The sequence below is a fragment of the Rhyacophila brunnea genome, unplaced genomic scaffold (assembly GCF_057557595.1).
Source record: "Rhyacophila brunnea isolate RB1 unplaced genomic scaffold, BYU_Rbru_1.0 scaffold_9, whole genome shotgun sequence".
NCBI lineage: Eukaryota > Metazoa > Arthropoda > Insecta > Trichoptera > Rhyacophilidae > Rhyacophila > Rhyacophila brunnea.
Genome location: NW_028233361.1, coordinates 38,956,788 through 39,533,503, shown reverse-complemented (window position 1 = coordinate 39,533,503; position 576,716 = coordinate 38,956,788). Strand labels below are relative to the sequence as shown.

Sequence of the window (576,716 nt, the reverse complement as noted above, 5' to 3'; positions counted from 1 at the left end):
AAATAACTTTTATCACAAACACTATCGTCGTAATCTAATTTATAAACTTTGTATTATTCAAGCTGTAAATTGAATCTGTAATTTGTGTTAAGGGATAATAAATTTGGGGAATTACTTTTATACGCATCAAAACCTTCTGATTTTATTCATCACCTACCCCTCATCACACCATCCCTGGCAACAAGAGGAACAGATAGAAATGTTACGACTTTTGGAAGAATTTTTATGTACTGCTGATATAAACCGAAAATCAATTTGAATCATAGTTGTTCAAAATTTAAATAATTTAACTCAAATTTTAGATTACTATTAACCCGATAATGAGGATCCTCGTACAGACAATCTATATCTGCATACTCTATATTCACTGCGTCCAACGCGCGTTGCCAATCAGGTGGCCATTAAATATAATTATCGTGTTATTTAAATGTGCTAATTAAATATTAGTTAAAAGGTCCGCAGCGAATGGGTAATCTCTTCATGGACGACATAAATTCATGTGCACTTAATAATCGAGAGAAAAAAAGTCAATCGATGTGTCTTCTGATAATACTCTGGTGTCCAAACATAAAATTAAAACATTGGCTCAGTGTTGGGTGTCATTGGAGGAGGAATAACCTTCTCTTAGTTACAAAGCTTTATAACTATTATCCTCATTTTCGACTACAATGAATATGCCTCGTCAGTCATAAAAACTAAACAGAGAAATCGAATGGACCTGAATTCATCACACTGTCTCTCAAAAACAACGCTGAAGCTACGGTATCAAATATTATAGTAATGAAACAACAAGAGATTTTTCATTAATTTTTTAAACCATTTCTCAAAATACCAGAATTTCTATTATTAAACAATATCTATTTACTGAAACACTTCTGTTTATTTTAATGTTTTATTATTGTCTACTATGGTTCACACTTTTTGTTCGCACAATGATTTAACAACTATATTTTTAAGACTTTATATTATTATTATTTTTGTAAAAGTTGGAGCAAGCTGGACGGCATCAAGTAAGTATTATTATTAATCGATGACAAAATCTAACACGTAGCCATTTATTGACATTTTAAATTACTTCAGCGCATATATTCTATACACAAGACTGCTTTCGACGTCTACGGTAGGTATCTAGGGTAGAAAAGTATCGAAATATTAGCAGTTCTTGTAACAATTACAATAAATTAGCCGTTTGAAGTGTCAAAACTGTCTACCTCACTCTAAAATGTATCATATCACAAGAGAGATATTGTTAAAACATAGCACCAATTTATTGTAATTGTTACAATAAGTGCAAATACTTGAGCACTTTGTTACCCTAGATAGCGGCCGAAAGTAATCTTGTATATAGAACAGATGCGCAAATAGAGAATACTTTAAAAAGCAACTGCAAGGTTGGTGATCAGGTCGTACGTTTATTAAAAAAACTGATAATGTGTACGTTATAACATATATATTTTTATTCAGTAGAGGATTGTTAACTTTTATAAACCAATACACATGTACAATAAAAGGTTTGTTTCATAATTATTTCAGGATGTGTAAGATATTTATTTGTATTGTTATTTATGATTAAAAATTCTCTGCGTATGAACAAAAGCTTTGTTTGAAAAAAGCTCGATTTGTAGTAAAACCCGTAAAGACTTTACGCCTACCGAATTCAATTCAATGGAAACTGAATATTCCGCCGAGTTAATTAAATTTTGCAAATGCCTTTACATTATACCTCCACCATTTTATATTATATTACAGCCTCCCGTATTTTATTATGGTGGTTAATTCAAAAGAGTTTTTTTTTTTTTTGAAACAATGTTTCGGGCCAGTGTACAATATAATAAATACTTTTCAAGCAAAGCTTTATGTTTCAAAATTATCCGCATTACAATAAGGTTAGTTAAGCATCATTTAAATATTGTACCTACACTGTTATTTTTATTTGTTATTTGAATTCAAAAGCACGTAGTTATTTAAACATAACTAAAAACATATTTTTCGCATTCTTGTTTACGGTTTTAAATTATGTATAAGTTCTATTTGAACTATACATTTTGAACTGATATTTTAAATTCACTTTTTCTCCTTTTGCTTCAACATTTATTTTGCATATTGTATAGACTATTGTTTACGTTTATTTAGAAAAGCTTGCATTTAAAAACCGAGAGCTTTTAGATTGCTCATATACTTTAACATGCGAATTAATTACAACGACTAAATCAATGATATGAATACAATACATAATAGATGGGTCTCAAGCAATGGCGAATGGTAACTTTTGGAAAGGGGTAGACTATGGAGATCAGAGAAAAAGAAAACGTTTGTCAGATATACTTACGAAAAATAAGAAGATAATACGATGTTAGTACTGGTGAATATGTACAAACTAAAGACAATGACACATTAAATCTATGAAATTTCAATTAGCTCTCTGACGATGAAGAATTGAGCGATGAGTTTAAATTATGTATTTTTGAAAATATTTTTAAAAACAACAATTTATATTTAGGTAGGATGTGTGATTGAATGCTATAGAAATTATCTTATTAAATATTTTGGATAAAGCTGTAGTCATAGACAATAATATTATACACAAAAGTTTTTGGCTTCGCCTTTCGAGCCTACCGTATTGCACAAATTTCGGTAGACAGGGCTGAGGTCACGTGTTTTGACGGTCATATAAAATATTCGTATAAATACAATAGTTGAAGACAGATGGCGCTGATACACATTTTTTCGGAATGCAAACGTTGACCAGACCGAGCTCGTAAAAATGGAGGTATAGTGTAGAGTAAGATTTAAATACCTTGGAGGCAGGGGATGCAGATGCTGAAAGACGCCAAGAACTATACAGGGTTGTAGCGCCAAAAAGAAGAAGACTGTATATTGAAAATACATAATTTTGAAAAATACTCAAGTAATAATATTCAGGTACGGTACGTCCTGAATTGGAAATGTTTTAATAAATATTTTTATTAAAAATTATGAATGACGCATATTTCAAATATGATATGACAGATATTTGAAAGTGAATAATGATATCATATCTTCACCTCAATACTGCAACTAGATAACTTTGATTTTTACTGTTTTTGAGATGGCTACAAAATGATGAAACTAGGTAAGTCAGAAGCTAATGGGAACTGTCTTAATTTTGTTTTTGAAAATATTAGATAACTTTAAAACCAGAAATAAATAAAATAATATATCATAAATATTTTTTCTTACAATTCAACATTCTTTAATTGATCTCAATTTTCAATTTTGATTTAAGGTTTTAATTAATCATAGCCTAAATTTATGTTAATCATTCAAAGTTAAAATTTCATTTTCCCGACAATGACCAAATCAGAGTTATCTAGTTGTAGTATTGAGGTGACGATATAATAATATGCAATAATTTCTGCCACCTAGTTGTATCACGCTCATAACATTCTGATATCCTAATAAGCTATTAACTATATAACATACACCAGGGTTAGCTTATTTTTATTATAACACCCTTTTCACTGTTACCTTCTCCACTCCACTGTTGAATAATCTCTTCACTGTCTCACATGTATAACGCTTCTTAGTCTTTCTCAAATAAGTAATAATTTTGGTAAACTTGATTATATATACCAACAATGTAGCAGGTTTTTGGTTGCCCGATATATTTTTTATTGTTTTTTTTTAGTTTTAATTTTATTTATAAATACATTTTGGAATCTATAGACTAGAAAATTTCCTACTCCGGTGTCAGGCCGCAAATCTACCCCTAGTTGTCATTGTACCATAATTAAATACGTCCAACATATGGTGAATAATTGCGGAGTCCATATGGTCCGTACTATGAAAAACTAAATCAAAATAATGCATATTACTGAAATAAAATAATATTTTTCAATGCTCGTAAATCTAGCTTATCCAAAAAGCTTTGGTTCATAAACAAACGCAGATTTTAAAAAAGCTCGTTCGCCCGAAATTAACACTCCGCAGAATTAATGTTTCTAAAGAGATTTACAGTTTGTGCGGTTCAAAAGCTTCTACTCGATTGAAGTTGATTGCCATCAAGAGCTTTATGTGGTGGAATAATTATGAAATGACACAGAACATTGCTTAAAGCTTAGCCCTTGCTTATTGTCCATTTTACTGCCATTAAGTTTTTCTTCAAAACATGTTTATTGACTTTAAACAAAAAAATAATTTATCGCTCGCTATGCAACGCATACGACATTATTATTTTATAATTTCATAAAATAAATTTTATTTTATGAAATTGGTTTCGTTTGCATCGGAAATTTTATTAATTAGTTAATTATGTGGATACCAAAAATCGGTGGTATATTTTATATTGTAACCGGACAAAACAGAACATGACAAAAAAGAACAGTGACAAAAGAGAACAGCCAGGGGAAAATTTTTGTGGAATCTATTTAGGTTAAGTTAGGTTATGTTAGGTTAGGTCAGGTCATTATTTCATTGTGCCTAGTCACCCAATCATTTTGAACATATTATATTGATTAAGATGAGATATCCTAAGCTTGCCGGCAAAGTCCCGTTTATTTTAGGCTTTCTAGCAATTAGGAATGCAGAAATTATGTATATAATTTGATTTATTATGGCGTATTGAAAATATGTGCTATTAAAAATCTATCAACATAATAGCGATAGGACAATCTCAATAATTTATATTTTTCCTGAAAGGTCATATTTATCGTTGCTCTGTTTTGTCATGGAACCATTTTATATTAAATAATAATAGTTAATTATTATTCTTCTTGGTCATTCATCGCTCTTATTACTAATTATACGAATGTCATTTAACCTCATGGGCTTTTGTAGTGTTTTAAAAAATATAATATCTTATATTAAATAACACATTATGTATAATTTTATGATACTATAAATATTTTAATTATATACAAAATAAAATGATGAAAAAGTTCAAATATTTAAAAGAATATTCGTACACTTCTTTATTATTGACATGTTCATAATATGTCTGGAATGCTCAGGTCGACTCAAGTCGGCTCAGGTGAAAATTCTGTCACGCTTTTTGAATAATTTAACGTCTGTAATCCTCTAGTGTACAATTAAAAAGAGACTGGTTATCCAGAAATAGATTAAAAGTTAACAAAAAAAAAAATCCAACCAAAAATCAGAACCAAGAAATATAGTCGTATTAGTACGTATATATTTTCCATTAACTCTATAATCTGGAGTGTGCCTTAGTCATCTTACAAAGATGTTTATTGATAGATGAGAAATTGTTATTATGTTAATTGTCATTCGCTTAATGTTATAGGCATATTATACTTTTGATTCTAATACACGTTTATAATAACAGCAGATTATTATAATTTTTAATTAACTATTTATTTTATTCAACGAATAATTCACAAGATTTAAGAATATATCATTCTGATTATTGAACATATATAATTTTGAAAAGACTTTCTGAGAGAATATATTATAACCAATAGAAAAAATCTTTTTTGAAAAAAAGTAAGCCAACCCGACGGGGAATCAAACCTCGTATCTCCCAGGTTTACGCCCTATCCGTTGAATTACCACTATGCTACGAGGTGACATACTAATTGCGACAAATTTTAACTATTGGTCAATTTTAATACCTACTCATCAGTGCTCTTCCAAATCAAGCTACTTTGGCAATCGTTTTTTGTTTCTTAAATCAAAGTAGGTAACTATTTACTATTACTTTGATTACTAACCGACGTCGTGGAATTTTTCCAATATTTTTTAGATGTAACTACTTGCACTTGCTAATAATTTATAATTAACTATTTCTTTTATTCAACAAATAATTCACTAGATTTAAGAATAGCTTGATTTGGAAGAGCACTGATGAGTAGGTATTAAAATTGACCAATAGTTAAAATTTGTAACAATTAGTATGTCACCTCGTAGCATAGTGGTAATGCAACGGATAGAGCGTAAACCTGGGAGATACGGGGTTCGATTCCCCGTCAGGTTGGCTTACTTTTTTTCAATTTTCTTTTCTATTTGTTATATATTCTATTATATATTCTCTCAGAAAGTGTTTTTCAAAATTATATATGCGTATTATAATTTTGTTTGGCTGGAGGATTGTGAATCCGTGAATCTATTCGTCTAACGTATGAGTTAAAACTATACGATACAATAGCTAGATAAAATTAGCCTAGCATAGATAATCCAAAAAATAAAAAATAAAATACTAATCATACGCCATGGTGCCAAGTGCCAATAATAATTATTAGCGGAGGGAAAATTACATTCAGTAGTTAAATTAAACGTGAGTCGATAATATTTTTTCTTCATTATTTAATAACATCCAGTTCGCCTTCGTGTGGTTAATAGGACATTGACAATTAATTAGTCAAAAAATACATTTGACAGCTATTTAACGCTTTCGCTGCTGAATATATAATGAGATTTTAATTGCCCCCTTTAAAATGCACGTTAATTACATCGATCGGCCGCCTGGTCATTACGCACCGTGTGCGTCTTCCGCGTCCAAAGTATTAAATTAAATTTTAATATGAAACCATAATTATTTATTTTCTTTTATTTTGTTAACTGTCAATTCATGGTGGAACTGCATTGTATTGTTGTTTTTATTTAATAAAACGCATTTTTTTGTAGTACTTATTCCACTTCTAATCAATAGATTAGGACTGGTTTCGTCCGCCTCAGAAAGTAACGTAAATTTTGATTAATCATTATTATTTGGTGATATTAATGTTATTGTAAGTGTTGATTGTTTCATATTTTGTGGTTTGTTAAGATTTAAAATAATTTTTTTAATGCCCCTGATGTATGAAATATTAATGTCCAACCTCATTAATTTTAAATTAATCTGTTATTGGGAAGGTATTATTGGACGGATAATTATTTATGCACCTATTGTTATATTATTTCTGTCGCTTTGGATTTTGTTTGATAAATATTGTTTTAAAAAAAATTTATTCAGTTGAAAATGTCCCTCTGAGGCGGACGAAGCCGATCCTAATCTATTGATTAAAAGTGGAATAAGTACTACAAAAAAAATGCGTTTTATTAAAGAAAAACAACAATTATTTATTTATAAATGATGGATAAACCTTGCCGTCATCTTTAATTGTAGAATACATAATATATTAGATAATAATATTATCATATACCAATATTTCATCAAAAGGTTCACAAGTGCCTGCACAAAGTAAATGTATTAACATATTTTTGTTTTTCACGAGAAATTGATGTTGGCAACATTCTCAACCTATTAGGTACTCTGAGCTTAAATACATTAAAAAACAACATTTAAATTTTCCAGACACAGGATTCGAACCCGGGACCCACTATTTATATAAGCCGATACGTTATTAAGTATTACGTCTTGTTTTATATTTTAATTATTAAATTATTATATGTTATATAATAAATAATAATATATTATCTAATAAATACCATTCTTTAATTTTATTTGAGCCATTAAATTAATTTGTATTTTGGGTGGTCAGTAGTGGAGCCATGGATCGTGGGTTCGATCTTGCGGTTAAAAAATGGTTGTTTGATCCAGTGTAACGATTCAATGGGTTAAGGTTAAACGAAAGTCTAACAACTGTTTCTTATAAAAAATTCTGTCAATTTAACTTGGTCTCTGTGGAGATTTAGTAGTAAAATCATAATTTAAATTTTATTGTAAATCCATTTCATGAAAACCTACGGAATACATTATTATCAGTTTAAATGTAAATTGAGCTGCCATATATCACGTTCAGTTGACAGTATCAACAATCAACGATAAAATACGTTCTGAATTTAAATGTGATACTGTAAAAGAAAATCGTATATATGCTTTAAAATATGGCATCAATTTAGAATATATTATGGATAGTTAATGAGTTCATAAATCTGAAAGGAAATCATTCAGCTCCCAGGTGGAAATTAAATTACATCTCACGCACGTGTCAGAATAGGTCTTGGTGAATATAAAATATTATTTTTGAAATATTTTAAACAGCCAGAAACGATAGGTATCGGCTAAAACCAATATGTTGTGTCGCCTGTGAGGGTGTCTTTGTAATAATTGGAAATGAATTTAGCGCGTGTTTAATTTGAAACAATATTGATTCGGCGTTTGCATGCCATACCAGGGATCGTATACAATTAAATGTACTAAGTAATTCCCCAGAGATGATGGCTTGCCAATGGTAAATATTGAGCACGCCAGCCTGGTTTCAACGTTGTACAATATTCAGCGCTCGAAATGGAAAATTTTACGAACCGAAGCGCTCGACGGGTTTCTGAAGATATTTACATAGTTATCAAATTTTATGTGTATTCATAATAATAAGTGTGATAGATTTTCTATTATATGGCATATCTAACTTAGACGGTCAAATTAATTTGTCCATGAGACGGAGCGATAATTTTACCGATTTCACGAACAGGAACGGCGCTCCGGTGCGCTCTGGTCCATTTCGAGCCCTGACAATATTATTATTCAATGACAACATTTGAAAATACTGCATTCTTTATGAAAAATTATATAATTCTATTAAATTCAATTAAAGTATTAGACAGGACTCGAACCGGCATCCATCGAATTTTTTAAGATAATGAGCAATGTGTTTTATCAATTTAACCACTTAAACTATACCTAATCATGATAAAATTAACAAATAATTGATAACTGTGCCTCTCAGGTAAATAATTTTTTTATAACATTGAAGACAATTTTATATAAATAACGTTTCACCTTTAATGTTATTTACTATCAATTATTCTTGGTGTAAATATTATATTGTATTAAAACAAAACAGGATAATATGTAGTACTAATTCCATAATATATATAAAACAAATAATATGTCTTTAATATTTGTTTCAATAAAAGCTATAATATTATTTATTTCGTATCAGTTGACAATATCCCATTGAAACAGACGATAGGGATGTTTACAAAATGCTCCAAATGATATACATAACGTTTTATTTTTAATTTTGATGACTATCAAAATTCTTGGTGTAAATATATTATTGTATTAATTAAAACAAAATAGGATAATATGTAGTACCTATTCCAAATATATAAAATAAATAAAATGTCTTTAATTAATATTTGTTACCATAAAAGATGCAATAGTATTTATTTTGTGTCAGTTGACAATGTCCCATTTTACTCTTAAAACTAAATTGTGTGGAATAAGTAGGTAAGTAATACATGTTTTGTTTTATTTTAAAAAGTTTACATTATATACATAATTATATAGACAAATGTTACATGTCTCATGATACGGGTTTGAGTCTCGCCTGGCACCAATATATTTTGTAATGGACAAGTTTCTGAGGTGTTATATATGTTCAATAAATAATACTAAATTTTAATATAAATTGATGTATTTTTGTAACAGCTCCACTTTGTGAAATTCTGTAAAGCGAACAGATCATTTATCACGCGATATGTATGCATGTATTCTGTCAGAAGCGATATAAAAATTTGTAACAGATGTGGAATTATACAAATATGCCTATCGAAGGGGAAATTGACCAACCTACATACACAATGCTGCGTTCCAGATTTTTTTATATCACTTACCTGGCCGCCTTAACGTCATGTTAGGTATTTTTGTATTTATATTATACAGGAGAATGGGTGGGTGTCTTTTATTGAATTTGTTTACAGAGAACTTTAATGAAAAATAAAATTATGAAAAAGTTTCCACATTGTTTGGATGTCTTTTATAATATAATGTTTACGATTATACTGTGGTAAGTTGGGAAAAAGTAATTTATAAACTGACAACACTCGCACTGACAATTTGGCGCGTGACCTACCCTACAACACAGCAGATTAGAAAACTTCAATATCTAAGTGTCTTCTGAACCTCGCAGTCACTGTCACCTTCACTTGCAATTTACTTATTTATAAAATAAAATATTAGATACATAGCAAATTATTAATTAAATTTAACACGTTCACAATATGCTATTTAAAATAAAAAATCGGTGTGTGTACTTATGTACGCGCATTAGAAGTTATACTTCTTTGGCGTAAAAAAACAAAAACAAAACTTGTGATTACCTAGATTTTTCGACTAGCTCTTAATTATCTTGTTAGATTGCACACTCAAGATTTTTTTTGAGCTTCTTGGAGCGCCGTTGGTTTATTTCAATACACCTTAACTTATATTACTAAATTATATATTTATTTCCCGTTGTTTTTTTTTTTTTTAAGTAACAACTGTCACTTTGACGTTTAATCGTTTATTTACGTATGGAATTGCAAATGGCCGACAATAATAAATTCGTTGCCTAGGCAACGGAACAATTATTCTACTATCAATCTTGCGTTTGTATACAGCTAACTGATTCACAGCTAACTTCATATTGTCGCGCACTTTCGTAACGGTGTACGCACGCAGCTCTCAATTTCACTCTTTACCAAACGCCCTAAAAGAAGTATAACTTCAAAAATACAAACCAAAGAATAATTTTATTGAAAAAAGAAAATTTTGTATTAAACAAAAATAATTAATCGATAAAATAGAATTTTAAAAACAAAATACGCACCACTAAAAATGTCTACATATCCAGGTAGAACATTTATCAAGCACACCGTCCTCACTATTTTGTGCTTGATAAGCCTGGCACGAAGAAATAGTTTTCATACAAAAGAAGTCATGGCTGCGACACACAATTATTTATTTACTTATTTAAGAAAATAAAACATTGTGGGTATAAAAAATCAAAATTCAGGACGTTCACAACATGAGATTTACATTATCATAACTATTGCTTTCACAAGAGAGAAGAAAAAAAAATGAAAAACACAAACAATTTTAAAGAGTAAAATAAAGTTTCAAAAACATAATATACAGTACACCACTGAACATGTCCATTTCTTTGGGGAGCGCATTTACTAGTCTTGAACCCCTCGCTAATGGTGCCTTATAGGCTTGATTCGAGGAAACAGTTCTGTGGGATTCGATGAGTGTCACCACTGGGGGAGTCGTCGAGGTGTCGTTGGTCATGGTGTTGAGGATGATGATGAAGAAGTCGAAGATGGATGCAGGAGCGAGTTTTATCAGACGTAACGGTTGGTACAATATTATGTTACAGTAATCATGTTAAATTGCTTATGATACGGGTTCGAAGCCCGTATCTCGGTAGAATGCGATGCTGTGCGGGACTATACGGAGAATGAAATTCTAACAGCTTGGGAAATTTATATTCGAATGACATTTTCGATGAAATATTTGGTATTTATACAATCAAAATAATATCTAAACAATATAATTTAGTAAATAATTATTTGATTGATTCGGCAAATAAATGGCGTTTGCGTCAATGGACATAGGAGTAGCTGGGAATTTATTATTTCAGCTATAAAAAATAGATATTTAATTTGTAATTCGATATCTCCATAGTTCTAGCCCAGAATAGGTCATGGCTGCGATCACGCAGGTAATTGAGAAGTTCATATCAATTTTAATTCTATATGACGCTATGATTGGAAATCATCCCTCGTGATAGTGGGCAAAACAAATGTCTCAAGAGCAGAAGTGACCTACGAGATTCAAGTGAGTTGAAAGTGAGCATGCCTTGTAGAAAGGCAGTCGGAAAGTAATCTTTTCACAAATTATTGAATTATTACACATGTAATCGATGAGTGAATACAAATTAAAATTTTCCATAATATCAAAAATGAGAACTATACTACGTTAGAGCAGAGCAAAATGCTTTAAGAGTAGAATTGACATGAATAATAATTGTAAAAAAAATACTCATTTGAAAACATATCAAAAGGAAGCTTGTAGGAAACCTTATAAGGCTTACAGATAATGGAAACATATTTTACCACGTTTTTCTTAGCTCGTATTCTTGTTTGTCCGGTGGTTGTTTATGCAGTACAAATCTTGCAATCGATTTTTAACAAACTTCCCGACTAGCTAGACATTTGAAATTATTACTATTTATCAGAACACGATGCCAATGCATTCTGTAATACTTTTAGCCATCTTTAAGTAGAATTGATTTCATTTTCAGTTAATTCTGTTTTGTATGAAAAGTTATTTCGGAAGAAATCCGTTATCCAGTCCACTATTATTGATTGCACTAAGGGGGTGTTACTAGCAACTAAATTTTTAATATATACGTGCGTTACTATGGAAATCAAAATGACATTTCAGTATTCTATATTTGTTTGTTTGTTGCAAAATAGCAAAAAACTGATTTGTTGACAATTGTCTTATTTGTCCTAAATTATTAATACATAGAATTGTCAAGTTTATATGATTCAACAGAAAATTTAAAAAAGTGGTATATAAAAAGTTCTTTTTATCTTGTAATTATTAAAACTTAGATTACGTGTCATGGTAAATCTTAGAAGCTTGTTTGGTTGCATACAGAGTTATGCAAGTGATATGTTTTTCAAAACTAAATTTCAATTAAATTGAGATTATTTTGCAATATGTGACAATTCAGCTTGCTCCAAATTGGCGCATATAATTTTAAATCGTCTTCAAAGTGTAAAAGTAAAGGTATTTAATTGTATCTGAAATATCCTTTGATTTATTAAGCTTATAATCTAAATAGTTTGAGAGAACAGGTAGAATAAACTTTCGTAAACGTAAAACTGTGTTTAGTTCAATGCCCGTCTCTATTTTACTACCTTTATACATTAAGGAGGGTCTTACTGTCCCGTCCACGAGTAAACTGTTTGAATAATTTGTCTTTCCAGTACCAATGTATGGGTGTAAAATATTGACCTTATTTTCAAAAGAGGTATAGAAACTAAAAGTTTCATGTCCTGTATAACGCGCTAGGATTTATGTTGCATTGTGTTATTTTACGTTATCTTTATTCGCCTTGTCAGACATTTACGTGATTCATTGAGTAATAATTTTCAGTTTAGAGCCCGAGGGTGTCTTTGGAAGCTAATTTTAAATTATCTGTAAACTTTGCAGGAATGTTTTAAAAGTCATTATGATGAGCTATACTTTCTTATCTTGGAAATTAATATTTTACGATTGCATATTATAATATATGAATACAACATAAGTGTATTATTTTAGTAGAAATAATGAACCTTGAGATAATAATATATTCAACCATCATATAAAGGGTTACATGTAAGTTGTACGTACGCAGTTCATCGTGGGACACTTATTCGTACGCCGCAGTACGTGAAACATCAGTTCGTATAACATTTTATCATACGACGAGTTCTTCGTTGAACATTTCACCGTGGAATACATTTGTACGAATCTTACAAAATGCGGCGATAGTTTGCAAATAGTACTATTCCAATTAGATTAACACTAACCTAACCTAACTTAGTAAAGACATCTCATAAAATTCTCCACATGTTGTAGTTTGATTAAATGTTACACGAACTAAACATGTTTCACGTACTACGGCACACGAATAAGTGTCCTGCGGTGAACTGTTTACGTAAAAATTTCATATAAAGATGTATCGCTGTAAATGCAGAAAGCAAAATTATTTCTCTAAATTTACGAGTCAATTACAATCTCTATTGGAAATTTTACTGAATATATTTTGCTATGTAATATATTATAATATAATATTTCTAATACTACAAGCCTAAAAGCACAATGACAGTAGTGTAGTTAAATAATAGAAGATAAACAAACAAAAACACCCAGACTTTGAGAAAATCACATAAATATATTGTATCCTCACCGGGATCAAACCCGGAGTTCCGGGTGAAAGGCTAGCGCCTTACGTACTGCACCAAAAAAGGCGCTATGCAAAAATAATATTAAATGTATAATACACGGAATTGGACGGCCAAAGCTGAAATGGCTTGACTGTGCCACATGGGATTTAAGAATTCTTGGTCAAAACAACTGAAGAGTGTCAGTACTGGATCGTCCAGTAAAGGGGAAGTTTTTGAAGTAGGCTGAGGATCACTAGGGTTGTACTACCTTAGCCGGCTTGCACATCACAACTCGCCTTGTGTGCCTGACGGCCATAAATCAAAACCTCGGAGACTGCCGGCGAATGTTGCATGATCAAAACCTTGCATATCTGCCTAGTGCTGCTAGCTCTAGCTCTGCCAAACGTGGCGACAGTCTGGAGAGAAATGGCCGATTCTGCAGCTGTGTGCATGCGCGGAGTCGATATTGGCCGGACATCGACATGCAGGCTTTGGCCAATGCAACTCGACGCATGTCGCAGCGTTACAGAGTTGCAATTGCATCGGCCAATCTGCGAAGCTCCATTTGATAACGTTTGTTTCTTGGTTTACGATGACGTCATATCGACGAATTCGTCGTAAGACGCATGCGGCGAGTTCTGATGTGCGAGCCCTCTTAAATGATGATAATATATCTCATCCACCAAAATAATATGGCTGTATTTTCAATTTTAAACGACGGAATTTTCAATATTAATCATTTAATATTATATTGCTTTAATTTATATGATTAGTTAATTAATTACTGTGATAATATTGTAACTACTTTAAAACTAGCAATTTTGATAATATATTCAATAACACTGAAATTGTGTATAACATAATAGAGTCTAAGTAGGTAGAAGATAATTAATAGTAGTATATTTCTACGAGACCCTTTATATTTACAATTTATACCCAACAAGTAGTATTGTTTATTATAGAATAATTTCTTACTTCCTTCCGTTCCATTTAATGAATGTCTTAACAGGATATAGGTAGTTCGAAATATGAAAATCCTATTTGGGCATAGAAGAGGTTATATTTATGTAAAACAGCGATGTTCGAACTAGTAGAAGACAGTTGTTTATTGTGTAATTTATTGTATAGCAATAATAACGTAATAATCTACACAAACGACTAATAGCTGATTTATTACCCATACATAATATGAATATATTGTATATCCTAAGAAAACAATTTTCAATTCATTTGCTTATATTATATTGCAGATATGTCAAAATAGATATTAAAAAACGTATTAAAATTATTCTGGCTATAAAAAAACTAGCCATTATATACCCCAATTACGGACCACATGCTCGTCGTAGGTCAAAATTGAGTTTTTATTGTATTTTCAAACCATGATCCTGGACACTCCTTAAACGTTGTAGATAATCTATTTATATAATTTTAAAGCCTTATTATCCTTTATAGTTATTTTAAACATTTGATAACTGCATAAAGTATTTTTTTTACATAAAATAGTATTCTTTTAAACCTCTCGCTCTAATGTTTTAGAATATAGTCATATTTCGGTACATAACTGTGCAGTGGTATTAAGATTTTTTACATTTATTAATTTTTAAACGCATTTATAAAACCATTAGTATAATTTATTACGAGATAATTTTTGTAAAATATTTACGATAAAAAAATATATTGATAATCTCTGTGATCCCAAATTTGACAAGAATTAGGCATTTTATTATTCAAAAAATCGGTAAGATTAACACATTTGAAGATAATTCTAAAGAAACTAATTATAAGCTATGTCTTTGACCATTCAAGGGTGATAAACATCGTATGAATAATGATTGCTTTATACTAATTATTGACCTAAGAATAAGGTAGTGTTTTTTTGAAATACGCCATTTCTTTTGTCCTTCCCCAGTGGTTAAGCTACAACATACGGCCGTAGCCATAAATTGACAATCTATAATTGAATTAGGGAGTAAAATGATATTGACGCGCGTGTTTGAACAATTTTTTATCGTGAATATTTTACAAAAATTATCTCGTCATAAATTATACTAATGGTTTTATAAATGCGTTTAAAAATTAATAAATGTAAAAAATCTTAACACCACTGCACAGTTTTGTACCGAAATATGACTATATTATAAAACATTAGAGCGAGAGGTTTAAAAGAATACTATTTTATGTAACAAAAATACTTTATGCAGTCATCAAATGTTTAAAATAAATATGAGGGATAATAAGGCTTCAAAATTATATAAATAGATTATCTACAACGTTTAAGGAGTGTCCAGGATCATGGTTTGAAAATACAATAAAAACTCAATTTTGACCTACGACGAGCATGTCCCCCCTTAAGCACATGTACATTTATTGATATTAAAAAAAAACATGAATTATGTTGATAAATAAAAAAAATATAATATTAAAACGGTAAGCTAATATAAATTTAGCAGTCTGATAAAAATCTACATGCAAATCTTAAAAAAAGAATATTTGCGTACTACTACTAATAGATTTCGGTAGAAATGTTGTTTTAAAATTTAATATCCAAAAAGACTGATACATAATATAATAACTAAAAAACATACATCATTTTGAAAACACTTCTGAGAAAATATATTATAACCAATAGAAAAAATCTTTTTGAAAAAAGTAAGACACCCCGCAGGAATCGAACCTGCATCTCTCGGGTATCGCGCTCACGCACATAGTCAACAGTTAAAATTTGTCGCAATTAAGTATGAGTCCCTAAGCATAGTTTTAATAAGATTTTTTTGTTTTCAAAATTATGTACGTTCAATAATTATAGAATGTGAAATTCTTAAATCTTGTGAATTATTAGTTGAATAAAAATAATGGTTAACTAATGACTGTAAGATTAAAATTTACTGTATTATACCATATACTATTAAATCCTGTTAATAATAATTAATCTCTGTAACATAATATTACTATAGTTTAAAAAAATTGAATGATATTATTACTTTTGAAATAAATGCTTTCGGCTTTACAAAGTTATTTTGAAAAGCTCTGAAGCGAGGGCTGTATCTGGCGCTCTAACCATACAGCCTAATTAGAGGAACCGCAAATTATGTAAACATGTGGAATCGGGCAAACATAATACGGTAGTTAGTTTTCATGTTTTACGCATACACAGTACAAGTGAACAAAGTCATGTGAATGCGAACGTTGCTCAAAGAGAACTGTAATTAATAACTTGTGATCTAAATAATGCGTGTAATGATATATATGGCATTCACTTAGAATTTAGTTTTGGAGAAATGTTCTTAATTACTGACATGCCGTTTTATCCGAGTTATTAATTAATCGTCACAAAGAAGTCTATTCGGGTTAGCACCTATCGGAGTTAGATTGTTAAGTCAAAAGACCCAAGATTATTTGTATTTATGGGTTATATTGCATTAAATAACTATTTTCAATCATATAACGATTGTATTATAGGCTTTAACAGAGTGGAGGATGTATTAACAGATTTTTGTTTTTACGATAATTGGATGTCAGCTAGTTACAAAAACCAAATAAACATTGAATAACATACTAAGGATATTACAAACCCAAAAGTTGGGTCCGGGATCAATGACGTTAGTAAAAATTATATGACTAAACCTATATTTAAACGAAACTTTTACATTTTAAATATCAATAAAAAAACCTACGTAACCGCAATTCTTCAATAGCATACCTATTTACGTAAAAAATATCTATGAATTTTATAAAATACATGTAACTCTAATGCGCTGATTTACGCAGAGTTGAATTGATATTGTTTAAAAAAATCATAGTTTATGCATATAACTGAATTAGTAGTGACACGGCATGCTTGTCGCCTTTGCTTGAAGCTTCTAATATTGCTATAGACAAAATGCCAAACGTACGACATGAATATAGTGAACGATCGTTGATATTGTCATCGCACTATTTTCTATTTAAGTTATTAACTGTTCAAGATTGAATCTGAATAAACTAGAGATGACTCAACATTATACACGTAGTACAGTGCGTATGACACTAGCCTTTCATCCGAAAGCTCCAGGTTCGATTCCCAGTGAAGTCATAATATATTTTTATGTGATTTTCTCAAAATCGCAAACATCCAGTGTTTGCGATTGTTTCACTTACACTATATAATACACTATATAATATTTCACTACACTACTGTTTTACTACACTACTGTCATTGGGACTTCGTCTATTGTAGTGTTATAAAAAATATATTAAATTATACATGTATATTTCTTACACTATATTCAATTGTTGATTAGAAAAAAAGTTTGTGCGTGCATCTAAATTGGTAGTGATACGGGGGTCTAGGACGATTTGGCGCCGGGACAACTAGACGCCACGCAATTCGAAATTAAATAGACGTAAAGTATTTATAGCTAGGTATTTAAAAAAATATATTTAATACTATTTAATTAAAATTATTATATTATGAACATTATATAATTTAGAAAAACACTTTCTGAGAGAGTATGTTATAACCAATAGAAAAAATCTTTTTTGAAAAAAGTAAGCCACCCGGCCGGGAATCGAACCCTGCATCTCCTACGGGTAAACGCCTCAACCGGCGCATTTTATCTAATATGCTACGGTGTGACATACTGTCATATGCTACGGTGTGACATACATATTGGATAAAATGCGCCGGTTGGGGCGTTTACCCGTAGGAGATGCAGGGTTCGATTCCCGGTCGGGTGGCTTACTTTTTTCAAAAAAGATTTTTTCTATTGGTTATAACATACTCTCTCAGAAAGTATTTTTCTAAATTATATAATATTCAATAATCAGAATGATATATTCTTAAAATCTTGTGAATTATTCGTTTGAATAAAAAAAATAGTAAATTATATTATATTATGATTTAATAGTTGGTGAGAATTTAAATATGCACACGTTAATAATGATTTAATCGTATTATGTTTAAGTTCCAACGAAAAAAGAGTTTTTTTATTTTATATAAAGCTTTAGGCGTGGTAGTTCCCAATCCGCATTATAAAAAACATTATGTGAAGAGTAAAATGAATTAAAACTACTAAGTAGTAGTTAAAAACTGCATAACGTTCTATATACGTGTCTATGACAGTGCGGCGTCCAATTTTCCTGGCGTCCAGTTGTCCCATTCTCTGATGCGGCATGCTTATCGCTTTTGGTTGAAATAATCGTTATTGTTTTCTGTAACTTTATTTTTATTCAATATAATTAAATTATTTTATTTTTATGAGTATAAAATTCTTTATTGGAATCGTGTAATAGTTTTGAGTATCCTTATAAACATTTTATCTTACTGGAAAAAGATTTACCTTGAATAGTAAAGAATTTGAATCTACATTTATGCTGATTCAAATTACATAATATCTTTTTCATAAAAGTAATCGAGAAATATTCTTTCAACTACGAGTATATAATAAATATACACTACATAAAATATTAATTAGACTTATATATTATTATTTGTATTAATTATTGTTTATATTGATAAAAGATGGAGGTGGTAATTTTCAGCTTCATAGATTAATGTTTAAAAACATTATTGAAGAAGTAAATATACTTATATCTTTTTACTTTGTTGGCCTTAACAGTTGAAAATTGTTTTTAAAAAAAATAATTATAACGGAAATATGTTTTACATTTTTTTTATTTATCAACCCAAGCCCAAAATATGTAAAGTTGCTAGATAAATTTTAAAATCAATTTATCAAAATAAAACACAAAGCATTATTTTTCGACTGACATTCCTTCACTCAAAGAAAAAAATACTTTATACACACAATTATTTTAACATATATAATATTGTATATCGTCGGAAAAATGAAATTTTCCGCCTCGATAATAAATTCTAAGCTGGAACAAAAAAAAAGAAAAAATATTCTCTGTTTTCTCTCGTATCAAAACAATATTAATATTAAAAAATGTATTCCTTCTAAGTGACAAGAAAAATGTCAAAGAAGGGAAAAAGGCCAACTGAAAAAGGTCTTTTTTTTCTTTGGATAAAAATTCACTTTACATCCACTTAGAGTAGAATTTATTAATTTTCATTTGTCTTAGTTTCGCGTTGTTTAAATATAATTTCATGTTATATTTCTCACGTAGGAATTATTATTTGACTGGTTGATAAATGAAACGTGGCAGGCTGATTCAATTTTGATTCTTTTTTACGTACAAATGTCTGGATGCAAAAAATGTGCGTAGGTGGAAATGTTAAAGGTGTACTACAGGGGAAATCAAATTATCAAAAATAGCTTCGCTTGCACGCCTATAGTAAAGTGAGTGGTGGCGCTTTTAGCAGTAGACTGCAATTTGAAGGTGATGGTGATTACGGTTATGGATCTAGGGAGAATGCCAGACACTGACTTTTATGTTGAGAGAGCTGGCGCGGAGCTGGCTCACGCACTCACGCACTGGTAAACGAACGGTACACTGTTGATGGATGATATAATATGAGGTTTATGAATGATGATGAAAAGTTCAGGATGGATGAAAGGCGCGACGTTCGCTCAAACCGTATCAGATTTAGCGCAACGAAGGTCAAATATATGCGTTTTGAGTCACTCGGTAATTAACGACGGCTAAGCTATCAGAAGCCCGCAACGCGACTGCTTTCTTGATGTCACTCGAGATAACTCAGTGTTATTAAATCACGGTCGCCTTATGACCCGTAATTGCTTGTCGTCTTGTCTCAATAATAAATAAGGGATTTGGAAGTAGGTGGGAAGAAAGGAATGAGGGCTAGCATATTTGGCCCAACCAGTGAGTAATAACCAACCAGTGAGTAAGAACAAACCAAAAAGTGGACATTAATTAATAATGCATGATCTTAAAAAATCTCATAAACTTACCTATTTGAATAAATTATAGAAAAAAATATATTGCACTGATTTTGTTTTGAAATAAATAACATTTTTCACTCTTTGAATGAGTGCTATTAAGAAACGTATCCATAAGTTGGCATTAAACTATAAAGATCCTGTATTATTATTTTTTTAGATCATTCTTTTATAAAACGCGAATATTATACTGCGTAAAACATTTGATAAAACTTTTGTTTAAAAAATGAAAACCGAATGTTTGTTGGCTTATTGGTTTATATATAAAATATCGTTTATTTTAGTAATTTGGTGCCAAGGTAATATTTCATATTTTTCAATAAATAATTTTATTGAACTGATGGGCTTTTGGCCACCAATCAATATGCATTCAATAGTGATCTCGCGTTATAGATACGTTCTTTTTAACTATTCAATGGCTGTATTTTCCATAATTATTACTGATAAATCGTGATACCACGGGTATATCTTTACTAAGGAGTATATGGCATTAATCCAGAAAGTGAAAAACATGACTCCAAATACCACTCGGTCCATTTTTTTATAATTTAAAAATTGGAAATTATGTATATTTTTTTGTTAAATTTTAATATTCATCAACTTTTTCGGATAATCGTATTATTACCTATTATTTAAGTATTGAAAATTATATAAATCACCCGTATAACCTAATAGTTTGGCTACCCTGATATAATAATATTATACTCGTATGCTACTCATGCATAGAGTGGAAGAAAACCATGACTTTGAGAAATTGCGATTTTACATACCTCGTTTATTACCTATAACTGTAAAAATTTATATTGCCATAATGTCACATAGAAATACATGTAGGTTGGACTTTGACTATTTTTTATCATCCCAATATCATAAAAAGCCTTATCGCTTATGTTATATTAAACATTTGCAACGTATATTTTGTGTAGGTTCATGTAGAAATCTATCAAGAGAATTTAAAAAAAAAACAACGAAATAATATCATTAAGTATTGCATTCCCTGTCTCAGGTACTACTCTAAATGGTATTTGCCTGTTTTTTTTCGTTAAACGTCTCCCAGAGTACAACTATCAGAAAATATAATTAAATTTTACGACAGGTAGTTATATTTTTTTCATTTTGTGAGCTTTATCAAAGAAAGCTCATGAAGAGTTTTTAGATTTAACTGAAATTGATTATTTTCATAAAGATTTTGGTATATTGTAAGCAGAGAAAAAATTTGTATGAAAAAAGGTTGGAATAGATAACAGTTTCAAAAGTGCTTTTACGTTAAAGCAAATTTAATATAAAATTTTCTCAAAATATCAGGCCGTGAGATCTTGTTGTTACGTGGATTTGGCAAACGGTAAAACTTAAAAGTCAAGTTTAATATATGGATAGCAGTTGAAATATAAAAGTTAATAAACATGAATGAATTTTTTGTAAATAAATATATGGATAATATGGGCGCCAAGTGTTATATTCTGAATATCTATAAATGTCAAAGAAAATACTGTAATTTAGGTAGTTGACAAATATTTATTACAATATATTATAAAATATTAAGTATATGAATCTAATTAAAAATAATGAAAACAAAATACAAAGGATGCCGTCCGAAGGCAACCGTCAAGTTAAACTGGTTAGCAAAGAGATCCGTCCATCTGTGAAGTTGATGTTAAAGTGATTACATCGAAGGAATTGAACGCCCCTCTTTTCTGCCGCAGGTGTTGTATTTTGGTACACACATAACACTAGATTCACGCCAATGTGGTTTACCAATTACAAATAATTTAAGTAGTAGCTTGGCTTTTGTGTATTAAATCAAGGTATCAATAATTAATGCCCTAGTTACTAACCGACACCCGGATCACTCCAAATTTTTATTATAATGCACTAGCTTATAATTAATTAATTTTATTTGAAATGTAATTTATATAATTTTACAATTTAATATTTCATCATAATTATATAGGACGCCTGTGCCTCAATTGGTAAAGCACATGCAAACAGTGAATTGAGGTTCAAGTCCCATCGGGTGTTCAAATCTTACAATAAACGAATGCAGTAATGATTTTCTTGAAAATCGTTTTTAAATATAAAGTACCTATATCGAAGAATGTTTGGTTGGAAAATTGTGGGTGAAGAATTATATATTATATCATTGTCCTGTTGTTAAGTCATTATCGTATACAAAAAGCATTATGCAAATAACTAAAAGAAAAATACAACAGATTTTCTTTAAGCTCTAGAAAAGAGTTTTTTTATTGTTATTTTTATGTCTTAAAATTTTCTTTAATTAAACAAAGCAAAATTAAACAAGTGAACCGCAATTTTCTTTCCACAATAGTGTTTTTTAAAGGCAACAGAAACTTATAACATTATCGTTCATTTAGCGAAGCTCCGAGCTAAATTATTTACGAGCTTTTTTTGTTGAAATTAAGTCGAAGGCATTGTTTAACTTTCTATTGGCATTTTCAGATGCTTCCTTTTAACCCAGATACTAAGGCCTTTTCGGCAAGCCAAATTTAGTTTTTTGTAAAAAAAAAACAACTCTGTACTTACTCACTGTTATTTGATTTTGGAAGGTTTACGAAATTTTTATTTCTAATCATTAAACATTAACAATAAAAGTGTTTTTTTTTAACAAGACAAGACAACAAAGAAAAAAATCATGCTTCAATAAACTTGATTTTTTAAACACGCATATGACTTTCAAAATATTTATACATCAAAACTATATTTTTCTATCAAGCTATTGTTATAATAGTATTTTTAATAAATGTTTTTCGTAGAATATTGAGGTTCTCAAATGACAATCAGTAAAACTTTAAAATTAATGTTTTTAAAATATAAAATCAAAAAGTTATGTAGAGTAGAAGGGTTAGATTTACGTTTTTTAGTTATATTTTTTATAAACATTCTTAATTTTACCACCTGTGAAAAATATATAGGTAACCACTAGAAAAAAAAATTTTGAAAAAAATACGACACCCAGAAAGATTTGAATCCACGTGCTCGATCACTAAGCTATACGTGTCCTATCTAATTTTGACTAGTGAGTTTTTTTTACAATTTTATGTTGTAACAACAATTTGGATACTAACTTTACTACGGTTTAATTTATTTTTAAAAACGAACCAACGTCATCTGTAAATAGTAGTATTAGTTAAATAAAAACAAATACGTGTGACTAACAAAGTTTAATGTGCACTATTTATGTCGGATCTTAACAGCCTATCTCCATCCTTCGCCACTGGTACTTGGTGATGGTATCCAGCAGTGGATAAAAACCGGATGATGATGGTATAAGAGTACCCATACAAAAATTTTATAAGTTAAATGCCTACGTTATTAAATTGCCACCGACGACGTATTTTCTAAATTGTGTATTTAAAAATAAATATTTTTTCCAGCAATTTTATCGGCTTAAAGTTAAATAAACAATATTATTCAGAAAAAATAGTAATAATATGTAAGTAACGGTCTCTTCCGATTAAGTTCTGTAATGTAGTGAAAAATTCTTCATGCAAATTATCCGCCTACCTTTGTAAAAATAGAATAAATGGATGAGAGAGAAAATAATATTTCGACTGATGTTTGTTAGCTTGTAGGGCTAAACTATTCTATGGAATTTATGTATATTTTTTGTATCTTACTATTTAATCAATATTCAAGTTATCGTCACAATTTAATTCAATTTATTTATTCTAATACATTGAGACTTTACAAATTATAATATCAATACTTCACAATACAACATTTAAATGTTTTTCAAATAGCAAAATAATAATGAATAGATTATATTATGTAAAACAGAATTTGTAAGTAAATTTAAAAACCAAGAATAATTAAAACTGACAACACAAACATAGACACAGGGCTCGAAATAGACCGGGACGTACCGGAGCGCAGTTCCGGTTTACAAAATCCTCAAAATTATCGCTCCGTCTCGTGGAAAAAATAATTTTACCGTCTGTTATTTTTTATAAAATACACATACAATTAGATAACTATGTTAATATTTTCGTTAAATTATCAAGCGCTGCATAGAGCCCTCCAAACCAAGCCACCCCGTACCACACTTGGTCTTAATCGAGCGTATTACGTGGTTTTACATTTGGTTGTGAAGCATCAGCAGTTTTTTACGCCTGGGAATGTCTTAGGAGCAGATAACCAAAACTGAGGTCGCCACACATTCAAGTGTGTTTAGAATATTTACAGAGACTTTCTAATGAAAGTTTCGCGTCGATTTCAAATCAACGTCTTATGCAGTCTATCGATTCCATTAAACTTTTTTTATTAGGTATGTTATCAAAAATACTTACATGCCAACCTTTGGGAATTCACACGGAAACTGGTTGGTAATCACTGATTTATAGTTTATTAGCTTACATGTCACTCAAATAACAAACTTATCAAATTAAATTAATGCTCCCGCTTAAAATGGGAAATTAAAATGTATTTCAAAAACTTATTATTCACCACTAAGAATAACTTATAATTTCATGCAAATTTAGCCATTATGTCATTATTCACAGGGGCGTAAGCTGTAAACGAAATTCAAAAGTCATCAAGGCCCAACTTTGAATGCTCATTAAAATAAAATAACGATAATTCTGTGGATAAAATCTGATTTAAGAACGTGTTTTTTGATAAATTCGTATTCTTTGTTATACTGTAGAAAGTTTGAGTTATCAATCATAATAATTATTATATTATGAAACCAGAATAACCATAATTAAATTTTTATAAACGGAAGAATAAATTTTGAACTTTTGGGCTTTAACGGGTCAATATATTCATAACAAAATTATTTTATTCAGAATCACGACAATCTAGGGCAAGTCTTGAGGGGTCAACTCATTCCATCTGTCCCTATCTGTTGTAGCCAGTTCGGTATCCCAAGTATGCGGCAGTAATTACTAAATTGGAGCAACTTAACATTGGAATTGCGTAGATTGCGATTTCTTCGACTGCGCACAAATTCTTTTTCTTATTATTTCTCCCTGCCACGCCCTACCATTGGGGCGTAGGGAAAGCACAAGCTCGTGCAATTTCGTCGGTCCATCGCCAACTCTCGCGCCTCCCGCTATGCCAGACCTGCAGCGCGTAGATCGCTTTTGTAGCACCGCTGCAGGGTGAGGAAAGTCCGGGTGCTGCACTCTCTGGCACATATGTCCCAGCCATGTGAAGCGTCTCTTCGTGATTACTTCAATCACTGAGGGCTGCCGTGTTCGCTCACAAACACAGTTTGGTCATCACTAAAATAATATAGTATGTAATATTTGTTTAATTGCCAAAATGTAAGCATTGGATATAGAATACCAAATTTTTGATTTTATAAAAATTTGTAGGCTGTTTTCAATACCGAAAAGGCTAGATTTAAAGCCTTATCCCATATGCAAATTTTTCAAGCTAGGTGCCTATAAAAATGTCAGATCTGCTAAAAAAAACACTACATTGACACCGCTGGTTGCAATTGTACAGAACGTATTGCTCTGTATTGTATCTTTTCACCATTTAATTATTCCAATTTTATCAATTAATAGAACATTCAATTTAAAATAGAACAATAATTTATTGTATCTGACCATTATTAATAATTCATCTAAGAAAATACACGTTCGGTATAGCAATTAGACGTTGGTATGCTTAAAATAAATGAAATTAGCTTGAAAATATTTTGTGCATCACGCATCCATCGTGTTCTTTTATCTTAACACAAACATCGTATTAGTATTGGTTGAATAATTGCAAATTTAGCTCTCTATTTTTGCTTAAAAAGCAGAACGTTACACAAAAATCGGAGCATCTAGTACCGCAGTTCTGCATACAGTTGAATGCGATATTTTAGTTTAAAATAATAACAGCTAGTGTCGCAAGCAACAAATTTCATCCGACATAGTGCGCAGGTCTAGGAAGAAAGTTGCAACATTCCGATCAGTTTTGATTGTTCTTAATTCCATGATATAAGTTTATCTTGTATTGAAAATATTTGTTACAAATACTAATGTATTAATTTTGTTCTTTTCAGAATCCCAAAATGGATGCGCGGCGTCGTAACAAAGAACAAAATGGCCGTAGAACAAAAAAACTCACCGTGAAAACCAAACATCAAATCAATACTATGTAATAATTCAAATCTTAAGGTGTTTTAGTTTTAAATTACGATGCTTCCCAAATGTGCGCCGTCAGTGAATTGCATTTCTTTTTCAAAAAACACAAGCGAAAACGAAAGCGGGGAGTCCAATGTAGAAATTAAACGCAACCATTTAAAATGGCGTCGCTGTTCCGGTGTTGCAAGTACACGCAGAAAACTCCCGCCAAAATTCGGGTTCGTTTTTATCGTTGCGTTTGCAGCACTGGTCCAGCAATCGTCAGGTTTTAATCATGGAAAGTTTTCCAACGGAGACCCTGCCCCGGGAAGGTCACCTGGGCCTCCCAGTGACCTCGACGTCCAAGAAATCGGGGGAAGTATTGTGTCGTCTGATTTTGAAACCGATCCCGATCATCCGACCATCGTTATGACAGCAAACATCGACGAATCAGCCGAAGTGGTTACTAATGAGCCGATAGCCGTTTTGACTCCTCGGCCGGATACGGCGGGAGTTTTGAAACTAGAACACGAACACGCGGTGTCGTCACAAAATGGCGGAAAGGTAACAGCTGATAGTGATTGTGCAATGGGTGATATAGATGGCGTTAGTGTGCAAGCCCTTGAAGAACACATGAGCCATATGAATTTGAGTATTCAACATTTCATATTCAAATCGGATACTGAGCTGGTGAAGGGTGTCACATACGAAGGTGAGTCATAGACTATAAATATATTTTTTATAAAACATTATATATATTTAAAATATTACTTTGTAGAGGTAGGAAAACTGTGTTGATTTTGAAGGCTAAGTATAAAAAATAGTTATGTATATCGAAACTTGTTCCAAAATACTTACAAGTATTTGGGATATTATATAGAGCGTTTGGCGTACTTGACTTTTTAAAAACCGTTTTCACACAAATTATTTATATAATTATTATCCATTTACACAATCACGCATAAAATTTGGATTCAGTTTATAAGGTGCAATCATAACTCTAAAAATTTAGAAACTCGACGTGACGAGACCAGATAAACGCGTACATACTTATCAGAACTCAAGCACTATTACCTATTTCGGGACTTTAGACTGACTTCATCCGACATAAGTCTCATACTCAACTGGAACTAAAACGAACTCCATATTATTACTATAAAACGAACTTGTCACCATTTCTGTCCTTCACTATACCAACTTTACAACTGGGGAGAAAGAGAGAACAATGACAGTTGAGTATATCACGGCTCGAAATACGTATATTATGCTATCTCACTCGCGCGCATTTAATGTCAATAGTATTGAACATCTACCAACTAGCGAGCGAGTCGTAATGATCTTATCGCATGTACAATGCACATTCGAACAAGTTTATTGGGCCACATATTATACTGAGTATGGGTAGTTGCGTGCCGAGACTTGAGTACACAAACTGGTGACAGTATTTCCAACTCATCTCTATTACTCTGTATTTCTATAAGATGGTTAATGACCTATGACACGTATCAAAATGCCTGTATTTAAGCGAAGCCATACTACTTAGTACCGACGTAACATACTTAATATTATTTATGTATGTTACAAGACATAACTTAGTCTCATTATGTTTATGCCATTAAATGTATAGTCAAAAAAAAAGTATTACAATTACACTGAATATAATTTGACATATTCTGAAAGTGTCTTTTACTGGCTTCTATCTAATATTCATTATCACTAATGGCACATATCAATTTAATAATGGTCACTAATAAATTTCCACCTTACGTGCGATTTCATCATGTTCCAATCTACCTCTAGGTTGATTCCTTTGAATTTATATGGCTGCTCAAGATCTTTGGCCTCATGTGATCTGGCATTCTTTCAGTATGGTTTGCCTACTGCAACTTGTATCGCTTATAGAACCAATCAATGGTTTTCTGTTCAATTAGGTAAGCCAACTCATGGCTTAATTATTCTATGTAATTCTTTCAATATAATTCTCACTTTTAAAACTAGGTGGTTTCAAAGATTTATTCAATATACTCGTAATATTACACTATAAATGATAACCGGGGTCCGGAACCATAAATCATTGAACTAACATTCCGAGTCGAGAACACTAGAGTGTTTTTAATACATCTGACGAAAAAAATATTTATCAATGACCTTAGCTTGAGAATCAGAATGATAATGCGACTCGATTTTTAGCAATTTTGAGATACGTATGATACTGGACATACAATAACAGAAACAAATTTGACAGATAAAAGATAGTTCAGAAAACACTTTTTTGTTAATGTCAGTAAAATGGAAATTTACTTTTGTTTGGTATCTCGTATAAAATAGAGAACAATTACATACATTACGTTTCCTTAGGGTGGGTAAACGAGCATCAAAAATTGCAGATTGCCGATAAAATTGCCAAAAAAATGGTGCAACTATTGCCAGTTGCTGGGCAATGTATGACCCGTCAACAGTGTCGGGCATGTGAGGCTGATGTATTTTGGCTGACAGCAATGGCCGGCAGTGAAGTTTCTGCACCATATAAATAATCACATTAACAAATTAATCCAAAATGAAAAAAGGATTTGATCGGGTCCTACCTTTAAACAAACGTGAAACAATAAGTAATATAAACTACGAATTAGTTATTGATAATTATTTATTTAAAAACTTTAAAAGAATGTAAAAATTTGACGTTTGTGCAGTTTTGTAGTTGGCCTTTTCATAGATCATTATATAGTTTGGATTCGATGTTCCATAGCTCCGGACGTAAATAAACCTCATTAATAATGTCCAATACCCTGTCGTTTGTCCATTTATTTATTGTACGTAGTGTGAATTGACGATTAGTAATAACACCATAATAATATTAATAACTACACGGCGAAAAATTATAACAATGTATTGTTAAATAGGCTGTCACTAATGTTTTTACTGTTGCTAGAGGTGAGATCAAAAACAGAGACGCACATATTATGCAGCAGAGCGAGAATGAAATAGATTTATCTAGCAATTATTGCCGTATTTTCGATTGAGTTCGATATTCGATATTATATCGACCAACCATGCTGCCAGAAACAAAGGCAATAGATGTAAAGTTTCGGCAACGTAGACTACTATTGTCGTGTTTTAGGGAACTATTAACGGCGACACAAATGCCGTATCAACTTACCGTAAAAAGTGACGTTTACGAGCTTCTTTTGGTTATAAGAGGCCGAATGGTAATATGCTATTGTTTCGATTATACTATATGGAGTGAACGGATATGCACAGTAACGACGCTTAGAGAATGAGAAGCTTTCAAAATACCGCATGCTCAAAATACCGCATGCTCAAAATACCGCATGCTCAAAATACCGCATGCTCAAAATACCACATTGACAACTTGAATGTTGCCCTTTTTTCAAGCATCATAAACCTGTAAGGTAATATTTTCAGACACCATTAGAGTTATATTTATTATTCACGTATGTTGAGTGGTTGACGAGATATTAAATTATTATGGATTTAAGTTGTTTGTACTATTCCATTTGAGTCGTTTTTTGCGAACCGGGTTTCGCCTTTAGGCATCTTCAGGCATTATGTACACTCACCAAAAGGCAAATACACACTGATAACACGAACACTATTAACTCTAACCTATGTAATAAATCAATACAATAAAGTAGGTAAAAACTATATTAACTACCTATTAAGTCAAGGATCACAATAATGAAATATATCAAAAAAATTGTGAATAGTTGAAGTGTTTGTAAAAAAACCCCTACCTTATTAGTAAGTGTACAGAGTGCCTGAAGATGCCTAAAGGCGAAACCCAAGTCCCAATAAATGACAAATAGAATTGTACAAAACTTAAATCTATTAGAATTTAAATTCAAATTCCATCAAGTACCTTCGGTCAATAGTATTAATGAGATATTTAATGTTTTAGATGGTGTGAAAATCGTAGGTGATTTTAACATGAACGTCATTCAATCGTTGTATCGTTCACTGATCTAGTCAAAGTTAATGCTAAGCATTATAAACAAAATCGGTGTGTGAACTTATGTACGCGCGTTAGAAGTTATACTTCTTTGGCGTAACAAAACAAAAACAAAGGTTATGATAAGCTAGATTCTTTGACTAGCTCTTAATTATCTTGTTAAATCACATACTCAAGAAGAAGGACCGCTTATTGGAACATCGTTAGTATATTTCTATAAACTTTAACTTATATTACTAAATTATATAATTATTTATCGTTGTTTTTATTTTTAAAGTAACAACTGCCACTATGACGTTTAATAGTTTGTTTACGTAATGAATTGCAAATGGCCGACAATAATAAATTCGCTGCCTAGCAACGGAACATTTCTAAACTATAATATTATACTGTATAATCGTCACGATTGCAGTATCATTCTGTGGCGTAATGGTTGTGCGTTCGGTTGATAACCGTACAATCGTTGGTTCAAATCCAATCGAGTGTGTTTTTTTGTGTGAAAAATAAATTATGTTTTACATGTCACACGCCAAAAATACACTCTCATCTGATTTTCCAAACGCGCCTAAAGAAGTATAACTTCAAAAACGTAAGTAGATAATGCAAAAATTTGACACCGTTAGTGCCGAGGTGACCTCACTACGTGTATCGAAATATAAAATATTTTATGTAAAATACTGAAGATGCCTGGAAAGCGTGCTTGTGTTATGATAAAAATCTAATAAAAATAAGAAGATAAAATATGCCAGTATGGCTTTATTAATGAATTTTTCTTGTTGGGTAGTACTAAAGTTTGGCTCGTACAGCTACAACTGCCGTTGTAAAATAAAAATTCAATCGTATTTTGAATACAGAATTACAGTAAACTCACAAATACGTGACCCATATATTTAGGAATACATTAAATATGTATGTCGAATACAAATAAGCAGTTTCATGACCGCTTACTGAATAAGCTACAGTAATTTTATTCTATGAATGCTTTATGCCGAATGCTTAACTGCACTTTACTAGTTACCTATTAGTTTTTAGTGAGAATGAAATTAATTTTATACACTACATGACAGTGGCGAAAGGTGACTTTTGGAAAGAGGTAGACTGTGGAGATCAGAGGAAAAGGACACACTTGTCCGGTACGGGAAATAAGATAATACAATTTCAATTCAATTCAATTCAATTCATTTATTTTTTAACATATTGTGGACATTACAAATTATAAGTTTAAGACGTTCACAACATGACATTTAGAAACAAAGATATATAAATATAACAGTATTACATAAAAAAAGAGATATATCAGTAGATGAATTAGATAGGTACAAGGAAGTACACCGGATGAGCTAAGCAGACACTATTTTAAGATTTTATAAAACAACATCCACCTAAACTCATTCTCACGTAGGTGGAATATATCAACACCCGAAGCAATTTCGTTGAACATAGTTATCACTCTCCCAATTGGCATTACCAGTGGCAGGTTGGTTCTGCACCTTGGGAGAATAAACGACTGGTGGTCAATAACAATAACAACATTACTACTGATGAATATGTACCTACTCATTAATGATGTATTAATGTAATGATGAAAAATTTCAAAAACTAATAATAAAATTGAATAAAGAGTTTAAATTACGTATTTTTCAAAATATTTATACACATCAAAAATCATTAAATGAAATTTGTTTTCATTTTTAAAAACAATCAAGATTTATTAATGTGCGATTAAACGCCATAATTTTTTTTTTATTTATCTAAGTAATTATTAATTATTTTGGTCATGACAACAATATTATGCGCGATGGTTTTAGGGTCTGCGATAGGAGCCTACCATTTTCATACAATTCGATATACTGGCTGGCGTTACGTGACGTAAAGTCCATACGAAAAAAAATCACAATTCCTTGAGAGATAATCGACATTTATTTACGTCAAAACAGATTGATGGCGCGCTGTGGTATATTATGTTTATAAAACTTTGCACATTGTTTTGTAATCTGTATACTACATTCCTATATATAGGTACGACATCTGTCATTGGTAAATTATATTATTATATATAGAATACAAAATAATCTCGTGATAATATAAATATGTCAAAATGCAATTAAAAAATATTTTTCTTAAGAAAGTAGGCTTTAAATAATCGCCTAGTATGGAGTCTTCGGCACTGCTACATGGTTTATACCTTAAGCACCGGCTAGACGCTCATGCATTTCCATAAGCTTACCTACACAAACTGATTTGTATCGCGAAGCCCGTGTGTATGGACGGGAAAATTGTAGCTCGCGCAAACCGAAAAGCGCTGTAAAAGTGTTCCGCATTTTTTGCACAAACTATACCGCGCAGGCAAGTCGCTGTCGTCTAGCTGGCGCATTAGAGCCAATGTGCCTTGAGACCAAGTTTTGAGAATGAAAATGATTAAAGTAACTATATATTTTTAACAAAATTGTCATATTTTAAGAGTAAATTTACATTTTAAGTCTATTTATAGCTTCTTCTTCTTTTTTGGCAATCAAAGATTGGTGACCAATTTACACCTCCCTATTCTGAGCCAGTCATCAGATCCCCAATGCCACGGGCATTGCAGAACATATAGCTATTGAAAGTGTTCTTTTTTGTCTTTGAATATACAGGACACATGCTTTCATGTATAATGCAGATACATATTAAAAATGGTCTAATTAGTTTTTGTCAGACAGTTCATGAATAGTATTTAATTATCTACCAGTTTACAATTGAATGAATCACCAGGACAATTATTTTTAATAGTGTGTAAACATCTTACCTCTTGCTTTCTTCAAAAAATAGTTTCATAAAGGGTTAAAAACCAAAAATGAAATATATTATGAGAACTAGGTTAAGGATACAAAGGATGAACTATTTCTTGGCTTAATCCCGTGGTAACACCCAAAAATACATAAACGGACTACCTCAAGTATGTGCTCGAGTAAAGACGCCTTTCACAGCGTCGTTTATTACTAGATAATATGTAGAAATGATATGAAAATCGCTAACGCGTGTATTATAATTTTATAAAATATCACAACACTTAAGGGGGGACATGCTCAGCCTAGATCAAAATGGAGCTTTTATTGCATTTTTCAAAGCATGATCCTGGAAATTCCTTAAACGTTGTAGAAAATCTATTTATATAATTTTGAAGCCTTATTATTTTTTATATTTATTTTAGACATTTCATGACTGCATGAAGTATTTTTATTACATTAAATAGTATCCTCTAAACCTCTCGCTCGAATGTTTTAGAATATGGTCATATTTCAGTACATACATGTGCAGTGGTGTTAAGATTTTTAACATTTAATAATTTTTAAACGCATTAATAAAACCATTAGTATAATTTATGTCGACATTATTATAGTGAAATATTTACGATAAAAAATTATATTGATAATCTCTGTGATCCCAAATTTGACAAAAATTAGGCACTTTATTATTCAAAAAATGGGCAAGATTAACATATTTGAAGATAATTCTAAAGATACTCATTATAAGCTATGTTATTGACCATTCAAGTGTGATAAACATCCTACGAATAATGATTGCTTTATAATAATTATTGACCTAAGGATAAGGTAGTGTTTTTTTGAAATACGCCATTTCTTTTGGCATTCCCCAGTGGTTAAGCTACAACATACGGCCGTAGCCATAAATTGATAAACTATAATTGAAGTAGGGAGTAAAATGATGTTAACACGCGTGTTTGAACATGTACCGTTTAAAAAAAAATCGGTTAGGTTCCTGAGATTACCACAGTAGCTACCAATTTTTAGCGACTAAGATGTTTACAATAAAAATAACGACAACATTTTGCTTTCTACAATCACTCATGTCTCACGTTTCTATAAAAATCAACCAATATTTTTCTACACTCATTAATCATCACAATAAATATTATTAAGTTAATAATATTAGCCCTACCTATCACTTCGCCCAAACGACTTGGCTTTTTTCGTGTTGGAGACTTTGTTTATTGCAAATTATAATAGCTAAGCAAGTGAACAAGTACTTGGATAATATTGATAAGAGAATTTTCGGGTGGATTGTGCACTGTACGTATAATATTAAATATTCAAAATTACCTTTGACCTTTTTAGATCGTCACGCAATTTTTTCAATAGTTACAAAATTAACTTATATTTTACCTGCCCCCATAAAGGTGTCATAGATTATTGTAGGTATTAATTAATTAGTACACTAAAAAAGAAATATATTTGGGTTTTTAACGATGTATCTGCCATCTATACTCAAATTATAGTATTTGGTATTTTATATTATCACTAATATATTATAATAGTGGCATGCGGTCACTTCTGAGGTTGAAGATGCTTTTTAAAATACGTGGTTAAATTATCTGGTAATTTAAGAACTACTTATTAAACATATATTTCTTACTTGAATCTGCTAGCTATAACTACCAATAAATTCTTTTGTTTAAATTCTTCTTTTTATTTCATCCTGTCACGCCCTAGAATTGCGGCATAGAGCAAGCACAAGTTCGCGCTACTTTCCTCGGTCCATCGCCAATGGCATCGCTTCCCGCCATGCCAGCGCGTAGATTGCTTTAGTAGTACCTCTACCAGTGGCGAAAGGTGGAGGTAGGCTGCACAATCACTACTGACCTGTTAATTAAGTTTTAATTGTCACATTTAAATATCATGTTAATTATATCTAATGGCCAGGTAACGCAAATGCGCCTCAGCACTAACTAGTGTACACTAAACTTTGTTTCTCTTACTAATTTGTTTTCATTGAAATAAGACTACAATTTACAGATAGTGTTGGTTAGTTTTTATGTGAACTACTTATGGAAGATCTTAGCTTACCTCCACCCTTCGCTTTTGACCTCTACAGTGTGAGAAAGGGCCAGTTACAGCAGCTAAATCGTCGAGGTTATGCCACAAGGCTACGAATACCAAGTGTCGCAGTCTCTGGCGGCATCTGGAAAACATGTACCAGCCACGTGAAATATTACTTCAATCACCAATAGCTTCGGTGTCTGCTCACGAACTCGAGTGTTTGTAATGTGGTCGTACCAATGTACCCTTAAGATTCGGTATCGATTCTCAAAGCTCAAAAGTCATAGTATGATACCACGTTGCACGGCCATACAGGAGCACAGGTAGTACCTACGCACGCGTTGAACAAGCGACATTATTTGGTCTTCACAGAATACAGTCTTTACCTCCATGCGATTTGACATTAGTAGAATTATTTAACTAGGCATACTTAGTTAATTTGCTACAAAACCTGTTTCGATTTTCTAAATTCAATAAACTGTTTTAATTGTGTCGCTACATTTCAAAATCAGCCAAGTCCACCTTTAGGTATTTTTGACTTTTTTGTGGATTGCTGAAGAACTACTGCTTTATTACATTTCTGCATTATCAAAATGTGGAATTTATTAATTTTAAATATTCTATATTCCAAATAATAATATAAACTTTCACCCTTGTGAATGTGTATTTGAGAAAACAAAAAGCTGTTTTTCTCCTATTCATCTATTATGGACTTGGCTGATTTTGAAATCTAGCAACACAATTGTGTATAGAAATAAAATATGAATGTGTACAATTTAGTTTGTTGATTATCATCATTGAGATTTGGGTCCTATGGTCATTTATATTAACACCTTGGGAAACTTTCTGTCATACATTAAATTGACGAAAGCGCGTAAGACTCTAACTGTAACTCTGTATTTCTTGATAGCGTAATTTTGTTTATGTGTATACTGTTATGTCACCGTGACATGACCCGGCTCACGGCTAGCTCAATAATGCTACCGGGCCGTCACTGAGGAGACTAGTGATGAACTAGGAGAGGTGGATCTCCTTTGTAGTATCACAACTTTTGAATTCCCGAATAAAACTCTCAGCTGGTGTGGTGCCGAATTTATCCAGGTACCAGAGTTCACGGTCACACAATAAGGTTAACTGTCATTGTTCCCGTAATTAAATCTCATTAAAGTATCAGTAAACTATTTATTTGTTCACTATAGGATCTCTGTGAAATCTTTCACAAATTCCCAAAAAGTCACACCTAATTCAGAGAATGTATACGCAGATATTCTTTGGATATTTTTAATTCATGAAATATTTTCCCATAAGAAAGAAAATATAAATTATTCTTTGGTCACACAGTATTAGGTTTATAAAAGAATACAATTATTTTATTGTTGTTTATAAAGTTTATTTATGTTCACAGTGTATTTACAAATATTTATTTGTGTTTACAGACTTGTTTACAAAAGGTTTGCTTAATGTTTACAAATTTATTTACTAAAATTTGTTTTTATGTTTATGAATTTGTTTACTAAAATTTATTTTATGATTATGTTTACTTAATAAAGTTTCAAAAATTTATTTTATAATCCCGAAAAGATTTGTAAAATTTATTATTACAGACTGAGTTTATTAATTTGTTTTTATAAAACAAATCCGATCGCGTAATTTATCTCGATTACGTCACCTCGTAGGATGAGTAATGAAAAATAAAATTACTCCGCGTGTACGTCACTACCGGCAGATACGTGCTATTCGCGCTGCGTTTTAGCGGCCGACGTCACTACCGACAGATACGTGTTATTCGCGTTACGTTTTGCCCGCCGAAGGGGGACTTACTGGTACGTAGGAATCGCGAATGTACTGAGAACCATGTCTCACAACTTTGCAGTGAGGACTGCTGCTTGCTGAAGATCGCTGGTGAAGAGTGTAGAAACTAATGATTTTACGGGAAAAGTGGTCGCCTTTTATACCCTTCGGATAGAGGTTTAACAGGAAACAGTCCGTAAGGGATAGCAGATGTATATCTTTCTCTCACGGGATAAATTTACGTATATCTCCCGTTCCTGGCAACTTTCTAATAGAGATATCTTCTAATTAAATTGGGTTAAAATTACTCTACCTTATTTTCACAAAATAAGGTTTCAATAGGGGTGTTTCAAGTACCCTCTAGAACAAGTCCCTTAAATACGCCGTTGCGATGACGTAAGCAAAATAGTTGATTTTATATGATTTTTCGTGTTCAAACGAAGGGGAAAGTTTCTAGCTTTCCATCGAGGTATCGGAATAAGTATTCGGGTACTAAATAAGGGAATGGCAGTCTTTAAATTTAAAATGTCAAAACGAAAGGTTGACACCCATGTACTAGTCCTTTCCACCACTCTTGGCCTTTTTAGGCCAATAGAATTTTACTAAGTTTTAATAAAACTGTTTGGAGCCGCAGAAACTTTCTCATTTGATATTTACCTTTCGGACGAACATTATTACGTGAAAATACTATAATATTATACTTAACATTTCAACTTAAATATATAAATGCTTAATCCTAACAAGATGTTATACACGAGCAGTTACTAACTTATTTAATCTTGCTTAGTGACTTTTATATAGTAATATGGATGTAACCTTGAATCTATTTTTACCTCGCAAGCCAGCACAGCTGGGCCGTAAATTCTAGTCGGACAGAATTCAGTTAAGGTTCAAGGTCACGCGTCAATTTGTATTTTTAGTTGCAGTATTTAATTCTTTTATTTACCCAAGATGCGATTAAGATTTATTATTATTTATGGGTAGAAACCCATCTATGCCAGAATCTTAAGTTTTTCCAATTGTTACTTTTACAATATTCGTTATAGTCAGTAAGTTATAGCATTAATAAAATCTATAATTATAATTACGCGTCTATAAATATAGGTACGCGTTTACAGTATTTTTATAACGGTAGTTAACTTCTATCTTGTATTGATAAAATTAGTATTAAAATTCTTTATTTACAATTATACAGTATATAAATTTATAAATATTCAATTTTCTTTTCCAATTTTCACACACTTCCATTATAGCTATAAAAGTTATTGAAGCATGTACTTGCTAAATTTTACGTAAACAATCTCTCCCATAACTTATTTTCTAAGTTTAATGGAGATTTCCCGGAAATTATTTCCAAATTAGATCGCGCCCAAATCTACGCGACGTGTCATCTCGAGGCCTGTGGTCACAGCGTTCCAATTACACTTGAGCAGTCTCGATTCTTGGAGGCAAAATTTTTTACGTAAAATTTTATTACATTTACAAAGAAAAGGTTAACAACATACATTTTACTTCCTAATACTAAACGATTACGTTACTGGTTACCTGTTCAAGGTCTCTTTCGACCATTTCTTCTCTGCTTCTTCCATAATTTAGAACCATGGGACTTATATATCCTGTCTGAACCGTGTCGTGAGGTTGTCGCAAGGCTATTGAGAAGTAGAATTGACTACAAGGCTAGATTTGTATAGTTATGTCGTTAAACCATACTCTGCCATAAACACTAACTGAAGGTCGGCGTTTTTGTTCGTGTCAACCGTCTAGACTAGGGGACATTAACCAGTGGCACGCGGGCCGCTTTGAGGTGATTTTGATCATACTGATATAACATATTACCCGAATATTCTATTTAATACATTTTATATAAATAATATGATTTCTAAAAATCTACACTATGACTATAAATAATTTATGTATGATTCGATTTCAGTTTTCGCTCAAGTATTATAATTTTTAATGAAAAAAAGTCACAAAAGTGAGATTAAGCAGTGTCTAAATGAGTCGCCTACTCATAGTCATAACTCACATTTTGCAATTTTGTCAATTTTGAGTTAAATATACTGAGTGATTCTAAAGGCATTAATCTACACCAAGAAAAATAGTTGGATATCAAAAGTCACTTTAAACCATGTGAAAATTGTTGACAAAGTGAACTGTTGAATCTTGAATGTATATTGATTCGCTAAGACTCATAACTCACATTTTTAAATGTTGTATTTTTGAGTTAAATATACCCAGTGATTATAAAGGCATTAATCTATATAAAAAAATAGTTCGGTATCAAAATGTGAAAATCGTTGACAAAGTGATCGTGTTAAATGGTGTCATAACTCACATTATTTAATGAATAATGTGAGTTCTGTCATCAAGGCCTTTCTAACCAATCAGTGAGCTCTATTTCTCATAGTGTGCCGTGTGTATGCAACCTTAAGAGTATTATATACATTTTAAAAATAATGTAAATCGACTCATTCAGTCATTAATATTCAATGGAGTTCAATAATTTTCTTCTGATTACAAAAAACAGTGCTTTGGTGTTTTTTTTACGATTATCTGAATACTCGATTTTTGGAATATGTGTAATATGACTCTAAGCAACTCAAATACTGTCGCTGTAATATAATTTATGAAATCGTATGAATTGTTATTAAATAAATAAAAAAATATTATCACTACTAAAATTTTTATTATAATAAAGCTTTTATATTCCTGAAAAGCCACTGTGAGCTTTTATAATAATTTAACCTTTGCATTCAATAAATTGTCAAGTCCTGTCACCAATAACCTGAATAAATCAACATGATTTATCACTTCTTTCCTAGAAGGCGGACACTTGGACAAAATATTATTTCGTCGACCTATACTTAGACGATGTAATCGCAAGCAACATTATCGCGATATGAATCTAAGGAAAGCTTCACTGTAATAATGATTTACTTATAACTCGTAGCGAAACGTGAAAAATACACGAAAAATAGGCGTGGTTTTAGATAGCAATTTTATTATTATTTGTGCCTTATATAACGGAGGGAATATGACATTAATGCTGTATTAAAACGGGAAAGTCCTATTATGTTAAACATTTAATGTCAAGAATATTTTATTAATATTGTATATAGCATTATATTAAAAACAATATCACTAAATAACCGCGTAATGCTTTCATGGAAAGTGTTTTTGAAAATACAAACTGTCAGATGTTTATCAATCTGTCATAAAACGTTATATATATATATATATATATATAATATGGGTGGTTCACAATAATTATGGATTAAGTCCATCAAAATTGATCCTGAGATATTATGATGATACACATTAAATTATTTGATGTCTTATCAATACTAGTATTGCCATGTATGCAGAAAATTGTAATCGTAATTGTAAAATCGAATTTTATGAAAATTGGACGTGATTTATAATTATTGTGAACCACCCATATATATATTGTAGCTAATTGATAAATTTGAGTGTGTTTGTCTGTTTGCGTTTATTAAGTTATAATTAAAAACTACTAGACTGATAATAATAAAACTTGATTTAAAAAAAATTGTGCTCTAAATATGGGATGTACATAAAACTATCTTCCGTTAAGATTTCTTATGGTAGGTTCAGTCAGCAGTATAAAACAAGTATTCGTTGTTGATTTTGTTTTCGAGATAATTGAATTTGAACATTTGAAACGTGTGTTTGTGAAATATTAAATAGGTACCATAACGCACATCTAGATAAAGCCAAGTTGTTCAATACATGCTTTTTTCATCGATTAATAATTGAGAGAGCATAATATACTAGGAAAACTTTGCAATGGTATATAAATAAAATTTTATTGTTCGGGTCACATATTATTATTGCTAATATTGGTAATATCAGCAAATGGATGTGCAGAGGTCGCCACGTGTAGTTTCTTACCCTGCAATTAATGGAATATAATATTACAAATAAGAGACATATAATAGTTTTCTTTTTTTAAATTTAGAAAAATCAATTCATAAAATATTTAAAACAAATGAAATAAAATTTGTTGAAAGATCAATTATTATTTGAATAAGGGGGGACATGCTCAGCGTAGGTCAAAATGGAACTTTCATTGCATTTTTGGACCATGATCCTGGACATTCCTTAAACGTTGTAGATAATCTATTTATATAATTTTAAAGCCTTATTATCCTTTATATTTATTTTAAACATTTGATGACTGCATAAAGTATTTTTATTACATAAAATAGTATTCTTATAAACCTCTCGCTCTAATGTTTTAGAATATAGTCATATTTCGGTACATAACTGTGCAGTGGTGTTAAGATTTTTTACATTTATTAATTTTTAAACGCATTTATAAAACCATTAGTATAATTTAGAGATAATTTTAGTAAAATATTTACGATAAAAAATTATATTGATAATCTCTGTGATCCCAAATTTAACAAGAATTAGGCATTTTATTATTCAAAAAATGGGCACGATTAATACATTTGAAGATAATTTTAAAGATACTAATTATAAGCTATGTCTTTGATCATTCAAGTGTGATAAACATCCTACGAATAATGATTGCTCTATAATACGCTCGTGTTTGAACATGCACCGTTTAAAAAAAATCGGTTAGATACAATATGTTCAAACACGCACGTTAACATCATTTTACTCCCTACTTCAATTATAGTATGTCAATTTATGGCTACGGTTGTATGTTGTAGCTTAACCACTGGGGAATGCCAAAAGAAAGGGCGTATTTCAAAAAAACACTATCTTATTTTTAGGTCAATAATTATTATAAAGCAAGGATAACAAGGCTTCAAAATTATATAAATAGATTATCTACAACGTTTAAGGAATGTTTAGGATCATGGTTTTAAAATGCAATAAAAGCTCTATTTTGACCTACGCTGAGCACGTCCGCCCTTAAGTATAACCATTTTTTATCCTCCGCGTTATGCTTAGCATAATATTATCTTACATTTAATTTGTATCAACTTAATGAAAATAAAAAAAAAAGTTATAAGAATGGTAAGAAATTTAAAAAAATATAAACCAATGCCATTAAAATATTATTTCTCCGAAAGAAAGCGACACTTTTTTAAACGTCGAATGAAACTCAAATTTAAAAAAGCTCCCGCGTGGATATCAGTACGGTGTCAATTATAATTTAAACTTTCGAGCATTAGCAATGTTTCTCATATCTGGGATTATGTCGTTAGCGAGTAAAGTTGTAAATAATAATAACAAGTAAAAGCTTATGGAATATGTTGCCATGTAAAAAGATTACGTGGAATTCCCAAACGGCGCGGTAAATACTAAATTGTTGTCCCATTAAAATAGGGCTGCTGTCAGATTTGTTATTTTATTTATTCAAAAAATTAAAATAAATATTTACAATAATGTATTTCATCATCTTCATCATCAGCCTGAATCTATCCACTGTTGGATGAAGGCCTCTCCAAGATGATTCCATTTCTCTCGGTACCACTGGATGACTAAATTTGTTCAACGATTAACCCTTCTTCGAGCTATGTGCCCAGACCATTTCCATTTGAGGTTTTCAGCGAACTCTATTACATCGCAGACCCCTGTTTGTTTCCGTACCCACTCATTCTTCTTTTTGTCATTTCGCGTTATGCCCAGCATGCACATCTCCATACCACGTTGTGCTACTCAAAGTTTCTGGATCTCTCTTTTACTTAGGGTCAATGTTTAACACGCATGTGTGATTACGGAAAGCACACACTGGTTGCACTTTGCGCTTTAGGTATTATAATGTATTTGTTTAAATTTTAGTATTTTGATGATGGGATTTTTTTTTTTTTTTTTTTTTTTTTTCGACCATGTCCGATCCTGATAGGATCATATGGGCCTCCACAGAGTGGAGGTTTGTATTGACAGATTTTGTTTTTTACGAGAAATGGATGTCAGCCACTTGCTCAACCTATTAGGTCCATACCCTGACACACACAAATTGAAAAACAATTTTTGTACTTGCCAGACCCAGGATTCGAACCTGGGACCCACGGCTTTGTAGTCCAACGCTTATGCCGCGCGGCCACCGTGGTCATGATGGGATTGCTAATATGTAACCCAGTATATTAAAAATGGTGTACTTTCAAAGTTTTACCTTTAAAGAGTAATACAACATTAATCTATCTAACGACACACACATGACAATCATTGCTCATCATATATAACTATATAAATAAAATTATTGAGTCATTATCGTTAGGCAGTTAATCTAGACGTGTATTAGTGAAAAGTTGTGTCAAAAAATGTACTGAAGCAATTCATAATAATTATCAATTTCATTTAATTCCTCCCATTAAAATCATGTTATTTAATAAGAATTTGATGCTTTTATTAATTGAAGACGCTATGAAATAATAACTATAAAATAATACTAATATTTAAAAGTCAAGTAAAAACTTTCAACGAATTCATGTTTTATAATAATATAATATTTATTTTGTGCCATTTTCCACCACCTTTTTTTGTGCCACCAAAGGATACTTCTGAATACGGCTTTTATCATTCATACAACCTATCATCATCATTCATCAACCTTATATATCATCCATCAATAGTATACCGTCAAGTGCCGAACACCGGGTAACCCAACAAACAATACCGCACGAGTGATAAAGCACCAAAACCACGGAGCCATCATCAACATTAAAAAAGGTCAGTGTTTGGCATCCTGTTAAACCCCCCCCCCAAAAGATCCGGAATCCACAAGCATTCTTCAAAATTACAGTCCACTGCTAAAAGTGCCACCAATAGATTAATGAATTAAAATACTTTACCTACAATGTAACTAAGTTCAAAACCTGTGTCAGATATCATGTTTTGTAATGTAGTAAATTTACAGACGAAATAACTGGCAACCCTAAATTCAATCGACCCACCAAACTCCACCGGACTTAACATTATTAAATAATCGATTTTTGACAGAACCCGGTTTGCTTATTCGTTTCATTATTTCAACGGATGTTATTTTTTATGTTCATAGTGCACGAAGTAATTTATTTGTTATAAAATCAAATAGTTTGGTAAATTAGTATGCCGTTAGGTTAATTATGATTCGATAAACGATTTAGGTAACTCAGTTATTAATTAGTATGCATGTTAGTAAAATGAACGTTGCTATTCATGTTTACAATCTACATAGTATAAATTAGTTTTACTAATAATACCTATGATTTAATTAAGGAAAATAGGATTACTATTGTATTAAGGTATGCAATCCTGGGATTCCACTTAATTTTTTGATTTTAAAATTTCAAGATTATTGTTTAGTATTTTTTTAAACTGGAAGCCTTTTATTCTTTCAAAAATATTGGCGTCGCTATTTAGTGGGCTGTAATAAGACGGGACGACTTGGATGCCGAAAGGGGGGGGGGGGAGAATTCCATTCACTGACATTAATGATGATAAGGTTGGCTCCTTGATCTGGTTCTCACTTACTATAACTACCACTCTCCTGGTTACACTTTACTTTTTGAGTCACTCTGTAGTTTGTTAGATATATGGTTGGGTAAAGAGATTGGTTGTTTATGAATTACGGTGAATCGTTAATACATAATTGAATTATTTCTGTGATGCACATCTTGACGCGTTTATGGTCTGGAGGCAACTAAATGCCTGAACGCATTACAATCATTATGTGGGTAGTTTCGGAATTTTGTCTTGGATTTGCGGCACCATAATAATTAGTCCAAACAAATATTATAAAATATATAATCATGATTAAGTACATAATCATAGTTATAGTATTTTTTGTTGTATATTTATATAATTATTAATATAACATAGTTTAATTCTTCACCATGTTTAAAGTTGAGCATTTGTGTCAGGTATTAACCCAATGCTTACGGGCCGCCCAAAATTGTGTTTTTGCTAATTATTTTTCAAATGAAAATTAACACGTTAATTACAAAATTAATTAAAAGGGCCCGTAAGCATTGTGTTAACCATTTTAGTTTAAATTTTGATGTTTAGTAAAATGAATATCAAGAGTAGATTGATATTTTACTCCCTCTATATAATTACATTTAGATTATAAATCTCTCACCAAACATAAGTACAGTGGTCCCAGATAGTGGAAAATTTTAGGAGTATGGGCTACCGTCGTTTGGGGTGAATAGAGACTGTGGGGTGAAAAGAGACAAAAACATGGTATGAATTTCAACACAACTTTAATAAGTATCCTACGTATTTATCATGAGTATGTGAATATTTTTTGACTGCTGGTAATCTCATATTTTGGATGACAACACCAAAGCAACTCTATAATCTGTCAAAATTTAAACAACTGCGTTAGACTTCGGTGTCCGTGAATCGTTACTTTTCGACTGCTCAAAAACTTTGATATTATTCCAGAAAACGTAAGTATAACTGTGTTAACATAATAATTTACATTTACTGCAAGTGTTTTTTATACTATAAACACAAGTTTGTATAGTATTTCATCGAATTTCGGCATTATTGGGCTCTTTTTACAGAACTTGAAATTTTCACATATTTTGGGGTGAATAGAGACGAGAAGGGTATGAATAGAGACGCCATAAGGGGTGAATAGAGACGCAATACGGGGTGAATAAGGACAGCCTGTGGGTGAATAGAGACAGTGATGATACAGAAAACTTAAATTTAAATAGTTTGAAAAGTGACTATGTTTGGTATAATATTTCTTCTTTTTCTTTTTTTAGAAAGATCACTGTACAATATAAACATGCCAAGTGTTTTAAACCAGATCCCCGAAGCACCAAAAGACACCTCAAACACAACCCATAGGTTTTGAAGAATGCTGTACAAGCTATTATATTGGGAAAACTTCCAATAATACTAATTAATGTTAATAACTAAATAATAATGATTTTATTCATTGATAAATATCTTTTTAAATAGTGCACATGTAAAATTAATAATTTCATTTAATACCTAAACTCCATAGATTTGAGCATTTTTAATTTTCAGTTACCTACTCATCTACCTAGTAAACTCACAATATTAATTTTATGTAACTAGATACCTACCTATTTTATAATATTTTCATAATTGATTGATAATTATCTTTCAAAAAGAAACCTAGTGCAATAATTGTAAAATAAATATTTTGATTTTATAAATTCCATAAATGTATGTAAAGTTAGTGTAAGGAAACCAAATGCTTATATATTTTATATATTGATAAATATTATGTTTTATAAAATTGCACTTGTAACATTATAATTCGATTTAATAATCTCAAATGTATGAATGTTTATAAATGACCTACATCTACCTACCTCCCTATACATTTTATCTCTATTCACCTTCCAACTTATATTGGGGTGAATAGAGACGACTCTATTCACCCCAATTCAAGTTAAATAGAGACATCGAACAAAATTGGCTGTTCTTTAATAACCTTAAAGGATATTTGAAAAATATGTCCATAAACATGTAGAAGGACTATAAAAACAAGTTTTAAGCTAATCGTGTTGATATAATTTGGAATAAGTATGCAGATACATTATCGTCAAGGGAAAAAAGTGTCTGTATCCACCCCATTCGACGGTACTTAATTCAATTTTAAATGACCAAGAGTAAAATTTTATTAAATTTTTATTATTAAGTGTTTTACTTTTAATATGAAGGAGTGCTGAAAAGTATTGGGGTAGTTGAAGGCACGGTAAGCTGGTAAGCGGCGCTAGACTAGTGAAAAAGAATACAAACTATGTCTGTCAAATGTTTGAATCATTTTATGGGATTTAGAATAATCAGAAGTCATACAATATTTTTGTTCATGACAAGACGTATATGTGTCAATTTTTATTCGTTAAATTGTTACGCGTTCTGTTTCGTTATTTAAAAATATTTATTATGTTATAAAATATGTATAATAGTTTATAAATTACTAAGGTTAAATTATATAAATGCATGAGTAGCTTGATGCTGAGTACCTCCGGTACACGGAAGTACATTGGAACATGTATATGTCTGAGAGCGATTGTTTTTCCTAAAGCCGGGCAGCTCTTGAAAAAATTCGAACGTTCGCAGTTAATATTTATACCGTAAAATTGTCGCTATTCCCATGTTGACCGTTAATGCAAAGGCAAGACATTTGGCTGCTATCCGAAAGGTCGGTGGTTTGAACCCATCCGAGCGCGTTATTTTTTCATGTGAAAAAAATATCTAATATTATTCCATAAATAAACCATACAAAATATGAGATATTTTATAGATAGAAGAATATTTTTTATTATCAATTATTTTTTAGTGTAAGTGGGTCTTGAATTATAATCATTAACATATTAATAATAAAATGTAAAATGTTATTTTGCGTATTACAAAAGCGGTCACCCATCCAAGCTATCCGCCCGCAATGTCGCTTAACTTCGGTGATCGGACGAGAACCGTGAGCCGCTCGGCTGGTAACATTCTGCGTTACATTTGAATTTTGTGCACAAAATTTTATTTTAATGCCAATGTTACAGCGAGCGGTAAAACATATACATGGTTAAAAAAACCACGTTATTGTTATTTAATTACCAAAGTATCATTTTACTGACATTGTGTGTGTGTATGGCGAGAGGGAGGATTACTGATAAATGTATGCTATAACGAGATTCTGTTGTATACTAATCTTCTTCTTCTTCTTCCACCCTGTCACGTACCAACATTGGGGCATAGGGCAAGCACAAGTTGGCACCACTTTCCTTTTTTTTTTTTTTCTAGATGCCTTTATGGATACCTCGCATTTACTATCGAGGTTTCTTAAGGACTTTGGCACGCAAACTACTCTACTTGATGCTAGTCAAATGAAAATTGTGCCGGCTGAGAGAATATGCCTTATTGAAAACTGTTCTTCTACCCGCATCGGGTATTGCTAATTTGAATTCGGCCAGGGCCTATGATACCGCCTTGCAAAAACCCTGGAAAATTCTTAGTAGCGCAAGGCGGAGGTGATTCTGATGAATATTTTGTCGTATTCATTGGGAACTGAGGACTGCGATTTGTAGTCGAGTTTTTTCCCGTGGTAAAAGAAATGTCGCATTGGACTAATGTTCTAAGTATATACTTATCCTATCTTATATGATTGCAGTCACTGGATCTGAAAGGCATGAATCATCTTTGCATGTCACCATTTATTATTTTTATTCTTTTTATTACATCAATACAGAAATTAAAAAGGGCATCTCTTCCGGCCTCGTTTGCCATGGTCCCCGGAAGGTCTCGAATGTCCGCATCTGCCATCTGTAATAAAAAGTTCAGGTTGTGCCGCTCCTTGCTAAAGATTTGACAATCTAGGAGTAAATGTAAGACGTCCTGGTCGCTTCCGTCGTTGCATGGACACTTTCCATCAGATGTTATTTTAAACCGGTGCAGGTATGCTCGCATGACTCCGTGACCTGTAAGAATCTGAGTCATCTCAAAACACAGTCCCTTATGCACCCTGACGTCTCGTGCTGCTAAAATTGAAGGTTAAAACTTTCGGGTCAACTCCCCTGTCGATGAGTTTATGTATCGTGAGTTCCATTCGTTTTTCACCATGTCTGAAATTGTAATTTTCGCGTAGCTCAGAGGAAATTTGTCATAAGCTACCGCGGTCTTGGGTTCAGAGGCACCATGCCGAGCCAATTTGTCAGCTCTTTCATTTCCTTCTATCCCGGTGTGTCCCCTTATCCACTTGAAGTGCACCTCAGGGTGGCGCCGTCTCAGTAGAGCGGACTCGCTGTGAATAGAAAAGACAATCGGATTAGTAGACAACGGATTTCCAATTGCTTGGATTGAGCTTTTGGAGTCCGAATAAATACAAATACTATGGTTTTCGGTGAGCTTTCGCTGAATTGGATCTGAGCCTGCCCACTCCAGAGCGCATTGGATGGCATAGAGTTCGGCCTGCATTACCGTACAATAGCTGGCAAGGCGGTACTTACGAGCCGCTATCTCACCGCCATTAATGTATGCCACAAACCCTGCACCAGTACCGCCATCAATTTTGCTCCCATCCGTGAAAATCGGCATGTTATTGCATTCGTTGCTTTCCAACGTTGCAGGATAAGAAACCACTTCAGAAAATAGTCTAGCCGGGTGTGGCAGCCTTCTATAGTCCACCGGTTTTTCGTAAAGCCTGTCGTCAGGCAGAAAACCTGCGAGGCCCTCCTCGCCCTTCTTAGCTCTGTAAATGAGAGCGATTTGTTTTAAACGTAAATCTAGAGGCATAAGTCCTGCTAGAGCTTGCGTTGAATTGAGCGAAGCCGTTCGGTAAGCTCTGCATATTCGTATCGCTAGTGCTCGCTGAACCGTATTGAGTTTTTTTTGCTATGTTTTTCCGTTTGGCAGCTTCATGCCATATGCTGGCCGCATACGTGATCATAGGCTCAATAGCACAAGTGTAGAGAATTTGAAGAGCTTCAGAAGATACACCCCATGTGGGTTTGGCCATTCTTGCTAGTTTGAGCGAAGTCACCGCGGCTCTTTTGCAGATGCTGTCCGCATGCTTTGACCAATTTAGTTTGTCATCGATTACAACCCCTAAAAGTTTAAGATCCCTAGAAAAAGATAGAGGTTGCCCATTCATCACCAGCGAAGGCGGAGAGACGCGCCTCCTAGTAAAGAATAAGGCCTTCGTTTTCTCCGCGGAGAAAGACAGTTTGACCTTCCTTCCCCAGGCCTCGACGCTCTCCAGCACGCTGTTAGTCATGGATTCTAGAGAACCAAGTTCTTTGGATTCCATAATCAGCAATACATCATCAGCAAAGGCCTGTGCGTGTACACCTTCAGGAAACGGCATAGAGAGAAGATCGTCGAGAACTATGTTCCACAGTACAGGGCCGCAAGACGAACCTTGTATGCATCCCTTTGATGTCTCTTTGGTAGCAGATGCTCCAGCATATTCGACGAAGACTTCTCGGTCGGATAGATAGTTTTTGATGAGCCTGAAAATGTTAGCGGGACAATTTTTAGATTTCAACTGTTGAAGAAGATATGGCCACCATGCGTTGTCAAACGCGCCTTTGATATCAAGAGATACCGCCACTACGAGCTGACCATCGCGGTTAGCCCCCCTGATTCTATCAATTGCTGCATGAAGCGCGTCTTCAGTAATCTTTTGAGGGGTGAAATCGTACTGGTATTCGCTGAGCAGATGTTTAGTCTGAAGTTTCCAGGAAACTCGATTAATAAATAATTTTTCGAGTACTTTACCGAACACGGGCAACAATCCGATGGGCCGATATGACGAGAGTCCATCTCCAACTCTTGCGCCTCCCACCATGTCAGACCTGCAGCACGTAGGTCGCTCTTGTAGAATTTCTGCAGGGTGAGGGAGGGTAAGCCATGGCGACGGAACCCTTGAGGCACAAGGGTATAAAGTGCCGCACTCTTTGGCGGCATCCGGAATACGTGTCCCAGCCACGTAAAGCGTTTCTTTGTGATAACTTCAATCACCGAAGGCTGTTGTGTCTGCTCACGAACTCGGGTGTTTATAACGCGGTCGTACCAATGTACCCCTAAGATTCGATTCATCATTCGAAGACATCGATTCTCAAAGCTCAAAAGCCGAGACTCTTGAAGCTTAGTAAGATGCCATGTCTCACAACCATACAGGAGCACAGGTAGCACGCACGCGTTAAACAAACGACATTTGGTCCTCACAGAATACAGCCTTGACCTCCATGCGACTCCAAGTTGGTTGAACGCAGAGCCCGCCATACCCATGCGGATTCCAAGCTCACTAGAAATACCACCATCATCGGCAACCGTGGCACCCAAGTATTTGAACCTGGACACTATAATGGATACTAATAGATGATAGATATTTAAGTGACAGATTTTCTGGTACACTTAATAATGGTGTAAACTCCAAAGCACATACACAAACATAGTTTTTAAGCCATATTATGATTTATGCAGTAAGCATAATATTACATTTTTTATTTACCTATCTCTAACTTATCTAGTTCTGTCAAATAATCGATAAGTGATTTCTATATAATAGAAAATTGGGTAAAGTTGGATACTTGTGCGCTGTGAGTTTGGTCTTTTTAGTGACAGATATCAACCTCTAGTTGAGTGCTTCGACAAATTGCCTACCGAATTGGGCCCCGACATTCTGCCTCCATTTGCATTTATTTCGAATCGTGCCCCAGGCCATATACCCTTGTCTCCCCGTCCACAAGACAACCTTTTAAAAAGGGAAAATCGCAAAGTATTGTGTTATATATTTCCACGTATTGCTATGTTTGCTTTTCGGCATGGTTTTGTCAAAGAAAGACGGACTAATTGTATTCTTTAATTGGTTCGTTAAATTCAAGCTCTCGTATATCTATAGTTCTTCTTTGAGTACAGTCATCTTCATTTTATTAAAATGTTGGTTTTGACGATTGATTCTGTGCTTTGGTCTTTTCACCCAAGGTGTGCGTATTCTTCCTGGTTTTTACTCTCTCTCTCTGAATCAGTGTATATTACAAAAATATCAGTAGATCTACTGTGTTTCAGTATACATGTCAACACTACTGAAGGCATTAAGAGAATCAAAGTGTCATTTACTTAATCGCTATATTCACACCTCACCATGCCACTTCTTGTGGGATTTGCGCCATATTCTTTCTATATTTTATTGTATATTATATTAGGTTTATTAATTAAAATATAACAAAGTATTTTTTAAATTTATATTACCTATGTAGGAGTCATCGATGTGAGGGTCAATGGTGTTATAGCTGATGAAAGACGATCGTGGTGATTCGTGATGATGGAGGAGTGAGAGTTTATTTATGGTTACATTAGTGCAAAGGTACACTCGGTACAATAATATAAATAAACTGACAGTATATAGACTGAGATAGTAAGGGATCAGGTACTTAGATTCGAGTGACATTTCTGATGAATTATTATTCGGTATTTATACAATCAAAATAATATATTTTTATTGAAATAATCGAGTTAGCTATTGTATGGTGTTTGCGTCAATGGATGACTGACTAAGTGAAAAACGGATATGCGGAATTTATTATTGGGGTCAGCTCCTTACCGATTTGCTATAATTTGACACTACGGAAAATAGATATTCAATTTGTAATTCTATATCTCTATACCTATAATATATTACTATATGAATAAGTACATTTAATTACTTATTTCCATTACGTATGTCAAAATGTGAGAAAGATTGTTGATTTGTATACGAGTTTTGATTCAAATCAAATCAAATTTTATTTATTTTACTTATAATGAACTTTACAAATTATAATTTAAGACGTTTAAAAATAAATTAATATTATTAAAACAGTGTATATAAAAAATAAATATATGCAGTATTAAGTAATTAAATAGTAGAGAGCGTAAATACAAAAAAAAATTATATACAAGTAAGTCCACCGAATGATCAAAGTAGGCCATATTTTAAGAATTTATAAAACAATGCCCACCTATACTCATCCTCACGTAGATGGAATATGTCAAATTTTAAGTCGTTCGCTAAAATATACAATAAAACATTTCTAAATTTTATTACTTTGGAGGTAGTGCCAGAATCACTCCTCTTAAATCATGTGTAAGTTATATTGAGTCTTCAATGGAATAAATAAAATAATTGCTTTGAACACAAACTTTTTGTAAACTCTATGATATTTGGGCTATTTATGTTGACAGCTGTTTCTGGCTACAAACCCATCTTCAAAACAACAGTGTCAAAAGCATATATATAATTCGCTAAGTAACAGGTATACATATTGGCCATATCATGGTCCTATATCTATTATATGGTAATGGTAATCGATAATTATAGTCTTATAGATCAGGTTGTAAGTACAACGTCTAAATTATCAGATATGAACCTGCTTAATAGCGCTGTCTTCAAACGAGAATAAATCGGGCTAACCTTATTTATATATATATCTGGCATCAGTTATTAGTGAAAAAAGCGGGTGTGAAGCAGAAATAAGAAATCACACACAAATTATGAAAAACCTGAAGACATTATAATTTGAAAGGTTCGAGGAATCTCAATTGATACAAAAATTATGCTTGTACAAACGTTCATTTATTCCACGGTTGCAACCCGGGTTTCGCTTTTCGGCATCTTCAGGCGCTGTGTACTCTCACCAAAAAGCAAACACACACCTACAACGAACACTGTTAACTTACTCCAACTTATATAATAAATCATTACAATACAGTAGCTGGTATTATACACTTAATGGGTGTATTATTATTGATAAGGTATGGGGATTTTTACAAACACTTGAACTATTCATAATTTGTTTGTTATTTATTTTTTTATTGGATCCTTGACTTAATAGGTAGGTGATAAGTTTTTACCTACTTTATTGTATTGATTTATTGTATAAATTAGAGTCATTAGTATTCGGTGTCAGTGTGTGTTTACCTTTTGGTGAGTGTACACAGCGCCTGACGATGCCGAAAACTGTTTTGCAAAAAACGACTCAAATGGAATAGTACAAAACTTAAATACTATAGAATTTAAATTCAAATTCCATCAAGTAACTTCAGTTGATAGTATCTATTAATATTATTCTTTCAGTTCTGAGTTATAGTCCGAAATTTGTAACAACATAAATATCGTAAAATTAATGAAAATTTTTATTTTCAAATCTATTTTTTTAAATATCAATTAACTAATATTAAAAAATGTAAATCGTCATACTACTCCCTCTACTGTGGTAGTTCAATCATTGGTTATAACATAATTTCAATTCCAAACAAAGTCGGTCAATTGGTACCCTAAATCTAGGGTCAGAGAGAATTAAATTATCTATGGGAATTGTGCAGACTAATTAAGTGCCAAGGTATCCGTTGGGATGTTATAAATAATTCAAAGCCTATCAGCCTCACATCTAGGCGTCCCGAATAATAATGAAAACTGTCCGGTCACGGGGAATCCACATGCCCTTAAATGCGATCTCAATTAAGGACGGATAGGTGGATATGCTAACAATGACCGGAAGTGAAAGAAATTAATTGGTTTGCGATTGGGTGACGGGAAAAAGTAGCGGGAAATTGCTGGCATATTCACTAATTATCTCCTATATATTATTATCCTAAGAGATTTTGGAAAATACGTCAACTTTTTTATTGAAATACCACTTTGTTGATTATTAAAGGAATTCACTTCAATTTTTGGAGTCCCGAATCTACTTCCATTTGAATCGGGCACAATCTGATAAAACTCGACACAATCACAGATACTATCGTTTTTAAATCGCGTTTTACATCCGTCACCATACATTTTCGCATCTTGCCTTTCGTCTACCGCAAATCGATTATAATGTCGCTTAATTCTTTCTATATAATCAATATTGCAAAATATCTAAATTAATATTCCACAAAATTATTCAAATCTGTAAGTAGCACATTGGCGTACGAACAAGAAATAAATACATATTTCCTCACTAATTACTACGAAAATATAATCTAAAACCACGTCACTGCTATTTATCTGTCAAACTGAAATAATAGATGATTGATTTTCAATTGTTTTCTTTTGTGATATAAACAAGTTCATTTGACGTGTCAAAATTCAAATTTAGAATTTGCAGAAATAATTGAAAAATGTGACATTTCTATTAGCATATTAAATAATCAATTTCAATCAAGACATTTATTGTTAATGTTTACGTTAATTGCATAATAAATATAATATTTTAATGTCTCTATAAACGAGCATAAAAAAACAATAGTCAATCACTTTCAGAAATACGTTTCCTATAGATATATTTTTGCCCATATTTAATCCGAAAATTCCTGGCTGTCACAAATCACACAACAATGTATTAATAGGTACGTCATTGCCTTGCCTCTTCACAATATTCGATGAGTTTATTTAAATTTAATAATAAGGCCACATTTCAACGATTATCATCATGATCAAAGATTAAAACTACATATAAAACTACGTTGATTAATCAAATTATCCTAAAAAAATATTGACGGAGCATCATTTACGCATGCATTTTTATTTATTTTGAACCATAGACAAAGTACTTTTATTTAAGCTGTCATATTCATAGACAACGTAGGTAGGTAAATTAAAAATGACGTTTACTATACGTAATAAATACACAAGGTTTTTACAATTTTATTAATAGATAGTATTTATATAATGTTGAATTAAACGTTTTATTACACAATATAAGAAAAATTCATGCTTTATAGACAACTAAAAAAGTCAATTATGATCATTTCATCCCATAATCGCACTATGAAGTACCTACGTCATATTATTATCCACTATTTGCATCCATGTGGTTACTATATAGAAGAATCAATGTGTATCACTATGCTTATTAGGATTCCATGCTGGGTGAAGGTTATTCCAATAATCCTCTTGGTCATATGAATTGCTATATCTATCAAAATTGATGTACCTACTACCTACCCATTTATATCCTCATTATCACCATGAACCAGGATCAATCCACTACTCGATATAGCCGTCTCAGAACTAATTCCATTCTTCTTATATACATTGCTGCATTTATCAAACATTTTTAAATAATAATAATATATTCATTTCGTCGTTATCATAATTACACCGGATCAATACACTGCTCGATGAAGGCCTCTCTAAGCTGAGTCCACTATTTTTTGTTCTATGAATTGAACTGAACCGAATTTGTGAAATTGCGTATTACATGAAATCGGCAAAATTTTGTCAAATTCATGAAAAATGCAAGCCCGTTGCCTTATTCATGAATTAGGCAAATTATCTGCCAAGTACGTGAATTCGGCAGGGTATAGAATTCTTAAACTGTCAACATGACAGTAGAAAAAGTAAATTTAATAAGGATGGTTTTATTAGTTATAATTGGACATAATATTATAATATTATTAGGTTCGGTTAGGTTTTGTAATTCTGAATTCAACTGAATATCCATTTTAAGGTTACCTAACACCTGTCAACAAACTATCAAATTTAATCATACTATCACAAACAAACAATCGACTATTGCCTGATACCAAAGCTCAAATCAAATCGCGAAAATACCTTTTAATAAAATTCTCCCGTTATCATATTATAGTTCTAGATTTTTTTGGGCATATTAATTGGAAATGAACGTCATTGTAGTTATTAATAGGCATATTTTTATATAATCAATAACATTTGACATCTGGTTAGTTTGATTATTTGCAAAAAACTCCACCGGAGCGCCACTATCTATATTGACCAATGCATGAGCATTTGACAAATTTGATTTACTTGGAAAAAACACCACCGGAGCGGAGCGCCAATATCTAATTTGCCCTATGCATGAACTAGGCAGAAAAATTACTGCCAAATTCAGGCACTCGACAGATGTTTTGCCTATTTCATGAATAAGGCAATGGGTTTGCATTTTTATGAAATAGGCAAAATTTAGCCGATTTCATGTAGGTAATACGCAATTTCACACGTAGGCGTAACATATACATACATATATCTATCTAAATATTTATAATGCCATTATCATAATCAGTTTGGATCAATACATATATAGACGAAGTCCTTTCTAACCCAATTACTTCCTCTCAGATCTACGAGTTCCTTCTTTTATCAACATTTGTTTCGATATGAACGTCCCGCACCGGGAAACATTATATGAGCGTAGTTATGCACAAAGCAGCCAAGCCACAATTTTGAAAAAAATGAGTTATTGTGATTTCCATAATCTCACACGTTTGTTTTACGTTCTGCACAAATCAGCCAAGCTGCTGTCATACAAACATCTCATATAAATGCGTTTCAAAGATTTTGCAAATCACAGAATATGACATTTTCGATTTGCATAAAGCAACCAAGCTGCTGTCATACAAAAATGTCATATAAATGCGTTCTAAAAATATGCAATATTCGTTCTGCAAAAAGCAGCCAAATGATAATATTATGTACTTAAGTAAATTTTTAAAATCGTGACTGTAAGGTGTGTTTTTCTACATTCAATTAATAAACATTATTTTCTCAATTACATTATATGTTTTTCATTTTATTATATATAATATAATAAACAGATTTTTCATATAAAAAATAGTGCCAGGCAGCTAAATATTGATGTATAATTTACAAGTTTTTCGAATTATTTTCAGAATTTTGAAATTCCCATAATAATTTAGTAACTTAGAAGGCTATTTTTAAAGAAAATAATCAAAAATAAAGACTTTTCTTACAAAAATAAGAGATGGCTGCATTCTGCAGAATGCATATTCTAAAAAAAATCAATTTACTCAAAACACCTGGACTGCTAAAACACCAAAATTTCATAGATTATATGCTTTTATCTCTTCAAAAGTTATACAAAATCATTTATATATAATATATATATCATTCAAAAAGTATACACAGTATACAGAGGCTTTGCTGATTTAAAGAATCACAATTTACATAAAAGTGCTTCTATCTCTGTTTGAGGTTTGTGTGGCTCGGCTGCTTTGTGCATAACTACGCTCATATAAAATGTTAATTCAAAATTTGTTTTTTTAAATATTATTCTATAGCTGCAAGCATTTTTTTAGACAATTAAACAAAATAATTTAATAGTTATATGGCTAATCTTCATCTATTACCTCAAGGGGATACGCGTGAGATTAATATAAACGTTATATTATTGAATCGCAATCAAATTACCTGCTATTCTGCTAGGTCAAGCAGCCTGGGATGGTGAATCCAGAATAGACTCTGCATATGACGCCAAATTTATATCGAAAGTAACGACTTGCAAATTGTAAAAGTGAAAAATCAGCGAAATGTCAAACGGCGCCGTCTCTGCATACCTCACAATTTTATTAAAATTCAATACCATACATTAGGACGCTAAGCTGTCTGCAAGACCTAGCGAGACAGACTGGCGAGAGCCAGCTGGCTCAGCTAGTTATTAATAAATCCGTGAAAATATTTTATTCTTTTTTTAAAAATAGTTATTTGTGTATTATTTTACCACGTTTTTCTTAGCTCGTATTCTTGTTTGTCCGGTGGTTGTTTATCCAGTACCAATCTTGTAATCGATTTTAACTAACTTCCCGACTAGCTAAACATTTGAAACTTTTAGAATATATCAGAACACGATGCCAATGCATTATTTTAATACTTTTAGCCATCTTTAAGTAGAATTGAATTAATTTTCAGTCAATTCCGTTTTGTATGAAAAGTTATTTCGGAAGAAATCCGTAATCCAATCCACTATTATTTGTTGCTAAGGGGGTGGTCCTAGCAACTAAATTATTAATATATACTTGCGTTACTATGGAAATCAAAATGACATTTCAGTATTCAGTATTTCTATATTTGTTTGTTTGTTGCAAAATAGCAAAAAAATGATTTGTTGACAATTGCCTTATTTGTCCGACATTATTAATACATATAATTTTCAAGTTTATATGATTCAAAAGAAAATTTAAAAACGTGGTATATACTCTTGTAATTATTTAAATTAAAATTCTTTAGCCTCAGTAGCGTAATGTAAAACATTGAATTAAAATTTGTCATGAAATATTATTATTATAAGTATCAGCGCATTTATTCTATACACAAGACTGCTTTCAGCCCGATACAGCAGCTATATAGAGTAGGAAAGTATCTAAGCATTAGCACTTATTGTAATAATTGTACTAAGTTAGCCATCTAGATAGTCAAAACTGACTATCTCGCTCTGAAATTTAGCATAGCCAATAGAGGTGCTGTTAAATTATAGCACTTATTATAAAAATTTGTCAGTTGAATGCGGTTGAATAACTTAACCTAACTCACATTTGAAATATTTTGCAGAAGAGTTTTTTGAAACAGCCTACTTCAGTTATTTATATGGACAAATGTATGCACCATTTTTGTCATCAATATAATCCTACTAAAGTATGATGCATCCATTTATCCATAAAGATAATAAATAATTTCAGTAAGTTGTTTCAAAATACTCTCTCCTCAAAAATTTCAAATGTAAGTGTGAATAGTTCTGCATTCAGCTGACGAATTACAACTAACGTAGGTATTGTAATTGTTACAATACGTGGTAATATTTCGATACTTTCCTATCCTAGATAGCTGTTGTAGCGACCGAAAGTAGTCTTGTGAATAGAATAGATGCGCAGAGCAGTAAATATCACACATTTTTGTAACTATAAATAAATTATTGAGGTTGTGATATTGCAATGTATTGAAGAGGACAAATGATCAGGGTGACTAAATTGATCTCAAATCCGTCTGTGGTTGAATAGATGAATAGAAAATGGCGTGAAATTAGCAAAGACACACCCATCCCAATGGTAAAAGTCAAAAAGCTTCCATCTGAACTAGATTTAAAAGCACCGGCATACGAACCAAGGTATTCAAAATCATTGTTAATAATCTGAAAAACGTGGCCCTTATAAATCTAAAAAATCTTAACACCACTACACATGGATGTACTGAAATATGACTATATTTTAAAACATTAGATCGAAAGGTTTAAAAGAATACTATTTTATGTAATAAAAATAATTAATGCAGTCATCAAATGTTTAAAATAAATATAAAGGATAATAAGGCTTCAAAATTATATAAATAGCCTGTCTACAACGTTTAAAGAATGTCCAGGCTTATTCTCTGAAAATACTACAAAATCTCCATTTTGACCTACTTGGGGCAATTGGGCCCTTAAGTTCAATGGGTGACCAATTTTTTAGTCACAGTTAAATTCAAAACTACCCGCCCCGTATTTAAAACAATATTTTTCCAAAATTGCCTCGATAACCAGTCGTGTACTCGTAGTCGTGATAACGCAGTAATTGGGAAATATTCTCATACATCTTACAATACGCACATTTTATGCTATCCCCTATTGAAGTGCACCAATTTTACTTTATTATCCGCTACCTAAAACACATCATCGATGAAATGATTGGTTTTTTCTATATTGAAGAGTTGGTAAAATCTTTACTTTGTCCTCTTATAATATGTAAGTAACATAGATTCCTAGTTTTTCTTTCTTCTCGTTGCTTTCCCATCCATTTGAGGACGTTCATATCGTATCCGAAAATTTGTACGTATGCAGTTTGCCGTATTTACTTCACCGTGAAATGTTGTGTCCCAACCACTTTGTGTCGTATAATACTGATATAAAATTCATGTCTAAATAAAACACGGTTAATGTCAGTTTACAGAAAGCCAGCGGAACAAATTTTAAAAAGTGCCGATATACTGGATTATTTGTTAGGTTATGTTAGGTTTTCATTCTTGAATTCATGAATGTGCCAAAATCGGCTATGAAAATTGGCTCGGTTTCCGCCTGACTTCCTATAAACCGACTTGTACCTAAAACACTAACAAAATACCAAATAAAAATTATCGAAATACAAGGGAAAGACAGTGGAAAATAGGTATGCAATTAAATTAGAAATACAGAATAACGTGTAATTTTTTTCATCTCAATGCTATATCATCATCATCAGCCGGGGTCAAATCCACTGCTGAATGAAAGCCTCCCCAAGCTTCTTCCAACTCTTTCGGTCCTGTGTTGTTCGCTGCCACGTATTTCCGCCGAACTTTACCAGTTCGTCAATCCAGCGGCTTTTAGGGCGACCCTGTGGCCGTTTCGTGCCCCTTGGGTACCACTGGATGACGGCATTTGTCCAGCGGCCGTCCTTTCGGCGAACAATGTGCCCCGCCCATCTCTATTTTAGCTGTTTGGCAACGTCTATTACGTCGCGTACTCTTGTCTGCTTCCTAGCTTCGCGTGATGCCCAACATACACCTCTCCATGCCTCGTTGTGCCTTTTAGCCTTTGGACATCTCTCGTGTTGAGGGTCCACGTCTCGCAGCCATACGTGAGCACGGGTAGTACACATTGGTTGAACACCCTACGCTTAATACATTATGGTAGATCACTCTTGAAGATACTATTCAGACGTCCGAAAATGCTATATAGATGGCTGTATAGTATACGGTTATCTTTTTCCGATAAGAAAGCTCATGGCAAACGGTCCTACGGTGAAATGTAATACGTAAAATTTACATGTAACCCAGTCAAAAGGATTTTGAGAATACGTACCATATACAACCAAGTCTTTAAGTCCTACACTTTCAGTAATAATACCATGCCTTGTTTAGTTCGGATTTGTATTTAAACAATTCATATTATGTTATAGATACAATACAAAAAATCAATTTATTTATTGACAACTAATCTAGACGTCGTTATTACGTCAGCCATAATACCTTTATTTTAAACAAATGTCGAACCTTACCAGTAATAATCGTAGGTTCTCAACTATTTATAGTACAATTTATATTAAATGGATAGTCAATGAATGCCCTCATAGGTCATATAGTGAATTCTTTATAAGTTCTACGTAATGGAATATTCCCTAGGTTATCATGTCCAAATGGCATTAAACCTATTGGCCAAGTCAATTGCTTTACCCTTACCCTTAATCGACCATATCAACGAAACAAGATGAACGATATCAATATTACAGATACACGTATTTGTACTTGACATAAAAAAAGGTTTTCAATAAGAAACTATTATTAGAACACCTTGAAGTTTGCTACTAATATGGTAAAACACCTGAAGGCAATGTTTTCTTTATTTTTCATACTCTTGCTTTACGAATTAAATTAATAATTCTACGTGGTAAAGTTACAACAATTTTTTCGCTCTCTGTGAGATATTTTATTAAAAAATTACATTTTTAAAGTAATTCATAGTTATTCATGTGTAAACATAAAATATAATGTATTAGTAGTAAAGTATATAGATACAACAATATTTCGGCTACCGGTTACCTTTCAATGTATAACATACAGCTATAAATTGGGATTTTATTTCACAAAATGGTATGGTAAATGATAACAAATAATGAATAGGTACAATTAAGATCTCACTGGATGTATTTATTTTATTTTGAAGGTTTTTACATTAAAAAGAAATTTAAATTCAAAAAACGGGCTAGAAGAGTGATTATAGATTTCTCATATCTCACAAAACAAACACAATAATACATTTTATATAATAAGTTCTATATGAAGACTATCGTCAACAACATTACAAACATTATTTATATAACATTATAATGTTTATAACATTACAAAAGATGCCAACCAGCTGCTAAAAAGCAGGAACTGGAAAAGATGTGCGAAGGACCGTTCCGGCTGGAGGACGGCGGTGGAGGAGGCCAGGGCTCGACTTGAGCTGTAGCGCCATCGAAGAAGACTGTCGGTTACTTCAGTCTTGAGACATTACCAAACATACAAAACTGCTGATGCTTCACATCAAACGCAGGCCCTTGTGATACGCTCGATTAAGACTGAGTGTGGTACGGGGCGGATTGGTTTGGAGGATCTATGTTTGTGTTGTCATCCAACTGCTACTAAGTAGAAAAAGTCTTGTGTTGACCGCTTTTCAAACAACATCTTTAGGAGTGTAGATATACTGGTGATGCAAACCGCGCAAAATACAAAATTTTCAAAAAATAACCTGCGATGTGTTGGTCAAATTACTCCAGAATATAATAATTCTTCGCAATTTAAATGGGATAATGCATCATAGCACAAAATTAAGATGGAAACGTGGGCGTGTCGCATTTCTTGCTTGAATAATATCGAAACGTGGTGAAGGCGATACGACTATAATGGATACCTGGGTCACCTGATATGATAACATCAAGTTATTTTTTTTGACGTTACATTAACTACTGAAACACTGAATTTGTCAATTAGCCAAGAAAAATATCAAATTATACTGAAAGTTGCATTTTGTCGATATCATATATTTTTTTAAAACCTTCTATTCAATTTTTAGGAATTAAATAAACATTCTAATTTTAAATAATTAGAAGATAAATTTTCTGTTGAATCATATAAACTTGACTTGACTAGCTTAAACGATCAAAGAAAATTGTACTTGATAGAAATACTGAATAATGAAATGTTATTCCATATTGCTTTCTATAGTAACGCACGTATATATTATTTATAATAATTTAGTTGCTAGGACCCCGTAGTAACCAATAATGGTATCGAAATAACTTTTCATACAAAATAGAATTAACTAAAAATGAATTCAATTCTACTTAAAGATGGCTAGAAGTATTTAAAAAATGCATTGGCATCGTGTTCTGATATATTCTAAAAGTTTCAAATGTCTAGCTAGTCGGGAAGTTAGTTAAAAATCGAATGCAAGATTTGTACTGGACTAATAACCACCGGACAAACAACTACCGGACAAATAAGAATACGACCTAAAAAAACGTTTTAATAAAATAAATGACAATTCGAAATAATATTCAAAAACAAATAATCCGTAACGGTACATGAAAACACATGTACAAAAGTAAATAATAAAGAACCGAATTTAAAATACTTTTATTTTGAACTATTTGTTTATTTTTTTGTTATTTGGCATCCCAAATCGAGTGAAAGATAAATTTTACAACATAAAATAAAATAAAAACTCGCGAAAAACAAACCAGTGTAAAATAAAATGTTAGAAACCTTCGATAAACTGATACCTCTGATTGATATTTTTTCTCGATTCCAAAGAAAAATACACCTCACTAACAAAACGTAGGCAAGTCAATTGTGAATAATAAAAGAGGCTTTTGTCGAAAAAAGCTCCCGACGCGACGCCAGAATTATTCTCGACGAGAGGACACAACGAGCTTTCTACGTGATTCAGAAAAGACTTTGTAGACATTTAGTTATTCACGAAAGTGAGTCAGCGTTCGAATCGTATTGAAAAACAACATTAAAAATAAAGATTTATATTTAAAAATACATATTATGGAATAAAAAAAACATTTATTATGTAGGTTTCTAATATTAAAATATCGGAATGAATTTTTTTTTTTTTTTCTTAAATATAGAATATCAATAATTGATGTTTATTTTTATACGTTTTTCTTAGCTCATATTCTTGTTTGTCCGGTGGTTTTTTATCCAGTACAAATCTTGCAATCGATTTTCAACTAACTTCCCGACTAGCTAGACATTTGGAACTTTTAGAATATATCAGAACACGATGCCAATACATTATTTTAATACGTTTAGCCATCTTTAAGTATAATTGAATTCATTGTCAGTTAATTCTGTTTTGTATGAAAAGTTATTTCTGAAGAAATCCGTAATCCAATCCACTATTATTGGTTGCTAAGTGGGTGGTCCTAGCAACTAAATTATTAATATATACGTGCGTTACTATGGAAATCAATATGACATGTCAAAATGACATTTCAGTATTATTTCTATCAAGTACATTTTTTTTTGATCGTTTAAGCTAGTCAATTCAAGTTTATATGATTCAACAGAAAATTTAAAAACGTTGTATATAAAAAGTTTTTTTAATTTTGTTATTATTCTTTAATATAGAATATCAATATTTGATGTTTATTTTATGTTATTATGTTGTATTGGACATGTATAGCCATTCAGTGGTACACAAGAGATAGAGAGCAGTAGAGCTAGAGACATGGAAGACAGCTTGTAAGGGATTTTATCTTCCAATAGATAGATTAAGTGACCGATGATTAATAATATGCCGACTAATTAATAATTGCAATAATACATATTACGTTTCTATCTATCATTACAATTTTTTTTACTACGGCTGATTTAATAGTAATATTTTAGTAATTATAGAAAAATTTAAAAGTGTGTTTATCTGAACTCCGTTATTTAAAAACACAATATTTTTGATTCTTCTTTTTCTGCTCTACGTTGGTCTTCATCTTCTATAGAATTTGCCTCTATCCAGGTTTATTATTTTTATTATTGTTTGCCTTTCGTATTCTCTAATGCCAGCGCCTTTCTTATGCGTAAATCGTCTATTCTGTGTATATGGCCTGACCATATGATGCAACCTAATTTAATAGACTGTACGATATTAAGATTGCTGTGCACATCTTACAGACTCCGTTTTGACGTACATTTTTTGTCATTGGTTGGCCTAAAAATACCATACAGCATGTTTAAATTTGCACGGTATTTTTTCCATGCGTTTTTATTTCTAGGTTTCTGAGCCATACATAAAAAAACTGTACCTATCTCTATTTTATATTTCGTTTCAATGTCTTGGAATGTAGTACCTTGATTAGACTAAATTACTCTGCTTATTTTATTTTAAAGGCTACTAGGCATTGCCATTGTATCGGGCAACAACCTCGGTCCTTGTCAGCGTTATTTCGACACCTTAAGAATCAGCAAGTCATTTAACTAATACACAATCATCTCATTTACAATCAGCATATTATACATGTATGATATACCTCAATGAGTTCGACTACCTCGGGTTTGGTCATCGAAACAGCTCGAAGTTGGAACAATGCAGCGGTCGGTGGATTTTTTTAATAATTGCAAACTATACCAACAATGACAATTTACCGAATATAAATAGCGAGTCATAGTTGATGGGTTAGCTCAGTCAGTTAAGTAATCTCAGTACAATCTCAGTCCCAGTATCATCCGCATGGCATCTTTTCCACCGAGTCTCAGATCAGTAACATAACTCCTGTATAAGGTACTCTTATACCATAGGTACACCGTTACGCAGCAATAAACTCTCGCTCCTTCATTCATCTGAGTAACCTCCTTCAACTGTCATCTCTACACCTGTCACTACGAAACCGGTCGTCCCTTTACAACGGGACCACTAAAGTATTATTGAACGATCCCAGCGCATATGTGTCGCTAGATTGCAAAATCAGCCAAGTCCATAATATATGAATAGGAGAAAAACAGCTTTTTGTTTGCTCGAGCACACAGTCACAAAGGTAAAAAATTCTTTCTTAACTTTCTTTTTTAAGCACTACGGTGGATGGTTGCAGCATCAGTCCCGTGCGGCTCCGTCTCGGGATGGAATGAGCACTTAAAATCATTTCTTTCAGACACGTTTAAAGCGTCATGGAAAGCGGCCGTGCATATCCACGGCTGTGCATATATGATGGGTGGTGGTGGGAACTTTATAAAGTCACAAAGGTAAAAGTTTATATTATTTCGAGTATAGAATATTTAAAATTAATAACTTCCATATTTAATGCAGAAATGTTAGAAAGCAGTAGTTCTATAATAGCAATTCAGAAAAAAGTCAAAAATATCTAAAGGTGGACTTGACTGATTTTGAAATCTAGCGACACATATATTCTCTACACAAGGCTGCTACCAGCGGCTATTGAGGGTATCATATTTATGTATTGAGGTATTATTATTGTTATCATAAGTTAGCCGTCTAAACTAAAATATTAGTAAAAACGCTCTGAAGTAATTGTAAAATAAACTTATATACGGCATAAAACTTGATGACAAGGTAAAAATGATAATCACAGTTACGATTTAGAAAGCCTTAAATTCATATTCTGTAAAGACACGGTTTTCCAATTTTTTATAAAATGGTTTTCTTTTAAAGAGAAATCTCGGCGTTATAATAATAATTGGAGTCGGCGATTTTCCACAATTTGATCGCTTTTCTTTAGCGCCTTCCAAATGATTTATTTATTCGCGCCAGTTTTCTTTAATGGCGATTAGGTTTCGCGGGTAATTTATGGTTTTTTTGAATTTCGCGGACGTTTTTTACACTACGCTGCGTTTAAATTAGCAAAAGAAATGTAAAGTTATTGTAATCGTACAGTAGAAGGCGTTCCGTGGATGTATTTATCTCTCCGACAATTTTGCTGCGAACACAATAAAGTTTTAATTCATTGCCACCACCGAAAAATGCTTTTTTAAGTTCTGCCTATAAACAATTAAAGGTATTTATCTGTGGTCTTTGGTTAATTTATTGCCAATGAAAATTCTTAATTTAAAATAATATGACGTACAGTTTTATTAATAATTATTTTTAACGGGAGAATTTAGTCAAATCAAACTAAAAAATCATGATAATAGTAGATTAATCAAAAAAGGTAACGACGCACGGATCACTCCAAATTTTAGTTGTAACGTACTTGCACTTTCTAATAATTTAATAAACTATTTATTTTAACAATTTTATTCTATTATTAAAATTACAAAAATAAAAAGAACTTTTTATTTACAACGTTTTTAAATTTTCTGTTGAATCATATAAACTTGACTTGACTAGCTTAAACGACCAAAAAAAATGTACTTGATAGAAATACTGAATAATGAAATGTCATTTCATATTGATTTCCATAGTAACGCACGTATATATTATTTAATAATTTAGTTTCTAGGACCCCCTAACAACCAATAATGGTATCAAAATAACTTTTTATACAAAACAGAATTAACTAAAAATGAATTCAATTCTACTTAAAGATGACTAAAAGTATTTAAAAAATGCAATGGCATCGTGTTCTGATATTATATTCTAAAAGTTTCAAATGTCTAACTAGTCGGGAAGTTAGTTAAAAATCGATTGCAAGATTTGTACCGGACAAACAACCACCGGACAAATAAGAATACGACCTAAGAAAAACGTTGTAAAATTACTCTCTCACCTTGTGACTATTTAATAATAATACCCACTTACATGGAAACCGTATCACTTTACAACAATTCATTTCCTTTCATGCAGGCCATTATGAATAATAATTATTGTTTTCGCAAATATGGGTCATTACGTACCTTAAGACCTAATGCATTACTATTATACATAATGCAATTAACCCATGTTATATATTAGAGTTAGATACATGCAAATATACAACATACGTATGAACATACATATGAACATACAAAATACCACCTGCGAAACTATTTTATACACAAGGCGACGGCTCAAGTGATAAATAATATCACTCTATCATTTTTTTTTCTTTTATTGTGTTAACTATCAATTCATGGTGGAAATGCATTGTATTATTGATTTATTAAATTTAATAAAACGCATTTTATTAGTACTCTCTCCACTTTTAATAAATAAATCTTGACCGGTTTTGTCCTCTTCAGAAGGACATCTTCAACTCATGGCACTCTGAGGCGGACGTAACTGGTCCAGATTTATTTATTAAAATTGGAAAAAGTACTAAAAAAATTGCCTTTTATTAAATTAAATCAATAATCCCTTTATCAATTTATGTATTGAGGCGGTTGATTGTTATAATAAGTTAACCGTCTAAACTGTCAAAACTGTCTATACCGTTCTGAAAGTTAACACAGAAAATAGAGGGGCTGTTAAAACATAGGACTTTTTGACCGTTTAGAGCAGGGGTAGTCAACCTTTTTACACCTACCGCCCAGTTTTGTATCTCTGTTAGTAGTAAAATTTTCTAAACGCCCACCGGTTCCACAATAATGGTGATTTATAAAGTAGGGAAGTAAGTATTTGGAAATATCTGCCAAATAAACGGGATTTTTAATTGTTTTTCAATTGTTGACATAGATTGATCTCATTATTACTTTCCAAAAATTGTATGACACTATCATAATAATATAATGCTACAAAACGAGCGAAAGATGTACCCTCTGACAGCCATCGAACTTCTGTGTGCAAAAGTAACCTAATAAAATCTTCATTATATTGCCCTGGTAAAGCTGTCAAAACGTTCTATCATTTTTTGAAATGGATTTGATCTTGTTTACGGCTCAAATTATTATAGTTAATGTTGAATGGAAACTTGTACTGAGATCTTTTACCCCTACTAAAAGCTGGAAAGCCCACTAGTGGGCGGTATGGACAGGTTGACTACCCCTGGTTTAGATGATTAACTTATTGAAACAATCAAATTAAACGCCTACCGTCGATAGCATCTTGTGTATAGAAAAGCTTCGTTGCTTGACAATACTATATAATTGAATTTCATTCCCTTATTACAAAAATGAAGATATACTGGTGACTGTTTAACGCTAAATGAACATTCTTTTTTACAATATAATATTTAATTTCAAGTCTTTCACTTAATCCGCTAACTTATTGTTAACTTCATTATTGGAAAATTGTATGGGAGTCAGTGTTCTGGTTTCCTTTTTATTTCTTTCGACCATGTCCGATCCTAATAGGATCTTATGGGCCTCCACAGAGTAGAGGTTTGTATTGACAGATTTTGTTTTTTACGAGAAATGGATGTCAGCCACTTGCTCAACCTATTAGGTCCATACCCTGACACCCACAAATTGAAAAACAATATGTGTACTTGCCAGACCCAGGATTCGAACCTGGGACCCACGGCGTTATATTCGAACGCTTAAGCCGCGCGGCCACCGGTGTTCTGGTTTACTGTATCAATATTTTTGGGTAGAAACTGTGATTAAACTCACTTCGAACCCAAAAAAGGATTTGATATAATAAAGAGCCATGAATGTTTAAAAACTTTTCTCAAATAACCTTATTTAACTTTTGTTTCGTTGAATATCAGCCTGATTGCAAAGTTTGCAAAATAATTATTTATAAAGCCGAGTTATCAAAGTCAGTGGAATTGACGTGATTTGATTATTTCTACTTCATAGATTTACCTTTTGAAAGCAATAGCAAGAGATTTTCAATAAAACGAATGCAAAGAAATTTGTTAATCATTGAATTTGATCAAAACAATTTTTAATTTAATTACGTAATTGAAAAACGATAATTAAGCCATCCATTTTATTTACACGTATATTTTGACCATATTTTATTTCATTAGCATCTAACAAAAGTTATTAGTTTTATACCGTGAAAGCCATCTGCAATTAAAACAGTAGGTACCCTAAATTGGGCGTAGTTATACACAAAGCAGCCAAGCCACAATTAAAAAAAAATGAGTTATTGTGATTTCCATAATCTCATACGTTTGTTTTACGTTCTGCACAAATAAGCCAAGCTGCTGTCATACAAAACTCTCATAGAAATGCGTTTTAAAGATTTTGCAAATCGCAGAATATGACATTTTCGATTTGCATAAAGCAACCAAGCTGCTGTCATACAAAAATGTCATATAAATGCGTTGGCAACCATGATAATATGAATACGTGTATTAAATAAGGCTCTAAGTACCAAAAAGTAGTATTGCCTGTAGTTACAAAATACCGAGTCATTGCAGTAAAATTTCATAAAGCAGACCTTTTGAAAAATGGAGTTTTACAGTGTGAAGCAATCATGGCAGCTTCTATAATTTTAGGTATTAAGAACTCGCAAGTGTCAACACACCATCGTCAGCTATTTTATATTGAATGCTGTTGACCACTGCAGTGCTACTTACACTATTAAAAATAAAACACGCCAACGGACTTACAACATCGACAGGTTTAATTATTTTGCTGTATTTTTTTGACTTGCTTGAGGCACTTAGACTATAGTTGAAGTTATCGGCGTTGGTATGTAGAACATTTTTCTATAAAAATGTCAGTTTTTATTATTTTGGTACTTAGCGCCTTAATTAATACACGTATTCATATTATGTACTTACCTAATTATTAAAATCCTGACTGTAAGGTGTGTTTTTCTAAATTCAATTAATAAACATTATTTTCTCGATTACATTATATGTTTTTCATTTTATTATAATATATAATATTATAAAATACAGATTTTTCATATAAAAAATAGTGCCAGGCAGCTAAATATTAATGTATAATTTACAAGTTTTTTGAATTGTTTTCAGAATTTTGAAATTCCCATAATAACGATTTTTCTTACAAAAATAAGTGTTGGCTGCATTCAAGAATGAACATTCTAAAAAACCCGTTCTGCACAAAACAGACTGGACTGCTAAAACACCAAAATTTCATAGATTATATGCTTTTATCTCTTTATAAGTTACACAAAATCATATAAATATATAATATCTATCATTTAAAAGGTATAAATAGTATACAGAGGCTTCGTGGATTTAAAGAAACACACTTTACATAAAAGTGCTTCTATCTCTGTTTGAGGTTTGTGTGGCTTGGCTGCTTTGCATATAGCTACGCTCAATTAGGCATCGTTTAACGGAAAAAAAACTGATGAGTAGTGTTCGGGTTAGTTTGTGAGTAAACGGATTAGTATAGAAATTTTTAAAAAATGTATAAGAAAAAACAATAGGTATCCTAATTTACTTTTTTTCGTTTTGTGGAATACGGTCCGACGTATAAATACTTAAAGGTCGAAATTTAAGAATATAGCGTAACTTTGGAAGCTACAATTGAATAATTTGAGGACTATGTAATAAAATAATATAATAATACATTTCATTTCAATGACCTTTTGATTTTCATCTCGGCAATTATTAGTATTTTATGATTACATTATAGTATTATTGTAAACGTCGGAGCATTAAACTGAAAATATAGCCATATTTTAGTACGTCATGAAGTGTCCGTGGGTAAGTATACCTATATAGCACTTAAAATTACTCTTGCCGTCCTACAAACTTATCTAAAGAACGGTAAAAAATTGAACTACGCACTACCACATGGACGCCATTTTGAAAACGTCATTCGAATGTCAGATTCTGTCCAGTTGTGAGTCTTGATTGGGTAGTTTTCGATTGTGGCTCCTCCATCAATTCTTTAGATAAGTTTGTAGGTCTGTACATCAATTCAAACATTAATTCATTATTTTTTTCTATAAATAATGCGATATGGTAAAATGTATTCAGTAACTTTTCGATTGAAGTTTGTAATTGACTCGTAATTTTGAGAAAAATTAAAAAACATTTTAGAGCAACATAGCATGGTATAGAAAAGTACATACTGAAAAACACGTAATGGTTGGATAAAGAAACAAGTATGGGTATGCGATGTGAAAGAGTTTTCTATAAACTTTATAGTAATGTAAATGGGCTGGACACATATCTGGATACAGACAACGTCCAAAAGTTAGACCTAGATTAAGTTGCATTGATGAAATTATTCAGTTTGCGGAAGTGCGTGGCAATTTAATGTACATGACCAAGAGGAATGAAAGTAACTCAAAGATGCCATCATATAGTACCTAGTGGATAGATTCAGGTTGACGATGATTTGTTGTGATTTATTATGTATTTTGATGGTTCTATATATTATTTATTTATTTAAAAAAAGACCACTGATCACATAACAAATTATTAATTCAAGACGTTCACAACATGACATTTAAAATACAAAGTACAAGTAAATCAACTAAAGAAAACACAAGTTAGAGAAAAAAACAAAGCAACAAATAATTTTATAGAAAAGAAAATAAAAAAACAACAATATTTAAAAAAAAAATAGAAATTAAACAATAAAATATCTCAATACCCTTTGTAACACCCCCGAATGGTCCCCATTTGGGGATGTTTCTGTGTATCTAGAGAGGCCCGAGTCGGTATCAAATCCAACAAATAGTAAGGGCTGATTACGAAAATAAATAATAATAATAGAGCCGGCAATGCCGTAGATTATGACCGTTGAAAAATATTTGCAACGTCACCGTTTTTCGACAACGCTCTCGTTGAAAGCGAAACACAAGATGGCGGGGAATACGCTGTAAACAGTAAACACGCACACTTCGTCCTCCGTAAAATAAATTATTCAAAATGTAACTATTATATAATATTAACTTAAATAAACCTCGCGGTTTCTGATCATAATTCCAGTGTGTTAATTGTCCACCTTCAAGTCCTAAAATCCAGACGAAAAACCATACTAAAAATAAAAGTGACAGCTTGCTACTCACTTTCGAAAATGGAGGAAAGTGACACCATGCGTTTTCATATCAAGGTCTATATCAAAACGGTTGGTCTAATATACTTTACAAGTTTATATGACTATAGAAAATAATCACAAATAAAATAGGTAATATATACGTAGGGAATATGCCTCCATTACAATATTTTTCCACAATTTGAGTCAATAAATAAAAATATATTAATATAATAATTCAACCCTGATATGAAAGAGTACATCAACTCATGTGAATAGAACGATATGCTCTAATGTACCTTGGTGAAAAATTATCTCCATTGAAAGATACCTTGGAAACATAATAATACGCACAATATTTTCGTGCAAAGTTTCCTATATTATGCGAAGACGCCGAACAACGTTGTTATATTGTACAGGGTGGTCTGTGGCAACGATGAAAAATAAGTCCTTCTCTTGTTAGATCTATTTTTTAATACGCGTCTTGCTTGCCGAACAAACATCTGGCATATTATGTTGAATCTAATATTTTTCTTCACACAATTTTATAATTCTCAAGAAATAGGCACAGTATTTTTAAATGGAAAAAAATATGAACATTTATCATAAGTCGACAGACAAAATACTATTTAAAAATATTGATGGCACCCAAGCTTTCTACTGAGCTTCAATACTACCATCACCAGTGACGTTCCGTGGGGGTAGGCAGATTGAGCGTCGCTTGGGGGCGGCAGTTACTTGAAGGGCGGCAAACCGAGGAAAATCATTTGGTATATATAGAAATAACTACCTAAACTGAGTACTTAATAACGAAAATATCGTTCCTTTCAAAAATTCATCTCACTGGTTGGAAACAATATGTATTAATTAGTTTAAAAAGTTTAACAGGACTATAATTTTTGTCAGTTTTGTGATGTCTAGTTTACTTCTGTTGCCCTTCGATGTCCTTGGTGACCAGAAATGACACGAACACGGATATTAAAAAAAAATATTGTATAAAAAAATTGGGGCGGCATTATGGCGCTTTGCAGGGGCAGCATTTTATCTAGGGACGTCACTGACCATCACATACCTGCAGGTAGATTCGAGCGCTTTGATGTTGTTGCATATGCATGCAGTTGAATTTATGTTGAATATTTTGTTACTAGTTGCTCAATCAATAGCGCGTTTAGAAATGCAAAGGCCTGAAGCACTGACTGGTTTTGAAGACCCCTACGATAAAAAAATTGACAATCGTTTAGGTTTACAAAATCTACTTAAAAATATGTATGTATAGATATAATTGCAGCTTCTGCCTTATTTTACTGTCTCTTAGCAACGCATAATTTGTCTATTCGCAAAGGACTTAAGTGATTTTAACGTTGATGTATGATAATTAATATTGAGACTAAAGATTCCAATCCCGGGATCCCGAGCTTTTTTCGATACCTATGAATCCCGGGATTGATAAACATAATCCCGGGATTTCGGGATTGATTTTTTTATCAATTTTTATGGAAAATAAAATAAAAGCGAAAATATAACAGAAAAAATACTTTTAATAAAAAATAACTACATTAGAAATAAACTGAGTTTGAATGAAGTTTGATTTATACCCATGTGTAGGTTGGCGATTTATTTTATTTTTTCACGTAAATTATTAAAAATGGAAAGATTGGAAAAAAACAATGCTTCGCACTTTTAACAAAGTAATTCCACCATGATATCATACGTTTTACGGCAGTTTCATATTTGTCTGACTAATTAGATTTATGGTGGAAAAGCCATACGTCATCATCATCATCATCATCAGCCTGAATCTATCCACTGCTGGATGAAGGCCTCTTCAAGTTGCTTCCACTTCTCTCGGTCCTGTGCATTGCGTTGCCACGTACTTCCGCAGAACTTTATCATTTCATCGATCCAGCGGCCTCTAGGTCTACCTTGTGGACGTTTTGTACTTCTTGGATACCACTGGATGACTAGATTTGTCCAACGATTGTCTCTTCTTCGAGCTACGTACGCCATGATTATTTGCTTTAATATTTTAAATCTCGCTAATCTATTCATTAAGTCTTTACTATCAGAAACAGCAATCTCCTATTAAATTCACATTATTATTTAAATTACAATATTATTTATTCCGTTAAACTTGTGTATTTCCAAGATTGAACGTATACAATATTAACAATAAACATCTTAAATTGTATAAATTTTACTAGATTTATTTTTGACCGATTTTATCAATGTTATTTGTAAATATAAAATTTTTATATATAACAATGGAAAAAATGCCAATTCCAGGACCAGTCCCGGGATCCCGGGATTGTCAAATTGTAATCCCGAGATCCCGGGATCAGTATTTTGGCTCGGGATTGGATTCCCTAATTGAGACTGAAGGCTAAATCTGCTGTCTTTTGTCTACTTTACTGTTATTAGGAGTGATTCTCTATTCTAGAATTTTCAGCTGTAACCTTTGGTGTTGTAGCAGCATTTAATCGTGCTCCCACGATGGCCACCGGCCTACAGCGTCGTGGGTTCCAGGTTTGAGTCTTGGGTCTGGCAGATCGTATATGAGTCCGAGTAAGGACCTAATAGGTTGAGCAAGTGGCTGACATCCGTTTCTCGTAAAAATAAATTCTGTTAATACAAACATCCACTCTGTAGAGGCCCATATGATCTTATTTGGATCGGACATGGTCGGAAAAAAATCGTTCTCGTTCTTGTAGATGTCAATTGAGACTTTAATACGAGACTTGGACTACTGGATATTTTATTTTTATAAACAAAACACTACACATATAAAAAAATAAACTCAAGTTATAGCTAACTCTAATTAATATATTTGATTAAGTCAGTTTACCTTAGCCAAAATATTTTTTCAGCATATTATATGGTTTTAAATAGGTACTTACCTACCAATCAACAAAACGTTTAAAAATGAAAGTTTCTGATATTTACGTTGATTTAATTTGTTTGCGATATCTGTTATTGCGATACATGTATGAGACATCAGATGTGACGTTCATTTTGATTGTTCTTTTTTTTTAATCGAATATAAAATGAGTATTGAAATAATTACAAGATAAAAAGAACTTTTTATATACAATGTTTTTAAATTCTGTTGAACCATATAAACTTAACTTGACTAGCTTAAACGATCAAAAAAATTTGTATTTGACATGTCATATTGATTTCCATAGTAACGCACGTATATTAATTTAGTTACTAGGACCCCAGACCCTTAGCAATCAATAATGGTGTCGAAATAACTTTTCATACAAAACAGAATTAACTGAAAATGAATTCAATTCTATTTAAAGGTTGCTAAAAGTATTTAAAAAATGCATTGGCATCGTGTTCTGATATCTTATAAAAGTTTCAAATGTCTAGCTAGTCGGAAAGTTAGTTAAAAATCGATTGCAAGACTGGACAAAGAACCACAGGACAAATAAGAATACGAGCTAATAAAAACGTTGTAAAATATACATTTAACTGAAAATACCCATTATGAAATCAAAATGTAACACGATAACAGACTCTTACTGAGGTGATAGAGTCAGAGTGTTACTATTGTTACAATTGTATTTCCCATGATACATGTATCGTACTAGATAGTCACCAATAATTTTTTTTTAAATTTATATTAAAAAAAACACAAAAGAAAATTTAAAAAAAAAATTAAAAACATAGTTTAAAAATGAAGTGCGACTTTTGGGTCACCCTGTACGTATTATGTAGGCATTTTTTCTTTTCCGAAAGAGCCTTCTTTGTGTATTTTTGTGAATAATACAGAGTGTATGTAAAAGTAGACTACGGTATGTTTCAACACAAAGTGGCATGGGAGATACAATCTTTTCAGATAAGGAATGAGTATGTGAGTACTCGTATCAAGTTGTACATACATTCTAATATAAATGTTTGAAAAAGTAAGATAACTGACGAGTTATATAACCATTGTTATATGTGGATATACTATTATATTAATACTATCGACTGAGCGGACTTAGTGGATTTTTAATTAAAATTATTATGAAGTTCCACGTTTTATAAAATTCCATTTGAAACATTTCTAGCAACCCGAAGTTTCTTTCTGTACTAACTGTATACATTTACCTAATGTAAACATACCGCAGAATCAGTTAAAATATATAAATTGTGTACATTAAATTTACATATTAAAATAGCATGAAATTAAAGTAAAGTATTGAAATATTAATAATTGTAAATTCTATAATTTAGGTACCCACCAGCTATCACATTAAAAACTGATAAGTTAACGCTCGAGCATCGACCTTAGCATGATGGTAAACTGTGAACTAGAAGATATGTCCGAAACTCAGATCAATTAAAGTTATAATATTGACCTCGTAGTCAATAGTTTCATCCGGGAGGCCCATGTTTGATTCTCAGCGAGATTACAATATATGTGATTGTCTCAAACAAAGCCTTTGATGATTGTCATTTTTTCTCTTCTACTACTAAATACACTAATTTTTCACAACACACTGTCGTTGGGCCTTGTGGTCTGTTGTAGTTAAAAATAATATTTATACACTCACACACACATATTAGTGGCGAAGGGTGGAGGTAGGCTGTTAATCCATTCACTGCGGACCTTTTAATTCATATTTAATTACCACATTTAAATAACATGCTAATTATATCGAATGGTCACAGAATTATACCATACGTCGTTTCAGATAATTTATAGATAGAAAAATATTTTTTATCGATTATGGTTTGGTTTAGGCAGGGCTTAATGAATTAAAAAATAATTACAAGATAAAAAGAACTTTTTATAGGTATACAAGGTTTTTAAATTTTCTCTTGAATTATTATGCTCAATATGCTCAAACTTGTACTTGATATGAAGGAAATAAAAAAAACAAACAAATATAAAATAATGAAATGTCATTTTGACATTTCCTTTTGATTTCCATAGTAACGTATGTATATATTAATAATTTAGTTGCTAGGACCACCTACTTAGCAACCAATAATAGTCTTTAACTTTTTACGGATTTTTATGATATAACTTTCCATACAAAACAGAATTAAGTGAAAATGAATGCATTGGCATCGTGTTCTGATATATTCTAAAAGTTTCAAATGTCTGGCCAGTCGGGAAGTTAGTTAGAAATCGATTGCAAGATTTGTACTGGACAAAAAAGAATACGAGCTAATAAAAACTTTGTAATAATAAAAAAACGTTGTAAAATAACCAATACCACCTGTGATGTGTATTCTTAATTCAACGAAAACAAATATTTACGACTGAAAAGTGTGCATTATTTTTGTCGGATCCCTCATAGCATACCTAAACTATTTTGATTTGTTTTAGGCGGAGTTTAATTTAATTTTAAAAACTAACCAACACCATCTGCAAAGTATATTCTTAGTTCAATGAAAACAAATAAGTATGACTGACAAAGTTAAGTGTGGACTATTCATGACGAATTTTATCACTATAATTAAATTACATATATATTTTTTTATTATTATAATATAAGACAGTATTATTAAAGTAGCGCAAGGTGGCTTGGAAAGATACATGTTGGGTATAACGTGAAAAGAATACAGTAAAATCTAATAGATTAGAAGGCAGATAAATATAGGGTTTATTAATTAATATAAGTTATCACGAAGAGACGATTCACGTGGCTGGGACATGTATTCCGGATGCCGCCAAAGAGTGCGGCACTTCGTACCCTTGTGGCACAGCCTCAAGGGTTCCGTCGCCGTGGCCGGCCCTCCCTCACCCTGCAGCGATGCTACAAAAGCGACCTACGTGCTGCAGGTCTGACATGGCGGGAGGCACAGGAGTTGGCGATGGACCGAGGGAAGTGGCGCCAACTTGTGCTTGCCCTATGCCCCAATGTTGGGACGTGACAGGGTGAAAGAAGAAGAAGAAATATAGGGAATGTGATAGAATTTTTTAATCAGATAACGAGTCAATAAGACGGATATGTTACTCGGCAAAAAGCCCCATCATCTTAAAATTTGATATGTCAATGAAATCATCAAGTTCTGTGGAAGTATATATGACAGTCTAGAACAAGCTACGGATGGTCGTCGTCCAACAGTGGACTCACCCCCAGCTGATGATGATATCGAATAATAATAATATTCTTCATTCTTTCGTCCATGTCCGATCCTAATAGGATCATATGCAGATTTTTTTTTACGAGAAATGGATGTCAGCCACTTGCTCAACCTATTAGGTCCATACCCTGACAGGCACAAATTGAAAAACAATATGTGTATTTGCCAGACCCAGGATTCGAACCTGGGACCCACGGCGTTATAGTCCAACGTTTAAGCCACGCGGCCACCATGGGTGACCTGATAGACTTTATAAAGGTATACAATATCGAGTTTACTATAATGAAAATGTAATCTACTTTATTGATATGTAAGGTTTATTTCTACACACAGATAAGCTGAGCAAATATAATGAAATTTTATTGAAAATAGTTTTTTATTTTTACGTAATAATATTGAATATATCGAAAATGTAAAGGTAAATTTATTTTATACAGAAAGTTAGTTATAAAGCTGGAATATCATATTATTGAAATACACCCACGTAATAATAATAAATACCATTGACATGGTTATTGTGTATCTTTTCTTTTCTTCTTTTGACCTTGTCCGATCCTAATTATTGGATCATATGGGCCTCAACAGTATGGGGGTTTGTATTAACAGATTTGCTTGCTTACCACTTGTTCAACCTATTAGGTCCATACTCTGACTGCAAACACAAATTTAAAAACTATACGCGTATTTGTCAGACCCAGGATTCGAACCTGGGGCCCACGACATTATAACCCGATGTATCAGCCGCTCGGACATCGTGGATGTTGTATTGTTTATCACAACCTCTCCTAACCAACATTAATTTCTTCTAACTTTTATATTGTGTGTTTTGACCATGTCCGATCCTGATAAGATCATATGGGCCTCTACAGAGTGGAAGTTTGTATTAACAGATTTTTTTTGTTTTTTACGATAAATAGATGTCAGCCAATTGCTCAACCTATTAGGTCCGTACCCTGACTATACTGATATATGCGTATTTGCCAGACCTAGGATTCAAACCTGGGACCCACGACGCTTAAGCCGCGTGCCCATCATGGGTGGGTGTGTGTACGGACCATCAACTCTTCTGAGCAGTAAATTTTATTAAAAAATAAGTGCATTTTTTACCATTTTTATATTCCTAGGATAAATCGTCTATTAAATTCTAAGCTATCCTAAACGCCAATTTTTCGAAATACGTTTTTTTACATCAATCGATTCTCATCAATCATTTCTGTATAAACCTAAATGCATAGGATTCTATTGAATTTAAGAAACAATTATTTTCATGCCACTTCTAAAGTATCCTAAGTGACATTATTTGCCAATGTATTAAATTTTTCATAAATTTGAAATTGGAAAAAATTCCCCAAAATTTATTGTAATTTGAAACACAAAAAATGATTTTTTTTATATTTCTATATTACAGAACTAAATCGAATTAAGTATAGGTTCATAATTTCTAAATTTCGTTTTCCTGCACATTTTATGATTTGGTGTTTAGGATAGCTTAGAATTGAATAGACAAAATAGACAAATTATTATATCGCGAAAGAAAGTACTTACCTACATACAGATGTAGTAATTATATTTATGTAGCTTGTATAATTTTCTTACCCGATTTGGTCGTTTTTACTATAATTGCGTTAAGAAATTGATGGCAACATTGATTGACACTAAATCTAGTTGCGATGAATGGTAATAGTGTGCAGCACATGGAAAATTCGTGTGTGCATAATAATTATGTAATAATCATAACATAGACTGTTTAGGCCAACCAAAAATTTGATTTCGAATAGCAATGAATAAATATTTATTAGTCTGTATTTTGGCATCGTCGTTTTTAAAATACTGTCAAATCGTAAAATTACTAGAGTTACGTAATGTGACAGTACAACACGGAACGTAATTTATTAGCACAGTAAGAGAAAGGTTACTGGAAACTGATACTATATCATAATACAATTATGAAAATGTACAGGTGTATTTCTGACGTAATACAACACCTTGTATTGTTAAGCCTACCTACCTAGGTCATCAAGCGAAGAACGAGTGAAATCAGAGCCTTGCATATGGCTGCCGATCGATACTGTGATGTAGGTGAGGCGGCTTTGCCTCATTTTTTTGATATGGGAACTACACACCGATAGAATGTATATAATTTTCACTTAGGCTTGTTATCCTCTATATTATTATATTATTCAGATGGAGCATATTGGTATTGGTAGAGTCGGTTTTAACAATACTAATATTTTAATACCTACTGATCAGCGTTCTTCCAAATCAAGCTAATATAATATGGTATGTCACGCCGTAGCATATTGGTTAAATGCGACGGATGGGGCGTAAACCCGGAAGATACGGAGTTCGATTCCCCGTCGGGGTGGCTTACTTTTTTCACAAAAGATTATATCTATTGGTTATAATATACTCTCTCAGAAAGTGTTTTCCAAAATTATATATGTTCAATAATCAGAATGATATATTCTTAAATCTTGTGAATTATTCGTTGAATAAAAGAAATAGTTAATACTAATATGTCAATATATTCATCACAGGTTACGACCAGCGTGAATAGTTTACTAATTTAAAACTCTATTTTTTTTAAAATCTTGATCAACAAATTAATGATTGCATTATATATAACATGTGAGATAAAGTGAAAAAGTCGATTTTAAAATAAATATGCATATCGATTGCTGAAAACTATACCAACATAATGAATAACTGATTTTTTTTTTTAATTTTAATACCCTACATTCTAATGGATTTAAGTTTTGTACTATCCCATTTGAGTAGTTTTTCCACGACACGGGTTTCGCCTTTCGGCATCGTCAGGCACTATGTGGACTCACCAAAAGATAAATAAATAACGCTGATAACGAATACAGTTAATTCTAATTTATAAAACAAATTAATATAATGAAGTAGGTAAAAAATTTATCACCTACCTATTTAGTCAAGAATCTCAATAAAAATATATAACAAACAAATTATGAATAGTTGAAGTGTTTGTAAAAAACCTATATCGCAAAAAAACGACACAAATGGAATAGTACACAGCTTAAATTCATTAGAATTTAATTTCAAATTCCATCAAGTACTAAATAGATAGTTCTATTATCTGTTACTATTGTAATACGATATTTAAAAGAAAAATACCAATGTTATATTTATTAAAAAAATGTCATGCAATTTCAAAGAAACAGTAAGATAACTTAAATAACATACTGTTAATGTAAGACATAAAATATTACCATTATTATCTATTATGTACCGCAGAAAAAAACAAAATAAATATATTGTATTAACGATTTGATTATTTTGTATGAAATGAACATTAAATTTAAATTATCTCTAAACTAGAATTTTTGACTTATACTACTGTTGCTTTCAGGTAGCGACATGTTGATAATACTTAAGAAATGTACAAAATATGACAATTAATATATTTAATTGGCAAATAAGTAGTCTTTTGAATTTTAAAAGTAACAATGGTTTAAAATCACTGACTTACGCCATATGGACATGTTAAAAAATATAATTAATTATTATTATATTTGCCACAAACTACTAAACTTACATCATTTTGACAGATACGATAGAGTAGGCGTGACATTGTAGCTACTTGAAAAGAAAAATGGTTTTTTAGAAGTATATAAGAGCTTTCAAGGAGACTGAGCAATATATTTTTTTCCCGCCAAAAAATATGAAGATGTGCGATGACGTCACACGACTATGTCAAACGCGCTTCGGATAAACCAGTGATTCTGAAAACTTATGCGATTTGACATTTCAATATTATTTCAGTCCTGTAGAGATTTTTTTTTATATTACGGTTCTTATATTTTTGAGTTAATAGTATTATTAATTACTATGTAGAAAACCTATCCAAGAATGTACGAAAAAATATCTTAATTTGCTAATTATTAGAAACCATATCCTGGAAACCCATAGTTTAGTAATGTGTAAAAATATTTCCTATAATTTTGGTATCAAATCCATCCAACATAAATAAGCGCAAAGTTCCAAAGTTTTGACAGAAAATAAATGACGTAGTTGAGCGAGTGAAAACGGTGCAATAGGCTTTATATAGCAGCAGTCGGAAATAATCTCTCTTCTTGGTCGTGCACTCATGGTTGAGGATCGTGGCCACATTTAAATTTCGCCATCCTTCTCGATCTTCCGCTTCTTTCAGGGCAGAATGGATGTTGCCCCTAGTCAGCTCTTTCGTTTGATCGTTCCATCGCGCAGACGCTCTTCCTCTGTCTTCCCTGGAGGCTACCCAAAACTACCAGTCTCTCCAGGTTGTCCGGTCCGCGCCTGACAATATGTTCAAAAAACTGCAGAATTCTTCTCAGACATATCGTCGAGAGCCGTTCCTTTATCTTGAGTCTCTGGATGATTGACTGGTTCATCCTGTGCTCCGTCCAAGAAATGCGAAGCATTCAGCGCCAACACCACATCTCAAAGGCATCAATTGCCTTTCGTTCTCTTGCCTTCAGTGTCCACGACTCGACTCCGTATAGAAATATCGAGAACACTAATGTTTTCACAAGCATCATTTTTGTGGCAATCGAAATTCCCCGATCCTTCCATATAGTGGTAAGGCGTGTCATCGCATTTTTTGCAATCTATGTGCGCCTTCTTATTTTCGCTTCGCATCCGCCCTTTCCACTGATGGTCGATCCCAGATATACAAACTCGTCGACTGTTTCGAGGTTTTGGAGTGTGGAAATAATAGCGGTAACAATAATTAAATTTACCTTTTGTAATTCGTGCGCAGTAGAAGAAATCGCAATCAATTTCAATGTTAAGTTATTCCACTATTATTACCACTCCGAAGGAATGTGTCTTGCGTATGTTAAAGTATTATTTCCACAATTAATGAAGTTATTCAAATGGCTGGATTGTCTTATAAAACTTTGGAATAAACATTTTATTCTAAAGGCAACTCTAAAATCGGATACGATAACTGATGGAAAACCCATTCTGCCTCGTCTCCGTTCGGTTTCAGTCAGCCGCTTCAGTTTTGCATTTACACGTCAGTTAACTGATAGCTCGACTGAAACGGAGACTGTACAGCAAAACTGACCGTTTAAAAGCACCTTGAAGTATTATCTCAAATTCCGCTATTTTTGGCGATCATCTTTGGTAATTTTCTGGTATCAGACTCTCTATTTTTTTAATTACCTACTTTAAAATTAAACAAATTTCTTCTTCTTCGACCATGTCCGATCCTAATAGGATCATATGGGCCTCCACAGAGTAGAGGTTTGTATTAACAGATTTTGTTTTTACGAGAAATGGATGTCAGCCACTTGCTCAACCTATTAGGTCCATACCCTGACTCACACACATATTGAAAAACAATATGTGTACTTTCCAGACCCAGGATTCGAACCAGGGACCCACGGCATGATAGTCCAACGCTTATGCCGCGCGGCCACCGTGGGCCTTTCTACTAAAATTTATACTAAAATTTAATATATTTTTTATTTAACTTATTTTTAATATTTTTTTTGTATCATTCTGCATAATGTATCGTCAATAACATACATTAATTAAGATTGATTACACAGTATTTAAAGTGACACTAAATTCTCACATTGTACTTTAATTACTTAAAGATGGAATAAAAAGTTTATTTGCGATATTTGTAATAATTTCCTTATGATCATGTTCAGGAAAATCACACATTTAAACTATTTTTACTATAAATAATCATTTATAATCAAGTGTTTGCCACTGTTTTATACTTACTATGGCAGTATACACAAAAACACTTTAAAAGTAGATGTCCCACTTCATATATTGTAGTAAACATGCTTTGAAAGCTCATACAATATTTATATACAAAATCAACATGTCAACCTACTTTTTTAGATTGTAATAATAGTTATTGAGGTGATGGAAATACAAGTGGTCAATGAACTTTGAAGTTTTCCAAATAAGCTTTCGTTGCAGCTTTTATAAAGCTCACCGAAATTAAAAAAACATTTTTTATATTATAAGTGAGCCATATCGAACTGGCATTGTTTTTTTATTTCATATAATAATTATTATGATTACCTATATGTATATATATATGATATAAAGGATTGTATACAAAGTCAGATACTTGAACGCTTGTATAAGGTTATAACTAGAGAATTCAATCTCGAGCCAAAATTTTGATCCCGGGATATTTATACAAATAGCAATGATAAAATCGGTCAGAAATATCTGGTATGATTTCTAATATTTAAGATTAATATTATGTACGTTACATTTTGAAAATATGCTCCTGGGTTTAATGGAGTAAAAAAAATGTAATATAGATAATAATATTGTGAAAGTAAAATAGTTTTTTTTTTATTTATTTAAGAAAAAAATCTCATGCATATACTTACACAATAAAAAAATCATTTTGTAGAAAAAAATATGAAACCCGACGGGACTTAAACCTGTATCTGCTGGATTCGCGCCAGTATGCTTTTCCAATTAAGCTACGGGTATCTTACTGAACTACGACGATTTTACGTAGTAGTTGTTACATGAAATGCTTATCCTGTCGGGCATAAGATCTTTTCAAATTCTAAAATTGTTTTTTTTTTATTCATATTGTCTTCAATAATAATAACAAAAATCCTATTAACAAAAGTCTATGAAAAAGCTAAAATTCATGACATCCCCATATCACACAATACGCGTCCAAAGCGTCATTGACGTTTCCCGACATGTTTTGTATGTTTTCAATATCGACTGCCGTGTGACAGTATATTAAGTGGGAGTTTCGCTGATAGATCGATACATTTTTCGTTATAAAAATTTAATAAAGCCCACCGAGGTCGATCGAATGCTTAAACTGTCCGCGTTGACTGACAGTGAACGATAAATATTTACTGTAACACATTAGTTAAATAAACAAACATACTTGATTTGTGTATCTATCTATTAAGAGCAATAATATTATTTTAGGTAGAATAGTTATCGATTTTTAAGTTTAATAATCTGTTAAATTGTAATGTCTGCAAATTAAAACAATGTTTTAACAAACTAACTTTATCTGGGAACTTAGACTCCGATACATTTAATGTAATACCTATTAAATTAACAACATTATGGATAGATTAAAGTAGAATGACAATTAATAGCAAAACAGAAACTGACATGGCAACGCCCTCAGAGTAATGAAATATAGAGAGCGCATATTGTTCGGTATGTTCTTGCATATAATAACGCACAGTAGAACCTCGATTTTAATAAGGGGGGACGTGCTCAGCGTAGGTCAAAATAGAGCTTTTATTCTATTTTCAAAGCATGATCCTGGACATTCCTTAAACGTTGTAGATAATATATTTATATAATTTTGAAGCCTTATTATCCTTTATATTTATTTTAAACATTTGATGACTTTTGTTAAAGATTTTTTACATTTATTAATTTTTAAACGCATTTATAAAACCATCAGTATAATTTATGTCGACATTATTATAGTGAAATATTTACGATAAAAAAATATATTGATAATCTCTGTGATCCCAACTTTGACAAGAATTAGGCATGTTATTATTCAAAAAATGGGCAAGATTAACACATTTGAAGATAATTCTAAAGATACTAATTATAAGCTATATCTTTGATCATTCGAGTGTGATAAACATCCTACGAATAATGATTGCTATATAATAATTATTGACCTAAGAATAAGGTAGTGTTTTTTTGAAATACGCCATTTCTTTTGGCATTCCCTACTGGTTAAGCTACAACATACGGCCGTAGCTATTAATTGACAAACTATAATTGAAGTAGGGAGTAAAATGATGTTAATCATTCAAAGTTCTTCAAAGGCTTCAAAGTTATATAAATAGATTATCTACAACGTTTAGGAAGTCCAGGATCATGCTTTGAAAATAGAATAAAAGCTCCATTTTGACCCACGTTAAGCACGTCCGCCCTTAATATCAACTTTACTATAAAACGTTATACCATCGTGTTGCTTTTCAATACGGCTACTAAATTTAAACACAACATATCAACAACATGGCAAACCTGACGTTAAGTTTACCAATTTTCACAACCTATTAAATAGCACCATACAATAAAAACAACGCATCTCGCTTACGCTTGAAGAATGAAATTGGCGAGACAGTCAGGATTATTGCGTGTAAACAGTTATTATCGCGATAGTTTAATTTATACACTATTGCTACCACTGGTAGCAATAGATGCACGTGTACATACGCTATAATAATCAATGCCAGATTGGAGATTGGATTTTGTTGAAAGAACCAATAACCACCACCTTGGCAAACATAACTCGCCATCCCTGTTAATATTACCTATTCGTCTGAAGTAATAATAGTTATTTTCATGTAACTAATTTAAATTAGTAAAATAAATCTATTTTATAATCGAAAAAAATCAGTTGTTAAAAGTGTTGTAAATACAAAGTAGATATTCCAAGCTGTAGGTTCAAGTAATGCTGACAAAACCAAGGCTGGTCGTTCAGCATACAAATTTGCTAGTGAACTAATATCACTGTTCGGGGTACGTGTATAAATAAGGTTTATCAACATTCAAGAAAGGTGATATATCGCCGAACTTATGATTAAAATTAATACATACATTTTTTTTAACTTAGCTGTATTAAATATTAGACTTTTTCAATATTCATTGAGATGTGACCAAGCTTTGGGTTTATTTTCTGCGACATTCACGAATTAGTGTATATGATGAGAACTGAGTCCAAAAGGCATGTTATTAAATTTATGCTCTAGATCAGGGGTAGTCAACCTTTTTATACCTACCGCCCACTTTTGTATCTCTGTTGGTAGTAAAGTTTTCTAACCACCCACCGGTTCCACAGTAATGGTGATTTATAAAGTAAGGAAGTAACTTTACTTTAAAAAATTATAAAGCATAATTACAGCAAGTTAAAGCATATCAACTAAAGATTCCACAACATATGAGGTAAAGAAAGGTATCAATAAACTTTATATCATTTTTCACATATTTGGATATAAGACAGGCATTTTTCATTAACTTTATGAACTAAACTTATGCGAGGGCGATACAAATAGTTATTTTCTGACATGTAAATTGTCACGGGGAATTTTATGAAAACATAATGAAAATGTTTTTAAAACCCCTACCGCCCACAATGAAAGCTCGGACGCCCACTAGCGGGCGGTAGGGACCAGCTTGACTACCCCTGACATTGTGGAATCACAATTTGTAACCAGAAAAAAAATGAGTTTCGCAGAAGATATTGGACTAATAATTATTGTAACTTGATGAAAGAGAACTCACAGAGCTGTTACACTCGGTAGGGGAAGTAAGTTGCAAATACGGCTACCTTATAAACGATTATCGATCAGACTAATCTTCAATCTATAGTATTTTGGACATAATAATTATTCGACGCGGACCAGATAAGCTTTTATATTGAGTAGACTCTAGGCAAGGCAAAGTAGAGGACAGAGTTTCTTGGGGACAACCTTCTGTCCTGATATATGCATTAATTATTTATATATCTTAGATATTACAAGTATAAAAGGCAAATATATCTAAATTATATTTTGTTGTGCAACTGTTAATGCTATAATAATTATGGTAATGAAGACTTCATTCTTTTTTGTGGCGGTTTTTCTAGTACACTTTAGCTTGTTTACAAAAGTTTTTTTATTTTTTTAAATTTTTTTTTTATTGATTTTACAATCCGATGTGGGTCTTGGCCGCACCAAAAAGAGGTTTCTTACCAGATTTTTATTAAGAGCATACTTCAGTGAAACGGCAAATAATTTTCAACTATAGGTGCGACGAAATTTCGGACTGCCTGCCAATCGGAGAGTGAAAGTCGAGCTGTGAACACGTCAATTTGTTTTGTGATGGCGTCGGGGGAATTAATTCTTAAACCGTGTAAAGATGACTAAAAAACGTTACCTATTTAATTGAAAAAGAAAACATGTCAATGAATATGTTATTAATATTACAAATAGAACAATAAAAATAACAATAAATGGACGCATGTTGAATTTTTATGACAGATTATGTTTTGTTCTGCACGCGTCGTTTGCACAATCTTCGCGTCGCGCAGTCACGATCGTTTTAGACCGTGCCCCAGCTGAAGTATAGCCTTAATGTTTTTTTTAAAGGCTGTTTGTTGTTGGTGACTTACACCTTGCCCCGAAACCAAATCTTGATGCTTAAAATGTATCACTGAGAAAGCGATAGGAGATAATCGATTTGACTACTTACCAGTAAATTTTTGACTGGCCACGATAGATTCTCTGAAAAGCTCTTTGAGCTTGAACTTGTGGCGGAGAACTACATACTCTGGGAATATCCGAGAATGTGTTCCGAAAAGTAAAAAATGGTCAAGTTGTTCCAGCCAGCTGTCGGACCCATCAGGTCTTCCGATCTGGTCGCCATAAAGGCCAATTTTATTACGTTTAAAAAATTTCTTCACATAATTTTGAATGTCCGTATTATTTTAGCTCTCTCCTATGGGCACTTAATATTTGAAAGTATCCGTAAGCTCAGTAAAAGCACAATTGAGTGCGTGGTGACCTTAGTCTTGTGTATTTGCTCCTGAGACATTCTGAGAAAAACTGCTGATGCTTCATATCCAAACGCAGGGTCTCATTATGTGTTTTATTCAATACGAGTGTCATGCGGTGGCGGTTAGATTAAAAGGGTCTATGTTCGTGTTACTCATCATATTAGGTCCATTCTCTAGGTCCAAAAGCACATTGAAATAATTAACATATTGTGAATATTATGCCAGGCCCAGGATTCGACCCCTGGACCCATGACATTATAGGTGGGTACGTTACGGCATACGGCGATTGTGGACATTTTGAAAAAATATACCCTTCAAATAAAAATATAATAATTACAAAATAAAAAGAACTTTTTATATACCTACCACGTTTTTAAATTTTCTGTTGAATCATATAAACTTGACAATTCTATTTATTAATAAAAATAGAATACTGAAATGTCATTTTGACATTTCATATTGATTTCCTCAGAAACGCACGTATATATTAATAATTTAGTTGCTAGGACCCCTTAGCAACGATTTTTTTCCGAAATTACTTTCCATACAAAACAGAATTAACTGAAAATGAATTCAATTCTAATTAAAGATGGCTAAAAGTATTAAAATAATGCATTATTCATAAATTTGTACATTATATTCTAAAAGTTTTAAATATGTAGCTAGTCGGGAAGTTAGTTAAAAATCGAATGCAAGATTGGACAAACAAGAAAAAAATTATACTGGACACACAAGAAAAAATCTGTACCGGACAAACAAGAATATGAGCTAATAAAAACGTGGTAAAAAATATAATGACATTGCTCACGTATAGTGGATTAAGTATTACAACACTATATTGTATACTATGGCCTGAGTACTCGAATGTTTATTTTCAGACAGTGTTCTATTGAGCTAACGGGATTAAATAATCAATATCACACCGTTCTACCGCTACAAACAGCCCAGTCAATACCATGGTAAGTAAGAAATAAGTAACACTTAGCCAATTCCATAAATACTTTGCGATACCTAACTAATATGACAGTTGATATAATAATAATTCAGTACTTATGTAATTTAACGCAAACGTGCCAGTGGTAGACATATTATAGTAACATCTATCGGCAGAAAATAAACTTACGAGTAACTGTCTCGATCGACAATAAAGCGTACATCACCGAATAGTTGGTACAAGTAGACGTTGTCCATCCGCGACGATGTAAAACTAATTAACTTTCTTTTGTTAAGATAAGATTAAGCCCCGTTTTTTTAAATATGATGTGTGCCTATTCAAAAATCAAAGTTAGCGGTTGTGTGTAATAACTAAAGAAAAATAGATTTTATTATAAACCAATTACAAATAGTAACTTCGACTAGAATCAATAAAAATCAATTACATACGTATATATTAGTTTGAAAAAAACACTTTCTGATAGAGTATATAATAACCAATAGAAAAAATCTTTTTTTGAAAAAAGTAAGTCACCCCGACGGGGAATCGAACCCTGTATCTCCCGAGTATACGCCTCATCCGTCGCATTAAGCCATTATGCTACGGCGTGACATACTAATAGCGAACAAATTTTAACTATTGGTTAATTTCTATACCTACCCATCAGCGTTCCTTCCAAATCAGCTACTTTGGCAATCGATTTTTGTTTCTTAAATCAAAGTAGGTATATTACTATTACTTTTGATTACTAACCGACGTCGTGGAATTTCTCCAATATTTTTTAGATGTAGCTACTTGCACTTGCTAATAATTTATAATTAACTATTTCTTTTATTCAACGAATAATTCACAAGATTTAAGAATATATCATTCTGATTATTGAACATATATTATTTTGAAAAAAACACTTTCTGATAGAGTATATAATCTGATAGAGTATATTATACTCTATCAGAAAGTGTTTTTTTCAAAATAATATATGTTCAATAATCAGAATGATATATTCTTAAATATTGTGAATTATTCGTTGAATAAAAGAAATAGTTTATTATAAATTACATACGTATTGTAGAATGTTAACTGTTGAAGCCACTGGTTACGGGTTCGAAATTTGTTATTTTTTTTGTCATGATTTTCCTTATGTAAAAGAGCATATTGATACTACAAATCACTTCCAAAAAATTCTATAGCTTGCTAGTTTTATTGACCGCGAGCTCCGCCATATACATACATACACCGATGGTAGATATCGGCTTTACAGAATGTTGCAATCTCTTTAGACATTCTTTTAAAGCATGCATAGTACGTGGATATACGATATGCCGATGATACTGTGCTGATTGCTGATAGTTTAAAGAGTTTACATCAACTGGTAGAAAAGATTAATGAGTTCAGTAATTCTTATGGTTTAAAAATGAACCTCAAGAAAACAAAACTATTACTAGTATCAAAAACAGCGGCACCAGACACCAACACAAATTTTGTCATTAACAGCGAACCAATCGAACGTGTGACCCATTATAAATATTTAGGTACATGGGTCAATGAGAAATGGGACCAGTCTCAGGAAATAAAAACTAGAATTGAAATCGCAAGGAGCGCCTTTCTCAAATTGAGACGCCTCCTTAGCAATCGAGATCTTAACCTAGGTCTGAGACTGCGTATGGTACGATGTTATGTGCTCTCAATTCTTTTCTATTGTATGGAAGTATGGACGCTAAACCAAGAGATGTCACGGAGACTTGAAGCTTTCGAGATGTGGCTGTATAGACGCATCCTCAAAATTCCTTGGACCGACCCGGTGACAAATGTTGAAGTTCTCAACCGAATGGGGAAGGACCGAGAAGTTCTACGTAGTATCAAAACCAGGAAACTACAATACCTCGGCCACATTATGAGAGGACAAAAATACAGCATTCCCCAACTTGTCATTCAAGGAAAGATCAATGGGAAGGACGGCACCGCATTTCGTGGCTTAAGAACCTCCGTGATTGGTACGAGTGCAGCTCCACCGAACTGTTCCGAATAGCAGATGACAAAGATAAGATCGCCTTGATGGTGGCCGACCTCCGTTAGGGGATGGCACAATAAGAAGAATAGTACGTGGCAGAGACAGGTTCAATGTCGAATCTTCAAATTGAAATTAGTCAACTGGGATAAGGTCATAAATTTAATCCGGCAGCAATATTGTAACACTCTTCCATACACACTAGCGCGGAAACTCCGGGACAGTAGCGTCGCATGGCTACAAACGAAGAAAAATCAGCCTCTGCACATGCGCCGATGCGAGATTTTGCTATTATACATGCGTACCATGCTGAGTTAAATTTGTTATACGCGATAAGTAATTTTTTTAACCTAAAACCTCCCACCAACGCCACGTGCGGCAGTACACTGAGTTACATATGTTTTTTTTGACAACAAAATCACGCCGACAAATTCAACGTACTGCTACACAGTTTGTCAATTTATGGCTACGGCCGTATGTTGTAGCTTTATCACTATTGAATGACAAAAGAAATGGCGTATTTCAAAAATACACTACCTTATTCTTAGGTCAATAATTATTATAAAGCAATCATTATTCATAGGATGTTTATCACACTTGAATAGTCAAAAACGTAGCTTATAATAAGTATCTTTAGAATCATCTTCAAATGTGTTAATCTTGCCGATTTTTTAAATAATAAAATGCCTAATTCTTGTCAAATTTGGGATCACAGAGATTATCAATATAATTTTTTATCGTGAATATTTTACAAAAATTATCTCGTCATAAATTATACTAATGGTTTCAAAAATGCGTTTAAAAATTAATAAACGTAAAAAATCTTAACACCACTGCACAGTTATGTACCGAAATATGACTATATTCTAAAACATTAGAGCGAAAGGTTTAAAAAAATACTATTTTATGTAACAAAAATACTTTATGCAGTCATCAAATGTTTAAAATAACTATAAAGGATAATAAGGCTTTAAATTTATATAAATAGATTATCTACAACGTTTAAGGAGTGTCCAGGATCATGGTTTGAAAATACAATAAAAACTCAATTTTGACCTTCGACGAGCATGTCCCTCCTTAAAAATATTCCATATTCATACGAAAACATAAGAACATAAATTATTTGTTTTGGACTCTCAACAAATATTTCAATACACCTACTTACCTCATGAGATAGGACTAGAATTTTGTATCATAGTTTATATTATAACCAATGAACCATTCGATAACGTCACCATCTATATATTATCATGACTGTTATGACTGTAACCGGGTCTTCATCAGAAATACTCAACGAAGCTTTGTTATTAGCATACACACAATATTATTGACAATAATAAAATTATAATATTATTACATAAATTCAAAGTAAATTTTGAAATGTATACTTGGTAAAGCTTACCATCTGAGAAAAATACGTCGTAAAGTATTTTTTACATGTTAAAGTCATTTTATTGGCTCTTTTCTAACTTAGCAGGTAAGATTCAATACTTTATGATAGGTAGGTACTATTTTACAATAATGTATAGCATTAAAAAGGGTCCAATATGTTTTATCTCAAAAGTTTTCAGACCGCCATAAATTCATTTTTACGATTTGAAAATGTGTTTTACTGTTATTGTCCATCTTACAACCATTTCTGTCAAAGCTTTTTATAAAAGCTCCTTCATATTTTATCCACGTGTTGGGTGGATGATCCATTAATACGATTTAAACGTTATCTGAAAAAAATCTTTCGTTTGAACTTTTTTTCGTAAAGCACTTTGTCAATTAAATTGCGTAATGTCACTTTAAAATAAAGAAACAGCTGTCAATGTGATTGAATAATAATTAATGTTCTAGGTGGATTTTTAATCACACTTAATGAATAAACATAGACTTTAGTATAAATTGTATTTACATTGTTTAAAAAAAATTAAATTAAATTGTGAAAGCTAGGTAGTACAATATTATAACACAAGCAAAATAATATAAGAAATGAAAATATAATTAATATTAAATTCTACAGGTTTTTTTAAAAAGGTTTGTCGATAGCTATTTCGGTTGTAACACCATTATCAAGACTATTCAGATAGGCCGTTTGCCTTTGCTTAAATACTATACGTGTATAGATAGAGACAGAATACATTTTCTTATTCGTTCTGTTAAGAGTTCAAAAGAGAAAGTCTAATCAATAAAGATGAATAACCATTAAACCTTATCTAGAAGGGAAATCATACGCTTACATGCCCTTTCAAAGTTATCACACGCAATTACGTGCCCTTTTCAAAGTTTTATGATTCAACATTCTTTCTTGTTACTACATGTATGTTATTATTACAAAACCACAAAAATTAGAAAACTACGTATTATTAAATACAAGGTTAACCACATTAACCACGATTTTGACCGCAGTTTCCCGTTGGTATAAAAACGATATGTTTCATCCCATCCTTGTCATTTCTATAAAGTAATTATTGTAAACACTTACTCTGTAATATTATTTTTCATATAATAAATTCTGTGTTGAAAGTTCTTTGTGTTTTTGAAGTATTTACCTGTTGATCCATATCGGGTAGTTCTTCCTGACAAACTACCCGCTCAATCAAGACAATATTAATAACATTAATCACATTAATTATATTTCTATTCATCTTGATAATGTTGACCGTTCATAATTAAGTATTTAATACTTGGTAATGCAAAGGTTGACTTGTTCAGCTTTATAACTCAAGATAAATCAAAAGACTCTAGCCTTTTAAATTTGTTTGTTATAAAACGGGACATAACAGTTCCAGCAATATTATGAATTTTTACATTATTATTAATTGTAATATTATTAATACTTTGAAAACCCTAAGTGGGTTTTTTAAAAATGGATATCGAAATTTTCAAAATTTATCCAAATTACAGTATTCGATGGTTATTTATTGACATTATTTATCAATTAAAATATTATTAGTATAATTGTCTTAATCGTGTGTTTAGATTATATTTAATAGTGGCGACGAATACATTACCAAATTTTCATTAATTATGTCATTACTTTTGGATAATTCGCGATTAATTTCCAACTGTTCAAGTAAATTTAATTTTAAACCTTTATTACATATATGCAAACATTGTGGCGTTTCATTGTTACTGATGCTATGCGAGTTTGATATCAAATGTTTAGCAAACTGAGAATCTGTTTTACCATTCTTAAAAGACCGGAGGTGCTCTTGGTGTTGGTGTTACAACCGAAATAGCTATCGACAAACCTTTTTAAAAAAACCTGTAGAATTTAATATTAATTATATTTTCATTTCTTGTAAAATGGAATTCTACAAGTAAATGCTAACTCAATTAACAAAATAATATAGACTACTTTCCCGGAACTACTATTGTTGGCGCTTTTTGCAAGTGGACTGTATAATTTTGAAGGTGATGTAGATTCCGGATCTAGGGGTGGGGACGATTTTACAGAATGCCAGACAATGACCTTTATGATGGCTCCGTGACTTGGTTGCACTGTTACTCGATATTGTTTACGATATTGTTTGTTTGGGTTACCCGGTGCGCGGCACTGATGATATGATATGGGGTTAATGAATGATGATGATTGGTGATATGAATGATGAGAGCCGGTATCACGGCTTGCCAGGTATTCAGAAGTATCGCATATACCACGGTCACACTATATCAAGCTGACCTGGCCGTGGCCAACGAACAACTTCTGAATCAGTCTGTATTTTACGCGGTGCAGTAACATCCACTCGTTTGTTCGCTTGAGCTGACTATGCGCAACGGCTGTCTTGAAGTCACTGTTTTTGAGTCACGCTGTAGGTAAGAAACGACGGCAAAGTTTAACAACTTTCTCACGTCTGCTTGCTGCCTATTTATTGAGTTGACTGAATGTTATTTGCATCACTGTCTCTTATGACCCGTAATTGATAATTGTCTGGTCTTGTGACAATAATACTTGGAGGGAGGTGGGAAGTAAGGATTACGGCCACCACAATTTGGCGCAACCAACTTTATATGCGGGTAAATGTAGGGTGGTGAATTTTCTATTTGAAAGCGAAAATATAACATAAGTGTAATGAAAATTTTAGTTTTAAGATTTGATAAAAGTGGAATATTGTTATAAAATTTTGCTTGCCCACTTTACATGTAATTTTTTTGGATGAAAAGTTCAAAAAATGAATGAATAAAAACGTGTTAAAAGCCCAGAGAAAAAAAATCTGAAGGTATCCAAGTTTTTATGCTGAAGCAATAATACCAATACATGCCTGCAGGTAGGTCCGAGCACTTACACTATTGTAATGCACTTGATTTTTTTTTTTTTATAATTTTAATACATATATTTTTTTACATAGAACATGTGAAAATTTATTTCATGTGAGGGTACCACTAGCGCAGGTGCAGCGTCACAAAAAAAATAAATCACATTTAATACAACGACTAATAAATTAAGTCATATTAATAAACCACACGCCGATCGAAGGACAAATATTACACGCTATCTAACAGAAAATGACTGCTAGTATAAGAGGATCTTGTGGATGGAACTAAGCATCAGATGCACCAGTAAACTATATTTGACAGCCGTAGCAAACGTTCGACGAAACCAATTTTTGTAACAAAAAATCTGATAAACGAGGGTCAAAAATTGGGCGTCCGCAACTTTCTTTGAATATAATATGAGTTGCAAATTTGTAAAATACCACCAACCAGCTAGAGCAGTCTAAGGAGCCTTAAAAGGTACAATAAAAAAACTTTCCTTCGTATAAAGCGAGATTTAATTGCAGCGTACCGAATGAAAGGGAATTGAAAACCAATAATTATTTTAAAAGTATTAAGCACATTCTTATACAGAAGGTTAGCTTAATCGAACAAAGATTATTCGAACTTGGATTCTTAGAACTTCAAAAGCTCTCTTTATTTTTGTATTAAACGCAACTTAAAATCATTTAGATTTTAATCTTCATTGGTGGCGAGCGATTTGGCTTCATTATAAAAAAATATTTGTATTTTTATTAAAGTATTTTAAAATAATACTTAGATGATTTTAAAGATTAACAATCATAGCTTTGTCACTTCTTAATAAAATATATAAGTAAATATTAAACCAATCTTTTAATTACTACTATTAATCAGTGGCGAAGGGTGGAGGTCGGTTGTTTAAATCCGCCATTAATTGATCACATTAAATTTTATGTGTCACACGTATTTGTTTTTGTTGAACTAATACTACGATTATTAACAGATGGTGTTGGTTAGTTAAAATCAATTAAATCCTGCCTACTCCAAACCATAATAGTTTGGGTATACTTTGGGCAATTATACGACAAAATTGTACCCACTTTTTCATTCATACGTCTTATTTATTTTCGTTTGGTTGAGAATACATATTACACATATTGTTGGTTCATTTTTTTAAATTCAATAAGCCCTGCCTAAACCAAACTATAATAGATAAAACATATTATTCTATCTATAGAGTAATTAAAATGATGTATGATCTAATTGCATAATTTTGGATATTTTATGGATAGAAGAGTATTTTTTGACTAATATCTATTATGGATTGGTGTCGCAGGGTTTGATTTAATTTAGAAAAATAACACCACCTGTAAATTATTGTAGTCTAATTTCAATAAAAACAAATAAGTATAACTGACAAATGTGTGACAACAAGTGTGTACTATTTATGGCGGATCTTAACAGCCTATCTCCACCCTTCGCCACTCCTCTTATTATGACTACTACTCCCTTGCAGCACATATATCGAATTTCTAGCACCACCGCACAGTGAAGAAAGGACGGCGATGGATTTTTTGAGGCTGCGCCACAAGAATGCGGAGATCACCTTCCTTGGTGACATGAAACCAAATCCAAACCAAATCCAAGCCACATGAAACACGTCTTTCTGATTACATTAGTCACTGAGGACTGACGTTCCAATTTTTGCACTCGAGTATTTATAACTTAGTCGTACCAGTATATATCTAAGATTTGACGTAGACATCGATTCACAAAGCTCAAAAGACGAGACCTTTGCGCCAAGATAAGATGACTTATATCCATACGCACGTATTAGACAATTAGTAACATTTCGACAGCTTAATCTGCCAACCAGCTAACTGTACTTTTAATCAAAAATGAGATTTTTGAGATAGCATTTTGTTATAAAGTATATTTTCTACACTCACACAAAATTTCAAACTCCTAAACCTATAAATAAATGCGTCATTGTTCTTCACACAAAATAGCCAAATAGAGGAGACAAATTTATAATACCGTAAATAGAACAACCCCGCTCTTTATATAAATTTTCTTTATATATAAAAGGTAAGCTAAATTAGTGTATTAATTTATAGTGCAGTATGTTTGTAAAAAAAAGTGTATTTATTTTTGGTTGTGTTAAATTCCGTTCGATAGTTGAATTATTAAGCTTTTTCTTCTTTCTGAAAAAGTTGCCCAAATGGACTTAACTGAGTTTGCAGATTAAGCTGTTGATTTGTTTGATTTGACACAGTATGTCCATATGCATATAAGTACTCTATTAAACTACTAATGTATATAATATCTATTCTTCTTCTTCCACGGCGCTATATCCCGGGGTGGGATTTGGCCTCCTCCACAACCGCTCTCCACTCACTCCGGTCTCTCGCCACACTTCTCCAGTTACCGCGTCTTCTTATATGAAACCAGTCTACTTCTACGGCGTCAGCCCATCTCCTTCTTGAATGGCCTCTGGGTCTCTTCCGTTGGGGTAGCCACTTCGTCATGATCCTTGGCGCTCTAACTTCAGGCATTCTCTCCACATGTCCCGCCCATCGTAGTCTTTGGGACTTATAGTACGTTATGATTGTTTGCTGTTCAATCAGCTCTTCCAATTCACGGTTCATTTTTATTCTGTAGTTCCCATTTTCCAACGTGGGTCCAAAGATTTTGCGGAGTATTTTGCGCTCGAAGACAGCTAATTTGTTTTCCTCGTTTTGAGTTAAGCACCAAGTCTCACAGCCGTAAGTGACGACTGGCCTTATAATTATTTTATATATTAGAAGTTTACTTCTTCGGCCTAGAATTTTCGACCCCACCAGTCACTTGCAGGCATGCCAGCATTTATTCCCGGAGATAAGGCGGATTTTTATCTCCTCTGCTGTCTTATTTTGAGTATTTAGGCTGGATCCGAGATACGTGAACTTGTCCACCCCTTCATATACATGCTGCCCTATGTCTATATTCTGTAGCGGTACCTGATCGCGTGTGCTGACCATATATTTAGTTTTTGACTGGTTTATATGCAGCCCAGCGTTTTCTGCTTTTATTTTCTTAGTGCCACCATGGTCGATCATCCTCTGTTTGGATCTGTTTGTAATTACTATGTCGTCAGCATAAGCGCACATCTGCGTTGTATTGTTATCTACCCATCCTCTTATGTTGGTTTCACGAGCTATGGATTCCACCACAAGTATATAATATATGCAGGCTATATCCATCTTATATCCATTAAACATATTGCAAAAATAAATTCTCAACAAAGACCCAGGTGAGATGACAGCAGTTTCGCTGGATCGACAGAGTAAAGAAAATGATTAAAAACTGTTTCACATGCATTATTAGAGCCTGCTGGATACTGAGGATACATCAGGAGGAAGATACTTGATTTTAGCTGTACCGTTATTGGAGATTGGAGAAGATTAGGGTACTAGAATATCTTATACATGTGTATAATTATCAGTGGCGAAGGATGACTTTTGGAAATAGGTAGGCTGTGGAGATCTGATAAAAAGAGCACACTTGTCAGGTATACTTACGAGAATAGTACGATATATTTACTACTAATGAATAGGTACACACTAGTAAATGCCAACGACACACTAATTCAATGAAACTTCAAAAACTCATTGACGACATAAAAATGAGCGATGTGTTTACATTACGTATTTTTCAAAACATGTATACCCATAATCATAAGATAAAATTTATTTTTATTTATATTTTTTTAATTATCTAATTATTAATGATTTTATCCAAAGTGCGCAGTCGTGACAACATTATTATGTGCGAATGTTTTTGGCTCTACGATAGGAGCTTACCTTATTTCGTACAAATCAGCAGACTTGCTGAGGTTACGAGACGTAAAGTCCATACGAAAAAAATTCAGAATTATTTCACACATAATCGAAGATTTATTTACGTCGAGACGTCGCGGCGTTTATTATTTATTTACGGCGCGCTGTGGTATATTTTTTAATACATTTGCAGTTGTTTTGTAAACTGTGTAATACTGTAATATATTCCTACATATACGGCATCTCTCATTGGCAAAATAAATTATTTTTATATAACATAAAATAATGAAGTGATTAAGTATATAAATATGTCAATATGCAATTAAAAAATATTTTTCTTAAGAAGGTAGGCTTTAAATAATCGCCTAGTATGGAGTCTTCGCCTCTGATACTTATGCACATATTGTTTAAAGTTGGTAAAAATATAAGGTGATGTACTAATCTTGATGTTCCAATATTTCCGTCGATTTCATTTGTTTCCTTTTTTTTTTGAATGATTGTCATTAAATGAAATCTTATTTAATATTCTTTAAAAATAACTTATCTTCGATGGTATCTACCTTATTAATAAATAAATACGTAGTTATGTAAAATAATTACGCCACTATTCCCTTAGTAAGCTTTTCGGATATCTAAGCTCAAATAGATTCGATTACATGGCGCTAGACCTACTTTAAAATAATTGGGATTCTTAAACGTTTAAATAAAGTCAAGCTTTTGAGCAATTCAATTAAACTTCCACAGATTGCTTGTCTGGTATTACGATATCATTGTTGTTGGAAAAAACGATATACTTTTTTGTTTATATGATTTCTTTTTCTAATAACATGTAAAATTGAAAAGAAAATCTGTATAAGTGGCTGAATTAAATTCAATTTTTATTTCGGTAAATATATTTTGTGTATTAGTTTCAAGGTTTGATTTTTATATGCTGAGAAAGTAGGTACCTCACAAATATCTTTTGTAAAACGTTTTTACATCATATACTGTTACACATACCTACTTTATCTTATTGTAAAAAAATATATTTAACTACGTATTCAATATTTCAACATAACAATACATCAGTAAGTTACTTATATGCTTTTAAGTAAATATACCCTTTAACTCTATTGTTCAGTACTTAGAAACAAGCATCTCTCAAAATAACAAGATAAATCATGCACTCTCCAGCAGACTGGAACTTCAGTGGTCTTCACACTAAAGAGTCATTTTGGTCCAAGATACTGTAAATAATAAATAGAAATCCAGGTAGGTAACGAAACTACTATTGTCCTACAATAAGAAATCGGCGATAACGGGAAGTCGCTGTAGTCGCATGTAGAAGACGTCTAGTGACATATATGTCATGGCATGTCATGTCACGCGTGCTAGAGGCGTGTTTAAATAATGTACCGGCTCTTCTTTTAGATGCAACTTCCTTTCTACTTTGTAATAAATCAAAAGTTTACTAATAATAATTTTAATATCACTCCTGATCGTTTTAGACATATTTTTTATTGTAAACAGCTTCAAATTACATAAATTGACTGATCCGTACACCACGGGATCCTAAAATAAAATTATGTATTTGGGGGCGTTCCTCATTGGAAAACGGACGTGCGATTAGCTGCACTGGAGAGGATTGTTAGTTCACAGTTTTAGCACATGGACAAGAAGTTCTTGTTTGACTGTTTTACAGTATTTATGAGAGTACAACTTGGAACCTAAGAGAAAAACGGATGAAAGCAATCAAGTATTCGAAAACAGAATTCTCTGAAGGTTGAGAACAATAATTGATGTCTAATATAGTCAATGTTTTGAGGGTACGAAGACCCAAACGATCACGTTGTAAATGCGATGGATCTAAAACTCACCATATTTTTTACAAAGCAACTCCTGTTCCTGTAACTCAGGAGAAAGGGTGGTAGCAGCGTTGCCAACTTAGCGTCTTTCTTGCCAGATCTAGGCTAATAGCTCTAATTTTAATAGGCATCTAGCTTATGGCGTTTTTATTAGCGTTTTTTTGATGCCTTCGACAGCTTCAAATGTGCTTAAAATAAGTTAGATATTTAGTTTACTTATTCAAATATTTAATGAAGGTGGGTCGGTACATGAGAAATAAAACAACACAATGAAACAATAAGAGCATTCTTGGCGTTATCTTGATATAATGGTATCAGATATTATAATTGAATATGTGCTTAGGCACGTAGCATTTGTTTGACGACTATCGGCGATTCCACTCTCTGGTAATTACCTAAGTATTACTTTATCATCGGTAGTTAGATTAATTAATTATTTTGTGTCAATTTTAAAATGAGTTTCTGGGAAAATGTGGTGTGATTTTTACCTGTACCTGGGGGTACACATCACGGGAGATGGCATTTTGCAGAAAGAGCTCGCTATTCGAATAGAAATGGCTGGAGCAACATTCAACTCGATGCGGAATGTCTGGGACTCACGATTGTACTCGGTCAAAACCAAATGCCGCCTATTCAACGCTTGCATTCTGACGGTGCTACTTTACGGTAGCGAATCATGGCACCTTACGAAAGCTCAGAGCAACCGTATACTGAGCTTCGAAAACAGATGTATGCGACGAATACTGGGTGTGCGGTGGTATGACTTTAGGAGCAACGAGGAGATAAGAGAACGCACCAAGGCCTGGCTCGGCCACGTGCTGCGGATGCCAGAAGAAAACTTCAACCTGGCTTGCCTGTTTTCAAGCCGACCGGATTCCAGCATCCTGGAAGGCCGCTGAGTACAATCTACAGAGTGTATACGGCGGAGCTACGGGATGCTGGTTTGACCTGGAACGAAGCAAGAAGACAAGTGAGCGACAGGGATTGTTGGAGGCGTTGCGTGGTGTCCATATGCTCCAGTAATTAAGGGGCGGATATGGCCAAAGAAGAAGAAGAAGATTTTTTACACTTTTTTCGATAGACAAAAAATTGAAATTTTATTTTCACCAAATCTAGTTTAGTCAACATTACCATCTACAATAATATTTCGCAAAGTTACAATATTAGTACCCATTCGCGAATTAACCTCCATTTTGGCATAGTGTACTGTACTGTGCAAGCATCACCCAATTAAGCGCTTTTTATCGCTGTATTGCATCATCTTTACCTTACTCGATATTATATTAATTGCTGCTATGCAAGATATTAGCGTTTTAAAACCGGACAAGTTTCTTTTACATGCCAACCACTAGAATGTACCTTTATATTGATCATTAAACACGGGTTACTAGACGTTGCTCTACGTCAATAATTGGTATCTAATACCAGTTTGCAGTGCATACTCTATATTTTACATTCTGTCGAGTTTACCCTTTCTCTACTATAAACCTAGTCAATAAAATGGGGTAAAGTATTTGAGTTACAGCGGCTAAACCGTTTACGAAGTCACGTAACATTTTAGTTTGACCGACATATTACTGTAAGTTGAGAAAATTTACAACGTATTACGTTAAACCCAGGCGTATGTGATGTATTACACAAAAGCTTATATTTACTGTAAATATTATTTTTATTTACATATTATATAACAATAATATATGCACATTGTAACGTAGATCCTCTTCCTGTTATCCTATACTTCGCAGAAAACTATAAGGTAAGAGTTAATTTAGAAGTTAGGTTTATTCAATAAAACAAAAGCTTTTGCTTGATAGGGTAACCAAGTAAGACATATTATATTCGTAAAAAGGTTTTACTACAAAAACACTCAAAGATTTATTAAATTTATTATAAATCAAAGCAGTCAGATAAAATTATTACTAAGCACTTCGAATAATTCACAAGATTTAAGAATGTAACATTATTTTTATTAAACATACATAATTTTGAAAACACTTCTGAGATAATATAATATAACAAATAGATTTGCCAATAGTAACTCAATTCGGAAAGCGCTTCAGAGAGTTTTGTAAGAGCCATTAATTAAGATTTGTCGCAATTATATTGACATTGTGGTCGATGTGCGTGGGCGAAAATTCCGAGAGATGCAGGCTCGATTCCTGCGGGGTCTTGCTTTTTTCAAAAAGATTTTTTCTATTGGTTATCAATTAGAATATATTTTCTCAGAAGTGTTTTCAAAATTATGCATGCTCAATAATTAGAATGTTTAACCAATTAAACACGATATTAATAATATTTTGATTCACACGTGTTACCAATGTATTATTACGATAGTAACACTATGCATCTTTTCGTTTCGTGTGTTAAATGCATGATGAAGTCAGCCTTGCATGATTGCTAACAATACATTACGAGACCTAAAACTCTACAGTTGCTTCACATCACCTATTTGTGCCTCGTGATAATCCCGCTTAAGACTAGGGGTAGAGAGACTAGACGTAATCCTGCTGTACGTTTTATAATATATGTTTTTTTACAAAAAAAACTTATTTTAGACCTTGTGAATAATACCCATATACTACGTGGCATACTTAACTCTACGAGGGTTAGTAAAAAATAATCTTAGAGTATACCTTTTATAAGTTTCCAATCCCTGTGACAGAGTTAAACCCAGGTGGTCTAACGTATGAAGTACGTGGTACATTTAGATTACCTCTAAACGAATGAAAGCGTAGGAATGTAAAGGTTAACTTGATATTTTATCTAAGGTTACCTGACATGCTATAACAGAAATAAAAAAAGTTCTTTTAACCGTAAATTATAATATATTTATTATACATTGCTAATGGGTAACATTGGTTTATAATGAATGGACTAAAACTGATTTTAAGATTGGAATGCAATCATGATATAAATTTAATAAAGTACATGTAAACACCCACGATGACCGCGCTGCTTAAGCGTCGGCCTGTAGCGTCATGGGTGCCAAGTTCTAATCCTGGGTTTGGCAAGTACATACTATTGTTTTTCAATCTGTGTATGAGTCAGAGTATGGACCTAATAGGTTGAGCAAGTGGCTGACATCCATTTTTCGTAAAAAAAAAATCAGATCATATGGACCTCCACTCTGTGGAGATCCATATGATCTTATTAGGATCAGAAATGTAAACGTACACGTTTTATAGTATAATTTTTATGCTAGAAAATTTTAGAAAAAATATCCAACCTACATTATATTGCATTACAATCAATGACATTATTAATTGACAATGCACTCAGTATAGTTGCTATCAAGTAAATTCGTGCATAGCGACATTCGCACATGTATAGGTAGACGTCACGCAATTTCCATTGTGCGATATCACGCATCGGGAATTTATAGCAATATCACCTTTATTGTCATGGCGTTAGAACAGTGTTTCTAGTGTCAATATTAATTTTAGCGAACCCGTTTGAGCCGAACCATTTGGCAGACCCGACAAAAAGCATCGGGAATTTTTAGCAATATCACCTTTATTGTAATTCCGTTAGAACAGATTATGCCATTCGGCAGACCCGACAAAAAAGTGAGTGTCATTTTTTTCCAGATGCTTCGTCCATATTAATTTCATTGATTACAATAGATAAAAAAAAATAATATAAAATTTATATGTTTATAAAGAGACCAATACATTAATATAGAAAATATATTCATGCATATTTTCAAAAACCCTATAAATATAGCTACCTGTTAATCTGTAACAAAAAATCATAAAAAACTGGATTGAGTGGGTTTCGAACTTACATCTTTCACTATCCGGGTTAGTGATTTATCGTTTAAGACTATTCATCTGTCCATGATGCATACGGATTATTACTATCTGTGGATTCAAATTCTGCCAAACGAATTAAAAAGCTGGTCGACTTTTATAATAAATCTGACATTTTTAATTTGTTACTTTTTTATGCAACGAATAATTCACAAGATATAAGAATGTAACATTATAATTATTGAACATACATAATTTTGAAAACACTTCTGAGAAAATATATTATAATTTATAGCCAATAGAAAAAATATTTTTGAAAAAAGACCCCGCAGGAATCGAATCTGCATCTCTCGGGAATCGCGCTCACGCACATCGACCACAATGCTATAGGCATTCAATCTAATTGCGACAAATTTTAACAAATGGCTCTTATAATACTCCACTATATTATAAAAAAAATAGAAAAAATTGAAAAAACGAAGACACCCAGCAGGAATCGAACCTGCATCTCTCGGGTTTTGCTCCCACGCACGTAGACTACTATGCTTAAGGTACCATACTTAATTACGACAAATTTTAACTAATGGCTCTTCATAATTCAGCTACTATATTGGCTATCGGCTTTTGTATTTTAAATCAAAGTAGGTATTATTTTAATTATTAACTGACGTCACGGATCACTCCAAGATATTTTAGTGTTGTAGGTTCCTTGAACTGACTAATATTTTATTCTCAGAAATATTTTCAAAATCTGACATTATTAAATCATTCATTCAGTACCTATTATATTATAAAAGTAAATTTTAATTAAATTTTAGCTAAATTATTTGTATGTTTTGCTTATATTTGAATATTATTATGATTAAATCAAATAATTCTCCAAAGAATAATATTTTTATTTAGTAGGATAATAAAACAAGGAAGTATGTATGGAAATATGTCAAGCATTTTTGAAACAAACAACAATTGTAAATTTCTCATAAAAATAACGAAACCCACAACAAATGAATTTGAAAATAAAACATAATAGATAAATAAAATGTAGTATATCGAGTGCTTAAAGTCAAACAACGTTATCTACAAAAAAGTGTTTTTTTGTTGAGATAACGTTATTTTACATTTTCGGCTACATGAGAGTCAAACAACATTATGTCAATCTTTTCTAAATTCTTTTTAAATCGTCAGTAAAGTTTAACGCTAACTACGTAAGTTACCCTTATTTTCATATTTTTTTAAAACTATTCCTATAAATTCTAATATCATTGTAAGCAAGCTAAATGTACAATACACAATACATCATAAAATATGAAAATAAGGTTTTAAATAAACATTTCCCTTGTTGAGTTACAAGAATCTAAAAAAACGATTTTTGGCTATCTTGTAAAGTTGCACTTTTGTAGATAGTGTTGTTAGACCTCGATATGGTATAAATATATTTTTTAATCATATCCCATTCTAAGAAGATCATAATATGGACTTCTACAGAGTGGAAGTTGTAATAATAGATTTTTGTTTTTTTACAAGAAATGAATGTTAGCCACGTGCTCAACCTTTTAAGTCCATACTCTGGGCCCAAACACACATTGAAAAATGACATGTGACCAAAGACTCTCGATATTATATAGATATTTATACGTAATATTTAAGCGATAATTAAATTTTGTCGCCGAGCGTCGTGGGTCCCAGGTTCGAATCTTGGGTATGGTAAATAAATACACATATTATTGTTTTTCAATTTGTGTGTGAATCAGAGTATGGACCTAATAGGTTGAGTAAGTGGCTGGCATCCATTCTCGTAAAAACAAAATCTGTTAATACAAACCATTACTCTGTGGAAGCCTATATGATCCTATGAAGATCGGACATGGTCGGAAAATTTTTGTAGCCATTTATTAGTTGCAAAATAATAAATTATTCCCCAATTGTTCATTTCGTAAAAACATTGTTCATAAAAATGCTATATTTTTTCCGACTAGCTTATTTTCTTACCCTATTTATATCATAGCCAATGATATATAGCAACTTTGTACAAGTTGTATGTATATCATCATGTATTGTATTTTGATTAAAAATATATACTCTATTAATTCGTACTAGGTAATTATTCAATAAAAAAAGTGTGCGTGAACAGCCACAAAGAAGTATTTAAAAAGAATCAAATTTGGAATAGCAGTGGCGGACGTGGCTGTGAGAAGATTATTTACCAAATGAATTGTACCAAAATCATAGTTTTCTCACCGGAAAAAAGTGCGCTAATGTGTACATAATGACATTTGAATAAAAATAATCGATTCCGTTTGTCAATAAAGGATAAGAAGGTCTTAAGCGACGAAGACGTCATTCTGTTGTGCGTTAAAAGAAATATGGTGAATCGTATAGGTTATAAAAGAAAATATCGGATATAAACGTCACGTTTCTGGAAAATCATCGGATATTTGTCAAATTTGGTCAATTCAATCGGTAGATGAATCGGTAGTGCACATTTTGAAGTGAAGATGTAAAAATAACAATAAAATTACGCTTAAATGAGCTGTTGGTGCGTTTTCCAAAATCTCTTAGGATAATAATATATAAAAGATGATTGCATCCACGTTAGAGTAGTGAATTAACGCTCATTTATAAAACCGTGGATAATGAATTTAAATTGTACAGCCGGTTCAAATTTACATGTCATTTGCAGACAAGAGATTAAAAATTTAGCAACTGGCTTACAACCATTTGGTATATTAAAATGCTACGTCTATCATGAGTTTATGACCCCAAAATATCACCATTTGAATCAAGACATAGATTTTTATTAGGTTACTTAAACAGATCTATGAGACATTTAGGATGGACAGAATAGCGACTTGAAAACAAAAATCCTAACCACACAACCCTAACAATGGTCTAACACAACACAATACAGGTATACAAGACAAGAGAGCAGCATTGCAGATAAGCATTGGTGTAATTTCTAGTCTTTCAGCATTATGCCTAACATACACGCTTAGATGCCACATTCAGGGCGCTTGGAGTATATGTGTCGCTACATTTCAAAATCAGCCAAGTTCACCTTTAGGTATTTTTGACTTTTTTGTGAATTGCTGAAGAACTACTGCTTTCTGACATTTCTGCATTATCAAAATGTGGAATTTATTATTTTTAAATATTCTATACTCGAAATAATTTAAACTTTCACCCTTGTGACTGTGTATTTGAGAAAAACAAAAAGCTGTTTTTCTCCTATTCATCTATTATGGACTTGGCTGATTTTAAAATCAAGCGACACATATATTTTATATTAATAATACTATTGACCGAAGGTACTTGATGGAATTTTAATTTAAGTTCTGATGGATTTAAGTTTTATACTGTCCCATTTAAGTCGTTTTTTGCTACCCGGGATTCGCCTTTCGGCATCTTCAGGCACTATGACAATAGTTGTGCTTTTATAACTTTATAAAGATTGATAGGTGTTATTGATTTATATCTCATTAGTCAACTCCATTAAATCCCCAGTATTGACGATTTTAAACATCTTGAATGTAGTATTTATTGATTATTATTTAATGCTGTATTATAAGGGTCTTGGGCGATGTACACACCTATTGATTGAATTATTAGTGAAAGGGATTTTTTACAAACATTTCTACTATTCATAATTTGTTTATTATATTTTTATTGTGATCCTTGACTAAATAGGTAGGTGATAAAGTTTTTACCTAATATATTGTATTAATTTGTTATATAAGTTAGAATTAATTGTATTCATTGTCAGTGTGTATTTACCTTTTGGCGAGTGCACACAGTGTCTGTAGATACCAAAAGATAAACCCCGGGTCGCAAAAAACGACTCAAATGGAATAGTATAAAACTTAAATCCATTAGAATTTATATTTTATATATTTGAATATGTATAATGTCATTTACACAATTTGACTTATTATAAAAATATTTTTTCACGACGTCTTGTTACGAGGATCTATATCTAACTCAGGGTTTCCCAAACTTTTTCTGCAATGTAACACTTCGCAAATCCGGAAATTTTAACGGTACACTTAGTTTATTTTGTAGGTTATTTATTGGCGCTGCTAACCGTTCTGCCAATTTTGGCAACTGTTATTAGACTGACAAGACTTGTCGACCAATCAATTAAAAACAATATACTCCATCTTTTTCATGCGCACGGTATGAGAAAATATGGTCCTCCGTCTGTATCTAGATCATGCCCCCCACATCCCGAAGCGTGCCCCCTACTTACCGCTAAGGTTAAAGGCAATGAGACGATCTACAGTTGCATATTCCAAATGGTGTTCGAGGTAAAATTAATGGTATTTTTAGCAATTTTTGTATTTTTAATACACCATGTTCATATACACAATTATGGACATGTCAAATATCGACAATAATCAAAAATTGTAAATATGGTAAAACCAAATACATTTTTTTTTACTATTAGTGCATGTTTGTGATCTGTGTTTATCTCACTTGGCTGGTCGATCTCTCATGCCGGGCCTCAAGTCCAGGCCCCCAGGCTAGAGGCCTGTCAGCCCCCCTTTTGGGAGACCTATCTAGATAATTGACGTCATAAACATCAGTGGAGATTGATCATCACTCGCCTTTCAATATGAAGTAGATTCTTTAATTATTTTAGTTTTACTTATTTTACTTCTACTTAGTGGAAGATCTTTATATGTGTTGCAGTGTATAAAACCTTTCCAAATGGTCGCGGAACACCTATTCAGGTTCGGCAGAATACTGGTGTTCCACGGAACATAGTTTGGGAAACCTTAATCTAACTCATGTCGGTTTCTTATATTAACAGTTAAAATTTTCATAAAAAGACCATCAAATTAAAGTCTAACCGCAAAACCAAATTTGTGTTTAACAATGTCAATCTTGTAGAAATTAATTATCGTATATAACGGCTTAGAGAAACAGCGTAGCATAAGCGTAGAGGGCTATTATATACTTACCGTAAGGTATATTCCGCAATACGCTACACATTTTGCGTGGAGTACATAATTACTTGTGGTCATAGCCGAATTTATATTACATACTATTATTAGACGTGAAAATATGATATCGGTTATATAGAATAATATAATATATTAACATATTTGTATCTTTCATGTTTATCATTGTTTTTTTTATGTCATAATAGAACCTTAATTCAATTCAGTATATTGAACTAATTATTAACATAAATAGTTATCGTTAAATACTGAGTATTTAATAAATTAATATAATAATAAAGCATTTTTTATTGAAAATATGAATTATGAAAAAGTTCTGAAAATATGTAACTAAAAAACTTTAAAAGGTTACTAACCTATTGGTGATAAGATAAATTTTGCAATATCACTTAAAAAAGGCACTCATTTATTATTAATTTACTTCAAATAAGTCCTTCCAATATTCGTAGGTATTTAATTCTTCTATTATTTGTTTATATTTTAAGTTAATTTTGAAATAAAAGAAATCAAGAAAACAATAATTTCAAATATTGTTTTTTGTATTTTTTTAAAACAAAATGACAAAGTTAAAAAGTCCATGATAGAACTAAATGATATAAGAAAGTTATATTAAACTAGAGCTAAATATACATAATAGTATTTAAAATATGGAGGGAATTTTCGTTCTTTTTTCTCCTTCAAACATCTTATATCTACAGAATAAATAACAAATTTAAATAAAAATTGATTTTATAAACCAAATTATTCTTAAAAATTATATTGGACTCTACATTGAATCACATCTCATATTAAAATATCATGCATCCTGCAACAGTGGCGCTAAATTAGTGCTGATCATCTCCAATGGGCAAATTAAATAGAATAATTGAACTGGGGTTTACGTGGTAGAACCCTATTATAATGTTCTTCAAACAAAGGATACTTTATTAATTTTATAATATCTTAAAATTAAAAACAAAACATTTCATCCTAAAGCCATTACATACAAAGTTACTAATATTATTAAGTACATTAGTTTTAATTGAACATAATAATACGGTCGCCACTATGGATAAAGATTAAAAACATTTCAGATACCGTAGTTATAAGAGAATATTTTCAAGGATGATATTTAGAATTTTAAAATGGCTCTTTGATTAGGGTTAGGTATCCATGTTATGCATAATTTACATTTTCATACATAATTTAAGAAACACCTGCTGGAAACATATTATATAATATAAGTATATTAGAAAAAATCTTGAAAAAGATTCGTCAGGTGATAAAACAATTTTTGAGAAATTCACAGTCTAAAACATATTTTCTAATCTGTTTATATCGAATCGAGCTTTGATGATATAAATAAAAAGATTTCACGTTTTATTCATTTGTATTATCTGAAAGAATCATTTTTTTTTATTTAAATTAGAAACAACAATAATTGTTTTTCAATGACCTAAAAAACTTATCAAGTTGGATTTTAAAATATAAAGTTCTGATAAAAATCTGACTTCCATAAAACGCATTATATGTATATTTTAATACTTTGGACGCGGAAGACGCACACGGTGCATAATGACCAGGCGGCCGATCGATGTAAATAACGTGCATTTTAAAGGGGGCAATTAAAATCTCATTATCTCTTCAGCAGCGAAAGCGACTGTATGTTTATTGAACATGCATAATTTGAAAACACTACAGAATATATAACAACAAGAAAATAATATAATAACCACTATTTTTTACTTTCGACGATTGCTAATATTTATGTTTATTCTTCAGCTGATTTTTTTTTTTTGAATATTTTAAGAAACGTAAATTTTCCCGCAGTGGTATTGCGGTTACTCTTAATAATTTAATTGAAGAAACAACATGTATTATTTACAAAATGTTGGATTTATACCCATAACCACGGATTCGCAGACAACCGCTCTACTTTACTTAACTCTACTCAGTAAAAAATACACGTGCAAAAGTAAAAATCATAACTACATACCTAATATTATTAATCCGAAATAATTTTCTTATAGAAAATAAAACGAAAAAGCTTTTCTCCGCCTGCTGTGTAATACGAAAATGGAAAAAATAAATAAAGATAATTAGAGAGGAATGACTTCGCGTCATAGCCTACGCCCTACGGCGTAGAACAGTTTTAGTATTGGAATTCTACGCCATAGAGCAGGGTTGAAAAGGAACTTCTCGTAACATTTCACCTACAGAACACAAACAGCTGTTGCTAATCAGATGAAGTGACTACTAAGTTGTTGCGTTAACGATGTTAAGAGCCTTATGTAGTTATATAGAGGCGTACCACATAACACTTCCGTTAACCTACCCATTTGCCTCAATCGGTTGAGTGACTCATCTCGCCCTAGCTATATCCGACATATTGTTGTTTAAAACTAAAATAATCTATCTCTATATGGCTGAATATTTTTCCAACCTACAGGGCGCAAATAATAACTTTACCCTTATTGATAGTATTAACATAACGAGGGCTTAATGTCAAACAACACTATCCACAAAAGTGAAACTTTACAGGAGAGCCAAAAATCGTTATTTTAGATTCTTGTAACTCAACAAGGGAAATGTTTATTTAAAACCTAATGTTCATATTTTATAATTTATTGTGTATTGTACATGTATCTTGCTTATGATGATGTTAAAATTTATAGGAATAGTTTAAAAAATATATGAAAACAATGGTAACTTATGTAGTTAACGTTAAACTTTACTGACGATTTAAGAAGAAATTAAAAAAGATTTACATAACGTTGTTTGACCATCATGTAGCCGAAAATTTAAAATAACGTTATCTCAAAAAAAATAAATTCTTGTAGATAACGTTGTTTGACTTTAACCACTCGATAATTATGTCCCCCAATAACTAACTATATTAGAAATCGGGCTCATGAGTTCTTTATTATCATACGGTCTTGAATTGACCTGAATTGGTAATACTGGTAAATTTAATATGGTTGATTCTGATATTGATATATTCCACTTATGTGAGGGTATGTTATTACAATACTAATAATAATTAATCTTCTATATTTGAGATCCACATAAAATGTAAGTTTTCCAGAACTACTCAATATCCCGATGCTTAAGATAAGGGTTCGTAACTTAGGTTTGGGTTGCGACCCAAAATTGAATCAATTAGTTTGTTTTAGTATTTTTTTTAAATTATAACACCACTCGATACGTCGATAGCTAAAAATTAGTTTGACGACTTCCCACATTTGAGTTTATATCAGTACCAATCACAGATTTCATTAATATTAATAATCATGGCCCCCACATCCTAAAACGGACCCCCAAGCTAGAATCTTTATGCCACTCCCCCTACATATCCCTAAGGTTAAATGCAATGTGACGCTATATAAGCATTTTCCAAATGGTGTTTGAGGTAAAATTATTTAGCGATTTTTGTATTTTTGAAAACACCTACCTACTTGAATTATGGAGTTGTCGAGTATTGACACATATTAATAATCAAAAATTGTATCGCATAACCATATATTTTTAAATATTAGTATCTCTGAAGTAAAATAGCGCCGTTTATCTCACTCGCATCTGGTCAACACATTACACCGGGTCCCCAGGCAACAGCCCTGTCAGCCCCCCCTCCATTGTGGGGGCCATGTTAATAAGATACAAAACAAAATATTTGAAATTAGAAAAAAGACATTTTTCTATTCTTTTATCAAAAACACCGAGTCACTAGATATTATATAATTGCACTATAGTTGAAATTAAAAAAAAAAAACAAAAAACCAATATTAGTAAATTAAACACTCAACAAACTATATACTGTACTTTGCATAAGCATAATATATTATGTAAGGGTTTTCAATTTTAATTATATATTATAACAAAAACCAAATAAAATATCATACCTTATGCACTGCCTATTTAATACAACATAATATATATATGGTGAGATTTAAAATCATATTTAAAGCCAAGATTTACATTAATGCATATTATATGAAAAATACACACATATGGAAATATTGGGAAACCAGGAATCAAATTCAGAGCCACAGAATGATTTAATGATGTCAATTACATATACCTACTTAGATAGTATATTTTGTTTTATTAAAACATGAAATTTATTTATCGTAGTAGATTTTTGGGTTTCCGCCGTGTGTCCTTCTTCCTTCTTTCCTCGACGTTTCGGGCTCGTTGCAGAGGCCATTATCAAGAGATCATAATATGTTTTGTGATGGAATGTAGTGTAGGTATATTAATAAAAACGTTACTATAAGAATGTCAAAAGAAATCTGATTAGCTAAGAGCAACTCAGTAATGTGTCAATCGTCACGACCGGAGATACCGGCTCGAATATTGGATTTTGCTGATAGTACCGGAAGCCATGACGTTTTTAACCGTAATCTATCACCCCTATTAATATTTTCAGTTTCATTGAATCCATTTCAATGGCCTCCTTTACCAATCGTGTGAAATATCCTTTATTACGACCCAATATCTCGGTTTCAAAGTAAAATTTGTGTCTTGTATCCATCGAGTGCTCGGCAATTTCTGACATAGTGTAATATTTAAGTCGGTATGCCCTCTCGTTTTCACACACATTCTTAGTTCATTGACATTCTTAGAGCAACGTTTACATTCATATACCTACACTACATTTCATCATAAAACATAATATATCATCTCTTGATAATGGCCTCTGCAACGAGCCCGAAACGTCGAGGAAAGAAGGAAGAAGGACACACGGTGGAAACCCAAAAATCTACTACGATTGGCCTGAAATATGTTTCTACATTTAGAAATTCAATTAAAAAATTCAACAGTTCTACTTTTGTTTCCAAAGTATTGAACAGTTCTAATTCTGATACCAAGCCCTATTTTCCATCACAATTTTATACACACAGATATGATTTTGATTCGAATATTATGTTGCTAGTCGTACATTATGGTCAGAAGAATATTTTGGCATACTTAGTTAAATTTCGATATGTTTGCGACAGTTTTACTTTTGATACTATACGACTCATATAATGAAATTTATTTATTTGCTATCTCATCTACGGTCGTAAAACCAAACTATTACCCCAATCTAGGTTACGTCTTAAACAGGTTAAGATACTATGATTTATGAGATTAATGGAGATAAATTTTAATCAATCGATAGCAGTTTTTAAAAGAGTTAGTAATAATTATTAACTTATAACCATAATATAATGCATTAAGCTTTTATGGATATCTTATTAACGTTATGTATTCCACCAGAATACATAAATAAAACATTTTCTACCTAGACACACCTGGGAGCTTTCAGTCAAAGTTTCATAGATGGTAATACATTGCTGCCTTTACAAAATCTCATTGAAACTTTGCATACTATGTTTTAGACATAGCGCCTCGTATGATTACTTATTTAATACTAAAATGTAACAAGAAAATGTAGAATGAATCTAATTTAGTGGAAATTGGGTTATTCCTTATTTTTTTTAATACACACTAGCTGCTCGAAACTGCTTCCTATGGGAGAAAATGTGGTTTTGATTTGCTATTTGGTAGTGATAAATAAATTGGTATAGTGGAAATTCCAAATTTTTAATTTAGTATCACCTTGTGGAATAATATATAGATATCTGTTAAAATTGATAAGTAAATTAGTTAATAACATTTTTTAGCTTGTCCACTTCACACGTAATTTTATGATGGCCTAAAAAATCGATAAAAATGTATCACAAGTCGACAGAGAAAAGTACATTAAAAATAAATTTAATATACTGAACCAATAATAACATCACATGCCTGCAAATAAGTCTAATTACTTATATATAATTGCTTATTTTAATGTAGTGTATTTGAATAAGCTTGTTTAGATTGCCCATTCCATATTAAATTTTGTTGGTTAAGCAATAATTCTTAGATCTAACTTTGGAAAAAAAAATAATAAAAATTTATCATAAGTCGTCAGAGAAAATATATTTTTTAAATTCTCAAGCCACCTGAGTTGTTCCTATAAGATATAAAATTCAGTGTAATTAATAAATAAATAAAAATACGTCTTATAAATGACACTTTCCGACATTAGTGAATAAATAAAATTGTCATAATAAACGTCATTTGTATGCAAGTGACAGTATATGGGATGTACGTTTTTTTAATATTACATAAAATTACTGTATAAGAAGCAGGTGACATAAGACGCGACATTCATTTGTTTCTTTTTTTAAATTTTGTTTAAAATTAGTGGATATCAAAACAATACGTATTGAATTAAGATTGGTTACATAATATTATAAACATACTAGCTGATCCGGCAAACGTTGTTCTGCCATATAAATTATTTCTAGTGAATATTTTGGTTATTAAATAAAAAAATAACGAATGTATCGTAAGTGTGTGGGGATGGGATCTATGACAGAAAGAGAAATAGAGCGCTGTAGACGATGACCGCCGATAAAAACAAAAAAACATCAACCATTCATTTTCTCAATTCAAAATGAGTAATGATGTTCATAATGAATGAATTACCTGTGACAGGATCTCGTTGTTTAATGTTTATGCAATATCCGCCTTGTCCCTTCCAGAAAATTAGCGGATATTGGAGAGCGTCGTATGAACGGTGTGTGTCAGCGATGAACTCCAGATTATTGTTTCTTCTTTGAATCACGATTTCTCGCGTCGATGTGCGGTCACCAACCATGATTCCAGCAATGTCGTCAACAAAATGCGCATTGAATCGACGCACGTGCTCTCCAGCTGGTGTTTTATCAGGATTGATGACAATAGCGTGATTGTCACTTTGCAATTCGTGCATGTGTGCTTTGAAGAATTTCAATAATTCATTGTGCTCATTCAACAGGGCGTGTAGTTCGCCAACGATGCGCCTGGCATTAGGCGAATTGAGGCTATTGTAGCCGCAACGTGCATCCACATGATTGATTTCCTCACCGCCCATGAAGTAGATTTGTAAAAATTTATGTGGTTCGTTTGGCATTGGCAGCAATGAGCCTACTTTGTGGTATACTTGGCCGTTGATTTTGAACGTAGAATGGAATTGTTGACCATTTGCCGCAATATTGTGAACTATTTATGTTGCTCCGAACGAAGTCATTTGGAAGCATGGATTGAAAGTGCGAATGGACTTCAGGAACAGGTTTGAATCTGGAACCGTGCTGATAAGCAAGCCGTTCAATGGTTCTGGTGGTATCTCAATTTCTGGTAGTTGCACTTTTCCTGATGCGCAACACATCCCGGCTGACTCATTTTTGAATTTGAGCGCATGACAATGGGGACATTTTTTGTCCATAGCACCAATCAGCACTTTCGGATGAGCGGAATATTCAATATCTGGCTCGTACTTGAATGCGTAACGAAGGAACGAAGCGGATGTAAATGTTTGATGTACTTGTTGGCGTTGTCGCTCATTTGCTCTGCGTGTGTTAACTACGAACCGGCGCGCTTGGCTCCGTTCCAATTGTCGTTGTTGATTTTCGTTCAGCTCATGCCTCTTGTGATTGGGGTGCACGCAATTGCGACATGCTTAAACGCACGTTTTTGTTATCTTGTTGGATTTGTTCGTCTGTTCTTTCTGCCCTACTATTTCGCATGTTTGTTGCTTTACACTTTTTGTTTGTTTGTTTGTAATACACGCACATAAAAATAGATAAATTAAAATAAATCGTACAAAATTTTGCACGCACTGCGTTGCGATATGCCGAATGAAATGTCAAAATGACGCGACGCTTCTCTTGAATTCTTCTCGGACGTAGTACCATCTGTCATTCAACAACATAAATAATTTCTTTCTGTTTGAAATACGAACGACGATTAAATTTGTTCATACAAAAATAATAAAATCGCGATTAAAAAATGGGAGGGTGGGGGTAGGAGAGTGAAAATTTGGGGTTATAGGTATTTTTTTATGCCAAATAATTAAAAAAATACAAAAAAAAAATTGTCAAAAAAATAAAAGAAATTTTTTCTGGATAGAGATACCCTAATCACCTAGCGGTATGAAATATACTTGTTGACCTATTCTCATACCTAACAAATGTATATAAAAAAATCATAAAAATCGGTCGAGCCATTTCGGAGGAGTTCGACCACAAACATCGTGACACGAGATTTTTATATATATAGAGATGTATATCGGAAAATACCCCTTATTATTTTAACATACTAATGTTATAATTAAAAAATATATCTTTTATTTTGTTAACTGTCTATTCATTGTGGAACTGTATTGTATTGTTGTTTTAATTTAATAAAACGAATTTTTTGTAGAACTTATTTTTAACTTCAGTTGAAAATGTCTCTGAGGCGGACGAAACCGGTCCTAATTTATTGATTAAAAGTGGAATAAGTACTTCAAAAAAAATGCGTTTTATTAAATTAAAACAACAACAAAAAATATGGTTACCATTGATCAAGTTTGAAGTCATCCTAGTTAGTAGTTAGTAGTTTAACTTGACATTTGACAGGTATTGATTCAAATTACACTGTTTTTTAAGGAATTTTCTAATAGATATATTTCTGGTACTGTTTCTTATTAATAATGACGTGTATGGGACTATAAATTAGTTGAAAACACCCTTATTTGCATATAAAACTGGTCCAAATAGGTATTATTTTTAATAATGTACATGATTGTGCAATATTTATAATATGTTAATAAATATGAAGTATTGCGTAATACTATTACTTATTTGATTGATATTTTAAAGGTATGTGCAATATATTGTGACAATTAATCATTAGTTGAAATATATTGCAAAGTTATTTTTTTTTTACAAAAGTTTATTTGTTTGACAAATGAGGATATTATACTTTGACGTGCGAATATATAATTATAACCTAAAACCTCCTAAAATATTATAAAAAATAGATTCATGACGTGATGAGTATATTTAGGTATTGCTGAGCATCTATCTATTCTCTTAACCCTTCTAAAATAGATAACGTGGAAGCCCAGAGACATACTTTTTCGAAAAATTTTGGAGTAAGTAGAATTTAAACATATTTACTAGGCGAGAGATTTAACCACTTCTATTTACCGATATTTACGTTATAATAATTATGCTTTTTAAAATTCTATCAAAAAGTGGTTACCATCATTGTCATTTAAATTAATGTATTAGCGTCAATGACATATTAAATGGACAACTCACTTCATACCGGCGCGCACGAGAAATTGTGCATGAAAGTCATTCACAGATGTATAGGTAGATGTCACGTGACCATATGACGTATCCATTTCCATTATGCGATACAAGCTTTGAGAATTTATAGTAATATAACCTTTATTGTAAAGGCGTATTAGTGTCATGACTCATTGCGTTAGAAACAGATTCTCGGTTACTTACGACTTTTCGGAGATTAGACGCAAGTGAGCCAGCGCATCACAGGCGACTGTCCAATGGTTTCTGTCATTCAATTGCATTGAATAAACATTATCTTAAAATGGCATTTTATAAATAATAAATAATACTAACACATGAAAAGTGATATCCCATCTTTCTTGGAGTGTTTAGTAGTTTTTTTTTACAATTTTTAACTAGGTACATTGGCATTTTGTAACACAATAATAACGGTGGAGTTGAAACCTGACAGTCAGAAATTTTGTATGGGCAGACCCAGCGGTGTCGCCAGACCGCTTGCAAGCAGAATGTTCATTTGAGCGTAGGACACCGATATTAAAATATGAATTTCGCCATCCGGCAGACCCGACACAAAGTGAGTGTCATTTTATTTTCTAGATGCTTCGTCCATATTAATGTCATTGATTAGCGTTACTACCATTATTCAGGACTACTTAAAATTATAGTATTACCTTATACTTGCTAAATATTTTATTTATCACTACAAAACAATTAAAAATAGACTTTTTTTTATTTACAATACACAATCTGCAATAATCTTTGAAGAAAAACTTGGAATGAGTAAGGTTTTAACACATGGCACACACTATACCGAAATTAGATAATTTATAATTATAAAAAGTATTTTAGGTTTTGTTTTTAATATTCATTGCATTAGAAACAACTTAATAAACTAATTTTCAATGATATACATAACCATAGAATATGTGACAATATGTTAGTAATTAATGTAATTAACATTTTGATTTAAAATACAAAAAATGACTGTCACAATTAAGGTAATCTGTAAAGCGCTTCAGAGATGTACACAAACTATTAGTAAATTGGATGAGACGCACGTAGCTTAGTTGGTAGCGCACGTTGGCGCAAATCCAGTGAATGCGGGCGGGTTTGAATCATGATGAGCATCGTATTTTTTTCAAAATGATTTTTTCTAGTAGTCATATATTATTTTTCAAATTATTTACGTTCAATAAAATAATGTTACATTTTCAAATCTCATTAATTATTATTCGTTGAATAAAAAAATTAGTTTATTAAATTAAAATATTTTATAATGTTAATTATCAATAAATCGTCTGAAATTACTCCCGTGCTATTATTCCGTTATTTCGGGGTCACCATTATTTATTAATGATTATATTTATATTGTTTGGTGTACATGAATTTTATTTAATTTTATTATGTATCACTGTTCTAGTTAATTGAACCCCCTTCTAGTTAATTGAACTTATCCATTTAATAAACTCACTTAGTTATCGCTTGAACTTAAGGCTATACCTCAGTTGAGGCACGGTCTAAAAAGATCGTGGCTAGGCGATGCGCGGAATGCGGGTCGCATATAAATCCAACATGCGTCCATTTAATGTTCTGTTTATTATTATATTAGTAACAATAATAATATATTCATTGACATGTTTTCTTTTTTAAGTAAATGGGTAACGTTTTTAGTCATCTTTATACGATTTAAGAATTAATACCCACATCGCCATCACGAAACAAATTGACGTATTCACACTTCGACGTTCGCTCTCCGATTACCAGCGAGTCCAAAATTTCGTCGCGCCTATAGTTGAAAATTATTTTCCATTTCACTGAAGTATCGTCTTATATAGATTTGTTGTTATAATACACATAATTTCTTTTTTCATGTGTATACTATGTATAATATTATAATACACTAATAATGCAATTATTATTGGAATATCTGACCATTTGAACCTGTCCTAACTCCGGTCCGGTCATAACTCAAAAACTACGGGATCATAACTGATTGAACTTACTAATTACCAATTTAGTAAATTTTCGTCTCTATTCTCGATATCTTTAAATAAACCTTGCTAAAATAAAATACTTGCAATAATAAAAGGTCAGGCACGAATTGAGAAACGTGTAAAGCAAAGAAACAAAAGAAGAAATCAATTTCAATAATTTGCAAAAGTATGAGATAAAACGTTTAAAAATCGAATAATTATTAAAAAAAAAAACTGATAAGTAAGTCAAATTTTTTATTTCATATATCCCTCTACTTTTTTTCGTATTTAAAGCGGACAAAATCATCAGTGATTGCTGGTTAATTCATAAAATCGTTGATGTAAGAATTTTTATTATATGTCAACTATTGATCGATCATTTGTAATTTCCTCAAACTTGTACACAACCCTTAAAGCATCATTAACAATGCAAGTTGACTTTGATTATTTTTAGCTTACCCTTAAAACCTTGATATTTAAATGTCACGCAATAAAACCTTGGAATTATTGGTAGCTCCAAGAGTATTGTTTTTTGACAAAATAATGTGATATTCAGAATATGATAGATGTATTATTATTTTTCGAAAATGTTTTCTTGTCTATTTACTTAGGTTCTTATGTCAATCATAAAAGGATATATGGTTTACCGATTTCGATTTATTTCAAAACAACTTTATATATTTTACTAAGCAAATATTTTACGTAGGAACGTTTGCTTGAAATGATTCGATATCGATTTCATTTTTATAAGAATTTACTCGGTTTTCAATAGTTTTAACGCAGCATCGATGCGATAGTAGAAAATAATTGTATATAGGTATCGACATACACATATATAAAACAACCTCAAAAATAAACATATTTTATAAAATCTTTAGAAAGCTTCAGAACCATGTACTACGCCGATATTTTCTGATAACACATCTGTGCGTGCTTGCAAATTCCATAAATATTGAAAATATTAAATTAATAAGGATCGGTTTTATGGTTATCCCTACACGTTTTTCTGGCTTGTGTCCTAGGCTGTATCGCCAGGTTTGAATATGAAGTTTGATGGCATCTTTATTCATACATTTAAGTTAATCGCCTCACAAAACCACACCCGGTCTTAATAGGGCATAACACGGGACCCTACTTTGGCTGTGAAGCATCATTTTTTATGACCGGTAATGTCTAAGGAGCAGTTACCCTAAACAAGTTCGCCACCCTCTCAAGTGAGCTTTGATTGAGTTTAATGAAAGACGTAATTCAATAAAAAGTGCCATGAGAAAGAAAAGCTTGGATACTTTTATATAAAATACAAAAAACAACACTAAAACAATGCGGACAAACAAAACTATGTGACGTTCGCAATAATACGCCACAATTCTTTTAAATGCAATATAATTGGCCTTTTTGCGACTATTCTATACACAAGGCTGCTTTCGGTCCGCTACGGCAGCTAAATAGAGAAGGAAAGTATCGAATTATTTACACTTATTGTAACAATTAGTACTATGTTTTAATAACATCTCTGTTGGCTGTCATAAATTTTAGACCGAGATGGACAGTTTTGGTAGTTCATACGGTTAACTTATTGTAATTGTTACAATAAGTGTTATTTATTTGATACTTTCCTACCCTATTTAGCTGCTGTAGCGGACCGAAAGCAGGCTTGTGTAGAGAATTGACTCGCAGGTTGGACCGACGTGAGAATCTCATCCCTCTCGGAGTACATTTTCGGACATTTCCAGAGGATGTGGTTTGCATCCTGTAGTTCTTTGCCACATGTATATGTTAGTCGGGTAACAAGTCTCATAGAGCTCATAGAGCTTGGTAGCAAATCCATAATGGCCTGTCAAAAACTGACTGGTGTTTGAATGCTTGCTCGAATTCTTTATCATTAGTATTTTTTACCGTGACGTTTTCTCCATCTTTGCTATACGGCCCTCCCTTAATCTCAAAATATACTTTCAGACTCTCTCGTCGATTATCTACCTGCATCGTAAAATGTTATTTTTAACCAGTCCCTAGAGACGTAGCCAAAAATATTATAATTATATATATTTTTTTGAGAATAGCTGTCACCAATTAGTGACAGTTGGGAAGACGATTACTGTACGTCAGTGACGTCCCGTGGGGGTAGAAAGATTGAGCGTTGCTTGGGGGTGGCAGTTACTTGAAGGGCGGCAAATCGAGGAGAATCATTTGATATATATATATATATATATATAGAAGTAGATACATAAACTCAATAATAATAGAAATATATTTCAATGAAATAATCAGCTCACTGGTTGGAAATAAAATGTATTAATTAACATAAAAGGTTTAACAGGACTGTATTTTTTTATCGGGTTCGCGATGTTTAGTTGACCTCCGTTGTCACGTGCAAATTTTCGAATTATATTTTGAATTATAGGTAGGTTCATAAGTACTCAAGTACCTAATTAATTTATCCAAATATTCTTGCAAGTCATTCGCGAGTTTTGTTGAGTCATGAAAGGATGATAAAAAATACTGTATAAAAATGTGGGGTGAAGTTTTGGTGTAGCCTATGGGCAGCATTTTATCTATGGACATCACTGCTGTACGTTCCTGGTTATTTTGACAATATCTTTCAATATAGAGCAATCCTGCATAAATATTGTTATTAAGTAGTTTTTAATTTATTTGCTTTCTTGATAATGTCACTTCATCCAGAAAATGCATGGCCTTGAAATCTCCTTCCTCAATATTACCAATGATCACTCTGCTCTCCGTGCTGTTTTGATTTTACATTATCACAGTGTGACTGAAGAATGAGAAAACGCGTCTCTTCTGCTGAGGAAACATTGTATGATGCCTTAACATAGTATATAATAAAAAAAAGGTATTATCACGTTAATTCTTGGTTGCGCTTTTTACAGTGGATTGTAATTTTGTAACGGAATGATTATAATGGTGGATGTGGATGCAGGGGGGTGTTATGTTAGGATACCAGGCATCCACCATATTGCTCTTGAGGCTGGCTCCGTGATCTAGTTGCACTATCACTAGCGCGGTCTTCTCGGTACACTTTTGATGATTCACAAGAGTCGGTATCACAGTTTGCCAGGTATTCAGAACTATCACTTTGACGACGGTCACACTATATCAAGCTGACCCGACCGTGGTCCACGAATAACTTGTGAGTCAGTCTGTCTAATTGAATTAAAACTATAACAAGCCTACACGCACTCGTAGTCTTGAGGAACCTTGAGCTGACTGGTGTTTTTTTAATGACGGTCGACTGATGATCCGTAACTGCTGGTCGCTCTGACTTGCAGCAATATCTGGGGATTTGAGGTAGATGGAAAAAATGACAATAATTGGCCCCAACCAATACTTTAAATAAATTGTGTATAATTTTCATAATAAACTTAATTGTTTCGTTATATTTTTATACGAATGCTAAAGCTTTGAAACACGAAACTATACTATAAAAGAGATATTAAATAAAATTTTGAATAAGTAATATTTAAAAATGCGATCAATTATTAACGAGCAAGCAAGATTTCAACCTCGGATCGGAGTGAAATTTACGTCAAGTTTTTAATAATATTATAATGTAATATTTCTCATATTTACAAACAAATAATACTTTACGCTAACCACATTTCTCTAATTTTATCTCACTACGGACATTAAACCCTCACAGATACGTATTTTTATTTCTAAAACAAAAGTGAGAATGGCACCCTATGCACTTTGCGGACAGAAACCAGAGCAACCAAAAACAATCAAGACTTACACAGTCGCGAACCAGACTCCCAAAACGAACACAACAACTTTTCTCTAAACTCTAAAACATTTTACAGTCGAGGGATTAACATCAAATGAATTGTTACATGTATCCTTTTGACTGTGCAGTGTAAAATACGTAATGGCTGGTAAAGCTACGCCACAAAGATAGAATGAAGTTTTATACACAAATATTATACATTTATGTAGGTAGGTAAAATTAATCTTAAAAGTTGTCTGTCCATAAGAGTGAGTACATTAGTTTATTTATTAAGGGGGGACATGCTCGTCGAAGGTCAAAATTGAGTTTTTATTGTATTTTCAAACCATGATCCTGGACACTCTTTAAACGTTGTAGATAATCTATTTATATCATTTTGAAGCCTTATTATCCTTTATAGTTATTTTAAACATTTGATGACTGCATAAAGTATTTTTGTTACATAAAATAGTATTCTTTTAAACCTCTCGCTCTAATGTTTTAGAATATAGTCATATTTCGGTACATAACTGTGCAGTGGTGTTAAGATTTTTTACATTTATTAATTTTTAACCGCATTTATAAAACCATTATTATAATTTATTACGAGATAATTTTTGTAAAATATTCACGATAAAAAATTATATTGATAATCTCTGTGATCCCAAATTTGACAAGAATTAGGCATTTTATTATTCAAAAAATCGGCAAGATTAACACATTGGAAGATAATTCTAAAGATATTCATTATAAGCTATGTCTTTGACCATTCAAGTGTGATAAACATCTTATGAATAATGATTGCTTTATAATAATTATTGACCTAAGAATAAGGTAGTGTTTTTTTAAAATACGCCATTTCTTTTGTCATTCCCCAGTGGTTAAGCTACAACATACGGCCGTAGCCATAAATTGACAAACTATAATTAAAATAGGAAGTAAAATGATATTGACGCGCGTGTTTGAACATGTACCTAACCGAATTTGTTGTAGCTTAACCACTGGGGAATGACAAAAGAAATGGCGTATTTCAAAAAAAACACTACCTTATTCTTAGGTCAATAATTATTATAAAGCAATCATTATTCATAAGATGTTTATCACACTTGTATGGTCAAAGACATAGCTTATAATAAGTATCTTTAGAATCATCTTCAAATGTGTTAATCTTGCCGATTTTTTGAATAATAAAATGCCTAATTCTTGTCAAATTTGGGATCACAGAGATTATCAATATAATTTTTTATCGTGAATATTTTACAAAAATTATCTCGTCATAAATTATACTAATGGTTTTATAAATGCGGTTAAAAATTAATAAATGTAAAAAATCTTAACACCACTGCACAGTTATGTACCGAAATATGACTGTATTCTAAAACATTAGAGCGAGAGGTTTAAAAGAATACTATTTTATGTAACAAAAATACTTTATGCAGTCATTAAATGTTTAAAATAACTATAAAAGATAATAAGGCTTCAAAATTATATAAATAGATTATCTACAACGTTTAAGGAGTGTCCAGGATCATGGTTTGAAAATACAATAAAAACTCAATTTTGACCTACGACGAGCACGGAGCACACTCGTTGAACTTGGTAAGCGTCCAACACTTCGACCTGTTAATCAATATTAGTTGGACGTCTTGTTTTTTATCAGAATTTTTTACGATGGGAAAATATATTAGACTTAAGTTGATTTTGTAGAGAAAGTAGTACCCATTTGGTTATTATTCATCGATTACATTTTTGAACACATATAATTTAGAAAAACACTTTCTGAGAGAGTATATTATAACCAATAGAAAAAATCTTTTTTGAAAAAAGTAAGCCACCCCGGCCGGGAATAGAACCCTGCATCTCCCGCGTATACGCCTCATCCGTCGCATTTAACCAATATGCTACGGCGTGACATACTAATTGCGACAAATTTTAACTATTGGTCAACTTTAATACCTACTCATCAGCGCTCTTCCAAATCAAGCGACTTTGGCAATCGATTTTCGTTTCTTAAATCAAAGTAGGTAACTATTTACTATTACTTCGATTACTAACCGACGTCGTGGAATTTTTCCAATATTTTTAGATGTAACTACTTGCACTTGCTAATAATTTATAATTAACTATTTCTTTTATTCAACGAATAATTCACAAGATTTAAGAATATATCATTCTGATTATTGAACTTATTAGTATACTCTCTCAGAAAGTGTTTTTCTAAATTATATATGTTCAATAATCAGAATGATATATTCTTAAATCTTGTGAATTATTCGTTGAATAAAAGAAATAGTTAATTATAGATTACATTTTTGTTTGGTACCCAAGGAAGTAAAGTATATAAAGCTATCGATGTAGCCGTAAGATGTAAGCTAAAAGGTAATCGTTGATTTCGAGATATTTGAGAGAATATGCCTGATTGGTTTGAACAATCATATTATACTTGTTGATATTTAAGCCTGCGTTATTTTCTCTTATCATTTTAGACAGTAAAAACTTCTGGATCTGACAATTATTTCGTTGTTTTAACCGATTCTCTGCCTTCAGAAAATTATCTCCCTCTAAGAGACCGTGATTGACAAGCCGAACCTACAAATTTCGCGAGTTATCTCATCCAACTTTAAACTCAAATTACTAGCCACTGTCGATTGATTTGCATAATCTAAAAAAATAGACACACAGCGACAACTGTTTGAATAATTATAAAATACTAAGCTACAAATTGTCGGTATTACAGCGATTGTAGTAAGAGCTTCGCTCTACATTCAACGTGTGTCGTTAAAAATCTGCGGCCTCTCAGATACTACTATTTATAGTAATATCGTGAAGCATAGAAAGGAATTTACAAAATATATGCCACCATTTGTCTCAGTTTCAGTAATAGCTTTCTTTAGAGAAATATTAAATAATATTCAGTCAAGGGCATCATCTTATCGAAAGCCATTTATAGATAATAATAACTAATACATTATAATTATATCACAATACTGTTTTATTTATTTTATTTATCCCTATGGTATGCGACTTCTTGTTACCCCAAACCCTTTGCCATGTACATTAGTATTACTAGATATTTTTTTTATTCAACGAATAATTCATACAATTTGAGATCCCAGTGGGACTTATCCATTGGATTTGCATCAATAATGTGCTTCATTAGTTGAACCATTTGTACCCTGTCTAATTACGACGAAAATAACTAGTAGTTTTTACATATTTTATTGTCGACTTTTGCGTTATAAATCAAAATAGGTACCAATTAAAACCATTTACTATTATTAATTAAATTTAATAAAACGCAAATTTTTATAGTAATTATACCACTTGTATTAATTATATCTAGACCAGTTTATTCCGCCTCAGAGGGACATTTTCAACTAAATAGTTCAATAATTAATATCCTTTATTTTGTTAACTGTCAATTCATGGTGGAACTGCATTGTATTTTTGTTTTTATTTAATAAAACGCAATTTTTTATAGTACTTATTCCACTTTTAAAAGTGGAATAAGTACTATAAAAAATTGCGTTTTATTAAATAAAAACAACAATACAATAATTAATAGTTTAGTTTTGAAGATAATTCTAAAGATACTCATTATAAGCTATGTTTTTGACCATTCAAGTGTGATAAACATCCTACGAATAATGATTGCTTTATAATGATTATTGACCTAAGAATAAGGTAGTGTTTTTTTGAAATACGCCATTTCTTTTGGCATTGTTCAAATAATTGAAGTAGGTAGTAAAATGATGTTAACGCGTTTGTTTTTTTGCGTAGTGTTTTTTTGAAATACGCCATTTATTTTGTCATCCCCCAGTGGTTAAGCTACAACATACGGCTGTAGCCATAAATTCACAAACTAAAATTGAAGTAGGGAGTAAGATCATGTTACCGCGCATTTGAACATGTATCTAACCGAAAAAAAAATCTTTTTTTAAACGGTACATGTTCAAACACGCGCGTTAACATCATTTTACTACCTACTTCAATTATTTGAACAATGCCAAAAGAAATGGTGTATTTCAAAAAAACACTACATTATTCTTAAGTCAATAATTATTATAAAGCAATCATTATTCGTAGAATGTTTATCACACTTGAATAGTCAAATACATAGCTTATAATGAGTATCTTTAGAATTATCTTCAAATGTGTTAATCTTGCCCATTTTTTGAATAATAAAATGCCTAATTCTTGTCAAATTTGGGATCACAGAGATTATCAATATAATTTTTTATAGTAAATATTTTACTAAAATTATCTCGTCATAAATTATACTAATAGTTTTATAAATGCGTTTAAAAATTAATAAATGTAAAAAATCTTAACACCACTGCACAGTTATGTACCGAAATATGACTATATTCTAAAACATTAGAGCGAGAGGTTTAAAAGAATAATATTTTATGTAACAAAAATTCTTTATGCAGTCATCAAATGTTTCAAATAAATATAAAAGATAATAAGGCTTCAAAATTATATAAATAGATTATCTACAACGTTTAAGGTATGTCCAGGATCATGCTTTGAAAATAAAAAAAGCTCCATTTCGACCCACGCTGAGCACGTCCGCCCAATTATCATCTTTATTCTATTTATATTATATTTGAGGAATTTTCAAATTTTGTAAATAGTACGTATTACTAGAGTACACTTTTTTGCACTCTTTACTAATACTGATATGCCTCTTTGCATTATTACCTCGCATAAATTGAGATCAATAAATGATATTGACTTGTATTATTAAATCTATTTCTGAATAGATAGATAGATAATATATGTAAAAAAATATATTACATAATTTCATACTAGAGCAGGAGTGCAAAGTTATGAAGCATATACTCTACTAACAATAATATAAATTCTAATGGATTCAAGCTCTGTACTATTCCATTTAAGTCCGACATCATCGACTTTCGACATCTTTAGGCGTCGTGTACACTCACCAAAGGTAAACACACACTGACAACGAACACTCTTAACTTTACCTTATATAGTAAATCAATACAATAAAGTAAGTAAAAACTCCATTACCTACCTATCTAGTCAGAGGTTACAAAAATACAATAAACAAATTATGAATAGTTGAAGTGTCAGTAAAAAACTTAATTAGTAAAAACCCTATCTTATTAATAACAATACACTCGATAGCATTTATTATTATTTCATATCTCTTTTTCACAATTGAGTTAGTATGCCTATCTCTTTTTTTTGCATTTATTTTTAAATATATCTCTATTATTCGTAATAGAATGTGACGATCTGTTTGTAATTTGCGTTAATAATTTATGACAGGTATGTGAAATTTTACGATTTTCTATCAATATTATATGTATTTATTGAATGATTCTATCGATTTTGAAAATAATAACATTTTGATTATATGTTATATTGATGATTCTAGAAATAGCCGAAATATGAGGATGACGAAGTGCATATTCAATGAAATATTTGCATTCTAAAGGATTCAAGCTCTGTTCTATTCTATTTAAGTCGTTTTTTGCGACCAGGGTTTCGCCTTTTGGCATCTTCAGGCGCCGTGTACACTCACCAAAGGTAAATACACACTGACAACGAACTCTCTTTACTCTAGCTTATATTATAATAAATCAATACAATAAAGTAGGTAAAAACTCATTACCTACCTATCTATTCAGAGGTCACAAAAAATAAAATAAACAAATTATGAATAGTTAAAGTGTCAGTAAAAAACCTAATTAGTAAAAACCCTATCTTATTAATAACAATACACTCGATAGCATATTATTATAATAAATCGTCAAAAACCCAATAATAGATCATTATTCTTTATAAACAATAAAAATACTCTAAGAAAAATAATTAATGGAGTTAACTAATGAGATATTAGTCTTTAATAATACTCGGTATATAAGAAATTTTGGTCGATAGTATTAATATTATAACAATAATTTAGTACAAAGCTTCTTATCTCGATATTAGTCTGTCTGATTGTGATATTAATCTTTTAGTTGTAATATGTAATGTAGCAAACTGCCAATAATTGGAAAGTAGAGTAATATATACTTTGCAAAGTATGCATTTCGAAATAGGTAGGTGAGTATTGCATAAGTGAACATTGCACCTGTAATAGCAGGTAGTTTGAGCCAAATAGTTTGCGCAACTGTCGCACCCCGTAAATTACCCATCTAACAGAACTTACAATAATTCGACAGGCGAGGATACTCTAAGTGACAATTCAAAAGATTAATGTACCTATAATGTGTTTGTTTTCCCGGGTAGTTCTACGATATTATAGAAAAGTCAGAATAAATTATATATTTTTCCGAGATATTGTTCTATAAAAGATTTATTAAAATAAAAAAACAATACTTAGTAAGTATTCTACATAATTTAATAATAATCAGGAATGGTTTCATCACCTTTAACGGATCATTGTCAACAGATACAAAGATACAAAATATTATATTAAATTTTTTCAACCATGTCACATATGGGCCTCTATAGAGTGAAGGTTTGTATTAACAGATTTTGTTGTTTTTTTTTTTACGAGAAATGGATGTCAGCAACTTATTCAACCTATTAATTAAGTCCATACTTTGACTCATACACAAATTGAAAAACAAATACTTGTCAGACCCAGGATTCGAACCTGGGACCCACGACGCTATAAGGCGATGCTTAAGCCGCGCGGCTATCGTGGGTGTACAGGTAGGTATTACATAATATTAACTAATTTTGTAATAAATTCAAATAAACTATTCTAATATGAGTCAATTACATTTTGCATCTATACTATATTGCAGTATGTAGATATCACTGAAAAAAAGAACATTTTAAATACGTTATGTTTTAGGGACAATGGGTCTTGATTACTTTATTCTAAATGCCCACAAGTCTAAATGTACTACGTCTATATTCAAGTATCAATAATTTTATTATAAATTAATTCATTAATTCACTCGTATTGCGATAATTTTCAATATTTCTGACCATGTACGATCATAAAGGACCATATTATGGGCCTCCACATAGTGGAGGTCTGTATTAATAGATTCTTGTTTTCACGAAAAATGGATGTCAGCCACTTGCTCAAGCTATCAGGTCCATACTATGAATCATACACAAATTGAAAAACAGTATGTGTACATGTCAGACCCAGAATTCGAATCTGGGACCCACGACGCAATAGGCCGACGCTTAAGCCACGCAGTACACGCAAAATAACATACTCTGTGATTTCGAATTCTCCGCACTAATTCTCACGTATGTATGGTTTGGGCCCACATTTTCGAGGAGTTGGGCTGCTAGAAACTCTACCACTAGGTATAACATCAGTTGAGAGTTCCTGCCATGCATGTCGCCAAACGTCTCCATACTCATCGTAGTATATTCTTGGGTTTTCACCGTGTCTCCTTCTTCCTTCTTTACTCGACGTTTCGGGCTCGTTGCAGAGGCCATTATCAAGAGATATGTTTTATGATGAAATGTAGTGTATGTATGTGAATGTAAACGTTGCTCTAAGAAAGTCAAAAGGAATCCGATTATCTAAGAGCAAACGTTGTTCAGAGTAATCTGTCAATCATTACGACCGGAGATACTGGCTCGAATATTAGATTTTGCTGATAGTGCCGGAAGCCATGACGTTTTTAATCGTAATCCATCATCCCTATTAATGTTTTCAGGGTTTCTGTGGATTTCAATGGCCTCACTCCTCAATGATTCACTAGAACGGAATTAAACAACTTATCAGTGGAGTTATACAAACTTCACATGGACTTATCGCATCTACTGAAGATTGACGACTGGAATTTGATTGACCGGATATCCCACAACCAAGCAACCAGACGATATATTTTGGACACTGAAAGGCACAAGAAGAAATTGAGCAGTCTATCCGTTAAGAAAGGTGTTCCGCCTTCACTCAATTTGAATGTTGTTAAGAACTTGTCTTCAGCTGTCTTGGACGACGCAACAATAGCTGTACTCGGAAAAGGAATGAATTTTGCAATAACACCAAAACACATTCCTGTTGACGACATCATATGCGAAGTTGAATCTGCTATACACAAACTACCCCCTGCTGTTGCAGAAGAAATACGACAAGACGCCAGCCGTATCCTCAGGAAATCAAAACCGCCACAAAGTAACATAACGCCTGCGGAAAGTCGAGCATTACGCGATTTGCGAAAAAACGACAAACTGGTGGTTTTACCCGCTGATAAAGGAAACGCGACAGTCGTTATGGATGCGACGGACTATGTTGCCAAAATGGAAGAGTTACTGAAAGCCCCTGTGTATAAACATGTAAAGCGGAACCCCACCGACAAGATTGACAGAAAAACGAGGGAATTAGTTCGATCTTCCGATATTCCTAGTGAGGAATACTGGAAAGTATTTACTAAAGCGCCGAAGACTCCTGGGATATATGGGTTACCCAAGATTCACAAGCCTGACTGCCCACTTCGACCGATAGTTAGCGCAATCGACTCTCCCACGTATAGACTTTCTAAATATCTGGCGTCCCTTTTGCAACCACATACCAACGCCACCGCATCATGGGTTAAGGATTCAACACATTTTGTCAAATTATTAGCTGATATGACTATAAAGCCTACTGACCTCTTAGTAAGCTTTGATGTAGAGTCACTATTCACAAATGTCCCCCTAGATGATACCCTAAAATTAATAGGTGAAGTTTTCTCCGCAGAAATGACTGGACTTTTCAAGCACTGTTTGACGTCAAGCTACTTTAGCTTTCAGGGCAAAGTGTTTGAACAAACCGAAGGAGTCGCTATGGGGTCCCCTCTATCTCCCGTGGTTGCGAATTTTTTCATGGAAAATTTTGAACAGACAGCTCTTGACACGTGTAGATTAAAACCTTCGTGCTGGTTACGGTATGTCGATGATACCTTCTTAATATGGCCTCATGGTATAGAAGCTCTAAATGAGTTTTTGGCCCATTTAAACAATCTACATTCGATGATTAAATTCACGATGGAGATTGAACAGAACGGAGCTCTACCATTTCTTGACGTGGAAGTTATCAGAAAATTGGATGGTTCTCTAGGACACAGAGTCTATCGGAAACCAACTCATACCAATCGTTATTTACATGCTTCTTCTCACCACCACCCTGCTCAAAAAATGGGTCTGATTTCGACTTTGATGACAAGAGCTCGGCGTATCTGCGAATCTTCGTATTTAAAATCCGAGATATCTCAAGTATCAAAGGCTCTTCAAGCAAACGGATATTCTCACAATATGATCCAAAAAGCCACCAGAAGCAAAATCAACCTTAACCCGATCAGTCAGGAGGAAAAGATACAGTTCAAAGGCCGGGCCTATCTACCTTACATCAAAAACACCACAGATACTATTTCCAGGATACTTCGGAAACATAATATTGAAACAATATTCTCAACATCGACAAAGGTCCGAAATATGCTAAGACCAGTAAAGGACTCACAGCCTTTGTACTCGGCAGGTGTATACCAGATAAGCTGTCGTGGATGCCCAAAAAAGTATATAGGCCAGACTTCTAGAACGGTACAGAAGCGTGTGAGTGAACACGAGAGAGCATACCGTCTTAAACATTACACGATGTCGGCAATTGCCGAGCACTCGATGGATACAGGGCACAAATTTGACTTCGAGACCAAGATATTGGGTCGGAATAAAGGATATTTCGCACGATTGGTAAAGGAGGCCATTGAAATCCACAGAAACCCTGAAAACATTAATAGGGATGATGGATTACGATTAAAAACGTCATGGCTTCCGGCACTATCAGCAAAATCTAATATTCGAGCCAGTATCTCCGGTCGTAATGATTGACAGATTACTCTGAACAACGTTTGCTCTTAGATAATCGGATTCCTTTTGACTTTCTTAGAGCAACGTTTACATTCACATACATACACTACATTTCATCATAAAACATATCTCTTGATAATGGCCTCTGCAACGAGCCCGAAACGTCGAGTAAAGAAGGAAGAAGGAGACACGGTGAAAACCCAAGAATATACTACGATAAAAAACAACCGTGAAAGCCTCAAACGTCTCCATACTCATTGTTTCTTTGAACTAACTCATCTCTTGCCATTTAGAAAATCTTTCTACATTTTACTAGATATAATTAATAATAAAATATACATTTTCTATCCAAAATATACGTAATTTTATTTTTGACTTAGTTTTTCAACTTCAACCTTAACTACTGTATGAGTAGTGGAATTAAATGAAATTGTATTTATATGTATTCTTTTATTGTCAGTTGTATTATAGTGTTTTTGTTTGCTTAGATAAAACTCACGAAAGTATTAACTGTCACACCGAGCTATGATGCTGTTCTCACTTTGTGGTTTTTATAGTCTACAATATTTACTTACTGTAAAATCATCATTATTAGAGTCATGCTTGAACAACACTATCAAATTTTCCAAATTTACTTTGAAAACTAGTGGTCAATTCAAGCAACTCATAAACGACTTTTCTCTGATCTGAGCAACCCATATTAAGGCGAACTGTTAATACTCGTATATGTTGTACCAAATAATCTCAAAATGATGCGGTAACACTAACAGGTTGAATAAATTAAAGCTACTAGACCATCACATACGTTATTCTTTCACCAATTGTACTTTAGAGTCCAGAGCAGTATCAACATTTTCAAAATATATGGAGTGAGATTAATCCAGAAGAGACCACCATACAGACTCCATTATATTCGTTTAGTATGGTTTACCCGCTGGTGGCATCATTGAATCTTATTTCTTTAGAAAATGAGGTTGGAGCTTACTTTGCTGTTAATGGAGATCGTTCTGGACCATGATCAATGATTTTTTTTTGAATATAATAAGTATGACATTAATCTGGATGAAATATGGTTTCAACAAGGTGGTACTACGTTTAAAAAATGAACCTTTCAATAATTGGCCTCTAAGATCGTGCGATTTGATACCTATAGGTTATTTCTTCTATGGTTACGTGAATTCACTTATTTATGTTGATAAGCCAGCAACATTTGCTGACTTGGAAGCTAACATTGTTCGCGTGTTATTTGTAATATACTCCCAGTAATGCTCAAAAAAGTGTCCTAAAATAAGACGTCAAGAATAACCGCGGAAATCATTTTCAAATATAATGTTTTGATTTTTTGAATAAAAAAAAATAATAAAAGCAAACTTTTTGCTTTATTTTTTATATTTTATTTATAAGTTCTATCTAGCAGAAAATAAACCCTTTATATATTATGATATAAATCAAAATTAACTTCTGCTCTCCTATTGAATTCAAAATTATAAATAATTATTTTACTTCAAGGTTACGCCTGTTTCGTCAAAAGTACTTAGCAATAAACAAAAACAAGTCATTTAAAACAGTACGTAGTAATATTTTTCAGGTAATTGAATTAACTTTATTTACAAATACATTTTCAAATTTTGAATAATTTTCTTACGAATTTTAATTTTAATTAAAATATATTTATTATACATTATAATTGCTAAATCATAATGACATGAAGAATTTTTTAATTAAACAAATTTCCATTTCACGAAGCACTTTCCGTTTGAGGTATTTTGCCGTTAAAATGTTTCAAATTTTAAATTTTATCCATACCGAGGTAGTAATAATAATATTATAATAGCCCGAATGTTTTCGAAATTCTTGAATAACTGAATAATAATAGTTATTTTATTTACATACAATTAAGGCAACATATTATATTTTATAATATAAAATCTAATATTTTTTATTACATTGTACATCATATTGTTTTTAATTAAAATTGTTTACAAAAAAAATATTATGTTATAAATTTTTCTATCTTTACTTCATAAAAAATATGTTTCATTAATATTTTAATGTCATTTTTTATTTTGTTACATTCTCTATTATATATAATAAACTATTTCTTAAATTGAACGAATAATACACAAAATTTGAGAGTGTAACATTCTATATACTTACTGAATATTCATAATTTTGAAAACATGTCATGTATACACACTAGAAAAAATCATTTTGCAGAAAAAAATGCGATACCCGACAAGTCATTAGTAAGTCTAAGTACGTTATAAAAACTAAATAATGGAGTGATCCGGGACCTCGGTTTGTAATTAATTGATACCTACATTATTTTAATATACTAAAACCGATAGCTAACATTATAACACAATTCGATAAGCATTTCATGTGACAACTATTAGTTAAAATTGTCGTAGCTCAATAAGATACCCGTAGCTTAATTGGAATAGCATACTGGCGCAAATCCAGCAGATACAGGTTCAAGTCCCGTCGGGTGTCGTATTTTTTATAGTGTTTATATCCATGTGGATATTTTCAAGTTATGTATATTCTCTATATATGTCAATATTTAAGGCAGTTAGTTTCGAAGTCAATAACCTCCACATTTCAACATTTTGAGAAAATCACAAAAAACCGTCAATCATAATCTTATTAAGTACTAACTACAAATGGAATAATTTCTTTTTGCTCACATATTAGTAAACCATTTTTTTTATTCAACGAATAATTATTCACAAGCTTTTGAGAATGTAACATTCCATTTATTGAACATACATAACTTAAGAAGACCTCAGAATACCCATTAGAAAAAAACATATTTGAAAAAAATACGACGCTCAACGGGATTTGAACCCGAATAACCGCTGTTATCGATCCAACTGTGCATTAACCAATTATGCTACGAGCCTCCTATCTGATTGACACAATTTAAACTGGTAGGTCATACATGAAATATTTATCAAATTGTGTTATTTTCGACTATCGGTTTTTGTGTATTAAATCAAGGAATCATAATTACATTAATTACTAACCGACGCCCGACTCTCGCCAAATATTTTAGTTATAACTATGAGACGTATTATTAGTAAACAATTATAAAACGTGAAATGCAAAGCAAATTCGAATTTATTTATTTACATATAATGAAGCTTATAAATTCATATTAACCCCAAATTTAATTATATTTAACTAAGAAACGGAGCTGAATTTTATATTTTATGAATATACATTGGTGCGATGGAAAATTACGATAAAACTAACAAAAAAAAAACAAAAATGGAGGTTACCTAGTTTGAAACTTATACCCTGATTTTACTGAATACCTACTATATTGCTTTGAAATCTTATAATTATTACAGATGTAGTAGGTTTTATAGATATCTCGTTATACGAAAGTGTTCGACAGTATTTTTACCATTGATTGATTGTTTCACATTAGTCAGCCGTTTTCAGATTTATTGGATTCCAGTTTATTTTATCAAATAATCGTTCTTTTGTTTTTTGATGAGTTTTGTTTTCTATAGATTCCAATCACAAAAAAACACGTATTGTATACCGGCGAAGATTCCATCAAAAACTAATCGAAAAATATTGGCTCACACAATGAATGGAATGATACAGAATTAAAATTTCCATTTAAATGGAAAGGACATAATATGAAGTGAGGAATTTGAAATATACATGACATAAATCTATGAATCTATTCAGGAAAAATAACAATATTCATCCATCCATCAAGTTTAATTTAAAATAACACACAGGTGCTGAAACATTTATAGTATAAAATATTTTATCGAATAAATTTCAATATATTTACATATTTTTTATTCAATGAATCAATTACAAGATTTAATAATGAAACATTCCTTATTAAATATACAGAATTAGGAATTTTATGAGTTATTAAATTAATAAAAATAGTACGAGGCTTACTATTAAAACACTATTAACGTAAGTAGATACCAACTTGTTACAACTTCACTCAAACTACAAAAGCCGGTCACTAATAATAACGAAATTTGATAAACACTTCAGTCGCATAGCTATACGTTAATTTCGTCGTAGTTGGATTTGACGCAAGTAGTTCAAATAGTAGAGCACATAAGCAGAATCGATGTATTCAAGACCCACTCGGTACCAATGCTTTTTTAATTTTTCTTCTAATGTTTTTTTTCTTCTTCTTCTTCAGCCATGTTCGCTCTGTAGTCGGAGCATACGGACACCACGTGGCACCTCCAAGAATTACTGTCCTTCGCCAGTCTTCTTGTTTCATTCCAGGTCAAACCAGCATCCCGTAGCTCTGCCGTATACACTCTATAGATAGTATTTAGCGGCCTTCCAGGACGCTGGAATCCGGTCAGCTTGAAGAACAGACAAGCCAGGTTGAGGTTCTCTTTTGGTATCCACAGCACGTAGCCGAGCCAAGTCCAACGCCGCCTCTTCACTCTCAGAGGAATGAGAGGCTGCTTGGTGCGTTACCTTATCTTCTGGTTTATATCTGGATTTAAGCTGTTCGAAATTATGTATTTTCATTATAAAGACTCTGTCTTATTAAAACTTTGTGTAGGTACTCGTATATTGAGCGCTAAATAATTATATAACAATACTATATAATGAGTTAGTAAACTTAAACAATATTATAATATGTAAATTAATTAAATAATATTTACGAGACATTTCCTAGATACGTGTACCATATAAAAGTTTAAATTACTTCAAATAGTATTACAAATAAAGCTGCCTCAGGAAAGCTGTAAATCTTTCATGAGTAAATAGCATATGAGAGAGCTATATATCAAATCATCTTTAAGCTATTTGTTTACATATCTAAGGAGCATCATTACGGAAGGCTTTTCCGCGCAGCGAAAGCTATCTCGCCGTAAATATTTCAGGTAATAATGTATTCATCCCTCGGGACGCTTTTCATATGGCAGTATCGAGATCGAAGCTTTGGCGGGAAAATAAAATTGACTGTTTTTCGATAGTACCTATCTGTTTTCTTTATTCTAGTTTCTAGTTGGAATTTATTTGAGAAAGTTTTTCAGTATTTTTTTTAACACAAAGGCTTTCATTTGTTCACGACAAAATGTTTTGTTTCAATTAAAAAATGCCAAACTGTCAATTTTTAGTGGAAAATGCTATATAATTAAATTTACAATAAAATATAATAAATAATTCGTGGGGTTACTACCAAAAGTTGGTAAGTTTCGAAATCATGTTTTTTGAAAGTTTGATATGCCCTATAAAATCAGGTATAATGCTTATTTCTTTGTGCTTTATGTGCATGTTCTATATATCGGATGACCTTGTATTTTTTCTAGCATATTATTTATAATATATATACACATAATTCGGGCGTTGTTAACTATAAATATATAATGAATAAAAAAATAGTTAATTTAAAATTATTAACAAGTTCAAGTAAGTTATAACAAAAATCTTGGAGTGATGCGTGACGTCGGTTAGTAATTAAAGTAATACCTACTTTGATTTAAAATAGAAAACCCGATCGCCAATAGTAGCTCAATTTTGAAGACGCTTCAGAAATTATTAAAAGCCATTAGTTAAAATGTGTCGCAATTATGCATGACTCATTCAGCATAGTGGTCTATGTGCGTGGGCGCGATACCCAAGAGATGCAGGTTCGATTCCTATGGGTATCTTTTTTGTGGGATTTTTCCAAAATTATGTATATTCAAATGTTACATTTTTAAATCTTGTGAATTATTCGTTGAATAAAAAAAAATAGTTAACGAAATACATAAGTTATCGAACGTTTGGCAGCAACCCCAAGATAATACCTTTTCCACAGAACTTAATAACTGATTGATATACTACTGAATCAATTAATTTGGTCTAGATAATTATTAATTTATGTAGCAGAACTATTATATTATTATGTCGTGATTAATTTTAAAGTACCATTAGCCAAAGATGTTCTTAGATTGAAATATGGATATAAGAAGTAGAAAAAATATTATTAGCTCAAACTAAGTCCGCTTGATCATTCGTTATGGTTGGAGGTTCTCACCTCTCTACGTTTATTTCTGATCACTTTACTTAAGAGCATACTTCAGTGAAACGGCAAATAATTTTCAACTATAGGTGCGACGAAATTTTGGACTCGCTGGCAATCGGAGAGCGAACGTCGAGCTGTGAACACGTCAATTTGTTTCGTGATGGCGACGGGGGTATTAATTCTTAAATCATGTAAAGATGTTACCCATTTACTTGAAAAGGAAAACATTTCAATGAATATATTATTATTGTTACTAATAAAACAATAAACAGAACATTAAATGGACGCATGTTGAATTTTTATGAAAAATTATATTTCGTTCGGCACGCGTCATTTACATAATCCGCGATCACGATCGTCACGATCCTTTTAGACTATGCCCCAGCTGCGGTATAGTCTTATGCGTCAATGACATTGAGCTGCTTGTTGGCGAATTTACAATCTACCTGTAAAGTCGCCCAGTGTCATCATCAAACAAGCTAACAAGCAGATTATAAGCAATCTACCGAGAAAAGCTGAAAGCCGTTCAACTTTACACGCTGCACGCCGGCGTGTGGGCCTACTGCGTCTGCGCAGTAGAGCGTAGTAGCGACCTCCCGGTAAAAAACGAACTACGTTTCATCAAAATAGTCGCTAGCTTGTTGGCTTCTCAGCGAATTGAAAGTTTTGTGTGTCAACATCACAATTGCAGTAGCTGAATAGCCCGCTTTTAAATTCGCCAACAAACAGCTCGTAAAGTAGCTCAATGTAATTGACGCATTAATGCATTTTCCAGAAGTTTTACTATTTGACTTCGGAATCTTAAAATATCAACATGAACTTTACTTAATTATTAGTAACAACAGTGTAGTCTATATTTTGTTCATGGCAGTGGCGAAAGGTAGAGGTAGGCTGTTAATATCCGACATAAATAGTACATACTAAACTTTTTCGGTCATACTTATATTTTCTTTGAAATAAGAATACATACATAGGTTGCCGTTTATATTTCGGGAATTGGCAACACTGGTGTTGCTGGGTGCAATTTGACTTCTGTATTTTGAAGTTTGACATTTTTAATGGCAAAAGTACCCAGAACGTTTTAACAAACAGACGCTTTTTATTTTTTTTAAAATCATTTGAAAAATTTATCTCGGCCAAAAATGGAATTAACTCGTGAAACATTTCGTGCGATTATTTTTCACAACTTTCAACGTGGATTATCGTGGGAACAGTACATTTCAGCTTTATATGGTGATGAACCACCATCAAAAACTACGCTATATTGCTAGTTCAGCGAATTTATCGTGGTCGTCGTTTGCTCACAGACGAGCCGCGTGAAGGTCGTCCAAAATCGGTTGTTTCTCCAGAAAACATCGATGCTGTGCGTGAAATGACAATGCAAGATCGTCATGTGATATACTGTGAGATTGAGGCATTTCTGGGAATTAGTAACACTAGCATGTATATGATCTTGCATGAACATTTAGACGTGAAGAAGCTATGTTCGCGATCGATCCCGCATAATTTGACAATTGCACAAAAAAGGCGCGTGTCGATTAATGCAATGAAATGCTCAAAAAAATACGATCGAGGTGCTACAAAAAACGTTTATAAGATTGTTACAGGTGATGAATCTTAGATCTTTACGTATGAGCCCGAAAGTAAACAGTAGTCGACCGTATGTGTCTTCCAAAATGAGCTTAAACCAACAAAAGTTGCCCGAGCTCAAGCACTTCGAAGCAAATGGTCACCGGTTTTTTTTTTGGAAAAACGGACCATGTCGCAACTGTGCCTTTAAAAAATCGTAGAACAGTCAATTCTGAATGGTACAAAACCATTTATTTGCCAGAAGTTTTTGGTGAAATAAGGAAAAGCAACCGTCGGCGTCAAATCATCCTTCATCAAGACAAAGCGAACTCTCACAAATCGGCTCAAACAAGCGCTTATTTGAGTACTCAAAACATCAAATTGATGGGTCATCCGCCGTACAGCTCCGACTTGGCACCAAATGATTTCTTTTTATTCCCGACAGTCTAAGATAAATTGCGTGGTCAACGATTTTCTACACCAGAAGAGGTGGTTGTTGCATTCAAAAACCATATTTTGGAGTTACCTTCTACAAAGTGGCAAAAATGCTTTTCAGATTAGTTCAAACGCATGGAAAAGTGTATAAATTATCGTGGAGAATATTTGAAAAAACAATAAAACTATTTTCATTGATAAAAAAATCGTTTTTGTTTGTTGTTCCCGAAATATAAACGGCTACCCTCGTATTATAGATTACAGGGAGTGTTCGTTAGTTTTTTTAAATTCATAAAGTCCTTCCTAAATCAAATCATAATAGATAAAAATATTATTCTATCTATAAAATATATAAAATAATACATAATTTAATTGTATAATTTTAGTCATTTCGTAGCTAGATGCATATTTTTTGACTATAATCTATTATGGCTTGGTTTATGCAGGGTTGAATTGAATTTAAAAACTACTCTGCAATTTGTTGTCTTAGTTCAATAAAAATAAATGTGTATGACTAACAAGGGTTAGTGTGCACTTTTTATCTCAGTTATTAACAACCCTTCACCACTGGTTTATCAGTTATCGTTCATATATTTATTCAACAGAATACAGGTACAAAAAAGTATTTAAAAATCAAAGACCTCATTTTTACTACGTGAAAAATTAACCAACCGACGCATTACTTTATTTTTTTAATATCTGAAAAATAAGGCAAAACTATTGATTTTATCGTATTGCGTCTAATAAACCGTATGCAATGAGAGCTATTTTACAGCCACGACATAAAAGCTCCTTTACTGTCACGTTGCCGGAGCTTTATATTGAACGTGATACTTTTGTGAAAAAGCTTAACACTGCGAAAGCGCACAGCCGTGCAAAATAGAAATAAGGTTAAAGGTGCATCTCAGCTTATTTTCATCTAGACATTCTACATTGCAATATTACGGTATGAGCTCTTGACAAAGAAATATTAGATATTAATTTATTATTATGCCAAGAATTTATTCACGATATTCACATTCCCTATATTATTAATATCGTTAAGCAGAAATCAACCGCTATTATAGAATTACTAAAGGAATATACCGACTAGTACTAGATAAAATGTTTTTCTATTTGTATTTTAGATGGAAATATTTTATGTCTATTTTTTTATCAGTAACCCACAAATACTAATTAACTATAAAGAAAAAAAACCTTGGGTAAATAAATAACAGTATGTTTTATAAAGATTCAAACTCAATTAATAGCTAATGTCCATGCGTACTAACACTTCTCAAACAGTGTGACATTAAGACGATTATCCCTCTTTACCTTTTACAAAACTCTTGAAGTTATTATTATTTATATCAAATTGAGTTTCAATAATTTGATTTTACCAAAAGTACATTTCAAATAAATAAAAAGGATTTGTTGTTACACACATTTCTATTTTTTATAAAAATCGATGTTTTTTTAAATAAATATAAAAAATCTTTAATCTATGAATTTATCAAAATTTTTTACAAACTGAAAACTTAATAAACACATTTTTAATAATAAACATGACCACAATATAATAAGATGGGATCCTTTAGCAAATTCAAGTTTTTTTTTAAATCGGATCTTTGACTTTAATAAAAATCCTTTTCTTTTTAATATTTTCTACTTTTTAGTCATTCCCTCATGGCTGAGGATCGTGATTACCTTGAAATTCTGTCATATTTTGCGCAAACATGACGTTTCACTCCTTTCGATCCTTTCTTTCTTTTTGTTCCTTCGCTTTGTCGCTTCAGAGACGTATTTAATGATTTAAACAATAATTTAAAATGAAATTTTTCAAAATTGAAAGCTGATAAATACTAGGAAATGAGCAACGAGCTGTTGAAACTCTTTGTAGACAGCACAATTACAAAATATATGACAAAAAACGTCACTCAATACTAAACAACAAAATAACACAGGAGCAATACACGAAATTCTAACCATTAAAAAAAAAAGTTGAATATAATAATGGTATGGTACCTAATATAGACTATCTAAAACTCGTCATGTAAATACGCATATAAATTTCTCTCAAAAATACTAACATCATATTTATAATGCTATAGATCTGAAACCTTCACGATAAATTTTTCATTTTCGGTTTCCATATAAAACAATATAGACGTGGTCACTATCGATTTAGTTTTGGAGATAATTGACGTAAAATAGTATTCGATATCTCCAAAGTAGCTCTTCATTTTCTATATCTCAAAATAAACAACATAATTTAAAGAATCGAGTATTATGAAAGTATTAGTATGAGATTTATTAGCAAATTAAATTTGACAGTAAAGAAATGTTCATTAAAATATCTACCTATTGAGTAGAAGCCTTCCTGGAATAATTCAACAAGGAAATAATTAAATACTCAAGGCCAGATATTTGGCATTGAAACCTGGCTAGGAATATAATATAAAAACGTCTTAAGGTAGATTTCGACGTCCAATTACCGCGTGGTTGCGAGATAGACGCCACCCCTGTCGATTAGCTTGGTTGAGGCAGGTCTGGGTGAGAAGCGTCTAGCTGTGATTTATTTGCAGGAAGCTGTCACCCTTCAAAGCCTTTACAGTTAGGGTTGCTACCCTTAAGTGTATTGAATGACGTCATGCGGAAGCTGTAATAAATTATTTTGTAATATCCGGACGGTTATTATCAAGATTCTGAAGAAACAATTTTCTCTGATAATTAATTAATATTATATTTTGTTAAAGTATACATATTTTTTTTAATTTTAATTAATGAATAATACATAAGATTTAGAGAATATAACATTCGATATTGAAGCGTCCGCGATGGCAGAATGATAACGTATCCGCTTGGTACGAGGGTCTTATGTTCATATCCTGGGTCTTGATAAATTCATATATTTAAATTCTAATGGATTTAAGTTAAAATGGAAATACACACTGACAACGAATACAGTTAACCAATGGCGAAGGGTGGAGGTAGGCTGTTAATATCAGCCATAAATAGTTCACACAAAACTTTGTACGTATTTGTTTTCCTTGAAATAAGACATTTTTTGATAGAAATTTTAATTAAGTTCAATTTATTTTTAAAAACCAACCAACACAATCTTTAAATTGTAGTCTTAGCTCAATAAATACAAATACGAATAACTTACAAAGTTTAATGTATACTATTTACGACTCTTAACAGCCTGCCTCCACCCTTCGCTACTGCAATTAACACTAACTTATATAACAAATCAATACAATAAAGTAGGTAAAAACTTTCAAGGATCACAATAAAAAAAATATAGAACAAACACATTCTAAATAGTTGACGTGTTTGTAAAAAAACCCCTACCTTATCAACAATAAAACACTCGATAAGCGTATATAAATCGTCAAAACCTAATAATAGATCATTAGTAATTATAAACAATAAGTATATACTACACTCAATAGGTGTAAAATCGTCCGTTCTGTGTGGTCAGGGTGATATTATTAATATTAATTCATATATTTTTCAGTATGTGTTTGAATCCAGAGCATAAGACCTAACTGGTTGAACAACAACAAATGGCTAACATCCATTTCTCGTGACCTCAAACCATCTTAGTGACGGAGCCAGGATCCATATCGAATTGTAGGGCCAATTAAAATAATCGTTATCGAACATACGTTATATAGCTTGAAACATCCGACTACACCACTGGTTTAACGAATAAAAAATATTTGAAAAACCTTTCAGGATATTTCACGGCGAATATAATAATTTATTGGTTTTCAAAATTCGCCAAAAAAATATATCTAATTATGCTATGTACTCCAACTATGGGAACTCCATACGATTTTCTTCGAAATAACTAACTTTTTTGTTAATGGTACTAATGATCTGAAGCCTTCGCCAATATATTCCTCGTGGATGACTTACAAATAGAAATTTTAAAAAAGTTGGGTGTCATCAGTCTACTTTGTCAGATAAAATAATATAAACTTGTAACGAAAGGGGGTAGGGGCTCTGACGGGTGGATCTTCACTAGTTTAAATATGAAATTTATTTAATTATTGCTACCGTGTCATGTTGATGTGTTACCTATGTTATGTTTTGGGGTTTATAATCAAAACTATTACAAATTCAAAGCGTGGATGTATTAAAATCACGGTAACTTTTACTATGTATTTTGCACTAACTGTAAAAAATGTTGTATGATAAAGACAATTAGTGTCCGTTATAAAAAAAATCAGTAGATTGCACCGTATGTTGGAGTATTTACAACACTCAAGATTTGCTTACTCTGACATACTGTTATGTAGGTATATAAACACTACATCTTTTTTTTTTCAATCTGTACCTTAGAGGTGAAAGTCTGGAAGTCACATTTTCAATATTTTGAAGGAGAGCAGTTTTAAAATGATTAATCTGATATAATTAAAATACTAGCGTTCGGACTAAAACTCCTTATGTTGGACTTCCGCACTTTTGCAATTAATATATTTGCTATAGGTAGCTTAAAGCAAAAATGACTTAAATTGGACATCCACTCTTTCAGCTCTCAAGTAAAATAATTATTGGACTACCGTCGTTTTAGTAGTAAGTAGTTTGAAAACCACGTGATATCGGACTCCCAAATTATAAGAATTAAGAGAACATTAATAAGTACATATTTAAATCTGCATACTTAACTCAAAAATGATAAAAAAAATGTGACTTACGCACTTTCAGCTATAAGGCTAAAGCTAAATTATTTAATATGAGATATTATCTCAGTCATCGTGATGGTTTAAAAAGGTTGAGAAACTCTGCTATTGTGGTTTAGTCTAAATAAAATATATCGATTTTATTTATTTCACCCGGCAACCCTACTATCATCTCGATATAAAAGGGTGGCCTTATAGAAAAACGTGGCTCTGTCAATCCGCGTAGTCAATATTTGAGCGAAGCGATTGGCTCTTCAATTTCCATCCCCTACTTAACATGAAAGATAACTCAAGCTTTTTCCTACAGTGCATCGATAACGCTTGAGTGGCGAAGCATTTACGAGACGATAATGTCTACATTATAAATCTACTGAGAATTTCTCTTCCAAAATTACTCACTGTGGCGAATATATTTTTTGTCCAAGCTGTGGAATGATCCAGCGATACAACAGTACAGCAGTAAAATACGCTATTGTAAGATAATCCTAAGATTTTTTTTGAAATCAAAATTAACGGGAATAATTACAAGATTAAAAGTAATTTTTATATACCTACCATGTTTTTAAATTTTCTGTTGAATCATGTAAACTTGACAATTCTATGTATTTATAATTTAATACAAATAAGGCAATTTTCAACAAATCATTTTTTTGGTATTTTGCAACAATCAAACAAATATAGAATACTGAAATGTCATTTTGACATTTCATTTTGATTTCCATAGCAACGGACGTATATATTAATAATTAAGTTGCAAGGACCACCCCCTTAGCAACCAATAATAGTGGATTGGATTACGGATTTCTTCCAAAATAACATTATCCATATAAAACAGAATTAACTGAAAATGAATTCAATTCTACTTAAAGACGGCTAAAAGGTTTCAAATATCTAGCTAGTCGGAAAGTTAGTTAAAAATCGATTGCAAGAATTGCACTGGATAAACAACCACCGGACAAACAAGAATACGAGCTAAGAAAAACGTGGTAAAATATGAGAACTGACCATGCAGTCTTTTATCACACTTAGCCGGCAATCCAAAATTATCGTCTATCTATAAAATATCTAAATTTATGCCATTAAGCTATACATATTTTGGGATATTTCATATATTATGTGGTTCATTTACAATCCGTATATATTGGGAAATATTAATTTTCATGTTCCCACCAATATCACTCGTAACTCTACGGTCTTCAAGAAACCTCGTCGCAGGACAGATGTGATGTTTCATGATGCTGTGTATCGTGCGATTAACTTATTTGATGGCGCCATAAAGGTTGATTTATTTTTTATTAACTATATAATGTTTGTGGACGTGTTAAATAGGTTAAATTTATAATTGTATATATTATCATGTTTCTTTAATATTTACATAAACAGATGCTATCTTTCTACTTTCTTGTTATATTAGCTGTTATTTGTAATTCAGATATTTTTATAATTTTGTATTTATTATGTATTATGGCGCATTGGCCAATCGCTATAATGCCGCAATACTCTTTTTCTAAATAAATAAATAATTATTCATATTTTTTATCTACTATGGTTTGGTTTAGGCATGGCTTAATGAATTAAAAAAAACTAACCAATAGCATATTGTGTAATATGTATCTATTTGTAATTCAACGAAAATATTTATGAGTACGAGTATGAATGAAAAAGTGTGTACTATCTTGTCGAATCGCCCATAACACATACCAAAACTATTATGATTTGGTTTATGCAAGGTTTAATTATTCATTGTTGCCATCTGTAAATTGTACACTTAGTTCAATGAAAACAAATACATGTGACTGAGAATGTTAAGTATGCACTACATGACCCCCACATGGGGGGGGGCAGACAGGGCTCTAGCCTGGGGGCCCGGGATCAAGGGGGCCCGGCGTGGCGGGTAGTCCAGATAACTGAGATAAACATACATCACAAATTTGCTCTAATAGTAAAAAATGTCGCCTGCGATGCTACTTTGCTTCTTAACCGTTAAGTTTTTATAATATTCGTGACAATGCGATATAATTTTTGATTCTTGTGTGTCGATATTCAATAACTCCACAATTAAAGATAATGGATTAAAAATACAAAAATCGCTAATAATACACTGAATACCCTTAATTTTAACTTAAGCACCATTTATAAAACACCACTGTAGAGCGTAATACTGCTTTTAACCATAGCGATAGGTAGGGGGGCCCGCTAAAGAACCTAGTCTGAGGGCCCGCTTCGAGATGTGGGGGACATGATGCACTATTTATGTCGGATCTTAACAGCCTACATCCACCCTTCGCCACTCGTGTTATCAATACATATAACGTATGCACCGTATACTGTAAAGTGAAAAAATTGTCCATTTTGATATTTTTTGTTAAAATAAAGAGACGCCTTTACTGTTCAATGCTTATCAGTTGGTATAAATAACTTCTGTAATCCAAAAGAGGCCATAAAATCCAAGATGGCTACTTAAATGACCATTTTATTAAGTATTTAAAAAGAAAGAAAGGGGGTATTAGTGTTAGTGGGAAAACGAAATCTTTGAATAAATCTTACACACCCTTTGAATTTAATCCGTGATTAAAATGAATAACATTATTATGTAGGTACACCCTTATCTCACCCGACACAGTTTTATATGTAAAACATCTTTACATTATATCAACCTACTAGGCAACCTACTAGGCAACCTACTAGGCAACCTACTAGGCAACCTACTAGGCAACCTTTTGAGAGACCGGGTAAAAAAAAATCAATTTTGAAAAATTTATTAGGTTAGTGGGTAAAACTTTGAAACTTATTTTTAATATTATTATTTTTATAAAATAAATAAAATATTCATTTACCTATATAATATAATACGCATTTATGTAAATGTAAATATAAATTGACTTATAATATTTTTATTAGTGGCTTCCTTGGTTTTGAATTTTTTTTTGGAATGTTTTAAGTTTTAATAACATTTTAATTACCACATTTAAATAACACGTTAATTATATCAAATGGCCAACTGCTTTAATCGATTTCGCGGAGTATTCTGGACACATTTCATTTGAGAAAATGTTTGCTCACATGAATATTATGTTGAACCAAATGCAGATAATAGAGCTAATGCAACTCTTTTTAAGCATGAAAAATTTTGTGGTAATGACGCCCAGCATGATGATATTGCATTCATGCTATTGTGTTCTGTGTTTTCAAGATTCTGGCGAAGATCTTTAATTTTATTTATCCATACAACTGAACGAATTCAATGTATCATAATTCCAGATTATTTATTCTAAGATATTCGAAATATATTTAAGATCGAGCTCGTTTAAATCCATCTCATCCAGTTTTATAATAAAGTTAAACATTGTACCATAAGTCTTTCAATCCTCAAATCTCGCATCAAATTCCGTTTTCAATAAATTAAATAATTTTATAAAAAAATATTTTGAAAAAAATATTATCATATTTTCTTGGCGGGTAACTCAAAATGTTGTAGTGGGTAACTCAACGTTTTGTTCGCGGGTAGTAGGTTGCCAACCACTGGCTTACGGTATCATTGTAATAAATAATACTTTACTAGCGGTCCCTTTAGTCCTTTGTGTAAGGTAATGTTCAAGTTCGATTCCCGACAAAGTCATTATATAATATAATATTGTAATAGTATGTGTGTGTGATTTTCTGAGGCCTGTATATTTCTGTTGTATGTTTCACTACTGTAGCTAGACCTCGTAAGTCGTAATTATATTTTGTAGTATTTAAGAGTAATTATAAACAATTTAACGACAGAATAAAATATTATTAAATATTCCTGCGCATCTATTTTTTACTCAAGGCTGCTGGTAGTTTATTATATTTATGTATTGAGGAATTATAATTGTTACAATAAGTTAGCCGTCTAAACTGTTAAAACTACCCATCTCGCTCTAAAAGTTAACACAGACAAGAGAAGTGCTGTTAAAATATAGTTTTTTTTGACAGTTCAGATTTTAATTAACTTATTGAAACAATTATTCACTTCAATACATAAATATTATAAACTACCATCGATAGTGACTGATAGCAGCCTTATGCATAGAATTGTTTTTTTTTTAATTTAGTAAAACGCATTTTTTTTAGTACTTATTACACTTTTAATCAATAAATTAGGACCGGTTTCGTCCGCCTCAGAGGGTCATTTTCAATTCATTTATAGAATAAATGCACTGAAACATGAAAGTATTTATCTAATACGCCATTCTAGTATGGGTGCAAAATATGTACTTATCTTAAATTTAAAGTAACGCACGATGTTCGAGTTTTTTACGAGGAATATTTATTAGGCATTATTTCAATCCATTGGGTCATTGGATCAAATAAATACACATTAAACAGACAGCATTCATTTTTGACCAGCCGTATAAAAAGTATTAAGAAGGGTCTTTCGAGTCGAATGCGTTGAAGATTATTATCGACCATGTCCGATCCTAATCATATGGGCCTCCACAAAGTAGAGGTTTGTATTAACGGATTTGGTTTTTTTTTAAGAGAAATGGATGTCAGCCACTTGCTCAACCTATTAGGTCCATACCTTGACTCACACACAAATTTAAAAACAATATGTGTACTTGCCAGACTCAGAATTCGAACCTGGGACCCATGGCGTTATAGTCCAACGCTTAAGCCGTGCGACCATCGTGGGACTGTCAAGTGGCATAAATGTACAACCACAAACTATAGTTATTGTACTATAAGGAGGGTCTAGGACGATTTGGCACCGCGAACTGGCCTCCGCCGATTGGCCTCCGGTAATTGGCCGCCGGTACAATCGGACGCCAGCCCAATTGGACGCCGACCCAATTTGACACCGACCCAATTGGCCTCCGGGAGGATTGGACGCCGCACAGTTGAATTAAATGCGCAAAGGAATAGACGTACGTTACGATTTGTTGGAGTAAGTAAGCAAGTCAGTTTAATATGCTTCTATCTTCTCAGTAGTTGTACCTTATACATTTCGCGCTTGACACATTTTTAATATAGATTGAGAATAATTATTATGCCTTATGATGTTTATTAAAAGAAAATAAGTCTTCCCTCGCTAAAACTTAAAGATGTGCATAATCAATTAATTTATTGTCTATACACGGGTACTTATTTATATTTACAACAAATATTAAAAATAATGTTAGATGTTAGAATGAAAACTACATTATATTTCAGCGTTTTATCGACTTAATATTATAATAAAGCTTAAACATGTATATTATTATGCATAAATGCGTATTTTAAGATAGTATAAAATTAAAAACAAAATATTAAGTAAGTTATCTGCTAAGTATAAATGTTTCAGTAGTTTGATTGATAAGCTACTTAGGTACTGGGAAGGTACTGGAACGAAATCCCGAAGGCCGAAATCTCGAACGCTGAAATCCCGAATGGCCGGAATCCCGAAGGCCGAAATCCCGAAAAATAAAAATAATACAAACATCAATAATTGCGCAATTTTTGCAAGAGACACAAAAACCCATTTTTTGTGGAAATATAAAAAAAATGTAAAATACAAACACCAATAATTGCGCAATCGCAAATTGCGCAATTTTTGCAAGAGACACAAAATCCATTCGTTCTATAAAATGGTCTCTCCTGAAAAAAATTGCGCAATCGGAAAACCCATTTTCCGCAAAAATGAGATTTGTCTCTCTTACAAAAATCGCGCGCACGATTGCGCAATTATTGATGTGTGTATTTTACATTTTTTTTATATTTCCACAAAAAATGGGTTTTTGTCTCTCTTGCAAAAATTGCGCAATAATTGATGTTTGTATTTTTTATTTTTCGGGATTTCGGCCATTCGGGATTTCGGCCTTCGGGATTTCGTCCAGCACCCAGTAACTAAGTAGTTTATCAATCAAACTACTGAAACATTTATACTTAGCAGATAACTTACTTAATATTTTGTTTTTAATTTCATACTATCTTAAAATACGCATTTATGCATAATAATATACATGTTTAACCTTTATTATAATATTAAGTCGATAAAACGCTGAAATATAATGTAGTTTTCATTCTAACATCTAACATTATTTTTAATATTTGTTGTAAATATAAATAAGTACCCGTGTATAGACAATAAATTAATTGATTATGCACATCTTTAAGTTTTAGCGAGGGAAGACTTATTTTCTTTTAATAAACATCATAAGGCATAATAATTATTCTCAATCTATATTAAAAATGTGTCAAGCGCGAAATGTATAAGGTACAACTACTGAGAAGATAGAAGCATATTAAACTGACTTGCTTACTTACTCCAACAAATCGTAACGTACGTCTATTCCTTTGCGCATTGAATTCAACTATGCGGCGTCCAATCCTCCCGGAGGCCAATTGGGTCGGCGTCGAATTGGGTCGGCGTCCAATTGGGCCGGCGTCCGATTGTACCGGCGGCCAATTACCGGAGGCCAATCGGCGGAGGCCAGTTCGCGGTGTCAAATCGTCCCATTCCCCTATAAGGATACACCCTTAGACAATAGATACATGATACACCCAAAAATCGTGTGATTTTGCTGAACATTTTATTTAAGAAGGATGGAAGAAACTCTACCATATAAGTAGCTTGTCTTCAATAGAAAGGAAAAAGATGGTCACACGACAGATATTTTGGTAATTGTTTTATGTAAAATAGACATGGCATCTCTGGGACTGAAGCAGTGAAGGAAGTTTTAGAAGACCAGAGGGAATGGAAAAGTTTCATCAGGTTATAGTAACAATGATGATGATCCAAATTTCACACATTAAAAGACTTTCAAACTCAAATCTCACATTGCCCATAATTCTCCACTTAAATTAAAGTACGTATACAAATACGCACGTGAAAGCTTTATAACAAATAGTTCCATTTCACATTAAGCAAGGTCCTTACGGAAATTAGATTTAAAGTTACCTTTTCGAAAACAAACAAAATAAATACGCGTACTTCCTGTGAGGTAGAAGTATATCTTTTTAACAAACAATACGTAACGGGCACAGTATGGAACTATAATCAAACTGGAATATTTTGTTAGTTGGTATGCAAATGTTTATTTAGGAAAACAGCTGGGTTTTGATATAAAAGTGCCCAGAGTTTTGGAATATCGGCAATATTTTTATTGGCATTTTTAGGTCATATTATTGTAATAATTTTAAAGAAGTAACATTTCAAGTTAGATTTGAATAATACACATTTATACGTTATAATATAGACTATTTGTTTTATTTAATGCATAAATCATAATATTTGAGAATGTAACATTCATTATTGAACATACATCATTTGAAAACACCTCAGAGAAGTCTAGCTTTAATTAACGCAATTTTTTAAGATCTTCAAAAATGTAAATACCATTTTTAACTTAATTTATTCGTAATTAGATAGGATGCACTTAGCTTAGTTGGTAGAGCACATTTGCACAAATTTAGTGAACGCGTGTTTTTTGTACTAATTATATCAGTGGCGAAGGGTGACTTTTGGAAAGAGGTAAGCTGTGAAGATCTGATAAAACAAACACACTTGTCAGGTATATTTACGCGAAATAAGAAGATAATACGATATTACTACTAATAAATAGGGACACACTAATGACAACGACGCACTAATTATATGAAACTTCAAAAACTCACTGACGACATAAAATTAAGTGATCAGCTATTTAAATTACGTATTTTTTCAAAACATTTATACACACCAAAAATCATTAGATAAAAGTTCTTTTTATTTTTAAAAACAGTCTATATTTATTAATATTCGATTAAACAGCATAGAAATTATTTTTTTAAATTATCTAATTATTAATTATTAAGCTTTAGGCTCTGCGATCGGAGCTTACCTTCGTTCATACAATTCGATAGACTGGGCGGGGCTACGAGACGTAAAGTCCATATGAAAAAAAAATGAGAATTATTTGAAACATCATCCGACCTTTATTTACGTCCAGACAGATGGCGCGCTGTGGTATATTTTTTAAAACCTTGCAGATTATTTCTAATTACTGTGTAATATATTCCTGCACATACTGCATCTTTCGTTGGCAAAATAAATTATTTTATAGAATATATAATATGATTGTATAGAATATATAATGTGATTATATAATATAAATAAGTCAATATGCAATTAAAAAATATTTTTCTTAAGAAGGTAGGCTTCAAATAATCGCCAAGTATGGAGTCTTTGCCACTGAGTTATATATCTGAGGTATATATATTATTTATTATCAGTGCTCACGTATGCGTAGGAAGCATGAACTCTTATTGTAAGCGAAATTTAAAAAAAAAATGTAATATCGCAACGTGGCATGGAAAGGTGCAATATGTTTGGCAAAACGCGGAAAGACCACAAAATGAAGCAATATATAAGAAAGCAGACAAAGAGTACGCGATGAGATAGAAGTCGCTAGGCAGAATGAATTTCAATAAGCTGGACAGGTAGCTCGACGAATGGACAACCGCTGGACAAATTCCATCTTACAGTGGTATCCGATAGATGACACTAAACGACCCCAGCGACGCCCTATGGTACAGCGAAGAACTAGAAACTGAGAAGAGTGGCCGGACATAGGGAAGGCTTTCATAAAGCAATAGATTTACTCCGCTAACCGTAGATGCCAGTAGCGAAGGGTGGAGGTAGGCTGTTAAGATCCGCCATAAATAGTGCACATTCAACTTTGTTAGTCATACGTGTTTTTATTGAACTTTTATTAAAAACTAAAATTAACAAATAGTGTTGGTTAGTTTTTAAAAATCAATTAAACCATGCCTAAACCAAACGATAATAGTTTTAGTATACTTTGGGCGATATGACAAAATTGTGCACACTTTTTTATTCGCACTTATTAATTTGTTTTCAATGGAATAAGAATACAAATATTACACATATTGTCGGTTCATATTTTTTAATTCATTAAGCAATGCCTAAACCAAACTATAATGGATAAAAAATATTATTCTATCTATAAAATATCCAACGTTATCTATGATTTAATTGCATAATTTTAGATATTTTATTAGTATTTTTTGACTATTATTTATTATTAACAAATACGTATGACTGACAAAGTTTTGTGCGCACTATTTATGGCCGATCTTAACAGCCTACCTGCACCTTTCACCACTGGTATAAAATTATGAATATTATATTTAGAAATTTTTCAGTTAAATTATTAGTATTATAAAACGTTAAATATTCGAATCTTTTCCATATATATAATACCTAATCAAAAACACATATTTTTGACTGTGTTGAATGCTTTGAAAATCAATAATTCAGAATTGAGTATTTTGTGCTTAAACATAATAATGTATGGTTACGTGATATATTCTACGTATCTCTAAACATAGGTATGTCGGTTGGCAACTATGCAAAGTGAAATAATAATTTTACATCGTGATTTACGAGTTATGCAAACGGAGTTAGTGTTTTAGGAAATTGGCTAGGTACAGAATTGAGCGCAAAGTCAAATATGTGAACGTAGAATTTAATATCATTAGTAAATTTAATCGCAAAGTTAAACTAGTTGTGTACTAACTTATAATTATTTTAAAGACAAAGTTTTCTGTTATTTTTTATGATATTTGAGTTATATAATATTTGTTGACAGCTATTTGGACATATTTGCAGAATGATACCTACATACATTTAAAAAAAAAACATACTCACCGTTTTCAACAGCATGTCAAAAATATAGGAATTATCGTATTAAACCTATCAGTTATTTATACAAAAATAGTGTAATTTTAACAGTACAGAGTCAAATCTTGAATGTTAGGTATGTTTATTGACCTTATTATTCTTCTTCTTCCACCCTGTCACGTCCCAACATTGGGGCATAGGGCAAGCACAAGTTGGTGCCACTTCTCTCGGTCCATCACCAATTCTTGCGCCTCTCGTCATGTCAGACCTGCAGCACTTAGGTCGCTCTTGTAGCACCGCTGCAGGGTGAGGGAGGGCCGACCACGGCGACGGAACCCTTGAGGCTGTGCCAGCTTGCCACTTGAGAGTGCCGCACTCGTTGGCGGCATCCGGAATACGTGCCCCAGCCACGTAAAGCGTCTCTTCATGATAACTTCAATCACCGAAGGCTGTTGTGTCTGGTCACGAACTCGGGTGTTTGTAACGCGGTCGTACCAATGTACCCCTAAGATTAAGCGGAGACATCGATTCTCAAAGCTCAAAAGCCAAGACTCTTGAAGCTTAGTAAGATGCCATGTCTCACAGCCATACAGGAGCACAGGTGGCACGCACGCGTTAAACAAACGACATTTGGTCCTCACAGAATACAACCTTGACCTCCATGTGACTCCAAGTTGGTTGAACGCAGAGCCCGCCACACCCATGCGGATTCTAAGCTCACTAGAAATACCACCATCATCGGCAACCGTGGCACCCAAGTATTTGAACCTGTACACCAGTTCGACGGGCAGACCGGAATTTTCCGACTAGTTTTCTTCTGGGTATGCTATCATTGCAATCCCTGTCCACCCAAAGAGTGGAAACATTTATTTTAACTACTTTGTGGGTTCATTTACAATCCGTGTATACTGGCAAATATTAATTTTCATGTTCCCATCAATATCACTCGTAACTCTACGGTATTCATGATGTCCCATCGCAAGGCGGATGTGATTTAAATCCATTCTCTCTCTCTCTCTCTCTCCATATAGTGAACATTACTAACTATGAATTTAAGACGTCCACAGCATGGCATTTAGAAACAAAGATATATTAAAATAGTATGGTACTATAAAAGTTATTAAACAATAGAAAAGTGTAATACAATAAAATTTTAATTAGATACAAGAAAGTACACCGAATGAGCTAAGCAGACCCTATTTTAATATTGTTTCATGACGATAAAGTGATGTTTCATGATGCTGTATATCGTGCGATTAACTTATTTGATGGCACCATAAAGGTTGATTTATTTTTTATTAAATATATCATGTTTGTGAACGTGTTAAATAGGTTAAATTTATAATTGTATTTATCATTTTACTTTAATATCTACTTAAGCAGATACTTTCTTGTTATATTGGTTATTATTGTAATTAATTCATTTTTACAATTGTATTTGCTTGAATCTTGAAGAATATGCAAGTTAGGTTGAGGTTCTTTTCTGGCATCCGCAGCATATGGCCGAGCAAGGCCCAACATCGCCTCTTAACTCTCAGCATGATGAGATGCTACCTGGTGTGTTCTCTTATTATAACATCTATTTTAGAGGCTTAGTATACGGTTGCTCTGAGCTTTCGTAAGGTGTCATGATTCGCTGCCATATATGAGGAATATGAGGAATATAGGATTATTTGTAATAAAATCTCATGTATATATTGATAGGTATGAGTTTACGGAGGGTGTTGATTTACACTTTTCCACTTATTAAAAACACCGATTCAGGAACATTAAGTATATTTCGCTTGGCAAGTAACAATTAATTACTAACAACATTTGTAAACGCGCGCTTTGTGCACGGAAAAGGTAGCGAATTGTATTTAGAGGCGACGTAAGGGCTCAACAAGGGTAGGTAGCCGACTGGTTGTACTGTACCACCTACTCGACCCTTCCGTCTGCCCAGAAACAGACAACGGTAACTTTCTTTTTCTGTTTCGCTGTGCGTGCATTCTGGTCTAGCCTTGACTCATTTACAGTTACAATAATATCATTATATTTCCAACTCTGTCGATTGGAGGGTTTTTGATGGTGGATTTAGGCAATATGGTAATATAATAAATATTATTTGGTATCAATATTCATAATATGATTCGCTATGATTATTGTTTATGCCAAGTTGGTGATAGCATCTTCAAAATCAGCAATGATCGATCATATTTTATGTACAAATTTTTTCTATATAGCTTTTCTGAGATAGATACTAGTTGGTTTTCTTCTATATTTTACAAAGCCGTTAATTACATTTGAAAGTTGATAATAATTCTGAAAATAATTACTTAACAATGTTTTTCTCTTTTTTCAGGTAAATAACTCAACTATTCATAATATTTTCTACCAATCGTAAGTGCAGTGCTACGTAACATGTCGTCAAGAAGTAAGTAACTCTTGTTATTTAACTGACTATTGACCGAAGTTAATAGATTAAATTCACAGACAAACTGGATTATAAAGAATTCTGAAACTTGATTAATTTTGTTAATTAATGTTACATTCAATGTGTCTAATGGATAAAGTTTTAACGACATAGTGTGTGCTTGGTTCTTACATATATATATACAAAAAAAGACATGTAAATTAGATACAATAAGTAAGAATCTATAAAACAAAATAAACGGTGTGTGTACTTATATGTACGCGCGTTAGAAGTTATACTTCTTTGTCGTAACAAAACAAAAACAAAACGTGTGATAAACTAGATTCTTTGACTAGCTCTTAATTATCTGGTTAAATTACACACTCAAGAAAAAGGACCGCTTATTGGAACGCCGTTGGTTTATTTCTATACAATTTAACTTATATTACTAAATTATATAATGGTTTCTCGTTAAGTACCAACTGTTTGAATTGCAAATGGCCAACAATAATAAATTCGATGCCTAGGCAACGGAATAATTCTAAACTATAATATTATACTGTACAATCGTCACGATTGCAGTACCACACGTTGGCGTAAAGGTAGTGCGTTTGGCTGATAACCGAACAATCGGTGGTTCGAATCCAATCGAGTGCGTTTTTTTTCGTGTGAAAAAATAAATTATGTGTTACATATCACACACCAAAAATACACTCTGATCTGATTTCCCAAACGCGCCAAAAGAAGTATAACTTCAAAAACATATAATTAACCGCACGCAGACATCACCATGTTCGATCTTAAGAAGAACAAATGGGCAACCACAGAATGGAAGTTGTATTAAGAAACTCGACCTATCAAGTCCATACTTATGTTCCAAATACACAAATCGAGCCCACGACCCACAACATCATAAACAGACACGTTACCTCTCGGCTATCCTTGACGTAACCAAAGGTGCTACGATTGATAAACAATAGTCAAAACTTTTACACGTTTTCCATTTTAAACGAATTCTTGTTTATTGAACATTATATAATTTAGAAAAACACTTTCTGAGAGAGTATGTTATAACCAATAGAAAAAATCTTTTTTGAAAAAAGTAAGCCACCCGGCCGGGAATCGATCCCTGCATCTCCTACGGGTAAACGCCCCAACCAGCTCATTTTATCCAATATGCTACGGTGTGACATACTAATAGCGACAAATTTAAACTATTAGTCATTTGAATACCTACTCATTAGCGTTCTTCGAAATCAAGCTACTTTGGCAATCGGTTTTTGTTTCTTAAATCAAATGCTTAAAATGCGCCGGTTGGGGCGTTTACCCGTAGGAGATGCAGGGTTCGATTCCTGGCCGGGTGGCTTACTTTTTTCAAAAAAGATTTTTTCTATTGGTTATAACATACTCTCTCAGAAAGTTTTTTTCTAAATTATATAATGTTCAATAATCAGAATGATATATTGTTAAAATCTTGTGAATTATTCGTTTGAATAAAAAAAATAGTTAATTAGGTTTGTTAATTAATAAAAAGATTTTAATATAAATAAATACCGCATAGAATTGCGTTAATGCGTATATTTAATACATTTATTAGATTTATAAGATAAATATTGCGAAGTTTTACGTTTTCCTCATAATTTGGTCAGTGAATGATAAAATTTCTCGTTCCGTTTTTACACTTTCTATTGCCAAATTTTTCCACAAAAGAGAAAATTCTCTCAATTTTTGAATACTGTACTGATGATTATTCAAACAACAGGATGTATAATGGCATGAAGGGAGTGCGTTAATATTAAACTATGCTTTATTCTTGATAATATTTTCACTGAATACATGGGTTAAAAATAATCTGTACATTTATAATATACAAAAAATGTAAAACACATAACTATGACATAGAACTAGTAGATACTGTGTTATTTTGTGTATTTTTTTTATAAAAGATCATATTTTTAAAGATATAATAGGTATAAATGAGAACTCTGCCATTCTGGGTAGTGTTGACCTGTGTATCCCTAATAACTGTCTTAGAAATAGAGAACATCAGTTGTTTATTTTCCCAAGGTCCAGAACTAACCTGCCACTGGTAATGCCAATTGGGAGGGCAATAACTGTATTCAACCAAATTGCTTCGGGTGTTGATATATTCCACTTGCGTGAGAGTGAGTTAAGGTGGACGCTATTTTATAAATTCTTAAAATAGGGTCTCCTTAGCAAACTCGGTGTACTTATTTGAACTTCTATAATAAGTATTTTCACTGCTTTAACCTCTTATTACCTTCTTTTTTATTTCTTCTTTATAATAATGTTTCATGTGTTATTGTGGATGTCTTAAACTTATAATTTGTAATGTCCACGATATGTTAAAAAATAAATCAATTGAAGTTATATTTATTATGACTAGACTATTTTTTCTCTAAATGCTGAAATATTTCATGGATCCCTGGAAGTAGTTATAATTTATTGTAAAACCCTGAATCATTTCTGAAAACAAAGATTTATTTCTCACAGTAAGCGAAATCTAATATTATCTAACATAATCTATCAAGTTAACCTACAAATAAAATCGTGGAATTAATCGTCCAATGTTTTACGTTTTTGTTCTAACAAATCCCAGATAACTAACTCGCAAATCATCCATTCTCTTAACGACTCCAACAAACGATCGCCATTTTGTGAAAAGTAAACTGCATTGCGATAATAAATGGGATTCAGCTCAATCCGGGCCATCGTGTTTGAATACTCTGCCAAGTTCGGTTCAGTGGCACCATTTAAAACATCGATTTTCAACCATTTGGTCAAGAGAAACTTTGAAACATTCAACAATACGAACATAATAAAATGTAAACATATATTTTTTTTTAATTATACAATTCATATAATATCAATGAATAGGTAGGTAAAATAAGTAAATTAAAACCTTTAATAATTTACGTTTATATTACTAATTTAATAAAAGTTATTACAATGTAGGAGATATGATTAAGTAAAAAGTGGACATAGTAGAGATATATTAATTGTCCGAAAGTAGGTTTTAAATAAATGCTAATCAAAAATGTATAGAAGGTAAAGGAGGTGTACAGATATATCTATAGTAGTATAGATATATATATATATATATATATGTATATATATAAATATAGATATATATCGTCGGTGTTTTGTAAAAAGGGCGAGTCAACCATTTTGGCGAAATCGAGATTTTAATGAAAATACAATATGTACCCCACTAGCTTTGTTGTGTAAAAAACGGCGAATTTTTATCTCCACCGGAAAGTATTTAAAAACGATAATCGACTAAAATTAAATTAATTAAAATTACGAAATAAAAAGCAAATGTGACATATTAGGCCTTTCAAAATATTATATAATAATACATATTATAATGACAATATTCTTTCTAAGTTTTATTATAAACTTGTTAGATATTTATAATCATCTACAGGTAAAAAACAAATAAATGTCAAAAGTTAAAAATCCTCCTCCTGTAAAGTAGCATTTTGGTTAATTCGCCTTTTTTACAAAACACCGACGATATATAAGATATATGTAAATGTATAGAAGGTGTACAGCTTTCAGACAATAAATAATAGAACATTTATGCGTCAATTACATTGAACTACTTTACGAGCTGCTTGTTGGCGAATTTATAATCTGCCTGTAAAGTCGCCTAGTGTCACCATTGAACAAGCTAACAAGCAGATTGTAAACAATCTACCGAGAAAAGTTGAAAGCCAGCCAACTTTACACGCTACACGCCGGCTGCGCAGTAGAGCGCAGTAGCAAACTCCCGGTAAAAAAACGAACTACGTTCTGTCAAAATAGTCGCTGGCTTGTGGCTTCTCAGCGAATGGAAAATTTTATGTGTCATCATCACAATCGCAGTAGTTGAATCGCCCGCTTTTAAATTCGTCAACAAACAGCTCGTAAAGTAGCTCAATGTAATTGACGCATCAATGACAGTTTGAAAGAATTCAAACAATGGAATTTTATCAACAAAACAAAAGAAAGCTTAAAATGTTGGTAAATATATTATTAACAGTGAAGTGTCATTTATTTTGATTAGTATTGATAATAATAATAATAATAAACCGTAGGTTATATATATATTTTTTTTTTAAATAAATCCTAGTAAAAATAGTCGCGCAGTCAACTTTACCAAAGTAATTAAATTATAACCACATGACAATAAATTAATTTCTTTTAAGTCTATTGTCTAAAAATTTGCATCGTAATAATTTAAGCTTAAGCATCTTCCTATAGCGTCTAGGGTCCCAGGTTCGAATTCTGGGTCTGGCAAGTACACATATTGTTTTTCAATTTGTGTATGAGTCAGAGTACGGACCAAATAGGTTGAGCAAGTGGCTGACATCCATTTCTCATAAAAACAAATTCTGTTAACACAAAACTCCACTCTGTGGAGACGCATATGATCTTATTAGGATCGGACATGGTCGAAAATAATATATACAAATGAAAATATCTCATGAAAAAAATTATCAAGTGGTTATGAAACCTGTCAAAATTGTTGTACTACTTAGCTAATAATAATATCATAATCAAATTGTTACCATAATCAATATTCATAGCTAAACTACGCGTTGATTTAAATTCAAATAATGATTGGAAGGTATCTATTTCGATAAAGCCGGTGTATTTGATGTAAGTTTCGCCCAGAGTACTAGTTTCACGAGAAAGCAACCATGTGGGTCTGATTTTTTTTCGGCCATGTCCGATCCTAATAGGATCATATGGGCCTCCACAGAGTAGAGGTTTGTAGTAACAGATTTTGTTTTTTACGAGAAATGGATGTCAGCCACTTGCTCAATTTGGTCCATACCCTGACTCACACACAAATGGAAAAATAATATGCGTGCTTGCCAGACCCAGAATTCGAATCTGAGACCCACGGCGTGATAGTCCAACGCTTAAGCCGCGCGGTCACCGTGGGTGTCTGATTACGCCATCATTATTACTATGCAGTGCAATGCGACTGTTCTGGTGCTGAGAGTGTGAGTGTATGTATGTGTGTTGCGGATTGTTACGGCGACTGACAGACATGACCTATTTTGGATGAAAGCTGTTTCCTCATGTTAGGCTCACCAGGCACCAATAGCGAGGGCTGTGCGGCTGGTCAATGCACTCTCTAGATATGTAGAAATTTTAGCGATGCATTATGTATTTTGTTCATAAAATTCTATTTAATTGTTAAATTTATATTTTTTTCTTCAACTATTTTTTGCTTTGTCTTTTTCTCTGATAAGTTGATTTACCTGTACGTTTTATTCTAAATGTCATGTTGTGAACGTCTTGAATTAATAATTTGTTATGTGCTCAATGTGTCTTTTTTAAATAAATAAATAAATCAAGGCAGTTAATAAACAATGTGATGATGATATTAGTAAGAATGTAAAATCGCGACAAAAAAGGTTAACAACATCTGAATTAGTCCGCTTGTATGATATAACTTTACGATGTTTTTAAGCGAAAGCTTGCCAAATTTATCCTCTGATGGTTGCGTACACGTCGTATACCGTACAAAACCAACATAAATCAAAATGTACTCACTAAAACGCGCTTATACTATTACAGCCAGCGACTACATACTAAAATTTATTTTGTATCAACTAAAACCGCAGTTTAAATAAACTTAATGCGTCAACTTACCGCAAGAGAAACGTTACGTGTATTTTAGTTTTTACCACAATTGCTCAGAGATTTCTTCTCTGGGTGTCAACTTCTGGTAGAAGTTTGGCTATAATTATTAACTTCACGTATACTGTATATCATAATATATGTCACCTGTGGGTCGATTCAATACACAAAGCTGATTTCAGCCGCTACAACGGTTTACTAGGGTAGGTTTGTATCAAAATATAAGCACTTATTGTAACAATTACAATAAGTTGGTTGTAATTGATGCAATAAGTGTTATATTTTAACAGCACCTCTCTTGGCAGTGTTAAAATTTAGAGCGAAATAGACAGTTTTGACAGGTCAGACGGCTAACTTATTGTAATTGTTACAAGAAATGTTAATAATTCGATACTTTCCTAACCTATATAGCTGCCGTAGTGGACCGAAAGCAGTCTTGTGTATAGAATTGTTGCGCAGATGAACATAAAAGTTTTTCGCCAATGAATAATATGAGTTTTATCGAAGCCTTCGTGACAATTCAAACCAACGCGAAGAAAACTAACATTTTGAGCAATATCACCTGTCTTGATCAAGATTTCCCCCTGATTAGCGATGGGAAAAACATCGAGACTGTCTACAGCTTCAAATACCTGGGTTTACACATCACGAAAGATGGTATTTTGTAAAGAGAACTCCTTGGCTGGAGCAACATTAAACTCGATGCTAAATACATAATAAATTAACACTTGGTTGAGCCAAATTATGGTCGCATTTATCCTCAGTCCCCACCTACTCAAATCCATTATTTATTATTGTCACAAGACCAGACGATGAGCAATAACGGGTCATATTACGACCGTGATGGCGAATAAGGGAGTTAGCTCGAATTACATCAAGTAAGCGGTCGTGTTGCAGGCTCCTGATAGCTTAGCCGTCGTTAACTATCGAGTGGCTCAAAACGTATATGTCCGACATTCAATGTATTAAGTCTGTTACGGTTTTAGTTAACGTCGCGTCTATCAATCATACAACCTATCATCATCATACATTAACCTCATATATCATCCATCAAAGTGTATCGTCCGTTTACCAGTGTGGCTCCAGCGCGCGCCAGCCCTCTCAACATAAAGGTCAGTGCCTGGCATCCTGTGTAAACTCCCCCTTCCTAAATTCGTAATCCACCAACCACCATTACCTTAAAATTACAGTCCAAAAAAGCTAAAGTGCTAAAAGCACCACCAATACTAAATAAACACTGAATCATTTCAAAATGGCGTATTATTTTCTCTGTCAAAAGATACTGTTACGCTCTTACAATCTGTATTGTATGCTTCTAAATGCAACATTATACGACTTCACAGTTACTTACAAAATTCGAGTTAACCCCAGTTTCAATTCGGTGCGGAATTTCTGAGGTTCAACAGCACTATTTAATTAAAACCAAATGCTAATCTTTTTACGTTTGCATTCTAACGGTGATGTTTTACGACAACGGTTCACAATACCTTACAAAGTCTTAAAGCAAGTGTATATTGAGCTTAGTAATAAAATTCTTTTATACGTATGACTTTAACAGTCCTGACGAGATAAGAGAACGGAAGACGAAGTCACTCATAATATAAAATCTGAGAAGAGACGATAGAGACTCTATATCGAGACCGTTTTATCTTCAAGTCAACCAAATTCTGATATCCTCAAATGCCACTAAATATTATCCATAAGGCCCGTTTCAGACGGGACACCGGTGTCGCGCTCGATATAATACAGGAGGCCTTTGTATTCGAATAAAGGAGCATTTGTATTATGTTTATGAACGCCCCAGAGATAATGAGTCAACGCGTGCCTGGTACACTTTTCCGTCGACCGCTACATTCTCAAGCCGCCGATACACTTGTTTTTATAACCGCAGCCAATTTTATGTTCTAATTTATAACGCGAAATTATACGTTGACTCATTAGCTCTGGGGCGTTCATAAACATAATACAAAGGCCTCCTACATTATATCGATCGCGACACCGGTGTCCCGTCTGAAACGGGCCTAAGATGTCTTCTTGGTCGTTCCCTCATGGCTGAGAATCATAACCACCTTGAAATGCTGTAATTTTTGATTGACCTAGATTTTCCACCCTTCTTGACCCTTTCTCTAAAGGCAAAGTGAAGATTCCCAGTCAGATCCGTTACTTGGTCGCTCAAATACGTTGACGCTCTTCATCTGCTTTGGTTTCCTTGGAAGCTACCCAAAAACGCTATTCTCTTCAGGTTACAGAATGCTTTTTAAACATGTTGTGGAGAGCCGTTCCTTTATTTGTAGTCTCTGGATAACTGACTAGTTTGTCCTGTACTCCATCCAAGAAATATGACACATTCGGCATCAACACCATATTTTGAAGGTATCAATTGCCTTTCACTCAATTGCTATCAGGGTCCATGACGACTCCATACAAACATAATATAGAGAAACTAATGATTGCACAAGCATCATTTTCGTGGCAATTGAAATTCCCAGATTCTTCCATATAGTGGTAAGACGTGCAATCACATTTTTCGCAATCTGTATGCGCCTTCACATCCGCTTTTTCCACTAATGATCGATCCCATATTGCAGTATATAAAGTTGAATATTAATCATACCATTATAATATTAAGTCATTAATTATACACAACTCGTTACTAATATTATTATTCACATAAACCTACAAATTAAATTAATTCCCGTTGGTTTATTATTATGATTCCAAAGAGTGATTGATTATTAAAACAAATTGCCCATTAATTTATTCTGTTTGCTGTATCCAGCTGGTCTCGTGACGTTTAAGCCTTCGAGTATAATCCTACATGACATTTTTATCACTTGTTATGTAGTGAGAAAATGTGCAACGCATTGCAGTATGCAGTTCTGGCTGCATATTAAATTAGCTGTTTGAAACTGTGACCTATCAACCTGATGCAAGGAATAGGCCCGTAGAGAAATTCGAATGGAATTTTTATTCTGCAGTGTTGGACAAAAATATACCTACTGGTTGATATTCTCTTTGATAAATTCAGGAGTTTCACGGTTTTATTGTTTCATTGTTACTCCAGTCATATCAAGTCAAAATAACATTATAACATCAAGTACATTTAGTAATTTCTGTACTTTTTTAGTTAAGTATTATTTTGGTAATACTGTATGACTAGTTGCCAGTAAGTGATACCACTGCCATCTTATAAAACAGTGATTGATTTTAATGTTAAGCCAAAAGCAGGTATCAATTAATATCTGTGCCTTGCTGAACTTGCTAGTAGAACGTTGCGGCAGGGACAGTTGTGTCGGATCCCATCAGCATCTTGCTGAACTTGCTGATCAGAAGGTTATGTAGTTTTCTTAAATCGGGTGTCATCAATGTGGGGTTTGATGTGGGATACCACTGTGGGAGTCGTCGACGTGTCGTAGGTTATGGTGATGAGGATGATGATGAAGAAGTCGAAGGAGCGAGTTTTATTTACAGTGTAATGGTCGGTATAATAGTATCAGTAGTCATCTTACAATACTTATGATATTATTCCGAGATTCGAATCTCGGTACAATGAGATGTTGTGCGAAGCGATCTAACACGCCGGGTACTTATATTATTCGAGTGACATGTTCGATGAATTATTATTTGATATTTATACAATCATCATAATATCTAAACATTATTATTTATTAAATTATTATTTGATCGAGTCAGCGACTAAATGGCACTTGCGTCAATGGACATACAAGTAGCTGGGAATTTATTATTGCGGTCATATAATTTGATACTACGAAAAATAGATATTTAAATTGTATATCTTTACATATCAAATCTGTTTTTTAAATTTGTTTCTATTCTAGAGCTTTACAGACATGATATTAATTATTTATTATTCTTATTAAATATGTGTATTTTTTAATTTTCTTCGACTTTTCTTTGAAACATTTCGATTTTTTTAATCGTTATTGAGAAATAGCTAAAATATTGAAAGTCATCCGCCATTTTCCAAGATCGCGGTCGTAACACAACGTGTACGAGTGTTTTACTGGGTACAAGTACTGTACATATGCAAAGTCTCATGTTTACGAAATTTATTTCCATGTAAAAGCCTAATATGACTGCGCTATGTATTTTGAATTTGTCAGGAATTCGTTTTGATTTGTAATTAAATTGATTTAATTTAACTGAGTTTTTTAAAAAGAAGAAAAAGAAATAACTCATTTAAATACAGTTGTGAATTTATAGGTAAACTACATGATTGACCGGTCTATATAATTGTGTTACATATATATCAAAAGATAAGGAGTTCATGTCTATGTTACCCATTGTTCTACCATAATGTAAGATATGCTTTTATAGTGTACCAATTTAACCTAAAAGATTTCGTTTTCTTCTAGTATTAAGCAATATTAAATATTGTTACTAATACTATTTCTAGCTGCTCTTACATGAAGCATATTGCATCTTTTTGTCTCGCTCGGCACTATCCAACTACTTCATATATTTGTCAAAACTATCGAACTTTACGCTTATGTGGTATATTTATAGTTAAATTCACGTCATTTTGAAGCTTATACTATTTCAGAAAGTTTGTAAGGCAATCGAGGTTTATTTAACGACCTATTGGTATTAGACGACATATAGCTATGGAGCCCAAATGTGTAAAGAAGGACGATTACATGTAAATTGTACGTAAAACAATTTACCATGGCAGTTTGCCGTGAGCTTTCTTATCGGACTCCAATTTTATTAGATTCAATATGAACATTAATTCAATTTTCATGGCTGAGTTTGGCAAAATTCATGAATTCAAGAATGAAAACCAAACCTAACAAATAAACCGGTATATCGACTATTTTCAAAAATTGTTTATTGCTGGCTTCCTGTAAAGTGTAAACCAACAAGAACCATGTTTTATTTAGACATGAATTTTATGTCAGTACTATACAGCATAAAGAGGTTGGACGGTTTTTAATATACTGGCATATTTTTCCGATACAAAATTTCACGGTGAAGTGTGATGCTTAGACACGAAAAAAGACATCCATTGACAAAATCACGTCTAAAATCTAGGTAAATCTTCCTTATTACAAGAAGATTTAATAGTTTAGAGAATACATGTTGGGGTGAAGCGAGAAATGTGAATTCAACGGTGCCTTATGAGATCCTGCCATGTAGGGAAACAGGACTTTGCAGTTTATAGGACGATGAATCGGATATGAACAGGAGTAACTAGAATCAAAAACAATTTGAACGCGTTTAGATATATACTCCAATCATCTTAACCGCAAATGTGACGCCGAGGAAACTGCGGAGTATATTATTATTTACTCATTTGAACCAGCTGCATCATTAGTTAGAAACCGGCTTGAGAGTGGGTCGATTATTTGGCCCCCGCATCAGTTGAAATATGACCTTATGGTGGAGCGAGTTAAAAAAAATAATTTGAAACTCCTTTATTTGAGGTTATTTGGATGCTAACCGTGGCTTTATCCATCTTGCTTTCTTTTAGGTATGCTTACAAACTGTAGTTTAAATTCTATAAGATATCAATATTAGGCCACGAATTTTTTTCGACTTATACGCGGTATACAATATGAGAACTCTGCCATTCTTGGTAGTATTGACTTGTGAATCCCTGATAACTATCTTAGAAATCAGGAGCATCAGTTGTTGGTTCTCCCGATGAGCAGAACTAACCAATTGGGAGGGCAATAACTCTGTTCAACCAAATCGCTTCGAATGTTGATATATTCCACCTACGTACGGATGAGTATAAGTGAACGTTTTATAAATTCTTAAAGTATGGTCCACTTAGCACATTTTGTGTGCTTCCATGCTTTATAATTTATATATATATTTTTAAATTTTTAATTTAATAATTTTCATACTGTTTGTGTGATATTGCGTATATTTAATTCTTCTTTACACGTTTTTTTTTGTTTTTAAATGTCATGTTGTGAACGTCTTAAATTTATAATTGTAATTTCCACGGTATGTAAAAAATAAATAAATTTTAAATTTTAAATTGAATCATTGATTATATGTTTAAAGCCAATGACAGGGCCATCACAGTGGCCAAAACATGGCTGAGAATAGTCTAGGCGCATATCTTGCACGGACACAACACACGAAGAAGAATGCAGCGGTTTTCAGCTAATGAGATTTTTTATCGCTATGAACCCAAACTGAACTGGTACGACTATCGTTTGCAAGAGCTTCTCTAAAAGCACAGCGAAAAAAATCAAACCCCATCGGATCTACGTCGCATAGACTATAATTTATTATATGCTTAACAAAGAGAATAAAAACTAAAAAAAAACATCGTTAGGTTTTTCCGGCTCAGACATGTTAGTTTTTTTTCTCGCAGACATTCAAATTGTTTTTGATACTCTTTTGTGAAGAAATGGCGGTGCCAAATCTTCTCGTCTCCCATCCTATCCTCGCACAGTTGATATATATTTTACGATGCTTGTAAAACATCCATCCATCTTAAAGAGATGTATTCTTCTTCTAGCTGTATTATTTTAAGATCAATTTTGACGTATATATGAAAAGTTTTATTAAAGAATAATGTTATTCTGCATGTATAAATAATTTTATTTTATCTTGGATAAATTGATATATTTTTTCAATCGGTATTGATATTATATTCGATCAAAATAGATTTCAAACAAAAGAACATATTCATAACTTAATCTACTTACGTTTTTTTATATTGAAGATATTATACAAGTGTGTTTGCTAATTTCTTCAAGCTCATGGACCACATTCAACTTTTGAATTTCATAATATTAAATAAAGAGTGTAGAAAAAATATATTTTTTTTATTATTCACATGTTGTATTTTAAGAAATAATACTTAAACCAGTTAAAGAAAAGCATAGGTGATGCATCCATATAAATGTTGAGCTCTGCATACAATTTATTCCCAATATAGCCAATGTCTAGAGGGCGTAAAGACTCAAAAGTTATTAAATTTGATAGATCTAGACCTCTCTATAATATCGTTTATTAAGGAACCCCTGTAGGTAATCGCAGGCAGTAGGATAACGTCAAGAGGAACGCAGAGAAGCTGATTATGACCAACTAGGAAGTGAGAGCTCGGGATTGAGATCCCGGTAATAAATTCCGTCCATTCCAGTGATGTCATCTTGGTTACCGTACAAAATATATAATATTCCAGTAGGTAAAAGATAACTGCCTATTTTGGCAACATAAATAAGTCTAACAAGGTTTTACCATCTTAATGTACCTACTATTTGTTTAATCAATAAAATTATCAAAACGGTATCAAAACTTAATTAAAATAATATTTCTGTACATTTTTACAGACCACAAGTCTTGATCTCATCTCTTACTTTCAAATCTCTTTCTCACAATTGAGTATATTTCTCTTTGTCGCATATTACTCGAGAATCGAATATCATTTTAAATACTTTCTCATACTATCGTAAATACTGGTATTTTACATTTTTAAAACCGATATTTCAATATATATAAATACCGGTAAACCGGATACTGACGATAGATTTGTCGAACAAAACCCTTTTTTTTTTAAATGATTGAGTTTTATTAAGATTCTAAATTATTGATGTTATTTCTATATAATTTTTCTATTGTTAGAATGTATGAAAAGTTAAAATAGAAAAAATACGGGTATTCTTACCAATTAAACTTAATTCGGTTACCTACACTTTACTACGAAATTTTCCGACCTAATATTCTATAATAATATAGCTATTCCACAAAAATATAACATGAAAAAATTACGCACGGTAGATTTCAACCGGATACGCCGGCAACCGGAAACGAGGTGGTGTTTTTTTCGCGCTCTTTTTTAGCGCCCACCAGACACGGACGTGCTTTTAAAAACGTGGTCACGTGTTGCAATTTATGATTTTAAGAATCCGTTCTCGGTTTAATGAAAGTTCTTTTGGGCTTTTCGTATACGTGTTAATTATATTTTTCTTGTTGCACGATCAAAAAGTTCCAGCGTTACAATAATAAAGCCATAATATTTATTTATTAATCTAAAATTATTTACGTTACTTATTTATATAATTCCATTTTTTTTAGTTTTTAATATTCATAATATCGACCGATGGTACTTGATGGAATTTGAATTTAAATTCTAATAGATTTAAGTTTTGTACTATACCATTTGACTCGTTTTTTGTATGCATACGTGTATATATATATTAGGTGGGTTTATTTGTAGATTTGTTATATTTAAAAAAATATATTATAAAAAAGTAGGTCATCATAGATCATGTAAGAATTTTTTTTTTCGACCATGTCCGATCCTAATATGATCATATGGGCCTTCACAGAGTAGAGGTTTGTATTAACAGATTTTGTTTTTTACGAGAAATGGATGTCAGCCACTTGCTCAACCTATTAGGTCCATACCCTGACTTACACACAAATTGAAAAACAATATGTGTACTTGCCAGACCCAGGATTCGAACCTGAGACCCACGGTGTGATAGTCCAACGATTAAGCCACGCGGCCACCGTGGGTGATAAGAATATTATTGAATATTATTTTTTTAACTAATAATTTTTAAAGACTGATATCATAGATATTATAATATCATCTCATTCGTTGACTCCATTAATTTCCAATACGTTACCATTGTTCCTAATATGAACGGTTTTATACCTCGAGTGTGGTATTTTTATTGTTTATAATTACTAATGATCTGTTATTAGGTATTGACGATTTATTATAATATGCATATCGAGTGTATTATTATTAATAAGATAGGGGGTTTTTACTAATACTTCAACTATTTATAATTTGTTTGTTATATTTTTTATTGTGACAATTGACTTGATAGGCAGGTAATGGAGTTGTAACCTACTTTATTGTATTGATTGGTTATAAATATAAGTTAGTGTTAATAGTATTCGTTGTTCGTGTTCATTTGCCTTTTTGTGAGTGCACACAGTCCCTATAGATGCTGAAAGGCGAAACCAGGGTCGCAAAAAACGACTTAAATCTATTCAAATTTACATTCAAATTTCTACAAAGTTTATCCATCATAAAGTTTTATTAAATTTAGAGGATAATATCGTCGGTCCCTATTAAAAAAGTCGGATCTGCAAAATGCTATTTTTCAGTACGAGCAATCAAAGATGTTTCATCAAATATCCTGTGTGACCTATTGCTTGCCATAATAAATAAAAATACGGGTTATAGAAACTTTTCTAAACGTTTATAAAAACATCCGTCTGTCCGGTGAACATAGTAGCAACTGTCAGATCCGACGCATCTTGCTCACCCACGCTCAGCCAATAATGTCGGTTGGTAAGAACCGACATTGTTATTCGGACACTCTCGGTAGATCCGTCATTTTTAACTTGAGTATCTCGAAATTTTTCAAGCAAACAAAAAAAAAACTGTGATTGTGATATAAATGTTTAAAGTGTTTAAATAACTTTTACGCAATAATCCGAAAATGACAAAATTTTAGATCCGACTTTTTTAATAGGGACCGACGATATATACGATATATTTTCTTATTAGTAGGTATAAAATGACTATAAATGAATCCATATAGCCATTTATCATTATTATTTTCAATATCTTGGGCTTATTAAATTTTTATTTTATTGTAGTTATTTTTATTTTACATTTAAATTCTGAGTTCTTACTTTAAATTCCCCAGTAAAATAATATACCCTTAACACCCTATTAAGAGAAAATAAAAGAAATTACTACTACCCCTAAGGGGATGTCTTTTAATAATACGGCTAGACACTTTTTTAACAATGTTCATAAAAATATGAATCGATATGCTAATACTGTAAAAGTTCCCCGGAGACATTTTGTGTCTATTTTGGATATGAGTTATATTTGAGTAAATTATAAATTTAATGACAAGAGTTTTTAAGTTTTATTTGAAATGTGTAACACCAACACAAAAGTTCTCTGTGAGCGAGAACAATTATCATAGTAATATGGAATTTTAAACTTAAATTTTGTTTGATGAAAACTATTGTAAGATTAAGTGTTTCGTAAAACATTTATTTAGACACTACTAGTTAAGAAAAGATTAATGAAAACAATAACTCAGGTATTATTAATTATTATTATAAAATGGAAAAATATGGACCTAAACGACTGATAGCATTTGATGAGTAGACATCGATTAAAATGAAGAATAAAAAGCAATTATATTTCCTTTGGTTGTACGTACCCAAGAAAACATGTCAATACGTTAAAAGACGATACTTCAGTGAAACGGCAAATAATTTTCAACTATAGATGCGACGAAATTTCGGACCGGCTAGCAATCGGAGAGCGAAAGTCGAGCTATGAATACGTCAATTTGTTTTGTGATGGCGACGGAGGAATTAATTCTTAAATGGTGTAAAGATGATTAAAAAACGTTACCCATTTACTTGAAAAAGAAAACATCTTAATGAATATATTATTATTATTAGTATTAGTAATAGACTTGAAGCTTTCGAGATGTGGCTGTATAGACGCATCCTCAAAATTCCTTGGACTGACCGGGTGACAAATGTTCAAGTTCTCAACCGAATGGGGAAGGACCGAGAAGTTCTACGTAGTATCAAAACCAGGAAACTACAATACCTCAACCACATTATGAGAGGACAAAAATACAGCATTCCCCAACTTGTCATTCAAGGAAAGATCAATGGAAAGCGTAGCAGAGGACGGCGCCGCATTTCGTGGCTTAAGAACCTCCGTGATTGGTACGAGTGCAGCTCCACCGAACTGTTCCGGGTAGCAGACGACATAGATAAGATCGCCTTGATGGTGGCCGACCTCCGCTAGGGGATGGCACAATAAGAAGAAGAAGTAATAGAACAATAAACACAACATTAAATGGACGCATGTTGACTTTTTATGACAAATTATGTTTTGTTCTGCACGCAAAATTTGCACAATCTTCGTGTAGCGTAGTCACGATCGTTTTAAACCGTGCCCCAGCTGCCTTAAATACAGTCGATTTAGCGAAATAACAGAAAATAAAGCGACGTAAATAATTTAATTATTGTTATTCGTAAGATGGTTTTTTTTTTTTTTTGAATTATTAATAACCATGTCCTTGCTTTTTCGTACAAGGTGGTTGTTAGTAATTTTGAACAATCACAAACACCCAGGCTTTGAGAAAAACACATAAATGTTTTTGTCATGACCGGGAATCGAACCCAGAACTCTCGGGTGGAAGGCCAGCGCCTTACCCACTGTACCACGAGAGCCGCCTTCGTATGATGGTTGGTATGTAATGGTAAATAATTCCATTGAAAGTGCCATATTGAGAATTACACAAGAATGACTGACGGACTTAGAGCAATAAGAAAGAAGGGGTTCTTCCATTTAACCGGAGGTGGACGGAAAAAAGCTGACATATCGCGGTTAACAAATCGTGACATACGGTTTTTTTATGTAGAATACCATAATAATAAGACTTGAACCTACGACAATAGCAATTCAGACGGGCAAGCTTTCGGTATTATTGCTACGCCTGTAATAATTTTCTAATAACACACTTGAGGTAGTATTCAAAATTTTGTTTATATCAGCGATCATCTTTTAATTATTATTTTGTATCAGTAATACTAACTTTGATTCATATACAGAATTAGGGTCTCTCCCTAATTTCAGCTTAATATTTGGACTTACTAATTTAAGGTTAAGATAAAGCCTCCACCTTCCCCATCATTCGTCCTCCCTTGTTTCATCAAAGGATATTTAATCTTATTCCAAATATAGCCTTCTATGGTGTTGCTATACCGAAACATTATTAGAGGTAATTTCAGTATCAAGTAAATGGCATTTAAAACAAATAAAATCTTGAACCATGTTTGGAGTTTATATAAAAATAATAAATTACAAGATAAAAAGAACTTTTTATATATAACGTTTTCAAATTTTCTGTTCAATTATTATGCTCAATATGCTCAAACTTGTACTCGATATGAAGTAAATAAAAAACAAACAGATATAGAATACTGCAATGTCATTTTGATTTCCATAGTAACGCACGTATATATTAATAATTTAATTGCTAGGACACCGCCTTAGCAACCAATAATAGTGGATTGGATTATGGATTTCTTCCGAAATAACTTTTTATACAAAACAGAATTAACTGAAATTCTACTTTAAGATGGCTAAAAGTATTAAAATAATGCATTGTTCGTATATTTGTATGTATATTCTAAAAGTTTCAAATGTTTAGCTAGTCAGGAAGTTAGTTAAAAATCGATTGCAAGATCGGACAAACAAGAAAAAGAATGCATTGGCATCATGTTCTGGTATATTCTAAAAGTTTTAAATGTCTAGCTAGTCGGGAAGTTAGTTAAAAATCGATTGAAAGATTTGTACTGGATAAACAAACATCGGACAAATAAGAATACGAGCTAATAAAAACTTTGTAATAATTAATAGTCCCAGTGATATTTTTAATATACTCCATATCGTATACAAGATTTATACGTATGTAGATATACAACATTAATATGTATGTATGACAATGTATGTATGTGGATATAGGTATGTATATAAATATATATATATTAGGTGTATTTATTTGTATTTAAAAAATAATATTATAAAAAAAGAGTAATAATAATCATATAAGAATATTATTGAATATAAATTGTTTTACTAATAACTTTTAAAGACTGATATTATATATTATATATCTCATTAGTTAACGTCATTAGTTACCATTGTACCCAGAATGGACGATTTTACATCCCTTGAGTGTATTATTTTTATTGTTAATAATTACTAATGATCAATTATTAGGTTTTGACGATTTATTATACGTTTATTGAGTGTATTATTATTGATAAGGTAGGGGATTTTTTACAAACACTTCAACTTTTCATAATCTGTTTGTTATATTTTTTTTATTGTGACCCTGGAATTAAGTTTTTACTTACTTTATTGTATTGATCTGTTATATAAATTAGAGTTAATAGTATACGTGGTCAGTGTTTATTTGCCTTTTGGTCAGTGCGAAAGGCAAAACCCGGGTCGCAAAAAACGACTCGAAAGGAATAGTACATAACTTAAATCCATTAGAATTTATATTCAAATTCCATCAAGTACCTTTGGTCGATAGTATTAATATTATACAACAGTGTTTTTGGGTCTACTTTTCAACTGACTCCACGGAAAACATGAAATTATTACTGAGATCATTAGATATGTATATTTTGAGAAACGAGAAAGAATATTTTTACAGTACCTACCAGGTAACAATGAATTTTGAACATAAAATGATTACACAGTACTAACGGTGTCATTTAAAATATTCGCAAACAATATAGAGACTAAGTTAGATTAATGTACGCCGAGAGCTGGAGAGCAACCGTCTGAAAATTAATGTTAAAAATAAAGAAGGTGAAATTTTAACAATGTAAGCAAACTGTATTTTTAATCGAAGACGCTGTAGCTCAACCGTGAAAGGGATTTTATCTATATCTGAGTATTTAACGGCATTTTAGTAATGAACACTTCGTTAACACCATAAGTATCAACTGATCAAACTATTACAGCATTTGTGATAATTTACAACTTTACAGGAGAGCAATTTGCAAAAAGTACTATATAGTTTTCATCATCATCATCGTCATCATCAGCCGGGGTCAATCCACTGCTGGATGAAGGCCTCCCCAAGCTTCTTCCAACTCTCTCGGTCCTGTGTCATTCGCTGCCACGTATTTCCGCCGAACTTCACCTGTTCGTCAATCCAGCGGCTTTTAGGGCAACTCTGTGGCCGTTTCGTGCCCCTTGGGTACCACTGGATGACGGCATTTGTCCAGCGGCCGTCCTTTTGGCGAGCAATGTGCCTCGCCTATCTCCATTTCAGCTGTTTGGCAACGTATATTACATCGCGTACTCCTGCCTGCTTCCTAACCCATTCGTTTCTCTTACGGTCCTTTCGCGTGATGCCCAACATACACCTCTCCATGCCTCGCTGTGCGACTCTTACTTAGCCTTTGGACATCTCCCGTGTTGAGGGTAGCACGGGTAGCACGGGTAGTTTTCATCATAAGTACTTTTAATTTGTTCATGGAACAAGTCTTACCGATTCTTAAATTACCTAACCTTATAAATAAGTTTTTTTTGCCATAAAATCCTTAAAGTCATTTTAGTTTAGTAATCTTGGTATATTTGCTGACTGCGTTTGGGATAGTATTTTTAATTTTTACAACCATACGAGTAGCTAGAAATAGAGCCGCAAGAAGCCCAGAACCCTTAGAATGCCTTACTTATTTTGGTACAAAATCCAGGATCAGAACAATTAATACAAAATCTTGAGGAACTCGATTCGAAGCCAGAACACGAAAAACGTCAGAGTTTCGGAAATTCCGTTGTTTTCTAATGTTTAATTATATAATATTTTGATTCCAGTATTTTTGGTCATCATTTATTTATCGTAAGCCTGTTATTATTCTAAAAATATAAAACATTATTGGTTGCGCTTTTTATACTGGATTGTAATTGATCTTGATGGAATGATTGTGATGATGGATATGGATGCTAGGCAGCGGTGGTTACGTGTAGGATGCCAGGCACTAACCTTTTATTCTGTTGAGGCTGGCTCCGTGGTATGGTTGTATTATCACTATCAGAAATAGTTTAGTAAGCGCACGCTTGATGAATGACAAGAGTCAGTACCACGGCTTGCTGGATGTTCAGAAATATCACTTGGACGACGATCACACTATATCAAATTGACCCGGCCGCGGTCTACGAATAACTAAACGTTTTTAATCACGGCCGACTGACACCCGTAACTGAGTACGCCTGGACTTGCGACAATAACTGGGGATTCGAGGTAGAAAGAAAATATAGGGATGAGCTCAACCAATTATTTAGATACAATATTTAACAAGAGTTTTTGTGATTTGGTACAAACTGAGGTGACCATCTGATAGTTGAAAACATTGTATAGACATTAATTATTTTGTTTTTTTCAAATTGAAATACAGTATTCATATCATATCTATAACTAGGTAATTAGCTAATTTTGTTTTATTAACATAACCGAACATTAAACTGGCGCTACGATTTTACATTTGAAGGAACTGGAACCGAGAACCGAGCCGTATTCGATTTTCCACTTAAATCAAACCCGGAACGTCGCTTAGACCTTAGCTTAAAAAATGAGGGTCCTAACAACGGCGAATATGACACATAATAGTAGGTTCTCGTTCTGAATGACAACATAATTATTATAGAAGCCAAGTACGTAAATAAAAAAATACTTCATGATAACATGTGAAACAATTTCCACTGCGATTTAGTTGTCATACAAGTTGTATGCCTCTGTCAAAGAAAATCTATAGAATACAGGTGATTGATTATTTGTCAATCAGTCACAACCATCGTACACAAACGTCTTTATGAAAGCTGCCGCGTCTACCTTTACTACGATTTTATCGACCTTTCAATAGTCCAATCTGTGATGCGTATTTCAATTTGAAATAAATCAATTTTGAAAAAGCTTCGCCGAAAAGCTATGCGAGGTGAAATTGAAATTGTATCAGAGCTTTCCCATCAATAAATTGAAAGCAAATTACATACTAAAGGATTATTTAAATGAATCAATAATTTAACTAGTCTTTTCCATTATGCTTACGTGTTCCTGGTACAAAATATTTAAACGTAATGAGAAACGAAAGGGAATGCTTTTATCGTGTGAAATTAATTGAGTACCTTGGTATCAAAGTGGGACAAACGCCACCTCCCACTAAATTCATGTTTTAATTGATTATGGTAGTGCAACTGATGTTCTTTTCAAAAAATCCACCAAAGTATCAAACGCGGTAGTTTTTATAGAGATTTTTGAGTTTAAAGTTGGTATATTATATAAAAAAGGGACACTTTTCTCTATCCTGTAAAATTTTGTAAATGGCTTATGTCCCACTTTGATACTAAGCTACTCAATTAGAACCTAATAACAACAAATTATTTTAAATAGTTAGAAGTATTGATTGTAAGCCCTCTTTACTTGCTTTCAACTTGTTTTATTCGGGATCGAAATATACATATTAAAACATTTTAATTTAATCCTACCAGCTATGTTTGAATATCGAATTGCGTTAAATCGAAGAAACATCAAAATACCATGCAAATATAAAAATTATTGAGTAACAGTTGAAAATCCTTTAATTAGTAAGGTAACGTTGTGTGGCGTAATCAGAATAATTGCCATAATTTAAATATTGTTTGCTCGATTATAATTATATTTAATTGGCATACTTTCGTGATAGTATACAAAACATATAATTTTAAAAACTATTGAATACATACGTTGCAATATAATTATTATTCGTATATTTTAATTGACATGGCAATAAATTCGTCTATCGTTTCCAGATGGCGTCTATTTACGTAAGTAGATATCAACTGTAATATTTGATATAACATAATCGATACTCAAATTAAAGACAATTGTTATCTTTGTTCTTTTACCTTCATACACGTAAAATTATCCATACAGGTGAAAAACTGAGGTACCGATTTGTAATAATATTTGCTTTACTATTCATTCCAAAGCTTACATTATTATGTTTACTTTGTATTGTCTCTTCTTAAAGATTTTAAAGATTTGTTAAATTAGGAATTCATATAATGTGAAAGGTACGGCACTGTTCTTAGATTATTAAATGAAAACTTAATTTATAGGATGATACCAATTTAAAAAAAATATAATATTATAAAATAATTTATTTACACAGTTTGGTGTTAAACCTATAGATATTTAATGTGTTAAATATTCTAAAACTTTGGCTATATTGGTGGTGAAATTATCTATTATTTATTATAGCGGTTTTAGATTAATATAGTAATATTATTCTTATATTTAAGTTCAGCGTCGTAGAGGGTTGGTTCTACGCCGTAGAGGCGACAAACGCACACCTCGAAGCGTAATATTTTTGACGTCGGTCGGCGGTTTGAATGAGAATTTATGAATAAGATTAATTAAATACACAGCCTTACAATGGTTCGCTTAATAAACGGCGTTTTTGAAAAATGACAGGCAATTTCGGTCGGCTGTTATTATTTTTTTTTTGACACACTTCCAATCTAATTTGTTTTAATTATGTATATTGTCTACGGAACAAAATTGATTTTTTTTTTCGTACACCAGGAAGTATTTTTTATTTTTAGATTCGAAATATTTTTAGTACTAACTATGATAGTATATTTATGGTACGTCCAACTTCATGAAGGCTATGTTTTAATGTATCAAAACTCGTATCTACCACATTATTACATTGTTATTATTCAACGTGAATATATACATTATAATTGGCTTTGACAACTAAGGTATTAATAATTAAACAACGACTTTATCATAAATACATATTCGACCTCCCACTCGTCGTGGAAAAATTAAGTTTTTAGCCGTCGTTTGAGCACTTATTGTAGTCATCGTTAAACCATTTTCCTACTTCGCGACGGTAAAAAGAAACTACGCCTTAATTTATAGTGCAGGTATTCATATCTTCTATTTCTATCACTTCTGCAGCAAACCAAATAATACAATACAAATAAAGTCACACAACGAGATTATGACGGCTTCCTTGTGGTTAATTTGAAAATTACTTTCAAGTAAACAGGTCAAAAAAAAATATGAATGGTTAACGCTTTCTCTACAAACTTAAATGAAAATATATTAAATATACATAATCTGGAAACATCTCATGTATATTATACACACTAGAAAAAATCACGAATGTAAAAGCACGACACCCGACGGGACTTGAACCTGTATCTGCAGGATATAAGTACGTTATAAAAACTAAATAATGGAGTAATCGGCGACGTCGCTTAGTAATTAAGGAATTAAAATAATACTTACCTTAATTTAATATACTTACTAAAACCGATAGCCAACATTATAACGCAATTTGATAAGCATTTTTATGTAATAACTACAAGTTAAAATTTTCGTAATTAACTAAGATGCCCGTAGTTTAAATGGAAATACATACGGGGGCGAATCCAGCAGATACAGGTTCAAATTCCGTCGGGTGTTGTATTTTTTCTACAAAATGATTTTTTCTAGTGTGTATGCATGGGATGTTTTTAAATTAAGTATATTCAGTATATACGAGTAGAATGTTACATTCTGAAATTTTGTGTCTTATTTGTTTAATAAAATAATTAATAGTTTATTGAAAATATATTATGATAACTGAATATATAATAAATGCTTTTTACATTTTCATCATAGATGTATTAAAAGAAGGATAGGCAACGATTTGGCTTCCTCATAGAACTGAATGAAGCATGCCGACAACACCCGATAACTCACGAGAAATGACGACACGATAAAAAAAAATGCAGGGCATCACGGAGGATTTACTTTTGTCATTATAACGTACCCATATAATATAATGTTAACGTGGAAATAATGCCGCAAATTGATTACCGACCTGTTTCACCATACTTTTTCTCCATACTTGCCGGCTTCACCATACTTTCATATACCATGCCGCCCCTAGATTTTCATGACCCAGTTTATATGGCATTTTAGTTGGATTTTTGGATCTAGTATTCTTCATACAAAATCATTTCTCATTAGCCAAAATTTTATTAAAATAAATTAATAACATCATTTTTTTTTTATTAGCTTTATAATCTGATAATATGTTTTTTGTCCACCTAACTTATAATTTAGTAGGTTTCAGGTAAAAATCCTGGGTCTAGCAAATGCATATGTTTGGAGTCAGAGTATGATACTGTCTGAATGCAATTTGGTTCCGCAAATCAACATGTGCTTCTGCTAGTTAATAAGGATAATGAAAGCGACGGTAAATTGCGTTGTCCACTAATAATTATTTTACAGTCACTGTTAATTTTATGATATTATGTTAAATCCTCAGAGAAATCATATAGAGAGGGCCTATTTTTTGGCAAAATGAAGCTGTGTTTCTAGAGTATAACGCCCAGTAGAACAACGATTTTATTATTATCAACCTAACTATGAAACTTTATACCATCGTTTTGCTTCTCAGTACGACTAACGAATTTAAACACAACATAGTTAACCATTTATGTTCTATTAAAATAACTAAAAATAATTATGACTAACTTTATATTTAACACAAAAACAATAGCACGTATTCGCAGTTTTTAAATGCATGTAATCTGCCAAATCAATTTTTTCCGATGACGTTTTCAATTATTTTTAAATTCAGCCGTAGAAATTCTATCTACTCTAACGCATAGAGCAGAGGTATAAGCGTGCGGAATACTTACTTACTCGCACTTATGGTTCGTTTTTGTTCAGGATTTAAGTTAATTCAATTAATGTATTAAATAAATTCGGATTCCCCTTTTTTGAAAATACCGTTATCAATCAATACCGGCATTGCAATCCCTAGTGAACCCAAAAATCTATTACGATAGAAAACACCTGTAAAAGTTTCAAATATTATATAATATAAGTAATATCATTAAACAAATTCGCTTTATACATTTAATAAAAACAGCTGTTCCAAAATCAGAATACATTTCCACGTCACGTTGTCATTTCCGTGGCTCGTCACTCCTCTTTGGGAGACATTTTGTCAGAGTTTTGCACCAGGCGCTTTCCTTGGGTAATTAAACATGGAGAATCTAAAGAGAATGATATATTGCCATTAATTTAATCAAGTAAAAGCCTTGCTGAACATCTGTTTGCATAATGAAAATAATGGTTAATTAAATTTTGAAACATCGTGAAATATTTTCGTGATTTATTACAATGTTTTCTTTTAATTTAAAATGTAAAGCAAGCTTTAAAAGATGTTGAATCGCCGTTTTCACCGGTTTCTGCGTGTTTTTATTCAGATAAAACCCTTTTCAAACATTTTCAAGTATTTCTTCAAGTAAAACATAACATTAAAAAGCCTCAGAAATATACCTTTTAGAGAATTCCTAGAAAAAACTTTGAACCAAGTGGGATTAAAAAAAATATTTTTAATACTTGCTGATCAAGCGTTAACATATTTGCAGACATTTTCTAAAAATACATTCGCATCTGCAATAGCGACCGTCATTTAAAATTATTAAAAAAACATGACGTATGAGTAAAGTTATATTCTTTTTAATTCTTTGTCATGCGTACTTCCAGGGTCTTTTTGGATGTTACGGTATTAAATTTTTTGTTTAATTCTTTAGTTCGAAGTAGGCTTGAGAGTAGGTCTATTGTTTGGGCACCGCATCAGTTGAAGTATGGCCTTATGGTCGAGTGGGTTCAGAAGAAATTCTTGAGACTCCTTTACTTGAGGTTGTATCGATACCATACGCGGCTTTTACCAACTAACTTTCTCTTATGTATGCTTACATACTGCAGTCTGCAATATAGAAGGAATCTTTATTTAGCTATGTATTTTTTTCGACTTATGCGAATTTTAAAATTAGAACTTTGCCATTCTGGGCAGTGTTGCCTGTGTGTCCCTGATAACTATCATAGAGATAGGGAGCATTAGTTGTTTATTCTCCCAAGATGGTACAATATGCCACACAGCTGGCGACACAATCAACTTATTGAGAGAAAAGTTAAAAATATATTTCTCTTATTTGATAATCCTTTATTAAAACATATGTATTCGGGCCAATTTATGGTAGCGCTAATCCCATACAAATTCCCTACCTACATCTCAGAATTATTAGCGCCATCCAGGCACTGTAGTGTCAGGCACATTAATAAATACATGACATACAGTTATCTTCAGACCATCAATGCGGCAAGACTTGCACTAGTTTGACCACCCGTAGCGTCATCAAAGAAGTAATTCAATTACCAGTTATGGTTTGCCCAATGGTGCCGCATCAATCAGCGTAATTCATAAACAATCATAAACTCACTACCCACTCATCTGTCATAAGTAAAATGTAACCCTGAGAGTGATCTTACTAGTTGTATGAGTGCGGGAACATGGAACGAGCTTAGCGCGCCCGCCATATCAACATCAAAGGTTAATGTCTAGATTACATTCCTCTGTAATCTTCCCCCTAGCATTCAAATATCACCTTTATACAGTCTACGAAAAAGCGCCGCCAATATGTAATATTCAAAACCCTATTGCTATATTAAAAGAGGTATTATTTTTTCATTTAATTATATACCATCTTTTCTCTCAAGTCCAATTTTTTTTTAAATTAGGATATTGATCACATTGTTGTCTTGTTTGTTGCATAATATTTCGGTTCGTTCTCGTAATACTATGCTATACCTCATTTAGAAAATGAAGTTTATTTTTACAGTGTTACGTAATATCCTACAATGCAATCCCCATACGCAAGATGTTAGTCTAAGTTATTGTTGCAGAAAATGTAGCTTATTGTGACTTAAATTGTATTTTATTGTGTTGCAGTAATATTATCTTCCTTCTGTCGCAAACTGCAGCTGGAGGAAATGAATCACTTCACATGGACACTATGCGATTTTATATTAGCATATTATTATTATTTGTACATACTTCAAATTAACTTACGTAATAAAAATAACAATATTCTTTTTTAGATTAGAAATAAAAATCCATTTCAAGCCAATTATAAATTCTTAGCTATGTGTTAGATGGTAAATAATAAAAGATTATTAACAAATTACAAAAGAAAGCTATCGACAGCTTAATCTGCAAACCGGGTAACTCCATTGGAAACAAATGTTCAGGAAGGAGAAAAACTTAATAATTTAACTATCGAGCGGAATTTGACAATTCCAATAATACGAGAGTAGTTCCAGAAGTACCCGACCTAACAAAGAAAACACAAAAAAAATTGGGAAAAAATATTTTTGTTTCTCTACGTAGTCTCTTTTTAGGTCGATACACTTTTCCCAGCGATGTTCAATAGCTTTGATACCCTGTTTATAGTGAAAATCGTCGAGCTCCTCAAAATAGCCATCAACCGCAGACTCCACCTCTTCGTTGTTGGCAAATCTTTTACCACCGAGCCATTTTTTCATGTTTAGAAACAGAAAATAATCCGAGGAGGCTAAATCTGGCGAATAGGGTGCGTGAGGAAGAAATTCAAACTTTAACTCATTGATTTTGGCCATCACGATAACGGATATGTGAACTGATGAATTGTCCTGATGAAACGAAACTTTCTTTTTCGCCAAATGCGGTTGTTATTTCTTGATTTCTTTACTCAAACGCTACAATAAGTTTGCATAATACACGCCGTTGATTGATTTTCCTTTCTGAAGATAATCAATGAAAATTCCCCACGCGCATCCTAAAAAACTGATTCCATGACCTTGCCTGCAGTCTTCGCCTTCTTTGGAGCCGATTCTCCCCTTTCAGTCGATTGTTTTGACTGTTATTTAATCTCAGGTGTAAAGTGATGAACCTCTGTTTCATCCATGGTTATGAATAGATGGAAAAACTCTGCTTTATTACTGTGAAACTTTGCCAAACACTCGATTGAAACATCCTCACGATGCTGTTTTGTTCCATTGTGAGCAATCGTGGCACCCACCTTGCGCACAGCTTTCTGATGTCCAAATTTTTAGTCAATATGTGATGTACATTAATGCCTGCCATGTTTGCTAGCTTACGCAATTTCAGTCGACGTTTATCCAATACCATTTTGTGGATTTTTGTCACTATTTCTGGCTTGGTCACCTCATTTGGTCGACCACTGCGATGTTCGTCTTGGCAGCTCGTCCGAGCTCGTTTAAACTCAGCCACCCAATATGTTACTGTTGTAAACAAAGGAACAGACACTCCCAGAGTATAATCTAGCGCCGCTTTGAAATTGGTTGGACTGAAGCCTTTCAAATGAAAGTGTTGTATTACATAACTATGACTAATTTTTTCCATGTTTCCAAATTCACTGAGAGCGTTCACTGATGATGGCTGACACATAATTACTGAACAACGTAGCGTCGTCAAACTTCAAACTGAGGCTTTATAAGGTTGGTACTTTCAAACAACAATTGCTATTTATACATCAGGTCGGGTACTTCTGGGACTACCGGTACACTTAGATTTTTATTACAAATAAGCTGTAGGTACAAATTTAAGCTTCCCTTTTATATAATATAATAAAGAAAATTTATATAAAGAGAGGAGTTGTTTTCCATTTACGATAATGAAAATTTAGCACCTGTGTAGATCAATAACGCATTTATTTATAGGTTTAGGATTTTGAAATTTTGTATGAGCATAGAAAACATACCTACTGTAAAACAAAATGCGACCAAAATATCATTTTTGGTCAAAAGTGCAGTAAGCTGGTTTGCAGATTAAGCTGTTGCTATATATAATATGAACCGTTTGTATTTCAACACTGGATGTTTGTTTTACGACTTTCGCATTATTCATACATAATTTAATAACACCTCAGATATATAATAATATGCCCACTAGACAAAAATATTTGAAAATAAAAACGCCCGACAGGACTTGAACCCGTATCCACTGGATTTGCGCTGCTATGCTTTATCAATTAAACCATGGGCATACTATCTAATTACGTCGAAAGTAATAAGTAGTTTTTACACCTTGAAATGCTTATCAAACTGAATTAGCTTTTGACTACCGGCTTTTTTATTTTAAATCAATCTATCAATAAATTAAATTACTAACTGACGTCCGTATCTCTCCAAATTTTAGTTTTAACGTACTCGTTCTTGCTAATTTAATTACATATTTTTTTTATTCAACGAATAATAAACAATATTTGATAATGTAACAATCTTTATTGAACATACCTACATACAATTTTTAATAAACGCCCAATAAAAATATACTTGTGCACACAAAACAGATTAATAAATAGAATTCCGATTGGCTATTCCTCAATACAATACACATTTTCACGCAGGGTTTTGAATGTGTAAGTATTCTACAAAAATGGACCACATATTATTATATACAATAGTGTGTGCTGCCTTCAAATACACTAATATTGAATGAGCGCCAGTGCATAAAATGAGAGCAGTTGTCAGAACAAAAAAACAAGCGTACTCTTTACATGTGTTTAAGTTAATCCCATATTCTTCCATACTCGAGAATTCGGTTGCCTGGTTTTCCACACTCGTTAGGTAAGTTAAATACTTGTGCAGTTCTGTCTGGCACTATATTTTTTGAAAGATTGTTTTCACATAATTTTTAAATAATAACATATTAAATTATTATATATTTCAATAAAGAATGTCAGATTCTCAAATCGTGAATTATTAGTTGAATAAAAGTATAGTTAAATAATAAATATATCTTAAATATTTTTTGTGTAATATTACTAATATAATATTGAAAACAATTATGTAGAATTTACAATTGCCTATTTATTATTGTGTATGTTGAATGTCGATGTATTCATGTGGTCAACGAAATACTTACGTTCATGTAATCTTCCGACCATGTCCAATCCTGATAGGATCATATGGGCCTCCACAGAGTGGAGGTTTGTATTAACAGATTTTGTTTTTTACGAGAAATGGATGTCAGCCACTTGCTCAACCTATTAGGTCCATACCCTGACACACACAAATTGAAAAACAATATGTGTACTTGCCAGACCTAGGATTCGAACCTGAATCTGAATCATGTAATAGTCGACACTTTATAAAAAGAAGTAGAAACATTTTTCTGGTAATAGAGAACCTACTTATTTTTTATATATCTCTATCATAATAATACTGTTTAAAATATTTTCAAAAATGTACGTAGAAAAACATGGGAAATATTTTAAATTATACTACACTTTTTTCCACAGTTTCGTAAAGCTTTTAGCACAAAATATATTACGAAATTTATTCGTGTATGTATATTATAAGCACAATTTAATATAAGTAATTAGGCTAATGATCATTTATTGTATTCCCTGAAGTGCTCGGCCTAAATGGCCTGGTGTTCGCGCCCTTTGTTTAGGCTCTATCGTGACTCTGAACGAAATTTTGAATTTTATCTCCCGGTAGACTCCGTCTCGCTAATTGATTCTAGTTCTTCTTTGTTGAGACACACGACTGAGTAGCGTGACCCAGATGATTTGACAGTCAGACGGCCTTCTCCATGGCTTTACTTTACCCCTCGCAGCACTATGCAGCACGCAGAATTTGTTTCACAGGAAAACATACAACATTCTTTATTAAATTAGGTTTGCATAAGCCTTTACCTTGACCAAAAATCACGGGTTAATTTAGGTTATCATCTTCATTTACTTAGCAATAGATGAATAAATAAATCTATAAATATTCTTTATCTAAAATGGCATGGATTCTTATCAAAAGACAAATTAATTCACCACTAATTTTCTGTCGTTAACGTATAGTTATTAGTTAATTAATTACTACTTGTGGCGCTTTTCAGTGGTATGTAATAGGATGGGGATGATTTTGATGCTAGGGGTGGTATTATACTAATGATGCCGGGCACTGACCTTTAATGATGATGAGGCTGACTCCATGGTGTGGCTAACACTCTCACTCTCAATCTCGCGCGATACTCTTTATGCGTCACCCTGTGCGTAACGATTGACGGTCAAAACCAGCGCACGTAATGAGGTCTTAATATTATATTATATAGTTATATATGTTTACAATTACGCGGCTGAAGAATGACTGTCTGTTAATTATAATTAGTAGACCTGGCAGGGATAATGGTGTTAGATCGGTAAAACATTTTATATTATATTAGGGCCGCCATAATTGGCCCAACAAACTACTTTCTTTTTTGTATACAAACTTGGTAGTACTTAAATATTCGAGTAAGTATATTATTAATTAATTTCTTGTTTTTTTCTCATATAGCATCATTTAAATTATGCCATTCATGCAATATAAAGAGTATTATAATGATTAACACGAATATTTATTGCGTATAATGTCTAATCTATAATATATTCTGTTCTGAATAATCTGTTCTAACGCCATTACAATAAAGGTGATATTGCTATAAATTCCCGATGATTTTTGTCGGGTCTGCCGAATGGTTTGGTTAGAACGGGTTTGCTCAAATGAACATTGACACTAGAAACACTGTTCTAATGCCATTACAATAAAGGTGATATTGCTATAAATTCTCGATGCGTGATATCGCGTAATGGAAATTGCGTGACGTCTACCTATACATGTGCGAATATAGCTATGCGCGAATTTACTTGCTAGCTACTATATTGAGTGCATTGTCCATTAATAATGTCAATTCAACCGTACGTTTTATTGCATTGTCTTTTTTCCATCGTCAACATCCTTGAAATATACAGGTTTTTGCCAAGACGATGGAAAAAAGACAATGCAATAAAACGTACGGTTGAAAGTAAAACACGGAAAAGATTAATATATTAGGTAGTTACTCGAATCACTACATTAATAATTTATGCCAACAACTGACTGGAAGTCTTGGATGAAACGATCTCAATACCAAGTGGCATATACAATAACGCTACGATATTTCAGGCTGGTTATGTAGCGAGGTATTTTCTACGCCGGTTATGTATCAAGGTACTATCTTCTATGTCGTTCATAGCGCCTTTAGGAAAAACTTTGTAGACTTAGTACATACATGTACAAGGTATCTACAAAAATGTTAAAATATCATTTTCTCTCAAATTTTTATATTTTATTTTTAACACTACAACAGATCGTGATGCCGAATGACAGTGATGTCGTAATTAATATCAGTGGAAAAATCACAGAAACACATTTAAATTTATTTTATTTTCTCGTAGGCGTTTTCAAATTATGTATGCTCAATATAAAGAATCCCACATTCAAAAATCTTTTGAAATTATTTGTTGAAAAAGAGAAATAGTTTATAAATTATTAGTGAAAGTACATTATTTAGGTATAACTAAAATGTGAAGTGATCCTGTGGGTATATTCTATACACAAGGCGGCCATGGGCTATCGACGGTAGTTTTTCATATTTATATATTTAGGAGCTTAATTATAACAATAATTTGACCGTTTAAACTGTCAAAAACTGCTATGTTGTAACTGCCCTTATCTTAGTGTTTATCTTACCGTATTTAGTGGTCATATACATACCATTTGTAAAAAGGCGCTAAAGATGTTGGGCTTTGTCTTGCGTACTTCCCGGGTCTTTTCGGATGTTACGGTACTAAAAATTCTCTATAACTCCTTAGTTAGAAGCAGACTTGAGAGTGGGTATATCGTTTGGGCCCCGTATCAGTTGAAGTACGGCCTTATGGTGGAGAGAGTCCAAAAGAAATTTTTTAGACTCTTTTACTTTCGGCTGTATGGATATTATCCGTGGCTCTATCCGATTGATTTTCTCTTAGGGATGCTTACATACTGTAGCTTAAAATTTAGAAGGAATCTTTATTTAGCTACATATTTTTTCAGACTTATACGCGGCGTAAATGTGAACTCTGCCATTCTTGGTGGTGTTGGGTTTTGTGTCTCTGATAATTACCTTAGGAATCGAGGGCATCCGTTGTTTGTTCTCCCACGGTGCAGAACTAACCTGCCATTAGTAATGCCAATTGGGAGGGCAGTAACCATGTTTAATGACATCGCTTCGGATATTGATATATTCCACTTACGTGAGGGTGAATTTAGGTGGACATTGTTTTATAAGTTTTTAAGATAGGGTCTATCAAAATTCACTCTATGTGCTTCCATCTACTTTTATTTTGTTACTTATTTTATTTATTTTCTTATTTTATTACTTATTCTCTGTATTTTTATTTTTAAAAATTATTAACACTTGTCTTATTTTATGTCATGTTGTGAACGCTTTGAATTTATAATTTGTTATGTTCATTATATGTAAAATAAATAAATTTGATTTGAAATTTGATTTAGCTGTGTTAACGTATAGAGCCAAATTTACAGTTTTGACAGTTTAGGCGGCTAAATTATTGTAACAATTATAACAACTCAATACATAAATATGATAAACTGTCTTCGATAGCTGCCGATAGCCATCTTGTATATATAGTAGACCCACTAATGTCGATAAGTATTTAGAACACTTAATTGATACCTTGATTTGAAAACACAAAAGCCGATAGCCAAAATTAACGCAATTTGATAAGCATGTGGCTATCATCGGATTCCTGTAACCCAGATCTCAATTAAAATATTATTTATTAAATATTCATTTTTCATGTACAATCAGTAAGAACATAATATATTTAATATGATTTCGTAATGTTATTAGATAGCGGATCTGCAATTTCATAACATTGCAAATTAAAATTATTTCATAACAATTTCAACATATTATTTCATAATGCAGCCGGTCAATAAATATCGGATCAGTATCGATTGGACATCTCACTCGATTACAAGTGTTTGTTAAAGACACATCGCACCGAACTGCCGTTATATTTATTATATTGCATTGATTGTACCCTTGTAGTTATTTAAAACAGTGAATAAATTATCGCCGTCTCCATCATCAAGAACAACTACTACCTGTTTCATCTGAAATACCTATCCTCTACCAACCAAAGAATACCACAAGCATTTTAATATGCAATAACATCTATTAATTTTCGTCATAATTGGATAGAGTGCCCGTGCCATAATTGGTAATGGAGCATCGACGCGAATCCAGTGGATACGGGTTTAAGTCATATTTTTTTCAAATACTTTTTCTAGTGGTGGTGGTAGACGGTGGCCGCGCGGCATAAGCGTTGGACTATCACGCTGTGGGTCTCAGGTTCGAATCCTGGGTCTGGCAAGTACACATATTGTTTTTCAGTTTGTGTGTGAGTCAGGGTATGGACCTAATAGGTTGAGCAAGTGGCTGACACCCATTTCTCGTAAAAAACAAAATCTGTTAATACAAACCTCTACTCTGTGGAGGCCCATATGATCCTATTAGGATCGGACATGGTTAAAAATATATATATATATATATATATATATATATATATATATATCTATATCTGGGATGTTTTCAAATTATGTATATTCAATAAATATTCGTTGTCAAGGGATCAATCTCGGCGTGACAGGGCAAATTATTTCATATGATACAACGTTTTTTTGTAATCACCCTACACTTTTGTTACAAGGTTACGTATGTTTATTAAAATACGACAGGGCCTTATAGTGTGACCTCGGCATCCTCCACAGTAAAGTTATTGTTATACTTTATTACAAACATTTTTCCGCTACACCCCTGTAGCGACGGTACACGTGCAGAATAGACACATAAAACAAGAGATCGCGGAACCAAACATAGAGTACAAGAAACTCATATAATATTATGCTATATGTCAGCTGTCAAATTTGTTTAGTCATGCGAGAAAGTTGAATGTCTGTCATGATATTACTGACAGGTTAATTTGGTTGGAATAAACTTATCAAAGGGTATTCTAAATTTTGCTCCGAGCGTAAACACATTTAGAGACACTTAATAAAATTTCACGATATCTGTCTGTAACTTCTACAACTATCAATAACAGATATAAAGTAAAACTAACAACAACCAAAAAAATGATAGTCCATCTTATATAAAATCTGCCTTGGAATTAGCCATGGGAACCGAGTCACTCAGAAGTAACTCAGAGACTTTAATGATCCGTTCTGACTTATTAGTTTATATGAATTATTAGATATTTGAGTCAGTTGAAAACATGAACATATCACGCAATAGCTTAATATACGAATAAGTTTTATAATCTTCATCATTAATATTGTTTCACTATTCTCGTATAAATAATAAAATTATGTCATCAAGTCTATGAACTTATCTACAAACGAACGATACACTTTTATGAATGATAATATATAAGGTTGATGAATTATGGACGCGACGTTCACTCAAACCGTAACGGACTTACTGCAGCGAAGGTCGAACAGTCACTCGGTAGTAAACGCGGTGCGGCAACACGCAACCGTCCGTTTTCTTGAGCTAACTGCACTTAACTTTCATCACGGTGGATCATGACCCGCGACTAGTAGTCTTGTGACAATAATTAAGGATTTGAGGTTGGTGGAAAGAAAGGACGAATGCGAGTATAAATGGCCCAACAAGATTTAAATACTCATAACAATCGGACTTTAAAAGTATATTTTTAACTAAAAAAATTAAAATAAATATTTGCTTCATGTTCACAAGTTATGAAGTTTCATGTGTCAACATAAATTATATAAATAATATAAAATGGTCTTTTACCAATAATTTAAAATATTCATTAGAATAAAACCAACCTTGGATATATTATAATAAAAATAGAATAAATACTTAGGTGTATAAATTCAATGACATTGTATAAATTATATTATAATTGAATACTACCTAGGTTCTCACCGCCATTCGCTACCTTATATTACGCTATGAACGTGTCTGAAACAGGTGATTTAAAGTGCTTATTCCGTCCCGAGACAGAGCCACATGGGACTGATGCTACAACCATGCACCGTAGTGCTTAAAAAGTGAAGTTAAGGAAGAAGAAAAAAAAATAATATTATTTTATAACTGAATACTTTGAAGTGTCTGTTATTTCTAATAACGTAATGTTCGATCAAGAATCGACAGTGAAAAAAGTGCTAAAATTATTATTAATGGTAGCACAATCTTTTCAACATTGATAAGTATCTGCTTCCATTGAGACTGTCCGTGGAATCATAATTTTTATGAATAATGTTGATTAGCTTGAATAAAAATAAAAATGTTTTTACATTCAGTCTCACAGCGACAAGATTAAACATAATTTAGGAAAATGGAATGTCAGTTTTCCTCGGCTGGAAAAATAATCAAATAAATCAAACAAAAAAAAAATTACTTAAGCTTTCAGAAATTTTCATATTTTTTTCCTCCAATTACCGTTGATTTATCGTCTGCTGTTTATCAAAGAAGCCGGTGTAAATTTTATCCGCGAGCGAATTTTCTCCAAATATTGTTGCAAAAGATCAGTCAGAATCTTAAAAAAATCTTCAAAGAGGTGCCCTTATTTAAAATGAGGTTATGTTATTATGATAATATTTTATATGTCGATAAAGGTTGGTGGGTGTTTTAAAAATGTGATTGACGTTCATTGCTAAAAAGGTTGAATTTAATAATTATCTTGAGGGGGGACGTGCGCAGCGTAGGTAAAAATGGAGCTTTTATGCTATTTTGAAAGCATGATCTTGGACATTCCTTAAACGTTGTAGATAATCCATTTATATAATTTTAAAGCCTTATTATCTTTTATATTTATTTTAAACATTTGATGACTGCATAAAGTATTTTTATTACATAAAATAGTATTCTTTTAAACCTCTCGCTCTAATGTTTTAGAATATAGTCATATTTCGGTACATTCATGTGCAGTGATGTTCATATTTTTTAGGTTTATTAATTTTTAAACCCATTTAAAAAACCATTAGTAATATTAATTAAAATAGTGACATATTTACGATAAAAATTATATTTAATAATCTTTGTGATCCCAAATTTGACAAAAATCAGGCATTTTATTATTAAAAAATGAGCGTGATTAATACATTTGAAGATAATTCTAAAGATACTAGTTATAAGCTATGTCTTTGATCATTCAAATGTGATAAACATGCTACGAATAATATTTGCTTTATAATAATTATTGACCTAAGAATAAGGTAGTATTTTTTTGAAATACGCCATTTCTATTGGCATTTCACAGTGGCTAAGCTACATCATGCGGCCGTATCCATAAATTTACAAACGATAAATGAAGTAAGGAGTAAGATCATGTTAACGCGCCTGTTTAACAGCATGCAGTCATCAAAAATGTTTAAATAAATATAAAGGATAATAAGGCTTCAAAATTATATAAATAGATTATCTAAAACGTTTAAGGAATGTCCAGGGTTATGCTCTGAATATACCATAAAAGCTCCATTTTGACCTACGCTGAGCATGTGGGCTGTTAATTATCGCTTTAATCCTAATCAGTAGTATCTTAGTCTTTCATTAATATCTGAATATCGTCATAGTCTCAACACTGACTGATTTCAATCATTGCCAGCTATCAGAATAATAAAAACAATGCCTCTTGTTAATTGATATGACATTTCATAAGCCAAAAGAATGCGACTGATGCTCGGGTTTCACGATTACTGTCTGACAAGAAAATCTAGGGCCTAGACAATAACCGGAAGTCGCTGTAGTCGAAGTGCGATGAACTAAATAGGAGGGACTTGTTACATCACAGTTTTAATACGTGGACATCTCGTCGATAACCGGAAGCCGTTGCAGTCGAAATACGGTTAAAAATTGGAGGGGCTTATAAGTTCACAGTTTAAACACGTTGACAAGAAGATCTTGTTCGACAGTAGTTCGAGATACAATATAATAATGTAAACCGAACCATATACAGATACTCTGGTTATACATTAACAACGATAATAAATCGTTGTATGGTAAAACCCAAATATCTGTCTTTTTTAATGAACATTATTAAGTTTGCAGTTACTGCAAGTTCATGACTTGCAGTTGTTTCACATTTAAATCTCGAAATTGAAAAATTTGCACTTGTTATGGTTTGCCCAAGGCCTGAACAAAAACGATGCATAAGTGCGAGTGAGAAAGTATTCGGCACCCTTATAGTCTCTGCAATACGCGCTAGAGTAAGATAAAAGGTTTACAGATGTGTAGAAGATTTTGTTGTCAGCGTAGTCGCCAAATCTTAGTTTGTTGCTTAACTAAGCGTCGATAGCCTGCGAGCGCGTATTGCTAAAATTGATATTGTTTGTGTTAAACATGAAGTCAGTGGTAAATATTTTTAGTTAATTAAGTAGAAAATATGGTTATGTGTGCTGTATTAAAATGCGGTAGCCGTACTGATAAGCAAGAAGATGGTATTACGTTTCATAGGTAATTTGATATAATATGTTCGTGATAATTTATTTGTATATTATTATATATTTTAATATCAAGTGACCGTGTTTCTTTAAAATAACTTAAATTGTGGATATTTTTACCTAATAGTTGCATTTTGACCGCTTAAAAATACTATATAACGTAAAAAAAATAGAAAATTATATTTTAATTCTGAGCGTTTAGTGCGAGCACTAGCGAAATTGTCTATGGTCTCGAACGTTTGTATACGAATGCGTTCGCTTGCCCACAAACCAAACGCAAGGCACGCAGGTTCATTTAATAATGCAATGGGTGACGTCTAGATGTATCTATAGTCTAAGGTTTTGCGTAAGTGTTTTATCAATTGATCCACGTGCATCTTTATTATGAATTATTATTACCTTTATACGGCACTTGTGTTAAAAAAACTGCATTATTTTAAATACATGTTAGCACTCAATATTATGGTCTGTTAAGGTTAATACAAGCTTATAAGGAATTACATAAGTAAGGCAGGCCAAGTTTGAGTTCCTACAAAGTAGCAGACAAAGAAATTACCTAGTTTAGCCGTGACAGAAAATCAATACTAGAAAAACGACCGTCGCTTTTTACTTTTACACACTAGAAAATCTACCGCGAAGATACCGTTTTATTTGGAAAGACAAAATATTATATCCAACAAGAAATAAAATATAATATAATACTTCTAACGGTTTTTTAAATTATATTTCCGGTATCGTTTTTTTTTTGGCTCTATTTTTTCGTGATTTATTGTGACACTGGAAAGATTTCGGAAAAAGACAGTGTTTTTTTTATTGATATGTTATTCTTACTTTGATTTTCGTTGTTGGAAATACTATCAAATGCTTATACAATATAACGATAAATGTTTTCGTGACCCAAGAGATTTCTATCTTGTATATAAATTTGCAACGAAAGTTAAAGAACGTATTTTGATGTTACAAAGATTTGTGTAATATATCAATTGATAGGAAAAATAATTAGACAGTATATAATTGTTTATATACATTTTAAATGGATTGACGGTGTGTTTTTGTTATTTAAGAAAAAACATATTATGCAATTTATATTATAATATATATAAAGTATATTAGTTTCAAAGTCAGTAAGCTCCATTTGAATTTTGGCATTAGTGAACTCTAAATGATAATTTTAACGTTTGACACTGTTTTCACACAATTGACATCGGCAGTTTATTAATAAAATATTTAATTAATGATACGGCATTTTAAAGACATCTACAATCATCGTGGGAGCTCCAGCAGACAGTCGGTACAGCCTTCGCCTCCCGGATATCAAGTCTCGAGCACTGCGAACAAAGGGCTCACTACATTTTTTATAATTTTAACATACTTCATGTTACTATCTTTACGGCGTAAAACCCACTTAACGGAGCGAGTGGGGCTCTCGCGCAAAATTTCACAAGTGGCGTGTAAATCATCGAAAATACAACGTAATCAAATATGCCAGCGCACACTGGATTTGACGACGCATTGTGCCCGCCTGCCCCATGATTCATCGTTTTTTGGCTTCTCAGCGATACGAATTAACGAAAATACAACGTAGTCCATTCATTGAACACGGCAAACGAAATTACGCTTCTGGCAGCGTCGTCGATAGACGAGCAAGAAGCCATTATTTAATAACAGTGAACTCTTTGTTTAGTTATTGCGTGCCGATATTTCGCTGGTATAATGATGTCATCGTGAATATTAATTACAAGCCCTTAGAAATTTTATAATATTTTTATTGCTTTGTTATGAGAGACGCTGATAATAATAATTATTTTGTACTCCTTGAGCCCTTTATTACATAGGTGAAGGGTAATGCGCGGGTGGGAGGGTGCCTACTTTGTAGAAAGCCCACCGAACGCCGCGTTGGTGGGCTTTATGCCTACTGGCTAATAAAATGGTTTGGCGCAGCGTTTAATAATACATTGGTAAACTACAAGATGAATTAATATAAGTAATATTATTCCATAACAGTATATTATTATGTATATTCATAAAATATAAAATCCAGCACCGTTTGTCAGTTAACTATAATCCAACCGGAGGTTGATTTCAAACTCGTTCATATTCATCAGGCTCCATTTTTCTATATTTTACGACAATCTTTAAACATGAATTATATTAATTTTAATGATCGTGTTCTTCTTCCTCATTTCCTCAACATTATTATTCCTCCTTAATCTGCCACCCTTGTATAATGTGTTGCCCTAAGCAAATCATGGTCTGCACGGTATATTACTGCTAGTAGGGTTAGTAAACAATAATAAATGCGCAAATAAATTATAAAAGTTCTTATTACAAAAGAATACCTCAATTTATATTCCTTAATATAAAAATATTCTATACTTAGATGTACTATAAAAATTCTCTACCCAAGTAAAATTTTCTCTAATTCACGTAATATCTAAACCTAAATAAGCTCAACTCTCGAAACTCCATTACTTAAATGCAGGAAACGTTAAACTTTACTTTTAGCATATTAAAAGGTTTTCAAGATTTACCTACCTTTTGGATGAGCTTTTCCCAATTTTTCCTAATTACTAATATAGGAGAGCATGTCTGATGTCTCTCGTCTTTTATGTTTGTGGAGATAATCGGTAATCAAAAAAAATGTAATTTCTATATTTTGTATAAACGATTGTAATACAAAAAGGTTAAGAAAATGTTGGTACATAAGGAAAAAGGTTGCAATATATATTAGTTGAAAAAGTTCTCTTTTGGTTAAGCAAAGATTAAATTGACGATTAATATTAAGCCGTCGAATCGTGTTGTCACTTAAATTTGACTATCAGTAAAAAATGAAAGGATGTGAGTTGAGTTAAGAAGGTTATTAAGTATAAATGTATCTAAGTGTATGAATAATATGAGTGGTTCACAAGCATAGTGTACCAAGTCCATTCTAGCTATTTTTGAGTAAGCTAGGTTCAAACATAATATTTGAGTATTTTTTATTTTGTAACTTGTGAACCACTCATAAATGGGCGCCAAGTATTGTATTCGAAATATGTCAACAATGAACTAATACATCAGATGTTAAAAAAAACACTAGTTTATGTAAGTTGACAAAAATATATTAGAACACAATATAAATCTAATTAAAAATAATGTAAAAAGAAGAGATGTAGTATGTTTAACAATAATTGCACTTGTGATGTTAAGTTCGTAGACACAAAAAATGTATACAAACATTAAAGATACGTAGGTACTTAGCTGAATGTCCTTCGTCATATTGTGATATAAACTGACTCTATCAATATTTTCAAAATGAGCTACACATTCTACTGAATCTAAATGGAACCGTCAAGGTAAATTATTGTTCAGCAAAAAGATCGGTTTAAGTGATCGAATCCAATGAATTGAAAATTTTTCTTCGCAGCGAGCGTTTCATTTTGTGTGAAAGAGAAAATCGATATTGTGTCTTTTTTTACGCCGTCCATATACCTAGTTTTGATTTCGGAAAATGTGTAATGTGAAAATATTAAAATTCAAAAATTTTGTGATTTTTATTTTAATAAGTATTACTATCATTATTGGCCTTTAAGGCCATACCTCAGTTGAGACACGGTCTAAAAAGATCGTCGCTAGGCGATGCGCTGATTGCGGGTCGCGGGTGCAAATGACGCATGCCAAACGAAATATAATTTGTCATATAAATCCAAAATGCGTCCATTTAATTTTCTGTTTATTGTTTTGTTAGTAACAATAATAATATATTCATTCACATGTTTTCTTTTTAAAGTAAATGGGTAACGTTTTTAGTCATCTTTACACGATTTAAGAATTAATACCTCCATCGCCATCATGAAACAAATTGACGTGTTCCCAGCTCGACGTTCTCTCTCCGAATGGCAGCGAGTCCAAAATTTTGTCGCGCGTATAGTTGAAAATTATTTGCCGTTTCACTGATGTATCACCTTAAAAAAAACACTAGTTTATGTAAGTAGACAAAAATGTATTAGAAGACAATATAAATCTAATTAAAAATAATGTAAAAAGAAGAGATGTAGTATTTTTAACAATAATTGAAACTTGTGATGTTTAGTTTGTAGACACAAGAAATGTATACAAACATTACAGATACTTGGATACTTAGCTGAATGTCCTTCGTCATATTATGATATAAACTGACTCTATCAAAATTTTCAAAATGAGCTACATATTCTACTGAATCTAAATGGATGCCGTCCAAAGGCAACCGTCAAGGTAAATTATTGTTCTGCAAAAAGATCGGTATAAGTGATCAAATCCAATGAATTGAAAATTTTTCTTCTGCAGCGAGCGTTTAATTTTGTGTGAAAGAGAAAATCGATATTGTATCTTTTTTTTACGCCGTCCCTATACCTAGCTTTGATTTGGGAAAATATGTAATGTGAAAATATTAAAATTCAAAAATGTGCTGATTTTTATTTTAATAAGTATTACTATCATATTTTTGCCGTTAATATAAAGGATACTTTGTGGATTCTAGTTGCACTCAAAAACCATGGAAAATATGATTCAGAGAGCGTACAATTGTTTTACATATATACTGTTTGCACACTTTTCTTACATGATGCCAACAAAGTCGACTATCTGTCATATGACATATTATTTAATAGCATGCTTTTGTGCAATAAAGATACCAGCTAGCTTCCGAGAGACATACGCTTGGGTATTTCAGAGTACCCGCACATTTTACCACTGGCGCTCTCAAATGTTATTGTAATATTATAACATTAAATTTATAGCAAGTAAAAAATAAACATTTTTATAACTTTACTATCGCATCTATTCTATAAACAAGACTGCTTTTGGCCGCTACGGCTTCTATCTAGGGTAGGTTTGTATTGAAGTATTAGCACTATTATTGTTACAGTTACAATAAGTTCGTTGTAATTGTTACTCCCGTAAGTAAAGCAAAGAATGCGCAGTACTAATTTAAAAAATTTAAAAAAAATCAATTACGGATGAACAACACAAATGAAAGTAGCGTTGCTATCATTTGCATCGGTTACTAATTAAATTATACCTCCATGCATATATTATATCTGTACCTCAGAGGAGAGTGTTTGAAGAACTTACATTTTTTTTTTCAAAAATATACAAATCATAATATCTATCAGGCCCTATTTTCCAAAGAATGAAAACGGAAGAAGAAAATGAAATTGGAACGTTATAAAAAATATTCTGGTAGGTATTTGAATTACTTCATTTATTATTGTCGTTATTTTTCTAATATTTTACGTGATTATCCATCTAAATAATGATGGCTAATAAAAAAATTATAATTCACATTACATTACCATTTTTGATCCTAATAGGATTATCTAGCTCTCCACAGGGTGGAGCTTGTATTAATAGATTTTTGTTGTATGAGAATTGGATGTTAGCCACTTACTCAACCTATTAAGTCCATACTCTGACTCAAAAAATACTCATAGAAATTTTGTCAGATTCCTGAATTTGAACCGGGATCAACGACATTACAAACCGACACGTTACCGCACGGTCATCGTGGGCGTCAACAATATTATTAGGTATAAAAACCTTTCTCTAACACTACGTCATTAAAACCTTTTTTCTTTTAAAATCTTCATTCACTACACAAATTAATCTAGTACAAAATTACTTATAGATAATTTAATTACTTATTAACCCCTTTTGCAGCCAATTATTTTATATCAAAGCTCCGTCTATTTTGTATTCAACGTTTCTTGCATAATAACTTTTCTACTTGAGTAGTAAATGAAATCACATTCAGCAGATGAAAAAAAATATTATACCCTCTCTGAAAAAAATACATATATCAATGTAAACTCCCTAATAGAACTGATTTGAATGAGCATGTTTGTCTTGTCAAACAAACCAGTATAGAACACAAAGAATAATGGTCTTCAAAATTAGTTCCACTCCTTCCGCTGGACACATCACTGCCTTGAAACATACACGAAAGCACATTGGACGTCGTAAACACGTGCCTGCGGACCATTTCTTAGAAGCTTTTATGTCTCGCTAGGGCGTGATAAGGGCACGACGTCATATTTACGCTTAATGGACAGAGTATGGTAAATTTGAGCGGTAGAGCTTTCACTTTATAAATACAAAGTTTATTGGAATGTATACTATCGTAATCGTACGATTTGATCTGTTTTCTTGAGGAATGTATTTATTTATTTCATTATTAATTTGTTAATTTTAGTTACACGTGTTCTTCGATTTCATTTTTTTTGACCATATCCAATCCTAATAAGATCATAATATGGGCGTCCATAGATAGAGTGTAAATTTGTTACCAGTTTTTGTTTTTACGAGAAATGGATGTCAGCCACTTGCTCAACCTATTAGGTTCTTACTCTGACTCATATACAAATTGAACAACAATATCACGTGTACTTGACAGATTCAGGATTTAAACCTGGGACCCACGACATTATCGGGCGACGCGTAAGCTACGCGGCCATCGTGGCTGTATCCAACTAGGTACGTAGACAAATGATTTGGGTGGTTCATTTCAAAAAAATGTTATAATTGATTTTTAAGGCGGCGGGAGGAGGTGTAGTTAACAAAATTTAGCAGGTGCTAGTTCTAAATAATCCCTCCTAATACTAACAACTTTTCAATACTTTTACGAATACATACTCTATACCTAGACACTCCGCACTCTGAGTCTAGTGATAAACAACTTGCCCAAAAGGTGCTCATCTATGAGCTATCGCATACTATTATACAGCTAGCGGTTTCGAATGCGTGTAGTTTAACGTAGACATTATTATTAGGATCTTTTAACTGTTAATACAATTTGGTTAAAACAATTAAGTAGGATGCCCGTAACTTATTTGGTAAAGCACACTGGCGCGAATTCAGCGGTTGCGGATTCAAGTCCATCGGGTGTCACATTTTTTTCTATAATGGATTTTTTTCTTGTAGGTATATGGATGAGATGTATTCAAATTATGTATGTTCAATAAACATATATGTAATTTTCTCAAAGCCTTGATTTTTGTGATTTTTTCACTTCTATTACTGATTGCACTAATATTTCACTACACTAATTTCATTGGGCCACATGGACTGCTACAATATTAAAAAAAGACTATAATGATATTATTTTCCTCTCCATGATAACTCGCTATCTGAAAGAAGTAAAACCTCGCAATCTCCTTCATTTGATGCGACTCTTCTCTCCAGGCAGCTCGGATCTCTTCTCACCATATGACTGAAGAATTGGATATCACGTCTCTTCCAGTTGATCGAGAGACTTTCTTTGACGCTTTAATAAATCCCATTCGCTGCGGATCTTTTAATTAATATTTAATTACCACATTTAAATAACATGCTAATTTTATTATATCTAACGACCACCTGATGGCCAACGCACCAATTGCGTTGGACGCAGCGAATGGGATCAATTAAGTTGGCAAAGTCTGTAATACTATATTATATTGAACATTGTAATTTGAAAACAACTCCTGTAACCTGTAACCGCTGGATTCGCGCCAGTGTGCTTTTCCAATTAAACTACGGGCAACCTATTTTATTAGAAAATTTTAACTTGGCATTTTGATAAGCAGTTCAGATGTTTTTTAAATTATAATGTTCAATGTATTATAGAATGCTATATTCTCAAATCTTCGTTGAATAAAATAAATAGTTTATTATACTATTTCCTTTTTTTAACGTACCTTTTGTCCAAAATTACAGCTAAACCTTTGGTTTTTATTCTCCAAACAGTCCAAAACCTTTTTAAAAAATATAAAATACTGACATTGATGGAAATATATTGTAACCAAACTGCCATAGACCATATTAAGGCGCCTGAATAGTATCTTCAAAAGTAATTTCCGGAAAATATTACATATTATCTACTATTAATTTATTATAATATAATTTTTTTCTAACTTTGTTATTAAATTGATCACCAGGCAGTAAACATCGCTGTAGTAATATCCAATCATCGACGTCAACTCCACTGGGAGTCCACCATTACTGACGCCAATAATGAGATGAAACAGGAAATTGAATTGACAGGCTAATAATATTGGATCATGGTTATTTAATATACAAGAAATTATTTTATATTATATTCTATACACAGTAGAAGCTATATAATAAATTATCTGTAGACTTTGTAAAGACTTTTTATTTAAAATTATCACGAAATATATTTTTAAATATTATTGAGCTTTTGAGGACTGTAATTTTGAAAGATGCATGAGGATTCCGGATCTGGGGGGGGGGGGGGGGGATTTACACGAGAATACCAGGTACTAGAATACCGGACAATACACTTTTGGATGGAAGATATTATCTGAGGTTGATATAGATGCGACGTTCGCTCAAACCGTATCAGATTTAGCGTAAGAAGGTCGAACAGATATGTTTTTGAACAATTACGGTCGATTCATGCCCGTAACTGTCGGTCGCTCTGGTCTGGCGACAATAATAAATAAGGAATTTGGAAGTAGGTGAGAAGAAAGGAATGAATGTGAATATTGGCACAACCAAAATATAAATTATTTTTTTAATAGTAATTTGGAGGATTATAAAATGTCTTTCCACTCTCTCATTAATAAAAAAGTATATAAGTCAACATGTTACCGCTTAGCCATCGTAGCGTATTGGCGTATCACGTATCACGTCCTGGTAGCACAAAGGTCTTCACAGTTTGAAGGACAATGAATCAGATATGAACCATAATAACTATATTAATTATAATTATTTTTAATAACCACGTTTATTTGGGGTTCTTCAAATTCTACTAATCGGAAGAAGAGAGAATTATGTTAATTAACCTTCCCTTTCCGTCCATTCCGGTGATGCCACCTTGGGTTACTGTACGACATTGACAATTTTACAGTTAGTAGAAATAAAATGTCTAGTCTAGCAACATAAATAAGGTTTCATCATTATTTACTATTTTAAAGCATCATAACTAAATATAACCATACAAGTTTTTCTATACATTCTCACAACCTACAAGTCATAATACTATCTTGATTTCATCCCTTACTTTCATATATCTTTTTTTACAAATGAGTAGGTATGCATATCTCTATTTGTTGCATTTACTTTTAAATATATCTCTATTATTTGTAATGGAATGCGACGATCTGTTTGTAATTTGCGTTAATAATTTATGACAGGTATGTGAAATTGGGTGTGCGTGGGCGGGCAATCAGAAATGTCGGTCGCTCGGGGAATGTCCAAAAGTAAAGCTTCCGCAGATATGTCAAAGGGATCCAAAGGGGGTGGGCGGTTCAGCACTCCGCAGAAATGATTCTTCCAAATCTTCTTGACGCATTCTGCGTCAGACTCTATTGCTCCACTTGGACTACGAATGGCTCCGGGAGTAGGTGGTCGCCTGCCGCAGACTTCACGGGTGATTCGGAAGAGTTTCCTGGTGTCATTTCTGCTTGCTGCCTCCTCTGCCGCTTCAATTTGCCGGTTATTCATATGAACCGGAATGGTTCGGGGTCACAACGGGAGTCAGACAGGGTTGTGTCCTTGCACCGTTTCTCTTTATCATTCTCTTTGACTTTATACTACGGAAATCAATACCACCCGACCAAGGCATACCTGTTAGCCCCACGGCGAAGCTATGCGATCTGGAATACGCCGATGATGCTGTCCTATTCGACAATTTAATCGAGGGCATTCAAGAGATATCGACTGGTTGCATAACAACTCCTCTCGCGTTGGTTTGCAAATCAACGCGAAGAAAACCAACGTCTTGTGCAATAGTACCTGTCCTGATCCAGATTTTCCTCTAATTAGCGATGGACAAAACATCGAGAGCGTCGGTACCTGGGGGTACACATCACGGGAGATGGCATTTTGCAGAAAGAGCTCGCTATCCGAATGGAAATGGCTGGAGCAACATTCCACTCGATGTGAAATGTCTGGGATTTACGATTGTACTCGGTCAAAACCAAATGCCGCCTATTTGACGCTTGCATTCTGACGGTGTTGCTTTACGGTAGCGAATCATGGCACCTTACGAAGGCTCAGAGCAACCGTATACTGAGCTTCGAAAACAGATGTTTGCGACGAATACTGGGTGTGCGGTGGTATGACTTTAGGAGCAACGAGGAGATAAAAGAACGTACCAAGCAGCCTCTCATCACGCTGAAAGTGAAGAGGCGACGTTGGACCTGGCTCGGCCACGTGCTGCGGATGCCAGAAGAGAACTTTAACCTGGCTTTCCTGTTCTTCGGATAAATACAATCTACAGAGTGTATACGGCGGAGCTACGGGATACTAGTTTGGCCTGGAACAAAACAAGAAGACTGGCGAGCGACAAAGATTCTTGGAGGCGCCGCGTGGTGTCCATATGCTCCAGTTAAGGGGCGGATATGGGCAAAGAAAAAGAAAGAAGAAGATGTGAAATTTGACTAATTTCTATCAATAATTATTTATTGAATGATTCTATCGATTTTGAAAATAATAACATTTTGATTATATGTCATATTGATGATTCTATAAATAGCCGAAATATGAGGATGACGAAGTACATACTAACTGAAGTATTTGCAGTTTAATCGGCTGGGTAACCTAATGAAACATTACAGTAACGAGAGTGTTAAATAAAAATCATTTTTTTTGTGTAATTATTTCATAATACTAGAATTCTGATGTTGTTTATGCTACTTCTTACAAGATTGTCTGTTCGATAAACTTTCATTAAATTAGCCCCGAAGTCTGCTTTTAATCCGGCGCCAGCATTTCCGTCCCTGCGAAAAGCGCCCCGACTAGTGGAAACGGATCGGGCTCTCGGGACGGACTTTGGGAAACTAATCAAAAAAAATGACGCGAACACCGTGCGAGCCTGAATTTACACGCCCTCAAAGTCTCCCACCCTAATTAATTAATGTGTGGAAGTTTTCACTGAGAAATATTATAAGAAAAACCATAATGCGTCAAAGGGTAGTGGAATGCTCAGGACAGGTCACTCGGGCTATTTTGGTCAAGTAAAATAGTAAAAAATATATTTTTCGTTATTACTAGAGACTAATATTGAAGTTCGGTACATATCTGGACCGATTTAGGGCTCCCAACATGGGTCCCAACTTCCAATATAACGTTTTTTAACAAACTAACATCTTTACCAATAGATTCCTAATTGCTTTCGGATTTATTATAAATTAAAATAAAAAGTCCGCTAATCTCAAATTATGCTCAGTCAACACTTGTGTAATAGGTACACAAAAAGCTCTCATTTGTGACGATGATGAATTTATGATAAAATTACATCTTAAATTTTCAACCATGTCCGATCCTTATAAGATCATATGGGCCTCTACATAGTAGGGGTTTGTATTAACAGATTTTGTTTTTTAAGATAAATGGATGTCAGCCACTTACTAAACCTATTAGATTCATACTCTGACTCATACACAAATTGATAAGCAATATGTGTACTTGTCAGACCCAGGATTCGAACCTGGACTAAACGACGCTATAGGCCGACGCTTTAGCTGCGCGTCTATCGTGGGTGTAAGGCATAAAGTCCACTAAAGTGGACTTGCGGGGCGCTCACGCATATTCTATGTGAATCATCGAAAATACAACGTAATCAAATACGCCAGCGCACACTGGATTTGACGACGCATTGTGCCCGCGTGCCCCATGATTCATCGCTTTTTTGCTTCTCAGCAATACGAATTAACGAAAATACAACGTAGTCCATTCATTGAACACGGCAAGCAAAATCACGCTCCTCGAAGGAGCTTTGTTATGAGATATGAGAGACACTGATAATAATAATTATTTTGTGCTTCTTGGGCCCCTTATTACATAGGTCAAGGGTAATGCGCGGGTGGTAGGGGGCCTACTCAGTAGTGAGTGCACCGAGCGCTTTTTTGGTGGGCTTTATGCCTAAATCTCTAAGTGTAAGTACCATAAAATGACAACATCATGTCTCGATTACTCTTGAAGAATGTGTTTGCAGAGACAGTCAACACTTTCACGCGTAAAAAGTTATTGTGACGATAGTTTAAAATACGCACTATTGCTGCCAATAAATCCATGCACGTGTACAGGCGCTATTATGCTAAGTCAACACTTATGCAATAAGCCAAAAGCTCTCATTTACGACGTTGACGAATTTATAATTTATATATATCTTAATTATTAATGTAGCCTTATCATTATTTTAAATATTTTATGATCATATTTGTATCTATTGATTCAATAAGAAATGTGTTTTCTTAGTTTCAAATATTCATATTTTCCATCATTTTGATCGGTTTATAGTAGTTTTGAAATTTGTTTTTATTTTAATAAAATCTAAGTAGTTATTTTAATAATCCAAGATTACAGTGTAGAAAAGCATTTTTATATTAATCAATTAAAGTGTTTTTTCAGAAGTGTTGTGACAAAATTATCTCAAAGTAAATCAACTATAAAAATGAAGCTACTAAAAAGAACAATACATTACCTCGAAATACTGGCAAAGCACACACAATAACTAAAACTGTGTCTAAAAATGGAATAATAATTGTCTTTTATTTCGTCAGATTAATTTACATAACAGATTACACGCAATATTTTTAATGTATTCTTTGTAAGTGAAGCGGAATATGAATGCACTTTCTTTCCATGTAAAAATGAAGGTATCATTATGATGATACCTTCAGTTTTGATATTCAATCTTATTATATTATATTAAATGTGTCGCTAGATTTCAAAATCAGCTAAGTCCACCTTTAGGTATTTTTGACTGTTGAAGAACTACTGCTTTCTAACATTTCTGCATTATCGAAATGTCTAACTTATTAATTTTAAATATTATATAATCAAAATAATATAAAATTTCACCATTGTGACTATGTACTTGAGAAAACAAAAAGCTGTTTTTCTCGTATTCATTTATTATGGACTTGGCTGATTTTGAAATCTAGGAATACAAATGGTTGATTTCATAAAATAGAAGTAAATTTAATTAAATAGTTATTTTATGTACCTATTCATGTTATAAACTTAGTGGTTATTTTTAAAACCAATATAAGAAAGTTATACATATTCTATTACATATAATAATATTCTCACTATTTTTCCAGACACCAAATGTACACGGTTCAATGAATACGACATTGAACCTTTGTATTGTAACTATGATAGTTTTTAGAAGCAAACATTCCAAACTCCCCATGGTATTCATATGTGTAAACTTGTCTGGGATTGATCATCCATATTATTTTACATATCTCCCAATCATTCATGCCTCGTAAATTTCTTTGTTGTCTGTCCAATTTGTAGTTATTTTGTTCAAGTGCTTGTAATTTTAAAAAATACCTTTCTCTTAAACGGTGAAGTATTATTTACAAGCATATCTTTTATAATGAATATTAAATTGTAATTTATTATCTTGAAATTATTTTGAGTACCATGGATAATAAATTATCTACAATAACTCTTGAACATAAATTTCTAATTTAATCAATCAGCCGATTCAAATATAATTTTATTAGGTATTCATTACAATCCAAAATACAATTAAATTCACTTTATTTGATACTACTAGGGAATTTTAATACTAGGGAATATGACAACTGGGCGCTAGGATAGTTGGGCGCCGCACTGTCGAATGAATTGACGAAGAATTTTAATCAGTTTTTATCAACTACTTAGTAGTTTCAATTCATTTTGCTGTTAACATATTGAAAATTGAGAATTATCATACTGAGGCTGTATATAAATAAAATAATTCTCTTCTCGTTGGAACTTAAAAATATGCACAATTAAATCATTATCTACGTGTGCATATTTAAATTCTTATCAAGTAATAAATATATATTTTAAATATATATTTTTCTTCTTCTTTCTTTCGACCATGTCCGATACTAATAGGATCATATCACACCCACGATTGCCGCGCGGCTTAAGCGTTGGCATATTTCGTCGTGGGTCCCAGGTTCCAATCCTGGGTCTGCCAAGTACACATATTATTGTTTTTCAATTTGCGTATGAGTCAGAGTATGGACCTAATATGTTGAGCAAGTGGCTGACATACATTTCTCGTAAAAACAATATATATTTTTTAAGTACCTATAATTTAAGAACGTCTATTTATTTGTCCCCCAATTGTCCCGGCGCCAAATCGTTCTATACCCAACTGTGCTTATTGGATAATAATCGTATGTCTAGATTTATTTTAACTTCGTATTAAATATGTCTGGGATTCATGTAAAATGTGAAGTACACTTCTTAAATTAAATTTACTACAAAAAATTAAAGTATTGTAATTTTGTTTTATTTTGATTACAAGTCCGTATTTGCGGCAGGTCAATTTGAATTTCGTTTGCTGTAAAAAAATTAGCAAAAAAACTGTGATTTACTGTTTTGGTTAACTGGATTGACTTGAACTCAAAGTAATTAATCTTGAAGGGACTTCCATAGAGTCGAAATCAATTCGTCAATCAGACGCAAGGAGTCAATGTACTGGGTGGGGCATAAAAATACATTGAGTATAAAAAAAGATAGGTGGGATATACAGGTAACTGCATTAAAAGAGTGACTTGGCATAGTATGAAGACATGTACGCTATACAGAACGTATAGAAAAAACGGGATAATACGCTTATGAAAATTGAACGGATATAAGTTGTGTAAATACTAAAATAAAGTAAGCCTGGTTATAAATATGAGATCATAAATTCTACATAGTACCTAATTAATTATTTTCAATATCCTGTAAATGATTTATTACTATAGAATTATAAAATAGTGTTATCTTTGGTAGTGTTTTTAGGAGTCAAGATAAAAACTAAAATTATATACCTACTGTTGCTATGAGAATAAGGTCAACCACAGATAGGCAATGGCAAGATAATAAGGAATACCTATTTCATATTAAATAAACTTGTATTATGTTTCGTAAATATATAGCAGTAGAGTAGGTGTTTTTATTTTTAACAATATTATAGGTACACTATGCCAATTTAGTTACGTGTTTGAATCCTGTTTCATACATAGATAGATATAACTCGTTTAATTTTCAGCAGTTACAAATAATAGTATACTGTATATTTTGTGTAGGACTTGATTGTAATAGAAAAAATGGTAATGTTGGCATTATTTTTCATCGTTTATAGTCCTCATATTTAACAGTCACGCGTAGCCTTCAAAACGTTTAGATATTTGAATGCGGTGATCGGCGAGCCGGAATAGGAATGACCAATTCTTAGGTGTTTGTATGTGACCAGACTCTTCGACTCGGAGCCCGAGAAGCATGCAACTTGTCGATTGCAATAGCAGATGTTTTTTTACGAAACAGTTGCATTTGACCAATCTGCGGAGCTCCATTTGGTAACATGTGTTTTGGGAAGACGTCATATCGACGTATTCGACACGTTTTAGGCGAGACGAGTTTTGATGTGAGAGCCGGCTAAGTTTAACTTAAATAAAAGTACTTTAACCAGATGCCATCTATGTATAACACCAATTGCGTGGTTATGAGAATTAATTTATATTAATAATCGGCCGATAAATAGCTACACATGCGGACAGTCAAAAATCTGGGCTCGAATCCCGAGTCAACTTTTATTTTGTAGGATTTTATTACAATATTAAAGTTTTTCAAAATTATATAATATCTTATTAATATGAATCTAACACTGTCGCAAATCTTTTTCAGTCTATATAATATATAAAAATGAATGTTTGTTTATCTGTCTGTCCCGTATGCGTTTCAATACCATTCATCCGAATGCGATGAAACTTTGGTGAGTTATTGTGTGCACACCTGCAAAGGTTTCTGAATTAGTACAACCATTTCTTCTTCTTCTCCTATTATATCTTCTATTCGTATGCGTTCCTATAACAAAATTGGAAAATCCATGCTTCTCACATGAACAGCTGTGTGTGGCTGCTCATGCGTTGCAAAACCTTCTGATTTATTCGTGTATGCACCAGACGGAAAAAAAAATTATATTGTGTATCTGAAAGCACTTCAATAAACAGAATTAAAAAACAAACACTTTCTTTCTTAGATTGGCATTGAAACGCATGCCGGGTACTCGCTAGTATTGAATAAAAATACTTAAAATACGATAGAATTAAATTTTATTTCAATAAATCGGCATTGCGATATAAAAATAAATGACTTGTTATGTAATAATTGTTGTATTAATAATAAATATTCAGAATGATTTTTTTGCACCACCGCGTAGGGAAACTTTACCCCACAGACACAAGTAAACGCGTACAGTGCGCGGATAGCTTTCTCCGGTAGTTTATCAAGGGGTACAATCAACCGAATGTGTTTGTACTACGAACTCGCGCCCTACCGCCGGCCGACCCGGCGCCAAGGTGTCTGGCCAAAAAACATAATAAAATTGGGCTCGCTTTCTATAAATGCTAGGCAGAGTATTCTCAGTCATACGTAACATGAATATATTTGTGAATTACTGCATTTTTTTGTTCTTAAATATATCTTATTTTATTATAGAATATTATTATAAATTATAATATTATTTATTTATCTAGAATATAACCAAAGAGTCTTGGTATTTTCACTATGAATATGTTTGATAAAAAGATAATAATAATAATTAAAATAAAACACAAAATAAAAAATAAATATATTTCAACGGATTTAAGAATCTAACATTCTTAATAGGTACTGAACATTCTTCTTCTTCTTCGACCATGTCCGATCCTGATAGGATCATATGGGCCTCCACAGAGTAGAGGTTTGTATCAACAGATTTTTTGTTTTTACGAGAAATGGATGTCAGCCACTTGCTCAACCTATTAGGTCCATACCCTGACCCACACACATATTGAAAAATGATATGTGTACTTGCCAGACCCAGGATTCGAACCTGGGACCCACGGCATGATAGTCCAACGCTTATGCCGCGCGGCCACCGTAACATTCTTACATAATTTAAAATACCTCAGATATATACACACTAGAAAAGGACTTGAACCTATATCCACTAGATGCGCGCTAGTGTGCTTTCCCAATTAAATATAAATTAGTAAAGTACATTGGCGCGAATACAGTAGATACTGGTTCAAGTCTTCCTGGGCGTCGTATTTTAGGTATATAAAATATCTGAGATATTTTCAAATTATATATGTTAATATAGTATTATATAGTAGCATAATATTTATTCCATATAATTCTTTGTTATACTTGAATTAATTATGCAAAGACGGTGAGTCTACTTTGGTGTGCAATGAATGAATTAGGATATAAAAGACGTGGTACCAAAAATAAGTACAAACATACAAAAAATCTAAGCGACCAAGCAAAGCTAGGATTTGGAATATTGTTCCAACAAACCACTAGTGCAACTGAGGAATAAATAAGAACCCTGCGAATCCTCGTAGTATTGCCCTATGTTTCACTAATAACTTTCTTTTAAATCGGTAGCATCATCTGTTTGTTGTCCAAGGTTCAGAACTAACCTGTTTAGGTGATGCCAATTGGAAAGACAATAACTGTGTTTAACACTCTAGATATTCATATATTCTACTTGTGTTAGATGAGTTTTAGTGGATGCTGTTTTATAAACTCTTTAAATAGGGTCTACTTAGTTAATTCGCTGTGCTTCCGTGTATTGTTTATGATGTTTCCGTTTTCTCTTATAATAATTATCTTTGTTTAATTACACTCCTCCTACCTATATCATAATATTGTAAACGTCCTGAATTTATAATTTGTAAAGTTCACTTATTATGTGTAAAATAAACTAATTAACTCGATAAATTATAGAGTTTCTATTTATATCGCGTAGAAGTCGGAAAAAATATTTGACTAAATATAAATCTCTTCTAAACTTTAAACTACAGAATGTAATCATACCAAAGAGAAAGTCAGTCAGAAAGAACAGATGATAATATCATATACAGCCTAAAGTAAGGGAGTCTCAACCCTTTTAACCATAAGGCTGTTCTTCAGCTGACGCAGGGCCCAGAAAATAGAACCACTCTCAAGTCTACTTCTAACTAAGGAACTATCTTTTATTCAAACTTTCTCTATATTATCTACATACAAACGTCGTTTTTAATTAATTATTTCTTTCGACTGTCAATGTTTCCAAACTATAATACATACTAGACAGAATATAGGACATCTCAAGTCAAGTATTCTCACTTTGGTTTAAAGTGTTAGCTCTACTAACTTTGTAAAGTACTGTTCTTATTTTGAAAATGAAGCTTTAGGCCGTCTTAATTTGTCAATATTTATTAAAAATTATAAACAATAAAAATATATAACGTTTATATACTTTACCTATTAATAAAAATAAATAAAATGATTTAAATTTTCGATGCGACTAGTTTAGCATAACTGAAAGCTATATTATAATATAGACTTGAAGCAGAACTGTTTTGAAATCTTGGCTTTACATAGACCGATAGATCTTTAAATACATTAGAAAAACAACTTTTTAAATAACAAAAAAAAAACTAAATTTATTCCAGTTTTAGAAACAGTCCAGATTTAATTAAAGGGAATAAAAACTTTTAATAGTTGTTCACATGTTATTAAGCTCAATTGAGGTCAACGTTAATTATAAAGTATTTGAGCTTTTTTGTGTTATTTTTTACCCTTATGGATCGTATTGCCAATACACAAAATGCGAACGTATTTAACGAAACTCAAACAGATTTTCTTCTATGCAAATGGTCACACTGTCTAATTTAAACTTTGCTTTTGGAGGTTTTCAGGATGTACCGTGAAAAGAGTTTAACTATTTTGTTCTCTTACCTCTACAAAAATAAGTAGTTACAAAACTTACCATTCCAGCTTTTCTGTCCTTACTTTACATTATAGTACAATATTTTCCATTCTCTTATTATATTATAATACTCATTCCTAATTTCTAAGCTGCCTGTTACTGGAACCATTACTTCAACCGTACATCAGTAAAGATTTACCTAATAATACCTCGGAAGCATAGTTACTGGTAAATTAAAACATAATTACGAGTATAATATATCGTATACATTTCCTAATTGGTAAAGCACATCGTCCGAAATCAGCTCTCTTAGTATTAACAGATAGGTGGTTTTTATAACAAATTATGTATATTTATGTATTTATTCAAAACATATGAATATTACAAATTATTCATTTAAGATGCTCGAAATATGAAAATATATAGATTAAAATATAAATAAAAAGCAAATATAATTAATATAAAACAATATGGTGCGCATTGATTGGTATCGTAATATTATGAGGCCGTCTTATACTAAATAAGAAAAACGACTTTTCCATAAAAGCATTAAAATTTCATAGCTTCATATTTTTATGTTATACGACACATCTCATACATCTTATGATTTGATCGCACCACAAATCGATTAGATACACGAGTCATGTAATTAGGTTAATGGACTTCCATGGGGCGCAGATGGCACACAGCAAGAGTTGTGGCAGCACTCCGCCGAGGGGGCGTTGTGTCGAGAGATTGATAACTGATTGCCGGCACGAAACTTGTACTAATTTTATTCGCCGTCCCTCAAGCATTCTTTTTGCGTTGTATTCTATTATCTCGACTTTCAAACATAACCAAGCCCGTTTTGTTTAACTTTTAAGTGGACAGCCTTAATTGAAAAAAAAATACACTCAACATAATTTGTAATGCAGCTGTAGTGAAAAATGTTTAATATCAGAATATTTAATCACTAGGTGGAAAGCCCATATAAAAATTTACGAAAGAGCTTGTAAAAAAACTAATTGATGTAAATGTTATAATGCTACTCCGTTTGAGTTGCTTTTTTACGACCAAGGTTTCGCCTTTCGGCATATTTAGGTAGGTACTAATATGTCCACTCAGTGATGGTAATTGCATAATGACCATAATTAAATTTGATTATGATGTTTTATACCATTGTACTCTTTCTTTTTTTTATTTCAAATTGTATTTTGTTGTTATATAAAAATTGTACATAACTGTTTTATTTATTATTTTTCTGTGTGCTCTGTTTTATTATTCTATTTTATATTATACTAGCTGAAGTACCCGGCTTCGCACAGGGTCGCTTCGTGGTTATATTTATCTTAGATATTTAAAAAATAATAAGAGGTAATTATTTTTTTAATATTAAAATATCTGTGTAATACAATATATCAATATGAAAATAATTCTAATAGGAGTAAAGGTCAAACAAAAGAACACTAAATTAAAATCGAATCCAAAATACGCAAACGTTATTAATGTTATTAATATGCACTAACAAACCAAAATTGGATTAAACGAACTTTGTATTTTATATAATACTAATTTAGAAACCTTTGCAGGTGTGCGCACAACAACTTACAAAAATTTCATTGCAATCAGATGAATGGTATAAGAACGCATACGAATAGAAGAAGATAGAATAGATGAAAAAGAAGAAGAAATGGTTGCCTCAATTCAGAAACCTTGGCGGGCGTGAGCACAATACTTGATCAAAATTTCATTGCAATCGGATGAATGGTATAGGAACGCATACGAATAGAAGAAGAAAAAGATGGTTGTACTAATTCAAAAACCTTCATGGGTATGCATACAACCACTTACCAAAATTTCATCGCAATCGGATGAATGGTATAGGAACGCATACGGGACAGACACACAGACAGACAGACATACAGACAGACAGACATTCATTTTTTATATATTAGTATAGCCTATACTCTTCGCGAAAGTGCAAGCAATAAGTTGACAAAGTTTTATCGCAATCGGATGAACGGTATGGCAGTGCATTCAAAACGAACAAACAAACAAACAAACCCACAAACAAATATTATTTTTTTTATATTAGATTGTTTTATTGGTGCATGCGCCGTTTATAAATAAATAATAAACTAATACAAGAAATGATAATGAATAACCTATTACATATTAAGTAAAGGAGCAATTAGTATAAAAACAAAAATATTAGAAATTCCCCCCCCCCCCGACCATGTCCGATCCTAATAGGATCATATGGGCCTCCACAGAGTAGAGGTTTCTTTTAACAGATTTTGTTTTTACGAGAAATGGATGTCAGCCACGTGTTCAACCTATTAGGTCCATACCCTGACTCACACACAAATTGAAAAACAATATGGATTTGAACCTGGGACCCACGGTGTTATAGTCCAACGCTTAAGCCGCGCGGCCACCGTGGGTGAGAAATTAGTATAAATTTAATATTATAAAATATATATCTATTTCATTATATTATTATAATAACAGCCACTAACAGTAAGTTTTCATTTGACATGTTTCTCTTACTAATATAATTTTCAAACACCTCAGAAATACACCTACTAGAAAGAAATATTTGAATAAAATACTCGCCGGGCAGGACGCAAACCCACTTTATTGTATTTCGGCAAATATGTTTTACAATTTGACTTATTTGTGTTTTACATAATTAACCAGTAGTCATACTTCTAAAATTCCGTTAATACTGTTAGAAAATCGATTAAGATACATCCTAGCCCATCTATCCGAATTTTAATATTAAAATACTTGTTATAATAATTTCATGCCTGAAATTTATCATAATAGGAATAAATAAATTCAGAATAATGTGTTGTTCACTCCAACTCCTTCAAATGCTTTAAAACAAATCAGTTGCATAACCGTGTAAAACTACCAAATAAATTTGTTTTGTGTAATATTTAAATTAATTATTATTAAAATAAATGCGGTTTATTGAATTCCAACCACTACTGTGGTTATATTCTATGCAGAAGTCGGCTATCGGTGGCTATTTATGTATTGACGTATTATCATTGTTACAATAAGTTACCCATATAAACTCACAAAACTGTTAGTCTCGCTCTAAAAGTTAACACAGCCAAGAGAGGGGCTGTTAAATCATAACACTTTTTGAGGGAATGAGACGACTGGACTCCGGGCAATTGGACGCCGCACTGTCGTAGACACGTATACAGAACGTAGACGAGGTATTTTAATCAGTTACTATCTACTACTTAGTAGTTTTAATTCATTTTACTCTTAACATAATGTATTCTTTATCGCGGATTGACAATTACCATGCCTAAGGCTTTATATAAAATAAAAAACTCCATTTTCGTTGGAAATTAAACATATTATTATGCACGATTAAATCATTATTTATTACATTCTCACCAACTAGTAAATCATATTTTAGTCATTTAAATATAAATAGTATTAAATATTTTTTACAGTACACCTATAAATACCTTACGTCTATTTATTTTAGAATTCCGTGGCGTCCAGTTGTCCCGGTGCCAAATCGTCCTAGACCCCTTTTTCAGTGCTTTTGCAGACTTATTGTAACAATTTACTTCTCCAATATATAAATAAATTATGATAAACTACCATTGGTATAACATAAATCCACTGAAATGTTTAATATAAATAATATATTACTATACGTCTCACTAAATTGCCTACAGCGACATTTAGATAGTCACCTAACACTAACCCATTGACGGTATAAATTTCCATAAAATTAAAAATAAATAAACATTGGTAATAGACTTTGAATTATTTATAATCAAATTTACTATAGCATAAAAGAATTAGTTTTTTTGTCAACCGTATTGTTTTAACGAAACAAAATTCGTTTGTTTTCGTTCCAAATCTGAAAAGCAATTAGCCTAGTTTTCTTCTGTTCGCAAAGTTATTCCCTTTCAAATTATACTTTAAGACGTCGAGACGCCAAATTTCGTGGAACTGTGTTTTTTACAGAGACACTCTTCGCGTCCTTTGAATAAAATAACGGGCCCGATCCGATACAAGAGTTATACTTATTCGACAAACTTTCATAATGCCGAGTTTCACTTCAGCGTTTCGCCTAATAATAACAAGAAAACTCTGGTTCCTAATATAAATATTAAAATTTTCGTTTAATATTTTTTGTTATTAACATCATATTAACTATTCATTGGCCATGTAATTATAAACTTTCCAAGTAGACCAACATTGTAATCTCAATACCATATTATATTTTGTTAAGGGGGGATGTGCTCAGCGTAGGTCAAAATGGAGTTTTTATTCAATTTTCAAAGCATGATCCTGGACATCCTTGTAGATAATCTATTTATATAATTTTTAAGCCTTATTATCCTTTATATTTATTTTAAACATTTGATGACTGCATAAAGTATTTGTATTACATAAAATAGTGTTCTTTTAAACCTCTCGCTCTAATGTTTTAGAATATAGTCATATTTCAGTACATACATGTGCAGTGGTGTTAAGATTTTTTACATTTATTAATTTTTAAACGCATTTACAAAACCATCAGTATAATTTGTGTTGACATTATTATAGTGAAATATTTACGATAAAAAAATATATTGATAATCTCTGTGATCCCAAATTTGACAAGAATTAGGCATTTTATTATTCAAAAAATGGGCAAGATTAACACATTTGAAGATAATTCTAAAGATACTCATTATAAGCTATATCTTTGACCATTCAAGTGTGATAAACATCCTACGAATAATGACTGCTTATTACTTGAAGTAGGGAGTAAGATCATGATAACGCGCGTGTTTGAACATGTACCGTTTAAAAAAAAAAGATTTTTTTTTTGGTTATGTCTTTACCTACCAGAGGCACCTAGCGGAAAAATACTAAGATATTTATAGCACCATGAAAAGCGGCCATGCACAAATCGCGGCTGCATAAAATATACATAACGGGTGGAAATGCGGGTAACTCAAATCATGCTTAATAATATCATATTGGGTGCATGCACTGGGCTTAAACTTTAATAATTTTTAACTGTATTAATTAATGATTATGGATCTGAAAATATCAAAAAAATATATTTAGTTTATTAATTTTGTACTTACATTGAATTTAAGAAGAAGAAGTTGGTTTAACAGATTTTTTACGACATAATATTATGATTGTTAGCCAATCACGCAATTAATTAAAGTATTGTAATTAAGAAAACACATTCTTATTGAAAAAAAAGAGTGTATTTTTTACCCTGTGTTGTATCGATTCCGCGAAGTTGTTCTTTTCGTAAATAGCCACCCGTGGCGAAGAGTGGAGGTGGGCTGTGGAGATCCGAGCGATCGCAAATAAATAGTATACACTAAACCTTGTCATACTTATTTGTTATAATTAAATTAATAATACAAATTGCTGATGGTATTTGATTAGTTTTTACAATTAAATTAAACTCTTCCTACACCAAATCATAATTAATAGATAAAAACTATTCTTTTATTTATAAAATATCTATAAATATGTATGCATTAATGGCAAAATTTTATCGCTATATCTATTAGGTTTGGTTTAGACTGGGTTTAATTGAATTTTAATAAAATAACCAATATCGTGTACAATTATTTGTATCATTATGTCAATGAAAACAAATACCTAAGTATGTCTGAAAAAAATAATGTGGACTCTTTATGTCGGATCTTCACACCCTACCCCTTCCGACATTTGCCACTGTGCAAATTTTCATTAAATTTATTTGTTATGAATTAAAAATCATGCATAATATGGATACCCTCGTAAATATACCTATTACAAAAAAAACCTAGAAAAGAAATTAAATCGAATCGCTATTATATAATAATTTTTGAGTCCAACAGCTAACCTTCAAAAAATTATGTTAATAATTTATCCACCCACCTGTACATTATAAGGTAGACAGGTAAGTACCTAATCATTTTCTCTGCATGGGAATGAATATTGCAGATTATAAACCAATTTTATTCCTTTGTGGTTAGAAAATGATGAATATTAAAACGGAAATTGGTTCCAAATTTAAATTATATACTTTTTTAAACTATCTTGTCAAATTTGACGGAGTATTTCATCGATAAGTAAATTGGCTATTTATTTAATGTAGGTACTTCTTATTTTTATAAAGTATATTAACAAGTAGACTGGCTATATCACCGTTATACCCAAAGACATTAAACATACATAGCTTGAAAACGTCTCAGATATATACCTACTAGAAAAAATCATATTTGAAAAAAAAATACAAAGCTCGACATATGATTTTTTCTAGTGGGTAAATATCTGAGATGTTTTCAATTTATGTATGTTCAATATATGGAATGCTACATTCTTAAAATCTTGTGAATTATTTGTTGAATATAAGAAATAATTATGAGATACAAACGAATTAAAACTATCGATACTTACGTTATTAATTATTTCGATATTATATTTATTTATTTTTATATTCAGTACTAATCCACGATATATTGAGATTAGGTGCCTAGATTATTTTGGTCCATTATTAGGAATTTAAAGTATGGCCTTATTGTAGATAGGGTATGGTAGATTTTTTTAATCATCTCTACTTGAGGTAGTATAATATATATTTTTATGAATATATTAGAGATTCAGATTTAATTAGATGGGGACCAACTTCCTGCACTAATTATAATGGGATTACTTATAATTAAATTAAATTTAACACTCCCGTTACTGTAATGTCACCTTTTAGGTTATCCACACTATTAAATTGGTTTAATGGGGTGGGGGAAACTTTTTGGTCAATATGCACTTTGTTATCTCGGCTATATCTAGAATCATTAATATTACATATATTGAAAATGTTAATATTTTTAAAATTGATGGCATTATCCAGTAAATATGTATAATTTATAGATATCCATCAGATTTCATTTAACTTTCATAAATAATTATAAATGCACACTGCAAACAAAGCGTTTGCTAAATTACAAACATAATTAAAAGATCAATAAGCATATTATACTCAATTAATTGTGAGAAAGATTTGTGGAAATAAGGGGTGAGATCATGATAGTATTACAACTTGTAGGCTGCAAAAATGTATATAATACTAATTTTATGATTTATAGAAAAAGTAGCAAATAATGAAGATGAAACCTTATTAGACTTGTATAATATGTAGGCAAAGTATGCATTTCCCTTTTACCTACAGTAATATTGTCAAAATTGTACGGTAACTCAAGGTGACATCACCGATACGGGTGGAATTTATTAGCATCGCGGAAATTAAATAAATTTAACTACATCTAGAAAACAATCGACGTAAATGGGCCACCTAAAGTGCATTATATTGTAAATATATTTTTTAATTTACATATTCAACGTATTAAGTACGGTACATTATCAAATAAAAGCTAAAAATTTCAATTAAATTTACTTATCAATTTTTTGGTAAAATTTTTGGTGGTAAAATAGTATTTAACTAGTGTCTTGTTACAAAGTTTAGTTATATCCATCAGTCGCCATTTTTATATGTATCATACATTTTTAAACATGTTTTTTCAATCGTTTTATTCTGTAGATTCTAAATCAGGAATTGTCATGAAGAGTTGAAAGAGAGAGAGAGAGAGAGAGTCTTTAAAGATGTGGGTATAGTAATGCATCCTCAAAATCCTTGGACTGACAAAGGTACAAAACAGTATCATAAAGCGAATACTATAGTCACTCGGCCACATTGTAATAAAACAAAATTATATCATTCCTCAACCCGTACTCAAGAAAATTTTAGGGTTCGAAATAGACGGAAGCGCCATTCTGGTTCATCAAAAGTAACGCCCTGTCACGTGTAAAAAATAATTTGACCATCTAAACTAGATAATATACAATATAACAAAAATTCTAACACACTTCTTTTTATAGAATATTGATAATTAATAATTTCCTAAAATTATTTGTAAAATTTTCCATTTTAGATGCTTAGAAAATATCAACAGTTAACTTTACAGACAGTGACACCTTATTTCATGACTTAAAAACCTTCGTAGTTTATAAGAATGCAATCTCACTTAACTGTGTCCGGTAGCAGATAATAGACAAAAGAACACCATGATCTTGATCGATCTCCAATTGGGACGACACGATAAAAAAAAGTCGAACCTCTTAAAAATAGTTTAGATAGATCTATCAACAAAGTTTAAACTAAAATGCTATAATATTATTTTTTTCTACATGATGATCACGACAGTAATAAGGATCTGACAGAAGAAAAACATTACATGTATCAAATACTAGTTTATATTCACCGTTCTATCCAGCGCTCGAAATTGAAAATTTTACGAACCGGAGCGCTCGATGATTTTACGAAAATATTAACATAGTTATAGTTATAGTTTTATAAAAATGAGTGTTAGTTTTTTTTGTTTTATGGCTGATCTAGCTTAGACAGTCAAATTATTTTCCTACGAAATTTTATTAATCGGAACGGCGCTCCGGTGCGTTCAGGTCCATTTCGAGCCCTGGTTCTATCCCAGTCAATTGCAGTAACATAATTATCATATTATTGACTCTAGCTACTAAATTTACCACATTAAAAATGTTCCATATTATACAAACCAATTGTTTTTTAACTAAAATATTTGAATTAGTATTCATATTGAATACTATGAATATTTGATTAAAATACATATTGAAATAAATAATTAAACAATCAAATAATTACCATTATTTATTCAGCACGCGAAATTTTCAATTAATGATAGGTATAACTGCGGCAAAATATGTTTTTTTAGTAAACGTACACACATGTTTAATAATTTTATTGATAATATTATAAATAATTAAACAAAGCGAATAATCAGTATGTGTACTTAAATTTACTAATTCAAATAATAATTATTTATTTACTGGAAAATAGATTAGGTATGCTTACCAATAAATAAAATTATTATGAATTTCTGTCTTTGTTTAAATTTGTCTGTATTTTCTGTTTCTCTTTGTGTATAATGAGGAGTCATCATGAATCGTTCGTGAAGATTGGTTGCTGTAATGAGTGCTCCCTATACAAGTTTCACGTGAGAGTACCTAAAATCTCTACCAACCTAGGTATTTGAAATCACATTAGTAGTTAAGTAATGCTGTGTAATTATGGAGTTTCTTTCTATCTTCTTAAACAATTTTTTGGACACCTGCCTTATGATGACATATTTTGTGTAGTTTTCTTGTGTTATTTTGTTGTTTAGTATTTCGTGACGGTGCTTGGAGGTTTTAATTTCGTGATTATGTTGTCATCACAGAGCTAGGCTATAGATTGACAGTGGGATCTGCATATTCATGGTCGGGTCTATGTTTATTAGGTATTCTATGTAGTAGGTATTCTTGTGTCATTTTGTTGTTTAATATTTCGTGTTTGGAGTTCAATTTCGTGATTCTGACAGAAGTACTAACACAGAGTTTATTTTCTGATACTAATTGTCGATCATAGTAGACTATCGATTGACGTTGGGATCTGTGTATTCATGATAGGGTCTGTATCTATTAAATATTTTGTGTAGTGTTGTGTCATTTTGTTGTTCAATATTACTTTCGTGACGTGTTTGGAGGTCAATTTTGTGATTCTGGTGTCATCACAGAGCTCCTTTTCTGATACTAATAATTAATTGTCGATCATAGTACACTATCGATTGATGGTGGGATATGCATATTCATGGTAGGGTCTGTGCTTATTAAATATTTCGTATAGTGTTCATGTGTAATCTTGTTGTTTAATATTTTTGACGTGTTTGGAGGTTAATTTAGTGATTATGATGTCGACACAGAGCTCCGACAGTTTATAGCTCTTTTTCTGACACTAATTATCAATAATGTTAGATTATCGATTAAAGTTCGGATCTGCATATTCGTATATCCATAGTAGGGTTTGCGTGTAGCTACCTCAGTAAAAGCCTTTGTACTGGCTTTTGCATTATTTGAGAACCAAATGCCGTTTGTTTAACGTCTACGTGCTATCTTGTATGACTGTGAGACGCGGCATTTACCACGGCTCATGGGTCTCGATTTTTGAGCTTTAAGAATACATATCTTCCCCGAATCTTCAGACTTCACACGGTAAGAAGTATGAGACGTGGCACTGAATCATAAGAAATGACATGATCTTAATATGTTAATCCTATACTCTGAAGCTGGAACACGATATGCTGAAGAAAGTTTATATTCGTGCCGGTAGTTAAAGACGCCAGACTTAATTTGACAATGTTTCTCCATAAATATTATCGATCATACGCTACTCAGGTTACCAATTTCAACAACTCCAAGGATAGTGCTTTTGTTTTGAAGAAAATTGTGACTGACGATTTGAGAGAATATCATTATGAAATGCGGTTGATAGTGCCTGTGACAATTAAGCTTGATTAAGGATTTAAGTGTATGTACGTCACGCCGCCCATGTGGATCGTAAAATCTTCCTTCAACATAGAACTAAGTATCCAACACTGTTGTAGTATTATTAGAAATAATTTATATTAAATGCATACATTGTTTTATTTGATTAATTATTTTTTTAATTAAATAAAACACAATTTTAAAGTTCTTATTCCACTTAATGGGGGACATTATCAACTGAAGAGAACCCTTTGAAGAGGACGAAACCGGTACAAAATTTAATTATTAAAGTGGAATAAGCATTGTAAAATTGTGTTTTATTTAATTAAACGAATAAGCAGTTAACACTATAAAACAGCAATATAAATAGAACCTATAGCACGCGTGCCACTAGTGGCACGCGAATGTTTTGTGTTGAAGAGAAAAACATAGATATATAATTGAAAAGATATTTTTTTTTACAAAACGTTTTACAAATACCTAAATATATTCTATTAATCTATTATATAATATTAAAAATGCCTATTTTCTTCGGTGTTTAATAATATTTTTACCAATACTATTAATCAATCGATGGGCAAACGGGTACGACGAAATTCATGCATAAAGACAGATCGCATTGTTTAAAAAGTAACAGGCAGCTGAAACTCTTGAAGAATAAGCATTATGATTAATTTTAATTGCATATTATATGGTTCCTTAGGTTTTATGTGCCGTATCGAGAACCTCTGATTTTGATCGATTTACCATCATTTTACAGTACTTGAGACCACTGTAGCCTCAAAAGAAGATGCTTCATATGATCGTAGAAATTTTGGCGTCAATTTGTGCGTAAAGAACCAAACTAAGTAGGTATTATAGTAATAGTACCCAAGAACTCAATTGGTTATAATTTTTAAACCTTTTTAATAGAATTCTTATAATTATTTTTTAATTTTTTTTCTGTTCGAACTACTCGAAAAACTGGTCGGCACGTCAGACAGTCAAAAATAATATTTGGGAAATTTTGGTACACATGTACGTAAAAAGGTTCGCCATCTCTGCTAAAAAAAAGGCATACATTGTTGCTTAAAGCTAACTGAAACTTGAAAAATAAACAATTCAAAATACATTTATAATAATTGATTGAGTTCACAAATTAATTAAACTTTTCAAATCAGTTTAGTTTGTATGAATCTTTAGTGTTCATATTATAAAACTACGTATCTACTCGTATTACGGTTGTATCGAAAATTAAAAACCACTTCCGTACAATCGTTCAGAACATAGTTTTCCGTCTTATTGTCTTATTCTGGTGTTTTAGACTGACTTATTAATTGTCCGTGAGTTGCTGCATCAGAAGAATATACTGACTTTACCGAGCATGTCATTGCTGAACTTGTTCATTTGTCAAGCGGCGATACTTAGCTGATGATTCGTCATCATCCATAATATTTTTATTCTCTGATTGATTGTGTATATTGTCTAACAGCCGTATTCATACAGTTTCGAATCGCGCTCAACGCAGTTAGTGGTTTATCGGCCGAATAAAAAAAATATAAAAAAATGCATACGTCACGAGGATGCGTACAGGAATGCACACCAAACTTAAAATGGCGGCGGTCTGCGCGATCTGTCAGTGTCGCTTTAATATATGTCTAAAATGAGTTCATCACAACAAGCGTTTAGTAGGTTTAGTTCGTCTTGATTGAAGTTAACTGCCCGTCGTCATTGGGCTAGAGATGATGGTAAAAATGCTAAAATTGTAAAAATGTATACAGATATCGAGGATCGATGGAAATGTCAATATTGTCAATGAGCCCGAGAAGCTGTATTGCCATATTATGGAAATGTTCACTGGGTATACTTTATCCTTTTGTGCATTGAAGTATAAAATAAATATGATATTATAACAAATAAATTATTTAAAGTTCATGATAATTATTCATTTATAATTATTAAATTTATATGGTACCGTTTGCACATTTTTACACATATTCACAATTTCAAAATTGTAAATTAATTTTTGGTGAATCAAAATTTAAAAGTTAGTAACATTAGTCACGGCATGACGCGTATTACGTCAGCAACGTGACGTCTTTATTCAACGGTCTCTATTTAGGTTTATGCATGCAAATTTTTCATGCACAGTTTGCTGTTATATGCATATGCCAGTAAGGCTACAATAGATTACAGCACTCTATCTATATTATAATTACACTTAAATCCCTTGAATAACACTCTAATTTTTTATCGACACGCCACTTTGTTGATTTTTTTTAAATCTTTCACTTCGATTTATCTACTCGTGAAATCTAAGTAAGTTCTTAAATATTATGTTGTCATTTTTAGAGATATATAGTTTTGAATATCGTGTTTCCTTTACGATACCATACTATGTATACTTATTAATACTTTTCCGTCAATCTGTTCCAAATTAATAATTGTAATGTCATTTAATATTTTCAATTTATTGATTAATTTAGTAAAACCCAAATTTTTAGTAGTTATTCCGACATTCGCGTTGAAAATGTCCCTCTGAGGTGGACGAAACCGGTTCAAATTTATTTAGTACAAGTGGAATAACTACTAAAGAAAATTATTCAATATACTTAATATTATCGCATTGTAAAAGTATATTCTGTCAAACAATTATTATGAGAGTAGCATTTCTTTCCTTTCATGACCCGATTAAAATAAACGATTTTTCATTAAAATATTTTTCATATATAGAATTTGCATTAATTTATACGTGTATGATTAATTAATACGTCTTCTGCCTGCGTCACTCTTTCTTACACTTTTCTCTCATGCGTAACATATAATTATTATTCATGACACATATAATAGTATACTATAATTATAATTATTTAATTAATAATATTGCAAAAGTCATGGCTGAATTATTATTAGTGTACAGTCATTAATTACTATTCTTAAGTCAGCTCGGAGCATTCAACAAAGCCCTTTAATTTTCATAACCGGTGAAATTGCATTCAAATTTGCATTTTGGCGCAGTTATTACGTGGTCAAGGAATGTAGAACACAGTAATATTATTATTATTGTAATTGCTACCGTATTATGTGCTATAAACTGAGAAGCTAATATAGTATAGCTGTATTTAAGACAGTTATTTTAATAGAAACAATTTCCAATATGTATTTAAATAATTGTTATTAGTATATCTATTATATTTGACGGTAGATGAAGTGGAGGAGATAGAAGGTCGTTGTTGCGTGGATATTTGGAGGAGAGTTTATTGATCGATATAAGAATACACTGAATACAATAATAAAGATGATAACGTTCGATTATAATCGCGGGTAATAATTTACTGGTGAGACTTGATTCGAGTGGAATGACGTTGAATATGTCGAGTGAAGGACTCAATGAGTTGAGTGGGGATTGCTGCATTGTCCTTCCAATTTATACAAATGCAGTGCATATATTATAAGAGATATTCACAGCAGACCCTCCTCATCTAGTTATGATTGAGGAAATCTTGACAAATATTATCGCTCTATTGTTTTAATATAACAACAAAACATACATGGTAAAGTATGTCACTCATTTATCGCTGAGTGGTATGCTTGCTACACATATATTTTATTTAGTGTTGTAAGTGACTTTCAGTGTTTTTACTGATTTTCCAAAATATATAATTCGTGGATAGCTTTTCGGTTATGATAATATGTTTTAAATAATATATTTTTTACGTCTCTTTCTTTTTATTGGTGAGTTTTAACGTATTGATTGCATATTGATACGCCCTTTGGTTTCTTAAAAACTATAGATTTAGAATTGAATAAAATAAAACATGGCCCCCATAAGGGGGGACTGACTGGGGGGGATCGGCGTGGCGCGACTACCTTATAAGTGAGATAAACACACATCACAAATTTTCTTTTATGGTAAAAAAAGTCGCCTGCGACGCTATTTTACTTTGATAGTATTGACATTTCAAAATGTGGGATTGTATGATGCAACTTTTGATTATTGTGTCTACATTCGAAAACTTCATAACTCAAGTGAATTTATTGAGAAATATAAAAAAAATCGCTAAAAATACACTGAATACCATTAATTTTACCTGGAACACCATTTGGAAAACGTTTCTGTAGGCGTCACACTGCTTTTAACCCTAGCGATAGGTAGGGGGGCGACAAATGTCCTGACATAAGGTCACGCTTCAGGATGTTGGGGCCATGAATAGAGGAGTCGGTACTGTTTGGTTATCAGGAATACAGCGGAAAACACATTTTGAAAATACCTGATAATATACTGGATTATTTGTTAGTTTGGGTTAGTTTGGGTTAGTTTAGGTTAGGTTAGGTTAGTTTTGGTTAGGTTAACCTAACAAATAATACAGTTTATCGGCTATTTTCTGCTGTATTCCTGATAACCGAACAGTACCGAGGAGTCATATATCTGCCATATTTATTTATTTTTTGACATATTGTACATCTTTATATTCTGTAAAATAGGTTGCTGACAGCTCGGTATGGTATGTTAAGTAATACATAACAATCTTATTACGTCTACTAAATAAAACCCTACTCCGAAAATCAAAAGTAAATGCTTGTCATTATTTCACAAAATCATCTAAAATATACTGTCATTTATAGAAATTATCAATTGTCTCCTCTGAAGCACTTTGTGGTAAAGCCTATTATTACCTAATACCGCCGTTTCCAGGAACTACATTTTGCCCTGTCTGCCGCAAACTTTGTTTACTTCCCTGGATACATAAAAGCCTTTAAAGGGAAGTTTACAAATTCAAATACCTACAGAAAATCAATATATTTTAAATTTTAATGGAAGTAAGCCGACCAAAATTTGGATATTCGTTAATATTTTATCAGCAGATTAATCAAAGCAATACCTCTTTCGTGACTATTCGAAAACATCGTCAAATATTCATAGTAACACGTTCCTAAGCGCTGAAGTGAAGTTATTAATAAATTATAACGAAAAAGTTTCAGATGAATTTTTGGCTTGCGTAAAACTTTATTGCGAAGTGTCGGAAGGAGATGGCGCTGCAAAAAATGTCAACTTTGACTAATGGCTGTTGGATAAAATGTCGCTTTATCACATTAAATTTTACTGCTGAAGTTTTGTATGTGAGAGAATACCGCGGTTCAAACTATATTTTCTAGTCATGCAAATAAGGAAGCTCAAGGAAGTTTAAATAATATAAACGAGTTAAAATAGTTATTCGAATTATTTTACTTGCATTAGAATATTTGTATTAGTTCCATACGAGAATTTTTTTCATTATTTTATGAGCAGTCATTTTAGAATCAAATAGAATCGAATATCTCCTCAAATATTATAACACTCTAATATTTTATAACAGTTTGCGACTTATTTCGCTGTCAGTCTTTTTCTTGTGAAAATTTTACTCTAGTGCGACTGATTTAAACAAAATCTTATTGAACCAATTACAAAATTTACGTATATCCAAATAAGTATACGCCCACGATGACCGTGTGTCTTACGCTTCGGCTTATAAAGTCGTGAGTTACAGGTTCGAATCCTGGATCTAGCAAATACACATATTGTTTGTCAATGTTTGTGTGTAGCCAGAGTATTAACCTAATAGGTTGAGCAAGTTGCTATCATCCATTTTTCGTAAAAATAAAAATCTGTGAAGGCTAACTATGATATTTTTAGAATCAAACATGGTAAGTATATGCATTTGGTTAAAATTATATGTTTTATTTCGTGTCCGGAAACTTGTACGTATGCAGTTCACCGTATCACATTTCACCGTGAAATGTTGTATCGGAAATATATAGCCGTACATTAAAGACCGTCCAACCTCTTTGGGTCGTTTGGTACTGACATAAACTTCATGTCTAAATAAAACATCGTTCTTGTCGGTTTACACTTTACAACAAACCAGTAGCAAACAAATTTTGAAAATTGCCGATATACCTACTACTGTATTATTTGTTAGGTTAGGTTAGGTTTTCATTCTTGAATTCTTGAATTTTGCCAACATCAGCTATGAAAATTAATGTTCATATTGATTATAATAAACTTGGAGACCGTATAGTATACGGTCATCTATTTCCGATAAGAAAGCTCACGGCGAAGTGTGCCGCGCTAGATGTTTTACGTACAATTTACACGTAACCATTTTATTTAACCTATATCTAATGAGCTGAACTGCCCGTATCTACTTGCTTGTGATGTATATTTTTTTAATATTGATTAATAAACTATATTTTTATTCAACGAATAATTCACAAGATATTCTTTATTGAACATACATAATTTGAAAGCGAAATAATATATAACAACAAGAAAAATATTTAAAAAAAATACAACTCCCGGCGGGATAAAGGTCAATTAACCCGAAAAGTAAATCGATGATAACCACTTTTTTTCATTTTTATGAAAATCGACTACCAGTAATCTATAAGCGAATGCTTCAGATTGATTATTGCATTGTTAACTATATTTTTTTCAAAAATGTTATATAGTAGGTACTAAAAAAAATAAAAAGTCTGCTTAATTTGTAACAATAATGTAGTTAAAAAATATTGGTCTGGAGTTTTTGAGTTATAACATAACCGAACAAACGAAAACGGCAGACTATGGTTATTATATAAGTAGTATTATGGATATAGTGTAGAATAGTATAGAATAAACATAGACTTTACTTTCAAATCCAATGCATATATTTTCTCAAAAAATATAAAAGCTCTAATATCATGTGAAATGGTCAATGCACAATAACGCCGTAAAAGATAAAAAAGCATGAATATTTCAAAATGAGCGCATAGTGCCAAAGTATGAGTGCTTTTAATTTTGGCGTATGTTTTTCATTTACAAATTTTCCTCGCAATGCATATTTTAGCATACTATTATTTTCATATACACCATGTAAAGAGTTGAAGTTTAATATTATTTGTTTTTCTCGCTGAATTCATAATATGATCAAGTATTTTATTTTCAATGTTGAATAAATGAACTTACTTATTGTGTCTACTGAAACTTTTTATTATTTGTATTTAACCCATTTATTTATATTTTAATTTAGAGAATATTGTATTAAGATAAATTATTAATTTATGGTTGCGCTTTTGCAGTGGACTGTAATGCGAAGATGCTTGTGAAGTACGGATCTAAGTTTAAACAGGATGCCAGGCACTGGTCTATGATATTGAGAGAGCTAGCGCGCTGGAGCTGGTTCGATATTCATGCACTCACTTACTGACAAACGGACCGTTTGGAATCTCACCCTCAAGGTTTCACTTGGGTTTTGGGATATATTATGATGGCAAGTTTAGGATGGATGACAGACACGACGTTCGCTCAAACCGTATCAGATTTATCACATCAAAGGTTGAACAGATGCGTTTTGAATAAATCATGCTTTAGCTAACGATAGCTTAGCTTTATCATGGTCGACTCATGAGCTGTGACTGCTGGTCGCCTGGTATTGCGATAATAACTGGGATTTTTGTTAGATAGACGAAAAGGAATGAGGGCTACCATAATAAATTGGCCCAACCAATTTGAATTATTACTATTTTCCATTTATAATAAATTAACTATAAATATCCATATCAAAATTATAAATAATCCGATAAGTAAATTGGAATACTCATAAGTGATACTTTGGCAAAAGACAAACGTACTGGCTTAAGAAAGTCAGAGACTGGTTTGAGTTCAACACTTCATTCCTGTTTAGAGTAGCCAATGATATCAAATAATATTTATTATATTATCATAATGCCTAATTCCCCCATCAAAAATCCTCCAATCGACAGAGTTGGGAATATAATGATATTATTGTGACTGTAAATGAGTCAAGGCTAGACCAGGATGCACGCACAGCGAAACAAACAAAAATAAAGTTACCGTTATCTGTTTCTGGGCAGACGAAGGATCGAAAGTAGGTAGTACGGGCAGTCGGTGACCTACCCTTGAGCCTCAAACGTCGCCTCTAAAAATACAACTTGCCCCCTTTTTGCGCCAAAGCGTGCGTTCACAAAATAATCTTATTAATAATTAATTGTTACTTGTCGAGCGAAATATACTTACAATGTCCCTGAATCAGTGATTTTAATAAGTGAAAAGTATAAATCGACACCTTACGTAAACCCATACCCATCACCAAATACATGCAAAATATAACCAAAACCATCGCCATACTAAAAAATGTTGAAAAAAAACTTCTTCCATAGGATGGAACCTAAATGTATGCCATCGAAGCAAAAAAATACGAGTGGTCTACTGATGAAGTTAGCTGTAAGCGACTGTGCATTCTAAGTTCATTTGAAGAGAACTTGTTTTTTACTATTATATTCCGATATAATTTCAGATTCACCCAATTAATTAATTACATACTTACTTAATTCTATATGCAGATATTGCCAAAATATGCGTTGGACAAGTGCTTAAATTATTGATAGCATTAGAGGATTATTTGACTTCATTTTGTCATTTCATTCACCTCACACATTTAGATATTAATTCTTGTCAATTTTATATAATCAGCCAAAATCAATAAATTGACTTTATTTTAAAGATGAATGGTCACGTAAAACACTAGGTGCATAATGCATACGTAGATTAAATAAACAAAACAACATCCTTACTTAAAACCAGAATGCGAGCCTTTATTTTGTTTTCGGGGCTGCCAATAGAAGACAAAAATAATCAACTTGTTACCAATATAACTATATGTATCATCGTTTGATTTGAAAATCGAACTGCCTTCAAAATTTCTAAAACGAAATGCATAGGTACTATAATATTCCAAAAGATCAAATTCTTTGACCATATTAATAGATATGACTCGTGATATGAAAGTATTAATTAATTGAAAATTACCATTGTTATGAAAAATAGAAACGTACTTTATAACATGACAATCATCCTAATATATTTGCCAAATATACATAATTAACGTATAATATTCAATGAATAATAAAATTATTGGTATACACATTTGGTTAGGAGATGATGATGAGGAACAGGCAGGGTAGATTGGTTTGACTTCCAAATAAATATCAATTTAATTATTACAGATAAGTTTACAGATTATTTAGATTAATGAAATCACGAGTATGCGTTCTAATGAATTACGAGATCCGATCGGGCGAAGCGAAACGATAACCTTACGGTTCGATCTTTGTTGACTGAAAGACCATATTGCTTTCTGCTACTGAGTGTTTTATATTGATTCGATACAATAGAAAATGCTGCTATCGGCTACTTGAATATTTGTGATGATCATGCTTATGAGGTTTATTGTGCAATGCATTATTCGTTGTGTAAATTATAAATAATTGATTTTAATTTGAACAATTCGTGGGTCGGGATGTGAAGTCAGGTAAGTCACAAATTGTCATTTTGAGATATAGAAAAAACAAAGTTCTAAAAATTCCCCACATTCCCCTAATTATAGTTATTTTTTTTATGGATAAAAAATCAAAGTACATGTAATTGGCTTTCAATTATATGTCCTAGAAGTATTCTAACTATTTTGTTTCATTAAAACTTAATTGATTTAAAAAAAAAAGGAATTGACTTAACTGAAATTGCACAAAAAATGGTTGACTTACCTTACTACGCACAAAGTAATATTGTTATTTTTTCATGTTAATCCGACTAATGTTAGCAATAAAACACACATTTTGTACATACATCTTATTGGTTTATTGAACAAAATATTATATAAATTTAAAAGTAGCATTTTTATAACTTTTTTTTACTTTAATGTTATTTAAGTAGTGAAAAGGCACACAAACTATAATATTATAAAGGTTCATCGTTATCATTAAACTTCAGTATGGATTTCTTCAATGGTATCAGGTTAAATATGACTGACTATCAGCTCAGATGTCTCAAGTGACTCATAAAATTCACATTACATTTTTGGTGATTATTACTTCTCAATTGAGAACGAGGGTAACAGGTTAAAACATCGTTGTGATGTGTAATCGTGGAAGCACTATTTGAGCATGAAGGGCATGGTTCTTCAATGTCGGTAAATTAGACTGTAATAATTCTTGAATATTAAAATCAGGATCTTTTAAGCTATCAATGAATCGTCAACATACAAGTTATTGGAGTATGTGGTTGAACCTAGAAGCAAGATTATTTGTTTGGATATTGTGTACGTGTTTTTAGATTTAAATAAATCAACTTCGATAAATTTGGTATATTTTGTATTATTTACAAATAATATACATACTTAGTTATATAAGTCATAATTTATTATAATATGACTATTTTTCTTAGGTTTCGTTGTTATTTTTTTTTCAAAATTTCTCAAAATATCTTTAAAAATACGTTAGATTTACCAAAATCAACACTGAGAAGGTATGACGTTTGAAGGTAAGCCAACTATGAGTAGTAAGGTAAGTCACACAAAATGTTGACTTATCTGACTACTCATGTGACTTAACTGTGTACACACCCCGTAAAATAAAAAATATGTTTTGACTGAAACTGCATCTCGCAAATGGTGAGACGTACGGCTTACCTGACTACACACAACGAAAGTTTTTTTTTTTTTAGTATAGTGGCATTCATATCTCATTTTTGCTGTTTTGTGACTTACCTGACTACACATCCCGACCCACGAATTATGCAGTATCAATAATTGAGTAAGATTGATTTTCATACAAACAACTTTTTTGCTTATCATAGCAAACTTATACAGCATTATTTCTTAATTTGCAATATTATTGATTCATTAAATTATTATATTATTTTGCTAAATTAGCTTTCTGTTGAAATTTGATTGACTCGCATAAATCGCTTGTTTTGTAATTTTAACAATATTATGTTGCAAGATACATTGTAGTTATAAATTAATGGTTTCCTGCCAAGTCATGCTGGATGGTAGGGAATTGACCCTACACACATATTCTTATACGTCCAGATAAAATTGTGGCCAAATGCTGAAACTGTACGTGGATTTTTATATAGACGTTATAGTAAAATATGCACTGCAAATAATGCTATATGTACGTTTGGCCACTGAAGAATATTTGAAATATTCAGTAAGTCAAGCGCAGTACTTACCTGTAATAACAACCTAATCCCAAAAAGGCTCCACCAAAATTGTGTACATAATAAAGTGCAGCGGCCAATAAAAGCGATGGCGTTTTTTTTAGTTATCACATAGAAACAGCGTGCGATAAAAATAATATGATGTAAATCCAAAATTGTTTATTAATTTGATTCAATACCATTAGCAAGCGGTTTAAGGTTAAAGCCTTAGATGCACATATTTGATCAAGAGTTGGGCGCCTGAGAAAGCTACAATTTGGGTGACTAGAAACGGCTTAGGTATGTGTTTTTAAACCAGAGTAAGCCAGATGTTTATTTAAAGTTTTAGAAAATATTTAAAATATAATATTATAAAAAAATCTGCAATAGCCTTCGTGGTGGAGGTAGGCGTATGCTAAACAACGCTTACATTTACGGACAGCATTCATTTATTGTCAAAGTTACAAATTTCAACCCTCTGGTATGATAAGTATGATGCAAAAGGCAATAGGTACACACTCTTTTCGATTTTTATTGTACCTAATTACTCTTCATATGTGCTGACATAGTTACCACGTTTGCACTCCTAACTTCCATAAATCGTAACTGATGTAAGTATTTTAGACATGTGTCATTGAGAAAAAGCCGCAAAATCTTCATTTGTCATCCCACATTATTCTCATATACGCGCTGTATCATTTTTATATATACTAGGTATAGATCATTCATTTTCCAACGGGATATCACTAATTGTGTTAAAAAATTTCTACTACTTTTGTACACCTCAACTCCAGAATTGCACTCCAAATGGTACTGATTTGAAAGACATTCAACGTCAAAAATAATAGTAAGTATAAGTAGGTATATTATTATATGTATTATGTTACTTACTTACTTTGATGTAGATTTATAATTATTATTTATATTGCTTTACGTAACTTAATGATCACAATATTACTCTAATCGATATTTTGATTGATTCAATATTAATATGGCGCATCATACAACGGAGCATTTACCTCATAACGTTATAACGTATGAAATAGTAATATACCTAGTATTTTTAAATACTGCTTTTACCTACTTCATACGTACGTACAATAATACTATTATAAACGCGCCAATCAAATGCGACATCTGTCGATAATGCTTAGAAGCACTCGTAGGGAGAACACTGCAGAAAGAGGAGTAAAAATTGTACGTACATTGAGCTGACATATCGGCAGCATGCAAAAACACGTCTAGGGGCGGGCAGTACAGGTCCTCTTTCAAACATTCAACAAATACTATGAAAGACATACATGATGTGTACATAAATGTATACATCTAGCTCAGTGGCCGCTCAGAAATACGCCAGAAATACGTGGATGCGCGTAGAGGACAGACGACAAATTAAAGATATTTTACAATAATTAATTATTACAATATATAGGTATTTGAATACGTATATATTATACCATATTAATTTGAGAGATCAGTGCGCCCTTTGCTCCTATACAAGAACCGCCCTGTGTGTCATACCTGAGCTAAAACTATTTGATAATTATACATACCAGCAACTGCTATGGTGTAGTAAGGGAGAGTATTCGTTATCATGAAATCAAACGATATGTTTATATTGATGGCATCTATACGGTTCTAAGTTTGTACACAACAGTCAGACTAATTTTGCGAAAATAATTTATTGAGTACGACAGATTAGTAGCTTAATTAATAAGAACACTCACCTGGACAGTTAATAACTTGATTTTGTTGTACTATATTTCAGATAACAAAAAAAAACAAAATTAAAACATAATATTTCTATGATATACTTTAAATAACATAATATTTTAAATACAATACCTAACAAAACAAGTTTTAACTTTTTTAAATACCATATCTTTCTACCAAGAAATAACAGTAAAAAAATAAATAATAATTGCTAGGTACTTTAATTGTCAGATCGTAATAATATTATGTTGTTATAGGTCTCTCAGCCAGAGTTGGTGCGACACAGATACAAAAGATTGTGTGTATTGGTGAATTTCTGAAGAATACAGTATTTTTTTTACAGGCTGTTCTTTTTTTGAATGCATCTGTGTGAGTGTTCGGCCGCCTCAACTCTAGTTGTGCGATCTATACCTACATGTAGTTAGTACGTAAAATTGTCTTACATAATTTAGTCAAAATAATAATACAATTGCATCACCGAACGAGTTGGCATAGATAGGCTGTTACAAATGAATTGACCGTTCAAGCGTGGGGCGGGCGCATCGCTACTGTTGCTACTTCGCTCCACTGCGAACGCAATCTAAGCCGTCTGAGACTGTTGGCGGGAAAATTTAAACAAAACCTGGCCCGGTGTAAAATATTTAAATCTGCCTGTTTTCATTCCAAGTCACGCGAGAGTGCGACAAAGCGTCGCCGCATGGCGTGAGAGCGAAGAGGACAGAACTTGGCGATAAATTATTTAAAAGGGCACAGGTCAACCAATAGCTGGGATATATTTCGAAATATTATTTATAAAAAGTAATAGTAGCGAGTAGAATATTTTCTTTTGTTTTTCTAACTTTAACAGATTTGGTTATGATTAAAACGTTTAAATTAAAACGAAAAGTTCAATGCAATTCTATTTAACTTTGAATGGTTTTAATTAAATTTAAAAGTTGATTAAATTTATGATTGTTTGAATTTGAATTCAGTGGTGTACCTACTTCTAAAGAATTACTGCGATAATCGAAATCCTTATGAATATAATCAATTTTACAGTTATAATATAGAACGTAGACGTATTTAAAAATAATTACAAGATAAAAAGAATTTTTTATATACCATGTTTTTAAATTTTCTGTTAAATCATATAAACTTGACAATTCTATATATTAATAATTTAGGACAAATAAGGCAATTGTCAACAAATCATTTTTTTTTTGCTATTTTGCATCAAACAAACAAACAAATATAGAATACTGAAATGTCATTTTGATTTCCATAGTCACGCACGTATATATTAATAATTTAGTTGCTAGGACCACCCCGTTAGCAACCAATAATAGTGGATTGGATTACGGATTTCTTCCGAAATAACTTTTTATACAAAACAGAATTAACTGAAAATTAATTCAATTCTACTTAAAGATGGCTAAAAATATTAAAAGAATGCATTGGCATCGTGTTCTGATGTATTCTAAAAGTTTCAAATGCCTAGATAGTCGAGAAGTTAGTTAAAAATGGATTGCAAGATTTGTACTAGATAAACAACTACTGGACAAACAAGAATACGAGTTAAGATAAACATTGTAAAAATATAGAACCATCGATATTTATATAATATTAAAAATAATAAATACATACCTACGTTACCTATCTGCTAAATTATATATTACAATCTTAATACTCAGTCAAAGTCGATCCATTGCTGAACGAAGGCCTCCCCTTGCTCCTTCCACTATTATCAGTCCCTAGTTATTCGCTACCACGTAGGTACATCTACGTTCGCGTGGTCTCTAAGGTGATATATATATAAATTTTTTTCATGCGCCCACGATTACTGAGCGGATTACGCGTCGGCTTATAATGTCGTGGGTCCCAGGTTCGAATGCTGAATCTAGAAAATATATAGTATATTGATTTTAAATTCGTGTTTGGAGTCTAAAGTTTGATGAACAACGTTTCTTTTAATAAAAATGAGAATGATAGTAACGCTACTTTCATTTATTTTATACATCTGTAATTGAGTTTTTTTAATATTTAAAATGTATTTAACCAGTGTATTTTGCTTTACCTACGGGATTAATCTCTAAGTATACATGCGTACACCGGTTACACATACATTAAAGCACGATAGGTAAGCGGCAAAGTGTCAGCATTTATAATGTTGTGGATTCTGAGTTCGAATCCTAGATCTGGAAATTTCTTATTTTTCTATTTTTGTTTGGACCCAGAGTATGGATCTAATGGGTTGAGCAAGTGGCACTTTAGAGGCCCATATTATGGTATTATCAGGACATGGTAAAAAAATCTATGTAGGTAAATATTTTTTAGTGGGTGGAAAGTCCATCCAAGGATGTACGAAATAATATGCGTCTATAATTTAGGAACGTGGCTCATGTTATTTTAACTTTTGTTGACAGAAAAAGATGGCCAAAAGTCTCTTTATAAAGTACCTAATCCTATCATTATTGTTTTACAACAGCCAAATAAAATATCTTGCGTACGTAAAAATATAATTTCCAAAATTAGTAATAATTAATGAAGTCATCCAAATGGTCAGAGTGTTTTTTAAAACCTTCCAATAAATCTCGTTCATGTTTTGATAACTTTTTTACTATTTTAAGAAACCACCACACTATAATAATAATATGTAACAACACAAATCATTATCGTGTTTTTAAAAAAAATATTTCTTTTTTGGTTAGGTACATGTTCAAACACGCGCGTTACCATGATATTACTCCATACTGCATTTTTATCGTTTGTCAATTTATGGCTACGGCCGTATGTTGTAGCATAACCACTGGAAAATGCCAATAGAAATGGCGTATTTCAAAAAAATACTGTCTTATTCTTAGGTCAATAGTTATTCTAAATAAATTATTATTCGTAGAACGCTTATCACATTTTAATGTTCAAAGACATAGCTTATAATCAGTATCTTTAGAATTATCTTCAAATGTGTTAATCGTGCCCATTTTTTGAATAATATAATACCTAATTCTTGTCAAATTTGGGATCACAAAGATTATAAAATATATTTTTGTATCGTATATATTATGTTAATATTAATTTTACTAATGGTTTTGTAAATGCGTTTAAAAATTAATAATACTAAAAAATCCTAACACCACTGCACATGGATGTACTGAAATATGACAATATTCTAAAACATTAGAGCGAGAGGTTTAAAAGAATACTATTTTATGTAACAAAAATACTTTATGCAGTCATCAAATGTTTAAAATAAATATAAAGGATTATAAGGCTTCAAAATTATATAAATAGATTATCTACAACGTTTATCCAGGGTTATGCTCTGAAAATACTATAAAAGCTCCATTTTGAGGCGCTGAAAAAAAGTGAAAGCGCCGTTAAGCGGATAAGATAAAAAAAAATCTACTAGAACTGGTTATTAGCCACATGTTTGATTTATTAAGTCAATACTCTAAACAAATATTGAAAAATAATATGCGAATAATTGTGAGTGACACGTTACCGCTCGGCCATTATTAGACAGAGAATGAGTCATTCGTATTAAAGAATAAACAGAGAAGTGGATCTAAGATAAAAAAAAATAAAGATTCAGATAGCGTGGTATGCAGAGATGCATGCTGGGCATAACTAGTAAAGATAAAAATCTAATAAAATTCCTTAAATTGCTAAAAATCCGAAAGGGCTGAATACATAGATCAAAGAAGAAAATAGTTACTGAACAATAATTAATGTAGTCGTTATGTGGTAACTAATAATTTTTATAAAACGTACGAAAAGTAGACATAGAATATATACTAGATACGCTTATATCATACATAATATTACATAAATATCATATACTATCATAAAACGATATTATATTATAGTCAATTATAACGTAAATATTATATATGTACGAATATATATATATATATAAAAGATGCATCCACATAATAGAGCTATGTAAAAATACAATATTATCACTGTAATACACAACATCCTACAAATATTTATTGTCCCTAAAATTTTATTGTGATAAGCTCTAAATGTTATGAGTAATGTACAAATTAATTATTATAACCCTTAATGCTTGGATTTAATACCGTTTAATAGCAAAAACAAAGCTTTTAATCCCTTAGACGTCATACTCTACATCACTCTGAAATATTTTATAGCGTCTCGCGTAATTAGTAATCTTAATTTATTACTTTCTTAGCTTTCTAGAAAAGCTCTTTCCATAATATTTGAGATTATGTCTTTATTGCAAATTATTGCTGTATCGAAAATATTAGGTATATATATATTTTTTTTACTATCGTATGGAAGTATTTAAAATATGTATACAGGAAAAACCAGTGACGTCTCTACGCTAAGTGCCGCCCTTAAGACATTGGACGCTAAAACGATTACAAACGATTAAGGTGGCCATTCGATATAATTAGCGTGCTATTTAAATGTGGTAATTAAAAAGTAATTATCTAGTCAGCAGTCAATGTGTGTAGGCTTAGAACGCCGCCCCCTTCAATTTTTAAATTGTGTATAAATAACGTACTTACTTACGTAGGGTCTAGGACGATTTGGCACCGCGAACTGGCCTCCGCCGATTGGCCTCCGGGAATTGGCCGCCGGTACAATCGGACGCCGGCCCAATTAGACGCCGACCCAATTCGACGCCGACCCAATTGGCCTCCGGGAGGATTGGACGCCGCACAGTTGAATTAAATGCGCAAAGGAATAGACGTACGTTACGATTTGTTGGAGTAAATAAGCAAGTCAGTTTAATATGCTTCTATCTTCTCAGTAGTTGTACCTTATACATTTCACGCTTGACACATTTTTAATATAGATTGAGAATAATTATTATGCCGTATGATGTTTATTAAAAGAAAATAATTCTTCCGTCGCTAAAACTTAAAGATGTGCATAATCATTTAATTTATTGTCTATACATGGGTACTTATTTATATTTACAACAAATAATAAAAATAATGTTAGATGTTAGAATGAAAATAACATTATATTTCAGCGTTTTACCGACAAAATATTATAATAAAGCTTAAACATATTGTATATTATTATGCATAAATGCGTATTTTAAGATACTTGTAGTATGAAATTACAAACAAAATATTAAGTAAGTTATCTGCTAAGTATAAATGTTTCAGTAGTTTGATTGATAAACTACTTAGGTACTGGGTGCCGGACGAAATCCCGAAGGCTGAAATCCCGAAGGCCGAAATCCCGAATGCTGAAATCCCGAAAGCCGAAATCCCGAATACCGAAATCCCGAACGCTGAAATCCCGAATGGCCGGAATCCCGAAGGCCGAAATCCCGAAAAAAAAAATACAAACATACATAATTGCGCAATTTTCGCAAGAGACACAAAAACCCATTTTTTGTGGAAATATAAAAAATGTAAAATAAAAACATCAATAATTGCGCAATCATGAATTGCGCAATTTTTACAAGAGACACAAAATCCATTCGTTCTACAAAATGGTCTCTACTGAAAAATATTGCGCAATCGGAAAAACCCATTTTCCGCAAAAATGGGATTTGTCTATCTTACAAAAATTGCGCGCACGATTGCGCAATTATCGATGTTTGTATGTTACATTTTTTTTATATTTCCACAAAAAATGGGTTTTTGTCTCTCTTGCGAAAATTGCGCAATTATTTATGTTTGTATTTTTTTATTTTTTGGGATTTTGGCCATTCGGGATTTAGGCCTTCGGGATTTCGTCCGGCACCCAGTACCTAAGTAGTTTATCAATCAAACTACTGAAACATGTATACTTAGCAGATAACTTACTTAATATTTTGTTTATAATGTCATACTATCTTAAAATACGCATTTATGCATAATATTATACATGTTAAAGCTTTATTACAATATTAAATCGATAAAACGCTGAAATATAATGTTATTTTCATTCTAACATCTAACATTATTTTTAATATTTGTTGTAAATATAAATAAGTACCCATGTATAGACAATAAATTAATTGATTATGCACATCTTTAAGTTTTAACGAGGGAAGAATTATTTTCTTTTAATAAACATCATAAGGCATAATAATTATTCTCAATCTATATTAAAAATGTGTCAAGCGCGAAATGTATAAGGTACAACTACTGAGAAGATAGAAGCATATTAAACTGACTTGCTTATTTACTCCAACAAATCGTTACGTACGTCTATTCTTTTGCGCATTTAATTCAACTGTGCGGCGTCCAATCCTCCTGGAGGCCAATTGGGTCGGCGTCGAATCGGGTCGGCGTCCAATTGGGCTGGTGTCCGATTGTACCGGTGGCCAATTACCGGAGGCCAGTTCGCGGTGCCAAATCGTCCCATTCCTACTTACGTATTACTTATTTATTTTTTTGACTACTCTTAAACAGACATACACGCCAAAAATCTTTAAATTTACTTACATATTATCTACTGTGAATTAGAGTATTATCAAAAACCTTCTCTCAACCAATCAATCAAATTTTTTTTTAATTACGTGAACGTCTGTGGCGCTGACATGTTTGGAAGCACCCTTATGAGTATTTTATCTGTGTATTAAACCACCATTACAATATGTATTACAATACAGTAATATTTGTAGTGAAGTGACAGCATCGTTTTCTACATGGAAAACCGTCATTGCTCTCAAAAGTTGTAATACCTACTTGTATTAATTTCGTCATTCGCCGCCGTTTATAATGTTTCGTCACTATGCAACGCACGCCCTGCCTACTCCAAGGGACGTCACTGGTAAAAACTATAATACTGATTTATAATATTAGCTTTCAATAGTATTTAAATTGTAATGTATTTAAGTTTTGTACTATTTCATTTAAGTCGTTTTTTGCAACCCGGGTTTTGCCTTTCGGCATCTTCAGGCGCCGTGTACACTCACTAAAGGTTAACAGACACTAACAACGAACACTCTTAACTCTAGCTTATATAATAAATCAATACAATAAAGTAGGTAAAAAACCTAATTAGTAAAAACCAAAGAAGCAAGAAGACTGGCGAGCGACAGGGATTCTTGGAGGCGCCGCGTGGTGTCCATATGCTCCAGTTAAGGGGCGGATATGGGCAAAGAAGAAGAAGATATCTTATTAATAACAATACACTCGATAGCATATTATTATAATAAATCGTCAAAAACCTAATAATAGATCATTATTCTTTATAAACAATATTCATATAAACAACACTTCACTATTCATAATTTGCTTGTTGTATTTTTTGTGACCTTTGACTTGATAGATAGGTAATGGAGTTTTTACATACTTTATTGTATTGATTTATTATATAAGCTAGAGTTAAGAGTGTTTGTTGTCAGTTTGTGTTTGCCTTTGGTGAGTGTACACGGCGCCTGAAGATACCGAAAGGCAAAACCCGTGTCACGAAAAACGACTTAAATGGAATAGTACAAAACTTAAATCCATTAGAATTTAAATTTAAATTACATCAAGTACCTTCGGTCGATAGTATTAAGAATTAATAATATGGTTTATACAGTATGTATTAGTAACAAGAAGTAATTACTATGTTATATTAAATAACTACGATTTTATACATACCTTGACCACGTAATAACTGCGCCAAAATGCAAATTTAAATGCAATTTCGCTGGGGTGAAAATTAAGGGAGTTTGTTAAAATGTTTCGAGCAAACTTAACAATATGATTAATGATAGCCTACTAAATTCAGCCGTGAACTTTACTTAATAAAATAATAATATTAAATTAATTTCGTAGAGAGGTAATAAATAATAATACGTAAGTAAATCATACAAATATCAAATATATAAAAGATATTTTTTAATTTAGCAATTTTTAAGACGGGTTTTCCGATTCTATTACTTACACACTTCATCTGAAACGTAAAATTCGGTACATAATTATTGATAAAATTCACCACGAGAGCGAAACCGGAAACACGTAAAGTAAAATAATTTATTATGTGGTGAATTAATACACAGTGATAAATTCATTGAATAACTTCCTTATCTTATATCATTTTATACTTAGCGAAGCCTGAGATTCTTCTAGAGAATAACTTATTAATAATTGATATTAAGTGAACTTTTTTGCACATATATAAAATATTATTAAACCAGCTGAGACTAGAGAATCCAATCCCGAGCCAAAATTCTGATCCCGGGATTTTGGGATTACAATTTGACAATCCCGGGATCCCGGGACTGGTCCCGGGATTGGCATTTTTTTCCATTGTTAATATAAAATTTTTATATTTACAAATAACATTGATAACATCGGTCAAAAATAAATCTAGTATAATTTATACTACGAGTATTTAAGACATCTATTGTTAATATTGTATACGTTCAATCTTGGACATACACAAGTTTAATGGAGTAAATAATATTGCAATATTAATAATAATGTGAATTTAATATGAAATAATTGCTGTTTATGATAGTTAAGACCTAATGAATGGATTAGCGAGATTTAAAATAGTAAAGCAAATAATCATGGCGTACTTATGGCCTTTCCGCTTCATAAATCTAATTAGTCAGCCAAATATGAAACTGCCGTAAAACGTACTATGATATCATGGTGGAATTACTTTGTTAAAAGTGCGAAGCATTGTTTTTTCCAATCTTTCTCATTTTTAATAATCTATGTGAAAAAATAAAATGAATCGGCAACCTACACATGGGTATAAATCAAACTTCATTAAAACTCAGTTTATTTCTAATGTGGTTATTTTTTATTAAAAGTATTTTTTCTGTTATATTTTCGCTTTTATTTTATTTTCCATAAAAATTGATAAAAAAATCAATCCCGAAATCCCGGGATTATGTTTATCAATCCCGGGATTCATAGGTATCGAAAATAGCTCGGGATCCCGGGATCCTGGGATTCGGGATTCCGGGATTGGAATCCCTAGCTGAGACAAATAAAGTATTAATATTAAATGGTTGTCTGTCGGTTATTTATACATAAATGTGAATAATATATATTCCAAAGACACTATTCGATTCATTCTAATATATTCATAGCAAAACTTTAGAACTCGTTTAAAACTACCCAAGATAGTGGAGAAAGGCTTTCAAGGAAGTAAGTGCTTCGGCGGTAGGAGCTTAAATTCTTGTAAAACGCAATTAACCTTCAAAGTGATGTTACTGTAAATTTTGCTGCCTTAAACTGAAAGTTTCTTATGCACTGAGCTTTTATGGATCATGAATTATTGCTTTACGTGTACATTTTGGACACTTAGATAGAAGCGTTGAAATGGTTGCTTATAAAAAGCTCAATGCATTGATATGACGCAATATCAACTAATGCGTGCTCACGTATACGTGGTTAAACATGAACATAAGAGAAATCTAAAAAATACGAGTAGAGCAACGTAACATGAAACGAAAATATCACAAAAGACAATACTGTATAAGGAAGCAGACAAGTGAGTACGCTATAGTACTATATACGATTATACGAGTATTTCAGACCTTTATCCAGCAGATGATATGCATACATATTATATGTATGCGATGCAGTGGCGAATGGTGGAGGTAGCTTGTTAAGATCCGCCATAAATAGTTTACACTAAACTTTGATAGCCATACGTATTTGTTTTCATTGAAATGAGATAACAATTTACAGATGGTACTGGTTAGTTTTTATATTCAATTAAACCCCATCAAAAACAAGCCATAATAGATAAAAGTAAAAAAGTATATCTATAAAATATCTTAAATTATGCAATTAAATCATACTTAACTTTGGATATTTTATAGATAGAATAATATTTTATCTAGTATAGTGTGGTTTAGGCAGGGCTTAATGAATTTAAAAAAATTCACCAACAATAATATGTAATAACATGTATTCTTAATCCAACGAAAACAAATAAGCATGAATGAAAAAGTGTGCAGAATTTTGTCGTATCCACCAAAATTTACCAGAACTATTATGGTTTGGTTAGGCAGGGTTTAATTGATTTTTAAAAACTAACCAATACCCACGATTTGTAAATTGTACACTTTGTTCAATAAAAACAAATGCGTATGACTAATGTGCACTATTTATGGCGGATCTTAACAGCATACTTCCACCCTTCGCTACTAATACGATGCAGCCACGTATTTTACAAATGCTCACACAGTATATTATATAATATCTCTATACTGTCAGCTGCGAATTCTTTCTAAAACATAAAACAAATATTTAATAATAATTAAAACTCTTAAGTTTAATTATAAAGACCCTGAAATAACTTAAGAGTAATTACAAAAGTATTTTATAGAAATATTAAAATCTTTTTGATAACCTACTACTTGCCTGTTATTTGCGAAGAAAACAGTTATTTGAAAAACTTTTTTAGATTATATAACATTAAAAAAGTTGGTTGAACTAGGTACATTAAAAGTCTAATTATTGTAATGAATTATATAGTTATTTTTAAACATGAATTCGAATTTTAAAATATAACGAAACGTTCATTTGTTTTACAATTTATGAATATTAACAATACGTAGGCGATATTATTCAGCTATTCAATGTAAAATGTAATACGGCTATTTGAATAAAACAAAAAGCTAAATAAAAGCTCTCTCAGTTTTCCAGATCCCAATCGCAAAGTCATTCGTAGGCAGTTTTCCAGAAAACTTTTTCTTCGCCCTTCAGCGGAAAGCTTCCAATTTTCTTTATTGCAAAATCGATGCACAGTGATTTATTGCTGTGATAATATGACTGCTAATCTAAAAGCCTACATTTCTTTGCCCCCTCGTTGGAACTGACAAGGCGCGTCCTTGAATATTTTAAATATATCTTTATTAGGCCTAGTTACATATATTTATGGTTAATATTTTTTTTCAAAATTGACAACATCTACATCAACATCAACATTTACATGTTATTTGTTGGCTGCGCTTTTTATAGTGGACTGTTATTTGGGATGATTGTGGATGTGGATGCTGGGGGAGGGTGTTTTTATATTGGGGTCGATCCAGGCAATAACCTTGATGTTGTTTAGCTTTATGTCTGGAGCAGGTTCCGGATCACTATTAGGCAAATGGTTCTGGTTATCACTCGCACGGGATACATTTATAAATATGAATGAGATAACAAGTTTGTATGAGATAACCTGTACCGATAAAACACCTTAATAAGTGATCTAATTGACTAAGTTATTAATGTCGCGGTCTACGAATAACTGCCTCTATCAATCACCGTCGACTAATGACCCGTGATTGTTTTGAGCGCTTGCAGGCCTATGTTATAACTGGTGATATAAAGTCACCCGACGACATGACGTAATTGTGACGTAAGCTAATACACGCTCGAGGCAAGCCGCCCAACACACACTGCTCACCATAGATATTATTATGCTGAAACACCTATTTGTGTATGGGGACAATGAATAACGCCAGTATTTGACAAGCGTTATTTTCTCGAATGCTATTATCACTCCGGTAGTACGTCACAATGATGTCATATGACGTCATGTCGACCGGGCGACTACAACTCGCAAGTTCTAACATAAGGCCCCTGGACTTGGGAAAATAATTTGGAAACAGGTAGGACGGAAATATTGGGATGATGGTGACCATAATTGGCCCAACCAGTTGTTTGATCAAGAGATAAAGATTTTTTCTACTCCTAATTCTTTCGTTCATCTCTACTTATTAACCGAAGTCTGTAAACATTAAGCATTCACTGCTAATCGTCTGTTTTTTTTTTTGCGTCATTCCGGACCCATACCAGCAACGTTTATCTACGCGGTAGACACCTTCTAAATGGTATTTAGCGGTCATTCTACACTCTCTTGGGGCATTTTAAGCACGTGGTCAATTTCATTTCATTATCTTAAATATGACGTAAATCAGTGAAACCTACCTTTTATCGTCTTGTCACTTCTGTTCGCTGCGAGTAGGGATTCCAATCCCGGGATCTCGAACTATTTTCGATACCTATGAATCCCGGGATTGATAAATATAACCCCGAAACTTTCGGGATAGATTTTTTTTATCAATTTTTATGGAAAATAAAATAAAAACAAAAATATAACAGAAAAAATACTTTTAATAACAAATAACTGCATTAGAAATAAACTGAGTTTAAATGAAGATTGATTTATACCCATGTGTAAGTTGCCGATTTATTTTATTTTTCACATAAATTAATAAAAATGAGAAAGATTGGAAAAAAACAATGCTTCGCACTTTTAACAAAGTAATTCCACCATGATCTCATACGTTTTACGGCAGTTTCATATTTGGATGACTAATTAGATTTATGAAGCGGAAAAGCCATAAGTACACCATGATTTGCTTTACTATTTTAAATCTCGCTAACCCATTCATTAAGTCTTTAGTATGAGAAACAGCAATCTCATATTAAATTCACATTATTATTTATATTATAATATTATTTACTCCATTAAACATGTATTTCCAAGATTGAATGTATACAATATTAACAATAAATGTCTTAAATAGTATAAATTATACTAGATTTATTTTTGACCAATTTTATTAATGTTATTTGTAAATATAAAAATTTTATATTGAGAATGGAAAAAAAGCCAATTCCGGGATTGTTAAATTATAATCCCGAAATCCCGGGATAAGAATTTTGGCTCGGGATTAGATTCCCTAGCTACGAGTATATTATAGGGGGGAAATATAGTCTAATAAGGCTTTAAGAGCAATATTTTTCGTGGTATCGAACATTTTTTGGGGGTAGCTTAGACTAGATCATAAGTTTATTGTTAAGATCTTTGATCAACTGATTGGGGAAATTTCATGGAACTGTTTAACTTTTTTGATAGTTTTAAGACGTGGTTTTGAATGATTTCCACGTTCATAAGACTATTAAGAGTGGTACATATTGGTATTATTACATACGGAGAGTCGCGTGTGTCACTTAATTTTGTAAAAAAAAAGTCTTTCTGCCGGAAATTAAACTATTCGCGACGGCGGCGCCGCGATAAAGTGTGACCTACGCTTAAACTTATATTCCTCTCATTTTGAATAGTTACAATGGTAACCGAGGTATATAATATGTATAGTATTATGTTCCATTGTTTTTAGCAGTGGCAAAGGGTAGAGGTAGGCTGTTAATATCCACAATAAATGGTGCATACTAAGCTCTGTCAGTCATACGTATTTGTTTTCATTGAAATAATACTACAATTTACAGATGGTGTTAGTTAGTTTTTTAAATTCAATTATACCCTGCAAAAACCAAGCTATAACAGATAATAGTCAAAAAATACTCGTCAATCTATAAAATATCTAAAATGATGCAATTAAACCATACATAACTTTGAATATTTTATAGATAGAATAATATTTTCATCTTTTAAAGTTTGGAATTTTAAAAAAGAACCAACAATATGTGTAATAATATGATGTATTCTTGATCCAACGAAAACAAAAAGTATGAATGAAAAAGTTTGCATAATTTTGTCGTTACACCCAAAACTTACCAAAACTATTATGGTTTGGTTTAGGCAGAGTTAAGTTGATTTTTTAAAACTAACCAATACCATCTGTAAATTGTAGTATTAGTTCAATAAAATCAAATACGTACGACTAACAAAGTGTAATGTGTACTATTTATGTTGGATCTTAACAGCCCACCTCCACCCTTCGCTACTGGTCTTTAGGTACACAGTGACGTTAGATTATGTAGTAATTCTATTATGGAGTTATTTAGTAGAACATTAACTTTATTCGTAACAGGTAAAATACTACTATGTAATCTATACAACTTTTATACTGTCATTTATCCTGCTGGCAACAGGGTCACATAAATTTTATTGGAGCTCTACATTTTTACGATTTTTCATTGTCAAATCGGAATGTATATGGATAAAATAATGGCTGTGGGATTTTTTGATTAGGGTCGTTAATCTTCGGGCGTTCGATATCCATTTGCATAATCCGGGTCAAGGGACATTGCAAGCTGAGGTTTTATTTAATGAATTGACATAACACCGTTAGAGCCATGAAAATGACGCTAACTCAAAAAGGGGTAAGCACCTTTTGGGGCTTTATTTTATTTATTATCTTTCAAAGAAATTAGATTAATACTGCTTTACTTACTTGCCGAATAATTATTTTCTGGCGGTTTTTATTATCGGGGATTATAGAGATGATTGGAAAGTTTCAACATAATATCATATAATTTTTGCGAGGTCTTGTTGTTGTGGAACGAGACCCCTGTGTTTGGATGATGACCAGGAGGTGTAGATGGAGAGTCGTCAGGAGAGATGAGAAGTCGAGATTTGGTGGAGGTTGCTCTGATGGATGCAGAAGCGACTTTTATTTGCAGTATAAACAGTTGGTACAAGAGCATGTTACAAGAACGCTATATTACAATACATATGATACCTATTGTCCCGAGGTCCGAACTCGTGGGACCGGAGCGACTTATACGAAGCTTACTTATCAGACGGAGATTATGATTGATATTTATAGGTATTTAGACTAAGAAAATTATCAACTATGACCTGTTAATTATATGCGTGAATATTCGGTAAATTGCGAGCCATTGTTGATGAAGTTTGTTATTGAGAAATCTGCTGGCCTCTGCATTATTGCACATCGATGTCATGCGTGTAGAATAATAATATGCTGACTGTAGATGCGACTATTGTGCGATAGTTTAAATGATTTGCGAATTATTACACTGTTGAAACAATGCTGAGAAAAGTCCAAAGTCATTGATCACTAGGTACATAATAATAATATTATTATTTAAGTCGAATGTTTCTCATCTTGTCATAAAAATATATTAATATTATTTTATATTTCCTGTTTATGTGGTTGCGCTTTCAGCAGTGGACTGTAATTTGAAGATGCTGGTCGATTATGGATCTAGGGGGGGGGGGTTAAACAGGACACTGCCAGACACTGACCTTTTATGTTGAGAGGCCTGGAGCGCGCTCTAGCCGGTTAGGTATTCACGCACACATGCACTGGTAAACGGATAGTTCGTAATGTTACTCTCATGGTTTCACTTGGTTTTAATAATGAATGGTGATGAAAAATTCAGGAGGGATGATATACGCGACGTTCGCTCAAACCGTTTCAGATTTAGCGCAACAAAGCTCGAACATATTATTCCTTTTAAGTCGTCGACGACCGTTTTCTTTATGTCACTCAAGCTAACTCTTGAATCAGTCTGTATAATTGAATTAATCAATAAACGGTGACGGTCGTCTCATGACCCGTAATTGCCGGTTGCCTGGTCTTGTGACAATATAAATAAGGATATTAGGTACGTGGGGAAATAAGCAATGATGGTCATCCTAACTGGCCCTACCAACATGTATAAAATGGTAACAAGTAACAGACCACCTGCTCGTATGAATGTCAATTAACCAAATATTCTAATAATGTAAATTCATGTATTGTAATTCAACCAATGCTACTTTACCCGTTGGTATATAAAGGCTAAAGGGAAGAATCCCGAGCAGTAGGATAGAGTCTCTTGTCGGAAATGTTAGAGTAATATTAACGTTCTTGTTTATTGGACTTCCACCCCCCAGCTTTAACAGAAGGTACTTTAAATACTCCATATTTTCAAGAAACACAAACGTCCTTCTATTTAATATATTAATATATTATAGTATTATGTTACGATGTAAGTTAAGATTAATATTGTAAATATGTTTTAAAAAATGTGTTTCAGCATAGTCTTAACCTTAAATTTGCATGGTGTTACCTGACAGTGACAAACAGTATTATTCTTCATATTTATTGCAGTTTTCTGCAGTGGATAAAGTTTGCTGAGAAGATGATTATAATTTTTATTCGCAGGTGTCACTGTTAATTTAATTTACTTACTTACTTCACAATGTTTGATCCTGATAGGATCATAATATGGGCTTACTCAGATTGCAGGTTTTATTAACAGATTTATTTTACGAGAAATTGATATCAGCCACTTGCTCAACCTATTAAGTCCATACTCTGACTCCAAACGCAAATTGAAAAATAGTATGTGTATTTTCCAGACCCAGGATTCAATTACGCATTTACGCATCGGCTAACTTACGCATCGGCTTACCTTTCGTGGGTACCATGTTCGAATTTAATATAATAATATTTATTTTCCGTAATTTTTCCATAATATTATTATAAAAAAAATTAGTTTTAACCTGACAGATGTTTAAGATCCATTAGAATTTAAATTCAAATTTCACCAAGTACCTTCGGTCGATAGTATTAATATTAAACTAGAGACTGTTTGAAAATTTCAGTTACGTTACCTTTATTCAGTATTAATTGCTTGCTTTAATTTAATATCTATCAATATTATGATAAATTTGATAATGACGTAAACTACTTCATTTACGATGCATATTATATAAGTAAAATAACACGTCCTATCGAAGCATTGTATGACGCAGGATATTACGTACCTAATACATTCTTCAACAAATCGTCTTTGAACAAAATAAAAATATGTTTCAATTAAAAATATTCTCTGAGATTAAATTATTATATGAAACAAAAGCATGACAGTCCACTGTATACACTAAGTCTGCCCATATAAACATAGTTCTTTCTGAAGTCAATTTTTATTTATTTATTCTGTAACCGTATTCTATCATATAAGCGATTAGCCAATACACGACAATATAATATGTAATAGGTAATAATAAAAAGGGTGAAAGTAGGCATATTTTCGAACTTAGAACATGTCTTGGGGCTAGGGGTTGGAAAATGAAAATAACGGTTAACGGCCCACATGCCCAACAAAGGTAAAAATAGAGAATTTATGGTATTTTCAGAGCATAACACTGGACACTCCTTAAACGTTGTAGATAATATATTTAGATAATTTTTATGCCTTATTATCCTTTATATTTATTTTAAACATTTGATGACAGCATAAAGTATTTTTATTACATAACATAGTATTCTTTTAAACTTCTCGATCTAATGTTTATAAATGTATAATGTAAATAAAATTGTAGTTCCTATTAGTTCAATAAAAACAAATACGTATGACTAACAAAGTTTAATGTGCACTATGTATGGCGGATTATAACAGCTTACCTCCACCCTTCGATACTGATACGTAGGTATAAAGTTTGTATAACATTAAGATAATATCTAATTTTTTTATACTTCACTTTAATATAATAAAATCATTCGGGTGAAAGATAAAATCTGGATAATAATATGTAAAACTGAACAGACGGAAATAATCAAAACTTTGGGAATAAGAAAGTATCATTAAGGGGGGACATGCTCGTCGAAGGTCAAAATTGAGTTTTTACTGTATTTTCAAACCATGATCCTGGACACTCCTTAAACGTTGTAGATAATCTATTTATATAATTTTGAAGCCTTATTATCTTTTATAGTTATTTTAAATATTTCATGACTGCATAAAGTATTTTTGTTACATAAAATAGTATTCTTTTAAACCTCTCGCTCTAATGTTTTAGAATATAGTCATATTTCGGTACATAACTGTGCAGTGGTGTTAAGATTTTTTACGTTTATTAATTTTTAAACGCATTTATGAAACCATTAGTATAATTTATTACGAGATAATTTTTGTAAAATATTCACGATAAAAAATTATATTGATAATCTCTGTGATCCCAAATTTGACAAGAATTAGGCATTTTATTATTCAAAAAATCGGCAAGATTAACATATGGTATAATGGTATAACTGATTAATATATGGTATAACATAACAGTATGGGCAGACCCAGCGGTGTTGCCAGACCGTTTGCAAGCAGAATGTTCATTTGAGCGTAGGATACAGATAATAAAATATGAATTTCACCATCCGGCAGACCCGACACAAAGTGAGTGTCATTTTATTTTCCAGATGCTTCGTCCATATTAATGTCATTGGTTCTATCAAATATATATATGGTATTAAAGTGTATTTAAAAGAATTAATAAACGCGTAAAACAATAATACAATTACTAGCTAACAGAACAACTCCTAACGAAAGCAAATGTAGTATGATGTGATATTTTCTAGTACAGTGAAATTTTCAAGTTTAATTTTAATAAAACTTTGAATAATATCATTATTTAATTTAACTAGTAGTTCTTATCTGAAATGCTTATCAAATTACGTTAATGTTGGCTATCGATTTTTGTGTTTTAAATCAAGGAATCAATTAAGTTTATTCCGTCGTAATTAAGTAGGATGGCATCATCATCAGTCTGAATCTATCAACTGGTTGATGAAGGCCTCTCCAAGCTGATTCCACTTCTCTTAGTCCTGTGGGTTGCGTTGCCACGAAATTCTCGTTTGACGCAGACGACACGGCTGCCGTGTCCCCGTTAAACGGCCATAAGATGCAATTAGCATGTTATTTAAATCTGGTAATTAAAAATTAATTAAAAGGCACGTAGTGATTGTAATGTACATATTATCGATCCAGCGGCCTCTAGGTCTGCCTTGCGGACGCTTTGTACCTCTTGGGTACCACTGGATGACTAGATTTGTCTAACAATTATTCCTTCTTCGAGTTATGTGTCCAGCCCATATTTGAGGCTTTTAGCGAACACATCGCATCGAAAACCCTTGTCTGTTTCCTTATCCACTCATTATGATGTACGTAGCTTAATTGGTAAAGCACATTGGCGCGAATCCAGTAATTACAGGGTCAAGTCACGCTGGGCGTCGTATTATTTTCAAAAAATATTTTTTCTAGTGGTTATATAATATTTTTATGAGGTGTTTTCAAATTATGTATGTCCAATAAAGAATGCTACGTTCTAAAATCTAGTGAATTATTTGTTGAATAAAATAAATAATGGTTTATTATAGATTGGCAAAAAAAATAATTAAAAAAATTTTAGTCCAATATAACATATTTACTAAATATATTATTTTATAATACTGTAAAATAAAATAATAAATAAATAATACTTAGCGACTGTTTAAACATCACTGTTTGAATAGAATAATATACATATCAGAATAGTGTTATAACTGCATGTCTTACTTCCACCATCTTCCTACATCAAAATACAAGCCTTTGTGCATTACACGCATTGCAATGCTTTCAGCATAACATGAATACTAACCTGTTTGTTTTATCGTATACCTTCATAATATGATTTTCGGTAGATATTATATTTCTACAAAAAGTTTACTATTACATAGAAAGTTTAATACAACCTTTAGTTGAAGAATAGCTAAAATGCAATGGGGGAAAATCACATCTAGTCTACCAATTAGGTGAATTACAAATCAATCTCCCAATTTGCCAAACAGGACCACATACATAGACCCAGCCATAAAAACGTTTATGAGTTCCAAAGTACAGCAACAATGATTTTTTTTTTATATTATAAATTATTAATTTTATTTTTTGTTTATCTATTTAGGTGAACCAGATCAATCACAGATGCATAAGTATAATATGAGATATTATAAAATAAAATAATATATTGTGATAATCCCAATAACCGGCGGACACAGATAGCATATTAAGTAAATCAAATCAAATTAAATATTAAATACAGTTATAATAAACACATTGGAAAGAGCTATAAAAAATGATTGAAAGAAAAAAATACCGGCGATAATTTTTAGTGGACTGTATTTAAGGAAGTTGGGGTTTTGTGGAGAATAATTTTTTTACTCAGGGATATAGTAGTATATATCTGGAGCACTCTAGCTGGTCACCGGATCACTCACTCAAATGATAAATATTCTTTAAAATTCCAGATGAATATTTGAATTGGGGTGAAAGGCCAAACAGAGCTTTAAAATCTGGATATTCTGTACTAAGGTCGAGCTTACTATAAAGTGGCATGCTTTCCTCTATATATTTTTAATGTGTCAAAACATGTATTAATAAGCAAGCATGTGTGTAAGATAAGATAATGGATTCAATTTCAGAATTTTACAGGAATGACGTGTCATAAAAAAATGTAATGGATTTTTCCATGTTGCTAATTTTTGTTATTTTTTTTTTTGTTACAGTGATACTAACATCATCTGGTGGGTTGGGGAGAATACAAGACTTCACACTGGAAACAACAATCAATGGCGAAGAACGAGGAGGTTTTTCAACACTCTTCAAAGAAGATATCGTTTGCATCAAACACGATTCGCCATTATCACCATCACCCCACATTTCTAAAATGGCCGACATCGAAAGAAGAAAACAAAATGGCGGGCAGAAATCGCCAACGAAATTAAACGAATACGATATTAATACGGAACGAAACGACATCTCCGTGTGGGACACTTTTAATGTCGATGCGAATAATAATAATATATTAGAACGGTATAAATTAGAAAACAATAAAGAAGAGCATAGGAAATCTTCGAAAAATGACGAAACAATTTACACAGATTTGACAGGTGGCGTTCACAAAATGGCCGACAGTGATGTAAATAATTCGAAAATAGAACAAATCGTAAATAGTAGTAATGTCTCCGATGACGTCTCGAATAATAATAGTTTTAATCCGTCAATAAATAACGATTATAATAGTGATATAAATGTAAATAACGATTCAAAAATAATTAAAATTAATAAACTGCGCAAGCGTGATGCGACGAATTTTATTAATAGTTATTCAAACAGCGATAAAAGCCTATCGAATGGTTTTTTCGCTGCTAGCAATAGTTTTAGTGTTTTCGGCGGGAATAGCATAAAGAAAGAGGTTGTGAAGGGGCATCGAGTATACGGGAAAATTAAATCAAGCAATAGACAAAAAGTGTTACTGAACTGGCAACTCAGCGACTCAAGACTGGGAGAGAAAGAAGTGGCAAATGTAACGTTCAGGTAAGATGTATGTTTTATAATAGCAACTAATACCTATAAATTAAAATTTTATCAGAAAATGTTGTCAGGGTCAAATTAAGGCATTTGGTTAAAGGTCTAGTTTAGGCCGTCCCTAATTTATAGTCTAAACAGGGAATTCAAGGTATCTGCGTGGAAAATTCAATTAAGTTAATTACTTATATGATAGTTTCATACCATGCATAGTAACCTTGCAATTTAGAATAGATTGTTTTCAATTATTTGATGAAATCAACCAATCAGGCGCCTGGCATTTACTAATACACTAATACGCAGTACGTATTACATAGAAATGTCACTGTGTATAATAATTGCAAAGTTACGTGGCAGATACTATACCTACAATTTTTTTAAACATATTATTTATTAATATTGTATATTTTTTGTGAAAAAATGAGTTTCCAAGCCCTCGGAAGTTAATAAATCTTCCTGTTATTGAACCCTTTGAAACAAAAAAAAAACGATACTGGATCGGTATAGTATAGAAACAAATGTACATAATGATACCGTGATAACGAAATAAAAGCGACGAAGTATCGGTTAAAATAATCGACACTTTTTTGACATCCCTAATTACAATCTATGCATAGCAATCAAATTTAGAATACTGTATTTTGTATTTTTAAACGATGCGAGACGCAAGCAAAATGTTGCTATTTAAATTACGTTATTCATGATAATCATAATAAACTAACTACTAACGATTATCGCCTCATACAAAATATTATGTTCTGGATTTAATGAACTTTTGAATTGCATTGGTTTGTTTGATAAACTTTTGCGCATTCAAATCTCATTAAAATGTTGTATTTAATCTCTGATTGCATACATTAATACAATGCTTTGCGGTTATTCATACCACGTAATTAATTTTGGTATAAATTCACGTAATCTTAATTAACAAATTTTCGATGGATGCTGTGGATACAATATCATCAAGGTCAGTGTTTACCACACTTACAACATTCTGGTACCCAATAGAGATAATTATTATTATACCACCATCACCGGCTTATAGACATAATATAATTTTGATTTTATACGTTAAATATACATGAGTAGGGATCCCAAACGATTTTCGTTACATTTCAATCCCGGGATTGGTAAACATAATCCCGAATCTTTCGGGATTGATTTTTTTTATCAATTTTTATGGAATATAAAATAAAAACGAAAATATAACAGAAAACATACTTTTAATAACATATAACTACATTAGAAATAAGCTGAATTTGAATGAAGTTTGATTTAGTACCAACCCATATGTTGCCGATTCATTTTATTTTTTGACGTACATTAATAAAAATGAGAAAGATTGGGAAAAAAACAATGTTTGGCACTTTTAACAAAGTGATTCCACCATGATCCCAAACGTTTTACGATAGTTTCATATTTGGCTGACTAATTAGATTTATGAAGCGGAAAGGCTATAAATAAACCATGATTTACTTACTATTTTAAATCTGGCTAACCTATTCATTAAATCTTTACTATCAGAAACAGCAATGTTATATAATATATGTAAACACTAAACACAATATTGATTCTACGAAATTTTATTAATGAAAATCGTTTAAATTTGTAAATAGTTTAATATAAATTAAAAATTTCGTGATGTGAATTTGAGAAATAGAATAAATAAATCAAAAAACATTGAGTTAGACGTTTCAGCCATTTGCACCTAAGCTGTCTTCTTTTATAGAAAGTAAACTATTGAGCACTACCAGAAAATGCTATTCTGGAACCTCACTGGCCACAGGGGTGTCACCGTATAATAAATAACCCATTTTGCTGTCTTACGCATTCATTACAGAAAAATAATAAATCCGTTTATTTAAATGAATTTAGAGGGGGGAAAGTAGAGGTAGTAAGAGATAAAACAATAGAGCTAGCTAGAGTAAATTATACTAGATTTAATTTTGATCGGTTTTATCAATGTTATTTGTATATATAAAAATTTACTATGGTGTCCGACAATGAAGGAGAATAGAAAAAAATCACATTTTCACATCTATAATCATGGTCTGTTTACTCATTGCTAGCTTTTCTCTATTCTACGTAAAAAAGCTTTATACGTTTATCATTGTAAGGTTAAAGTTCACGACTTCAACTTTGAACTTTTCTTAGCAATGTACATAGCACCGAGTCATACATTATTACGCATACAAAGTCAACTATTATTACCAATTTATTGTAATATATAGTACACATATCAAAGAATTTTTGGTGCGTCCTAAGAATGATACAATACTTCACGTGACACCAATAATTTTATAAGAAATAAGCGCCCTATGCATAGTGCTTAATCCTAATTTAAAGAAAATTGACGTATATTATACTAGTTAATCGATTTTTGAATTAATAAGGAATAAAAAATAAGAAATAACGCATATCAATAAACTCGTGGAATTATTGGCGGCGAAACATTGAAACAAAACTGACAGCTGTTGTATCATAATAACGACTTATAAATACAACATAGTCAATAGTTTTGGAAAAAGAATATTCGGTACAGTTCGGTTATGAGGAATACAGCGGAAAACACATTTTGAAAATACCCGATATACTGGATTATTAAATTTGTTTGTTTGGGTTATTTTAGGTTAGGTTAGGTTAGGTTTAGTTAAGTTAACCTAACAAATAATTCAGTATATCGGCTATTTTTAAAATGTGTTTTCCGCTGTATTCCTCATAACCCAACTGTACCGAATATTCTACTGATTACCGATTATCTACGCAAATACCAACCAAGAATGAATGAAAAATTTGCAAGCATTACATCAATTAATCGATGGAGATTTTTTGAATCACAAAAAGCGCGATTTAAAATCACAAACACTGAGAGTCAAAATATTATTTCATGTAAAAACTACTTTTTAATTTCGTCGTAATTAGAAAAGACGCGATTTGATATTTTGGCGGTGTGATCGTCGCTTTACGTTGGTATCAAACGTGTGATCGATATGAATAAGAGATAAGAATAGAAGATATAAGAAAGACTTGATTCGAGTGGAATAACGGATGTACAATGTCGAGTGAAGAAGTCGTGACAATAGCAGCGCGTCTCGTGATGGACACGATAAGTTGAGTGAAGATTCATAGATTGTCTTTCTTATTTATATTAATGCAGTACATTATATTACAATATATGTTGTCGTAATTCTCAATCAAAACAAACACTACTGATCTAGTTGCTATGATTGAGGACACGCTGATAATATTTTTATTGTTCTAATGTTTTATTTTAACAACAAAACCTACATATTAAAGCGTGTTACTAATTTAATACTGAATAGTATAATTATTGGTATGGATAAAAGCACATTGGCGCGAATTCAGTAAATAATACAGTTCCAAGCCCCATCGGGCGTCGTGTTAAAAAAAAGATTTTTTCTAGTAAATATTTATCTGAGGTGTTTTAAATTATGAATGCTCAAAATACAATATAATTTTTCTTTCACTTTTGGCTTATTGTTAGAGTGTTAATTCTGTTATGGAATATCTTACAATTTTATTTGAGCTACGTAGTAAAATTTAATATCCAAGTGGGATCCAACAAAGAGAATTTTTCAAAGAATAACAGAAAGCACTTCTCGCTGTAAGTGTTTTCTGAGGGTGATAGATTGATTATTGTAAGAAAACAGAAAGATAAAGCCTTGAAAGCAGCTGATCTTTCGATAAGTTTACTTACAATAATAATAATATTTTTACAGGTACGTTGAAGGTCGTTTTTCGAGTATATTGTTTATTTATTTTAACGTTGTAAATCAGGGAACCCAAAAATAATGGGAACTGAAATACCTAACGGGTGTGGAGTAACAGGCAACCGATCTCGAGTGTGGGAGAATATTGGTAAAGAATTTGCTCGTCTTTCGTTCTACAACTACTCTCGGTTTATGCTCTGACGCCAATTCAATATTGGTGTATTTGAAGGTAACAACACACACTATTTGACGTCTATAATGTATGGTTCATTTTCGTAGGACACTCACACATTCAAAACCCTGCGTCAAAATGTAGTGTATTGGGGAATAGCCTATCGGAATTATATTTATTATATGTACATACTTTGAAAACATCTCATGCACTAGAAAACACACACAAGAAAAAATCATTTTGAAGAAAAAAACGACACCCAACTGGACTTGAACCTGCATCTGGTGTATTCGCGCGAGTATGTTTTTCCAATTAAACTACGGGCATCTTAGTTAATTACGACAATTTTAACTAGTAATTGTTATATGAAATGCTTATCGAATTGCGTATAATAATATTAATATTATATTTATTTATCTTTTCTGTGGTATAAATATTCATCAAATTTTTATTAATTTTATATTGGTACTTCAATATTAACAATTTTTACAACGTTTTTATTAGCTCATATTCTTATTTGTCCGGTGGTTGTTTGTCTGGTACAAATCTTGCAATCGATTTTTAACTAACTTCCCGACTAGGTAGACATTTGAAACTTTTAGAATATATCAGAACACTATGCCAAGACATTCTTTTAGCCATCTTTAAGTAGAATTTGATTCATTTTCAGTTAATTCTGTTTTGTATGAAAAGTTATTTCGGAAAAAATCCGTAATCCAATCCACTATTATTGGTTGCTAGGGTTCTGGGGTCCTAGCAACTAAATTATTAATAAATATACGTGCGTTACTATGGAAATCAAAATGACATTTCAGTATTATTTTTATCAAATACATTTTTTTTGATTGTTTAAGCTATCAAGTCAAGTTTATATGATTCAACAGAAAATTTAAAAACGTTGTATATAAATAGTTCTTTTTGTCTTGTAATTATTATATCAATTACCTATATAAATATTTTTTTCACATTTTTACTCAATTTTTTTGAAACGATTTATATTTTTTTTGTTCCTGGGGGGTCCAAACCCGTGCATGCCTGAGCCCTATTAATTCAATGTTAACTAACCTTTTAATACCACATATGCATAACAGATTTCAAAATACCGCTCATGACTTACTAATATTTTATATTTTGTAGCAGTGAGTTGAGGACGATTTATCATTGAATTTTCTCTAACCCTTTGTAATTTTTAACTATGTTCATTTTCATAATAAAAGAAAATAACAAGAAGCGAGAAAAACATTAATTATTTAAAAGGATTTTTTCTATAAAATTTGAATTCATATTGTTTTACTGGTCGGTAATCAATATAGATTTTTATAATTAATGAGACTCACTCTCAAATTTCGAATTAATTAGTAATAAAGAAATTTTAAAACTCTCTGCATCCTAACATTAGCATTCTACACTTGCTACATCAATATTTAGACATTTTCCTTCTTCTTCTTTCACCCTGTCACGACCCAGCGTCGGGGCATAGGGCAAGCACAAGTTCGCGCCACTTCCCTCGATCCATCGCCAACTCTTGCGCCTCCTGCTATTCCAGACCTGCAGCACTCTCACAGCCATAAAGGAGCACAGGTAGCATAGGTAGCATACACGCGTTTGTCTTGTGACTCCAAGTTGACTGAATGTAACCCACCATACCCATGCGGATTCTAATCTCACTAGAAATACCACCATCGTCGGTAACCGCGGCACCCAAGTATTTGAACCTGGACACTAGCTCGACGGGCAAACCGGAAACCCGCAAAGGAGTGTCGGCGTCAATGCATGCTGCGCTGCACATTCATTTGGTCATAGCCGCATTCAGATGAAGACCCAAAAGTTTCGAGTACGCGGCGAGCCTGTTCACGCTTACCTCCAACCGTTCGATCGTCGAAACAAACACGACTACGTCATCTCCATACTCCAAATCGCACAGTCTTTCATCGCATAGTAGTTCGCATATTCAGACACCTTCTATTTTGACTGTATTGGCCTCCTAGTTGGAACAATAATCTATCCAGGCTATGCCAGTATCACAAAGCTCTGTCCAGTTGTACACACAGGAAAAAATGTATGGGAGGGGTATATTTCGAAAAAAATCCGTAAAATAATACTTAATTATTGATTTTTCACGGCTTCAATATTAAGAAACAAAATATAGACGATTCCACTGACTTCCAGGTACATTTCTTCTACCTGGACACTCCTTACTTTAAGTCTAGCTATGAACAGCTGGCCTTTAACTATAACTACGGACGCTTACCTCTATGAGTTGCTGTGACGTTGCATTATTTTAATCTATGTTAATCATCACTGAACAAAGATGCGACATTTTCGATTAAGCTTTTAATACGTCATATTGATAGTTATATTAGCTTCGGTTGAATACATTTTCGGGACATATATCTACTTACTATGGTACTAAAACTACTTTACCGTATACATTATATGTATGGTATTTAGCTGCGTTCCAGGATGCAGGAATCCTGTTGGCTTGGAGAACAAGCAAGCCAGATTAAAATTCTATAAGGCATTCATATCACGTGGCCGAACCAGGTCCAACGTCTCTTCTTTGCTCTCAACGTGTTGAGAGGCTGCTTAATATGTTATTTTATCTCCTCGTTACTCTGAGCCTTCGTAAAGTGCCATGACTCGCTACTCTAAAGCAGAACCGTCAAAATTCAAGCCTTTAATATGTCGTCGCTATAGGATTGGTTTCCCGAATATCCGTTTTTGTCGAAATCGACCTCTTAATGCAGAATGTTTTTTTGTATTTAATTGGACTAGAACCATCCCTTTCTTTAAATTACTTTGTAATGGTAATGAATGCATCATTCATATGCTGTAAAAATAACAATTTAAATATCTCCATGTATTTAAATATAGGATTATGAAATTTGTGTTTCGTCTCCTGAACATTTGGTCTATTCGGGAAACCAATCCTACAGCGACGATGTGGCATTTGCTTTTAATCAAGTATAGTGGTGAGTTTCAGACATTCCGCATCGATTTAAATATTGCTACAGCTATTCCCATTCGGATAAAGAGCTTTTTTGCAAAATATCATGTCCTGTGATGTGCGCCTCCAAGTATGTAATATTGTCGACACTCTTGATGTTTTACCTATCGTTAATCAGGGAAAAATTAGGATCAGGAACAAGGTACTATAGCTTAAAGCGTTGGTTTTTAAACAGAGACGAGACGAATTATTATGTGAGCCCTTGAGAACTACAGTGGTGTAAGTCAGATTATTGGTGTTTTGAGATATTAAAGGTTTTATTAAAAACAATATTGAAAATTATTTCGCCAAGCGAATTCTAGATATTTATTGTTCACAAAATATTTTTGGTTTTTTTGAGTAATTTTGTATAATTTTATCTTAGAAAAGAGGCATAAAAGACGTACACCAGTATCATTTACGTGACATACGCACTTATAACCAAAACTTACTTGACCTACACTTCAATTTAAAATCATTATGAATAAAAATATATTAGTACATAAGATTTTATTATAAACAATATGATTTATTTGAAAAAAAAAAAAAATTATACCTACTTATTACAAAATTAAGATTAACTATTTCCTTTATTCAACGAATGATTCACAAGATTAAAGAATATTTCATTCTGATTATTGAACATTATATAATAATATACTCTCTCAGAAAGTGTTTTTCAAAATATATGTACAAAATTAAGAAGTTAAAAAAATGAAATTCTCAAAGTTCAAGCAGCATTTTCTAATTGGACGTATTTCTGCAAACAAGAACCAGCCCACGCTGTAACATTTTGAGAAAAATTAATATTTGAGGGATGATTGATTTAAAATTTAAAAAAATATGATGTGTGATTATTTATTAAACATATGATGGGATACTTTAATAAAATTAAACAATCACATATTTTAATAATTTCAACTCAAATATTGAATTTTCTCAACACGTTACACATGTGGGTTGGATTTTGTTTGCAGAAATACGTCCAATTAATCTTCACTTTCCAAAAGGTGGCCATTTTTTCATTCTTCAGATGAGTGTAAGGCGTTTAAATTCAAGAAATATGCTTGATGACGTACTGGTGGAAATGAAAAGTGATGGAATGACACATGATTAGTATATAGTATATTAGTCTATGCACATGACTTACGTACATCAGTCTTGTTATAAACTGATTGCAAATATATTTGTTCTCTAATTTGGAAGGCATGTCATCTATGATTTTTTAAAAGAATTTCGATGACCTGAATAGTCAGCCTAATGCACAATGATATAGCCTACCAATAAATGACTTTAAGTCATTTTAGAAATTTTTGACTTACGCCACTTTCTCAAAGGATCATGTAACTTGTAGATTCTCTCTTGAATACTCTCAACAAGTCCCAGCCACCAATGAAGCTTAAAAAAGCACAGTTTACCTTTTATATTTGACTTGTCTACGTTTAATAAACATAATGATTTTAATTTGTTTATCCCCACGGTTTGTACGGTGCTTTGAGATTCTTTGTGCGCGCATTAAGTAATTTTCATTTCTGTTGTTAGTAGAATTTGCACAAAACGTCCTTGGCTAAAATATTCTTTCACTTGTTTGACCTTTTTAAAAGGATTACAGCAACACCCTTTATTTAATTTATTAACACACCCTCATAAAACACTCGAGGTACGCACGTCACTGGACAAACATTAACCTTTATTCTACTTAAAACCGTGGAAGCAGATATACTTTATAAACGACCAAACAGTTAGGGTAGGTAGCTTATCTGGATAAATTCTTAATAGGCTTATGTAAAAATACTGATTAATTCTTATCTAATTTTATTATTATCAATAATAAACGATTTACAGCTGTAGATTATTTATTTTTACATATTATTATAATATATACCCTTCTTGTCCCATCCCCTATCACTGATTTGCCCCATCAGAGCAATATTTAAGGCCCAGATACAAATTCTGGTGAAAACTTTTTTTTTGCTAGTAACTCAAATACGAGCTACTCGGATGCTTGATGATCAGTATCATGCCCCCCACACCCTAAAATGGGCCCCTACTCCAGGATTTTTGGTAGGCCTCCCTACCTACCACTAAGAGTTAAGGCAGTATGGTGCTTTACAGTAACATTTTCCAAATGGTGTTCGAGGTAAAATTAGGAGTATCTATTATATTTTCTGGCGTTTTTTAGTATGTTTTATACATCCACTGTCAAAATTGCATTGTATAACCATATAATCAATATTAACATTTTAAGTAAAATAGCGCCAGAGGCGACTTTTTTACTATTAGTGTAAATTTATGATGTGTGTTTATCTCACTTATCTGGTTGACTCACCACGCCGGTCCCCTCCAGAGTACGGACCCCCATGTCAAACCCCCTTTGTGGAGGCCATGATCAGTATACTTACATACATTAGCCACGTACTCTTCCAATTACTCTTATTTCACACTATACGGTTTTAATCGTACGGAAAAGAATCGATTGGTAAAAATCCGAATCGGCAACATGTTCATGCTCTTTTCACACTATACGGTTTATGCACAGTTAAACTCAGTTTTTGGTTGAGTGTTGTCGATTTAAAACCGTGTAATGTGAAAACGTACGTTAGAACACACATCACTGAGTCATCGATGGAATGGAATGACCGGTGGAAATGAACGGCTGCTATACGGCGCCGTTTCGGTTTTTAACCATCGCCGTGTAATGTGAAAAGGACCATGATCTTCTTCACGCCAATGGAAAAATGTTGCCGTGCGATTTTTTGCCATCTGGTCAAAACTGTATAATGTGAAAGGAGCGTTACTAATACATAGTATAAACTAATGACTTTAGGTCGACTAAAACGCAGCAATTGATTGGGGAAGATTTTTTAGAGAGAGTTTTGATGTATCCGAAAACTGCATTTAGCATATCGACTTTGTTTAGAAAAAGGCCGTAACCCTCGACTTTTCGAAAAGTGCTTTTATTAGATATTAACAATGTATACAACTAAATACACGATCTGTAAAAAGGAAGTAAGCCGCAAATGCCGAATTATTATCTAAATTCAGGTTTTAATTGAGCTTTAATTAAGTTTTGATATTAGGAAAAAAGCATTTTCCCTTAATTTTAATGATTTTTCTGTAATCATTTCTTTAATTAATATTAGATCAAAAATATATTACACCAAATCATCAATCATCTTGCACCCAATGTCTGTGCTTATTTTTTTTATTAATATTGAACCAAAATCATTCAAAAAACGTTTTTTCCCTCTCCTGTAAAATTTGTTCTGTGAGGGTTACGCCCTTTTTCCTAAACACTGTCTATATGGTTTTGTTTTTACTACTGTATAATCTTAAACATGAAATAGCCGGCAGAGTAAATAAAACATCAATATCGTACATTCATTTTAATTGCGGCAGGGTTCAGAAGATAACATAGGGATTCGCACATACCTTAAAACAAAAGTGTACAAGTATACAAATTTATATTTTACTATACAGTCAAGGTAGAGCTTCCTTAAAGCATTTGATATTATCTTTGTGACACTGGCTTAAATATTAAAATATTTAATATTCTGTTAAATAAGAGTATGAAAGCGTTTCACGCGTCAAAAAAGTATAAAAATTTTGTTTATTTTGTTTTGCTGTTTATCTTAAAAGAAAATTATAATATAATAACTTTGTTTTCAAAAAAAGACTGAATCTTTTTCATTTTAATTTAACCTTTTAAAATGACTTTTTCTTTATCAAGGCGTGTCAAATATTCCTTAAACTCTACTGGTTCCTAATTGTATAATATTCCCATTAAAATATTCTTTTTGTCAAAAAAGGTGCATAGGAATTTAAGGGGGAATATGCTCGTCGTAGGTCAAAATTGAGTTTTTATTGTACTTTCAAACCATGATCCTGGACACTCTTTAAACGTTATAGATAATCTATTTATATAATTTTGAAGCCTTATTATCCTTTATATTTATTTTAAACATTTGATGATTGCATAAAGTATTTTTGTTACATAAAATAGTATTCTTTTAATGTTTTAGAATATAGTCATATTTCGGTACATGAATGTGCAGTGGTGTTAAGATTTTTTACATTTATTAATTTTAACCGCATTTATAAAACCATTAGTATAATTTACGACGATATAATTTTAGTAAAATATTCACGATAAAAAATTATATTGATAATCTCTGTGATCCCAAATTTGACAAGAATTAGGCATTTTATTATTCAAAAAACCGGCAAGATTAATACATTTGAAGATAATTTTAAAGATACTTATTATAAGCTATGTCTTTGACCATTCAAGTGTGATAAACATCTTACGAATAATGATTGCTTTATAATAATTATTGACCTAAGAATAAGGTAGTATTTTTTTGAAATACGCCATTTCTTTTGGCATTCCCCAGTGGTTAAGCTACAACATACGGCCGTAGCCATAAATTGACAAACTATAATTAAAGTAGGGAGTAAAATTATGTTAACGCGCGTGTTTGAACGATTTGATTAAATTACTTGCGAGTCAGTTTGCATTGCAAATTATTTTCAAAAACTAATAATAGAATTGCGGTTCTTTCTATCTGTTAAATACATTGTTACCTTAAAAATACTGGAACAATAATCAGAAAACGTGCATTTATAAAAAATAATTTAGTAGGGTTTCATTTCCATCGATTCTCAATATTTAGTACAGTTATAAGAAACTGATATAAAGCACAAACAGAGAAACACGCACCTAGAAATCGATCAATTAATACATAATTTCTATTTCTTCTACTTTATATTTATTTTATTTTATTATACTAACAGATTATAATATTATATATATTAACATATTTTTATTTTTATATTTCACTCGGATCAAGTCGTGAGCTATTTTTTAAGTTGATAATAAAATAGATATTCCTTTTTCAAAAGGATATTATTTTTTCACTTGGCAAGCTCACATTTTCCAATTTTCTCATTTTTTAATTAATAATGCCAAATGATTATAAATACAACAATCTATAAAAAAAAAGATCGATATCAAAAATATTTTAATTGTGTAAAAACCATTTTCAAAAATTACTCTTCGGTAAATTATATTTTGGCCCTAACGTCTCTCTAACCAACCAGGAAACTATAGTTTTTCTCACAATGTCATGGCTAACTTTACATCTTAGGGGCTTGTTCACATAACGCGTGTCTCGCCGCGATATGCAGCGAGTGCATGTGTACAGCTCGATGAGGTCACCTGTACCTCAACCACACGCGAGAAGTGACACTCGGCGATTACATGTGGACGGTTCAATGAAGTCACATGTACCTGGAATGCATGCGAGTTAAATCGCGCAATCTGGACAAGGCCTAAGAAGGAGAAATAATCAGATGCAATATTATTATAGTTTCTAATAAATCAAATTGTCAATGTCACTCATTAATATTATTCATGATATTTCATAAAAAATATGCTTTTTGCGATTTATTCAAAACTTGATTTTTGGAGAATGTGTGTTATGACTCTAGGCGACTCAATTTTTCTCTGAGATTTTAATACTTGCGTAATTCAACAATTTTTGATAAGATTTTTTTGTGATATTTCAAAAATGTTATTTAATTTAATTATTTTTTTCAGGTTGCGTTACAGAATATCCACCGAGGCAACAATCTACGAAGTCATTTTTAACAGGCAATTAAGGACGGGTAAGCTGGAATACCTTTTAATATGTTTTATTTTTTTAATTTATGAATATTCCCTTAGAAACTTAAGTACTTAATTGGTTTTGATTAAGGGCTTTTTACAGTATTACATTGTCCTTCACAATTATATTATGTAACCTACATTGCGTATTCATTGCATATTTTAGACAAAAATTACTAGAAAATATAAATTGTAGAGTGAAAATTTTAAATGAGTAATGTGACAGTTTTTTTGAAAATGTACGTATTTATTTTTAAATGGCGCAAATACGACAGTCCAACAGAACACATACGATAAAAATAGGGTAAACTTTAATATAACGATACAATTAATAATACAAAAAGAAAATAAAATTCATAGATCTTTTTTTCGACTATGGATATATTGTAATAATATATAATTATCTTATTTGTTATTGGCTGCGCTTTTTATAGTGGACTGTAATTTAGAATGATTGTGGGTATGGATGCTAGGGAAGGGTGGTTTAAACGGAAGTCGATATAGGCACTAACCTTGATAACCACTAGTAGGCAAATCGTTTTAGTTATCACTCGTACGGTACACACTTATAAATCTATAGTAAGATGGTAAAACACGGTTTGTTCGTTTTTCTAAATTGTCCAGGAGCGCAATTTTAAACTTCGAAAAATATTCAAACAATGAACAAATCATAATAATTGACACCGTTTTTTCGCCTAACCTATAAAACCTAGACATACCATATTTTTATATCTTGTAGATCTCATTGAGACGCGTCTAAAGGTATACATAACTCGATTTGCCAAAAAACAGACATATCATGTTTTGACATCTTATTACAGAAATATGAATGCTGATGATAAGTTTGTATGAAATACCCTGTGCCGGTAACACGGCTTGATAGGTCGTCTAATTGACTAAGTTCTTAATAAGACTCGAATTATTGTATTATTGCTTCTTTCTGGCGCTGCTATAGCACTTGACCTTTTGTATCTCCTATCTGTTTCTTCCGTTTTGGATAACTAAGATCCCTAAATCCAACTCGATACTATTTTTTCGTCTTATAAGAAATAGACTAGGTTTTAGTTTGCCTTTCGAGCCTTGTCATGCATGACTCGTCCATATAGTCTTCATGTTCCAGAAATTAGTTTTACTGTACGATGTGCGTGAACACGTACAACTCACTATTGTATCTGGGTCTCTCGAGCTCATTCTTCGCGTTTTTGGTTTTGCAGCAAGATTTTGAGCTTGAATGTCAATAAGCCTTAGTAGTTTTATAGTTCGTCTATTCATACTTTTAAAAACACTAATAAAGATAAAATTAAATTAAGTACTGTAATTTGAAAGTGGAATTTCCCCGTTTCTATTTTTACACTTTTTATGATATGCATTGCGATACGCTATGGCTACTGTTTTAATTTATTTTGCCGTTTTTTTTTTTTAATTTATTAACACATTTTTCATGACCTTAATGGATTTATATCTTGAAGAACCTCAAGCCCGAGGCCTTAAGTACCTACGGGTTTTATAAACTCTCTAATGTATAAATATAATAACACCTAAATACAATATATATTTTTTAAGATTCAAAATACCTTTAACTCAACAAAACACCAAAATCATAATTAAAAATACCAAGTAAACTTCAATTGTATTATTAAATACTACACATACCTATTAAGTAGTATATGAACTTAAGCACTTTTCATTAAATCAATACATAAATAAGTATTTTTTGTTTACCCATTTATCAGAAAGTATGTGTTAACCTGAATTTCACAAGCGTTCATAAATTACTCAACTGTCATTCGGTTCAACCTTGATAATATTTCATTATTTTGACCTTTTAAAATATTTGTCGACTTATTTTTGGTTGTCCATTTAAATTGTGGACATACTTTTTATCAATGATTACTAGCCATTGATTGATTGAACTAAATAAAAGTATGACAATATAAAATACCTAACTTAACTTTATTATGATGAGCTTTTTGATCGAAGTGTTTGTAAAGCTTCATTAAATACAACTTATGCGAAATTAGTTTTTGTTTTTTTCTTACATTGATTTTCCAGCTTAAAAATAAAGCCTTAGTGTTTTCAAATATCTTCCTACTTTCTTCAGCCAGTCCAGTAAATTATATTACACATAACTGAGCATCAGTTCATTTATTTAAGAAAACAAAACATTGTGGACATAACGAATCTAAATTCAAGACGTACACAACATGAGCCTTACATTACAACAAATATTACAATATAGAATATAATAATAGTAATAACAGAAAAATAAATTAAATCAAAACATACTTAAGTACAATTTAATACAGAGAAATAAAATTTTGAAAAAAAAAATACAATTTTACACAGAAAAATGAAGTTTCAAAAACAAAATGCAAAGTACATCACTGAAAATGTCTATGTCTTTAGGGAGCGCATTTACTAATCTTGCACACCTCGCTAATGGTGCCTGATAGGCTTAACACGAGGAAACGGTTCCGATCCAGAATAAATCATGGCTGCGACCACGTAGGTAATTGGCAGGCGCATGTAAATTCAAATTTATTGTTAGTTATAATTATATTGTTAGTTATATGTCAGTTATAAGCGCTGCTATGAAAAACATATATTTTAAAAAAAAAGTTTCGTTTCAAATGGAAGAATTATTGTCTTAGACTATAGGTATTATTGTAATGGGTGAATTTCAACATTATATTACGGTTTGGAAAATTAAAATTATTAAGTAATTTGGGTGATGGTCTGAAACCGGCCCTAGGGGGTAGGGTAAAGTAGCTTGTGGTCAATAAGTGGTTCCAGTCACAAGACTCAAAAAAATCGAAAGAGTAACCCAGTAACACGGAGTTGTATATTATGTATTCAATATAACGACTGACAGCATGTCTGCTACACGAGCCTGCCGTATTTCTCTTAATTTGAATTGATATTATTCCAACCTAAGTGTTATTATAATAATATCATGTTACCAATAATTTATTATATACTTACAAATTAATTAATACTACTAATACACGATAACTAAGGGTTACATCTTGTATACGAATCTTGATTAAAATTATTAAATAGCCAACTATTGGTATATTGCTACATGACAGATATAAGAAATTGGTTCAAAACTCTACCTCTTGTATATAAAATTTAATATTCCTCTTCTCCGGCCTACGTGCGCCACGTAGGTCAAAATTGAGGTTTTATGGTATTTTTAGAGCATAAGCCAGGACATTCCTTACACGTAGTAGATAATATATTTATATTATTTTTAAGCCTTATTATCCTTTATATTTATTTTAAACATTTGATGACTGCATAAAGTATTTTTATTACATAAAATAGTATTCTTTTAAACCTCTCGATCTAATGTTTTAGAATATGATCATATTGCAGTACATCCATGTGCAGTGGTGTTAAGATTTTTGAGATTTGTTAATTTTTAAACGCATTTATAAAACCATTAGTAAAATTTATGTTAACATGATAATATAATGTTAACATAAAATGTTTTACTAATTTACAATATATTATATTGAAATATTTACGATAAAAAATTATATTTATAATCTCTGTGATCCCAAATTTGACAAGAATTAGGCATTTTATTTTTCAAAAAATGGGCACGATTAACACTTTTGAAGATAATTCTAAAGCTACTGATTATAAGCTATGTCTTTGACCATTCAAATGTGATAAAACAATATACGAATAATGATTGTTTTATATTAATTATTGACCTAAGAATAAGGTGTTTTTTTTTTAATACGCCATTTCTATTGACATTTCCCAGTGGTTAAGCTACAACATACGGCCGTAGCCATAAATTGACAAATGATAAATGAAGTAGGGAATAAGACCATGTAACGCACGTGTTTAAACATGTACCTAACCAAAAAAACGATTTTTGAAAAAAGCTGCTTCCTGACACTATATTTGCTCACTTTGTGACCTCTACCAAATATTAGTTATTCACATTTATGTTTTGGTCATATTATAATTATTATTTTTATCAATTTAGTTTAATGGGACAAAGGGATATATAATGTTGAAAAGGGATAGTAGGTAAAATTCTAAATTATTTAGATATTTTTCAGATTCAGAGTAAAGTAGAGTATAAAAACTGAACGTACAAACGTCAGAAATGTATGAATATTTTTGGAAAAAACTGTTTGTTCCGTTTGTAAAAAAGAAATCTGATATTATGGGACGCTGTAACAAAAACATGACGCTCTGTTGTCAACCTAACCGTCCAATAATGTATTAGAGGTGGAGAAAAGGGTTATTTCCGTTATTATAATAGTGGACATGCATTGCTCAATTGACTCACAAAAGAAAATGAAATAAACAGGTGCACTATTGTATGCGCGGCGATATTTATTGTTGAAATTTGCATTGCCACTAGAGTTTAAAATTAGATTACATGATTTACCAGCCGACTTTAAATTAAAACAATCCACCTTATTTACCTTGTTAATAAGTTGTGTGTTTCTTACATTTTTTACATTAATTTGCCACAGGCCAAAATTTGAGACCACCAATACGGGTTCAAATCCCGTCGAGTTTCGTATTTTTTTCAAATATGATTTATTTCTAGTGGGTATGTATTATATGGGAGGTATTTTCAAGTTATGTATGTTGAATATATCGACTGTGTTAAGGAAATAGAACGTAATCATCGATTTTTCGAAAAGTGATTTTATTAGATATTAACAATTTATACAACTAAATACACGTTCTGTAAAAAGGAATTAAGCCGCAAATGCCGATTTATTATCTAAATTTTGGTTTTAATTGAGTTATAATTATGTTTTAATTTAAGGAAAAGAGTAATTTTTCATCAATTTTAATGATTTTTCTGTAATAACTTCTTTAAATATTAGTAGATCGAAAAGATATTACACCAAATAATCAAGCATTATGCACCCAATGTGTGTGACTATTTTTTATATTAATATTGAACCAAAATCATTAAAAAAACGTTTTTTTGCCTCTCCTGTAAAATTTGTTCTGTATGGGTTACGCCCTTTTTCCTAAACACAGTCGATATAAAATGTTACATTCTCAAAATCTTGGTATTCATTGAATAAATGAAATGGTTTATTAAAAATATGTATACTATTTATAATTATCAGAATAATTTCCAATTGTTATACATTAATAAATTATCGTCTATCTATCTACACTACTCATAAAAATAAAAACTTAAGTAATTATCTTCAAAAATACTCAAGTTATAAACTATCACAAACAAAAATAAACTAAAAAAATATTTACATTAGAAACGCTCTTGAAATTTTAGCGCGAAAATAATATTATATTTAAGTCAAGATCTGTACTTGGTATTTTAAGAAATATCGTAAAAAATACGTACGTCACTTTCTCATCGGAAGAGATAACTTTTTTTGAAATGTGCGCAAGAGTTACATTACTATGTTATTGCCTTATATAGAATGTATTGATTGAAAGCAACATTTTAGGTTTTACGTGGAGTAAATAATAAATTAACTCAGTTTATTCGGCGTATTTCTGAGTTGATGGATCATTGCCATTATTTCAGTTTTGTGTGGCTTTCCCGATTGAAAGAAACCCCTAAAATATTTAATATAACATGAAAACAAAATATTATAAACCGTCTAGTAACATAATTTTATCGTATTTGGATATCGCATAAATTAATATTATCTATTGAATAAAATTTCAGATTTCTGTCAAAATTTTACTGGCGGTTATTTTTAAATAACGATATAAATTTTAGAACTGAATTGAAACATTTTTTTCCATACTACGTTGTCTATGTAATGGAAATATAATTTACGCAAAATGTTAATTGTTTTTTTTCGACCATGTCCGATCTTAATAAGAGCATATTATTATGGGCCTCTACAGCGTGGAGGTTTGTGTCAAAAGACTTTGTTTTTACGAGAAATGGATTTCAGCCACTTGCTCAACCTATAAGGTCTATACTGTGACTCAAATACAAATTGAAATACAATATGTGTATTTGTCAGACCCAGGATTCAAATCTGGGACCCACGACAATAGAGGCCGACGCTTAAGCCTAATTAGGTAATTTAATAAAATAGTTGATCCGTACCTGTGATGCCAACCGTACTATAATTATAGTACAATACTATAATTTTGATTTCGCGAAAAATGTAAAATACTATAATTTTACGCCAAATATACCAAAATACTATAATTTTAAAGGATTCAAGACGAAAAATCTTCCTGTACTATATATTTTTCAGAAATACTATATTTTTTACGCCTTTGTACTATAATCAGTATAGAAAAATATGGCAACACTGATCCATACTCAGATAACAACATTAGCTACGTGGATAGTTTCATATAGTTATAGTAAAAAAACGTTATGTACTGCTATGTACTATCTACCAGTAGCGAAGCTTGGAGGTAGGCTGTTAAGATTCGACATAAATAGGGCACACTTAACTTTTAAATGTATTTGTTTTCATTGAACTAAGACAACAATTTGTAGATAGTATTTGATAATTTTTAAAAAACAATTAAACCCTGCCTAATCCAAGCCTTAGTAGTTACGGCAAATTTTCCGTGAACCGCATTGATACTTCTTACCATTATGTTTGCAATAGTTTTTTGGATTACCATCTAGGTAGCTATTTTGTCACTATTTACTACTACTGAATGACAGTATTTTTCTAATAGCAAACGGATACTGATGATGGTTAACCATTATCTGAGCATCATAGCTACTGGTCACTCCACTGATATTTAGATTCATTGTTTTGTAACAAAAAACAAACCTAAGTAATATTAATTGATAGCTGATGTTTAGATATCATTTAGCGTTTTAGTCTACAAGTAAAAATAGTCGATAATATAGTTACTTATGAAATCATTTTGTTTATTTTCAGACTGCCAGCTGTCATTATATCGATTATCGGGAAGATTAAACTGGAGCGACCTTCCAAGAGCTCCTGGAGACTGCCAAATCTTCTTTCCGTCAGCCTCAGCACAGCGCCACGGTCTTCTGGTGACCCTTGACCGACTAAACGTCCCATGTCTAAGTGGAGGCTTCATACGTTTAAGTCCTGGGGCTCCATCGGCACAAAGGTCGAGAACCAATTACCAACCAACACACCTTTGTGGGAAGTTGGAAGAACTCCCAGAATCAGATAGAAATTTGTATTTCGCATCGACAACACAATCTAAAACAAATCCTTATTTACATGTACATGGATTCCCACTTTTTGTTATATCATATAGATTGGTAGATTACTGCTATAATGTAACATTGACTGCAAGAAACGGTTCTTATGATATCGAACCAACCAATACTTTGCATTGTACATTTAGAATTCATCTGCCATTTGGCAATCGAGTTGCTTTGCGATTACAAATGGGAGAAAAACCATTGAAGACTGCTTTAAAAGATCATTCAGAATCATTGATGTTATTACCAGAAACTGCTGATGGAGATATGCAGGAAAAAGTAGAAACGGAATTTTCTTCATATCCTTTTGAAAGTACTCATGAAGATTGTTCAGGGATGTCTATAAAATTATCAGATGGAGGAAGTTCCTGGGTGCATTGTTCAAAATCCGGTGACCCATTGAGAAATGTTCAAATAATATCGAAACAAAACAGCGTAATACTATATGTGAAAGTTAGCAGGACGTCTAAAAAAGTTGATTTAGCAAAAAGTGATCTCTTAAAGCGTATCAAGGAAGATATTTTAAAAGTAGACGACATTTTGACGAACGTAGAAAGTGATAAAAGTGCAGTTAAAAAAAATAAAAGTGACGTCATTCGACGGAGTGTCTCAAGTGAGCTAAGTGATTTGAGATTAAAAGACACCGTTGATGATAATCTGGGTCTATTCTTAAAGTTGTGGTATCATGCTGAGCCTTTGCCTGATGTTGTGGGGCAATGCTCGTATGGGTGGGTGAGTTTGGGTCAGTTTTGCGTATCGGTTTTTGAAAACACCAAGCTGCCGTGGTCGCAAGCGGAGGCCGAATGCGTCAGGCAGGGAGGTCACTTGGTCAGCATCAGAAGCGAGCAGGACCAGGCGATCGTAGACCAACTTTTACTCTCAAGGTGAGATATTAGTTTTAATAACACATTCATATTATGTCTGGTATATACAGAGAATCGTTTTCATTACCCCTAAACTATGAACTAAAAATAACTTTACTTACAAATTGTAACTTTATTGATTAATAGCTGGTCATTAAGAATCTCTTTTATAATCGTGAGTTACCCATTATCAACTTTCATGTTTTTGTGTGTTTTCTTTGCTATTTTTAGATTAATAATAATACTAATAATATCCTTTTAATAATGTTAACATAATTACATTAAAACATGATGTTAGATTCTAAGAATATCATATTAGGGGCCTCCACATTTGTGAAGGCTGTATTGATAGATTTTTACGAGAAATCGATGTTACCTATATGCTCAACCTATTGGGTCTAAACAACCATGACGTTATAAGCTGACACATTATTGCTCGGCTATCGTTGCCCTAATGTCCACCTGTCAAAAATCGAAGAAGGGGAAAGAAGAAAAGGGAAGGGATGCTTAAGTCGGTCCAACCAGCTGTTGGGCCCATCGGGCCGACCGACCTGGTTGCCACAAAGGCCAATTATATTGCATTTTAAAAAAATGTGGCGTCTTATTGCGTACGTGAAGATCTCTTCACATAATTTTGTTTATCCGTATTGTATTAGCTTTGTTTGTTGTATATTATTTATCATTAAATTCATTTATCTCGGTTAAATTGCCATGCTTTTCTCTCCCAAGGCATATTTTTATTATTAAATTACGTCTTTCATTAAACTCAGTCAAAGCTCACTTGAGAGCGTGGTTATCTCAGTATTGAGTATCTGCTCCTGAAACATTCCCAGGTATAAAAAAACTGCAGATGCTTCACATCTAAACGTATGTCTAGTGATACGCTCGATTAAGACCGAGTGTGATGCGGGGTGGGTTGGTTTGGAGGGGTCTATGTTTGTCTTTTCAAAAATTTTGATATAACGATATTTTATTAAAATTTTGCAATTACAAACACTTACATGGGCATTTTGATATTATCTATCCACCTAATCAAGAAAATAGTGATAGATCAAAATGATTTGTTTTTTCAGTAAACATTAAATAATCTAAGGGACCCAAGTAAAAACTGTAGGGTGATTGTATCAGCTACTTTGGTCATTTATTGTTGCGTAGTTTTATTTAAAAAATCTTAAATTTCGATTAAGTTTAAACTAAATCGCACTTTACGCGCAGTTAGAAATCGAACAATGATATTTGGCGCCAGATTTTCCTAAGCACACTGTTCTTTTGAACCGCCAATAATAAAAAAATCAAAGTATTGAATAACATATAATAGTTTAAGAGCTTTGCAGTCATTCCGACTTGGTCAGCCCAACGGTCAACGTGTCATATGACTACGTACCTGACTTACCGCCCTGATTTGGTCAGTTGATTTTTTATCAAAACACCAAATTTTCGTGACCGGACTATCACCTACGTTAACACCTATTAATTAAAGGAAATGAAATATATACACATTATAATTATATATATATTATGATCTTATTATCGGAAATGGTCAATATATTATTATAATATATTGATAAGATATCATTATATACATAATATATTTACTAAATACGTATGAAGTGAATCCATTTTTGTGACTCTTAAAGGCCCACATGCTCAGCGTAAGTAAAAATGGAGTTTTTATGGTATTTTCAGAGCACAACCCTGGACATTCCTTAAACGTTGTAGATATTCTATTTATATAATTTTGAAGCCTTATTATCCTTTATATTTATTTTAAACATTTGATGACTGCATAAAATATTTTTATTACATAAAATAGTATTCTTTTAAACCTCTTGCTCTAATGTTTTAAAATAATGTCATATTTCAGTACATCCATGTGCAGTGGTGTTAAGATTTTTTACATTTATTAATTTTTAAACGCATTTAAAAACCCATTAGTAGAATTAATGTTTACATTATATAGTGACATATTTACGTTAAAAAATTATATTTCATAATCTTTGTGATCCCAAATTTGACAAGAATTAGGCATTTTATTATTCAAAAAATGGGCACGAATTACACATTTGAAGATAATTCTAAAGATATTGGTCATAAGCTATGTTTTTGACCATTTAAATCTCATAAACATTCTACGAATAATGTTTGCTTTATATAATTATTGACCTAAGAATAAGGTACTCGTAGTATTTTTTTGAAATAAAACATTTCTATTGGCATTTCCCAGTGGTTAAGCTACAACATACGGCCGTAGCCATAAATTGACAAACGATAAATGTAGTAGGAAGCAAGGCTATGGTAACGCGCGTGTTTGAACATGTACCGTTTTAAAAAAAATCCGGTTAGGTATAATTATTATAAAGCAAACATCATTCGTAGGATGTTTATTACATTTTAATGGTCAAAGACATAGCTTATAATCAGTATCTTTGGAATTATCTTCAAATGTGTTAATCATGCTCATTATTTAATAATAAAATGCCTAATTATTATCAAATTTGGGATCAAAAAGATTATAAAATATAACTTTTTATCGTAAATATGTCACTATAGATTAATTTTACTAATGGGTTTGTAAATGCGTTTAAAAATTAATAAATCTAAAAAATCGTAACACTACTTCACATGGACGTACTGAAATATGAGTATATTCTAAAATAATAGAGCGAGAGGTTTAAAAGAATACCATTTTATGTAATAAAATAATTTATACAGTCATCAAATGTTTAAAATAAATATAATAGATAATAAGGCTTCAAAATTATATATATAGATTATCTACAACGTTTAAAGAATGTCCAGGGTTATGCTCTGAAAATTCCATAAAATCTCAATTTTGACCTACGCTGAGCATGTGAGCCGTTAAGTAGAAAATGCGCCAGTGGATTATGTGACTGAATTACTGATATGTAAATAGTAAATAAATAAAAACTTCAATATAATGTTTTAAAACACAATAAAAATAAATGCCAATTACCCTTTTTTATATATTGAGATTCACATTGTTTTGTGTAATGTGTCCAAGGTAGATAATATGACCATTATTTGTTACGACATTATGTATTTACTTGCACCGACTATTAGGCCAAAATACCTGATAACATCCAACATCACCACAGAAAATTATGTCAGACTATTACACAATACTTATTACGCCTGATCTGACCAAACTTGCCCATTTCCGTGAGCAAATCAGTTTGTCTGAAGGGTGCGTAAGTCCGGTATGTTTTCTTAATGGCGGTACAGATTCATAAATCGTTAGCGCAGAGATTATGGCTATTAGAGAGAAGAAAAAACATTTTCCAGGAAGCTAAGAGAATAAATGCTATTACGGAATAAATATATCAGCACATTTCCGTGATAAATATTTGGCCAAGCCCTAATGCTCTATCTAATCTTGAAAAAATATGAAGTATTTTCCATTGGGTGGAAACATTTTTTAATTCCAATATTGTGTATTTATATACTAATTTGTGTCTAAATATAATATTGGTTCCAAAACTTACATTTATTAATCAAGGGAAACAAAGGCATAAATTCCCATATAATATGACTTTTTGTTAGGCTTAAAATAATAATTAATATCCTGATATAATCTAGATTGTATGACTCACACTTTCGTCCAAATTTTTATTGTTTGTTTATACATTTTAAATGTATTATTATTAATCTTTATTTCATTTTATGGAAAGCAATTATAGTCAGAGCATTGAAGCGGAGCTCGGAGCACGGGCAGTAAAGCAATAGGGTTTTTACTCGGCGCAGGAGTGGAGCCGGAGTACCGAACATTTGTAGTGCTCCATTATTCCGGATTTTTTTTTTATTATTGAATTTTCGTCCTAAAATCCAACGAAAATAGTCTATTTTGACCCTTTGCAATACTGTAATAATTGTTTGAAATACGGCAACACTACCGATTGATAAAAACATCACTTCGTTGACAGAAAAGGCAAATAATGGGAGACGATTTGCTGTCGTTTTGTTTGATAGAATTTATAATGAAAATGACGTATACATATAGTAAGTACGCCCACGGTGGCCGCGCGGCATAAGCGTTGGACTATAAAGCCGTGGGTCCCAGGTTCGAATCCTGGGTCTGGCAAGTACACATATTGTTTTTCAATTTGTGTGTGTCAGGGTATAGACCTAATAGGTTAAGCAAGTGGCTGACATCCATTTCTCGTAAAAAACAAAATCTTTCAATACAAACCTCCACTCTGTGGTGATCCTATCATTATCGGACATGGTCGAAAAAAAAAAGTACTTATTAAAACTTTTTACGCGGAGCGGAGCAACTCAAAAAAAGGTCCGCTCCAACCTCTGATTATAAGATTATAGTTAATATTTTGTATATGTATGTCAAAATTAGGATACAGTAGTTCTGATAAAAAAATATGCAGCGTTTTCATGACGTAGCATACATTATTCAGCCACGTGTTAAATTCCTTCAAAGAAATATCACAATTTCAGAGGGTTCGTATAATAATTGAGTTGGTTAAAAGCAAAACGGCTTCTTTTTATTACTTAAATTTTGGGTTATCCACATAAAAATAATGACACAATTCTTCGTTTCAATTGAGTTCGAATCAATTGAGAAAGGTAATGGAAAAATAGGGAAAAAGTATTTTCATTATAAAAAAAACATAGGTTCACATATTATAACAGTCTTTAGTCTACACGTTTTAAGCCGTAGGCTGAGATAGATTTTTTTATTTCCAATTCCAACGTACACCTTTCAAGACAAGTAGAGTTTCCGGACTTAAAACCCTACTGAACAAAATATATGACAAGTATCGTTACTCTTTGTAACATATTATTAGTGTTACGTATTATTGTTCCTCCGATGAATTCATATTTGAGATTATGTCATCGAAATGATATCTTTATTTGAATCCTATGTTAAATAATATAAATAATAAATAATATGTTATATAATAGTTAATTTAAATTTAAGCGGGATATAAAATATATACATTCAAATATCTACGTTCTTACTCATGAGTAGGGAATCCAATCCCGAGCCAAAATTCTGATCTCGGGATTTCGGGATTACAATTTGACAATCCCAGGATCCCGGGACTGGTCCAGGGATTGGCATTTTTTCCATTGTTAATATAAAAAAATTATATTTACACATAACATTGATAAAATCGGTCAAAAATAAATCTATTTTAATTTATAATATTTAAGACATTTATTGTTAATATTGTATATCTACGTTCAATCTTGAAAATACATTAGTTTATTGGAGTAAATAATATTAAATATATATATATAAATAATAATGTGAATTTAATACGAGATTGCTGTTTCTGATAGTAAAGACTTAACGAATGGATTAGCGAGATTTAAAATAGTAAAGCAAATAATCATGGCGTACCTACTTATGGCCTTTCCGCTTCATAAATCTAATTAGTCAGCCAAATATGATATTGCCGTAAAACGTATGAGATCATGGTGGAATTACTTTGTTAAAAGTGCGAAGCATTGTTTTTTTCCAATCTTTCTCATTTTTAATAATTTATGTGAAAAAATAAAATGAATCGGCAACTTACACATGGATATAAATCAAACTTCATTCAAACTCAGTTTATTTCTAATGTAGTTATTTTTTATTAAAAGTATTTTTTCTATTATATTTTTACTTTTATTTTATGTTCCATAAAAATTGATAAAAAAATCAATCCCGGGATTATGTTTATCAATCCCGGGATTCATAGGTATCGAAAATAGCTCAGGATTCGGGATCCCGGGATTGGAACCCCTACTCATGAGACTGCCATGAGATGTTTGAATTCTAGATATAGTACAACGCTCCCCGTCAGTGGCGCACTCAGGATTTAATATTGGGGGGAGCCTAAGGAGGAGAATTTAAATTAGTCACATAGGCTCTTTTTCTTCTTCATATAATTATTTTTACATATTTTCACAATACACGGCGGTATATTTGTACAGTTTCTCTAGTTTTTATTAAATTGGAGGCATAGTGGCGATAGCCGTTGAGCGTGTCATCGGCGACTGGCGGATTAGAAGTGACTAACAGCGACCATGCTGGATATGTGCGCCTAGTATGCTAAAACATTACTCAAATAATATCGGCTATGCTACCCGCTTGGTCTGAAGAGCTACAATATTTATGCCGAATTCCTCTGAAAAAAAATGTTCTTTTGATTTACACCACCACCGATTGTAGTGGGTGTAGACGTTCTTTTCGCCGAATGTTCATCGTCGATTTTTGGTTTTTTAATATTGAGGTTCCAAAATATTAACTGAAAATGGACAAACAAAAAATATTATTGCATTTAACTTATACACAAACCTACTCAACACAACACAGCCTAATTTCTCGTTTATCGGTCTTTTGTCTATTGCACTCGGTGTACCTACACCATGGTCCCCACATCCTGAAACGGGCCCTCAGGCTAGGATATTTGGCGGGCCCCTTACCTACCGCCAATATTAAAAGCAGTGTGAAACTGAACGTTTTTCAGGTTGTGTTTTAGTTCAAATTAAGGGTACTTATACAGTGAATTATTGGCGATTTTTAATACATCTACTTTAATAATGGAGCTGTCGTAGATGTAGTAGAATAGAGTATCGATACATAATAATCAGAAAATATTTTGAACAATTATAAAATTTGAAAAGTTCATGGCCATTAAGTATAATAGCGCCTTTTTTACTATTAAAGCTAATTTATGATGTGTGTTTATCTCACTTATCTGGTCAACCCGACACACCATGCCCCCCACAGCTCGGGCCCTCAGGCTAGAACCCTGTCAGCCCTCCCCAACCATGACCTACTCCACTCCGGAATTCGGGTGGACACCGAGAATTTTTTGACTGTTCCATTAGGGATTGGGTTTCAAAAAAAACCCGACATTGGTGTTTCCAAATTTTTGTGTTAGAAATTTAAATTTAGAAATTTGTCTGAAAAGGGTGCTGGAGAATTACAAATCATTTTTTTGCCGTGTAAAGGTATAGTTTATTGGCTTTCAATTTCAATTTTTAAAATCATTCTGACAATTTTTATGTTTGGGGGGTGCCAGGGCCCCTTGGCCCCCCCTGGGTGCGCCATTGGTGCGCAACTGCAGAAAACTTTCTTTCAACTAAAATTTCATTCATGTTGGACTCATCACTGTGGGAGCCATGGCGTGGTGTATGAAGAGGTCGTCAGAAGGAGAGATGAGAAGTCGAGATTTGGTGCAGGAGAGAGTTTTATTTGCAGCGTAAACAGTCGGTACAAGAGTATGTTACCGTAGTTATGTTACAGTAGTTATGTTACAATACATATGATACTATTCCGAGGTCCGATCTCGGTAGAATTAGATGTTATGCGGAGCGATTCCGAGATACTAACATACCGGGAACTTATATTTGAGTGACATATCCAATGAATTATGATCCGCTATTTATTGACGTACCTACTCACAATCAAAATAATATCTTGAGAAGAATATTATTAGGTAATAATTATTATAATAATTGAGTCAGCTACTATATAGAGTTTGCGTCATCGAATATAGCCGACTATGTGGAAAATGGATATCGCGGAAACAATCATTGCAATCAGCTATTTACTGAGTTTGCGATAATTGGACATTACGGGAAATGGGTATTTAATATCGCCGATTAATATGCTGACACCGGTTGAGTTGTTTATCACCATATTCATATAAAAAAAATATAAAAATAATACGGATTGTTCTTCAATTTTATTATTTATTTAAATTAGCCTACCCATTAAAATAAAATAAATTAAAATTTCAAAACACTTTACTATTCCCATCGGATGAAAACAAAGCGTCGGACCAAAACTCGCATTTCGAGACCCCTGGGAGTATCTCACCCGCTCTTACATATTTCTGTCTCTCTCTCCGAACATAAATCATAGAGAATACAGGCAGACCCAAAACTTTTGGACGCCGACTGGTTGTATAATTCGCAAACAAACTTTCATTTCCATAGTTAAGAAACAGTTTTCGACGAGGTAACTAAACTTGTTGTATAAATTGGAAACCGAAATGTTTTTTCGTGTTTAAATTACAGGTGATTTATTTCAAAAGGTTGTTGTTTGATTCCATAAGTTTCGTTTGCTGTCTTCCGTGACCAGAATTTTATAATACAATAAAAAAATCATAAAATTATTCATAAAGCCTTAAAGTAAGATCTTGGTCCGTAATAAGAAAAAGTGGTAACACTGAAGTTAATGGCCCCAGAAACCAGACCAGTCTCGCCCACAACCGATATTAATCGGGCTTATTATGACATCTTACTGGTGCGAAGCATCAGTATTTTTTATGTGTCAGGAGCAGTTACCCAAAACTTAGTTCGCCTTGCACTCAAATGTACTTTGAATAAATTTACACGACTTTACGTTAAAATATTTATCTGTGAGGGAATCACATTTAACTGTAGCGGTCAATGACCTCCGGCCATGTCAGCATTATTTCGACAATGTAAAAATTAGCAAGTCATTTAAACTATCGCACAATCGTCGCATCTACAGTCAGCATATTCTACACGCGTGATATTCTTTGAGGGGGTTTGATTGCCTCAAGCGTGGTCATCAAAATGCTTGAAGTTGCAATAATGCAGAGGCCAGCAGATTTCCCAATTACTAACTATATCAACAATGACTCTCGGAATTTACCGAATATTCATGTATATAAATAGCGTGCCATAGTTAATGAGTTAGTCGTAGTCTTAACTTTAGTTTTAGGCTTAGTATCAATATTAATCTCAGTTAGATTACAGTCTCTGTATCACTATGCACAATATCTCATCCACCGAGCCTCGAACCTCAGACCAGTAACATATTAACTCTTGTGCCGACTGTTTACTATGCAATAAACTCTTTTTCCTCGATTCATCCGAGTTACTACAATCTGACTCTTCCCCTAAGCGGTCTCGTCGCTTTATTTTGATCTTTACATTGACAGCATGATGCCGTAAATTTTCTAAATGCAACATAATTGGCCTTTGTGGCGATCATGTCGAACGGTCCGATGAGCCCAACAGCTGGTTGAACCGATTTGAGTAGGTCTTCCTTTTCATACACATTTTAGGACATTTCCAGAGGATGTGATTTGCATCCAGTATTTCTCCACTGCGTTGTCATGTTGAACGGGTAACAAGCCCAAGTTCATAGAACCTTCCAGTAAAACCACCATATATATTATAATATACACAATTTAACTAGTGTAATAATTGTCCAAAGTCAAAGCAGTAATAATTCCACGATGGTGTAGTGTGGTTGAATTGGTAGACATATAAATAATTATATTCTGTACATTTAATAATGCATTGGAAGATTTCGGCTGGTTTTGGTGTTTAGTTAGTTATAATCCACGTGTTATTTACAATAATTATCTGTATAAAATTTTTTTAAGCAGTGATAGATATAATGGGATTAAAATCTTGCTTTCTTTTTCGATGCGGATGTAAGGAGAATGCAGCCCTGAAAAATAAATCAAATATTTGTACACTATTTTTTTATTCAACGAATAATTCACAAGATTTTGCAATTAAGAAAGCGCTTCTGATAGTATTGTAAAACCACTGGTTAACTTTATTGCAATTAGATCGGACACATATAACTCTGTGGTCAAAGCACATGGGCGCAAATCCCAGGGGGCGCAAGTTCAAATCCTACCTATATTCTCAGAAGTGTATTCAAATTGTGTATGTTTAATATTGATACTTTTGCATTGTTTAATACTGTAGGTTTTCATAAATTATCTGCTTCATCTAAATAGCTAATGAAATTTTACCAGGATTTATGAGCTTCTCGTAGAAAAATCTGCACATATAATAATAATTAGCTTATGGAATTGACTGATTGAATAATTTTAAAGGTATTTTTAAATGCTTGCGGATGCTTACAGATTGCGGATGTCAACAGTCTAAAGATTACTACAGATTAATCAGCAATTTAAAATGACCTGTAGTTAATATTAATAAATATAAAACAAAACAGAATTCTAACATACTTAGTGCATGCCATTCACAATGAGAGTTTTGAAAAGTTTTCACTGCTTACGATCTGACGTATTTGTAGGTGGAAGAAAAAACAATCAGTTACATTAAAAATTATGCCTGTTATATTAGTTCCATGACGAAATAGAACAGTGACATAACAGAAAATGACAAAAAAGAACATGACAAAACAGAACAACGATAAATATAACTATTACCTTTCAGTAAAATATAAATTTAATATTGAAATTGTCCTATCTCTATAATTTTGATAGATTTTTAAAAGCACAGATTTTCAATACGCCATAATAAATCAAAGTATGTACCTAATTTCTACATTCCTAATCGCTAGAAAGCTTTAAATATACGGGACTTAACTCGGCGTTGCCGGCAAGCTTAGGATATCAAATTCTCATCTTAATCAATATAATATGTTCAAAATGATTGGGTGACTAGGTACAACGAAATAATGACCTAACCTAACCTAAATAGATTCCACAAAAATTAATGATTCATTTTTCCCCTGGCTGTTCTGTTTTGTCATTTTCTGTTTTGTCACTCTTCTGTTTTGTCCGGTTACCGTTATATCATAGTGATTATAAACCACACACTGCACATCAGTTTAATAAATTAATTAATTACGAGTATGTAGGTACATAATATTATATATTCATTAAATAAGTTGGTGAATTCTTTTTGGTTCATGGTGTATGTAAACATGGTTACATTGTCGCTTTGAAGAAGTTAGGAAATGCGTAGCAATGTAATTAATGCCCCACTTCAAAAAAAAAGAAGAAAAAACCTTCTTACAACCTTCCAGTGTCTCCCCTGTTGGACAATCCAAAGGACAGACGCGTACTTACATAACACATATTTGGAATAAAGGTTTACATAAGGGACAGAATTTTAAGTAAAAAAAATGCAAAAACTCTAAAGATATATTAAGTGGAAGACTATACTATGGAGCTCGATAAAAATCGGTGTGTACTTACGTACGCGCGTTAGAAGTTATACTTCTTTAGTGTAACAAAACAAAAACAAATTTTGTGATAACCTAGATTCTTCGACTAACTCCTAATTATCTTGTTAAATTACACACTCAAGAAAAAGGGCCGCTTATTCGAGCGCCGTTGGTTTATTTCTGTACACTGAAATTTATATTACTAAATTATATAATAATTATCATTTCTCGTTGTTTTTATTTTTAAAGTAACAACTACTGTCACTCTGACGTGTAATCATTTGTTTACGTAAGGAATTGCAAATGGCCGACAGTAATAAATTCGTTGCCTAGGAACAATAATTCTACTATCAAACTTGCGTTTGTATACAGCTGAACGATTCGCAGCTAACTTCATACTGTCGCGCACTTTCGTAAGAGTGTGCGCGCGAAGCTCTCAATTTCACTCTCTACCAAACGCCCCAAAAGAAGTATAACTTCAATAATAGTTGGATAAAGAGTCTGAACATTTTTAATACCCCGTTTACACTTGTATGGATTTACCGTTGACAGTACGTATTCTCGCGGCCATAACAAGAAAATCCACGTGTGAACATGTATTACTCGTATCATGCAAGTTGCAAGATTGCATGCATTAATAAAAAAAGTTCGGAATCTTCTGAATTTTCACGCGACGGTTGGGATTTGATTATGTGCAGTAGAACCATGGTGGCGAACCTACCGGTAAACAATTGAACTACTCATTTTGAGGTTAACCGATTTTCATGAGCTGTCAAATAGTACTATTATAGAATGACAACGTCTGCACTTTTACGTGTAAACTACTGTAAACAGTTATTATCGCGATAGTTTTAGAATACACACTATTGCTGCAAGTAAATCCATGCACGTGCACAGGCGCTATAATTTTATAAAATTGACAGTCAAATAATAATAATAATAAGTACTATTATTATTTTTTAAATAATTTGAATTGACCAAATAAAAAGTCCATATTACTTAAAAATTGTCTCGAATTTCAGTCACCGATCTGAGACTACACAATTATTATGAATCAATAAATTGATACATTTCATTAAGAACACCCTGATTCATTCCTTGACAATAAATAATTACAAGATAAAAAGAACTTTTTATATACAACGTTTTCAAATTTTCTGTTGAATTATTATGCTCAATATGCTCAATATGCTCAAACTTGTACTTGATAATATGAAGTAAATAAAAAACAAACAAATATATAATACTGAAATGTCATTTTGACATTAATTCATTTTGATTTCTATAGTAACGCACGTATATATTAATAATTTAGTTGCTAGGCCACCCCCTTAGCAACCAATAATAGTCTCTTACTTTTTACGGATTTTTCTGAAATAACTTTCCATACAAAACAGAATTAACTGAAAATGAATTCAATTCAGCTTAAAGATGGCTAAAAGTATTAAAAGAATGCATTGGCATCGTGTTCTGATATATTCTAAAAGCTTCAAATGTCTAACTAGTCGGGAAGTTAGTTAAAAATTGATTGCAAGATTTGTACTGGACAAACAACCACCGGACAAACAAGAATACGAGCTAATAAAAACGTTGTAAAAAGAGGGAAAAAATCCAACACGTTTTCTTCTGGATATGATAATATCAACACAGATCTTGACCTTGTCCCGAAGATATTATTTGTGTGTTCATTTACAATCATTATTTTATAGCTAGTATTGATAATTATGTTCCCACCAACTACACTATCTTTAAGATGCTACACACTGCATATCATTGGCTGTTTCTATTTAATAGCGCCATTAGCTTAAATGTAATAATATTATCTATGAACTATATATTTATTTTGTCTCACGATATAAAATTAGTGTATAATTTTTCATTAATTTCCTTAGTTATATAGTCTTCATAATATATCACGTAACATTACATTAAATTATTATACACAAGGATGTCAGTATTACTTTCGAACGTTTTTAACACATGCATTATAATAGCGGTGATTTTCTTTGATCTACATGAAACAATCGATTCGTCAGATAATTTAAAGGGAGCCACTAAATGGACAACTCAAACAAATATTAAATTGTAACAAAAATTATATAATGATACCCAAAGTCATGGGCCCCACTTCCTGAAGTGGGCCCTCAGGTTAAAATCTTTGGCGGGCCCCCCTATCCATCGCTAAGGATAAAGGCAGTGTGACAGTGTTTTCTAAATGGTCTACGCGGTAAAATTAATGTGTGTATTTAGTGTTTTTTTGGATATTTATTAGTCGAGTATCGATACACAATTAAAAATTATATCGTGCAACTACATAATTTAAAATAATAACACTATCGAATGAAAATGCGACTTTTTTTCGATTAAAAGAATTTTTTTATGTGTCACACTTATCTGGTCGACTCGCCACGCTGGGCCCCTCTTTAGCCCGGGCCCACAGGCTAGAGCCCTGTCAGCCCCCCCTGTAGGGGCCATGCCCAAAGCATAACAAAGTCCCTGCAATTAACTTTAAACATAACCTAAATACTAATGGATTTTGAGTGGTATATATTAACTGAAATGGAATAAAACATAACTTAAATCCATTAGAATTCCATCAAGTACCATCGGTCGATAGTATTAATATGATAATTTTATTTTCTCATAATGTATCTAAACTACTGAAGAATTCTAGATTTGATACAACGCAGAACTTTTCAGTCACATCGCTTCAGGACGTCAACATTAGTTATACTATCACTAAAAAGGATTTCGAGGACACGTATATATAGCCATATCTCGAAAGCCTTCGGTTGTGTATATTTCTTTTCATGCATAAGTGTAGACATATTTGCTTATATATTAAATATTATATTTCCGCAGAGTCTAAAATATCACCAAACGTTACATCAAATCACTCAAGTCAGCATCCCTTTCTCACTTTTCACAATAATTTTGGCTGTCGTTTCAATATTAAGCATCTTCAATAATGCCTAGAAGTTTCTTAGTTTAGAGTTACTGACTAATCCATCCCTGTCATTGGAAATAAGTGAGAAAGCAAACGGAAAGAGGCTGTGGACCGAAAATAAGCAAAGCCTGTGAAATATGACCCGAGCGACAATCGGAAAAGCAGATTGAAGTTAGGGATTCATCATTCACGGATAGATATTTCGTTTCCGGGATTTAGAGATTAGAACTCTTAATTTTTATTCCAATCCCGGGATTCGCGAAAACGTACACTTTTTAGATGTATTTATGGGAAATAAGAAGATAATCCGACATAACTACTGATGAATAGGTAGGTACACAAAAACCGATGAAATTTCAAAAGCTCACTGATGGTATAAAATTAAGCAATTAATTTGAATTATGTATTTTCTTAAATATAAACGCAAGATACGCTCAAAATATATTCAAAATATCCGTTGTTGTGAATCTGTTCCATAACAATTTATAATTTAACCCGTAAACTAGACATTTTAAAATACTTCTATATTTAAAACACAGACTTAGATACAATATTAGATTTCAACTTACATAATTGGCTGAATAAATTGTCTTAGACTATGAATAAACTAACTGACAAATAAAAATCACGAGATAAATTATTTATTATTTTTAACAACAATCAATATTAAAATGTGATTGAATCCCTAGAAATTATTTTTTAAATTATCTTATAAATTATTTTGAATAAATGTGCACTTACGTAAAATTTAAGCGCTCCTTAAATAGCTTACCAATTTATATGGGCCGCCGTAGACGTCTTGAAATTATGAGAAACAATCTTCATATAAAAAAAGTTTTCGATTCACGCGAACGTAACCCATACAATATGTGAAGCGAAACGAGATGTTGCTTATTTTTTTTAAAACTTCGAGATATGCCATAAATGGTGCTTATTGAAATAGTGGAAAAGATCGTTAAATTATTATGACAATTATACGATAGATGTCGTTGGGCATATTGAATATATTATTATGTGATTAAATTATTTAATATGTCAATATAAAATTTAAAAATATTTTCTTAATAAGGTAGGCTTTAAATAATCGCCTAGTATGGAGTCTTCGCCACTATTTTGTATAGAGTTTCGTTACCTTGGTTCTCTTGTAACTCGACATAATGATATTATAGAAGAAATCAACATGAGAATCATGTCTGCGAATAAATGCTACTTTGGCCTGTTAAGACATTTTAAGTCCCGCATACTATCTCGCCGAACTAAAAGCATACTTTATAAGACACTCTTGTAAAGCCAGTGCTCTCCTACGCATCGGAAACTTGGACATTAACTTTGTGAAATGAACGAGCCCTGAACATTTTTGAAAGAAAAATTCTCCGCCGTATATATGAACCGATCAGGGACGGCAACAATTGTAGGAGAAGATAATAATGCTGAGCTCTACGGGCTGTACGAAGATTGCAGCGCATTTTAATCAATTAAGATTGGGAGACTGCGATGGCAAGGTCATGTGCACCGTATAAATGATAATGCACCGGCAAAGAGAGTGATGTCCAGCAATCCAATAGGGCGTAGAAGAAGAGGCAGGCCAAAGATTCGCTGGTTGGATGGAGCTACCAGTGACTGCCGTATTCTGGAGGTACCGAATTGGAAAACGGCCACACTGGATAGGGACAGGTAGAGGAAGCTGTTGGAGGAGGCCAAGACCCACACCGGGTTGTCGCGCCCTTGATGATGATCATGTATAGAGTTTCTATTTCATAACTTTGCATTCCGACTCTAGGATGAAATTGATGTAAAAATCCTAATGTATCAGGGAAATAAAATATTCGAGGAAATTAGGAAATTAGGAAATCAAAATAATATATATAAACATTATGGATGAGGAAAAACCATCAGCTAAATGTCGCCACTTGACAAATGAACATGTTCAGTCATGGCGTTCTCAGAAAAATCAGATTACTCTACAAAGACTCCACAGGCTGATGCAGCATCTCACAGACAAATAATAATTGGGTCTAAAACACCAGAACAAAGACATTACGATAGAACATACACGTGTGAGAGAAAGTAAGACAGGAAGAAGATGGTACTGACAACCTACATGGTAATTTAGTGTAGGTGGAAATAAATTTAAATGTATAGATTATAATGCATTTTAGTTTTCTACTATTCCATTTGTATCGTTTTTTTGCGACCTGGGTTTCGCCACTTGGCATATTCAGGCACTATGCGCACTCACCAATGGCAAATACACACTGACAACAAATACACTTAATTCTAACTTATATAATAAATTAATACTTATAACGTAGGTAAAAACTTTATCACCTACATATTAAGTCAAGGATCATAATAAAAAAATATAACAATCAAAACTATGAATAGTTGAAGTATTTATAAAACAGTACAAAACTTAAATCCATTATAATTAATATAATATTAAAATGTATACTGTTTTATAATATGCCCGGCGCCATCTATGAACAAAAACGGTATGAAAACCAATCTAAATATTTAAACAACTTCAAACCGGGATTTTTATCCAACGGAATCCCGGAATTGCAAGCCCTTGGTGTAATAACAAGATAGTATAGAATTCTAGAAATTTTTCGTAAAGGGGTATTTTCCTTAGCGTTAGCCGAGACTAATTTTGTTTTAGTGGTCATGTAACTAAGAATGTCGAGGTGTTCAAAAACGAACAATGCTATTTACTATCATGAGACATTATTTCTTATATAGATCTAATAAAATAGCCCTATATTCAATACCAATATACTTAATAAATTCTGCCTGACAATTTGCTTTATTTTAATTTAATTATTTGTTGTAATAAAATAGCGCAGATTTTGGTATTCTAATTTTAATGTACCTATTATTCAATGAGACCTCAATGACGTATTAGAAAATTTTTCACAATTCACAAATTCACAAAATTTAAAGCAATTATTATCACAGTTACAAAAGTATAATATTATGTTTCTATCTATGCTTAATTTATTGTTGAAATCAATCGAATATATTTAGAATATAAGACCATATAAGACTGGTTTAGATGAGTCTGCCATAATTATTATCTTTTCAATATATTTTGATATTCAGATATTGTTAAAGTTTATTATACACTTATATACCTATATAATATTATATATATTATAATATTATATTATATTGGAGGTATGATGAAGGTGGTGGTAGACGGAAAGGTCGTTGTTGCTTGGTTGTTGAAGTAAGAGTTTATTGGTTGATACAAGAGTACACTGAATACAATAATAAAAATGATGACGTGAGATTATAATCGCGAATTAATGATGTATGATAAGACTAATATGATCAAGAGATTAATTTATTATAAGAATGCACTGAAATACTTGATTAAAGTGGAATAACGGATGTACTATGTCGAGTGAAGAACTCGTGACAATAGCAGCACGTTTCGTGACGGACTCGATGAATTGAGTGTGGATTCATAGATTGTTCTTATTTATATTAATCTAGTACATATATTACCATAGATATTGTCGTTATTATCAATCAAAACAAATACTACTGTCCTAGTTAAGATTGAGGAAACTCTGACAATTATTATTGCTAATGTAATTTTGCATAAATACATACTTCTTTTAAACCTACTGTAAAAATATTGTAGTTTATACACTGGACATACAGCATCCGTGTACTAACCCTTTGGTATAAAACTGCATGATATGCACTTTCTCAGTGCACCAAACTAAAATAAAGAATTTTCCTTATAGTAATCTCTCGATGCAAGGCACGTTGCGTTTGTTTGAGAAAGAAGATTGTGTTGACAATAAGATGGATGGATATATAGCAAGAGAATTCCAAGCGATATCCCGTTGCTTTTATTATGAAAACTTCGTCTGTTTGAACCCCGTACGGTTTATTTACTCTGACAATCTGAAGTTTCTCAGACAATAGCTCTTATAAAAACAGTCTGCGAGCTTTCTCAATTCTTATTATCAGTGGTATACTACTGTTATAATAGTATAATAATATATGTGTCTACCTATGGTTTTGGACGCCTGAATAATATCATCAAAAGTTGTCGCCTATTGTGCCTAAAATGACAAATGTGTGTGTCATTCCCGTAATTAAGTACGCAAGCAAAACATTGGCCGCCAAAAAAAGAGAACATACATAATTTGAAAACGCTATCATTCAGATACATATATATTCGCAAACCTTGCGAATTATTCGTTGAATAAAAAAATAGTTTATCAAAGTATTAGCAAGTGCAAGTACGTTATAAGTTATAACTACAATTTAACGAGGTCTGACATGCCGATTTTTTGAATAATAAAATGCCTAATTCTTGTCAAATTTGTGATCACGGAGATTATCAATATAATTTTTTATCGTGAATATTTTACTAAAATTATCTCATCATAAATTACACTAATGGTTTTATAAATCCGTTTAAAAATTAATAAATGTACAAAATCTTAACGCCACTGCACAGTTATGCAGAGTTATTAGAGCAAGAGGTTTAAAAGAATACTATTTTATGTAATAAAAATACTTAATGGAGTCATCAAATGTTTAAAATAAATATAAAGGATAATAAGGCTTCAAAATTATATAAATAGATTATCTACAACGTTTAAGGAACGTCTAGGATCATGGTTTGAAAATGCAATAAAAGCTCCATTTTGACCTACGCCGAGCATGTCCCCCCAAATTTACACACGATCATCGTAATTAAGTAGGACACAGGACACAATTATGTAGCTCAGTAGTAAAGTACACTTTCTCGAATCCGTTGGATACTGTGTATATTCAATATTACATAAAAAATAATAATATTATTGTTAGCTAAATAGTATTAAATGCTCACGATGGCTAAGCGGTAACATGTCGGCTTACAATCAGGGGTCCCATGTTAGAATCTATCGGTTCTGGCAAATTGAACCTAACCTAATAGGTTGAACAAGTGACTAATATTCATTTCTCGTAAAAAACAAACCCTGCTAATACAACCTCTGCAGAGAGCTTTTGAATGCATTGACAATAATGATTTTTTCTAGTGCGTATGTGTATGCATCAGATGTTTTCAAATTATGTATATTCAATATATAGAATGTTACATTCTCAAATATTGTGTCATATCCGTTGAATAAAAAAAAATTATACCTGGTATTTTTTTAGTATTATAATATTCCGCTTTTGTATTGTTGTTTTAATTTAATAGAACGCAATTTTTTTTTGTAGTACTTATTCCACTTTTAATCAATAAATTAGGACCGGTTTCGTCCGCCACAGAGGGAGTCGGACGAAACCGGTCCTGATCTATTGATTAAAAATGTAATAAGTACTACAAAAAAAATGCGTTTTAATAAATTAAAACAACAATACAATGCAGTTCCACCATGAATTGACAGTTAACAAAATAAAAGAAAAAAATGATACTGTTCGGTTATACGGAATACAGCGGAAAACACATTTTGAAAATAGCCGATAAACTGGATTATTTGTTAGGTTAACATAACCAAACCTAACCTAATCTAACCTAACCTAACCCAAACTAACAAATAATCCAGTATATCGGGTATTTTCAAAATGCGTTTCCCGCTGTATTCCGTATAACCGAACAGTACCGAAAAAAATCCACTTTTGTGTAATATTAAATTCACTACCAAATATAAAGTCACACATTACGCCACATTTGCTCCCATAATCAGTAGTATTGGGAAGCTAGACAGTGTATTATTTAAATTTGATTGAAATAAATATTTTTATCGTTCAGAGAATGTTTAATAATATTGTTTTATAAACGTTTTGGTCCATTTCGCCTGGATGATTTATAATAAAAGTTTTCATCACAATGTACCATTATAAATAATAACCATTTTTTTTTCAAAATCCGTTCGCACACAATTTGACGGGACTAATATATGACTGTATAATTTTTGCTTAGGCTCGTTTTGATAAAAAATTTCGTCTATTTTGTCAGCATTGTTTTGACAATGTTTTATTACCCACAAAATTTTCCACTGTAGAGGAATCATATTGTTTTTGACATTATGTATTCAATTTGTGTTTTGTTTGCATGCGGAAATTTATATTTAAAAAAAAAGGAATGTATGTTAAGTAAAAAAAATCTTTATTGTTCATACTATAATATTATAAATCATTTTTTAAACAATGGTTTAAACGGAATAATCGTTATATTACGTACCAGTCGTATAACTATGACCAATTTAATACGATAAATAATTATAACTCACTACGTTACTTTATTATGTAGAAGAAAATCTTTTACAGAAATAAAAATTAAATTACATAAGGTAAATGAGACTACGCCACTTTTGTGTTGATTGAAAATTGGTAACTGACTTTTGTGGTTTGAATCAAGGTAGGTACCATTAAAGTTGTGATTATATTATATACTATCACGTGACGTCACGGGAAAAAAGTGTGTAATGTTTTTCTTGGTGTTTAAAATATTATCAGACTGATGCTGCCATCCCGCAGCACATTTTGAACCTTTAAATGAACATTGTCAGTAAGGGAAATCTGCCGAAATCACCAGAACAACAATGAGGTTACTTCATGCGTACCACAGTGCACCGACACCCGTATGACTCAATGAACGTTTTTTATCATTCGAATTATGTCAAAATCATATTTTTTGTTTTTAGCGGTTGGCACTATGTATTTTCTATAAGAATATTGTCTATTATCTATGCTCTGCGGGTTGGGTTCCGTTCAAAGTATTATTGAATTTACAGAGACTCGTTACTAGGTTATTCTATCATTGAATTTACAGAGATTGTGTTCGTTTAAAATATTCTGCAAAATGACAACTGAAAATAAATTATAACCAATAGAAAAAATCTTTCTGAAAAAAATAAGACACCCCGCAGGAATCGAACATGCATCTCGGGTATCGCGCCTACGCATATAGTCCACTATGCTAACGGAGCTATACTTAATTACAATAAATTTTAAATATTGGCCTTGTTAACACTCACTGAAGTGCTTTCCAAATCCTACTATTTAGCGATCGGCTTTTGTATTTTAAATCAAAGTTTCAAAAAGATTTATTCTTTTGGTTGTAACATATTTTCTCAGAAATGTTTTCAAAATTATGTATGTAAAATATCAGTTGAATGTTTTAACTGAGAGCTTTCGTTTTCTATCGTCGATAAAAGCTTATCTTAAATGTCGATTTTAACTATATATTATTAATTTTGAGCTTTGAATGATTAATAATGCGAGATTTATTTATTATTTATCCGGTAGGGGAACGCTGTAAATTTTCCTTTAGGTCGTTAGCGACCACAGCAATCTGGAGTCGATAAAATTAATTACAGTAAATGTTTATTACTTGCTTTGCAGGTATTTACTTAAGCCAAAGTTTCGTTAAGAATCCCAATAACCGTCACCGAAATCTAAAGTATACAAGATTAACTACTCAAACACATTGTATTCGGTGAAAACTTTCTCCCTCATACTTCCATAACGACTGAGTTTAATTGCCTCGTAACTAGGGATGTTTGAAAACCATGAATTATTGTATACTGCCCTTCCAAGGAAGAAAGCAGTAACTCGCAAAATTTGTGAAATTGAGTTATGAACACCATCCGTTAGGTAATTTTGAAAGCTATATATTCTGTTCACTTTAAAATCAGTATTATCACTAAAATACCGTTAAAATCCTTAGTGAAAAAATAGACATCTTCTAAAATAATACAATTTTTTAAGCAAAAAGGCAGTAATTGCACCTATTCATTGCAGTTACTGCTTGTTTATTATTACTTTGTTTGTATTTTAACATCGTACTAATAAAAATTATCACCGTCTTTTATTAATTCACAGTACTTTAGTTTGAAAAAAAACACATAATGTCATTTATCACGAAAGTGTGTGAGAGTCACTTACTGCCTTCTTCCTTAGAAGGGCGGTATAGTGATTTTAATGTATTCCTATGTAACCGATAAAGTAATTCAGGTTTAATTCACATCCTCTCACGCCGATACACTTACACTGTTTTCACATTATACGGTTTTGACCGTGCGGGAAAAAATCGAACGGTTAATAATCCGAATCGGCAACAACGTCACGCTCTTTTCTCACTATACAGTTTATACACGGTTTTTTCCGTCACTAACTCAGTTTGTGGTGGAGTGTTGTGTTGTTTGTACGCAATGACATTATTAATGGACACCGCACTCAATACAGTAGCTAGCCAGTAAATTCGCGCACAGCGATATTCTCACATGTATAGGTAGACGTCACGCAATTTCCATTATGCGATATTACGCATCGGGAATTTATAGCAATATCACCTTTATTGTAATGGCGTTAGAACAGTGTTTCTAGTATCAATATTCATTTGAGCAAACCCGTTCAAACCGAACCATTCGGCAGACCCGACAAAAAGCATCGGGAATTTATAGCAATATCACCTTCATTGTAATGACGTTAGAACAGATTAGGTATGCCATTCGGCAGACCCGACAAAAAAGTGAGTGTAATTTTTTTTTCAGATGCTTCGTCCATGTTAATGTCATTGTTTGTACGATTGAAAACCGTCAAATATGAAAGCGTACATTAGGTCACGTAGACCACTGAGTCACCGGTGACCGTCTGGTCACCGTGTATACAGTGCAATAGACGGCTGCTACAGGGCGCCGATTCGGTTTTTAACCGTCGCCGTGTAACGTGAACAATGCCATGTCCTTCTTCACGCCACTAAAAGAATGTCACCGTGCGATTTTTTTTTCCGTACGGACAAAACGGTTTAATGTGAAAGGAGCGTTATACATGAGGTTACTGCCAAAAGTTGGTAAGTCTCGAAATAATGTTATGGAGTAATTATAAGTTTGACATGCCCTCTAAAATCAGGCATAATGCCAATTTCTTTGTGCTTTATATCGGATGACCTTGATTTTTTTCTACTATACATATTTTTATATTTATAGACATACAATTCGTTGTTGACTCTAAATACTTAAAGTATTGACTTACCAACTTTTGGCATCAACCCCGCCCACGCTGCTATGGAAATATAATTTTTGCGTTCTTCAAAAATTACCTGAACACAATTAATACAAACATAAAACCATCTTCGGCAGATTTCGACTGTGTTTAGGAAAAAGGGCGTAACCCTCGATTTTTCGAAAAGTGCTTTTATTAGATATTAACAATATATACAACTAAATACACGTTCTGTAAAAAGAAATTAAGCCGCAAATGCCGATGTATTATCTAAATTCAGGTTTTAATTCATCTTCAATTAAGTTTTAATTCAAGGAAAAAGGAATTTACCCTCTATTTTAAGGATTTTTCTGTAATAACTCTTTAATTATTAGTAGATCGAAAAGATATTACACCAAATCACCAATCATCATGCACCCAAAGTCTGTTATTATTTTTTTTTTATTAATATTGAACCAAAATCATTAAAAAAATGTTTTTCCCTCTCCTGTAAAATTTGTTCTGTGTGGGTTACGCCTTTTTTTCTAAGCACGGTCGATTTGTATTATCAATTACCGTACATTTCTTTTCAAATATACTGTAATATTCTTTCAATTGTCGTTATTTTTTCTACAAAATGATTGATTTAGTGTGTATATGTATGAGGTATTTTTAAATTATGTATGTTCAAAATGTATTACGACATAAAACTATTACATCAATAGTAGTATGTACTGTGGCATCCCTATCGCACCAAAAGTCTCGTTTTACGTCACGTTAGCCGTGCGTAACCGGAAAAAGGAAAACTTTGGCAAAAGCTTTAGTTGCGGGAAAGCGAAAAAAGCCGCGCGAAAGTTCCGGCAAAAAGAAAAACGCCGCGAGCGTCAAAGTCGCACCACAAAACCGCCAACATAAAGACGTAACGAGTCATTCTATATTATACATTATTCTACTAAACCTATGCATTGTTCTTTGTACTCTGTAGCTGAAAGTAAATTTTAATAAATATATAAGTTTGTATTTTAGAGTACCGTTGTAATGTGACATATTCGAAATAATATTTAACAAAGAAAATATTAAGGCCATACTTCAGCTGAGGCGTGGTCTAAAACAATCGTGACTACGCAACGCACAGATTGTGCAAACGACGCGTGACGAACAAAACATAATTTTTCATAAAAATTCAACATGCGTCCATTTAATGTTATGTTTATTGTTATTTAAGTAATAATAATATAATCATTGACATATTTTGTTTTTCGAGTAAATACGTAATATTTTTTAGTCATCTTTACACGATTTTAGAATTAATTCGTCGGACGCCATCACAAAACAAATTGACGTATGAACAGGTCGACTATCGCTCTCCGACTGGCAACGCATGCAAAATTATGTCCTACCTATTGCTGAAAATTATTTGCCGTTTCACTGAGGTATGCTCTTAACAACAATTATTTATTAATACCGTAATTATTGATTAAGTATGTATAATATTAAAACTAATTGCATTTGTAAATTAAGATTGATTCCAATGCATGTATCACCCACGATGGCTGCGCGACCTAAGCATCGGCCTATAGCGTCGTGGATCCCAGGTTCAAATCCTGGTTCTGGCAAATACATATTATATTGTTTTTCAATTTGTGTTTGAGTCAGGGCATGGACCTAATAGTTTGAGCAAGTGGCTGACAACCATTTCCCGTAAAACAAAAATCTGCCAATACAAACCTCCACTCTGTAGAGGCCCACATGATCTTTATTAGGATTGGACATGGTCGAAAAAGTAGTAATATTAAAAAGATGTGCTCTTGCCGAAGTATGATCAGGAAAATATTAATAGGGATGATAGATTACGGTTAAAAACGTCATGGCTTCCGGCACTATCAGCGAAATCCAATATTCGAGACGGTATCCCTGGTCGTAACGATTGACAAATTACTCTGAGCAACGTTTGCTCTTAGGTAATCGGATTCCTTTTGACATTCTTAGAGTAACGTTTAAATTCACATACCTACACTACATTTTTATCATAAAACATATCATCTCTTGATGATGGCCTCTGCAACGAGCCTGAAACGTCGAGTAAAGAAGGAAGAAGGACACACGGTGGAAACCCAAAAATCTACTACGATAGTGATCAGGACGTCCTTCTAAATCGCTGGTAAGACGTTAGCGGCTGGATAAGATTAGAGAAATACCCCATCGTTGAAAGGCGTTAAATCCCGTATGCCAGTAAGATACGTTTCTGCAAGGTAAATTATTACACTACCGCAAAGGTAAACCAAAGGATAGGGAACAGATATTTATTTATTTGAAAAAGACACGTTGAGTACATAACAAATTATTAATTCAGGACGTTCACAACATGACATTTAGAATAAAAATTACAAGTAATCAGTTCGGAAAATCAGAAAAAACAAAGTGGAGGAAAAAAAGAAAGCAAAAATAGTTTTATACAAAAGAAATAAAATTTAAAAAAAAACAACAATAATTCAAAAAGTACAAATTAAACAATAAAATAGAATTTAAAAAACAGAATATATAATGGATCACCAAAAATATCTACATCTCTAGGGAGTGCATTGACCAACCGCATAGGCCTCGCTATTGGTGCCTGGTGAGCCTGACATGAGGAAACAGCTTTTACCCAAAATAGGTCATGGCTGCGACCACGCATGTAATTGACGGGTGCGTAAAAATTTAAATTTTCTGGAATATCGGGATTGAAAATCATACAACGTGAGAGCAGGGAAAAATGCTTTAAGAGCAGAAGTGACCTACGAGCTTCAAGAGAATGAAAGGCGAGCATGCCTTGAAGAAAGTTAGTCGGAAAAGACTCGTTTGAGAAGGTGTCAAAAGGAAAATAATTATAAACTTTAAAATAGACATGACGAAGAATTTTTTTCTGAACACGCTCTAAAACAAGCTTATAGGAACTTCATAAGGACTCCATATGATGGATTTATACTCAAGAATACTCCGTACTAACGACACATAGAGTGTACGTAAAACAGTTGGATTCTTGAATGACTTGGCTTGTCTCATGACGAATCCTAGAAGCTTGCTCGCTCGCAACGAGTAAATCGTAAATAGTTATCCCGCGGACAGGTAAATTAATGCGTTTGGTAATAGTCCAGTGAATAAAACAATACGTTTCAAATTCTTTAATTATGGGCGAATTTTAGAAATGTTTCAAGGCTAATGTGTCTTATAAAGTAATATGAACAATCATCGGCTTTGGGGGAAAGATATTGTATATTGTGCTACCATTATACAGTATTTTTCTTCCTAGAAATCAATATTTTATGATAATATAATATTTATAACGATGTCATTTTAAATCAAGGATAAAGTCTTATTTTGATATATCAGATGTCTGTGGTTATAGTACTTTTTATAATTATTCTTTTTTTTAATTATTGATATACTAAGTTTCCCCAAGTACATAAAATAACTCCTTCAGTCCCCTGGACAGCGACTGCATTAACTTTTTTTCGATTTATATGCTTATCGCTGTATCATGTACTCAGTTGAACAACACTCACATGTTTTATCAGTCAAGCGTCGACCAATCACGGCCACCATCTTTAAAGCAGATGGTCTCCAAGGTCCAAATATCTGAAACCCAAGGGATAGACATTATGTGACAGTAAGTCGTATTTTTTGGCTTTGTCAGACTCTGCTAAACCTGACGATTGAGGTAGGATTCCGCAGTGGTATTCTTTTATTAACACGTTCATTATATCACTAACTTTACAAAATAATATAGGTAGTAAAATATACTTAGCAAACCGTCTATTAGACTTTATAGTTGATACATATACATATTTATTATATAAATATTATATTCAGTATTGAATAAAAACAATTACAATTTATTTAATAAATACTTATACAATACTACTTGGAAAAGAAAGTAGTAGGATGAGTCTAATGCAAGCCCAATTGTCATAGTTTTGTGTTGTACAATTTTAAATATAATATAACGTGCATTTATTTTACATTAAATACAGAGCAGTGGCGAATACTCCATACTAAGCAATTTTGTAAAGCCTACCTCCTTAAGAAAAATATTTTTAATTGCATATTGGCTTATTTATAATATATAACCATTTCATTATATTATATTATACACAAATAATTTAATTTGCCAACGACAGATGTTTAATATGTAGGTATAATTATACAGATTACAAAACAATCTGCAAAGTCTTGACATGTCGGACTATTTGTCAAGGAATGGTGATATTTTTTCGTATGGACTTTACTCAGCCAGTCTATCGAATTGTATGAAATATGGTAGGCTGCTATCGCAGAGCCTAAAACCGTCTTGCATAATATTTTTGTCTGCACTTTGTCTTAAAACTAAAAAAATAAAGTATGTTATGAATTTTAATCAAATGATCCTAGATAGAGAGAAAGGCAACACAGTCAAAATAAAATATGATAAACTGATCATAGTAAAACCTAACAATAAAAGAACACTCCCTACAACACCTGAAATAACCCCCTACCACAGAACGATAGAAACATTCAAGCCACCAAAAAGAACAAAACGCTCCAACCATAGACATCGTTTCGAAGATCAAGTAGCTTATCAGAAGGAGACCCGAAACCGGGTATGCTGAACTTTTTGCTCAGTGAGTTTTTGAAGTTTCATTGAATTAGTGTGTCGTTGTCATTTTAGTAAGTATACCTGACAAGTATGCTTTTTTCTTCAGATCTCCAAAGCCTACCTCTTTACAAAAGTCACCCTTCATCACTGATACAAAGTAGGACATGCATGGTTCCCACGTTTTTAGAAAATAATAAATTGAAATTTCATTTTAGATTTATATTATTTACTGAATATGCATTATTATGTTTGTCCATCCTACAAAGGCCTCAAAACGCCAACTATTTTCTCGATTAAATATTTATTATAGCAAAAGAGGTATGATCAAATTATTATTATAGAAAATTGTAAACACACAAACGTTGTGGGAAACCCCGCATGAACAGGAGTTAAAAAGCTTATTTAATATAAATATTTCAATCGTGAACTTTCGCCGAGTAGCTTAAACGTTAAACGTTGTATATATTTACAGATACGACGTAGATGCAACCTACAAAGCCTTGGCAGGTGTTTGAACAGTACAAGCCAAAAGCTTTCTTTGCCAAGTAGGACAGTTGGCTTCACTATCAGTGAAATTGCAGTCACTTTTTCAGGCCACGCAGAAAGCAAAAATCGAGTGAAAATTTCAGGATCAATACTGTGCAACTTGAGGCGTCATATGCACCTAGAATCATTTGCATGTATATATTTTCATATATTACTTTGGTAGACTGTCGTAAAACTGGTTCTGATGCCATATGTACGGGTTCTCTCCATTAACACGCCTTTGATATTCTAGGATGCATCTGAATAAAAAGTTACTATATGGAAAAATATGTTAATTTTTATATGTACCTACCTACATTCCTAGACAATAGCATTGCTAGAAACAGCTTTATTATTGTATGTGGCCACCTTCAGCGTCGCAGGTCTTTATTAGGCTACATTCGCTACACGGGTAAAATGACGCGCATTAATATGTTTAAGTTCCATTATCTCGAAATATAAATCGACGACATTCATTTTTTATAACATATTAGTGCGTATATTAGACCAAAACAAGCATTTAAAAAAATATATTTTAAAGAACGCTATTTTCGACTGTATTTTCAACGCATTAACAGTAGTGTTCTGCATTTCTACGATAACTCTGTTGGTGGAACGACATGCAATTAAAAAACCAAATTATACTGTTATTTTTTTAGTTATTTATGTTTAATGTGCACTTATTACATATTATAATGAACATACATAATTTTGAAAACACTTTGACAACAAAATCGAAAAAAGTAAAGGAGTCATATCTACTTAATTGCGACAAATTTTAACTAATGGTTTTTATAATAGGTACTCATTGAAGCGCTTTCCAAATTAAGCTCCAATTGCTTTTCTATTTTTACTTTACTTACTTTAGCATAGTAGTATATGCGCATAGGCGCGATACTCGAGAGATGCAGGTTCGATTCCTGCGGGGTGTCGTACTTTTTTCAAAAATAATTTTTCTATTGGTTATAATATATTGTGTCGTAAGTGTTTTCGAAATTATGTATGTTCAATAATTATATTGTTACATTCTTAAATCTTGTGAATTATTCGTTGAGTAAAAAAAATAGTTAATTAAATATTGATGGTCATTTTCAAACGTTGCAGATTTTAGTTTACCTTTTTAGAATACATAGTAAATATTTATGTTAATATATATATTATGTCCAAAGTAATAAAAATCTCACCGAATCTTCGTTAAGTAGGTCCTCATTCATACAATTATATAATATTATTTACCCTTCATATTCAGTATTCAAGTCCACGAAATGCTATAATAGTACTTATATTCTAAAATATAATAAGTCCCACGAAAGCTCCATAGTTGCAAACTATCATCCTTTTATCGTTGACAAAAGATCACGTTCCCATAGGAAGCTCTATTGAAGCGATTTTCCTCGTCTTTTGCTTTTTTTTTCAAAGTGAAAAAGCTTATTCCTAGGTACTGAAAGCAATACGATATATATATGGCTTCATCACAATATTTATGACCATGGAATTTGTGGTTTATCCTATTGTCAAGATATAACAGTAAATTATATACTGATGCTTATTAACTATTTATTCTGTTTTGGAGGGTATTCTTATTGTTATTCATAGTTAATGGTATTATCATATAGCATTAATATGGGTCTTAACTAGGGATTCCAATCCCGGGATCCCGAGCTATTTTCGATACCTATGAATCCCGGGATTGATAAACATAATCCCAGGATTTCGGGATTGATTTTTTTATCAATTTTTATGGAAAATAAAATAAAAGCGAAAATATAACAGAAAAAATACTTTTAATAAAAAATAACTACATTAGAAATAAACTGAGTTTGAATGAAGTTTGATTTATACCCATGTGTAGGTTGCCGATTCATTTTATTTTTTCACATAAATTATAAAAAATAGAAAGATTGGAAAAAACAATGCTTCGCACTTTTAACAAAGTAATTCCACCATGATATCATACGTTTTACGGCAGTTTCATATTTGGCTGACTAATTAGATTTATGAAGCGGAAAGGCCATAAGTATGCCATGATTATTTGCTTTACTATTTTAAATCTCGCTAATCCATTCATTAAGTCTTTACTATCAGAAACAGCAATCATTAAATTCACATTAATATTTATATAACAATATTATTTACTACATTAAACTTGTGTATTTCCAAGATTGAACGTATACAATATTAACAATAAATTTCTTAAATAGTATAAATTATACTAGATTTATTTTTGACCGATTTTATCAATGCTATTTGTTAATATAAAACTTTAATATTAACAATGGAAAAAATGCCAATCCCGGGATCAGTCCCGGGATCCCGGGATTGTCAAATTGTAATCCCGAAATCCCGGGATCAGAATTTTGGCTCGGGATTGGATTCCCTAGTCTTAACTGTATACATTAAATTTGTATCCAGAAATTTGTACGTATGTAGTTGGCCGTATCACTGTACATCGTGAGCTTTTATATCGAAAATACATGGTCGTACAGTATTTAGATAAAATTCATGTCTAAAAAATAAAATACATAATAAAAGCTACCCGAATACAAAGGAAAGACAGAAGAGAATAAGTTGGTAAATTAGAAATACAATCTTATTATATGATGGATTTTGGTCGATGGTCCATACTAAAGGAGTCATGAAACTGTATAAAGAGTGTACTAACATTCAGTTTTTATAAAATATTATCACATTGAGATTATGAAAAGTAAACTTTAATCACTCATATTTTTGTTTTCTTAACCAGTTTACTTGAAAGCCATTTTCGTAATATTAACCTCGAGTAATCCCACGTGACCTTGTCGTATTAATTATTGCATAACTAAATGCCTATCGTAAGAGTGAGAGAAAGAGAAGCTGCGAATCCTTGCGCTTTAAACTGAGACGTAAAATTGTCTTACCGTCGCACAGCAGGCTCTTAGCCAATGACATTAATATGGACGAAGCATCTGGGAATAAAAATGACACTCACTTTTTTGTCGGGTCTGCCGAATAGCATAATCTGTTCTAACGCCATGACAATAAATGTGATATTGCTATAAATTTCCGATGCTTTTTGTTGGGTCTGCCGAACGGTTCGGCTCGAACGGGTTCATTCAAATGAACATTGACACTTTGAACACCGTTCTAACGCCATTACAATAACGGTGATATTGCTATAAATTCCCGATGCCTGATATCGCATAATGGAAATTGCGTGACGTCTACCTATACATGTGCGAATGTCACTGTGCGTGAATTTACTTGCTACCTACTGTATTGAGTGCGTTGTTCATTAATAATGTCATTGCTCTTAGCATTGTAGACAATTAGTTTGATGGTGAGTGCAACAGGAGACGAAAGCTTATAATTTTAACGACGAGTGGAAAATTAAGAGCGTACATAAGTGAAACGGAAAATAATTTTCAACTGTATGTGGAATGAAATTTCGGCCTCGTTGCCATTCGGAAAGCGCTAGTCGACCTGTTTGCATGTAAATTTGTTTTGTGATGTCGTCGAGGGAATATATTCTTAAATCGTGTAAAGATGACTAAAAACGTTCCGCATGTACTTGACAAAGAAAAAATGTCAATGAATATACTATTATTATTACGAATATAATAATAAACATAACATAAAAAAGACGCATGTTGAATTTTTATGACAAATTATATTTCCTTCGGCTCGCTTCATTTGCACAATCCACGCATCGCCTAGTCATGGTCTTTTTAGACCATGCCTCAGCTGAGGTATAGCCTTAAGAATTTATTTGTTATGGTGAAATACAATTATTGTTGTTATTTACTTTATAATGCCTCAGTGTACTTAGCCAAATATTTTATATAATACGTCTTTTTAAATTGAATAAATGACAATGCGGAAGCGTGGTAGACTACTACCTGTTTTTATATTAGATAGTAGACCGTAGCCTAGCTAAAGTTAGACATGCGTGATATACCCACAAAATACATAATATCATAATACCGAGTAGTCCCAGAAGTACCCGACCTGATGTATAGATAGCAGTTGTTGTTTGAAAATAATGACCATGATAGAAAGTACCAACCTTATAAAGCCTAAGTTTGACGACGCTACATTGTTCAGTAATTATTTGTCAGTCATCAACAGTGAACGCTCTCATATTAAATAAATAAAATTGGTCATAGTTGTGTGATACAATACTTTCATTTGAAAGGCTTCAGTCCAACCAATATCAAAGCGGCGCTAGATTTTACTCTGGGGGTGTGTGCTCCTTTGTTTACAACAGTAACATATTGGGTGGCTGAGTTTAAACGAGGCTGTACGAGCTGCCAAGACGAACATCGCAGTGTTCGACACAAATGAGGCGACCACGCCAGAAACGGTGACAAAAATCCACAAAATGGTATTGACAGTTCCATCTGCAGGCAAGGTCATGGCGTCAGTTTTTTGGGATGCGCGTTAGGTAATTTTCATTGATTATCTTCAGAAAGGAAAATTAATCAACGGCGTGTATTATGCAAACTTATTGCAGCGTTTGAGTGATGAAATCAAGAAAAAACAACCGCATTTGGCGAAAAAGAAAGTTTCGTTTCATCAGGACAATTCATCAGTTCACACATCCGTTATCGCGATGGCCAAAATCAATGAGGTAAAGTTCGAATTGCTTCCTCACGCACCCTATTTGCCAGATTTAGTCCCCTTGGATTATTTTCTATTTCCAAACTTGAAAAAATGGCTCGGTGGTAAAAGATTTGCCAACAATGAAGAGGTGGAGTCTGCGGTTGATTGCTATTTTGAGGAGCTCGACGATTCTCACTATAAATAGGGTATCAAAGCTATTGAACATGGCTGGGAAAAGTTTATCGTCCTAAAAAAAGACTACGTAGAGAAATAAAAATATTTTTTTCCAATTTTTTTTGTGTTTTCTTTGTTAGGTCGGGTACTTCTGGGACTACCCTCGTATTATCACGTTTGTCATGATCACTGTCATTGTAATTCAAAAAAATATAGAATAAACTGAATAATCTACATTCTACAGTTAATAATGTTTTGTATAGAAACTTCTATATTATCTTTCTTGTTTCTCCATAGTTCGGCATTCGCTGTGTATAATATTATACAATTAATATTAGTTTCAATTATTGTAGACTAATAATCATACTACATTTAAAAGTAACATTGTTTCTTAGCAATGTTTATAAAATAATTGTAATTAAATTACGTTCCACGAGTTAATGTAAAAGTTACATAATATAATTCATTGTTTATTGTGTAGTTCTTACTTTTACAATTTTATTGTAGATACTAAATTTGTAATTTTAAAACTAATTTAGGAATTATTATTCGTTGAAAAAATATTAAATTAAAACTTTTCTAAAACAAAAGTTTTCCGAATTGGAAAAGTAGACGTAAAATATAATAATATATCGGGAAAAGTTCGCGAGAAAATTTCGATTATATGATTTTAATAGACAGGTAAAAGAAAGTTTGTTCATTGATTTCGAAAGCGAGTCAGCGATGTGCTGTATGAATCACTTGGGATACAACAAAAAGCTCGGATAATTGTTTGGTGTTTGGAAACTTTAGAAAAAGTTCAATCACTTAGCGGGACTAAGTTAGTTTCTTTTAATTTTCTTACGCCAGTGGAAGAACGTGACAATTTATAATTTAATATTTTCATAAAACATTTCCTTTACTCAACGAATAATTAACAGGATTTAAGAATATAACATTCTATAATATATTAAATATACATAATTTTAAAACACCTCAGATATAATAATATTATAATTATTATACACTCTAGAAAATATCTTTGAAAAAACACGATGATATATTTTACCAATTCAACCACACGCGTCCTATCTAATTACGATGAAATTAACTAGTAGTTGTTTATATATTGAAATACTTATCAATTCGCATTAATTTTAGCTTTCGGCTTTTGTGTTTTAAATCAAGGTATAAGTTAATTATCCCAATAACTGACGAATACCTAATCGGCGTCCAGATCACACAAGTTATTTTTTTTTTATTAGTCGGTCGTTATATTTTTATTAAAGTATTTCAGTCATAAAACTCAATCAAAGCACACTTTAGTGCATGGCGATGTCAAACTTCGGTCCTGAGATATTCCCATGTATAAACAACGGATGTAGTAGAGTTTCGTGATATGCCCGATAATAACTAGGTGAAGTGTTAGGTGAGTTGGTTTGGAAGGGTTTACAATATGTCTACCTATTGTATTGTACTTTTTAAACCATGTCCGATCCTAATAAGACCATAATATGGGCCTCCACAGAGTAGAGGTTTGTATCAATAGATTTTTGTTTTTACGAGAAATAGATGTTAGCCACTTGCTCAACCTATTGGGTCCATACTCTGACTCAAACTCAAATTGAAAAACCATATATTGTGTATAATTCGAACCTGGGACCCGCAACGATATAGGCCGACGCTTCAGTCTCTCGAACATCGTAACAGTAAAATAAATACTGTGCTTTGGCACAAGTTTTTGATAATTAAAAGTCAGCCTTGTAATAGGACCCCGTTTCAAAGTCTTGTCATAGTTTTATTTTTATAAAGCGAATTTAGATTATCTATTTAAAGTTTATTTCTAAATAATATTGCATATTATTAAATAATATATTTATTAAAACTTTCAATCTATACTCATGAGCTTTTCAAGCGGAAGAAATTCTCTTATCATGGGAACGAAACGTAGCGAGAAGTTACTCGGAAAACTTTTCAGTGAGAACAGTCTTCAGGCGGATCATTTTACATGCCATAAAGAGAACATTGGATGATTTAGAAACTTCTACACGCGGTCAGACCATAACGTCTGTTTTGTTATCATACAAGTTTGGTTAAACTACTTTGCTAGCATTGCAACACTGTATTTTAAGAAAATGTACCGAGTGTCTTTGTAATAAGTATTGAACATATAAAATTAGAGGTCATTTTTGTAAGTTCTATTGTATATAATATGTAAATATAACTCATGTATCCTTGCTAAAATCAAGTTTCCAAATAGTTTAACTTTTGGTTATTTTTACAACTATTGATATAAACCTTGACTACCCGATCTTTTGGGTATCACTCAGTTTTTCGTAACCCTACTAGACATATGGAAAATTGTTAGCAAATGCTGATCTTTACAATTCAAACATATGACTCTTTAATACCAAGGATTACTTCTCTTTTTCATAGTTAGTGACACAGTCAGGCATGTATGTGTTATATACCCAACTTAACTTCTAATATTATTTTTATACTGAATAAATTATTGTAATTGCGATACTTATTGTAATTGTTTATACCATTATCAATACTATCGACCGATTGTTACTTGATGGAATTGAATTAAAATTCTAATAGGTTTAAATTTTGTACTTTTTCATTTGAGTCGTTTTTTGCGACTCGGGTTTCGCCTTTCGGCATCTTCAGGCACTATGTATACTCACCAAAAGGCAAATAAACACTGAACACGAATACTATTAAATCTATCTTACATAACCAATCAATACAATAAAGTAGGTAAAACTCCATTACCTACCTATCAAATCAAGGGTCACAATAAAAATTAACATACAAAATATGAATAGTTGAAGTGTTATTAATAATAATATACTCAGTAAGCGTATTACTCGTATAATAAATCATTAAAACCTAATAATAGATCATTAGTACTTATGAAAAATAAATATTGTTTATATTACATTTATTAAAAGTCGCACTCTGTATTTTTTGTATCTAAATTATTAATTTAAACTTTTGATAAAGTTGGAAAGTGTGAAACAACTTCCTTTAAAAAACACGAAAATTCATTAAATGTATCATTAGTACAAACACAAATAAAAAAGAAAATCTGTTCACAGTCAGAGGGCAGTAAAATCTTTAACGCAGACTTTTGAAGCTCGTACTGTGTTTGAGGTTTTTTTTACAGTCACGTAAAGTATCTTCAGTCACGGTTAACGATGTCATTAAAAGATTTTTTATCTTACTGCGAGAGATAAAATTATCAAACCTTAACGGGAAATGGCTATCGTAATTCCTGTTTTTTTATTCGTTCAGGTATTTCCCATTTAAAAAATGAAACCATTATGAAGATGCGATCGCGATTTGCAAGGATATCAATTCGTTCATATTGCCAGTTAATGCAAAATTTAATATTTTCATAAAAATATAATATATATGAATAGCATTGAAATTTCGTTTAATATTATTATCATATAGTATTATTATATTGTTATTTAAACTGAAATAATATATTGAAGGTAATTGTCATTATCAGCTTAGATCTATTAATTACTAGATGAACGATTCTCCAAGCTTATTTCAATCGGTTACATGTAAGTTGTACGTATGGAGTTCATCGTGGGACACTTATTCGTGCGCCACAGTACGTGAAACTTGAGTTCGTATAACATTTTATCAAACGACGAGTTCTTCGTTAAACATTTCACCGTAGAATACATTTGTACGTATCTTACAAAATACGGCGATAGATTGCAAACAGTACTGTTCCAATAAGATTAACCCAACCCTAACCTAACCTAACCTAGTAAAGACATCTCCACATGTTGTAGCATACGTACAAATGTATTCCACGATGAAATGTTCAACAAAGAACTCGTCATATGATTAAATGTTACACGAACTCATGTTTCACGTACTGGGGCGCACTGTCCTTTGTACTATGTGTACAAGTGTCCTGCGGTGAACTGTTTACGTACAAATTTCCGGATCCGATTTCAATCCACTTGGTCCTATATATTAGGTTACCACGTATTTGTACAAAACCGAACAATGTCGTCGGCCTCTAATTCTACACTCTGGAAGTTTTATACAGCCTTTCGTAATGATTTACAGATTTTACCATGCCGGCATGTCAAATCACAGAGTATTAAATATCAAAATGACAGCGCAATATAACCTAACTTAGTGTTAAAATATCAATATTATAATAATGTATTGTAGCGACGTGACTTTGAAAAGAGACCCTTGTATTGCCCATTGACTGGACGCTGCAAGCACTATGTAAACAGGTGAGGATTTAACTATATGTTAACTCCGTAATTTTTATCTCTCACAGTCTTACAGCCAGTCATCTTAGTCTGATTAACTCTGACCCTTTTGATCATACAGCTCCTCTATTTTTGAAACTTACACTTTACACTATTTAGATTCATTTCTAGTGATAACTATGGTTTCTAGTTTTCAAATGTGATACCTACCTGAACTGAACTATTTTTTTAGCAAGTTCATCTGGTTATTTGGGTCGAGCGATTCATCTTTTCTTGTTTATCTATCATATTATGTTGAATAAATTTTAGGAGTATAAGTTAAAATAAAAAATAATATAAATTCTAATGGATTTAATGGCCCACATGCCCCAAAAATTAGGTCAAAATGGAGATTTGGAATGAAATCCCAATATAAATAGCGTATTTCAAAAAAATACTACCGTGTTCTTAGGTTTATAATTATTATAAAACAATCATTATTCCTAGGATGTTTTATCACATTTCAATGGCAAAGGACATAGCTTATAATCGGTATCTTTAGAATTATCTTCAAATGTGTTAATCGTGCCCATTGTTTGAATAATAAAATGCCTAATTCTTGTCAAATTTGGGATCACAGAGATCACTATAATAATGTCAACATAAATTTTTCTATTGGTTTTATAAATGCGATTAAAAATTAATAAATGTAAAACATCTTAACACCACTGAACATGGATGTACTGAAATATGACTTTATTCTAAAACATTAGATCGAGGAATTTAAATGAATACTATTTTATATAATAAAAATGCTTTATGCAGTCATCAAGTGAGTGTAAAACCAACGTATGTGCAAATTACATGGTTTGGAGATATAAGGGTTTGAAGTTTTCATTTGGTCAGGATAAATAGAGTTTCTAAAATAAAACCATAATATTTGGTGTATGTGTACATTATGACATGTTCTTATATTAATTTTGTGTTTTTTTCATATAAATATATCAAAATTACAAGTTTTAGCAGTTGCTATGGTTTTACACTTTCATGACGCATAGAAAATGTTGATATTTCGCAGTTACCTGAATTTCGCAGTGAGATTTTTCTTGGGAACTTTGGTAATACCATTATATTATAATATATTACATTATTATTAAATAAATCAAGAATGATATTTACCTACAATATTTTGATATTTTAAGTAATTATAGATAACTATAATTTATTAAAATAGATGCAAACAGTTTAAAACCAAAATAAAAATAGCGAATTACAATTATTGTAATGTTTTTATAATTAATTTTATCGACGTCAATTATTATCTGAATCTGTATTTAAATGCGTAGATGAAGGTTTTTTATAAAAATTGTGGTGTATTTCTGGTATCACTTTTGATGAACATTATATTATATATTTTTGCTTCGGAGATCTGAGGTGGTTTTATAAATGCTTTGTCTGGTTGAGGTTGTACTGATTGAGGTTGTACTGATTGACGTCCGCGCTGGCGTTTTGTAATATTTATTACATCAAACACTTCTTGTTCATACTTATTTTTATAGAACAGGCAATAAGTATTGCTTTTCCTCACTTCAATAATGCGAATGTCTACCCAACTAACCTTTTCACTATTTTCGTTGAGTTGAAAATTATTGCCTATTTCATTTACTAACTTGTGAAAATCAAAAATCTCATCAAAGCTAATTTCTGACACTTTGTAAGGCTTATTTTTATTAGCCATTTGAATCACTGGAATCCACTGTATTGGTGTATAAATTGGACATGACTTCAAGACTTTTTTTTGTTTCTCTATGCAAGAGTCCATAGAGTCACCCTCGTTCTGGGTGTGTCCTACGACCAAAAAGTTGTGTGTGATTTTTGGGATATTCAAATTCTGGACGGCGTATAAATACATTTCTGTAATAAATTTATTTTTATTCTGTCCGGCACAATTATCCGAATAAAAAATGACTTCCTTCCCAATTGATTGGTCTTCCAAAAATTTTAAAACACAAGAACCAATTTCATTGGCCCCTTTGTTTACAGTCACTTCATGCTAAACAAAACAGTAACCATTTTTATTATTAATGTCGAAGATTGTAAAATTATAGGTTGAAAGCTTTCTTTTATAATATAGCACTGATATCTGGGCATTTGGTATTGATAATACGGCCTGTAGATCATAGCAACATACTATTTTATTGTTAGTTACTGTCTCTTCAACGTCTTTCGCCTTCTGTGTTCTCGATAATTATTTATTTTTTTGATTAATGTCATATTTAACTTGAATTATATTTTTCTCATCGCTGCTGCAATTTTTATATTTTTCACAAAAGTCACATAGGTCCTTGTTTGGTTGAAAAAAGCCTATATTATAATGGGTATTGTTCCTCTTGCAAACTACTAGCATCCTTATCTATATCCAACATGGGTTCTTCAGCATCAGGAAATGTACGTGTCACATTTTTGAAAATCTGTAACATTGCAAAAACAGAAATATCAGAGATCTGATTGATATACTGCTGTGTTAATTGAAAGAGTTTATTATTGTAGGTGCATAAAATAAATACATACATAAGATAAGGCGATAATAATAAGTTTTATAACAATAATAATATTAAGGTTAGTTTTGTATATCATTTTAGTATATGTATCACAATGTCTCACCTTTTTAGAAGTGTTTTCAGCTTTTAAAGCTAACTCCACCATCATTCTACTCCTTAAACTCATATTTGATAAAAACAAAATACACTGCATTATAATATTTGAATCAAAGGAAACAATAATGTATTGTGTTATCATATCAAAGTCTTAACAGTGAATCATATAAATAATTGCCTGCGATCACAATAATAAAAACAATGCCACATTGCATACACCAAAAGAATGCGTCTGATGCTCGGGTTTCACAATTAGTCATAGATAATATAAAACCGAATCATGTGCTGCAGATACTATGGTTTTACATTAATAATAGAAGTAAGTCTTTGTATTGTTAAACACAAATATCTGTCTTTTTTAATGAAAATTATTAAGTTTGCAGTGACTTCACTTTTACATTATCAATTTCATGACTTTTGCACTTGTTTTGGATTTAAATCTCGAAATTAAAAAATTTGCACTTGCTATGGTTTTACACTCACGGTGCGAAATGTTTAAAATAAATATAGAGGATAATAAGGTTTCAAAATTATATGAGTACAAAACTTAAATCCATTAGAATTTAAATTCAAATTCCATCAAGTACCTTCGATAGTATTAATATAAAAAATAATATGTTTTTCCTTATTTTTTTCAGTCCTGGATATCGAGAGCATAGTGCCTACTGGATCGGAGCATCAGACAGAGCATCTGAGGGAGATTTTCGGTGGACTGATGGACTGCCTTTTACTTTTACGCGTATGTATTGTTTTTCTTAGGAAACAGTATTCTTGAAAGTGTAAATATTTGTATCACAGTAACATTTTTTAACGTAACCGTTCCCAGTTAATAATTCATAGCGTAAATTGTCACTGCTAGCTGCAAGGTCCGTAGCGTAAAGACATGGCGCTCGGCTCCCAAGCAAAAAGTTGGTAGTCCAAACCCCGGGGCGCGAATTTTTTTTTTAAATTCAATTAAACCCAAAGTCCAAGTCATATTAAATAACAGTCAAAATTCACTTTTCATTTATTTAACTAATATCTAAAATTATGCCATTAAATCATTAAACCATACAAAATTTAATATATTTTATAAATAGAAGAAATATTTTTAATCGACAATTTGTTTAATCTAGTATTCACTTATTAAAGTATATTTATCTTACTAAAGTTAAAAATATAAATTAATAATTTAAGAAATACATATCGGTAATAAAAATAAAATATAAAAATATTTGTCAGCTGTGGGATTCGAACGTTCGCAGTTAATATTTATACCGTAAATAAGCGGCCACCCATCCAACAATTATCCGCGCGCAGTGTTGCTTAACTTCAGTGATCGGACGAGAAACGTCAGGCGCTCGGCTGGTAACATTCTGCGTTACATTTGAAATTTGTGCACAGAATTTTATTTTAATAGTCACGGCGAGCGGTAAAACATAATATACATGTTAAAAATATACAGGACACTATGAATCCGAACATACCATTTGCTAGGTGATTGTGTACTTAAGTTGGGCATCGGTTATTCATTTGTTAAAATTCCATGTCAAATTAACATAATAACAACGTTAAACTATGAGACCGTGTCTTGAGACTATTTAATATGTCTTATAGTAGTGAATAACTGTGTAAATCAAGATTTTTGTCTAAATATAAACTCTTTACCAGAATAATGAAAAAAAACATAATAACGACGTGATAATTTCTGTTTTTATTTTAAATACACTTGCCTTTTTGATTGAAATTTTATTTCATGACTTCGTCTAAGGGAAAGACGAAAGTTTTTAATTTAATTTTACCAATCGAATGTTCAATCCTAAAAATAATATAATATAAGACTCTACAGAGAGGTTGTATTAAAAGATTTTTTACGAGAAATGGATGTCAGCCACTTGCTAAACAAGTTAGATCCACACTCTGGATCCAAACATACATTGAAAAACAACATGTGAGTTTGTCAGACGCGGTATTTGAACCTGAGAACCACGACTCAACAATACGACATGTTACCAGCCGAACATCGCAACAGCATTATATTGTATACATATTATTTCATATTGTACTTAAAATTATATGAAAACTATATATTATATACTTAATCTATTGGTGCACTAGGCACGGTAGCTTGAATGAAATACCAGGGATCCAAAGCCGGTGAAAAAATAAATTATATAAAAAATGAATGGCTAAGCGATACAGCAATTCCAAGATAGTACCCCTTCCCTAGATTTGGGTTATTATCCAGAAAATCCACTAGTTAAATATTATATAATTTCGTAATGCACTTCATATTTTTCTAAATCGGCTTGAATGAACAGTCGATAATTCCGATACGAGTGCAAAAACCAAATGCATTACAAAAAAACTGAAACCTAGGACAAAAGATAAAGGCTAAGATAGTACCAACTCACCGATGAAGGTTATTATCCAAGCAAGCCACCGGTATTGTATCTTATTGTGAACGTTTTAATCGTATTATTTTTAATGCTTGCTTCGTGTAAATAAATTTATTTTAAACTTAAATACTAATTCCATCTTTGATGTTTCGTCGTGTCAATGCCAAAAGTTGGTAAGTCAATATTTTAGGTATTTTGAATTAATGATCAATTATGTGTGTCTGAAAAATTGGACCTAAGCCAACCACGGGAAGGTACTGTTTCAAGTAGTGATATTATTGAGAAAAATTTAGGAAATTTTTCAATATGTTCTCAGGGAAAAGTTTGTATGTTGACACTCAATATTTTTTGGTTTAATCATTGAACTTTTAACAGCAAAGGGTTTCTAAGATCAATTATTGTTTTCTTATATGAAATTCAGTGTCAAAATAAATCATTCTGATTTTAAAATGTTATACCAAAAGAGTTTTTATGTAATAAAATGCTATTTTTTCATGCAAATTTCCGTCTTTGGAAGACATAAATAAATAACTAGTTTAATTATATTTGATAAATTGAAACATTATGATATGAATTTTCAAACTTTTTCTGAAATAAATACACTAACAAATTATTATATGACAATCGATAATTTCATTCTTGATTCCAATATGCACAGTAAATTATCAAAATATTATGTTAAATCTTGTCTGCCAAAGATTGGTAAATATAACCGTTTCTTAATAAATAATCTTTTGGTATACAATTCTTAAATAATTTGTATTATTTATTAATATTATTTGACCATATCCGATCCTAATAATAAGATCATAATGGTCTCCACGGAGTGGATGTTTGTATCAACAGATTTTGTTTTTACGAGAAAGTGGATCTCAATCACGTGCTCAACCTATTAGGTCCATAATCTGACTCATACACACATTGAAAAACAATATGTGTACTTTCCAGACCCAGCATTCGAATCTGGGACTCACGACTAGGAATTGCAACACCGGTATTTCAAAACCAGTATTCCAGTATTTATCAATACCGAAATACCGGTTTTAAAAATCTAAAATACCGGAATTTTCGGTATTAAAAAAACACACTTGTTTACGTTTTTGAAAATGAATTATAAGTTATGTGCTGCTAAAATGCAAATATATATCGAGTGAATCTAACAGAGGTAAACAAATAATAAAACAAATTTTGTCAAATATATTTATATAAGTAATTGTCACGATTAATTATCATAATAATATTTCGAAACATCCGTGACAAAAATGTTCAATTATTCTATAAACGTTGAATTTAAAAAGTTTTCCTGCGGCCGGACTTATTTGCAATTGATGAGCTTTTGAAGGCTTTAGTTAAAATTATCAAATATATATTTAAATTATTTGTAAAAAATCACTTGTTCTACAATTATGATCAATACATATTTTTAAATGTCAAAATAATAAATATAGGTATGTAGGTTTTTCCTATAAAATATTATTTAAAAATATTTTAATAGCTCTATTTATTGATAAGCATCTACTTCTGTTTTTTTTAATGTTTAAGAAATACCGGTATTACTACTGGTATTCAATAAGAAATACCGAAAAACCGGTAATGATATTTTCATTCGGTGTTGCAATCCCTACTCATGACGCTATAAGTTAGATAACATAGGCCATCGTGGGGTCACGACGTAGCATACGAATAGTTTAGCATACTGAAATTATTTTAAAAATTCTTTCTATTAAAAACCCTACATTCAAAGGTTTAGGCTGAGGCAGATTTAATAAAAAATGTCAAACTTTAAAATTGCCATAACTCCATAACATTTTTTTGAGAGTTACAAACTTTTGGCAGTAACACCACGATTTTTCTTTAAACGAATATTCACAGGGTGGATAGTAAATTTAGCGCTATGGATATAAACGCAAGCTTGTAATAATAATACTCGTATATTCAAAGCTTCCGTAAAGTCCGTCGGACATTGTAGCGGTGTCGGTGTTCGTAAGTAAGGCATTAAATTAATGCATAAATCTTCTCATTGTACCTTTGCAGCTGCACATTCATCATCTTGCAGAGACGCTGCAATTTAATACACAGAAAGAATATTGCTTATTAAACTTCCAGGCATTTAAAAGAAATGGTAGGTATTATGTTAAAGTTTACAAAAAAAAAGAAAACTGAAAACTGTAATAATTCATCTACACTGTTGCCAGTGAAAAAAAATGGTTCAACCACATTACATGGTTTATTTTGGTCAGTGTTAAGTTCAAAAAAATAATAATCATTATGCCTTAAATAAATTATGTCTGTTTTCGAAAATATTTAAAAAAAAAATTAAATACCTTTCCAAAAATATTAAACGTTTTTTGTGACCAGTTTCACAGTATGTTATAGAAGTGAACCTTTGTCGTATATTTTTCAACACCCTGCCTACCCAAACCAAAATAGATTAAAAATATACTTATATTTTATAAAATATCTAAAAATTATGTATGATTTATTAGATATTTTACAGATAGACGAACATTTTTTAACAATTGTATATTATGGCTTGGTTTAAGGATGGTTTAATTGAATTTTAAAAACTACCCACCTCTATCTGCACTTTGTAGTCATAGCTCAATGAAAACAAATACGTGTGACTAACAAAGTTTATTTTTCACTATGTATGTTAGATCTTAACAGCCTACCTCCACCCTTCGCCGTCGATATGAAATGTATACCATTAATGAAAAATAAATCCAAAAATTATGAGTATTTCAACTTGGTACTTAAAATTGGGCGAAACTCGCAAGGACCACAAAAAACAAATTAAAAAAAAAAACAAAGGAAGTAGACAAAAGTACGTAATGTAGCATGGGTCGCAAATTGATGAAATGATAATGGACCGGGTATGTTACTCAGCGGGTCCATAAGGGGTGTATTTTTTATGTGTTTGGTCAACTACCCCCGTTATTATTGTATTCAGACGATTGTGTTTCAATATGTGATGTGATATTATTATATTATGGGTCTCAATAATTAATTAAACACATGTGGGTTTTTATATTGTTTTATATTTTATATAAAGCACAATTACACTGGTGATACGTTATTGTCTATGCTTTAAATATGATTATAGACAATAATATGTCAATTGTAGATATGGGTAAAACCTCAACAGGCAGTGACGTCCATAGACAAAATGCTGCCCCTAGGCAGCGCCAAAATGCCGCCCCATTTTTATACAGTATTTTTTATCATCCTTTCATGACTAAAATATTTAAGAAATGTGTTGTATACATACAACACCGACAAAATATATAAGTACTACTAAATCTAACTTCATTTATTAATTTAATTAAATTTTTCAAATATTAGTTCAGATACATTTATAAATACACCTGGCAACTTCCAAAACTCGCGAATGACCGGCAAAAATATTTGGATAAATTTTAAATTCGGCAAGTATGTATCTACCTATAGGTATATAGGCAATTCAAAAAACTACGTGTCATTGCTGGTCATCAAGGATAACGGGAGTAAACTAGACATCGCAAACCCGACGCCTAGTTTAATCCCGTCTTAAAAAAATACAGTCCTGTTAAACCTTGTGTTTTAATCAATACATTTTGTTTCCAACCAGTGAGCTGATTTTTTTAATGGAAAGATATTTCCGTTATTACGTACTAAGTTAAGGTAGCTATTTCTATATACTTATACCTAATGATTCTCCTCGATTTGCCGCCCTTCAAGTAATTGCCGCCTCCGAGCGATGCTCAATCTGCCTACCCTCACGGGACGTCACTGTCTACAGGTCTTAAACCACTGGACAGATTAAGCTATGCAGATCTACGATTAGTGGAGCACTAAACAATAATACTACTCTCCAAAAATTTGCTGCATCAACGAACTCATCAGGTCTGATGAATGTACGTGATATGTAGGCGTAGATCTAGGGGTGGATTGATTGCGACTGATGATGGTTATTAATATAATGATTACCAATTTAATATTGCCACAGTTTTTCTGTTTTTAAATGCCAATAACTCCATTTTTGTGTTTGTCAAAAAATATGTTCGCTTGAATGCTCGTGTAATTTTTCCAAATCAAATTTTCCGGTGATTTAATGAAACCATTTTCCGATAGAAAACAAAACAAGCATATTGTTTTTGTGCCACAAAATGGGCAGCTTTATTTTTGCAACGAAATTGCTCGCGTTTTCACAATTATAATGGCATACTTTTATTTTTATATTTATAACCAACGTACTTTTTGAGCTTTTAAGCTCATTTTGTTAAACACACTTTTTGATAGAAATCCATTTCTAAATAATATATAAAGCAATTCTTTATAATATATATTGTTATTTTTTTTCTTATATATATATTATTAGTTATAATTTGTTTTATAAAAACATAAAGAACACTGATGCATAACATTAGGTATAATAATATTATCGAATAAAAGGTCGTATTTTTGTACTTGTGAACTACCTTCTCATCGTCACAATTCGTCGTAAAAACTTTTACACCATCATTCTCATTATTATCAGAAGTGGCCTAATAACACAATTCAAAAACTTCCTCCATCGTCCCCAATCCTGAGCCAGTTTCCTCCAAATGTCTGCGCCTCTATCATCGTCGTTGACACTGTGCACCCACCGGAGTCTGGGCCTGCCAACCGACCTCCGAACGTCCGGTCTGGTATCCAGTATTCCCCTCGTTGGTTTAGCACTGTCCATTTTTGCTACATGGACCCAACGATCGGAGTCTGCCAAGTTTAATGAATGCAAATTTCTTGGAAGAGATTGTACCCAGAGCTTAAAATTGTGATGAATACGCCATTCTTATCTGTCTAGTATGCTGCATCTTACCTTCCTATCAAATATTTTGAACGCACGTTCAACCGCCTTCGATTGAACACAATGTTCATCGGCCTTGATGAAAGGTTACATGTGTCGCTAGATTTCAAAATCAGCCAAGTCCATAATAGATGAACAGGAGAAAAACAGCTTTTTGTTATCTCAAATATACAGTCACAAAGGTGAAAGTTTATATTATTTCGAGTAAAGAATATTTAAAATTAATAAATTCCACATTTTGATAATGCAGAAATGTTAGAAAGCAGTAGTTCTTCAGCAATTCACAAAAAAGTTAAAAATACCTAAAGCTGGACTTGGCTGATTTTGAAATGTAGCGACACACATGTAAATTATACGTAAAAAATTTCACCGTGAGCTTTTTTATCGGAAAGAGATGACCGTATACTATACGGTCTCTAATTTTATACTAATTTTCAATATGAACATTAATTCAATTTTCATCACTAATTTCGGCAAAATTCATGAATTCAAGAATGAAAACCTAACCTAACCTAAACTGTCCTTACAAACAGTATATCGGCTATTTTCAAAATTTGTTTGCTGCTGGCTTCCTGTAAAGTTTAAACCGACAAGAACCGTGTTTTATTATTATTATTATATTATATGACCCAAAGAGGTTGAACGGTCTTTAATATACGGCCATATATTTCCGATACAACATTTCACGGTAAAGTGTGATACGGCGAACTGCATAATTTCAAGTTTCCGGACACGTTGGTAAAAGTCGAACACTCCGACTCATATATTAGTATTGTCAAATCATAGTTTTAAAAAAAGAGTAAGGTAGTTTAAAACTATTACACCCCTGTCTAAATTACGTCATATTTTTTTTAATTTCCTCGTTAACTACCCCGTTCTTTAAACACGAAATTGTTGAAAAACATCGATTTCAGTATATTATTGTTCTCACAAACCTGGTCCATATTTGACAATTAATAGTATCCATAATTTTTCCGTTTCCACAAGTTTATAATAACTTTCCACTATACTTAGTAAGAATAAACTAGCTTATTTATCGTGGTTCATGTATAAAATAATTGAGCAATTTCGTCGGTTCATGTAGTACCGTATAAATTGTAATACTTATGTAAAATGCATCCAAGACGATGTTGCATAATGCACTTAGATACTATGAGACTTAGAAACATGCAACGTTTCCTGAAAATGCACGTCTTCCTAAATACCAAAATACTGGAAAATGTAATACTAAACTTGTTTTAAACAGAAAGGTTGTTTAAGCATCCAAATTTATTATATACTTAGTGGAAATTATAACATAATATGAGATTATTAATTATTTAATTCGTTTACAAAGTCAACACAAAAGGGTAAACAAAGAAAATAAATAGTATAACTAATTATCTTTCTTTCTAGTTTACTCAAACTACAACTAAAGTCATACAAGCGGTTCTTAATCTTACTTGCACAGTTTCCATGTAAGTGCATTACTTACTAGGTATATAAGATGCTCAAACTTAACCATGTGGTAGGTACAAGCATAAAGACTGGGCCATTATTCATTCAGTAGCCAGACGTATGCACTGAAATTCTTGCAAGATAAACTGATAACTTTCGTAACCTCGTAACTAGGGAATCCAATCCCGATCCAAAATTCTGATCCCGGGATTTCGGGATTACAATTTGACAATCCTGGGATCCCGGGACTGGTCCCGGGATTGGCATTTTTTTCCATTGTTAATATAAAATTTTATATTATTTATTAAATAACACTGATAAAATCGGTAAAAAATAAATCTAGTATAATTTATACTATTTAAGACATTTATTGTTAATATTGTATATCTACGTTCAATCTTGGAAGTACATAAGTTTAATGGAGTAAATAATATTGTTATATAAATAATAATGTGAATTTAATATGAGATTTCTGTTTCTGATAGTAAAGATGCAATGAATGGATTAGCGAGATTTAAAATAGTAAAGCAAATAATCATGGTGTACTTATGGCGTTTCCGCCTAATAAATCTAATTAGTCAGCCAAATATTAAACTGCCGTAAAACGTATGAGATCATGGTGGAATTACTTTGTTAAAAGAATTGTGTTTTTCCAATCTTTCTCATTTTTATTAATTTATGTGAAAAAATAAAATGAATCGGCAACTTATACATGGGTATAAATCAAACTTCATTCAAACTCAGTTTATTTCTAATGTAGTTATTTGTTATTAAAAGTATTTTTTCTGTTATATTTTCGTTTTTATTTTATTTTCCATAAAAATTGATAAAAAATCAATCCGTATTATTTTTATCAATCCCGGGATTCATAGGTATCGAAAATAGCTCAGGATCCCGGGATCCCGGGATTGGAATCCCTACTCGTAACTATGTAAGTAACGTATTATTTAAAAATTAATAAATTTAAAAAATAAAATCACCGTAAAAATATGAAGATTTCTTTCATGATACTTATTAAAGAGGTGAGCAACCCACCTACTATTTTTAATTTGTTTTTTTTTGTATTACTTCGAAGTTAAATAATACTATTCAGTTATTTATTATAGACTAGCAGAGCCAGCTGGCAGTCTTCAGTCTGTCTCGTTTATTATAGATACTGATGACGTTGTATTATTGAACATAAATAAAATATGAATATATTAACAAATCGGAAAATGACTATTAAACAAAATAATTATATTATTTTAATGTACAGAATTATTGGGAAAAACATCAGAAAAAAATCGTTAAAAAAATAGTCCCTGGCGGGATTCGAACCAGCATCCCTTGAATTCCAGCCAATGTTTTTTATTACTTTGATGTGTTTTCAAATTATACATACTCAATAAAGAATGCTATATTCTAAAATTTTGTGAATCATTAATTGTTTAATAAAAAAAATAGTTTCGAAAATATTAAGTAATATAATGTATTTTTAATAAACCATTTTTTTATTCAACGAATAATTCACAAGATTTTGAGAATGTCACATTCCATTATATTGAACATACATAAATTGAAAACGCCTAAGATATATTATATACCCACTAAAAAAAATCATATCAGAAAAGAAGGCGAAACTCTACGGGATTTCAACCCGTATAACCATTGGTGTCAGTTCGAACACGTATTTTATGAGATTTGTATGACTATGTTTCCCATTAGATTAGCATATTAGAGTCGATGTATTGAACGTGATCATAATATTGCGACTACATACCTTTTACATTACGGAACTAAAACAGGCCACTCGCACTTGAGGTTTCTCCGCTGCATTTCTTCATCAGGCCTGCCTTCTGTACCCGAGTTATTGATGATGGTCAGGACTCTTAAAATTACATCAGCCAAGGAGCCTAGGCTAGATATGCCCAACTTTAAGTAGGCTGTCATCTACAATCTAGTATCAAAAGTGATTTATCACACTCTCCGAATTTGCCTACTCTAGACAATTTTCTATGCAACCAGTTGAATTGAATGATGATTCCCTGATGAATAGAAAAGAAGTAGAAAGTTTATTCTTTTCAACTTGCAAGTTGATCAACTTTGTTGAAATATAGTTCCCACTCAATTGACTTTGAAATGTCATTCAATATACTCTATAATAGCTCTACTCTATACTTTTATAATATCGTTATCAGTGGCGAAAAGTAGAGGTAGGCTGTTAAGATTTGACATAAATAGTACATAATAAACTTTTTAAGTCGAACGTAGTTATGCAAAATGTAACCAGTCCACAATAATGTCGAGCTGAGATAATGGCACTTTAACAACAGCATGATATAAAATCTGTATGTAAAATGTGAAATGTAAAATTGTAAATAGTATTTTATTTCAAGAATATTTTTTTTGCGGCTTGGCTATTTTCAGCAGAACGTAGAGAAAACCTTCTCGCATCTGATCTATATCATATATTTTTTTTTGTGGACTGGCAACTTTCTGCATAACTATGTCCAATTTGTTTTCATTGTGACTACAATGTGTAGATATTGTTTGTCAGTTTTTAAAATTCAATTAAACCCAGCAAATTTCAAGTCATAGTAGATAATAGTCAAAAAATGTATCTATAAAATCTCTAAATTTAGTGCATTTATTAAACCATACATCATTTTAGATAATTTATAGAAAAAGAATATTTCTTATCGATTTTTGTTTGGTTACATACGCAGGGCTTAATGAATTAAAAAAATACTGACCAACACCATCTGTAATATGTATTCTTAATTCAACGAAAACAAATAAGCATGGCTGAAAACGTCTGCATTATATTTGTCAGATTGCCCATAGCATACCTAAACTATTGTGGTTTGGTTTAGGCAGGGTTAAATTGAATTTTGAAAACTAACCAGCACAATCTAAAAACTGTATTAAAAACAAATAATTATGACTGACAAAGTTTAGTGTACACTATTTATGTCGAATCTAAACAGCCTACCTCCACGCCTCGCCACTGATTGATACCCATCTAAGTGAAATTTATAGCTATAACCTTAAAATTTCAATATATTAAATTTGAACATAGCTTTTAGTTTCAGTAAATCCGGAGATGCTTACTTATGTGCCGTCAATTAATATTACTATAAATCTACACTTGGCTGCTAGCTACATTAACCTGTCTCGCATGGGTATATCCACTTCAATTGAAGTCAAATTTAAATATCTAATGAACCATTTGCTAATGGTCTATTCCAACATCCTATATTAATATTAATGAACACATCAATATGGGCGAACGTACTCGTAAACTGGGCCGCATTAATGATACTAATAGTGTAATGGTATATTTTAATTTAGTTAATAATAAATAATAATTAATTATTTTTGAAGTTATACTTCTTTTGGCGCATTTGGAAAATCAGATCAGAGTGTATATTTGGCGTGTGATATGTAACACATTTATTTTTTCACACGAAAAAAAACGAACTCGATTGGATTCGAACCACCGATTGTGCGGTTATTAGCCGAACGCACTACCTTTACGCTACAGTATGATACTGCGATCGTGACGATTATACAGTATTATATTATAGTTTAGAATTGTTCCGTTGCCTAGGCAGCGAATTTATTATTGTCGGTCATTTGCAATTCCTTACGTAAACAAACGATTAAGCGTCAGTTAGTAATATAAGTTAAAGTGTATAGAAATAAACCAACGGCGTTCTAATAAGCGGTCCTTTTTCTTGAGTGTGTAATTTAACAGATATATTAAGAGCTAGTCAAAGAATCTAGTTTATCATAAGTTTTGTTTTTGTTTTGTTACGCCAAAGAAGTATAGCTTCTAACGCGCGTACATAAGTACACACACCGATTTTTTTTCTATGCGGTACATCAATTTTAGTGACTGAGTGAATCCGGTTGACCTATGTGACGAAAAAGCGTCACAGTTAATTCAAAAAGTTAAATATTGAGAGACTTATGAGAACTCCTTTCGGTTGGTAAAGGAGTTGAGTAAAGAAGAGGGCACAGATTGATTATTAAACATTGCATAATGTAACAGCATAAAATATTAAAACACAGAGGTTAGGGTGAAAAATCGTCCACGCAGACTCGTTTATTCATTAAAACATAGATATAGTTAAGGGGTAGCGAACCTTTTTATATACGCGTGCCAAAATTTCACAAATATTATTATTTATCGACTGTCTGACATGCTGAGCAGTTTTTCATGTCTCATTCAATATTATAATATCATGAAGCTACTGCCAAATGTTATTAAGTCGTCAGTTTAGGTATTTTAAGTTAATATATTCACGAAAATATCTGTCTCTAAAATATAGATCTGATTTAACAACGAGAAGGTACATTTTCACTTAGTCATAATATTGTTGATACTATCTTGTAACTGCTGATTTTTTAATATGTGACAGTGAAAATTTTGTAAGTCCATAGTAACGAATTTCTTTAAATTGAACTGTTAAATCTTTAACGAATAAGTACACAGCAAAAGGTTTCTAAGACCACTTACTACAACTTGGTGTCAAAATATTGCATTCTGCTTCAAAAAATGTTATTCCAAAAGTTAACAAAGTGTAATTGATAATATAATAATTGGTATTTTGAATATATTTTGTCATCCCTGGAATACTTAAATTAGTAGTTCTATTATAGGGGATAAATTCAAATTCAAGACTGCAAATAAGATCAAAAATGCTTACATTTTATGGATATTTAGTCCTTCTACACCTTGCAGTTTAATGCGTAAGGAACTGGTTTATCATGTAAAGGGTTCCAAACTCTTATCCCGATGTCATTGTAAATCAATAATGTAATTAATTTCTGAAGCCTGGGTGTTTTGTTTTTCTGAAATCTTCATTTTTAAATCCCCAATCGTCTAAACATGACGCATCTCATATTTTGTGTGACACCTCTTGTAGAGATAGATTTAATCTTAGTTTGGTTTGTAGAGAAATGTATGTTACATCATTTGAACTGATTTTCCAAAAACTAACGTTATCGCGACAAAGCTCTGTTTCCAGAGAAAGGTTTAAATTAGTCTTGATGTAGTGTCAATTAATCTATGTTGAAAAGAATAGGTACTTAATATAATTTACACAAAAATCTGCTATTTACTAAGTACGATCCTGGTAAAATTTAATACATACAAAATATTAATGACGATTCTGTCCGCCAGCCAATCAAATGGCTTAATTAAAATCGCTTCTCTGGCAAACGCTTCGACAAATTTATCGCTAATTAATAAAATGATTATATTTCCGAAAAGTTTACTTCCAGCCGTATATTTGCGTTTCGAATTATCCGACCGCTAATGAAAAAAAGAACTTCCCGGAAGCGCTCAATTTTTCCCATCAAAGCGAATTAATTAAAAATTTACACATCGTGAGCCTTTCAAGTTGGACTGTAATTGATTTTGTGCATTAAGTACAAACATTGCATGCTCTATTTCCCCTTGGTATGTTATAATATTTTGAAAACGTAGATTTCGTTTATAGCAGAGTTTCTCAAATAGGTTATATCTTTGTTGTTGTAATAATATGGACTATATTATATTATAGTACTAGCAGTATCACCCGGCGCTGCCCAGCAATGGAATGGTTTTATATTTGAAAATAAAAATTTAATACGTATAGTGCAAAGGATTGAATTTAAAAAAGTAAAAAAATATAATATTGGAGATTTTTATTGGTAACATACTTATTATAGTATATTTTTGTACATGTATTGCATTTAAATATCTTAAAAAGTAGTACATATTCAATTTATTATTTTAAGGCTTTTCTATATAATATAAATATATAAATATCCAAGCCATCATTCCAGGGCTTTTCGATATACAATATGTGTGGATTTTCCATTTGGTGACAAAATATATATATTTTTACTACTCCCCACTCTTGATGTCGCCAAATACAATTGTTCGTGAGTGAAGCATTCCGATCTAATGTAGCAGCACTACGTCGCCCGCGCCGCGTCGGCTCGGTTGGCTCCCTGCCGATGAACGATTCTAATAACACAACTATTTGTATCTAACTTTGCCATTTGACCTCCGATCGAGCTGAAATAAACGTCAATATTTTTTATATGTACATATTCTAGAGACATTTTCAATAAAAATTGGTGTTGCAAAATTACCTTTCGCATTTCAAGGCTTTTTTCCGCAAAAACTGTAAAACTGTCCCCGGGGTGCAACGAGTTAAATCTGAAATTCCGTCTACTGTCCAAATTTTGTCGAAATCTAACTGCGTGTGTGGATTTGTATAAAGAAAAACCGACACGACGCTACAAACATCCAAATATATTTTCGAAATTATAGTATAGATGATAATTAATAGTTATCCTAATTTAAGACAATGTGCATTAAAAATACTTTTATACTGTGCTACGGACATATTCTTGCGAATCTCTGTTTTGTAACATGAAATACTTAAAATTAAAATATCGATCAAGACTCATAGATCCTCACTTAGATAATTGCTTAAAGACAGGTAATTCTAATTATATACCTGACTATAATAAGTTAGCTGAAGATTTACAGCGCCAAATGTCGAATCTTGGTTTATTGTTTAACGTTTTTAGTATTTGAATTTTTTATTTTAAAGCCTGAAATATTAGTTATATATATTTTTATGTTGATATTAATGTATATATTCTCTTAAATAAATATTAATTGGTTTGATTAATATGGTGTTTAATTTATAGAACTCCATATTATTAAAAATGCACATTCCTGTGATTTTTCCGGTTATATCAAGATATTTTCAGTTATATTAAGATTTTAATAGTTATCAGCTTTAAAGAAAAGTATACGTATATATATATATATATATATATATATATATAATATATATTATGCACCCCCAGCTGTGTTCAAAATTTGTATTGCACCCTTCATAGAACCAAGATTGCTAAGGCTTAGTTTTCGCAGGGTTTAATTGAATTTTAAAAACTAACCAAAACCATCTGTAAATTTTAGCCTTATTTCAATGAAAATAAATACGTATGACTGACAAAGTTTAGTGTACACTGTTTATGTCGAATCTTTACAGCCTACCTTTACCTCTCGCCACTGGATAGCATACATTGGTTAAAAATTTAACGCTTATTAAGGCTATACCTACCATTAATTATTATAATATTATAAATATCAATGCTATGTCTCTTTTTTTCAGACTGGTTTCCTGGATGGGAGTCCCATGGAGGCTACAACCGTCAACCAAATGATGATGGACTGTCCTCTCAGGACTGCGTTGAAGTTCGAAGAGCTTATGGACCACCAGCTCCTGCCAGACCAGCTCTTTCTGCTTCTCACAGATGGAACGATAGGGACTGTGGTGCGCCAAATCATTTCATTTGCGAGAGACCACTTGCCGATGGTACGTTCATAATAATAAATATTTTATGTATTTACCTATAAAGTACTTTTCACCAAGACCACTAGCACGTGATATTTTTTCAGTAGGTAGTAGCGACCGACATTTTTATAAATTGCAATAGATAGGTACTGTAATAAAAAGAATCAAAATATGACATGTAATGATAATTCATGACTTCCAGATCCAGTGATTGCAATCAATTAAGTTAGGATAAGGAGGTATATCCTCAGAATTTCAGTCCTATGCGACATTTCTTTTACCACGAGAAAATCTCGGCTATAAATCGCAGTTCTCAGTTCCCAATGAATACGACAAAATATTCATCAGAATCTCCACCGCCTTGCACTACAAAGAATTTTATAGGGTTTTTGCAAGGCGGTTTCATAGGCCCTGGCAGAGTTCAAATTAGCAATACCCGATGCGGGTAGAAGAATAGTTTTCAATAAGGCATATTTCTCAGCCGCCATAATTTTCATTTGACTAGCATCAAGTAGAGTAGTTTGCGTGCCAAAGTCCTGAAAGAAAACTCGATAGTAAATGCAAGGTATCCATGATCGCATCTAGAAAAAAAATAGATAGATACTACCCACTTAATATCTCAAAAGCGTCTGAAGCTACAAGATGGAACTTCTCAAAAGTAACTCACTTGCAATAATGCATCACGAGTAGATAAAGTTGTTGAACTCTGCCACTCTTGGTAGTATTGACTTGTGTGTCGCTGATAACTATCTTAGAAATCGGGAGCATTAGTTGTATGTTGTCCCAAGGTGCAGAACTAACCTGCTATTGGCGATGCCAATTGGGAGAGCGATAACTCTGTTCAACCAAATCGCTTCGGATGTGATATATTCTACCTACATGAAGATGAGTATATCTTAAAGTAGGGTCCACATAGCACACTCAGTGTGCTATCATGCTTTATAATTTTTTGTACATATTTATTTTTATACTGTTTCTGTGATATTCCATATATTTCTTTCTTCTTTACACTGTTTTAGTAATATTTCTTTTCTTTTAAGTGTCATGTTGTGAACGTCTTAAATTTATAATTTGTAATGTTCACTAACTACCACGATAGCCGCGTGGCATAAGCGTCAGACTATAGCGTCGTGGGTCCCAGGTTCGAATCCTGGGTCTGGCAAGTACGCAAATTGTTTTTCAATTCAGTATAAGTCAGAGTATTCAATTTCAATTTAAATTTATTTATTTTAAATATTGTGGACATTACAAATTATAAGTTTAAGACGTTCACAACATGACATAAAAAAGAGATAGATAATATTATGTTATTAAACAAATATGTACATACAAAAATATTAATTATATAGGTACATGGAAATACACCGGATGAGTTAAGCAGACCCTATTTTAAAATTTATAAAATAACGTCCACCTATACTCATCCTCACGTAGGTGGAATATATCAACACCCGAAGCAATTTCGTTGAACATAGTTATCACTCTCCCAATTGGCATTACCAGTGGCACGTTGGTTCTGCACCTTGGGAGAATAAACAACTGATGTTCTCTATTTCTAAGATAGTTATCAGGTACACACAGGTCAACACTGCCCAGAATGGCAGAGTTCTCATTTATACCTCGTATAAGTCGAAAAAATACATAGTATGGACCTAAAAGGTTGAGCAAGTGGCTGACATCCATTTCTCGTAAAAACAAAATCTGTTAAAACAAACCTCCACTCTGTGGAGGCCCATATGATCTTATTAGGATCGGACATGGTCGGAAAAAAAAATTTTCAGTGTATGTTTAAAGATAAATTTGAATAAATTATGCCAAATAATAGCAGTGGAGTACGGATAGAGACGCGGGTATCTACATACAATCGTTGTCGATCGCGTGGCTTCAGTTGATCTCTCAATCGAGTGTAATAATGATGCAGGTGTCAAAAGGCACAGCTGAATATTAATTAGACAGTGGCTGAATTGAAAGAAATAATTATATTATTATATTTAAATATTTAAAAAAAAAATCAATCGAATCAGTTTATTTCTTCGTTCAGTATATAAGTCGAGGTATATCGGTTTTTATTATTATCGTGAATTTATTGAAAAACTTAAAAAAAAAACATCCCTCCAATCACACGGGTTTGGTATTAAAATGCATAAAGTAATATTCGCACATGAATAAATAATATATATTTCTCAGTAACGCAGTAGGGCGTAAATAATGCACATATTATCTCATTTCAAGTAAGTGCATCCAACAAAATTACGTGTTCGCATACTTGTACATATGCAGCTCGCCATATCATACTTGTGAAATGTTGTATCGGAAATAAATGGCCGTATATTAAAGACAGTCTAACCTCTTCGGTTCGTATAGTCATGGCCCCCATATCCTGAATCGGGCCCCCAGGCAAGGATCTTTGACGGGCCCCTTACCTATCGCTAAAGATAAAGGAAGTGTGACGCTCTACAGCATGGGTGGCCAACCCGCGGCCCGCTGGGTGTCAACTCGTGGCCCGTGGAGTAGTGAGAAAATAAAAATAGTATTAAATGCTGCCGCTAGATGTGCTAATTTTGCAAATTGAGATTCGATATTGGCTCAAGATTTAAAAAACCACGGTGTGGTTTTTGCTGCATTTGCAACGCCATTCTCCGTAGACGTGAATTTATTACCGGGAAATTTACAAATGGAACATTGTGAAATATGTTGCGATGAACAGTTAAAGAAGAAATTCCATCAGGTTGGTTTGGAAGAGTTTCACAAAACATATTTGGACAAGGAGAAATATCCTGCATTTTACAAACATGCTCTAATAATGACTTCGCTATTTGGAAACACTTACATACATGTGAACAGCTTTTTAGTCGGATGAAGCATATAAAATTCCGAGTGAGAACACGAATCACTGATGTGCATTTGGAAAACTGCGTGTAGGAACAACCTCACCCGGTGTCGATATTGATGCACTTAGTTCTGCCACACAAAATCAAACTTATCACTAAAATTTATTATTTTTATATTACTTACCTATTTTGTTTAGTTTTTATTATTTAAAAAAAGTGTAATCTAATAAATATGTTTGATTCTCATTTTTGTTTTATTTTATTAATATAGATTTCCTTTTCGTTTTGTACAATAAAAAAAATCAGTTGTGTGGCCCGGTAGGAAATCTCATTTTTAGAATCTGGCCCGTCTGCTGAAAAGATTGGCCACCCATGCTCTACAGTAACGTTTTCCAAATGGTGTACGCGGTAAAATTGATGTGTATATTTAGTGTTTTTTGTGTATTTGAATTATTCATCTATTTAAATCATGCAGTTGTCGAGTTATCGATACACAATAGAAAATTGTATCGTACAACCACATGATTTTAAATAACAATATTGTAGATAAATAGCGCCGCAGGCGACTTTTTTATTATTCGAGAGAATTTGTGATGTGTGTTTGAATCACTTGTTAGGTCGATTCGCCACGCCGGGCCCTTCCTGAGCCCGGGCCCCCAGGCTAGAGCCCTGTCAGTCCCCCCTTTGTGGGGGCCATAAAATGCATGTCTAAATAAAACACGGTTTTTGTCGGTTTACACCTTACAGGAAGCCAGCAGCAAACAAATTTTGAAAATAGTCGATATACTGGATGATTTGTTAGGTTAGGTTAGGCTATTTTTGGTTAGGTTAGGTTTTCATTCTTGAATTCATGAATTTTGCCCAAATCAGCTATGAAAATTGAATTAATGTTCATATTGAATCTAATAAAACTGGAGACCGCACTACCCTCAGTGGTCGCGTGGCTTAAGCGTCAGACTATAACGCCGTGGGTCCCAGGTTCGAATCCTGGGTCTGGAAAGTACCTCCACATATTGTTTTTCAATTTGTTTATGAGTCAGGAACGTCAGATTATGGACCTAATTGGTTGAGCGAGTGGCTGACGTCCATTTCTCGTTAAAACAAAATCTTTTAATAAAAACCTCTACTCTGTGGAGGCCCATATGATCTTATTAGTATCGGACACGGAAAAGGAAAGGTATAGTATATGGTTCTCTTTTTCCGATGAGAAAGCTCATGGTGAACTGTGCCACGGTGAAATGTTTTACGTACAATATACATGTAACGACAAAATTAACGGTCGACACAATGATAATATTGATATTTCCTGATGTTTTTCCCACTCATTTTATTGAAGACATGACATTTTATTGAATGATTTTATTTTCAAAATTTGAAGGTCACTTTCATTAAAATACACATTATCAATCATATTATAATAGTATTTTAATGTACGTAATATAATTGTGCAGACGATTTTATGAGCATAAAATAATATTAAAAATAAAAACAAATAAAATTGAACCTTCAAGTAATCACTAAAATGGTCATAAAACTAGATGACGGTCATTACGAAGCTTTCAAAATGTCAGCGATTATTTTCCTAACCGCTCTACAAATAGAAAAAATATATATGGAACGTGAACATGTTATTAAGTAGCATATTAAACACAAAATGCTCTGAGTGGTCGATTATAGGGTTCGATTTTTCAAGAGTTGTATACATTATTTGCCTTAGCACCCTTGTAAAGTTTGCACAGGAGAAGCAGCTCGATTCGTTTGCTTAATAGTACGACAAAATTTAGCTTGATCGATACACCTGAAAATACACTCTTTATTATAATATACCTTGGGGCTTGGACGATATACATAGAATTTTGACGTTACATTAAATCAAAATAACGTCAAACCTATGAATATAATATTATTAATAATTACAAGATAAAAAGAACTTTTTATATACATCGTTTTTAAATTTTCTGTTGAAATATTATGCTCAATATGCTCAAACTTGTACCTGATATGAAGTAAATAAAAAACAAACAAACAAATAAATATAGAATACTGAAATTTCATTTTGAGATTTCATTTTGATTTCCATAGTAACGAACGTATATATTAATAATTTGTTGCTAGGACCACCTCCTTAGCAACCAGTAATAGTCTTTTACTTTTTACGGATTTTTCTGAAATAACTTTCCATACAAAACAGAATTAACTGAACATGAATTCAATTCTGCTTAAAGATGGCTAAAAGTATTAAAAGAATGCATCGGCATCGTGTTATGATATATTCTAAAAGTTTCAAATGTCTAGCTAGTCAGGAAGTGAGTTTAAAATCGATTGCAAGATTTGTACTGGACAAACAACCACCGGACAAACAAGAATACGAGCTAATAAAATGTTGTAAAATAGATTGACAGATTTCATTGTCGGTAAGTTAAAAATAATTAATATTTTATGTTCTTATTATTTGATAGGTATTAAAATATGTATTTAAATATTAATTCACATACAATGCTAACAGTATAAATTCATACTTAATATAGTTAAGTTACCTATAATTTAACGGTTTCAGTTAGGTTTAGGCAGGATTTAATCGAATTTTATAAACGATCTGCAATTTGTATTCTTAGTTGAATGAAAAAAATAATCTCCTATATATTATTATCCTAAGAGATTTTGGAAAATTCACCAACAGCTCATTTAAGCGACATTTTATTGTTATTTTTACATCTTCACTTCAAAATGTGCGCTACCGATTCATCTACCGTTTGAATTGACCACATTTCAGAAATTTTCAATGATTTTACAGGTACGTGACGTTTATAACTGATATTTTCTCATACAGCGTATACAATTCGCCATACTTCTTTTAACATACAGCAGAATGACGTCTTCGTCGCTTAAGACCTTCTAATCCTTTATTTGACAAACAAATTCGATTATTTTTATTCAAATATCGTAATGTAGGCATTGGCGCACTTTTTTCCGGTGAAAAAACCATAATCCTGGTACAATTTACTACGTATAATATCTTTTGACAGCGGGGTACGCCACTGACGTCCATTTCATAGATAACGTGATATTCCAAATTTGATTTTTTTAAAATACTTTGTGGCTGTTCACCCACTATTTTTGTTATTGAATAATTACCTAGGCTACTAATTTCCATACTAAAAAAGTTGCCATTGCAAACAATGAAAGAAATTAATACGAATTGTTATAGGTAGTTATCAAAATGTGTGATATTGTATAATATCTACCTATTTTTTTCGTCCCTATCATCATCAATCTTGACCTATACACTGCTGGATGAAGGCCTCCTCAGCCTTATTCTACTCCTTACTTACACATGAATTGTTATATTTATCAAAATCAGTGATATAATATTATTATCTACCTATCTATATATAATGCCATTATTATCACGAGCCTCAATAAATCCACTGCTGGATGTATGCCTCTCTACGTTGATTGTATTCTTGACAGTATTGAATTTCTAATGTTATTTATCTACATATTCATATCGTCATCATAATCATCATCATCATCATCAACTAGGATCAATCCACTACTGGATGAAGGGTTCCGCAACCTGATTCTACTACTATCGGTTTAACGAATTTGTGATATTATACCTATTTCTATCATTCTTATATCATCGACCTGAACCAATCCACTGCTGGATAATGGCCTCCCTAGCCCGGTTCTACTCCTTTCTGTCATATGAATTGCTGTATTTATCAAAATCGGTGATATTATATTTAAAAACATATTCATATCGTCATCATCATCATCAACCAGGATCAATTCACTGCTGGATGAAGAGTTCCGCAACCTGATTCTACTATTATATTATACCTATTTCTATCGTCCTTATCATCATTGACCTGAACCCATCTATTGCTGGATAAAGGCCTCCCATGCCTGATTCTACTCCTTTCTGTCATATGAATTTCTGTATTTATCAAAATCGGTGATATTATATTTATTTAAATATTCACATCGTCATCATCATCATCAACCAGGATCCATCCACTGCTTAATAAAGACCTCCCTAGCTTGATTCTACACCTTTTGTCATATGAATGTATGTATTTATCAAAATTTGTGATATTATATGTATCTACACATTCATATCGTCATCATCATCATCATCATTATCATATACCTGAACCAATCCACTGCTTAATAAAGACCCCCTTAGCCTAATTCTCATCCTTTCTGTCATATGAATTTCTGTATTTATCAAAATTGGTGATATTATATTTATCTACATATTCATATCGTCATCATCATCATCATCATCGACCTGAACCAATCCACTGCTTAATAAAGACCTCCCTAGCCAGATTCTACTCCTTTCTGTCATATGAATTTCTGTATTTATCAAAATCGGTGATATTATATTTATTTACATATTCATATCGTCATCATCATCATCATTGACCTGAACCAATCCACTACTTAAAGACCTCCTTAGCTTGATTCTACTCCTTTCTGTCATATGAATTTCTGTATTTATCAAAATCGGTGATATTATATTTATTTACATATTCATATCGTCATCATCATCATCATTGACCTGAACCAATCCACTACTTAAAGACCTCCTTAGCTTGATTCTACTCCTTTCTGTCATATGCATTGCTGTATTTATCAAAATCGGTGATATTATATTTATCTACATATTCATATGGTCATTATCATTATCATCATCATTGACCTGAACCAATCCACTGCTTAATAAAGACCTCCCTAGCCAGATTCTACTCCTTTCTGTCATATGAATTGCTGTATTTATCAAAATCGGTGATATTATATTTATCTACATATTCATATCGTCATCATCATCATCATCGACCTAAACCAATCCACTGCTTAATAAAGACCTCCCTAGCTTTATTCTACTCCTTTCTGTCATATGAATTGCTGTATTTATCAAAATCGGTGATATTATATTTATCTACATATTCATATGGTCATTATCATTATCATCATCATCGACCTGAAACAATCCACTGCTTAATAAAGACCTCGCTAGCCTGATTCTACTCTTTTCTGTCATATTATGAATTGCTGTATTTATCAAAATCGGTGATATTATATTTATCTACATATTCATATCGTCATCATCATCAACCAGGATCAATTCACTGCTGGATGAAGAGTTCCGCAACCTGATTCTACTACTATATTATACCTATTTCTATCGTCTTTATCATCATTGACCTGAACCCATCTATTGCTGGATAAAGGCCTCCCATGCCTGATTCTACTCCTTTCTGTCATTTGAATTGCTGTATTTATCAAAATCGGTGATAATATATTATATCTATTTATATTTCCATTATCATTATGAACCTGAATCAATCCACCGGTGGATGAAGGCCTCTCTAAGTTGTTTGAATTTCTGTCGGTCATATGAATTACTATATTTATCAAAGTTGCTGATATTATATTTTCCCATTCATAATATCGTCATGATCATCATCAACCAAGATTAATCCACTGCTGGATGAAGGTTATCCCAACCTAATTCTACTCTTCTTGGTCATATAAACTGCAATATTTTTTTAAATTTGTGACCTACCTACCTACCCATTTATATCGTCATTATCGTCATCAACCTGTATCAATCCACTGCTGGATGAAGGCCTCTTTAAGCTGATTCCACATCTTTAGGTCTTATAAATTCCTATTCTTATCAGATATAATATGTATTACTTCATTATTTATCAACATTTGTCTCGATATGAATGTCCCGCACCGGGAAACTATATTGTTTAAGGTTAATTTTTAAAACAAAATATGATTTTTAAAATATTATTCTGTGGCTCCAAGCATTTATTTTTTATAGACAATGAAACAAAATAATGTTTAAATTTATTTTTTATGCTGCTAACCTTTTTCTTTTATGTAAATGGGACCCGAAAGAGATTAATATTCGCGTTATATTGGGTCGCTATTTATGATAATCACGATTGAGATGTATAACTATTTATCATATTTAAATGCACATACCTACACATATATTGTATTAAAATTAAAATGACAGTGGTAGCAATCGGCGATTGCCAGCTGTTTTGCTAGGCTTAGCAGCCTGAAATGGTGTCAGATGATATTGAGAAGGCCAGACTCCAGAATAGACTACGCACATGACTCCAAATTTGTATTTGCAGTGACGACATGCATATCGTAAAACTGACAAATCAGATAAATTTTCAATTGTCTGACGTGAATGAAAATCCATCCCGAAGGGAAAACTATGGCGCCGTCTATACACACTTTAAAATTATTATATTAAAATCCAACACCAAGTCACTATGATGAAAAGCTGTCTGCAAGACCTAGCGAGACAGACTGGCGAGAGCCAGCTGGCTCAGCTAGTCTCCTATATATTATTATCCTAAGAGATTTTGGAAAATTCACCAACAGCTCATTTAAGCGACATTTTATTGTTATTTTTACATCTTCACTTCAAAATGTGCGCTACCGATTCATCTACCGTTTGAATTGACCACATTTCAGAAATTTTCAATGATTTTACAGGTACGTGACGTTTATAACTGATATTTTCTCATACAGCGTATACAATTCGCCATACTTCTTTTAACATACAGCAGAATGACGTCTTCGTCGCTTAAGACCTTCTAATCCTTTATTTGACAAACAAATTCGATTATTTTTATTCAAATATCATAATGTAGGCATCGGCGCACTTTTTTCCGGTGAAAAAACCATATTCTTGCTACAATTCAGTACGTAAATAAAAATCTGACAGGTGTGTCCGCCACTGGCCGTCATATCATAGATAACGTGATATTCCAAATTTGATGTTTTTAAAATACTTTGTGGCTGTTCACCCACTATTTTTGTTATTGAATAATTACCTAGGCTACTAATTTCCATACTAAAAAAGTTGCCATTGCAAACAATGAAAGAAATTAATACGAATTGTTATAGTTATCAAAATGTGTGATATTGTATAATACCTACCTATTTTTTTCGTCCCTTTCATCATCAATCTTGACCTATACACTGCTGGATGAAGGCCTCTTCAGCCTTATTCTACTCCTTACTTACACATGAATTGTTATATTTATCAAAATCAGTGATATAATATTATTATCTACCTATCTATATATAATGCCATTATTATCACGAGCCTCAATAAATCCACTGCTGGATGAAGGCCTCTCTACGTTGATTGTATTCTTGACAGTATTGAATTTCTAATGTTATTTATCTACATATTCATATCGTCATCATAATCATCATCATCATCATCATCAACTAGGATCAATCCACTACTGGATGAAGGGTTCCGCAACCTGATTCTACTACTATCGGTTTAACGAATTTGTGATATTATACCTATTTCTATCATTCTTATATCATCGACCTGAACCAATCCACTGCTGGATAATGGCCTCCCTAGCCCGGTTCTACTCCTTTCTGTCATATGAATTGCAATATTTATCAAAATTGGTGATATTATATTTAAAAACATATTTATATCGTCATCATCATCAACCAGGATCCATCCACTGCTTAATAAAGACCTCCCTAGCCTGATTCTACTCCTTTTGTCATATGAATGTATGTATGTATCAAAATCTGTGATATTATATGTATCTACACATTCATATCGTCATCATCATCATCATCATTATCATATACCTGAACCAATCCACTGCTTAATAAAGACCCCCTTAGCCTAATTCTCCTCCTTTCTGTCATATGAATTTCTGTATTTATCAAAATCGGTGATATTATATTTATCTACATATTCATATCGTCATCATCATCATCATCATCGACCTGAACCAATCCACTGCTTAATAAAGACCTCCCTAGCCAGATTCTACTCCTTTCTGTCATATGAATTTCTGTATTTATCAAAATCGGTGATATTATATTTATCTACATATTCATATCGTCATCATCATCATCATCGACCTAAACCAATCCACTGCTTAATAACGACCTCCCTAGCTTGATTCTACTCCTTTCTGTCATATGAATTGCTGTATTTATCAAAATCGGTGATATTATATTTAAAAACATATTCTTATCGTCATCATCATCATCAACCAGGATCCATCCACTGCTTAATAAAGACCTCCCTAGCCTGATTCTACTCCTTTTGTCATATGAATGGATGTATTTATCAAAATCTGTGATATTATATGTATCTACACATTCATATCGTCATCATCATTATCATATACCTGAACCAATCCACTGCTTAATAAAGACCCCCTTAGCCTAATTCTCCTCCTTTCTGTCATATAAAATTCTGTATTTATCAAAATCGGTGATATTATATTTATCTACATATTCATATCGTCATCATCATCATCATTGACCTGAACCAATCCACTACTTAAAGACCTCCTTAGCCTGATTCTACTCCTTTCTGTCATATGCATTGCTGTATTTATCAAAATCGGTGATATTATATTTATCTACATATTCATATGGTCATTATCATTATCATCATCATTGACCTGAACCAATCCACTGCTTAATAAAGACCTCCCTAGCCAGATTCTACTCCTTTCTGTCATATGAATTTCTGTATTTATCAAAATCGGTGATATTATATTTATTTACATATTCATATCGTCATCATCATCATCATCGACCTAAGCCAATCCACTGCTTAATAACGACCTCCCTAGCTTGATTCTACTCCTTTCTGTCATATGAATTGCTGTATTTATCAAAATCGGTGATATTATATTTATTTACATATTCATATCGTCATTATCATCATTATCATCATCATCATCATCGACCTGAAACAATCCACTGCTTAATAAAGACCTCGCTAGCCTGATTCTACTCTTTTCTGTCATATGAATTTCTGTATTTATCAAAATCGGTGATATTATATTTATTTACATGTTCATATCGTCATCATCATCATCATCGACCTAAACCAATCCACTACTTAAAGACCTCCTTAGCCCGATTCTACTCCTTTCTGTGATATGAATTTCTGTATTTATCACAATCGGTGATATTACATTAATCTACATATTCATATCGTCATCATCATCAACCAGGATCAATTCACTGCTGGATGAAGAGTTCCGCAACCTGATTCTACTACTATATTATACCTATTTCTATCGTCTTTATCATCATTGACCTGAACCCATCTATTGCTGGATAAAGGCCTCCCATGCCTGATTCTACTCCTTTCTGTCATTTGAATTGCTGTATTTATCAAAATCGGTGATAATATATTATATCTATTTATATTTCCATTATCATTATGAACCTGAATCAATCCACCGGTGGATGAAGGCCTCTCTAAGTTGTTTGAATTTCTGTCGGTCATATGAATTACCATATTTATCAAAATTGCTGATATTATATTTTCCCATTCATAATATCGTCATTATCATCATCAACCAAGATTAATCCACTGCTGGATGAAGGTTATCCCAACCTAATTCTACTCTTCTTGGTCATATAAACTGCAATATTTTTTTAAATTTGTGATTTTATATACCTACCCATTTATATCGTTATTATTGTCATCAACCTGTATCAATCCACTGCTGGATGAAGGCCTTTTTAAGCTGATTCCATATCTTTAGGTCTTATAAATTCCTATTCTTATCAGATATAATATGTATTACTTCATTATTTATCAACATTTGTCTCGATATGAATGTCCCGCACCGGGAAACTATATTGTTTAAGGTTAATTTTTAAAACAAAATATGATTTTTAAAATATTATTCTGTGGCTCCAAGCATTTATTTTTTATAGACATTGAAACAAAATAATGTTTAAATTAATTTTTTATGCTGCTAACCGTTTTCTATTATGTAAATGGGACCCGAAAGAGATTAATATTCGCGTTATATTGGATCGCTATTTATGATAATCACGATTGAGATGTATAACTATTTATCATATTTAAATGCACATACCTACACATATATTGTATTAAAATTAAAAAGGCAGTGGTAGCAATCGGCGATTGCCAGCTGTTTTGCTAGGCTTAGCAGCCTGAAATGGTGTCAGATGATATTGAGAAGGCCAGACTCCAGAATAGACTACGCACATGACTCCAAATTTGTATTTGCAGTGACGACATGCATATCGTAAAACTGACAAATCAGATAAATTTTCAATTGTCTGACGTGAATGAAAATCCATCCCGAAGGGAAAACTATGGCGCCGTCTATACACACTTTAAAATTATTATATTAAAATCCAACACCAAGTCACTATGATGAAAAGCTGTCTGCAAGACCTAGCGAGACAGACTGGCGAGAGCCAGCTGGCTCAGCTAGTAATTATAAGTAACTGACAAAGTGTGCATTATTTTTGTCGAATTTCTACAGTCTTATCTATATTATTATGGTTTGGTCTATGCAAGGCTTAGTTTAATTGAATTTTAAAAACTAACATATACCATCTGCAATTTGTATTCTAAGTTAAATGAAAACAAGTAATGAACGTACATGACTTGAAAACACCTCAGATATACCCACTTGAAAAAATCATATTTGAAAAAAAATACGTAACTCGACGACCATATCACCATTAGTGTCGCGCCAATATATGCTTTAACCAATTATGCTACGAGTCTCCTATATAATTACGATAATTTAAACAAGTAAGTATATATGAAATGCTTATCAAATTGCGTTATTATTGACTATTTTGACTATTTATTTGACTTTTTCGTATTTTTTTTCAAATATGATTTTTTCTAGTGGGTGGGTGTATGTTCAATATATGGAATGTTACATTCTCAAAAGCTTGTAAATTATTCATTGAATAAAAGAAATGGTTTATTGAACACAAATAAGTTTGACTGACGAGATTTACTGTACCTACACTATTTATGTCGAATGTCTTCAGCTTACTTTCACCCTTCTCCACTGTTGGTACCATACATTGATTGAATACTTTACTTGTGAAGCATACGATAGCAGGCATAAATTGAGAAAACCCAAAGAGAAGACGGACTAACAATAGATAATGTCAATAGAGCTGGAGGAACTGTGAATGAAGTGCTTGCACAATTCTTCACAACCTGTCTACGTAGAGTACTGCCTCAATCATCACCCTCCATAAAAAATAAGACCCTTTTGATATGAAAAATCATTAATCTGGCCAATTCAAAAGTACTCGCCAACTTTGCTATGCGAGAACCAAAAGAGCAAGCCGGATTTAAAAGGGACTACCGAGCAATGGATCATAATATACAGGCTGTCAGGGAAGTTATAGAACTGACACCCCGGAAGTCCGGGTAGGGAAGGGAGTCGGGGCCGCACAGCCCGATCTGATCTCCGCGCTCGACTCTCCGGTCGGCCAGGCGTCAATTACGCCCTGGTAGCGTGCCGTCGGTTGGCACGTGGGAGTCACACGACCAGCTTCCACCCTTCGACTAGCTCAGTGATTGAAATTGTTTAGGGCGGTCAATTGAAGCTGGGTTTTGGTGTTTCGGTAGAGCACGTTCAGTGTAAGGTTAGGTTAGTTAAAGATGCAGGATTGACAGTTGATTATGTTGGATCTTCACAATGAAACACACGTGGTTCGTAGCACAGAGTTTTATATTTAACAGTTAGGTTCACAACAAAAAAACATACACAACACAATATCAATACACATTAATAATTTCGCCACAGCCCTAAATTTGTTATTGATGAGCGCCGTGGACTGCGGCAATTAAAATTTAAGGATCTAATCCTTCCACGTTCGTAACACGTGAACGCTGAAATTATTTTTCACAATTGGCGAAAACACTAGAAATGGTACGCGGAGACACCCTGTCCACCCTACCCAACGGCCTCGGTTTTACTGCCTTGCCAGCCTGGACACCTACCGCGTGCCGCGGCCATGTCTCCTTTTTTTGGTTTTATCGCTGTCCCTCTCAATCTACCCCCGAACATTCACCCCTCTCTATCATTCTCGCCCGCGGCGGGTACCTTCGGCTTTTACCCGCCATGGGTTATTTCCCGCCAGGTAGCCGTGTTACTGAATTCGGGGAATTGGGCTCAAAAGGAACAGCATTAGGTATATTTATTCCGCTAACAAATAAAAGTATAGAGCATTTCACCTGATCGAGCAGCGACAGAGGGAAATCCGGCTTGGCGGACTAGAAGAAACATGAATATGGCATCCATAACTTTGCTCGTACTTTACCTTTAAGGGTTCCTCCATTCGCGTATAAACGTGGAGGTATCAGAACGATATCAAGAATATAGACAGCCTGTTCTACCTCATTTTTATATAATACCCAACTAATAATGCAATTAACGACTATTATCGAAATGCAGATGCATACATAGAATAAAATGATATGAGGGGGTTTATTTAGAAAAAAAAACATCCATAATAATAATTATTGATTTTTTAAGTTGGAGAGAACCAGGTTAACAAAATCTGATACATTTCCTATACCCAGACGCTCTACACTTCAAGTATAGCGATTATCATCTGCAGATATAAGTACGATTGCTCACCTATAAATTCTAACGGTCACAATTATAAGGATCGTTAGTGTCCGTTTATGTCGTCAACGCTATTTTTTCTTTTGTTTATACCGCATCAGAATATTAAAGCAAACAGTAGATTTGCCAGATGGTTGCATCGATTATTGATAGATGCTATACGTCTTCCACTGACATCATCCAGGTTACGATCCCTACTGATGAGATCCTCACTAAGAAGAAGAAAAAGTAATTTTTCACACACCTTAATAATTCGTATTATTTCGTTGCTAGCGGGGGCCGATTCCAAAAACCCCTTCTTGTGTACACGCCTGTCGCAATGACATTTACGTCATAGCAAGTGAAAAATGGTGCAGACTATTCTCAGAATTTTTTTTCAAACACGAATTGTGTTTATTACTAGTTAAAATCGATTAGCGTCTTAATTAAACTGTTGTATAAACCATTCACTCCAAAAACCTGCAACACTATACAATAATAATAATTAATAATTACAATTAGCTGTGTCCAATTATAGTAGATATAATTATTTGTGTGTGAAATCAGAGTTGTTCTTATTATTTAAAAAAAATCGGTGTGTGTACTTATATACGCGCGTTAGAAGTTATACTTCTTTGGCGTAACAAAACAAAAACAAAACTTGTGATAACCTAGATTATATTGTTGTTTAATTTAATAAAACGCATATTTTTTTGTAGCACTTATTCCAATTTTAATCAATAAATTAGGACCGTTTTCGTCCGCCTCAGAGGGACATTTTCAACTGAATGAATGTCCCTCTAAGGCGGACGAAACCGTTCCTAATTTATTGATTAAAACTCGTACTACAAAAAAATGCGTTTTATTAAATTAAACATTAATACAATGCAGTTCCACCATGAATTGACAGTTAACAAAATAAAAGAAAAAAATAACCTAGATTCTTCGCCTAGCTCTTATTTATCTTATTGAATTACACACTCAAAAAAAGGGGCTGCTTATTGGAGTGCCGTTGGTTTATTTCTATACGCCTTAACTTATATTACTAAAATATATAATTATTTCTCGTTGTTTTTCAAGTAAAAACTTTCAATCTGACGTTTAATCGTTTGTTTTACGTAAGGAATTGCAAATGGCCGACAATAATAAATTCGTTGCCTAGCCAACGGAACAATTCTACTATCAAACTTGCGTTTGTATACAGCTGACTGATTCGCAGCTAACTTTATAATATCGCGCACTTTCGTAACGGTGTGCGCTCGCAGCTCTCAATATCACTCTCTACCAAACGCCCCAAAAGAAGTATAACTTCAAAAAAATAATAATGAAAATGCTTTTTAATCTACGTCTATTTTTATAGTTACAACTTACTATGATTCGTAAGAGCTATTATTCAACCTATATACACGTCTTATGAACATCGAAGTGGACTGAATGTATCCAGTAGCTTTTAGGTCAGCGCCGCGTTGTCATAAATTATATCATAGGATACTTTTAACCTAATGCACTTGCGGCTTTGAAGCTCAGTAAAAGCAATTTGTTATCGACGAACATCCAGTTTTAAACGATACCTTTTTATTTGGGTTTATAAGAGGATGTAACACAGTAAATTGAGGTTATTTTGAAGTGCTCTTTATTTATTTAGTACATTAAATTTGTTAGGATTACTCGAAGTACTTTAACAATATTAATATTGTGATACTATGGCATAATAGTATGATAATTTAAGGGGAATGGCAAGAAATTAGAATATATAGTATAGTATCGAGAGGTGGGTAATTGATTACCGTCACTTCATTTGGATTAAATGCGTTTATTTTGATACAAATTAAATACACATTCGACAATAGAATTTTTTATTATATGATAATTACTATTTATGGAATTGATTCTTTGTTTTCTTGAAAGAGGTTTTATATTATATCCGCAAAACGGAGCAACCGCAGAAAAAATGTTGTTCCTGGTTTCGCATCCACGCGCTCTGTTTAAATAATTCCAGACAAACCTGTTAAATGCATTCGTCTAAAAATAGACACAGAGAGTCTCACCCTAGGGGCGGCAGGTTATATGAAAATATAGTGAAGCCGGCAAGTATGTTGAAAAAGTATGGCAAGGCAGGCTGGCAATCAATTTGCGGCAAAATTTCCACGTTAACATTATGTTATATGGGTAAGTTATAATGACCAAAGTAAATCCTCCTTGATGCCCTGCATTTTTTTTTATCGCGTCGCTATTTCTCGTGAGTTGTCGGCTATTGTTGGCCTGCTTCATTAGGTTGTATGAGAAAGCCGATTCCTTGCCCCTCTTTTTATTTTTTTATTTAATACCTATATGGTCTCACCGCAGCCAATCGGCAACGAGTCAATCACGCGACTCATCAGCGCCAAAAAATGAAACTGCCCTAACACATTGCGGTGCGAAAACAAATTTTGAATATTATTATCAACAATGAATAATTACATTGTTGGCTTGAACATTACTGTCTCGTAGTCAACAATGCTCATATTTATATGAGTCTGCCCGTTAATGATTCCGATATCTTTATGATTCTATAATATTTTTATTATACCAAGGAAAAAATAAAACAACGTTAAAAGCAAATATTTATACTTAAATTCAAAAACGTCGCTTATATCAAAAATAATGAATCATTTACAACATATCGGTTATTAGAAGTAGATGCCTTAAGTCTGGAAGTTAAGTTAGATTAGGTTAGGTTAGGCTGTGGAATATGTGGTAAGTTATCGAGTGAAAAAAACTGGGTTACACCATCACCACAGAGGAGTTAAGACGATCGACGATTCAGCTTAGCATTGGCGTAGTGTTGACGATCATAACGGATTTAGAATTCAGACACCATTGTTAACATCGCCAATATAATATGTACTATAATACAGTTGATATTCCAAATTAATTATTATATTCTCGCCATCAGTATAAAATATCACATAAATCATTGTGAAACAAACGTATTTCTTGACGTCATGTTTGACAGGAGACGAATATGTGTAATATTTTGTCATGCTTATTTGAAAGGTAAAGTGCTCAGGTACCTACGCATTTTAAGTATTTTCACTGTAGGTATTTCCATAATAGTAATCTATCATAGAAAACAATTTATCAATTTATTATTTCAAATACGACTATGTATGTAACTTCTTTTGTCATAACAGACAATCATCAATAAAGTTATATTTTATTATATACATATTACAAGATACGATTTTTAATTGAGTATTGTACTACACGACTTTAACAGACTTATTGATATACAAGTTTTCTCCGAATATTTTTCTCCCATTCCTTTTTCAACATTTGAAGACAATTTACTAATACCAGTATAATATAAGAGGTATAACCAATTGGTTGATCGCAGCCGTATCCGTAATTTACAACATACATCAATTTTAAAGCTTAATGTTATGATTTATCTAATCTATCTATTTCGACCACTGCAACTTTTATGATACCATCTTTGGAAAGTCGACGTTCTATATCTGTTATCAATGGTTTTGTTGACTCGCCAAACCTACTCGAAAGGGTGGGTTTCCATTGTCCATCAAGATTTATGCGAAACCAAACTTTGTACCATGTCAGTCGTAGCGATTCTAATTATGCACAATTATTCGGCATTCATGTTTAAATTATAATTATTATGTATTTCTCCACCGTTGATCCTTTTAATAATTCACCTATTTCATTTAAACGCGCTATCTCCACAATTTTGTATAAATAGATATGTATACTTATACCTATATATATATATATATATATTTATGTTACTTTTTTTGTATATAATTTAATTATTCATTATTTTTCCTCATTTTTCTCATGTAATTTTCTTATGTAATTTCTTTATATTTAGGTTATTCTTACTCTCTATCTTGTTAGGCTTAACTATATTATAATGTATACATGGAAACTTTGCTGGTTGCAATAAATTTTCATTATTATATTTTAAATTTTTGTAACCAATATGTAACTGTTTGTTTCCTTAATAAAAAAAAATAATAATACCTGCATACTTTTCCATTTACGTATATAATGTCATATTTTATATAATTTGAGTGTTTTGAATTTAAAACTGCGATAAAAGAAATTAAGCAATCATACCACTCAGCATTACAAGGGTGACACACTTTAATATGACGTATGTTTTGTTGTCGTCAAAATAAAACAACGTAGTTGAAAAGATTTTCAGCATTTCCTTAGTCATAACTAGATCAGTAGGGTCTATAATTATTTGTTAAATTACATCTCTTGCAATGTATGAACTGCATATGTATAAATAGCAAGAAGAAACCATAAATCCTCACTCCACTCGAGCACTTGGAGCACTACTCACATCGAGTCCGGTCACTCGACACAGTCAATTGTCATTCCAACTCGAGTCTAGTCTCTCGGTTATATTGACATATTGGTACATCGCCAGTGAATTTAATAATATAGTCAATTTTATCAGTAGGCTTGTACCCGCGATTCATTCTGTAACCTTCATCATTGTATTTATTTATTCTTGTAACGATAATAATTAAACTCTCTTCTCACAACATCCAAGCAAACAACGATATTATCATCCTCCACCTCATCGATCCTCAAAGTGGTGACCCCGACGTGATCATTATCTTCCATCACCTCACCATTCCCAAAGTGGTGACGCGAATACATCCTCATCATCATCGCCAAAGATCAAAAGTACCTCCAGTAAAAAAATACAGAAAATGTACATATAGGTAAAAAAAACTACCATCACATCGCGTACTCTTGTTTGCTTCCTTATATATTATTTTCTTTTATAGGTTTTCCACGTTATACCCAACATGCATCTTTTCATGCTGGTAAAGAAATGTTAGTTATGTTCTCAATAAAGTATACTAATTCCAACAGGTATATTTCTATAAAATGTTGATACACCATTATAATGCATATCAACAAATCTTATATCTAGCCCCCAGATACCATATGTGTAACCCCGTGTCCGGAAACTTGGACATATGCAGTTCGCCGTATCACACTTCGCCGTGAAATGTTGTATCGGAAATATATTGCTGTATATTAAAGACCGTCTAACCTCTTTAGTTCGTATAGTACTAACATAAAATCATGTCTAAATAAAACACGGTTCTTGCCGGTTTACACTTTATAAGAAGCCAGCAGCAAACAAAATTTGAAAATAGCCGATATACTGGATTATTTGTTAGGTTAGGTTTTCAGTCTTGAATTCAAGAATTTTGCCAAAATCAGCTATGAAAATTTAATTAATGTTCATATTGAATCTAATAAAATTGGAGACCGTAATGCGGTCATCTCCATCCTATAAGAAAGCTCACGCCAAACAGTGCAACGGTGAAATGTTTTACGTACAATTTACATATAACTATTGACCCACCTATAGTTTATAGAGAATGGTGAAGGGTAAAACTTTTGTGTCTGAAAACGAGGCACATGTGGTTATTGTGGTGTGCTACGTTAAAATACGCCCTGTGATTGTTCATATCTCCAAATAATTAGCTCTTGTAATACGAAATAGCACATTTATCACTTTTTTTATTGGTTTTGGAGTTAAGTGTCATGTTGGAATGGCTAGCCCTGCTGAAATAAATAATTTACAAATTCATATAATGGTCCATTGGATATTTGAAAGCGGTGATTTAACGTTAATCTTCAATAAATGCTTTAAATAGTTCAAAATTCAATTTTACTGCATGTCAGCAAACTTTTACTTATAACAAATCGTATTTAGTATTACTTACGAAACTTTCCATCGCGCGTTACAAATGAGTTGTCCAATAGCAACACTTTGTAATATTATTCAAAACGTACCCAAGTTTGGAGTTAGTTTGCTGCATTTTCGAGACGGGCAAAGTTTATCTTTACACGCCGAGCTGTTATCCATAACTTCAGTATATTTTAATCTTACTAGTCAGATAAACTTTATTAAGTCAATATTATTGAATAATTTATTCACAGTTATTGAATATTTTTAGGGTCTGTTTCGAGAACAGTTGTATTTTTGTTATAGTCAGTTACTTCAATAAACGTTTGTGACAACTGTACGGTGGCGCTTTTGCAGTGGACTATAATTTGAAGATGCTGGTTGGTGGATTACGGATCTGGGGGGGGGGGTTAATAGAATGCCAGACACTGACCTTTTATGTTGAGAAAGCTGGTGCGCGCTGGAGCCTGTTCGGGTGTCACGCACGCATGCACTGGTAAACGGATGATTCGGAATGTCACTCTCACGGTTTCATTTGGGTTTTGATGATGAATGATGATGACAAGTTCATGATGGATGATAGATGCGACTTTCACTCAAACCGTATCAGATTTAGCGCAACGAAGGTCGAACAGATGTGTTTTGTCTAGTTCACTCTATGGTTAACGACAGCTTAGCTGTAACAAGCCTACACGCGTCCGTTGTCTAGATGTAACTAATTTAACTTGCAATTACGGTCGACTCATGACTCATTACTGCTGATTTGGTTGGTCTTGTGACAATAATTGGGGATTTGAGGTTGGTGGGAAGAAAGCATGAATGCGATCATAATTGGCCCAACCATATATTATGTTTAGATAATATATGATCATTATTATTAAACAATAAGAAATTAATGCATTAGAATGTGTTAATATCATCATCATTAATGATCATATCATAATATACTTCAAAAACTTCTTCCATCCTGGATGATCCAGCGCCGACACTCTCCAGTTACTTCGACCGAACATTATGGAATCTCATGTGATGCAATCCAACCATCTTAAATTCGGCCGTCTAGGTCTTCTCATATCCTCAAGGGTTGCGTATATATCCCACCTTGCTGGTATATTCTTTGGTATTCTATGGAGGTGGCCAATCCATCGCACTCTGCATGGTCATATGCCACGTGATCTTTTCACCTCTATAAAGAATGTAGAGCTCCTCATTATATATTGACTTCCAAATACTACTTTCTTGAACAACCCTATAGATTCTTCATAAATATATCTAACAATGTATATAATGTATACAATGTATACAATGTGTATAAATATATAAAACAATGTCGGGTTAGTTACACCATTTATAACTCAAGAACGGCTGGACCGATTTTTATGATCTTTAATTTGTTGGATTTGTCTCCGCTCCGAATAGCAGAATAACTATTAAAACATCAGATAAATCACGCAAAAAATTAATTATGAAGAAAATTAATTTTCTCATACATTTTGACATTTTGAACAATGAACCTCGCGCATTCGAAAATAAAAGAAAATCACAAAAAAATTAAATCCGTATACAACGCATTTTTTGATACATGACAGAAACAATAAACAAACAAACAAAAGAAAGAATGATAGTCGAAATGTCTAACTGTCAATGATGTAGTGTATCCAACATTTCGTGCTTCATGTCAACAACTCAATTTGCTTGAAAACGATACGAGTTACACCATTTATAACTCAAGAATGGCTCGACCGATTTTTATGATCATTGATTTGTTGGATTTGTCTCCGCTCCGAATAGCAGAATAACTATTAAAACATCGAAAAAATCACGGGAAAAAAATTGTGAAGAAAATTCATTTTCTCCTACATTTCGTATGGAGCGGCTTTTTTGATGATATCTCGAGAACTGATTGACTTATTTCGATGATTTTTTTTGTGCGTCATTTTTTCGTCGTTTTTTGTTCGTTTTGTACGTCAAAATCGAGACGGAGCGCTTCACTTTCATTCGGTTGAACCAAGCCAAACTGCGTTCGGAGGAGTATATTCATTTACGCGATACAATCAGCACCGAAGGACATGCAGCTAATGTTGGTCGATTGACTATTCTACTGGCAACGTACATTGGCAGCCCGCGTCATATGCATGAATATGCGCAATATGCAATGACATAATATTATGTTCGTCGTTACGGTCGTCCAGATCTATTCATCACCTTTACATGCAATCCAAAATGGATAGAAATTGTTCAATTGCTGCCCCCGGACAAACATCAAATGATCAGCACGACATCACCGTACGTGTCTTCAAACAAAAAATCCTGTCGCTGATGAACTACATTGTTAATCACCGCGTCTTTGGGGATACTCGATGCTGGATGTATTCGATTAAATGGCAAAAACGAGGCTTATCGCATGCACACATTCTTATTTGGTTAGTTGAAAGAATTCGACCAGACCAAATAGATGACATCATATATTATGTGACGAGATTCCTGATCCCGAAACCGATCCAGACCTGCATGATGTTGTAATTACTAACATGATTCACGGACCGTGTGACGCCATCAACCCCCAATCACCGTGCATGGTCGACGGCAAGTGTTACAAGCGTTATCCACAAAATTTAACGGCGGAGACTATCACTGGTAACGATGGTTATCCACTATATCGGCATCGATCACCCGATGATAACGGTAGAACTATCACAACGAAAGTGAAAGAAAACGATATCGTGGTCGACAACACTTGGATTGTTCCGTATTTGCCACTTCTTTCCAAAACATTCAAGGCGCATTGCAACGTGGAGTATTGCAATTCAGTGAAGTCCATCAAATACATCTGCAAATATGTCACCAAAGGCAGCGATATGGTGGTTTTTGGTGTTCAAACTCCTAATACCAATGATAAAATCACGCACTATCAAGTTAGTCGATATGTGAGCTGCAATGAAGCAATTTGGCGTATTTTGTCATTTCCCATTCACGAACGTCATCACACCGTTGTACATTTGGCGGTGCATCTGGAGAATGGTAAACGAATTTATTTCAACGCATAGAATGTTGTTGAACGTGCTGAAATACCTCCAGCGACAACATTGACCAGTTTCTTTTCGATTTGCCAAAGCGATCCGTTTGCACGAACGTGGCTCTACTCTGAGATGCCACGTTATTATACTTGGAACGCTTCATCGAAGAAATTTCAATGTCGGAAGCAAGGCGATGCAGTTCCTGATCATACGGATGTGCGTTTTGCTGATGCTCTTGGTCGCATTTACACAGTTCATCCGAAGAATGACGAATGCTTCTACTTGCGGTTGTTGCCAGTGAATGTTCGTAGACCGACATCATTTGAATCACTTCAAACTGTCAATGGTATAGTGTGCCCAATATTTCGTGCTGCATGCCAACGGCTCAATTTACTTGAAAACGATACTCATTGGGACATGACAATCGCTGAAGTAATTATTGTTTCTGCATCTCCAAGATAGACACGTACATTATTTGCTATCATTATTTCAACATGCTTCCCATAGAATCCACCTGAACTGTGAAACAAGTACAAGGATAACATGTCAGAAGACATTTTACATTGAATTCGTGTCAGTTCAGGGAATCCCGATCTCGAGGTGAATGAGTAGATACATAACCAGGCTTTGCTTTTGATCGAAGACATGTGTTTCCTCATGTGCGGCAGTTTGTTAGTCAAGTTAGGAATGCCAACGCCACATCATGGAATGAACGACGCTTTCAATCAAAAATTTGAACGTGAACATGAATATGATTGAGATGCATTGAACCAATCAGTTCGAACGAATGTACCACTGTTGAACCCCCAACAGAAGGAAGTGTACGATACGTTAATGAAGGCAATTGATGATGAAAATGGTGGCTTATTTTTCCTCGATGCACCCGGTAGAACTGGGAAGACATTCCTCATGTTCATGATTTTGCCACTGTTCGTGCAAGATCCGAAATGGATGTAGGAGTTGCTGCTTCCGGGATTTCGGCCACGTTCCTAGGAGGATGCTGAACGGCTCATTCAGCGTTGAAATTGCCGATAAACCTTCAAACGACTCAAAAACCGACATGCAACATTGCGAAACACTCAGCAATGGCCAAAGGTTTGGAAGCAAGTAAAATCATCACCTGGTATGAGTGCACAATGGCGCACAAACGCGCATTGGAAACACTCAATCGAACTATGAAAGATCTGCGATCAAGATGTTTTGGAGGCGCAATGATTCTACTATCTGGCGATTTCCGCCAAACACTACCAGTCATTCCAAGATCGACCGCTGCCGATGAAATAAACCCTTGCCTCAAATCATTGACTCTGTGGCGCTATGTGAAGAAACTTCAGCTGACGACAAACATGCGTTGCATTGCTAAACGATCCATCTGCCGAAGATTTCTCCAAGCAATTGCTAACTATCGGTAACGGCCGTGTTCCTGTCGACGAATCGAATGGATAGATTTCGTTTCCGCTGAATTTTTGCAATTTCGTCTCAATGAAGGACGACCTCATCAACAAAGTATTCCCGAACATCATTGCTAACCACGATCAACAAATCACAAGGCCAATCCTTGAGTATTTGTGGCCTGAATCTAGAAAATGAATGTTTCGCTCACGGTCAATTGTACGTAGCATGATCACCATCCACTTTGTTCGTTCTCGCACTTGACAAAAAAACGAAAAATGTCGTATAGCACAAATTACTTCAATGAAGGGAATCGACCCGAGTGCAACCCATTCACCAAATAGTTTAACAGAAAGTAGTGCAACAATGCTACGCGAATCATATTTATTCGCTTCAATAAAGCAAATGCCTTGCTGCTACATGAATTACATTCATTTCAATGTAATTAAAATACTTTTCATTTTGATTTGATTTTTGCACATTTATTGAACTTAATTAATTTTGAGTATTCATAAAAACTTAATTAAATTTAGCTAATAAGTTAACACAAGATTTCTTGATTCAGAGGCGGTACGAAGTTTGCCGGGTCAGCTAGTATATATATAAATCTAAAATATATACTAATCTAAAATACATTCTAATTGTCAGATAACCAGATATTGTTAAAATAATAATCGATTGATGAATGTTACGTTATAAATATTATATAATATACTCGTATAATATATTTGTCATTGTAAAGAGACGAAACTGATTTAGGGGTGACAGATGTAGAGATAAAAATTGGATTGGAGGTTGCTCAGATAAACGGAGAAGAGAGAGATTATTGCTGCATAAATAGTATACAGTTGGTACAAAAATAAATGCAACAGGAGTGTTGTCAGTGGTCCGATGCTCGGTGAACGAGATGCTGTGTGGAGTGATACTGAGACTGTGATTTGTTTGCAACTGAGATCTGACTGACACTAAGGTTACGGAACTGACTGAGCTAGCCCATCAACTATGGTTCCCTATTTATACACATGAATATTCGCTAAATTGATAAATGTGTAGCTGTCAGTATATTATTGATCAAATATCTATTTTTAATGTATCAAATTATTTAACCACAATAATATATTCGCAGCGACTCATATACTGGTAAACAACTGTTTACCTGAGTCATCAAATTGATTGGCGATATTAAATATGGTATCGCAATGGAAAATTAGTCTAATATCCATTCCCATAGTATCATATTATATTATGACTGTAATAATAAATAAAATTCACAGCTACTCGTATTTAAACCGCTGACTCGTTCTAACTATGTGCCGGAATATAATGTTTAGGTATTTCTTTCGACTGTATAAATTACGAATAATGATTTATCAAAATGTCATTCGAAGATACGTTTCCAGTCTGTTACCATCGCAGTCTCTATATCGCTTTGCCCAACATCTGATTGTACCGAGATGTGGACCTCGGATCCGTACCTATCATTAGTTTAGTATTGTAACATAACTGCTGTAACATACTATTGTACCAACCATGACGCCTAATAAAATTCGCTCCTGCATACATCTTCGACTTCTTCATCATCATCCTCGAACCCCAAAAATGTGAGCTGTCCATGTCCAAATAAAACACTTAAAAATACTTAATAAAAACAGTCAGAATGTAAGTGAAAGACAGAAGAAAATAGATAGGTAAATAATGTAAATTAGAAATACAATCATATCGTATATATATTTATTTAGAATTCTGAATGGTTCAAATGTAGGTTAGTATGTAGGTGTTCGTAAAATGCCCCACAAATAACACGTCATTAATTACTAATCTCAATTATATAGCCACATGTTTTCGATAAGACAGCTCGCGGTGTACTGCATATATACAATTTACATGTAACCTACAAAACCAATATAAGATGGCATTAACTACAATACTATGATATTACTACTGATGTAATGGTAAACGGCCGGATATATCCTTCGGATTATTATGAACAATCGCTAGCCTAATGCAGTTATATAGCGATTCCCAAGGGGTACTAAACGACTCCAGCGGGTCTATTCTACGAGTATACAAAAGGCTGCTTTCGTCTGCTAAAACCGCTAACTAGGGTATGTTTGTATCGAATTATTAACACGTATTGTAACAATTACAATTAGCTTGTATTAATAGTAGCAATAAATGCTATATTTTAACGGCATGCCCTCTGCCCTCTGAGCGATAGAGAGAGAGACAGTTTCGACTGATTAACTGATCACAATACAATTATAATATTTCAATATAAAATGTATGTAATAAATACTAACACATTATCACGTTAGCACGTTAGCGGTCAATAGTCGCCTTTTGTATAGAATAGACCCGAAGGGCTACTCTTCAACCCGTTAGATCGATCAATTTACCAGTATCTTCAAATGTACAAAGCAGTTAAGAATTGGAGACCATCTGATGGAAAGGGAGTCCTTCAAGTAGATCGACTCCAGCTGATGATGATCTACCGTTTATAAAATAAGTTACAGGCAAGCTTTCGGTTCTGCAAAGTTAAATTACCGTTTGGCAATTTCGATCGATCAATGAGGAAAAGTTTCAAACCATTTTGGCCGCAGGAAATCAAACATACGTACTCGTTCGCTGGAAAATAAATTATGATACATAAAGCTTTCGCTTTTATCAAATTTATGTTCTGTACGTGAAGTTTTATTTAACATTACTTTTACGATAGAAAAAGTTGTATTATACAATTTTTCGATACGCCCACAAAATACATTTTACATTTTTATATTAGTTATATAATATACTGATATGTAAGGCTTCATTTCTATTATGAATTGTTTTAAAATACAAAGTATCAATCTGAAACCACTTGATAATATTTTCAGTATTAGTCTTAGTATAAAAATATAAATCTACCCCGACCCTGCATTAGAGACTTTGCTTTTTGACAGTCGCACCCTTCCGTCATCACACGCGTAAAATGACGAGGCGTACTAATGCAATGTTTATGTTCCATTATCTCATAAATTATATCAATGACACTATTTTTTTAAATTTATTTATGGAACCTGCCAATGTAAAATCTACCAGTGATTATTTCAGACCGATAGCTGCATTATCAAAAAATATTTTTTGATAAACATTGTAGTACCAGACCGTCTCCAAGCTTTTATAAAAAAAATCCGAATTCATGGACTCCAGCTCACTCATTGGTGCTTCCCTGAACTATTCATGATAGTTTTACGTAACCTTATCTAACCTAAGGCAACCTAGCGCAATAGTGGTATATTTCCAGGGAACTCAGAAATAATCTGTTCTGTGTATATTTCCTTGTAATTTGCTTATAAATAAGATAAAAACACATTATTACTTATCCGCCTTATTTTTTTTAATTATTGGTATTTTCAGTGAATAAATAATTTTATAAAAAAATAATAATAAAATATTATCATATTTTCTTGGTGGGTAATTCAAAATGTAGTGGGTAATTCAATTACCCGCGGGTATTAAGTTGCCGAACACTGATCTAGACCGACACGACAAGTTAGAGTGGTCACATCAGAGAATATAATATATAAAATAGTTCCCTTACATCTTACATCTTACATACGGGACTAAAATAAATAACCTTTCATAGAGAGAGATGTTATTTAATAAATATGATTATTTTATATTTAAAAAAAATATATATCATAAATAACTACAATTTGTTTCTTTTTATTTCAGAACCATCTGAAACTGGCATAGCATCAGGAGCAGCTTGCGAAACGACAGTGTCATTGGGGCGCGGTCGACCACGGGCCGCATTAACAAGCCCTGGTTTCCCGAGATCATATCCCGACGGAGCCAATTGTGACACCCAGATAACGGCTCCGAAGGGATACAGGATCGTCATCGATTTTGAAGAACTGGTGCTGGAGAGGGAACCAGAGTAAGTAAATAATTATTACAACATTAAATTTTTCCATTGTACAATATAATATTTAGTTCATGCCTCAATTATGTTTTATTATTGTTCAGTGAACCATTTGATTCATAGTATATGTTTTTTTTAACCAGGAGTGATACGATGGACTGTAAATTAAAACGTTTTAACTTTAAATGGACCTATCGTTGTAAAAATTTAGCTTGTTCTACAATATATATTTTAAAAACCTTATAGACTTACCTTTTTAAAATATTGCTACCTTTGCAGAACTTGCGCCCGTATCTATAAGATTCTGACCAATGCGCTTTACCAATGTACCCTATGCACCGTGACTAATTACGACGAAATTGATGGAGATTTTTGGAAGGATCCTGACGGCGTTCTAAATCATAAAAATTGGTCGCCGACACTTTCAATTTCAATTAATTTTTTTAACATATCGTAGACATTAAGTTATAATGTAAAAATTATAAGTTAAAATATATATACTTATATTATTCACAATGTGACATGAAACATTCTTATACAGAAAATAAGTAATAAAAACGATAAAAATGAAAATATAGAAAGAGAACATATCGCACATCCGGTGCAACAACGTCACAAGTGCTAAATAATCAAAATTTAGATAAATATCATAAAGATGCATATTAGGTCTCCGCATCTGGTGCGTCAAAGTCTTAAGTGTAGTTCTTATCGTTTTCGTCAAAGGTTTCTGTTGGGAATTGTGGATTGTTTTGAGGATCGTAAATAAGCAACGTAGTTTTAATATACGATTAACTTTATTTATATTAATCTGCATGAATATTATTATACAGAATGATCACATTTTATATGCGCGTGTGCTCTAAATAACCGATGACAACTATCATGTGCGGCATAAGAGGGGGAAGAAGAATCTGTCTCCCTCTTACAAGCAACAGTCGATATCTAGCTTCGGCGGAGCGAGCGCTAGATGTCGACACGTACTTATTTATTCTATTATATTATTCTATTAGACGGATATATCTCAACAGTTTCATATGACAAATCATGAAACCATGTGACTCTATCAAGTTCACAATCTTTAAATGCTTCTCCTGAAAAAAAGTGTTTTTTGCACGTATGACGTTATTGCACCGGATGTGCGATATATAAACATACAAGAGCAGTGAAAATACAAATATACATAATATATAGAAGTTCAAAGAAGTACACCGAGTTTGCTAAGGAGACTTTCATCATAGTTCGATACAACATATTCAATAATTTAACAACGAATTGTGTGAGTATATAATATACATATGTAGGAAAGAGTGAGACAGCAAGAAGAAATAGTAAAAGAGGTAAAGTGAGAGAAAACATACCCACGTGTATGTGAGTAAGGAAGTAAGAGTAGAGTAATATCATTTTTTTTTACCATGTTTCTACCACAGTGTGTAGGTTGTATTAACAGATTTTTTTACGATAAATAGATGTTAGACACTTTCTCAATCTATTATGTCTATAATTCCCAACACACATTAACAAATAACATGTGTATTTTCCAGGCCCAGGCTTCGAAATGGGAACCACACCATTATTATTTATAAGCCGACGTGTTAGTCGCCCGGCCATCATAAATGTAAATTAATACAGTGCTAATATAACACAAAACATACACGTAAATTTATGATAGAAAGAGAGACAAGAAGAAGACGTATTAAAAAGGGTAAGGTGAGATAAAATATGTATTCTGAGAGGTTTTTCAGTAATTTTGACAGGTGGTATTTCCACCTGGTAATTTTCTAGTTCATTAAATAAATAAAATACTTTACTCTAAAATGAAAACTTAATAATTTGACTGTAAAAGATTTTATTAGCCCTAAATAATTTATATTATAACTTTTTAGTCATTAACGTTGACATTTTTTAAATAATGGTTTTTAATTATTTAATAAAAATGTTAATAACTTCTCATGGTTTATTAAGTTTTTCTGCTGTTTGACTTTGCATCAAGTTTTCCACTAAAGGTGTAATGTTATTATTATAACACACTTGAATTAATATTATTATGGAGATGGAGTTGTAAAGAGAATTTGAATTATGTTCTTCGGATAAACAAAGGAAAACTTATCCAATCTACAGAAAATTATAACACAGAAAGGTAATTCAATTTCAATCGTTTGGTTAATTTTAATAAATAATTTATAATTTAAAAGGCTCGTATAAAAATATAGTGCAAGACCATATTTTTTTAAAGGTGCTATGTTCAAGTTCAATGATGATTTTTTTTTTGTAAAATATCGCAATTAATTACTTAAATAACATTTTTTATAAATTAATAGACTAATCTTAGATTTTTTGGTTGTCACGTATGCGCCCCACTTTTGATTCCACATACCATTCTTAATTATTCTTTTGCATACTAAAAGAGTGTTTTTAAACTTGTTAATAATTAAAGAATATTTAAACATTATAATATTATTGTTAACACTACAACAAGTCGAGACGCCCAATGATAATAGTGTGGTGAAACAGTAGTCTACACTCTTCATAATTAGTAATACAAGTTAAATAATAAAAAATACTCAGGCTTTGAGAAAACACATAAATATAGTGATCTCAAAGAGAATTGCACACTGGCTAGTGGCTACATGCTTTTCGTTTAATATAACATGCGCCTAAATGTATGAGAAATCTAAAAAAATACGAGTTATGCAATGGCATGGAAAGGTGCATGTTGGGCATAACGCCTAAATATCAGAGAAGAAACTAATGAGAAAGCAATGTGATAGACGTCATTAAGCAGATGAAATGGCGATGGGCTGGACATATCGCTCGGCGAGTAAAACACCGTTATATAGTGGACAAATTAATTCCGTTATATAGTGGTATCCAATACCACGCCCTTAAGCCTGCTGAATAGACGAGCCCACAAAGTTTGATGGATGTACATGGCAGTAAAGAGATATGGATCAAGAAGAGAGAGAGCTAAGGGAAGCCTTCATCCAGCAGTATTCCATCGAGTATGATTTTATAGGATGTCATGTATATAATATGTTACTGTGTATTGCATTAAACTGTCAACATTATTAAATTAAATTTACTACGATAAACCACCTTCATGTTTTATGATAAGCACTAGTTGGGTCTACGAGCGTAGAGCCACCGTAGCAAAGATGCTACGCTTAAACGTGTTTATGTGTGTGGCGAGTTGAATTATTCGATTTCCAACGCAAGTCACTTTTCAAACAGACAAAATTTAGGTACAGTATATAGCGAAGCGATAAAAGGAATCAATAGTGTTTATGACAATATAAGTTATTGGGGTATTCAATGAATCAAAACACAGACTTAGCATCACAACGTTTATTCCATCTGTAAACTTTTAAATAGTTTGTTAAATAAACGTGGGAGTATACAATAAACTGAAAGTGAGAGAAAATACAGTAGAACAATTAAACCGTCCTGCTTGCGTTAGCGCTTTAAATTAGTTAAGAAGTGATCCGACATTGCAAACGAACGTCTGTAAAAATACTCGATATTATATTTGTAATTTCTCAAAACTTATTTTTATTAAACTAAATGGTGGTTTTATATTACAATAATTCTCGTGATGGGCTAAATATTCATTCAGATTATTTATTTTCCTTGGGCAAGAATACAGTTTTAGGTCAAAATTTAATAATTTAGTGTTTAGTTAAATGAATGTCGCGTCACCAAAGCCCTGCCACTTAGCGAGGCATCGCATGGCTAATAAATCGGATATATGATTGGACAAACATGTCGCGAAGTAATATTATTTCAATAATAAATAGTCGTGATATGATATAATTTCGAAGCGAATCAAAAACAAAGATATATTAGGCATGGCCCCCACAAGGGGGGCTGACAGGGCTCTAGCCTAGGGGTCCAGGCTCAGGAGGGGCCCGGCTTGACAGGTCGATCAGATAAATGAGATAAATACACATATTAAATTTGCTGTAATAGCAAAAAAAGTCGCCTACGGCGCGGCGCTAGTTTACTTCGGAGTTATTTACCATTTTAAAATATACGGTTGTTGTGACTTGTTGAGTGATACTCGACAACTCCACAATTCGATGTGAAACTGGAGAGCGTCAGACTACCTGTAACCATGGCAATAGGTAGGGGGGCCCGCCCAAGATCCTGGCGTGGAGGCCCGCTTCAAGATGTGGGGGCCATGATAGTAGGTGTAAAAAACTAGATGATTAAAGCATTTATTTCTTTGGTATATTAACCCAAACGTTTGATGTTTATTTGCGTTGGGGCATAAAAAAACTATGTAATTTGAGTAATTAATAAACAAATACAATATAATAGTGTATAAAAAGAATATCAGTCTTTCGAAAGAAACATAATTACTTATAATCAGTGACATCCCGAGGGGGTAGGCAGATTGAGCGTCGCTTGGGGCGGCAAATCGAAGAGAATCATTTGGTATATATGGAGATAGTTATATAAACTTAGTAATAACGAAAATATATTTCCATTAAAAAAATCAGCTCACTGGTTGGAAACAAATTGTATTAATTAACATAAAAGGTTTAAGAGGACTGTATTTTCTTGGTCGGGTTCACGATATCTATTTTACTTCCTGTGTCCTTCAACGTCCTTGGTGACCATAAACGACAAGTGCAGATTTTCGAATAATAATTACTGTCTGACTTATTAACCAGTGCACACGGAAGTTGCGTTGGCCATCGAAACTACCCCCCCCCCCCCCCCTTACAGAGTGTCCTACCTACCGCTCAGAGTCGCGCCGTCATTATATCGATTAACGATTTAATAATGCCTAAAGCTAATTAATATATCACAGAAATGACATGTAAGAAGCCACTGTATTACCAACGTAAAAAAATCCCCACATTTGGGGAAAAAATATTTATAAATTTAATTTTGTATGTTTTAGTGGTATATAGTTTGTTAGTAATGTATCCATACAATACATTTATTAGATATTGGAGTCATGAAAGGATGATAAAAAAGATAAGCATTGTTTTGGAATTGCCACTCGAATAAGGGATAACCTGCGTAAGAAGCTTTAATTCGCTAATTCGCCAATTGTTTAAAATTTTATTCATAATTTGTTTACCAATACTTGCTTTTCCCTCCACCACCACTACGTCTCCACACCCGTTACGCATGCGTATATCGTGGCGTAACGAACGTTATGCGTTTTTCAAACTTGTGCCAAAAATATCCCAGGAGCAACTTCCCAAGACCTTGGTTGGCCTTCACTAGAGTGTGCGTGATTCCTACTTCGATATAATGTATTATGGAAAACTCTTTATGAGAAAAGACCTTCTCGCTCGCCGTAAAATACCACAAACTTTTTAAAAGCTGAGAAATTTTCCCTTGTAGATACCAAGTTGCAATGGCCGACCGGTCCAACTGAGGGTCAGACCGACTTAAGAAGCTCTTCCTTTTCAACCGACATATGGTGACACTACCAGAGGATGTGATTGGCATCCTGCAATTCGCCACATAAGCAAGTCGGAGATTCTATTAGGCCAAGCTGACAGAGCTTGGAGGCAAAACTACTGTGTCCGGTTAAGAACTGAGAAGTTCAATACTAAATAATTTATTATTACCTTTAACTATTGATTATTTTAAAAATATTTTCACACAATTTGCTGAGAAACCTAACATTTCCTGACTAGCGTATCGCTTTCATTTCTCGCGACGCTTTGTTGCGTTCTAAACCTTTAGTTAGTTTCATCAACTGGCTTCTCTCAGACGTGAGATATTTTGCTTCGACTTTAAGGCTTCGATTGATTTCGGTCCGGTACGTAGTAAATTCGAAACATTTCAGCGGTGCTTTAAGCTTGGTTTGAATAAGTGAAAGCTTAATCGATTGAAATAAAGTAAAACGAATTCAATATATTTTAACGGCAGTAGGAATTCGTAGCACTAAACTAATTATCTAAGTACTTCTTACAGCAGCTTTGTTGATGAATACAACATAGTGAGCACACAAAGTATAAATTATGTATTAAAAGTATATCCTACATTCACGAAAAGTATATAAGACAGATTCGCAAAAATTGTTTGCTAGCATAAATTATTGGTTAGGCCAATTATGGTGGCACTCATTCCTTTCTTCCCACCTACCTCGAAACTCCAATTATTGTCACAAGACCAGGCAACCACCAGTCGCGGGTCATGAGTCGACCGTGATTGGAAGTTTACATGCAGTAACTTCAAGACAGCCGACGCACCTAAGCTTATTAAAGCTAAGACTCTATCGCGTTCTATTTGATACGATACAACCGAGGCCGCGGAAACCACAACGTGAAAAACGCATATGCAAGGTTGAGCAAATTGCGCCAAATCTAATGCAGTTTGAGTGAACGTTGCGTCTATCATCCATCCTAAACTTCTCATCATTTATCCCAACACCCAAGTCAAACCGTGAGAGTGACATTCCGAGCCATCCGTGTACCAGTGCGTGAGTTCGTGAACACCGAACCAGCCCCAGCGCGCACCAGCCCTCTCAACATAAAAGTTCGGTGCCTGGCATGTTGGACCAATTGCCCCAACCAATGGTAAATAGTCTACATGGAACGTTTCTCGGTGGTGAAAATTAATATTTGAATAACAAATCTTTAAATTCAAATGTATTTATTTACATTTATAGTTAATAACTTTACAATAATTACATATTCAAGACATGACATAACATAGATATATTACCAGTATTAGATAAACAGTAAGCATATTATACAAAACATATGAAAATTATAAAGTACCTACATGAAAGTACACCGAATGAGGTATATTTATAAAAAAAAAACATTTAAAATAATAATGTTCACCTAAATTCATCCTCTAGTAAGTGGAATATAAATCAATATTTGAAGCAATTTGGTTAAGCACAGCTATTGTCTATCCAATTGGCATTACGTTTGTTTTGAACTCCGTCTTTGTAAGTCGGGCAAAGTATGTAGCCAAATTATTAATATAGATATCTTGTGACTTTTAGACTACAGTATGTAAGCATACAGTCACAGATAGTATTCATACAGACTCAAGTAAATGAACCTCTTCTGAACCATACTTCAACTAATGCGGTGCCCAAATAATAGACCCAATCCTTACGCTTAAAAGTACAATCATGATACGAATATTACAAGTTATAAAAAATAATGGTATACCGGATAACCCTCAAGGTAGTTAGAGCATTAAAAATATACTCCTGTGTTCATCGCGAATGCTTTCACGTATTAATGAGCTTTGTTAAAAGTGCTGAAGTGAGAGTAGAGTTCGTTGGACGGATGCTCAGGAACATTTTTCAAGACAGTGTGTAACCCTTAATATTTTAAGTTGATGATTAAAATGTGTATAGTTATGATCTAATGAACAAAACATTTTTTTTATAGGAAATGTCTTGAATCTAAAATAGGTAGGTGTAAAATATTATATACAGAATATCTTTATAAACGTTATTTCATATACAAAGTTGACTGAAACGTATAGTCAGTCTATTTTCATACAAGAAAAATTATATGAGAGTAATATTTATCTGTATTTTGAGGGTGTTTCTATTAAACACTACAATAGGCTACAATATACTCACAATAAAACGAAGTCTACAAATTTAATAACCTGAACTTTTGATTATGTTTAAAACTGTAAATCCAATCTTTGACTGCTCTAAACTGTTGAGCATGGTTCAGTTTCGTGTCCCTACTAGGCAGACAAAAAATGTGATTCTTTTCAAGTTAATTTTTTAAAACCAACTTCTCTATTCATTCTTCAACACTGAAGATTCGTTATCTTTCAAATAATCTTTCTATTTACATGTTCAATACCTCCTCTCCGTTCAGGAACTTGAGCATGCACTAAGTGTTTTTGGTACAGTTCGGTTATGAGGAATACAGCGGAAAACACATTTTGAAAATAGCTGATATACTGGATTATTTGTTAGTTTGGGTTAGGTTAGGTTAGGTCAGGTTGGGTTAGGTTAGGTTCGGTTAGGTTAGGTTTGGTTAGGTTAACCTAACAAATAATCCAGTATATCGGTTATTTTCAAAATGTGTTTTCCGCTGTATTCCTGATAACCGAATTGTACCGCGTTTTTTGTCATGTGCCTACTCAACTTGTTTTACAAAACATGATATAAATTCAAATTTCATGATATCATATTATAATAAATTTTACGTTACTAATATTTTAATAATACCCACGAAAACCAAGCGGTAACGTGTCGGCTTATAATGTTATGAGGCCTAGGTTCAAATCCTTGGTCTGGTATAATTCACGTGTTGTTTTTTCAATGTGTTCTTGCACCAGAGTGTGGACCTAATATAATATGGTTGAACAAGTGGCTAACATCAATTTTTCGTAAAACATAAATCCATTAATACGTACAACCAAAATGATCTATCATGGCCGAAAATGGTAATAAAATATTAGTAATGTACCTAGGCTTGCGCCATTTATAAATTAGTAAATCGTTTAATTAAACAGATAAAATTATTTAATTAATTAAAAAAATATATTAAATTAAATAAATAAATAATTTGATTAAATAAATAGTTTAAATAATTAAATAAATAATAATTTAATTAAATAAATAAATTATAATGTTGTAACACCACTGCCTATTGAACCCTTGCATCGTATTACTATCGAGTAATTCATACAATCGCCTCCGTTCATACAATCCCTAACCATAGATACTTCAGATAGGAAACAAAGTATCATCATTCTCTAATATAGGCAATGCTCCTGATATTCAAACTACCACTACGACCGTATTGCCAGAGTTATAACGACTTTTGATACTCGTTAAAGTGCAGTTATGGTGTAACTTTTGAAATGAGTTTATCCCATACTTAGTTTCTTCTTCTAGTTTCCTATTAAATTGGGTCGAATAAGGCGGAGTGTTGAACTACTAGGCACAGTATTTAGCATTATAATTGCCAAACGTGTAATAATTAATTACAATTAACGCGATTATCAAACTCCGATAAATCCAGGTAATACCATCGTATGTGGTGAATAAAGTATCTTTGTTTCAAAAATACGTATTTGTCAGTTTATAAACACCATAACATGCCACGAAGCCTAGTAATTACAGTGGTTAAACTACCAGGCTTTAGGAAATCACTTATTAGATTATATAAATTTATTGTAACTTGCTTTACAAGGGCCGCCAACGCAAATCTACTTCTATTTTTTGGCTTCTTATTATGCTCATTTTATTCAGCCTATAAACACGTTATAACAATAATTAATATAAATAACATAAAATTTGACATAAATCGGCATTTATTTGTATTACATTAATTTACTGGTTTTGATTTTCAGTAGATCATTACATATTTTGTCAAATTACACAAAGCGTGATATGTATGCATGTTTATAAAACTTAGATCATATTATGGAGGGAAAAAATATTTTTATAATCTGGAAAAATTCCATTTCACTTCAAATACAATATAAATCGGTACTATATTTTTTTTAAATCTCTACCACTTTAAAAGAACTTATCTAACCATATTTAAACCAAACTAAACGATCGCCTACTTTATTATTCTTTTTATTTAAATTTAAAACCAATATTTATTTTACAACGTTTTTTTAGCTCGTATTCTTATTTTTCCGGTACAAATCTTGCAATCGATTTTTAACTAACTTTCCGACTAGCTAACTTTTAGAATATATCAGAACACGATGCCGATGCATTTTTTTTTTAATATTTTTAGCCATCTATAAGTAAAATTTATTTAATTTTCAGTTAATTCTGTTTTGTATGAAAAGTTATTTCGGAAGAAATCCGTAAAAAGTAAAACTATTATTGGTTGCTAAGTGGGTTCTAGCAACTAAATTATTAATATAAATATATACGTGCGTTACTATGGAAATCATTATGATATTTCAGTATTATTTCTATCAAGTACACATTTTTTTGATCGTTTAACGGCCCACATGCTCGTCGTAGGTCAAAATTAAGTTTTTATTGTATTTTCAAACCATGATCCTGGACACTCCTTAAACTATTTATATAATTTTAATAATCTATTTATATAATTTTGAAGCCTTATTATCCTTTATATTTATTTCATATTTATTGTGTATTTCAAAAAAACACTACCTTATTCTTAGGTCAATAATTATTATAAAGCAATCATTATTCATAAGATGTTTATCACACTTGAATGGTCAAACACATTGTTTATAATAAGTATCTTTAGAATCATCTTTAAATGTGTTAATCTTGCCGATTTTTTGAATAATAAAATGCCTAATTCTTGTCAAATTTGGGATCACAGAGATTATCAATATAATTTTTTATCGTAAATATTTTACTAAAATTATCTCGTCATAAATTATACTTATGGTTTTATAAATGCGATTAAAAATTAATAAATGTAAAACATCTTAACACCACTGCATATCCATGTACCGAAATATGACTATATTCTAAAACATTAGAGCGAGAGGTTTAAAAAAAAACTATTTTATGTAACAAAAATACTTTATGCAGTCATCAAATGTTTAAAATAAATATAAAGGATAATATTATATAAATAGATTATCTACAACGTTTAAGGAGTATCCAGGATCATGGTTTGAAAATACAATAAAAACTCAATTTTGACCTACGACGAGCATGTCCCTCCGCTAGTCAAGTCATGTTTATATGATTTAACAGAAAATTTAAAAACGTTGTATATAAAAAGTTCTTTTTATCTTGTAATTGTTTCTATTATTTTTTGAATTTCAAAATTCGAACACTTTCAATGTACTTCAACTTTCAACTTACAGTAAATTGTATTTAGTCATTGGATAATCTTACTAACACTCCATTGTGTATTATGTAATTACTTATTCAGTTGTGTGTACCTAATTACGTGCGTCATAACTCCGTCACTAGATGTCGTGTAGAATAAAATTACATTCCACCACAATGATTAATTGTCATCTTAATATTAAATACCTACCCGGTTACTTATTCGTATCGTTAGTGTATCTTTATGTGTCATCAAATTATGATATAATTGCTTTGTGCAATACAATAAAGACTTTTATTTTGTTTTTTGTGATAAAGACAATATTTTTATTAAGAATTACAGTATAATATTAATTTTATTATTCAAGCAATTTATTTATTTTATTATTCAAGTAATCATTTGTATACGTGCCTAGTGAGTGCATCGATCAGTATCATAGCCCTATGTAGCCTGACATGCAGAAACGGTTTCAATTTATAAAATGGTCACGAATTCGATTACACGGGTAAATTTTTCTAGAAATTCACAATTATTATCATAGTTAGAATTACTAAGTTTCTTTTGCGGTAGCTTCTGAAAAGAAAATTTACAGCCGTGTGTGTGAATCCTCAAATATAAATATGTGTTACTTTGATTATGTTACCCATTATATACTTTAGCGTAGTATAGTCTAATAAAACCTACCATTTAATACACAATATATACCGCATACGGTCTTAATCTGGTGAATCATAGGTGACGTGAGATGTATTTTAGTATTCTATAAATGTTAGGAATAGTAACTTAAAACTGAGGTTAGCATACACTCAAGAGTGTGTCATGTGATTTTTATAAACGCATAAAAATTCTTGGCATGGTATTAAAATTTTAGGTTATTATCTAATACGGCTCCAAATTAGGTGACTTTGGCATTAGGCTGTCTGGTGCGGACGGTGAAGGCCATTTTACAACGTTTTTATTAGGACGTATTCTTATTTGTCCGGCGGTTGTTTATCCAGTACAAATCTTGCAATCGATTTTTAACTAACTTCCCGATTAGCTAGACATTTGAAACTTTTAGAATATATCAGAACACGATGCCAATGTATTTTTTAAGCCATCTTTAAGTAGAATTGAATTCGTTTTCAGTTAATTCTGTTTTGTATGAAAAGTTATTTCGACAGCATTATTGGTTGCTGGGGTCCAAGTAACTAAATTATTAATATATACGTGCGTTACTCTGGAAATCAATATGAAATGTCAAAATGACATTTCAGTATTATTTCTATCAAGTACAATTTTTTTTTGATCGTTTAAGATAGTCAAGTCAAGTTTATATAATTTAACATAAAATTTAAAAACGTTGTAGGTATACAAAAAAATATTTTTATCTTGTAATTATTTGTTTTCTACTTGATGCTCTCAGCTTCTGGATTATTTGTTTTTTTCGTATGAATAGTCTAGTTAATTTTTTCAAACTAATTAGGGCTTTGTTGATTACAAAAATAAGGCAAATACAGTGTAAAAAAAAGTTGAATCATTGTAACTATGCCGTGATTTCTTCATCGCTGATCTCCCGGCCACAGCTTTAATATGCAATAACCGCCATAACGGCGCAACGGCATGCTGCCTCCTTCCGGTGTGATGAGCAACGGGAATTTCCCTATTTTTCTCGTTAGGCATTTTCCTAATAACTTTCCGGTGCTGACTACTCCAACAACAAATTATATAACTTACATAGTTTAAGGGTAAATTTTTAACCTTTATAATTTTAAGGGGGGACATACTCAGCGTACGTCAAAATGGAGCTTTTATGCTATTTTCAAAGCATGATCCTGGACATTCCTTAAATATTATAAATAATCTATTTACATAATTTTTAAGCCTTATTATCCTGTATATTTATTTTAAACAATTTATGACTGCATAAAGTATTTTTATTATATACAATAGTATTCTTTTAAACCTCTCGCTCTAATGTTTTAGAATATAGTCATATTTCAGTACGTCCATGTGAAGTGGTGTTAAGATTTTTTATATTTTTTTAATTATAAAAAGCATTTATAAAACCATTAGTAAAATTTATGTCGACATTATTATAGTGAAATATTTACAATAAAAAATTATATTGATAATCTCTGTGATCCCAAATTTGATAAGAATTAGGCATTTTATTATTCAAAAAATGGGCAAGATTTACACATTTAAAGATAATTTTAAAGATTCTGATTATAAGCTATGTCTTTGACCATTCAAATGTGATAAATATACGAATAATGTTTGCTTTATAATAATTATTGACCTAAGAATAAGGTAATATTTTTTTGAAATACGCCATTTCTATTGGCATTTCCCAGTGACTAAACTACAACATACGGTCGTAACCATAAATTGACAAACGATAAATGAAGTAGGGAGTAAGATCATGTTAACGCGCGTGTTTGAACATGTACCTAACCGATTTCTTTTTAAACAGCACATGTTCAAACACACTTTACTTTACTACAACATACAGTACCTCCGAGAATCCTACTCGTTTACCAATTTTCTGGTGTCAACATCCGGTAACTGCACAGTATACTTCTTGTAAAATGATATTTAAAGGCTTTTCAGAACACCGTAATCCAATTATCTTGATAACAGATAGACCATGTTAAAACTGTCTTTAGATATCCATTATACAGATAACTTTATAGTAGGGGTGGAAGTTATTCTTCCATTAGGTGATAATATTGACTTTCGTAGTATGAATTAGAAGACGATGATTAAGGCTATACCTTAGTTGAGGCACAGTCTAAAAAGATAGTGGTTAGGCGATGCGCGGATTGCGGGTCGCGGTTGTAAATGGCGCATGCCGAATGAAATATAATTTGGCATATAAATCCAACATGCGTCCATTTAATGTTATGTTTATGACTCTGCTGTAGACTCATATATTTCAATTCGTGACACTCAGTATGCGGATACACAAAGCGTTTAACGTCAGCGGACAGCAGAGCCAGTCCAAAAAACAAAAATTCTCTTTCTTAACTTTCTTCTTTAAGTACTACGGTGCATGGTGCGGCTCCGTCTCGGGACAGAATGAGTACTTAAAATCACTTCTTTCAGACACGTTTAAAGCGTCATAGAAAGCGGCCGTGCATATCCATGGCTGTGCATATATGACGGGTGGTGGTGGGCACTTTAACTTTTTTTTTTAAATTTGTGCTATTAGTAACATGGTGGCAACCGAGGCCAATTTTGCGAAATTCGCCAGAGCGTACGGGGAGCGGGACACTCTCGACTCCTCTTGCGACTCTTCAAATTAAAGTCACTCTGATAATTGCCATATAAATTAACATCATGCATTCGCACTTCGGTGCAAGGTTGCATCACCAGTCCCGTACGGCTCTGCTCGGGACAAAATGAGGGCTTAAATTCTTTGATCTGGCACATGTAAGGGTTATGTTAGGCGGCCGCGTATGACGTGGCTGCATATACATAACGGGTGCGAAGGTGGGAGTTTTACACACCATGTTGTTTTAGTAACAATAATAATATATTCATTGACATGTTTTCTTTTTCAAGTAAATGGGTAACGTTTTTAGTCATCTTTACACTATTTAAGAATTAATACCCCCGTTGCCATCACGAAACAAATTGACGTGTTCCCAGCTCGACGTTCTCTCTCCGAATGCCCAGTGAGTCCAAAATTTCGTCGCGCCTATAGTTCACAATTATTTGCCGTTTCGCTGATGTATCGTACCGGGCCCGGAAATTTCCGTGATTAATGTTTATTCCTTTTAATACCGGACCCGGAAATTTCCGGTTTTTTCTCGGCCGTAATTAATGTGATATTTTCAGCCATCTATTGACTATTTCGAAAAACTTTTGATGCAGTCAAGTAAGCAAAGATTCAAACTACTCTTCTGCATCGTTTTTTAGTAGATACTACTACTATCGACTGGAAAACTTGCCGGTATTGAACACTGTAAGAATGCAACTCTGATCATGACCCCAAATCTTTATCTGACAGAGTTACCAATAATGTATGTAATGCACAGCATTCGTTGTTCTCACGTCGGGATTTAATTGTGGAAAATAACTTAGGAGAAATCGAGTAATACAATATTTGTGGAGAGAAATGTAGTTATTTTATATATAGGTATATCATTATTCCCCGTCAAAAAAACATTAAATTAATATCAATAAGCTGAACTGTTTATATTGGATTTTTACTAAGAATACTTTGTCAATCGGGTCCAAAAGAATCAATACGAATGATATCTCTCACTTTTATATAATATATATTATATACTGAATAAAATTGCAATAATTTTATTGGTACTGTTCGTTTATAAGGAATACAGCGGAAAACACATTTTTAAAATACCCGATATACTGGATTATTTTTTTAGTTTGGGTTAGTTTAGGTTATGTTAGGTTGGGTTAGGTTATGTAGCTGTAGTATAGTAGCGATCAAATATCTATTTTTAATGTATCAACTTATTCTGCAATAATATATTCCCAGCGAATCATATTCCAGTAAACAACTATTAGCTGGATCAGCAGATTGATTGGCGATATTAATTACGGTACCGCAATGGATAATTAGCCAAATAATCATTTCGCATAGTATCAAATTTTCTTATGACTGTGATAATAAATAAAATTTCACAAATTACTCGATTTAAACCGCTGACTCTATAAATAGTCCAATATAAATATATACTAGAATATAAGGTTTATGTATTACTTTTGATTGTATAAATAACGAATAATAATTTATCTAAATGTCAGTCGAATCCAAGTACCTGGCTAGTTACTATCTCAGTAGATTATATTATGTACTGTCATTGTATTTATACTATTGTACCAATCGTTACGCTGCTAATAAAAACTCGCTCCTGCTACATCTTTGACTTCGTCATCGTCATCCTTAACCTGTTAAGTGCCCAAAGCGTCTTTGGACGCCCTAATTACACCAATTCTTATGTTAATTACTATCAATTAACTAATTGCGGCATAGAAAGGATTAACCGACACATCAAACACCACAGTAGTGACACAACAGTTATGTTAGGTTAGGTTAGGTTTGATTAGGTTAACCTAACAAATAATCCAGTATATCGGGTATTTTAAAAATGTGTTCTCCGCTGTATTCCTCGTAACCGAACAGTACCATTTTATTCAGTATTTTAACAGTACACAAAAAAGGAAAAATATTTTTTATTATTTTCGTTACAACGATATTATAACCGCAATATCTATCGTCGAGATACATTTGCAATTTAAATACATTGTACACACTACACATTTTTACTTAAAAAGGGTGTGTGAAATATTTCTGTTGATGTCAGTAGGATTTAAACTGAAAACCATCAAGACTTTGAACCAGTGGTATCTTTATAAGCCTACGGCAGTGAATTCAACTGAAAGATCTAAGCTCAACAAAAACCAGATTTTCTCAGCTGATAAAAGTTTTCTTTATTATGTAGGAAAATGAGAAAAAAGCTCTTACTCCCTACGAGATTTTTTGTGTTGGAGAAAAATTCATTAATCAAATTATAACACAGCACATTACGCCTCAAAAATCTAAATTTTAGTCGACCGGATACGTCGATCCTCTATATAAATATATGTAATTTACTTTCTATTTTATATATTTATTTAGAATTTGGTCATAATTAATTTTATAAGTTAGATTGAGATATCATATTATCTAATTATCAAAAACTAGTAAAACTCATTTTAATACATTGTTTAGTAAACGTAAATATTGTTAACGTAACACCTAAATACCTGATGAAATAACTATTAACGAATCATTTTTAAAATGTCTTTTTGTCACGTCTAAAATCGAAAGTTTATCTTCTAAATCTCAAAAAGGGGAGGATAATTTATCTTTTCTATCACACGTTGGAGAAGTGATATAGTACAAACTTTTGAAGCCGTAGGTGCATGTTCAAATCCCACGTATGATAATTTCATATAATGTGGTTAAGTTGCTAAAATCTTCGATGTGACAAATTTAAACTTTACAGAGAGGACAAAGAACTGTTCTAAAATCACAAAAAGCATGATGTATTTTTTTATTAGTCTGTGAATAAGTTGGCACATATATCTAAAAGCTCGTTATTATCGAGTATTTGTAATGCTTCCATATGATGTGATGATACGTCATATTATGTTTAATTTGCGGTTTATATAATTTTATATATTAAAAAAAATGTGGTACAATACAGAACATTATAGGTTTAACTAAACAGTAAAATGTAATTGAGTCGTGTATTTTCAAAGTAAACTTATTCAACTTCAAAATTTGTTTGGCAAAAGACAAAAAACTGTTTACGATGCTGATTTTACACATGTTTCTAGTATGGAAATACGTTATTTTTGTTACAAACACTGATTTTGAAGTTGATTTTTCTACTGGATTGAATGCTATTAGGTTCTTCTATAAATACAAAAAATACTTGTCCAAAATTTTATCCTTTAAATTCTGGCATTCATAACTCATTTTCGTCAAGTAGTGGAAATAAGTTCACTTTGAAAATACAGCCGTCAATTAAAATTAAGAAAGAAAAATATTTTCACGAAATTAGCATATAGCATGATCTAATAACTCAGCGACGATGTGTATATTATTCCGAAGTCGATTGGCTATAATATTATATTAAATACGTCTATTAATATAACCATAGTGTACTCTGCTTAGGAACGATGATGGTAATTTACTTCAAATTCTATGTCATTATTAATAATTCTGGTATGAATAAAAAAAAATCAATATTAAATTCATATGTATTCTTGGGGGTATTAAAAATTCTTATGTTATTTACTTTTTGCAAAATATATACGCACAGTATAAAAGAGCTTAATCGCCAAGCCTCAAAGTTGTGTACACGTGCAGAGCTTTTTAATATTTTATGCGTAAACATTTAAGCGGATGTTGGCAAATAACAAGAGCTTTGAAGTGAAATGTATAAAAAAATAACTTTAAAAAGTAAACGTTCCAATTGCAGGCGATTTTTAAAGGAGAAAAATTTCTGTGGCTATACTTGGGTCATAGTCATTCGGGCTTGTTGTAGAAATATGACCAGAGTAGTAAACGAAATTACAAGCAATTGCATCCTATCTGTAAATATTTTAACTCTTTTATAGCTGCAATTCTCGAAATCGATAATATTGATGATGTAAAATCATCGTTAACACGAGTGGCCTCCCTTTTTATTCTCTGTCTATAAAGTCTAAAATATTTATCTTAACTTACTTTACCTAACCGATATTTTTTTTAAACGATACATGTTCAAACACGCGCGTTATTATGAGTATGATCTTACTCCCTACTTCATTTATCGTTTGTTAATTTATGGCTATGGCCGTCGTATTTCAAAAAAATACTACCTTATTCTTAGGTCAATAATTATGATAAAGCAAACATTATTCGTAGAATGTTTATCACATTTGAATGGTCAAAGACATAGCTTATAATCAGTATCTTTAAAATTATCTTTAAATGTGTAAATCTTGCCCATTTTTTGAATAATAAAATGCCTAATTCTTGTCAAATTTGGGATCACAGAGATTATCAATATATTTTTTTATTGTAAATACTCGTATTTCACTATGATAATGTCGACATAAATTTTACTAATGGTTATATAAATGCTTTTAAAAATTAATAAATATAAAAAATCTTAACACCGCTTCACATGGATGTACTAAAATATGACTATTTTCTAAAACATTAGAGCGAGAGGTTTAAAAGAATACTATTTTATGTAATAAAAATACTTTATGCAGTCATCAATCATAGAATCAATCAATCATAAATATAAAGGATAATAAGGTTTCAAAATTATGTAAATAGATTATCTAAAACGTTTAAGAAATGTCCAGGATCATGCTTTGAAAATAGCATAAAAGCTCCATTTTGACGTATGCTGAGCATGTGGGCGTGCTATGTCAAGTGCATCGTTCAAAGCGATACATTTCACAGTAAATACAGATGCATTACATATCATAATATGAATATATTAAATCTGTTATTTATATAATGCTTTAACATTCATTGCGATATTTTTAATAATTTTAAAATTATCGGCGTTTTGAATTTGTACTTCAAATTTCGTGATTCGGTATCTCCTGCACCCCACACATACCCAAAAAATGTAGTTCTGTGTGAAAAATGTTTGTGTGTTTGTTTTCAATGTGATTCCCTTGATAAAAGCTTTGATTCTCTTTTTACATTGGTGTATTGACATCGTGTAGATCTTTTTTGATCTAGGTGAGACGGAGAAAAGAGTGTAGCTGAATGGACAATACATTAGCTGGCAAGGCATCCTAACATATTAGCTATCAACCAGATATATTAAAGCTCGCTGTTTCAGCTTTTTATTTCGGGCTTTTAAATTTACCGATCGTAGATTGTGAAAAGTTTCCGTTCGGTGCTTAGAAGCACTGACATCCGATCTGATTCGTAGCTTTAAGTTTCCGAATCGCTGTTTCGGTAGAAAGGCATTTTAAGTATTCTTGATTGGTTTTCTTTTTTTTCCTTCATTTATGGATGATTTTTAGTTTTATTTTGCGGAAGTATTCGATTTGATTGAAGATAAGACTTTATTTTATATACAAATAGAATAGATACATATGGCATGGGAAAAATACATAAACGTTAGATTTGTATTACGGTATGGATTATAATAAAACACGCAAGATAAATTATATCACGCAAGTAATATTTAAACTAAATACTTTAAAAGAAAATTTAAATAATACAAAAATCATGGAGGTATAATAATTAAGAGACAGATAGATAGGGTCATTAATATATATATTTTTTTTGGGGTAAAGATAAAATAATTGAGTGAAAAACTAAAGATGGAATTATTATTTTTTTAAAGGAATGCACTTACAATTTTATTGGTGTTAATTATATATAATTTATATACTTCGTATTCACCACACCCATGATGGCTTAAGCGCCGGTCTATAGTGTCGAGGGTCCCAGGTTCAAATCCTGTATCTGGCAAGTACACATATTGTTTTTCAATTCGTGTATGAGTCAGAGTATGGACCTAATAGGTTGAGCAAGTGGCTGACATCCAGTTTTCGTAAAAATAAAATATGTTAATACAAACCTCTACACTGTGGAGGCCCATATTATGATCTTATTAGGATCAGACATGGTCGAAAGAAGAAAAAGAAAGAATTCACCACATATTATACAAATGGTATAAAGATACCTATTTCGCTTACATGATTTGTATAATCTTGTATGACCACTAAAATTTTAGTTTGACTTTATGTTTCCGCCAAATTCTTATATCCCAACATTCATTCATATATTTTGTATAACAGTAACATTGAAACAATAATTTAGTGTAGTGTTAAAGTTAGTGACTTACAAGCCGTCAATTCAACAAGTTATTATTCAACCTTCGACGATGCACGATATAATTACAGTGTTGATACAAAGTTAAAGTATCAACATTATCTCGCAATTGTAATATAACTACATGTATATGATCTAGTACACGTAATGAAATATTATTGATAGGCCAAAAAAAATGACAATAAGAAGGTTAGTGTCCATGATCCTACACTTCTGCTATTCCTACCCATCCATACAGTCTATTAAATTTACAACACGTTTACATTACCTACGTTATAATAATAATTATTATCAATACAGTGTAGTGAACATAAAAAATAGCTATGTGGTAGAGGAAAGAAATAGTTGGTAAAATGTAATGTTATAATTGGTTTGATGCCATCTATGAATCAAGATTAGTACATACCTACTGTCAATACCTGTGCATCTATTTTCTACACAAGCGGCGGTTATCGAGGGTAGTTTATCATATTAATGTATCGAGGCGGCTAATTGTTACAATAACTTAACCGTCTGAACTCACAAAAAGTGCTTTGTTTTGCACCTCTCTTGGCTGTATTAACTTTTAGAGCGAGATAGACAGTTTTGATAGCTTAGACGGTTAATTTATTGAAACAATTATAATACCACAATACATAAATATGATAAACTACCCTCGATAGACGCCAATAGTCGCCGATAGCCGCCTTGTGTATAGAGTATACCCACTGGAATCAAAATTACAAAGTTACCAATACTAAAGGAATTTGAAATAACACATTCGTTGAATATTGTTATATACATACATAACAAACATGCCTATTAGATTTTTTTTATTACCTAGTTAAACTCTAATCTGCAATAATCGCAATTACCTTCTTATTAAATTTCTATTAAAAATTACGGTACTGTTCGGTTATACCGGAGCCAGCGGAAAACGCATTTTGAAAATAGCCGATAAACTGGATTATTTGTTAGGTTAACCTAACCAAACCTAACCTAACCTAACCTAACCTAACCTAACCCAACCTAACCGAACCTAAACTAACCCAAACTAACAAATAATCCAGTTTATCGGCTATTTTCAAAATGTGTTTTCCGCTGGCTCCGGTATAACCGAACAGTACCATTACTTTACTTTTACCATTACTTTACTTACTTAAAATTACTTTAACATACCTACCTATCACGTTTTTTTATCATAATGATTTTAATTGAACCATATCCGACTTAAATGTCAAATAATCAAACTAATAATTGACTATCTTCAAAGTAGTTATTCGAACGAAATGTACCAATTTGATATTCATATCATTAAAACTTATATTATATCCAATCGTAAACCACACGCATACAAATTGCATTATTATTAGCTTTCATACTAAGTAACAAAATTGCATCAAATTTTAGTAAATTCTACATTGTTACCCGATATTACATTGTGTTGTATATTGCAAAACTCTATAAACATACACTGTGCAGTTTACGTCTAATAACAAATCGTTATGTTATGTGAGGTATCATTTCAACGACCTATGCCATGACATAATAAAGGGATATGGTAAAATCTACTATAGCTTAGGACAGGGGTTGGCAACATTTTTTTCCGGGCGCAAATTTTGTATAATTACTATTAAAAATTACCCACAGTGCAATAACTTTGTTTAAAAATTTACATAGTATAAGTGATGATAAAAAAATTAATTCGAAGTTATCTTGATCTTCTTTTTATTGTATTTCTTCTTCTTTTTATTCCTCACTATTTATTATCGTGGTTTCTTTAAATTTTTTGAGTTATATAATATCTTCCCTAAGCTGGCTTGTTGGGGATAATGATTCTGTATTTACTGCTTTTACTGAGTTTTTTTTTTGACAGAACCTTTGAATAATTTTATAAAATTTCGTTGAACCCCTACCTAACTTACGCATGTTGAAATTTAAAAAAAAATATCAGGACAGAGTGCCGTCCACAAGCAAGACTCAAAAATCCATCCCCTCAATAATATTTATATCTTCATGTCTCATGTAAAATTATTATCCTGTTATTCGATAGACTATTATTTTTGATATTATGAACGTCGACTACCTCGAAACGAGGTTTCTTAACAGATTTTTTAAATTCAGAAATAAATATTCGTCAAATTTCCAGACTCGGAAATCAAACCCGAACCCATAACTGTATGAAACCAACATTCTTTTATGCGCAAACATTATTTTGATTTTTTTTTTAAATTTCATTAAATCATTAGTACAAGTACGTTTTAACAAAAATTTGGACAGATCCTGACACCGGTTATTAATTAAGGTAATTTAATCTAATACCCGAGAATAACGCAATTTAGAAAGCGATTCAGAGAGTTTTGTAAAAACTATTAGTTAACTTTATTCTAAGTAGATAGAATACGTCGTCGTGTAGATTAGTGGTGAGAGCACACGGTCGCCAATCCGGAGGGCGCTGGTTCGAATCCAGCTGTGTGTAGTACTTTTAAAAAAAAGATTATTTCTAGTGATTATAATATATTTCTCAAAAGTGTTTTCAAATTAATTAATATGTATGTTAATTTACTATCTTGCCATTCGATCTATTACTATTTGGTATGGACCTCGGCTACGTTACGACTAAGTTTCTTAAAAAAATTAAAACCATAAATGGATGTCTTAAATTTAAAAAAATATTTTCAGACTCCGAATTCGAACCCAAATCCTACAATTTCATTCATTATTTAGGAAATAAATATTCTTTATTGAGCATATTATGGACATCATTTTGAAAAAAATACCATCCGAAATGTGATTCATTTGAATACGAGTCACATTCAGTACAATATTTTTTGTTATGTTGTTATTAAGTTTTTATAATAAATATGGTTTTTTTTTTTTATGATTTCAACAACAAATACAAATAAAACAACAAAACAAAATTAATCAAGCGATTAGTTTGTACTAATGCCCTTAAATATTGATTTCATCTTTATGGCACACATATCATCAGTTTCCGATTCCTGCAATACACTGTTTTATATAATATCCTGTATTATGACGCACGCTGGAATATATTATTCAAATTCCTATATATTTTGAGTTGTTTGAAACATTTTACGAAGATTGCCAAATAAAAAATAAGCTGCGGGTTTATTCTCTTGTTTTTCACATGTTTTATAGAGAATAAAAGTTACTATTCCAAGGCTTAAGGAGGGTATTTGAAATACATCGCAAATGTAAGAAATATTGGAAAACTATGTGCCAGTGACTTTTGCGTATCGGTTACCATCAAACCTTTCTCTAACCCTAACCACTCAAGAATAAACTAGATTGAAAAGCAAGTAATGCAAGATTTCTTTTACAAACTTTAACAAACTCAAAACACAATATGAAAAGATCTGTGTCAATATGCCATGATTGCTATATATATCAAATATAAAAAAAACATTAGAAATGCATAATTAAAAAAAAAATGTAGCCAGTCGGGAATATTGTATACATTTCACCTACATATCGCGCTTATATGTATTAATCAGTCATTATGTCATAAATGTTATGTATGTAAATTTGTAAAAAATTAACGCAATAATTTATTAAGTAATAGGTATTATAGCGAGTCGGGAATATCGTTTATATTTCATTTTAAATACCATTATAAACTACACTTCGTACCAACCTTCAATATCACCATCTTTAATTATATTTTTTTTCTCGTTGACTTTGCTATCACATCCCAACTCACTCAATGGGCTAAAAAATACAAAAAATAGCCTTACTTCATTGATTTACTGATCGTGCCTTTGTGTCTTAATCAGTCATGCTGTATTAATAAGTCATGATTATTATGTATGACGAGTTGTATAAAAATAATGCATTAATTTAATAAGTAATATGATAGCGAGTCGGGAATATCATTTATTTTTTTATTTTAAATACCATTATGAACTTTCTTCGTACCAACGTCCAATATCATCATCTTGAATTATAATTTTATGTTTTACTCGTTAACTTTGCTATCACATCCCGACTTGCTCCATTGTTATTTTTTTTTAAATAACCTAAATTCATTCTAAAGAGTCTAAAGTATTACATATATAAACTACATACTAACGTAAATTAATGTCTTAATTGATTTAAACCGATCCAACCACTACTATCACACCGAATCATTGTAAAAAATGTCAGCTAAGATCGTACTATCTATTGAAAAGAATAGTATAATAGTAAACTAATCATAAATAAGTATATGACAATGACAGTTTACTGTTATCAGTATAGTTGGTACCAGTGAGCAGGTTATATAATTTAGATACCTGGAGGGAGATCTACTCAGTAGCCAAAATTTCAATAGTTAAATTAAATTAAATAAAGCTCTAGCCATCTCAGTATGTCTACAATAATATTATATTGTTTGGAAAAACGAAACCATGAAAATAAACACCAAAATACGAAATTACAAAATGTGTTGAAGTTCTCTTGAGAATGGCAATTTGTAACAACTTTGAAACATCTAAGAAAGAATGAAGAAAAAGAGAAGGTGACAATCCAAAAACCAAATACGTTAACAAACAACCGTGAAAGCCTCAGGAAATATAATATAACATATTAAATTTCTCATGCCAACGGCATATTTTTCTTACAGCTATTTCATATTATATTAAAGTCACTACGAAACTTTTTTTCTAATAACTTTATTTCTTCAAATAAAACTATAGGTACAATTCTACCAAATAAACCACACCTAAAAGTTCGCTAGCCCTTTGTATGTTTCAGCTAAATTCTCGTAGTTGTAGATACATATTATTATGTTTAAATAATATAGTAAGTAAGTGAAGTCTACTTTACTGGGTGATTCCGGTAGTACCGACATCTTGTTGCAGTCACAGCAGGTAGCAAGTAAATCTTTACAAAGCATAATACTTAATAATTTTTAAAAATTGTAGCCCCCGTGCCTGGCAGAAGTAAACCTTCGCTGTTAATGCAATATCATAGATCAGCGGTCGGCAACCAACATGCATTGGCGTGTCACAAAATAGATAGGTAATTCAAAGTACTGGACACTCAGCGTGCCTCTGAAATAAAACTAGTAAATCTATGGTAAGTCAATTTTATTTGACCATAATAATACACGCTACATAAAACCATAATAAAAATTACAATATTTAAACATTAGTGACTCCTTTGAGGTTCAGTTTTGGAAGTTAACACCTCAATATTTGGTTCATAGTTTAAAGTTTTTAATTTTATGCACATTGCCGAATATTCTTCAGTTAAACGATTTCGATACGGGTTTATAATATATTTTTCATAATTATTGAGAATGTTTGCTCATAGTAGTACGTTGTACCAAAAATACTTAAAAGAGCGAATGCGACTTTTTTCATACAATGAAATCTGACTGGAAGGCCATTCCACGTTTTGGTTATCATGTCAAGATGATTGTCCTCGTTTTTCATCATTTCATCTCTGGCAGTTTTGAAGTTTAATTTCCAAATTTCAGAATTGTTAAATTCGATTAACTCTAAGTCGGCTCGCACATTGGAACTCGTCTCGCCTAAAAACGTGTCGAATACGTCGATGTGACGTCATCGTTATTTAACGAAACAACATAACACGTGTTGCCAAATGGAGCTTCGCAGATCGACCGAATGCAACTGTTTCGTCTGAAAAAAACATCTGGCTGTTGCATTCGACATGTTGCATCCTTCTCGGGCTCCGAGTCGGAGGGTCGAAGTCACAAAGAAACACATACGAATTGGTCATTCCTATGCCGGCTCGCCGATCGCCGCATTGAAATATCAATACGTTTCGAAGGCTACGCGCGACTGTCGCTAGATAGATGTGCGAGGTTGTGTCATGCAACACTGGCCGCCTGTTCTCGGAAAATTTGATTTATGGCGGTAAGGCACACGAGGCGAGTTGTGATGTGCGAGCCAGCTAAATCAACATACTCAATGTTCAAAAATTCAAAATATTCTTTATCATTTTTTAACTGTCTTTAATGTCAAACTACAAAATATATTTAAACATGGTTGAGTGTTTTTTTAAATCGTTAAATCTGTTTATGAAATACTTCTGCAAAGTTAATATATTCAATTACGGTACAGTTTTTAAATTACCGAAAATTTTAATAAACCGTCATTTTCGAGACGTGCCACCAAAAATCCTTTCGCGTGCCATCTAGTGGCACGCGTGGCATAGATTGCCGGGCGCTGTCATTGACTAATTTTTATCGCAAACGCTATGAGAATTTTTGCTATACTTAATATAATATGACAAAACTTTTGTTCAATTGATACTATCGAAATTAATGATATATGATGGAATTTCAATTTAAATTCTAATTGATTTTACTTTTGTACTATTCCATTTCAGTCATTTTTTGACCTGGGTTTTGCCTTTTGACATCTTCATGCACTATGTGCACTCACCGATGACAAATACACACTGACAACGAATACAGTTATATAAACAATAATAATACTGTCGAGTTGGATATAAAGACTTTGGCATTTTAAACAGGAGTGAAACAGCTTTGAATACACCTGCATGGAATGCTGGAGGAGGCCAATACCCACATTGGGTTGTAGCGTCAGGAAGAAGATGCATCATTTATTTCTGAGTTTTTTTTTTTAATGATGTAAAACAAAAATATAATGTGAGACTAACTGCACCATAAAATCCTTAAACTAAAGTGAACTGATAAAGTCCTGAGGAGTCAATCTGATTCTGTCCATATATCACTATTTTGACAATTTCCATCTAGTTTTTACTATTTATTTTTAATAATATATAAACTAATATATATTTGACTGACTGGCATGTTTGTGTGAAACAGTCTTTAGCATGTACATGATATTTGAGTGCTGCCAGAAACACTTGGAATTTGGATTATAATGCCACGTACACACAAACCGCCAACTATGAGCTAGAAAAGCACTCATAGTATTATTACCAATGTAGACAGTGTTTTGAAATATTGACTCTCAAACTATTTCAACATGCAACACCTGCAACATTGTTTCCATGATAGATTGTAAACAAAAGAAGCGTATTTCTTCGTAAATATACATATTCTACTACATCTATGTTACTAACTATTTTACTTTCGATAACTCTCCAAACGATTATTTTCCGATCACCTTTCTACAATGCGTGCTCGCTTTTCGCTCTCTCATAGGTTTCACTTAAGCTTTTGAGGAATTTTTACTATCACAAAGAATGGTTTCTTATCCTGAAGACATAAAGAATTTGTATTTATATGCTCTTGTCAATTACCTAAGTGGTCGTAACCATAACCTTTTCCTTTCCGTTTCCTCTTATCAAACTTATCAGGTACCATTTAATGATATGTCTACTATCATGGCCCCAACATCCAGAAGCGGGCTCTCAGACCGGGATGTTTAGTGGGCCCCCTACTTATCGCTTAGGCGAAGGGCAGTGTGATTTTTTACATTAGTGTTCCCTAAGTGCTATTCCATGGAACCCCAATGTTATTTGATGTAAAATTTAGGGTGTTTCGTGTATTTTTAGCGATTTTTGTAATTTTCAATCAATAAGTTCTAAGCACTCAGAATCATATTATAAAGCACTAATTGCTACCCTCTGTGTGATGGTTAAGTAACCCTTTGACATATTGGGTAAATAGCCATTTTTATAGTCAGGAAACACACTAAAAATAATTATAAAATAAAATTCTACACATGAATTATTATGATTTGACTTTATCAATCTTCATAATATCATATCAAATTTAGTTTCATATTATGTAATATATTATAATAGCGCCGCACGCGACTTTTTTACTATTAAAACAAATTTGATATGTATGTATATCTCACTTAACTAGCCACGCCGGGTCTTCTAAGCCCGGGCCTCCAGGCTAGAGCCATGTCAGCCCCCCCTTTGTGGGGGTCATGTCTACTATATTATGTTGAACGACAGTTGAAAGTCATCATACCTAATAAATTATTGGGTTATCACCACATGTTCTTCCTCCTACTTTCCTCGACGTTTTGGGTTCGTTACAAAAGCTTTTCCCAAGAGATAATGTATTGTACTTTTGGAAGCTGTATGAATGCTTCTGTAACGAGCCCTAAATAATGTTAAAGGACAAAAGGACAGCCTAAGGACAAAAAAATACGCGGTAACAATTTTAAAATCTATTACAATAGCAAACAACTCTGAAAGTCTCATATACTATGGAGTTAAAAGTAAATATTATTGATAATATTGGTAACAATTTTTAATAACTATTAAGTGGAATTGAACGAAATTGTTATGCTTTTTACTTTTGACGAATCAACAGTAAATTATAATTAAATTTGAGTCAACTGGTTGCCTGGCAAGTTGCCTAGAGTAACCAAGGTGATAACAATTCGTATTAGCACAATAATGTTTGTTTGCAATTTTGATAATGACTATCGGATCAATTTAAATCGATATATAGAAATATTTCTTTTGTTCAACATTCAACAGACAGTTAAATTTCTTGATTGATCCTCATTTTTCAAATTGAGCGGATCATCAGCGGTTATTAGGTATATTTTATTCATAGTATATTATAGTGCATGCACCTAATAAAAATATTGGAAATAAAAGAGTAAAAGAGAGCTTATGAAATAATAATATTAAACAACAATCATAAATATTAATATCCAATAAAATATACATAATAATATATTATAACAAAGCTCAAATTATCATTTAATTCTAAATAAAAAGAGAAATAGTTCAATACAATACTATCGTCATATTATTATTATAATATGATTATTATGAAAAACAGGTTGAGTAAATATAAAATTAAAAAAATCATTTATAGTAAAACAGTGAGTGTCTAACGGAGGTATTGAACATGTCAATAAAAAACTATTCGAAAAGGAATGAATCCTTGCTATTTCAAAAATAATAGAGTGACTTTCAAAAAATCAACGCCAAAGGGTCACAATGTTTTGTCTGTCTAGTGTAGACGCCATGTAACTCAATCATGCTCAATAGTTTGGGCCAGTCGAAGATTGAGTTAACAGTTTTAAATATATTAACCATAAAGTCTCTAACAAATTGTAGACAATAGATTTAGCTGGAATACCAAGTTTTATGTTAATAAAACTTAGAAATTTACGCTTGCAGGTTTCAATGGTTTCGGTGTGAACATTAGAGTGTATTGTTACAATTTTTTTTAAATTTACTAGAACACCGCACCATAAAGTCAATTTTCTTATTAGATTTAGATAAATTAAGATTAAAGTGTAATTTAAAAAATAGTTTCTGATCGAAAAAAAATCCTATGTTGTCAGTTTCAGTGACTGAGAAGGACTTCATCAATGGAATAGTTCAATACGATCAGATTACTTCTACTGTATGGCTAGATTTCTCACTAGAATAAATTATTATATTATAGTGCATTATTTGGGCAACTGAATAGTATCTTCAAACGTTTCTTTCGCTATGCTAATTAAAGTGTGCGTGTCACCTGTGTGTGCCAGTGTAGGCCTGTACAACTGTGGAACTGATTACAACACTTTTGTTTTTCTCAATTTTATATAAGTATTGTATTTATAACACTGTAACTGTTTCTTTTTATCAATATAATTGGTGGCGCTTTTAGCAGTGGTCTGTAATTTGAATGTGATAGTGGTTGGTAGATTATAGATTTATGGGGAGGTTTACACCGGATGCCAGGCATTGACCTTTATGTTGAGATGCTGGCGCGTGCCGGGGCCGGTTCGGTGTTTACGCACTCACGCACTGGTAAACGGATGGTACACTTTTGATGGATGATATATTTTGAATGGGACGACTGGACTCCGGACAATTGGACGCCGCACTGTCGTAGACACGTATACAGAACATAGACGAGGTATTTTAATCAGTTTCTATCTACTACTTAGTAGTTTTAATTCATTTTACTCTTAACATAATGTATTCTTTTTTGCGGATTGAGAATTACCATGCCTAAGGCTTTATATAAAATAAAAAAACAATTTTTTCGTTGGAACTTAAACATATGCACGATTAAATCATTATTTACGTCTGCATATTTACATTCTCACCAACTATTAAATCATAATATAATCATTTAAATATAAATAATAATATTCAATATTTTTTTTAAAAGTACCTGTAAGTACCTAACGTCTATTTATTTTAGAATTTCGTGGCGTCCAGTTGTCCCGGTGCCAGATCGTCCTAGACCCGATATATTAGGTTGATATAATATTAAGTTCAGGATGGATGATAGACGCGAAGTTCGGTCAAACTGTATCAGATTTAGCAAACAGATGCATTTTGTATGAATCACTCTGTAGTTAACGCGGCCTCATTCGTATCGTATCATAATGTAGAGCGATAGCTTTATCAAGCCAACGCGTTCGGCTGTCTTGGAGTAACTGAATGTTATTCGCGATCACGGTCGTCTCGTGACCCGTTATTGCTGATTGCCTGGTCATGTGACAATAATACATAAGAATATGAGGTAGGCGGGAAATAAGGGATGACGGCCACCATATTTGGCCCAACCAATAATAAAATAATAATAATACAGATATTGATGAGCAACTTAAATTCAATAAAAAAATACCAACAACCAAATTAACTACTCTGATTTAAATTCAATATTTAATATAGATAATAATGCACATTAATGATACCATTATGGACGTGCCAGTTAATTTAATTAATAATAATAGTAAACTAGTTAATGCAATAGTAGATTATATGAACGTGGATATATAATGCAACATAGTTTGAGCATTGTTACACTTGACGAGATACAGAGGCAAAGTAGATGAACTCTCAACTGCTAAGTCCGTCAGGTAATTACGTCGCTTTAACGAGTTTATGCGCAGTTTGCTTGGGCTCTGAGTGCACAATGTACTACATACACTCTCTTTCACGTAGTAATTCTAATATAAGTTAATATTGTTTTATAAAATTTAAATATTAGGAATTTTGAGGATGCGTTCATATATCGGTTTTTTTAAAGATATTTCTAGTAGGTGTTTTATAAATTACATATTATATGCCATAACAATGTTACATTCTCAATCCTCGTGAATTATTCGTTGAATAAAAAAAGTTAGTTTATTAAACTATTAGCAACTGCAAGTACGTTATAATTAAAATTTGGAGAAATTCTGATGCCGGTTAATAATTATCGTGATTGATACTTTGATTCAAAAATACGAAACCCAACTTGGAAAATTATCCGAATTTGTGATGTGCTTTAAAATGTAAAAACTACTAGCTAATTTCATAGCAATTAGATAGAATGCACTAGGATAGGTTTGTATTGAAGTATTAGCAATTATTGTAACAATTACAATAAATTAGTTGTTATTGTTACAGAAAGTGGTATGTTTTGAACATCTCCAATCCTAGCTAAGCTAAGCATATCCAAGGTAAATTTTAGAGCAAGATAGACAGTGATTATTTAGACGGCTAACTTATTGTAATTGTTACAAATAAAGTTAATACTTCGATGCAGACCTGTCCTAGATAGCTGCTGTAGTAGCCAAAAGTAGTCTTGTGTATAGAATAGATGCGTAGGTTTGTTTACATATATTTCGCTATTCGTTAAATAATCAATACACTCTAAACCATTGTGACATTCCATGCATCAAGCTCTTAGACTTAACAAACTCTATAGGTATATTATACTCGTAATACGACAAAAAAACTCATAGTTAAATACAGAAATATATAAATGATCAGAATCTTTAAATGAAACGACCTCTACCTTGTAATCTCGTTGGCATTTGCACAAAGCGTCTAACTTTGAGCGAACCTATATAGTACGACTGATACAACATGCGAACACGAAACCCTACCGGCTAATTTTGCTTCAAAGGAGACACGATGGTGTTATGTTTTGGTAACTTGGGTCGATGCCTGGAGGTGAATAGCTCCCTAGCAACTAGTTACCCTAAATGAATATACTTAGCTACTCTTTTTAAATGATTTTCGATCGAACTGATAAGCTTGTCGTCATTTCATTTACCTAATGACTCTTGCATCTGCGAGTAGAAAATAAAATAAAAAATTGCAATCTCCAAAACACTATGTGTCGACACACCAAGTGTATAAAAATTCTTAGACCATAATGCTGGAAAGACATTACGATCACGTCACGTGAGCGCACGTGAGCTCCCGGTAATCTCGCGCCACCTGCAAAAAATGTGTAATTTCATTTAATTTGGTATTTAAAATATTATCAGGCATATGCTAATACCTAGTATATAGATGCAGATACCAAATCACCACTATAAATAACTGATAACCAACTACATTTATAATATAACATTAGAGATGTGAGTATACTATACTCCAAGCAAATAACATTTATATATTTTTTAAGTTGTTTGTTATTTCTAATAATACTAAAATGTAATTATCGGCAGAGAAAATAATATTTACTTAAGTATGTGTTTATAAGCAGTGACATCTGTCTTAATCGTATATTATTGGAGCCTACTTCACGCATACAAAATATAAAAAATTGTGCCGATGACGTTATTAAAAATATTCAGAACTGTATGGGCGAATTAGGCGATTTTTGACAAGCTTGCGATATAACAGAAAATAAAAATAATAATCATCTGTCGATGGTGGCTTTATCTCTCTGCTATTTGGCATGTCTACTATATTACTAGTATCTAATTTGGCTTGAATATATCTATCATACGCTGTTTTTATATAGCGATGGCACGACGGCCGAGTGGCGAACGCGTTCGTTTATAATGTCGTAGAGCCCAGGTCCAAATCCTGAGTCTATCGAATACACATATTATTTTTCTATGTATGTTTGGAGTCAAAGTATGGACCTACAAAATTGAGCAAATGGCCAACATTCATTTCTCGTAAAGAAAATTCTGTTAATACAAACCTCCACTCTGTGGAGCCCGTATGATTTTCTTAGAATCTGACATATTTTTGTGTTGTGAAGAATATCCGTTTATGAAGCTGTACGTTGCAGAATCGATCGTACGGTTGGTGAAGTAAAAATATATTTGTCTGTTATTGAGATATTTAATATTTTTATGTTCAGTTAATTTTATCAGTAAAATATTTGTAAATTATAAAAAAATGGTTTCATATCGCCAATCTCCCCCAATAGAAATTCGACGCCAGTGACTCGTGAAGAAGCCTTCATACAATAGTATATTGATGTAAGCTGATAATGATAACGATGATAGAGCTTATATTACGTTAAGGCGATACTTCAGTGAAACGGCAAATAATTTTCAAGTTAGGTGCGACGAAATTTTGGACTCGCTGGCAGTCTGAGAGCGAACGTCGAGGTGTCAATACGTCATTTTGTTTCGTGATGGCGACGGGGGTATTAATTCTTAAATCTTGTAAAGGTGACTAAAAGCGTTACCCATTTACTTTAAAAAGAAAACATGTCAATGAATATATTAATATTGTTACTAAGAGAACACGTTAAAGTGCCCACCACCACCCGTCATATATGCACAACCGTGGATATGCACGGCCGCTTTCTACGACGCTTTAAACATGTCTGAAAGAAGTGATTTTAAGTGCTCATTCCGTCCCGAGACGGAGCCGCACGGGACTGATGCTGCAACCATGCACCGTAGTGCTTAAAGAAGAAAGTTAAGAGAGAAAATGTTTGTTTTTTTGGACTGGCTCTGCTGTCCTCTGACGTTAAGCGCTTTGTGTACCCGTATACTGAGTGTCACGAATTGAAATGGATGAGTCTACAGAAGAGTCGGGACTATCCCGCTCCCCATACGACGCTGCAAATTTCTCAAATGCCGCAATAAACAGAACATTAAATGGACGCATGTTGGATTTATATGACAAATTATATTTCGGTCGGCATGCGTCATTTGCACCCGCGACCCGCAATCCGCGGATCGCCTAGCCACGATCTTTTTAGACCATGCGTCAACTGAGGTATAGCCTTAATATAAGGTTACTAATTATTAAAAAGTTATTATAAATATTCAAAACGTTCCAAGACAAGTGTTAATAAAATAATATTTTATTGTGTGCTTTTTACTGCAAAATTTGCTCATGTCCTTGTGATTTATTGAATTCGATTCAAAGAGTCCCTGAACAGTCGTATATAATATTATTCTAACATAAAACGATAATGGTGACACTCATACAAGAGATCGTAAAAGTGTTTCCTTTTTATTCCACTCCATACTCACTTTTTTTCGTCTGGTTTGATATTACTATCACAATATAGCATTTCGTAGAGAAAAGAAACGTCAATAAATACATTTCTTTACATCATCATTTTAGGTAATGGTCTATACACTTTTGGATAAATGCATACTTTACGTATTTCCACTCTTCTTGTGTCCTAGTTATTAGCTTTTACGTACTTGATGAATTCGTCGATCCAGCAGGTCTTAGGGCAACCCATGTAGTCATTTTAGTCACCGTTGGATACCACCCTATAACTACATATTTGTTTTTTTTATTTCCCACATACACAGATCCTTAAAATTCAGCTATCTAATAATATCGACGTGCCCTAGAAAAACCATTATATGTCTGAAAATAGCGTTTTAAGTTTTATTATCTTTTTACAATATATAATCATATTTCTTGTGCATGTCCTGTAAAAATTTCAGGTCTCTAGCATAAAAATTGAAAAAAGTTAGGTTTTCGACAATGGTGCTCTATATCTACATATCGCATCGACCAAATTTGTGTTCACATAAATATCCGAGGAGTATAGTGATATATCAATAAAAAAAAGTGTACTGCGTTTTATTTTACGAATAAGAAGGTTGTTATACTTGCTCTAACAGTCTTTAGTGGAGATCCTAATATACGGCATGGTTTATATTGACGTATCACATTATTTTTGAAAAATATATTGGTTTATCTTCGGAAAATATTGGAATTTGCAGTAAGTAAATGCATTTTTAGTTAAAAAGCTACTCACTAGTATTACACTAATACTAGTGTTTTAATATCAAAATATTATATTATTGAATATAAAACAAACAAAATAGAAAATCATTATTTTGTACTAATATAGGTAGGTACTAATACTATACTAGGACACAGTAATAGTGTTTAAATATTAATTTTGATTCATCAGCCAATTTCAATCCACTGCAAAATAAAGACCTCCACAAGCTTTCTTCGCCTATTTTCGGTTAATTACTGTTCTACTAAGATACCCAAAAAACAATGTTGTAGGTAATGTTTAAGTTTGAAATTATTGTATTATTTGATATTAAACAAATATCCAATAGAAAACGATATTGATATATCATTATAATAATTATAATAATAATCATATTATGATAATAATGGCTTAATAAAATATGGAGGTAGTCTAAAATCTAAAACGTTCTTTCAAAAATGCTCTTATTTGTTAATAACTATATCGTTCTAAAATCTCCACTGATAAATTCCACGTGATCGATTTATTGATATAAAGTTTTTTTTATTAATAAATGCAGTTTTTATTAAAAACGTGTCACAACATTATAATATTTGCGATTGCTCACGACTTCATCCGTGTGAAATACTTACATATACCAATACAGAATAAAGAAATATACTGATGATACTTGATCGTATTCAAATCAATGAGGCAGACTTTGGTTGGGTATAGGAGCTTGTACCTTTTTACGTACTTCACCACTCCACCGTTACTATCTGACTGGTACTTTGGTGATAAATTGTTGCAAGTTCTTTATCTGACAGCTTTACCCGCATCATATCTCACCATTCTACCGCTGCTATCTGACAATTTTACTTAACTAACCTTGATGAATCGTTATTAGACAACATCACTCGTACCTCTTCTCACCACTCCACCATTATTATCTGACAACTTTATCCAGTGCATTCTTTTTTACAAATTATAAATATGCGACCTTTTTATACATCGCGAAGAAAATCTATTAAATTTATTGCGGTTTTATCGGTGAAAATTTCATATTAATACCATCGTTCACAAAAAAAATATTTTTTGTGGGTCTTCATACTTCGAGCACCATAAGTAAATTAAATTACACTGAGTTGATACCAATAATTTAGTCTATACATTGTGTGAGTTTCTTTGATATTGGTCGAGTATAAATAATCGGAACAATAGGGAATGAAATGACAGACGGGCAGTCGATTAGAGCGGTCAATTATATTATTATAAGCAGGAAAGAGATTTAGTCAACACTGGTGCAATGAGCAGATGCAATGAAAGAATAATGTCCATTTGGTGTGTCTAAATTTTGCTGATTAGACTGGACATGCGACTTGGACTGAAGCAACTTAAAAAAAAATATCTCTTATTTGATAACCCTATAGTAACATCTATCAATATAAAATATTCTTCTTTTTTCTTTCGACCATGTCCGATCCTAATAGGATCATATGGGCCTCCACAGAGTAGAGGTTTGTATTAACAGATTTAGTTTTTTACGATAAATGGATGTCAGCCACTTGATCAACCTATTAGGTCCATACCCTGACAGACACAAATTGAAAAACAATATGTGTACTTGCCAGACCCAAGATTCGAACCTGGGACCCACAGCGTTATAGTCCAACGCTTAAGCCGCGCGGCCACCGTGGGTGCTATATAAAATATATGGGGGTTATATAAAATATAACTATATTGTATTAGATAAAATGAATAGTCGATATCAAACCTTTCAATTAAGCAGCTCACAATTAATATCTTAATTTAATAATCGTTCTACGCATACTGTGTCTGTCCAATAATGACGTAAAACTATTAAATACTAAATTAATATTATCTAAATATATACATCCTCAAAATGCAATGCAGTATGAAAGTGCACACAATAAAACAACCATAAAACAGTTCTGTGTTTACTAATCAAATATGTATCTATATACAATTAAACATAATAGTTGGACATCATATCAAATTAAAATACCAATGAATTACAAAATATGATGATCCCAACGGAAAGTGATGGACAACGACTACTATACGATTCTAATAATATCTATTTATTTTGTAATCGTCACTGTTTTCTGAGACAAGTTATATATATTATAACTTGTTAATTATATTATTTTATCTTTTCACTCATATGGGATGCAATTTTATTTATAATGGGTGGTTAGTTAAAATTTCAAATGAAAAATTGCACGACTTGAATTCGTTATGGCTTAAAATTAGCGAGACGCCATCTGGTTTTCCAGCTATAACGAGGCGTAATGATAAATTATTCTAGCGCACGCCCATTTTTTATTATTTATATCTTCGCAAAGCTTGCGTTTTACAATGATATTTATATTATCGCATTCCTTCACTATCCGCTTCTTGTGTGAAGAATATGGCCAACACCTGGCGCCTTCAGGAATCTCTGTCGCTTGCCACAGTTTTCTCGCATTCTCTTCCTTAGCATCTATTTATATATGGATGGCATTTAGCGTGGCGAAGGTTGGATGTAGGCTGTTAAAATCCGACATTAATTGTGCATACTAAACTGTCAGTAATACTTTTTTGTTTTTATCAAACTTTAAATACAAATTGCTGTTGACGCTGGTTATTTTTTTAATTTCAATTTATTAAACCCTACCTAAATCACACCATTATAGTGGAGATTAGATAAAAATAGTGTACTTTGTCAGTCATACTTAATTGTTTTCATTAAATTAAACCTATTGCAGATGGTTTTGGTTAAATTTTTTTTTTAATTCGTGTTACCTCTACCTAAACCAAACCATAATTAATATATCTATAAAATACTTACAATTATGTATGATTAAATGGCTTAAGTTTAGATATTTTATAGATAGAAGAATATTTTGACTTACTTAGTTAGTTTACGTAGGGTTTAATATATAATTTTGAAATTAACCAATACTATCTGCAATTTATATTATTAGTTCAATGAAAACAAATACGTATGACTGTTGAAGATTAGTGTGCACCATTTATGACGTTTATTAAGAGACTACTTCCACCCTTCGCCACTATCATTTTAGTGATCTTTCGTGATACCGGAATCCAGTTGGCTTGTCAAAAAGACAAACTAGGTTTGACAAACTACTTTGAATGTATTCATACCACGTGGTTGAACCAGATTCAACATCTTATCCTTGCCTTAGAATTGTGACAGCATGATCCATATCCACCATAATATGATTAATTGTTTATTATAACATAAAGGTCCAGATCGGTTGAGACGTCATCGTCGTTTCTTCTACCTGTCTCAACAACCTTCAAAACTAACCGGTTCCCACCATGTATATTTACCATAAGATACTTTTTATCTATACGGTGTTTTCATTTAATTTTATTATCTGGCTATGTTAATTTAATAGGAGTTATAAACAAGTCTAATGTAACACTTTTTTTGGACATCGTTACCTTCAGGCAGAGGTCTCCAAAGTAGAATACTTGTACCGCTGAGAATAGGGAATCCAATCCCGGGATCCCGGACAATTGTTGATACCTATAAATCCCGGGATTAGTAAACATAATCCAGAAACCTTCGGGATTGATTTTTTTATCAATCACAATCAATTAGTATGTATACAAAATTATGTTAGTGAAGTGTATGTACCTGCACATGTCACAGGAGGAATCGCCCCACTGGTGTTCTGGCACGCGAACGGCATCTAATCGCCAGTACCACGGACGTGCAAGCAGGCACTTGTTTCCACGCCGAATTTTATGAATGTTATTTTTTCTTAAATAAATTTAAAAAAAAAACTGTTTTACTTTCACATTATTATCTATATTACAATATTATTTACTACATTAAACCCATGTATTTCCAAGACTGTACGTACACAATATTCAAATTAAATGTCTTAAATAGTATAAATTGTTATACTAGACATTTTTGACCGATTTTATTGATGCTATTTTCTTGGGTTTCCACCGTGTCTCCTTCTTCCTTCTTTACTCGACGTTTCGGGCTCGTTGCAGAGGCCATTATCAAGAAGCAAAATCTAATATTCGAGCCGGTATCCCTGGTCGTAACGATTGACAGATTACTCTGAGCAACGTTTGCTCTTAGCTAATCGGATTCCTTTTGACATTCTTAGAGCAACGTTTACATTCACATACCTACACTACATTTTCATCATAAAACATCATCTCTTGATAATGGCCTCTGCAACGAGCCTACTAGATACTACGATAAAAAACAACCGTGAAAGCCTCAAACATTATTTATTGATGCTATTTGTATAAAAAAATATTAACTATCGAAAAAACGCCAGTCCCGGGATCCCAGGATCGTCAAATCGTATTCTTGAAATCTCGGGATCAAAATTTTGGCTCGGGATTCGATTCCTTACCTGGGAGTACTCAGTATTTTTTAATCAAACATATAATAATATCAGTTAGGTACCTACAGTATTTATTTTTACTGACGAACATTTACCGGAATACATTAAGATAAAACACCAAAACAATTACCGTTTCTTTTGAGTAATAAAACCAAATGACAGAAACATTTCTAGATAATAAAAAAATATATTCAAATAATCATGTTTTTATATTATACGAAGGAAATGGGCATCCCAGTTTTATAAATGCGTATTTGACATAATAACAACCCTTGAAAGGAAAGATTTTATGTCCATGCGAAGTAATTTGAAAACATTAATGAGGATCTTGTCGGCACTCTGCCGATTGCTCGCTATCTGATCAAAGGACATGCGAGATTTTTTCAGAGTGTCATTTAGGTCGTTCCATTTACCGAAACGTAGAAGAGTAGGAGAGCGTAGGCCGTAGAGGCGTAGAAGCGTAGAAGGTGTTCGTAGATCTTAAAGCAGTGGTTATCAAATAAATTTTCATGTTAGTCAGTCAGATTTCTATGTTATAATAAAATACTTTAATTGTAGTCATTCTTTGTGGAAATACGTTAAAATAATTACAGATAACTCCATTTCTAAGTCCTGTGTATATTCATTACTGAATAAAAAATATAAGTAGCAATGTGTATAATATATAATACATACATATAATGCATCTACTCTATACACAAGACTGCTTTCAGCCGCTACGACAACAATCTAGGATAAGAAAGTATCGAAATACTAGCACTTATTGTAACAATTAGAATAAGATTACGTCTGAACTGTCAAAACTGTCTATCTCGCTCTAAAATTTATCACAGCCAAAAGAGGTGCTGTTAAACATGGCACTTATTGTAACAATTACAATAAGTGCTAATACTTTAATAGAAACCTACAATAGATAACTGCCGTAGCGGGCCGAAAGCAGTCTTGTATATAGAATAGATGCGAAGATCCAGTTTATTCCCCTCATTCTCAAGTGATACAAAAAATTACATTCGTACATAAATGAATATTAAGAAACAAAATTACTTACCTATATATGTAGTTTTAACTATGTTGCGTAGCAATGTTTTGCTTCCGACCTTTAGAACATTCCGTAGACCTGTTCTTACTGACTAAATATCTAACTTTACTGTACTTTCATTTAAATTAACTAGGTACTAGTATTTTTTATAATAGGTAGTATAACCAACAAATTATTATTATATCACCAATACGTGATCAAAGCAGCCCATATAATTTTTAATTTCATATTACGTCGAGCAGTTTTGAGATTAATAAAGTTCGACATACATACTACAGACACCTTCCTGATTGCATAGTGCCGAGTCACGCGGCTAGATGCCAGGCCAAATACCTTATTTATTAATCTAAACCACAGTGTTTTGTTGAGGGCGTGAATAACCCCTAACCGTAATTAAGTTCATATTTAATTTAAATTCTTCCAAATAAAATAAATACGTCCATTGAGATCTCAACATGAACATGAATACGTAAGTATTATTTACCAATTCACCGTTTGAATTTAAATTACAACATAAAGCTCTCTCTTGTACATAGGAAGGTAACTGGAAGTCAAAAGTTTATAATATTATACTTAGGAAGTGTTATTTTTATAACTAAGTAAATAAACAATATATTTTTTATATAAAAAAAACTGTCCTGTTAGAGGTTTTCATTTAAAATATATCCTTATTATTGGGAAATTTGTTAATATTTTAACCATATTGTATTTATAGTGGTCAATGGCATCGGGCCTTGTCAGCATTATTTCGACAGTGTAAGAATTAGCAAGTCATTTAAACTATCGCACAATCGTCGTATCTACAGTCATCATATTCTACACGTGTGACATTATTCGATGGGATCGACACCAGATTTCTCAATTGCGAACTTCATCAACTCAATTTACCGAATATTCATGCATATAATTAGCGGGTCATAGTTAATGGGTTAGTCAGTCTAAATACCTATTTGTATCAATCATAATCCGAGCAATAAGCTTCGTGTCAGTCGCTCCGCACAGAATTCTGTAACACCGAGCTCGGACCTCGGAACAGTATTGTAATATAACGCTCCTTTAACATACTATTGTACCGACTGTTTACGTGTCAAATAAAACTCGCTCCTCCATACATCGGAGCAACCACCAATTCTCGACTTCTCATCTCTCCTCCTGACGACTCTCCATCTATACCATCTACAAAACCCTCATTAGACATTATTTGAATGGACTGATAGGTATTAAAAAAATATATATAGAGAAACCTATACGTATATATTTAAAATAAAGATACTATTGAGAAGGGTCTTCGAAACTGTGGGCAACTAAGATAATACGTGGTTATAATGGTATAATGACGAACTTTTCCGTTGTACGTACAGTGATCATCATACTACGTGCGTTAAAGGTGTAACAGTTTTAGCATGTCATCTTCTTTCACGTAGAGAGCGTAGACTATGGTGATTTAACAGTATAGTAAGATACACAGTTTTCCTGGCACTAAAACAGTACAGAAAGCTTAGGTACGCTCTTGAAACAGCCATTCAGTAGGTTGTAGTGCCGATGATATCGTGTAACTAACAAAAGCTCCATCTAATTTTACTTGGGTTTATGTTATATAAAAGCAGCGTATTTTTTGTATTTTCATTTTACGGAAGGTTTTTTACACGCGCTAGTAAAACAGGTAATACATCTACCATGAGTAAGCATATTTTTTGAAAAAAAGTTGTACTATAGACTGAGTTTCTGATAGCTTTCATTCTTTGATGCTAAAAAGCATCCATATATTTTGTGTTGTACACTAGTCGAAAAATTAATAAATTATAATATACCACCATAAAACACAGTATATTATGTAAATAATTTGGCAATTATTTCGATTTTTAAAATCAACGTGTTTGGTGTATTATATCTTAATGAAACGCCCTTTTGTATTGCTAGTTTTATTTAAAATGTTCAATGAAGTTCAAAGTTGGGCGCCAATTTATAGTAATTAAATAAGAATGAAACCTATGCAATTATATCTTATATAGGAAATGATTGGAGCAGCATTTAACTCGATGCCGATGCGGAGTGTCTGAGACTCATTATTGTACTCTATCAAAACCAAATGCCGCCTATTCGATGCTTGCATTTGTTTAACTAAATAAAACACAACTGTATAGTCTTCCCTGATAATGTCCCTTTTAGGAGAACGAAACCGGTAAAAAATTTAATTAATAAACTGGAATAAGTACAGCTATACAATTGTGTTTTATTTAATTAAACAAAATAAATGATTAATCAAATAATACAACGCAATTCCACCATGAATTGGCAGTTAACACTATAAAAGAAACTATGCCAATAGACTCATGAACAAATTCACAAAGTACCTACAATATACACGTATTGACAATACTTTCAGCTTTCCGAGCTTTGAAATTTCGATATTCAAATATACTGTTTGCTTGCCATGTCCAAATTCTACCTACGTTCCTTTTCAAATATTATTTTTAAAAAAGCTTTCCGCCTGCCCCCGAATAGAATAAATAATAATATGAATACAGCTTTTACTTCCGACTACGAATGTCCGGGAATAGTTTTTTAACGACGCTGTTCTTCTAATTAATTATTATCTTAATGGGGTTTTTGTGAACATTAATTACTATTATATAGCTCTGACTGTGAAAATAAATAATATTCTTTTTGATGTAGAAAAATATGTACGTTTCAAGATACCTTGTGCTTGTTTATAATGCCATATCATCGTAGCTAGCCAAAACGGGTCAATAGTGGTTCTGATAGTGAGGTGGACTTTTCCCTAGTGAAAACTCGTGGTAGTATTTCTACCTATATAAATAGTTATAAATATTACGATAACAAGTGTATTAGGGAATCCAATTAACTGGAGGAAAAATACTACCCGGTTTACGGTTTTTACTAATAACAAACCGGTTAACCGGTTTAAACCGTCATATTAAAAAAAATACCATAAATATACCTATCTGTAGGTATTTTCATAATTTATACTACAAATATAATTCTTCTATGAAAGTTAACTAGGTCCTTACTTTGTATGCATTAAATCCACTGATAATAAATAAATTATTTAAATAGTAATTAAGTTATTAATGAATCTTATTTAATTATGATAAAAATATTAACATCGCGATGCGATACTTTCGACACTTTAAAGATTTTTTATCTTTGTCCGGTTAACCGAGGGGAAATACTCGGTTAACCGTCTTCAGTTTTACCGGATTTGGATGCTCTAAGATTAGACTCTAGCTAGAGTTAAGTGTGTATAAAATTATTTTCAAAAAATTTACCGCTTGACTGAGATGAAAGGAGAAGCAGTTATTGAAATATTGACATAAACACCTTCTCGCTCTTTGTCAACATACTGAGATCGGAAACAGGTTATCGGAATCTTCAACATCCGAAAATGAGTTCACAGCCTGAAACAGCCATCAACGTAGATGACTCAATTAAACTAAAATTTTAAAAAATAAGTGTCTTTCAAACATATTATAATACAATTATCGTTTTTATATTTTATTCAATAGTAAATGCCAACTTTTGTGAGACATTTCTTTTAAGAAACCTCTGTACATTTAATAACTAAACGAATCTTTAGCTCTTATTTATATTAATATATAATAATGATTCATATTTTGGTTTACTCATTAAACATCAATTGTTACGCTATAGCGTGTCTTAAACCCCTGAGTTTTTCGCGACTCACTGAAGTTTCCACTTAAATAAACCTCAAGCTTTACTATTAAGTACATCATTTATGATAAAAAACCGGCTCACGAACCATTATTTGTTTAGTATTTATTATATGGTGTGTCGTCGGCTGTAGTACCGTAGAGGCGTAGAGGGTGTACCGTAGACCGCCGTCTACTGTAGACGTCTGAGCGAGGAGTGATATTTTCAATCAGACAGACGGAAAATGTAACATCGTTAACAGAGGCAAATTGAGTATAAATATAACGATAGTCACTTAGAGATTATTTGTAACGTTTAAGCCTTGACTAATTAAATTATTAACCATAACTACTAGTAATTTACTTTTAACTACGTATGTATATAGTATTCAAACTAAATATTATTGTCAAGTAGATTTTCCCGTACCTTAAGAGATATTAATTGAATAATTTATAATGGTAATGCATTTGCGCATGGAAACTCATCTACTTACTGAAACAATATTTTTAATAACATTTTCTAAAGTAGAGTTATTATTATAAAGTATGTATTATTCTTGGATATTAAAGATGACTCCGTCTCTTTTTTATGAGCTTTAAATTTAAGAGAAGTCATGTTGTATATTATTATTGTCTTGATAATGGTATTTCAACTGAAATATCCATTGACTAATAAACCAATGTGCAGACTTGAATATAATTAAATTTATATTACCATTTTGTAAAATGTAACTCTACCATGTGAATGTAACTCAATTAATTACAAAATTAGTATTTTATCATATAATAATATCATCATAATCATCAATACTACAACCCATTGTGGGTTTGGGCCACCCGTTGTAAGACCCTATTCATCAGTGGCATTGCATAAGTATCCAATTTAATATGGGTTCTGGTTTAAAAATACATTACATTCATTATACAGCCCTGGATGTTTCCGTGATTGCTACTACTATACTACTATTTTATAATTACTATACTATTGTGTTTGGGCCTCGTGGTTTAATTTAATATTGAAAAAACTCATATCGAAGTTTTATATAGTTAATAATATTAGTCATTTCGACGGTCCCAACAAACTCGGACATCTAACAAAAAATCATTTTTTACTTTTTTTATGCCAAAACACTCAAAATAACTTCCCCTTCTTAACTTCAGAAAAAATGTACGTAAAAACGGATAAATACTGTAATTTTATTAAATTAACCGCATAAACACGGATATGTTAATATGTCCGTTTTTACATCGGACATCAGACAATCGCTTCCGGTCACATAAACAGATAAATGCCAGTTGTCTTTATGTACGTCATGCAGATGGCCAGTTGTCTTTATATACTCCGTGCAGGTGGCCTAAACAAAGTACGTTAGAAACGCACGTGTATTATTTTGACTGTTTTCGTTCGGTATATCAAAGAATAGGTATTTTTAAATGAGCAGTCACATAACAAAGAAAGTCGAAAATAAAAAATCTGAAAACCATCGTAAAAATCCCCGAAACAAGCATGGCCTTCATAAACTACAAAATATGTTGTTTAGTGTAATGAACGCTGGTAGATACCCACGAACTTCACAAACCTTGGATTTTTCAATCATAATATTATGCGTAGATACTTTTTCATTATTGTCGGCGAAAACAACAATTAGGTAGGTACTTAGACATTTAACTAGTGTCATAAACGTAATCCGTCCCCGGCGGCATCCTGTGCGATCGGATTTTATTGCTTAGGGTCGAAATGTTTTTAAACGATCAACACATTAACAGTATTTTAGCTCGGTATATCCGATAAGTTGCTCGTTAAAACAGTGAATAAATGTATGGAGAAAATCATAAACCAAAATGTCAACGAATGTTTCCTCATTACATCCGAGATCTCGCTATGTCCGAGATCGTAATAACCGAATTCGACTGTAGTGCGATTATTGTTTTATTCGCTGAATGCTACCAGTCTCAAAATTTTTAAATAAAAAATGTTAGTTAATAGGAAGATAAAAATATTCTTCTAAATAGTTAAAATTGTGAGGATTTCAATAGTAATAAGTAAAGTTGCTAATAATCGATATGAATTCTTTCCCACGTAAATTGAGACATGTGGTAGGTTTCTCATTAACGGATGTTTGGAAGTCGACGTTAAGTCGGACAACTACAGTTCTAGCGCTCGAAATGGAAAAGTTTACGAACCGGAGCGCTCGACAGTTTTCTGAATAACAATACATAGTTATCATAGTTAGAAGACATAGTTATCAAATTTTATATGTATTTCATAAAAATAAGTGTGTTAGATTTTCTATTATATGGCCTATCTAGCTCAGACGGTCAAATTATTTTTTTCCACGAGACGGAGCGATAATTTTACCAAATTTTACGAACAGGAACGGCGCTCCGGTGCGCTCCGGTCCATTTCGAGCCCTGTACAGTTCCACCAAACGTATATAATTTAGAAAGAATGTAATAATGAGTAAATAAACTGTGTATAGTATTTATAATACTTCCTGAATTTCAGGTGCCTAGTAATAAAAACATAGAAGTTCAGTAGAAAACAAACTATTTTTACTTCAAATAGCTCTCCTGTAAAATTAAGTTTTTGTAGATGTCCGAGTTTACGTAGGGACCGTCGATTTTATCAGAATAAAAATATTGCATTATAGCCATATGTCCAAAACCGGCTCTGTTCAACCCTACCCATTCTTTTCACTACGTTCCCCGCCTAATAGATGACAAAGCAATTATTCCCGCGTTTCGAATTTCACATATTGCTCATGAGAAAACAAATAGCCAGTATACCACGTTGCAATTTTTCACAAAATGGAAAAAAAATATTATATCATCAACGGTCTACAAATAGGGAAGTATCGACTTTTGAAGTAATAGTATAGTAATTACTTTTTAAACATATATATCACCGATTTGATTATTAATACTGCCTTCTTTATCTTTTTCAATGTTTTTTTAATTATATATAGGCTCGAAATCTTAGGTCCAGTTATGTATAAAATTAGTTGAACAGGGTTTTTATAGTCAGTATCTAACGTAGGTCAGCATATAGGATTATTTATTTTCTAGTCCAGCATTTTTAATAAAGCTGGTTGCCAAGGCAACTTAAAAATATATTGTCCGTTTTTGTGCATATCACTATTGAGAATTGTATCTCTTTTTAAATGCCCTAATTATATCCATTCATCCGAAGGCTCAGTGTTCAATCACCGGTTAGGTTATAATATGTTTATGTTACTTTCTCAAAGCTGGGTGTTTGTGTTTGTGATTACATTACTGTCATTAGGCCTCGTGATCTGTTGTAGTATAAAAAATAATATATATTTATACATATATATATTTATTGTTTACAATAAAGATGGAAGTCCACTGTGTGCTTCATTTGTTTGAAGTATTTAATGTTTCTTTTGATGATGAGCCATTCTGAATTATTTTTTTGCCTTCTGACTATGTTTACCAATAGCTGCAGAACTCTCTAAAGACCATATTTTATATAGCCGGTGTATTACGTATATTTCTTTGTTCTTTTAAATATCATAGGCATTAATGTTACGTCTCTCTTTTTGTTATATTGACCATAAGGAAAGATTGAAAAGACCGTAGTTTTGACCCAGCAAACTGTGTTGCATTTTGATGTTGCATGACATTACGTTTCCATATTTTTTTCAAAACAACCTATCATTTCTCGCTTTGTGAAAAGAAAAATATCAATGAAAAATAATGCTGTTTAGAAACTGCAATTTAGAAAATCACAAACATTGTCATAAATATAAGTTATTAAATATTTAATTTATTATAATTTAATAAATTATAGTTAATTATAAATTATAAGCAAGTGCAAGTAGTTACATCTAAAAAATATTGGAGAAATTCCACGACGTCGGTTAGTAATCAAAGTAATAGTAATATACCTACTTTGATTTAAGAAACAAAAATCGAATGCCAATGTAGCTTGATTTGGAAGAATGCTGATGAGTAGGTATTAAAATTGACCAATAGTTAAAATTTGTCGCTATTAGTATGTCACGCCGTAGCATAATGGTTAAATGCGACGGATGAGGCGTAAACTCGGGAGATACAGGGTTCGATTCCCCGTCGGGGTGACTTACTTTTTTTCAAAAAAGATTTTTTCTATTGGTTATAATATACTCTCTCAGAAAGTGTTTTTCAAAATTATATATCTTCAATAATCAGAATGATACATTCTTAAATCTTGTGAATTATTCGTTGAATAAAAGAAATAGTTAATTATGTATTATATGTCTTTGACACTTAGACAGCTAAAGCAAATGAAATACAGAGAATATACGTGGATAATATTAAGAGTCACCTCATATACGGTTATACAAGTTCATCGTTACATAACTTCACATTCTTAATGAGGTAAAGTAAAGGTAATGAGACAATTCTAAAAATACGTGGTATAGTAAAAGAACTCACTTAGGAAATTCTATAATCAATAATTGTGTGTGTGATACGAGCTATTATATTGTCGCGTGTTGTATCTATTTTTTCAGAGACAACCAGCAAATGGCGTGACGGCATCATTGTTAGATTAGATTATAATGTGTATATATTTTATACTTTGCGTTTGTATTACAAAGTAATGTGATACGATACTTTAAGTGTCGGCTTGTTATTAATAATTATGGTCCAGTATTATACGCGTTTTCATAAAAAAAAAACTATATCTTCTTTGTTCTTATTAATTGAGTTAGCATTTACTTGGTAGAATTCCATTTTAAAATAAATGAAAATATATATAATATTAAATTCTACAGGTTGTTTAGAAGGTTTGTCGATAGCTATTTCGGTTGTAACACCATTATCAAGGCTATTCAGATAGTCCGTTTGCCTTTGCTTAAATACTATACGCATAGATAGAGACAGAATACATTTTCTTATTCGTTCAAACAATATTATGACTTTGTATACTTATTATTAATTGTAATATTATTAATACTTTGAAAACCCTAAGTGGGTCTTTATTGAATATCAAAATTTATAAAATTTATCGAAAGTACAGTGTTTGAGTGCTTTGGTTATTTCTTGACATTATTAATCAATTCAAATACTATTAGTATAATTTTGTTAATCATGTGCTTAAATTATATTTAATAGTGGCGACGAATGCATTACCAAATTTTCATTAATTATGTGATTACTTTTGGATAATTCGCGATTAATTTCCAACTGTTCGAGTAAATTTAATTTTAAACCTTTGTTACATATGCAAACATTCTGGCATTATTTTATCACTGATGGTATGCGAATTTGATATCAAATGTTTATCTATGCGTATAGTATTTAAGCAAAGGCAAACGGCCTATCTGAATAGTCTTGATAATGGTGTTACAACCGAAATAGCTATCGACAAACCTTCTAAACAACCTGTAGAATTTAATATTATATATATTTTCATTTCTTTCTTTGTTCTTCTTTTATTTATTTTTTTAAATTTAAATTGTTACAGAAAAAACAGATAATCTTCAGGTTTGCAATATTTTAATCTATTCTAACAATAAAATTCATGTATCTGTCTACGATTTCAAATTATTTAATCAGTGTTTTTGTCTATTTCTATTTGTCTCGCCAATCCAGCGCCTACAATCTCCAGTTACTTTGATTCTTAAATGTTCTGTGTCGTAGTCCAGCCATCTTAGTTTTGTCCGTACTGAGAGTTTCTTGCCCTCTGGAGATGCGTACATGGCCCTATCTTTCTGATAACTCCTACGGCCTGTTGCCAATCCAGCGCTGTCTCTACATTTTCATATCGTCACTATACAGGCCAATTGGCGTAATCCTCACTTTTCACCGAAGTGACATTTTGATTGCAATGATTTTATCGCATACTTACACGAACTGGCCAAGTGTCATAAATACCAAAAAAAAACATCTTATATTAAAATAATTCAAAACTATTTTTTAAGCCATTTGCAATTTGACAAAAAATATTCCAGACAAATGCCGTAACCCTCTAAACGCAAGCCACTGGTGTGTCAATAAAAGAGAATTCTCAAATTGTAATAAAATGATAAATAAATCCAATTTCCACAGTTTTTTTCACTTCCTGAACAATTTGATATTCGAGGGTTACGCCAAAGTACGTACAGTGACGATATGGTATATACCTAATATCAATGGATCTTGAAGATGCATACAATTTTTTACTGTATATTTCGTATAAATTAGTTTTTTTTCGCCTGTAGCGCTAAAAATATTATATGCCCACATCTTCATTATATAATGCATATGATTAGGTGTTTAAAGGCAAATTATGTATTGCATTTTTCCTTACAAAATAATCATAGAATAAATCAAGTATACTTTAATATTTTCGGAAAATTATCGAGCAATGCGGTTCGTAAACTTTTCTATTCCGAGCTCTGTGGTTAGTGCAATATTTATCATCATCATCATCATCAACCTGAATCTATCCACTGCTGGATGAAGGCCTCTTCAAGCTGCTTCCATTTCTCTCGGTCCTGTGCATTGCACTGCCACGTACTTCTGCAGAACTTTATCATTTCATCGATCCAGCGGCCTTTAGGTCTACCTTGCGGACGTTTTGTACTTCTTGGATACCACTGGATGACTAGATTTGTCTAAAAATTGTCTCTTCTTTGAGCTATGTGTCCATCCCATCTCCATTTAAGGCTTTTAATAAACTCTATTACATCGCAAACCCTTGTCTGCTTCCTTATCCACTCATTATGTTTCTTGTCCTTTCGCGTCATGCCCAGCATGCACCTCTCCATACCGCGTTGTGCTACTCTAAGTTTCTGGATCTCTCTTTTACTTAGGGTCCATATTTCACACGCATATGTGACCACGGGAAGCACACACTGGTTGAACACTTTGCGCTTTAGGCACAGTGGAAGGTCACTTTTGAAGACATTATTCAGGCGGCCAAAAGCACTCCAGCCTAGCTTTACTCTGCAATATTATTATCTCACAAATATAGATATTTTATTAATATAAATTAAATATTATATAATATACATACTAAATCCTTTACTCTATAAAATTACGTAATAATTACTATTATTGACGATATTAAACGAAGCATATCATACAAATCACGCAATAGGAAAAACATTAAAAGAAAAAATCACTTTAAAAAGCTTCAGTCCCATTAGTTATTACATATTAATTATGTGTGTCATCAAAGGGACAAAATTTCATTGAATACTTAGGCATAGATAAAGTTTGTCTAAAATACTGCCCACGCGCTTTAATGAATAGCGGGAACCAAAAATATAGAGAAGTTTATTCCAGACACGGAAGGTACTATTATACACCAAACACGTGTAGTGACGTGTATTCTGGTCTGTTATCGGACATGCAACTAATATAATATAGGTGCTCTCCTTTAGTAATAGTCACGTGTCTTTGTTACAGTCAATTTACAGAAATCGCCGATTGCAAAAAATATCTAGCTTAACGTTTTACCACCAAATACTTTAAAACACCTTCTCTGTTTAGACGTTTGGCAGGTTTCGTGATTGAGGGATGAGAACGCTGTAATTAGGTACGACCAGGAGGTGTATATGGAGAGACGTCAGAAGGAGAGATAAGAAGTCGAGATTTGGTGGTTGCTCCGATGGATGGAAGAGCGAGTTTTATTTGCAGCGTAAACAGTCGGTACAAGAGTATGTTACAAGAGCTTTTTGTTACAATACTGTTATAAGGTCCGAGCTCGGTGGAACAGAATGCTGTGTGGAACAACCGACACGAAGCTTACTGATATGACTGAGATTAAGATTGATACTAATTAATACTTGAAAATGAAGCTGGATAAAGAGGTTATTATGACGATTGCAATACTGGTACTCTAAAAAACGGGATCCTGGTATTACATACGACAAGGTGAAATTATTATTTCAAATAAAAAATCCTCCACATATCTATTTTGGACAAAAAAGCTCACGGTTTTGGTTTGAATAGTTGTTTTTTTTAAAGTTAAGTAAAACTCTTTGGTTTCAGACGAAATCTGGCAATAATTACATAATCCTTTCCTTCGACTTTGGGGTCTGGGAGGAATTTTCATTCATTTTTGGCAAAAATTTGACGGCATTCAGAAATAAATTAAGGCACACTTTTAGCAAATACCGGTATTCAAAATAGAATTCAAAATCATTGCAATTCTTAGTTAGAACTTACGATAAAATTGCCTCCAACTAACGTCACATTATAGATTGGTTTATAGAAAACCTCTATTGCGAGGAGGTGTGAGCGAGGATGAGGTAGGTAGATGGACTTCAATGGATCGAAGGTAGATGCGTGTTTGAGTAAATATCAGTTTATTCTCCTCAACAATACTTGAACAATTCTTACAGACGATATATTTAGAATTAAAGTTATATTGCTAAAGTTAAATTATAAAGGCGTGTTGCTATGAGAAAAGTTGAACCGAATGCGACGAGCAGAGATTCGACTATATGTTTCAAAGATTTGACGACGTATGTTATCAGATTCGCCCCGCTTTGAGCTTTTATAGAAATTATAACAAAGAAAGGTTATCTGAGGTCAGGACGTTGACCGGTGACCACATGTCACTTGTTTACTGTGAGTTTACTAAGTACGAGCAAATCTGATAAGTTGGCACATTTCCTGATTGCTTTATAAGGCCACGGAAATGCTGCTAACGCATACTTGTTACAATGTTGCTCAATAATTCTTGTGAATAATTATATTTTATCAAGAAAGCAAATGTGTTTATGATGAAATTTGATGTCTTGCAAATTGCTGCGAAAGTTGGTTGACCTGACAGCGTGTGCCGTCAGTCAGATTATGAATCATGCCAACACGCTTTTCTTATCAACTAGTTTACATAGTAACAAATATTATTAGATACTTAAATATATTATGATAATTTATATGTAATGACGAGTTTCCATGCTAGTCCCGACACCTCTAACTAGTATTGCCCGGATCTGTCGAAAACCGCAAGTTAGAAAAAAAATATGTGTGTTTATGTCCACCAATTTAATCACACTAAAATCGTTGAGAAGTTGCCATCCATTAATGTTTTTATATATCATCCAATTGCGTTTGCATTTATCCATATATCTATGACATAATACAGAACAAAGGTTCTATGCAATCCGAATTGCTTATACCTAAGTTTTCGAATGCCATAGCTAGCTCGAGCATAGAAAAGAACTTCAACCTGGCTTGCCTGTTCTTCAAGCCGACCGGATTCCAGCGTCCTGGAAGGCCGCTAAACACAATATACAGAGTGTATACGGTGGAGCTACGGGATGCTGGTTTTGACCTGGAATGAAGCAAGAAGACTGGCGAGCGACAGGGATTCTTGGAAGCGCCGCGAGGTGTCCATATGCTCCAGTTAAGAGGCGGATATGGCAGAAGAAAGAAGAAGAAAATAGCTAGCTCAAGACAGAACCAACCACACTAATATATTATTCAACTCGAGATATTTGGTATACTGTAAAACTTTAAATACCAACCATACTTCTCAATGTTATTGTATAATGCAGACCTACGGGACGCTGGTATGACAGGAGAATAATATGCAAGGATTTTGTGAATGAAAGGGATTTTTAGAGACACCGAAAAGTGTTCATTACGCTAACACAGCTCAAATATAGGACAAAGATGAAGAATACTATTACATACTGATAAAACCTAGGGGCAGCAGGTTATATGAAAGTATGGTGAAGCAGGCTAGTATGGTGAAAAAGTCTGGTGAGGCGGGCTGGTTATCAAGTTGCGACAAAAATTCTACGTTAACATTATATTATATGGGTACGTTATAATGACCAAAGTAAATCCTACATGATGCCCTGATTTTTTTTATCACGTCGCTATTTCTCGTGTTGTCGGCTATTGTTGGCCTGCTTCATTCAGTTGTATGAGAAATCCGATCCCTTGTCCCTCTTTTTATTTCAGTGGCGCATCCAGGGGGGGGGGGGGCAGGGGACCTTGCCCCCCCCCAAAATATGAAAATCATCAGAATGATTTTACACATTGAAAGCGAAAGCCAATAAACTATACCTTGGACTTAGACAAACAACACGGCAAAAATGATTTGTAATTCTCCAGCACCCTTTTTAGTAAAATTTCTTAGATTTTAATTTCTAACACAAAAATTTCGAAACATTAATGTCAGGTTTTTTTTAGAAACCCGTTCCCTAATGAAATTCTCGGTGTCCACCCGAATTCCGGAGTGGTATAGGTCATGGCTGGGGAGGGTTGACAGGGCTCTAGCCTGGGGGCCCGGGCTGTGGGGGGCCCGTCGTGTCGGGTTGGCCAGATAAGTGAGATAAACACATCATAAATTAGCTTTAATAGTAAAAAAAAGTCGCTTGCGGCGCTATTATACTTCATGACTATGAACATTTTAAATTATATAATTGTCCAATATATTTTCTGATTATTATGTGTCGATACTCGACAGCTCCATTATTAAAGTAGATGTATTGAAAATCGCCAATAATTCACTGTATAAGTACCCTCAATTTGAACTAAAACACAATTTGAAAAACGTTAATGTAGTGTTTCACACTGCCTTTAATCTGAGCGGTGGATAGGGGGCCCGTCAAATACCCTAGCCCAGTGGTCGGCAAACTCATTAGTCAATAGAGCCAAATATCAACAGTACAACGATTGAGATTTCTTTTGAGAGCCAAATTTCTTAAACTGAAATTATATGCGTAGGTAGTAAGTAGGTATACTGCAAATTTACTTAATAAACTTTAGTTAAAGTTTTAAGCCCTAATTAAATTATAGGTAGGTACGCTGAATAAAACTGAATATAATACGTAATAATGATCTTATTTATTAATAAAAATTAAATTGTAAGTCAGGTATTCATAAAATTGAATCATGACAATGACTGAAAAACTCAATGTGAATAATGGCCTTGCATCTCCTTGTAAAGTTTGGGTAAGTCAGGTTCGTATGTTGTTGATTTAATTTTAAGCACGATTCCAGGTTCTCATCAATAAATCGATTTCTCAATTTATTCTTGATTTCCTCTCTTGGAAATCTTTTTACTAACCACAAAACTTGCAATATTAACATTGTTGAAAGATTTTATTCAGTACCTAATCAAATACAGAACATTATTTTTCTTGACTCTTCTCCTCAGCTGCTTTCTTCCTTGCATCATCGACAGAATATTTAGCGCAAAATTACAAGTTTTAAGTTGTAGTATCTCTCTAAATTTGAATGCGCCATTTTTTCCCGACACATAAATACAGGTACATAAACGCGAAGTCTCGGTATATTCAACATTACTTTTACGGTTATCCTCGTCAATTTTCTTTGTTTCTTCTTTGTAGCCATGTCAAATATGGCAGAGAGCATCTGTGGCAGAGCCGCACTTAAGGGGCCAAAGAGCCGCAGTTTGCCGACCACTGCCTTAGCCTGAGGGCCCATTTCAGGATGTGGGGGCCATGCTGTAGGTACGCCGAGTGCAATAGACAGAAGACCGATAAACGAGATATTAGGCTGTGTTGTATTGAGTAGGTTTTGTATAATTTAAATGCAATAATACCTTTTTTGTCCATTTTCAATTAATATGTTGGAACAAATCAAAAATCGGCGATAAACATTCGGCGATAAGAACGACTACAACGATACTACTACGACTACCCGTGTAAATCAAAAGAACATTTTTTTCGGTGGAATTCGGCATAAATATTGTAGCTCTTTAGACCAGTGTTCCCCAAACTTTCGACATCTGTGTACCCCTTCTATAATTTTCGTAACACTGAGTACTCCTCGTCAAAGAAAAATGCATATAAGTACTTCAATAACGATCAAAATATATTTATATATTCCTTTTGTAGTACATAAACAAAATAATAATAAACGAAAAATAAAATTCATTCATAATAAAATATAAATAAAAGTTATATTAAAAAAAATAACATTCATTATAAGCTATGAGAAGGATGAAATTATTTATGTTGAAACGACAGATCATCATAATTTGGTTCCCTGGTTATTAATTTTAATCAGAGATGCGTTTCCACACCCAAAAGACTGTTCCTTTTTTTGACTTAATGTCTACAAATGCTGAAAAAGCAACTTCACATAGATATGAAGTTGGAAAAGGCAAGATGTATTTCAGGAATTTCTCTGTTAAAACTGGATACACATGTTTCACTTGCAACCTAAATGATGTTTAAGTACACTCCTTATATATATTTTGCAAGAATCCGTCTGAAGCTAATAATTCCAACAATTGCTCTTCTTCCGCATGCGATAAACCTTCTAGTATGGATGTTGTATTAATGCTTGTTGCACCAGGCGTAGCCATAACCCGGTGCAGCGCGTACCCCCACCAAACTCTTCCCGTACCACAGGGGGTACGCGTATCACACTTTGGGAAACACTGCTCTAGACCAAGCGGGTAGCACAGCCGATATTATTTAAGTAATGTTTTAGCATACTAGGTACACATGTCCAGCATGGTCGCTGTTCCCTTCCAATCCGCCAGTCGCTGATGACACGCTCGACGGTTACCGCCACTATGCCTCCAATTTAATAAAAACTAGAAAAAACTATACAAATATATCGCGGTGTATTGTGAAAATATGTAAAAAATATTTATATGAAGAAGAAAAGAGCCTATGGGACTAATTTACATTCTCCTCCTTGGGCCCCCCCCAATAATAAATCCTGGGTGCGCCACTGTTTTATTTAATACATCTATGGATAAAACAATAAAACTTTTCTAGACATTTCATAAAGCAACCAATTTTGTAATTTAACCGTGACATCGGTGCAATTATACTCAATACAATTATTTTCTGCGCAGTAGGTTCTAAAACAACATAACCTACGCTACAATTAAATTAAGAGTTCTTTTTTTTTAATTTGCATTTTCATGAAAAAGCTAATAAAGTTAGAAGCTTTTGTTTGTAAATTAGAAATAAAAAAGCTCTCTTCCTTGTAGTCATAACCACTAATGTTGATTGATTTAACTGTAGTAAAATATTCTCTTTAGTCAACATTTTCCATCGATTAAGTAGATAGGTATGTCGGGGTCATCACTGTGGGAGTCATGGTGTTGTGTATAATGAAGTCAAGATTTGGTGGTTGCTCCGATGGACGGAAGAGCGAGTTTTATTTGTAGCGTAAACAGTCAGTACAAGAGTATGTTACAAGTAGCTATGTTACAATACTTATGATACTGTTCCGAGATCCGAATCTCGGTAGAATGAGATGTTGTGCGGAGTGATACAGAGACTGAGATACTAACAGACCGGGGATTTATATTCGAGTGACATTTCTAATGAATTATGATCCGCTATTTACTGACGTAGGTACTTACAATAAAATAGTATCTTGAAAAGAATATTATTTAGGAACTATTCGCACCGTGAGTGTAAAACCTAGGCATCTGCAAAAGACATATTTTGGATATATTAGGGTTTGAAGTCTTCGTTTTGTTAGGAGAAATAGAGTTTCTAAAAAAAAAACCATAATATTTGGTTTATATCTACATTATATTGCATGTTCTTTCAGTTACTTCACTTTTACATTATCAAGTTCACGACTTTTGCAGTTGTTTTGCATTTAATCTCGAAATTGAAAAATTTGCAGATGCCTTGGTTTTACACTCACGGTGCGTATTGTATGGAGTTTGTGTCATTGGATATACTCGTTTTCGACTATGTGGAAAATGGATATCGCGGAAATTATAATTGCAGTAAGCTATTTACTGAGTTTGCGATAATTGGAGACTACGAGAAATTGATGTTATATAATTTGTAATTGCGGTAATGTATTTAATATCGCCGATCAATATGCTGACATGGATTGAGTTGTTTATCTCCATAGGTATGTTACTAAAATTAAGAAAATTACATGGCAAATGTACTCATATAGTTATAATAACCAAGAGGGGAAAAAGCTAAATTCCTAAAATAGCATTATGCCTTTGTGATACGATATTGGCGATACATTTTGAGAAAACTAATCTAATAATAATAATATTTTTTTATTTAAAATATACAATAAGTACTATTATATAAATACACTGACTTTCAAACTACCTACAACCAAATGAATTCACCATAATGAACTTTAAGGCCATGCATTAGTTGAGGCACGGTCTAAAAAGATCGTCGCTAGGCGATGCGCGGATTGCGGGTGGCGGGTGAAAATGACGCTTGTCAAACGAAATATTAATTGTCATATAAATCCAACATACGTCCATTTTATGTTCTGTTTATTGTTCTATTAGTAACAATAATAATATATTCATTGACATGTTTTCTTTTTAAAGTAAATGGGTAACGTTTTTAGTCATCTTTACACGATTTTAGAATTAATTGACCCGTCGCCATCATGCAGCAAAGTGACGTGTTCCTGGGTCAACATTCTCTCAGTGAATGGCAGCGAGTCCAAAATTTCGTCGCCCGTACAGTTGAAAATTATTTGGCGTTTCACTGATGCGTCACCTTAATACTGTAACATCCAAAATGATCCTGAAAGTAGGTTCACCATATAAATTCCAAGACCTGTAGCGCCGTATAATATAATAGTATGAAGATGTTATAATATTAATACTATAAAGTTTAAAAAAAGATGGAGGCCTTCATATGACAGTTAATCGTTTTAATGTATAATACAATTTACTAAACATAAATATATATTATAGCTTACGTTTTTTAAATATATTTTACTAAAAATACAACATTCACTTTTATTTGATCAACCGAGGAATCGACCATGTGATATACACACGTCTTTATAGATGACTGCTTTATAAATTTAAGCACAGTGAGTGCGCGAAAGATAAATATATTATTCAAACCAGACTAGACACATATAACGTTGTAGACAGGCTAAATATAAAGAATTATTGTCGTTATAATTTTATCATAGCTTTATTTTAAAATATTCACTTTTAAGTAATTATTTTTTCGTGTACCTGTAAGCTTGTCAGAAATTGCCTAGCTTATCAATACAATTATTAATATTATTTGTGACGTCATCTGCATGATTGTTTATATTTTGTACGCACGAAGTAGGCTCTAATAATCGTGGACTTCTTATGATTCCAAGAGATGTCACTGTCCAATTTAAATAAACACAATATAAATAAATATTATTTTTTCTACCACTAATTTCAATTTAGTAGTCAATAGATTCTCTTAGGTAATTTGATGATTTCTTTTAAAATCGAGGTAAATTTCTTTTTATCGTACCATTCATAACGTAGGACAACCACTATTAAGGTAATCTTTACTTTATCATATGCTACCTGTAACAATACAATCCTGGAAATATCGTTGATCTTACATTGGATGTCAAGTTGGGGAATTCTGTACTTTTGGCCTCTTGTAATGTATTTCTAGTTTTGATACTACGAATAACTTCTCGGTCATTTCCCGTTTGCTTGAGAACATCAACATATTTTGTCATCCGGTAAGTCTGTTATGTTTTCGGCAACGTAAATCTTTACCAACGGACCCCATTCCTTCACGTGGTCCAGTGGAAGGTGTATTTCACTAATAAGACTTGATGGATGTTAATCTTCAGAGATTCATCAATAATTTTCAATTTATAATTACATGGTGTATGAATAATAGGGAAAGAACTCAGGAGGGTTCGATCCGCAGTGAAACAACTCGGTGAGCAGAGTTGAATTAAGTTTGAACAAGTTGAATGGTCCGAGTTTAATGATATCAGAATCATTTACAATAGTATAAATTAATATGAAATTGTAAGTAAGTAATGTTATTGACGCCTAGTTAATGATATGTGTGTAGTAACACAGCTAGATAGGGTAAATAAATTGGGGTTGATCAATAATATAATATCGTTGCCCCAAAAGCAAAAGGGCACTTGTGCATAAATTGAGTTTTGAGAAAAACGGATTTTAAGTGTTTTTGGAGTGAACAAAAAAATCCTGGAGAGGTTATTACTTAATATTTTGAAATTAAATTTAGAACACATATGAACTAATTACTCAAGATTGAAATGCAATTTTTATTTTTTTATAATTTGTCAATTTTTGTTTTTTAAGAGGTTTTAAGTCACATGTTACCTTTTTCCTATATGCATTTATGAACAGCTTTATCTTTATCTGTTGATTTGCGAGCGTCCACTTTACGCTTATTGTGATCTTCCAAAATATTTATTTGGGCCTCTTTGTCCGCTGCCAACATGTTTTTAAATTTTTCACAAATTTCACAAGAGCCCTTTTTCTGCAACGAAATTATTTTTTTTGTGTAAAGGCCCCTTACTCACTTTTAAATAATTACACTTGTTACCTTTTTCCTATATTATTTTTGTAAAAATTGCACATAGTTCCTAAAATCGTTTACATCTTACTTTTTTCCTATACATTAAATGAAGATCAGTATACAAATACACAAATAACCTTTATTTTCTTTGGTCAATTGTGAATTCATGTGTTCTGCTTCACAAATGCTGTTTTTCCCATAATGTAGAGAAAAAATTACGAAGAAAACTGCATTCATAACTCAAGACCGTCAAAATTGCTCATGTGCCCTTTTGCTTTTGGGGCGACAATATTGAGGAGGTACATTACAAAAATCGAAATTACACCGATCGAATATTCTTAACAATCGTACATAATTAGTAACTTAGGCTGTCGATGAATTCAACAGAAGACAATTTATTGTTATTGCAGAGATATTATAGAGAGAAGAGTTACAGATACATAACAAGTCCAAGAAATTTTAAGGATACGTCTATATTGAAAGCGTCAACTCTCAGTGACATCTCATGGCTTAGCGTTCATACCACCATAGCATATAAGGCGTAAAACCCACATAACGCAGCAAGTGGGGCTCTCGCGGAAAATTTCACAAGTGGCGCGTAAATCATCGAAAATACAACGTAATCAAATACGCCAGCGCACACTGGATTTGACGACGCATTATGCCCGCCTGCCCCATGAGTCATCGTTTTTTGGCTTCTCGGCGATACGAATTAACGAAAATACAACGTAGTCCATTCATTGAACACGGCGAGCAAAATCACGCTTCTCGAAGCGTCGTCGATGCGACGGGCGAGAAGCCATTATTTAAGAACAGCGAACTCTTTGTTTAGTTATTGCGTGTCCGATTTTAATTACAAGCCCCGAGAAATTTAATAATATTTTTATTGCTTTGTTGTGAGAGACGCTGATAATAATACTTATTTTGTGCTCCTTGAGCCCCTTATTACATAGGTGAAGGGTAATGCGCGGGTGGGAGGGGGGCCTACTCAGTAGTGAGCGCACCGAACGTTTTCTTGGGGGGCTTTATGCCTAACATAATTGAGAGAATAATTATAAAAAAATAAAAGTTCAACAAGCAATGTTAAATATTAATTGTTTACTACTGGGTCTTTAACACAATGATAATAATTAAATATTCACATAAAATATACCAATATGCTGCTGATAAAATAAAATTATCGCTGTTTTTATATATTATTATTTATTCATTTCATTACATCTACTACAAGATTTATTGATAATATCTCTTCTCTATCGCTATCATAATAATATGGCTTTGTTATAAAAGGTCGAGTAATAAAATCGGTCATAAAAATATTTTACGATTTATATCGTGAAGGATATTTTACGTTTATGATCTTATTTGATGATATGTTTTGGAGCAAATAATGATACATATTGCAGTGAGAACTTACTGTAATATATCGTTTCAGTTTAATAATATTATACAACTATTTAGATATCTGAAAACAAAATTTAAAACGTATTGTTAGGTTAAACATCTACTACAGGGGGGGCAAACTTTTTGGATGGAGGGCCAAATTCAAGAATCCAAAATGAGCGGCGGGCCGCAAGTAAAATACCATTTTTAGATATACATTATTTATTATCACGAAAAATAAACATTACAAAAAAATTAATGAGAAGAATGAAACTGTTGTATATTTTTTAACATTTTTTTAAATTCAGGTGTTAATTTTGTTGTTGATATTCTCAAAACTGCTGGTAAATGGGCATCGGAGATATTTGATCGTAAAGAATTTTATTGAGGTTCATGATCGAAAATGTTTGTTCACATATATAGGTTGATCCAAAAATAACGAACATTTTTCTTGCATAATTTGTGTAAGTTGGTCGAATTTGTCTGAATTAAGGGCATTATAAAATTTGGAGATTTCTTCACGACGATGCAATTCTCTTATATCAGTGTCACTCTGCAGATCAATAATCTCAAGTTGTAGCTCTGTCGGTACACTATCAATATCTATTGAAAATGGATCGCGTACTATTGCTAAACTTGTCTCAATTTTTCGGAAGTCACCAAATCTTTGTGAAAAATCGTCATTCAGAGCTTTAATAATTTGAAGAATCAAATTTATATTCTGGTATATTCAGCTACTTCAAATTTGGAAAGTGGTCCACGTTGTTATTCGATATTTGTCGAAGGAATAACTTGAGTTTTAATTGAAATCCATTCAAACTTTTTACCATATCATGGGCATATATTTTTTTTCCTTGCAACGTGGAGTTAAAAGTATTTAAATGCATCACGATGGTCAACGTAGAAAATAGTGGTTACATAGTGTGTGAGACGAGACGCAAGAAAGACGTACTGAGATAATACATTTACGAAACAACAAATTCTTCAATTATTGTCAATATTTTTTTTTAAAATATAGAAAAGTTATTCGTAATCAGAACTACAATTAATGATGGCGGGCCGCAAAAAAATACCTGGCGGGCCGCAGTTTGCCCCCCTCTGATTTACTATTTGTTGTTTATATAAAATATGCTAAACAGATTAAAAAAGGTTTGCTAGTTAGCGGAAAAAATGTTATATTTTCTCCAAAATTAAAAGTATATATAAATACTATAAAGAGAATCACTTTAGGGGTGTGAGGTATAGGGATGAAAAGAGACTGGTTAGAAGTTACTCAAATGAATGGAAGAGCCAGAATTTATTAACGCGTAAACAGTTTACAGTTGGTACAAGAGTAAATGATACAGGAGAGATGTTAGCGATCCGAGGCTCAGTGGAAGTGATACTGTCACAGGCACCTTAAGAAAATGCTTCAGGGCGGGACGACGTGATAGAGTGTGCTGGTCTAAGACTTGGTAGAAGTGAGTACTGTGTAGTGTGATACTGACACTGAATCTGATCTGAGGTACTGAACGGAGACTCGACTGCGACTGAACATAAATATTCGGTAAATTGCAACAGTCGTTATTGATGTAGTTTTGATCGCCACATTGTTGCAACTTCGAGGCGTTTTGATGACAAAGCCCATGATAGTCGACCCTATTAAATTATGTTACACCATGCTCCATATTGTGCGATCTTGCATTGTCGTCATAATGCTCACAAGGCCCGAGGTTATTTATATTTTATAAATAATACAATGTTTATGAATATCGTTTTTGTGAGAATAAATATTATAAAATAATTTTCATATCGCCATAACATAATACTCTAGCAAAGCGGCAATGTGGCTTTCCAATTTTATGTCATAATCAATTTTGGCCGTTGGAATTGTTAAAATGGAAAATACTTTGACACTTGACTTATGGTGTTAACTGTCAATTCGTGATGTAAAATGTATTGTATTGTTAATGAAATAAAATGAATTGTGTTAGTACTTTTTCCACGTTTATTAAATAGTAAACTTTACAAGTTTCGTCCGCCTCAGACTGACATTGTCAATCAGTCGATCAACTTATTTTGTTTGAAAATAGTTAAGTTTGAAAACCTTAGATAGCATAGAATTAGGAAAAAATCTAAAAATAAAGTTCGGCCACACGGAATTCGAGCTTCACATCTTTTCACTATCTGGGTGACTGCTCTAGTCTCTGATCTAATGACCTGCCTGTGATATATGTAAATTTAATTTAATACGTTTGCACACTGTATAACAATCTTCGCCAAGCGGATGACATTTTATTTAAATCAATAATTACTAGCATGCTTGATAATATGTATATTTTCTAGATGAAGAAGAACTTTTTTCAATCATGGGTCTATTCAGTTTATTTTTCGATCATGTCCGATCCTAATAAGATCATATGGACGTCCACAAAGTGAAGGTTTGTAATAACAGATTTTGTTTTTATGAGAAATGGATGTCAGCCGCTTGCTCAACCTATTAGGTCCTTCAGTGGCGAAGGCTCCATACTAAGCAATTATTTAAAGCTTACCTTCTATTTTCAAGTATTTAATTTAAATAAATAAATATCTATATGGTCTAGGACTAGGTTATAATAAAAATATTGATTGTCATCTATCGTCGTTATTTATAAGTAGAGCGTTTAATTTAGTCAAGTTTCGAATCATAAATAAATGACGGAACGTCACAACGTGAGTGCTATTTTTAGAATTATGTCGATCATAATCCAAGCCGAATTTTCTACCGCAATTCAGTTGCCAACTTCATGCATGTCTGTGTTTTTGTTCCCGACTTGGAAGCGTAATACACAGGACAAGCTTATGCGCTATGTTGATTTGTTTATTGTCTATGATTATCTTTTTAAGCAAATAATAAATAATAAGGATGATTAAAAAGAATAATAACTATTGTGTTCGATCACATATAATTTATGAATTGTTATTAAAAATAAATATTGTATTAATTCGCGATTATTATTTAGGTTACTTTAGTCATAGGCAAATATACTCGTAACATGCTATTCACAGTTTATGTCATTTTGACATTTCAAAGCGGTGATAAAGGTTTATTTTATAATACAAAATTCAGTGTGTTACTGTGTTTTTAATGTGTACCTATAAATTATCTCATATTGTACCGAAATCATTCGCTAGTGCTTTAAATATATAAGTACATATTAAATTGTGTAGTGTCCCGATAGAAAATGTGCAAACGATTGCATTTAAAAAAAAAATATTCCCGAGTTTGACGTTTTCAAAAATTAAAAATTGTCAAAGCTTGACCTTTCAAGAGTTCATTTAGATTTGAATACAGCAAAAAAACTTATATTAGACATTTTCACAACAATTTATATGATAAATATTTGTTTTTAACTGCCAGTTATACATTAAACAAACTTTTAGTTGGCGATGCGTATTGTTTGGTAAAGATGCGTAAAGTATGCGTGGAATTCTACTACCATAAGTGATTTAAATAATTTGACAAATTCAGCGGTAAAACCTATGACCAGTGTGTCGTTGTCATTAACGTGCACCTATTCATCAGTAGTAATATCGTAAGTATTATCTTCTTATTTCCCGTAAGTTACCTGACAAGTGTGCTCTTTTTCTCTGATCTCCGCAGCTTACCTCTTTCCAAAAGTCACCCTTCGCCACTGAGGTCCATACTCTGACTCGTATAGAAATTGAAAAACAATATATTGTGTACTTCCCTGACCCAGGATTCGAACCTGAGACCCACGACGTTATAGGCCGACGCTTAAACAACGCGACCATCGTGGATATGACCCAGTTTTGACTAATAAAAATTAATTTCCCGTTTTATCGATGTTTAATATAATTATCAGTATTAAGTTTTGTTTATTACCACACAGTGAGCTTTTCCATGGTTAAACGCATCATTAAAATACTAAGTATGCAATAAGCTTAAAGAACCCAGAAAAGCCGACAAAATTGGCTTCCTGATCTCACACATATGCGTGATTTATTCCGCAGTGTAAACGTCAAATTCGAATTACCTGTCAAACACTCAAACCGGCTGAGCCTCATTGAACGAAATTTTATCAGACGAATCATTGAGTTTGCCACATACAGAGTATACGGAAATATTGGGTACATCTATTAATAATATTTAATTAACTATTTCTTTTATTCAACGAATAATTCACAAGATTTAAGAATGTATCATTCTAAGTATTTAAAATACATAATTTTGGAAAACACTTTCTGAGAGAATGTATTACCAATAGAAAAAATCTTTTTTGAAAAAAGTAAGCCACCCCGGCGGGGAATCGAACCCTGCATCTCCCGGGCTCACGCCCCATCCATGCATTACCACTATGTTACGTAGCGACATACTAATTGCGACAAAATTTAACTATTGGTCAATTTTAATACATACTCATCAGCGCTCTTCCAAATCAAGCTACTTTGGCAATCAAAAACAAAAAAAACAAGAAACAAAAATCGATTGCAAAAGTAGCTTGATTTGGAAGAGCGCTGATGAGTAGGTATTAAAATTGACCAATAGTTAAAATTTGTTGCAATTAGTATGTCACTGCGTAGCATTGTGGTAATGCACGGATGGGGCGTAAACCCGGGAGATGCAGGGTCCGATTCTCCCCCGGGGGGTTTATCTATTAATAAATTGAAAATGTACAGACACATAGTGTTATACTAAACTTATTGTCGGAGGGGTTTTTCACAACCCTTAATAACGTGAAACGTGTGATTAGTTAATTAGTTTTATTAAGCTAGACGGTCATTGCCGTAGCAGACATTAGACATTTAGACATTAGAAGTTATCCATGTTATTTAGTTAATGTAAAAAAACATAATATGCTATTTAATGCATTATGTAGTGCTTACAAATCAATTCAACAATGTTAATTGAAAAAATAACGACAAATAAGCTGGTAGTAGTAAAATATTTTGTCCGTTTTGTCATCAGGTATTTTCGTATATCAAAGTCTCACATATATCTTAGCATGTAAGAATCTTTGTTTAACTAATATAACTTTTTTAAAGCTAAAAATTATTAAGTAATACCCATTGTTATTAATTTATCACTAGTATGTACTTATATTAATGATATATCTCATTAGTTAACTCCATTGAATTCACAATACGTTACCATTGCGTCGCTGTAGGATTGGTTTTTCGAATAGACCAAATATTCAGGAGACGAAAAACAAATTTCATAATCCTAGATTTAAATATATGGAGATATTTAAATTGTTATTTTTACAGCATATGAATGATATATTCATTACCATTGCAAAGTAATTTAAAGAAAGCGATGGTTCTAGTCCAATTAGATACAAAAAAACATTCTGCATTAAAAGGTCGATTTCGACAAAAACCGGATATTCGGAAACCAATCTATATCGACGATTGTTCTCCCAGTATTGACGATTTTATACGTATTGAATATTTAAGAATACAAAACATTGTAGATATAACAAATCTAAATTCAAGACGTACACAACATGAGATTTACATTATAAATCAAACATTACCCTCACAAGAGAGAAGAGAATATAGAAAAAAAATATAATAATAATACCAAAAAAAATCAAAATATACTTAAGTACAATTTAATACAGAAAATATAATTTTTGAAAACAAAAAACATACAATTTTATACAGAAAAATACAGTTTCAAAAACAAAATGCAAAGTACATCATTGAAAATGTCTATGTCTTTAGGGAGGGCATTTACTAATCTTGCTCGCTAATGGTGCCTGATAGGCTTGACACGAGGAAACGGTGCCAATCCAGAATAAATCATGGCTGCGACCACGTAGATAATTGACAGGCGCATGTAAATTCAAATTCATTAGGACACCAGGATTGGAAACCATCCCTCGCGATAACAGGCAAAAGTGTTTCAAAGCAGAAGAGACCGACGAGATTCAGAGTGAAAAGTAAGCATGCCTTGTAGAAAGGTAGTCGGAAAATAATCATCTGACGAATTATCGAAAGGAAAATAGTAAATGTTTTAAAATAAAGACATCGAAGAAATTTCTTCTGGACGCGTTCTAAAATAAGCTTATAGGAAACCTCATAAGGACACCATATAATCGACCCATATTCAAGAATGCTACGCACTAATGAGACGTAGAGTGTACGTAATACATTTGGATTCTTGGATGGTTTGGTTTGGTATTATCTCCTATATATTATTATCCTAAGAGATTTTGGAAAATACACCAACAGGTCATTTAAGCGACATTTTATTGTTATTTTTACATCTTCACTTCGAAATGTGCGCTACCGATTGAATTGACCAAATTTGAGAAATATCCGATGATTTTCCAGAAACGTGACGTTTATAACCGATATTTTCTCATATAGCGTATACAATTCGCCATACTTCTTTTAACGCACAACAGAATGACGTCTTCGTCGCTTAAGACCTTCTAATCCTTTATTTGACAAACGAATTCGATTATTTTTATTTAAATATCGTAATGTAGGCATTGGCGTACTTTTTTCCGGTGAAAAAACAATAATCCTGGTACAATTCACTACGTATAATATCTTTTGACAGGAGCGTGCGCCACTGTCCGCCATTTCATAGATAACATGATATTCCAAATTTGATTTTTTTAAATACTTCTTTGTGGCTGTTACGCACTATTTTTTTTATTGAATAATTACCTAGGCTACTAATTTCCATAGATCACAATATAGTCATATTAAACTAACAAAGTTACCATTGCAAACAATGAAAGAAATTAATGCGAATTGTTATAGTTATCAAAATGAGTCATATTGTATAATATCTACCTATTTTTATCGTCCCTATCATCATCAATCTTGACCTATCCACTGCTGGATGAAGGCCTCCTCAGCCTTATTCGACTCCTTACTTACACATGAATTGTTATATTTATCAAAATCAGTGATATTATTTTATTATCTACCTATCTATATATAATTCCATTATTATCACGAGCCTCAATAAATCCACTGCTGGATGAAGGCCTCTCTACGTTGATTGTATTCTTAACAGTATTGAATTTCTTATATTATTTATCTACATATTCATATCGTCATCATAATCATCATCATCATCAACCAGGATCAATCCACTGCTAGATGAAGAGTACCGCAACCTGATTCTACTACTATTGGTTTAACGAATTTGTGATATTATAGGTACATATTTCTATCCATCTTATCATCATCGACTTGAACCAATCCACTGCTGGATAATGGCCTCCCTAGCCCGAATCTACTCCTTTCTGTCATATGAATTGTTGTATTTATCAAAATCGGTGATACTATATTTATCTACATATTCATATTGTCATCATCATCATCATCAACCAGGATCAATCCTCTGCTTAATAAAGACCTCCATAGACTGATTCTACTCCTGTTTGTCATATGAATTTCTGTATTTATCAAAATCGGTTATATTATATTTATCTACATATTCATATCATCATCATCATCATCATCATCATCATCACATCGACCTGAACCAATACACTGCGTAATAAAGACCTCCCTAGCCTGATTTTACTCCGTTATGTCATATGAATCCCTGTATTTATAAAAATCGGTGATATTATATATTTTATCTGCATATTCATATCATCATCAACATCATCAACCAGGATTAATCCACTGCTTGATAAAGACCTCCCTAGCCTGATTCTACTCCTTTCTGTCATATGAATGTCTGTATTTATCAAAATCGGTGATATTATATTTATCTACATATTCATATCATCATTATCATCATCATCATCATCGACCTGAACCAATCCACTGCTTAATAAAGACCTCCCTAGCCTGATTCTACTCCTTTCTGTCATATGAATTGCTGTATTTATCAAAATCGGTGATATTATATTTATTTACATATTCATATCGTCATCATCATCACCATCGACCTGAACCAATCCACTGCTTAATAAAGACCTCCTTAGCCTGATTCTACTCCTTTCTGTGATATGAATTTCTGTATTTATCAAAATCGGTGATATTACATTTATCTACATATTCATATCGTCATCATCATCATTATCATCATCATCATCATCGACCTGAACCAATCTACTGCTTAATAAAGACCTCGCTAGCCTGATTCTACTCCTTTCTGTCATATGAATTTCTGTAATTATCAAAATCGGTGATATTATATTTATTTACATATTCATATCATCATCATCATCATCGACCTGAATCAATCCACTGCTTAATAAAGACCTCCTTAGCCTGATTCTACTCTTTTCTGTGATATGAATTTCTGTATTTATCAAAATCGGTGATATTACATTTATCTACATATTCATAACGTCATCATCATCAACCAGGATCAATCCACTGCTGGATGAAGGGTTCCGCAACCTGATTCTACTACTATATTATATATATTTCTATCGTCCTTATCATCATTGACCTGAACCCATCTACTGCTGGATAATGGCCTCCCAAGCCTGATTCTACTCCTTTCTGTCATTTGAATTGCTGTATTTATCAAAATCGGTGATATTATATTATATCTATTTATATTTCTATTATCATTATGAGCCTGAATCAATCCACCGGTGGATGAAGGCCTCTCTAAGTTGTTTGAATTTCTGTCGGTCATATGAATTGCTATATTTATCAAAATTGCTGATATTATATTTACCCATTCATAATATCTTCATTATCATCATCAACCAAGATTAATCCACTGCTGGATGAAGGTTATCCCAACCTTATTCTACTCTTCTTGGTCATATAAACTGCAATATTTTTTTAAATTTGTGATTTTATATACCTACCCATTTATATCGTCAGTATCGTCATCAACCTGTATTAATCCACTGCTGGATGAAGGCCTCTTTAAGCTAATTCCACATCTTTAGGTCTTATAAATTCCTATTTTTATCAGATATAATATGTATTGCTTCATTATTTATCAACATTTGTCTCGATATGAATGTCCCGCACCGGGAAACTATATTGTTTAAGGTTAATTTTTAAATCAAAATATTATTCTATGGCTCCGAGCATTTATTTTTTATAGATAATGAAACAAAATAATGTTTAAATTTATTTTTTATGCTGCTAACCTTTTTCTATCATGTAAATGGGACCCGAAAGAGATTAATATTCGCGTTATATTGGATCGCTATTTATATTTATGATAATCACGATTGAGATGTATAATTATTTATCATATATTATTTAAATGCACATACCTACACATATATTGTATTAAATTAAAAATGACAGTGGTAGCAATCGGCGATTGCCAGCTGTTCTGCTAAGCCTAGCAGCCTGAAATGGTGTTAGACGATATTGAGAAGGCCAGACTCCAGAAAAGACTACGCACATGACTCCAAATTTGTATTAGCAGTGACGACATGCAGATCGTAAAACTGACCAATCAGCTAAATTTTCAACTGTCTGACGTGAATGAAAATCCATCCCGAAGGGAAAACTATGGCGCCATCTATACACGCTTTACAATTATTATATTCAAATCCAACACCAAGTCACTATGACGAAAAGCTGTCTGTAAGACCTAGCGAGACAGACTGGCGAGAGCCAGCTGGCTCAGCTAGTTATTGATTATTATCTAAGGATCTATTACTTATTAGGATTTTGACGGTTTATACGCCTATTGATTTATTATTAGTGATAAGGTAGGGGTTTTTAACACCAACTATTCATAATTTATTTGTTATATTTTTTATTGTGATCCTTGACAGGTGATAAAGTTTTTACCTACTTTATTGTATTTATTTATTATATAAGTTCGAATTAACTGAATGCTGTATTTCGAAAACCATACAAGTCACATTTTAAAAAAGAGTGACATAAGTTGCAAACATCTTCATATTACCTAAATACATAAATGTAAGGTATTTTTTGTAGTTTTTTGAAGACAATAGTAAAGTTAACACTTACCATGAAATAATATATTTCACTATTTTGACTAAAACACAATAGTAACTTGTAACGTTTTCGGAATACAGCATTCAACTGTATTCGTTGTCAGTGTATCATGGCCTCCACATCCTGAAGCGGGCCCCAAGGCTAGGATCTTTGTCGCCCCCCTCTACCTATCGCAAAGGTTAAAGGCAATGTGACGCTCTATAGTAGCGTTTGTCGTTCGTGTCGTTTACGGTAAAATTAAGGGTGTTTAGTGTACTTATTTTTAATTACATCACACAATCACATATTCTAAAATATAAACATTATGAAAGGAAAATAGCGCCGCAGGCGACTTTTTTTACTACTATTAGAGCAAATTTGTCGTGTGTGTTTATCTCACTTATTTGGTTGACTCACCACGCCGGGCCCCTAGGCTAGAGCCCTGTCAGCCCCCCTTTGTGGGGGCCATGTAGTGTATATTTACCATTGGTGACGGCGCATAGTGCCTGAATATACCAAAAAAGCGAAACCTCGGTCGCAAAAAACGACTCAAATAGAATAGGACAAAACTTTAATACATTAGAATTTAATTCTAATTCCATCAAGTACCCTCAGTCGATAGTATTAATATTATAACAAAGATGACAGTTGCGGTTTGCAGTTCGTTTGTGTGTGAACATAAAAGTTATCGCAGATGCAACCATTATTGTACTTAAGTAGTTGAGTCTACCAATCAATACATGCCACAGGTCACAACTGCATCTTAGGTATTCACGAATCTAAATACAGTGGCGTACAACTTGGCGCGATGAGTATGTGTGTGGAAGGAGATCGGAGGTTGTTCTCGTCAAAAAATTACAGCCCCAAAGACTGCCATAGCATTGCACAAGTCGCAAACGTTATAATGTATAAACATTGTGAAAATGAAATTCACAACGTGTTATTTACAATAGTTGCACCCCCAAGTGATTGCATCTGCTTTAGCACGAGGCCCACTATAGTCAAACCATGACACTGAACTGTAAACTTTATTGTAATATAGTTATTGTTCATACTTCGAATACAATACGCTAAACTGTTTTTAGAAAATGATAAGTTTTAATTAACTGTTTTTGTATTCAACAAATAAATCACAATATTTAAATCGTAACATTATAATTATTGAACATACATTATTTTGAAAACACTTCTGGTAAAAGAAAATAATTCAAAAAGTAAGTGCCCACGCACATAGTGCACTATGCTAAAGGGGTCATACTTTTAATTAATTACGACAAACTTTCACTATTGGCCTTTTTAATACTCATTGAAGCGCTTTCTAAATTGAGCTACTATATTGGCAATCGGCTTGTGTATTTTAAATCAAAGTAGGTATTACTTTAATTACTAACCGACGTCACGGATCGCTCCAAGATTTTTTTCCTAAATACCCGAGAGATGCAGGTTCGATACCTGGCGGGTTGTCTTACTTTTTTCAAAAAGATTTTTTCTATAGGTTTATAATATTTTATCAGAAGTGTTTTCAAAATTATTATGTACTTATGTTCAAAATGATAATTGTTCCATATTGAAATAAATGGTAATATTTTGAACGAAATATATAATCGAAAATCTTCATTTATTGTGAACTGTTTATCACAATGGATTTAAAGATAATCAATAACTACCACTACCATCGTAATTTGTAATTCAGTGATACGACCTCAATATCCAGCACTATAATTATATAACTGAGGGATCTGGTAACAAAAATGACGCTTTCCAATATCGTGTAAAGTATTATATCTTTCTTATAGGTTTTGAAAAAACTTATAAAGTATTAAAAATGTTATTTGTATTAGATAGATAGGTACATACATTATTTTAGAATACTTTCTTGGGCATATAGGGACACATATTATGAATGAAATTATATCTTTTTCTTGACTTGCCATTATTTTACAAAAAATAAAACAACAAAAAAAACTGTTATAATCACTGTGAATGTGTAATATATTTTTTAATATATTTTTACTTTCTTTTATTATAGCTGCAGTTACGACTACTTAGAACTATGGGAGCCCCCATTCATCGAACCGCCTTCCTCCAACACATCAAACCCACAAGATGATCCTCCTCTTCCACTGATGATGCAGACATCGGCAGAATCATCAAACCGACAGCAGCCATGGCCTGAATCAATACCATCTTCAGCGCCTCTCAATTCAAGAGCCGGCATCCCTGCAAATGGAGCCGGCACATCGCCGTCTGATGCGAGCCCATCGCCTGTGAAGGTTTCACTGGGGAGTGGGGGTGGTGCGAGGCTTTGCGGAGACTGGAGTGCCAGGCTGAAGCTTCTGAGGCACGTGTCGCGTGGGCCGAGATTGCACGTGCGATTTGTATCGGATTACTCACATCACTATACGGGATTTAAGGCGACTTTGACAATGGAAAACGGTAAGTTAATTAATATTTTTCAACTAGAATACATACAATATTTTAATACTACGATTATATTACAATAAGTTGTATTTAATTTTGATTTATTGAGCTTTGTAATATGAGGCGTCTAATTCCAATAAGCGATTAGTCCACATTTGGTCAAAATCGAGAAAAAAATACGCGCGTATTCTTTGTTTAATTTTACACAATATATATTGATCTATAAATTCCAAAACGCGACATTGAAGTTAAATTCCCTCCACCAAAACCCGCCCCGTACCACCCTTGGTCTTAATCGAGAGTATCATGGGACCCATCAATTGGTGATGTGAAGCATCTAAAAATTGGCCTGGGAGTGTCCTGGGAGAAGATGCCCAAGACTTAGGTTGCTACGCTCAAAGTGAGCTCTGACTGAGTTTACTCTAATGCAAAGTGCCAGGGAGAGAAAAAGCACATGGAATTTACTTTAAAGAAAAAGAAGCTACTATTTTAATATAACAAAGAACGAAGCTAATCATACAGGCAGCAAAATTTATGTGAAGAGATCTTCACGCCCGTAGTAAGACGCCGCAAATTTTTTGAATGCAAGATAGTTGGCCTTAGTAGCAACCAAGTCGGACGGGCCGATGGGTCCAACAGCTGGTTGGACCGACCTGAGCATTTCCTCCCGTTCGGAGCACATACTCAGACACTCCCATAGGATGTGATTGGCATCCTGTACCTCCCATCCACATGGACATGTCGGATGGCTTACAAGTCCAAGCTCAAAGAGCTTGCCAGCGAAACCACCATGACCAGTCACAAATTGACTGGTGTAATGGTCTGGAGTCAAATACTTGGTTATCTCCATTCGCCACTGAATGTCTGGAAAAAAGCTGTATGTGTGCCGGCCCTTGGTGGATTCGTCCCACTTTCGCTGCCAGGTCTTAATGGCCGCATCTAGCGACATGAGTCTAATTTTGCGCTTCAGTAGTGCTAATCCCTCGCCGGCTCGTCGAGGGGGGGGGACGAGATGAAAATCACCAACGTCGGCCTCCTCACCTTTGAGGAGCAACACTGAAGCGCCGCTGACCTGAATGTGCAGGTCAAGTGGGAGAATACCGGCCAGGACCGGGAGCGCGTCGGTTGATGTCGTACGGTAGGCCTTGGTAATGGACAGGAGCGCGCTGCGCTGTCCTCTTAAAAGAGAGATTCTAAGTTTGACACTCTTGGGAATGCGCGGGCACCAGGCACTGGCGCCATAAGCCGCTATTCCCATAAAAATGGCGCCGTAGGCGATCTTGAGCGCCCTTACTTTTAAGCCCCATCCTTCACCAGCCATGCGGCCGATCCTCTGGAAGGCCACCCCAGCCTTGTGGACTTGGGTTTCGGCATGGTGTAGGAAATTTAACATTGTGTCCATTTTGACGCCTAGATAGGTGACGATTTTCGACACTTTCACTCTCGTGTCACCGAATCGGACTGTGGGTAGTCTCGAACAGCTAAGTCGTCTCGGTCCTTTAAGGACAATGGCTTCTGTCTTGGAAGGTGCGAATGATAGTCTAGTTAATCTACCCCAAGCCTCAATTGATGCTAAAGCTTCGCCAACGGTGCTCTCAATCTTCGCCCTGCTGTCGGCCTCAACGCGACAATTAAATCTTGATTTATTACAAAAAGCGCCAAGTCCGTGTTTCATATTATTTAAAGCTTGGTTGATTTTGCGCGTGTTTTAGTCAGCCAATAAGGGAACGTTCAATACTAAAAATGGCGTCTCCCATGCTGTAGCATCCGGTAAATTTATGACAGTGCCACGGAAATATGTGCCTTATGCGGACAAAATTAAAAAATGAGGTACAAGTAACGTTATGTCCAATTTTATTTTGCCTATATTTATTGCATTTCAGAGTTTATCAGCTGAAACAAATTGCCATTTGGTTCTAATTTTGACATAGAATACAACGAAAAAAATAATCTCACGTTAAAACAAATAATTTAAGTTTGAAACATAAAAACGATGTTTCTCGCAAATATGGAATCGTGGACTTGTCGCTTTTTGTAATTAAACGCCTCATATAATATAATACTCAAGTCACCAATATCGAAGTGTGACTAAAAATATGCTTAGTAAATATCGGCCTATATACACACCAAAATTCCCCAAACCTCGGTTTTGTGGTAGACCAAATCTATCGCTGTATATAAGTACTTCCGAACATTTTTCGTATCACAATCAACTATTGAAATTCTAAATATTTAAGTAGTATAATATGACCCTATCGCTTTTTTCAATATCTCATAAAAACAGACCAAAGTGTTACACAACATACGGATATTTTCACATTATTTTTAATGTAGATGAAATTGAATGGAGCAGTAAATTTTTTTTAAGTTTGTCTAGTAAATATGTTTATAGTTTTTCCCGTTTTAGACATAATTATATTTTTTACTTAACTCATAAAATAAAAATATTGACGATTCTCCAAATAAAAGAGCTTTTTTATTTACAATTATTAATACCTTATTATTTAATTATTAAAGCAAACGTTTTGGAATGGCTGACAAGAATTAATTATAATACGAAAAGGTCGTATTACTCATATTTATACTGCTTGCGAGAGGCTTTCGTGAGTGTATATTATGCATTTATATAATAATTAATTAATACCATTAAATTAAATATTAATGATGTCACAAAATTTTCAATATTTTTTTAATACCTCTTTTCTCCGTCAATATACTTAGTTACTAAATTTTTCAACCCCCTGTCGAAATTACGTCACATTTTTGAAATACCCTTCCCCATTAGTAAAAAAACAAATTTATTGAAAATAGTTGATTTCTTCTTCTTATTGTGCCATCCCCTAGCGGAGGTCGGCCATCATCAAGGCGATCTTATCTTTGTCGTCTACTACCCGGAACAGTTCAGTGACTCGTACCAATCACGGAGGTTCTTAAGCCACGAAATGCGGCCCCGTCCTCTGCTACGCTTCCCATTGATCTTTCCTTGAATGACAAGTTGGGGAATGCTGTACTTTTGTCCTCTCATAATGTGGCCGAGGTACTGTAGTTTCCTGGTTTTGATACTACGTAGAACTTCTCGGTTCTTCCCCATTCGATTGAGAACTTCAACATTTGTCACCCGGTCAGTTCAAGGAATTTTGAGGATGCGCCTATACAGCCACATCTCGAAAGCTTCAAGTCTCCGTGACATCTCTTGGTTTAGCGTCCATACTTTCATACCATAGAAAAGAATTGATTTCAAAATAATTATTTTGTTTTTATGAAATAATTCTGAGATATTTTTTTTTTATTATTTATTGCGTTGTGATCAATATTCTCACATTTTTTTACAACCTGTTCTTTACATCACAATTCATTACAGTGTATCACACCCTTTCCTTATTTTGTACGTAACGTCTTATATGGACGACCCCTTAGAAGATATATATTTAGCATTACTATAATTGAGGGGTAGATTTTAAAAGTGAACTTATTCCACTACTTGACGAAAATGAGTTATGAATGCCAGAATTTAAAGAATACAATTTTGAACAAGTATTTTTTGTATAGAAAAACCTAATAGCATTAAATCCAGTAGAAAAATCAACTTCAAGCTTCAATCAACTTTGCCTTTTGTGAAAAATTTGTTGAAGTGGAATAAGTTCACTTTGTAAATATACGCTTCAATTTGATAATGGACATGGAATTTTGCTAAAATCATATTGTTCAAAAAATTACCACTAATTTTTATTTTAACTCTAGGCGCAGTTCAGGATTCTCGTTTTTTTGCATACAAAAGTGACAACTCATACTGAAATTGGCTTTAGCTATTTGTATTTATGAATATAATCATTCACTTCATCCACCTTTAGGTATTTTTGACTTTTTTGTGAATTGCTGAATAAATACTGCTTTCTAACATTTCTGCATTATCAAAATGTGGAATTTATTAATTTTAAATATTCTATACTCGAAATAATATAAACTTTCACCCTCGTGACTGTGTATTTGAGAAAACAAAAAGCTGTTTTTCTCTTATTCATCTATTATGGATTGATTTTGAAATCTAGCGACACATATCTCTTGATAATGACCTCTGCAACGAGGCCGAAACTTCGAGAAAAGAAGGAAGAAGCACACGCGGTGGAAACCCAAAAATCTATTACGATAAAAAAAGAACCGTGAATGTCTCAAACATTATATATTTATGGAAATTATAGAAAGCTCCATCTGTCAGAAGACTGAACATCTTTGTTTCAGTTATTGAAATTTTTATATTTTAAAACATTTTTTGTTTATAGTTGAAAAATCGCCGTCAATTTGTTGATTACCATGGGAATGAATCGCGGATTTTTAGAACAAACTCTGGTGTTCCTCAAGGTTCAAATCTTGGCCCAATTTTGTTTTTAATATTTTTTGATGATATTGTCAAAGTTATAACCAATTCTTCTTGTTTGCTATTCGCAGATGATCTTAAACTTTTTAGAACTATTGAAACCCCATTATGCTGTGCGATGTTGCAGTCTGACCTAGATGCTACGAGGGTGGGTCAATAATTCCTTAGAAAAAAGCATTAAAACAGTTTTTATTTTTGTATTTTTTTTTATTTCTCAACATAATCTCCTTGGAGCTCAATACACTTGGTTAGACGTTTCTCAATTTTTTTTAAACCGTCAGAAAAATAAGTTTTCGGAAGGTCCTCAAAATAAGCATTTGTCCGATCGATGACTTCTTCATTTGAAAAAAAACGTTGCCCACTTAGCCATTTTTTTAAGTTTGGGAAAAGGAAAAAGTCACTGGGGGCTAAATCTGGCGAATACGGTGGGTGGTCGACCAATTCGAACTTCAATTCTTCAATTTTAGCCATTGATCGTAAACATGTGTGAACACGGGCATTGTCCTGATGAAAGAGGATTTTTTTCCTGTTTAAATGAGGCCGTTTTTCTTCAATTTTGTTTTTTAGCTGGTCCAATAAAGATGCATAATAATCCCCTGTTATTGTTTTTCCTTTTTCCAAATAGTCAACGAAAATAATTTCACGTGCATCCCAAAATACAGTAGCCATAACCTTACCAGCTGATTTTACGGTTTTCGCCTTCTTTGGACATGGTTTGCCTTCGCAATCCACTGCTTTGACTGTTCTTTCGTCTCGGGAGTATAGTGGTGTATCCATGTTTCATCTACAGTCACAAAGCGACGAAAAAATTCATCCGGATTGCGTTGCATGAGCGACAACAGGGCTTTAGAGGCCACCACCCTACTGCGTTTATTGTCGACTGTGAGCAAACGCGGCACCCATCTTGCAGAAATATTTTTCATGCCCAATTTGTCATGTAAAATAGAAATGACGCTACCTTTTGAGATCCCTGTAACCTCAATTATCTCACTCAACTTTAATCTTCGGTCACTTAACACCATATCGTGGATTTTATTGATCATTCCTGGTGTAGTCACCTCTACAGGACGTCCTGAGCGTGGTTCATCCTTTGTTGATGTACGACCACGTTTAAATTCATTTAACCAGTTATAAATAGTTGCAAGTGAAGGAGCAGATATGCCGTGAACTAAATCCAACTCATTTTTTATTTCCTTTGCTGTTAACCCTTTTATATTAAAATGTTTAATAACAGCTCTAAACTCAATTTTCTCCATTTTCCATTTTTCCATTTTCCACAAGCAAATTTTTTTTTTAAATGTACGAGAAACACACAACAACCCGACCAATATGATTGAAACTTCGCAGCATACTGAATCGGTAGTGCCGCTGCATGAAAACAAACCGCTTACAGTACTAGTCGCGCCACCTGTCGGCTTTTCTAAGGACTTATTGACCCACCCTCGTATCTTGCAATGGTCTATCTTAAATAAACTTGAATTCGCTACCTCCAAATGTAATATTATTTCATTCAATCGTTCAAGGCACACCTTATTGTTCCCATACACATTGTCTGGTATAATATTGAGTAGGGTAACGGAGATAAAAGATTTGGGAGTATTGTATGATACAAAGTTCACTTTCAATCAGCATATTCTTAACATCAGTACTAGATCTAGCAAAATGCTTGGTTTTGTTATGAGGGTTTCAAAATCATTCGAAAACGTCCGAGTGCTACGTACATTATACGTATCATTTGTGTTGAGTATTCTTGAATATGCCAGCATTATTTGGAGTCCTAATAGGTTCATGCACACAATTAAGCTGGATCGAGTCCACAATAGATTTCTTAGATTTCTCTACTTAAGAACATACGGGTTCTTTCCTTATGATAATGACAATAAAATGAATTTCCCGACTCGTTTTCTTCTGGGTATGCTATCAATGCAATCCCTGTCTACCCGAAGAGTGATTGTTCTTTTAAAGCATTTCTTTTTACTTCTTCGTGGGTTCATTTACAATCCGCATATACTGGCAAATATTAATTTTCATGTTCCCACCAATATCACTCGCAGCTCCACGGTCTTCAAGATACCTCGTCGCAGGACAGATGTTATGTGTCATGATGCTGTGTATCGTGCAATTAGCTTATTTGATGGCACCATAAAGGTTGATTTGTTTTTTATTAATTATATAATGTTTGTAGACGTTTTAAATAGGATAAATTTATAATTGTATATATTATCATATTTCTTTAATATTTACACATGTTGTCTTTTCCACTTTCTTGTCATATTAGTTGTTATTTGTAATTAAGATATTTTTATATATTTGTATGTATTATGTATTATGGCGCATTGGCCAAAAGCTGTAATGCCGTAATACTCTTTTTTATAAATAAATAAATAAATAAATAAGTTTAGAATACATACTAAATTCGGAAAAAAGGAAACCTCGTAATCCCAAAACATAGCAGGGTTTATCTATCTGACGTATGCTTAGATTCTAAATTCAAACCGAGTATGCGGCAAATCCATGAAAACATTCACTGTCTCCGGCCACCGCTGCGGCTCATGTCGTATTTCTTCTCCTGAATATTTTAGCAAAACGTTCTTTGAATTATTTATTTACCGTGTTTTGCGTCCACGCCCCCTGCGCGCAACCTTCCGACGCACTACAACATTCTGGAATCATATTTTCTTTTCATTTTATTAAACACGTACCCGAAAATGTCATTTACGGTGGTCTGACTTGATAACATAAGAATAGTTTATGCAATACGGATTCAAACGAAACACTCCATAAATGAATTCATTCTGACTTCACTTTTTATAATAATATACTCGTATATAAGCCTCCTGTATAAATTCGTAGGTTTAAATCTAGTTGTTAAGTCAAATTCGATCGTTCTTATCGGCCCATATGCCCAACGTAGCTCAAAATGGAGATTTTATGGTAATTTCAAAGCATTAGCCTGGAAATTCCTAAAACGTTGTAGATAATATATTTATATAATTTTAAACCTTATTATCCTTTATATTTATTTTAAACATTTAATGACTGCATAAAGTGTTTTTATTACATAAAATAGTATTCTTTTAAACCTCTCAATCTAATGTTTTAGAATATAGTCATATTTCAGTACATCCATATGCAGTGGTGTTAAGAGTTTAGATTTATTAATTTTTAAACGCATTCACAAAACCATTGGTAAAATTAAAAAAGAATGTTAACATTATACAGTTAAATATTTAAGATAAAAAATTATATTTATAATCTCTGTGAAACCAAATTCGACAAGAATTAGGCATTTGGCACGATTAACACATTTGAGGATAATTCTAAAGATACTGATTATAAGCTATGTATTTGACCATTTGTGTGATAAAACATCTTACGAATAATGATTGTTTTGTAATAATTATTGACCTAAGAATAAGGTAGTATTTTTTTGAAATACGTCATTTCTTTTACTGGAATGAAATGCCAATAGAAATTGTATCTTTAAAGTGTATCTTACATATTGTAATTTTAGTTAGGTTAGGTTATATGCATATTTTTATGATATCATAAAAAATATTGAAAACTACTAAAAATAGTCTGAGATATAAATATATGTAAATATAATTCAAAGGTACCTGTGTATTATCATGGAATCATAATAGGAAAATCAATCATCTACTTTCTAAAGAATAATTTAACATAGGGCAGCAAGTAAATACGATAAGAAAATCGAAATACATTGAAAATAATGATTTACCTAGTAATACGTAAATGCGTATATTGTAGGAATATTCTGAGCCGGTTCTAGACGATTCTTATCAGTTTTTAATGCAATGACCACTGAGCGGGTTGACAGCATATGTGTGAAAAAACGGAGTAATATACACGCTATGCCAAAGTGCATTTAAAAGTGATGCTCTACCAATTTTTTTTATGTTGGCAACCATTCTGGCATTATAATTAAGTTAACCGTGTAAAAAAAATTTCAAACTACGTTATAAGTTATAAATATGGTTTAAACATTTTCACTGCGCTCATGGAGATGCCTTACAAGCGAAAATCGTAGTGTCTACGTTCAGTTTGGGCTCACTGTATTATAGGAAAATAAAACTTCATTGACTGACAATTGCTTTATACTAATCAGCCATACACACTACCAAAAGAACGACCAATGAACAACTTCAATTGCTTTACGACCTGTCAAAAAATATGTGTGCATCAATTTGTAAACCAATGCATTCTTATGATTAGAATAATTTGACCCGATATTGTCCTGATATTTTTTATAAATTTTAAACTTCGCGCTATGTCACAAGTAGGACTACTATCGTTGTCATTTATGCACTCAAACAACTTTAGTTAGCCGCACGCTCTTGTAAATATCAAACATTTTAAAATGTAAAAAAAAAACAAGTTTATTCTGCAAAAGATATGAGAATTATGTATCAATTATTACGTCTAGCGTCCAGCGCTTTATAATTAGGTTTTAAATGTATTACTATCTAAAATCAAAAATGTGTGATGGCGCGCTAGAATAAATCGTATAATATTATATACTACTTATTTCAGTATTGAATAATAAAAAAGCTTAAATGCCACTTTATTCACTATTTCCATTATGGACCCTAGCTATCCTTTAGAGAGGTGTTTTAATAAAATATATTGCTAACCATTTGCTTTACCTTGTAGATTCATGGTATGAACATAATAATATTTCAAATAAATACGTGATTTTAAAGTAGTCAACGGGATTCGAACCTACAACTTCAGATTTGTATAAGCTGAAACATTACGATTGTCAAAATCGTGACTGTAGGTACCGTATAAGTTATAAAAATATAATATAATTAATGGTGATTAACCATTTCGATTATTTAATGAGTAATTTACAAGATTTGAGCATTCTATATATTGAATTTATACATAATTATAAAACACACTATAAAAAAAGAATACGTATTATAAAAAATATTTTTGAAAAAAATACGATTCAAATTCTGTATATTATTCAATATATTGTAGAATGTTGTTGAATCATTCTTTGAATAAGTAAAGTGGTGTGGAATTCCATTTGAGTTACCACTGCTAGAGTTGTATATGTGTCGTAGGTTATGGTGTTGAGGATGATGATGAAGAAATCGAAGATGAATGCAGGAGCGAGTTTTATTTGCGGCGTAACGGTCGGTACAATAGTATGTTACAGTAGTTATGTTACAATAATTATGATACGGGTCCGAAGTCCGCATCTTGGTACAATGAGATGTTGTGCGGGACTATACGGAGGATGAGATTCTAACACCCGGGGAACTTTTATCCGAGTTACCTTTCGATTCGCAATTTATACAATCAAAATAATATCTAAACATCATAATTAAGGAAATAACCATTATTAATCAAGTCAGCTACTTACTGTCATTTGCGTCAATAGACATCCGAGTAGCTGACTATTGTATAAAATAAACAATAAAATAGTATTTACTGATTTTACTATAATTCGACACTACGGAAATGGATAAAGAATTTATAATTGAGGTACAGTATTTAATTTCGCTGATCAATAATCTGCTGACAGTTATAAGTAGTATATTAAATTATTGGTAAGTGCAAGTACGTTATAACTAAAATTTGAAGTTGTGAAAATTATGAGTGGTAAATTGAGTTCTTTAATAGAATCATGCCCCCTCTAAGAAATCTCACTCAAACGTAAGCTTTTATTAAGTTGACCTGAAGTCATTCGTCTACATTGTATAATTATGGCCGCGAGGCATAAACGTTGGACTATAAAGCCGTGGGTCCCAGGTTCGAATCCTGGGTCTGGCAAGTACACATATTGTTTTTCAATTTGTGTGTGTCAGGGTATGGACCTAATAGGTTGAGCAAGTAGCTGACATCCATTTCTCGTAAAAAACAAAATCTGTCAATACAAACCTCCACGCTGTGGAGGCCCATTCGAAGGTATACTGACAGAACGCATTATTTCAGTTTTTGCTGTTTTTCTGTTTTAAATGCCAAAATGTATACAATTTTACGCTCTACGTTCTAGTTAAACGCACAAAGTCATAGGATATAATGGTGAGAAAATAGAAACATTATTAAATCATATTGTTATTTTTTATTCTGATAGAAAGCATGATAATGACCTAATGCGTTCTGCGTATACAAAATACAGGACTTGTAACATGTCGTATATTGTGTTTGCCATAAAGGTTAGTCTTTATAATGTAGAAAAAATGTTTTTAAATCATAAAAAAATCTACGTAAGAGAACGCTTTGAAAAAAAAATTAAAGTCCTTTTTGCGATTATCTCAGAACTTGTTTTAATAAGTTAATGCTTTCTGTCAGTATATGATCCTATCAGGATCGGACATGGTCGAAAAAAAAATATATTTAGAATACCACATTCTCTCCGGAGAACAATATTTTCTATAATCCATAATATGAATATAGCTTAGGTACATAATCCATCAAAAATAAAATAATATCAAAATGAATTGTTACGTAATCAGAAACAATAATAGTATTCGTTTGTTATTATATCCGATCATCTATCAATGCCATCGTCCATCATGCATTATCCCGTCGATATTAAAAGATGTGGAAATTTATTATAATCCCTACCGAATCATATTTTTATTACCCACTTGATATAAGTTTATGTTTCAACAGATACAACTGAAAATTCAGGATAATATTATTCTCTTATTCTTATTTTGAACTTTTACCGGAAGTTACCGATTATATTGACAATATTTTCTTTAACATGTGTAGACTACTGACCTTAAATTATACTCTATGAATTTTAAAACACAAATAACTTCTTATTTCGGGACAGTGGTTTGTATAGTGACATTATAATATGCCAAACGCACATTAAAATAATTGTTTGAAATTTAATAAATATAATATTACTAACTAACTATTTTTTTATTCAACGAATTATTTACGAAGATTTTAAGAATGTAAAATTATGTTATAACCAATAGAAAAAATCTTTTTGAAAAAGTAAGACACCCACAGGAATCGAACCCGCAACTCTCGGGTATCGCGCCGACTCACATACACCATTATTCTAAAGGAGTCATACTTAATTGCGACAAATTTTAACTAATGGCTTTTAATACTCTTTGAAGCATTTTTCAAATAATTGAGCTACTATTGGCGATCGGCTTTTGTATTTTAATTCAAAGCAGATATTACTTTAATTACTAACCAACGTCACGGATCACTCCAAGATTATTTGTTGTAACTTACTTGAACTTGCTAATAATTTTAATGAACTATTTATTATGTATGTTCAAATGTATTACTGGTTTGAACTGTTTTGAAACCCCTTTTTAAATCTTCTGATGAATCTATTGCACCATCTGCATCAAAGAAAATCGCTGCTTTCTCTTATGTGAAATCTTCAATCGAATATTACTAAATGTGTTGAATTTTAACTTAAAAATAATAATGTTAACTAAAGAATTTGGGATATATAGAAGAATGCGATTTCTATTACGCATTTAATATTACGCATTATTAAGCATAGTTAAGAATGTTAAGATGATAAACTGAACAAATATTAATACAGATAAGTTGGTATTTCTGACTTTCTAACCATAGCAATGGCTGCCATTTTTTGTATTTAATATTTTTACGCTATGTCACTCCCTGTCACAACCTTACCTTGGGGCATAGGGCAAGCGCCATTTCCCTCGATCCATCGCCAACTCTTGCGCCTCCCGCCATGGCAGGTCTACCGCTCGTAGATCGCTTTTGTAGCACCGCTGCAGGGTGAGGGAAGGCCGGCCATGACGACGGGACCCTTGATGCTGTGCCACAAGGGTACAAAGTATCACACTCTTTGGCGGCATCCGGAACACAAATGTCCTAACCACGTAAAGTGTCTCTTTGTGATTATCTCAGTCACCGAAGGCTGCTGTGACCACTCACGAAATCGGGTGTTTGTAATTGTAAATAAGTTTGTAAAAAAGCACAATTCGTCACCTCAATACTACAACTAGATAACTCTAATTTTCTCATTATTGGGAAAATGAAATTTAAACTTTACTTGATTAAAATAAATCTAGGCTATATTTATTATTTAAAATAAAAATCGAAAATTGTGCTTATCTAATTGGGACCAATTAAATAATGTTCAATTGTATGAAAAAATATTGTTAAGGCTATACTTCAGCTGGGGCATGGTCTAAAACGATCGTGACTACGCGACGCGAAGATTGTGCAAACGACGCGTGCAGAACAAAACACAATTTGCCATAAAAAATCAACATGCGTCCATTCTATGTTATATTAATTATTGTTCTATTAGTAATAATAATAATATATTCATTGACGTGTTTTTTTCCAAGTAAATGTGTAACATTTTTTAGTCATTTTTACACGATTTAAGAATTAATTCCCCTGAAGCCATCACAAAACAAATTAACGTGTTCACAGCTCGACTTTCGCTCTCCGATTAGGGCAGCGACTCCGAAATTTCGTCGCACCTATAGTTGAAAATTATTTGCCGTTTCATATTATTTGATTTATTTAATGCATTTATTGTTTTAAAGTTAACTAGTATTTTTATACACAATATTAATACAGTTCCCATTAACTTCTGGATTACCTAGTTTTATAATTTTTTAGAGAAGGAAATGTAAAATCATATTCAATAGCTATCTCAAAAATAGTGATAATCGAGTTATCTAGTTGTAGTATTGACGTGACGAATTATTTAACGATGTTAACATTGACTTTGCAACTAATACGGTCGGATGTGTAGTACCGGGTCAAACCTTACTTTTTTCATTAAAGTCTTCCGTTTACGGTCCAATTTTTACCTTTTCGTTTAAATTGTCACCTTTCTCAGCGCAGCGACCGACCAAAAGAAAGATAGAAAATTGTAGCAGCCAACCCGAGAAAAACTTAATTGATAAAAATACGAGAAAAAGTGGATAGGTGTAAGCACTGTGGGCAATTTATAGTGATTTATAAAAGAAAGCTCTGAAAGTAGAGCAATAAAAGAATATTTTCTAAATTGGCTTTGAGGTTTTCCGCCCTGAAAGCCTTCGCAAGTCACGCTTCCCTCGATAATCTATCATTTCGTTGTTATAGAATAAAATAAAATGTGCGTTAGAAGAATTACAAGTAGCAGATTACTTTAGTATAAAAATACAACATTGCTCGATAGGAAACGAATACTGAATAACGACAATTAATATAAAACACAAACACTCATCCAGATAATGATAGATGTTTGTTTAAAAAAATTAAGATTTTTTTATTTCTAATGGTTATAATATTAATACTATTGACCGAAGGTACTTGTACTACGATGGAATTTGAATTTAAATTCTAATGGATTTAAGTTTTGTTCTATTCCATTTGAGTCGTTTTTTGCGACTCGGGTTTCGCCTTTGGGTTTATTTCTGGATTTGTTACATTTCAAAAATAATATTATAAAAAAGTAGGTATCGTGACGTAAGAATATTATTGAATATTAATTATTGTTTTACTAATAATTTTAACACAGATATCATAGATATATCTCATTAGTTAACTCCATTAGTTACCATTGTTCCCAGAATGGATGATTTTATACCTCTTGAGTGTAGTATTTTTATTGTTTATAATTACTAATGATCTATTATTAAGGTTTGACGATTTATTAAAATATGCTTATCGAGTGTATTATGTATTAAAACCCAATGCTTACGGGCCGCACAAAATTGTGTTTTTGCTAATTGATTTTCAAATGCAAATTAACACGTTAATTAAAAAATTAATTAAAAGGGCCCGTAAGCATTGGGTTAAAGTATATTATATTTTCGATAGTAACGTCTGTATAATAATATTATGCATTACAGTTTATCATGGAAACGAATCGCGCATTTAATTTTGATAATATATTTGAGGAAATTTGGCGCGCTTTCTGTTTCCTGTGTTTCATAGGCTTGCCGTCTTAAAGTAATAAAACGAATCTGGCTTCAAAGCCTTAGTCTAATATGGCGACTGGCTTTCACTTTTTTATATTATTAATATCTTCTGCGGTTGCGCACTAGAAGAAATAGTATACTTGTTCAATTAAGTATTGAATAATAAAAAAGCCTAATGGGTACTTTATTCACCATTTCCATTATGGACCCTAGCTATCCTTTTGAGAGGTGTTTAAATAGAATATTTTGTTGACCATTTCCTTTAGCTTGTTGATTCATGGTCTGAACATAACAATATTTTAAATAAACACGTGTTTTTGAAGTAGTCAACGAGATTCGAACCTAGAACTTCCTTATGTATAAGGTGAAACATTACGATCGGCAAAATTGTGACTGTAGAGTGTAGATAGTAGATACTGTGTAAGTTAGACTAAATTTTTGAGATATAATTACTGGTGATAAACCATTTCTTTTATTCAACAAGTAATTTACATGATTTGAAAACACATCAGAAAAAAGAATACTTACTAAAAACAATATTTTTGAAAAAAATACGATTCATATTCTGTATATAAATTAATATACCGTAGAATGTTACATTCTCAAATCTAGTGAATTATTCGTTGAATAAGCAAAATGGTATATTGAATTATTGACAAATACAAGTACGTTTTAACTAAAATTTGGAGTGATCCAGGTGTATATTAGTATTTAGACCAATTAATAATTGATATCTTGATTTAAAACACAAAAACCAATAGCCAACATTGACGCAATTTGATAAGCATTTCATGTAAAAACTACTAGTTAAATTCGTCGTAATTAAAAAGGATACCCGTAGCTACTTTGGTAAAATAAATTGACGCTAATACAGTGGTTACAGGTTCAAATCCCATCAGGCGTCAGATTTCTTTCAAAAAGATTTTTTCTAGTAGGTATAATAATATATCTGAGGTGTTTTCAAATTACGTTATTATGTTATTTAATTAAGAGTGGTTTTTGTTTTATATTGAAACATTTATAAACGGGTTTAAAAACAATCTGCTGTGAAAAAATAAAATTCTGAAAAGGTTTCTTTATTCCAATATTCAGTAGCGGATATTATGCAAATACAGAGTTTTCATTTAACACTCTTATTGAATTTTGTATGAATAAAAATGCAATTTCAAAGTAAAGTGTCAAAACCTCAGTCTAAATTGGGATTATATTTTCATTAGAGCGTTGCTATAAATAAAAACAAATCCTCTCTCCATGAAAAAAATACCTCAGCATTTTTAGTAGCGTGACAGAATATGTACCTACTATTTATAAAATCAGGGATAATTTAAGGCTCGTTGACGTTAAGCTACTTTATAAACTACAAGCCGGCGAATTTACAATCTTCTTGTAAACTCACCCAGTGTCATCATCAAACTAGCTAACAAGCAGATTGTAAACAATCTACCGAGAAAAGTTGAAAGCCGGGTTAATTTACTCGCTACTCGCTGGCGTGTGGGCCGATCTGCGTCTGCGCAGTAAAGCGATAGTGGTGAACCTGCCGGTAAAAAAACGAACTACGTAATGATGTTTTAAGATACATAAAGTATAATATCCTATCCCAGTGAATCCCTATAAATCCCAATGAACTTGTATTTACATTTTTATTTATATTCACCGCAAATTAAAGAAACAACATATAGTTTCAACTCGCTAGCTTGTTGTCTTCTGGGTGAGTGGAATGTGTTGTGTGTCATCATCACAATCAGACTAGCTAACTCGTCCGTTTTTAACCTCGCCGACTAGCAGCTTGTAAAGTAGCTCAATGTCATCGACGCTTTAGTAAGGGGTTACAATTATACTGAATGATAATTCTGTATTTTTTTTCAGTGACGTTAACTTTTTATCGAAAGTCCAGAAGATTTTTTAAATCTTAGTTCCATCTAAAATCAAGGTTTTTAAGCTCTTCTAGTTCAAAAAAAATAACGACGAAATAAATGTGATAGATTTTATTGCAATTATCTCTCTGATTTCGGATGAATCATCTATTATATTATTATCGTATATTGCTTACTTTTCAATTCTTTAATATCAAAAAAAAATACCGGTATTTTGGATTTTTAAAATCGGTATTTCCAAATAATGGTATCCCGGTTTTAGAACTACCGATATTACAATCCTTGGGTACAGTAAAATTAATTTTAAATTTGTGCTTCTACTACAGTTTAATAAAATCCATTTAATTTAAAATAAATATTGCAATTTTTACGAATTTATGAAAAATTACCCAAAATATATTATCGAATTTACTTGTTGTTTTTTGTAAAATGTGTGTTTGAATACAAAGCATGAACATAATAGATTGAGTGAATTGTTAATAATGTTTGTTGTAAACAAATAATATGATAATGTACCTCTTCGGGAGGTGACCAAGATCTTCATTGGACTATAGAGAAAATGTCATATTATCATACGGCTAGTGTATAGTTATGCATACCATAAACCGTGAATTTTGATAGTTTTTGCAGAAAATATTATGACGTAGTTAGAGCGACGTCGAACGAGAAAAAACTATGCAATAGGCTTCACGTAAGAGCAGTCGTAAATAATAACGGTAACAATAATCAAATTTACTCTATGTCATTTTTGCGCAGTAGAAGAAATCGCAATTTGCGCAATTTTAAGGTTAAGTTGTTATACTATAATAATGTAAACCAATTTACTATCCCGTAAGACTTATGTACACGTTATTTAGAATAAAATGGAACCCCGATCTACCGTTATCGTATAAATTGTTTTCCCGCACGGCGTTCATTTTTCCCGTCCAAAGTTCCGCCAAACACCCATACTAACAATGTAATCCTGCACTAACCGTTCCCCGATTTATCGTGTTCCTCGATCTATCGTCTAAATATTATGGTACTATGGTATTATGGACAAATATTATCCCGATTGACCGTTGTTGTTGAATATTTTTCATTTCGCTTTCGTAGAATTATTTATGACACATAAAATTACAGACCTTTCTGTCGCGTCGCTTTGTTTGCACAGGTCGGTCGGCGCTCAGGCTTGCCTCGCATCTCGTATCACGAATTTTTATAAGTCGCAGCTAAAATGCCCCCCATGAAGAAAACTAGAACTTGTATATCCCGCATTTATCGTTTTTTTCTAGCGTCCCTTGAAAATCGTAGAATCAGGGTTTCACTGGAATGGTATTGGGAAGATTTTCTTTAGATGGTTTCTGCATAACTTTGAAGGGCACCCCTCGTTTATTACGTAATGGTCTGAAAGGGTATAAATATGTGATAATTGGTGAAGAGAAAGCATGTATACGGAAATATATTGTAAAATCATGAGGAAAGCGCAGTGCACAATATTATTAATTGTTTGCCTGAATAAAAGGGAAAAAATCAACAAAGCCTTGAAAGTTTCGTACATAAATAAAAGTAAAAGACACCCATCTGTACGGGATGTGGGTTTTAATGGGCTCTGTTGACAGTACAACAAAGATTTTCTTCCTCTGGAAAACGAAGCTTTAAGTAAGTTTTCATGTTTTGTCAAAGAGAAGTTAGGTTTTTCATCATTAAATTGTTTGCGACAATCATTTGTTAAGCGAGAAAATATATTATAATCATTATACTATACTGAGTCTCACTTTTTTACATTTTAAGTACATATTTAAAAAAAAAATGATTAATGCTAAATATATATTATTTTTTGTAGTACTTTTCTATCATTTGAGTAAGTCTAAATCAAAAAGGCTACAGATTGAGATATTCGCATTAAAATGATGCCACAGTTTATAGGGATTACCTAAAGTACCTACTTTATATTTTTATATACCTATTAAAAAGTGTACTGAGTTTCTTTTACCATTGTTTAAATTAAACATAATAGAGTTATTTGGTCTGATTTTAACATTTCAAAGAATGATTAGTGTGCATTTTAAATGGAGAGAGGCCCTTTCGCTTCTTACCTACCTTGCTTTACCAACCACAATATCACACTGTTAACTAAGAACCGGAAGTATGGAATATCATGAAACGATATAAGATATTTTAACCAGTGACGTCCCGTGGGGGTAGGCAGATTGAGCGTCGCTTGGGGGCGGCAGTTACCCAAAGGGCGGCAAATCGAGAAGAATCATTAGGTACTGTATATAGAAATGTCAACCTAAACTTAGTAATAATAATAACGACAATATCTTTCCATTACAAGTCACTGGTTGGAAACAAATGTACCTACTATAAAAGTTTTAACGGGACTTGTCGGGTTTGCGATGTCTAGTTTACTTCCGCTGTCATTGGACATGACATTCTTCGTCAACAGCAATGACACGTGCATACTTAATTTTAAAAATATCCAAATATGCCACTCGCGAGTTTAGGAAGTTGTCAGGTGTATGTTTAAATGACTCGCAATATTGTCTTTTGAAGCAGAGATGGCATTTAAATTAGATTTAGTAATGTATCCATACAACACATTTCTTAGATATTGGAGTCATGAAAAGATAATAAAAAGTACCTACTATATAAAAAAAATGTGGCGGCATTTTGGTACTGCCTGGGGGCGGCATTTTGTCTAGGGACGTCATTGATTTTAACCGTACATATTATTATGATGTTTAACGAATGGAGTAAAAAAATATAAATAAATTATATTATGTAATCTTAAAAATCTGACACCTTTAATTTTTTAACGACAAATTAAATAAATAGTTTAGAATGTCGTTAACATGTTTTGAACAAAATATAATTTTAGTTTTGAATATCGATGTAATACACAAAATCAAATTACAATCAGTAAATACGTCTTATAATACTTTCACTGTTCATCAAAATATAAACAGAGGTATTGCCATACTAATAAAAATATATAAGGATCCAGTAAACCTTAGTAAACCTTACTGGGTATACTGCATCCGAAATGCATTAATCAAATTATTTAATAACTAATAATGCAAAAATTCAAATATTTAAAGTAGTATACAGAATTGTAATTTATAATATTAACAAATACTATCGGCCAGTGGCGAAGGGTGGAGGTAGGCTGTTAAGATCTGATATAAATAGTGCACACTAAACTTTGTCAGTCAAACGTATTTGTTTTCATTGAACTAAAACTACAATATTGTGTTGATAGTATTTTTTAGTTTTTAAAATTCGAGCAAACCCTGCCTAATTCTAGTCATAGTAGATAATAGTAAAAAAATATTCATTCTTTTATCGAATATCGAAAATTATGCCACGAAACAGCATATTATTTTAGACAGATTTTTTTATCGATTATGGTTTTGTTTAGGCCGGATTAATGAATTTTAAAAAAAAACTAAGCCACACCATCTGTAATAAGTATGTATTCTTAATTCAACGAAAACAAGGACAGAAAAAATTTACACTATTTTTTTCGGATCGCCCATAGCATGCCTAAACTATTATGGTTTGGTTTAGGCAGGGTTTAATTGAATTTTAAAAACTTACCAGCACCATCTGCAAATTGTATTCTTATTTCAATGACAACGAAATAGACTACGTTTAGTGTGTACTAATTTAACAGCCTACCTCCACCCTTCGCCACCGGGGTATACTGGTTCCACAATGCATTAATCAAATTAGTTAACCACTAATAAAGCAATAATTAAAATATTTAAAGTAGTGTATGGAATTTTAATATATAAAATAAACAAATACTATCGGCTGAGGGTAATTTAAATTCTTATTTGTAAATTTTGACTCTTTTAGTGAAAAACTACAATACCTCTTTCAAAAATCTTGTCAATCTACATACCGTCTCTGTTCTGGCAGAACACACTAACTGGAGAATACTAGTTTTGAGTCATTTGACTTTAAAGTTGTTAAAATGTTTGAAATGCTCTATCATGTGAGTTTATTAAGTAATCGTAAAAAGACTGTTTATTTATTAAGAAGGCTTCCAGACGGTAAAGTTTGAAATAAGGAACATTTTGGTATAACTAACTCAATATGTCATTTTTCGAATTAGTGTCTTCTGCCAGAACAGTGACGATACTATATTATCAAAACATCAAAAATAACCGATATTTTTACTGTTGAAGAGAAATTTTTCATTCCCATATTATGAAACCGGTATAGATATGTATCTTTAAATACATTACAGTTATAAATTCTAATGGATTCAAGCTCTGTACTATTCCATTTAAGTCGTTTCTCGCGACCCGGGTTGCACCTTTCGGCATCTTCAGGCTTCGTGTACACTCACCAAAGGCAAACTCTACCTTATATAGTATATCAATACAATAGAGTAGGTAAAAACTCCATTACCTACTTATCTAGAGGTTACAAAAAAAAAGACAAAAAATACAACAAACAAATTATGAATAGTTGAATTGTCAGTAAAAACCTAATTAGTAAAAACCCTATCTTATTAATAACAATACACTGGATAACATATTATTATAATAAATCGTCAAACCTAATTAGGTCATTATTCTTTATAAACAATAAAAATACTACACTCAAGAGGTATAAATCGTCAATTCTAAGAAAATAATTAATGGAGTTAACTAATGAGATATTAGTCTTTAATAATACTCTTACATGGTACTTTGGTGAGTGTACACGATGCCTGAAGATGCCGAAAGGCGAAACCCGGGTCGCGAAAAACGACTTAAATGAAATAGTACAGAGCTTGAATCCATTAGAAATTAAATTCAAATTCCATCAAGTACCTTCGGTCGAAATTATTAATATTAATATTAACATTACAGATAAATTGATAGTGAAACTTTATTGTCCCAACTATGGGATAATTTCCTAACATCGATAGTATTTCGTCCGATATGACATATTAATAATTATTACTTAATTATGAGGTTTAGTTTGAACAAACGCATTGAGTTTAATGTAGAAATCAGAATAACGTTGATTGAAAAAATAAATATTGCGAAATTTTTACCAACAGAGATTTATATTATGTATGACTGTCAATTCCTTTATGTGTATTCAACCAATTAAAGCCATCAGCACGTATTTTATTGGTTAACATTTTGCACAAAAACACTGGGTATGTCAATAATAAATACTTTAACAGTGGTCGGCAAACTATCGATCACGTGGGATATAACAAATTGGAATAATATTTTAAAAATTATAATTCTTGTGAATATGCCGGAAATAATAATTATCAATTGCAATAACATAATGCAAAAAAATAGTTTGTATAAAGGCTGTCATTAATTGCTCTCACATAACGATCTTCGTTATTAATTTAACTGGCGTTTACGTAGAAGAACTGTATTAAAATGGTTTAGATAAATAGATTTTTACTAATTTTATATATTACTTCTTATATTGACCGCTGTTTCGGGCTGTAAACCCAATATTAGAGTGATCCCGAGGTACATGACTGAAAGCTTGCAACTTCAAGTTATGATAGAAAGAGAGAGTGTAGTGTGCTCAACCTATCTGCTTCCTTTCTACACAACAGTGGTGTATTTTCATTTACTATACTTATTTTATTATTGTTTATTTTGATTGTTAAAATAGATTTATCTGAGGACTATTACACGGTTTCACAATATAACAATTTTCATAAAATGCTATGTAAGTATTTACTAATAAAAATATGATTTTTTAAATAGGTACGCATATTTTTTTGACCATGTCCGATCCTGAAACGATCAAATGGGTTAATACAAACCCCACAGAGTGGGGTTTCTATTAACAGATTTTGCTTGTACGAGAAATTAATTTCAGCCATTAGGTCCATACTCTGATTCCTAATACGTCATATTAAAAAAAATATGCGTATATTAATTTAAGTATTTTGAGACGCGCGTTAATTATTTTAGCAATATTTCAGTTTTAAATTCGCTTGCTTAATTATGGACATCGTTAAACAATGAAATAGCTGAATAGATCAATTTTTTATAAACTTAGTTTTTTTTCTTACATTAAGAAATCACAATATATTGAAATAAATGGCTGCCTTTCGGCACACTTGATTTTTTAAATTAAAGTAGTTTTAAAGTCTAGAGTTTTTCTACAACTGTACTACGGCTGCCCGCCTCCCAGTCGTCTTTCGGGAGCATTAGTATTCCAGGTGTGTCTATGACGTTGTTTACCTGTAGCGGATCCTTAATGACACAAACACGTAGGAAACGCTCGACGTGGTTGGCCAGTATCTCATATTATCATCAGCTCGCCTCCAATCAATTATTGTTTGACCAATTAAACATCTGCTGTAAATACAAGTTACTGCGCCATGTGTAAAACGGGTCGTGACTATGAACTTTGGATGATAAGATACATAATCTGGATCGATCCACTGTTAGATAAAAGTTTCTCCAATCCATTATTTAAATTAAAATTTATTTTACAAAGTCACCTTTATAAAATATACAAGTTCAAGACGTTCACAAAGTGATACATGGGAGGGAAAATAAATGTTATATTATATAATTATATGAGTCAACTAGAGTCGTCTCTCTTCTTCCACGGTGCTACATCCCAGGGTGGGATTTGGCCTCCTCCACAACCGCTCTCCACTCACTCCGATCTCTTACCACATTTCTCCAGTTAGCGGGTCTTCCTATATGAAGCCAGTCCATTTCGGGATAGCCACTTCGTCATGATCCTTGGCGCTCTAACTTCAGGCATTCTCTCCACATGTGCCGCCCATCGTAGTCTTTGGGACTTACAGTATCTTATGATTGTTTGCTGGTCAATCAGCTCTTCCAACTTGTGGTTCATTTTTATTCTGTAGTTCCCATTTTCCAACGTGGGTTCAAAGATTTTTCACTTTTTTAAAGTATTTTGCGCTTGAAGACAGCTAATTTATTTTCCTCGTTTTGAGTTAAGCACCAAGTCTCACAGCCATAAGTGACCACTGGCCTTATAATTGTTTTATATATTAGAAGTCGTCGCCTAGAGTCATAACTCACATTTCACAATATTGTAATTTTAGAGTTAAACATACCAAATGATTCTTAAGGCATTAATCTATATAAAGAAAAATAGTTGGCTATCAAAAGTCACTTTAATCCATCTGAAAATAATTGACAAAGTTGACTATTGATGTCATAACTCACATTTTTCAATGAATAATGTGAGTTCTGTCATCAAAAAGCCTTTCTAACCAATCGGGGAGCTCTATTTCTCACAGTATGCAATGTGTCAGCAACCTTAAGAGTTTCATATATATTTTTTTTTAAATAATGTAAGTCGACTCACTCACTCATTAATATGTAAGGGAGTTTAATACTTTTCTTAGAATTACAAAAACAGTGTTCTTGTGGTTTTTTGTGATTATTTCAATACTCGATTTATGGAATATGTGAATTATGACTCTAGGCAACTCATATAATATACTTCAATGTTTCTTTCGATCAATATCTTGTCGATCTAGCAAGGACCACCCGATATTTAGTATAAGCCAGGTGACTTTACAGAGCGCTGATATTTAGGGCGCGCCATATTTTAGAATATCTATTCTTGTGGACATTTAGTATTTTAAAGTGTCTAATACCCACATTGCATTGTAGTATCAACAGAAAATGAAAAAATATTGCCTTATAATTAGTCTTGATTTATCTATTCATATATCTGTCTGTAACGCATGAGATAACATATAATAGGTAAATGTGTGAGAGCCATACGGAAAATACACATTAAAAGTGGTAAGGTGAGAGAGAAACACGTAAACAGAAATTCTAAATTAGAAAAAAAAATGTATACGCAAATAAATCAGTCGTTTATTTTAATCGCGCCATGTAAGACGACGAATGATGCTCTTGTAATAGTTTGACAGATGTTTACAGTGCAGTATCGTAGTATCAGTAGTATCGAGTAACTATTCACAAAATAATTAACAAATATATGATATGTTTATGACGAATTGACAGACAGATATAAAAATATATGGTATATGGTATACACAATTTTAAAAATTATATATCTCTGAAATTTTCAATTTAAATAAGAATAATATGATAAATTTTAATAGAATGGGTTGACATGCGATACTGCCACATGATATTTTTTTTATATTTCAATATAAAATTACTGCCTATTTTATTGATATAATAGGCCAACAGTTAAAATACTGTCCAAAGAAATATAAATCTCAACGTAAATCTTGATAGTCCTTTAAGTCCACTATCCTTTACATATCGATACAAGTTGACTGGTTAACGTTTTCCTATATCAGATTTTTCCTTTAAGATCCCCTATCCTGTTCACTGTATAAACAATACGGTATATATAAAGCAGTTTTATCTTTCTAAACTGCATGTCAGTCTTAAGCCACAGGGTGGTAAGTGAAGCGGTAAACGGGTCACGTGAAGGATACGATATTTTTCTCTGACACAAAGGAAATGGCCTTACAGCCTTACTGGGAAATTGCAAACCTTTTATCTGAGAGAAAACTTTCACTTAAACTTTGAGTCAAGTTTAAATTGATTCAAATTGAAAAAATCAACCATTTCAGGTATGTCTTTGGAATGCTGTAACTTGTAACCTGTCTAAAAGTTTACTAACGATGTAAAAAATAAAATAAATTAATAAAAATCCAACAAGATAATAATTATGGTTTGTAACTTGTCACATTCAGTTTTTATAGATGCAATAAAAAAGAAACAACCTTCATCTATAACTATGACGCATAATTAATTATCGCTATGCGTGTAAAATATATTATTTAGCCATTGTGATATTATTACTTATAATTTTATTTAACACTTTTACTATTTAGCTTAGAATAACAGGATAATCAACGCAATATAAGCCAGTGTAACAATCTTCAGATGTAAAAAAAAATCATTGAAGATGCGAATAAAATCGGTAGGTATCTATTTCGATAATACCAGTGTATTTTATGTGAGTTTCATCCAGAGTTGCATTCATACAATAGAGCTACCATGCGGGCCCAATTATGACATCATTATTACTATCCAGTACAATGCGTGCAATGCTCTGGTGCGAACAGAGAGTATGTGTATATCTGTGTATGTGTATGTGTACCGTGCTTCGTTATAAGCTGACGAACTGATATCATTATAAATCAAAACAACACATATTATTATAATCTTATACATAGGTAGGTATATAGCATAATAATTTGAATCTAATCTCTGAGTGACGCATACCAAATTATGGTATACGAAGACGACCTAGACATAGTAGGTTCAAATTCTAATAGATTCAAGCTCTGTACTATTCCATTTAAGTCGTTTTTTGCGACCCGGGTTTCGCCTTTCGGCATCTTCAGGCGCCGTGTACACTCACCAAAGGTTTACATACTGACAACGAACTCTTTTTACTCTAGCTTATATAATAAATCAATACAATAAAGTAGGTAAAAACTCCATTACCTACCTAGCAAGTCAAAGGTTACAAAAACTACAATAAACAAATTATGAATAGTTAAAGTGTCAGTAAAAAACCTAGTTAATAAAAACCCTATCTTATTAATAACAATACACTCGATAGCATATTATAATAAATCGTCAAAACATAATAATAGATCATTATTCTTTATGAACAATAAAAATACTACATTCAAGAGGTGTAAATCGTCAATTCTAAGAAAAATAATTAATGGGGTTAACTAATGAGATATTAGTCTTTAATAATACTCTTACATGGTACCAACTTTTTTATAACATTATTTTAAAAAAAATACATTTAAACTCGCCTAATATAATGTATATAAAGTCACCTAATATACACTTATACATACCTAAATCCTCATCCATACATTCTCATACATACATATATAAATTTTGTATCAATAACATTGACCATAATATAGTCTTATATGTAAAACATCATATAGGATATAACAAAAGGCTACTAGGAAAGCTAATTTGATCATTCAAAATAGGTAAGCTCTGTAACTGTGCTCTAGTTATTTCTAATATTTCTTGGTAGAATAATTTATAATAACCCGTATGACTGTGAAGTAGTTTTGCACCCTTTTCAAAGTCAAACGTGTGTTTTTCATTTAATAAGTGGTTCGCAAATGTTGAAGTATCCTTCTCCAATCTTTGGGCTGCCAAATGTTCTGAAATTCTTATATATAGTTTCCTCGTAGTTTTACCAACGTAAGCACAACGTAGGACATAAATGGTGGATGATCCTCCTCTCTCCAACACCATTAGAAATCACTCTTCTGTTCAGGCTGCTCGAATCTTCTCTAACTGTGACCGAAGAGAACTCGTCTTTTGCAGTTGGCCGAAAGACATTATTTGATGCCAAGCTCATCCAGTACATATAGAGATATTTGTACGCCTGGCTATTCATGAAATGCAGCTTCCACCAACACCAAATTTCGAACACATCTATTGTGATTCTATCAAATTCTTTGAAAGTCCAGGTTTTAACGAGTTTTTAGTGGCTTTTGTGATACTCCATTTTTTCGTATCTTGGTGAATCGACTCTTTCTCTCTCATTCTTGTACATCGTAATTATTTCTTTGATTAATTAGATCTACAAGCATTAACTTAGTTTTAGATTCATTAATTCTAAAGACCAATTCAGTGCGTATATTTTTCTATCCCTGTGGGGATCATGCGTATGATTTTCGCTAATTGCGATTAATATCCTAATTCAAAGATATCTCAATCAACATAAAGATAATTTGTATGTATTAAGATACAAATTTCACAAATATAATATTAGTTTCCATATTTTAGAGCTATGTCAAATTTCCGTGATTTTCGCTTATGTCAGTAGTTAAGGGCCAGTCTAGAAATAGGTCAGAAGGTTTCCGAGGTTGGAATAAATCACTTAGCGCTCTAAAAACTTCCAATTCAATTCGCGTTCGGTGGAAAATTGTCGAAATGCTTTTTGGCCGCATCGATAGCTTTTTAAACTTGATAAGTTTCTATAACTTTCCCTTTCGTATATTATAAAGCAGTTTTATACCATTTAAAATTACAAGAATTACTTCACCACATATATTTTAGTACCTACATATTACGCTTTCAATGTAATGTATTCCCAATGCAAACGAACCATATACATAAAAAAACATTAAAAGGAAGGGAACATTACACAATTAATATAATTCAGTGTGCCAGAAATTGTATTACTTTATGTCTTGACTATAATACCTATTTGAGACAGAAAAGTAAAAAGTTTTAGAAAGATCCAGCATTGTTTTAGCTGTTTATTGACATGATATTGGTCTACGAAGATTGAAAAACTATCATGTAAAGTCTCTAGACAATAATATGGATTTGAACCCGTAATCTCCATATTTAAAACGAACGCTCTTTTAAGCCTCAATTACATTGAGCTTCTTTACGAGCTGTTTATTGGCGAATTTAAAAGCGGGCGTTTCTCGGTAGAGTGTTTACAACTTGCTTATTAGCTTATTCGATGATTACACTGGGCGACTTTACATGCAGATTGTAAATTCGCCAATAAACAGCTCGTAAAGAAGCTCAATGTGATTGAGGCTTCATCGTCAGTTTCCGCCAGAGTCCTAAGGCAGAAAAAAAATAAAGCATTATCTTCTTATTCTTGACGCTAAACCCCTATGTGGGCTTCCTTTCAGGTTTGCCCAAACCTGGTTACCTCTAATTTTGAACAGACACCAAGGACTATACATAACTCAACACGATCTCTTGCACGATACTGACCAAGTCATCGTTTTCTTTCCGGCCTCCCAAATGTCACTTTTGTTATTATTGACTCGTCCATGCTGTGTAGGTACATATTCTCGATCTCGGGTCAGTTTAAGCGTACAGCTCATTGTTGTATTTCCGTATCCACTCTAACTGAGTGTCATTCGTTTATCTGTAGATATCACGCAGTATGTCCCTACCAAATGATACCAGCACTTTTTATATAATATTATTTTAAATAATTCAAGGCCATTTCCGATCCTAATAAAATCATAATATGGGCCTCCACAGAGTGGAGGTTTGCATTAACATATTATTTTGTTTTTACGAGAAATGGATGTCGGCCACTTGTTCAACCTATTAAGTCCATACTCTGACTCATACACAAATTGAAAAACAATATTGTATACTTTCCAGAACCAGAATTAGAACCTGGGATCCACGACGACATAGAAAGATGCTTAAGCCGTGCGGCTATCGTGGGTGAACAAAATAATTAAGTGACACATACATTTAATATATAATTCTACAGTTCATTATTCGTAGAGTGGTGGAAACGAGTCGTGGACACTAACTCTGTGGGCTGATCACCACTTGGGATCAAAAGGTTCTACGGTAGATATGTATACGGATCAGATAGTAAGAATTAGGTATAAAAAATAATGGTTTAAATGTCTTCACCTCCAACACCATTCTACATATTATATAATTTTGAAAAACACTTTCTGAGAGGGTATATTATTATAACCAATAGAAAAAATATTTTTTTTTGAAAAAAGTAAGTCACCCCAACGGGGAATCGAACCCCGTTTCTCCCGGATTTACGCCCCATCCGTCGCATTTGACCAATATGCTACGGCGTGACATACTAATTGCGACAAATTTTAACTATTGGTCAATTTTAATACCTACTCATCAGCGTTCTTTCAAATCAAGCTACTTTGGCAATCGATTTTTGTTTCTTAAATCAAAGTAGGTAACAATTACTATTACTTCGATTACTAACCGACGTCGTGCAATTTCTCCAATATTTTTAGATGTAACTACTTGCACTTGCTAATAATTTATAATTAACTATTTCTTTTATTCAACGAATAATTCAAAAGATTTTTTCTATTGGTTATAATATACTCTCTCAGAAAGTGTTTTTCAAAATTATATATGTTCAATAATCAGAATGATATATTCTTAAATCTTATGAATTATTCGTTGAATAAAAAAATAGTTAATTATAGACCATATTCAGCTGATGCTAGATAAACATATGGCTGGCGCCAGACGTCTGTTACGATTAAGTTAGTAAGTAATGTCAGTTATATGCAAATTGTATATTTTAAATTTCATCATAATATAATTTACCGTCTGATGTCATACCGTAAAAAGATGGCCGTGTAGCATTCAGTTTAGAAAAATACATGTGCATGTATCATTACACAGAAATGGACAGTAATGTCCATTTTTATTAGATTCAATGAAACATAAATTTGATAGTATGACTTGATAATTACTTACAAGCACTTAGTAGAATTTTATATAAATTATACGATATGATTGTATTTCTAATTTACATACATACTTATTTTCTTCTGTCTTTCCATTGTATTCGGGTGGTTTTTATTACACGTTTTATTTAGACATGAATTTAATTTCATTACTATACGGCTAGCACGGTGGCCGCGTGGCTTAAGCGTTGGACTTTCACGCCGTGGGTCTCAGGTTCGAATCCTGGGTCTGGCAAGTACACATATTGTTTTTCAATTTGTGTGTGAGTCAGGGTATGGACCTAATAGGTTGAGCAAGTGGTTGACATCCATTTTCTCGTAAAAAACAAAATCTGTTAATACAAACCACTACTCTGTGGAGGCCCATATGATCCTATTGGGATCGGACATGGTCTAAATTCTATTTACGATACAACATCTCACGGTGAACTGTGATACGCTCAACTGTATAGGTACAACATTCCGGACACGAGTGATGTCTTTGGCTTAATTCATCACAAGGCAGATTGTCTCCTGATTTGTGGAATTTTAAGTACCACAGTTTAAGCGTAGTTAAAAGAAATAATTCGCATGAATCATAGACGGGTTAATGGAGCTTAAAAGTAAAATCACTTAGGTATTCGGAAAATAAAAGACGTAAGAGAGTTCGGTTCAACATTGTAAAGTTTTTAAAAATCGAATTATTTTTTTATAACGAGAAAGTAAAAAATAGATGTGTAGTTATTGAGACCATTAAAGGAAACTAATGCTCGCTAAATTGATATTGTCATTAATAATAAAATTACATATTGGTGGGTAGGCATTGTAAACACATTTGAGAGTATGTGCTCGTAGATTGGATACGCAACTTTTTCGCAGAGAGCAATGAAAAATATTACAAGCTTGCCTCAATTTCTGTTTTCGTTAAATTGGAAAGAATCACCCGTTGAATACTGATTTTACGCATTACGTCCGCAGAATATACTCTCATCTCTTACATACATGTTGCAGATAATATAATAATAAATTTTCGGTCATGTATGGATAAAAAAAATACAAATAACCTAAATCGAAACAGATTTTACTAATTGGATTTACCTGCTTTTTTATAAAGATAATAATATAAATTTTAATATAAAAAGTTTAATATACTCAGTATGTCATCATCGACATATTATTATGTAGATAGAGTTACTGTAAAAGTTAAAATTCTCCGCCGTATATATGGACCGATCAGGGATGGCACCAATTGGAGAAGAAGACATAATGCTGAGCTTTACGGGCTGTACGAAGATTGCAGCGCAGTTCAATCAATTAAGATTAGGAGACTGCGATGGCTAGGTCATGTGCACCGTATGAATGACAATGAACCGGCAAAGAGAGTGATGTCCAGCAATCCAATAGGACGTAGAAGGAGAGGGAGGCCAAAGATTCGCTGGTTGGATGGAGCTGCCAGTGACTGCCGTATTCTGGGGGTACCGAATTGGAAAGCGGCCAGACTGGATAGGGACAGGTGGAGGGAGCTGTTGGAGGAGGCCAGGACCCACACCGGGTTGTTGCGCCCCTGATGATGATGATGAGAGTTACTGCTAGATAAATGTCTCTCCAAGCTGATTTCACTCCCTGCAGTCATATGAAGCTATTAGTTTCAAAGTATTTTTTTTTTTTTTTAATATTTTTCTTAATTCTGATTTTGTAATAATATAAAGTCCAGCTCTGTTTATTAGATACATATAATTAAGCCGGATGTTGATTGCAAATTCGTTTATATTCATGGCAATAAACTTTGCTATTTGCGTTTTCTAATTGTTTACCAAAATGTTTACAAAATGAAAATATTATATTTGCAGTCCTAAATGTACGGTTTTTTTCATTTTTTTTTTAAATATCAAAATATAGAGAGAGGTTATCGACTTTGAAATTAACAGTTTCATATAATGTACTACGTTTTCATGCACTTACAAATTTACTATTTCATCGAACCAATCTGTAAGTTTCATCTCTTTGAACGTTTTCTTTTATGGGTATTTACCTACTAACCATCAGAAACATACATACTTGCCATATACATACTGCAACGTCTCCACACCCGTTGTGCAGACATATACCGTGGTGTAACGAACATTAGGCGCTCTTAAAATTTGTGATGCCGATAGTGTCCCAGGAGCAACTTTCCAAGACCTTGGTTGGCGTGTACTAGAGTGTGCATGATTCCTACTTAGATATTATTATGTATTACGGTCAATTCTCCATTAGAAAAGACCTTCTCGCTCGCCGTAACTTTTTAAAATTTGAAAAATTTAACCTTGTAGACACCAAGTCGCAATAGCCGACCGGTCCAACTGAGGGTCGGACCGACTTGAGAAGCTCTTCCCTTTCAACCAACATATGAGACACTCCCAGAGGATGTGATCGGCATCCTGCAATTCGCCACATAAGCAAATCGGAGATTCTATTACGCCAAGCTGACTGAACTGAGAAGTCCAAAACATACATAGAAATCCAAAACATACATACTAGAAAAAAAAAACAGACTGACGTCAAGTTTTAACCAAATTTTATTCGCAAGTACAACAACATTGCTAAAATAATAAGAGCGTCCTCCCACGCCTCCAAATATAACTCGAATCCGAGCCAACTTTTTTTTCTAGTAAGTATGTGTGCTTTTAAAGTTATCCAAAATTATGTATTTTCAATGATAAATAATCTAACATTTTTAAAATCCCGTATAAATTTAGATCGAATAAAAATAATAACATACTAAGTATTGAACATACATAATTTTGAAAACACTTGTAACCAGTAGAAAAAATCTTTTTGAAAATAAAAATAAAATAGTTAATCAAAAATTATTAGCAAGTTCAAGTAAGTTACAACAAAAAATCTTGGAGTGATCCGTGACGTTGGTTAGTAATTAAAGTAATACCTACTTTGATTTAAAATACAAACGCCAATCGCCATTTGGAAAGCGCTTCAGTGAATATTAAAAGCCGTTAGGTAAAATTTGTTGCAATTAAGTATGGCTTCTTTAGCATAGTGGTCTATGTGCGTAGGCGCGATATCCGAGAGATGCAGTTTCGATTCTTGGGGTGTCTTACTTTTTTTAAAGTTTTTTTTCGGTACAGTTCGGTTATGAGGAATACAGCGGAAAACACATTTTGAAAATACCCGATATACTGGATTATTTGTTATTTTGGGTTAGTTTAGGTTGGCTTAGGTTAGGTTAGGTTTGGTTAGGTTAACCTAAAAAAGTAACCAGTATATCGGGTATTTTCAAAATGCGTTTTCCGCTGTATTCCTCATAACCGAACTGTACAATTTTTTATATTGGTAATATATTTTCTCAGAAGTGTTTTCAAAACTATGTATATTCAATAATTAGAATGTTACATTCTTAAATCTTATGAATTATTCGTTGAATAAAAAAAACCGCAGTTGACTAATCGACTGATACCACTCTATGAATTTTCGGGTTAGTTACAGGTTTTAATGTCAGAGCTAAATCAAAATCGTGATTTTTAACATAAATCAGGAGGAGGTAACCATATTTATACATGGAGTGATCATGTGAAAAAAATCAGAATGGATTACCAGAGCGTTGTGGTAGCTGGTGCATTCTAGATCGGGCAGAAAATGACAGGCGCCAATATATTTTTAGTAAAAATCACAATTTAAATCTAAAATTAAACAATATTATTATTATTATTTAGTAATTTATAATGTGCGTAATTAAACATATCCATGGGCAAATGTATTGTGCCCATAGGCCTCGTGTTGAAAATTCCATGGTTATACAAATGCTTGAATAAAGGCACTTTTTTACGCAGTCGCGTGTTACCAATAATATTAATATGTAGACGTCGGTTTCACTTCGATTCTCAGCGCATCTATTCTATATGCAAGACTTCTATCGGCAACTATCGAGGGTAATTTTTCATATGTTTGTATCGAACTATTATAATTGTTACAACTAGTTAGCCGTCCAAACAGTCAAAACTGTCTATCTCGCTCTAAAATTTAGTGCAGCCAAAAGAGGTACTGTTAAAACATAGCACTTATTGTAACAATTGCAACTAACTTATTGTAATTGTTACAATACGTGCTAATACTTTTTCGACCATGTCCGATCCTGATAGGATCATATGGGCCTCCACAGAGTGGAGGTTTTGTATTGACAGATTTTGTTTTTTACGAGAAATGGATGTCAGCCACTTGCTCAACCTATTAGGTCCATACCCTGACACACACAAATTGAAAAACAATATGTGTACTTGCCAGACCCAGGATTCGAACTTGGGACCCACGGCTTTATTGTCCAACGCTTATGCCGCGTGGCCACCGTTATTGACTGGACATAAAGTTGTGAGCTATACTGACAAGCATGGTCCCCACATCCTGAAGCGAGCCCCCAAGCCAGGATCTTTGTCGGGCCTCCCTACCTATCGCTAGGGTTAAAAGCTCTACAGAAACGTTTTCAAACGGTGTTCCAAGGGGTATTCAGTGTATTTTTAGCAATTTTATGTATTTTCCAATAAATCCACTTGAGTTTTGAAGTTTTCGAATATCGACACACGATAATCAAAATTTGCATCACACAATCGCATATTGTAGAATGTTATCAAATATTCTTAAAGTAAAATAGCCCGCAGGCGACTTTTTTTTATCATAAAAGCAAATTTGTGATGACTGTGTGTTTATCTCACGTGGGCCTCCCCAGAGCCCGGGCCCCCAGGCGCTGTCAACCCCCCCCCCCCCCCCTTGTGGGGGCTATGCTGACAAGTATTATAAAAACCCATTGAAAACCCTTAAAATAAATTTATATTACTTACATAATCATGAACCACACACAAACACGTTCATGCAATATTTACATAATACAACCATGAGAGTATTTTTGTTGGTCAAATAAAAACTAATGATAATACGCCTATTTTACATAGCCATAATAATGGTAATATTCTTTTAGACCTTTGGCTTAGTAGGGTTAAATTTTATGTATGATTTTTTACTAAGCAAGTCACGTAACGATTCGGAACCCGGTCTTGTACGCAGTCGATCAGTGGACCCGTTATCCTCCCGCCAGAGACGTCACTGATTGATTCACCACACTCATACAAAAAGCTTTTTTATTGTGACTTTTTCTATGAATGTAGTTCTTATTACGTGTTTTGTGGGATTTTTTTTATCTATCTCGAGTAAGTGTTTTATTTTGTCGTAATATTGAGACTGACCAATTTTGTGACAGAAAGATAGTATCGTATCTAAATTACTGTGTTTTATTTCTTTTAACTAGTATAACGTGAAAATTATTAATCGGCGGCTATAAGTTTGATTTACGATACCTATTTAAGTTTTTTTTTGTTTTTAAATAATATATTGAACATTACAAATTGTCAATTTAAGACATTCACAATATGACATTTAGAAACAAATAAATATTATTAAGACAGTATTATATAAAAGAAGAAATAGATCAGTATTAAGTTATTAAAAGGTAGAAAAGTGTAAATACAAAAAATATAAATTAGATTCAAGGAAGTACACCTAATGAGCTAAGCAGACTCAGTTATATATAATATTTTAAGTATTTATAAAACAACGTCTACCTATACTCATCCTCGCGTAGGTGGAATATATCAACATCCAAAGCGATTTGGTTGAACATAGTTATTGCCCTCCCAATTAACATTACCAATGGCAGGTTAGTTCTGCTCCTTGGGAGAACAAACAACTGATGCTCCCGATTTATAAGATAGTTATCAGGGACACATAAGTCAATACTACTAAGAATGCAAGAGTTCTCATTTACACCACGTATAAGTCGAAAAAAATACATGGCCAAATATTGATATCTTCTAGCATTTAAACTTACAGTTCCTAAGAGAAAGCCAGTTTTATATGTTTACAACTAGTTTTGTCTAAAAAATACTTCAGAACAATCATAGTTATCTGACGATCATATCGTTAAATTCCGAAAATTCTGTCAAAATTAATATCTTAAATATTGAACAATTAACGAAACATTTTTTTGATATGTGACTATATCGGGGTACAATGAAGATATCCTAGACTGTTCATATTACCAATGAGGGGTTTTTAAGACGACCGAATAAGGCAGAAATTTTATCGCTGAAAAGCTATATTATGTGGAGAGGGTCCAGAAGATATTTTTGAGACTCCTTTACTTTCGGCTGTATGGATATTACCCGTGGCTCTCCGAATGACTCTCTTCTATTTGGTATGCTTATATACTGTAGCTTAAAGTTGAGAAGGTATCTTTATTTAGCTATATAATTTTTCCGACTTATACGCGGCGTAAATGGAAATTTTGCCATTCTTGGTAGTATTGACTTGTGTGTCTCTGATAATTATCTTAGAAATCGGAGGCAACCGTTGCTTGTTTTCTCAAGGTACAGAACTAACCGTCCATTATCAATACCAATTGGGAGGACAATGACTATATTTAAAAATCACTTCGGATATTTATATATTCCATTTACGTGAGAGTGGATTTAGGTGGACGTTGTATTATATTTTTTTAAGATAGTATATAATGTAATTCACTCTGTATATCTACTTCCATGTACTTTTATTTTTATTATTTACTTATATTAACCTGTTTTTTATTTCAACATTGTTGACACTTTCTTTATGTCATATTGTGAACGCTTAGAATTTATAATTTGGCATGTTCATTATATTATGTTAAGTAAATAAATAAATTTTAATTAAATTAAATTTATATTTACCACAATGAGTAGTATGATTTTTACTCCAACTTAAAATGCAGTAGAAGGTAGAGGGTAACAGAAGCCAAAATGAATGACGAATTGCGAAATTTCGGGATTATACCTTCGCTGCATGTCGTGTAAAAATAGTTGCTTGTGACTCTAGCTGTTCAAACTAAAATGACGTATACCACCAATGCTCGGCAATTTAACAACACGTGTTTTGTGAATAATGATGACGATGTGATTATTAGACGTTTAAATGTGAGAACTGGCTAAGTGGTCCAATATCTAAGGTGTTAGGGATCTGATATAACTGACCCAGGATAGGAGGGTATACAGCAAGTAAGAGTTAGTAACTAACCTTCGATCGAAGACACCATCAAAAAGGAAGATGATAATATAGACCCAATCCAATAAACTATTTATTCCAATTTAATATACATTATACACCTTGAAGCCTACTACAATGGCCGAGTGCGTATCAGCCTATAATATTCAAATCCCAAGTCTGCCAAAAAATCACATGTTGTTTTTTGACCCAGAGTATGGACGTTAGGTTGAGCAAGTAGCCAATATCCATTTCTCGTAAAAACAAAAATCTGTCAATACTGCCATTACTGTGTGGATGCCCATATGGTTTAATTAAAATTGATTAAAAAATTTGGTCCTGTTCGGTTAAAGCGGATACCGCGGAAAACGCATTTTGAAAATAGCCGATAAACTGGATTATTTGTTAGTTTGGGTTAGCTTAGGTTAGGTTAGGTTGGGTTAGGTTAGGTTTGGTTAGCTTAACCTAACAAATAATTCAGTTTATCGGCTATTTTCAAAATGCGTTTTCCGCTGTATCCGCTTTAACCGAACAGTACCAAAAATTTCACCATAAATACGTAATATTGTTACATTCTATATCATCGTCTATTTCTCGGAATACTCCCCCCCCCCCATCTACGTGTAGGTATTTTATGGACGATTTTGCGATGATGCGAATGCATGATGATGATGCGAAAAAGGTTTCGAATTATTTCTCTAATTAACGGAAAAAAACCAGGTTTTGTTTTCTTTTTTGAAAAAATTATCAATTTATTAATAATATATATACATTTTTAAAAAGTCTTTAATTACATCTTTCCCTTTAAAGGTTGCTCTCTCTAAAAAAATATTTTTACCAAATTACCTTCGTTATTTTAATAACATTAAGTCAATTATTTATTGATGATTAGCATGCCGTAGGTATCGTTTAACGCTCAGCGAGCCATTTTCCATTTTCCACTTTTCTTTGTTGTGTGGAAAATTACTTTACTTACGTTGGAAAAATTTTCAGGGCGGCAAAAAATATATTTTATCCCAGCAACTTTTTAATTCATGTTTTCTTTAGGCGAGCATTTTTTGCAAATAATTTTTGTCTTCTGAAAATTTCTCTCGTATATTAATATGTTAGTATAATAGTTACATACAGCCTTATATAAAATTCTTTTCAGTTTATTTATGTTTTTTTTAATTTAATTCTGTTTGTAACAGTAAAAATGATATATTAATAATATATATAGGTATGTAAAAAAATTAACGAAAATGTTGATTGTGCGAGACCATAAATTATTATTTATTTATTTATTTAGAAAAGAGTATTATGATATTACAGCGATTGGCAAATGCGCCATAATACATAATAAATACAAATTATAAAAATGACTTAATTACAAATAACAACCAATATAATAAGAAAGTATGTGCTTATGTAGATATTAAAGTAAAATGATAAATACAAATATAAATTTTACGTATTTAATACGTCCACAAACATGATATAGTTAATAAAAAATAAATCAACCTTTATGGTCCCATCAAATAAATTAATCGCACGATACACAACATCATGAAACATCACATCCGTTCTGCGACGGGGTATAATGAAGACCGTAGGGTTACGAGTGATATTGGTGGGAACATGAACATTAATATTTTCCAGTATATGTGGATTGTAAATGAACCCACGAAGAAGTATAAAGAAATGCTTTAAAATTGCAATCACTCTTCGGGTGGACAAGGATTGTATTGATAGCATACCCAGAAGAAAACTAGTCGGAAAATTCATTTTATTATCATTATCATAAGGGGGGACATGCTCAGCGTATGTCAAAATGGAGCTTTTATGCTATTTTCAAAGCATGATCTTGGACATTCCTTAAACGTTGTAGATAATCTATTTACATCATTTTGAAGCCTTTTTATCAGTTATATTTATTTTAAACATTTGATGACTGCATAAAGTATTTTTATTATATAAAATAGTATTCTTTTAAACCTCTCGCTCTAATGTTTTAGAATATAGTCATATTTCAGTACATCCATGTGAAGTTCTGTTAAGATTTTTTATATTTATTAATTTTTAAAAGCATTTAAAAACCATTAGTAAAATTTATGTCGACATTATTATAGTGAAATATTTACAATAAAAAATTATATCGATAATCTCTGTGATCCCAAATTTGACAAGAATTAGGCATTTTATTATACAAAAAATGGGCGAGATTTACAAATTTAAAGATACTTTTAAAGATACTGATTATAAGCTATGTCGTTGACCATTCAAATGTGATAAACATTCTACGAATAATGTTTGCTTTTTAATAATTATTGACTTAACAATAAGGAAGTATTTTTTAGAAATACGCCATTTCTATTAGCATTTCCCAGTAGCTAAGCTACAACATACGGGCGTAGCCATAAATTGACAATTGATAAATAAAGTAGGGAGTAAGATCATGGTAACGCGCGTGTTTGAACATGTACCGTTTTAAAAAAAATCGGTTAGGTTAGGTACGAGGGTGGGTCAATAATTCCTTAGAAAAAAGCATTAAAACAGTTTTTATTTTTGTATTTTTTTTTTATTTCTCAACATAATCTCCTTGGAGCTCAATACACTTGGTAAGACGTTTCTCAATTTTTTTTAAACCGTCAGAAAAATAAGTTTTCGGAAGGTCCTCAAAATAAGCATTTGTCCGATCGATGACTTCTTCATTTGAAAAAAAACGTTGTCCACTTAGCCATTTTTTTAAGTTTGGGAAAAGGAAAAAGTCACTGGGGGCTAAATCTGGCGAATACGGTGGGTGGTCGACCAATTCGAACTTCAATTCTTCAATTTTAGCCATTGATCGTAAACATGTGTGAACACGGGCATTGTCCTGATGAAAGAGGATTTTTTTCCTGTTTAAATGAGGCCGTTTTTCTTCAATTTTGTTTTTTAGCTGATCCAATAAAGATGCATAATAATCCCCTGTTATTGTTTTTCCTTTTTCCAAATAGTCAACGAAAATAATTTCACGTGCATCCCAAAATACAGTAACCATAACCTTACCAGCTGATTTTACGGTTTTCGCCTTCTTTGGACATGGTTTGCCTTCGCAATCCACTGCTTTGACTGTTCTTTCCTCTCGGGAGTATAGTGGTGTATCCATGTTTCATCCACAGTCACAAAGCGACGAAAAAATTCATCCGGATTGCGTTGCATGAGCGACAACAGGGCTTTAGAGGCCACCACCCTATTGCGTTTATTGTCGACTGTGAGCAAACGCGGCACCCATCTTGCAGAAATATTTTTCATGCCCAATTTGTCACGTAAAATAGAAATGACGCTACCTTTTGAGATCCCTGTAACCTCAATTATCTCACTCAACTTTAATCTTCGGTCACTTAACACCATATCGTGGATTTTATTGATCATTTCTGGTGTAGTCACCTCTACAGGACGTCCTGAGCGTGGTTCATCCTGTGTTGATGTACGACCACGTTTAAATTCATTTAACCAGTTATAAATAGTTGCAAGTGAAGGAGCAGATATGCCGTGAACTAAATCCAACTCATTTTTTATTTCCTTTGCTGTTAACCCTTTTATATTAAAATGTTTAATAACAGCTCTAAACTCAATTTTCTCCATTTTCCATTTTTCCATTTTCCACAAGCATTTTTTTAAATGTACGAGAAACACACAACAACCCGACCAATCTGATTGAAACTTCGCAGCATACTGAATCGGTAGTGCCGCTGCATGAAAACAAACCGCTTACAGTACTAGTCGCGCCACCTGTCGGCTTTTCTAAGGACTTATTGACCCACCCTCGTATCTATTTTAAACATTAGAGCGAGTCAGCATGTGGGCCGTTAAGTAGAGAAATCTGAGAAATCTATTGTGAACTCGATCCAACTTATTTGCTTGGAAGGATCTGTTAGGACTTCGAATAATGCTGGCATATTCAAGAATACTCAACACAAATGATACGTATAATGTACGTAGCACTCGGACGTTTTCAAAATATGATCTTGAAACCCTCATAACAAAAGCAAGCATTTTGCTAGATCTAGTACTGATGTTAAGAATATGCTGATTGAAATTGAGCTTTGACGGTGATACAATACAACCAAATTTTGTATTACCGTTGCCTTACTCAATTTTATTCCAGACAATGTATATGGGAACAATAAGGTGTGTATTGAACGACTTTTGAACGTCAATATATCTTGTAAATTAATCCAAAATAACTAATTGTTCAGAAGATAGAATAAATCGTCTGGTGTTTTAAATATAAATTGAGAAAGTCGCTCTGAACCAGTATTTTTCAACCTTTCTGCTAAAGCGGCACACTTGATCATCTACAAAATTCTATAGCACACCAAGCAACGACACAATAATAGTTAAACATGTCGACTAAGTAAATTTTATCACACATTTCGACAGCTTAATCTGCAAACCGGATAACTCAATTCGGAAAAATTGTTCAAGTAGAAGAAAAAACTTAATAATTTAACTATCGAGCGGAAAATTCCAAATTAATACACTATCTTAGCTTCCCGTTTATATGTAAAGAAAAATTATATAAAGAGCGGAGTTGTTCCATTTACAATATTGGAAATTTGTCACCTGCAGTTAGTTGTTTTGTGTGAAGATCGATAATGCATTTATTTATAGGTTTAAGATTTTGAAATTTTATGATAACATACTTTATAACAAAATGCCACCAAAATCTCATGTTTGGTCAAAAGTACAGTTAGCTGATTTGCAGATTGTAAAATATATTTTTTTTCGTTCTAATTTTACATAATATTATTTTTTTGAGTTTTGGATTTCAGTCAAAACTTGTCTGGAATCTCAAATGCTATCATTACTTTACTTTACAATCTACTTCGTTAACATGAAATTTCACGAGTAGGCAGTCGCGCTAAAAAGCTCAGTACAGATTTAAAATGGTGAGCTCGTTGTAACTCATTAGAGCTTAGAAAGCTCGGCGACCTATTTCCTGTTGAACTTTACGCCGAGTGCCTAACTGTGCCCACATTGCTCCCGGGAATGCATATCTTGGACAGGGGATTTGAAACTTTTTAAAACTTATCTAGAAATTGCCTTCATGCAGATCATCTGGTAGAATTATTCGCCTCCATCCATTACTCCTCAACTCATAATTATCATCGCGGTTACATAAGTGTTGACTTATTTACCATAATATAAAGGTAAGTATACGTGGAAAAAAACATTATATACCTACACTGAAAAAAAATATTGTATGGTAATATATGTGCAAAGGACAGAAATATCATATTATAGTTACTAGGTTCACAGATGGTTTCTAGAGCTGGTCATTCATATATATCACATCAGCTCCTCTTGATCATCTCCTATGGCTTATGGATCGTGATCATCCTAAAAATTCAACCAGTGTGTCGCGGTGCACTGCTTTCAAAAATAATCTTGTATATTATACAATACTTACTTAATAGCCAAATTTACGTACATGGCTAGTAATATATTTGAACACCTTCATGAACTTAATAGAACAATGCAAGGTTAGAATAAAAATATATTGACGTGCTCTGATAAATTAGGAGTTAAAGTTAAGACAAGGATCTTTACGTACCAAAGGATCTACCAGACCACCATTGAAAAAGAGCAATTAATTTTGGATCCATTTCAAAACCATTTAACTTTGCTGCAAAAGAAATTTCATCATTACTTTCACACAATCAATACAACTGGATTCGAAACCCTTTTACAACCAATGCCGAAAATTCTATAGAAATGTTTTCCCTATAAATTCGAGATGAATTTGTTGACTTGAGAAACAAGGGATGCTAAAACTGAACTTCGCCGATGTTCCATTGGCTATTTTCTAGATTTCGGTTAATAAAGAATATCCTCGTATTTCTGACAAGGCTATCGCAGATCAATTCTCATTTTCTACGACATATTATCTAGGTGAGCAAAGTTTTTCAACTCAAGTTATAATTAAAAATGATAATCAGTCGTGCTAATGTAATTTTGGTGTATACAATTTTTAACTTGTGGTGTGCCGAGAAATTTTGGGAAGCCTCTGGTGTGCCGTAGGTGAAAAAAGGTTGCGGAGCACTGATCTAGAGTGCGAAAATTATAACTTGAAATGTCATGGCCTCCGTCGTGGCGCTGTGATATATTATGAAAGGATTGCCAATATAAGGAGACTTTATTTCCCAAATGAAAGACAATACCAGACGACAATATTTTTCCAATGTGTCAGGATATTTTTAGTTATGTGGTAACACTGTGAATATCTAGCTCTCATTGTAGCGATTCTATCATCGACTTTATAAGTTTTACCTTGTAAGTTTATCTTTTACTTAAATTAAAAAATATTTTACCTTTTAATGTTTGCAGATACCTACATATTTATTAATTAATCCAGTTTAAATTGTAAATAATTATCAACAAAAAATATCTAATTGCAAGCTTCGTATTTTTCTCCTAGGTGCCTCTGGTAGGTAGAGAATTCGCCTTATTATGACTAGGCTAATAAAACCAATGAATATAATATACGAGTATGTTCAGAAAATTAATATTGTGTTTATTTATTTTAAGTGAATTATTGAATTAACTGTGCGCGAATTACCAATAAACATTTAAATATACATAGTTCTAAATTATTTTTAACTAAAAATAGATACCCATATAACAAAAGTAAAGGTTGAGTACCTCTGGTTTATACTAGTTGTTTCGTACATGGTGAAATTAAATCAAAAAGGGGTATTTTTTAAGAACAACTTTATTTCATTTTTAATCAAGCTTGCTTACTTTTGGATTTTTAGTTTCTCAAACTTTAACGAGCAAAATACACACAGTACACTATATATCTACTCACATATTGTATACCTTTACTTGGGTTTTGTTGAAAATTTTAAATTGAGAGTGTGCTAATTAACTGTGAATTTTGAAGTTTTTGTAAGAAGTGTTTTTATAATAATTTAGGCGTTCTATACAATAATTAAAATATGGGGTTAGCAACTATAAATGAAAGTTACTTTGGCATTGAAAACTTCTTCGTTGAGATCTCGTGACATTTGTGTTATAGAGTATTTATCAACCTCTTATATGAGCAATATGATCGTATGCTCTATGGTCACATCATGTGTTGTAATAGGCAGCCAACGTGGCAGCAACCATAACCGGAAGCGACAAACATCTCGCGTCGCTATTAATTTAGCTTTAAGCGCCAATATTTTGTTTTCTATTATATTAAAAGATGTTGCGTTAACTCTATGTAGGTAATACTTAGGTAGGATAATACTTTATAAGTATTTCTTCTGTGAATGTCAACTAACTTTCATAGATTAAGTCAATATGATATACCTATATAAATCTGAGTAGTTTATACACTTAAAATAAATTTCAGAATGCTTTTAACTTTGGTGTATAATAAAATAAAAGTATAATAACTGGGTAACAAAAATATAAGCCAATGGTTTTTAATCCATATTTTTTCGTAATCGAATCATATACCTCAATATATTCTTTTTTTAAATTCTATGTGCGTTTAGATTCAATGATTGGATTTAAATCAATTGAGCGAAAGTTAACTGCCAAACCTTGGAAAAGCTTTATTTTCTCGAAGTACATACTTCGTTTGTTATACTTATATAACTTTTTCTTGTATTTATTTTAAATTGCCCGATCTTACACTGAAAAGTTCCCACCAATATAAAAGAAGTTAAACTTTATCTTAACAAAAACTTTCTCATTTGTTACAGCAATGGAGTGTTCAGACGACCGCCAAAAACTCTTCAACGACTCATGCTACCTTATTGTTAGCTACCCCGAAGTCACCTGGTCAACGGCACATCAGATCTGCAGAGGAGCACGAGCGCAATTAGCCAGCGTCCTTTCACCAGAAGAACAAGCTTTCATCACCAGCACCATCCGAAATAGTGCCGAATACTCCAATAGCGCCGTATACTGGTTAGGCGGAAAAATGACTGGCGTTGGAATATACGAATGGAGCGATGGAACGATGGTTACTTCATTCTCTGGCTGGCCTCCTGGAAGATCACCAGCAGAAATGGACATATTAGACGTGCCAGATCCGCTAAATCCAACGTGTCTAGGAGTCCAGTGGGAAACTTCACCGACTCCTTCGTTACCAAGTGGTCTGTATTGGACTTCGCGTAAATGCTCGAGTGTTGGAGGGTATGTATGTAAGAGGAAGAATCTTTCTCCAATACCCGAACTGAAGATGAACGGACCCGTCAATGATACCGAAGGGAGGATCACGACTCCGAATTATCCGTTGAGTTATCCGAATAATATGAACTATGAAGTTCTGCTAAGCGGGCCGGATAGTTCAAGACTTGTTGTGCAGTTTTCCAAGATCGATATGGAGTATCAGAAAGATTGTCTATATGATTATGTGGAGGTGAGATTTTAACAACATTTTTCCTTTAACCTGGCTCTAGAAACATTACCTTATATTTATTTGTCGTGTATTATTTATAACGCGTCAGAATAAACATATGAAAATTGGTAAAAGAGAGCGTGACAGAAAAAAGACGTATTAATTAAACATACATGTAAACGCAAATTCTAAATTATCCCTTTTTAATCGGGTTGTGAAAGAAACCAAATTATATAGTCATTTTAGTTAATACGCACTCTATCTTCAAACTTTAACTATTCATAAAATCATTTAAAAAAGCACATAAAATAATATTAATACTATTGACCGAAGGTACTTGATGGATTTTGAATTTTAATTTTAATGGATTTAAGTTTTGTACTATTCCATTTGAGTCGTTTTTTGTTACCCGGGTTTGGCCTTTCGGCATCTTCAAGCACAGTGTACACTCACCAAAAGGCGAATAAACACTGACACCGAATACTATTAACTCTAACTTATATTCTAATGGATTTAAGTGTTGTACTACCTATTCCATTTGAGTTTTGCTCTATTCCATTACTCAAATGGAAGAGTACAAAATATAAATCCATTAGAATTTAAATTCAAATTCCATCAAGTACCTTCAGTCGATAGTATTAATATTCTAACTTATATAACAAATCAATACAATAAAGTAGGTAAACACTTATCACCTACCTATTAAGTCAAGGGTCACAGTAAAAAAAATAACATTTTAAATAACGTTTGTAAAAAACCCCTAATAATAAGTATTATAAAATAAGTATTATTTTTCAATAGCATCCCTACAAGCAAATGTCATCGCATGGCACTGATATACATAAAATTATTATTTAGTATGTTCCTAAAACTGGCATTTTCATTTTTAAATAGGTACTATGACATCGTGAATCTAGCTAGTGTGGTTCTTACATTCTCTGTTTCTCATTGTTGAGTACCAAATCTATGCATATAATATCCCAATTTCTTCATTTCCAATCTACCTATGTATAATAAATTCACCTTTGAATGTATTTATTATTAAATCGTGCAAACACGATAGGTACAATGGTGATTGTTACTGATTGCCCTTTGAGAGTTAATATAGCAAACGGAAAGTTATACAATTTGAAACAAGGGAATCTAAACAATGCCCCACAGTTATACCCCTATGAAATTCAATATTTCAATAGGCTATCTGGATTGTGCTGCAACATTAAACGAGGACATACGCTCTTATATAATATCTAATAACTCAATATTTGCCAAAAATGGGTAAAAAGCATGAATAAAAAATTTCAATATTTACGTGAAACCGATTAAATGATAAAAATGTTTCAACCAAGGAATACAAAAGGTTCTGTATTACTGTAGTATTAATACCTAATGGTGGTTTATCGCGCATACGTTTTTTTCAAAAGGGTATCCAAACTTGTCAGCGCCTCTGACTTGCACACACTCAAGTCAGCCAAAGACTATCCGCATAGGAGGCGAACATAGCCTCTGAGGGGCTCGAAGATTGGGTAAAGCCAGCAGAGCATTCCCACCCGGAGCCAGTCTCGGGTACCGTACATGGAAAGCCCTAAACCAACTGAGACCCATGATAGGGTGCACTCGAGACAACATGGTGAAGTGGGGGTTCTTCGATGACCAAACCTGCGAGTGTGGTAAAATGCAAAGCATGGAGCACCTTCTTTCATGCAAAGCTTTCCCAGTAAACTGCAATTTCGACAATATCCTAAAAGCCGAGGAGAATTAATAGTGTTGCCTTCGCCAACTTCTGGAGCGACACATTGTAGCTATTAAAAAACCGAAACGACGAAGAAGAAGAAGACTCAAGTCAGCTACTGATAATCAACCTAATTGTAATGTAGATACTTGGGTTGAAAGCTAAATTGATAAAAGCGTGTGAAAGATGTGTATTCGATACCCATTCTGCACAAGATTATTTCTGAAAATTTTATGCTAATACGTATGTGACTTTTCAATAATTATGCATTATCATTTGTCTTCATTTTCCCCATATTATGCTTTTCATTATAATAGGTATATAACTTTATCATAATGTCTATACTATACACAGTTTAATTTTCTTTTAACGAGTCATTTAAAATCAACAGGTCCGCAGTGTCATTCTCGGAGTGACATCCCAAGATCCAATCCGCTGGTGCGGCCGTCACGACGCTGCTTCTTCCATAATGGCCTCAGAGTCACTCCGCTTTGTATCTTCGGGGGGATCAGCCCTAATCTCCATCCGCTCTGACCACTCGTCCACCGGAGTTGGTTTCAGTGGCAGGTGGAGGGCTGTGGACGTATCGGCGTGTCCAAGGCAGACGCTGACTGCGAGGCGAGGAGTTGTCAAGAGTCCCAATTATCCGCATTTTATGCTCGCTGGGCTGGAGTGCTCGTATACAATATTGGCACCACCAGGTGGGTTGTGTTTATTTCATTATATACATCAGTATTTGACGGCGCTTTTTAGTGGACTGTATGAAGGGTATGATTTGCATCCTAGGGGGGAGTTATACATGAATTCAATCCAGGTACTAACCTTTGATGTTGATCTGGCGGGTATGCTGGGTTGGCTCCGTGTTCCTGCACTCACACAACTAGTACGGTCACTCTCACGGTTACACTATACTTATGACGGATGGGTGGGTAATGAGTTTATGATTGTTTATGAATTACGGTGATTGATGTGGCATTGGGCGAACCGTAAATTATAATTGAATAACATCTTTGATGACGCTATGGGTCAAACTAGTGCAAGTCTTGACGTTTTATGGTCTGAAGATAACTAAACTTTTACAAACACGGTTGTATAGTCATTCGTTAATTGATTAAAATGCCTGGATGACAACAATTATTGGAGGAGGTGGGTGAGGATTTTGTATAGTATTAGCGCTACCTTAATTGGTCCAAACAGTATTTACTAATCTTATCGTTCTCCACCATTGGTTTAATGCCAAGCTCCGGAACTTTTCCGAAGATTATTAATAACTCGATAAAAATAATAATATTTACGCAAAAAAATCCTTAAAGTCTTGAATTGGAAAAATAAAAATGTGAAAAAATTGTGCAGTTTAATTTGTAAAGAGAAAAGTTGGTTGTCTGATCTGTCGATCTCATTCTGAAAAAAGAAACTTTTCAATCGGCTTGAATTTTTTTTATTTAATTTTCTAACCATTTTCCACAAGTTCAAAACCATTTTCGAAAATTCCAAGGAAACAAAAAAGTGAACTAAAACCTGCATACCACACCTGCACTTGAATCCCAACCGGAATCAAATGAATTTCGATTCTCACTCTATTCTAATATTTTTTCAAAAATAGATTTCTAATACTAATTATGTATAGAATTTGAAAATACATGTGCCAAATATATATAACCACTAAAAAAATACGACACACACCCAGCAAGATTCAACCCCGCGCCCCGGGTTTCGCGCCCATGCACCTTGACGTGTCCTATCTAATTGTGACAGTACTAACACGATAGCAATTTCTAAATTGCACTGTTTTGGCAATCAGTTTTTGTATATTAAATCAAAGTATTAATATTTTACCTTTATTACTATCCGATAACAAGATGCTTGTGAATTATTGTAAAATTAGCTAATATTATTATTTTAATTATTGTGTATAAAAAAATAGTCAAATTATGATTGCAAACTTCCACGGCGATTTCCAAAATATACCACTGTATTGAATTGTGAATTAATTTTCATTTTACTTTGAATATAATTTTCTAGGTAAAAGAATTTGGCTTGAAATAACAGAACACGATATCGACGTAGACTCTACTGCTATCCTGGACGTGGATCTTGGAGGCGAAGAAACGGCGCGCGTCAGACCTTTCTCTACCCCTGGAAGACTTGGAGACGGAGCATTCTTATCTAATAGAGACGTGCTGGTTCTTAGACTGCGGACTGGAGATAGACCTACTGGAACTGGTTTTACGGCTATCTATAAAACTGGTGAGTTTACTGCATTCTAGTAACAATATTATAATATTTATTTGATGCACTATACCAGGGATTAGAGAATAGAAGTGAATGACTTCAAATGGGAGAAACATGGAAAAATTGTAGGCAATAGATGGTCAAAAATATAAATATATAGTTGTAAGATAAGGTGAAGGTAAGAAGGATCTGTTTATAAACAAGGTGAAAACATAACTGCAACAAACCTTCTGATATTTAATTGGTCAAATTGCATTTTTTTTTAAATTTCATTGCAGGTTGATTAAGTTGAGGAAAATATCAAGTGATCTAGTTAAATTAAATTAAACTAGAATTTAAATTAATACTATCACTAATGCATTCGTTAAATATTTAGCTGTCAAAATGGCAAAACCCAAGTTACTCTGATGTCAATGATGTTCCGTCAATAATGAAATAGTTTATATTTTGATCTATATTTAAAATGAATACAATATTTCAGTTGTCTAATCCCATTTTAAAACTTTGAGAGACATGTTATTTAATAACAATTATCATGTTATTTGTTTTTGTCAAAGTTGACGTCTAGAGGGAAAGTAATATTATTATTTAACAACATAGATTTATCGTAACAGCCAACAAATATTCCCTATCTCCAGTACCATGCTATATACATGACAGATAGAAAATTTTGACTAGTCAATGTGGATTTATTTCAACAAAATGTTTTAAATACCTATTATAATCTCGACCTTTTTTTATATAAATTAAATATAAAGGAAGAAAGGGTTTATATCACAAAAGCGACGATTGAAATCTAAATATATATAGTACTAATTAAAAACTGTGGCTTTGGCTTTTATTGCTGGCATATAATATGATAACATCCGAACTAAGAGTGTCTGAAAAGCTTTATATTTCTGCGATCGTATTTTTAGCATTTTGATAAAAGACTATCTTGCGCAAATACCCCCAATACCTTTATAAATAAAGCCTGAATTGCAAAAAGTGGTTAACATTACATTCCAATATTATGATTTTATGATTTACGTTTTTTAATTCATAATGTTTAGGAATTTCTTTGAGAATGTAAACTTTGGAGTAGAAAATAAAAATAACATGAATTTATTAAATTGTTGATGTATAGCCGTCTAATATAACAACATAATTAAACATTATAAGTAATAATATAAGAATAAAATAAATACGTGTTTAACTCTGGCACTGGCTGCGCGACGTGGCTAAATACTAATTACTGTTCTATGTTCACTTGTGTATACGGCGTGACACCAGTCAGTACTCGAAGGTCTGTTCTAACGCGCTCATATAAAATGTAATCTGTTAACTCTGTATATTATTATTCATGAAATTGATAGTAAATAAAGTTAATCATATATATAAAACTAAGTTGATAATTTACGATCCTTAAACGATCCACTATTCCCAACATAAATATATTAAAACTTCAACTGAACTGTTTCTAAATTCATCTTAATTTTTTGTTAATTTATAATCCATTTTGAAAAAAAGAAGACATTCTGGACTGAACCCCTTTTGCACGTTACGCATATTAGAATTTCTCTTCTTCCTGGCCCCTCTTCTGGCCGACTTCATCCAAATCTGTTCAAAACCGTTTTAGATAGGTAGGTAAGATCTTTAAATATAACTCAACATCAGTGGCGAAGGGTGGAGGTAGGGTGTTAAGGTCCGACATAAATAGTCCACAATAAACTTTATCAGTCATACATATTTGTTTTCATTGAACTACGTCTACAATTTAGAGATAGGGTTGGTTAGTTTTTTTAAAAACCAATTAAGCACTGCAAAAACCAAGCTAAAAAGATAATCGTCAAAAACAATTGTCTATCTATAAAACATTTTAAATTATGCCACTACAGTTTACATACTCTTGAATATTTTATATATAGAATAATATTTTTTATCTACTATAGTTTAGACAGGGTGTAATGAATTTAAAAAAAAAAATAACCATCACCATAATGTTATAATAACATGTATTCTTAATTCAATGAAAACAAATAAGTATGCACTATGCCGAATCACCCATAGCATTCCTAAACTATTATGGTTTGGTTTAGGCAAAATTTAATTGCATTATAAAAACTAACCAGCTCCATCTGCAAATTATTGTATTCTTAGTTAAATGAAAACAAGTATGACTGACAAATTTTAGTAAGATTTAACAGCCTATCTCCACCCTTCGCCACTTATCAATACTATCCCTCCGCCTTTCTGAATGTCAGTTTTACATAAGCGTAAAGCATAGCCACACGTTGTTATAATATCTTCGACACCTTAAATCTCGTATCTCATTAAAATTACAGTGTAGAGGTTTCGTTTAACTCTACAAACTGTCATGCTGTTGTATGTGGTCATTGATAGACCACAGACAACAACGCAATGATAATCAAACAGTTGTCTTTCGGCATGTCTACAATGTAGTCGATACGCCCCGCTCGTCCGCGTATCCTTTTAAATTCAAAATTCAATCTACTTAAATCAAGCATTTACTCTGTGTTTATACTAATTTTATTACCACAACAAAAAACCATGAAAATACCATCTCTGTGAGTTATTTATCACATCCCGAAACACTCCTTGTCACGCACACATCCGCAACCTTCAGACAAGATATTCACAACATCGGGTACTGCAAAAGTATCTTCCTATAACCTCCAATAACAGCATATGGGAGTAGGCTGTAGATTAACTTAAATATATATAATTATTAATAACACTTAATTTAAAATATTTATATATTTTATCACATTTGCAGTCGGATTTGCTGTGGAAGAGAGAATCATAGAGCTCGGCAATGCGACACGTGGAACTTTGCTACACGTAAACGGACCCCTACAGCCTCCTGCCACAAGCGACCTTCGAATCAGGCTCGTCGCCCCTCCGGAGCATACCATACTCCTCATCATGTACGGTGTGGTATTCAATGATGGCGAATGTGAACTGGGCAGAGGCAAGATTGAGGTAAAGAAAATGACTCTTAATTTTATTTTTACATCAGGTTATTCGTTCTAATGTCGGTTGCATTTATATTTTTTATGATTCTGGTTCTGTAAGTATTTTTTACATCGTAGATATAATATATAATGTTATTCATGAACAAGGCTCCAACACTTAGTAAAATTGTATGAAACCGGACGTTGATTGCAAAGTATATTTTTTGACCAATTTAAAAATGATTTTAGTAATAATTTTATTGATTTTTATTTTTCAAATATATTCGAGTATTAATAGTTGGTAGCATATCTATCTAACTATTTTTTTTTATTCAACGAATAATTCACAAGACTTAAGAATGTAACATTCTAAGTATACATAATTTTGAAAACACTTCTGAGAAAATATATTACAACCAATAGAAAATATCTTTTTTTGAAAGAGAGTATTAAGAGCCGTTAGTTAAAATTTATCGCAATTAAGTAAGATGCATTTAGCATAGTGGCCTATGTGCATGGGCGCGAAACCCGAGAGATGCAGGTTCGGTTCCTGCGGGATATCTTACTTTTTGAAATATTTATTTATAAATAAAAAAAACTATTAGCAAGTTCAAGTAAGTTACAACAAAAAATCTTGGAGTGATCCGTGACATCGGTATTAATTAAAGCAATACCTACTTTGATTTAAAATACAAAGCCGATCGCCAATAGTAGCTCAATTTGGAAAGCGCTTCATAGAGTATTAAGAGCTACTAGTTAAAAATTTGTCGCTATTAAGTATGACGTCTTTAGCATAGTGGTCTATGTGTATGGGCGCTAAACCCGAGAGATGCAGGTTCGATGTCCGCGGGGTGTTTTTTTTTTCATTTTTTTCAAAAAAAAAATACTTTTTTTATTGGTTATAATATATTTTCTCAGAACATAAGTGTTTTTGTTAAGTGAAAATCATGTATATCTATCTAACTTTATGCGAGCCCCCAACAAAAACAGTTACGTGAGAGTAACGGTTTAAAATAACCAAATTAAGCACTATTTATTTTTCAAATATCTAAAAAGTTAACAAATAATTAATTTTTCGTACTTTTGCCGCCCCCTGAATCCTGCCGCCCAGGTGATTCGCAACCATAGATAACAGACGTATATATATATATATTCGCAACCCAACACTTGCAACCGCTTGACGCGTCTCTGTTCATTACTATGGCTGTCATTTTCAGAAGCACCTGTTTATCGTTTGAGGTAATAACAAAGCAACGTAATGCAATCTCGCATCTGGTTTAGTTCGCTCTGCCTAAATTGCATTCTGAATGAGAGAGCGAGTATCTCTGGCCTATTTGATGCGCTTTTTTATCACGCGGAATTGCATAATAACAATTGATGTTACTGCTTTAAACATTGTTACGTGATGATGAATGTTTTCCGTGTAACTTTGCTCATTAATATAGTGAAGTTGGATATTATATTATTTGCCCTGAAATAAGAATAATAACAATATTTAAAATGTTTAGTAATAATTTATTTAATATCGACTTTGGAAAGAAAAAATGACGTAATCCACATAAATCAAATTTTACAGGAGGCACAAAAACGCGTTTGTAATGGTTTTCGGTCAAAGTTAAAATATAAAGTAGACATAACTTAAACTGCTTAAGTGCATGATAATTGGGTGGTTCACAATAATTATGGATCAAGTCCATCAACATGGATCCTGAGATATTTGGATCTAAAGTTGTCCGTTTGTAAAATTCATGAATGTTTTCACTGTATATACTTACCATACTTTGATAGTACATGTATCAATGTAAATAAATAGTTGAAAAGTATATTCGGGTTTTATTAATATTAGCAAATTCCTCTTTATAGTGCTGAAGGAACTGTCAAAATAGACATAATTCACATTAAATTTGATGTCTTCATTTGATCAATAATAGTATTGCCATTTATGCCAAAAATTGTAGAGCAACGATTGTGATATGAACACACAATATAGAAATCTGTTTTATCTAGCTACTAAAACAAAAAATCGAATTTTATGATCCATAATTATTGTGAACCACCCAATTAATTAATTTTGATTTTATATGCCTAATCTTATATTATTTATTGAGTTAATTAAAAAAAACAACATAAATGATGGTTAAGTCGTTTTTCCCACCTCACTTCGTTCTTTTTTTTAAATGATAGCTAAATTTAGGCAATAAATCGCCATTTGCAGCTTACATCCTTTAAGCACAACGTGTATTTAGTCGTGTACAAATATATATTATGCAATAAAATATATTTTGAAAAAACTGTGGGTTACGCCCTTTTTCCTTTCAATAGTCGATATGTTTAATAACAATTTAATATCTTTAGTAGAGATTTTGTCATAATTTTTGATAGGTATATAATACAATAATAAAGAAATGGTCAAAACACCCGTTTCCATAGTTACCATTATGATAAAATAAATAATGCAACGCCATCTTATAGATGGTTTATGTAGTTCTTTCTTGATAAGATACATTAATTTGTGACTGATCATTAGCGACTATCGTAAGGCAATGCGTTAGGTGCTGGGTTTTCACAACGGAGTTCCGGTTTCGAATCTAGATGAGATCACAATACACCTTGAAGTCTGGGTATTTCTATGATCGTTTCGCTATCACTGCTACCACACTACTGTCATTAATTGATCTCATGACTTATTAATTTAATATCGTTAATCGTAAAATTTAATGTCACTTATCATTAAAATCTAAAATTTTATCAGAATTTGTTTTTATTGGAGTTATTGACTCGTAATTTTGGATAAATTTATATTTTTTGCAATACCATGTCTTTTATGACGGTTTAGTATAGATATTAGTAGTATCATAAAATCGATTGTTTCTCAATCTTATTCTTTTTGGTGGTTCCCTCATAAGGCTCTCCACCCCTCGTGGTCCTATTATTTTCACTTCACTAAAATAATAAACCATCTCAACCTCTCATTTGCATCTTTATATAGGGCTTCAGAATACGTTCTCCACATGTGTCTTATCCATATTAGTAATGACATAACATAATAATATAATATTAATACTTTGGACGCGGAAGACGCACACGGCGCGTAATGACCAGGCGGCCGATCGATGTAATTAACGTGCATTTTAAAGGGGGTAATTAATATCTCATTATATAGTCAACAGCGAAAGCGTTAATACATTTACTGAAGATAAAAATTAACTGGGCTATTATATTATCGTCGGTGTTATGTAAAAAGGGCAGATTAACCAAAATATTATTTTACAGGAGGAAGATTTTTAACTTTTGACATTTATTTGTTAACTACCTGTGGATGATTATAAATGTCTAACAAGTTTATAATAAAGCTTAGAAAGAATACTGTCCTTATAATAGGCTTTATAATATAATATTTTAATAGGTCTAATACGTCACATTCGCTTTTTATTCATAATACTAAGTGGATTATCTTACGATTGTCGTTTTTAAGTACTTTCCTGTGGAGATACAAATTCGCCATTTTTACACAACAAAGCTAGCGAGGTACATATTGGTTTTTCATTAAAATCTCAATTTCGCCAAAATGGTTGATTCGCCTTTTTTACAAAACACCGACGTTATTCATTCGGATCATCATCATCATCAGCCTGAATCTATCCACTGCTGGATGAAGGCCTCTTCAAGCTGCTTCCACTTCTCTCGGTCCTGTGCATTGCGTTGCCACGTACTTCCGCAGAACTTTATCATTTCATTGATCCAGCGGCCTCTAGGTCTACCTTGCGGACGTTTGTACTTCTTGAATACTACTGGATGACTAGATTTATCCAGCGATTGTCTCTTCTTCGAGCTATGTGTCCAGCCCATCTCCATTTACATCCATTATTCATCAAATATACATCAAATATACATTTCATTCGGATAAATATCGTTTATATCCAGTTTACCAATTGTTCTTGCTTAGATCTTTAAAATTCCCTAAATATTTCCTAATTTTTAATTTTTATAAGTCAACTGAGTTTTTTTCTTACACAGTTATTTGACTATTTCCTACCGCCATCTACGGTAGTCTACGGCGTAGAAAGCTGTACGCCAAAAAGAACATAAAAATAGCATAAAGGAAAAAAAACCGAAAAACATTGTTTCTAGTTTTTCTTATTTAATGGATAAATAATTAGTCTATTATTTCACATAATGTAAGTATGTAATTTCATTCATCTAATACTTTATTCATTTTAAAATAATTGAAACGAAAGCAAGCCCAACGTAATACCAGTGTGGCTAATTTGTTTGATGTTTTGGAGCGGTCGAGTTTGCATCACTGAACGCGTACGTCATTCATTATCTATAAGCCAATTAACTATACAATGTCTACTTATGTCGAATAACGTAGGTACCTAATACATAAGGTTATTTAATCAAATATCTATATAAATACAAATATATCGAGCTGCATATTCAGTGTTACCAACTTGGCGTTTTTCTTACCAGATCTAGCATTTTTAGATAGGCGTCTTGCTTGCAAAAACATTCATCCAACGTATGGCGTTTATTATCATTTTTTGATGTTTTAAACAGCTTTAAATGTGCTGAAAATAAGTTAGATATTTAGTTTATTTATTTTCTTATATATTTAATGAAGCTAAGTAGGTACTTGAGAAATAAAACAACACAATGAAACAATAGAAGTATTCTTGGCGTTATAAGATAGTAGGTATCCATATAACCTCAAATAAAGGATTCTTTTGAACTCGCTCCACCATAGGGTCATATTTTAACTAATACGGGGCCCAAACAATCGACCCACTCTCAAGCCGGCTTCTTACTAAGGAATTATAAAGAATTTTTAGTACAGTAACATCCGAAAAGACCCGGGAAGTACGCAAGACGAAGCCCACCAAAGTAGTTTTTACTATTCGCGATGTATGTTAACTTAACTTAGTTGGTTAACCTACCACGCCGAGCCCCTCCTAGACTAGATACCAGTCAGCCCCTACCTTGTGGGAGCCATGGGCATTCCATTCATAATATAACTTTCTTTGGCTTGTTTTTTAAGGGCGTAAGAATGTATTAACTTTAACCCCTAACCCTTTTTAATAAGAAAATAAAAATCAATTTCATAAACGCGTATTGTATTGCAGTTTATAATCATCATATGAATGTATTTGGCAAATGTGTAATTAGTTAGTACCTAAATTAATGTGTTTGTTTGAAAACGAAGTGCCGTTTGTCAATTACATACCACTTAATTCTAAATTGTGTCCAGTTTCCCACCATTGCCACTATATATGACAATATAAAACTACATATCGTCACCTTACTATTAATTAAGACCTCGTAAGTTCGATATTATAAAAAAAATGAAGTTTTTTCGACAAAATTTGAACAAAAAAACATTGTAAATCATATCAAAACCTCCGTCTTCTAGACTAGTATGCTGTCTATCTATCGACAAACTTAAAAAAACTCGTAAGTCTCGTGGTAAAAAAAATATTACGTTTTTTCTTCCCCTCAAAATTCTTCTCAAATAGACTTACGAGATTTTAATAGTAAGGTGACGATATATTATTTAACAATCTTGAAGCAAATAGCACAATATGTTGGGTTGTCCAAAATACCGTATCGCAGCATCGGTCCATTATCCTCGAAAGTGGCAAATTTCCTCGAGAAGTGTTTACCCGCTCTAGAATATCAAATCACTTGTCATAAATCCACTTCCTTTACGCGCCCTTTGCCACCGGAAATACTCTACGCACAATATCCCGCCTTCGATTCGATGATTTTTCATTCAAACTATTCCACCCGCTCGACAAAGTGATTGCAAAAGGATTCGATATCATCTACTCCGGGAGATATAATTTGATTCGTTATTCGTTTACGCGTCGTTGGGATCACAGTGTTAGAAACTTGATAGCTCTATAAATACTTCACCAATAAAAGTTAAATAGCTGAAAAGATCACTAAGTACTTCAAACGATTTTTAATATTTCTTAATCAATAATAAATAAATCATCATTTTTTTTGGTAATATCTATTATCTTAGAGCAGTGCTTCTCAATTTTCATACTACGGCACCCGAAATCAGAAAAAGGAATCCAAGGCTCCCCTCCCCAAAAATTAGTAGTAGTCTTTAGTGAACAACAGTACTTTATTTCTGAATTATTACTCTAGGTACATTTTTAATTAACATAATAGATCATTTCATTTGCTTTCTTATAAAGCAAAATTAAAAAAAAAAACAAAATTTACTTCAAATTTATTACAGCTACAGCCTACAAAAACAATTTAATGAGAGGGGTGTGATTGCATATTTTACATAATAAATCAATATCCGGTACAATGTTTTATTTACTAAAAAATCTAAATAATTTATAAATATTAGTAGATTTTTTATCCATATCGGATAAAATATTGTGATCGCGTGAAAAATCGACCTCAAGATTTTGACTGATTTGTATCATGTATTGTCCAGTGATACATAGATTTTTTCAAATACTGAAATATTTCGCGGCTCCCTGACAGGAGACCCAGGACCCCCTAGGGGGCCGCGCCCCCCAGTTTGAGGAGTACTGTCTTAGAGTATAATTAAACTCAATAGGTAGATTCACCAGACCTTATTTTTTTAGCTCTTCCTTCCAAATATTTTTATTGTCCAGATTCGAAATTGACACCTATTTTGTTCTCTTCTTCGTTATTCCCTCGTGGTAGAGGATTTTAATCACCATGAAATTCAGCCATATTTTGAGCGACCAAAACTTTCCACCTATCTTGTTCCTCTGCTTCATTCAAGGCAGAATAAAGGTTGTCCCCAGTAATATCGATTACTCGGTCTCTCCAGCGCGTCGATGCTTTCCTTTTCTTAGTCTTTATCGCAAGCATACCTGCTTGGTAATTCTCCTTCTCTTTCTCTCTCTTTGAATGAAACTAACATAAAATACACGGGCTTTATCGAAATAGATAGCTACCAATCCATATTGTTATTTAAATAGACGCGCTCTTTAAAGTGATGTCTTTGCCTACCAGAGGCACCTAGCGGAAAAATACGTAGCTTGCAATTTGTGACATTTTTTTAATGATTTACAATTTCAACTGTATTAAGTAGTTAATAAATATGTATCTGAAAACATTACAAAGATTTTTTTTAAGTCAAAGATAAACTTACAATTATTGTAAAAAAAAAATGTTATAAAATGTGAATTTGTCACAGGACCCCAACTTTTTAAAACATAATATATTGTATGGTCATATTTATTATTTAAAATTTAGTTTATTAAGTCTTCTATACCGACTTTAAGAGATTTTTCACTAATTCATAATTTTTATATTTTTAAAATATGTATAACTTGAAATCCTTTTTATTTATATGAAATAATATTGAGGTATAGTCCACATATTAAAGCTCGATTTCAACAATTTAATTGTGACTGCGGACGTAACATTGCCTCACGACGTCGCAAGTTTCGCAGCTATCGTTATATTTTGATCTATGCATCTCGGAATAAGTTTCCACTCGGCTTCGACAAAAGAAAATTGCAAGAAGATTGTGATTGGGAAAACGATCAAAAGAGATCCGTGAAACGATTCGTGCTAATGCACCTAAAATTCATAAAAGTGGGTGAAGCGTATTCCTAAATGGATAGCTCTACATGAAATGTTTTTATTCTTGAGACCGATTATATTTCTCATTGAGCCATGTGTCTAAAATAAATATTATAACCATTGAATACTTCTATCAAAACTCACGTTCTATTCACCAACATACCTTGGTTAACATTGTCTGTTACCAAAAACACTTTTGCTAACTAAGCGTTACCTCTAATAACTATTCTGCCGCGCTTACACAAACTGATTACAAATAATTGCAGAGTTTGGGATTACACTTATTTGCCACACAAAGCTCCTGAAAATTACATCGCAATGAGAATAATTGAAATAGTCGGCCATTTGTTACTACATAAGCTTTTAGATAAACAGTTCAATTGACAAATTATAAATGTGATAATTGCTTCACCACCGATAGTTTAGCCAGAGAAAGAAATGAGTTAAAAAATCGATTACTATACTTTATGACGATTCTGTAAAAACTTTATTTTGGTATTGACGCCTACGATGGCCGCGCGGCTTAAGCGTCAGCCTATAACGTCGTGGGTCCCAGGTTTAAATCCTGGGTCTGGCAAGTACGCATATTGTTTTTCAATTTGTGTAGAGTCAGAGTATGGACCTAATAGGTTGAGCAAGTGGCTAGCATCCATTTCTTGTAAAAACAAAAATTTGTTAATACAAAAACCTCCACTCTGTGGAGGCCCATCTGATCTTATTATGATCGGATATGGTCGATAATTATTTAAGTTTTAAATACCTACTTCATATTTTAAATATTATTTATATTATCATCAGCTTAGATCAGAGTTCAGCAACGTTTTCCCTATAGACGGTGCAATACAACATTGGAAAATTGTTAAGGCCAATTAAAAATATATTAAATTGTCATCATGTCGGAACTATTGGAAATACTCGATAATAACAATCTCTACACTACTTATTAATTAAACTGGTGTTTTCGTGGTAGACATCCATTATTCTACACTACTTGTTAGTTAGAGCCAACCTTCATTTTTGTGTTTCTTAAAAGTCCCTTTCAGCACTTTTCCAAACTGTTCACATCTATATTAATATATAAACCACAGTAAATTTTAATCTAGTGAATATAGAAAATTATCTCGTTATTATATTTAACAATGAAAAAATATCCGGGAAACTGGATGTAATAATGAGAAACGATTAATCAATCCAACACCCACCCCAAGTAATTATGAGAAAATCCATGTTTCACGCGGTGAAGTTCGTTTTATGCATCCCGTTACTTCAATTGTTTTGTATATCGAAAATGGTTTCTGTATAACTTAGGAACTATTGGGAATAGGACAGCTGGGCGCCAGGACAATTAGACGTAGCACTGTCGAATGAACTAAATAGACGTTCGTTACGATTTTATACAGAAAGTAAACAAGGAATTTTAATCAGTTTCTATCCACTACTTGGTAGTTTTAATTAATTTTGTTCTTAAAATGATGTATTTTAATGCGGATTGAGAATTATCATGCCTGAGGCTTAATATAAAAATAAAAGAACTCTCTTTTCGTTGAAACTTAAACATATGCACAATTAAATCAATATTTAAAAATTAATATTAAATATAATATATTTTTTAAGTACTTACCTATAATTCAGGAACATATATTTATTTTCGAATTTCATTCGATTGCGTGGCGCCCAGTTGTCCCGGCGCCGAATCGTTCTAGACCCGCACTATTTTACTTAGCACAACACCGCTGGTTATATTATCAAAGGTACCTAAGTATAATGATGGATATTATATTCCATTAAATCCCCCCAATCAACCTTAATAATATATTAGCTACGATACACGAGCCATTAGTAATAGAAGATGTTTCAATAATAAATTAACTAACATTTATTTGTAATGGGTGACTAACTATCCGAAGCAGCTAAGTGACTAATAGGAATGACAAATGGTGCCAATTTCACTTTGAATACGATTCATGTCTACTGGTAGGCCTTCTCTGACGTCCCATTTATCTGCCTACGCTCTGTTTAGTTTTCACTTGGTGCATACAATGATTGACTCGAAGCTTTCGGCGAAGCTCCAACCTTAAATAACATAATAATATTATTATTTCGTCGCTATAAATTGGTTTGTCGAATATCCGTTTTTGTCGAAATCGACCTTTGAATGCAGAATGATTTTTTGTATCTAAATGGACCAGAATCACCCTTTTCTTTAAATTGCTTTGTAATGAAAACAGCATTCATATGCAGTAAAAACAACAATTTAAATGCCTTCATGTATTTAAATATAGGATAATCAAATTTGTTTTTCGTCTACTGAACATTTGACATTTGGTCTATTCGACAAACCAATCCTACAGCGACGATTTGTAAGTTTTTGAAAAAATATAATACCAAAACTTTATTCCATAAAAATAAAAATAATTCAAGTTAAACACTTATTTTAATTACACAAAAATACATAAAATAATGAATAAAAAATCTTTATTATCTTCGAAAGAAATAATTATAAAATACATTGCAGTGATGAAAATAACCATAAAATATTATATATTATTAACCCTTAAATACATGATTGTTTTGAATTTATACAGCTTCAAATAGCTGAACAATACATACCCATAGAGGTTTTTTTTAATTAACTGTAAGTTTATCTTTAAATTTTTTGTAATATTATAGATACTCCTATTGATGAATTAGTAAATTGTTTTAAATTCTAATTGGTTTAAATATTGTGCTATTCCATTTAAGTTATTTTTGCGATCTTAATAGATTCTTGAATGTATTTTAACAGTGAGTATGTTAATTTACCATATTTCCAAATACTTTAAAATTTTCAACACTTCCATTCCTGATTAATTTTTTACTTAGTATTATCCCATTACCTACCTAATGACGCCGTAACTTATTAGTGCCATTTCTTATGATTAATGGTCTTGTGGTATGTATTGACAATATTTCTAAACACATCTAAATTTCTAATATTTCAGATTTTCCGCTAACTCTATCACTTAATAATAATGTATTCATAATTGTTTACTGTATTGTTTTCATATATAAACGGTAATACACTATTATTACTTTCTGTCAATTATTGTACATTCAATTTGTCATTGATGAGTTTCCCGAAAGGTGAAACTAGGGTTTCAAGCTGTACCTTAGAGCTGAAAGTCTGAAAGTCACATATTCAATATTTTGCAGGAGAGCAGTTGTAACGTGGTAAATTTAATCTAGTTAAAATACTCACTCGCATTCAGACCAAAACTCCGTATTCTGGACTTCCGCACTTTTTCTATGGCTTAAAGCACAAATGACTTAAATTGGACATCCACTCTTTCAGCTCTAAAGTATAACAATTGAAAAACTATCGTTTTAGAAGTAGGTAAGTATTTTGAAAACCATGTGACATTGGACTCCCAAAGTGTCAGCATTAAGGAACGTGAATACACATTTAAATCTGCATACAAAAATGATAAAAATATGACTTCCGCACTTTTAGCTCTAAGGTACAGAATGATTCACATAGAATAGTACCAAACTTAAATCAATTCAAATTTTAATTCAGATTCCATCAGTGTGTAGGAATAGTATTGTTTGTTTTATTAAATTGCATTCTTTTTAATATATCGTTAGATGCCTCCATTCATTCTACATTCTACAGTATATAATTCGTATTAATATTCAGTTTACTTAATGAATGTATTTTTTTATAGATATACGACAGCTATGCCGACAGTAACGGCACGCGGTGGGGTCTGTGCGAGGCAGTCAGTGGCGTGGGATACAACGTCGTGGGGAGCGGGACTCCTCTCTCGATAACATCCTACCTTAGCTCTCTCACGGTGAGGCAGAAAAGTGATACCATTGGGGTTCGATTGAACGCCACTGTCAGCACGCAACTCGGTAAGTTATGAAAAATAATTAAGTACCTCGGTACTATTATGCTCAGAAAATGTTAAGGTTTTCCTTTCGTGGCACCGTTTCTTGCCTGAAATTGTTGACCAAATACCCTAGGATATTCTTGTTCTGAGTTAGATAATGAATTATGACAAATTCATATCTGGTTCTGCCATGTACAGATTTAATTTTTCAGTAAACAAATTATATCACTGATGAACATACTATGTAGCCATGATATAATAAAAAAAACAACTCACTTTTAGACGCGAAACTAAAAATATCCGCTCCGAAGATTAATTTCAGAAACCAGATCAATTAGATAACCATTTCATAATACTTTTTATTTCATGTTCTTAGATGTTAACTACCGCACAAAGATGATGCAAGGGTCCCAGGATGCTAGCGTAGAGAGCTGTCATCCGAATCCTTGTCTTAATGGCGGGAAATGCCTCACCACAAATGGCCGTAGCTCCTGCCAATGCTATGGGCATTTTACTGGCAAGTATTCTGAAACTCTGAATCATTAATAAATATGTTTATCTTATTATTTTCATTATTTCTCCATTTCATTTTTCCCTACCAACCTACTAGAGAATCAAAATTTATTTCAAGCTTATAACCTGACCGAACCGTTATTTTTTTTCGATTCGGTTTTCGTTCCGGTTAAAATATATCGTCACCTTACTATTAAAACCTCGTAAGTCTGTTTGATAATAATCTTGAGGGGAAGGAAAAACGTAATATAAACAATATTTTAAATACTTGTACCTCTCTAATCGATGAATCTGCTAACACTGGTTGTAAAATACGAGGTTTTAATTCCATGTTTGAAACCAAGAGACCTACGAGTATTTAAATTTGTCGATAGATGGACAACATACTAGTCTAGGGAACCGAGGTTTTGATATAGTTTAAAATGTTTTTTTTTTGTTTAAATTCTGTCGAACAAACTTTAATTTTCCATAATATCGGACGAGGTCTTAATTAATAGTAAGGTGACGATATGTAGTTATATATTGTCATATATAGTGGCAATGGTGGGAAACTGGACTTACAAGGTTTTAATAGTAAGGCGACGATATATCGGTTTGGTTTCGGTTTTCGTTCGAAGTGGGGAGTAAGATCCAGTGTTGCCATATTTTCGTCACATAATATCACATAATAGTATCTCGGCAAAAAATATAGTACTCGTTGAATGACCGATACTTTCCTGCATCTTCAAAAAATTACACGTATAGTGATTGGCGACAATTTTTTTTTTAGATAAATTCTTACCGGCAGAATAAATCAAATAATTCCGTTTCGAACCGGGGTCAATGGCTTTGTTTCATCTATTTTTTCCAAAATTTCAAAAGTATAGTATTTTCAGACGTTTATATCGTACATAGAGTACACGGACCAACATTATAGTATGAATACTATAATTATAGTACGGTTGGCAATACCGGTAACATCATTTTAACGCGCATGTTTGAACACGTACCAAACCGTAAAAACCGATATTTTTTTCGGTTCAGCTTCGGTTTTCATTCCAACAAAAATAACGGTTTTTCCGGTTTTCGGTTCAGTTACGGTTCGAAGCCCTGCTTATAACACCATTACCCTTGTATCAGTAAAGTTTCCATACTCAATAAACAATTAATTTTGTTGTAGCAAGAATTTCATCGGAAATCAATTCAATATGTAGGAAAGATTTTCTCAAGTACCACACACATCTAGTAAAGTGTTATGTGAAATGATTATGGATTCCAATAAAAGTGAAGTGGCTCGAGAGTCGCCACACTGGATTCGCTTGGCAGTGAATGGGTGCTGAAACGCTTCGGCACCGCCTCTCACACAATCGAGTGTTTGCTTTACTAAGAGCTCTATCATAAATATAATATTAGATTTTATTCGCTTTATGTATCGACCGCGCTACGAACATAGGGATGTAATACTTTTCATATAATATAATTATTATTATATATATATTTTTTTTTACTTTTCTTCTCTAAGTGAAATTCAGTTCGATTTTGGTTAATTTTAATTTCAATTCAATATTTTGTTCAATTTCAATTTCAACATAATAACGATTGGTGGCGCTTTTTGCAGTGGACTGTATAATTTTAGTGTGATGGTGGATGGTGGATCTATGGGAGGGTGATTTAACAGGATGCCAGACATTGACTTTTTATGATGTTGATGATGGCTCCGTAGCCTGGTTGCACTATCACTCGCGCGGTATTGTTTGTTTGGGTTACCTGGTGCACGGCACTTGACGGTACACTGTTGATGGATGATATGTGAGGTTAATGAATGATGATAGCCAGTATCACGGCTTAGCAGATATTCAGATGTATCGCTGGGACGACGATCACACTATATCAAGCTGGACCGGCCGTGGCCCACGAACAACTTCTGAATCAGTCTTTATGTGGTTTAGCGGTAACAGACAAACACGCACACTAGTTGTCTTGAGCTAACTCTTAAATCACTCCGTAGTTAATACGGCCTCGTTCGTATCGTATCAGATATAGCTCGACAGCTTTAGCAAGCCTACGAACTCGGCGGTTTTGGAGTAACTAAATGTTATTTGCAACACGGTCTCTCATGACCCGTGACGGGTCTGGGATGATTTGGCGCCGGGACAACTGGACGCCACGCAATTCGAAAATAAATAGACGTTAGGTACTTATAGGTACTTTAAAAAAAATATTTAATAAAAATATGTATATTTAAATTATTATATTATGGTTTAATAGTTGGTGAGAATTTAAATATGCACACGTAAATAATGATTTAATCGTGCATATGTTTAAGTTACAACAAGAAAGAGTTTTTATTTTTATATAAAGCCTTAGGCATGGTAATTCTCAATTCGCAATAAAAAAAACATTATGTTAAGAGTAAAATGAATTAAAACTACTAAGTAGTAGATAGAAACTGATAAAAAATCCTCATCTACGTTCTGTTTACGTGTTTACGACAGTGCGGCGTCCAATTGTCCTGGCGTACAGTTGTCGCATTCCCCACGTGACTGCCGGTCACTTGGTCTTGTGACAATAATACTGGGATTTGAGGGAGGTGGGAAGTAAGGATTAATGAAAATATAAATGGCCCAACCAACGATGTTCTTCAGCAGTTTCGATATTTTTTCGCGGAAACGTGAAATTGTTACGTTTGCAATAAAATAATTAATTTTGATAAAGACCTCAATCATTGGTTCCAGGTATGTTCTGCGCTCTCACGGCGTGCGAGCTAGAGCCGTGCGTCTTCGGCAGCTGTGTGTTGACTGGTGGAGGACACATGTGTGCCTGCAGGTCGGGCTATACAGGCTCGTCGTGCGAGTCGAAGGTGAAGCCATGTGAGTCGAAGCCTTGCGAGGGTAGAGGCAAATGTGTTGAACGTCCAACAGGATTCCACTGCAGCTGCTATGCCTGGTGGGAAGGGACCAGGTTTGTGAAAATTACTGCTAGTCTTTATTTAAGAGGCGCTATTTTGTCCATTGATTCCAGTCTCAGAGATCCTTGAGCCTAGATGATCTTCTTCTGTCGGGTACTAAAATATTACCTTGAACGATAAGATACAAAAGAGTATGTAATTTAAGTATAATGAATTGAGGCGCCGTGTGCCAAAGGAGCTCAAGCGCCAACTTTACGATTTTTGACATTTGAATGTAGGTTTTTTCGATAAATCGATATGTATCATGCCACAAAGTCTTATCGCTCAAATAATTATAGATATTTTACAATAGAGATGTATTTCCTGTGGCATAATTGTTTTGGTCGTTATGTCGGCACGCCACAGAAGCTTATCTGCCATTATACTATGGAGAGCGCGAGACCAAAACAGCTGGCAGATTTTTCTTATTGAATATACGTTTTTAACAGTGAAAAAAACTAAAAATGAGCTCAAGAAGGATTAGAAAAATAGTTTCAATGTGTGTTAAACCTGTAAACGAGGAAAATCGCGGTAAGTTTAACATGTTTTATCCGTTTTTTGTTTAAAATATTTTAGATTACTTTTGAAATATGGTTTTTAACGTCATTTTAGTAATTATGTCCACTAAACTTTTACTTACATGAAGGAAAATAACTTTTATTTCTAATTTCATCTTGTTTTATATCCAATTACGATTGATATACACTAAAAAAAGTATTTAAAAAATCACCCGAATCCTTGAGAAAAAATGATGGTGTTAAATTTGAATAATGATTTTGTTATTTTGGCCAGTTTGGAGTAACGCTTATTTTTAAATGATTTATTCTTTTAAATTAATGCCATTATTTGAGTTTGAAAATGTTAATGCCACAGAAGCTTATGCAACAAAAAAAGTATCAAGTGCCACCTTTTTTCATTTTTCTATATGCCAAAGAGGCTCCATCACCATTTTTTTGGAATCCAATAGATATTTTTTCATTAAATATTATTGCAAATAATACTTTTATTTTTTTTAAATTTGCTTTGCTTAGAAAATAATAGTCCATTATTTCAACATTCAAGTTTAAAATTAAAAAAATAAATTCACTGAAAACTTGTTGGCCATTTTGTAGCACTTTTGTTAAATGGTGCTTAAGCTCCTTTGGCGCTCGGCGCCTCAATTATTGTGTGGAAATAAAATCAAAATTTCAAGCGGCCTACATCATACGTTTGATGGAGAAATGCGCATTTCTACGCTATTTCTTATCGCTAAATATAAATGTAAAAATACGTTATTACTAAATTGTTGTACTATGTTATATTTTCCCAACCTTTTTACTCCTGCGGACCTTTAAAAATAAAAGGAATATATCGCGGACTGCTGAGCAAAATAAAAACTAGTATTTGACTATATTTTAAACTAAAATATTGTTTGATCAACGCATGCGTGCTCCTGTATGGTTGTGAGACATGGCATCTTACTAAGCTTCAAGGATCTCGGCTTTTGAGCTTTGAGAATCGATGTCTCCGCCGAATCTTACGGGTACATTGAAACGACCGCGTAACAAACACTCGAGTTCGTGAGCGGACACAATAGTCTTCGGTGATTGAGGTAATCACAAAGAGACTCTTTGCGTGGCTGGGAGAGAGGGTGCGACACTTCGTCCCCTTATGGCATAGCCTCAAGGGTTCCGTCACCGTGGCTGGTCCTCCCTCACTCTACAGCGGTGCTATAATAGCAATCTACGCGCTACAGTTCTGACATGGTGGGAGGCGGGAGAGTTGGCGATGGACCGAAGGTAGTGGCGCTAACTTGAGCTTGCCCTATGCCTCAATGCTGGGTCGTGACAGGGTTAAAGAAGAAGATTTAGTTTATTAGTTTTTAAATCGTAAAACTAATCATAAAATAGGCGACAATACTATTAGTATACCAGTAGACATTTTCTGCGGATCAACTATATTCTATAAATTTATAGACTGTTCTTACAAGTACTCTTCATTATCTATTATGTTTTTTTTTATATTAAGAGTGAACAGTAAAATAACTTAAAATAACACACATTAATATTTGGCCTTCCATTTTATTTATTCACGATGATAATAATATCTATATATCGTGTTTTCAGGTGTGAAAGACGAATGATGAACATCCCTTTCAAGCCCTTATCAGAAAGAATGCTTCAGGAGCCTTTCTGGTTGGGTCTCATCACCGTTTTTGTGGTCTTAGCAGCCATTGGACTCGTGTGGTGTGCCAAGAGACATTTCCCCGAAAAAATAGAAAAACTACTGGCGGAAGAAGCGGATAGAAATAGACGTAAGATATTTTTTCGAATCTTAAAAATAATAATTTTAGTTTTAGAACCTACAAATGGGTGATTCACAATAATTCCAATTAAGTTCAATTTTCATAAAATTTTATTTTTACTGAGGTAGTTTCTTTAGTGATATAATAATTTGACGAGTTCATTTATCTAAGCAAAAACTTCTTTCAAAATTTTTGATTATGATCCGCACACAATATAAAAATTAGAGGGTAAGTTACATATGGGTGGTTCACAATACTTATGAATCAAGTCCAATTTTCATAAAATTCGATTTTTTCTTTCAGTGGCTAGATAAAACAGATTTATATATTGTGTGTTAAGGGGGGACATGCTCGTCGAAGATCAAAATTGAGTTTTTATTGTATTTTCAAACCATGATCCTGGACACTCCTTAAACGTTGTAGATAATCTATTTATATAATTTTGAAGCCTTATTATCATTTATATTTATTTTAAGCATTTGATGACTGCATAAAGTATTTTTGTTACATAAAATAGTATTCTTTTAAACCTCTCGCTCTAATGTTTTAGAATATAGTCATTTTTCGGTACATAACTGTGCAGTGGTGTTAAGATTTTTTACATTTATTAATTTTTAGACGCATTTATAAAACCATTAGTATAATTTATTACGAGATAATTTTTGTAAAATATTCACGATAAAAAATTATATTGATAATCTCTGTGACCCATAAATTGACAAACTATAATTAAAGTAAGGATTAAAATTATATTAACGCGCGTGTTTGCAAGTGTGAGTGCAAGAATGAGGCCAAATGAAGAAAAGAAGAAGAAGACACTATCATAATTTCTGCAGAAATATAATATAATATATATTTCTGACTAGAGGCCGCTGGATCAATGAAACGGTTAAGTTATGTGGAAATACGTGGCAACGCAACACACAGGATCGAGAGAACTGGAATAAGCTTAGAAAGGCCTTCATCTGACAGTGGATAGATTCAGGCTGATGATTTTGATATACTTTTGCGAGTCAATCGTTTTATTAGTGTTATAAAACGCCACACTAAATGAAGAATACTGACTTGCCACGGATTTCCACAATAATGAAATCTCGTCAAGTCAGCGGCTTCTCGGATCTAGGCCTATGTATGGATATTTTTGACTTCTTTAGTACCACTAGATGATTAAGTTTATGTATTAAGATAATATTATATGCAACGCTATGAAATATACATTATTATTCAACATAAATATAAAATTATTCTTTAATCAAGTATTTTTTAATTCAACGAATAATTCACAAGATCTAAGTATGTAACATTCTTATTATTGAATATACATGATTTTTAAAACACTTCTGAGAAAATATATTAATATAACCAATAGAAAAAATCTTTTTTGAAAAAATAAGACACCCTGCAGGATTGAACCTGCATCTCTTGCGCTATTCGCGCCCATGCACATCTATTGGTTATAATATATTTTTTCAGAAGTATTTTCAAAATTATGTATGTTCAATAATTAGAATGTTATATTCTTAAATCTTGTGAATAAAAATTTGTAAATTAAAAATTATTAACAAGTTCAAGTAAGTTACAACAAAAAGTCTTGGAGTGATCCGTGATGGCGGTTAGTAATTGAAATAATACCTACTTTAATTTAAATTTTGAAAATAGTAGCTCAATTTTGAAAGCGCTTCAAGAGTATTTAGAGCAATTAGTTAAAATTTGTCGCAATTAATTATGACGCATTTAGCACAGTGGTCTATGTGCATGGGCGCGAAACCCGAGAGATGCAAGTACGATTCCTGCGGGGTGTCTTACTTTTAAAAAAAGATTTTTTATATTGGTTATAATATATTTTCTCAGAAATGTTTTCAAAATTATGTATGTTTAATAAAATTAATCACTGAGCGCTAAGAATTCAGCCAACGAATTCAATTACCTAACTAAACTTTATAAAAATAATATTGTTTACATTTTCAGCTAATCCTTTGTCTCTACGCGGTTCATCGGCACGAGACGGGGGCCTTGGCACCGGAAGCGTGGGAGCCCTGGCAGTAGGGGGCGTATCCGGCGTGTCAGCGAGCGGAGCGTCCAGCAACCCGGGCAGCGGAGCGTCTAGCGGCACGGGCGGAGCGCCAGGTGGCGGACCAGGAGCCGGAACACGATCTTCCCTCTTCAACCGCCTCGGTATCCGCAAGCCGTCCATTCTCAGTCTCGCCAATCCGCTGGAAGTCCCCGCTTCCAGGACTTTCAGTCTTGACGACCTGTTGAGACCTCCCCCCAGACGTAAGGCGACGCGGGGTCGTGGCCGACACGATCGACGCGCTCTTGATTTGCCTGAACGTGAAGCACTTCTAGTCGTCGCACCTCACTGTGTTGCAATTAGATTCTCCCCCTTTTGATGATGATGCCTTTGGCTGTTTTGAGAGTATCCAACATATTCGAATATTCAACTATTTTCACTTAGAAAGTGATATTATGTTGTTTCTAATCTGGTAATCGCAATGAGTAACCGTTTATTTACGTAGCGCATTTCAATAATTAAAATGTTATTTATATTCAGGTCACATCAAATATCGTGTCATAAAATGAACTACGATGAAGTAACGATAACACCCCTCTTATAATACGATAAAAATGACATAAATATGCTTTAGTTAAAAAATAATTATTCTTTTAAGAACGAAATTATGCATGTTTTAAAACATCGCCTACACATTTATGTTGATAATAACTTCAATTATCTGTATTTGAGCCCGCCGAATCAAAGATGGCGGTACTGAGAGAAATTCATGCCATGGACAATTAATAGCTATCTAACAGCTGCCGTTTGTCTTGGCACATGAACCTCTTGGTTCTAACAATGAATAGTTTTTAGCCTAATTAGCATAATGCATCTAGTAAATGCTCTAGATTCAAACACGCACTGGAAAATGCAATGTATAATATTTAATTCACTTATGTCACATTTATTAATTTTCCAATGCCGCAACTCAATATATAATTATTGTCCTCTATCTCGCTCTCTCAAATTAACGCAGCTGTTGGATCCCGCGTTAAAAAACGTTACGCCTGACAGTTCATACCTCGAGATAATTTTCTGTTGGAATACGATGAATTTATTATTTATCTTTTATTGATGTAAAATATCGAAAAAGCATTGAATAATTCAGTGCATATTGCAAAACCAAAAAATGACTAACAATTACTACTCAATATTCTGATAAATAGATATTTACCTTTGTAAGTAGGTAAGTAGTACCTACATATTTTTTCAATGATTCATTGTTTTCATTAGATATCTAACATCAAATCAGTAGGTATATTAAATTTATTATATCTCTCAAAACAGCCTTTGCATCCATCAACCACTTCAATGTGCTGCACCCTGGATGTCTCTTCTATTCTACGACTTCTACTTCTACCTTTCCTATTATTTCTTCTATTGGAAACTAGACTGCTTATAATGGTTTACTGATGTCTCCCTAACACTTCCCAATATTCTTTTTACATAATATATAAATACTCCCTTCAATAGCCATTAGGGATAGTTAGCTTTAATTGAATGCATTTTTCTATATACTTAGTATAATATCCAAGAATTATTTAATGTTTCGTTTAGAATCTAGAAAGGTAGTTTTCTATTTAATTAATATTTGTCTCATTAATTTTACTAATTTTTAAAGTCGTTTGAATCGGTCTAAATTTTAGGAATACTAAACTTGTAGGACCATTTTTCTTTTAAGACTGTTTATCCTTTCTATTGTAAATACTATTAAAAAATCCTTCCTTTCTTCTTGGTGTTGTGTGATTCACAAATCTAGTATAAATTGAATGCTGTTACATACTAGTTCTGCACTTTTATTATTAGTTTTAATTTTTATTTTGCTTACTTTATGATATTAATTTATCATTAAAATGATAAAGATTTTAACTGTCGCAATCATCAAGTAAGTACTTCAACAAAAACAATTTAAATTTTAAAACTAAATAACTTTTTACGTCATATACTATTATACCCAAAGAGATTGGAAGACTGGATCTCTTTGATTATACCACAATTATTGTTCATATTGTATTTAAAAAATTTACTAACCTATATTGTTTTAAATAAAAATATATCTTACTGGAATAGGTATATAGGTCAATTTAAATTCAATTTTTACTATTTTATTTTACTTGACAAATTCACAGCTGGTTATTTTTGTGTTTGGTTTAGGGATTTTTAAGAAATTGAACCCATTAAGAATGACATATGCATCGAATCTGAAACGTCAAAGAAATAAGGAGGAATATTACATCACTGTTTTATTACTACTACTACACTCATGGCATGTTGTAGTGTTAAACATAAGAGAGAAAAAATGTTAACTGGCCAAAAACCAAATAGATAATAGTATAATCTAACATCATAATATTAGATTCTAGTAAGAAACAATAATGCCATATCATGTAAATGAAAATTCAATTTCCTTATTATCTGTTTTAAATTAAACCAGTTTTGTTTTCCATCATGTGGTACAGTATTTACTAACGCACAGGTACCCCATCGCCCCGAAAGAAAAGAAACAACTCAACTCCGACAAAGAAAAACGCCGCAGAAAAGAAGCAGATACTGCAACAGCTGATCAACCCGGCCACCACCCATAACCACGCGCGAAAGGTCAGCATGTGTGAACTCATCCAACTCAGCGAGAGACGGGTCAGGGAATCAGAGCAATTGAAGGCCAGAGATACCGAAGACAATCAAGAGACAAGCTTTGTCACAAGCGAAATTGGAGAGTTACCATCTGACGCGATTGTAAGTTTAGGAGATCCGAAATTAGAAAAGAAAGTAACATTTGCTAGGTTACTGAACAAAGTTTCAGCTGAAATGAGCTCTGGATCTGAAATTGAAATAACCGCTGGATCATTAATGAATAAACACATGCTTAAGTCAGCTAGTACGCCTCCATCGCCTCATGCTGATACAAGGTCACCTCACAGTACTTCAAGTAATCAAGGTAGTGACATGTCCATGTCGAGTCTAGAAGCTGTACTTCCTGGAATGGGACTGAGAAAATACTCTGGTCGAGCTAATAAAATCTCTAGTGCAGATTCAATTCTTGCAATGTTCAGGAACTTTTCGTCTACTGCAGCTGGAACAAGTGGACCTTCTTCAATTGTTGTATCTCCTTCTACTACGCCATCAGCTTCAAGTCCCCAAGATGATGCTGCGGGAGACGATGATTCTACTACATCATCAATACATACTCCGATTTCTTTCTCAAGTGGCCCATCTGACTCTCCAGTTTTTTACCGGCAATCAAACTCTCAAAGTAGTACAATTGAAGTGCCAGTATTAGATGTTTTAAGTGCACACAGAGCCAGCATTTCTGGTGGAAATCTACTACATCCTCCAACTATTCTGTTGGAGATCCCAACGTCTATAAATAAATGCTTATCTCCGATTAGAGAACTCCCTACACCGCTTCCATCGCCAGCTTTGACTCCAGTTATGCATCGATGCAGTCCATCTCCTGTGGACTATGATGATATTAGTGATGATCATATTTCCATGGAAATTCCGGGAGCATCCTTCAGCCAATCTGAAGAAGAAGACGATGACGCTAGTAATCAGGATATATCAGTGATTCCTCGAGGGGAGACGCATGTCGCTGGACCGACGGAAAGTCCTCGCCCAGGATCTAATGCTTCTCCATTAAGATTAAAGGTAATTATTTCATTATGTTCTGTAAACTATGATAATTTAATTATTTGAGGCAAATTGTGTACTATTTTGTATCAAGTTATAAGTATCTAGTCTAAACATCTAGTCTAGACATCCTCTGTCATGAGATATTGACCAAGTAAAATGTATTTTAAATCTATTAAGCCTTTATTAATCTTTTTGTGGAAGTCCAGTAATTTAATGAATCTCTAATATTATGTATCCTTATTATTCATTATTCTCGTCATTATTTCGTTGTTTTAGGTAGTGGCTACATTGTTTCAATAAATTAATTGACTAATATAACTTTTCTTGACCATACATAATTTTGAAACACTTCTGAGAAAATATATTATATCAGGAAAAAAGTAAGACACCCCGCAGGAATCGAACCTTCATCTCTCGGGTATCGTGCTCACGCACATAGACCACTATGCTTAAGGAATCATACTTAATTGCAACAAATTTTAACTAATGGCTTTTAATACTCTCTGAGGCGTTTTCCAAATTGAACTACTATTGGCGATCGACTTTTGTATTTCAAATCGAATATGGTATTTCTTATACTAATAATTACTAACCGATGTCACGGATCAGTCCAAGATTTTTTAATGAACTTGCTAATGATTTTTAATCTTACTTTTTACAAAAAGGTTTCCTCTATTGTTAAAAATATTTTCTCAGAAGTGTTTGAAAAAATTATATATGTTCAATAATTAGAATGTTACATTCTTAAATGTTAAATATACGTTGAAAAAAAAATGTTAATTAATAACTTTTATTAGTGAAACTAAACGCGTCAATATTCCGAATATACTCAACCTGTCATTAATTTACAGATGAGACCACCTCCAATAGGGCGCGATACACCTACCCCATCCACTCAAACGACTGATGATACCCCAAGTCCTACGACTCATAGCCACGATAGCGAGAGAGAACTAAGTAGTAGCTGTGGTCGAGCGACAGCTTCTCCTGGAGACCTAAGTCCCGCCAGACCAGCCCTCATAATACCTTTACTAACGATAGAACAACCTTCCCCAACACGACATTACCCTACCGGTCTCATGTTTGCTGGATCTCCTCCACCCCAAAGAGCTTCAATTGGAGAAACTAGCTTCCATTTCCCAAATAAACAACAACAGAAGAGATTATTGAAAGAATTTGATAAGCCTACTTCATTGGATTTGGCTATGGCACCACCTCTAATCACAATAACTTGTAATATGAGTGAAGCAGAATCAGATGGGTCAGAATCGGTTTCACCAGCTATAAGAAATACTGGCCAAGGTCTTGCTCCTCCAGGCCCATCGACGATGTGTTATCTGAGTCCTTTCTCAATGTGTACAAGAGGTGATAGAACAACGTCTGAATCAAATTTGAGCTCATCAGGTTACAGTTCAATGGCAAGTCCTGGTCCTTCTAGATGCGGTTCTAATAATCCACTTTGTCCGTCAGAAATGGAGGATCCCGGTTCAGGACCAACTAGTTTGCACCCAGCTCTAGGTCATAGAAGACCTTCACCATTGCTAAAAACGAATTCTAATCCTGGAAGTGGCGGCGCTAGTAATAACGCTGGGGAGCAAAAAGGTCACTGTCGTGGAAGATCAGACTCAGAAACTTTATCCGATGATCCATTACTTGAGTCAAATGATGAAGGAATTAGTACAGATCATTTAGAAGAACGAATAGAAGATGGCGAACTGAAAAGTGCCAAAGAATTAGAAGTATTTCTTAAAAATGAAGCAATGGAAGCTGAGAAGACAGCCATAGCACTATTGATACCACCTCCTATATCTTCAGCTGCACTTAAGTCTATAACTAAGAGCGGTAGTATGGAAAAGGAATTAGATAGACTTCTTGTCCCTGGTACATCTAAAATGTCTTTGCAACTTCCGTCGATAGTAATTCAAACTGAATCAGGAGCATCAAGTGAAAAACTTTTAAGTCCAGTCAGCTCCAGAAGTGAAAGTCCACTAAGTGACAGAACTACTGGTTTGGGTCGATTCTCTCCGCACTTCTACGGCAGACATAAAGACCAACTACCTTTCACAGATTCTGATGGACTTTACGACTTCCCAAGTTCAGATTGTGTCGTTCAGAATAATGGAAAAACTGGTGCTCTAGGCCAAACTCAAACACATAGAAAATCTACAGGAAGAAGGAGGGAAAGAAAAAACTCTAGAACAAACACCGGCAGTAAAACTCCAAGCCCAACAAAAGCACAGTTACCGCATTCTTTGCAGAATCTTTTAGATGTTCCTGGAAAAGATGTGTACTTCCGTACTCCTGCTCCAAGAAAATTGAGCCCGAAGAGAAGGTCTAGATCACAGCAGCCTGTTAGCTCATCTTCTTCTTCTGAGAGTATCAACTCGGCACGAGAAGTACGTCTGACTCCTGAGGCTAAATCTCCAAATACCGACCCAGGAAGTTGGCCCAAGCAGGAATGGGCAGCGGAAGCTTCTGGAGAAGACACCGGAGAGGTAATCTTTCTTTTTATTTTTACATATTACAATTTTTGTTCGGAATGATTTTTATTAGTTTTATTTTATGCGTGTTTATAGGAGTGTGATATTTTAGGTCCGTCCTCAGTTGGCATACGGTTAACACTGACAAAGTGGATAGCAAAATCTCTCACTTAACGTGTCGGGAAGGCAATTATTGCGGCCTGCTGAATGCGTTCTCAAGTGAATATCATAATGAATAAATATTTAGCGCGAATCAAATTGAGGTGCATGTCATGGTGCATGTCGCCTACTGTCACGCTGTCGCGGCGACAAATTTAGTCTATCGTTTTGTCATTTTGCAGAATATTTTTAACCATCATGACCATCTCTGTAAATTCAATGAAGAATGACACTGATGAAGAGTGCCTATTATAATATATTATTAATTATTCATGCTAATTTTAACAGTTTCTACGTGCGCGTACGTAAAAATACTTGCCGCATGACATCCATAGATAATAGAACCCAACCTGCAGACCATAGATAATAGACAACATTCTTATCAAAAATACATAGTGCCAACCGCTAAAAACAAAAAACGTGATTTTGACATGACATTCGAAAAGTGTAGGCATGTGCAATATGATAAAAACATTCAAAACGTCATGCAAGTGTCGATGCAGTGAAATTCAACGTGAGGTGACCTCATTGTTGTTTTGCCAGCCTCAGTTTTGCCTCATTGCCAGCTGACAATGTTCTTTAAAAGTTAAAAATGTGCTACGGGATGAGAGCATCAGTCTGATAACACCAAGAACAACGCATTACATACCTTTTTTCTCGTAGCGGCAGCTTACTGTGACGTCACGTGATAGTCAGCGACATGCACCTTAATTTGGGTCGCGCTTTACAATAATTGCATTTTGCTTTCCATTTACAATATCAGCTAGTTATGGTAGACCTTTGGCATCGACAGCCTTTCGATAACTTTCATAATAATTATTACTTTTTAGTACCAGCATCATAGTGTTTAAATACTTAATCTTTTATATAATAGGAAAGGTTTGTACGCATTAATTATTATAAAAAATATGTATCCTTGTAATTAATTCCTGACTATTTTTCAACCCCTTTTCATGGGTCTATTATTTTCCCAAATGTAGATAGATGAAAAGAAATATTTTTTCAGTCATATTTCCCCCATTCGCTGTCCATAGGTAATACATTATTACTGCATCTTTTCAAAGCATCTTGATTCGTCTATCATGTTTTTTTTATTATAATAAAAATAAAGTATTTTATTAAATAAATTTAACGAGTACATAGTTTAAACAATATTATATTATATATATTTAAATCGATTATTATAAAAAAAGTTATAAAATGTGAATTTGTCAAAGGACCCCAACATATTATAACATTATATTTTATGGTCATATGTAATATTAAAATATAGTTTATTAAGTTTTCTCTGTTTTATCGTAGAAATTTTTGACTAATTCATAGTTTTAATATTTTTTATATTTATTTTAAAAAAAAAATACAAAATGTAGGTAAAAACATCGCCGTACCAACACAGAACACTATTAATTGGCTAACAATAGTGTGGTTTAATACTCGAATTTATACTTCTCTGTACATACCTATATTATATATATATATCATTTCTTGACCAAATATTTTCATGCCAGGATTTTTACACTTGAAGCTGGTGCCATCGGCTTATTTACTCACCTAATTAAAACTTAATATAATAAAATCATTATAATATAATATATTTTCGTTTACTGAAGTTATATATGTTATGAGGTATGTAGGTACACAATTTTAAATTTTATTACGTATGAGTAACATATAAAGATAACAACTGAAATGCAACACGAAACCACAATATATTATTACAGTATTTGATTTGCCCACAAGTTAATCGAGAGATCTGGCCCTTACCCCTTTTAGCCTTATAATTAATCCTATCCTGCTTATATTATGTTTCTCACAATTAGGTGTAAACAATTTGCACATAGTTCTAAGTTTTTTTCCGATATTCTCTTTTTAAAATTTCAAACTAATGACTATCTTTGTCTTTAATATTTCTCTATAATAAATATACGATTTCTTCATATCCATTACATATTATATTATTAAACTATAAACTATTATAATCTTACCAAAACTTCTGTATTAATGAGTAGCAGTTCTAGTGACTATAGGTACCGTATTAATATTATAACTCCATCTCAATTTTCGTGTAGGTTATCTCTTGCTATGTTTGCATATCACTCTATCGATTGTATTCTCCTGTAGATAGCACAAAATCGTTATTTGATCATCACAAACTATACCATTCTTTTTAATCCAATTCTTCTCTTATTGCTAATTAAGATTATTGTTTAAAGTATATTAATGTAGTAATATAATATAAATGTATTATTTCAGGATGCATCTGCACGTATGCTTCCGAAAAGTCCTGTCGTTGAAGAGGTTCCAAAACCTGTCAGGAAAATAAGTCGCATGAGAACTATAGGTCATCAAATAAGGTATGTATACATTAATAATATTTATTTGTTACCACAAAAAAAAATTGGAATACTATAATTAAGTACCTACCTACTTGATTCTTATAAATTATTTAATTAAGCTGGCTCTCTCCGATATCCTCTGGGGACTCACCTGTGTCTTCGCACCCTCAAGAAATTGACTATATTAGGGCTAAATTTTTCACAGTGCTCAGCGTTCGTACAGATGCGCCAGCTTTGATTTTCTTTAACCGGTCCACATGAATGTGAACACACAATAAGTATTGTTGTTTTTATTTATCAAAACGCATTTTTTTTTGTAGTACTTGTTCCACTTTTAATCAATAGATTAGGACCGGTTTCGTCCGCCTCAGAGGGACATTTTCAACTGGTTTCAATGTCCCTCTGAGGCGGACGAAACCAGTCCTAATCTATTGATTAAAAGTGGAATAAGTACTACAAAAAAATGCGTTTTATTAAATAAAAACAACAATACAATGCAGTTTCACCATGAATTGACAGTTGACAAAATAAAAGATATTACACATTAAGTCATTGTCAGAGTGACGCGAGCGAGAGAAAACGATGTGATACGCTTGATGTAAGTGAAGTCGGGAATAGAAACTGTAACAATAATCAAATTCACCCTGTGTAAATCGTTAGCACTAGAATACATCATACATAATATGCAAATTTTAAAGGTTAATTTAATTTAATTAATTAAAGGTTGTTCCACTATAGTGGTTTTCCAAAGCTAATTAATATGGGTGGTTGTTCACAATAATAAATTATGGATCAAGTCCATCAAAATGGAACATGAGATATTTGCACATAAAGTTAAAACTACTTTTTTTAAAATTCAGGAATGTTTTCACTGTATATACATACCATATTTTGATAGTACATACATGGATCAATTTAAATAAATAGTCGAAATATAAAGTATATTCAGGCTTTATTATTATTAGCAAATTAATGGTAGCAAATACCTCTTTATAGTGCTGAAGTACTAGTATTGCCATTTATGCGGAAAATTGTAGAGCTAGGATTGTGATATTAACACATAATATAGAAATCTATTTTATCTAGCCACTGAAATAAAAAAATCGAATTTTATAAAATTGGACTAGATCCATAAGTTTATTATTGTGAACCTCCCATATGTAACTTCCCTCTAATTTTTATATTGTGTGCGGACGATAATCACAGATTTTGAACAAAAAAGAAGTTTTTTTGCGTAGATAAATGAACTAGTCAAAGAATTATGTCACTAAAGAAAATACCTCAGTAAGACAGTTTTCTTAATTCAATTATGTCTGTATTAGATTTCTTCGTCGCTTAGAGCAAAGTCTGAAGCAGCGAGAGAAATTCGCAACCGTCGGCAACTCCGACGAGGAAGGTGATGAATCGTCCAGCGTCACGTCTCCGCTACTTCAGCAGTCCAAGAACCCTCGCCCGCAGATCCGCAAGAGTCCGAGCATAGGAAGGATGCAGCCCTCGGTGAGCGTTCCACCGAGCCAGGTCCGGCCGAAAATAGTCAGACAGAAGAAGGGAGCAGTGGTTACTGGTACAACCGAATTGTTATTGTCACAGGATAATCTGTGGAGGGGAAGTCTCGGGATGGCTGGACCTCATGATATATCCGATTGACATGATGAAACTCGGGAGAATTTGGATAAAACTGATAACACTAATGATAACACTTTACAATAATCAGTGAGTTTCTAATTCTAGCCTATCCTAACTCACAGTGGCGAAGGGTGGAGGTAGGCTGTTATGATACGATATAAATAGTGCACACTAAACTTTGTCAGTCAAACGTTTTCATTGAACTAAGACTACAATGTTTAGATAGTGTTTGTTAGTTTTTAAAATTCAATTAAACCCTGCCTAATTCAAACCATAGTAGATAATAGTCAAACATATCGTCACTGTTCTGGCAGAAGACACTAATTCGAAAAAATGACATATTGAGTTAGTTATACCAAAATGTTCCTTATTTCAAACTTTACCATCTGGAAACCATCTTAATAAATAAACAGTCTTTATTTTAAAGTCTTCCTTTTTACAATTACTTAATAAACTCACATGATAGACCATTTCAAACATTTTAACAACTTCAAAGTCAAATTACTCAAAACTATTATTCTCCAGTTAGTGTGTTCTGCCAGAACAGAGACGATATTCGTTACATCATTTTAGATATTTTATAAACAGAAGAATATTTTTTATCGATTATGGTTTGGTTTGCAGGGCTTCATGTATTTTAAAAAACTAACCAACACCATCTGTAATATGTATTCTTAATTCAACGAAAATATAAAATAAGTTTGACTGAAAAAGTGTGCACTATTTTTTCGGATCGCTCATAGTATACGTCATAAACTATTATGGTTTGGCTAGGCAGCATTTAATCGAATTTAAAAACTAACCAGCACCATATGCAAATTGTATTCTCAGTTGAAATAAAAACAAATAATTTTCAGTTGCAAAGTTTTGTGCGCACTATTTATGACGAATCTTAACAGCCTACCTCCACCCTTCGCCACTGCTAACTCATCCAAGAAGCGTTGTGTAAAAATATCGAATAGGTACTAAGCAAAATTTAACATTTTTTTTTAATTTGTAACCTGCCATCTGACCGGTGATAATAAAAGTTTTTGAGTTTAATAATAATAATACCACTAGATGTCATTTGAAGCGTTTTTTATTTAAAAAATAATTGATTAGGTTTTACCTGAAAAATAAACATCTCTAGAAATAGCATCAAGAAGTAAATTGAGGTTGTTAATATTTTTTTTTCTTTGTTTCGTAATAACTAATAATTTAATTGCAACTTAGTAAGATGATAACATGTAATACTTACAATATAAAGGGGCGTTCATCTATCACGTATCCCCCTGCCTAAGGCCTAAACGATAACGATTTGTGATGAACGGAATATGAGAATGTATAAAATGCGACATCACAATACCAAAAAATATAACATTTTTTTAGAATAAAAATTTCCTTTAGAATAAACACTGAAATTAATGATTTTAAACGAATCGGGAGCAATGTGATGATGGGGAGTAACTACTAAAAAAAACGAAAATCGTGTGATTTATGGACGACCCCTAACACATGGACAAGCGTTGTTAGAAAAAAATATACTTTATGAACAGAACAAAGTTTTATTTTTGCGTGAAAGTTATTTCAAACTGAGCGAAAAACAACATTATAATAATTTTATTATCAAAGCTTCAAACCATTAAAATACAAAATTATTATTATACTGCCATCTCTTTCGATTTTGAGGAAGCAGTAATTCTTAACTTTACTTATATGTAGGTACTCTGATTGGTACTCTGTCTTCGAATGAACTTAAATAATGTGTACGTACAGTGAACTAAATCGACGTGTTTCTGAATAGAAAAGCTACTTTTATGAGTGCCTTGGCTTTTCTAGCAGCGAGTCACTTAAATAATATTATAATAAATTACCTACGATAATATTAAAAACAGCACTATGACGGGAGCCAATTTTTTCCTTGGAACTGCAATATTCATAATAATATTATTATAAAATTTATGAAACATAGTTCAATGTACTAATTTTATTGATTCTATGTAGTGACTATGTAAATTTTCAGATGTAAATATTCTATTATTTAATAGTTTATATTGGTGTATTTTTGGTTTGTATTAAATTAGTATTTTTTATTTGGATAGCTTACAATGTAAATTTAATAAGAATTCCGTTGTAAGTAGTTTTAACGAAATTTATTTCTAGCGATTAATATCAGCCGTTTTTATGTTTTTCCCATTGGTAAAAGCCAATTTTCTATAATACTTACATAAAACTATAGTTTATCTATCAGTGGTGTGATGGTTTAATTGGAAATCTTCATTTAGTTTTAGAAGTTTTGGATATATTATTATCATACCACGCTGTCCAGGCGAGTTGGTGTATGAATGGGACGCCACATGGAGGTTAGAGGGAGATTATTAATGTAACTCCCTTCTGACAGTGATTAAAATTATACGTGAAATTGTTAAAAATGTGACGTCCAACATTATAATTGAATTAATTATTTTGTAAAATAGTGTGGGATTAAAATATCTTTCTAGAAAGGGGATTAAACTATTTTTTGACGAAACATGACAATGGGGGATACAAAATACTAACCTTAAACGTCTGGCGTCATGGATGACCACATAACACCTATTATTTTGTCCCATTACTATTTTATGGTTGGGGTTTTTTTGCAGCATGCCCATTTTCATATCACCAATCCGCCATTATGCCAAAATATATTTCCAGTTCCATCATACCACTGGTTATAATATTATGTATTATGGTTATACTTAAAGAGGCCTACTGCTTAGTTTTAATTGTGTACTAATATAAAATGGCTGCTTCATCTGTCACTTCAAAATGTGTTCATAATTTGAAAATGTGTGTTTTTTTTTTTAAATAAATTTAAGTGTGTTGAGGACCTGTTCTATTAATGTAGATAGGTATACTATAACATGTGGTTTGAATGGTAAAATAATTACCCATTGATATTTACAAACGTTTTTTTTTAATTAAGATTAAGTGGGATCAAGTATACACTGTTCAATGCACGAAAAATGTTATATAATATTTTATATTGCAATATTATATAACGTAAAAATATCACAATACCTATTTAATTAATTTATAATTTTAAAAATGTGTATGCTATAAAATTATTGAATACTTATATAATACTTATTATAAATGCAATTCACTTTAAAATTAATAAAGTTAGCAGAATGTTATGGAATTATCCACAAATAGTCTCGTTGACTGGACCTTTACGTTCGGATAATTCATCTTTTTTTTTACTATTATTATTGAAAAGTTTGTCACAATATGTACTCGTATTTTCGTCACAAATTATAGCTAAACAAATATTTTGGTTTGATTGTGACAATATATTAAATTTTACTTAAAAGATTTCCATATTTCATTTTTTTTGTAATAAATGATTGATTTACCTAATTAATGGTTGTGCAATTTATTTTAAGGGCTGTTATGTTTAAATTTTTCTACATGCATAATAAATAATATCACCCTTCTCAGCAAAAATTACTGACTTTAGTCGAAATTAAGTAAAATTAAAAAAAAATAGCCCATTTCGTCGTTTATGACGAGTATAAATTAATAAATACTTTTTATTGTTGTTTTTTTTAATAATTAATGTACTGTGAAGTAAAGCAGTACAAATGCAGTGAGTGAAAAGGGTTCAAACATGTCACTACTTTGCGTGAAAACTTATAAATATATTTTTATTCTTACCATTAAATCACTGATGTCTATAAAATGATGTTATTATTTTCATAGGAACAAATCGAATCGGAATGTTTTTTAACGCATTCAAACATAAATAAATATGAACATTATTTTTTCTTGGAGTTGGAATATTGAATTATTTTAGATCCAGAGCTCATTTACAGAATATTTAAAACAAAATGTTATGTAGAATTTACAATCGTATTCTAAAGTCGATTCTTTCAACTTCCTTCAACCAATCCTCAGCTTCTCAATTATTCAATTGTTTTTTTAAATCATTTGTAAGCTATTCATACTTATAATAATTATTATATTATATTTTATCATGAGATAGGTAATCATATATCTGTGATTTCAACGGTGAAAAATAAAATATGTGACATGCTGCTAGAAACATTTAAAATAAAATATCATACTATCATTAATAAAGAAATTTTACTTTCTGGACTTTCGATAATAACGATTTCAAAAATTATTCAGATACAAATATTTTTTCCCGATTTTTGCTAAGTGAGGGTGATAATTTACTATAATACTTATTAATTCTAGCAAATATTACATAGCTACTTTACTAGGTAGTTCATGCGAATGTTTACCTACTTATTAAATTTTTATTATTGACATTTTTGTAAATGTGTTTTTATAACCGATACTAATTTCAGTTATTTTATTATTTATAATGATAATCCACAAGTTAGTTAAAATCAGCGAAATATTAAAAAAAAAAACAATAGTTTTAGCTACTTAGGACATTTTAATATAATATTGTACAGTGTAAATATAATATACAAAAAAAAATCTTGCAATAAAGATTTAAATTCTTCTTTGCATGTGCGTCACTGTGTCTTCTTGAATATTTAAATCCTAGCTCTATCGTATTATTGAATAGTCCTTGGTCATTATAAAATTATTATTATGCGTGCTTTATTAATTATTATCATATTATATCTACTAATAATTATACATTAATCTACCCTTATAAAATAAACAGCCTTGTATTACAACAAAATGCAGGAATTTGAGACACAACAAACGACTTATGAATAAAACAAAATATAATTCAGTTGGATTTGCCATTGCAGTGAATGAATTCTAAAAAAAAACTATTACTCGCTTATTTATCAAATAATCAGAGGTTCCTGTAACTAAATAACAAAAGTTTGCGTTGAAATATCCAGTGTGTTTAGGAAAAAGGACGTAACCCTCGATTTTTCGAAAAGTGCTTTTATTAGATATTAACAATGTATACAACTAAATACACGTTCTGTCAAACGGAAGAAAGCCGCAAATGCTAAATTATTATCTAAATTCTGGTTTTAAATGAGTTTTAATTAAGTTTTAATTTAAGGAAATTTTTTTTACCCTCAATTTTAATGTTGTTTTCTGTAATAACTTCTTTAATTATTGTTAGATCGAAAAGATATTACATCAAACCATCAATCATTGTGCACCCAATGTATGTGTTTATTTATTTTTTTAATATTGAACCAAAATCATTCAAAAAACGTTTTTTTCCCCTCCTGTAAAATTTGTTCTGTGAGGGTTACGCCCTTTTTCATAAACTCAGTCGATAATATGAAAGAAAAGAAAGCGATGATCCATTTTTTATACTTACATACTTTATCGTAATAATATTTGACTATGTAGGTACATTATATACTATATTATTTAGAAATTAAATCGCTCTAACATTATTTATTAAAATATGAAATAATATGATATTTTCTACGTCGCAGAATTGAAAGTCCACAGTTTGATCGACTAGATTATTGCAAAAACATAAACAAAACTCCATGTTTGCACTTTGCAAACAAAAGATTACAATCAATAGTTATCCCAACGCAAAAGTGATGTTGAAAAACTACGTTTAGTTTAGATTGAATACACCAAACATAATTATTTGAGACATCACAATGATTTGCGTAATCCGTAGATGACAGATCATTTCACAACTAATTTAGTCTTATCTTATTTAGTTTAGTTTTAGTTGGGAGTACCTTAACTCAGTTCTTTTTTGCAATTAAGCCACTAGAAGCAAATCAGACAAAGTGCAAAATTTAAGTTCTCACTTATTTTATAGTTCTGATTTTTTATTCTATTAGTTAGTTCATATTATTTTTTAAGTTTATAATATGTCTTCAACTAGATGAAAATTTTATTTAAAAAATGATTTTATTGAATTATTAAAAAAATATTGATATATTTTAATATTCATAGAGTAAACAAGTTTGATATTTCTACGTGTAAAGTGTTAAAAATAATATTTTACCGTAATTAGATTGATTTTTTGTTGTTTTCCGAAAATATTTCACCTAAATATTGTTGTATTTGCTTTTAATAGCGTTATATGAAGTTGGGTGATATTGTTTGTTTACTATTTTTTTTTATATTTATTATTCTATAAAAAATAATAATATTAAACATGTTTTCAATTTTTTATAACGTATATATAAGCTGGTGAAACCGGCCCTAATCATGTATTTGTATTTTGTTTTAATTGGTAGACAGTTTTAAAATTAATGTTGCTTATTCCATCACTTTATTAATAATTATTGTGCTTGCATACATATGAGCATTTTTATCGAACAATAATAATTTATGTAATGTGCACCTGATGACATCAGGTTAAGGTTGTTTATTTTAAGAGGGTAGTATTAATTACTTGTCTATTGATTTTATAAAATCTTCTTATGGAACAGACGAATAAATGGCCTGCTATTGAGACTGATTTTCTACACTCTAAGTAAAATTATTTAAAAATATGAATCTACTTATAAATTCTCGCTACTTTATTAAAATAATAATTTAACTATTGGAAATTTCGTATTATTTCCATTCCTCTAAAATATAATAATATTAATTCGGCATGTAAAATAAAGCTTATTATTCTTTCATACAGAGTCGGCGTGATTTTTTTTACTTTGTTTGAATTTATAATATTAAAATAAGTATTCAGCTTTACCACCATTATCATTTATTTAAAAAAACAAATATTTGTTGTACCTGTATAAAAAAAAATGAAACACATGGTGTATAAGTCAGCATAGGTATTGTCACATCCCATTTGATGGACGTAAATTACGAACACTGATAAGATAATATTGTCTAAATTATTTTAGTTTCAACAACGTTATTAATATTATGAATTAATATTTTATAATGAAACGTAATACATAATATGAGTAATTTAATAGTATCAACACTTGTTATTTTTCCAGAATAAAGATCCAATTGGAAAATAATACATACATTTTATCGAAGATTTTTTTCAAATGACCCTGTAATACTTTTAAAGTATTATATTAATATTGTTTAATAAAACTATACTATATTAATTATTAACTGTAGACTAAACTTTTAAAATCTGGTTAAAAAAATATTATGCATGTTCAAAAATAGTTAAATCCTGTTAAATTTTATAGTTACATAGATGAACCTATCTAATATCGGTAAATGTGTAATAAAAATTTTGTTTTCGATACAGTTGTACTAGCTATCTAATAATTTAAATAAATTCTTCACAGTTTTGATAAGCTGATTTTTCTGATAACAACTCCATATTACAAGTAATTAATAAATTAGTAGATATATTTTTTTCAGTAGACCTCTACATTTAAATGACAAATTTAATCTTTATCTAAAACAAAACAATTTACTTTGGAGGAGTCATTATAATAATATTATAATACATGCTCACTTTTGGGTGTTGAGTGAATATTAGGGTCATTAGACCGCTAAAAAGCTGTTGGCTTAGAAAAACTTAAAATATCTAGGAATTACCTTTGACCGTCAGTTCAACGATCTCGATGAAACTATCACCTCTATTAAGAATACTATATCAAAATAGTCTTTCAATCATGATATCGTAATTATTGATCCTTGTTGGTTGCGCTTTACTTTGGGTTGATTGTGGATGTGGGTGCTGGGGGAGATAGGCTTGAACGGAAGTCGATCCAGGCACTAACCTTGATGTTGTTCAACCGTCTGGCTGGAGCGTGTCCCGGGTCGCGCACTCACGCACTACTATGCAAATGGTTCTGTTTATCACTCGCACGGTACACTGGGGTTTTGGGATTGATGGTGATATTCGAAAGAAAATTCGTTGATGAGTCGCCCTGTATGCGTTTGAATGATGATTAGTTTGTATTAATGATGAAAGGCGTACAGGTGTGTTGTGTATGTTACATTCTGTGCGGGTAACACCGCTTGATACGTGATACATTAAAATTCAAAATATTCAAAAATATTTACGTCATAAATATATCTCACCAAAATGTTGTGATCGAGAAATTCTTATTTATTGAGAAATCAAAAATTAGAGGAGAATTAGATTTATCGATGTATTTTTTTGACCAATTAGAAGAGGTAATTTTATAATATTATCATTTCTCGAGACTCTTAAAAATTCTCGAGAATTAAAAAAATCGAGAAATCACTACCTCTAATCTCATTCATCGCCATAGACGCCGAAGAAACTTTGAGGACGATCGAGACAAAATATTATATAAAATTATAGCTAAATGGTTAATAATTTAACAGTCCTTTCGTATTACACATTTATTTATCAGGGACGTGGGTACTGCAGTAGTATTATCAGTATAAGACGTTTTATAAAATGATCCATCAGTATTAATTACATTAACAATCACAAATACCAGTATGTGTATAATATAAGCATGATGTCAATACAGGTCGTTTTTTTCTTTTTTACATACAATGTATACAGTGCTGCCAACGCAATACATACTTATACTTTAGTTATGTTAGTTATAATGTAAATCAAAATATATTGTAACAGTGATGTGTCTCTTAAGGTGACGCATCAGTGAAACGCCAAATAATTTTCAACTGTACGCGCGACGAAATTTTGGACTCGCTGCCATTCACTGAGAGAATGTTGACCCGGGAACACGTCACTTTGCTGCGTGATGGCGACGGGTCAATTAATTCTAAAATCGTGTAAAGATGACTAAAAACGTTACCCATTTACTTTAAAAAGAAAACATGTCAATGAATATATTATTATTGTTACTAATAGAACAATAAACAGAACATAAAATGGACGTATGTTGGATTTATATGACAATTAATATTTCGTTTGACAGGCGTCATTTTCACCCGCCACCCGCAATCCGCGCATCGCCTAGCGACGATCTTTTTAGACCGTGCCTCAACTAATGCATGGCCTTAACTGTAAACCTATTGTGTACGTTTTACCACAATAACAAATTTGAACCACATTAACTCCTATGCCACAGAAGGGTTGTTAATATTGATATCTATATCGGTATCATATCTAAAGAAAGTATTGATACTAGTAGGCATTAAAAATATCGAAACCTACGGTACATAAAGCATCTAACTAAAGAATTCGTCCACGAGACCCTTTTAATATTCACCTACAAAAAACCCTAGCAAAGGAACAAAATTATATTATTTTTTTATTAAATACCTAGGTCAAGAATCAACAGCTTGACATAAATATTATAATACACTGCCATTTAACAGTCGTCTGGATTATTAAATTAAATCTCTCTATGACATGCATTCTGTATATTATTATAATGACTCCACATAGACCGTAAAACTATTACATATTGATAAAATAAATTTTTAGTCTAGTCTTTAGTTAGACCTGTGGTTAGAGTTTGAAATTAAATTGAAATAAATAAAAAAAAAAACTTTACGTAGGTAACAACTGCACTTTCTAGAATCACGTCCTGAAATATTTGATTATTATTTAATCATATAATTTTGTCGGTACAGTTCGGTTATGAGGAATACAGCGGAAAACACATTTTGAAAATACCCGATATATTGAATTTTTTGTAAGGTTAACCTAACCAAACCTAACTTAACCTAACCTAACCTCACCGAACATAAACTAACCCAAACTGTCAAATAATCCAGTATATCGGGTATTTTCAAAATGTGTTTTCCGCTGTATTACCTCATAACCGAACTGTACCATTTTGTCTTTAATAACATAATATTTAATTATTGAATACCTATTACTTATTTAAATAATCTTTTTAATTTCTTTATTATAACTAACTACTATTCAAAGTACTAATTCCGTCACGTAATAAAATGTTTTCAAAATAAATATCTAGATAAAATGTATTAAGTACTTAAATGCTGTGGTAAAAAGAATATTTTTAAAATGGTGCAAATGTAGGAATTGAAGGACGTATACCCTTAATAATATTGTATATTTTAAAGCTATAAAATATTACGGATTATAAAGTTTGAGCTGTCAAATTGTAATGATTCAAATAGTAAAAAAATATTTTGCAAAGATTCGTTTCAATGGGAATAATACGTTAGTGTATAAAAGTATACTTAATCAAAATGGCGGCCGCTCAACAGCTGTTTTTGACAGGCAGATTTGAAATAGAGTAACCTGCTTATTGGCAATCAATATAATAAATAATACTTGCCGACGAAATGACTAATGGAAATCATTCGTTTTATTTTATAATATGGAGTGTGAATATTAGAAAAATCTAGAACCATACAATTATTCCCTATGCTATGTTTGAACGTGTGTGTAATACGTATAATATTTTGAAATGTAGGACAATCTATAAAAGCAATTTTAATCAATTTAAAGATTGAAGGATATAAGTAAAAATGCCTTAAATTCATTGAAACGTATTATAGTATGAGATGTTATTAACGAGTCATTTTGAATCTTTACAATGTATGCCAGCTCAAATATTTATTAATAGTGGAGGCATATAAATGAATTTCTTCTTGAGCAATATAAAAGCAATAGCTTTCTGAAAAGAAACTTTAAATAATGATGAATGTTAAATTAATATTGTTTTAGTGCAATTTCAATGCTAAAATATACAAATTCAAACCAACAACATTATGATCTGAACACATAAAATGTTTCCCCTACGGGTGCCGCATGATATTTATTATTTTTATAGTATTGATAGAACTCAGCGTGTGTAGACTTGTATCAATACGTAGAAGATTTCGCATTTACCTGATGCAAAAAAAATCAATCATTGTCGCATCGTCTGGAGCCAGCTGTCCATAATAATATACTTACATAATTACTAACAAGAAGTAATATTTTATCAATGAAAATTACCGAAATCTCATTGGTAGATTTACATACTTACAATTTTATTTAATATATTTTTTGTATTGTTTAACGAATGATTACTTGGTCAATAGATTTTTCAAAGGGTAGTCATTTGAAATCATGATCAGTTCTTTTTTTAAGTTTCTTTACTTTAACTAGCATCTATCTAAATTGAAAAGCAAAACTATTTTTATTATTTAAATTATACCTTTTTGAAACGTGCACCTTAATATTGGTAAACTTTTAGCTGTGAGTATAGTTTCTCGTGTTATACATATATATGAATTGGTGAAATTTGTGGAAATAAGACATTGTTTTAGATTACATAGATATTATATATATCACCGTATTGATATATCTGCATAATAGGTATATAATATTATATATATTATAGCAAAGCACTAAAAATTAAACTACTCGTAATTGAATATATTTTTGTTATCGTGGATTCTATTTATTTATTTAAGACTATATTATTATTAATAATTAATTAATTAAAATATATTTGATGTGACTTTGAATGTTACACGAAATTGATTGTGATGCACACTTAGGATTAAAAAAATACTACTTAATTAAAAATAATTAATAATTTATTTCAAATCGTATTTGAAAATTAATATTTCATTCCAATGATTGTTATAATTCAATGTACAATTATTATTATGTATATTTCACAGTACATAATGTTACACTATGTTTATATTACAAATGTTGGCATGGTAATATTGTACCTATACAATAAACCACTGACTTTCAAACTATATAGATAAATAATTAGTGGAATGAGTGAGCCTAATATTCAATACACAGTTTCACTATCTTTGATTCAAACTAGACATAACTACCTACATTTATTTCTCTTTCCACATTAAGTTTTAACAAGCCCTTAAGAGTACAGCCCAAAATCCATATCTATATATAAATTTTGGTTTAGACTAAAACCCTCTCCTGGCGTAAAGTTTAATGGAGATTGGGTGATGTATGGGTCTAAATACCGTTTTTTTTCTCCCAGAAAGTATTTTAGAAACTAATTGCTAATCTGAGATAGATAGTTTTCAAAAACAATATCATAAAAATAAACAATTACGTGAGAAGTAACATTTTTTTAATTTAGCAATTAATGGCCGACTTATTGTAACTTTTTTGGGTTATTACAACAATCAATTTCTCAAAAGTGTTCTGGTAAAAGCTTATACGCACTTATAGAAAAAAAGACTTACAAGGATGGATACCTGGTGAATGTCAACCGAGACGTAATGTTCCGAAAATTTAGAATCCACTTACCCGATTTTTTTAGATTATAACGGAACATAGAGCGTGACAGAATTAGAAAAAAAGTAAATCTAACGTCATGAGAAATTATTTCATAGAATGTTGAAAATTATACTAATCATATTGAGATTAAGGAGAAGAGCTTTAAAAAAGCTATGGGGAAAAATCTCAACATTCAATACCAAATATATGTTAAGTATACCTTATTTGGGAAAAGTCTTATTAAAATTTGGTATGCCTGATTGCATTATTTAATTGATCACATCTGTTTTTTTATCATGACATATGCATAAAACCGAAATCATTTTTATGTGTTGAGATAAGATAGAATTTTAAGATAAATATTTGACAATTATTAGAGTATCACCAACCAATCAAACATGCAATAACTAAACATTGCCATTTCGGAAAAAAACTAATTAATCTAAAAGTAATATTTTATATATGAAACATAATGTGTATATCATTATGTTGGCTAATTATTTCATTCCACTGAATAATTAATGTAATCAAAATCTAATAACGAATTTGCACGTGTCTAAAGTCGCCAAAATATTAATTTGGTATACTTAATGCAGTTTGCTACCAAAAGATGCCACGTTGGCAGGAGCGATAGGTAAATTTTTAAAAGATCTATATGACTCTCAATGGTCTGTTGTATGTGTGTATAATATTATCATGTCTAGAATTGGAAAATACATTACTAGTTGTGTATTATTATTGTACGATATAAAATAGTTCTAATCAAAAAATATTCAACATTTTGATTGTTAATTTATTCAAATCACAATAATTATCATTATATTTGTATTATTTATTATAAATATATATACATGATATTTTATATGTATTTATTTGCTGTATATTCATCATTATAATTACATGTATAAATAAATACTCAAAATCGTATGTTGATGCTAAACTTATTAGATATCACAAATGTTTAATAAATTTGGCTTCTTTAATATTTATATAATGAGTTTTAATTATTTACATACCTACATATCAATCCACGTATCTTTAACCATTGATACATACAGTCATATAGTATATAATATATGTATTATTGAGTTAACTACATGCCAGTTAAATGATAATAATAACTGTCTGCCATGCCATAGATTTCTATCTATCCCTAACTATCCTATCCTATACTAACTATCCTGAGAGGATCATATTGACCACCACAGATTGGAGGTTGTATTAACAGATTTTTTACGATTTGTGTAAAAGCACCTGTCCTGATCCAGATTTTCCCTCTGATTAATGACGAACAAAACATCGAGAGCGTCGACAGCTTCAAGTACCTGGGGGTACACATCACGGGAGATGGCATTTTGCAGAAAGAATACATTACATTCAGGTAGACGTTGGGATTGCAATACCGGTATTCCGGTATTTTTTGATACCAAAATACCTGTTTTAAAAATCAGACAGTACCGATATATTATTTGGTATTGAAAGTGGAAATAAAATGTGTTAATAATTAACTTGAAAGGTTTACGAGGACTGTAATTTTTGTCGGGTTACGTCATTCGTTTGTGCTTATACTAGTAACCTCAGTCCTAATGGCAAATATTTCATGATGAAATAACAATTATAATAATAATAAATAATAGAATTGCTTGTGCCTATTTTTTTGTGTTTATCTGCTAAAGAGTAGCTTATATAATAATTAAGAAATATAATTTCGTTGACACAGTGAGCAACATTGTGTTTGGTTTTACTTCTTATTGGTAAAAGTAAAGAAATTGGAAAAAAGTGCAATAAATAAAATAAAACATTAGATGGAATTGCCAATGGGCCACATATTATATGCCTTAGGACAACTTCATAATATAAATTTATTGACATATCATTCGAAGAAGAAAGTACCAATAGCTCAACCACTACCTTTACATATTTTTAAAGATTTACATCTATGTAGGTACCTTCTTAGATATTTTTTCTATAAAATATATTTTTTTAAAGAGATTTTTATATCTAGGTATATTAAATTTATATAATGTTTTTCGGTTTCCACCCTGTGTCCTTCTTCCTTCTTTACTCGACGTTCCGGGCTCGTTGCAGAGGCCATTATCAAGGGATGAAAATGTAGTGTAGGTATTTCAGGTAGGTTTCATCATAAAACATATCATCTTTTGATAATGGCCTCTGCAACGAGCCCGAAACGTCGAATAAAGAAGGAAGAAGGACACATGGTGGAAACCCAAAAATCTACTACGATATATTAAATTTATTAGTACTTAGATACTTCTATTTTTTTCATGTATTTCACGAATGCCGGTATTCAATAAGGAATACCGAAATACCGGTATCGGTATTTTCATTCGGTATTGCAATCCATATGTAGAAGTTTGGCTCATTCAAAAAATAGCTCAGTAATTGCTGATAAGCATGCAAGTATTTGTAATATAAACTTCTATATAAGCCTAGCTAGTTTATCAACTAATTCATCTCTTATTCTTGCTATTTTATAATAATATACAACATTACTTATCATTACTAGATTCACTGTTGAATAACAAATCCTGAGATTGATTATTATTTGAGGGCACTGTCTTCATTCCTTTAAGTGCATTACTGACCAAAGGATTATTGAAAACTTTCTCCGACCACGAAGAAGTTCTATCGCTTCCAGCCGATTCCTTGTTATAATTATTTCCTCTTTCCATTATAGTGGGCAAGACCAATGAGCTAGCGTTCGACATGGTAGAACCTCGCCGCGATTTGAAAGATTTTGATTGAGGTTTTAGACGGTTGAATATTGGTGATCCTCTGGTCTGCGTCCCCAATAATCCGCTTATTAACTTGTCAAGGGCTGCTAAGTCATTGGCTGTGGTGCCGCTTTGGACAAAGTTCTTGAACGATGCCGATCTTCTGAGTGGAGAATTGGATGACGTTCCCAAGAGTTGATGGCCAATCTATAAATTAGAATATAATCAATATAGTTTTAAAATTTAAATTATTTATTCACATGAAGCGAACGTTACAAATTATAAATTCACACAACGCTACCACTACGAAAAAGTTAAAATGGGCAATTATTCTATTTTATATAAAGGGCTAAAAATTATCTGCATTTTTCTTACATAATAAGTATATTTTGAAAATATAAAATTCTAATTCTCAAAATTATCTATTATAACGTCGAGTAGTTTCAAATTCAAATTTATTTACTTATCTTATAGTGAACTTAAAAAATCACAAATTCAAGACGTTCACAACATGACATGGGGGGGGGGGGATAAATAAATATTATCAAAATATTCAAAAAACAAAGAAATACAAGCAATGTTAGAAAAACAGTTAATGTTGAAATAATATAACGATTAATTTCAAAAACTTTAATGTACCTACATGGAAGTACACCGATTGACCTTAGTAGATTGAAAAAAAAAATACAAAATTAGCGCGAAAAAAAATACGTCGCAGGTGCCGGTGTTTTTTTTACAACGTTTTTCTTAGGTCGTATTCTTATTTGTCCGGTACAAATCATGCAATCGATTTTTAACTAACTTCCCGACTAGCTAGACATTCGAAACTGTTAGAATATATCAGAACACGATGTTAATGCATTTTTTTAATACTTCTAGCCATCTTTAAGTAGAATTGATTTCATTTTCAGTTAATTCTGTTTTGTATGAAAAGTTATTTCGATACCATTATTGGTTGCTAGGGGGTCCTAGCAACTAAATTATTAATAAATAATATATACGTGCGTTACTATGGAAATCAATATGAAATGACATTTCATTATTCAGTATTTCTATCAAGTACATTTGTTTTTGATCGTTTAAGCTAGTCAAGTCAAGTTTATATGATTCAACCGAAAATTTTAAAACGTTGTATTTAAAAAGTTCTTTTTATCTTGTAATTATTTTAATTTTATTTAAAACAAATTTATAAGAAAATTGTCATTTTAAATATTATAACTTTATGAATCAGCCAATTTTCTGGTGCCCTTTTTGGCACAAATTTACAAAGAAACGTTTTTTGCTTCTACTGTGCTATGACACTGACCCATTAGAGTTTTTATTTAACAATTGAATTTAGTACAAGTATATAGTATTTAAAATATTATTTTTAGTTATTGTGTGTGATGCCATCTGGCTGTCACGTACCCCAACACCCCCACTTGGCGCGGCCCCAATAATGCTCAGATAATATAATATAACCATTATAATACCTACCAAACATCTGTATTCAAACAATAATGCAGTATGACGACAGACTTACGTTTTCTGATCGATGAGTTCCATAGCTGACCCTCCGAACCTTCCGGAAAGTATCGTCATCCATAGCTTCCCTGATTGCTTTGTCTAATCGTCCAGTGATATCGCCCGGCTCTAAATCTTTCATCATGTATCTGCAAAAAACATTCAAGTACATTCATTTCAAGTTTTACACTGAATAGGTACACACTAATGACAACGACACACTAATTTAATGAAACTTCAAAAACTCACTGACGACTAGGGAATCCAATCTCGAGCCAAAATTCTGATCCCGGGATTTTGGGATTACAGTTTGATAATCCCGGGATCCCGGGACTGGTCCCGGGATTAGCATTTGTTTTTTTAATTTACAAATAACATTGATAACATCGGACAAAAATAAATCTAGTATAATTTATAGTATTTAAGACATTTATTGTTAATATTGTATACGTTCAATCTTGGAAATACATAAGTTTAATGGAGTAAATAATATTGTAATATAAATAATAATGTGAATTTAATATGAGATTGCTGTTTCTGATAGTAAAGACTTAATGAATGGGTTAGCGAGATTTAAAATAGTAAAGCAAATCATGGTGTACTTATGGCCTTTCCGCTTCCTAAATCTAATTAGTCAGCCAAATATGAAACTGCCGTAAAACGTATGAGATCATGGTGGTATTACTTTGTTAATAGTGCGAAGCATTGTTTTTTCCAATCCTTATCATTTTTATTAATTTATGTGAAAAAATAAAATGAATCGACAACTTACACATGAGTATAAATCAAACTTCATTAAAATTCAGTTTATTTTTAATGTAGTTATTTGTTATTAAAAGTATTTTTTCTGTTATAATTTCGTTTCTATTGTATTTTCCATAAAAATTGATAAAAAAATCAATCCCGAAAGTTTCGGGATTACGTTTATCAATCCCGGGATTCATAGGTATAGAAAATAGCTCGGGATCCCGGGATTGGAATCCCTACTGACGACATAACATTAAGCGATCAGTTTAAATTACGTATTTTCTGAAAACATTTATACACATCAAAAATCATTAGGTAAAAGTTCCTTTTATTTTTAAAAACAGTCTATATAATTATATTAATATTCGATTAAACGCCAAAGAAATTATTTTTTTAAGTTATCTAATTATTAATTATTTACTTTTAGGCTCTGCGATCGGAGCTTACCTTAGTTCATACAATTCGATAGATTGGGCGGGCTACGTGACGTTAAGTCCATATGAAAAAAATTGAGAATTATTTGAAACATAATCCGACTTTTATTTACGTCAAGACAGATGGCGCGCTGTGGTATATTTTTTAAAACCTTTGTAGATTGGTTTGTGTAATACATTCATACACATACGGCATCTATCTTTGGCAAAATAAATTATTTTATAGAATATAAGTGATTATATAAATAAGTCAATATGCAATTAAAAAATATTTTTCTTAAGAATGTAGGCTTCAAATAAACGCCTAATATGGAGTTTTCGCCATTGCTATTGTCGAGACAGCCTTTTGTCTAACTACAGTCTTGACTCTTGACGATAGTCTGCGCTTAGCCTAAGCCCTAACTCAACAAATTTAATTGAGTAGATTTTTTCAACAACTTGTGGTAGGGATGTTATCACTCATAGGGACTGCAATACCGGTTTTAAATATTCAAAATACCGGTATTTTCGGTATTAAGAAATCAGACACGTTAAATTTTTCTAAAATTACCTTAATGTTATTTCCTCATTACTTTCGTAATTATTGCCTATATAAGTGAGTGTAGAAGCTTGTGCTGCCAAGATGCAAAATTTTGAATGCACACGCTACTCTGCACTATGTATTAATTTGAAGATGATCGATCAAAATACACCGTTAATCAATTGATTACAAAAGGATACAAGAGAGTTGGACTGACATTTCAGATGTCTTACAATACTTGTACATATCAAGAAAGACATATGGACATAATATAAATGTACTTTCGGCAATATTTAATCGTATTTTTGTAACATTGTAATATTGTTCGTAATATTTGTATGTAAGTATATGTAAAAATCAACAATTCGGTCATATTAATATCAATAAATATTTTTAAATGTCAACAGGATAATATGTAGATACTTTTGCCAACAAATATCAATGTTTAAAGAGATTTTTATAGATATATAATAATATATACATTCTAATAGATTTAAGTTTTGTATTATTCAGGCACAGTGTACACTCACCAAAAGGTAAATAAACACTGGCAACTAATACTATTAACTCTAATTTATATAACCAATTAATACCATAAAGTAGGTAAGAACTCCATCACCTATCTATCAAGACAAGGGTCACAATAAAAAATATAACCAACAATTAATTGTGAATAGTTTTAAGTGTTTGTAAAAAACCCTATATCTTATTAATAATAATATACTCGATAAACATAACCATAAATAAATAAAAAACGACTCAAATGTAATAGTACAAAACTTATTTCAATTCAAATTCCATCATGTAGATTTTTAACGAATATCGGTATTAATACCGGTATTGATATTTTTATTCAGTATTGCACTCCTTAATCACTCACTATTATTAAATGGATCACCCGAATCAGAGCTTTGTGCAAATTAAGCTTTTATCAGTTGATTGATAAATTCTCAAAACGTGTATTTGAATCGCACTCAGTCCAAGGTATTTATGATTGTGTTGAATTGATTGTTGTATTGTGTTGATTGTGACAAAATGATTATCAAGTTAAATCCCTCTACACCGGAAGTTTGATGAATTTGTCGTACCTATTCTGGTTCGGCGGAGAATATGTAATGCAGATTATAGACAGTATAGTAGTGTTGTTCGTGATGATAGATGAGGCGAGAATTTATTATACTGTTTCAAATAACTACACGGGTACAATCGATGCAATATAATAAATATTTCGGTATTTCGGTCCCTTGTGTCTTTAACGGAAACTTGTAATCGAATCGATAAATAAATCGATTCTGACCCGCTATTCGGCGCACTATGAAATAATATGTTGAAATTATTATGAAGTAATATTAATTCGTAATGTTATGATAACATCTATAATGCATTATTTAGGTACATGGGTCAATGAGAAATGGGACCAGTCTCAGGAAATAAAAACTAGAATTGAGATCGCAAGGAGTGCCTTTCTCAAAATGAGACGCCTCCTTAGCAATCGAGACCTTAACCTAGGTCTGAGACTGCGTATGGTACGTTGTTATGTTTTCTCAATTCTTTTCTATGGTATGGAAGTATGGACGCTAAACCAAGCGATGTCACGGAGACTTGAAGCTTTCGAGATGTGGCTGTATAGACGCATCCTCAAAATTCCTTGGACTGACCGGGTGACAAATGTTGAAGTTCTCAATCGAATGGGGAAGGACCGAGAAGTTCTACGTAGTATCAAAACCAGGAAACTACAGTACCTCGGCCACATTATGAGAGGACAAAAATACAGCATTCCCCAACTTGTCATTCAAGGAAAGATCAATGGGAAGCGTAGCAGAGGACGGCGCCGCATTTTGTGGCTTAAGAACCTCCGTGATTGGTACGAGTGCAGCTCCACTGAACTGTTCCGGGTAGCAGACGACTAAGCTAAGATCGCCTCGATGGTGGCCGACCTCCGCTAGGGGATGGCACAATAAGAAGAAGAATGTTATGAAATTGCAGATCCGCTATCTCATAACATTACGAAATCAGATTTTATACAGGTACTGACTAATTGTACGGAAGATCTGGGTTACAGGAATCCGATGACAGCCACAAACTTACTCTCTCCTATCGTCTTCTTCAGCTTGCCGCATAATGCTTGATCTGTTCTCTTTCCTCGCCACTCTGAGGTCGTGCTGCCAGAACCTTCTGAGGTCAGGACTTGAAGTGTAGGGGGCCGCAACTTCTTTGATCTTCAAGATTATTATTGCCGTAATAAATATACAGATCACGTTAACAACTGTCAAACATGCGCTCACTAGACCTGTCAATACAAAAAAACAAGTCATTAAGGGCGGACGTGCTCAGCGTGGGTTAAAATTGAGCTTTTTTTCTATTTTCAAAGCATGATCCTGGACATACCTTAAACGTTGTAGATAATCTATTTGTATAATTTTGAAGCTTTATTATCCTTTATATTTATTTTATTCATTTGATGACTCCATAGAGTATTTTTACTACATAAAATAGTATTCTTTTAAAACTCTCGCTCTAATGTTTTAGAATATAGTCATATTTCGGTACATAACTATGCAGTGGTGTTAAGATTTTTTACATTTATTAATTTTTAATGCATTTATAAAACCATTAGTAGGTATAATTTATGACGAGATAATTTTAGTAAAATATTCACGATAAAAAATTATATTGATAATCTCTGTGATCCCAAATTTGACAAGAATTAGGCATTTCATTATTCAAAAAATGGGCAAGATTAACACATTTGAAGATAATTCTAAAGATACTCATTATAAGCGATATCTTTGACCATTTAAGTGTGATGAACATCCTACGAATAATGATTGCTTTATAATAATTATTGACCTAAGAATAAGGTAGTGATTTTTTGAAATACGCCATTTCTTTTGGCATTCCCCAGTGGTTAAGCTACAACATACGGCCGTAGCCATAAATTGACAAATTATAATTGAAGTAGGGAGTAAAATGATGTTAACGCGCGTGTTTGATCATGTACCGTTTAAAAAAAAGTTGTTTTTTTTTGGTTAGGTACATGTTCAAACACGCGCGTTAACATGATCTTACTCCCTTCTTCAACGATTTTTTAAGATATATTTCCCAAACTTTAATGGATATCAAAAGTACAATTACATAAAAACACCATTTGCTAAATCCTTAAAATATAATCATATTACGTAGGCAGCTCAAGAAGAATTGGTTGATATTTGATCAGATAATTCCCTTGAAGTCGAATTTAATGAAAGAAGTCTTGCAGAATTTTGGATAAGGCGACAGCAAGAATATCCGTCAATCGCACAAGCAGCATTGTTAATCATAATTCCTTTTACGACAACATACCTAACTATGCGAAACAGCATTTTCATCATTACTGGAAATAAAAATAAACACAGGTGGTGTCTTTCAACGAAGACTTTAGAGCAAACCCTGCGAATTATCATTTCAAACATTGTACCGGATATTGATTTATTATGTGAAAAATATGCAATAATTCCTTGTCTTTGTAGGCTGTAGCTGTTTTTTGTTTTTTTTTATTTTAATATTTGTCTTACAAGTAAGTAAATGAAATGTTCTAATACCTATAATTTATGTACCTATAATTATAATTAATGGTAAGTAAAGACTAAAAATTTAGAGGGGGGGAGCCTTAATTTTTTTCTGTTTTCGGAGGCCGTTGTACGAAAAAGTTTGAGACGCACTAGTCTATTGCACCCAATTCATAATCGGGATCATGAATAATTCTTTGGCACACTTTGTCTTTGACACCCCCAGTATAACAGTGAAGGTCGCTTCTCGTTCACGCCGGAAACAGTGTGGATACGTGGTCATTAATTTGATCATTTTATGTATGGTTATTTGAAAACATAACTTAACCGAATGATTTTATTAACGTCATTTGATTCATATTTTTAGGCAGTTACTCACCATTCACTGCAAACTCAATCGGAATATAATCAGAGTAGAGTGGAATATATGAAGAATTTCCAGAGTATTTTTCGCCCTCCATATGTGGTATTTTTACATCTTTGTACACTAGCCATATGCACGCCAAGGCCCAGTAGAGTCCCTGCAATAAGAATGTCTTAACTGCATAACAATACATACATAAGTTTTTTAAAATGCTTCTAAGAAATATATCCCACATACTAGAAAATATCATTTTTCGAACCCTGCGTCCCCTGGAATTCTAACAGCCCATATTGTGTGCTAACGATAAAGCTATATGCTATACGAGTAATTTTGTGTATACTGTGTATCTAAATAATATTTTTTCGTCTATGGCGGTAAGAATTCGTGTAATCTTCAAACGTTTATATATGCTCAAATTAAAATATTCACGATTATCATTATATTTGTCTGGTTATGATGACCGAGACCATGGCCCCCATAAGAGAGAGAGGAGCTGACAAGGCTCTAGCATGGGTGCCCGGGCTCAGGGATGCCGGGCGTGGCGGATCAAAAATACGTGAGATAACACACATTACAAATTTCTAATAGGTAGTAAAAAAAGTCACCTGCGGCGCAATTTTATTTCAACTATACTAACATTTAAAAATGTGTCGTCGTACCTACGATGCAAACTTTAAGTATTGTCTGTCGCAACTCCATTATTAAAGTGAATATTTTATTTACAAAAAATCGCTAAAAATACACTGAATAATATGTACCTACCCTTAAATTTACCTCGATCGATATTTAGAAAAAGCGTCACGCTGTCTTTAACCTTAGTGATAGGTAGGGGGGACTACCAAAGATTCTGGCCTAGCTTTAGGATGTGGGGGCCATGACCGAGACGAAATAATGAAATATGGTAAGTGTTGAATTGACATACAATTTTATTTGAAACATAATAATAAAAAATGAAAATGATAAAGTAAAAAAACAAAGGATATTATTGGACACTGCCTTTTGCTTCCTATTTTTAGTTGTAGATAATCTTTTCGAGGGTTCCGAAAAAAAGAATGCAGTAAAGTAAAGTGCGTCACAGACCATTTTGTTGTCACTCTGTAGAGGTGATATTTGACTTGAGATATAAATAATCTACCCATAGAAAATATTCCGATAAGTCATCAGATCAACCTTGCTAGTATACTGAGGTTAGGGATCGCAATATCGGTATTTATCAATACCGAAATACCGGTTTTAAAAATCCAAAATACCAAAATTTTCAGTAGAAAGCACACTCGTTTACGTTTTTGAAAATGAATTATAAGTTATGTGCTGTAAAAATGCAAATATATTGAGTGAATCAAACAGAGATGAAAAAATAATAAAACATATTTCATCAAATATATTCTATATAAGGAATTGTCGCAATGAATAATTATCATAATATTATTTCGAAATAGAAAACATCCGTGACAAAAATGTTCAATTATTCTATACTAATTATTGATGACTGTACAAGCGTTGAATTTAAGAAGCTTTTCCTGCAGCCGGACTTATTTGCACTTGATGAACTTTTGAGAGCTTTAGTTAAAATTATCAATATATTCAAATTATTTATGAAAAATCACTAGTTCTACAATTATGATCAACACATATTTTTAAATGTCAACATAATAAAATGTAGGTATGTAGGTTTTTGCTATAAAATAATATTTTTAAAAGATTTCAATACCTATATTTATTGATAAGCACCTACTTTTTTTACTACTGTTTTTTTGATGTTTAAGAAATACCGGTATTAATACCGGTATTCAATAAGAAATACCAAAAAACCGGTATTGCAACCCCTAACTGCGGTATTTACAAGACGAATATATTATTATTATGGTTCAAAGTAAACGTATTGTTAACTTACGCAGTTGACAAGAGGTGGCAGTAACGATGCTGAAATGGCCACACCTATGAGGGGTCCTGCAGTGCCTTGTAACAAAGCAACTGCTACACCAGAGCCAGAAGTAAGAGCCCACAAAACACCCATCCATAGTGACCGCAAATTACCTCTGCAAATAAAATAAATTACACCCTTAATTAGAGCTAGTGATGTTGTCAATTTCGAGAATTCTCGAGAAATATCTATTTCTTTTTAACTCTGTGGGAGGTCATTATATGGTGTATGTCATTGTGTTGTGGATAAAGAGGTCGAGATCTGATGGTTGCTCCGATGGATGGAGGAGCGAGTTTTATTTACAGCGTAAACAGTCTGTACAAGAGTATGTTACAGTAGTTATGTTATAATACTTATGATACTGTTCCGAGGTCCGAATGTCGGTAGAATGAGATGTTGTGCGGGGCGATACAAAGACTGAGACACCAACATCTACTTACAATCAAAATAATATCTTGAAAAGAATATTAGGAAATAATTATTTTAATTGAGACAGCTACTATATGGAGTTTGCGTCATCGGATATAGCTGGCTATATATCGCGGAAATTATAACTGCAGTAAGCTTTTTACTGAATTTGTAATAATTGGACACTACGGGAAATGGATATTATTAGAGAATTTGTAATTTCGATAATGTATTTGATATCGCCGATCAATATGCTGATACGGATTGAGTTGTTTATCCCCATAACTCATTCAGCCCAAACTTTTTTCCGCTGGATTTAACAGACTGTTTATCTTTATTACCGGCAAATTGGCTTTTCTTTACATTTCAACATTAATCACTTGACCATTCATTATAATATAAGGTTACCTTGATTTCATTTCTGTGGTAGGCCAGTCTCCGACTCCCCAGGGCATCCCCGTCGTTCCAAGTATAAGACCAAAAATAAACCCGAACAAGCAAGATATCAGCATGCCGACGACAAGGCTCCAAAAGCCCACCATTTGCAGTTCCTTGTCGGCGATTATAGTCCCGAATGTGATCGCCATCACAGGACCCATTAGAGGAGACACCAGCATGGCAGCTACAATGTTTGGCGAGTTGTTTTCAACAAGACCCAGTGCTGCTAAACAACTGCAAACATATTATTATTACATACTTTTGAATATCTCGGAAAGATAATTCATTCTCTTCTGCTCTTAAAGCATTTTCCCTGCTCTCACGTGGTATAGTTTCCAATCCCGATTTTCTAGAAAATTTGAATTTTTATGCACCCGTCAATTACATGCATGGTCGCAGCCCTCCCCTAATTTGTGCTGAAGGCTGTTTCCTCATGTCAGGCTCACCAGGCACCAATAGCGAGGGTTATGGTGCTGGTCAATGCACTCCCCAGATATGTAGACATTTTTAGCAATGCATTATGTATTTTGTTTTTAAAATTCTATTTTATTGTTTATTATGTATTTTTCTTGAATTATTGTTGTTGTTTTTTTTTACATTTTATTTCTTTTGCAATGACATTTTTGCATTTTTTTTCTTTACTTAAATAAATATAAAAAATCTAGGTACTTATATGATGTATTTTTTAAATATTTCGTCACATGAATGCAAAACTTTACTATTCTATTTCAAATTGGAATATTTTCGTTTCGTCATTCGTGCAAAAATATTCTTTCAATTATTAAAATCATCGTTTTTGGCAATAATGGCACTAAATTCAATGGAAAGATTTATCTATATATATATATATATTAAATAATTGAAGTAAGATATTTCAAAGAACTACCCTGTAAAATATTGTTTAATGTGAATACTTTTCATTCAGGGTTTGTACCACACCCAGTCCCAATTGATAAAAATATACTTCTAAAAGAATGTAATATATAGTAATGTTTTTGATGTTATCCGAATTCTGCATGTTCAATAAAGATTGCTAAATTCCGATGGCCGAGCGGCTTATCGTCGGATTATAATGTCGTGGGTCCCAGGTTTGAATCCTGGGTCTGGCTAATACACAATCAGAGTATGGACCTAATAGGTTGAGCAAGTGGCTAACATCCATTTCTCGTAAAAAAATCTATTAATACAACGTCCACTCCGTGGAGGCACATAATATTATGTACGATCCTCTAAGAATCGAACATAGTGAAGTAATGAATTTTTAAACCGTCTCTATTATTCTTGGGAAAAAAATAGTTTTCTTAAGAAATATTCCTATTAAAATTGTGGAAATAATGTTATAACTTGATATAGATAATATAATAGATTGGGGCAGGCGTCACAAACTGGACTTCAATATTGAAAAATGCAATATTTTATCGTTTACCAGAGCCTCGCGAGTATTATTTTTCCAATATTCGATGCGTGGCAGAGTTCTTTCGCGAATAGCATCTGTAAGGGATCTTGGCATTACGTTGGACAGTAGGCTGTCATTTAGTGGTCATATTGCTATCAATTGTAAAAAGGCGCTACAAATGTTAGGCTTCGTCTTGCGTACTTCCCGGGTCTTTTCAGATGTTACTGTATTAAAAATTCTTTATAATTCCTTAGTGAGAAGTCGGCTTGAGAGTGGGTATTTTTATACTGGTAGTAAGTATACTTAGTCTTCAAAATCGACCAGTTTTCCCATCTCTAGTAGACATATATGACCAGGCGCCTATCCTCGCTATCGTCGATCTCTGTGTCTCTGATAATTATCTAATGCTCCGTATACACCTGCGAGCATCAGCCGAGCCGAGCAAGTAACGCAGAAAATTTCTCGAAGTGTGCGGTGTAGACAGTGCCTTAAAAACACCCCAACCTCAAGCAGGTTCACAATGAGCCAATGACTTTTCGATTTTTTTTACTAATTAAAAAAATATTCAAGGCAATCGCTGAGTGAGTTTGAAAAATATCTGTTCGCACGCAGGTGTGTATGCGGCATAAGAAATCGAGAGCACGGAAACAACGTATTAGACTAAGTATGCTAACGCTAGGTACCTACACGTATGGGTATCTTGTTGGCAACATTTTCTTTTTACTTAAAAGCCTTTAGCCGGCTCTCACATATAAACTCGTCTCGTCTGCCACACAGCCATAAATCAAACTTTCCAAGAAAGGCGATCCGGTGTTGCATATGAAGACTGCGCAGATCTATCTAACGGCAGTCGCACGTAACCTTCGAAACGTATCGATATATGGATGCGGCGATCGGCGAGTCGGAATAGGAATGACCAATTCGTAGGTGTTTGTATGCGTCTTGGCGTCGTCGACTCAAAGCCCGAGAAGCATGCAACTTGTCGATTGCAACAGCAGAAGTTTCTTTCAAACTAAACAGTCGCATTCGACTAAGGGGCCATCCATGGACTGAACCCGTATGCGGCTTAGAACCGTGTGCCATACCTTTTTGTTCACGAAAATATCGTCTTTGTTCTGGCAGAACACACTAACTGGAGAATACTAGTTTTGAGTCATTTGACTTTGAAGTTGTTAAAATGTTTGAAATGGTCTATCATGTGAGTTTATTAAGTAATCGTAAAAAGAATGACTTTAAAATAAAGACTGTTTATTTATTAAGACGGTTTCCAGACGGTAAAGTTTGACATAAGGAACATTTTGGTATAACTAACTCAATATCTAATTTTTTCGAATTAGTGTCTTCTGCTAGAACAGTGACGATATATTTTTATGAAGTTTTTAAGTGTGAGTGTATGGTATAAACGGATACGATAAGATTCTTATAATATTATACTTTATGAAAATATATTTCCATGAACAGAAATCATAAGTTTACTATGGCATACGGTTTCAGTCCATGGATGGCCTCTTATCCATTTCATTTGGCAACGTGTGTTTTGAGAATAACGATGACGTCACACGTTGCAGGCGAGACTAGTTTTTATGTGAGAACCGGCTTAAACTTTACGTAGTTAGAATTATATTCATTAAAATAGTCAGAGTCAACATAATATTTAAATATCTATGGTCTTACTTAATCTATAATTTTGATCGGACTTACTCTGCTGTCACGATGAGAAGAAGGTAGTCGAATGACATCTGTCCCCCGCTCCTGACACCGTCTACGACTTGTTTTACCGTCAATTTTGATCTCACCGATTCCACAAAACTTTTCCATGTCTTACCCTCTTCCGAGTGCCTTCTACAATCAAAACATATTGTTAAATTCCTTCACAACTTCTGATAATAAATTGTGTGTAAAACATTGAAAATTACTTACAGAATAATTTTCTCCTTTTCCGCCTCGGTATGCAAGCCCGAAATCACAACACTGCATGGCATAACACTGCAAAAGATGGCACCGAAACTTTTACATAGACAGTTTAAACTGTACCATTTGGTATTTTTAACATATAATATTAAACATTATATCAAGTCTGAAAGTCACATATTCAATATTTTGCAGGAGAGCCGTTTCAGCATAGTTAATATTATAATCTAGGTAAAATACTCACTCGCGTTTGGACTCAAACTCCGTATGTTGGACTTCCGCACTTTTGCAATATTTTTTTTTTCTATAGCTCAAAGAAAAAATGACTTAAATTGGACATCCACTCTTTCAGCTCGAAAGTATAATAATTGGACTAGAAGTAAGTATTTTGAAAACCATGTGACATTGTGACTTCCGCACTTTCAGCTCTAAGGTACAGTATTGTATACGACACGAATTTACGACATTTTCGCATCTATTCTATACACAAGGCTGCTATCAGCGCCTATTGAGGTTAGTTTATCATATTGATGTATTGAGGTATTATAATAATTGTTACAATAAGTTAGCCGTCTAAACTGTCAAAACTATCTATCTCGCTCTAAAGGTTAACACAACCAAGAGAGGTGCTGTTAAAACATAGCACCTATTGTAACGTAACAATTACAACTAACTTATTGTAATAATTATAATACCACAATAGTTAAATATGATAAACTACCCTGGATAGCCGCCGATAGTAGCCTCGTGTATAGAATAGACGCGTTGATAATGTTTACAATTTAAATATGTATAACAGGTGTCGTATAAACATTTCAGTAATAGTGAACACCAAAATAAATTTACCACCTATACATAATCCCTTTATCATAGATAATTATGATCTTATAATAATATATGATCATAATAAAATTAATTATGTACTTAGGTACATTGGTTTTTAAACACTATGAAATTACACGAATTGCTTACTTTTGTTTGACCTCAACAAACAATGCTTCATTTCAAATGTTTTGGATTTTACCTACTATGAGAATTAATTTTTGTTAGACCCGAATTTTCCTTATTGAATGTAGGTATATATTAAATATACATAATTTGAAAACATCTCACGCATATTCACACTAGAAAAAATACGACACCCGACGGGGCTTGAACCTGTATCTGCCGGATTCGCGCCAGTACGACCTAAACGATTTTAACTAGTAGTTGTTACACGAAATGCTTATCGAATTGCGTTATACTGCATTACTCCATAACAATATACTACACACAGAACAGATTAATAAATGGAATTCAGATAGGCTATACCCCAATTACATTTTGAAGTAGGATGTTGAATGTGTAAGTGTCCTACAAAAATGAAACACATATTATTATAGACGTGCAATAGTGTGTGTTGCAAGCTTCAAATACACTAATATTGAATGAGCGTCAGTGCATAAACCGAGAGAAGTTGTCAAAACGAAGGACAAACTTAGAGTAACGTATTCTTGATACGTGTTTAAGTTTCTCCCATATTCTTCCACATTCGAGAATGGTTGCCTGTTACTCTACACCCGTTTGGTATTTTAGTTGCCATTAGTTCTGTGTTCGCTGAAACTAAACAATTCATCAATGCATCGAAATCATGAAATAGCTGAAAGAGACAGCACTGGATGAAAGTTTTATGTTGACTTTTTCAACCAAATGTAGTCTCCATTTTGTTAGTAACTCAATTAATATTACTACGATTGCTTATTGATTTTAACAGACACGTACACAAGCACACAATGCCCCCCCCCCCCTCTCCAGGAACAAAACATAGGTACCACAAATTATTTAAACTATATTAATTTAATAAATTTAAAGTTCGGCAGTGATATTAAAAGAAATGTTTGTTTATAATAATGACCATGCAGCATAACGGGATAGCGCGGCGCAGGCGACACAAACATAGGCCGTATTGTGTCCATCGCTTGAATCAAAACGTCTGGAGGGTCTTTACTATAATATCATTTCTTAAAACCACAAAGATCTGCTTTTCTTTATTACCTGATCAATGAGTTAAGTTTCTCTCCGATTCCTAATTCCGCCAGGGAATGTAGAAGATTCTCGCAAGCGTCTCCTGCAGCCGCAGGAAAAAAGACTTCGTAATAGTTTCCGTTCTTGTCACCACACCACACCACATGCTCCACCTCTAGCGACTTCAGAAGTTCTTCCAACATCTGCCATTTTTAACATGATACCAGCATAAATAAATTACCACTTTAACATTTTGTTTCGGTGCATTCTTTAGAAAAGTACATTAATTTCTATAGTAATATTATAATATAGCTGCTGAGTTATCTTGGTGATACAGGGCCAGTCCTAGCATGTAAGATGCACGATTGGTGTACATACGCGAGGCCGATATGTATATTATTTTCGCCTTCAAAAACGCTTGATAGGGAGGGTAATGCTTATAACTGATATAAGCCGTTTCCTAAGTCTATAAATATTACAGTGGATTAGGTTAATGAAAACGTACGCGATTCATCTGTGTCTCATATAACACATGATAATTTAATTATTGTATTGGACCAAAACTCATTTTTGCCATACAGTGGTTATAATCGATTCAGAAGTGCCCATGATGAATTAATAAAAATTCAAATTTTAATATATTTTTTGAATTATTTACCAACTCAACATTCACAAAATTTATTTATTTACTGATATATTATTTTATTCATAAATAATACTTACAAAAAATATAGCCACAAATCTTGATAAATAACCTTTACAATGAAAAATAAATATACACTCCAATATAAATAAAATTTTAGTGTAGAAACAGTGTAGAATGTTCGTCTCCAGAAATTTGTTTATAAACATAATATATATTTATTATAACACAATAATACCCCTGAGACCGAAATGAATATAATTATAATAATAAATTATGTGCGCGCGCAACTTCCGTCACACGCCAAACGTGTTATATCGGCACGCGCAACTTTGTCACACGCCAAAAATACACTCTGATCTATTTTCCCAAACGCGCTAAAAGAAGTATAACTTCAAAAAAACTATTTTGATAATGTAGAAAACGATATACATACTTACTTACCTAATCAAAATATTTTTCAAGACACTATATTTTATTGACAAATCACTAACAATTATTCAAAATCTATAGGCACTCCTCGCTTCTTTGATAATCAAGTGTCGACAACACTAATAAAATGTCAAGGCAGCAAACGTCTACAATGTTGTTTTGTAACGCATGATGCCAGTGAGCTAAGATGAAACATTATTATATGTCTCGATCATGGCCCACACAAGGCGGGGGGAGGCTAACAGGGCCCTAGCCTGGGGGCCCGGGCTCAGAAGGGCCCGGCGGGGCAGGTCAACTAAATAAGTGACAAACATCACAAATTTGTTTCACTAGGAAAAAAATCGCCTGCGGCGCTATTTTCCTTCAAAATTATTATTATTCTAAATTATGTTTTTGTACAATAATTTTTAATTGTGTATCACTCGACACTGTGTAATATTCGACAACTCCATAATTCAAATGGATGTATGTACCTATTAAAATATACAAAAAAACACTAAATATACCTACACATAAATTTTATCCCGTATCCATTTTGGAAAATGCTACTTTAGAACGTCACACTGCCTTTATCCTTAGCGATAGGTAGGGGGGCCCGCCAAAGATTCTAGTCTGGGGGGCCGATTCAGGATGTGGGGGCCATGATCTCGATTTCTCCGAGAATTCTACAATTTTACTGAACAAGGGTTCCGCGTTTTTATTTTTTTAAGACTTAGGACGCGAGGCCCGATTGCACCCAATCGCCCTAAGACCGGACCTGTGGTAATAACCAGTATTCATTTCAATCTTCTTCTTCTTCTGACCATTTCTGATCCTCCACAGAGTAGAGGTTTTTTACGAGAAATAGTTGTTAGCAATTTGCTCAACTCATGACTCTGACTCCACACACAAATTGAAAAACAAAATGTGCATTTGCCAAAACCAGGATTCTAACCTGGGACCCACGACATTATAAGCCGACGCGTAAGCCGCTCGGCCATCGTCGGCATTATATATTTTATTAGTTATCAATTAAATGTGATGTATAATAATAAAATACTCCATGCAGTGGTCATGTGGAATTTATACTACATTAAATTTGTATTTTATTTTGATTAATACAATGTTTTGCTTACCTTTTCCATTGGCACCTCGTCAGAATTGTATGTATTATCATATCCTTGAAGGTTATTTCCTTTAATTGACCCCCCTTTGTCGCTAAAGCCATTATTCGAATATCCTTGATCCAAGTTCACAGGTATCCTATCACGGTTTTTATCTCTCAACTCGACCTCGAAATTGTCAAGATCAGTCTTTTGCTGTATTCCAGGATCCTGTCCCCCAATGTTCCGCTGGTTTCCGTACTTTAAAACTTGTTCGTAATTAGCTGTGGGCACACAAACAACAAACACGACACCCACCATTTCGATTAAGAGAATATAACAAAATGAATTCTAAAATGTTTATTAGAAGTGTCATTGGAAAACGCTACGTAGTGAAGTGATTAGCAATATGGTTTTAATTTGTGAACACTTAGTTTATATTATTTTCTCATGCCAATAAACAAGGATGAGCCAATTTTATTTCTGATTTACAACTGACAGAAAAACGATAGGGCTTTGCTTATTTTCTATTAAGGGGGGACATGCTCGTCGAAGGTCAAAATTGAGTTTTTATTGTATTTTCAAACCATGATCCTGGACACTCCTTAAACGTTGTAGATGATCTATTTATATAATTTTGAAGCCTTAATATCCTTTATAGTTATTTTTAACATTTGATGACTGCATGAAGTATTTTTGTTACATAAAATAGTATTCTTTTAAACCTCTCGCTCTAATGTTTTAGAATATAGTCATATTTCGGTACAGAACTGTGCAGTGGTGTTAAGATTTTTTACATTTATTAATTTTTAAACGCATTTATAAAACCATTAATATAATTTATTACGAGATAATTTTTGTAAAATATTCACGATAAAAAATTATTTTGATAACCTCTGTGATCCCAAATTTGACAAGAATTAGGCATTTTAGTATTCAAAAAATCGGCAAGATTAACACATTTGAAGATGAATCTAAAGATATTTATTATAAGCTATGTCTTTGACCATTCAAGTGTGATAAACATGTTATGAATAATGATTGCTTTATAATAATTATTGACCTAAGAATAAGGTAGTGTTTTTTTGAAATACGCCATTTCTTTTGTCATTCCCTAGTGATTAAGCTACAACATACGGCCGTAGCCATAAAATGACAAACTATAATTAAAGTAGGGAGTAAAATTATGTTAACGCGCGTGTTTGAACATGTACCTAACCGAATTTTTTTTTATTTTTTTTTAAACGGTACATGTTCAAACACGCGCGTTAATATCATTTTACTCCCTACTTCAATTATAGTTTGTCAATTTATGGCTACGGCCGTATGTTGTAGCTTAACCACTGGGGAATGACAAAAGAAATGGCGTATTTCAAAAAAACACTACCTTATTCTTAGGTCAATAATTATTATAAAGCAATCATTATTCATAACATGTTTATTACACTTGAATGGTCAAAGACATAGCTTATAATAAATATCTTTAGAATTGTCTTGAAATGTGTTAATCTTGCCGATTTTTTGAATAATAAAATGCCTAATTCTTGTCAAATTTGGGATCACAGAGATTATCAATATAATTTTTTATCGTGAATATTTTACAAAAATTATCTCGTAATAAATTATGCTAATGGTTTTATAAATGCGTTTAAAAATTAATAAATGTAAAAAATCTTAACACCACTGCACAGTTATGTACCGAAATATGACTATATTCTAAAACATTAGAGCGAGAGGTTTAAAAGAATACTATTTTATGTAACAAAAATACTTCATGCAGTCATAAAATGTTTAAAATAACTATAAAGGATAATAAGGCTTCAAAATTATATAAATAGATTATCTACAACGTTTAAGGAGTGTCCAGGATCATGGTTTGAATATACAATAAAAACTCAATTTTGACCTTCGACGAGCATGTCCCCCCTTAATGACTACTGACGGTTGCTAACCAGGCCTTAACAACCATCATGCTGTTGTTAGAGTGGATCATAGCAACCAAATTGTTTACGTAGAATAAGTATTTCAAAATGTGACGGATTTTAAGAAAAAAGTGATATACCCGGAACAACTTTCGTTTTTTAAGCATACAAGTATGTTTCGTTTTCACAGATTCATTAATATTTTAGTTTTTGTAGAATCAATTAAAGACAATTTTGTAAATGTGCTGCAGAGGTGGCCATGAGATTTTACTACTTTCTTTTTAGACCAAACCTAACGTAACATAACCTAACCTAATCTAACCTATCGCAACCTAATACTACCTATTTTGTGATAATGATGTATCAAAATGTATGAAAATTTCAAATTTCCAATTAACGATTATTGGATCGAAAAGCCGATGCGCCGACAGAAAAGGGTATTTATTATAATTGTCTACATGGAATAAACTGTTTTCGTAAAAAAAATATATAAAAGCTCATGGCCACATCTGCGGCACAATTACCGAAAATTTGGTTTTTACAAATTTTGTACATTTAATATTACTAACTACCGCTCCATCATCTGCGTAAAACACGTGGATATGCACGGCCGCCTTCCATGATGCGATAAACGTGTCTGAAAGAAGTGATTTAAAGTGCTCATTCCGTCCCAAAATGGACCCGTACGGGACTGATGGTGCAACCATGCACCGTAGTGCTTAAAGAAGGAAGTCAAGAAAGAAAGAAAAAATTGAGCTGGCTCTGCTGTCGGCTGGCGTTAAATGGCCAACTTACTGATTGCTACTTATAAATCGACTTGCATTAGTAGACTATTTATATCTTAAGTAATTTTTTTCGCATACAGGCGGCTATACCTATGTAGATAACAGTTGAATCCTCTTTGGTTGGTTGCCCTTCTTTCCATACCATACCATACCTCACCACACCACTTCACCGCCGCTATCTGATGACTTAATGAATTATTGCAAATTCAACTGCATTTAGATGCAGACGCATGCTCCTCTATCTACACTTCACCTCACCACTATACCGCTGCTATCTGACGACTTTACCAACTCGTGGCGAATGCGTGTAATGTGTGAAAATAAATACATATTGCATTTTTTTTTTAAATTTATTTTATATTTCGAATAAAATATTTATTTTTTATTTGTGAGGCGGCGGCAATTTTGGCGTGGAATCAAGGCGGCAACCACCCTTGGCGCGACCCTAAAAAAAAGATCGACGTTATTAACTACCTAGTACCTACTCAAATTAAAGGTTGCTCTTAATTCTCGGTTATGTAGATTGCAAATAAAACCAATTTTTTAATGTAATTCCATAAAATTGTATTTAAATATTGCGTTATATTCACAAAAATCAATTGCATTACAAACGTTGAATAAAATATTTTTATCTATATTTTTTATATTTCGTATGACATAATAACAATATATTATAAAAATTTAAATACATAACAACATAACGTATAAAATACAATTGTAATAATAAAAAATGAGATATACACAGGACCTAATAATTATGTACCACGTAGGTACCTCACCAAATATAATTAAAAGTAACACCCTGCAGCTAAGATTTCATGATACACACTGGCATATGAATTTTATATTTATTTTGTATTAGCTTCTCATAAGACGCTACAATAATGCGTGCCTAAGGCCCGTTTCAGACGGGACACCAGTGTCGCGCTCGTATATAATATAGGAGGCCTTTGTATTCGAATAAAGGGGCATTTGTATTATGTTTATGAAAGCCCCAGACCTAATGAGTCAGCGCATAATTTCGCGTTATAAATTAGAACATAAAACTGGCTGCGGTAATAAAAACAAGTGTATCGACGGCTTGAGAATGTAGTGGTCGACGGAAAAGTGTACCGGACACGCGTTGACTCATTAGCTCTAAGGCATTCATAAACATAATACAAAGGCCCCTTTATTCAAATACAAAGGCTTCCTTATTATATACGATATTATATATGAAACGGCCCTAACTGCTTTAATTTTCCATTTTCATAACCTTTGATATTATAATGTTTTAATTTAACCACACATGAAAAGGGGCTGAAAAATTATACCAAATAAATATGGGTGAAAGATTTTTAAAAAGGCCTTCATATATAAAAATTGAGTCTAAATGTATGGAAATGAGCTAATGATACAAAAAGGAACTCTGTGAATACTGCACTATTGTGTCATTCTAACTCTCAGGATAATGCAAGTTGGGTTGATTTTTGCATTCCAAAACAGTCCGACCATGTCCGATCCTAATAAGATCATATGGGCCTCCACAGAGATTTTTGTTTTTACGCCATTTGCTCAACGTATGAGGTCCATACTCTGACTCATACACAAATTGAAAAACAACATGTGTACTTGTCAGAACCAGGATTCGAACCTGGGACCCACGACGCTATAGACCGACGCTTAAGCCGAGCGGCCGTCGTGGGTATACCAAAATAGTACTTACGTCAAAATGAAATATGCCATTATAAGAAAACTACGAATGGCTGTATTTGGAAGAAATCTTTGGTACATATACTTTGGGTCACCTGAATAATGTCTTCAAATACCTGGGTGTCAAGTGATATCCCATTATCCCTAGCAAACAAAGTGTATATCCAGTATATAATATTTACCGAATAGAATCAGCTTGGAGAGGAATTCATAAAACAGTGGATAGATCCAAACTGATGATATTATTATGCCTTGTGTCTATTTTTAATTGCAAGGTGTTACTAATATAATATACTAACATTGAAAATACCATAAAAAATAAAATAATTTGACCCTGATAACTCTCTGCTTTGAGGACAGTGACAGAGATCATTAGTTATTGGTTAGCTAACAAACAGGTGATTATCAATTAACTGAGTACCTACCTGAGACATTGAATAAGCATAAATATTATGTAAATCCAAATAGGTAATGCATTTATTGTTTTGTGTACACTTCTTTAGCTATCTAGATTGTTTGTATACTTTCAAAATATATAACATGTCTTTTAATACACACTTAAATAGGTATACGTGCATATATCTAAATAATGTATCATGCAACATTGTATGCATGCAATAAAAATTAAACAAATATTAAATGTTCTAAACATCAAAATGTATGTTATCAATAGGCATGATTCCGAGCTTGGCCTTGGTACTGCTTCTACCAATCTTCGGACGTTCTGGATAGTCCTCCGGTTGGCTGGACATGGAATCCTCCTGCAGCCTGTTGTAGCCTGGGAGGTGATTGATAGGGAAACTCCTATAAATAAAAAGAAATCGTCGATAAGAGAAAGTCGCTGTGATCGCATGTAGAAGACTTCTAGTGACGTACCTACCTATAATGGCGGCAACACGTGCTAAAGGTGTGGTTAATTAATGTATTGGCTCTCCCTTGAGATGTTTTCTTTTTCGCAATAAGCCAAAAGTTTACTAATAATAATTCTAACATCACTCCTGATCGTTTTAGACATATTTTAATTATAAAAAATTCAAATTGTAAAATTTACAGATACGTACACTACGGGAGCGTAAATTGAAATAATAAATTTGAGGGCGTTCCTCATTTGAAAACGGAAATGTGATTAGCTGCACTGGAGGGGATTGTTAGTTCACAGTTTTAACACGTGGACAATAAGTTCTTGTTCGACAGTATTTATGCTTCGTCAAGGTAGCAGACAACAAAATAGATACAGCACCATAAAGGAATTATTAAGTATCCACTCACAATCGGGGTCTTCTAAGAGTGGGGTCATCGTTGAAGCGTCGATACCTGCCCTGGAGTTCATAAGCGGAAGGTCTTCGATTGATGGAGGCTGCCGGAGACCACGTCATGTGATAGCCGCTGCCTAAACGGAATCTGTCGACCACGTCACGCTGGTCCAAGTTATATCTGGACAGATACAAAAACCGATTATCGAAAAGACTTCAGTAAAATAATTAGTACATTCATTTACTATTTATAAATATTTTAAAATTATTTCTGGGAAGACAAAACCTATTCTGGTACATTTTTACCTATACCTCACACATACAGCAGTGATTCACATTAGAATGGTGGTCGATATGTTATAGTATTTAATTTCGTGACAAGATCAAATTTACTTTATTATATAATTTATACAAATTTAATTTATGATAATATACTGTATGTAGTTCTAACCTAAATGTAGCCCAAGCTGCAGCATGTTCCATGGCTTCTTCAAAACTGGAGTTTGTGGTGCCAATGTCTTTCGCAGTGACCTTGGTCGGTGTCTGTGCCTTCGCATCTCCTTGAATGGTCTTATTGAAGTCTCGTGCCGCCTTTATGTCGTGTTTCCAGAACTGATCATCCTTGGAATTTACAGGAGCTACTTCTTTCACCTATGACAATAGATTAAATTATTGTTAGCCATCATATAATACTTATTTCCATAAAGTAGAAGTATACGATGCAAACGTCGGAATGCACTTCACAGGAGATATAAGTTGAGTGAGGGCGCCACATGCTAACATTTGATATTTATCATTCAATTCTTTAAATACTGTGATGAGCTCAGTTCTAAATTCGAACACTGTACGATTTATGATGGTATATATTCTATAATAGTACCTACTTCAATTTAAAAAAAAAACATCGATGTTTATAAAAAATAATAGAAAGAATTATAAGATAAAAAGAACTTTTTAAATACAACGTTTTTAAATTTTCTGTTGAATCATATAAACTTGACTTGACTAGCTTAAACGATCAAAAAAATGTGTACTTGATAGAAATAATACTGAAATTTCATATTGATTTCCATAGTAACGCACGTATATATTAATAATTTAGTTGCTAGAACCCCAGACCCCTAGCAACCAATTTTCTAACCGGATTTCTTCCAAAATAACTTTTCATACAAAACAGAATTAACTGAAAATGAATTCAATTCTACTTAAAGATGGCTAAAATTATTAAAAGAATGCATTGGCATCGTGTTCTGATATATTCTAAAAGTTTCAAATGTCTAGCTAGTCGAGAAGTTAGTTAAAAATCGATTGCAAGATTTGTACTGGATAAACAACCAACGGACAAACAAGAATACTACCTAATAAAAACGTTGTAAAATGTGTGAAATGAACAATCTTTTTTATTTTTTATCGAATCAACGTTCGGTATGATCACAATTAATACCTAAACTCCTAGCATGGGCGCGCCAGGCGGGGGTGTTGGAGGTATCCAGGAGGCAGGGTCAAAGTGGCAGCAAAACGCACAGAAAATACATGTTATAATACCTAATATAATGAAATAACATCCACGATGGCCGCGCGGCTTAAGCGTCGGCCGACAGCATCGTGGGTCCTAGGTTCCAATCCTGGGTCTGACAAGTACATAATTATTATTGTTTTTCAATTTGTGTATGAGTCAGAGTATGGACCTAATAGGTTGAGCAAGTGGCTGGCATCCATTTCTCGTAAAATCTAAATCTGCTAATACAAACCTCCACTATGTGGTGGCCCATATGATCTTATTATATCGGACATGGTAAACAAAAAAAATATTAAAAATATAATATATTCAATTCTAGTACGTACACTAAATCTATTGTTGATATATATTAAGTACCTACGTGTATTAACAACTGTATACTATCGAAGGCTAATAGTTATCAAATGGTGGTAAATCGAAGAATTAACGCATGATATACGAGTATTTAAACATAAACACATATTAATAATCCTATTTATGAGTTCAAGATCTCCGATCTATAATTACTAATGACATGCATTAAAAATGTATAAAAAAATATTCGAAAAATTATTCTATCTTCATAAAATGGTTCAGTATCCTATCGTAATGTCAATATCAAAATGTATTTGAACATATCCAGGATATTAACCAAATCATTAAGCTATAATATTATTATGTAAGATACTCGTAATATTACTGAATTTGTTTAATGGATAGCAAAAAAAATCCCTTCGGCGCAATTTTTGCTAATAATATTTATAATCGACAACATAATTTTGTCATAATATTTTGATAATAAAATAATGATTTATTTTTATTTCTTGTATATTTCCATTAAAAAAGATTTTTATATTTAGGGGGTGACCATTTTGATTAGGCATCCGGGCGGCAACCACCCTTGGCGCAGCCCTGGGTCCTAGTAGCATGGCTACTAGCAATGCTATGAATTATGATACTACCTTATCAGACGACCAAGATCTAGGTATATGAGATGGTAGTCCAAATCAAAAAAAAAAAAATAAAAAAGTAATAAACAATTATTACCATGTATACCAAGATTCCGGCAAAATAAATGCAGATTATGTTCACAAGAGTCAAGCAGAGGCTGATACTCGCATTGACGGCCAGCTCGATCACCGGATTATCGGAGTAATCCTTAGTTTTAACTATATTTGTGAATCTCGTTTCATCGTTCAGGAATATCAGATGTATTAACGCCATAGCCCATAAGAGACCCTGAAAAAATAATTGTATCAATCGTTAATAATAATTACCGCGCGGTTCAAGCGTTGGCCTATAGCAGGGGTCGGAAAACCGCGGCTCGCGAGCCACATGCGGCTCTTTGGGTATTGGCGTGCGGCTCTTTGCCAAATTCACATTTTTTACAAAAAAAGTATAATTTTTGTCGTTTTAAATCCGTCCATTGCAAAAGTCAACAAAATAAATTTTTCTCCATTTCATATTGACGAGCACTTTCGAAATAGAATTTTTTTGGTGGATTTAACAAGCAAAGCTCCAAATTTGTAGGTCTTGCCACCAAAATTGAGGATATGGAGAGAGAAAAATGCAATTTAATTTCACAACACAGCGGAGCGCTCTAAAAGATCTATATAATCAGGTAGATACTACGATTTTTCGTACATGGTATAGCTTTCCAAACTCATATTCGAGTCTATATAATATGTATGTGAACAATCATTTTCAAATATGAACAATATAAATAGCATTTAGGGAAACCAAATAAACGATGAGAATTTGGAGTCGCGCCTAAAATTGAAAACTACAAGTTACATACCAAACATATAGACACTCTCCAAAGAAATGCAAGGAAGGAAAATTGTTTTCAACTCATTTTCTGTAAAAATTATATTTATAATTTCAACAATAAAAAAACTTATATTTGCGTTAGTTTTATCCGCAAAATCTTCTTCACTTGATAAATAAACAATAGCATTCACTGAAATAAATCATATTTATAAAAATATATGTATGGCTCTCGAAATTTTTTTTAACCGTTGTGATACTCATATTTGGCTTTTTTGGTCCAAGAATTTGCCGACCCTTGGCCTATAGCATCGTGGGTCCCGGGTTCAAATTCTGGATCTGGCAAATACACACATTATTGTTCTTCAATTTGTGTTCGAGTCAGGGTATATACCTGATAGGTTGAGCAAGTGGCAGACATCCATTTCTCGAAAAAACAAAATCTGTTAATACAAATCTCCACTCTGTGGAAACATTTATATAATGATCTTATTAGGATTGGACATGGTCGGATAGTTGAGAACATTGTTTGAATATTCTTTAGCCACAATATCATTCTCTCGTGGTGCAGTGCGTAAGGCGCTGTCCTTTCATCCGGGAGCTCCAGTTTTGATCGCGGTGAGGTCACAATATATTTATTTGCTTTTCTCAAAGCCTGGGTGTTTATACTTATATTACTAAATACACTACTGTTTCACTACACTACTGTCATTGGGCCTCTTGGCCTGTTGTAGTTTTAAAAAGAATATATATATACACTTATATAAGTAGGTATATTTTTTTATTAATTAAAACTAAAGAAAAATCGATTACAATTTAAAATTTTACCCAACAATTTATTAGTCGACTGTAATAGCCTATATTAAAAACGAATTATTAACGGAAAATTACTTGTAAAATAATAAATTAATTTAATAAGGTAAGTATACAATTTTGTCATATTATACTTAATAATACACAATGTGATGTTTTGTCGCCATCTTGGTATTTCATGGGCTTCCAATTTAAAAATTAATGTCATGTATAACTTACCAAAAAGTATATCTAAAATGAAAATATAATGCGGTCAGTTTTAATATTAATTGTTAATACTGACCGCATTGACAGCAGGTGGTAGAAGCGAGGCAGATATGGCAACACCGACAAGCGAAGCAGTGTTATCTGCAAGGACGGCGATGGCTACAGCAGCTCCTGAGGGAACGGCCACTAGCGCTCCAACCCACAATGACCGTAGATCACACCTGAAAATAATAAAAAAGTACACGTTGATTCCGTTTGTATATCCTGAATTATCCAGGCAGAATACCAAGGTAGACATGTCTTCTTCTTGGTCGTTTCCTCGTGGCTGAGGATCGTGACCACCTTAGAATGTTGTCATCTTTTCTGTAAATAATAATATTCATCTAACGGTAAAAGCAAATTTTAATTATTCCATGGTCGTTACTAAGCTGAGCATAATATTGGCATCCACAAATTTAAAGTTATATTAATAGACGATAAATGGTTGTTAGTAGGGATTCCAATCCCGGGATCCTGAGTTATTTTCGATACCTATGAATCCCGGGATTGATAAACATAATCCCGAAACTTTCGGGATTGATCTTTTTATTAATTTTTATGGAATATAAAATAAAAACAAAAATATAACAGAAAAAAATACTTTTAAATAACGAATAACTACATTAGAAATAAACTGAGTTTGAATGAAGTTTGATTTATATCCATGTTTAAGTTGCCGATTCATTCTATTTTTTCACATAAATTAATAAAAATTATAAATTCTAATGGATTCAAGTACCTTCGGTCGAAAGTATTAATATTAAAAAATAGAAAGATTGGAAAAAAAACAATGCTTAGCACTACTATTAACAAAGCAATTCCACCACGATCTCATACGTTTTACGGCAGTTTCATATTTGGCTGACTAATTAGATTTATGAAGCGGAAAGGCCATAAGTACACCATGATTTGCTTTACTATTTGAAATCTCACTAACCTTTTCATTAAGTCTTTACTATCAGAAACAGCAATATCATATTAAATTCACATTATTGTTTATATTACAATATTATTTACTCCATTAAACTTATGTATTTCCAAGATTGAACGTATACAATATTAACAATAAATGTTATAAAGTCAAAAATAGTATAAATTATACTAGATTTATTTTTGACCGATTTTATCAATGTTATTTGTAAATATAAAATTTTTATATTAACAATGGAAAAAAATGCCAATCCCGGGACCAGTCCCGGGATTGTCAAATTGTAATCCCGAAATCCCTGGATCAGAATTTTGGCTCGGGATTGGATTCCCTAGTTGTTAGCAATTTTCTAAACCCACGAAGTCCTTTCACTGCATCAAATACTCATATATTTTTGGCAAACCGCGGGTTCGAATCTGCTTTGTATTAAATCCATTCAACGCCGCCTGCTCTACGCACTATGACTAGACTATATTATTTTTTTAATACTAATATTTCACACAGTACGGCGCTTGTAGTTTCTGTATATTTTAGTAACAATTATTATTGTCCAGTAATCTTATACAAACAGTATATTAATATACTTCTCAATAATATAATCACCTTTAACGAATACGTGCTGTACTCTAATACGGATGCATCAATTTCCACCATTTTTCAGCTTGTATTTTGAAAATCATAAAATTAACAGTATAGTATAATTGATTTAAATCACAAAGGCGCGTCCTCGTCCTACCAACCGCATGAGCAAAATAATAAATTAGAAATCATTTTTCATTCGATTTCGCTAGTGCGTAGTGCGTACCCTGTTTAATGGGTCTAGGATGATTTGGCATCGGACAACTGGACGCCACGGAATTCGAAAATAAATAGACGTTAGGTACTTATAGGTACTTTAAAAAAAATATTCAATATTATTATTTATACTTCAATGATTATATTATGATTTAATAGTTGGTAAGAATGTAAATATGCAGACGTAAACAATGATTTAATCGTGCATATGTTTAAGTTCCAACGAAAAAATAGTTTTTTATTTAATATAAAGCCTTAGGCATGGTAATTCTCAATCCGCGATAAAGAATACATTATTTTAAGAGTAAAATGAACTCAAACTACTAAGTAGTTGATAGAAACTGATTAAAATACCTCGTCTACACGTGTCTACGACAGTGCGGCGTCCAATTGTCCGGAGGCTTGTCGTCCCATTCCCTGTTTAATAGAATGGTGATGCATTTTCGTAAAGTAAAAGATCTATAGCTAGTGTAGTTGGGCACATTTGTACTCATACAGTTTACCTCGAAGTAATCTCATATGTCGGCCATTCACCGTCACCATATTGCTCGTCTATGGTGCAAATGATGAGCCCGAACACAAACCCGACGACCAGCGCCAGAAATAGTCCAAACAGCTCGTGGATCACACCCATCCTTTGCAGATCTCGATCCCTGATAGCAGTACCGAAGGTCCCAGCCATTATAGGTCCCTTAAAAAAAACATTATAATTATTATCAAACCGGTACAAATTCAAAAAAGTTCTAAAGCCAAATAAATGAATATACTTCTTATGCATCTGAGCGATCATCCCATTATCGTCTTTTAAAACTGAACAGCAGTAGCAAAGGGTGCGTGTAGAATAAATAAAGACTGTGGTAGGTAACTGAAAAAAACCTAGGATAGCCATATTTATGGGTCTTTGAATTATATATTTTAATCATCAGTATTTTACTGATACAAATTTCTGAACATAAAATAAAAATAGTGTATATTATTACTTTCTTGTAACACAATATTTCACAAAAAAGCCAAAATTCACTAAAATAGATATTTTACTAAATGAAGCGATGCCCAACCGGGAATCAACCATATTCTAAAATTACATAATCATAGACAATAATATGCGCAAAGGTAGGCGTAGTCTTTGAACACAATATGACTGGATTTATTCCATAAAGTAGGTGATTTTTATGGACTATCCGAAACCATTATTTGGATGTGTTAGTAGAAGATTCGATAGACTCTGATACAGTCTAATATACTTATACATATATGTGTATGCGAAATGTGGATCCTAAATTCAATATTTCGAGACATATGGCTCGGTTTGTATTTTTTTACCTTTGAAATGCATTTAGGTTATTTTTCTTAAGTAGGGATACTTTAATTAATCATCACTTATAGTCAAATTTTAATAGCATGTCACTTGCCAAAATGAATGTCCTATGACTGGAACATGAGAGTATCTATATATAATACTATACTATAATATAATATATATATTCGCTTTTAAACAATTTAGAACCGTGGAGAGAAAGCGACAATGATATTCGTGTTTACGAAGTGACTACCAAGGCTGTGGCAGTCACAGAGATCCATAAGAATCATAAGTCACAAAATGTGGCGTTTTCATGTGCAACGTTTATAGTTACTTTCCTTGCGTAATGAGCTAGTGAATTAAGAAAATTTATTCTTTCATAATGTGTCCAAGATATTGTCGTTGTATAGTTATATTATGATGCTACGCAGAAACGCTTATCATTTCCCAATTATTATTCTGTTTTTTTTTTAGTTTAAGGCACCACAACACGACAGATGTCCAAAGGATAAGAGTCGCACGGGGAGGCGTGGAGAGGTGTATGTTATGCCGGGTCCACACTGGCAACATGTCGCGCGACAACCTCATTGAATTTTACGATAATTATCATACTTATCGTAAAATTTAACGAGGTTGTCGCGCGACATGTTGCCAATGTGGACCCGGCATTAGGCATCACGCGAAAGGACCGAATGGGTTAGGAAGCAGACAGGAGTACGCGATGTAATAGACGTTGCGAAACAGCTGAAATGGAGATGAGCAGGGCACATTGCTCGCCGAAAGGACGGCCGCTGGACAAATGCCGTCATCCAGTGGTACCCAAGGGGCACAAAACGGCCACAGGGTCGCCCTAAAAGCCGCTGGATTGATGAACTGGTAAAGTTCGGCGGAAATACGTGGCAGCGAACGACACAGGATCGAGAGAGTTTGAAGAAGCTTGGGGAGGCCTTCATCCAGCAGTGGATTGACCCCGGCTGATGATGATGATTATTCTGTTAATTTTGTAGTAATTAATTTAACAATAATACATTTAAATTATAATATTAGCGGTTGGAGTCTAGGACTCACCCTGGGTTGTGAAGCTAGACGATAATGATAATTCAACATTAATACCTATACAATAATCATTATGGAAAATTATTAAAATCCTTGAATTCTTATACATATTTATTTACCTACTGTTTCGAGAGATTTAAGATATACATTAATACAATGAGTGATTTTGCTATCAATGTGATGTAACCATCATTAAATTAACATTATATCTCTGATGTAACTGAGTCATCGGAAATAATTTTTCTATGGGCTTATTATTTTTAATAACACACGGATGACAGTGTAGCCATCTATGGTGTGGGCATGACATCTAATTTGACAATTAAATATGTAGATACCTAATCAGTAATCACTTCAATAATATTTACATTGTTACAAAACACACCACTAAGCATGTTACATTTTACTCATAATATGTATAATATTTTATATAATTTCCGATGTCCGATCCTAATAAGATCATAATGGGCATCCACAGAGTGAAGTTTTGTATCAACAGATTTTGTTTTTACAAGAAATGGATGTCAGCCACTTGCTCAACCTATTAGGTCCATACTGTGACTCCCAAACACTCACTGAAAAGCAATACGTGTATTTACCAGACCAAGGATTGTAATCTGGGGTCTACGACATAAACATGTTAGGGAAATTACTACAGCATGGATTCTGTAGCGTCGAGTTCATTTTTTTTAATTTGTTCTATAATCCGATGTGGATGTTTTCCATCTTACGAAAAGGTTCCTTAAAAAAACGAGAAACAGATATTAGCCACTTGCTGAACATATTAATTTAGTCCATTACTCTGGGTACAAAGACATATTGTTTATTTATGGTATGCTTACATACTGCAGTCTGCAATTTAGAAGAGATTTTTATTTAGCTAACGTATTTTTTTCGACTTATACGAGGTATAAATGAGAACTCTGCCATTCTGGGCAGTGTTTACCTGTCGTCGCTATAGGATTGGTTTCCCGAATATCCGTTTTTGTCGAAATCGACCTCTTAATGCAGAATAGTTTTTTTGTATCTAATTGGACGAGAACCATCCCTATCTTTAAATTACTTTGTAATGGCAATGAATAGATCATTCATATTTAAATATCTCCATGTATTTAAATATAGGATTATGAAATTTGTTTTTCGTCTCCTGAACATTTGGTCTATTCGGGAAACCAATCCTACAGCGACGCTGTGTGTCCCTGATAACTATCTTAGAAATAGGGAGCATCAGTTATATATTCTCCCAAGGTGTTGATATATTCCACTTGCGTGAGGGCGAGTAGGTGAACGCTATATTATTATAAATTCTTAAAATAGGGTCTCCTTAGCAAACTCGGTGTAGGTACTTCTTTGAACTACTATAGATGTATAATTGTATTTTCACTGCGTTTGTATGTTTATATTATGTTCTCTTTTTATATTTCCATTTTATCCCTTTTATTACTTTTCTTTTTTTACTTCTTTACATTACTGTTTCATGTCATGTTGTGAACGTCTTAAACTTATAATTTGTAATGTTCACAATATGTAAAATAAATAAATTGAATTGAATTATGCCTGGGAATGTCTCCGGGGTAGTTACCCAAGACTGAAGTCACCACACACTCAACCGTTATTTAGCTGAATTTACATGACTTTAAGTTATTAGTAAGTACCCTTGGGATAGAAGAACACGAAAAACAGACAAAAAGTAATAACTACATAATATTATTTATATCAAAGGCTACTATAAAATCCCGAACGATCTTAGAGAAAAATACAATATGCCCATGAGAATAAGACACACACAAAATATGGTAAGTAAGAACATAGTCAAAATAATTATTGTGATGTTACCATGAGTGGTGAAATAAGCATGCTGGCCACGAGAAAGACAGTGCTGTTCTCAACCAGGCCAATGGCGGCAGTCAGCGCAGCCACCATAAGGAGGAATATGAAGTCGAAGGTAAGGGCTGCACCAGCGCGGACCTGCTCGGCTACCTGGGCGACCGTCTGGCGTGACCTCACAGATCTGACGAATGTGCTCCAAGCGGAATCTTTTATGCTGGAAATGAAGAAAGTAATTTAAAGCAATTAACTACGCTTGGACTGTGAATCGAATCATGATTTTTTTATCTTTCAAAACTTGATCGCGATTTCATAGAAAGAGAATTCCATAGGTATGGTTGAATATATCCATATAAATTTATATTTAGTAAGTCGGCAATATTTGTGATTTTTCGTCTAACTAAATATTCTAAATTAATAATCATAATAATATATTATAATGAAATTTGTTTCATGTTTGTATAAATGTTACCGAAGGTACCGGAAGGCATTTTTATCTAGCCCCAGCAATTTGTTTTTACTGATTTAAGGTTTTAGCTATATTTTGTGATTTCTTATTTAAATATAATAATTGTTTGCCATGCATTCACAACAAATTAAAGTTACATGATTTTTCTTAGAAACATCTCCATTTAATAATTTCTAAAATTTACTGATACTGATTCGGGCCTCACATCTAAGCTCGTCTCGACTTCGAATATGTCGATGTGATTTTGTTGGTGTTTACAAAATACATGTAACCGAATAGAGCTCCGCATACTGCTGGAATGCGACACTTTACTTTGAAAGAAACAGATGGTGTCGCATGCAACAAATTTCATCTGACATGGGGCGCATTGAAGTTAACTCATTTAGTAGGTACTAACACCGCGGCTGGCGCGTTTGGAGTACTTGGCCATTAGATATAATTAACGTGCTTTTTAAATGTGGTAATTAAAAGGTAATTTAAAGTTCAGCAGTTTCATGGCCCCACCAAACCACACTCGCCCCTCACCACACCCGGTCTTAATCGAGTGTATCACGGGATCCTATGTTTGGATCTGAAGCATCATTATTTGATGACTAGGAATGTCTCAGGAGCAGTACTATTCAGAGCAGAGCAGTCAAAGACTAAGGTCACCATGCACTCAAAAATGTAATCTGACTGAATTTACATTACTTTAAGTTAAGAGTGCCCATGGGAGAGATGAGCACGTAGAGGCAATATAAAGATTGTAGTAAGTAACAAATTAAAGCTAATACAAAACTGCCGAACATTCTAAGTAAAGAGATCTTCACGTTGGCAGTATGATGCCGCAAATTTTCTAAATGCAATAAAATTGGCCTTTGTGGCGATCAGGTCGGACGGTCCGATGGGCCCAACAGCTAGTTGAACCGACTTGAGCAGCTCTTCCCTTTCCATACACATTTTAGGACATTCCCAGAGGATGTGGTTTGCATCCTGTATATCTCCACCACATGGACATGTTGAACGGGTCACAAGACCAAGCTCAAAGAGCCTGCCAGGAAGTCACCAGGTCTGGGGGCAAAGCGGTTATCTCCTTTCATAACTACATACGGCGTAGGTATAATCCCAGCACTTCGCAAATTATTTTGGCTGGTCACAGACGTCACTGTACCAGCATAGCCTCGCCTATGCGCGCTGAAGAAAGTTGCAATTTTTTACCCAGTTTTAATTTATGGCTAGATGTATCCCAGTCGAGACGATTTTCAATGTGCGACTGGGCTAAGATTTACAGAACGACAATAATCGATAACGACCAATCTCTCCAATCACCCACCCACGTTATGTAAAAATATATAAATGGTTCTTGAAAATAAGTAATTGTATTTTAAATAACATTAAGAGCGTACTTCAGTGAAACGGCAAATAATTTTCAACAGTAGGTGCGACGAAATTTTTCACAGTCATGTACTTAAAAAAGAAAACATGTCAATGAATATACTATTATTATTAGTAATATAACAATAAACATAACATTTAATATACGCATGTTGGATTTTTATGACAAATTATATTTCGTTCGGCACGCGTCATTTGCATAATCCGCGCATCGCCTAGCCACGATCTTTTTAGACCATGCCTCAACTGAAGTATAGCCTTAATAATTCTCAATTCCTGACAAATAAATATTCTCACTTTTCCCCTCTCTTTTTCTGCTGCCTCGTCCTGCCCCTCTTTGGAGGCTCGGGAGGCCTGTAATGCAGCGCGCAAGGGAGCACTCCGAGTGAAGTAGCTGGCTTCGAGCCCAGACCGGCACCTCGTAATGCGCGTAGGGCTTTCTCGCAGTGCGCTGCGCCTCGGACGCCGAACGACGCCTGAAGGTGAGACCCTTGGGATCCTTCGCCGCTCCACACAGCATCTGTGATGCGGAGACTGGAGAGGACATCACGGAGAACCTATATTGTATGATCACACTTTATTGTATTATCATTTGTGGAATATTTTAGCATACAAATACTCAGTGCCCATATTACGATGGCTGTGGATTAAATTTACATTTGATAAAAAGAACAGGGATGTTTTTAATTCAGATACATTTTTCAGTATGTTTCAATAATGATATATGTACATACCTAAAATATTTAAATAAAATACAATACCTTCACTCACTTGAGGGTATTAGTTGCATAGTCAGTTACTTACATTTATTTTTTTACATTCTGTCCCGCCTTTTACGTAAAAATTCTATTTTTAATTTCCATAAGTTATCAGAAATGTGTGAAGTATTAGTCTCTCTTCTTCGTGTTATAACAATTGGAGTAAATGCAATGTTTTATCGTTTACTAAAGCCTCACGAGTATTGTTTTTCCAGTACTCGATGCATGGCAGAGTTCTCTCGCGAATATCATCTGTAAGAGATCTTGGAATTACGTTTGACGGTAAACTGACGTTTAGTGGTCATGTAAAAAGGCGCTAAAGATGTTGGGCTTTGTCTTGCGTACTTCCAGGGTCTTTTCGGACGTTACGGTACTAAAAATTCTCTATAACTCCTTAGTGGGTCTATCGTTTGGGCGCCGCATCAGTTGAAGTACGGCCTTATAGTGGAGAGAGTCCAAAAAAATTTTTAAGACTTCTTTACTTTCGGCTGTATGGATATTATCCGTGGCTATGATATTATAGGATATTATACATACTGTAGCTTAAAATTTAGAAGGGATCTTTATTTAGCTACATATTTTTTCAGACTTATACGCGGCGTAAATGTGAACTCTACCATTCTTGGTGGTGTTGGCTTGTGTGTCTCTGATAATTACCTTAGGAATCGGTGACATCCGTTGTTTGTTCTCCCACGGTGCAGAACCAACCTGCCATTAGTAATGTCAATTGGGAGGGCAGTAACCATGTTTAATGAAATCGCTTCGGATATTGATATATTCCACTTACGTGAGGGTGAATTTAGGTGGACGTTGTTTTATAAGTTTTTAAGATAGGGTCTATCAAAGTTCACTCTGTGTGCTTCCATCTACTTTTATTTTGTTACTTATTTTATTTATTTTCTTATTTTATTTCTTATTTTATTACTTATTCTCTGTATTTTTATTTTTAAAAATTATTAACATTATTTTATGTCATGTCGTGAACGCTTTGAATTTATAATATGTTATGTTCATTATATTATGTAAAATAAATAAATTTGATTTGATTTGATAAATCTTTGCTATCCAGAATACTCTTATTATAGGTACATATTATATATGAGTACATTTCAATCCACAAACAAGATTAACCCAAAACTAATAATTAGCACCTACCTACAATAATTACAACAAGTAAGATGGCCTGACACTTTTCCTCTTTGAGCACTTTTCTATCACATTGTGTTTGTTCAATAACTACCTACTGCCAAAAATCATACTTCTTCTGATTATTATTAAAAAATGTTAAATATTACAATGTCAGTAATAGCCATCATCCGATAATGATATACTATTTGGGAAAATCCATTCTACTTTGCGATTCTCATTTTTAATCGTAATGGTCAAACCAATCCTCCGTATGATACCTGCTTTTACGAATATTCGAATATGTATTTATGGAGGTAGGTACCGGTAATAAAGTGATAAAAAAGTTATAAAGTGATGGTAAAATTCTTGAATATTGTATCCTTAAGGGGGGACATGCTCAGCGTAGGTCAAAATGGAGCTTTTGTTATATTTTCAAAGCATGATCCTGGACATACCTTTAACGTTGTCGATAATCTATTTATATAATTTTGAAGCTTTTATATTTATATTTTATATTTATATTTATTTTAAACATTTCATGACTGCATAAAGTATTTTTATTACATAAAATAGTATTCTTTTAAACCTCTCGCTCTAATGTTTTAGAATATAGTCATATTTCGGTACATAACTGTGCAGTGGTGTTAAGATTTTTTACGTTGATTAATTTTTAAACGCATTTATAAAACCATTAGTATAATTTATGACGAGATAATTTTAGTAAAATATTTACGATAAAAAATTATATTGATAATCTCTGTGATCCCAAATTTGACAAGAATTAGGCATTTTATTATTCAAAAAATTGGCAAGATTAACACATGTGAAGATAATTCTAAAGATATTCATTATAAGCTATGTTTTTGACCATTCAAGTTTGATAAACATCTTACGAATAATGATTGATTTATAATAATTATTGACCTAAGAATAAGGTAGTGTTTTTTTGAAATACGCAATTTCTTTTGTTATCCCCCAGTGGTTAAGCTACAACATACGGCCGTAGCCATAAATTGACAGACTAAAATTGAAGTAGGGAGTAAGATCATGACGTTAACGCGCGTGTTATTTTTTTATTATTTTTTTGAAATTATTTTTGAAAAAAAGCATTTTTACCCACGCTGAGCACGTCCGCCCTTAATCCAAGTTCAGATCGTCAGCTGAATGCAGAACAATTCTAACTCACATTTGAAATAACAAAAGTGTTTTTTGAAATAGCATAGTCAATTTATTTATTACTTACTTATATTTATAGATTTATACCATATTTTTTTCATCAACAGTTTTACTAAATTATGATGTATATATTTATTTATATAAATACTAAATAATTTAAGTATGCTATTTCAAAGAACTCCCTTCCAAAAAAAAATCAAATGTGTGAATAGCATGTTCCCACATACTAGCAACATTACGCGATAGAAAAATTTCAGCCGCATATTATTATAAATGTGATTACTTACAACATCTAAAACCTTATACTTAAACTAAAATCAAGAAATTGAAGATTAATCGAATAACTATAATATTATTATGAAAGTCAAAACCTCCTTACGTAAAGGAATTAATAAACTATTTATTTTATTCAACGAATAATTATTCACAAGATTTGAGAAAGCAACATTCTTTGTATTGAACATACATAATTTTAAAACACCTCAGATATTATAATTATGCCTACTAGAAAATATCTTTTTAAAAAAATACGACGGCTGACGGGATTTGAACCTGTAACCACTGAATTCGCGCCAATGTGCTTTACTAATTAAGTTATGACCATCCTATCTAATGACGGCAAAATTAACCAGTAGTTTTTACATGAAATGCTTGTCAGATTGCGTTATGTCTGGTTATTTGTTTTTTGTGTTTTAAAGTGTTCCAATTACTAACCGACACCATTGGCGCGAATACATAGGTTACAGGTTCAAGTCCAGTCGGGCGTCGTATTTAAAATATATTTATATATATATTGCAGTAGGTATGATATATCTAATGTGTTTTAAAATTATATAAGTACATAAATGTTAAAGGAATTACGTCATGTAATATGTAATTTTGTTAAATATACAGTTTATCGTAACTTTTGTTGACATACTAATTTAAAAAATAAACAAAAACCTAATAGCCTACCATAATCCAGGAATAAGTAAGTTATTTTAGGTTTTGATATGTTTTTCAATTTTAATCGACTCAGATAATATATTTTTTAACTGGATAAAGTGTTTTGTATTTGATCATATTTTTTTAAACATTTCAATTCATTACATGTCATGTCTTTGATATTATTTTGGGTATATGGACGCAGTTTTGCGGTGTTTACTGAGTTGTAGTGATTTATTTAAATGAACTTTTTATTTCAATAAATTCATTAAAATGAATTTCATTACCTAATGAAACACTTAAATTTACAATATTAATACTATCGACCGAAGGTACTTGATGGAATTTAAATTTAAATTCTAATGGATTTACCTTTTGAATCATTTGAGACTTTGTCTTTGATTATTAGTAAAACAAAAAAATGTTTTAAATTCAGTCAAACGTATAAATAGTATATAAAAGAAAATGCATTTATATAATATTATGTACGTATTATACTTCCCCATGTAAATTATTCAAAAGTATTCACCTTTTCCATAGGAACATCATTTGGACTACCCAAAGGAGGGGTTCTACTCCCACCGGCTTCGCTGGAGTGGTTCAATCCATCATTAGACTTTCTCAAGGAGTGGCATGTTTCAGTTCCTCCCATAGACCTTTCAAAAACTTTCCCAAACTGCGTCTTCAAAACTGTATCACTCTTCGACACAACAAAACTATTAGAACCATTGCAATAATTGTCAATACTGCATCCATTGTTCTCTGTACTATCTCCAACGCTTACATCGTTTATTTCTGATTTTTTTATTGGTGAAATTTGAATCGACGAATCAACGTAAAACTTTTTTTCCAAAGCGTTTTTTCCTTGATTTGAACACGTTAAATCAAGTTCCGATCTGGATATTATAGAAATCTCACTTTCAACGTCAAACGACGTTGGTTTTCCACCAGATAGTGGACTTCCTGACAATTCCCTAGTTCGTTTTAGTTCCTGTTCATAATCTTCTTTCGGAACTGTCACAACAAAAAGAACAGCCGCCATTTTGAAAGATGATTATTTAGGCTGAATTTTATTTGAATTTAGAACACACACATTACTAAATATTTAAATTAAATCAACAAAGTAAACATTACTAATATTTTTTACGATGTAAAGGTTTACTCGATATCCACACGGCGAAAGTCAATCGTAAACTGAATCCTATTGACAGGAATGCAAAACAATTTCAATTAATGTTTATTGTTACAAAATAATTGTATGGCCTCAAGAAATAAGAATGAATGATGCGCACGTGACAAATATCGGAATGTAATGTTAAATAATATTACATGTGTATTTTTTATATACTTTTATATTTCGATTACATTGATAATAATTGGACAGTGGTAAAGTGTCTTACTTGCAAAGTAAATATGTACAAA

At 32.5% G+C, this 576,716-nt stretch overlaps 5 protein-coding genes across 5 annotated transcripts; 3 read left to right on the top strand and 2 right to left on the bottom strand.

Annotated features, from left to right (window-relative positions):
* The first annotated feature begins 133,308 nt into the window (after positions 1 to 133,308).
* On the top strand, positions 133,309 to 135,080 carry LOC147063617 (uncharacterized). Its single transcript, XM_085959432.1, has 2 exons — positions 133,309 to 134,432; positions 135,023 to 135,080. Exons 1-2 carry the CDS (start codon positions 133,309 to 133,311, stop codon positions 135,078 to 135,080), a joined length of 1,182 nt encoding a protein of 393 aa, XP_085815558.1.
* A 125,039-nt stretch (positions 135,081 to 260,119) lies between these two features.
* Positions 260,120 to 517,522, top strand: LOC147063616 (uncharacterized). The gene is made up of 19 exons (XM_085959431.1): positions 260,120 to 260,924; positions 273,404 to 273,471; positions 280,351 to 281,533; positions 321,731 to 321,831; positions 336,896 to 337,099; positions 366,198 to 366,402; positions 439,939 to 440,345; positions 484,451 to 485,112; positions 487,212 to 487,521; positions 488,843 to 489,067; positions 491,829 to 492,034; positions 503,292 to 503,481; positions 503,836 to 503,976; positions 506,687 to 506,912; positions 509,004 to 509,191; positions 511,151 to 511,357; positions 513,712 to 514,883; positions 515,720 to 517,363; positions 517,445 to 517,522. The coding sequence occupies exons 1-19, from the start codon at positions 260,275 to 260,277 to the stop codon at positions 517,520 to 517,522; spliced, it is 8,067 nt and encodes a 2,688-aa protein (XP_085815557.1). The 5' UTR covers positions 260,120 to 260,274.
* Positions 517,523 to 519,766: 2,244 nt separating this feature from the next.
* On the top strand, positions 519,767 to 521,501 carry LOC147063615 (uncharacterized). The gene is made up of 2 exons (XM_085960115.1): positions 519,767 to 519,861; positions 521,166 to 521,501. The coding sequence occupies exons 1-2, from the start codon at positions 519,776 to 519,778 to the stop codon at positions 521,488 to 521,490; spliced, it is 411 nt and encodes a 136-aa protein (XP_085816241.1). The 5' UTR covers positions 519,767 to 519,775; the 3' UTR covers positions 521,491 to 521,501.
* Positions 521,502 to 536,004: 14,503 nt separating this feature from the next.
* On the bottom strand, positions 536,005 to 553,904 carry LOC147063614 (uncharacterized). Its single transcript, XM_085959430.1, has 10 exons — positions 553,617 to 553,904; positions 551,457 to 551,629; positions 549,432 to 549,497; positions 549,213 to 549,353; positions 546,086 to 546,349; positions 545,240 to 545,384; positions 543,361 to 543,502; positions 541,522 to 541,723; positions 537,752 to 537,881; positions 536,005 to 536,436 (listed from the first exon to the last, which is right to left on the bottom strand). Exons 1-10 carry the CDS (start codon positions 553,902 to 553,904, stop codon positions 536,005 to 536,007), a joined length of 1,983 nt encoding a protein of 660 aa, XP_085815556.1.
* A 4,722-nt stretch (positions 553,905 to 558,626) lies between these two features.
* Positions 558,627 to 576,336, bottom strand: LOC147063613 (uncharacterized). Its single transcript, XM_085959429.1, has 10 exons — positions 576,255 to 576,336; positions 575,824 to 576,158; positions 571,606 to 571,865; positions 569,475 to 569,682; positions 565,786 to 565,973; positions 563,597 to 563,741; positions 561,781 to 561,972; positions 559,687 to 559,886; positions 559,252 to 559,416; positions 558,627 to 558,786 (listed from the first exon to the last, which is right to left on the bottom strand). The coding sequence occupies exons 1-10, from the start codon at positions 576,334 to 576,336 to the stop codon at positions 558,627 to 558,629; spliced, it is 1,935 nt and encodes a 644-aa protein (XP_085815555.1).
* Positions 576,337 to 576,716: the final 380 nt, after the last annotated feature.

Coding starts and splice junctions, on each gene's coding strand:
- LOC147063614 (XM_085959430.1), bottom strand. CDS start 553,904: ATGGTGGGTGTCGTGTTTGTTGTTTGTGTGCCCACAGCTAATTACGAA. Junction 543,503..545,239: donor TGCCACCTCTTGTCAACTGC/GTAAGTTAACAA, acceptor TTCTTATTGCAG/GGACTCTACTGGGCCTTGGC. Junction 537,882..541,521: donor GAAGAAGACGATAGGAGAGA/GTAAGTTTGTGG, acceptor TGTTTTTTGCAG/ATACATGATGAAAGATTTAG.
- LOC147063616 (XM_085959431.1), top strand. CDS start 260,275: ATGGCCGACATCGAAAGAAGAAAACAAAATGGCGGGCAGAAATCGCCA. Junction 487,522..488,842: donor TACAATATTGGCACCACCAG/GTGGGTTGTGTT, acceptor ATAATTTTCTAG/GTAAAAGAATTTGGCTTGAA. Junction 517,364..517,444: donor CTGGAGAAGACACCGGAGAG/GTAATCTTTCTT, acceptor GCGTGTTTATAG/GAGTGTGATATTTTAGGTCC.
- LOC147063613 (XM_085959429.1), bottom strand. CDS start 576,336: ATGGCGGCTGTTCTTTTTGTTGTGACAGTTCCGAAAGAAGATTATGAA. Junction 576,159..576,254: donor AACTAGGGAATTGTCAGGAA/GTCCACTATCTG, acceptor GTTCAAATCAAG/GAAAAAACGCTTTGGAAAAA. Junction 571,866..575,823: donor ATGATGTTCCTATGGAAAAG/GTGAATACTTTT, acceptor CATACAATATAG/GTTCTCCGTGATGTCCTCTC.
- LOC147063617 (XM_085959432.1), top strand. CDS start 133,309: ATGGACTTATCGCATCTACTGAAGATTGACGACTGGAATTTGATTGAC. Junction 134,433..135,022: donor AAACCTTCGTGCTGGTTACG/GTATGTCGATGA, acceptor TGTACTCGGCAG/GTGTATACCAGATAAGCTGT.
- LOC147063615 (XM_085960115.1), top strand. CDS start 519,776: ATGCTTCCGAAAAGTCCTGTCGTTGAAGAGGTTCCAAAACCTGTCAGG. Junction 519,862..521,165: donor ACTATAGGTCATCAAATAAG/GTATGTATACAT, acceptor TGTCTGTATTAG/ATTTCTTCGTCGCTTAGAGC.